Raw genomic sequence first — 518,314 nt, 5'->3', positions numbered from 1 at the left:
CAAATAAATTGGCTTGACTTTCAGAAGACAAAGGTCATTGCACTTTCATTTGTTTATGTCTTTACAATAAAAGCATTAAGATTTCATCAAACAAAACATGTTTTACTCTGCAAATCATTGGACTGAAGGTTATAATCTCAGTGCGCTAAAAGGGAAAGTGGAAAAAAGACCTTCAGTCTATAAAAAGGAACTTTACTTAAACATTTAATTGTTTAAGGCATTGATGCTTTTGTTGTATCGCTTTAAACAATGATAAAGTTTTGTTCATTTATTATTCCAGGAATCATTTATATAAAGATGAGATGAACAGATTTTGAGGTCATCGATTTGAATGTGAAGGTAATATTCATGAACTGTGATGAAATGTGTAGCACTTTTTATATTCAAAGTGTGTGGGCATGATACTTGGGACGTTTGTGGAGCACAAGTAGACAGAAACACTTAATATGATTGCTATTTAAAGGTTGACAATGGATGTTCCTTTGCTTATTTTCATTTCAGAAAGTAGGCATGTGAATGAATACAACATGGAAAGAAGCTGACTTTTTGTCAATGCGTTTGACCAATGAATCTTTTATAAATTACCTTGAAAAAAGGACACCGAACCAAATTCGTTCTCAAACGTAGCTGAAAAGAAGTGTGCAGTTTTTACCAGAAAAGGACAAGTGGTGTATTCACTGAAAACCTTTGAACGTGCTATTTAAGTTTATTTAATTAACAACTGCAATTCAGGTTTAAAATGCATTAAAATGCATTGCTCTCAATATTGGTTGAGCCTTATTCACTAACGCTTTTAAAAGCGATGGGTTGTTTTTAACAAGCAGTTTTAGTTTGGCATTGATCTAAATTAATGATGCTGTATATTCGATTCAGTGATGATGATCTATGCTTCAGTAGATCACATTTGTATGTCACGTTGTCAACAGCACAATTCATTCCTTGCAATTTCCCCCAAAGTGTCTTTTAGGTGTAAATAGTCACATTTCTTTATTCGACACTGATCAGTTTAATAAAGATTAATCTGTTCATTAAGACATCATTAGTGTAGACCTGGTCACTAATGTATTTGTGATGGTGGTATGCACCGCCTCTTGGAGTTTGGGCCAATCATTGGCGATTATGCCGAATAAGTGTTGGGGTAAATGTGGCTTTGTTAAAGGTATTTGTTTCTGGATTGCATTAGGTTAATTTCTTACCCCTCCTGTGGTGAGGTTGGGACATGATTCATGATGTCGGCCCGGACCAGACTATAGATGACACCGTTGAGTCCAGATTGTTCATTAATAACTTCTTAAAAGTATTCATTAATAAAGATCCCAATGAGCTGTTGGCAGCATGCCGGTTAAGCCGTGTGAGCCAAGTAGCTCAGTGGGTGTGGGTTACTGAATTTTATAATATAGTCTTACAGTATTTTTCAAGTCTCTTTTTTTTTGTTTAAAAAAGAAATAATGTGCAATTGTGTTGTGCAATGAAGCGATTTGTTACTAGATGTATGTTGACAATATCTAAAGAGCTGTGCTAGAGGCCTTAGGCACATGGGATTCTTCCCCTAAAACAATAAATGTTTTTAAGATGCTTGTTTATATATTTTGCTTGCAAATACAGCTTTCTAAACATTATTTGCCATTAGCTGTAATAAGTGAGATTTTTGCATAAAAATGAATCCTTGACCCATACTGAAATCTGTCTGAAGAAGCATGTACCAAAATACTTTTGCACAGATTGTAAGTATTGGTTGTCTGTGGGACATCTGTAGTCTGTAAGCTATCACTGGGATGGTGCCCTTTAAATATGTACAATGTAGGTACAGATATGTATTCATTTCGTACCATTATGTATCATTAAGGCACTAATATGAACTCTTTAGGTCCAAAGGTGTATTTTATAAAAGCGAATCGCCTCTGAGAGCTTTTGTAACCATTTTTATGAGAGTGTAAGGTTTTATGGTGATGTCTATGGCATTTTTTGTGTGGGTGTTAGGGTGTTGGGTCTGCTTGCTAGGAAGGTGCTAAGAGTCAAAGAACACATCCTCACATTATTACAGGTGTCCCGCAAGGCTATGTCAGTGGACCAATACTTTTTTTACGCATTTAACAAATGACTGCTGAAGTTAGCATTCAAAAAACTATATTAAATTATATTTTTAAATATTCACAGCCAAAGATGACACACATGACAATATTGCCGCCATTTCCAGTCAGAAATAGTCAGGTTTGTGGATGACAGTAATTTAATAATAAATGCAAAAAGATCGTATTGCAATCGTATCTTATGAAAAGGTGAGCATTGTCAAGTAGATGTAGATGACCATCATTGTACTCAAACACAAAATTATAAGTATGTGGGCATTTACACAGATTGACACGGAAGACCCACACTGAGTGGATTTTGACTCGCTTACCCCAGAGATTGTATTTCTTATGTAGACTACATCTAAGTAAAAATCATCACATTTCTCCGCTACAAGCAGTATAATCTGGCACATTCACACCTGTAGCAGAAACTGCACTGTGAATATCTCAAGTCTGTTTTTTGATTGTATGTCCTTGTGTTTTCCTCTCTCACATGCTCTATCTTTCTATCTGTCATCTTTCTGTGTATTTATGAGATAATGGGGATTTTTCACGATCATTCGGACATTAAATCTCGGACAGCTCCTCTGAGGAAGCGACGGACTATCTATTCCTCCTATTTTCTCTAGGGTAATTACCTCCTGTCACTCCGCCTCACCCGCCTTGTCTGCTCCAATTTCCGTTCCATCATTCCAATCAAATACCGTCCTTTTTCGTTCCTCTATCAAGGAGGAGCACGAACCGGCCACCTTCAAACACATATGAATGAATCTGGCCCTGCACATTTTCAGGCTGTTTGCCGAAGCGTATTGGTTGTCATTGTGAGGGAATGAGGCAGGAGAAACATGAGAGATCCAGAGATGAGAATCCTCGGCTCAGCATCACTCACCATTAGTTTGCCTCTCACCATCTGCTCTGAGCTGGAGCATCGAGCCGAATGTCAGGTCAAAGAATGAGATCGCTCATGCATATCATTTATGGTAAATATACTTTTCGCTTTTCTTTCATTAAAGAGACGTTGAGTTGCACAGGGAAGTCGTTGCCCTCAGAAACGTTTGATGAGTTCGAAATGCTTTTTGACCTCTTTCCACCAACGTATGGCTCAAAACCAGACTTTATTATCTCCAAATGCCCTCACTGGGAAACTCAGCTTTGTTCTTTACATTCAGCACTGAGCTATCAATCCCCAAGATACCCATAAAATGACACCAGAGCCTCACCTTTATCATAAAAATAGGCATTAGCATGGCATACAACCAGCATTTTATGCTTATGTGAATGCTGCTTTCTTGGCTTTCGAGGCTTAGCTGGTCAGTTTTTTCTCATTTTGTAATCAAAGTAATTTTATCAAATAAAGTTCAGTGTTTAGCACTAGAAACTACTTCTTAAGTTTATTTAAAGCAGACATTTCACAAGACTTTGTCAAATAAACCTTTGGTGTCCCCACAGTACGCATGTGAAGTTTTAGCTCAAAATACCAAAAAGATAATTTATTATAGCCTGTTAAAATTGCCAATTTGTAGGTGTGAGCAAAAATTGCACGGCCATGGTTAGATAAAGGTGCAGAAAAAGGGGCGGTATTATCCCCTTCTGACATCACAAGGGGAACCAAATTTGAACATACTTGCAGAGATTGGTTTACTGAAACTAAGTTACTGGATTGTTCTTTTTCACATTTTCTAGGTTGATAGAAGCACTGGGGACCCAATTTAAAATGGAAAAATCCGATTTTCATGGCTTCTTTAAGTGCAGTAAGCTGAAGTAACACTACTGCTGAACATTTAGATGTAAAATATGAATTTACTTGCAGTTGCAACAAAAATAAGTTTTGTTACATTAGCTGGAATCGCATGGCTGGATTTTATCCCACCATGCTTTGCATACGTTAGGACTGAATTGGATATGTTGAAATTTTTTTGAGGAAAGGCAAAGCTGTTGAAATTTGTGCAAAAGAAAAATTAGGGGATGTTTGTTTATATTATCTCACATGGGGCATATACCTTTATGCTTATGGCATATTTTACATACAGTAGTGTATTTTGACAGACGCCCCTATTTTCTTGTATACGTTAGAGTTCCTTAGGGGTAAAATAACCCCAGAAATTAAAAGAGTGATTACAAACACTGCAAAAAATTATTTTCAAGAAAAAAATTCGTAGTATTTTAGTTTTGTTTGCAGTAAAAATATTTTAAAATTCTTAAATTAAGATGCTTTTTCTTGATGAGCAAAACGACCCAGCTGTCACCGGGGTAGTAACCTTTTTAGTGCACCTATGCATCTAAAGAGTTTATTTTAGTATCTCACAAATACATATTGGTCTGTATACATATCTGGTATATGAGGACCTTTTTAAAAGGCTGGAATTTATTTTGACTATTTCTGTATAACAGTTTTGGTCTGAGAATACACCTTTCTGAGGTTAAAAGTTTTTCCTTTCAACACCTTCACAGAAATATTAACATTCATTTATTCAAAGCTGCAGGCCAAACAGTTGTTTCTCCTTTCTCTACCATGCAGATAAACGTTTGGAGGGTTTGGCAGTTTAATGTGCTGTGCAGTTTAAAGAAAACACAATATGATGCCTGTTTCATATTCAAATGTTTGTACAAAACAGCAGTTGTGTTAATTGGTCATAGCTGGAGGAATGCCTGACAAAACATGTGAGAATCCAATATTTGAAATGACAAATGAGGACGACTGTTGGAAAACTTTTCCCAAGACTCAGCCTTTCCTAAACCATCCACATGCGTGACAACTACAGTACGTGTTTTACTAAAAATTCCGTAACTATAATAAAGCAATAGGCTTTATGCCCAGCTGCACTACTTCTTGAACTTCAGCCAGCTCCTTGTTTCCTGTCTGCCATTATTGGACAAACTGATTAATCCAGTTGTGTCTGATTATTGTTGTTGTGACTACTGAGGTCAGGCACACCTGGATTAATCAGTTTGTCCAATAATGGCAGACAGGAAACAAGGAGCTGGCTGAAGTTCAGGAAGTAGTGCAGCTGGGCATAAAGCCTATTTTAAGAAAGATTCGCTCACAATGCAATGCTGACAGGAGTTAACTTACAGGCTGTGAGTCCGAGCGTGAGGAATTATGATAATCTCGGTCTTGTCTACTTTACCAATCCCAGGAAGTAAACTGTTGCTTACAATCTGTGTGTTTGTTGTAGTCCAAGAAAAGAGATTTACTTGGAGACGATAACTCGCATCATCGTTTTCTTTGGGGTTTGTATCTTTTACATATCGCTAACACACACTTACACACCAAAGGAAATGTAAAATCGGATATCAGACAATAGGTTCTCTTTAACTAGTACAATGCATCGTTGGAGAAATTTAGAAATGCTTATTTTTCGTCAACTTCAGCTTGCCAGGCTCATAACAATGTAGATACTTTGGGGCATCTAAACTATTTGAAGTGAGTTTTGTTCCAACATCAGTTTTAACACTGAGAGGCTATTAAAAGAAAAAACATCCATCCACTTAAACCTGCTGTCTGACCTTTAATTAGGCATTTAAGAAGCACTTAGGAAATTCCTCAGGACTCAACTTTACACTGTGCAAATGTGAGAGAGAAAGAGAGAGAGAGCGACGCTAATTGTAAACATCCAGTGAACACAATGATGAATACTTTTTGCACCGCACAGATGATTATTTTTCCTCGAGGACAAAAGACTCTGAACGCAACTATTCATTTACTCCATCAGAAGATTGGATTGGATTTGTTTTGCATGCTGCGTCCAATTCGCCTTCTCCAATTTCCAATCTCCTCCTTTCAAAACCACTAACAATGACGGCAGAAATGCTTTATGACAGCATTTGAGAAAATCAATCAACACAAAGCACATTGCTGAAGACCGAACCGTTCTGCTAGAATGACAACGCTACCAGAAAGCAAAATCATAGGAGCAGGTTCAAGTGTCAAGGAACTTTCCAGATTAAATACAACTCGCTCTGTTGAAAGCATATGTGTATAAAATAATGTCACTGAGCTTTTCTGTAAATGACATCATGAACTTCGGTCAGTATGAAGACGTATGCAACCCATTTCATTTGATGGAGTCATGAATTGTGCATTATGGTAAGAAATCACAGTATGTAAGGTCAACTTCAAGTTGGCTTCAACTTGGACTATAAACTGAATAATAGAGCTTGCCTTCCAAAAATAAGCACTGGAAGCAGTCTATTATGACCAGATGACAGCTTTTAACATCTGGATAAAGGCCATGAAGCAGAGGTTCATAGGCCATAGATTCAAGGGTCAGTGATTGGTTTGCATTTTCACACATGCATGGGTGCAACATCCAATTCTTCATTTTGAAATCATTTTATTATTCTCGATCGTTTGTTTCACGTCAAAGTAAAAACGTGTGAAGAAAGCACGCGTTCCCTCGGCTATCCTCTGAGCAATGAAAACAATCATCTGCTGGACTCCTGCGTGCAGCAGATAGCAGCGCTGGCTGTGAGGAATGAGAGCAGAATACTTGTGTAACTCTCAAAGCGTGAGCTGCGCGGCACACTGGCCAACACCACAGCAGTAACATCACCTACACTCAGCTGGATTTGTCCTTGAAGAAATCTCGCTTTCATTCAAGAACTATTTAAATAAGTCCAGGTATATGGCTGGCGAGAGATTTTAAAAGCAGATGCATTTTAGAAATGTTAAAGAGACAGTGGAGTTGCATTTTTGTCATGTTGAAATCTCAAGAAGGAAGAACTGATAAGACACAAACGTTTTTTCATCCCGGATGTGTTCCTGTAGCTCAACTGGTAGTGCAGCATGTTAGCTCCGCAAAGGTTCACTGCAAAAAATGACTTAGTACTTTTGTCTTGTTTTCAGTAGAAATATATAGACATTCTTAAATCAAGATGTATTTTCAATATGACCAAAGAAAATAAGTCTAGTTTTTAGACAAAACATATGAAATGTAACCCTAATATAAGTCCCTTGGGGTCAATCTTACCCCAAGCCACTTTAAAAAAAAACATGGTTCCCTTCATCTCAGTGGAATAAGATTTTGTGACTTTTCCAGATTATCTGTCAAGATTCATATAAAATACTGGGCTTTATTCGGTCGTTCTAAAGAGGTGTTAAAAATTTACCAAAAAGAGGCCCTTTGGGGGTATAAATGACCCAATTGAAATGAATGGGAAATGCAAAAAATCATTTTTTTGTCTTTGTATTTGTCAAAAAAAAAATCAATGCATCTAGAATAAATCTGAAAATTTCAACACAGAAAAGTAGGCCTGGTACTAGAGCACAAATGCAAGATAGAAAAGACACACACACACACACACACACACACACACACACACACACACACACACACACACACACACACACACACACACACACACACACACACACACAAAAATATATCAAATGAAAGAACAGACATTCTGCTTTCAAACAAACAATAAACAAACAAACAAAGAAAACGGGGGAAAAAACTTTCATCTTATCTATATTTTTTTCTGCTTATAAACTCTTAAATATGGCTAAATATGTGCTGAAATAAGTGCATTTTTGTGAAGGAATTTTGTTAGAGATCAGATTCAGAATGATTATCAAAACATACACAGAGTTTAAAATTAGTAAAAAAATTGATTCAGTTTTTTTAAATGGGTAAGTGCACCATCTAGTGGATAATCACGGTATTACAGATTTACATAAAACCTCATCAGAAACACTTTTTTATGCAAATGTTTTCTCTTAATTGACAGATAACTCATCAGTGGCGGGGAAAGAGTTAAAGATCTGATTTAATAAAGTCTCAGTAAGCCGTTGGATGGATGCAATTCTCTATACGCTGAGCACATGACGCATCAATTATCTTTGTGTTTTAACGTTTATCAACTTTCCATTGTGATGCAAGGATTCCCATGAGAGGATGATTCAAGTGCATCAATTCTGCATCCAGGAAGCACATAATCGTAACGTACACTGTAAAAAAAAATGCAGCACGAAGTTAAAACAATTTGGCTTTGCAAGTCAATTCAAGTTTTGGATGAAAAAAGTTGACATAACTTATAAATTCAAGTTGAAATTTGTTTAACTCAATTTTTTAAGTTAAAGTAACATAAAAATATATGTAAATTTAACAAAAATGCAGCAATTTTTTTACATTGTACAGGACGATTTAGGTACATCAATTCTCCGCACGAGATGTTCATAAAATGTCCGGTCAAGTGCATAATTCCCAAAATAACATTCTGGATTCGGACAGCAATAAAATCACTGACTTCCCCTGTAAATGATGAAAATACCTTACGTCCCCACGAGAAACAATTACGGCTTAGGGCTTAGTTCATAAATTTGTCCCTGTAGCTCAATTGGCATCTGTTTTGTTTATCTTTACAACCTTTACACTTTAAGTTATAACTAAAAACTCCAGGCAATGACATCGTTCCCTAATAACCCAAACTCAAGGTCTTTGAGATGAATCTTTCTTTCTGATCATAGATGTCTACCCCACCACAATATCACCTATAGGCCTGCAGCCTACTGAAACTGATAAATTTACCAAATATTGTTTTCTTTCTAGAATTTATCCATTTTGATTAAGATGAACATGTTTACTGTCATTGCTTTGTATTGAGATGCAGCTGTGTAAAAGCTTTCAGGAGTTTCCATTGTGTGTTTGTGTGAATTGAAGGATTTTTAAGTATACCGGCTTCATTAAAAACTAAGTATGTGTGTTTGTTAATTTAGTTTGAGAAGATTTCTTACTTCATTAGCTTTGCTTAGACAGGGCCATATTTTTGTGTGCGCGCGTTTGCGCGAATAATTCAATGCTTATGTTTATGACCTTGTCTGGGACTTTATTTGGTCTTCAGGTTCACCTAAGCCAAACTGCACTTTAATCAAATCTGTAAGTAAACCTTAAGGACCAAAGACAACTGTTGTTAAATGAATATAATGGAAGCTCTGGTTATTTACTAAAGCAGCGTGAAATGCAATTCACAAGCTGTTTTAATTACTAAAATGTGGTGTATGTACAGTATATCTGAGAGAAACAGGATTTTGAAATCTCTATTATGATTTTTCTACTGGGAATTAGGAAGGAAAAGGAGGTATTACAAACCAATGTTGATAAAATGGTTGGAAGAGAAGGTTTGAAAAGTGTGAGGGATTCATGACACCATTATATGTGTAACAACCCTTTAAAAATAACTGGAAAATGTATTTTGGGGAAATAATTGTTTCTGCAGGCAACACAAAAAATGGCAAACTTCATTATATTATAGTAGCATGAGGCAGACAGGTAACTTGCGTTTAGATGAATGCTAATGTCGAGCTCTCGCCAGGTACGATATATTAGTTTGTGATGTCAGCTGAAACGGAAAGGCAGAAGCAGAGCAAGTTATTACATTTCGATAAAAGATTATGAAGACAAACATTATTTTGTATTTGGAATAACGTGTACCAATGAGTCGTGCGCAATGAAACGAGGAATGTTTCGTGATTTCATATTGACTTTAACTTTCTGAACGACGGTTATTATTCAGCAGAAGATCAGAGGTTTTAACCCCCCCCTCTCTCTCTCTATCTGCCTCTTACTCTCTATCTTTTTACTCCCTGCCTTTGTCTCTTTATTTTCATCTTGTCTGTTGCTCACTTTCAATGTTTCAATGGTTCAATAAAGCAATGACAAGAAATATATAACATCACAATAACACAAACCATAAGGTGCTATTGAAATAAGTAGCTAGGTAAAGGGTTTAAAGAAAAAAATAATATCCACCTGTTTCTTGACATAAATGTAGGTGCTGCCATCTTTGAGCTTTCTTGTTTATGACTTCCGGTGAGCCACTAAAGCTAATGGTAGTCTATTGCGAAGGACACAAGTGTGAGGTTTTGACTGGCTGTTTAATGTTTATTATGAAATCCAGGAAGACATCATTATTGCAGTTAGGGGTTGCAATAATAGCTAATAAAACGCAGTAAATCTCTACAAAACATTGGTTTTCAGCACAATCCATGCACAAGAACTGAATGTGTATGTGGCGCACATGCACTCATGATCTGTATTTACAAATCCATCCAGTAAAACCTTTTATGATAGAAACTACCAGTAAACAATAAAAACAATAATTGTATATTATGCTGATAAAAATATGCTGATTTAGCTGATTTATATATTCTGCTACTATTACAAAAATGTGATTACAGTACAGAATATATACAACATAATCTGCTAATAGTAATGTGTTTTATGTTAAATGAAAAAGCAAATACTTGAAAAAGTAAGCAAATAATTTCATAAGCTCATGTCTCCACCAAACGTTAATGCATAAGAAGCGATGTAATAATATTTTCATAAATCGAAAACAATACTCAATACATGTAGTAGTTTAATATGTTTCTTATAGTTTGTTCAAATAACAATGTGTTGAATGAGAAAGATACTGCTGACTGTGTCGGACCGCGTAAAGCTCGATGTCTCGCTATAAACAAGTCCATTAAAAATTGCCTTTAAAAAAACTCACACCAGAGGGACAGTTGTGATATTTTAAATCAGCCCCTGAAAAGTTAAAAACATGAAGTCTTGGTAAAAACCATGTACAAACACTTGAGCGACTTTCCCATTGTAAAGATACTGGTACATCTCTGTGCTTTTATGTTTGCCCATTGAAGACCCGTTACCTCCTATCAACAACACGAAATGATTGAATATATCTTTATATATCAAGCCACTTCTTTATTTCATCCTCACACATCTCGTTTAATGTGTTTTTTCAATAAAAATTATTATTTTTGATTTTAAGTATATTTAAAAAAGTTGTGGTCAAAAATTTTGTTTGGTCTGGCAAAAATTGCAATTTATGCCACTAAAAAAGAAAAAAATTGAGACAGTAACTTACTGTAGATGTTACATTTATGTTATTTACTGGCAACAGTTTGTTCAAAGTTAAATGAACATGAAACATTTTCAGTCTTTATCTTCTACAGTAAGTTACTGGGAACGAGCCGCATAATTACAGCTAATTTTTTACAGTGGAAATCCAGGATTTTGATCCAGGACTTCCATTATTATAAATGAATGCATGATCTGTTATTGTTTGAGTCAATAAGGATGATTTCTTTACCCTTTCTGAATTAGGTGATGTGTTGTAGTCTGTTCTATTTTATGTAATAAATGTTTTTTGAAAAATAAAAATCTCTCTCTTTCTCTCTCTCTCTCTCACGCACGCACGCACGCACGCACGCACGCACGCACACACACACACACACACACACACACACACACACACACACACACACACACACACACACACACACACACACACACACACACACACACACACACGTAGTGTCTGATAAGTATGGCTATAAAATTGGGTCAAGATTTCAGTGCTCTGTGTGTGAGGTAATAACACTTCTTCTGTATTCAGGCTTCTCGAATGATGAGGGTCAACCTCCACTTATTTTGTATTCACATGAAGTATTAACCAATAGCATAAGCTGCTTTCATCTCAGTATTGTCACTGTATTCAATTTGTTTTACACACATTGGCTTTCATTCATCAAACATTCGTATAAGAGTGATTTGTGCATAAACTGACCTTTACGAAAACTCTCCTTCTGATTCACAAATACTTGATAGTGAAATGTGCATGTTAATGAATTCCCATAATTCATAAACAGGGCGCGCATGCACGCTAATTCACAATAAGCATAATCCCCACTACAGCTAAACAAATTATGCATCTAGGAATGTTGTAATCCATTCTCTACATTATAAGAGACTAATGTGCTACATGCCAATAAATTAATAATTTAACTGTGTCCACCAAAGCGTTTTAAGCACACTGAAGTAATACCTGGTGCTCTTCTGAAAACGACCAGCATGGTGTTGCTTGAGAGCACTTTGGAAGCACTTCGCATTACTCCGGAAATGCATTTGTCTGCATGTTTCATGAATAAAACCCATTGTATGTAAAACAATAGTTATTTTTTAGTGGTATATTGCACAGAAATAAAAGCATCTGCCCAAATACATAAATATAAATGTATCATAAATAAATAAATGTAATTATGTATACAGTGCATGTTGAAAGCATCTTTTATTGATAAGGCATATTTTTCAGGTTATGGCTCTGCTGTCTGAGTGTCCATAAAGTGGCTGTATTGACATCTAAAGCAGTGTGTGCCAGATGAGCACCTGACATTGAGATGGTGCATGGATGAAAGCTCCTGGACTGCTCTTTCCAGGTATGTTACAATTCTACATATGGCATTCTGCTATGGCATTTGTGGCCATCATCTAAAAATAGTTTTGAAAGAATGAAAAATGTTGTTGTACTGTGTACACTGGAGAACACTGTCACATTTTTCTATCATGTTTAAAATTTTGATCTGTAGAGAAAAATCTGTGCAGCTAAATTTTACACGGTGCTTGGGAACGCTTATTGGTAGATTGCCACATTCCAAGGTCTGATATTCCCAGATAATTACCTTGAACTATACAGCCTCATCCGGGTACTCATAATCATTATTCTCCAAGTAAGGGATAATGTAGAGGCAGCCGGTAGTTATCGGGAAATAAGCCCCGACAGTGTGATCAGGACCCGACGTGAAGCTGAGGCTACTTACACGGCTACTTGCCACATAAGAAAAAAAACTGGACATGAATATGAATTTGAAACATTTTATTGGCATATTTGTTTTAAATTAACATTTTTATCCTTCAGCGAAACTTTGCACAGATGCATAAAATGATCGTAATACCTTATTAAGATCCTCTGCTTCATACTTGTCTGTCTTTGAGAAGTTTTAATGCCCATTCTGTATTTTTTTGTGTGTTGGCTTCGTAGCTGTCATGCTCTATTTTGTCAAGTTCAGTCTCAGTAAGCTCTCTGTGTCGTTGTTCGTTCTTCAATCCACTGTTTAAATGTTTTGTTTTTTCCGTACATGTTAAAATTAATTTCAAAATTTTCCATTCTTAATTGTGGTTGTCCAGTGTTTGTCACAAGATGGCGCCAAACAGTAATCTTTATTGGCACGGAGCAATTTTAATCGTACAAGTAGTACCGGCTATGCGTTATTACTTTGGAGCGGTTATTATTTGAAAAGAACAAACCTGCAAATGTCTCAACTGACCAATCAGAATCAAGCATTCCAGAGAACCGTGTAATAAAGAGTCTTAAGTTTTATCAGATATATAAAATTTTATAAATTTACTATTCTTTTCTGGAGGCATTCTACGGGCAAAGGGAGTCACAAGCAAGCAACACACACAAAACTTTATCCCACAATCTCTAGATAACTTATGATTTACTTTACATTTATATGCACTTTTTATATTGCATATATTGCTGATTGCCAACAAAACACAGAGATTTGATTCAGTTTTACTTACCGGCTGCAACTTATGACACTGTCATATCAACAAAATCAAGAGTTAAACAAAAGCACAACTCTGCTTCTACTTCAAATAAAATTGATTTCGTGTCGGCTCTTGGTTGGCGTGTGCGTACGCTATTCTGGTTAAAGTGCCCATGTAAGGACTTCCACTGTACTTCCTGCACTGCATACGCAACAGATTCAGTACCAGACGAAGTGATTTCGGCACAGAAATACTTTGTCATAAATCCAAATTGTTTTTTTAACCTTTGCCTGTGTTTATCTGAAAAATCCAACTCTTGTTCTGTGATGCAAATAAATTCAATATAAATATCACTAATAATAAAACATATGAAATTATTTTTACACATGATTACACCAAACTCGACTGGTTTGAACTTTGTGTTTTGGCTTAAAAGCAGTTTAATTTGTTTCAGATGAGCTCAAAACAACATTTCATATCAATAGCTTGTGTCCAATAATTTGTTTGTGTTTATATCTAGATGGTTACCACAAATGAACCCTTCAGGGGTTGGGTTTTTTTTGTGATAACAACCGGCTGGCTGAACATTATCCCCCTACATACTTCAAATAACAAAATTTCCCTGGAGTATTTCAGCACAGCATAAACTCATTTACCATGCTAATGAAGTGCTGAAGAAATGATGCTCATATAACAGTGATTAGATCTTCTGCGGTCTGACCTGAGGAGTCATAGCATGGACATTTCTCTGTGCCTAACTTCTCTTCTCTTAGTAATACAGTAGTAATAATCTTAACAACTTTTGGAGGGAATTAAAATTGTATTTTTCTCAGGACAATATGAATTAATTTTTTATGGAACCCCACTGTTATGTTGAATTAAAAGATTTACTAGCCTAGGCAAGCATGCTGATTGGCTTACTTTCATTAAATAATGTGGTGTGGCATTTGTTTTTCTAGAATGTAGTGGAGTCAAAAAATGGAAAGGAACAGAAAACCTGTGTCGTGTTAAGATTAAATACAGATTAATTATCGCTCGAGTAGGAGTGTGATATAGGCCTCTGGGTTAATCACAGCCGTGACTATATAAACCTATATCACAAGACACCGAGAGCGATATTACTTTTATACAACAGTTCGATGGCACTTTATTTATTATGACTCAACTTGTATACTTAAATGTTCTGATTTCTTTTAACGATTAATCGTTATGATTCCTTAGTTTTGGACCTGTGCCGTAGCCTCCATATCAGAGTTCCTCACATCCAACCCTGGAGAGCCGGTGCCCTGCAGAGTTTAGCTCCAACCTTGATCAAACACACCTGAGCAAGCTAATCAATGGCTTCACGATCACTAGAAAATCACAGGCAGGTGTGTTTGATCAGAGTTGATGCTAAACTCCGCAGGACACCGGCACACCAAGGTTGGATGTGAGGAACCCTGCTCTACAGTACGTGTCAGTTTCCATTTTATATTTTTCTGTTTGAAACTGTTCTGTCTAGTAGATATAAGCTGACTAAGGAACAATATCAACTGTGATTAGGGTTGCAAATTCCAGGAATTTTGAAATCTTTTCATGAAAATGACACAGGAATAAATGGGAATTGTGGCACACGGATGAAGAGGAATCCGATTTCGAAAAAGCTAATGTTTGTATAAATTACCCCAAATTTACAAATCATTTCCTTAAGTTTCCAACTTCCCAAGCTATTTGTGATCTAGTTTTTGCACACAACATGCTTCTCTGGTGTACAGGAGAGCATCTAAACCCCTGCCTGCTGAACCTCACACATTCTTGATTAACTTCACTATGAAACCTTGAGATTTATTACTGCTTGTAAACACTCACACACATTCATCACTGAATTTCAATATTTGAAACCCCCACCAGCATAACAAAAATAGTTCTGCACAAAGTCAGAGACTTGAACCAATCTGCAAATGTCTTTGATGTTTCATTATTTCTAATCAGTTGTAACTGCGTTTGCTGATTATGTACCTGGGCATTTCTGATGAGAGAAACTTTACCTGCTGGTTAGTTTGAAGGATTTTATGTGTGCACAGCGTGTCTGGACTAAAACTTTAATGCTGTTTTAGCATCTTATATCAAAGAAGGTCAAATTTAGTCAAATCAAAAACATAAGCTCATTACCCTTTGATGCTCTGACTACTCTTTGACGAAAACTTTTTTGTAATAAGTGGACGTGAGACGTTGTTTTAAACTGCTGAGTTGCTTTTGGCAACACTTTCAGAAAAAAGGTACCATCACTGGGGTGGTACCGTTTCGGAAGTATACCTTTATAAAGTATACCTTTGCTCCTGAAGTACCTTTGTACCTAAAGGACGCAAGGATACCTCAAAGGCACATATCAGTACCTAAATGGTACATATTAGGACTTTTTAAAAGCGACCATCTCAGACAGCTTTTGTACCTTTTTCTGTGCATGATTGAATAAAATATGGACAAACCCAACGTTTCTCTTTTATGTATTAGAACTGAGTTGAACTTATTATACTTATTCAACAGCCATTACAAAAAGCACCAAAAATTGCTAACTACTGTAGTTATAAGTAATTATTTTATTGTTTTTTTTCTGAGTAATATATCGTGCTCATTATTTTACTTTTTTACGGCAACCCAGATGCAGGAATTTTACTGTTTTTTATGGATTTTTTTTACAGCGTTAATGTAAAATGACAGGAAAAAGTTTTAGTTTTTTTTGTATTACGGAAAAGTTCTGTAATTTATTTTGCCCGTTATTTTACTGTATTTTTCTGGCAGCCCAGATGCAGGAATTTTACTGTTTTTGTTATGGATTTTTTTTAAGCGTTAATGTAAAATTACAGAAAAAAACTGTATTTTTGAGTTACAGAAAAGTTCTGTAATTTATTTGGCCCGTTATTTTACTGTATTTTTCCGGCAGCCCAGATGCAGGAATTGTACTGTTTTTAATGGATTTTTTTATGGTGTTAATGTAAAATTACAGGAAAAAGTTTATTTTTGTATTACGGAAAAGTTCTGAAATTTATTGTGTTATTTTACGGTATTTTTCCAGCAGGCCAGATGCAGGATTTTTTTTACAGTGTTAATGTAAAATTACAGGAAAAACTGTATTTTTGTATTATGGAAAAGTTGCCGGAATTTTTTTACAAAATTTTTTTCACAGTGTAGGTTAGAGAGGCGGGTCTCAAGAAAGGGAAAACCAATCATATTAGCGACGGGAGTTATGGAGGCGGGACTCATTGCAGAGAATGACATCTGTTAACTATTTGTGTACACACTAAAAATGGCTGGGTTATTTTTAAGCCATGTTGGGTAAATATTGGACAGAACACACACTGGGTTAACATTTACCCAATGCTGGGTTGTTTTAACCCATGATTGCATAACAACAACACAAGATTGGGTCATTTTAACCCAGCACGTGTTCTGTCCAATATTTAGCCATTTAACCCAGCCATTTTTAAAGGGAACCACAATAAAGGCTATTTTTACAGAACGCGATTGTAAAAGAGTTTTAATCTCATTTACATGTTTCCTTAATAAATTCATGGTAAATAAATAAAAAACAAGAAACAGACAGACATCAGTTGTTATATATAAATAAAGCTCCATTGCTTGGTTGAAATTATAGCTAGGCATAATTCAGTGTTCTCTGAATATTTGTATTATAATATTGGTATTGCTAAACTGTACTCATTGTCCCTACCTGTGAGGGAGAAGCAATGAACAATATCCAATGAAATTGTAAGAGATGTAAACATTAAAAATTAATTTGTCAAGGACAAAATTAATACAATTTCTGCTTCTGGAATCCCCATTGTTACACTCTATTACAGATTTGCTAGCCTAGGTGGTTAGTAATTGGCCTGCTCATTGTGGCTGTTTTCATTTAACGTCTTTCTTCACTGAATGTCAATGTCAGTGGAATTGCAAGAGAGCAAAGGAGAGCAAGGCATTAAAATATAACAAAACTTTCAAGTCTTTGTATACGCATGCTCTAAGAAAACTTAAGTTCACAAAGTTATAAAAACAGATGTCTGAATTCAACTGGCATGAAAGTCAGAAATGTGTGGTTCATATTGGCTTCTGTCTGGCCCGTTGTGAGACCTTAATATGGAAATCTATTAAGGCATCTCTGTTACGTGCAGATGAGCGTGAGGTAACGGTGATGAAATGTTTGTAACTTTATTTCTGTTATACCTTTCACTCAGGATCTAACGGGAAAATGTCATCTACTCCTGCAGCTCACTCGGTTTTCAATCTGTTGCAATTGAGCAAAAAAATGTTTATCGATAGGATTTAAATATGGATGATTCTGAGCAGCCCAAAGAAGATCCCAGACCTTTCTCACGAATTCTCCTTACCGTCAACAGATGATGAGCTCCTAAGCTGAGAGCAGACGCTCGCCCTTTATGGTATCATTTATTGATGAAACACGTCTTTTCTCCTCAACGTGATCTTTTTTCTTCTTTTTACTGCTGTTCTCTATGCCACATTGTAATGCCACGGTGCTTAATATCACAAAAGGAATGAATGGTGTCCGAAACCTCCAGGCTTTTGTTTTGCCTGACTGCTCTTTGCTGCCTGGCAGGGTTAATGATGTATGGACCCATTCATCTCCATTCAGACTGAGACGCGTGCTTTCGCGAGCCCCTTGTCTCTGCCTCGGTTCTCTGGAGATATTCCTGTTCATTAGTGCTCTTTTCTCTGATTACTTCTGCCCTTTTGTCACAAGCTCTTTACCTGCTAATAATAAGCAGCACAATTTGGATCGCATGCACGTTCCTCGCTGTTTTCCGGGGTTTCGCAAGGTCTTCCCTGTAAATTAGTATTTTAATCATAATGGCTGCGTGCGCACTGTGAAATTAGTGACAACTGAATTTCTTCATATGTTATTTATAAGATATCATTGTCTGTGTGACTCACTACTACTTGAGATGTTAATATAACCATAACTACATTTTAGGCATCTCACAGATACAAACAAGAAATAAGGAGGCCTATGCTTTAAACCATTTGGGGCTAGATTTACTTACAGCTTGTGCAAATGCCTATTTTGCTGTTAATAAACTACTGTAAGGATTAACTTACACTTTATAAAATTATGTGTTATTTTTGCTACCCAGTCTCACAAAATTATGTACCTATAATAGTCCCGTAATTTTTTATTCTTTTTCGTGATACTGTCACGAACTTCAGCGTTTTTTCGTGATCGTATCACAAATTTCTGTTTATGTGTCATTGTCACATACTGGTTACTCAACAGCTTTTTCCTATTTTCAAACCATTTTCACTTCGGTTTAGGGTTAGATTTGGTGTTTGGATGTTAGGATGTCACTTGACACATAAACAATGATACATAAACAGAAATTCATGATACAATCACGAAAAAAATGCGGAAACTCGAGCCGGTATCACGAAAAAGAATAAAAAAATTACGTGACTATAGGTACGTAATTTTGTGTGACTGGGCTGTATTTTTAACCCATAGTTGGGTCAAAAAGATATAAATGATGTCAAGCCTGTTTGGTTGTAATTTAACCTCAAAAAGGTATACAATTTGTCAATGGGACAGTACCTTAAAAAGGTCCTAATACTATTTTGGTACAGAAATGTAACTTTGAGGTAGCAGTATGTACCTTTTAACTTTTCAAAAATTTAAAAAAATGTGTACATTTTTTTCTGAAAATATATGCTGGGTGGTTTCAACCCAAAATGCTGGTTTGTTTTTTTAACCATTGTTGGGTCAAATATATATAAGAATTCTTACATATTTTACTTGTTGGCTAATTCGTATGAACTCGTACGAAGTTAATTGTGCATAAAAAAACAATAACGAAACCCCACCCCTAACCCCAACATCACAGGGCTGAAGGCAAATCATACAAAATGTGGTCGTACTGATTAAGACGAACAGGCAATTCTCATTAAATGCGTATAAATAGCACGCAATGTAAAAAGTTGTGCAATACATACGGCAAATTCCAATTTTGCGTGCATATGATACGGCAGTTCTTTCCGTTCACTTAATACGATGCATCTTTTTGTGTCGTTTTATTTATTGGTTTCTCTCTCTTTTTTTTCCATTTTCATTTTGGTACATAAAATGACATCCTAACCCGGCCATTCCCAAACTGTGGTCCGCGGACCACTAGTGGTCCGTGAGGGTACTGCAGGTGGTCCCTGTAAAGGCAAAATAAAATATAAAAAATATTTTTTTTTTCTTAATAAAATATATTCTAAGAATATGTTTTAAAAATATGTTGTACTGATGTGATGACGAGTTATAGTTTTAGTGCTAGTAAGCCTATTTAGAAGTGCAGATAAATTCAGGACTTTGTGTAAACATATTTTATTATGAGTATTATGAGGTGGTCCGCGAAAATTCCTGATTACAAATAGTGGTCCACACAAACAAAAAGTTTGAAACCCCTGAACTAACCCAAACCCCAATTCTAAAAATAGACTTAAAAATAGACAAAAACCTGAAGAAACCTATATATTAAATCACATTATAAAGCAAATCTCAAATCTAGCCCCAAACCCAAGCGACAATGGTTTAAAAAACAGAAAAAATTGAGAAACCAATACATAAAACGGCACAAAAAGATGCACCGTATTAAGTGAACGGGAAGGACTGGCGTATCACATGCACGCAAAACTGGAATTTATTGCACGACTTTTCACACTGCGTGGTATTTATAAGCATCTCCATGATAATGGGTTGATACGAATAAACCACCTCGTAAAATACATATGAATTGCCATGAGATAACATCAAATATAAGCATACTTGCACTCTGGGTTAATTTAACCCTAGGGCTGTGCTCGGCCCTTTTTAACTCTGGATTGAAAATAACCCAGCAATTTTTTGTGTAATACACAGTGAAAAATTAGCACTAAAAAGGCGTGGACATAGTTGTTTTTGTGACTGACCTCATTGAATATGGATTTGTAGGAGTTTCCCATTCAGATGCAGAATTTATGAGAGTATTTGAATAAATTATGCAGTGTGATTTACCATGTTTACGTTTGTCAGTTTACTGGTATTTAGCGGCCAAAAACGCATGTCTTAATTTGAGATGGTCATTATGGAAATTAAATGTTGCACCTGGGTTCCAAAGAAATTTTCACTCCCTTTTTTAAATGCACTCTTATGCTTATATACCCTGTTTAGTATTAGATTTAGAATTAGATTTGATTTTTTATGTTAATTTTAGTGAAGTTTCAACTAATATATAGGCTTAATTTTATTTGTTTTTAAGAGGCATGCTTTTAACCACAGTAGACATTGAAGGGGGGCATGTCTCCCCAATAATCAGAAACGTTGATATTTACAAATATATGGCCCTGAATGTTTTGTTCCCCTCCGTTGTTCAAGATGTGGTTATGGCCTGGTTTTTAATAGTTTTAGTTCATTTTAGTTAACGATAATAACCCTGTTTTTGTGCATAATGAAGGGAGAATTCAGGTAAATTGGGACACTTGTGACAGTCATCTCAATGTCAAAATATGGATTTTTGGCTGTATTTACATTGTTTTGCATAGCCAATGTGAGATTAACGCAAAACCAAATTATACCAAAAACAACACATTGCTCTGTATTTAAAGACATGTGTTTGGTGAATGTATAAATGTGTTGTTTCATGGGCCCACAATTCTTCAAAGTGACATTCTGAAGAGTTATCCCTGCCTTACTATTCCTCTATATTCCTCTACATATATATAATTTTTTTTTTTTTTTTTCATTTTTCATGCCCTGTTTCCCTCACAGCTAGCTAGGTCGAATTCCTGGTGTCTTCATTGTTTTGTTATTTTCTGGTATTTGCTTCATCAATAATGCTGTGAGGTGGAGTCGGCTCTCTGGAGACCCATGCTGGCACAGAGGGAAACTAAAGCCCTTTTTCTCACCATACTCATCCGTATCTCTCTCTCTCTCGTGCCCTCTTTTTACCTTGTGTTGTTATTTATCATGTGTGCTGCTTCACAACGCTTCAGAGCAGCTGATCGGCTGTTAGCTGCTTGAATTTCCCGCATCGTGAGCAAATCCCAGAGCCCGGACGAATTTATCACAGCCGTGCGGTCTGGTATGAGGAAAAATGATTCTGGAAAAAGTGAGAACTGTTAAATTAAAGAGTGAAATGCTTAGGATAGTTAAATCGTCTCAGATGAGCGACACAAAACGAGAGATGGAAACGATAGGATCAATAAGAATCATTTGCGACAGATGCTGGACAGATAGAGATGTAGACATACAGAGCAATCCCAGAATTATTGTCGGAGATTGAAAGCTTTTGGCTGGTGTCTCCTAAGCTTGAAATGTTCAGAGTTGACAAATAAACAGATTTATATTTAGATGAGAGAGTTTCAAGGCTGTGCTGTGTAATGCAACACCCTGTAGAAAACATCTGGTTTATTCATAACTTAAAACGTTTATATAATCCCTAAGAAAGATAATCAGATTTGACTTGATTTCAGCAATAGAGCCCAAGTCATTTTCATGCTTAAACCTAAAAATCTTACCTGGACTTCTAAAAGAAAAGTTACATTATAATATACTTGGCCTCCTGACATTTTAAACCAGTGTGCTAATTTTTTCCTGCATTAGTGGCACAAATGGTTGTGAGTTCGATTCCCAGGAGCAAACATACTGAATAAATGCATAGCCTGAGGCAAAAATGTAAATGAGATCTAAGATTTTCAATAGATAATGACCATATTCATTGAGATGAATAAATAAGCTTTCCATTGATGTATGGTTTGTTAGGATATGGCAAGATTTGGCCGAGATACAACTATTTAAAAATCTCCCTAGCAACTGTATTTATCATTAGTAATATATTTACAAAATATCTTTGTACATGATCATTACTTAATATCTTTAAGATTTCTGCCATTGAAAATGTATAGTTTGACCCATACAATCTATTGTTAAATATATTTCACAACAATTCTGAAGCTATATTTTGCAGTGTGCTTCACATCTTCTTGGATGAATCACATTTGTATTTTTTTTTACATCTATTGCTTTGGTTAAAACCGTCTGCTAAATGATTAAATGTAAATTACTCATCTAATTATAGTAAATTATTCCTCATTACCGAGCGCCGCACTTCTAATTAAACCATTTCAACTTTGGAGAAAATGATGATATTTATATCTATGGGAATAATTTGTGTGCATGCGTGTGATTGTGTAGACTTTTTTGGAACAAAAGCAGAAGTTTGTGGAGAGTAAGCTGTCTGAAATAATTAGGCCTAATTCATTTGAAAAGTTTGTATTGTTTAATTGTGGTTAAATTATACTGTATGACTTGTATAATGTTTTCAATTAACATAAATAGTTTTTTGAGTAAATATATTTAGAAAGTCAGACTGCTAACGTTAGCTTAACTTAGGACTTTCTTTAGCAGGGGTGAGCGGGGCACAAACTAACGCAGGGTTAATTGTAACACGGACTGTTTACATTGTTGCACAAGGTTAAGCATTTTGTTTTTCCGGTATTTTTTCACGCTGCCAGAAGACGATCTCCCGCAAATTATTGGAAATGTATAATGTTTTTCCAGAGAGTTATTGATGAACGAGTGTTATGGTGGCTTGTAAGTAAATTTTTTCATCATATGTTATTTTTTTCGGTTTCTAAGTTGGGTTTGTAAGATACCAAATCCAATGCTATGTCATATTAATCAGTGTCTAAAACATAGCATCGTTTTGAAATATGTCTGCAGCTCTTAGCAACATTTTTGGTGGGCGTAAAAATATTTTGACCCAGCGGGGTCATTTGTAACGCTGTGTTAACCTCTCAGCACTTACGATATGAAAACCGCTAACGTTAGCGTAATTCTTGCCGTTGTTTTAAATAGGCTACACACGAATGATTGCTGGCTGCCAACAAAAACCGTGTTAATATTATTTTTGTTCATCTTTTGTTTGAATAAGGTCACGTCAAAGATTGAAATCGTGATGAAATGAATGGCTAAAATCAGACTTTGATGCTCATAATCTCAGAATTTGATTTTGTAATAACCATATTATAGTATGGTTATTACTAACACAGTCTCACCCCATGTCGTCAATATTTGACAACACTTGACCATGCGTCAATATGTTGACGCGGAAGGGTATACCTTTCGCGTCATTTTTTGACGAACTGGGGACTTCAATACTATTACGTCCGTTGCATTCTCTTTCCTATTTTCTTATATTTTCGCGTCGGTTTAGGGTTAGATTACGCAAAATTAAACAGTCTACGCGAAATTAAACAGTTGTCACCTGGCGTTGGGGTTAGAGTTAGGTACGCGAAATTAAACAGTTGTCACCTGGCGTTGGGGTTAGGGTTAGGTTTGGGTAGGGATGTCATTATGTAAATCTAACCCTAAACCGACGCGGAAATGGTAAGAAAATAGGAAAGAGAATGCAACGGACTTAATAGTATTGAAGTCCCCAGTTCGTCAAAAAATGACGCGAAAGGTATACCCTCCGCGTCAACATATTGACGCATGGTCAAGTGTCGTCAAATATTGACGCCATGGGGTAAGACTGGGTTGTTATTACAGATTGGGTCACATATAAAACAAAATTTTGTCATAATTGTGCTGCTTTTTCTCACATATTTAGACATTTGTATCCATTTATAATTTAACTATTGTTAGAAAGGGCTGGATGAATGAATACAGTGTGGATACCTGTCTATTATAGACAGATATATAAACAATATCCACTTCAAGTATATAGACAAAATAGTATTGAAATATTTGCCTGCAAACTTAATTTTTATCAAGTGTTACAACTAACCCCCCGCCTGTTACAATTAACCTCACCTATGGGGTAAGTTGTAACGTTTGCACTTCTGTCACGTTTGGTGTAATTGTCCAAGAATGGTAAGTAATAGAAACAAACTTTAAATGTTCATTTGTAGCAGAGATGTGTGTGTTGCTTGTGAAAAAATATAATTAATCAAACGCAAATATTTTTTGAATGATTGAGCCAAAACCAAAAAGCATAAGGTTGTGCCCCACCCTCCCCTACTTCTTATTCAAATAAGGAAATACATTTGAGTAACTTCATGTAACCCAATCTGAAATATTGACAGCTTTTGTTGTTCTTAGCATTTCTGTTTTCTTTGTTTCTATTTTATATAAAGCTACTTTTGAACATTGACTAATTAAAATTGAATTGAAGCAAGCAGGGTATGCATAATTGTAATTTTATGTTTCAAACAGAGATGGCGGTAGAGAGGTAAACGTTCAGGTTATTGCAGCTTTAAACTAAATTTATTATTCACAGACATGGATCTGCTTTTCAAGGCCTCCCGCTGCGATTGATCTAAGGAATCACACTGCGATGCTAAATGCAAGCACACTTTACTGCTCTGTGGGGTGCTGAATCTGTTTTTCACTGGGTGACATCACTTCCTGTGCTTTTTCTGATATGAGGACATCTGTAGGATCTGAGGTCTCTGTTACTTCAGTATGAATTATTTTCAGGATTACAGCCGACTGTCCAGAGATGCAATCCTATGTCCTTCAACCGTCTCTGGTAAAATCTCTCTCATATCATCCCTTCTTTAGGCCATGATAAGGCGGGCTCATTTAATGTGTTTACATAAATGAGCCATTAGCCCGATATGCTGTCGACTTGCTCATTACACGGCTGGCATGTTTAGTGATTATTCTGATTTCTGATTGATATTTTGAATGCAGGTTGTTACTCTCTGTTGACATAATGCTGCACTGAGAGGCAATGCATTTACCATGTGATTTGCTGTCTTTTCTTATGCAAAATACATTTTTGTTGTCAGAATTTTGGAGAAAGTATAATTATGTCAATTGTGGTTGTTCAAACATCAAACCTGTGTTTGACAGCAGTCTGCACTTTGAAAATGTTATCAAGACGCTTTACGGGAAGTTTTTTTATAACTTAATATTCACAGCTGTAATGCTCATATTTGTTAAAGATTTCAAAATTTTGTACTTGACAGCAAATGCAATAAATTCCCGTGTGAAGTTTTCTAAAGGATTCACAGAATTCCCCAAACTCATTTAAGGTTTTATGACCCCACTTCACTCATACTGAATTCTGGAGAGAAATCTGTGTTCCAGTCCATAGATGAATATGGCTTATGTACAGTAAAAACCTCACATTTTATTATATTAAAAGAAACTATTTCAAGGTTTGTCCTTCATATGTTTAGAAATATTTAAAGGTGCTGTGTGTAGATTTTAATAGCATCTAGAAAGTGTGACGCCATGCCTTGTATCGAAAATCACCAGCGGTGGCTCTCCGCTGTAACTCTGGACACTGCTTTTATCCTTGCTGCGCCACAGATTACTTATCACATAGTTTACCATTAAATAACATCATATTTGTCCAGAATTAATGATTAGGCTGCTAATGCATAAATGCATCTGGAAATAGACTCTGTCTGACTAAGCTCACACTATTAAACGTGCACGTCCAGTGTGCGAGACCTGTGAGTTGTCCTACACGTGACGTATCGCTTCTCGTCTGGTGTGCAACCCTCTTCAGTCCACAGCTCACACCTCCCTTTCGAAACAGTGATGTCAAGTCTTATTAAATCCAACCCTTCTTCATTTATATTTAAGTAACATGAAATCAAAATTGCCTCTATTTACCTAATACATGTTCATGGTCTTATTGTACATGATTCAGTGATGCATATAATTCCAATTTCAGCAAACATTGTTCTTCATAATGTCTAATAAAATAATACTTGCCTTCTCCAGCTAACAGCACCAATCAGAGAGAAAAAGATACGCATCAGAATAGAGCTATGTGGTCGAATGGGATGGGTTAATATGTAAGCATTAACCTTCCAGGCACCTGACTTATGAAGATGAGGCTCATTTAAAATGAGATGCCATGTAGGTTGGACAATGTTGGTTCTTAAAACGTAAGTTAGTGCGTTAACAGATCACTTATATTTGCATTAATAATGCAAAAATGCATTTACATATATTTTTAATGCAGAGTAAAAATGCAAACGACTTCGCAGTTACATATGCATGAAATTAGAGATACAACAAGACTTGTCCTTATACAGCAATGTACATTACAGTACAGGTCTTCATGGTAAATGAGACCCAAAATGACCCGAATCACTTTTTACCACTTTTTTAACCGATGTGCATGAATCTTTTTTTTTTTTTAAGAAAGACCTGACAAAATTAAACCAGAATTCGAACCAGTGGCATTTTTTTTTTACTTGACTAAACCCGAATGTAAACGGCACTGACGTGTGAGCAGTCCGCAGTCCTACATGCACCAGAAAAAAAACCCCGGTGGCCCCACAACCAACCTGGCCCCGGTGCTCCATTTATTTCCCTTTGTTATTTGATGACGACACCAAGGTAACTGCTAAAATGTGCATTTAAAATTGATTGACAGGTCTGGCTCAACGAAAATTAACCTACCGCCAGCCACACGATCGCAAGCACTCTTTGCAAACAGAGGAGGGGTTGGAAAAGGACTCGATGCACTCACGCGAAATAGTTTGGCTATTCTCAGGTCCGTTTGGCAAAAACACATTCATTTAAAATTTCCTGAGACCTGATGACACTAATATTATACCCATCACAAGTGAAACTGGTCTCGGATCAGACGCACTTTTTGAGGTTTAAAGTCAGAAAATCTTCCCATTTTTTCTACCATTTATAAAGCTTGGAAGAGCAAGGACATTTACTAAAATAATTTCAAATGTGCTCGTCTGAAAGATAACGAACATATGTATCTCGAATAGCTTGAGGGTGAGTAAATCAAGGAGAAATATTTGGCTGGAGTAGCCTTTAAAAGCAGCAATTTATTGCAAAAAAACTTACAAAAGCACGCAATGGTACAAAATTATGTTTAGACATTTTTAAAGGTTGCAAGATTTTCAAACGTAAGTAGAAAATAAAGCAACCAGAATATGATAAAAGATTAATTTTGAGCTCCTGAGGATGACATAAATCTTTTCGGAAGATTAATCGCCTCCTTGCACTAACAATTTTTGAAAAGGCTATATATATATATACTGTATTATATAACAACTCATCACCAGACAAGATTTAAAATTTTAAGTTCAAATGATTTGTACAGGCAATTTGATTATAACTCAAATTTTACCACACATATATTGTGGCTGTCTGTGTTCGAGTGATTTCAGCTGGAATAAAATTTGTCTGACACTTTGGGTTGGTCCTGGTTCAAAGGCTTGAGGGAGCGCGTGCGTGCGTGTGTGTGTAAGAACACAAAGATGTGTTAACACACTGATTAGTCTCTTCTGTTCATGCTGTTGTCTTTACCTGCTGGCATCTGCCAAGTCTATTCACCCACACACTTGTTCATTGACCTTAATAAGTCAAACTCACACACAGTTGTCCATTTCTTCTGCCAGGCTGGAGATAATGAAGGTGCCCTCTTCTGGACCTAATATAACTTTTTACATGCAGAGCACCTCTGTATAAACAATTAGAGAAAGATTTGAGCTAGATTTTAGGAATGTGATTTAGTTTTTTATGCGTAAGTCACATATTTATTATTTGAAAATGACTCGATATACTGTATATTACCTCCCAGAAACAACTGAAAATGTTTCTGCACCCAAGTAAGAGGCTTTCCTTGCCAATAATGTTTGGCTAACCTCCTACATTTCTTTTGATTTAAAATAATGAGCTATTACCTCAAAGAAACATCTATTCGTTATCGCTCGAAAGTTAAAGGGGCTTTCCTTAGCCATTAATGTTTGGATAATACTCGTACGTCTCCTTACTATTTTTAAAAATAATGTCTCGAGCGGTGGATGTGATATTAGTTATGTTAAACTTTTAACATCAGTCAACGTGATATTTGGAATGACAATGTTTCAGTTGCATATCATCAGTTAATGGAAACGCCTTTTGTCGACATTTAAAAATAACGCTTAAGTTTTGCGCAAATCTGTAATGGAAACGCATCTAATGACATTCTGGAGTCCTGTAAATACAAACTTTTGAACATGGGTTTCAAAGTGCAAGATTTTGAAAACAACCCTATGCCGTCTTTGCGTAAACTATTCAAACGTGAATCTGTAATAACAGTGACATCATGTGCATGTATTAATTCTGTCTATAGGCATGTGCAAGTATATCCAAAACAACAATGGTGGTCTACAAGATGTACTGCTCAAGATGCATAGTTTATCAATGCTTTTACGACAAAGTGTACAAAATTGTGCTGCTTTATAGGCCATAATCATTTGTAGTTAAAAACCTACATCGTTTATCTAAGTGATGTGCAGGTGTGTAGTGTAACATCACCAACTACAGGCCTGGCATGCACAATCCAGCATTTGGTCATTTTCATGGATCTGTACTATATAAACATTTTTGACAACATTATTTTGTATTCATGAAATGTTTTAAAGCTCACGTAACACACGCTGTTTCTGCATTTCTGATGTTTATCTGGAGTACCTATTCATCCTTTATATCTCTGAAGAGTCTTTAGTTTAATCAGATTTATAAAAGAAATATTAGCTTTACCGAATCTTTCCGATAACGTATGAAAAAATGAAGAAGGATGAGTTACTACCGCAGGAGGAGCGAGTACGAGTCATGCAACTCTATATAACACTGTTTAACTTATGATTCACTACATGTTTGTGTCATTTATATAATATGCACGCGCCTATTTCCAACATAAGACAGAAGTCTTCCTTACTGAATGCAACTCGTCATAATAAGTCAGAATGCTTGAAATACCTTTGAACCCCCCCCCTTTAAAAGCACAAAGGAAAAACGTATGTTTTTTACTACATTGCTGTCGTGTAAATGTAGCTTTAAAAAATTTGTCTGACTGGCCATCTGTCTATGTCTTTGTCTGATGCTATATAAACTTTATAAGGCTTTAAAAACTTTTTAAAACTTGTCAACATTCTTGACAAACTTTAGTAGTTATTCTGGCGATTTCTTTTAGTGGCACGAAGAAATTCTTCACTTTTATGTTCCAATAAAGTCACTTCTTTACAAGGCCTTTCCAGTTTTGATGCTTTTTGCAATTTTTTGCTCAGCTAAAAATTCAAGTAACAAATAACATCTTGGTGACTTGCTTGTGTCAGTTTGGATAATATGGCTCTCTCAGGGTTGATATACTTATTACTACACATAACATGTATATTTACATATAATTACTGTTCACCCAGACCTTATGTGCAAAATATATCATAGCTCTTACTCTCTCTTCATATCATAAGTGTTGATTCTTGTAGAAGTTTCCAGGTGAGCAGTATTAAATCTGCTCACATCATTTGACAAAGATTACATTTAGAAGTTCACTCAGTGAGAGATTGTGTGCATCCTTAACTCTGATCGTATAAGATTAAATTTGGTGTCAAATACCTAACTGCTTATCATCCCTAAAGCTTGTCCATTATTTTGTGTGCACATTGATTTAAAGTTAACTTTTCTGGTTATTCATTTTGACATGACTCACCTTCCGCACTCAAAAGTAATGTATGGCGGCTGTTCAGCAGGGGTGCCAATTTCAAAGCTATTTTGTAACTTTCAATGTAAATGTCAGCCATAAATAGGCAATGTGAAGAATCTTCACCCACACAAAACACAAAACTCCACAGATTTTCAAGTGGATGCCTATCATTCATGAACATCTTATGCATGTTTGTTGATTAAGTACAACCCCAAATCAGAAAAAGTTGGGACACTGTAGAAATTGTGAGTAAAAAAGGAATGGAATAATTTACAAATTTCATAAACTTTGTTAAAGACCCCAACCACCCCCAACACGGACTGTTCACGCTCCTACCCTCAGGACGGAGGTACAGGAGTGTAAACTGTAGGACAACCAGACTGAAGAACTCTTTTTTTCCCCATAGCTATCAGACTCTTAAACAGCCACCCATTTCAGCGGACAGTCAGTCCTACTGTCCACATCATTTGAACACTGTAACTATGTTGCTGCTAATACCACCACCATTATATACTGCCAGTGTTACTCATGTAGCCCCCCCATCTAAATTTTTGCTCATAATTTAATATTATTGCTGCATTGTTACAGTTATTTGCACTACCATTAGGATCACATTATATTGCACTCCATGTCAGTCTTTGCACATCTATTAATGTTATTGCTGCTATAAATACCTAGGTTACTGTTGTATTGTTGTCATTGCCATATTATATTTGCACATATTAGATCCTACTCCATACTTATTACTGCACTACTGTTTCTCTTGCACATAAGTTACTACCTCAAACTGTTAAATTGTTAATACTGTACATCTGCACATCTTGTATATAGTCCATATTTCAAACTCTACATTTCCTATACTTACATAAGAACATAGTTTACGTTTATTTATATATATATATATATATATATATATATATATATATATATATATATATATATATATATATTTTCCTTCCTTCTCCTATATGTTTATACATTGTATATGTGTATGTATCCGTGTAAATTTGTGTATGTATGTACAGTCCTGGCATTCTCTGTGGACGGCAAAGTAAGAATTTCATTGCTCAGGGAAACCTGTTTCCTTACTGGGTACATGACAATGAACGCTTTGAATCTTTGAATCTTGAATCTAAACTTATATTTTATTCACAGTAGAATAGAGGTAACATATCAAATGTTGAAAGTGATATATTTTGAAATGTCATGCCAAATATTGGCTCATCTTGGATTTCATGAGAGCTACACATTCCAAAAAAGTTGGGACAGGTAGCAATAAATGTACATATAAGGAACAGCTTAAGGAACAATTTGCATCTTATTAGGTCAATTGGCAACATTGGTTGGGTATAAAAAAGCCTGTCAGAGTGGCAGTGTCTGTCAGAAGTCAAGATGGGCAGAGAATCATCAGTTTCCCCAATGCTGCGGTGAAAAATAGTTTTCTGAGTTTCTCAGAGAAAAATTGCAAAGAGTTTGAAGTTATCATCATCTACAGTGCATAATATCATCCAAAGATTCAGAGAATCTGCAACAATCTCTGTGCGTAAGGGTCAATGGAAATCACATCATGGGCTCTGGAATACTTCCAGAAAACATTGTCGGTGAACACAATCCACCGTGTCATTCGGCATTGCCAGCTAAAACTCTATAGGTTAAAAAAGAAGCCAAATCTAAACATGATCCAGAAGCTCAGGCGATTTCTCTGGGCCAAGGCTCATTTAAAATGGACTTTGGCAAAGTGGAAAACTGTTCTGTGGTCAGATAAATCAAAATTTGAAGGTCTTTTTGGAAAACTGGGACGCCATTTCATCCGGACTAAAGAGGACAATGACAACCCAGGTTGTTATTACTGTAGCGCTCATTACAGAAACCTGCATCTCTGATGGTTTGGGGTGGCATGAGTACGTGTGGCATGGGCAGCTTACACATCTGGAAAGGCACCATCAATGCTGAAAGATTTATCCAAGTTCTAGAACAACATATGATCCCATTCAGACGTCGTCTCTTTCAGGGAAGACCTTGCATTTTTCAAACATGACAATGCCAGACCACATACTGCATCAATTACAACGTCAAGACTGCATAGAAGAGGGATCTGAGTACTGAAATGGCCAGCCTGCAGTCCAAATCTGTCACCCACAGAAAACATTTGGAGCTTCATAAAGAGGAAGATGCGACAAAGAAGACCTAAGACAGTTGAGCAACTAGAAGCCTGTTTTAGACAAGAATGGAATAACATTCCCATTCCTAAACATTGGTCCTCCTCCAGCTGTTCCTTATATGTACATTAAATTTCCTGGCCTCTTATTGCTACCTGTCCCAACTTTTTTTGGAATGTGTAGCCCTCATGAAATCCAAAACGAGCCAATATTTGGCATGACATTTCAAAATATCTCACTTTCAACATTTGATATGTTATCTATATTCTATTATAAATACAATATAAGTTTATGAGATTAGTAAATTATTCCATTCCTTTTTTACTCACAATTTCTACACTGTCCCAACTTTTTCTGATTTGGGGTTGTAACTAGGCTATTTTGTAAAAATAAGAATAAAATGACCAACACTCTAATAAAATTAGAGTCCATACAGCTGAGTCAGTTTATAAGATAGCCAATTCATATTAAATCATCCAACCACATTCATACTTTTTTTTGTGCGATTTGCTTTTGCCCCTGACAGTGGGGTTAGGGGTGGGGTTTTGTTATTGTTTTTTTACTAATAACCGTATGTTTTTGTATGATTAACTTTGTACAAATTCATACAAATTAACCAACTCGTAATATATGTATGAATTCTCGTGAGATCAGGCTGGCTTATTCTGGCCAAAAACCGTCTGATGTGATATCCACTGTTCGTCTTAGTTTTGTGTGTCATTTAATGGTGGCTATAAGGTAAGATTGATTATATCACAATAGAAAGTGCTGAAAACACCTAACAATAGTGTGGCAATCTCCTACACAGAAAGTATTTAGCAGTAAATGTGTGTAGACTTTTTCAATTAGATTTTCTGTTCATTCAATACGGTAGAAAGGAAACAAAGCAAGAAATGAAGGCAAACTAATTAAACAAAGCTCTGATATCTTTCATTTAAGATTTAAAGCTTGGATCCTTGTAAACTTTGAAAAATAAATAAACTTTTTAGCAGGGCCGTAACCACATTGTCCCCACCAATAACCACGGGCAAATCGCACCCCCCCAATATTTGCAACCCGGACGTAACATCCAACGTGAAAGAGAAAGAACTCTGTGAATGTTTTAAAGATCGAAAAGTTATTGTCTGCTTTTTCATCAATTTCAAATATATTTTTTTGGTTGAAAAATAATGGTTCCTCTTAAAGGTGCTCAAAATATCAACCCTGTGTCTTTTAAACACAACTGTGTTTCCAGGCAAAACTGTGATTTCCCCCCTGCTGGGCTCCACACTGAAGCTGCTGACTGGGCTTGTCTTCCTGCAGCTAAAGCATTGCATTAGTAGTGCAAAAGATCACGGGAACACACATAAACCTCATTCACACAGCACTTTGGTCCCAGAAAATACCCATAAAATTGGCAGACAGGCTTCTGTGTGAATGCAAACATGTCCCATAATGTTCTGGGATCACACCCGTAAAGAGGACCTAGTAACATTCCCATAACATTTCTGGAAAGCCCAATGTGTGAACAAGATGCAGAAACAATGCCGTAAGGGGCGTGCCGTAGTGAGGACTTGTATGTCATCGCAACAGTGAAGTTACGGTTCAGCTCTTTGAAATTATGGGTTTACATGCAGATTAACATTTAAGAGAAATGTCTGCATACTGGACTGAAGTAGAGATCAGGGAGCTTGTCAAATATCAACTCTGAAGCTGAAATCATTCACCAGCATGACAGAACAGCGCATCACGCGCTCCTTCATAATCTTATCATAAACTAAAATGCACGTGAGTCACAATAAGCTAACTTTAGACGGTGTGGGTATAACAAACCTACCAAGTGCATGACTTTAAACACGTCACATGTCTACAGGATCTTAACGGTATCTGTGTGAACGCACACACAGATTCCGTAAATGGTTGGCAATGTGAATGAACCAAAAATCAAATGATCCCAGACAAATCCCGAATGCATTTTCCATGTTTTTTCCGTAATGTCTATGTAAAAAGGGCTGTACTGATACAAATGTATATACTAAATGGACTGTAAGTCACTTTGGATAAAAGCATTAATACATAGATGTAAATAAGTGTACTATGGACCATTCATAGGTCATCTTAGGTCCAGACTACGTAGTTACATAGTGTAGGTGCTCTTACATATTACAATGCTCGCTGGGAATGCAAATATTTATAGTTCTGTAGGGGGAAAAAATCCTGAAATATATATATTTGTCTAGAACAAGAGAAGCAATCTATCCACCTGTCTATCTTTGTCTTTCGATTTGTCATTCTATAAAGTTTCGTTTTTCAATTGCTTGTCTGAAAGTGACCCCTGCATGTGCATTAAAGCTTGTGAACCCGTGTCTGTGCCTCGTGTTTCTTTGGCTTGTGATTGACAGGAGCTGTTCTCGGTCTGTTTGGTCGCTCCCAGGAGTCCAGTTTTGCCCTGAGCTTACCTGCACTAAGAAACACCACTGACAGCTGAATCACTGACAGACTCGCTGACTTTAAAAGATGAGCAACAGGAGGCTAAACCCGTACCCCAGCAGAAGAGTCTCCCTATTCTAGGAACTATTTGAGTTTTTTTATACATGCCACTAAAGGTATGCTGTGCTGTGTCCTGTTATACTTAAACAGTGTATCTTTATTCAGCAAGTTCATTTGAGCTATTAGGCTTTCCACTTAAATATTCAAATTTAAGTAACAGAACCACTTTGTTGTCAAGCTGCACTATACATTTATTTATTTAGCAAACACTTGTTACTTGCAAATAACATATAAAAAAACTGATAAATCCTATTGCAGTAACTTATGACACAATGCTGACACAAGGCTCTATGCAATTGAGCTCCAGGACCAATAATAATTTATGAAGACAATAATTCAGTTTTACTGATCGAGCCTGAAGATTATTCCAGCAAGCCAAACTGACAGCATGGCTCTGATAGGCCCTCCATCTAATTAAAGCTGTAGGTGTCAGATAGATTCATCTGATTGGCTGTAGATATCAGTGAGTTGATCTGATTGGCTGTAGACGTCAGTGAGTTGATCTGATTGGCTGTAGACGTCAGAGAGTTGATCTGATTGGCTGAAGACGTCAGGGACTTGATCTGATTGGATGTAGACGTCAGAGATTTGATCTGATTGTCTGTAGATATCAGCAAGTTAAACTGATTGGATGTAGACATCAGAAAGTTGATCTGATTGTCTGAAGATGTCAGGGAGTTGATCTGATTGGCTGAAGATGTCAGGGAGTTGATCTGATAGACTGGCTGTAGACATGAGAGAGTTGATCTGATTGGCTGTAGGTGTCAGGGACTTGATCTGATTGGATGTAGACGTCAGAGATTTGATCTGATTGTCTGTAGATATCAGCAAGTTAAACTGATTGGATGTAGACATCAGAAAGTTGATCTGATTGTCTGAAGATGTCAGGGAGTTGATCTGATTGGCTGAAGATGTCAGGGAGTCGATCTGATAGACTGGCTGTAGACATGAGAGAGTTGATCTGATTGGCTGTAGGTGTCAGGGACTTGATCTGATTGGCTGTATTTGATCTGAGTTGATCTGATTTGTTGTAATTTTCCACGAGTTCAACTGATTGGCTGTACTGATATTAGGGAGCTGATTTGACTAGCTAAAGATGTCAAGTTTATCTGATTGGCTGTAGATATCAGCGAGTTGATCTGATCGGCTTTAGTTGTCAGGGAGTTCATCTGATTGGCTGTAGGTGTCTGTTAGTTAATCTGACCGACTTTAGTTGTCATGGTGTTTATCTGATTGGCTGCTGGTGTCTGTTAGTTGATCTGATCGGCTTTAGTTGTCAGGGAGTTTATCTGATTGGCTGCTGGTGTCTGTTAGTTGATCTGATCGACTTTATTTGTCAGGGAGTTTATCTGATTGGCTGCTGGTGTCAGGGACTGTATGGTAATAAAATAATAAACTCTACAGGGACATTTTTTATAAAACTAATAGATTTTTTATTTATTAGGAAATGTCAATTTGATTCTATGATTGCCAAAGTCTTTCAAAGGGTTTGCTCATGTAATCAGATTCGTTTTCGTCTGTTTTTTATAAGAAGCAAAAGAAAAATCCTGTTACCAGTCTTTAAAATATTGGATTCAGGCACTTGTATTCCCACAGTACCTCTTAACATAGTCTGTGTACCTCTGAGAAAACTAATCTGATAAAACACAACATTTCCACATGTGCTTTAAGCGTAGAGTCAAGGTTGCCGCTTCAATATCTGTATGAAATTTAATCCCATCAGCTCCACAATAAAATCTTTGGGGGCAACTGAAGAAATGATTGTCAAAATGTGCAATCCAATCTCCCTTGTCCTGACCTAAGTAACTGTGTTACACAACGCAACTAACAAACTTTCCTTTTCCCAGAATTGGATTCAGTTTTGCCTGGGCAGTTTTGCAGGTCAACAATTTTTTTGTTTTGTGAGCTCTTATTTCTGTATGAAACAGTACACAAGGGCAGATCATTCTGTAAACATGGACAGAAATAAAACTGAGATGAGAATTTCTGAGGTTAGCAACTCAAAAGAAAGTCTGGAAAGCTTGTAGATGTATGTAATTGATCAGATTCTCATTATGAGGTTCTTGTTTTAACATGAAGATGAAGAACAAGGCTCGAGACGATCGGCTCTACAGCGCCTGTATTGAGCTGATATAAACCGTTATTACAGGAGTCCATAAATATTCTGTTTTAGATACATCACGCCATAATATAAAGAGCTTTGGTTATAAGACACAAGCCTGACATTCAGTCTGTTCTCTGAGTCCTAATCTAATAATAGAGTAAAATCTGAATGTTGAAGGAGCACCCAAGGGATTCAGGCATCATTAATATTGAGTACTAAAAGACGCCAATTGATTAAATCTGATGCCGTGGGGAATTTTGGTAATTTGCTTTGTAATCAGACCTGGTTAAGGATATTTCTCTTCTCTGTTTTTTTTATTAGAGCATGACGGCTTCATAAAATCTTTAATTATTATGTTTACTATAAAGTCGATATCAGTATCATAACTTAGAGTAGAAGGGAAAACTATAACCAGGTTAATAAAAATAATAATCCCCCCTTACAGAAATAAAAAATAATTTTACTACCTTTAATATTTTTTTGCATGATTTAACAAAAAACTCACTATGCTGAAATATAAAAGAGAACTCAAAAACCATTTTATTTTTATTTTTCAGAAGACAATCATACAAATAAAAGGTACAAGATGGTACAAACATTGTCAAAGTACAAAGTACAATTTTGTACCTAAAAAGTGTATTGGTATCGCAAAGGTTTACATTGGTACAAAAATGGTATCCTATGTTAGGACAATTTTAAAAGGTACCCCCCCCAAGGTATAACCAAGGTATAGTTTATTATCCGGGGTAGCAGCAGAGTTTTGCGTGTGTGCTTGATGCGCTGGATTTTCCCAACCGGGTCATGAGTTGCATGCAGTAAGTAAGACTTCTGTCTCATGTTGGAAATAGGCACGTGCATGTTATATAAATGACACGAACATGTAGTGAATCATAAGTTAAACAGTGTTTTATAGAGTTGCATGACTCGTACTCTCTCCTCCCGTGGTAGTAACTTCTCTTTCTTCGTTTTTTTGTACATTATCGGAAAGATTCGATAAAGCAAATTTTTCTTTTATAAATCTGATTAAACTAAAGACTCTTCAGAGATATAAAAGATGTAATACTACTCTATAGGTACTCCACATTAAAGCGTAACTAAACCTTAAACCAACTTTTTTTAGTTAATGATCTGTAAGATTTGGGCTTTATTAGTGCTGTTCATTGAGTTTAGTAAGTTTTCTTTAGGTCAAGTTTCAATATCACAATATATGGTGTAAAAACGTCTGAGTGCTGCCCTATTCAGGTTGAACGGTGGCTACTGCAGTTGAATTTTCCTATTGGATGGTGGGTCCAAAAAATTACTCGTGACGTAAGCAAGTTCAAGATCACCACGCCCTTGTTACGATCTCACCACACATTTAGTTCGTCCCCTCTATCTCCTTGGGATCTGCCCACTTTTCTTGCATTTTTCAAATATTGCCAGTGGGTGGAGTCAGGCTCTGACCAGGGGTTTAGTTACGCTTTAACATCAGAAATTCAGAAACAGCGTGTGTTATGGGAGCTTTAAATTTAAATCCCTTATTGCAATCTTATTAATAATTAATTTTTAAAAAATCATACACTATATAATTACACGATGAATAGATTGGTAGGGTAGGGCTGCATGATATTGAAAAAAAATACATGGAGGATCACTTTACTTATTTAGGGTTGGTCATTCCTAAAAACTTTAAGAATATTTTTAGTTTAAATTTCACAGAAGCCATAAATAAGTTAAAAATTTCTATAGATAGGTGGAGGGTTCTTCCGTTATCTTTAATTGGTCGGGTTAATGCCATTAAAATGGTCTCTCTGCCCCGATTTATTTATCTCTTTCAAAATCTGCCTATATATTTGCCAAATTCTTTTTTCAAACAATTAGATTCTCTTATCCTGCCATTCATTTGGGGCTTTAAATCGCATAGAATTTCTAAGGCCCATTTGCAGAAGCCGAAAGAGTTAGGTGGTCTAGCGCTCCCTGTTTTCCGTCATTATTATTGGGCTGCTAATGCAAGAGCTATGATGTTCTGGCGGATTAGTGATCAAGCTGCCGATAATTTGATAGATACACATCCAAAATGGCTGTATATTGAGGCTAAGTCAGTTGTTGGATGCTCTCTTGCTGCTATTCTTTTTTCCAATCCTGTGTCTTTAAAGAAATTAAAATGTAAGAATTTAGTTGTGCTTAATTCCATTAGAATGCTAAAACAAATGAAGACCACGCTGAATATTATGTGTCCCTCTGTGCGCCTGCCTATTTGCAATAATCAAAATTTTTTGCCTGGCCTGTCAGATAAGGTATTTTCTCTGTGGAAAGGCAAAGGACTAACCACTATCAAGGACTTTTATATAGATGGAAAATTTGCCACCTTTGAACACTTGTATAAAACCTTTGATCTTTCCCATTCGCAATTTTTTCGATACTTACAAGTGCGCCATTACATAAAACATTCTTTTACTGAATTTCAGGATTTGCCTAAGGATCATTACATGTATGATCTTTTGGGCCAACCTCCTGAGGACAAACATTTGGTGACACGATTTGTTTCTTTGTTTGTTTCTCATTCTGCAGTGTCTTCAGATTACCTCAAAGTAGCATGGGAAAACGATACTGGAACTAGTATCTCAAATGAGATTTGGGAAGAGGGCCTGAAACGAATTCATACCTGTTCTATTAATGCTAGATTACAACTTATACAGTTTAAAGTATTGGTTACACTACACCAAAACTAAACTTAATAAAATTTACCCCTCAGTCTCCCCATTATGTGATAGGTGTAAGAGCTCAGATGGCACGCATGCTCACACTTTTTGGTTTTGCCCTGAGATTTCTGAGTTCTGGAAGAATATTTTTCGGTGGTATTCAAATGTTTTTGGAGAAAATATTAGTCCAGACTTTGAATTAGCTTTGCTTGGGTGTTCTGACTCTGCACTGTCAGGGATCTCTGGGATTTCAGGGGTGAACCCAAACGCAGACAACAAGGGGTTAAACTCAGAATATTTTATTAATGAATAAACAGAAAACAAAAACCCACGAGGGGGCAAAACAACAGAAACAAGATAACTAAAACAGGAGTGAACACTTAACAGGGCATGACACAAAACTACACTTAAACACTAGACTAGAGATACTTAACAATAAACACGACTGGACTAGATACAATAACAGCGTACTCACAGGTTTACCAAACAAACATCAATGCTGAAGCATGGGACAATGGATACAAGAGGATTAAATAGGGGAGCAAATCAAGAGGGGAACAGGTGATATAAATCAAACAATAATGAGGAGAGGAAGACAAGGGAGCGGGGTAAAAGAGACAAGACACAGGGAACACGTGGTCTAGTAAACCAATACTAAGACCACGTGAACCCACACAAAACATGGGTCTGTCATGATTCTGCCACAAGACTAGATAAAACAAAGGACAAGACGGCAGAACCATGACATGCACTAGCATTAACATATTCTCAGCAATTATCTCTTATGTTCGGTATGGTGGTAGCTAAAAGAGTGATTCTGATGGAGTGGAAGTCCACCCTAACGCCAAGTTTTCATAAATGGTTGGCTGAGATGGTTGCCGCACTAAAGCTTGAAAAGATACGCTTTTCCAGGGTCGATGCTTCTAAAAAATTTGAAAAAATCTGGGGTCCCTTCCTCGGGTATCTTTTTAAGAATTGAATTTGTTTGAGCATTTATGTAATTGGATGTATTTTTTCACTCTGTTTTGTTTGATTACGTATGTCTTTGTTTAAGGTGTTTATTATATCTGGTGCCTGTTTGTGGGGGGTGGGGGGTGGTTCTCCTTTTTTTTGTTTTTCTTTGTGTATAGTATGTCTTTGTATACATTCCATATTCTTTTATCTGTTTTATGTTTATATGAAAAACGGTTCTAAATAAAAAAAATAAATAAAAAAAAATAAAAAAAATACATGCAATATGTGAAAAGTTGCTGAAATATGCAATATACAATTTGATATGTTTTTTAAAGGAACACTCCACTTTTTTTGGAAATAGGCTAATTTTCAGCTCGCTAAGAGTTAAACATCTGAGTTTGATAATTTTTGGAAAAATACATTTAGCCGATCTCCGGGTCTGGCGTTAATACTTTTAGGGGCTGGACACACCAAAACTTTTAAACGCGGCTGAAAACGCCTTGAGGATGCCGAATGCCAGCTGTTTTTCAGCTGAGTGCCAGCTTTCTTCAGCTGAGCGCTTTGATAGCTGTGATACTTCAGCTGCGAGCCGGTTGGTTGCTGTGGTAATGTCCCGCCCCTCCTCCACTGTGATTGGGCGGCCATGTGAGAACTGACATTGACGAGCGGAGCTTTTATCCCAAAGTTGAGTCTCTTTCAACTCTCGACGCTCAGCGCCGAGCGCGGAATAACCGCCGAGCGCCGGTTTTCAGCGCAGAAAAAACCCGCTAGCTGCTGGCTTATTTGAAAAACGCCGAGCTTCCATTGGAAACAATTGAAAACATGCGCCGGCCGAGGGCGTAAAAGTTTTGGTGTACACAACCCCTTAGCATTGCTTAGCATACTTCATTGAATCTGATTAGCATCATGCTCAAAAATAACCAAAGAGTTTCGATATTGTTCCTACTTAAAACTTGACTCTTCTTTAATTACATTGTGCAATAAGGCCAATTGGAAAATATAGCATGGGGGCAGCAAGCGCAATGATGTTACGCAGCGCCTGAAAATAGCCCCCAGCTAGGTAAAAAAAATAAAAATAGTCCCCACCTAGTTAGCCTAGGGGAGACGAAAATAAGCCTGTTTTTAAAAATTGGAGTGTTCCTTTAAGTTTTCCTTTAAGAAAAATAAAATTAGATTATAATAATTCAAAAATTGCATGACAAAAAGAAAGCATTACCCTCTTTGTCTTTGTCAGTCTCTCTCATATGTGCAACAACCTAAACTTTCACTATATGTAACTTTTTTAAGTATTAAAATCTTTCAGTTATTGCCATATTTGCAATATAACAAAGATTTTCCTTTATCTTGCAGCCCAATACTTCTTCATGGATATGCATTCACTGCAAGCGACATGTACAAAACAATTAATTCATTAATCACGCTTGTTGGCATGACAATTAATCATCAGCTAAACTTTCGTTATTATGACAGCTCAAATGCCTAAGCATAAAGTTGCTGTACCAGATCTATCACTTATTGTCTTGCGATTCCATTGCATCAGACTCAAAGGACGTCCTGCTCTTCTAATTTGTTTAGTCCGTCCTTGTGCATTGAAGCATATTCATAACAAGAGATAATCACCAGGCTACCACTGAACTGAAACAAGATTCCTTTCAGCTTTTAAACTTCCCACGGCTATGCAGTTGTCGTTGCTTGTGTGTACACATTCCCCAATGGTTTATACCGTAGATTGTCAGATGAAGGATTGGACACAACGTATTGCATTGCTGATGTCAAAGTGATTCTGAGACTGCTGGCAGTATTGGAAATATGCCAAAACTGGTCTAGCTAATCATCTTCTTTGTAATCATGATTGATTAAACACCTCCGATGGCTTCGATATGACATGTGTTTAGGTTATTTGCATATATTGTATGTCGTGCTGTCTGACACGTTTAAACCTCTTTATTGCTGGCACACCTGTAAGTCCTGGATAATTTCCTTATCTCAAATTTTCTTCAAATAAAATCACATTTTGACCATGAAAGACAGATACATCAGAGCCAGCGGCAAATGCTAAGTGTCCAAGATCATGCTGGGGTCAGCGGGGTGAGCGAATATTGACGCCCGCTGGCCGCGTCTGAGTCTCACGTCTAAATCCTTCTAAGCAAATGTTCAAATAGGTGCTATCTTTATCGACTGCAGGTTTGAATAATAAACATATATATCCTCGCCTGAACTAATATTAAAACTACACTTTGTGACCAAAAAACAGCAGGGGCGTCGGACTGGGGGTAAAACCAGTACTGATATGGCCCCAAGGGGAGAGAGGGCCCTTGAAAACTCTGGAACTCTGGAATTATAATTCTGGCTGACGTCAGAGGTATTCCGACCAATCACAATGTACATATTAGCTGGCCAATCAGGGCTTTTTAGATCGATGAATTTTGTACAAAATCAAAGCGTTTGAGGAAGGCAGGATATCTGGTATGGAGGACCACAAGAGTCATGCAAAATGTAATAAAGAACTTCAATATTTAATAACTACCTGGACAATAAAAATAGCAATTAATAGATTTGTTTAAAAATTCATGAATTAATCTATAAATAAATAGACAAAGTTACAAAAAAAAAATCATTATGTAACATTTTATTAGGCAATAAAAAGTGAGATTATAAAAATAATGTAAAAATGAAATATTAATCCATTAATAAATAGTTTCAAAATAATATAACAATTTACAAAAACAACATAAAACACTCAATAAGTTCATCATTTTAAATTGCATTTATAAATTCTTAATTAAATAATGGAATTTCTAAATGTATTTCAAAAAGCCATTTAAAAAGGCATTTCCGTTTCATTTCTCCTTATTCTTTTCGCTATTCGATTTGCTTTTCGTTTTAGCCTCTCTATTTTGCTTTTCCGTGACTCTTTGGGTCCTTGTGAATGGTCAAATGAGAAATGCAAATTAGCTATGGCCAGGTGGATGTAACAAGCTCGCTGATTGGCTCTGATTGTAGGTCATGTGCAGATTTATAGATCTCGGATGAGGACCCAAAGAGTCACGGAAAAGCTAAATAGAGAGGCTAAAATGAAAAGCAAATCGAATAGCGAACAGAAGAAAGAGAACCATCGGGAAAAAAAAACAGAAATGTTAAACAGAAATGCCCTTTTAAATGCCTAATTTAAACCTGTATTTGTAGTTCAATTTATAAATCCAGTTATTTATTTCTCTTTTTAAATCGCTTTATGAAATACATTTAGAAATTCCATTATTTAATTAAGAATTTGTAAATGCAATTTAAAATTATGAACTTATTGAGTGTTTTTATGTTGTTTTTCAAAATTGTTATATTAATTTGAACTATTTATTAATGGATTAATATTTCATTTCTACATTATTTTTATAATCTCACTTTTTATTGCCTAATAAAATGTTACATAATGATTTTTTTTGTAACTTTTTCTATTTATTTATAGATTAATTAATGAATTTTTAAACAAATCTATTAATTGCTATTTTTATTGTCCAGGTAGTTATTTAATATTTTGATGTTCTTTATTAAATTTTGCATGACTCTTGTGGTCCTCCATAATCTGGAGCTACAAAAATTTACAGTATATGGAAAATAATGTATTATATGAACCATAAACCACACAAACACATTCTATTATATCAAATACACAAAATAACCTTGTTTTTTAGCAATAAAATCATCAAAAAATCATTTATTTTATATGCGATTTATCACGATTAATCTTTTGACAGCCCTAACTGTGATGCATAAAAATATGCAAATACTATGCCAATGTGGTTTGATTGTATTTAGCCAACTGCTATGATGATCTTAGAAATGTAGTGTTTAGGTTATAATTCAGAAAATTGTTTCCAATTAACAAAAGAGTCTACAACCAAAACCATTTGTAGAGGAAAACATGTGCAATTTAATATTAGACCTATAGTTTCTGTAAAAACGCTGCTGTAAGCATGAGCTCCTTATTCCCTCCTTGGAAGCCCATTTTTACTTTACTGTGCCTCAGAGGCTTTAAGTTCTAACATGTTATTATGAAGGGTTTAAGAATTCATTCATTCTATGAGTTACACCCCACAGAATGTGCAGTCTTGTGTATTATGTGCCAGGATTACGATAAGTCTATGTTTAGGGCCTCCTTTTCAGGACCATGTTTATACTTTTGCATGGCAATCAGTAAGAGAGACTTACTGTACCCTGAGGAGAACTTTCTCTCTCTCTCTCTCTCTCTCTCTCTCTCTCTCTCTTCCCCCATCTCTTTTTGCTTCATTTTACCCACTGCTTTCCTTTCATCTCCCATCTCAGTCTCAGTTATGAATGTTTTATGCGTAAGTGAGATGGAGAAACTCTGAGACACACTAAACAGCAGGTTATTGACAATGTGAGAAAAAATGATCCTGGTTCATATTTTTAGATACCTGCTATGTTCTCATATAAAACATTTAAAATGAAAAATATCATAGTTGGGGATATGAACATCATGAATTAGGATTGGGAGATACTGTATGACAGACTAGATGATATTGGGGACCAAGGTGCTGTTATTATTTACAATACCAGAATTAATCATTTAAATATTAAAATGTGGGGATGTTGAACTTCAATGTGTTTTACCTCTAATATACCTTCAAAGGATCCGACATAGTCAGAAAAAATGGTCAAAAATGATCCCAGTGACCTTTAACTCTTTCCCTGCCATTATCTTGTCAATTAAGAGAAAACATTTGCATAAAAAAGTTTTCCTGATGAATTTTTAATTTTATCTGCAATACCGTGAATATACTGAGCCCCTAAGGTGACATTGGAGTAAAAAAACCTAAAGTTTAGTTTCATGTGCTCACGCGAAAAACCTTCATGTGCAGAATTTCTTTTTAAGTTTAGTTTTGTGTGCTCACATGAAAATTTCACACGCTCACGTGAAACTATCGTGTGCGCACTTGAAATCGAAAGTTTACAAAAGTTACCAATATACACATCTAAGCTACTAATAACTTTAGGTCCGGAGATGTAGTTTTTTCGAAGGGTATCATATGGTATATTATAGTAAAACTAAATGTTAAGTTGTTGTATTGTGCACTTTACAGCATGCACACAAACTGCATACAAAACAACAGAGTTTATTTAAAACGCCTGCTTTGCATTATTTCCCACTGAACAAACTCCTGTGGCAGTCTGACACTTTTGTATTTCTCTGAACGACAGATGTGTCAGGAAAGTTTTATTTCAGTAATATGGCTATGAGGCAAACAGTCAAGTGATCTTGACATGCAAACCTGCGACTGTGAACATGAATGATCCATGTTCTCTCGAGTTACTGTTTTGTTCCTGCAACCTGTTGGCAGTGACGGGTGACAACAACCTTGAGGTGTTCAAACATATTGATATTGACAAATATTTTGACATTTGTAAGCTAAAAAGCTGTATAGGGTTTATACATTTTTAAATAAAGAATGAACTGAATGCCTGCTGTTGGAAAGCAGCAGTTAATATGAAATATAATAATAATTTTTTATTTAGAGGCACTTTTCAAGGGCACCTTACAATTATAATTTCATTGCTTAAAAACATAATTTTGTGTTTGGTATAATACAATGTGTTTGTAGGATTTATGGTTCAAAAACACATTATTATCTACATACCGTAAATTTTTGTAGCTTCTTATATCCTTTCTTCCTGAATACCTTCTTCTACCTTCCTTTTGTGTCCCTGATTTGACAACTAATCTGTACGTTGTGATTGGTCTGAATACCTCTGACGTCAGCCAGAAATGTGACGCTCCTTACCATGCACAAAGATGAACAATGCAATGCTAACAGGAGTTAACTTACAGGCTGTGAGTCCAAGCGTGAGGAATTATGATAACGTCGGTCTTGTCTACATCACCAATCCCGGAAAGTGAACTGTTGCCTACAATCCGTGTGTTTGTTGTAGTCCAACAAAAGAGATTTACGTTGGAGATGATAACTCGCGTGTTTATTTAAAAGTAAGGTATGTTAAATTAGGTTGAGATATGTTAAAGGTGCCAAAGAATGCATTGTAATAATCAGTTAAATGATTTTCTGATATCTACATAAAAGGTATGTGGCTTTATTAAGTGCAAAAATTATCCAGAGACGGTTTTTCATGTCCATTTACAACCCTGGGATTTGTCTTTAGAATGAAATGGTCTATTATTACCTTATTAGAAAGGGTCATGAATTAAAATGAGGAGCTTTGCTCTGATTGGCTGTATCTCAGAGCAGCTCTTTCAGTAGCTTTGTGTGTGTGTGTGTAAACAGATCTTATGTTTGAGCTTGTATCAGATGAAGATACAGAGAAATATTTAATTGTTTGGTGATTGTTAAAGGTCTTTTCAAAGTGGTGAATTTGTGTTTTTTTCAGTATGGACCTTCAAAACGTAACTGTAACATCAATAATATAACTTTAGCCTAAATGTTAGCATATAGCATTAACTAGCATATAGCGCTAGCCTAGCATTGACAACATTGTTTTTAGCATTGTAACAACACTGGTAATTAATTTTATGTGTAATATAAAAGTTTGGGGATGCACATCACGACTGTGACATCACAGGCAGTGTTATGCTGAGATTCGGTCTGTTTTCCAGCATTTTTTTTTTCGTGCAGGTTTACATAAGGAGAAAACAATCGTGTTTAAGGCTCAAGATGTCAGAACTCTTATTATTCAATTTACATTATACGACACTTTTAAAGTTTAAGACTTCAGTCTGTCACGCGGCGAGCCGAAGCGTTTCAGCACTAGAAGAGTCATCAAATACAATAAATCCGTAGGGTAGCATTTAAAAACATTTAAAAACAGATGCATTTGTTTAAAGCAAAGCATTTTTTAACTTACCAGGCTACAGGTGAAGCAGCTCTTTGTGCCTTCTAACGTCTCATAATTAGTCCTCATTTATGTCCAAGAGACTCAATAATAATCTTTTACATTCAATCCTTTAATCTTTCATATTTAACAGCGTTTTTGTGCTGCTGCGCATTCATGTATGTGATAAGCAAACCCGCGTTGTCGTCCCGTTTATAGGCACATATTACTAACACGCTCTTTAAATAACAAAAAACATATTGCACCATTGACTTTAGACTTTAGAGCAGGTTTTAGTTGGTCAATGGCAGTCTATTTTAGTTGCCTTAAAATAGCTACGTGCCAACAATGCGCCTGAACACACCTCGTTTTCAGACCAGAACGCCCATTGGCGCAAAATGGGGCGCAAATGCATTTGCTATTTAAACAACGCGGCCCTAAAGGTGAAAATGATAATTGCGCAGGGTGGAAACTAGCAAAAAAAACTTGCGTCACGCATTGCGCTGCATTGCGCCGGTTGTATAATAGAGCCCTTAATTTAGACTATAAATAAAATGAACATCCGAGATATTATCAGGACAGTCGAAAGAAACATCTAACCCGAATGTTTTGAGAAACATCAATACGGTTTCGCCTTGCAAGCACTGTGATAAATAAACAATCAAAACAAGAAGTTGACATGCTGTTGACATGCTTTATGCGTCTAAAGCTCTTCTCCTCCTTGATGAAATTTATGATTATGAGTGTGAAGGATCTGTTTGTGCTGTCATCCTGCAACAGTGTCACGGTGGGTAAATACACTGCTCTCTCTGTGTCTCGTGTATGGTGTTTACTCACCTGTGATGTCATGTGCTCGTTATCCCGATTCCCTTCACCTGTGTTGATTGTCTCACTCCAGCTGCTCATCATTACAGACTCTCCATATAAACTCACTCTGCTCTCTGTTCCTCGTCAGATCCTCACTCTTTGTTTGGCCTCCGTGTCTCTGGATTGTTTTGTAAAGCGTATGTGGATTGTATCGTGTCGTCTTCGTGTTGGATGTTCCGGTCTCTGTTCCTGGGTTTTACTCCACTTCAGACCTACACCACCAACGACCTTCACAACCACCATCACCCGCTTTACCACCGTAGTCCTTCGAGCACCATTACCATCATCTGGACATTGTGTTGACTTAATTCCCTGTGTGTGTCTTCTCCATATAAATAAACCTGTGTTATTTTCCTGCATCTGCTTCCAGCGTGTTTCTATCGTTACAAACAGTGCATAAAATTGTGATCTTCTTCTTGTCACACTGCTATAATCTTAAACCCATTTCTAAGTCAGAGGGCAATAATTATGAATGCTTTGCTCTCTGATGAGATGTCTTTACTACGCCCCGAGAGATTGCTCAGTTTGTAATAACAGTTTCACATGTGTGAATCTCTACGCACTTAACTGCGGGTCATAAAGTGTTTAGTCACCACGGCTCTTCTAACAGATATGATGTTTTCTCACAGGGCCAATTAATCCAGACAAGCCTGTTTGAAGACTTGACCTTTTCCTTGTGATGTCATCAGGCCCCGCCTACTCTTCTCTTCCTTGTGGAGAGCACAATTGCATTACTCTAATGAACAGAAGATGTGTAAGCTCATTCACGAATGGATACTATTGTCAGAAAATGGCCACACGCACAATTTGACAAAGGCAGTTGGTGCAGGACAGTGTATGTGCTGTGGTTTAGTAATTATCTCATTTTGTCTGACACGGGCTTGTGTTGTTTTGGTGATAAAGTGATGGAGAGCGGCTTTACAGAGCGTGGAAATGTCTTGTTTTCCAATGCGACGTGAACATAAACCCTGTTTTTATTTGCTTTTTCCTCATTAATACCCGCTGTGACCGGTGTCAGAATAGCAGACTGTTAGTGGCGCTTGTTAAGGCTTTCTTGCGATTTGAACAAACGGCTTTGACATGTAACTTTATGCGCTACAGGCATCAATTCAAAAGGGCTACTACATTTCAGGAGAAGATATTGATGGAGGTTTTAAAAATCTTATAGACCTCAAATAATCTCATAGTAAGCATCAATAACAGCAGCATGTTTAACCAGAGGGGAGACAGAAAATAGTCATTAAGTCTGGATTTCCATTTGATGCCTCTAGTGTTGTAAAAACACACAGTCTACTTTCAAATTAGTTTCGCTTAATACTGGGATTTGAAACTAATGCAGTCCGGACTAAAGACGGGTAGATGTGTGCATGCTGTGTAGATTAAGAGTTTCATCCGAAAGAGATATTTGAAAAGCTAATAGGGTTTTTCCTTTGAGTTTTATGTTGCGGCTTTTAAATAAGCTCGGGGATATCACGACACAGACTTCTGCCGCTCAGATCATTGTTAAGGAAGAAAGAAACAAAAAGCCGATTTTCACAGGGCTGGAGAAAAGAGATGTTATTTTCCTGGGACTCGCAGTAAAGTTTTCACGGTGGTGTTAAGGAGATGACTGCAGGTGCAGAAAAATAAATGGTTGCGCTTGTCTTGAGAATACAACGCTTTGTCTTTGGTGGGTTTTTTAAGATTAATTATTGTTGATTGACCTCATCTGATTACTGACTGATGTTGGGGTTTTATATTTTTAAGGTTTCATTTGGGAGTTGGGATGTGTTGGGGGTATGACAGACAGCAGGATCAGTTTCAGAATCAGTTCCTCAAGTTTCTGAAAGCCCTATCCAGAAATCATCATTCCCGATTGACTGGCTTTTGTTTTATATTCTAAATGTAAGTTTAAAAGATGATGGGTTGTTTCCTTTCAAGGATTGCCTAAAGTTTGTCAGGTTATTAATATTATTTTTACAAAAGGTAATTAGACTTTAGTTTAAGAAACTTAATAGTAAGTTAACTGCAAGTTATGTATTTGAAATAATCATTAGGAAGACCTCTAAGTGTGTCTGACATGTTTACATGAACGTATAAAACGTGCCAACAGCACGGAGGTGTTGTTTATCAGCTTTTATATTAGAGCTCCTCATATATAACTTGAATGTTAATCCAGATATGGTCTTTACTTAAACAATGATGTAAACATCACTTAATATTTAGTGTTTTGCAATTATACTTGGAAAATCTTAATTTAACTTTTAAGCAATCCAACTCTTTCCCCGCCATTGACAAGTTATCTCGTGTTATTCCTGACAAGTTTTAACAGTAATCTGTTATTCTGATATTATCCACTAGATGGTACTGTTACCCAATTTATATAAAAAAACTGATGCAAAAATGAATTTAATCAATTTTAAACTATGTTTTATGTTTTGATAATCGTTCTGAATCAGGGCTGCATTCTCCGAAACTACCTTAACGCTACGTTGTTCTTAAGTTGTACCTTAAGCTGTACCTTATCGCTAATACGTGTTTGCCGAAACGTTCTTAGTTACGTATTCCTTCTGTAAGTCATAGGTTCGAAAGGTTGGTCTGGAGCACTCTTAGCTATACCTTATCCCACATGACTCCACTAGGGGCCATCACTTTCATAAAAGCTTACATTGCAGTCTATGTAATATGACTAAATATGTGTAAAAAAAAAGTTGCAATACACTTCGTGTTTATTTAGGCAAATATTTTTATATTTAATGAATAAAACATTCACATAATTAGACATCATTACATTGATGGTTGTTAGATTTTTATTATGTTTTCCAAAGGGACATCAGCTGCGGAATATTAAATGCTACAGGATTAAGAAACTATTTAAAAAATATATTTTAGGTGATGGAGTTGGTGATACTGGCAGCTATACAGGGAATCCTACTATTTCATTTGTGCACCGGCTAGTATTTTAGCTGCATAAATAAATCGGGAAAAATTAAAAAAAAAAACGAATTATGATTATTAATTTTAATTCGAATTGCATCAAAGTTTTTTAATGTTTTATAACTTTGAGGCAACTGTATGCCATATTCTTTATAAACATTCAAAATAAACTGCTCCACTTCATTACTGCTTGTATAGTCTCCTAAGGTCAACAAAATGTCCACATTAAAACTAATCAAAGCTAAAATCTACAGCAATCATACTATATATTTATATAGGCTATTATATAATATTTTATATGTTATATTTAGACAGACAGGCTCCAGAAATGCGTCCATTAAGCTTTATCCGCATTGTAACCACGCTGCTTGAGCATCCAGTGTCCAAGCACAATAAACGCATGAACTAATGAACAACAGGAGTTTGTACTTTATATTTTAAGTGTAATGCACAGCCAAGTACTTGCACGACCCACCTTATTCCCCTGTGCAACCCACTTATTGGGAACCCCTAATATAGATGATCCTTTCAAGGCATAGCGGATGAATTGGAGCAGTTTAAACATGATACGTTTGGAAATAAAGTTGCGGGTTTTGCATGGGTTTGATATAAAATAAAGAAGGTTGAATTTAGTTGTTTGCAATTTGAAATATTTTTTTACCAGATATTCCTAATAAATTTAACTTGAACTATTTCTAAAAGAGCGATCGATATCAACCTATTCAGCACCTCCACCATGGACAGCACCCGCTAAGGTCGAACTTAAGAAGGTTTACCTTAAGCAACATCCTAAGGTATGGTTCGGAGAACACACGTACGAAAGGTATACCTGTAGTTAAGGTTTAACTTAAGAGTCTTCGTAGCGCGCTAAGAGACAACGTTATCGGAGAACGCAGCCCTGATCTTTAATAAAAATTCCATTACAAAAATGCAATTATTTCAGCTTTTTGCTCAATTTTTTTTTTTCAAGAAACCTACCATATTTAAGAGGTTATAAAAAGAGAACAAATGAAGATAGGATAAAATTTTTATCCTCAATTTGTTTGTTTGTTTGTTTGAGGGTCTGTTCTTTCTTTTGATATATTTGCATGTTTATATATTTATAGAAAAATAATTCCTGGAAGGCATTTAGTGAAACGTTTGTGAAAATCATAAAAAAATGCTGGCTCGCAAAAAAAAGGCTGGCAGGGAATGAGTTAAACTAAAACAATCAAGGTAAATGAACTTAAAATTATCAGTACATGTTTTAAGAAATACCCATAATTTTTTTGTGCCAGAATTTTTTATTATTTATACTTTTTCACAAAATAAGAACTGCTAAGAACTTTAACTAGTTAAAAATTAATAAGTTGTTTAAGATATTATATTTATAATGTTGTTTTGTTGTAAATTATAATTTTGTGATGTCATCGTTCAGGTGATCAGTGTTTAGTTACATGAACCCTGTTCAACACATATTATAGTTTTCTCTACCTTTCTGACCATGCATGTAAAAAATTCAGTTTTGTATCCGTTTCTGTGAAGAATCAAGTTTATTTAATTATTGACTTATAATCATGTTTTATAATACAATTTATAACACTTAAAGTAATATAATTATAAATGAATTAAAAATTATTTAAATCAACTTAAAATTAAGTTTAATGAACTTGCTGAATTATATTGAAATTACTAGACATTTTAAGTTAAATGTATTCTTGTTTTAGTTCACATTACTTAATTTTTTTTAAGGGCAACAACTTTCTTCAAATATTTAAAGTAAATTCAACTTGATTTACAGTATGAACAGATTCATTTTTATTTTAAAAGTCATTTTTCTGTTTTCTCAGTGTTTTACTGTACACATGTTCACAGTGGGATTTCTCAAGGATCTGTTCTCAACCCAATATAAATCATTGGATTGTTTTTTAATGTTAAATATTTTTGAGTTATTTTTCTAATAAGTACAGTGTCTGTATTAAGAACTATATGCACATACACCTGTACACACTTGAATTTGGTTATTTTTGACAAATTATTTACGTTTTATATAAAGATTAAGAGATTTATTCGACTTCTTTTTGTCGTAGCTTCAACTTATAGGCTTCAAAACATGCTTGGATGTAAAAATAAGATTTTTTATATTAGAGTTTTCTGTCCACTGATGCAGTTTTTGACATTCATAAAAATATCCTTTACATATTGGAGTACCACACAGCCCGACTTCACAGTTCATCTTACCATCTGCTTTATGTACTGTGAGTTATGAAGAAATTACAACTCTTTAATTAAAAATAAATTAAAACTGTTTACAGAACAGACTTCCCTGGCACGCCGAAAAAAGATATAAAGAAGCAAATGGCAGGAGATGAAAAGCAACAGGTGTCACAATTGCACCTGCATATTAAATCGTTTACCTTGTAGTCCATTTTTAATGTTAGTTAAGGTTTTTATTTAGGTTTTCATGGCTTTTTTCCATGCTTATACATGATGTTTTTCTTTAATTTAATTTGCTTTGCAAAAAGATTTCAAATGTAAATGTGTCTGTCTGATGTGATTGAAAACATTTGTGTCAGAAATTGAAAACAGAACCCAAGTGCAGACAGCTCTCCAACACAAACACTTTTATTTAATAACAAAACAGAAGGGAAACAAAGACCCACGAGGGGGTAAAACAACATGAACTTGGCAGACAAAACAAGCTTGACTAACTTCACAATAAACATGACTTTAGTATAACTAGACTAGAAACAACTTGACACGGGGATGTTACAAAACGAATCAGCCAAAAAAAGCAAACACAAAGGCACTAAAAAGGTGATGGGCATAAAACAATAACAAGATGATAAATGAGGAGACGATACAGGGAAAGCACATACCCTGACAAAACAATGCCATGCTTTTACAGTCATGATCCTGTCATAAATAGCTAAAAAAAACTGACATGATGACAGGATCATGACAATTTGGAATAAGCTAATTTGTATATTAGTTATATAAAAAGCTCTGAAGCTGTTTGTTTTTTTCTTATATTAAACTTTTCTTTTAAAATACATATTTTAAATTCAAAACTTTTTAGGTGTTTTTAAAAGGGTTAATTAAACAGATTTTCATATTCCAAAAGCCATATATATAAATTTTTCATAGTCATCTGTACTACCTGGCATCAACTAAATATGAAAATGTTGGCTGGCATAATCGTCAGGTCGCAATTTGTTGCCTCTCACCATTCGCATGTTGGGATTAGCAGCCACCTGTTAATAACCAGAGGATTTTCGTACATGTAAATCTAATCCTGAAATATGCCAACAGAGATGTATTTGCCAAACAAAATTGCAACAAAGAAAGCATGAAATTCTAAAGAAAGATGGAAAAACACAACGTTTGTGTCTGAGACCTTTCTTATTCAAGATAAGCTTTAAAAGTAATGGATTCTCTCACATGATAAATAACTTTGTGCTTTTTGAACTAACTCAGGTTTAGCCTTAGCACTACAACCCTTTTTTCATGATTAAGTTTTGATCTTTAAAAATCCTGCTATATAGCCGACAGCCTCACTTCAGATCAGAGCACATGTCCATCAATCAGATGTGTTTATGAGACCACTAAAGCCACAAACAGTTTCTACTTAGAACTGAAACACAAAAAACAAACTTAAAGTGTACTCAAACTTTTTTATTTCCTTTTGTGCAGAAAACATGAATCCTCCCTATACTCCAGTCTTCATCCCAAAGGGAATGTTTCTAAATCCAAAATCTGATGAAACACTCTCTGTCCCACCTGTCCTAATGTTATAACTCGCATCCTGCATCCATGCATTCATCCGGCCATCCATCACCTGTCGACTCTTTTCATTACCTGCCCTGCTCAGAGCGCACGTCAATCAATCAAATTGGTTAGAACAACTAGAGCAGTTGACCAGTTTTTGTACTCGTAACATTGATGGAGTGAGATTTTTGAGATCTTGCAACAACCGTCCTAATCATTGACCTTGGTAACTAAACTTTGTTAAAAGGTGCAGTGCCTAAATTTTAGCGGCATCTAGTGGTTAGGTTGCGAATTGCAACCCACAGCTCAGTCCACTGCTCACCCCTCGCTTTTGAAACGCATAGAGAAGCTGCATAAGCCGCCACCGGAAAAACATGTCATTGACGGAGACAACTTAACAAAAAAAAGTTTGTCCGTTAAGGGCTTCTGTAGAAACATGCTGGCACAAAATTGCGACTTCCACGTAAGGGGACCCTCGGTGTATGTAGATAAAAACTTCATTTTCTCAGGTAATAAAAACATAACGGGTTATTATAAAAAAGTCTTTATACACCACTGGTAATAAAGTTTTGTATATTATTTTGCATATTTGTCAAGAGATCCTTTTAAAAATTACACACTGCACCTTTAACCAATTTAAATGTACTGGTTCAGGAAAGGCAAAATATTTAATTTACCATTTCATGTATGCATCTAGTTTTGTATCACTCTTGAATCTAAAAATACATCTTAGTGATGATATGAGAAATAGTTTAAACAGATGAAAACAAAATGGTAGTAACAATTTATAATAAGGGTTATTTGTTAAAAGGGACATTTCACAAGACGTTTTTAAGATGTAAAATAAATAAAGTTCTAGCTCAAAATACCATATAATTTATTATAGCATGATTTAATTGGCACTTTGTAGGCGTTAGCAAAAAAGTGATTTTAACAATGTATTAGTAAAGGCTAAAATTAACATGAAGTAAGATGAATAAATGCTGTCGATGTATTGTTCGTTGTTGGTTCATGTTAGTTAATGCATTAACTCATGTTAACAAACACAACCTTATTGTAAAACGTTACCAAAATCACAATAAATAATCAACAAACATTGTGCACTTAACATCAGCTGTGACGATTGAAAAACAGTAACGACGACGTAAAACATTTCAGCGAACATTAAGCAGATTTTTATTTTCATTCAAACCATGCTGGGAGCTTGCAAATGAACAACATTCTTCAATCTTGAATTGTTTGTTCAGACACTGATAGGCGAGTTAAAACAGCATTTGGGGAAAATTGTTACCTTAACTTGCGTTTACAAAGCAATTCACATTTCTTGGTATCTGTGACTCAAAAAGGTCCAGATGTGCTGAAAAATGTAATTGCTTTCCTACAATGGATAGGAATGTGGAGCAAATCGTGATGAAAGCCTTAATCTGGTGGAATTGGATCTCTTATAGAGCTGCTTCCTGCAAAACCACTGCTATCCAAAACACCTCTCAGGTGAAATCCTAGAAGTCCCATTCCATGTTGAATTATCATTCATACATTTATTTCTGTACTCGAACCGAACTTCAGAAAAGCAGTACGAAACAGTTCACTCCGAGTTTGACATTGCTTCTTTATTTCTTTTTGTGTAGCAGTCATGAACACAACCTCACTCAGTCCTTATCCCACAGTGAAAGCTTCCGTATCGGAAAACGGATAAAACGTTCTATTTTCCGCCTGTCCTAATGTTATAACTTACATCCTGCGTCCATCCATTCATCCGTCCATCCATCACCTGTCGGGTCCTTTCAGTACCTGCCTGGGTTTGGTTGAATGAAGGGCCATTTGCTGTACGCTCTCCTGCAGATAAGGTAGAACGAGTCAGTTGACACAGAATCTGTTATCAGAAGTCTTGCTTTTATATCTCGACCACCGGGGAATCTCTGCCGTGGACTTTGCTTGGGTAACATAACCAACGATTTCATCCCTGCAGAAGTCTCTTTGTACCTGCTGTTTCAAGTTGTTCCTACACACGTATGCCGTCTAGCAAAACAACAAGCACGTTATTGGAATATCTGATTGAACAATTTTTTTTTGCTATGAGGTTGATCAGATCAGTTTAAAACTCATCACTGATATTAATGCAAGGGTAAGTGCTGAATGTGAATAGCAACATGCTTTTATAATCTCTCTGTGTGAAAATCCATTGTAGATTGTTGCCAAGGGTTACAGCACTTATTCAACTTGTCGAAAGGGGGAAAAAATTCAATGTGTTTGTGCTGTTGAAGCCGTGCGGTGAGAAAGCCAAGTATGGAGAGAAAGACCGTTTGTGTGAGAGAGAGAGAAAGGTCGGAAATCACACTTCAAGTGAAGATAATAGCAGTAAAATTTGTGAGATGTATCCATAGCTGAGCATTCAGTAGCAAATGAACAGAATTTGATTTAAGAGTTGTTTTGTCTGATGTTTTAATGTATTTTTATATTGCATTTTGAAATGTATTTTAATGTTTTAGATAAAATGTACATGCAATAAGTCCATACTTGAAACTCGACCACTTTTGATAAGCCTCGGCTAGGTCGAGAGGTCTTTCTGTGTGGAGTTTGTATGTTCCCCCTGTGTCCGCGTAGGATTACGCCGGGTACTCCGGTTTCCTCCCACAGTCCATAGAGATGTAGGTTTGGTGATTTGGAGATGCCAAATTATCCTTCCCCAACTTGTGTGTGGATTATCCGGTTTATACCATGAACATTGCTCTGGATGTTGGAATTGGGTGGGTTAAAAAATCCACTTTTAACTTTCACAAAAAGAATGTGTGATGTTTAAGTACATACACAACAAACAAAAGGTAAAAACAGTCCTTGCTGTCACTGTGGCGATGCCCTCTTAAAAAGTACACATTTGGAACTAAAGGGCAAGTAAATGGGGTCCACAAATGGCTTGGTAACAAACATTTCTTAAAATATCTTCCTTTGTGTTCATCAGAACAACGACATTAATACAGGTTTGTAACAACATGAGAGTGAGTAAATGATGACAGAATTTTCATCCCTCTAAGCAGAGGAAGAAGACCACCTGTTTAAGATTGATGTTAAAAATGTGTTGTGTTTTTTAATTGAAATGGTTATTTGTGTAATTAAAGCTTATAAGAATGATTTACAAATATGCAAAAAAGGTTTGGATAAGTAAAAATACTTTATATTTGTAACAAACATGAGATAAAGAATTTACAATTGTGTGAAGATCTGTTTCAGCACTGGGACAGCGCCGTGTTTTAAAAAAATATTCCAGGTTCCAGTTAAACAGAATTAAGTATTATGGTGCAACCAACAAAAAATGTGATGTCCACGTACTGTATGTGAACACACCAGGATGTAAAAAATGTCTGTGTGCTGTTGTGTGTGTATAAGCAAAGCGCATTCACATTGATATCCCGTTTATAGGTGTTATTACTAACACGCTCTTTAAATAACCAAAAAAATGTGTGTCATTGACTAGAGCAGTTGTTAGTTGCTCAATGGCATAGTCCAGGGGTAGGCAACGTCAGTCCTGGATTGCCGATGTCCTGCAGATTTTTTCATTTTTAGCAGATTTTAGTTGTTCAGGTGTGCTTGATTAGAGCTGGAGCTAAACTCTGCAGGACATTGGCACTCCAGGAACGACGTTGCCTACCCCTGGCATAGTCTATTTTAGTTGCCTCAAAATAGCAATGCATCAACAATGCACCTAAACACACCTTGTTTTCAGACCAGCACGCCCATGGGCGCACAAATGGAATTGCTATTTAAACAACGTGGCGCTGGACACTAGGCCTGGCTAACTCGATTCCTTTTAAGGATCCGGGTTATTGTAAGTCACTCGCTAAAGTGATCCGGGTTGTGTGAGTCACTTGAGTCAGTATTGCTAAATTGCCAAGGAAACTCAGTACAGACCCACTTGTAACCGGCTGATCCACGCGACTCGAGATTCTCAGAGCCGGAAACATTGCAGACTCGCAGACCATGGACATGAGACTCGCTCTACAGATCCACTAAGAATCTCGGGAATCTCGGGTCAGTTCGCGGCTCGCGCGGATCCACAGGTCTCTCGAGTTTGCAATGTTTCCGGCTCTGAGTGAGAATCTCGGGTCAGTTCTCGTGCAGGCCCTTGGGCGAACGTGAACTGAACGTACTGTATTACTGCCTGATGAACTTCTTATGAACTTGTTCATTCTGGTGCTCGTGAACGAACGTTCTCTCAGTTTAACGTCTTTCAATAGGGTGCCAGATTTCTATAGTCTTCCAGGTGAAAACCCGGCTAAAACACGCTGTAAACAGTCCTTAATGTGTAGCGGAAAAAAACCCAATTTGGCAACCAGTCAGTATTTCGCGGCTGCATGCGTCATCAAAACAACACTGACTCTGGACTCTGCTGAAATCCCTGCCGCACCATCATAGTGTTTAACATTAAATAACATCATATTTGTCCTTAACCGTTAACAATTAACATAGGCTGCTAACGCATATTCTGGATCTTGAAATAGACTCTAAGTTCACGCTATTTAACGTGCACGTGCTGTGTGCAATACCTGCGAGTTGTCCTACACGCGACGCCTCGCAGCGCAGCGCTTCTCGCCCCGATTGCGACCCCTTGAAGCACCTGGCTAGCCTTTCAAGGTATGTGCAAGAAAATACAAAAATAAAAGACAGTCAATGCTAATGTAAACCCTGGTTGGATAAGGATTTAAAGTTGGATATGAAGAGGAAATCTGACGCATTCAGCTACAGTGTTAAAATTGTTAAAATAATTGCTGTCTGTGGTTCTATATGGGCTATAATGGCAATAAGTTTTAAAAAATAATATGGGAAAAAAGAACTATAAATTAGTTCATTTTTGGAACTGTGAACTAGTTCAAAATTTTGAAATATGAACTATGAACTGAACTAGTTCATGTAGAAAGTGAACTTTCCCAACACTGCTAGAGACTCGCGACTCATGAGTTAATTTAAAGATCTGGGTTAAAGATCCGAGTGAGTCACGACTCAAACAGGTCTACTGGACACAAAAATAATAACTGCGTCGAGCTCAAACTAGCAAAAACATTTGCGTTGCACCTTGCGCAGCATTGCGCCGGGTGTATGATAGGGCCCAAAGAGTTAATATTAGTACCTCAGAGGTGCATAATGATACACTGTAAAAAATACTTTGGTGCCTTAAAATTTTTTGTTGAATCAACTCGGATTTACACTAGAGATGAGTTGTTATAACTACGGGTGAGTTGTTTTAACTTATAAAATTAAGTTGACTTTTCTTAACTATATTTTATAAGTTTTATCTCTTATATTTTATCTCTGTTGACATGACTTGTAAATCTTAGTTGATTTAACAAAAAATTTTAAGGCAGCAAAGTATTTTTTACAGTTTACCAAACAGTGCATATTTACGGAAGAGGATTAGGGCCACTGGTGAAAATTTTTTGAATTCTGACTTTATTCTCAGAATTCTGACTTTAAACTCAGAATTCTGACTTTAATCTCAGAATTCTGACTTTAATCTCAGAATTCTGACTTTAAACTCAGAATTCTGACTTCAATCTCAGAATTCTGACTTTAATCTCAGAATTCTGACTTTAATCTCAGAATTCTGACATTAATCTTAGAATTCTGACTTTAATCTCAGAATTCTGAGAATAAAGTCAGAATTCTGAGAATAAAGTCAGAATTCTGAGAATAAAGTCAGAATTCTGAGAATAAAGTCAGAATTCTGAGAATAAAGTCAGAATTCAAATTCTGAGATTAAAATCAGAATTCTGAGATTAAAGTCAGAATTCTGAGATTAAAGTCAGAATTCTGAGATTAAAGTCAGAATTCTGAGATTAAAGTCAGAATTCTGAGAATAAAGTCAGAATTCAAAAAAAAATTTCACCAGTGGCCCTAATCCTCTTCCGTACATATTAAAACCTCTAAGGTACATATTGGTACCAAATGTATACATGTTTGTACCTAAATGGTAAGACCTTTTTAATAAAGAGACAGATGTCCCAGTGACAACTTGGGACAATTTTTTTGACAATGTGTAAAACTTTTGCATAGAGTACCTTGAAAGGCTTGTTGTTGTGCTATTTCAGTATCACAGGCAAAACATAATAAGGAATTGCTGGTGACATTTGTGAAGGAGCAGTTTGGTAAGAATCCTGTATAATTTCATATTTCTGCCAAGGTGTCGCTGATAAAACAGTAGGAGGTCGGTTGGTTTTGCACACATAAACTCCTGCTTTTCTGCAGTTATTCAGTGACAACGATCCATCAGTTCACAGAGTTCTCTGCTAAACCGCAAGCATTGCTGATTTGTCTTTCATAAATGACATTAAATGTATGTGTGTGGTGTAATGCTGTTCTTGGGTGGGAGCAACTATAGTAGAGGGGGTGAGCTATTCAATTTGTGCATGGGTATTTGCCACATACCTCCGTCTCAGTCATTTTTAGCTTCACACCTGAGGTGAACCCAGTTAATGCTTAAATTGATTAAATATAAAATCCATTTGCTACTACCTGCATTTTCTGGAGTGATTTTTATGGTAAAATTCAGTGTCTTCTGTATAAATTATTTAGCAGGTAGTTCGTCCAAAAAAAAAAAAAAAAAATGTCATCGTTTACTCACCCTCACGTTATTCGAAGCCAGTATGAGTTTCTTTATTCTGTTGATTGAAGAACATATTTTGATAAATAATGGTAACCACACCCATTGACTTCCAAGTATTTGTTTTTCCTACTATGGAAGTCAATAGCACCCATTGACTTCCATAGTAGGAAAAACTAATACTATTGTCAAGTGTGTGCTTAGCATAATTTATCCAAATTATTTTTTTAGTCATCATAGAACAAAATAAGGGTAATTAAATTATGGCACAATTTTTATTTGTGGGTGAACTATCCCTTTAAAACAAACTTCACACAATCTTCAATGCTCAACAAAAGTGTAAATTCAAAACACTGCAACAGCAATAGTGTGAAATTTCTGTTTACATGCAGGTCAGAAGGGAAATATTACTTGTTTGTATAGCATCAGTCTCCATTACTGATTCGGTCAAATCAATCCCCTGCCGTCTTTATTGTGTGCCTTTGATTGTGGCTTTTCTAGCAGCAGAACATTTACCAACAATATCATCATTGCTCATGATTTATTCATGTTTACTCCAATTTCTTCAATTATTAATTTTGAACAAGTCCTCAAAACTTTATACCTATCATCAGATGGGATCTGCAGATTTATTGCCTTGATTTGGGGGATAGCGTGCCCCATAGTTGTGTTGGACCAGCAGGCAGAATGTGAAGCGAAAAAGTGTGTATGCATACATGATATGATGTCTTATTTAGAAGCATTGGTTATATTGTATGCTTAACATTAAATGTCTATTACATTTTTTTTTATTCAATTTGATTTATATAGCGCTTTTCACAATTGTTTAATTGTTTCAAAGCAGCTTTACATTTTTAGATGCATGAAAAAACTGAAAAATCTTAAAGACATAAACAGCAGAATAAGATTAACCATACTAGCGAGCGTAGTAAAAATTTAACCTATGTAAGAGGGTGCTAAGTGTTGACTGTTTATCATGTATATTGGGGTCCCTCAGGGATCAGTGTGTGGTCCACTCCTTTTTTCAATAGACACAACATCCTTAGGTCCTGTGATACAGGCACATAGCTTCTCCTACCACTGTGATGACACACAGATCTTCTTTTAATTTCACCCAGATGATCCCATCATAGCAGCACGTATTACACCCTGCTTAAGACAGATTGAGAACACCACCTTCAGCTGAACTTCGCTAAGACAGAGTTGCTTGTTTGTCTGGCACAACCCACGCTACAGCACAACCTATCCATTCAACTTGACAACACAACCATTTCTCCTTCCAAGAAGGCAAGAAACCTCTGTGTTGTCTTTGATGATGAACTGTACTTCTTATCATGCTGTTTTGAATTGGAAAAAAATCAGGAAGATACGGCGATATCTCACAGAGCATGCTTCACAACTTCTGATTCAGACCCTTGTAATCTCCAGGCTGGGATACTGCGATGCTCTTCTTGCTGGCCTTCCTGTACAGTCTATTAAACCACTCCAATTAGTTCAGAACGCAGCAGCTCGGATCATCTTCCAGGAGCACAAAAGGACTCATGTAATGCCACTCTTCATCTCTCTCCACTGGCTACCGTTTGAAGAGCGTTTCAGGCACAATTCGCTACTACTCACTTACATGATTTCACTGGGACTGCACCGGCATACTTTCATACATTCCTACATCCCATCCAAAATCTTATATTAAACCAGTGAGTGGCGTCTTGTGTTAACTTCACAAAGGGGAACTAAATCATGTTCCCACTCATTTTCCTTAACTTTTCCCTGCTGGTGGAATGACCTTTTCTATTGCAATCCGGTCAGCCACATTTCTTGCAACGTTCAAAAAACAATTAAAAACCCATCACTTCCAAAAATACTTGACTTCGATATTGACTGCACTTTTTTCTCTTCTCCCTTTTCAAAAGAAAAAAACTAACTTTTTTTTTCTCTCCACAAGTATTGTATACGGAATAGTGAAAACTTGTATCGTGTTATACGCACCTTTTTGCCTCACTATGACACATCGCTTTTATTGTTTCTGAATCTTTGTAAGTCGCTTTGGATGAAAGCGTCTGCTAAATGTATAAGGCACATAATAATGCAAGACTATATCCTTCATCGCTTAACCCTACCACATACCTACACTTTAACATTACAATAACTATCTTACTAGGTATTAATAAGCTAAATTTGTAGGGAATAATAAACATGTGTTCCCCATACTAAAGTATTAACCATTAATTCAAATTGTGTTTTGTGCCTCGTTTTAACTCATTCCTTGTCAGACTTTATTTTGAAAAGTTGCCCAATAGCAAAATTTTCACAAAATGCCTTCCAGGAAATATTTCTTCTAAAAATATACACACATACAAATATATCAAATAAAGGAACAGAACTTCTGCTTTCAAACAAACAATAAACAAACAAACATGCAAAACGGGGAAAAAACATTTCATCCTATCTTTATTTTTTTTCTGTTTATAAGCTCTTAAATATGGGTATTTTTCTTAAAAAATACAACATTTTTAAGCAATAAGCTGAAATAATTGCATTTTTGTGAAGGAATTAGAGATCAGATTCTAAATGAGTGTAAAATTGATAAATATCTTCTTGCTTCAGTTTTTTATAAATTGGGTAAGTGCACCATTTAGTGGATTATTGCGGTATTACAGATAATCATAAAAACTCATCAGGAGCACGTTTGTTTCATGCAAATGTTTCGGCGGGGAATGAGTTAACTCAAGTTGCCAGCCAGCGCCAGCATTTTTCATGATTTTCACAAAAGTTTAATGCCTTCCAGAAAATATTCTTTTTAAATATATAAACAAACAATATCAGACCCTCAGCTTTAAAAAAAAAGGAAAAAAGTTTAATCCTACCTTTATTAGTTCTCTTTTTATCATCTCTCAAATATGGGTAGGTTTCTTCAAAAAATTCTTCAACTAAATTTTGAGCAAAGAGCTGAGATAATTCAATTTTTTGTGAATGACTTTTCATAGAAATCAGATGCAGATCGATCATTATAACATACACAGAGTTCTTTCTCTTTCACGTGAGGCGCTACTACGTCCGGTTTGTATAAGTTGCACCACCTGGTGGAGAATAGCAGTATTGCGGAAAGCCGGAAATTCTCGTCATTGGCAGGGATGCATTTTCTCTAAATTGACGAGTTATCTTGTCAATGGCGGGGAAAGAGTTAAGAAAATGACACATAATTTATTTTCTTCTGTATATTTGTCTTTTAATCCGTTAAAGTCACAGGGGCAGATTTCTGAACAGTGCTTAATCCCAGATTAAAATGCAAGTTTAATGATGGATTGACACCAGGCGGCAAAAACATGCTATTCACACGTATTTGGATGCTTAAACATTTTGAGTTACATTCACGTCACTACTAGAGCAAGCTCCTGATTGGTTTTCCTCCAAAGTTCAGATTATTTGACGTGCGCGTTTCTCGTGGCAACGCTCAATTTGTGTCATTTGCGCGAACTAGACTCGTGCTCCATGTCAGTAATTATTATAGACAATGTCAGTAAAGATTAGGCCGACTTTTACCTTCTGAAAAAAGATTCGGCGAAATGACCTCAGGTAATACTAATCCCGTGTGAGTAGACCAGCTGTAAATTTACACGTAAATTTCATAATTTAGTGTAATTTTGAGTGCAAGAAGCATTCACTTGCTTTCTAGTGATGGAACAAGTCAGTGGCGAGTCGGTTACTGCATACAACGACAAAAAGGTCGAAATCACTTCTCAGAGGCACATAAACGTTTCTGAAACTGACGTTCTCCCCAAACCGAAGTTATAAACACAGTGTTTCCTCCCTGCTCCAATTTTGAGTTTTTCTCATAGGCGTCATGTGGTGTGTTTGCACATGTGATATCAGGAAGCAACATAATTTGCAGTGTAATCGAGTTACCTCTCCCACTTCTGAATGTTTTACTGAGATTTCTAATCTCATGCAAATTGATCATCAGTATTACAGACATCCTGTGGTAAAATTACATTATGCCATCTACCCCCGTAAAACGAATCCCGTCCGAACAGGCCTTAAACACAACTTTAGTGTACTAACTTTGACCAGATGTATCTAGTGAATTAAACAAAGCTTTAACTCCACAAACCTGAACACTTTAAATGAATGGCAGGTGGAGCGTAAAACTGAGTAAACAATAGCATCCCACGGTCAGATTCGGTTCTGCTGTATTAAGGGCCTAAGGCTGTCACAGAGACAGATGGGATTTCTCAGGACACCTTTTTCACCGATATCTGTCAGATAGTAGAGAAACTCTCTGAGTGCTTTTCTATAAAGGATCACTTACAGGAAACCCAGTCCTGTATCACACAGTGTTAGGAAAGTTTTCAGGTGGTCTTTAAAAGATCATATGATGTGATTGTGTATGACTCTAGGTGCAATTTTCCGTTTGCTTCTATAGAGATGATGTTTTACACATTTACACTGTTATTACAGCAGAAATGCATGTGAGATTTTTTTTTTTTTTCGCATTTGAGATTTTATGTGCACTATTTGTCTGTTACAGAGGCACATGCTTTATAATGCATCATGAACTTGAAATGAAGCTTCAAATGAGCGAATTTAAATAGAGTTTGATGCAAACATGACACTAACACCGTGTCCTAACTACACGTGATGCGATATGATTCCAGCGAGTGTCAATTTGTCTGTCCATACTGAACACGAAAAGAGGCATGGCATGATCCAATCAATCACAAATCACAGCCAATCAGAACAGTTTTGCTCTGTTCGAGTTTTGTTCTGCTCTCTTGCACTGCAGTTATAGGAGCGCACACACATACAGAGACACATCCCTCCACTTTTATAGCTTTCCTTGTGCAACTAATCCTCGCCTAATGATTACTATTCATAATGCACAGAACTTTCATTGAATGAGATCTGCATAGGCGGAGCTGTCAGCCTTGACGTCGCAGAAATAGAAACCCATTTCTCAAATTGCATCACGTTTGGTTAGGACAAAAATTTAGATAAACATGAAAAAGATACATTCGTCACGTCACATCTTGTGTAGTTAAGACACGGTGTACCATGACATAAAAGCATAGCATATATATTGCATAAATAAATTAGTGATGCACCGATGTATCGGCCACCAATATTTATCGGCCGATTTTTGATGAATTTGAAACAATCGGCATATCGGCAATAGCACGAGAAAGGCCGATATCGATTGTTTATTAATTAACTGCATAAAGAAATCCATTATATGTAAAAAATGAGTTAGTGTTGTTAATAAAATAAATGCTGAATAGCAAAAACCACCATTGAAGGTTGTCATGCTGTCTTATTATATTAGTTTTAGCTTAATTTGTGCCACTCTTATTATGTTGGTCAGTTAAATGTTAATTATATCCAATCAATGTTCAGTAAAAATAATTTGATGCAGAAATAAACTAGTTTATAGACCAACTGTATAGTATTGGATACAAGTGTTTAATATCGGTATCGGCATCGGTATCGGCCAGAAGTTGTCTGTTTAAATCGGTATCGGCCCAAAAAATCCTATCGGTGCATCCCTAAAATAAATATCTACGAAATAATTGCATGAATATTTCTCTGTTCCTCAATAATCTGTTACTGTGGCTCAGTGGGTAGTAGTGTGGGTTTGCAATGCAAAGGTCATAGGTTCGATCCCAAGGAACACATGCTGATAAAATATAATGCACTGTTAGATACTTTAGAAAAAAGCATCTGGAAAATGCACAAAAACAATGTAAAATCATAATTATAAATCCATAACACTTGGAAAAAACTTTGTGTCTGTAAATTGCCTATGTAGGCCGTTTTCTTGTTCTTGGAACCCAGCCATAATGTAGCATAATTGACTTGTAAATGCTGATTTAAGATGTTAAATAAATTCAAATAATCTGATGCTTCTGTAGTTGTGGGAGTGAATTGCAGCCGATCTGTAGTTAACATTGTATACATTATATAGTACACATTTTACACCGTAACATTAGCTAAGTATAGTTTTTGATACGCTTTAGCTGATTTGAACTAAGATATTTGTTATTTACTTAGCTTGTTATCAGCAATAAACTACTCTAAACAGGCCTTGTTGTTATTGATTCTTTGCGGAGTTTACTAGAAGTTACGCCTGTTCCCCGAAAGCTGTTTTTTATGTTGTTACTGCTGAAACCGTCTATAGCTGAGGCAAAAAGTAAGAAACCACTCCAGTTTTGACTTTAATCTTCATTTCTAGATGTATTGTGACCATTTCAGTCCAGTGTCTGTTAAATTTCAGCAAACATCGGGACCATGACAAGACCCATTAAAAGATGTGACTAAAACTCAGGGTTTTTTTTATCATTTTTGAATTTCCTTTAAAATACTCGTATAAACATTAGTATTTCGTTGTTGAGAAATGACAAAAATTTTAACTTGTTTTCGATATTGAAGATCGGAAAACACTGCATTTTTTATTTTGACCATGTTTTCCTCATTTCAATTTTCAGTAAATAAATTCAAATAAAAAATATTAAGAATTTGGCAGAATTGTTGTCAGTAGTTGACAGAATAAAACAAAAATTGCCATTTTACTTAAACCCATACCTATAAATAGTAAATCTAGAAAAACTGAAAGGGACCATTGTTATGGTTAGCATAATGCACACAAAACTGTAAGCACTTCAAGAGTTTCAAAGTCATCATCTGATTGGTTGAACTCTACATGATTTCTAAGCGACGTGTGTTGGTTCTTAAAACGTCCACTTTGAAACCAAGTAGAGTTGTCATTGGTTGCTTTACATGTCAGTCAGATGCCTCTTGGACAATTTAAAAACGTTCTGCTGTAAGTCTGAAGGTCTGGCTATGCAAAACTGTCTTTGTAGCTTTATTTTTGCAAGCATTAAAAATCAAATTCAGAGTCTGTATTGTGCTTTACTGCACATTTAGAATGCAGTATCTTAATCACTAACCCTGACCTTAGTGTTTGTTCCTGACCTTTGACCTGTGTCGAGGTAGAGTGGAAAAACAGAGGCCAAATTTGTTCATGGCTACAGCCAGGGGCGGACTGGCCATCTGGCAAACCGGGCAGTTTCCCGGTGGGCCGACGTACTTTTTGGGCCGATACATCTCATACTATATTTGTCTGAGCAGCTGAGCAGCCCAGTTAGCGTCTTTTTTTCTAGACAAACCGGCCCACTGACATTTAAGCAGCAGCCCATTGGTTCTTTTTTTTTTAAACGACATGAAGCTGGCCCAATGACTGACCAGCACAGTCTAGATAGACCGGCCCACTCACATTTAAGCAGCAGCCCATTGGTTATTTTTTTTTTAAACGACATGAAGCTGGCCCAATGACTGACCAGCACAGTCTAGATAGACCGGCCCACTCACATTTAAGCAGCAGCCCATTGGTTATTTTATTTGAATGACATTAAGCTGGCCCAATCACCGCTTTGGTCTCTGTGCAAGTGAGCGTGCATCGTCGGTCAGTTCACGTGTCAAAACAGAGAGAGAGAGAGAGAGAGAGAGAGAAAACGCAAGGGAGGGGCAGAGAAACTGCGCGACAAAAAGAAGCAAGCTCTTCAGGCAGACGCTGCAAAATGTGTTAAAAAACACGAATGTTTTCTGCGGCAGCAGGACCTTCAACTCGCGTCGCTGGTGATGATGATGGTGGCGGCGGTGGCACTGGCAGCACCAGCACGCAAAGTGGTAGTGAGGAGAGGGAGAGAGACGAGGGAGAAGTGAGTGTAGTTACTGCGGTAAGCAGAACTGCTTTCAAAACACAAGTTTAGATGGATACCCCTTGATAAAACTAAGTCAAAAACACAAAATATAGTGATAAAGCTGCAATAAAATAATTGCACTCTTTGCTCTGTCGCTACGAGTGTATCTGATTCGTAGATTTTTCGTTGATTGTCTGTTTCAAAACGTATCATTTCTCTTCAAGCAAAATCAAACAATCGAGGAGATCTGCTTACAGAAAAAGATATGTTTATTGTATAACAACACACTTGACAGATAATGTTAAAAATCTCTATTACTGTAATCACACTAGTTTAGTTCAGTGAATGTAGTGAATACTTTTCTGTAAGTACTGGAAGTAATAATCCGTTTTCAATATTACTGTAAGCAGGACTTTTATTTTGTAAAAAGTCAGCAATCCAATGGCAAATTTTGCCAATTGCATGAAGCTTGTTTTAGGATTCATAAGTGTGGATTATACAGTTTTATTGCATTAATAAATAACACGTTCTAGCATTGTTTGTTGTGTCAACTCTCACTCTTTTCTACCTCTATTAATTGGGTTTAGTGCTTTTGTGGAAGTGGAGTTACTATTGCTATACATATTTAAAGATGGGTGGTATTTGTAATTATACACTGCAAAAAATTATTTTCAAGAAAAAAAATCTTAGTATTTTTGTCTTGTTTTCAGTAAAAATATCTAAACATTCAAAAATTAAGATGGTTTTTCTTGATGAACAAAACGACCCAAGAAAATAAGTCTTTAGATAAGTTTTAGAAAATAAGTTTTAAGACCTAAAATTTAAGTGATTTTGTGCATAAAAAAAAGCAAAAAAAAAAAATCTGCCAATCGGGTATGCACATTTTTCTTGCATTTAGTGTGTAGTAATGTTCAAGAAATTTTTGCTTACTGTACCCCATTGGCAGATTTTTTTGCTTGTTTTATGCACAAAATCACTTAAATTTGATATTTTTGGTCTAAAAACTAGACTTATTTTCTTGGGTCGTTTTGTTCATCAAGACGAAGCATCTTAATTTTTGAATTTTTAGATATTTTTACTGAAAACAAGACAAAAATACTAAGAAAGTGTTTTCTTGAAAATCAATTTTTGCAGTGTATGTAGTGTGGGCCGGTTTGGGCCAAAATGCCAGGGCCGAATTTTTGTCCCAGTCCAGCCCTGGCTACAGCTGATGTAAGCATTGATTTGCATATGTATTTCCATGTGTCCTCTCTTTAATTCACTACGAGCATAATTTCAGGAACAGAGAGGTGATCTGTCAGGTGAATGGTCAATAAAGAGAAAGGTGAAAGACTTTTAATCCCAAAACATCTCTCCTTAACTCTCTACGTCTTTCTTTTCATCTAAGCTACAAAACTACATTGCGAAAAAATGAAGGTCCTCCCACCCCTCCCACATTCATTAGATTTCTCAAACATGTTGTTCACTGATTAAGTTTGCTTTGTTATGTAGATGAACAATAGGAGAACAGAGACAAAGACTCTTTCACTATTTTCCGACAGGCATTCCTGGTTTTGTTGAGATTGTGCTTTTACATTGGTTCATCATTAATATTTTTAGATGTGGCACATTCTTCAGCTCAGATTTTGATTTTCCAGCCCGAGAACAAAAGCGTTGGTTTCTCTGACTTACTTTTTTGTGAAAAGGTGTTGCAAGAGCTCTAATAAGCACCTTTGATGTCGGACCAAATCGGATACAATCCAAATTCTGTTGTTCAACTTTCCTGCTGTTTTACAGGTGCTCAAGGAGCGTTTATCAAACACTGCACCGAGTCAAAGAGTCGTGTTGAGTGAAAAACAGATTGAAGGCTTGAGATAAATGAAGAGAAGAATGTGAACCGATATAAAATTACAATGAGCTGAAGTTTGGAAAACTGATGACTGATATTATAATTATGTTGGCTTGAAAAAGCCAACATACTGTTCTTCATCTTAATCTTATTATTATTATTATTAGTGGTGCTTGCATTTATGCAAGGCATCACTATTATTATTGCTCATACTTATTATTAGTGGTGCTTGCATTTATGCAAAGCATCACTATTACTATCTTGCATACTTATTATTATTATTATTAGTGGTGCTTGCATTTATGCAAAGCATCACTATTACTATCTTGCATACTTATTATTATTAGTGGTGCTTGCATTTATGCAAGGCATCACTATTACTATTCCTCAGGGATATTATTATATTTTATTCTTACATCTGCACGTTTTTTCGGCACCTAACTCGTCCCGCACGGTTTGTCGTAGACCCATGAAAGAGGGCTCAAATCGACCGGCTTATTGAGGAGAGGTGTGCTATGACTTTTATAAGCGATCGGGTGCAGGATTTCCGAAAGGGGGGCGAAAAACCACCCGAAAAATCCCATTGACTTAACATTGCGCCCAACTTTGACGAGTCATAGCTCCGCTCAAGGATTTTGTAGAAACATGTGGGTTACAACATTTGAAGAGGGTGGTAGACTCTGTAAGAACATACATCACATTGGGGTGTAACTTGTACCCCTGGGGTGTAAGAGGCGCCCAAAAGTGCCCCAATGAAAAGTCAATGGGGGAAAATCCCATAGACTTAACATTGCAAAAACTTTGACGGGTCATAGGTACGAGCGAGGATTTTGTAAAAACATGTGGGTTACATTATTTGAAGAGGGTGGTAGACTCTGTAAGAACATGGATCACAATGGGGTGTAAGTTGTACCCCTGGGGTGTAAGAGGCACCCGAATGTTCCCATTGACTTATAATGGGGCAGGAAACATGCCCATATAAGGGAATATAAAAGTTCCAGATGGGATATCTTTGCTTTACAATGTCGTAAAGACAAGGGGGTGGGCTCATTTTACTCAGACATCCAATCAGTCTATCAGGATATTCCCAAAGCTTTTAAGCCACGCCCCTAGCAACCACTTTTGAGCACCCTAGCAACATAAAATTCAAACAGTTATATCTCTGCATCAGAACATCATAGAGACACGGGGGTTGGACCGTTTGACTCGTGACTCAGAGTGTAATCATTATGGGATGCCAATTTTTTCCCTAGCAACCAAATACAGTACCCTAGCAACAGAGTAAACAAAGCCTTATATCTCTGCATCAGAACATCGTAGAGACACGGGGGTTGAACCGTTTGACTAGTGACTCAGAGTGTAATCATTATGGGATGCCAATTTTTTCCCTAGCAACCAAATACAGTACCCTAGCAACAGAGTAAACAAAGCCTTATATCTCTGCACCAGAACATCGTAGAGACACTGGGCTTGGACCGTTTGACTAGTGACTCAGAGTGTAATCATTATGGGATGCCAATTTTTTCCCTAGCAACCAAATACAGTACCCTAGCAACAGAGTAAACAAAGCCTTATATCTCCGCATCAGAACATCGTAGAGACACGGGGGTTGGACCGTTTGACTCGTGACTCAGAGTGTAATCATTATGGGATGCCATTTTTTTCCCTAGCAACCAAACAGAGTACCCTAGCAACAGAGTAAACAAAGCCTTATATCTCCGCATCAGAACATCGTAGAGACACGGGGGTTGGACCGTTTGACTAGTGACTCAGAGTGTAATCATTATGGGATGCCAATTTTTTCCCTAGCAACCAAATACAGTACCCTAGCAACAGAGTAAACAAAGCCTTATATCTCCGCACCAGAACATCGTAGAGACACGGGGGTTGGACCGTTTGACTAGTGACTCAGAGTGTAATCATTATGGGATGCCAATTTTTTCCCTAGCAACCAAATACAGTACCCTAGCAACAGAGTAAACAAAGCCTTATATCTCTGCACCAGAACATCGTAGAGACACGGGGGTTGAACCGTTTGACTAGTGACTCAGAGTGTAATCATTATGGGATGCCAATTTTTTCCCTAGCAACCAAATACAGTACCCTAGCAACAGAGTAAACAAAGCCTTATATTTCCGCATCAGAACATCGTAGAGACACGGGGGTTGGACCGTTTGACTCGTGACTCAGAGTGTAATCATTATGGGATGCCAATTTTTTCCCTAGCAACCAAATACAGTACCCTAGCAACAGAGTAAACAAAGCCTTATATCTCTGCATCAGAACATCGTAGAGACACGGGGGTTGGACCGTTTGACTAGTGACTCAGAGTGTAATCATTATGGGATGCCAATTTTTTCCCTAGCAACCAAATACAGTACCCTAGCAACAGAGTAAACAAAGCCTTATATCTCCGCATCAGAACATCGTAGAGACACGGGGGTTGGACCGTTTGACTCGTGACTCAGAGTGTAATCATTATGGGATGCCATTTTTCCCCTAGCAACCAAATAGAGTACCCTAGCAACAGAGTAAACAAAGCCTTATATCTCCGCATCAGAACATCGTAGAGACACGGGGGTTGGACCGTTTGACTCGTGACTCGGAGTGTAATCACTATGGGATGCAAATTTTTCCCTAGCAACCAAATACAGTACCCTAGCAACAGAGTGTTATATCTCCGCACCAGAACATCGTAGAGACACGGGGGTTGGACCGTTTGACTAGTGACTCGGCGTGTAATCATTATGGGATGCCAATTTTTTCCCTAGCAACCAAATACAGTACCCTAGCAACAGAGTAAACAAAGCCTTATATCTCCGCATCAGAACATCGTAGAGACAAAGGGGTTGGACCGTTTGACTCGTGACTCGGAGTGTAATCATTATGGGATGCCAATTTTTTCCCTAGCAACCAAATAGAGTACCCTAGCAACAGAGTAAACAAAGCCTTATATCTCCGCATCAGAACATCGTAGGGACACGGGGGTTGGACCGTTTGACTAGTGACTCAGGGTGTAATCATTATGGGATGCCAATTTTTTCCCTAGCAACCAAATACAGTACCCTAGCAACAGAGTAAACAAAGCCTTATATCTCCGCATCAGAACATCGTAGAGACACGGGGGTTGGTCCGTTTGACTCGTGACTCGGAGTGTAATCATTATGGGATGCCATTTTTTTCCCTAGCAACCAAACACAGTACCCTAGCAACAGAGTAAACAAAGCCTTATATCTCCGCATCAGAACATCGTAGAGACACGGGGGTTGGACCGTTTGACTCGTGGCTCAGAGTGTAATCATTATGGGATGCCAATTTTTCCCTAGCAACCAAATACAGTACCCTAGCAACAGAGTAAACAAAGCCTTATATCTCCGCATCAGAACATCGTAGAGACACGGGGGTTGGACCGTTTGACTCGTGACTCAGAGTGTAATCATTATGGGATGCCAATTTTTTCCCTAGCAACCAAATACAGTACCCTAGCAACAGAGTAAACAAAGCCTTATATCTCCGCATCAGAACATCTTAGAGACACGGGGGTTGGACGGTTTGACTCGTGACTTGGAGTGTAATCAGCAGTGGATGCCAATTTTCTCCATAGCAACCAAATACAGTACCCTAGCAACAGTGTAAACAAAGCCTTATATCTCCGCATCAGAACATCGTAGAGACACAGGGGTTGGACCGTTTGACTCGTGACTCGGAGTGTAATCATTATGGGATGCCAATTTTTTCCCTAGCAACCAAATAGAGTACCCTAGCAACAGAGTAAACAAAGCCTTATATCTCCCCATCAGACTATCGTAGGGACACGGGGGTTGGACCGTTTGACTCGTGACTCAGGGTGTAATCATTATGGGATGCCATTTTTTTCCCTAGCAACCAAACACAGTACCCTAGCAACAGAGTAGACAAAGCCTTATATCTCCGCATCAGAACATCGTAGAGACACGGGGGTTGGACCGTTTGACTCGTGGCTCAGAGTGTAATCATTATGGGATGCCATTTTTTTCCCTAGCAACCAAATAGAGTACCCTAGCAACAGAGTAAACAAAGCCTTATATCTCCGCATCAGAACATCGTAGAGACACGGGGGTTGGACCGTTTGACTAGTGACTCAGAGTGTAATCACTAGTGGATGCCAATTTTTTCCCTAGCAACCAAATACAGTACCCTAGCAACAGTGTAAACAAAGCCTTATATCTCCGCATCAGAACATCATAGAGACACGGGGGTTGGACCGTTTTACTTTTGGGTTGGAGTATAATCATATATTGTCCCGAGATTTTTGCCACGGCAAGCACCACTCACATTTTCTTCAGGAAATGTACCTATCTAGTATCTTATTATTCTTATGTCTGCACACTTTTTCGGCGCGTAACTCGTCCCACACGGTTTGCCACAGTCCCATGAAAGAGGGCTCAAATCGACCGGATTATTAAGGAGAGGTGTGCTATGACTTTTATAAGCGATCGGGTGCAGGATTTTCGAAAGGGGGGCGAAAAACCACCCGAAAAATCCCATTGACTTAACATTGGGCCGAACTTTGACGGGTCATAGCTCCGCTTGAGGATTTTGTAGAAACATGTAGGTTACAACATTTGAAGAGGGTGATAGACTCTGTAAGAACATACATCACATTGGGGTGTAAGCTGTACCCCTGGGGTGTAAGAGGCACCCGAAAATTCCCATTGACTTATAATGGGGCAGGAAACATGCCCATATAAGGGAATAAAAAAGTTCCAGATGGGATATCTTCGCTTTACAATATCGTAGAGACATGGGGGTGGGCTCATTTTACTCAGACATCCAATCAATTTACCAGGATAGTCCCAGAGCTATTAAGCCACGCCCCTAGCAACCACTTTTAAGCACCCTAGCAACATAAAATTCACACAGTTATATCTTGACATCAGAACATCGTAGAATCATGGGGGTTGGACCGTTTTACTCATGACTCGGAGGGTAATCACTGGCCGCATCATTGGCCACGCCCAAGCTACGCCCCTAGCAACCAAATTGGAGCACCCTAGCAACCGAATAAACAAATCCTTATTTCTCCACATCAGAACATCGTAGAGACACGGGGGTTGGACCATTTTACTTGTGACTCAGAGCGTAATAACTTGCGACATCATTGGCCACTCCCAAGCCACGCCCCTAGCAACCAAATTGGAGCACCCTAGTAACCGAATAAACAAATCCTTATTTCTCCGCATCAGAACATCGTAGAGACACGGGGGTTGGACCATTTTACTTGTGACTCAGAGCGTAATAACTTGCGACATCATTGGCCACTCTCAAGCCACGCCCCTAGCAACCAAATATGAGCACCCTAGCAACCGAATAAACAAAGCCTTATATCTCTGCATCAGAACATCATAGAATCACGGGGGTTGGACCGTTTTACTCGTGACTCGGAGGGTAATCACTGGCCGCCTCATTGGCCACTCCCAAGCCACGCCCCTAGCAACCAAATTGGAGCAACCTAGCAACCGAATAAACAAATCCTTATTTCTCCGCATCAGAACATCGTAGAGACACGGGGGTTGGACCATTTTACTTGTGACTCAGAGCGTAATAACTTGCGACATCATTGGCCACTCCCAAGCCACGCCCCTAGCAGCGAAATATAGTACCCTAGCAACAGATTAAACAAAGCCTTATATCTCAGCATCAGAACATCGTAGAGACACGGGGTTTGGACCGTTTGACTCGTGACTCGGAGGGTAATCACTAGTGGATGCCATTTTTTCCCTAGCAACCAAATACAGTACCCTAGCAACAGAGTAAACAAAGCCTTATATCTCAGCATCAGAACATCGTAGAGACACGGGGGTTGGACCATTTTACTTGTGACTCAGAGCGTAATAATTTGCGACATCATTGGCCACTCCCAAGCCACGCCCCTAGCAACCAAATATAGTACCCTAGCAACAGAGTAAACAAAGCCTTATATCTCCGCATCAGAACATCATAGAAACACGGGGTTTGGACCGTTTGACTCGTGACTCGGAGGGTAATCACTAGTGGATGCCATTTTTTTTCCCTAGCAACCAAATACAGTACCCTAGCAACAGAGTAAACAAAGCCTTATATCTCTGCTTCAGAACATCGTAGAGACACGGGGGTTGGACCATTTTACTTGTGACTCGGCATGTAATCACTAGTGGGTGCAATTTTTTTCCCTAGCAACCAAATACAGTACCCTAGCAACAGAGTAAACAAAGCCTTATATCTCCACATCAGAACATCATAGAGACACAGGGTTTGGACCGTTTGACTCGTGACTCGGAGGGTAATCACTAGTGGATGCCATTTTTTCCCCTAGCAACCAAATACAGTACCCTAGCAACAGAGTAAACAAATCCTTATATCTCTGCTTCAGAACATCGTAGAGACACGGGGGTTGGACCATTTTACTTTTGGCTTGGAGTATAATCATAAATTGTCCCCTGAAATTTGCCACGGCAAGCACCACTCACATTTTCTTCAGGAAATGTACCTATCTAGTTATTATTATTATTATTCTTCTTAGCACCCCAAAATTTTGGACATTAACTCGTCCTAGAGCTTTCAAGCTACATGCACTAAATTTTCCACGGACCTTCAGACTGGTCTGACTTAGTGTACTATATCTTTTCTAACTGATGGGACCTTCCGAATTCCTAAACGGGGCGCTCAAACACCCCAAATTTCCCATTTACTTAACATGGAGACAAACTTTGACGGGCCATAGCTGCGAGTGAGAAACTTGTAGAAACTTGTGGCTTACCACATTTAAGGAGGCTGACAGGCTCTGTAAGAACATACATCACATTAAGGTGTAAGCTGTACCCCTGGGGTGTAAGAGGCCCCCAAAATTTCCCATTGACTTATAATGGGGCAGGAAACATGCCCATATCAGGGAGTAAAAGCGTCCCAGATGGAATATCTTCACTTTAGAGTGTCGTATAGACATGGGGGTGGGCTCATTTTACTCAGTCATCCAATCAGTCTCTTAGGATCGCCCCAGAGCTATTAAGCCACGCCCCTAGCAACAATTTTGGGTACCCTAGCAACATCTCCCATAGACTACCATTATAAAAAGCCCAGATGGATATCTTTACACCAGAGTGTCATAGAGACATAGGGGTGGGCTCATTGTACTCAGGCATCCAATCAGTCTCTTAGGATTCCTACTGAGGTATTAAACCACGCCCCTAGCAACCAATTTGAGCACCCTAGCAACATAATAAACAAAGCCTTATATCTCTGGATCTGAACATCATAGAGACATGGGGGTTGGGTCTTTGGGTCATGTTAGCTTCATGCTAGCTCCATGCTAAGTCATACTAGCTTCATGCTAGTTTCATGCTAGCTTTATGCTAATTTCATAATAAATCTTGCTAACTTCATGCTAAATCATGCTAACTTCATGTTAAATCTTGTTAGCTGCACGCTAAATAGTGCTAGCTTAATGCTAATCATGCTAGCATCATGCTAATCATGCTAGCTTCACGTTAAATCATGCTAGCTTCATGCTAATCATGCTATTCTCATGCTAGCTTCATGCTAGCTTCATGCTAATCTTGCTAGTTTCATGCTAGCTTCATGCTAATCATGCTAGCATCATGCTAGCTTCATGCTAATCATGCTAGCATCATGCTAGCTTCATGCTAATCATGCTAGAATCATGCTAGTTTCATGCTAATCATGCTAGCTTTATGCTAGCTTCATGCTAATCGTGCTAGCATCATGCTAGCTTCATGCTAATCGTGCTAGCTTCATGCTAGCTACATGCTAATCATGCTAACATCATGCTAATCATGCTAGCATCATGCTAGCTTCATGCTAATCATGCTAGCATCATGCTAGCTTCATGCTAGATTCATGCTAGCTACATGCTAATCATGCTAGCATCATGCTAGCTTCATGCTAATCATGCTAGCTTCATGCTAATCATGCTAGCATCATACTAGCTTCATGCTAATCATCCTAGCATCATGCTAGCTTCATGCTAGCTTCATGCTAATCATGCTAACATTATGCTAGCTACATGCTAATCATGCTAGCATCATGCTAGCTTCATGCTAATCATGCTAGCTTCATGCTAATCATGTTAGCATCATGCTAGCTTCATGCTAGCTTCATGCTAGCATCATGCTAGCTTCATGCTAATCATGCTAGCATCATGCTAGCTTCATGCTAATCATGCTAGCATCATGCTAGCTTCATGCTAATCATGCTAGCATCATGCTAGCTTCATGCTAGCTTCATGCTAATCATGCTACCATCATGCTAGCATCATGCTAGCTTCATGCTAGCTTCATGCTAATCATGCTAGCATCATGCTAGCTTCATGCTAATCATGCTAACATCATGCTAGCTTCATGCTAATCATGCTAGCATCATGCTAGCTTCATGCTAATCATGCTAGCATCATGCTAGCTTCATGCTAATCATGCTAACATCATGTTAGCTACATGCTAATCATGCTAGCATCATGTTAGCTTCATGCTAATCATGCTAGCTTCATGCTAATCATGCTAGCATCATGCTAATCATGCTAGCATCATGCTAGCTTCATGCTAATCATGCTAGCATCATGCTAACTTCATGCTAATCATGCTAGCATCATGCTAGCTTCATGCTAATCATGCTAGCGTCATGCTAGCTACATGCTAATCATGCTAGCATCATGCTAGCTTCATGCTAATCATGCTAGCTTCATGCTAATCATGCTAGCATCAAGCTAGCTTCATGCTAATCATGCTAACATCATGCTAGCTTCATGCTAGCTTCATGCTAATCATGCTAGCATCATGCTAGCTTCATGCTAATCATGCTAGCTTCATGCTAGCTACATGCTAATCATGCTAACATCTTGCTAGCTACATGCTAATCATGCTAGCTTCATGTTAGCTTCATGCTAATCATGCTACCATCATGCTAGCTTCATGCTAATCATGCTAGCATCATGCTAGCTTCATGCTATTCATGGTAACATCATGCTAGCTTCATGCTAATCATGCTAGCTTCATGCTAGCATCATGGTAGCTTCATGCTAATCATGCTAGCATCATGCTAGCTTCATGCTAATCATGCTAGCATCATGCTAGCTTCATGCTAATCATGGTAGCTTCATGCTAGCTTCATGCTAATCATGTTAGCTTTATACTTAAACATACTAACTGCCAGATAGCCTACTAAACTAAACTTCTGTCAATCCGTTTTAAACGTTCAGGCTACGCTTTTTCAAGCCAACATAAAGTTTGTCTTCAAACTTTAATATCTAGTTATTATGTTGGCTTGAGAAAGCCAACATACTGTTGTTGCACTTAAACTTATTATGTTGGCTTGAGAAAGCCAACATACTGTTGTTGCACTTAAACTTATTATTATTATTATTATTATTATGTTGGCTTGAGAAAGCCAACATACTGTTGTTGCACTTAAACTTATTATTATTATTATTATTATTATTCTTTTTCTTCTGAGACTAAAATTTCTAACTCTAACTCGTCCTAGAGCTTTCAAGCTACAGCCATCAAACTTTGGACAGACTTTCGGTCTGATCTGACGAGGTGTGCTATATCTTTTCTAACTGATGGGACCTTCCGAATTCCTAAACGGGGCGCTGAAACACCCCAAAATTTCCATTGACTTAACATTGAGACAAACTTTGACGGGTCAAAGCTGCGAGTGAGAAACTTGTAGAAACTTGTGGCTTACCACATTTAAGGAGGCTGACAGGCTGTGTAAGAACATACCTCACAATGGGGTGTAAGCTGTACCCCTGGGGTGTAAGAGGCCCCCAAATTTTCCCATTGACTTATAATGGGGCAGGAAATATGCCCATAAAAGGGAAAAAAAGCGTCCCAGATGGAATATCTTCACTTTAGAGTGTCTTAGAGACATGGGGGTGGGCTCATTTTACTCAAGCATCCAATCAGTCTCTTAGGATCACCCCAGAGATATTAAGCCACGCCCCTAGCAACAATTTTGGGTACCCTAGCAACATCTCCCATAGACTACCATTATAAAAAGCCCAGATGGATATCTTTGCACCAGAGTGTCATAGAGACATAGGGGTGGGCTCATTTTACTCAGGCATCCAATCAGTCTCTTAGGATTCTTATTGAGGTATTAAGCCACGCCCCTAGCAACAAAATATGAAGACCCTAGCAACATAATAAACAAAGCCTTATATCTCTGGATCTGAACATCGTAGAGACACATGGGTTGGACCGTTTTTCTTGTGGCTTGAAGTGTAATCATTATGGGATGCCAATTTTTTCCCTAGCAACCAAACTTAGTACCCTAGCAACGGAATAAATGTTAGCTTCATGCTAGCTTCTTGCTAATCATGCTAGCTTCATGCTAGCTTCATGCTAATCATGCTAACATCATGCTAGCTTCATGCTAATCATGCTAACTTCATGCTAGCTTCATGCTAATCATGCTAACTTCATGCTAGCTTCATGCTAATCATGCTAACATCATGCTAGCTTCATGCTAATCATGCTAGCATCATGCTAGCTTCATGCTAATCATACTAGCATCATGCTAGCTTCATGCTAACTTCATGCTAATCATGCTAGCTTCATGCTAACTTCATGCTAATCATGCTAGCATCATGCTAGCTTCATGCTAATCATGCTAGCATCATGCTAGCTTCATGCTAATCATGCTAGCATCATGCTAGCTTCATGCTAATCATGCTAGCATCATGCTAGCTTCATGCTAATCATGCTAGCATCATGCTAGCTTCATGCTAATCATGCTAGCATCATGCTAACTTCATGCTAATCATGCTAACATCAAGCTAGCTTCATGCTAATCATGCTAGCATCATGCTAGCTTCATGCTAATCATGCTAGCATCATGCTAGCTTCATGCAAATCATGCTAGCATCATGATAGCTTCATGCTAATCATGCTAGCATCATGCTAGCTTCATGCTAATCATGCTAGCATCATGCTAGCTTCATGCTAATCATGCTAACATCATGCTAGCATCATACTAGCTTCATGCTAATCATGCTAATCATGCTACCATCATGCTAGCTTCATGCTAATCATGCTAGCATCATGCTAGCTTCATGCTTATCATGCTAGCTTCATGCTAATCATGCTAGCATCAAGCTAGCTTCATTCTAATCATGCTAGCATCATGCTAGCTTCATGCTAATCATGCTAACATCATGCTAGCTTCATGGTAAATCATGCTACCTTCATACTTAAACATACTAACAGCCAGATAGCCTACTAAACTAAACTTATGTCAAACCGTTTTAAACGTTCAGGCTACGCTTTCTCAAGCCAACATAAAGTTTGTCTTCAAACTTTACTATCTAGTTATTATTATTATTATTATTATTATGTTGGCTTGAGAAAGCCAACATACTGTTGTTGCACTTAAACTTATTATTATTATTATTATTATTATTATTATTATTATTCTTTTTCTTCTGAGACTAAAATTTCTAACTCTAACTCGTCCTAGAGCTTTCAAGCTACAGCCATCAAACTTTGGACAGACTTTCGGTCTGATCTGACGAGGTGTGCTATATCTTTTCTAACTGATGGGACCTTCCGAATTCCTAAACGGGGCGCTGAAACACCCCAAAATTTCCATTGACTTAACATTGAGACAAACTTTGACGGGTCATAGCTGCGAGTGAGAAACTTGTAGAAACTTGTGGCTTACCACATTTAAGGAGGCTGACAGGCTGTGTAAGAACATACCTCACAATGGGGTGTAAGCTGTACCCCTGGGGTGTAAGAGGCCCCCAAAATTTCCCATTGACTTATAATGGGGCAGGAAACATGCCCATAAAAGGGAATAAAAGCGTCCCAGATGGAATATCTTCACTTTAGAGTGTCTTAGAGACATGGGGGTGGGCTCATTTTACTCAAGCATCCAATCAGTCTCTTAGGATCACCCCAGAGCTATTAAGCCACGCCCCTAGCAACAATTTTGGGTACCCTAGCAACATCTCCCATAGACTACCATTATAAATAGCCCAGATGGATATCTTTGCACCAGAGTGTCATAGAGACATAGGGGTGGGCTCATTTTACTCAGGGATCCAATCAGTCTCTTAGGATTCTTATTGAGGTATTAAGCCACGCCCCTAGCAACAAAATATGAAGACCCTAGCAACATAATAAACAAAGCCTTATATCTCTGGATCTGAACATCGTAGAGACACATGGGTTGGACCGTTTTACTTGTGGCTTGAAGTGTAATCATTATGGGATGCCAATTTTCTCCCTTGCAACCAAACTTAGTACCCTAGCAACGGAATAAACAAAGCCTCATATCTCTGCATCAGAACATTGTAGAGACACGGGGGTTGGACCGTTTTACTTGTGGCTTGAAGTGTAATCATTATGGGATGCCAATTTTCTCCCTAGCAACCAAACTTAGTACCCTAGCAACGCAATACATGTTAGCTTCATGCTAGCTTCCTGCTAATCATGCTAGCTTCATGCTAGCTTCATGCTTATCATGCTAACATCATGCTAGCTTCATGCTAATCATGCTAACTTCATGCTAGCTTCATGCTAATCATGCTAACTTCATGCTAGCTTCATGCTAATCATGCTAACATCATGCTAGCTTCATGCTAATCATGCTAGCATCATGCTAGCTTCATGCTAATCATGTTAGCATCATGCTAGCTTCATGCTAACTTCATGCTAATCATGCTAGCTTAATGCTAATCATGCTAGCATCATGCTAGCTTCATGCTAATCATGCTAGCATCATGCTAGCTTCATGCTTATCATGCTAGCATCATGCTAGCTTCATGCTAGCATCATGCTAGCTTCATGCTAATCATGCTAGCATTATGCTAGCTTCATGCTAATCATGCTAGCATCATGCTAGCTTCATGCTAATCATGCTAGCATCATGCTAGCTTCATGCTAATCATGCTAGCATCATGCTAGCTTCATGCTAATCATGCTAGCATCATGCTAGCTTCATGCTAATCATGCTAGCATCATGCTAGCTTCATGCTAATCATGCTAGCTTCATGCTAATCATGCTAGCATCATGCTAACTTCATGCTAATCATGCTAACATCAAGCTAGCTTCATGCTAATCATGTTAGCATCATGCTAGCTTCATGCTAATCATGCTAGCATCATGCTAGCTTCATGCTAATTATGTTAGCATCATGCTAGCTTCATGCTAATCATGCTAGCATCATGCTAGCTTCATGCTAATCATGCTAGCATCATGCTAGCTTCATGCTAGCATCATGCTAGCTTCATGCTAGCATCATGCTAGCTTCATGCTAATCATGCTAATTTCATGCTAATCATGCTAACATCATGCTAGCTTCATGCTAATCATGCTAGCATCATGCTAGCTTCATGCTAATCATGCTAGCTTCATGTTAATCATGCTAGCATCAAGCTAGCTTCATGCTAATCATGTTAGCATCATGCTAGCTTCATGCTAATCATGCTAGCATCATGCTAGCTTCATGCTAATCATGCTAACATCATGCTAGCTTCATGGTAAATCATGCTACCTTCATACTTAAACATACTAACAGCCAGATAGCCTACTAAACTAAACTTATGTCAAACCGTTTTAAACGTTCAGGCTACGCTTTCTCAAGCCAACATAAAGTTTGTCTTCAAACTTTACCATCTAGTTATTATTATTATTCTTTTTCTTCTGAGACTAAAATGTCTAACTCTAACTCGTCCTAGAGCTTTCAAGCTACAGCCATCAAACTTTGGACATACTTTCGGTCTGATCTGACGAGGTGTGCTATATCTTTTCTAACTGATGGGACCTTCCGAATTCCTAAACGGGGCGCTGAAACACCCCAAAATTTCCATTGACTTAACATTGAGACAAACTTTGACGGGTCATAGCTGCGAGTGAGAAACTTGTAGAAACTTGTGGCTTACCACATTTAAGGAGGCTGACAGGCTGTGTAAGAACATACTTCACAATGGGGTGTAAGCTGTACCCCTGGGGTGTAAGAGGCCCCCAAAATTTCCCATTGACTTATAATGGGGCAGGAAACATGCCCATAAAAGGGAATAAAAGCGTCCCAGATGGAATATCTTCACTTTAGAGTGTCTTAGAGACATGGGGGTGGGCTCATTTTACTCAAGCATCCAATCAGTCTCTTAGGATCACCCCAGAGATATTAAGCCACGCCCCTAGCAACAATTTTGGGTACCCTAGCAACATCTCCCATAGACTACCATTATAAAAAGCCCAGATGGATATCTTTGCACCAGAGTGTCATAGAGACATAGGGGTGGGCTCATTTTACTCAGGCATCCAATCAGTCTCTTAGGATTCTTATTGAGGTATTAAGCCACGCCCCTAGCAACAAAATATGAAGACCCTAGCAACATAATAAACAAAGCCTTATATCTCTGGATCTGAACATCGTAGAGACACAGGGGTTGGACCGTTTTACTTGTGGCTTGAAGTGTAATCATTATGGGATGCCAATGTTCTCCCTAGCAACCAAACTTAGTACCCTAGCAACGGAATAAACAAAGCCTTAAATAATCATGCTAACTTCATGCTAGCTTCATGCTAATCATGCTAACTTCATGCTAGCTTCATGCTAATCATGCTAACTTCATGCTAGCTTCATGCTAATCATGCTAACTTCATGCTAATCATGCTAGCATCATGCTAGCTTCATGCTAACTTCATGCTCATCATGCTAGCTTCATGCTAGCTTCATGCTAATCATGTTAGCATCATGCTAGCTTCATGCTAATCATGCTAGCATCATGCTAGCTTCATGCTAATCATGCTAGCATCATGCTAGCTTTATGCTAATCATGCTAAAATCATGCTAGCTTCATGCTAATCATGCTAGCATCATGCTAGCTTCATGTTAATCATGCTAGCATCATGCTAGCTTCATGCTAATCATGCTAGCATCATGCTAGCTTCATGCTAATCATGCTACCATCATGCTAGCTTCATGCTAATCATGCTAACATCATGCTAGCTTCATGCTAGCTTCATGATAATCATGCTAGCTTCATGCTAGCGTCATGCTAATCATGCTAGCATCATGCTAGCTTAATGCTAATCATGCTAGCATCATGCTAGCTTCATGCTAATCATGCTAACATCATGCTAGCTTCATGCTAATCATGCTAACATCATGCTAGCTTCATGCTAATCATGTTAGCATCATGCTAGCTTCATGCTAATCATGCTAACATCATGCTAGCTTCATGCTAATCATGCTAGCATCATGCTAGCTTCATGCTAATCATGTTAGCATCATGCTAGCTTCATGCTAATCATGTTACCATCATGCTAGCTTCATGTTAATCATGCTAACATCATGTTAGCTTCATGCTAATCATGTTAACATCATGCTAGCTTCATGCAAATCATGCTAGCATCATGCTAGCTTCATGCAAATCATGCTAGCATCATGCTAGCTTCATGCTAATCATGCTAGCATCATGCTAGCTTCATGCTAATCATGCTAACTTCATGCTAATCATGCTAACATCATGCTAGCTTCATGCTAATCATGCTAGCTTCATGCGAATCATGCTAGCTTCATGCTAATCATGCTAGCATCATGCTAATCATGCTAACATCATGCTAGCTTCATGGTAAATCATGCTACCCTAATACTTAAACATACTAACAGCCAGATAGCCTACTAAACTAAACTTATGTCAAACCGTTTTAAACGTTCAGGCTACGCTTTCTCAAGCCAACATAAAGTTTGTCTTCAAACTTTACTATCTTTATTATTATTATTCTTTTTCTTCTGAGACTAAAATTTCTAACTCTAACTCGTCCTAGAGCTTTCAAGCTACAGCCATCAAACTTTGGACATACCTTCGGTCTGATCTGACTCGAGTTGCTATATCTTTTCTAACTGATGGGACCTTCCGAATTCCTAAACGGGGCGCTGAAACACCCCAAAATTTCCATTGACTTAACATTGAGACAAACTTTGGCGGGTCATAGCTGCGAGTGAGAAACTTGTAGAAACTTGTGGCTTACCACATTTAAGGTGGCTGATAGGCTCTGTAAGAACATACCTCACAATGGGGTGTAAGCTGTACCCCTGGGGTGTAAGGGGCCCCCAAAATTTCCCATTGACTTATAATGGGGCAGGAAACATGCCCATAAAAGGGAATAAAAGCGTCCCAGATGGAATATCTTCACTTTAGAGTGTCTTAGAGACATGGGGGTGGGCTCATTTTACTCAAGCATCCAATCAGTCTCTTAGGATCACCCCAGAGCTATTAAGCCACGCCCCTAGCAACAATTTTGGGTACCCTAGCAACATCTCCCATAGACTACCATTATAAAAAGCCCAGATGGATATCTTTGCACCAGAGTGTCATAGAGACATAGGGGTGGGCTCATTTTACTCAGGCATCCAATCAGTCTCTTGGGATTCTTATTGAGGTATTAAGCCACGCCCCTAGCAACAAAATATGAAGACCCTAGCAACATAATAAACAAATCCTTATATCTCTGGATCTGAACATCGTAGAGACACAGGGGTTGGACCGTTTTACTTGTGGCTTGACGTGTAATCATTATGGGATACCAATTTTCTCCCTAGCAACCAAACTTAGTACCCTAGCAACGGAATAAACAAAGCCTTATATCTCCGCTTCAGAACATCATAGAGACACGGGGGTTGGACCGTTTTACTTGTGGCTTGAAGTGTGATCATTATGGGATGCCAATTTTCTCCCTAGCAACCAAACTTATTACCCTAGCAACGCAATAAATGTTAGCTTCATGCTAGCTTCCTGCTAATCATGCTAGCTTCATACTAGCTTCATGCTAATCATGCTAGCATCATGCTAGCTTCATGCTAATAATGCTAGCTTCATGCTAGCTTCATGCTAATCATGCTAGCTTCATGCTAGCTTCATGCTAATCATGGTAGCATCATTCTAACTTCATGCTAATCATGCTAACATCATGCTAGCTTCATGCTAATCATACTAGCTTCATGCTAATCATGCTAACATCATGCTAGCTTCATGCTAACATCATGCTAGCTTCATGCTAATCATGCTAGCTTCATGCTAGCTTCATGCTAATCATGCTAGCATCATGCTAACTTCATGCTAATCATGCTAACATCATGCTAGCTTCATGCTAATCATACTAGCTTCATGCTAATCATGCTAACATCATGCTAGCTTCATGCTAACATCATGATAGCTTCATGCTAATCATGCTAGCTTCATGCTAGCTTCATGCTAATCATGCTAACATCATGCTAGCTTCATGCTAATCATGCTAGCTTCATGCTAATCATACTAGCTTCATGCTAATCATGCTAGCTTAATGTTAATCATGCTAGCATCATGCTAGCTTCATGCTAATCATGCTAGCTTCATGCTAATCATGCTAGCTTCATGCTAATCATGCTAGCATCATGCTAGCTTTATGCTAATCATGCTATCATCATGCTAGCCTCATGTTAAATTATGCTAGCTTCTTTCTAGCTTCATGCTAAATCATGCTATCTTCATGCTAAATCATGTTCGCTTCATGTTAAATCATGCTAGCTTTATCTTAAATCATGATAGCTTCATGCTAAGTTGTCAAACTCTACTCTCAGACTAGGCTTTCTCAAGCCAACATAAAGTTTGTTCCGACGAACTTTTCTATCTAGTTATTATGTTGGCTTTGAAAAAGCCAACATACTGTTATTGCTTTTAAACTTATTAGTGGTGCTTGCATTTATGCAAGGCATCACTATTACTATTGCTCATACTTATTATTAGTGGTGCTTGCATTTATGCAAAGCATCACTATTACTATTGCTCAGGGATATTATTATTATTATTATATTTTATTCTTACATCCGGACACTTTTTTCGGCAATTAACTCGTCCCGCACGCTTTGTTGTAGACCCATGAAAGAGGGCTCAAATCGACCGGATTATTGAGGAGAGGTGTGCTATGACTTTTATAAGGGATCGGGTGCAGGATTTCCGAAAGGGGGGCGTAAAACCACCCCCAAAATCCCATTGACTTAACATTGGGCCCAACTTTGATGGGTCATAGCTCCGCTCGTGGATTTTGTAGAAACATGTGGGTTACAACATTTGAAGAGGGTGGTAGGCTCTGTAAAAACATAGATCACAATGGGGTGTAAGTTGTACCCCTGGGGTGTAAGAGGTGCCCAAAAGTGTCCCAATGAAAAGTCAATGGGGCAAAATCCCATAGACTTACCATTGCAAAAATTTTGACGGGTCATAGGTCCGAGCCAGGATTTCATAGAAACATGTGGGTTACTAAATTTGAAAAGGGTGCTAGACTCTGTCAGGACGTCCCCCACAATGGGGTGTAAGGTTACCATAGCAACCATTTTGGGCACCCTAGCAACCTATACCATTGACTGCCATTTTAAAATGCCTAGATGGATATCTTCGCACCACAGTGTCATAGAGACATGGGGGAGGGCTCATTTTACTCAGGCATCCAATCAGTCTCTCAGGATCCTTACAGACTTACTAAGCCACGCCCCTAGCAACCACTTTTGAGCACCCTAGCAACATAAAATACAAATAGTTATATCTCGGCATCAGAACATCTTAGAGACACGGGGGTTGGACCGTTTTACTTGTGACTAGGGGTGTAACAATTGGGCACATCATTGGCCACTCCCAAGCCACGCCCCTAGCAACCAAATTTGAGCACCCTAGCAACCGAATAAACAAAGCCTTATATCTCCGCATCAGAACATTCAATGGGGCAAAATCCCATAGACTTACCATTGCAAAAATTTTGACGGGTCATAGGTCCGAGCCAGGATTTCATGGAAACATGTGGGTTACTAAATTTGAAAAGGGTGCTAGACTCTGTCAGGACGTCCCCCACAATGGGGTGTAAGGTTACCATAGCAACCATTTTGGGCACCCTAGCAACCTATACCATTGACTGCCATTTTAAAATGCCTAGATGGATATCTTCGCACCACAGTGTCATAGAGACATGGGGGAGGGCTCATTTTACTCAGGCATCCAATCAGTCTCTCAGGATCCTTACAGACTTACTAAGCCACGCCCCTAGCAACCACTTTTGAGCACCCTAGCAACATAAAATACAAATAGTTATATCTCGGCATCAGAACATCTTAGAGACACGGGGGTTGGACCGTTTTACTTGTGACTAGGGGTGTAACAATTGGGCACATCATTGGCCACTCCCAAGCCACGCCCCTAGCAACCAAATTTGAGCACCCTAGCAACCGAATAAACAAAGCCTTATATCTCCGCATCAGAACATCGTAGAGACACGGGGGTTGGACCGTTTGACTCGTGACTCAGAGTGTAATCACTATGGGATGCCAATTTTTTCCCTAGCAACCAAATACAGTACCCTAGCAACAGAGTAAACAAAGCCTAATATCTTCGCATCAGAACATCGTAGAGACACAGGAGTTGGATCGTTTTACTTTTGGCTTGGAGTATAATCATATATGTTCCTCAGAATTTTGCCACGGCAAGCACCACTCACATTTTCTTCAGGAAATGTACCTATCTAGTTATTATTATGTTGGCTTGACAAAGCCAACATACTGTTCTTCGATCTAAGCTTATTATTATGTTGGCTTTGAAAAAGCCAATATATTGTTATTGCTATTAAACTTATATCTTATTATTCTACCCCAAAATTTCTGACACTAACTCGTCCTAGGGCTTTCAAGCTACATGCACCAAATTTTCCACAGACCTTCAGACTGGTCTGACTTAGTGTGCTATATCTTTTCTAACTGATGGGACCTTCCGAATTCCTAAACGGGGGTCTCGAACACCCCAAAATTTCCATTGACTTAACATTGAGACAAACTTTGACGGGTCATAGCTGTGAGTGAGAAACTTGTAGAAACTTGTGGCTTACCACATTTAAGGTGGCTGACAGGCTCTGTAAGAACATACATCACAATGGGGTGTAAGCTATACCCCTGGGGTGTAAGAGGCCCCCAAAATTTCCCATTGACTTATAATGGGGCAGGAAACATGCCCATATAAGGGAATAAAAGCGTCCCAGATGGAATATCTTTACTTTAGAGTGTCGTAGAGACATGGGGGTGGGCTCATTTTACTCAGTCATCCAATCAGTCTCTTAGGATCGCCCCAAAGCTATTTAGCCACGCCCCTAGCAACAATTTTGGGTACCCTAGCAACATCTCCCATAGACTACCATTATAAAAAGCCCAGATGGATATCTTTACACCAGAGTGTCATAGAGACATAGGGGTGGGCTCATTTTACTCAGGCATCCAATCAGTCTCTTAGGATTCCTACTGAGGTATTAAACCACGCCCCTAGCAACCAATTTGAGCACCCTAGCAACATAATAAACAAAGCCTTATATCTCTGGATCTGAACATCTTAGAGACATGGGGGTTGGGTCTTTGGGTCATGTTAGCTTCATGCTAGCTCCATGCTAAGTCATACTAGCTTCATGCTAGTTTCATGCTAGCTTTATGCTAATTTCATAATAAATCTTGCTAACTTCATGCTAAATCATGCTAACTTCATGTTAAATCTTGTTAGCTGCACGCTAAATAGTGCTAGCTTAATGCTAATCATGCTAGCATCATGCTAATCATGCTAGCTTCACGTTAAATCATGCTAGCTTCATGCTAATCATGCTATTCTCATGCTAACTTCATGTTAATCATGCAAGCCTCGTGCTAGCTTCATGCTAGCTTCATGCTAATCTTGCTAGTTTCATGCTAGCTTCATGCTAATCATGCTAGCATCATGCTAGCTTCATGCTAATCATGCTAGAATCATGCTAGTTTCATGCTAATCATGCTAGCATCATGCTAGCTTCATGCTAATCATGCTAGCATCATGCTAGCTTCATGCTAATCATGCTAGCTTCATGCTAATCATGCTAGCTTCATGCTAGCTTCATGCTAGCTACATGCTAATCATGCTAACATCATGCTAGCTTCATGCTAATCATGCTAGCATCATGCTAGCTTCATGCTAGCTTCATGCTAATCATGCTAGCTTCATGCTAATCATGCTAGCATCATGCTAGCTTCATGCTAATCATGCTAGCATCATGCTAGCTTCATGCTAGCTACATGCTAATCATGCTAGCATCATGCTAGCTTCATGCTAATCATGCTAGCATCATGCTAGCTTCATGCTAATCATGCTAGCATCATGCTAGCTTCATGCTAACATCATGCTAGCTTCATGCTAATCATGCTAGCTTCATGCTAGCTACATGCTAATCATGCTAGCATCATGCTAGCTACATGCTAATCATGCTAGCTTCATGCTAATCATGCTAGCATCATGCTAGCTTCATGCTAATCATGCTAACATCATGCTAGCTTCATGCTAGCTACATACTAATCATGCTAGCATCATGCTAGCTTCATGCTAATCATGCTAGCATCATGCCAATCATGCTAGCATCATGCTAGCTTCATGCTAATCATGCTAGCTTCATGCTAGCATCATGGTAGCTTCATGCTAATCATGCTAGCATCATGGTAGCTTCATGCTAATCATGCTAGCATCATGCTAACTTCATGCTAATCATGCTAGCATCATGCTAGCTTCATGCTAATCATGCTAGCATCATGCTAGCTTCATGCTAATCATGTTAGCTTCATGCTAGCTTCATGCTAATCATGTTAGCTTCATACTTAAACATACTAACTGCCAGATAGCCTACTAAACTAAACTTCTGTCAATCCGTTTTAAACGTTCAGGCTACGCTTTTTCAAGCCAACATAAAGTTTGTCTTCAAACTTTAATATCTAGTTATTATTATTCTTCTGTTCATACTTTTTACCAATTGTAACTCCTCCTAGAGCTTTCAAGCTACACCCACAAAACTTTACAAAACTTTTAAGACTGGTCCGTAGATGGGTGCTATGACTTTTCTAACTGATGGGACCTACCGAATTCCTATACGGGGCGCTCAAACACCCCAAATTTTCCATTGACTTAACATTGCGACAAACTTTGACGGGTCATAGCTGCAAGCGAGAAATTTGTAGAAACTTGTGGGTTACCACATTTGAAGAGGCTGGCAGACTGTGTAAGAACATACATCACATTGGGGTGTAAGTTTCACCCCTGGGGTGTAAGGACCACCCAAATTTCCCCATTGACTTATAATGGGGGAGGGAACATGCCCATATAAGGGAATAAAAGCGTCCCAGATGGAATATCTTCACTTAAGAGTGTCTTAGAGACATGGGGGTGGGCTCAATTTAGTCAGGCATCCAATCAGTCTCTCAGGATCGCCCCATAGCTATTAAGCCACGCCCCTAGCAACCATTTTTGGGCACCCTAGCAACATATCCCATAGACTGCCATTATAAAATGCCCAGATGGATATCTTTGCAGCACAGTGTCACAGAGACATGGGGGTGGGCTCATTTTACTCAGGCATCCAATCAGTCTCGGAGGATTCTTATTGAGGTATTAAGCCACGCCCCTAGCAACCAAATATGAGCACCCTAGCAACATAATAAACAAAGCCTTATATCTCTGGATCCGAACATCATAGAGACATGGGGGTTGGGTCTTTTGGTCATGTTAGCCTTATGCTAGCTCCATGCTAAGTCATACTAGCTTCATGCTAGTTTCGTGCTAGCTTTATGCTAATTTCATAATAAATCTTGCTAACTTCATGTTAATTCATGTTAGCATCATGCTAGCTTCATGTTAATTCATGTTAGCTTCATGCTAGCTTCATGCTAATTCATGTTAGCTTCATGCTAGCTTCATGCTAATTCGTGTTAACATCGTGCTAGCTTCATGCTAATTCATGTTAGCACCGTGCTAGCTTCATGCTAATTCATGTTAGCACCGTGTTAGCTTCATGCTAATTCATGTTAGCACCGTGCTAGCTTCATGCTAATTCATGTTAGCACCGTGCTAGCTTCATGCTAATTCATGTTAGCATCGTGCTAGCTTCATGCTAATTCATGTTAGCATCGTGCTAGCTTCATGCTAATTCATGTTAGCATCGTGCTAGCTTCATGCTAATTCATGTTAGCGTCGTGCTAGCTTCATGCTAATTCATGTTAGCGTCGTGCTAGCTTCATGCTAATTCATGTTAGCGTCGTGCTAGCTTCATGCTAATTCATGTTAGCATCCTGCTAGCTTCATGCTAATTCATGTTAGCGTCGTGCTAGCTTCATGCTAATTCATGTTAGCGTCGTGCTAGCTTCATGCTAATTCATGTTAGCGTCGTGCTAGCTTCATGCTAATTCATGTTAGCGTCGTGCTAGCTTCATGCTAATTTAAGTTAACGTCGTGTTAGCTTCATGCTAATTCATGTTAGCGTCGTGCTAGCTTCATGCTAATTCATGTTAATGTCGTGCTAGCTTCATGCTAATTCATGTTAGCGTCGTGCTAGCTTCATGCTAATTCATGTTAGAGTCGTGCTAGCTTCATGCTAATTCAAGTTAGCGTCGTGTTAGCTTCATGCTAATTCATGTTAGCGTCGTGCTAGCTTCATGCTAATTCTTGTAGCGTTGTGCTAGCTTCATGCTAATGCATGTTAGCTTCATGCTAATCATGTTAACATCATGCTAGCTTCCTGCTAATCATGCTAGCATCATGTTAGCTTCATGCTAATCATGCTAGCATCATGCTAGCTTCATGCTAATTCATGTTAGCATCATGCTAGCTTCATGCTAATTCATGTTAGCACAATGCTTATTCATGCTAGCTTCATGCTAATTCATGTTAGCATCATGCTAGCTTCATGCTAATTCATGTTAGCATCATGCTAGCTTCATGCTAATTCATGTTAGCACAATGCTAATTCATGTTAACATCATGCTAGCTTCATGCTAATTCATGTTAGCATCATGCTAGCTTCATGCTAATTCATGTTAGCATCATGCTAGCTTCATGCTAATTCATGTTAGCACAATGCTAATTCATGTTAACATCATGCTAGCTTCATGCTAATTCATGTTAGCATCATGCTAGCTTCATGCTAATTCATGTTAGCATCATGCTAGCTTCATGTTAATTCATGTTAGCATCATGCTAACTTCATGCTAATTCATGTTAGCATCATGCTAGCTTCATGCTAATTCATGTTAGCATCATGCTAGCTTCATGCTAATTCATGTTAGCATCATGCTAGCTTCATGCTAATTCATGTTAGCATCATGTTAGCTTCATGCTAATTCATGTTAGCTTCATGCTAATTCATGTTAGCATCATGCTAGCTTCATGCTAATTCATTTTAGCATCATGCTAACTTCATGCTAATTCATGTTAGCATCATGCTAACTTAGTGCTAAACATGCTAACATGGTAACTTTTGGTATCATGTTTACGGAAAGTTATAATACTAAACTAAACTTGTTTTAAATTTCTCTTAATCTGTTTTAAACGTTTAGGCTAGGCTTTGTCAAGCCAACATAAAGTTTGTCTTCAAACTTTTCTATCTAGTTATTATTCTTCTTTTTCTGGACACTTTTTCGGCGCGTAACTCGTCCCGCACGCTTTGTCGTAGACCCATAAATTAGGGCTCAAATCGACCGGCTTATTGAGGAGAGGTGTGCTATGACTTTTATAAGCGATCGGGTGCAGGATTTCCGAAAGGGGGGCGAAAAACCACCCAAAAAATCCCATTGACTTAACATTGCGCCAAACTTTGACGAGTCATAGCTCCGCTCGAGGATTTTGTAGAAACATGTGGGTTACAACATTTGAAGAGGGTGGTAGGCTCTGTAAAAACATGGATCACAATGGGGTGTAAGTTGTACCCCTGGGGTGTAAGAGGTGCCCAAAAGTGCCCCAATGAAAAGTCAATGGGGCAAAATCCCATAGACTTACCATTGCAAAAATTTTGACGGGTCATAGGTCCGAGCCAGGATTTCATAGAAACATGTGGGTTACTAAATTTGAAGAGGGTGCTAGACTCTGTCAGGACGTCCCCCACAATGGGGTGTAAGGTTACCATAGCAACCATTTTGGGCACCCTAGCAACCTATACCATAGACTGCCATTATAAAATGCCCGGATGGATATCTTTGCACCACAGTGTCATAGAGACATGGGGGTGGGCTCATTTTACTCAGGCATCCAATCAGTCTCTCAGGATCCTTACAGACTTACTAAGCCACGCCCCTAGCAACCACTTTTGAGCACCCTAGCAACATAAAATACAAACAGTTATATCTCGGCATCAGAACATCGTAGAGACACGGGGTTTGGACCGTTTTACTTGTGACTAGGGGTGTAACAATTGGGCACATCATTGGCCACTCCCAAGCCACGCCCCTAGCAACCAAATTTGAGCACCCTAGCAACCGAATAAACAAAGCCTTATATCTCCGCATCAGAACATCGTAGAGACACGGGGTTTGGACCGTTTTACTTGTGACTCGGAGTGTAATCACTGGGCACATCATTGGCCACTCCCAAGCCACGCCCCTAGCAACCAAATACAGTACCCTAGCAACAGAGTAAACAAAGCCTTATATCTCCGCATCAAAACATCGTAGAGACACTGGGTTTGGACCGTTTTACTTGTGACTCGGAGTGTAATCACTGGGCACATAATTGGCCACTCCCAAGCCACGCCCCTAGCAACCAAATACAGTACCCTAGCAACAGAGTAAACAAAGCCTTATATCTCCGCATCAGAACATCGTAGAGACACGGGGGTTGGACCGTTTTACTTGTGACTCGGAGTGTAATCACTGGGCACATCATTGGCCACTCCCAAGCCACGCCCCTAGCAACCAAATACAGTACCCTAGCAACAGAGTAAACAAAGCCTTATATCTCCACATCAGAACATCGTAGAGACATGGGGGTTGGACCGTTTGACTCATGACTCGGAGGGTAATCACTAGTGGATGCCATTTTTTTCCCTAGCAACCAAATACAGTACCCTAGCAACAGAGTAAACAAAGCCTTATATCTCCGCATCAGAACATCGTAGAGACATGGGGTTTGGACCGTTTGACTCGTGACTCGGAGGGTAATCACTAGTGGATGCCATTTTTTTCCCTAGCAACCAAATACAGTACCCTAGCAACAGAGTAAACAAAGCCTTATATCTCCGCATCAGAACATCGTAGAGACACGGGGGTTGGACCGTTTGACTCGTGACTCGGAGGGTAATCACTAGTGGATGCCATTTTTTCCCCTAGCAACCAAATACAGTACCCTAGCAACAGAGTAAACAAAGCCTTATATCTCCGCATCAGAACATCGTAGAGACACGAGGTTTGGACCGTTTGACTCGTGACTCGGAGTGTAATCACTAGTGGATGCCAATTTTCTCCCTAGCAACCAAATACATTACCCTAGCAACAGAGTAAACAAAGCCTTTTATCTCCACATCAGAACATCGCAGAGACACGGGGGTTGGACCGTTTGACTCGTATCTCGGAGTGTAATCACTAGTGGATGCCAATTTTTTCCCTAGCAACCAAATACAGTACCCTAGCAACAGAGTAAACAAAGCCTTATATCTCTGCATAAGAACATCGTAGAGACACGGGGGTTGGACCGTTTTACTTTTGGCTTGGAGTATAATCATAAATTGTCCCCTGAAATTTGCCACGGCAAGCACCACTCACATTTTCTTCAGGAAATGTACCTATCTAGTTATTATTATTATTCTTCTTTTTCTGGACACTTTTTCGGCGCGTAACTCGTCCCGCACGGTTTAACGTAGTCCCATGAAAGAGGGCTCAAATCGACCGGATTATTGAGGAGAGGTGTGCTATGACTTTTATAAGCGATCGGGTGCAGGATTTCTGAAAGGGGGGCGAAAAACCACCCGAAAAATCCCATTGACTTAACATTGCGCCCAACTTTGACGAGTCATAGCTCCTCTCAAGGATTTTGTTGAAACATGTGGGTTACAACTTTTGAAGAGGGTGGTAGGCTCTGTAAAAACATGGATCACAGTGGGGTGTAAGTTGTACCCCTGGGGTGTAAGAGGTGCCCAAAAATGCCCAATGAAAAGTCAATGGGGCAAAATCCCATAGACTTACCATTGCAAAAATTTTGACGGGTTATAGGTACGAGTGAGGATTCCTTAGAAACATGTGGGTTACTAAATTTGAAGAGGGTGGTAGACTCTGTAAGAACATGGATCACAATGGGGTGTAAGTTGTACCCCTGGGGTGTAAGAGGCCCCCAAAATTTCCCATTGACTTATAATGGGGCAGGGAACACGCCCATATAAGGGAATAAAACCGTTCCAGATGGGATATCTTTGCTTTACAGTGTCGTAGAGATAAGTGGGTGGGCTCATTTTACTCGGGCATCCAATCAGTCTCTCAGGATCATCCCAGAGCTATTAAGCCACGCCCCTAGCAACAATTTTGGGCACCCTAGCAACATCTCCCATAGAGTGCCATTATAAAATGCCCAGATGGATATCTTTGCACCACAGTGTCATAGAGACATGGGGGTGGGCTCATTTTACTCAAGTATCCAATCAGTCTCTCAGGATCCTTAAAGACTTACTAAGCCACGCCCCTAGCAACCACTTTTGAGCACCCTAGCAACATAAAATTCAAACAGTTATATCTCGGCATCAGAACATCGTAGAGACACGGGGGTTGGACCGTTTTACTTGTGACTAGGCGTGTAACAATTGGGCACATCATTGGCCACTCCCAAGCCACGCCCCTAGCAACCAAATTTGAGCACCTTAGCAACTGAATAAAAAAAGCCTTATATCTCCGCATCAGAACATCGTAGAGACACGGGGGTTGGACCGTTTTATTCGTGACTCGAAGGGTAATCACTAGTTAATGCCAAGAGGTGTTAAGCCACGCCCCTAGCAACCAAATATGAACACCCTAGCAACGGAATAAACAAAGCCTTATATCTCTGGATCCGAACATCATAGAGACATGGGGGTTGGGTGTTTGGGTCTTGTTAGCTTCATGCTAGCTTCATGCTAGGTCATACTAGCTTCATGCTAGTTTCATGCTAGCTTTATGCTAATTTCATAATATATCTTGCTAACTTCATGCTAAATAATGTTAGCATCATGCTAGCTTGATGCTTATTTATGTTAGCATCATGCTAGCTTCATGCTAATTTATGTTAGCATCATGCCAGCTTCATGCTAATTCATGTTAACATAATGCTAGCTTCATGCTTCTTCATTTTAGCATTGTGCTAGCTTCATGCTAATTCATGTTAACATCGTGCTAGCTTCATGCTAATTCATGTTAGCATCGTGCTAGCTTCATGCTAATTCATGTTAGCATCGTGCTAGCTTCATGCTAATTCATGTTAACATCATGCTAGCTTTATGCTAATTCATGTTAGCTTCATGCTAGCTTTATGTTAATTCATGTTAGCATCATGCTAACTTCATGCTAATTCATGTTAGCTTCATGCTAATTCATGTTAGCATAATGGTAGCTTTATGCTAATTCATGCTAGCTTCATGCTAATTCATGTTAACATCATGCTAGCTTCATGCTAATTCATGTTAGCATCATGCTAGCTTCATGCTAATCATGTTAGCTTCATGTTAATCATGCTAGCTTCATGTTAGCATCATGCTAATCATGCTAGCTTCATGTTAATCATGCTAACATCATGCTAGCTTCATGCTAATCATGTTAGCTTCATGCTAATCATTCTAGCTTCATGCTAGCTTCATGCTAATCATGCTAGCATCATGCTAGCTTCATGCTAATCATGCTAGCATCATGCTAGCTTCATGCAAATCATGCTAGCTTCATGCTAGCTTCATGCTAATCATGCTACCATCATGCTAGCTTCATGCTAATCATGCTAGCATCATGCTAGCTTCATGCTAATCATGTTAGCTTCATGCTAATCATGCTAGCATCATGCTAGCTTCATGCTAATCATGCTAGCATCATGCTAGCTTCATGCTAATCATGCTAGCATCATGCTAGCTTCATGCTAATCATGTTAGCTTCATGCTAATCATGCTAGCATCATGCTAGCTTCATGCTAATCATGCTAGCATCATGCTAGCTTCATGCTAATCATGCTAGCATCATGCTAGCTTCATGCTAATCATGCTAGCATCATGCTAGCTTCATGCTAATCATGCTAGCATCATGCTAGCTTCATGCAAATCATGCTAGCTTCATGCTAGCTTCATGCTAATCATGCTACCATCATGCTAGCTTCATGCTAATCATGCTAGCATCATGCTAGCTTCATGCTAATCATGTTAGCTTGATGCTAATCATGCTAGCCTCATGTTAGCATCATGCTAATCATGCTAGCTTCATGCTAATCATGCTAACATCATGCTAGCTTCATGCTAATCATACTAGCATCATGCTAGCTTCATGCTAATCATGTTAGCTTCATGCTAATAATGCTAACTTCATGTTAGCATCATGCTAGCATCATGCTAACTTCATGCTAATCATGCTAGCTTCATGCTAGCTTCATGCTAATCATGCTAGCTTCATGCTAGCTTCATGCTAATCATGTTAGCATCATGCTAGCTTCATGCTAATCATGCTAGCTTCATGCTAGCTTCATGCTAATCATGGTAGCTTCATGCTAGCTTCATGCTAATCGTGGTAACATCATGCAAATCATGCTAGCATCATGCTAGCTTCATGCTAACTTCATGCTAATCATGTTAGCATCATGCTAGCTTCATGCTAGCTTCATGCTAATCATGCTAGCTTCATGTTAACTTCATGGTAATCATGCTAGCTTCATGCTAACTTCATGGTAATCATGCTAATGTTAATCATGCTTAATGTTAATCATGCTAGCTTCATGTTAGCTTCATGGTAATCATGCTAACTTCATACTAACTTCATGCTAATCATGCTAGCTTCATGCTAATTATGCTCGCTTCATGCTAATCATGCTAGCTTCATTATCTCCGCATCAGAACATCGTAGAGACACGGGGGTTGGACCGTTTGACTCGTGACTCGGAGTGTAATCATTATGGGATGCCTATTTTTTCCCTAGCAACCAAATACAGTACCCTAGCAACAGAGTAAACAAAGCCTTATATCTCCGCATCAGAACATCGTAGAGACACGGGGGTTGGATAGTTTGACTCGTGACTCGGAGGGTAATCACTAGTGGATGCCATTTTTTTCCTTAGCAACCAAATACAGTACCCTAGCAACAGAGTAAACAAAGCCTTATATCTCCGCATCAGAACATCGTAGAGACACGGGGGTTGGACCGTTTGACTCATGACTCGGAGGGTAATCACTAGTGGATGCCATTTTTTCCCTAGCAACCAAATACAGTACCCTAGCAACAGAGTAAACAAACCCTTATATCTCCGCATCAGAACATCGTAGAGACACGGGGTTTGGACCGTTTGACTTGTGACTCGGAGTGTAATCACTAGTGGATGCCAATTTTCTCCCTAGCAACCAAATACAGTACCCTAGCAACCGAATAAACAAAGCCTTATATCTTCGCATTAGAATATCGTAGAGACATGTGGGTTGAATTGTTTTACTTTTGGCTTGGAGTATAATCATATATTGTCCCCCGAAATTTGCCACGGCAAGCACCACTTCACATTTTCTTCAGGAAATGTACCTATCTAGTTATTATTATATCTTATTATTCTTATGTCTGCACACTTTTTCGGCGCGTAACTCGTCCCACACGGTTTGTCGTAGACACACGAAAGAGGGCTCAACTTGACCGGATTATTGAGGAGAGGTGTGCTATGACTTTTATAAGAGATCGGTTGCAGGATTTCCGAAAGGGGGGCGAAAAACCACCCGAAAAATCCCATTGACTTAACATTGGGCCGAACTTTGACGGGTCATAGCTCCGCTCGAGGATTTGGTAGAAACATGTGGGTTATAACATTTGAAGAGGGTGGTAGGCTCTGTAAGTCCATACATCACAATGGGGTGTAAGTTGTACCCCTGGGGTGTAAGAGGCACCCGAAATTTCCCATTGACTTATAATGGGGCAGGGAACACGCCCATATAAGGGAATAAAATAGTTCCAGATGGGATTTCTTTGCTTTACAGTGTCGTAGAGATAAGTGGGTGGGCTCATTTTACTCGGGCATCCAATCAGTCTCTCAGGTCATCTCAGAGCTATTAAGCCACGCCCCTAGCAACCACTTTTGAGCACCCTAGCAACATCTCCCATAGACTGCCATTATAAAATGCCCAGATGGATATCTTTGCAGCACAGTGTCATAGAGACATGGGGGTGGACTCATTTTACTCAGGCATCCAATCAGTCTCTCAGGATCCTTACATAGGTATTAAGCCACGCCCCTAGCAACCACTTTTGAGCACCCTAGCAACATAAAATTCAAACAGTTATATCTCGGCATCAGAACATCTTAGAGAAACGGGGGTTGGACCGTTTTACTTGTGACTCGGAGTGTAATAACTAGCCACATCATTGGCCACTCCCAAGCCACGCCCCTAGCAACTAAATTTGAGCACCCTAGCAACAGAGTAAACAAAGCCTTATATCTCTGCATCAGAACATCGTAGAGACACGGGGGTTGGACCGTTTGACTCATGACTTGGAGGGTAATTACCAGTGGATGCTAATTTTCCCCCTAGCGACCAAATACATTACCCTAGCAACAGAGTAAACAAAGCCTTATATCTCCGCATCAGAACATCGTAAAGACACGGGGGTTGGACCGTTTGACTTGTGACTTGGAGTGTAATCACAAGTGGATGCTAATTTTCCCCCTAGCAACCAAATACAGTACCTTAGCAACAGAGTAAACAAAGCCTTATAACTCCGCATCAGAAAATCGTAGAGACACGGGGGTTGGACCATTTTACTTGTGACTTCGGCATGTAATCACTAATGGGTGCCATTTTTTTTCCCTAGCAACCAAATACAGTACCCTAGCAACAGAGTAAACAAAGCCTTATATTTCCAGATCAGAACATCGTAGAGACACGGGGGTTGGACCATTTTACTTGTGACTCGGCATGTAATCACTAGTGGATGCCATTTTTTCCCCTAGCAACCAAATACAGTACCCTAGCAACAGAGTAAACAAAGCCTTATAACTCCGCATCAGAACATCGTAGAGACATGGGGGTTGGACCGTTTGACTCGTGACTCGGAGGGTAATCACTAGTGGATGCCATTTTTTCCCCTAGCAACCAAATACATTACCCTAGCAACAGAGTAAACAAAGCCTTTTATCTCCACATCAGAACATCGCAGAGACACGGGGGTTGGACCGTTTGACTCGTATCTCAGAGTGTAATCACTAGTGGATGCCAATTTTTTCTCTAGCAACCAAATACAGTACCCTAGCAACAGAGTAAACAAAGCCTTATATCTCCGCATCAGAACATCGTAGAGACACGGGGGTTTGACCGTTTGACTCGTGACTCGGAGTGTAATCACTAGTGGATGCCAATTTTCTCCCTAGCAACCAAATACAGTACCCTAGCAACCGAATAAACAAAGCCTTATATCTTCGCATCAGAACATCGTAGAGACACGGGGGTTTGACCGTTTGACTCGTGACTCGGAGTGTAATCACTAGTGGATGCCAATTTTCTCCCTAGCAACCAAATACAGTACCCTAGCAACCGAATAAACAAAGCCTTATATCTTCGCATCACAATATCGTAGAGACATGTGGGTTGAATTGTTTTACTTTTGGCATGGAGTATAATCATATATTGTCCCCCGAAATTTGCCACGGCAAGCACCACTTCACATTTTCTTCAGGAAATGTACCTATCTAGTTATTATTATTATTATTATATCTTATTATTCTTATGTCTGCCCACTTTTTCGGCGCGTAACTCGTCCCACACGGTTTGTCGTAGACCCATAAATTAGGGCTCAAATCGACCGGCTTATTGAGGAGAGGTGTGCTATGACTTTTATAAGCGATCGGGTGCAGGATTTCCGAAAGGGGGGCGAAAAACCACCCAAAAAATCCCATTGACTTAACATTGCGCCCAACTTTGACGAGTCATAGCTCCGCTCGAGGATTTTGTAGAAACATGTGGGTTACAACATTTGAAGAAGGTGGTAGGCTCTGTAAGAACATGGATCACAATGGGGTGTAAGTTGTACCCCTGGGGTGTAAGAGGTGCCCAAAAGTGCCCCAATGAAAAGTCAATGGGGCAAAATCCCATAGACTTACCATTGCAAAAATTTTGACGGGTCATAGGTCCGAGCCAGGATTTCATAGAAACATGTGGGTTACTAAATTTGAAGAGGGTGCTAGACTCTGTCAGGACGTCCCCCACAATGGGGTGTAAGGTTACCATAGCAACCATTTTGGGCACCCTAGCAACCTATACCATAGACTGCCATTATAAAATGCCCGGATGGATATCTTTGCACCACAGTGTCATAGAGACATGGGGGTGGGCTCATTTTACTCAGGCATCCAATCAGTCTCTCAGGATCCTTACAGACTTACTAAGCCACGCCCCTAGCAACCAAATTTGAGCACCCTAGCAACCGAATAAACAAAGCCTTATATCTCCGCATCAGAACATCGTAGAGACACGGGGGTTGGACCATTTTACTTGTGACTCGGAGTGTAATCACTGGGCACATCATTGGCCACTCCCAAGCCACGCCCCTAGCAACCAAATACAGTACCCTAGCAACAGAGTAAACAAAGCCTTATATCTCCGCATCAGAACATCGTAGAGACACGGGGGTTGGACCGTTTTACTTGTGACTCGGAGTGTAATCACTGGGCACATAATTGGCCACTCCCAAGCCACGCCCCTAGCAACCAAATACAGTACCCTAGCAACAGAGTAAACAAAGCCTTATATCTCCACATCAGAACATCGTAGAGACATGGGGGTTGGACCGTTTGACTCATGACTCGGACGGTAATCACTAGTGGATGCCATTTTTTTCCCTAGCAACCAAATACAGTACCCTAGCAACAGAGTAAACAAAGCCTTATATCTCCGCATCAGAACATCGTAGAGACATGGGGTTTGGACCGTTTGACTCGTGACTCGGAGGGTAATCACTAGTGGATGCCATTTTTTTCCCTAGCAACCAAATACAGTACCCTAGCAACAGAGTAAACAAAGCCTTATATCTCCGCATCAGAACATCGTAGAGACACGGGGGTTGGATCGTTTGACTCGTGACTCGGAGGGTAATCAATAGTGGATGCCATTTTTTTCCTTAGCAACCAAATACAGTACCCTAGCAACAGAGTAAACAAAGCCTTATATCTCCGCATCAGAACATCGAAGAGACACGGGGGTTGGACCGTTTGACTCATGACTCGGAGGGTAATCACTAGTGGATGCCATTTTTTCCCTAGCAACCAAATACAGTACCCTAGCAACAGAGTAAACAAACCCTTATATCTCCGCATCAGAACATCGTAGAGACACGGGGTTTGGACCGTTTGACTCGTGACTCGGAGTGTGATCACTAGTGGATGCCAATTTTCTCCCTAGCAACCAAATACATTACCCTAGCAACAGAGTAAACAAAGCCTTTTATCTCCACATCAGAACATCGCAGAGACACGGGGGTTGGACCGTTTGACTCGTATCTCGGAGTGTAATCACTAGTGGATGCCAATTTTTTCCCTAGCAACCAAATACAGTACCCTAGCAACAGAGTAAACAAAGCCTTATATCTCCGCATCAGAACATCGTAGAGACACGGGGGTTGGACCGTTTTACTTGTGACTCGGAGTGTAATCACTGGGCACATAATTGGCCACTCCCAAGCCACGCCCCTAGCAACCAAATACAGTACCCTAGCAACAGAGTAAACAAAGCCTTATATCTCCACATCAGAACATCGTAGAGACATGGGGGTTGGACCGTTTGACTCATGACTCGGAGGGTAATCACTAGTGGATGCCATTTTTTTCCCTAGCAACCAAATACAGTACCCTAGCAACAGAGTAAACAAAGCCTTATATCTCCGCATCAGAACATCGTAGAGACATGGGGTTTGGACCGTTTGACTCGTGACTCGGAGGGTAATTACTAGTGGATGCCATTTTTTTCCCTAGCAACCAAATACAGTACCCTAGCAACAGAGTAAACAAAGCCTTATATCTCCGCATCAGAACATCGTAGAGACACGGGGGTTGGACCGTTTGACTCGTGACTCGGAGGGTAATCACTAGTGGATGCCATTTTTTTCCCTAGCAACCAAATACAGTACCCTAGCAACAGAGTAAACAAACACTTATATCTCCGCATCAGAACATCGTAGAGACACGGGGTTTGGACCGTTTGACTCGTGACTCGGAGTGTAATCACTAGTGGATGCCATTTTTTTCCCTAGCAACCAAATACAGTACCCTAGCAACAGAGTAAACAAAGCCTTTTATCTCCACATCAGAACATCGCAGAGACACGGGGGTTGGACCGTTTGACTCGTATCTCGGAGTGTAATCACTAGTGGATGCCAATTTTTTCCCTAGCAACCAAATACAGTACCCTAGCAACAGAGTAAACAAAGCCTTATATCTCCGCATCAGAACATCGTAGAGACACGGGGGTTTGACCGTTTGACTCGTGACTCGGAGTGTAATCACTAGTGGATGCCAATTTTCTCCCTAGCAACCAAATACAGTACCCTAGCAACCGAATAAACAAAGCCTTATATCTTCGCATCAGAATATCGTAGAGACATGTGGGTTGAATTGTTTTACTTTTGGCTTGGAGTATAATCATATATTGTCCCCTGAAATTTGCCACGGCAAGCACCACTTCACATTTTCTTCAGGAAATGTACCTATCTAGTTATTATTCTTCTTCTGATCCCTACTTTTTCTGACTGTAACTCCTCCTAGAGCTTTCAAGCTACACCCACAAAACTTTACAAAACTTTTAAGACTGGTCCGTAGATTTATGCTATGACTTTTCTAACTGATGGGACCTTCCGAATTCCTAAACGGGGGGCTCAAACACCCCAAAATTTCCATTGACTTAACATTGAGACAAACTTTGACGAGTCATAGCTGCGAGTGAGAAACTTGTAGAAACTTGTGGGTTACCACATTTAAGGAGGCTGACAGGCTCTGTAAGAACATACATCACAATGGGGTGTAAGCTGTACCCCTGGGGTGTAAGAGGCCCCCAAAATTTCCCATTGACTTATAATGGGGCAGGAAACATGCCCATATAAAGGAATAAAAGCGTCCCAGATGGAATATCTTCACTTTAGAGTGTCGTAGAGACATGGGGGTTGGACCGTTTTACTTGTGGCTTGAAGGTTGATCATTATGGGATGCCAATTTTCTCCCTAGCAACCAAACTTAGTACCCTAGCAACGGAATAAACAAAGCCTTATTTCTCCGCTTCAGAACATCTTAGAGACACGGGGGTTGGACCGTTTTACTTGTGGCTTGAAGGTTGATCATTATGGGATGCCATTTTTCTCCCTAGCAACCAAACTTAGTACCCTAGCAACGGAATAAACAAAGCCTTATTTCTCCGCTTCAGAACATCTTAGAGACACGGGGGTTGGACCGTTTTACTTGTGGCTTGAAGGTTGATCATTATGGGATGCCGTTTTTCTCCCTAGCAACCAAACTTAGTACCCTAGCAACGGAATAAACAAAGCCTTATATCTCAGCATCAGAACATTGTAGAGACATGGGGGTTGGACCGTTTTACTTGTGGCTTGAAGGTTGATCATTATGGGATGCCAATTTTCTCCCTAGCAACCAAACTTAGTACCCTAGCAACGGAATAAACAAAGCCTTATATCTCCGCTTCAGAACATCATAGAGACACGGGGGTTGGACCGTTTTACTTGTGGCTTGAAGGTTGATCATTATGGGATGCCAATTTTCTCCCTAGCAACCAAACTTAGTACCCTAGCAACGGAATAAACAAAGCCTTATATCTCCGCTTCAGAACATCATAGAGACACGGGGGTTGGACCGTTTTACTTGTGGCTTGAAGGTTGATCATTATGGGATGCCAATTTTCTCCCTAGCAACCAAACTTAGTACCCTAGCAACGGAATAAACAAAGCCTTATATCTCCGCTTCAGAACATCATAGAGACACGGGGTTGGACCGTTTTACTTGTGGCTTGAAGGTTGATCATTATGGGATGCCAATTTTCTCCCTAGCAACCAAACTTAGTACCCTAGCAACGGAATAAACAAAGCCTTATATCTCCGCTTCAGAACATCATAGAGACACGGGGGTTGGACCGTTTTACTTGTGGCTTGAAGGTTGATCATTATGGGATGCCAATTTTCTCCCTAGCAACCAAACTTAGTACCCTAGCAACGGAATAAACAAAGCCTTATTTCTCCGCTTCAGAACATCTTAGAGACACGGGGGTTGGACCGTTTTACTTGTGGCTTGAAGGTTGATCATTATGGGATGCCAATTTTCTCCCTAGCAACCAAACTTAGTACCCTAGCAACGGAATAAACAAAGCCTTATATCTCCGCTTCAGAACATCATAGAGACACGGGGGTTGGACCGTTTTACTTGTGGCTTGAAGGTTGATCATTATGGGATGCCAATTTTCTCCCTAGCAACCAAACTTAGTACCCTAGCAACGGAATAAACAAAGCCTTATTTCTCCGCTTCAGAACATCTTAGAGACACGGGGGTTGGACCGTTTTACTTGTGGCTTGAAGGTTGATCATTATGGGATGCCATTTTTCTCCCTAGCAACCAAACTTAGTACCCTAGCAACGGAATAAACAAAGCCTTATTTCTCCGCTTCAGAACATCTTAGAGACACGGGGGTTGGACCGTTTTACTTGTGGCTTGAAGGTTGATTATTATGGGATGCCAATTTCCTCCCTAGCAACCAAACTTAGTACCCTAGCAACGGAATAAACAAAGCCTTATATCTCAGCATCAGAACATTGTAGAGACATGGGGGTTGGACCGTTTTACTTGTGGCTTGAAGGTTGATCATTATGGGATGCCAATTTTCTCCCTAGCAACCAAACTTAGTACCCTAGCAATGGAATAAACAAAGCCTTATATCTCCGCTTCAGAACATCATAGAGACACGGGGGTTGGACCGTTTTACTTGTGGCTTGAAGGTTGATCATTATGGGATGCCAATTTTCTCCCTAGCAACCAAACTTAGTACCCTAGCAACGGAATAAACAAAGCCTTATTTCTCCGCTTCAGAACATCTTAGAGACACGGGGGTTGGACCGTTTTACTTGTGGCTTGAAGGTTGATCATTATGGGATGCCAATTTTCTCCCTAGCAACCAAACTTAGTACCCTAGCAACGGAATAAACAAAGCCTTATATCTCCGCTTCAGAACATCATAGAGACACGGGGGTTGGACCGTTTTACTTGTGGCTTGAAGGTTGATCATTATGGGATGCCAATTTTCTCCCTAGCAACCAAACTTAGTACCCTAGCAACGGAATAAACAAAGCCTTATTTCTCCGCTTCAGAACATCTTAGAGACACGGGGGTTGGACCGTTTTACTTGTGGCTTGAAGATTGATCATTATGGGATGCCAATTTTCTCCCTAGCAACCAAACTTAGTACCCTAGCAACGGAATAAACAAAGCCTTATATCTCCGCTTCAGAACATCATAGAGACACGGGGGTTGGACCGTTTTACTTGTGGCTTGAAGGTTGATCATTATGGGATGCCAATTTTCTCCCTAGCAACCAAACTTAGTACCCTAGCAACGGAATAAACAAAGCCTTATTTCTCCGCTTCAGAACATCTTAGAGACACGGGGGTTGGACCGTTTTACTTGTGGCTTGAAGGTTGATCATTATGGGATGCCATTTTTCTCCCTAGCAACCAAACTTAGTACCCTAGCAACGGAATAAACAAAGCCTTATATCTCAGCTTCAGAACATCATAGAGACACGGGGTTGGACCGTTTTACTAGTGGCTTGAAGGTTGATCATTATGGGATGCCAATTTTCTCCCTAGCAACCAAACTTACGTAGTACCCTAGCAACGGAATGAACAAAGCCTTATATCTCAGCATCAGAACATTGTAGAGACATGGGGGTTGGACCGTTTTACTTGTGGCTTGAAGGTTGATCATTATGGGATGCCAATTTTCTCCCTAGCAACCAAACTTAGTACCCTAGCAACGGAATAAACAAAGCCTTATATCTCAGCTTCAGAACATCATAGAGACACGGGGTTGGACCGTTTTACTAGTGGCTTGAAGGTTGATCATTATGGGATGCCAATTTTCTCCCTAGCAACCAAACTTAGTACCCTAGCAACGGAATGAACAAAGCCTTATATCTCAGCATCAGAACATTGTAGAGACATGGGGGTTGGACCGTTTTACTTGTGGCTTGAAGGTTGATCATTATGGGATGCCAATTTTCTCCCTAGCAACCAAACTTAGTACCCTAGCAACGGAATAAACAAAGCCTTATATCTCCGCTTCAGAACATCATAGAGACACGGGGTTGGACCGTTTTACTTGTGGCTTGAAGGTTGATCATTATGGGATGCCAATTTTCTCCCTAGCAACCAAACTTAGTACCCTAGCAACGGAATAAACAAAGCCTTATATCTCCGCTTCAGAACATCATAGAGACACGGGGTTGGACCGTTTTACTTGTGGCTTGAAGGTTGATCATTATGGGATGCCAATTTTCTCCCTAGCAACCAAACTTAGTACCCTAGCAATGGAATAAATGTTAGCTTCATTCTAGCTTCATGCTAATCATGTTAGCTTCATGCTAGCTTCATGCTAATCATGCTAGCATCATGCTAGCTTCATGCTAATCATGTTAGCTTCATGTTAGCTTCATGCTAATCATGTTAGCTTCATGCTAGCTTCATACTTATCATGCTAACATCATGCTAGCTTCATGCTAATCATGCTAGCTTCATGCTAATCATGCTAACTTCATGCTAATCATGCTAACAGCCAGATAGCCTACTAAAATAAACTTCTGTCAAACCATTTTAAATGTTCAGGCTACGCTTTTTCAAGCCAACATAAAGTTTGTCCTCAAACTTTAATATCTAGTTTAAAGTTACTGTTTATTTTCATCCAGAAGAACGATAAAACAACGAAAACCTCGCTATTTGAAAGGCTCATAAATCATCGGCCGATTTATGATTTGCTTTAAATCTAATAATCTAAACAGGTTTGTGTGAATTTCAGGGTAGAGTAAATATCATTATCTTGACGTATAAGAAACATTGTGTCTATGAGACGTGTCATCGCAAATGCAGCATCAAAACCAAAATCCAACGCAAATGTGTGTGTGTGTGTAATTTAGGGGGGACATGGGAAGATAACAGCCCCAGTATTCAAAAATAAAAGATTACAACTCTCCAATATCTATAAAATGATTAATGAAAACATATACACTCACCTAAAGGATTATTAGGAACACCATACTAATACTGGGTTTGACCCCCTTTTGCCTTCAGAACTGCCTTAATTCTACATGGCATTGATTCAACAAGGTGCTGAAAGCATTCTTTAGAAATGTTGGCCCATATTGATAGGATAGCATCTTGCAGTTGATGAAGATTTGTGGGATGCACATCCAGGGCACGAAGCTCCCATTCCACCACATCCCAAAGATGCTCTATTGGGTTGAGATCTGGTGACTGTGGGGGTCATTTTAGTACAGTGAACTCATTGTCATGTTCAAGAAACCAATTTGAAATTATTTGAGCTTTGTGACATGGTGCATTTCCTGCTGGAAGTAGCCATCAGAGGATGGGTACATGGTGGTCATAAAGGGATGGACATGGTCAGAAACAATGCTCAGGTAGGCCGTGGCATTTAAACGATGCCCAATTGACACTAAGGGGCCTAAAGTGTGCCAAGAAAACACCCCCACACCATTACACCACAACATGATGGATGTTTGATGGCATGATGGATCAATGTTCTCATTCTGTTAACACCTAATTCTGACTCTACCATCTGAATGTCTTAACAGAAATCGAGACTCATCAAACCAGGAAACATTTTTCCAGTCTTCAACTGTCCAATTTTGGTGAGTTGTGCAAATTGTAGCCTCTTTTTCCTATTTGTAGTGGAGATGAGTGCTACCCGGTGGGGTCTTCTGCTGTTGTAGCCCATCCGCCTTAAGGTTGTGCGTGTTGTGGCTTCACAAATGCTTTGCTGCATACCTCGGTTGTTATTTCAGTCAAAGTTGCTCTTCTATCAGCTTGAATCAGCCGGCCCATTCTCCTCTGACCTGTAGCATCAACAAGGCATTTTCACCCACAGGACTGCCGCATACTGGATGTTTTTCCCTTTCACACCATTCTTTGTAAACCCTAGAAATGGTTGTGCGTGAAAATCCCAGTAACTGAGCAGATTGTGAAATACTCAGACCGGCCCGTCTGGCACCAACAACCATGCCACTCTCCAAATTGCTTAAATCACCTTTCTTTCCCATTCTGAAATTCAGTTTGGAGTTCAGGAGATTGTCTTGACCAGGACCACACCCTTAAATGCATTGAAGCAACTGCCATGTGATTGGTTGATTAGATAATTGCATTAATGAGAAATTGAACAGGTGTTCCTAATAATCCTTTAGGTGATTGTATAAATACAGTTGACACTTCAACCTCCCAAATCTATGCCATTCAGTGTTGATGCTGAAGAGCTAATGTTGTTCACAGATCAGCACCAGGATTTTACAATAAAATATTATTGCCACTTTCCCTGCAATTTGCTAAAGATAAAAGATTTGTATGCTGCAAACAAAGACAAACCTTTTTACAGTACATGAGCGATGAATTGAACCCAAGTGGTACATCTCTTGTCTCTGACTCCAAATCCTTTTTAATCAAGCAAAGGTTAATGTTTTCAATAGAAACCTCATTTGAATCACAATCTATTACAGCGGCGGGGATTAAACTGTGGGTTTTCATTTATTTATTTTGTGTTGAGTTTAGTCATTATTTGAAAGTGTCTGCATTTGCTTATGGTTGGAGATGAATAAGATCCTCACTTGTTACAGCTGAGCTTCTCCGTGGCCAGGACGTAATAGTTTGTTACGCCGAAGACATGTTTATGAGCCCTCTAATGAAAGACGCCTGCACGAAAATCCATAATCTGCTGCCTTCAAAGGTCAAACATCTTATCACTGTAGAGATCATCTAAATTTTTCTCGCTCCTCTTTATTTTCAAGCCTCCCCCAGCTTTAGCCCTAAACATGACTGACTTATTTTCAGGCTCATATAGATCTCTGTCTGTAAAAATCTCTTATTAGACATGATTTAGATTTATGGAGTTTTCAGCTATAGCTGGATAAAAGCCTGTTTGCAGTTGGCAGTCCATCAAAACCTTATTTATACAGAGCTTAGATGTTTTATACAAACTCTTGCACTTTTAACAATCCTGATTAGCTTTTTTAAAGTATAGATTCTCTCTCCACCTGGCTGAATCAATCTTTTAAGTAAAATATATATATTGGGATGCGAAAAAAACAAACAAGAATTTGTGGATTCATATTAACCCTTATGTGTTTTTGGGGATGTTTTTAGCCACTATTTGGCCATAACTTTCTCTGTGTTTCAGCAAATGAAATCTTATATTACACATATTTTAAGAAAATGTTTGAGAATTTTCAAAAACTCAAAAATATACCGTGGGAAAATTTACTACCCTTTTGTGTTGTTCGGGACATTAATCTGCTGTAAAAATGTAGCAGATAATTTTTTTCACATTTTTTTCATAAACCTAAGTACTGATCAAAACTATCTTTATAAAAACTTCATGGTGCCACATGGTGATCAAGAGTAAAAATGACAAATTTAACCTCTTTGCAAAAGGAAAAACCACCAACAATCAAGAATGCATGATTATAAGGTGTCATGGTATTATGTAATGTAATATAAGAAAATAATTTCATATTTAAAATGTTTTAAAAAGTCATTTTAATTTGATGTTGAATATTTGTTTTGATATTAATGATAATTTCCATGACAGGGTTTATTCTAGTCCCAGACTAAAATGCATGTTTGAGCCACTTTAATTTAAAGACATCTTGCCCTGACATATCTTAACATATATCTATGCCATTGTTTTGTCTCAAGATGCACACCAGTATTTTTTGGAAGATATGTTTGTTATAAATTACCTAATACAACTAAGTCCTGGATGAACCTAAACCCTGTCCAGGAAACTGCCACAAAGTGTCCATGAGATTTGAAAAGTTGCATTTCTGCTAAACGTTATTTTTATTTTTTATTTTTTTGGAGAGTTTTTAATTAATTTGTGATCTTTTGGGACTGTATGCTCTTATCGAAATTAGGTTCATTATTTTAAAGCTTTTTATCCTCTTCGGGTCCAAAATTTCTTATTTTGACATAATATAAAATATTCTTTTAAAGCAACACCAAAGAGTTTTTTTACCTTAAAATAAAAAAAAAGTTTCAGTGGTTCATCCACTCAAAACAGGGTGAATGGCACTTTCACATTCGCTTTGCAGCCCTCTATCGGCCAAAACCGCACTAAAGAAGTTTCCAACCGTCGGGTAGTGGTCCTGTAGTTCAAGTGAAAACTACAAAAACTTGCTTTACGGCAGACCTACAATCCAATCAGAGCCAGCTTTGCTGCAGTATTTACGACAGTGCTAATGAACAATTACGCATATAACCTGTAGGGGGAGCAAAGAGCAATAACTCTTTAGTGTTGCTTTAATTTTTAATGGTCTGTCATGGACCCCAGTAACACATATGAGATACTGTTTGAAAGCTTAGAGTCTCTACTTTCTGCAGATATGCATCACTTTGAGATATCTTTGACTGTAAGAAAGTTATTTACACTTAATTTACACCCCCCCCCACACAATTTTTTATATGATTTAATATTCACATATTTCATATTTTTCAAGTATGACAAACATGGGCAAGTCTTATATCAAATGAAAGCTCTCATTCTCAGGAATAAGACTACAGCGTTATTTTTGTTATTATCATCACATATCCAATAATCGTCGAATGAATAATAAGGTAAAAAATGGTCTTTTGTAAACATATGTGAAACTTGAGTGTGAACTGCCTCAGATAGCACATATAGCCACAAATGATACACCATCTTTTATCTTAGGTCCTACTCTAAACAATGAGTCCATTCACAGCATTTTCTTTGGTTGTGTGCATAATTAATCCATTGCTATTTATTATATGTGCAAAACAAAAAAATAATATTTATATGAAAAATATATTTTTACACCCTTCAGTAAAATAAGAATATCTTTTGAATGCGACATGCTAAAGAGTTCATTCTTTTTTTGGGTGTTTACTGTTTGCTGCTGGTAACAACCAGAACTGTCTGCAGTCTGCTAGATCACACAGAACCAGAGTTATACACTATCAAAGACAGTGTTTACAACATAAAAAAAGAAAATTTGATGTTGCTTCATATGAAAAACAACTTAAATAACAAAATTTGTCACAAACAGCAGCTTTTTATGTAACTTCAAAGGGTTTTCTGCAAAATGATATAAAGATATTGCATTTATTCCACTGAATGTGGTTATGGGGACACTTCAAATGTTTTAAGGCAGAAATTGTATACAAAAAGGGTAGCTGGAGCACCCAGGTCCAGAGTTATACACTTTCAAATAAAAAAGTTAGAAAAAAACATCAAAAAGCACCTATTTATTTTTGTGTTTATTAGAGGACTAACAACACATACAACCATGTTTAGCACTTTCAACAGTGTTTTATGTAATTTCAAAGGGTTTCCTGTAAAATGATACCAAACTTTTGTATGTAAACCTCTGCATGTGGGTATGGGAAGCTTTTGAAATTGGGTAGGCCAAATCCAGGCGAAAATCCCCAAAATAGATTTGGGGTGTAAGAAGTTATCAAGACAGGCAAACAATTGCTAAGACAATTATATACAGATTAGAATTAGGATATTACCTAAAGACAATCCTGAGAAAGCATCTTACAGAGAAACATGATATAAGCTTATTTTAGATTCACTTGTTTCTATAGCAGGAGTCATCGATCAGGACTTTGACAGTATCATCTGTAAGCACTTTCTAATAACCCAGCTTCTTTCATTTCTCAACCAGTCAGCATCTTCAGCATCTGTTCCTGAAACCTCCCTCCAAAAACAGCCTCGATCACGCCAGACTTGTTTCTCAGAAGCCTCCGGACTTTAATGCTGGCCGAGCACAGGGTTATAAATCAGTATTATTTCGGCAGCCATTAGTAGCCACACACGCTGTTTGATGCTCGTTCAGTTTCACGTTGCAAAGCCTTCTGGGATATGTAGTTGAAGAAGAGTTAGCACAAAAGATTTTGCAGTATGTGTTGACTGACACTTTTGTGTGCTCATGGGGCTTTTGGTCTATTTTTGTCTGCCTTTCTCAAATATGACTTCTACAATAAATGTGGCAAGGTTTTAATACTTTATTATTAATACTTGGTTTCTTATTATTTGAGCAATTAAGTCCAAGTCGTGTTTGTGTGCTGTCCTGCTCATTTGTTTAAGTGTACTTTATGCATTACATAAGAAATGTCATTGTAACTGCATCTAGTCATTAAAAATGCACACATCCGCATTATTTTAGCCAGGCGCCGGATCAAAATGATCCTTATATTAATAAAAGTTAAAACTGGAAACGTTTTGATCTTTATCAGGCACACATACAAATCACACCTGTTGACAATCAAGTTCAATCATGTGAACAACGACAGTGTATCATAGTCCCTTTCACACATACAGTCTTTACTGGTAATTTACTGGTAAATTGCAGTTAACAGGTCATGTGTGAACAGAACCTTTCCGGTAAATCAGTGCTGCCAATTTACCAGTAAGAAAGGTTGTAAGATTACCAGTAATTTACCGGTAACCGCTATGTGTGAACGAAAAATATAGATACGTAAGACAGCTTCGGCCAATCATAACATTTTGATACAGATGACTCGTTTACCCCCGCACTGTTTACAGACCTTTCCACACACAAGCTGCTTAAAAGTCAAGCACACCTGAAGTTAACATTCACTTTTCATCACCAAAGTTGTTTAAAACCATCTATTTGCCGAATTGCCCAAGTCCTTAGCACACTCTCAGAAATAAAGGTACAAAAGTTGTCACTGGGACAGTACCCTTCCAAATAGCTACACCTTCGTACCCAAAGAGTGCATATATTAGTACTTCAAAGGTACATATTGGTTGTTCAAAGATACATAGGCCTATATGTACCTAAATTGTAAGAGTCCAAAAAGAGTCGGTCGTCACATAATTCGTGTATGCTTCAGTTTCTGTAAACTCATTGTGAGCCATTAAAATACATTGAGTTGAAAGCAAAAGGTGATTTTTTTATTAATAGTCAATAAAAGCATTGATTTACAATATGTATATATATATCAATGTTTTGTGACAAATAAGTAAGGTCAAATAGATAAGTATGGTCAGCTGCTGGTATGTGCCTTTGTTAACAACAGTTTTACACTGCCTTCAACAACTTTACATGGTATGTAAGCTTATAATGTTTATGCATGTTTATAATGTGTGCTGTGTATGTATCTCATACCGGTTTGATTTATAAATATACAAAGAACAAGAATTAAAAAATAGACTCATAAGGCACTTCTTCATTTAATTTATTATAAATCATAATAATACCCTTGGCTCAGTGTCGTTTTCTTTTTGTTGTTAATATGAACATCTGATTGGAGATGCTATCTTTATCACTTTCAATTATTATTAATCCCTGAACGTATTAATATATGCATTTTATAAGTTATTAGTTAAGTAATTCATTGCATTGAATTTAATTTCATTAACCAGCAAAATTACAGTGCCAAAAACACTCCACGCATATGTTTTATGCATAAATATGCACTATTTACCACCATCACATTTAATAGCCTCTCTAATTACACAATAATGGGTGAATCTGCATTAAGAAAACAAAACTTACCATTAAAAGGCTATTTGTGGTTTGATATGTGTTGCTAACGTTATCCTAAGCCTGTTCTAGCCTGACCCGTTTTCTACTAATATCCCCTAAATATACTAATTTAATGAGAAATAATACACTACAAACGCATTAATGTACAAAATCATTTGATTCACACGTATTGCTAATATACAAAAATATTTAATAATAAGTGCATAACATATGAGTTTGTGCTGTGTGTAATTATTATGTATATACAAATACACACACATTCATGTATGCATTTAAAAAACATTATTTATATTTTTATATATTCTATATTATATATAAATACAAATTTTATATATAAATAATACATTTCTTAAATATATATATATATATGTGTGTGTGTGTGTTTTTAAAGGGACAGTTCACTCAAAAATGAAAATTCTGTCATCATTTACTCACTCTCATGTAGTTACAAGCCCTTATAAATTTCTTTGTTCTGATGAACAGAAAGGAAGATATTTTGAGAAATGTTGGTAATCAAACCATTCGTGGACCCCATTTACTTCCATAGTATTCGTTTTTCCTACTATGGAAGTGAATGGGGTCCACAAATGGTTTGATTACAAACATTTCTAAAAATATCTTCCTTTGTGTTCATCAGAACAATGACATTTTTGTGGGTTTGTAACAACATGAGAGTGAGTAAATGATACATAACAGCACAAACTCATATATTGTGCAAAAAATACTTTTATTTTGTATGAGATTATATTTCTTATGAGATCTATGCCCAGCCCTACATTTTTAAACGTCTTAAGTTTTAAAACTTCATCAAGTTTATCTAACAGTAACTCCCGGGAACTCTTGAGAGGATCCATGATCCGCCATTACTGTAAAAATAACCTCTTTCATTGAAGTGAATGGAGTTGACGCGACTCTGCTACTAAAGGGCTCTGCATTTTTCCTTCGAGTAGAAGTCAAAAGCATCACTGTACGCGACAACTTTGTTTTATATCAAGAATTGACAATGGCATGACGAAAGAAATTTGTTTTTGGAAGTAATGAGAAGAAAACTTTATTCAGCTTCCCAGGTAACCCTATCTTAACATAATAATAGATGTTGTTTGTTTTTTCCTGGACAGAAAGGTAATTGGGAATGGGTTTATGTTTGTTACCTGCATTTCTGAGACGACTGCTGTACAAACAAGGCCCAGTTCGACACCGGATTTGCCAATCGTTTACAACTGAGTGATGGCGTGATCCCAACGTTAAGAGACACCGTTCAGGAGTCGGAACCACAGGCTGTAAGTAAATAAAATCTAATCTCAAGTGTTTTGTTTTAATCAGCGCATATAATGTAAACAAGATTAACGTAGCTGTGCTGTACTCGTAATTCTTTATCACTGTACGCTTCCAAGAGTTCTGCCTTTTTTGAAAAAAAAATACGGAAAAGCTGTTCTGTCTTTTATAAATCTGACAACACAAAAGACTCTATGGACATATTAAGGATGAAATACTACTCTATGCATACCTAAGATTAACATCAGAAACTGTGTGTGTTATGTGATCTCTAAAGACAAAACAATCCAGTTGAGACAGAGATCAAATGCAAATACAACTTAGAAAATCTTCCACAAATTCCCAAATATAACACCAATAAAATTAACCCTCTTAGAATTCACCTTCACATGTCGCCGAAGCAATCAGAATAAACAGACATTAATTATATCCCAGCTAACAGAAAAAAGTTCAAATTTCCTGAAAGTTCCAAACGTTCCCAAAAACGTTCTGCCAACATAGAAAGTGTCCAGTTTTCTTAACGTTCTAAGAACGTTTTTGTGTTGTCTGAACGTTAGAGGAATGTTACATTTTACAATTTTTAAACGTTATGACAATGTCATGTTTTAATGTTCACACAATGTTTAAAACAACAGCTGTTTATTATATTGACTTGTTTGATTGTTATGTAAATGTTAGAGAAACATTGCATTTTATTATTTATAAAACATTATTTCTGAATGTTCAGTATATATGTTGCTGTAGAAAACACAATACACTTATTAGGTTTAGATGTTGATGTTTTGTTTAATTTTAAGTCACCATTATTGTGATTAGTGTTTGTTTTAGTTGGACTCTTGACCCTTGACTTTTTACTTGCTAGTTTTTTCCCTGGTTGTGTTAACTTTGTGTTAACGCACCACATTTCTTATGAACATGTAAAGTTAATAGTGTAATTCTGTGGTGGTTGGTACATAATGGTAAAGATCATCACCTAATTAATTTACTAATCATAAGTTTATTTTCTGTCAATAATGTATTTGAGATCCAGCACTTTCACAGCAGTTTGTCATTAAGGAGTTTTAGAAACTTTGGACAAAAAATATCCGCTGTATAATTGGGACACACAAACATCAAGAATGAGAGTATGAATCTCAACCATGGTGACAATTAAATGAAAAACTTCATGCTGCAATGCATGCTGGGTATCAACAAATTACAAATCTCATTCAGGACTCCCAGCATGCACTGCAGCATGGATAAATAATGATTTTTTTTTACAATTTTATTTGTCACCATGATTGAGATTCATACTCTGATTCTTGATGTTTATGCATCTCAATTATACAGCGGAGATTTTTTTGTCCAAAGTTTTTAAAACTCCTTAATAACAAACTGCTGTGAAAGTGCTGGATCTCAAATACATTATTGACAGAAAATAAACTTTTGATCAGAAAATTAATTAATTGATGATCTTTACCATTATGTACCAACCACCACAGAATTACACTATTAACTTTACAAGTTCATAACAATTGTGGTGTATCAACACAAAGTTAACACAACCAGGAAAAAAATAGCAAGTAAAAAGTCAAGGGTCAAGAGTCCAACTAAAACAAACACTAATCACAATAATGGTGAATTAAAATGAAACAAAACACCAACATCAAAACCTAATAAGTGAATTGTGTTTTCTACAGCAATATATTTACTGAACATTCAGAAATAATGTTTTATAAAATAATAAAATGCAATGTTTCTCTAACATTTACATAACAATCAAACAAGCCAATATAATAAACAGCTGTTGTTTTAAACATACCTCTAACGTTCAGACAACACAAAAACGTTCTTAGAACGTCAAGAAAACTGGACACTTTCTATGTTGGCAGAACGTTTCAGGGAACGTTCTTAGAACTTTTTTTCTGTTAGCTGGGATATAACTTCACGTACAATTAGGGCTAGAATGACATCATTCACATTTCATTTCGAAAGACACAAATTCGAAAAATTTATTGTAAATGCATCTTCCAAAGCATTCATGCATGTAAACAGTCACTAGATTTGCATTCTGAATCTATGTACCTTTCAGAAATGTGCAGTCGGTGACTGATGGGCAAAGATGCAACAAATAAATTTTCCGAACTGTCAGTGTACCTCAATGGTGGAGTGACCTTCTAACGTCTACCCATGCACTCCCTCTCCATCTTTAGGAGACACTGCACAGTGACTAACTGCTTTTTACACGTACACTTCCAATATTTCATTGTGTCTTATTTGTCACCCTTGTCCTGGACAGCATTCCCGGTTGCCTTCCTCTAATAATGGCCAATGCATCTGTGTTTTAGTTTGGTGTCAAAACTTTATATCGTGCCACTTCCTATGTTACATTTTTCATATGAATTAGAACAAAAAACCTCGGCTATATGAAATGTTTAATGTAAATGTGTTGTGCCGCTGTCCATGGTGCTGATTCGCCTCTGCTCCTTGTAAATGATCATTGACGCTGTCCGTGGTTCTGATGTGCTCATGACAAAAATTCACAGAGAAAAGTTACATGCTAGCACACATTATGATTTCATGCTGTGGATTTCAGAGACGTCAAAGAAACTGTAGTCTAATTCAGTGTGAAAGTGCATTTATATTATAGGGTTACAGATGGAAATACGCTATAAGAGAAAGATAATCGTGAAAAATGACATAATGAATAGAGCATTCACGACAGCAGGGCTTTTATTGTTAACTGTGACAGCATCAATGGCTTTCATCGGTTTTTCTTACTGATGGGTATCTGAATACCTTTAGTTTCCCTAATGATGCAGTCAGATTCTCCAAAAAGAGACGGTTTTGTACCGTTATGATAGAAGATGAATATACATAACTCACTCTCATATTTCATATATTAACATTTTTAAATATACTCTTGACTTTTTGCCTTAGAATTAAATGGTGGGTTACAAGCTGCAAGAGGATCTAATTTTGCCCGTGAACAATCAGCCATTTGCTGGTGTAGTGTATAATCGTCTCCTTAAGTCTTGTTTGGAGGAAATACAGCTTTTAGAAGTTTTCTGAAAAGAACGGTTACTGATCTGAATGTTTGGCTTATTAAAGAGGAAAATGCATGTGATTCTCACTGAGAACATAAATGCACAGATTAGAGTTTTGAGTTAATGGGTTATAATTTCAATCATTTCTGAGCTTGTTTTAGGCACATTTCCAATCTTCTTGTTAGCTCTCAAATATGGTGACATTAGACATGCTGTGCCAGATTTGCTTTAAATGACGTTTGGTCATGTGCAACATGAGAACCAATGGTGCCTGATATCAAATGGTATCATTTACATTTAAGCATCTAGAAGACACTTATGCGGAGTGACTTACAACATTAGAAAAACAGTTTGGTAGTTCATGCAAAGTCTATTTCTGACCTTTAGGGGAAATTTTATTTTATAGTGCACTTTTATGTAATCAAAAGGCTTATTTACACATATTTTTTTATATTAAAATGATATTATTTACTTTATGTATTTTAATATTAAAGAAAGGAGTGATGCATTATAAAGATCCACTGTCAGGTTTTTCTATGTCCTGCGTTGATTGGACAGCAGATTTAATGTTTGAAAATATCTTTCCCCTATCTAGAGTTTTGACAGTACTCTTAGGCCACAACTTCATGGACAGGCCATGATGGTTGTTTCATCTCATGGTGATGAATATTTATTGAATTTTTGATTAAAGTACAGTTGATAACCGTTGCACTTTAATGTAAAAGTGTGTAGTAGTCAACTCTCTGCATTAATGACGTGATGGTTTTATGCTAAGCTCTTGAGGCTGGGTATTATATCACAGTGTTACTGACTCGGTTATAAAATAATAATGGCAGCTTGTCAGTCTATTATTTATTATTCTGTCCAAGTGATATATTGTGATGTTCTGTTCCTGTCTTGTGCTTTTATTTTAAAGTTTAGTCTGTTTAAATTGTTTCAGTTTTTTCCCTGTTGTTCCTGTTTTGCTCTGCCCTCCTCATTTGTTTTCATGGTGTTTAATTGTTTCCCATGTGCGTTTAGTTTACCCTCGTGTAGGGGTGAGCGGGGCACAAACTAATCCAAGGTTCATTGTAACATGGATACTTTATAGTGCAGAACAAGTTTCCAAAAGGATAAATAAATAAATCTAAAATATGAATTTGTGAAAGTTTTGATGTGTTTTGGTAAAGATATTGAACGAAGAATGTTTTGGAGGCATGGAAGTAAATTTCTTTATCGTATGTTTCTTCGGTTCCTGAGTTGGGTGTGTAAGTCACCAAATCCAATCTCTTATTTTTTTTAATCACTGTCTTGTTAACTAAAACATAACAGCATTTTGAAACATGTCAGCAACTCCTAGTAACCGATAGCCGGGATTGAAAACATTTTTACACAGCGGGGTTAGTTGTCACACAGTGTTACAATGAAGCCTCAGGTATACAATGATAATGAAATAAAAACAATGTAAATACTATTCATCAAAATGATAACTGTTAATACAATATATGGGGTAATAACTCACAATTATGATTTTTTTTGTCTTAATTGTGCAGCCCTTTTAATAAAATCTAATAAAAGCATTGATGCATAATACAAGGATTGTTCAATGAAGGCATGGATGGATGAATGTGTGGATATCTATCTATTATAGGCAGATATATAAACAATATCCCCCTTTAGTATATAGACAGAATTTGATTGAATTATTTGTGTTTAAACAAAAATTTCTAGCAGGTGTTACAACAAACCCTCTGTTTGTTACAATGAATCCCACCTATGGGGTAACGTTTGCACTCCTGTCACTTTCGGTGTAATTGTACGATAACGGTAGATCCCACAAACCAACTTTAAGTGTTCATTTGTAGCAGAGATATGTGTGTTGATTGTGTAAAAAATGATTCATCTAACTTTAATATTTTTTGAATGATAGAGACAAAGCCAAAAAGCGTTACTTTGTGCCCCGCTCACCCCTTTATATTGCCCTACTCTTTTGGTCAGTTGTTCTGCTATGATGAGAGTAGGATCCAAATGCAAATGTATTAAATCAAAATAATCCACAGACCTATCTGGGAAACTATTAAACTATATAAAAAGACATTTTTGTGTAGATCATGTTTTCTGCAACTTTCAGGGAGATAGTTCAATAGTTCATGCAAAATGGAAATTTACTTTTACGTCATTCCTTTGAAAATAAATGATTTTTGTTACAATATTGTGGCTATTTTTAATGGTCTTTTCAAAACCATAGTGGTAAATTTGTGAAGTGTTCTTAAAATTGGGTTGTTGAGTTGAAGCTTGCAATTTTTCACATCTCGGCATCTGTGGCAGACAGACACAAGTGACGTCTACGTTTGATGGTAAATCCAAAGGGACAAAAACTTCAAAACATGGTGAAACCTGCATCCTCTCTTCTTTGAGTCATTACCTAACTACAATTGTTAAAAGTTTCAGCTCAAAGCATTGCTTGCACAGATGATGCAATCTGACAGTTTGTTCCCAAAAGTTAAAAAGTCCTGCTGCTAGAGGGAAAAATCAGATCTTGATTCAGCCCGAGCGACCAAACCAAACAGATGAATGAGGAAACAAAAAATGTTTGCGTGATATTTTCATGTAAACAAAGACACAGTTGGCATGTAATACATTATGATAACAGTCATGATTAGTGTTTGAACATGTATCCCAACTCTCTAATGTGCACGCATGCATGCTTTTCCTGACCCGACAAGGGAATCTTTATCTCGATCCATTCTCAGAGATATGAAAATTATTGATCTCCAGGGGCAGATTGTCTCCTCGGGTGAGCTGCTAGAGATAAATTATTTCTATTTTGGTTGCCTCTTCTCTGAGTCCCAGATTCTGTCAAGATTTGATTTGCGCCAACGGCCGGTCTCAAAGCCAATAGCTTCGGTTCAATTAAATGTGTGCCAGTGGACATAAACTATGAAGTAATTATTTACATTTTCAGATCGGTTTGCACTAAAACCCACGAGTTGTTGTCCTGAAAAAGCAAAGTTATTTGCACAAGATGTTTATTTTATGATGCATCTGCTGTGTTTCTTGGAAAGGGTTCTTCGATCCAGTGACATTTGTCTGGAATTTCAAATCATTTCTCCTCTCGCTTTTAAAGGATTTTTGACTGTTGATCTTTATTAAGCTATATAGAAAAGAGAACTTGCAAACTAAGACACAATTTGGCTCGTGCTAACCGATAGCTGAAGCAAGTTCAAGTCACACGTTTGATCTTGCGAAGCATCATATGCATGTCAAGAGTGAGCTTTATTTGCCAGACCAATTCATTCCAAGATTCATTTCATGTGATTCTACAGTGATTTATGTCAGTTTATATCTCTCATTTGCATTGGAAAACCGAAGAAGTCTGTATTCAGAGATGAGTAGGAACCCGGAAGCGTGTCACTTGGGCAAAGATGTAAAGGGTAGAGCCTCTGGTGACTGTCAACCGCACGCCTGCCTGACTTTTTCACCAGTGACTAAATCATCAATTTATCTGCCTGCTGCAGCCCAATTACATCCTCAAAAGCTCTGCGTATGTTAATGTGTATGTGTTTGTGTTTGAGATCTCAGCGCGCTCGGTTGATATGTCCTCCAAAATTAAAGTGACAGCCGGAAGAGCGTGTTTATGTGCTCCGCATCTGTACGCACTCGGGTTTGTGTTACTGTCTTGAAGTCATGTAGGAATTATTATATTTACAAAGTCACAATCACGAGTGAGAAACTTTTTTGTTTAAACTTTGAGTTTGGAGGATTGGGATTCATCGTAATATGTTTAAAATTGTGAATGTTGTGTTTCCATTATTCCTTTAGTTTTCTTTGTGCTTGTTTGAGTGAAAGAGTTATCCGTCGTCTCTTTGGTTCATTACCTCCTGCAGGCTCTGTTTCCCTTCATCTCTCCTTTTGCACTTTAGGTTTCGTGAGCTCTTTCCAGGTCGTATCCCATCATGCAGTGCAGCGGCAGCACAGGGTCTGATCTGACATGCTCTTTTCTGTTGGTGTAGAATAGCTAACCTTGGGGAACAACATGTATACATGCATAAACACAACACGCACACACATACAGCACATGAAAGTTTGTTTGCCCTTTTTTATTTAGGAAAAGTGGGAATGCGAGATTGTCGTATTGCACTGAAAGGTTGTATTAGTAAATGCATGAACTAACATAAACAAACAATGAAGAATATAGTTTTTCAACATGGTATTAATGTCAATACAGTTATTTATACAGTATTCATGGTGCATTCATTCATGTTAACAGATACAACACTTGATTTTATAAATGTATCTAAGATCAATTAATGCTGTAGATGTATTGTTAGTTCATGTTAGCTAATGCATTAGCTAATTATTAACAAATACAACCTTATTGTAAAGTGTTACCAGTGATTTATTCATTTATTATGTTTAAAGTTAAAATTAAAATTCTGTCTTAATTTTCTCACCGTCGATCTGTTCCAGATCCGTACAAATGTCTTTAATTCTCCTGAACACAAAAGACTATATTTGTCATCAAGCAGGAAACATAAGCACCATTGACTTCCATAGTAAAAAGGTAACACTTTATAATAACGGCACACTATGAAACATTAGTAAAGCATTAGTTAAGCAGTACTAAATAGTCAATTCATCATTTATTAAACATTAATAGACATTAGTAAGTAGTTTATAAATGCTTTATTCTTGATTTATAAGCTCATATATAATTTGTTTGATTATTGTCTTTTCATACATTTATTAATTATCAATTCATCATTTCTAAAATAAGTATTTCATTATTTACAGACCAGTTATTAAGGAGTTGTCAGTTCATAAGATCATTTAGGAAGTGTAAGTAAATGATTAATAAACAATTTAAACATTAATTTATACATCTTATTATTTAGACGTTTAGTAATAAGGTAGTCAGTGTGTTAATAAATGGTTCATTAACACATATTCCTATTGTATAAAGTAAATTCAAGCAAAAAAATCTTATTCCATTGGCTGATTTTTTTAAGAAAAATTTGATATGTTTTGTCTAAAAACTAGAGTTATTTTCTTAGGTCATTTGCTCATCAAGAAAATATATTTCTACTGAAAACAAGACATAAACACTAAGTAAGAAAGTCATTTTTTTAGTCAATAGTTAATTTATCATTTACTTGCACTTCCTTAATGATCTTATAAACCACTGGTTTGTAAATAATGTAATATTTATTTTAGAAATGATGAATTAATCATTAATAAATATGAAAAGACAATTATTAAACACATTATATATGTGCTTATTAATCAAGAATAAAGCATTTATAAACTACTTACTAATGTCTATTAATGTTTAATAAATGATGAATTGACACTTTAGTAATGCTAAATTAATGCTTTACTAATGCTTCATAGTGTGCATTTATTATAAAGTGTTACCGAAAATAATACCATGTATGTCAATGGTGCTCAAAAAACATTGCTCAAAATATCTTTGTTGTGTTTGGTAAAACAAATAAATGTATACAGGTTTGTAACAACTTGAAGAAGAGTAAATGATGACAGAATTTTCATTTTTGGATAAACTATCCCTTTAAGTCATACATTCATATGCTGGGCAAAGATTAATCATGATTAATCACATACAAAATAAAATAAAAAATCACATACAAACTATATATATTTTTTGTATATTTTATATGTGTGTGTGTACTGTGTGTAATTATATATATATATATATATATATATATATATATATATATATATATATATATATAACCAAACACATACATATATCCATTTCATAAATGTTATAGAATATAACATAATGTTTTTTGTATAATTTATATAATTAATTTATATAGAATATATAAAAATATAAATACCTCTACATGTAAATGTTTCTTAAGTACAGTATTGTTCAAAATAATAGCAGTACAATGTGACTAGCCAGAATAATCAAGGTTTTTAGTATATTTTTTTATTGCTACGTGGCAAACAAGTTACCAGTAGGTTCAGTAGATTCTCAGAAAACAAATGAGACCCAGCATTCATGATATGCACGCTCTTAAGGCTGTGCAATTGGGCAATTAGTTGAATTAGTTGAAAGGGGTGTGTTCAAAAAAATAGCAGTGTGGCATTCAATCACTGAGGTCATCAATTTTGTGAAGAAACAGGTGTGAATCAGGTGGCCCCTATTTAAGGATGAAGCCAACACTTGTTGAACATGCATTTGAAAGCTGAGGAAAATGGGTCGTTCAAGACATTGTTCAGAAGAACAGCATACTTTGATTAAAAAGTTGATTGGAGAGGGGAAAACCTATAAAGAGGTGCAAAAAATGATAGGCTGTTCAGCTAAAATGATCTCCAATGCCTTAAAATGGAGAGCAAAACCAGAGAGACGTGGAAGAAAACGGAAGACAACCATCAAAATGGATAGAAGAATAACCAGAATGGCAAAGGCTCAGCCAATGATCACCTCCAGGATGATCAAAGACAGTCTGTAGTTACCTGTAAGTACTGTGACAGTTAGAAGACGTCTGTGTGAAGCTAATCTATTTTCAAGAATCCCCCGCAAAGTCCCTCTGTTAAAAAAAAGGCATGTGCAGAAGAGGTTACAATTTGCCAAAAAACACATCAACTGGCCTAAAGAGAAATGGAGGAACATTTTGTGGACTGATGAGAGTAAAATTGTTCTTTTTGGGTCCAAGGGCCACAGGCAGTTTGTGAGACGACCCCCAAACTCTGAATTCAAGCCACAGTACACAGTGAAGACAGTGAAGCATGGAGGTGCAAGCATCATGATATGGGCATGTTTCTCCTACTATGGTGTTGGGCCTATTTATCGCATACCAGGGATCATGGATCAGTTTGCATATGTTAAAATACTTGAAGAGGTCATGTTGCCCTATGCTGAAGAGGACATGCCCTTGAAATGGTTGTTTCAACAAGACAATGACCCAAAACCAGCCCAGTCTCACGAAATTTCGTTATATAGTCACGTATTTTTTTTATTCTTTTTTCGTGCTATTATCACGAAATTTCGTGTTTTTTCGTGATCGTATAACGAATTCCTGTTTTCTTGTGATTATCACGTATTGGTTACTCAACTGTTTTGTCCTATTTTCTTACCATTGTCGCTTCGGTTTAGGGTTAGATTTACATAAAATTACATCCCTAACCAAACCCAACTCTAACCCCAACGCCAGGCGACATATAAAAAAATAAATCAGAAAAAATAGTATAAACCAATATATAAAGTGACTTTCTAATGCAAGCACCAAATCTAACCCTAAACCGAAGCGACAATGGTTTAAAAATAGGAAAAAGCAGTTGAGTAACCAATACGTGATAATCACACGAAAACAGGAATTCGTTATACGATCACGAAAAAACACGAAATTTCGTGATAATAGCACGAAAAAAGAATCAAAAAAATACGTGACTATATCACGAAACTTTGTGAGACTGGGTAGGACCCAAAACACACTAGTAAACGGGCAAAGTCTTGGTTCCAAACCAACAAAATTAATGTTATGGAGTGGCCAGCCCAATCTCCAGACCTTAATCCAATTGAGAACTTGTGGGGTGATATCAAAAATGCTGTTTCTGAAGCAAAACCAAGAAATGTGAATAAATTGTGGAATGTTGTTAAAGAATCATGGAGTGGAATAACAGCTGAGAGGTGCCACAAGTTAGTTGACTCCATGCCACACAGATGTCAAGCAGTTTTAAAAAACTGTGGTCATACAACTAAATATTAGTTTAGTGATTCACAGGATTGCTAAATCCCAGAAAAAAAAAAATGTTTGTACAAAATAGTTTTGAGTTTGTACAGTCAAAGGTAGACACTGCTATTTTTTTGAACACACCCCTTTCAACTAATTGCCCAATTGCACAGCCTTTAGAGCGTGCATATCATGAATGCTGGGTCTTGTTTGTTTTCTGAGAATCTACTGAACCTACTGGTAACTTGTTTGCCACGTAGCAATAAAAAAATATACTAAAAACCTTGATTATTCTGGTTAGTCACATTGTACTGCTATTATTTTGAACAATACTGTACATACATGAATATGCGTGTATTTATATATACATAATAATTACACACAGTTACACTCAAACATGCAAAAAAACACCTTTATTTTGTATGCAATTAATCGCAATAAATCTTTGCCCAGCACTAATTTATATTTAAATTATATATTTATAACAATAATTTTAATATTAAAGTGCCTGTAAAGTCCGATATTAAATGTGTTCTGAGGTCATCACACCATAAAATGTGTTGTTAAAGATGCAGTGTGTAATTTTTAAAAGGATCTTTTGACAGACATGCAAAATAATATCCAAAACTATATTATCAGGGGTGTATAAAGACCTTTTTATAATGAACCGTTATGTTTTTATTACCTTAGAATGAGACCTTTTTATCTACATACACCGAGGGTCCCCTTACGTGGAAGTCGCCATTTTGTATTGCCATGTTTCTACAGAAGCCCTTAACGGACAAACTTTTTTTACTAAGTTGCTTCCGTCGATGACATTTTTTTTTTGGTGGTGGTTACCGTAGCTTCTCTATGCATTTCAAAAGCAAGGGAAGAGCAGTGGACTGAGCCATTGGTTCCAATTCACAACCTCACCACTAGATGCCCTTAAAATTTACACACTGCACCTTTAACCACCCAATCAAATTTAAATGCTGGAAAAACGCCAAATAAATAAAATAAGTTATCAATCTTGCCATCTCTCTTAACTTTCAAACAACGCTACAACATGAATGGATGCTCACGATTATGTAAGGGGCGGAGCCATGCACGGTGGATCAAATGCATCATTGAGCCACCGTTTTAGCCCTGCCCAAATAATCCTGAACACAGAAATGTGGAAAAACTGCTAAACGGTTTAACTCTACAATTCAGTACTACATAGTTCACAGTCTTTGTAACATGTTTCAGCAATGCATTTCTAACACTTATAATGTGTTTAGAAACAATTTTCAAGATTTATTTTACAGAGACTTTAATATCTTATCTTATTTTTAATGTTCATTTTGTTTAAGTGAAAAGAGGAACTCAAGACAGCGGTTTACTGGTTGTGTTTGAAATCTGTCAATGGCATGTTTACTATAGAGCACATAAGTAGCCATTTATCTTTTGTTTAAAAAACCCAACGCTTGACAGTCACACAAAACATATTGGATTTTTCTGCGAAGCTAATGGACCCTCATTCATTTAATCACATCTGTCAAAATCAAAACATGTCAGTGAGTTTAGAGGATCACATTCTGTCCGTAGGGAAGCAATGAATCCTGGGAATCCTACGAGTCTCTCTATTCTAATGGCAAAGGCTTTAATTGTGTTGGAGACATTAACTTCGAAGTATCTGTGAGGATCAGATTGTTGAAGCACGTCTACATGCTCTAAATCTTTTATTGTTAAGTATAGATGCACATGCCGGGTATTTTTCAGATTCTGGATCAATACAGAATAGAATAAACTTCAGGACCAGAAACGTCTTTAAAGGAACAGTTTGACGAAAACGTAGAAATGTCTCGAGCCATGTCTCGAACAAAAGATATCATCTTCTGACTTTCAAAAACAGAGTTGCAAAAGTATCTCTAAACTCAATGTTTATCCATTTCAGTTTGACAGTCTTTAAATGAAATCTCGACATTGTTTCTACACCTTTCTGCTACAGTACATGATCCACAAATATAGGAGAGTTTGAGGTCGATGGTAAACCTGTCAGACTTTTTCCACAATGCACTGTAAATGTTTACACTGTTTGCACAATAAAACATGAAAACATCGGGGTGCGTGGGGCAAAAACTAACATGGGGCTAGTTGTAACACGTATTGTTTAAATTGTTGCACAAGGTTGATCGTTTTGTATTTCCCATATTTTTTCACGCTGCCAAAAGACAGTCTCCCACAAATAATTGGAAATGTATAATGTTTTTCCAGAGAGTTATTGATGAACGAGTGTTTTGGTGGCATGTAAGTACATTTTTTTCATCATATGTTTTTTCAGTTTCTAAGTTGGGTGTGTAAGATACCAAATCCAATGCTATGTCATATTAATCAGAGTGTCTTGTTGACTGAAACATAGCATCGTTTTGAAATATGTCTGCAGCTCTTAGCAACTTTTTGGTGTTACAAATAACCCCTCAGCACTTACGATACAAAAACCGCTAATGTTAGAGTAATTTTTGCCATTGTTTTAAATAGGCTACACACGAATGATTACCGGCTGCCAACAAAATAAATGTGCCTGTCATATCAACAATCCTGTTTTATTTTTGTTCATATCTTTAATATTGATTGAATAAGGTCACATCAAAGATTGAAATCATAATGAAATGAATGGCTTGAATCAGAGTTTGATGCTCATTATCTCAGAATTTGATTTTAAAACTCTAGTATGATTATTACAGACTGGATCACATATAAACACATTTTGTCATAATTTTGCTGCTTTTTTCACATATTTAGACATTTGTATCCATTTATAATTTAACTATGTTAGAAAAGAGCTGGATGAATGAATACAGTGTGGATACCTGTCTATTATAGACAGATATATTAACAATATCCACTTCAAGTATATAGACAAAATAGTATTGAAATATTTGCCTTCCAATTTAATTTGTAGCAAGTGTTACAACTAACCCCCTGCGTGTTACAATTAACCCCACCTATGGGGTAAGTTGTAACATTTGCACTGCTGTCACGTTTGGTGTCATTGTCCAAGAATGGTAAGTACTAGAAACAAACTTTAAATGTTCATTTGTAGCAGAGATGTGTGTGTGTTTCATGTGTAAAATATAATTAATCAAACTCAAATATTTTTTGAATGATTGAGCCAAAACCAAAAAAAGTTAGGTTGTGCCCCACTCTCCCCTATTGTTTGTGTGTTATTTTTGTCAGGCTTTGTGTTTCTATTGTTGTGGCCGTGTTCAGAATCAGATCAAAGTACTGTGTGTGACTTATAGTTTCAACTATATTTTAACTTAAACTGTACAACACAATTTTAAAGTCATACCTTATAAAAAAATCTTTCTGCAGTGAAGTCAATATTTTTTTCCCGTTCTGAACATGTTGCTCCTTTCATTTGTTTTCAATATGTTCACTGTTTATAGCGTTCATTTTCAGCTTTCTTGCTGCCTAGCAACCTCATAAAATTGTTCTTTGTGATATCAGTGATGCTTTTCATCCAGAGGTCATAGCGATATATAACACTTTCATGCAGAAGTCAAAGAGGTGCAAGACTCGTGTTGTACAGTAACTTGGCCTGATCTCACCAGAATTCATGCACTGTAAAAAATTCTTTGTTGAACCAACTCAGAAGTCATGTCAACTTATTATGTTTTATCTTGACAAGAGATGAGTTGCTACAACTTATAAAATGAAGTTGGCTTTTACAGCTATATTTCTATAAGTTATCACAATCATCTGTAGTTATAACAACTCATCTCTAGTCAAGATAAATCATGGCCAAATATTGATGGGGTTTTAAAAAGTGCTTTAAAGTATTTGAGACACTAGTAAAGAAATCAAATGCGATTGTGGCAATAGAAAAATGCAAGATAAAAAATAAAGGGTTTAGAAGGCACATACAGTATTGTAAATGTGTTTTTTTTGTCAAATTGCATATGTATATTTTCCTCAGAAAAGGGTTTGTTGTCTAAACTTGATCACAAAGTTTAGATGCACAACTCTAGAAAATCTTGTCAGAAGATGATAAAGTAGTACAAAAACATAATTCAAAGTGATGAATATTTGCCATGACCTCTTTAGTCAGGATGTGTGCACATTCTCTCAGCAAAGAAAGTGTGAGAGAAAAGTATAAGATGAGGGGGAGGGCAACACACCTTGGTGGAGAAGTTGGCACGTGCCAGTAATCGGGGCGAGCTATGATGGATGCAGTCCAGGCTCATGACTCCTCCCAGAGCTCTTTCATCTGAATATAGGTTTATATTTATTAAATAATGATGACATATAACCATCAGTTTATAGCACAGTAACAGAGTTTTGAGATTTATACTCTTAAAGTATATTGAAAAACTTATTTACATTATTATAAAAAAATATTTTGTATGCTATTATGGTATAATACAATATGGTATTTTATTTTGTTAACAATAAGTTAATGCTTTACCTACAGTAACATTAACTAGCTGAACAATACTTCTACAGCATTAACTACTGTTAATTTCGGCATTTACTAATACAAAACCAAACATTGTAACTGTTAACATTAACATTAGTTTATGCACCATGAACTAACATTAATCATTTGTTTGACATTACTAACATTAACAAAAATGTATAAATACTGAAAAACTATTGTTCATTATTTATTCATGTTAGTTAAAGCATTTACTATTGTTTACTAATGCAACCTTATTGTAAAGTGTAACCATTATTATTAATTAGTTATAATTAAAAGTTAAGCAGCATAAGCGGGCATCTCTATTCTGATTTTATATTGCGGTCTCTGAATTGGCTGACAGTCTTGGTAAGCGTCCTTATGTAGGAAAAAGTTGACAACCCCAGTATTATACAATTTTTCTGCTCTTCACCCAAAATAGAAAACAGTCATGCATGAATCTCTGCATTCAAATTACAACTCTTTCCTGTCTTTGTACAAGCCAATGTCAAATTCCCTTGCCTGTTTTAACCAGTCCGATTCATTCAGGTGGAAATAAATTCTACCTGGACTCTGTATGAAAGGACCCTGAAGCTAGACTGCAAGATTAAGGAGTTTCATATTAAAAACTGAAGTCAGAAATTGAGAAACTGGAGCATCAGAGGTGTTTTCAATGCAATGCTTTGTTCTTGGGGTAACACGTCACAGATAAATCATGTTACTTGTTTATCACTCCAGAGGCTTAGTCAAGTTCTCGGTTGTAATGATAAAGTATCATCTTGGTCTCAAGATACAAATGAGTCATTTTTCCTCTAGTGTGCATCTATGAACACATATTCTAAAAATATCCTTTTCAAATTGCATTTTTAATTTCACTAACATTTGGAACTAAGATGCATTCTCATTCTCAATTTTTTAAGGTCAATGTCAAGAAAGACTCCCCTCTGAATGTCTCTAAAATGCATATTTAATGATAACATTTAATACATTAACTTTTATTTTATGGCCCATGGTGGAAGAACATTTCATTTCCTAGAATTCCCTAAACGACCCAAAAGCCTTTACAAAAATTAATGAACTATGGAAATTCCTCTTCCTGTCATTCCAATTCAACATCATGTGGGGCGTAGCCGATTCAAATTTAACACCCGAAAGAGAGTCAGTTCTTAAATTATTAATTTTGCCGAAGCCTTTTGAGAGATTTAAATGTCATACGTGAAGTTAACAGTGGTGAGAGAAAACCGATCTCAACATAAACTGGATTCATTGCCAAAATCCCAATACTACAACATCAGTGAATGGACCAACAACTGCTAAATACACACAAAATCCCATGCACTACCAATAAACCATATAAAAAGTACATAAAAAGTACTTTGTAAACTACCATTATTCTTATCAACTCTAACAAAAGTGAGGGTGATGCATCAAAAACATGCATTTTGAAGTGTTAGACTTTACATTTTAATGTTTAATTCACTGTTATGTATATGAAGAGTTTGGTTCCAAAACGCAATAAATCCATTTTGACTAATTCGGGTAAAAAAAATTTTTTTACACCAAGAAAGTGACAAAATGAAAACCACAATTTTCTGTTACAAACTTAGCATCTTTATGTTATAATAATCCATAATTAGATGTTCAAAGATTTATTATAAAAACTGATTATTTTCCACAAAATGCAATAAATCCATGAAGTTTTTTTTTCAAATGCTATACTGTAAATCTATTGCATCAATATATAAATGTGCATTCATCTTTGCCATATTCATTTAGTTGACTAACGGTATATACACTGATTAAAAATCAAAATATTAATGGCATTAATCAAAACATTTACTTAACGTCATTGCTGCTGGCATCCTTGGGACGTCGTTGCTAAACTTTTTTGACAGCGATCAGCTGTAAAATGTTTTGGTCCTGCTCGATTTTCGTTGACTTATAGTAAAATCGATGTCAATGTGTTAGCATGACAGAAGCTTGATGCTGTCGTGTGAGATCAAGCAACAGCCGGCATTTTTCCTTTGCCTGAGTGCCTCTCTTGTAATTTATTATATTTTGATGGCTTACATTTCTTCCCCGCCAAAGAAAACCACCACAGGTTTAATAATGCCATCAAAGTATTATTTTGTTTTAGTTTCTTCGTTGATCACAAAGTAGATGAGGAAAACTAGGATTCTGTGTGTATTCAAAGTGCCACAATTGTTGTTTACAGTGCATGAAATGGTGCGCTGTGATTGGTTAAGCAGATTTATTGCATCCTGCAGAGAAGGAGGACATCACGTTTTGGGAAAAAAGGGAGAAAAGATGACAGAATAACATGGAGGATATCAGATTTAGCGTAAAATTAAGAATTTACTTTTTAATACTGACCTGAAACAATACTGATTTTGGTTGGTTAACTATTTTTATTTAAAAAAAAAAGGCATTTATTGCGTTTTGGAACCAAACTCTTCATATAATATATATTTGATCTAGTCAGAATTTTGTTCAATTACATCAGAAGTAACTGTAATTAAATTACTGGAGAAATGTTTTCCTTTACTTTTTTAAAGAAAAATTCATTAAATTACAGTAACTAATTAATTGGTAACTGATTACACCCAACACTGCATACAGTGGTGGCCAAAATTATTAAAACACCTGACGAATTTGAAAATATTGACCTCTCTTGCCTCCAAAACATGAATTCATTTCATACTGATGGTCATACAACAAGTATCAGATGAAGTGAGTTGTAGTTATTTTATTCACTTTAAACTTTAATATTTGGTATTTTTTGCAGCAGTAACAGCATCACATCTCTTTGGCATAATGTCAATATATTTCCTCAGAACTTCATTAGTTATGTTATGCCATGCCTTCTGCAACTCAAGCCAAGACTTTCCTTTTTAATGTACAAGTGCTGTTTATTTTCCAACTCGCCCCAAATTTGATCGATGGGGTTGAGGTTTGGAATTTGAGGGGGTCAGTAAGAAAAAAGACCTAAATCTCCTTATGATGGCTCTATATGGTTCATAGAGCATAACAGAGCCGGCGCTGATGAGGGGAATCTGAAATACAGAGGGGGGCGATCACATGAATGCATATAATTTCCCAGCTAGAAAATACATATAGTTGTGGTACGTTCCTTAAGTTTTAACATGTTATAAACAAACATCTCTGTAATAGAACCACAAAAAAAGGGTGGGGGAGCACGCTTAGTCAAGCGACCAATCAAAATTTGACCTTAACTCACAGACCGTCCTTAACTAAAATATTGCTATTTTAGCTTATTATTCACTCTAGGAAGACAATGCCGATGTGATTTTTAAATAGCACATTTTATCATTAAAATTTCATCAAAATTAATGGTGAGGGGGCGGGATAGCGCCGGCCCCCCGTGGCGCCGGCCCTGGAGCATAATGATGACTTTAGATACAGCAGTGGCCATACTCTCAGGTACAAAAGTCATTGGGGTGGTACCAGGGATCTGCCCCACTGACAACTTTTGTGACTTAATTTCAGAAACTATGGTTTGTCTTATGTAACACATTAGTTCTGAAGAAACATTGTTTTAGGAATTTACAAAAAGCTTCTTTGACTCGCGCACACACGCACACACACACACACATGCACACACACACGCACACACACGCACACACACACACACACACACACACACATGCATGTTTTCTCCATATATTCAGCCCTACAGTATATTAGATATATTCAGCATAATTGCTACATTAATAGAGTTTGAATTCACTCTCACCAATTTTCTGCTAATGAGAATACATCTGAGCTGCTCTGAATAAGTAATTATCAGACAAATGAATCTAGCTGGAATTACATCAGATATGTGTACATTATAACCCTCATATTGTGAAGAAAATATATTTTAATGGAGCACACGTGGCAGGAATAATAAGAATTTATCTCAGTTGGCTTTACCTTCCTTAGCTTGGAAGAATAACAAAAAGATCCACAAACTTTAATCTTTCTCTGGTTTAAGCAGTTGGTTGATATGTGCATATTGTTTGCAGACACATGGCATGCTCATGCTGGGATTGAACCTCATAAATCTAAACTAAATACTGTATGTTGATATTGAATCTATTCTTGTCCGTGTCTTGCACTCTGAGTACAATACGCCACATAAAATGTTTAAAGCACATGTTAAAAGTTTAATATGGTGTTTTTTTATGGTATGGTTAAGTATAATAAAATTATTGAAAATTTCCTATAATAAAATGTATATATTCTGCAAGGTATATGTATGTAAATGATTGAAAATGAGAGATCAGGGCTTGCTTTGACATGGGTACGTTGTCACAAGGGCAATATCTCAGTGCAAGATTAAACCAAAAATGGCATATGTATTTTATGAGGTGGCTAGTTTGTATTTATTCCTGTGACGACATTCATACATTTTTGAATGATTTGCTTTTCCTTATGATGTTGGGGTTAGGGTTGTGTTTCGTTATTGTTTTTTTATGATAATCATATGTTTTTAATTTATTCACTTTGTATAAATTCTTATGAATTAGCCAACTGTGTGAATTTTCGTGAGATCAGGGTGTAAATATTTCAATCATTATCTTGTTTTTAAAATTATTTTTACATTTTTTTTAGTAATGCTCTTCAAGATGTTAATAAGATTTAATTTTTTTTAAAATTAATATGATTTATCTTGACAAGAGATGAGTTGCTACAACTTATAAATTCAAGTTGACATATTTGACATATCTTATCTCTAGTCAAGAAAAATAATATTAATTTAAAATGACTAAAGTTAATTAAGTTAATTAAACAAAAAATTAAGGCAGCAAATTTATTTTATTTATTTTTTTGCTTCCCAAAAGACAAAACAAAATATTTTTTGACAGATCATCCTGTCCATAAGTTTCCTAAGTATCATGTTACCTTCCTGATAATCAGTAAATGTTTGTGTCTTTTTTAATATTTGTTCATGAATCTTTCAGTTGCATTCAGTGAAAAGATGAATATCAACATAATACAGTCAATGTTGCACTGTAAAAAAAATGATATCACATTAACATATTTTTATGTTACTTTACCTTAACAAATTAAGTTAAACAATTTCAACTTGTTTTTAAAAGTTATGTCAACTTATCACTATTAAGTCAAAACTGTAAATAGTAGGTTGATTTGACTTGCAAACCAAGTTGTTTTAACTTGCTGCATTTTTTACAGTATGCAGAAGATGCTGGAAAACCAAATAATGGAGGATTTTTCCATCGGGACTCATGAACAACAATCACAGATCATTAATTCAGTTGTCCAGGTAACAATGCACAGTATAAAAATGAAGGATGCATAAACTGGGTAGTCTTTGAAAATGTAGTTATTATTCTGTGTTGGAGACTATATGTAAACATTTTATTGCAGAGCGCTACTAAAAAAGTACAATATCCATATTTTTATGATTCCCTTTTAAAATTCTGCAGATTCTGCAAGGTGTACGTATTTTATAAGCTCAACTGCATACTGTATAAAAATATAAAATATATTCATGTATAAATATATACATACAGTATCAGCTCTGTATTGGATGGGAAATTGCTATTCAGTAAACTCTAGAAGCAAACATCATATATTGATATTTGAACCGCAGTATTTCTTATAGTTCTGCATAAATATTTAACTCACAAAGCATTTCTGAACACACACACAGCAAACGTACAGTCTATATCAATCCACAGTTACCTCCCTGTCCTGAGAATGCTGGGTTTGGGGCACAAAAACAGATTTTGCCTTAGGTTGCAATAGAGCCAAGGACACTTTTGAAATCTTTACAAAACCTGCTATTCATCATATGGATACGAGACCAGACAGCTTTTGCCTCCAACCCCGTTTCACTGGCTGTGAGTTCAACCCTGTTGTCAGTATCTTCTCTCAAGTGCACAGCATCCATTAGAGAGCGTGTGCCCAGCTAATAATGCACGTCAGAACTGATATATTCTAGTTAAAGCCATTGAGTCTCTCTCTATATGAACAAAACAGGCCATTGCAGTGACACTTCAGCCGTGGGAGATATGATGTATTAGAGACACTTGTGATGCTCAATAATAGCAATGCACATCGAGTACAGTAGTCACAAAACAGGAGTGTATAGATGAGAGCAAAACAAGCACACAAACATAAATCTGTGTGAAGCAGACTGGCAGATGGAGGCTTTTAAATGTGTTTTATTATGGATAAACCTCTCCGACACAGAAACACACACACACACATAAAGAGAATAAAGCGGTGGTTCTGCAGGGTGATGCGTGAAATTGTACAAATAATTCTTTCCATTAGTGGAATGTGTATCGACAAACAGTGCGAATCAGAATCAGCGTTTCCGCTAATGGCTCCGTCTCAAGTAGTGTAAGTCCATTACAATTCATCAGAATCTTAAAGGGGTGATTCAACCAAAAGTAAAAAATGTGAAAACCATATATTTTCATTCAACTGTGGAACACAAAAGAAAAAGTAACACATTGTAAGAAATTATGTCTTATCAGTAAGATTAAAGGGGACATATCATGAAAATCTGACTTTTTCCATGTTTAAATGCTATAATTTGGTCCCCAGTGCTTCTATCAACCTAGAAAATGTGAAAAATAGCAACCCAGTAACTTAGTTTTGGTAAACCATTCTCTGCAAGCATGTGAAAAAATAGCTCATTGAAATTTGGCTCCCCTTGTGATGTCAGAAGGGGATAACACCGCCCCTTAATCTGCAATGTCCAACCACGGCACTGCTATTTAGTGCAGAGATTTTAAAGGACACGCCACATTTTGGCTCACACCTACAAAGTGGCAAAGTGGATAATAAATTATCTAAATGATATTTTGAGCTAGAACTTTACGTACTCCGGGGACACAAAATATTTATTTTAAATCTTAAAAAAGTCTTGTGAAATGTCCCCTTTAAAATATGAGACCCTATTAGTCCTTTTCACACAGAGATGATGGAAAATGAGTCCAAGATTTGTCTGGGATTGTTTGATTTTTGGTTCATTCACACTACTCGCAAGCAGGCAGGGTCACATATGTTTTTTACTCGAGCAATTTCAAATTGTTTTTTAAGATTTAGCAACTCATCACTAGTCAAGATTTTGGACGTTAATGACTTACGCATCAAAATTTCGAGTAAATTTTTTTAAGTTACACAGTTCAATAGCTGGGTTATTTTTAATCAATAATTGGTAAATAAAAAACAGAACACACAGATGGGTTAAAATTGACCCAATGCTTTGTTGTTTTAACCCAACTGTTGGGTTATTATAATAATTTGGACAAACACTTAAATATCTAATCCAGTTAACAAAATAATATTTGTTAGCAGGATGATTATGCTCAATGGCCGCCGGTTCCGTTTTTGGCACTCATGTGAACTTATGTGCATCATGCGTCTTGTCAAAATATGTTTTCGCTGCAGACGCTTTGAAGGGGTTTATGATAAAAGAAATGCCCACGTTTGCCAGATAGTCACTTAATCTCATGTGCAATCAGAGTTTACTGTTAAGGGAGTGTCTTGCAAGTATTTTGTGAACGTGAGTGTCTGTTTTATCATAAATTATTTCAACACGTGTGCAGCAGGCATGTATTTTTACATGGTTCACTTAACACAATAAACACATATTTTGAAATGACGAGCAACACACATTACACTCCAAACACATTTTGAATTTGCACCCCTGGGAAGAGAAGTCACCGTCCGCCACTGATTATGCTTATTATATGCAGTAAACATAAAAAATATTAAACAAAACAATAAAAAATCTTAGTTCAAGTTACTTTATTATCTTTGTTGGAAGAACATTTCATTACTTACGAGGCATTTTTTACCAAACATTTGACATTTATATTTATGCTTCTGGCAGACGCTTTTATCCAAAGCGACTTACAGTGTATTCAATCTACACATTTCTTAGTATCCCACCAAGCAATAGCCTTGATTTAATGGTCTAGACCTGATACAGTGCGGCTATTAGTAACCTACTTCTAACCAAATAAACTTACATTTGGTTACATTTGTTTTAAAAGAAAACAAAGCACGCACATCGACCTCACATGGGTGCTCGACTAAAATTCATATCAGAAAAGTTTAAGTAAAGTTGGCCACCGAAGCTCCAAAAATATAAAAAGCACGCCGGCACTTTATTAGATCATAACATTTGGTTATAAAATAATTTACTAGATGTATGATATTGTACATTATTATGTTTTTGGATTATGGTTAGAGGTCTATTAAATTTTTACTTGACAGCCCAAAGTTTTGACCTAGACATCTCGGACTGATCCCTAACTTGTGATTCTTTTCAGGTGTGTGTCATTTAGTTTTCCCTATTTAAAGTCCTTGTGTTTGGTGTTCTGTCTGGGTTCGTTTTGTCCTATTCTGTTAGTATTTTGTTACACAGAAGATCTAGTCCAGTTTATGTTTGATTATCGTGACGTTTTGTGTAGTTGAGTGTATTTAGTGTATATCCTGTTTTGTTTAGCCCCCTCGTGGGTTTTGTTTTCCTGTTTTTACCCTGTTTTTGTGATTAAAGTCCTGTGTTGTATTTCACGTCTGCATTTGGGTTCTCCACACAAAATAAGAAAGTCACATAAGGAAAGTGTTGATGTGTAAATGATGAAATAATGTTCATTTTGGAGAAACATTTCCCCTTTAAGAAAAAAATATACGCATGTATATACTTGCCAAATTTTGTAATGTTATTAAAAAAAAAAAAAAAAAAAACATATTATATTAGTTTTTGGTACTTGGTAGATGCAAGGCAGCAAACCTAAAATGTGATTTGCAAACAAAGAGTCTCTCCTTGAAAAGAGGACTGAATTAACGCATCTGTTCATTTCTGCTGTCTCCACATTAACAGACTAACGCAGATTTTCCTGCGACAGAAGTGCTGACCGCTGCTGACGAACACTGAGCCCACTTTCATCACATGTGGCTTGGACGCTGTGTTATTAAACAGCCAAAGAAAGCAGCTTTAAATGCGCACACACACACATCAGAGCTTTAGTGCCCATGAGTTTCAAGTGTGAAGTGAAATTTTACAGCCAAACCATCCCTCTCCACACAACAGTTGAAAACCATTTGAAAGTGATAATTCAGCTAATTTGTCATTTATTTTCTTACTCTGATCTTGTTTGAACCCCAATGTCTTTCTTCGTTCTTCAAAACTAAATGCACAGTTTTTGCACGAGTTGCTTTCGTTGGATGGTGACAGACTCCCATAGTAACCAGAAAACCCTTTAACCAAAATGATTCAAAAATGTTATGTGATCTCATGAGAATATGTATATTTTTACTAACGTTTTCCTTCATACTAAAACATATTGGGCCCTATTTTGCACCCAGCGCAATTGACTTTGTAAGTGACGCATGTATCATTCGTATTTTGCACCGGCGCACAGCGGGTTTTTCCCTCCACAGACGCACGTCGGCAAACTAGGGAATGAACTTGCGCTCCCTGGGCGGTTCAGCGCAAAAAAGGAGGCGTGTTCCAGTGCAAACCATCCCTGATGCTATTTTGCAGTTTCAAAAAACAATTGCGCCACTGACCAAAAAAAAACTAGTCTAAAGTCAGTGGCGCGTTGTGCGTGGTTCATTATGCTATTTTAAGGGCGCATGCTTGACCATAATGTATAGCGTGCACAACGCGCACACACTTTGCTTATCTAATCTACACAGATGCAACAGTTATTTTTGCAAATCATAAATTATTACAATAAAAAATATTAACAATGAGATAAGGGGAATCATAGTGGTGAGCATTGTGGTGATAGTTTTTATTTATTGTGTGGCTGCGTTAAAAAATTCTCATGCAAATAACGATTAAAATATTTTCATAAGTTTGTTGTGTGGCTGTATTACGTTTATTTTATGTAAATAATAATTAAAATGTTTTCATAAGAAACCTTAATGTATATGAACTTGATTTGTAAGAGTACTTTGGGGTTGGACCTTGCTTGCGTTTCTTGGGTCCGATTTCAAAGCCCCCAAACCCTTTCAGCGGTGAGGGTGGACGCAGCGATGTCCTCTGCTGGCGTCAGGTCCTGAGGCAGATCCACCTCCCGTTACACGGCGTGCCCGATTTATGCTGGCAAGCTTGGGATTCCTCCGTCTCCTGACATCATTGTAGGGGATGCCAGCTGATGAGACAATTGTGGCTATTTCCTCTCACGCCTGTTTAACCGACGCTGATTTGGGCGGGTTTCTCCTATCCCCATACAAAATAACTTCTCTGTCTTTGACTGCTCTTACAAGAACGTGGGTCTCCTCGGCTGTGAACCGCTCCTGGCGTGCGCCTGGTAAATCCATCATAATAATAGCAACCTGCCATGGAACTTGCGCCCTTGCGTTTAAAGGGAATGTTGGATAGCGTTCTGATTGGTTTATTTGACGTTACGCCCAAACCACACCTATGAATAATGAACCTACTTCAGACCAACCCCTTATTGATTTGCGCCTGGCGCAAGAGTTATTTCTCCCGCCGGGAAAATAGCAACAGCGACCAAGATCCGCCCACAAAGTCACTTGCGCATTGCGCTTCGCACTTGCGTTTCAGATCTTTAAAATAGGGCCCACTGACTTGTTGACAGAACGCACGCGAAACTAAACTATTTAAACTATTTAAACTATTTTTGCTCCATGTCCCCTTAGGGGCTCCGTATAACTAAGACCAGGCTGAAAAAAAGAGTGTTAAAAAAACTCCACTGGAATAGTGTCATATATTTTAAGTGTCTAGTAGATATCACAGTTGTTCCACATTATTTAAAAGTAAAAATCCTAAAACATTTAGACACAGTGAATGTGCACTTAAAGAGAGGGACAGGTTTCATCAAATAATGAATTATATTTTAGTTTGTTTGTCGCCAAATCCTTTTGTATGCCTTAAGGACACTTACTGTATATTATAAAACGGGCAGTTCTGGTTCTTCATTCTGATTGGTTGAAACGCGTTCTAAGCCGTGATAAAATACACAGGTAACCTCACGGTTCAGACCACATTACATAAGTATCACTGCGCCACTGTTGCTGCGTACTGATTTATGAAAATAAACACCACTGTCTATAATCATATTTTTAATTTGTGTACAATTGCACAATTAATGGCGATATCCAGATAAATGTCAATAAATATTGTTGAGTCATCTCGTCGATACAGAGAAAACGTTGTCTGAGGAGTTTATAAGTCAAGTTCATACGTCCGCTTTTATCCACTGGGTGGCGATCTTACCCAACTTAAACACTGACGCATTCACTCAACACTGAAAAAGTTTTGATGGCTTTGAATCTGATCTCTTACTAAAGTTCTTCACAAATATGGAATTATCTCCGCTTTTAGCTAAAAAATTTGAGAGGTGATAAGAGAACAATGAAGGTAGGATGAAACGTTTTTTTGTTTGTTTTTGTTTGAAAGCGGATGGTCTGTTCTTTCATTTGATATTTTATGTTTATTTAAAGAAGATAATTTTTCTGCAAGGCATTAAACTAAAACTGGGTGGCAACTTAAAAAAAAAAACGCTGACAGGGAAAGAGTTCAGCATGCTTCCAAGCATATTTGATCATCACTTCAACAGTTGCACAATATAAATGTTAATGTATAAATTAGATGAATGTTGATTTATAAAATAAACACCACAGTCTTAAAACATATTTTCATTGTGTCTGTGCTGCATCTCTGTTGGTTGGGAACAGCGCTCTGTTTCAGTCACACTTGATTCTGAGGAACTACTTTGTTTGGCGGAAGAGTAATATTTGTACTAATATAATTACAACTTATTTGTGTTTTATTTTATAAAATCCCGCTAACGTTATGCATATGAAGTAACCGTTTTATAAACGCAATAAACCCCTTGAAGCGTTGGGTTACCAGTGCATTTTATAACAGCTAAGGGGGTTTTAGACGCACATCGGCAAACTAGGGAATGAACTTGCGCTCCCTGGGCGGTTCAGCTTCGCGTCGTGCCTAACAACGCCCCTTAGCTGTTATAAAATGCACTGGTAACCCACTGCTTCTCGGGGTTTATTGCTTTAATATACCGCATGCACAAATCGAGTAGAGTTATTTGCTTTTATCTCTTCTGGATGCTTTTGAAGCTTGAAGGTTTTTCTGGTTAATACAGGAGTCGGTCACCATCCACTACCATAGCAACCAGAAAACCCAAAATAACACTTCATTAAAAATCTGCATTTGGGTTCTGAAGAACAAAGAAAGACAATGGGGGTTCAAACAACATGGGGGGAAGAAAATAATTAAAAGGTTTTCATTTTCATGTAAAATATTCCTTTAAGGTCTTTTACGTTAACAAACCTGGCCAATCTGTTATAGAAGAACGATCTTAAACTTAACATTTTATCAAACACACACACACTACTGTGTGCCATTCTCACATGCCTAATTAACACGAGTCTTATATGACCTTACATAGGTTGAACAAAAACTTTCATAATTATTCTTTCATGCTCTCACCCTCGACCAGACTCTTGACAGTCTGCAGACATAGTATCATTAATGAAGGTCCTAACCTACACGTCCAAGTGTGTTTCTGTTGTTTAATAAGGCTACTGCCGTAACTGCTGAGCTGTTACCGTACAGGAAGATCACGTTAATGATTGAAGAGCCCTGAGTTCCTCTGCCCCTGTGCTCCCCAAAATGCCAGCGTGTCAGATTTTTGCTTTAATAAAGGCTACACTGCATCCTGTTTTGCGCGTCTGGCTTTTTCCTACTGATAAATGTCATTTCTGACACACAAACAAGACCATTTTTTAATATCTCAAGAGAGCAATGAGAACGTGTTTCCGGAGCGACTCCGCTGATTGGACGCTCGCGAGTTTGTCGCACGGCACCGCTGAGAATTTTAAGCGTCTGTCCTTTTGTTCAAACCCACAGAAGCTAATGAGGCTGTTTCAGGATTACCACTCCACGCGAGCCAATTTCAACACAACTTGGCGCTGAAAAGCTTGAGATGTCAAACCGCAGCAAAGTGCCTGTTGTGTTTGACTGATTGCGGCATCTGTGCTGCGGGTCTGACTGTGCTTGATTTTATGATTATTTTGTGATACCTGCACTACAACTATTATGAGAGGGAGAAAAACAGCATATTTGTTAAACCGGGAAAAAGTCGGAGACTACCAGGGACCTTGCTGAGAAACTCTTCACTTTTCTTTCCTTTGTCACTTTTTAAAAGGATATGCAAAGCACCAGATGCTAAACACAACTAGAAATATCAACTGTTGCAGCTGAGTTTCAACAAATGCCCTTGGCCTGGTATGAAAAATTTCCATTATAGCGACTCTTTTTCGAGGCTGCACGATGCAAAGCACGTCAAAACATGTCATTGGCCCGTCATGTGTGTGGCTGGTCATGTCAAAATATGTGTTCGGCGCATCATGTGAACCTATCTGCATAACGTGCCTGCTGCAGAAGGGATTTATGATAAAAGAGAAGTTCACGTTTGCCATCAGTTTGTAATCAGAGTTTAGTGTTAAGTTAGTGTCTTGTGAGTATTATCCCTAACGAAAATTATGTTTTTTGGTGTATTAATTACTATCAGTAAAACCATGGTTTTACTACACTAACAATTGTTTAAAGGCAGAATAGGCAGGAATTATCTAAAAAACTTTTTTACAATACTCTCTTTTTCAGAGTACTTGCATTTTTATTATGTATTGGTATATAAAGACAGTTTAAACAAATTTGTAAAAAAAGTTTTTTAGATTAATTCCTGCCTATCCTGCCTTTAAAAGATTAGTCAATTTTCTTAAAAAAAACCTCCAGATAATTTACTCACCACCATGTCATCCAAAATGTTGTCTTTCTTTGTTCAGTCGAGAAGAGATTATGTTTTTTGAGGAAAACATTCCAGGATTTTTCTCATTTTAATGGACTTTAATGGACCCCAACACTTGACCGTTTTAATGCAGTTTCAAATTGCAGTTTCAAAGGACTCTAAACGATCCCAAACGAGGCATAAGGGACTTATCTAGCGAAACGATTGTCATTTTTGGCAAGAAAAATGAAAAAATGTGCACTTTTAAAACACAACTTCTCTTCTTCCTCCGGTCCTGTGACGTGCCAGCGCGACCTCACGAAAAAATCAAGAGGTCACGGATGACGTATGCGAAACTACGCTCCATTGTTTACAAGTGTGGAGAAAGAGGACCGTTCTGACGTTGTTGCATGTGGAATGATTCGAATTAATGTCTTTGTGTCAGTTTATTGTTTAAAATGGTCCGCAAAAGTGCATTTCATATATGTAACACGTGAACTTTCCATGTCATTATGCAATTACGTGAGGTCGCCCTGGTGCGTCACACAGCCTGGGAAGACCAGAAATTGTGGATTAAAAGTGTATATTTTTATTTTTATTGCCAAAAATGACAATCGTTTCGCTAGATAAGACCCTTATGCCTCATTTGAGATCATTTAGAGTCTTTTGAAACTGCAATTTTAAACTGCATTAAAACTGTTAAGTGTTGGGGTCCATTAAAGTCCATGAGAAATGTGCAAAAATCCAGAAATGTTTTCCTCAAAAAACATAATTTCTTCTCGACTGAACAAAGAAAGACATCAACATTTTGGTGATTTTTTTTTAAAGAAAATGGACTAATCCTTTAACTATATGGTTTTTGAAAACCATGGTTGTCAAAACCATGGTTATTTTATGTTTATCATGGTTTTACTACAGTATCCATGTTTTTTTTTATTTAACTGTAGTAAAGCCATGGTTAATTTTTGTAAGGGTTGTGAGGGGGTCTCTCTAACCTCCTAAGACCCGAGCTTTGGTTTGTCTTTTTTCAGATTTCTTTCAGCTATTTTGGGGTTAGGAAGAACCAATAAATAAAATAACCAAATATTTTTTGAAGTGTAATTGTCCACATTTGTGTACAACAGGTTCCAGTTACACAGAATTAAGTATTATGGTGCAAACAACAAAAAATGTGATGTCCACGTATGTGGATACACCAGGTCTTAGGAGGTTAATCAGAAACCCTTTCAACGCATTTGCCGCGGGCACGTATTTTGACATGACGCATAAGGCACATAGGCTCACATGATGCACCAAACACATATTTTGAATTCACGCCTCTCAGTAGAAAAGTCAATGGATGCCACTGGAGCTGTTTTTTGGCTAAATGGTTCCACAAAGAACTTGGTAACACTTTACAATAAGGTTCATTAGTTAACATTAGTTAACTACATTAGTTAAAATGAACTAATAATGAACTGCACTTATACAGCATTTGTTAATCTTAATGTCAACAATTACTAATACTTTATTAAAATCTTGTTAAAGGTGCAGTGTTTAAATTTTAGTGGCATCTAGTGGTGAGGTTGCGAATTGCAACCAACTGCTTAGTCCACTGCTCAGCCCTCGCTTTTGAGAAGCTTTTGAGAAGCTACGGTAGCCGCCACAAGACAAACATATCATCGTCGGAGACAACTTAGTAAATACATTTGTCCGTTAAGGGCTACTGTAGAAAATGGAGGCACAAAATGGCGACTTCCATGTAAGGGGCCCCACGTTGTATGTAGATAAAAAGGTCTCGTTCTAAGGTAATAAACACATAACGGTTCATTATGAAAGGTCTTTATACACCCCTGATAATATAGTTTTGAATATTATTTTGCATTTTTGTCAACAGATCCTTTTAAAAATTACACACTGCACCTTTAACGTTAGTTAATGCACTGTGAACTAACATGAACAAACAATGAAGAGCTTTATTTCTATTAAGTAACATAAACAAAGATTAATAAAGACTGTAACAGATGTATTGCTCATGGTTTGTTCATGTTAGTTAATACATTAACCAATGTTAACTAATGAACCTTATTGTAAAGTGTTACCAAGAACTTTTAACATTTGAAGAACCTTTCTGTTTCTTTGTGGTAAAAGGTTCTTCAGATTATAAAATGGTGAGAAAAGAAATGATTCTTAGACTGAATGGTTCTTTAGGGAACCAAAAATGACATCACTGTGAAGAACCTTAAGCACTTTTGTTATTAGTGTCACAGTATGCTTTCATAATACAACAAACTCTCTGAACTCAAAAGTTGAATCATTTAAAAACTGAATCCTCAGTTGCAATGAAAGCACCTACCTGTAAAGCTGTAAATAAACAGCGTCAGTCAGAAGAAGAGAAGAGAAGAGTGCACATCTCACACGATGCCCGTGAATCCACCAACTCCATCTGAGCGAGAACAAGCAGCTCTTGAATTTGAATGTGGAGATTAGTGCCGCTACACATATTTACAATAATGAGCAATTTATAATCTGTTTGTATGAGGTTAATATTTCTAAAATGTGCATAATAGGGTAAATTATTAAACAACATTAACAATCACACAACAAATTATCGACCATATTAGCATTTATCAGTTATTCTGCAGGTTTGTTTCATTTTCATGAATATTAATACTTCATTAGAATCATATCAGTCCATGTCAGCAGGCAGTCAGAATTAGGCACAGAAAACTGCTCATAAATCACAAAGATGGTGAAAGCATGACTTTTTCAATACACCGTTGATTTAAAATGCTTTGATTTTTCTTACTTTCAAAACAGTGCAACTATTAAGTTGGCAGATTAAAAACCATCGTATACCATCTGAAAGCAGATAAGTTTGTTATATTTCACATTGTGATCTGATCTGTGTCTCAAATCCAAAAATATCATTTATATCTCATCTCCACATTACACAATATATTCAAAACCAGCAGATCTTTGAAGTTGAATTCTCCAAACACTGAGACTTATATTTAGAGACGTTCTTTTGAAATGAAAAGTCTGAAAACAAACATCATGATATTAACATGATATTAACTAAAACAATATTACACAAATACTAGACCTATATTTTTATATAGTACATACAGCATTTGTAAGCAATAAGATCAGTGGTCGAGGGCTAATGCAGATTTCTTTTTCAATTTTAAACTTAAAAACTGGGTCATAGACCAAAGTTGTCAGTACTCAGTTGTTACATAAGGAGACAAACTTGGAGATCTTGGACATTTTGGCCTTAGTTCAGCAACTTTGAACTTGGAAATCTACTGTATCATGAGCAATATACTGAATGAGCTGATTTGGGAAACATACAGTACGGCAAGTCGTGTTAAAGTCACTAAATATTTTATTTATTCATGTTCATGGCACGATATTCTGCTTATTTTGTGCCGTTGAGCACGAATGCCTTTTTGTGTAGTTTTTCATGTCCGTGGCACAAAATTTCCTTTTCGTGTCATTTTATGAATTGTTTTCTCATTGTTTTTCCTTTTTTTTACCATTGTCGCTTGGGGTTGGGGTTAGAATTATTTTTTTGTTACTTTTCAGACATCCTTACCCAAACCCCAACCCAAACCCCAAGCGACAATGATTTAAAAATAGGAAAAAACAAAATATAAAATGACACGATAAAGAAAGTCATGCCACGAACACGAAAAACTATTTATAGAAATTCATGCTGAGTGACACAAAAAAGACATTCGTGCTCAATGGCACGATAAAAAACAGAATATCGTGCCATGAACATGAATAAATTAAATATTTTGTGATTATAACACGACTTGCTGTGAGATATAGGTAGCATAACTAAATCTGCTCCTCTTTTAAGCCTAAAAAATCATGCTTTCTAAATCTCTGGACTTTATCCCATATATGTTATATTTTGTTTACATACTGAATATGCTCCATCCGGACAGCGTTCGATGCTCAAAGCTTCATTTCTTGATCATAAATCTGACTGAATCATGACGGGTAATTAAATGCAGATGATGTTAGCACTGAGCTCATATTTCTTCATTATCTCCTCAAAGCAGATATTTACCTTACAGAAACATTTCCCTTCACTTGCAATACTCATGACAACTATATACTGAGTGACAGTTCACTGATCATATAGGTCATAACTATGACATGCATTGATAGTAAATAGAGAATAACATGAACAGGTGTTATCGGTATGTGGAAAAGAGAAATATAGATGATGAAACTAACTACAGTGTTGCTCAGCATTGATAAATGCCTTGGGTATTAATAATAGGATAAGGTCTCCGGTATTGATTAGATCAAAATGAAATTATTTTATATGACAAATGTTCCATTATTTTGTCATTTTCATAGCCATTACTTTTAACCTACTGATGCAAAGTCATTTATAGTGGGTTAATAAAGCCAGTTCCCTTTCAAGTTCACACCGATGTCCTTGCAGCATAACCACAAATATAGTTCATCACATTAACTACAGTATGGACATGTTTGACAAAAAGTGCAGTCAAACTCGCTAAGCACCTAGCACTTTGGGTCAGATATTGGCAGTACCACCGCTCCCTATACGCAGAGTACGCAGTTTGCGTAGGCCACTAACTCACAGGGGGCACCATCCCTGCAGCTCATAAAAGAAAAAACATTCATTCTTTATACATATTAATCAAAAAAAAATTTAATATAAAAAATATACAGCAGTATACAGCATTTTGCAGCAAATGCAGTAAGCACATGCAATGCGAGTCATGTGTCATCTGCCGCGCACCTCATGTTTACACCAGACTGCAGATGATCATAGTTGTGTTCGACTGCACAGAACGAACCGCATATTACATCAAAGTAATGTGATTAGAAAGCATTCAAAGCTGTTTGATCATGCGATATTGTTGTCATGCAAAGATCGGTCTGTGCAGTGCATCAGAACACAAGTCACAATGAATTGTTCAAAGAACCAAACTGACATCTGCTGTCAAAACAAAAGCTGCCTTAAACCGCGGTCACACTAGACTTTTCTGCAGGAGCAGCTCACCAATATGATCTTTGGCTTTGTCTATTTGTGCTTTTCAGTAGAGAGAAAGGTCACAGAGTGACATACTGGTTTTGTACTGCTCACAATGCTTAACATGATACCAATTTGCAGGTCAGAGTTCACCAAACTTGAACGCACCAGCATGCGTTTCCGATCTGACACATTTGCATTAAGTCAATGGAACGAAAAGTCTTGTGTGTCTTTATTGTGTTACTGTGATTGGTAGTTCTCACTATGATGATGACTTCAGGTCATGCTTCAGACACACTCTCCGTCAAGCGTTAACATCGACACTCCATGTGAATGAAATGTCACCAGGGGCAGTCTCTTTTATCATAAACGGTTTTGACTCGTGTGCAACAGGCACTTATTTTGACAAAACATGTGATGCACATGGTTCACATGATGCAACAAACACATATTTTGAAAGCATGAGCAACACACATGACACTCCAAACATTTATTTTGAATTTGCGCCCCTCGGATGAGCAGCCACGAGCTGCCACTGTCTAGGTGGACCCAAAATTTCCAACACTACAATACTAATAAATCTGTGGCTACTCTACTATGTGTATCAGAAGAGAGGTGCATGTGTGCCTTCCACTGTATGCCATCATTCACTGTGATGATGATGATGATGATGTTGGTTGTTGTGAGAGAATGTAATAAGGATGAGAAAGGTAGTGTCGTACAGCAGGTGGATTTGTTTTTGTGTTATGTGTGTCAGGATGCATTGTTCATCTGTTTGAGTTAGCCTCCTCTAGAGAATCCATGTTTCTGAGTTTGATGTCAGTCTCTAAGGTGAATCTCACAATACCTAAATGGGTTACAAGCCTGAAAACCTTGTTTTTCAAGTGTGTGGAGGAAAGAGACTGGAAAGGAAAATAGCACACCATATGGTCCCATAATCCAACCAAACATGCTCGATCATCACTCTCTGGCTTGGAACGTGCTGGAATTGTGATACAATAAGACAGAAATATCCTGGTCTGATATCTATACCATACGATCTGTATATTGATCAACAAAGCTATCTGGATAGGCAACATCTAGGTTTAGCACATACCAATATTGGGTAAATCCCATACTGATACTTTTTGGTGTTGAATGAATTGTAGTATTGTATATTTGCCATTTCTCTCACTACTATCTATTATTTTTCCGATGTGATTATTAAAATGCATTTTGAAGATGCATGTTATGCAATGCTGAATTAAAAGTCAGACAAAAGGTTTTGTAGCAAAGCAATGAACTCATGAACTAACAATGAGACATTTTCGCAGCATTGATCAAAGTTCATTTTCATTTACATTTAAAGTGTCCTAGCTCAGTGCAGAGCATTGCATTAGCAGCGTGAAAGTTGTATACCTTGTAATGCACTGTTAGTAACTTTGGATAATAATGTCTGTCAGATGCATAAATGATTTACCAATCATTATTAAAACACATAAGTGTTACATAAGTTGTGTTTTTTGTTTATGTTATTTTATCACATTAGTTAATTGAAGCTTATTGCTAAGTGTTACTCCAAGCTTATATCAGGTACTCTTTCTCCTGAAAGTCTTGCAAGAGACCCTGTCGAAAGTCACTGTTATTTGCAGGGAGTTTAATGATACTTGTGCATCAGTAGGCTGTCTTTACTGGGGGTTTAAACCGCATGAGCGCATTGGAGACAATTGTTTCTCAGCGCTCCATAAATAACTAGGACTTTGGCTCAGATCTCTGAAGGGCTTTGCGGTTGGGGACTCTGGAGTCAATGCCGCATAAGCAAAAACGTGCATTCGAAAAGCAACTCTCATTTTCTTTTTTGTCTTTTTCTCCGCCCTCTTTCCATCCCTCATCTCTCTGTCTTTGATGTGCTAAACAATTAATGATTTTGTTCCCTACTCGCTTCTGTTGCTCATTCCAGGGAATCTGGAGGGACACACAGACGTTTCCCAGTTTTGTGGCTCTAAACACACTCGAAGGGGAAAACTTGCACAAAGTTTGAGAAGTTATTTCAAGTCAGGTCTTGACATGTTTTTTTGATAAAAGTAGATGTCCACGTTCTTCTGTTCTTTCTTCAAAGCCTTAACCTCACAAATGGTCCGGTGTTGACCCTACAAGCCATGCTCAACTGCAGACAGATGCATAAAAACACAGCTTTTCGATTGCTGCTTTTTCAGATGAAAAGATGAAGTAAACGAATAGTTATTTATATTATGAATATGAAGCCAGTTATTCTCGTTTTAAATATGCAGGATCTTTGAAATAGAGAAATCCATCTTAATAATGAATCATTTATACCAGGGGTCGGTGTGACCAGTACACACTGATATATCCAAACAGTGACATAGTGTATAAAACTGAAGCAGTAATTAAGATGAATGTCTATAAATCTTTATTATATAGTTTATGGTCTCATATATTTAACTTAATGGAGTGGAACAGAGGTGGATTTTGGATTATTATCTTCACTACACTGTAGTTCAAAGCAAAGCAATTTTACAATAAAGGTAAAGTTATACTGTTTAATCGGGCCAGATAAATTAAATTGCCTTTGTGTTATAAATTGCTAATATAACCACTGAAAATGGGCCAATATACACCTTACTTGGGAAATACATTATAAATATATATTTAGGGCTGTCAAAAGCTTAATTATGATTAATTGCATACATAATAAAAGTTTGTGCACTGAATGTAATTATTTTGTATATATAAATACACTCACATGGATGCATGTATCATAGGGGCTGTTTACACTTGGTATTAAGATGTGTTTTCATCGATCGGATCACAAGTGGACGAGAGAGACACATTACGTTTACACCTGGTATTTAAATCCGTCTCTTTTGTCCACTTTCGACCGCTTCTGTCCTGAATACTGTGAGGGTTGGTCTGTGAGACGGTGGCCGAGTCTCTCAGCTGTCATTTAAACGCGAGCGGGAGTAATTATGAGTTTATATGGATGCAAACTAATATTATGTCGGAGTCCACTGCTTGTTTAGCAAGTAAACATGCTGCACAGAGTTTTGTACGTGTGTATGTAAGAGCTTTCTCTGAATTTTGATGAAATAGGATCGAGCAACTTTGACATGCTTTCAAAACAAAACTACGGAGATCAGCCGCTTTAGTTTTATCAATGAAAGGCTAAAAATAGCGCTGTTCACCGTATGTTCACGCCAGAAGTCAAAAAAAGACGTAAAACTTGTGTTTAATACCTCAGATTAGATAAATGGGCAGAGAGAAGGCGGTTGCCTGTGGCTGTTCGAACACATTCAACCATATGCGCGTTCCGCAACTCCAAAGCGATCCGATTGAAAGTGGTTTCGACTACCTCTGAATGTGGTTGAAAGTGGTCGAAAGTGGACAAACTCCAAAAGTTTTGAACACCGTTTACACCTGGCATTAACGTCGTCCACTTGTGATCTGATCGACGAAAACGCATGTTAATGCCAAGTGTAAACAGCCTCTTAGAAGCACTTATGTATATAGCCATATATTTTAAAAACACAAAAAATATGCTTTAAACAAATGTTTTTAGTTAGTTTTAATTAATGTTTAAGTTTGGACATGTTTTCTACAATGGATTTTGTACAATTAATTAATTACAATTAGGGCTGACAAACGATTAATCACGATTAATCTCATACAAAATAAATAAATAAATAAATATATATATATATATATATATATATATATATATATATATATAGATATAGATATAGATATAGATATAGATATAGATATAGATATAGATATAGATAGATATATATGTTTCTCAAATTCCATTTTTATAAAATTATTATAGAACTTTTTTTTTATTATTTGAATGCAATTAATCACAATTAGTCGTTTGACTGCCCTAATTACAATATATGTAAATATATAGCCTACTATATATGTATGATTTCTGATACTGTATGTCATGTATGTATTGCTTTGTTTCATAATTATTTCCCTTATTGTTAAAATTTTCAGAGAAATTTAAGGTAAAGTAAAAAATGACAACTTCTGTGAGTATAAATTTGATCCAACAGGAGAGGGGGGAAAATAACATAAAATTTCTTAAGAGTAATTGTTTAAGGGGACACAAATAATTCAGCTAAAATTGTGCTTGTAAGGATATGTGTACAGAGAAAAGCCTTTTTCAAAACCATTTATTTATTGCAGTATGTTTTAAGTTGTTTGCAATCAAGCCACCAATGAAATTGTAAATTAATTTTAAATATAATGACTGTTAGCTAGGTGACATTATAATCAGTAACATAGCGGACTCTTGGAAAATGCATCAATTATCATCAAGTGCAGTGTAAAAATCCAACTCCAAAATTGTTCTTTCAACAAAGATAATTAAGTAAATTGAACAAAGATTTTTTTGTTGAAGGGTTCAATTTAGTATTATGTATTTACTGAATGAAATGAGCATAATCATCCAGCTAACAAATATTATTTTGTTGACTGGACTTAGATATGTAAGTTTTTGTCCAACTCGTTTACCCAACTTGCCAAACTGAGTAATCTGAAAAAAAAAACAAAAAAAAACAATGGTCTGAAAGGTTCCCAGCATGCTTTGCGACATGTTCACTTCTTTGGTTAATATTTACTAAAAAAGATGACTGTTTTATGTTGGCTGGTTTTTTTTATGTTGTTAATGTTAGCTATATGTTGTATTTAGAGTTATTTTGAAAGAATGATGTTTGTTCATTGTTATCATGATTGAGAAGTGTGTGTTTAGTGTAGAGGATGGCATAGTGGGTTAGCACGCATCATTGTTGCCTCACAGCAAAAAGGTCTTTGGTTCAAGCAAGGGCTAAGTCAGACAAAGACTTTGTCCAGGAGACCTTTTTGTGTGGTTAGCTGAACTATACTAAATTGCCCTTTACCCAACTTGTGTGTGGATAACTTTATGGATAGATGCTGGAATGGTGTCGTACAGTTGTAATCTTAGTTGAGAGGACTTAAGTCACTACTTTCACTTAAGGCATTTTACTCAGTAAATTTAGTTAGCTGAACTACATCATCTTCTTATTAGTTTGATAAACATAAATATTTATGTTGTGACAACTTGTGATGTTAACGCAATTTTTTAAGTTGGGTGGACTTTGGTCCTTGTTAGCTGAGTCTACTCAAAAATTTGTGTGCGATAGGTTGACTTGAAATTTTACGTTTACTCAACTTTTTTACAGTGGATAGTATTTATCTTTGTTATTATATTATTTATAATACAAATGTTTTTTAATGATAATTTGGGGGGGATCCCCCTATACATATGTCTCTTCTATGTAGTCAGTGCAAATACACTTTCTCTATTTGTAGTGGCCCATATTCTGGAGACATCCACTTCATTATATTGCCTTTAACATATGTCTCTTTTATTTTATATCATATTGCTTTAAACAGATGTCTCTTTTATTATTAACACATGGAGCACATTTCTAATGCCCCACAGTCATTTCACAAGCCATTTCTTCCTCAAGATGTAAATTTTTTGACACTTTAATACTTTTGGGCAGATTAGTGCTGGCCTGTAGTTCCAGGTCAAATTCAATTCTTAATCGTAGACAATTAGACACATTTTCCATTTAGAGACATGCAAGCCTAATGGTTGTATAATTTGGCTAATATCTGATTGTAGTTTTCTGGTCCGTTTCCAATTGTGTCTGTTTTGTCCTGCCTCATTGCACTGTATATTAGATGGTGTATTGGTAATAGTTGTGCACAATCCTGAGAGAGAAACTGGCAATGTTACCTACAAACTATGGTCGATAATCAGCCTCTTTGTGTACCGACTGGTTAAATTGATTTTCGGAGAGGAAAACAGCTTGTGCGTGAAATACTTTTGTGCTTACGAACACACACACCACGCGGATTCAGATGCTTTTGAAATTCATATTGAACTTTTCTTTGGTTTTAATGGCGGGTTGTTTATATGTCTTTCACACACTTTATTTAGCTTAGAGCCTTTTGTGTGATAATCAGTAAGGGATGTTTTTTGATCGGTGCTCACAATTTTTTTCTGTGCTTTATGTAAACACAGAAGTCACTTTTCTTGAAACTTGCATGTATTAGGATTGGTTTCATATGTAATTGACCTGGAAATCTGACCTGGATTTTCCCTGAAAGGTTGATGGTGTTCTTTTATGCTTGAAAGGATCATTGCTTTTTTATTATTTTTTTTGCACACATAATTCTGTTATTAATGTTTGCACCAAGTCATTCAGAATTTCCGACCCTTAGAATTAAATCAGTCCTTTTTTAAACATGTCAACCCTCTTAATGCATGTAAAAAGCAAAGCAGCACCTTGGGGCAGCGCCGCCGGTCTCATAGCCTGCATCACGCACTGTGCGTATGGCACCAAATGCTGAGGGGCACCAAATAGCCTAATGAAAAAAATATATATAATTGCTCTAGTCTAGAAAGTATGCCCCCTTGCCTTGGATGGTCTGCGCCGGTTGATCGTGCGGGCGCCTGACAAAGTTTGACAGACAGTAGGCAACTTTTATGTTAATGGCTCCGAAAAGACAGCACGAGTCAGGATTTGAGAAAAGAAAGAACAAGAAACTGCGAGATGACCTCACGTGCATCACTTGCAGGTAAGTCCATGTTTAATGATGGGAAATGTGCATGTCTTCTGCTATTGTAATGCACAATAATGTTATCAAACTATGTTAAAGGATAATTCCGGTATTTAACACTTTGAGTCTCATTTCTGGTTTGTTTTGGATGAACTACAGTGATGGACACTGAAATTTTGACAATGGTTCGTGTCTTGACTTTTTGACTCGTTTAGAAGCATCTCTTGACTGCTTTAGAATGGAAGTCAATGACCATGCACAAACATGTCATTAAAACAACACTTAACGTTCATTTTCGAAACTGTGCTACTCATCGTTCGTGGTGTTCGTTTCTTTTATTATCAACACCTGGGGCCCTATTTTAACGATCTGAAACGCAAGTACGAAGCGCAAAGCGCAAGTGAGTTTGTGGGCGGATCTTGGGCGCTGTTGCCATTTTCCCGGCGTGAAAAATAACTCTTGCACCGGGCGCAAATCAATAAGGGGTTGGTCTGAAGTAGGTTCATTATTCATAGGTGTGGTTTGGGCGTAACGTCAAATAAACCAATCAGAACGTCATCCAACATTCCCTTTAAACACAAGGGCGCAAGTTCCATGGCGGGTTGATATTATTATGACGGATTTACCAGGCGCACGCCAGGAGCGGTTCACAGCCGAGGAGACCGACGTTCTTGTAAGAGCAGTCAAAGACAGAGTTGTTTAGCGCAGGTTAAACAGGCGTGAGAGGAAATAGCCACAGTCTCATCAGCTGACATCCCCATCGTTGCGCCAAGCGCTATAATGATGTCAGGAGACGGGGGAATCCCAAGCTTGCCAGCATAAATCGGGCACGCCGTGTAACGGGAGGTGGATCTGCCTCTACACAGCACCTGACGCCAGCAGAGGACATCGCTGCGTCCACCCTCACCGCTGAAAGCCAAGAAACGCAAGCAGTCCAACCCCAAAGCACTCTTACAAATCAAGTTCATATACATTAAGGTTCTTATGAAAACATTTTAATTATTATTTACATAAAATAAACGTAATACAGCCACACAACAAACTTATGAAAATATTTTAATCGTTATTTGCATGAGAATTTTTTTAACCCAGCCACACAATAAATAAAAACTATCACCACAATGCTCACCACTATGATTCCCCTTATCTCGTGTATTAATATTTTTTAGTGTAACAATTTATGATTTGCAAAAATAACTGTTGCATCTGTGTAGATTAGATAAGCAAAGTGTGTGCGCGTTGTGCACGCTATACATTATGGTCAAGCATGCGCCCTTCAAATAGCATAATGAACAACAAGCAACGCGCCACTGACTTTAAACTTTTTTTTTCTGGTTAGTGGCGCAATTGTTTTTTGCAACTGCAAAATAGCACCAGGGATGGTATGCGCCGGAACACGCCTCCTTTTTTGCGCTGAACCGCCCAGGGAGCGCAAGTTCATTCCCTAGTTTGCCGACGTGCGTCTGTGGAGGGAAAAACCCGCTGTGCGCCGGTGCAAAATACGAATGATACATGCGTCACTGACAAAGTCAATTGCGCTGGGTCCAAGATAGGGCCCACGGAGTTGAAAGTTACGTTTCCATGGCTTACCTGTAGTACTGCATGGTGCTAGCAAAACCAAGGTCATGGGTTTGATTCCCAGGGTATACACTTGAAATATGCATCTCTTTCTGTCTCTGTCTCTCTCTCTCTCTCTGTGTGTGTGTGTGTTTGGATGAAGCTGTGGTCACATCTGTCCATTCTGTGAGCAGCAGACGATCAAATTCCAGCAGAGAGGCCTAAGTATCCAACAGCTGGGTCAGACAAAACTCACCACCCATCAAATTATCTTAAATGTGGTGGACTTTGTATCTGATAGAGCACATAGGATTTTCAGTTTGTTTTTATTGTTTTCTACTGCAAATATCAGTTTCCTGAATTTATTAATGTGAAGTGTTTAGCTTTGTTTGAAATGTTAGGCAAATCATCGCTGTATTATTTTATGTTGTGGAATTCACCGCAATGCATTTAAACAGGATGTAATGAGAGTACTGTAGCTGAACGCATAATAAAATATTAAATGCTACGTAAACAAACACGAAAGGATGGGGATATGTAGAACTTCATAAACGGCTTTATAAATTTGTATTGGATTTATCTGTAAATCTGCAGAGCTTTTTGTGGATTTTACTCAGATACATAAATATATACAATTTCAGATAGATTCATAAATAATTATGTTATTCCGAGAGCACACAGATATGCAATCTCTGATACACAAACATGTACAGTTTTGATCACAAGCACATGCAGACACACACATCAAAATCAATGCAATGATAAATGAGTTTGGCTTAGGAATGATGAGAGACTCTTGGAAGTGGGTGAGTTTAAATTGAGGGCAAAGATGATAGCAGAAAACTATTGAAGTGAAAAGAGTGCCAGTAAGATGAATAGAAGACATGACAGAAAGACTTTGCATTACGGTCAGGAGTAATACATCTGTTGTCATGCTTATAGAAAGAGCGAAGTTAAAGGTGCGCGTGTGTGTGTGCTTACACAAAGCAGAATTGCCAGGTTGTTGATGTGATTTTCAACCTATTAGCAGTTAACCCGGCTGGATTTATTCCTGAAAGATTTGTATATTTAAGCCTAGTTATATGTTTGCTTCAGGTCAGTGATGCGCGGGTTGATCCAAAATGACCAGGTGCCTGCGGTCATCTGCGGTTACCCGCGGTTACGAGTCATCCAAAAATAGCTTTAGATGATATTCGGGTCGTGGTCGGTTGAGTCGTTTGATGCCAATTAACTATTTTAAACAATTACTACTTTTAAAAAATGTGGGCTATGGAGCGGATCGGGTACAATATTTATTTTTAATTTTTTTGCGGTCCGAGTTGCGGGCGGGTTAGTTGAAAACGTCGGTCAGGTGCAGGTTTTTTATACATTGACCCGCACATCCATGCTTTCTACAGTTTATAAAACGTCTCTGTTACAGGGTTCTTTGAAATGCTTAATTCTGAATGGTCATTCACACCATTCAGTAATGTGATATTCTTCAGTAACCTACCCAAAGGTTTCACATTATAAAAAAATAATGGATTAGACTGGCATCCAAAAAAGCAAACTCATAGGTCATTTGTGCAAGCAGCTTAGTAGGACCTACAGTTATGTTTTAAGGATGAGCGCCCTCTAGCTGCCAGCAGCTTATTGCAACATGTGGTTACGTTTCATGGTTGTTTGCCTTATGCAGCTTTTACACAGGACGAGCAAAAAGCAAAATGGACAAAAAGCTTGTCGGAATTCCCGGAGATGTATATTACAAGTTTACGCTCCTATAGAGATGTCAGAAGAAAAGTTGTGTCATTGAAAAACATATCAGTTTAAATTGGCATGTCAGGTGTGTTTTAGGTCAGGTAGTTTAACTTATATGGAATAGAGACGGGCAACCGCAGCGTCTGTATTCCTCCTCCACTACTTAACCCAAATAAAAATAATAATGTATAGTAATCCCACTGGCCAGCATAGCGCAAATCACTTGGCTGCGCTGAACCCAGCGGCAAGTGCAGCGCACATCACGTCTTGTGTAAAAGCAGCATTATGTGTCCAATCAAGACACATTTAATACTGCATTTGTAACATTAAAAATGGTTAAATGGAAAAATTGAGTGTATTAACATGCACAAAATAAACGGATAACTATTAAAAATCAGCTTATTATAGAAACCTGTTTTCATGCGTTTACATAGAAATCAATAAACCGGCTATGCAGAAAACTGCATTTACATGGGATTTGGAAATCTGCCAGCGGGAAATCTGTCTTAAGCTATAATGTTGTATCACTTCTCATGAATGCAGAACCTGTAAATGTAACATAAGCTGCATGAGTGAGCGCATACTTTTAAGCATTACTTTGCGCTTACGTGTGTGACGTTTATCTTTCACATGCAGAGACATGCGCACAAACTGCGAGAAAGCCGGTTAGGGTGTTTATATGCAACGCAAACTTGGAGTAAGGAGGCAAAAAACGACCTGTACCGTGCTTATGCTGTTTATGTGTTTTCCCCGATAAAAATAAATAGTTTTACGTGCACTGTAAAAAAAATCCGTAAAAATTGCAATGTTATTGCAGCTGGGTTGCCGGTAATTTACCGTAGATTTAAATTTATGTTATTTACTGGCAAGAGTTTGTTCAAAGTTAAATAAATTTTAAATATTAACAAGTCTTTATCTTTACAGAATAAAACTATACAATAACAGCCTCATGCAAAGCATTCTGGGAACCAGAAATCATCATCAACCTTTTTCTGTTTTTTTGATCCAGATTTTGTTTCCCAGAATGTTTTGCTTGATGCTGTTTTTTAGTTTTACTCTGTAAAGATAAAGACTTGTAAATGTTTAATGTTCATTTAACTTTGGACAAAATGTTGCCAGTAAAAAACATAAATGTAAATCTACGGTAAGTTACCGGCAACCCAGCTGCAATTTCTACGGACTTTTTTTACAGTGTGTTTACATGAGCTTACACGTTATCAGTTTATTAAGCATAATCGGCGTAAGATTTATAGTTTACCAAAAATATATTTTTGAGCATCTAATCCCACTCCTACCCTAAACCCAACTACCAACCAACCACATTAAACACAACACGCGAGTAAAAGTATAGTCACGTCTATTCATTGCATAAGTTGACCAATAAACAACAGTATAAAAGTATTACAAACAACTTGCGCTGCAACATTGCGGACTGAATCAATACGATCCCTTTATATGAAGCGCATGAAGTCAAATCTCATTTGAACATAATTTGGACAAAATTGGTCATGAGAGCCAATACCATTTTACATTCACGAGACACACAAAAAGCCACTGCTGTTCACAATCAAATATTGCTGCTTCTTGCAGCAGTTGTTGAATGTAATTCGTATAAAATGATTCCTGGTGGTTTAAATTGAAAATTATATCCCAATATAATTCATGATTACCATAGGCAAATGTTTCACCTGCTTCTAGTAGAAGCGTTAATTTAGTAAATGCTTCAGTGGGTTGTATTTAGGGTAATGGACAAGCAACCTTAACGGTTGTGTGGGTTGAATGTTAAATTGGAGCTTAATATCACAATAAACGGAAGAAGCGATCATATTATTTACCCATTGCTGACGTATACATCCAAGTGAAACCGCTTCTGAAATTAAAAAGGTAGGGCCGGACTTGAATTCGTCCAATGAGAATTAATGGTTGGAAAATTGGGTCATGTTGCTATTTGCTAATCCCTGCGATCTTTTCCTGGGCCAGATAAGTCATTTGTAAAAAAAAAAAATTAATTTCAATTTCATTATGACTTTAATGTGCAGACTCTTCATAAAGCAGAACTTTCATAGATCATGTCAGTGTTGGATGTGCATCATTTTGAATAAAGTTACAATTAAGTTTAGAAAATTAGCCATTGATTTATATCGTTCAGCACTGACAGATGTCATCACAATATTTGCAAACTCTCTTAGATTTGTTTGCATTTTAAAATGCTTGAGTTAGGACCCATCCTAGGATCTTTTCAGCCTTTATAGAGCTTGTTTTTATCTGTCCTGCCCGCCAAAGGATTTAGTTCATTAAAGCAATTTGACTCTCACAGAGTGTGAATGAACCAAGCAGGCGGCATTCAATAAAATCATTTGTGCAGAGCCCGAGTCATTTTGGTTTGGATGACTAGTTAAATTTGTCGTGGTCAGCTGAGATTTGAAGTTTTACAAAGGTCAGAGCAATTTCTCCATCTGTAATTTAATAAGAAAAAATCTAAATTGCATAAAAGTCAGCATATGCATCTGTTGAAATACTTCTGTTATGTTAAGAGCCATAAAAGTGTGGATTTTGAGGTGTAGATATGGGATGCATTCAGTGCATAGATATCAGTACAGTTACTGTATGTGTGTGCGCGCGTGCACGTGTGTGTGAGAAATAGAGCAGCTGTACATAAGATTGTAAGATCAGTCGAGCTCAGACTGTGCCTCAGATGTCGGTCTCACTGTCGTATTGAAAACAGTATGTTGGCAGACACACACACTCCAGATACACACAGCTGTTTTGACCGCAAAATCGGGTCGAACAGGGAGGACGAGATAAAAACTAGTGAAACAGCAAAACGGACTCCAGTGGTGATAGGGGAACTCAGCATCTTCCCGGGTCATCAATCACCCCTTCAGGGATGTAAACTAGCAACCTGTGGGTTACCACACCAGATGCTAAACTGCTGCCTCTGCCTCCCGTCACACCGGTCACACACAGCAGAATGTTGGCACAAATAGGCAGAGACCCAGTAACATCCAAATAACAGTTCATGTAAATGTGATACGCTGTATTCGGTGAGTAATGAGTGTCTTACATACTGCCGGTTTATTGTGTGTTTTCCCGGCTCCCTTTGGCTTATTGCTTTGCTTTTATCTGCCTGTATCTCATGGATTTTAGCTTGCAGACTCGGATAAGAACAGAGGAGAGTTAATCCACAGTAAGATATCGGAGCGAGCGGGTGGAGAGGAAGATAACCTCAGGCCTCCGGCTCTAATTCCTCAGTAATTGGAGGACTACTGCGCTCTTAGCCGCTGTGATGCTAGTCAAAGCAAAGCACCCCTAAGATCTCTACATACAGCTAAAAGACATAAAAGCTGGATTTTTAACATTGCTGAAAGATGTGTTGAGTCCCCAACAGGTGGTACCTGTATCCTGGGAAATTCTCTGAAAGATTCAATGGGCTACTTGGAAAGATTTTGCTTTGTTGAATGCTATCAAAATAAGAAGCATACAGTTACAAACATCTCTTCATGTACTATTTTGCACATGATTCCAAATGACATCATACAAACCAATTTTGTTGTTTTTTCCACATTTAAGGGGAAAATTTTCATTACCGCAACGTGATCATGACTGGATTTGGGTTCTTTGACAAGGAAATATTTATAATTAAAAAATCTAAACAATAAAAAGCTTCAGTGCATGTTATACTATAAACATTTACAGTAGAAAAATGTGGTATTTGGTGATCATTGGTAAATGTAGAGACATTAATAAGGAATTTAAATGTGTCCAAGACCAATTTTCTCATCCTCCGAAACAATTTTCAATCATTGTTTAAGCCCTCAAGGAACTAACATTTAAAAAAAAAAACATGAACATAATTAACTGTGAGACTCAAGATGGCTACCAGGTAAGCAGTTCTTATTTTTTCTCTACAGATAAAAGTTGAAATTTTGTTTTTTATAGTACCTAGACAACTTTTTAGTTCTCATTAACCGAAACATGACTTTGTAAATGCATATATTTAATGTAATATCAAGTTGCGGTAATGATCATTTTTGATAATGGTAATCTAAAAAATGTAAATAATTTTATAGGAAATATTTTTAAATCCTCTAAAAATAATGGTTATAGTAAGATCAGACCTTAATCTAATCTGTGAAAAAAAAATGGCTTCAAGGGCTTTTTAAAAATTTTGATGCTGGACACTTTCTAAATCTGGATTTCGTGAGAATCACCCACATGACGAGTTCAGATGCGAACAACACCACCTCCATCAAAAATGAGATAATGGTATTAACCGAATGCTCTTGGCACATATTGTTGGTTCATCAAATACTTTCACTTCAAATCCGGTTAATCCCGGCCTCAGGCCATTTAGGGGGCGGGTACACCTAAGCATTTACGTTTATTTTGTCAATTGTTTCCAATGGAAGCACTGCGCTTTTCAAAAACGCTGGTAGCATGTGGGTTTTGTTTGTGCTGAGCGTTCTGCGTTTTTCAGCGCTGAGTGCCCAGAGCGTCCAATCACAGTGGAGGAGGGGCGGGATAAAAACCACAACAACCAACCGTCCATCATACAATGACTGATAAACAAAGAAGTAGTATTATAGCAACCAAAGTGCACCCAGCTGAAAAAACGCTGGCATGCACCCACTGTTGGCATTTGCCTGGCATTTCAGGTGCGTTTAAATGCTTTGGTGTACACGCACCCTTATAAATTTGCATTGCTGGCAGAGTCCATTAAGAGTCTGATAGCAAAAAATGCTTATTTACAAGAAAACATGTAAGACGCACGGTTTTGCATCTCTGTTGGCACTGTCAATCTTTTCTGACTGCGATTTGCATTTACTGTGGTTTTATTACAATGCTATAGTTAAATGATAGTACTCTACAGGTGTAACTTTTATGTACAGTATATGATTTATTAGGAACAATAATCTTATATATTTGAACTGTAATCACATAACTAACTATAATATAATTAATCATAATAAAGTTACATGTACCGTCTATTGTATAATAACTCTAGATTATGTTCATCTGATTTCCAAAAGCATTGTAAGGCAAAAGCAGTGACCGGTGATTGGAAGGCTTTCTACTTACAGTACACTTATGATGCTCTGGGGAAATGCGGTGCTGTTTGAATAAGCGATTGCTTTCTGTGATTGATTGTTTCTGTCTTTCAGCCTTCGTATGTGCTCAGATAAGCGAAAGACAGTTCTGTCCTACACAATTATTCACCATCATAGTTCACCTTCCCATTTATGTTAGGCATTTAATTTTGTGCTAAATAAATAAAATCACCTGGGAATAGAATCGCACTTTAAGATCGATATTTCATGTGAGATTGATTAATTTTTCATACAACACCAAAATCTAATGTATCAATACTTCACTATAGGCCTGCCCATTCCTAGTTCCTAGTCGTAAATGGCAGTAATATCTTTACAACACACTTTTCCAAAGCACTCTGCAAACAGAAGTCCATTTTCAAAGAGGCTTTGTTGAAATGTCATACTCCCCTTTTTCATACAATAACAATTTATTGTAATCTCCTTTGTCAATCTCCCAAATCCATGCCAATTATTTTATATTTCTTTATACTTTAAGCTTTTTGAAGCCAAAATGTCAGAAAAATTGTCTCACTGGGGATGCCCTTTTAAAAGCGTACCATTTAACAGCAAAATATAAATTTTTTTAAATATAATTTTAAATATATTTCAAAATATACAAAAAATGGCCACTGTATATGTACTGAAATATATTTTGAAATATGTTTAAATTTTATATATAAATAAAATAAAAAATTTCTTTTTTTGGTGGGGGGTTGAAATATATTTTAAAGGATTTATATTCGTGTCCCATTGGAAAACCAGTTAAAAAAAGGTTCAAATTAAATATATTTTCAACAGCAAAAAATAAAATTTACATTTTATTAATTTTATACTTATATTTTATACATTTTCTATTTTTATTGGCATTTTTATATTTTGGCCAGGAAAATAGATTTTATTGCCTTATGGGTTGTAAAATTTGAAATTTAATAGTTGCCTCTGAAATACATTTTGAAATATATTCATGTATTTGAAGGTTAAAACTAAATATATTTCAAAATCAAAAATATATTTAATTAAGCTTTACTTTCTACAAAATTTATTTAGCATATATTTGCCATATCTTTAAGGTACTAATACAAACTCTTAAGGTGCAGAGGTTTTTTGAAAGAGTATCGCCCCGTCACAGCTAGGGACCATTATTTTGTCCATTTTTTTCTGACCGCATATGATGTGAAAACATCCAAATTTAAGTTGTATTTGCTGATAATCTTGAACCTCTAGTGAGCTGTTAACTTTTCAACCGGATCTTTGAGTCAGCGAGTTCTCAAAATGATTCTGAAGGGAATGGCTCACTCCAGGGCAAAATTATAATTGAAAAACAAATAACAGCATACAGGTTTAGATATATAAAATATTTTTATGCATGTATTACTGCAGTAACGCACCTAAGCACCTGAAACTGCTTTTTCTTATACTCTATATAAAAATGGCACAGTGAATCACCTTCATGTTTAAGAGTGTAGTACTTTTAAAAATAAAAGTGCTAAAAGGTTTTTCACAAAAATGTCATAGAATAATTTTTGGCTCTTTTCCATCAAATCTTCTTGAATTAATCATTTCTTTCCTTTCTTTTTTATAGTCTGAAGAACATTTAACAAAGATCCTTTTGTGAAAGTGAAGGTAGTGGATATTAATGAATCTTTATTGAACCATCCAATCTTTAGAAATCTTTATTCTTAAGATCGTTGGGCTCAAACAGTCCCATCCACCACACGCAGTTTAAAAAAATGATGTAAAATCAACAATATTACTTTAACTTAACAAATTAGGTTAACCAATTCAACTTGTTTTTATAAGTCAAAATTACTCAACTAATTACGTATGCTAGATTCAGTCAAAACATTCCAAGGTTCATTCTTTTCAGATAACTACCACCCAAAACTAGTAACACATGGAAACTGGGATGCTGCAGAACATTTTGATGCACTCTTAGAAAGGATTTACACATTGTGTAATTTTAACACATTATGTGTCATTTTGTATTGATTTTGTGTTAATATAAAATAGTTGTTTTAACACATTCATTCTAAAAGAGTGGGTACAGTTTAATATTACACGTTTTCCTCATGAAAGGTCTGTATTCATTAAAAATGAGTTAATAAAGTATTTCACATCAATATTTAATGCTGCTTTCCTTGCTTATGCAGTAAATAGCTGTGCAATAAGCGCGATATTGTATAGGCAGCAGGTTGTTATTGCGAAGTAAGCCCCTTCAGTGTGATACTGTACAAGATCAAGGCTTATTTCTGCCATAACAACCTGCTGCCTATACGTTATTGTAACCAAGGTTACTAGAGAGGCAGCTAAATATATGAAAATCATATATTTTATCAATATGGTTATTTCCCTTTAAAACCTCTTAAAATTGATTTGTAAAGATTTATTATGAAAAAGAAAATGTGAGTTTTAAAAAATATGCACTTTTAGTTGGTTCGTAATGTAGCCAATAGGGTTGAGTCTTGAATGTGAGTAGAACCAATCAGAATGTAGAGTGTTACACGGTGGAGGAGCTCACTTCCGGGTTCGTGTAAAATGTGCGTTCAGTTTGAGAAGCAGCTCTCTCCCGTGTGCACGCTGCATGTGAATGCTGTGTGGGAAAATACTAGAGAAAAGAGAAGAAATATGGAAAAATACTGTGCTTAAAACCGTTTTGAGTGTGGATTGAAGTGAGTAGAGTGATATTTACTTGTTATTTGTCGTGATTTGTTAAAAATTGTTGAGATGAAGCTTATGGCTATGTAACTAGTTTTAAACTAATGTAAAGAGATATGTAACACTTTTAAAAGAGATGTAAAGAGATACACACGATTTTATTATTAATAAGAGTGTTGATAAAGTGTTCATAGAGCATATTTCTAATTTACAAAAGGATAAAAGAAACTGAGTTAAAGGAGTCGAGTTACATCCGGGTCTTTCTGGAGTGTTCTGTGATTTGTCGATCTCCTTGGTGAGTTGTTTTACAATGTTAATGTTTATAAATCATATTGGTTTATTTTATGAGAAAAGAGTGTTAAAGAAATATAACTCTTAAGACTGAAGTAAGAGTAAAAATGTGCAAATAATGAGTTTAATGTGATAAATTGTTACCTGTGCAGATTGTTAAAATATGAGATGGTCACATGTAATGATTGCAATACTCAAACTAAGAGAAATGTTGTCAAATATTGCACATTTAAGCATATGTACTTTATTTTGAAGCACAATATTGAAATTGAGTTCTTAAGTGTTGTGTAAATAGTATGCAAATGTGATTTTTGTATTCAATATAATTAAGTGAAAAGCTGAACTGAATGTATGCAATATGTGAATGTATGTGATGAAGGTATTAATGATTTTTCTTGGGCCTTGTCTGTTCAAGGCCAGGTTTTTTTTTTGTTTTTTGTTTTTGTTTGTTCTTATATCTTTCCATGCGCTGATGCTGGAGCTGTTGATGTTTTCTGGATTTGTCCCAGCCTTCTGTGAGTTTTGAGGGTTTGGACTGGCGAGCCGTCCCCGAGTCTTACTTCGATTTTCTGTGATACATAGGAAAACTGTTTGCACATCTGAACACTACATATATGGTAGGACACTGAAACACTTTTTCTTGTTTCACTTGGATGGATTCTGTCTTCCCGTAGACAGATAACACACACAATTCATCTTTATGGACTATCTTAAGGACTGAGAAACTGAAAAAAAGGGTTTACACTGAACTAATTACATTTCATTGAACTATTGTACATTGTGTTAAATTACAGTGTTTTTGTTTTATACAGTGTTGAACTTGTGGTTGAAATAACTCAGGTTGAATTTTGCATTTGTTATTTTCTGAATCTGAAAAGGAAGTGAATTGAGGTACCAAGAATTTTATTGTTGTTTTATTTAGAGTAAATCACTTGGTTTACAAAGAAACAAAACGATATACTTACCTGTTAACTACTTACCTCTTGAAAGGGAAAAAGGGGTGTGATTTCATGCACAACAAAAAGTGTTGAGTGATACAACTTTGTTTTTTTTTTATATCTGAAATCATTATTTTACTTTTATTTTTACAATTCTCAATACATACCTCAGTTTAACAGTACTACGGTCTCTGAGTCACTGTTTTAAGTTGTTGCAGCATCTTTCTCCGCAGCGAACCTAGTCTTCTGAAACACTGGTCCATAGAGTCATTTACATATTGTTATAGATCCTAAAAATTCCTGTGGGGTGTACGGGCTAGCTGTCACGCACACGCTACAAGGAAATCTTGGCGAGCCAGCCAGGAGATTGAATGCTCAACAACAACAGTGAATTCTAGTAAAAGAGACCATTTTTTTCAGTTTTTCATTAGTAATACAAGATATACCAATATGGATATGGTAGAACGTGAGAATGTGAATGTAGCAAATGCAGTCATAGTCAGTGGCATTACCTTGAGTGAATCTGACCAACACTTAGAAGCATGGCTAGTGCGATATGGCAGTATTAGTCGTACCTTACTTGTTGATGACCCCACCTCTGAGTTTCATAGGCATGCCATTATTGAGTTTGCACAAAGCTCTGCAATGAAATACCTGCAGCCCTTGTTGCCTTTAAGCATTGTTAGCACTTCTGATCCAGATGTTACATTCATGGTACGTGCCTTGAGTAGTGTATATTCACCCTTAGCTAAAGATGATGTCACTACAGGGTATTTGGCAGAACTAAAGGCCATAGCTAGTGCTTCTGGAAAACCCTTTCAAGAAGTGCTCCAGGAGGAGCTAGAAAAAATGAGGTCACTTAGCACCACCCCTGAGCTTCCTAGGGTGAGCGAGAGACAAGAGTGCCCTGTAGCAGACTCTCAAACTCGAGGGCTGAGTGTTGCCAGTTTGTCTAATGACCGAGGGTCACCTGCTATGTCACAAAGAATTAGAGACCACAGAGATATGACACCCTTACCAAGTGTTTCCCAAATGTTGAATGCTGAACATATGCAAACTCAAAACCTGTCCAAGGAGAATATTGTACCTAGTGTGGGTGGAGTCAGTAGCCCCTCAGCCACAGGAATGCCACGCCAATCTCTGACCATGGATATAATAGATCCTCCTGCGGTGCAAAGAGTTGTGGTCGAACATGTGGTAAGGACGAGTGATATGACAGCCCAACATTCTTCCCTACGGCTTAGATCTTTCTCTGGAAAAATCCCACGTCCACCAAATGAACCTGACTTTGAAACATGGAGAGCAAATGTAGAATTCTTGCTCGATGATCCCTCTGTCTCAGACTTGTCCCGTACAAGAAGAATTCTAGACAGCTTACTTCCACCTGCGGCAGACGTAATCAAACATATTAGTCCACAATCATCACCCTTAGTGTATTTAGAGCTGTTACAGTCAGTCTACGGTTCTGTTGAAGATGGAGAGGAATTATTAGCAAAGTTCATGACAATGCTGCAGAATCAGGGAGAAAGGCCCTCCAGCTATTTACATAGATTACAAGTGATTTTGAGTGCCACAGTGAGAAGAGGTGGCATTGCTGAAAGTGAGCGCAATCGCTACTTGCTAAAGCAGTTCTGTCGAGGATGTTGGGATAGCAGCTTGATTGCCAACCTCCAGCTGGAAAGAAGAAAGAACAACCCACCATCCTTTGCAGAATTAGTAGTATCTGTAAGAACCGAGGAAGACAGGCAGGCTTCAAAGGAAGATCGAATGAGGAGTCATTTTGGGATGACTAAACAAGGCCCAGCCCCTTCCAAGTTACGTACTGCTGCTCATCAGTTGTCTGCTCACTCACATGAGGTAGTTGGCGGAGCATCTCCTGTAACAGACTCTATGAGAAAACAAATATCAGAAATTCATGCTCAACTTGCCTGCACAAAACCATTGACTCACCATCGTGAATGCTCATCTGAATGTTCTGTAGATGTGGATGTGACATCGTTGCAAAAAGAACTTACTGCTTTACGAGCACAAGTTCAAGCTATGGAAGCTACAGTTTCTCGGAAAGTTCAAAACAAAAGTTCAGAGCATGGAGAAATCTCAGAATTGGCAAGGCAGATTGCAGAATTAAAGGCCCACTTAACTGTCCATGAGCCTTGTGAATCTCAACCGGGAAAGCCATCTGTGTTTAGAAACCCTACCACAATGTCACGATCCAAGCAAATTAGATCGGAGGAGAGTAAATCAGTCAATGAAAGCGGATTACCTTTAGCTCGACCTCGCCCAGGCTACTGCTTTCGTTGTGGAGAAGATGCCCATATTGCCGTGAACTGTGAAAATGAGCCAAATCCTGCTAAAGTACAGATCAAACGAAACCAACTGAGAGAGAAACAAGCCCAGTGGGACCTCAAACACATAGTCAAGTGCCCACAGTTAAACTCCAAGCCGTCTCTGTAGCGGGGCACACAGAGACAAAAGTTAGAATTCCCTGCCCCAACAAACCTATGAAAGTGTCCAGCAAATGTTGTCATACAGCCACACCAAAGAAACTGCCAAGAGGATTGGTAGGCATGAAATGTACTGCTCAGTTGTTCATTGAAGAAACCCCAGTGAATTGTCTCCTTGATACAGGATCTCAAGTAACTACTATCCCTTTGTCCTTTTACAAAGACTTCTTATCAAACCATCCCTTGAAGTCACTTGAGTCTCTATTAGAAGTAGAAGGAGCAAATGGACAGTCAGTTCCTTACCTGGGTTACGTAGAACTCACCCTGACATTCCCTAAAGAGTTTTTAGGAGAAAAAGCAGAAGTCATGACATTAGCGCTTGTGGTCCCTGATTTGATGCACGTTCCTCAAGTTCTAGTGGGTACAAATTCCCTTGATGCTCTCTATGCAAAACATGCTCAAGAGAATTCCGTGAGTTTCAATCCTGCTTTTAGTGGATATCGAGCAGTGCTCAAAATTTTGGATGTCAGACACAAGTTGATGAACACTGAAATTCTGGGATGTGTGACATTGGAAGGGACTACATCTAAAGTTGTGTCAGCAGGAAGTGTAGCTGTTCTAGATGGAGTTGCTCATGCGAAACAGTGCTCTGTGGGAACCTTAACAACTTTGGGACAGCCTGAAGCATCATCCATGCCTGGTGGATTATTGGTAGCCAGTGGACTCTACACCTTGCCTGCTAAGCGCTCCTTTAGCTTACCTGTGTTGGTGAGAAATGAGACCCAGAATGACATAATTGTTCACCCTAAAGCTGTCATTGCTGAGATGCACGCCGTCCAGCGCGTGATTGAAACCCAACCGAGACATCATACCTCCGAGGCCAAAATAAATTCTGGCAGTTCAGAAATGAAGTTTGACTTTGGAAATTCCCCCTTACCACCGGAGTGGAAGAGCCGAATATCTAGTTTGTTGAACAAGATGCCAGAGGTATTTGCCTTGCATGATATGGACTATGGGCATACAGATAAGGTGAGACATCGTATCAAACTTACTGATGAAACTCCCTTTAAACATCGACCAAGACCCATCCATCCACAGGATGTAGACGCTGTGCGAAAGCACTTAGAGGATTTGTTGGCTGCTGGAATTATCCGTGAATCGGAGTCACCTTTCGCTTCACCGATAGTTGTGGTGAAGAAGAAAGATAATTCAGTACGCCTATGCATTGATTTTCGGAAACTTAATTCCCAGACTATAAAAGACGCCTACGCCCTTCCCAATCTAGAAGAGGTGTTTTCTTTACTAACAGGCTCAAAATGGTTCTCCGTTTTGGATCTAAAGTCCGGGTATTATCAGATCGAGATGGAGGAGGCGGATAAACACAAAACAGCCTTTGTGTGCCCCCAAGGATTCTGGGAGTTCAATAGGATGCCGCAAGGGATCACGAACGCTCCCAGTACCTTTCAGCGGCTCATGGAGCGCTGTATGGGTGATCTGAACCGTAAGGAAGTGTTAGTCTTTATAGACGACCTCATAGTTTTCTCGGAAACGCTCGAGGAACATGAACATCGACTATTGCAAGTCCTAAGCCGTTTGAAGGAATATGGTCTGAAGCTCTCACCTGAAAAATGTAAATTTTTCCAGACCTCCGTGAGATATTTGGGACATATTGTTTCTGAACGTGGTGTCGAGACTGACCCAGAGAAAATAGAGGCCATAAAAACCTGGCCAAGGCCACAAACTCTCAAAGAGCTGAAATCGTTTCTCGGATTCGCTGGGTATTATAGAAGGTTCGTTCAGGACTTCTCTAAAATAGCCAAGCCGCTTAACAACCTTACGGCTGGATACCCCCCAATTCGGAAGGGAAGGAAGATCAAGGATGTCAATCATCTCTACTATGATCCCAAGGAAGAGCTAGGACAAAGATGGGATACTTCCTGTCAGCATGCAGATCCTGAATTAAGAGAAGTTTTGGAATATTTGGAGTCTGGTGAGAAACCCATGGCTAAGAAAACGCAGTCGCCTACTATAGGTCCATGGATGAGAGAGTGGAACAAGTTGGAAATAAAGAATGGGGTGCTATTTCGGAGAAGAACAGATCAAGGTAGAGTGCTGAATCAACTGGTGTTACCCAAAGACCTTCGAGAGATAGTACTTACCAGTCTACACGATGACATGGGTCATCCAGGGTTAGAGCGAACCCTTGATCTCCTTCGTTCTCGGTTCTTTTGGCCCAAGATGGCTGATGCCCTAGAGAGAAAGATCAAAACCTGTGAACGTTGCATTAGGAGAAAAGCACCACCACAGAAAGCAGCTCCCTTGGTTAACATAAAAACCAGTAGGCCCTTGGAGCTTGTATGTATGGACTTCTTGACAGTAGAGCCAGACAATAGCAACACTAAAGATATACTGGTCGTAACAGACCATTTTACAAAGTATGCTATCGCAGTGCCCACCAAAGACCAAAAAGCCCGAACTGTGGCCAAATGCCTCTGGGATAATTTCCTGTTGCACTATGGATTCCCAGAGAAATTGCATAGTGATCAAGGCCCAGATTTCGAGTCGCAGACTATTCAAGAATTGTGTCGAGTTGCTGGTATTCGCAAGGTGCGGACAACTCCCTATCATCCCAGAGGGAACCCAGTAGAAAGGTTCAACCGAACTTTGCTACAAATGCTAGGAACCCTCGAGAATGAAAAGAAAGCCCACTGGAAGGAGTTTGTCAAACCGCTTGTGCATGCCTACAACTGCACAAAAAACGATGTTACTGGGTACTCACCCTATGAAATGATGTTTGGACGACAACCACGACTGCCTGTGGATCTTGCTTTTGGACTTCCAGTTGATAACTCTTCACAATCACACTCGCAATACGTGAAGTCTTTGAAAGACCGATTAGAGGAGAGCTACCAACTAGCTACTCGGAATGCTTTGAAGGTGGCAGGAAGGAACAAAAGAAGATTTGATAGGAATGTTGTTGCTTCAACTTTGGACATAGGTGATCGAGTCTTAGTAAGGAACGTTAGGCTCAGAGGAAAGCACAAAATAGCAGACAAATGGGAATCTAACGTCTATGTTGTGGTAAAGAAAAACAGTGATGTTCCCGTGTATACTGTTCGTCCAGAAGGAAAGGAGAGCCCACTGCGTACATTGCATCGGGATTTACTTCTGCCTTGTGGGTTTTTGCCCAACACTGAAGTTGAAGAACCTGTCCAGCGACAAGAGCGTCGACCGCCTAGAACTAGAGCCCAATCAAAAATTGAGAATGCTGCTGAAATGCAACCAGTGCATAATCATTCTGATTCGGAAAGTGAATCTGTTCATATGGATGTACCTGTAGAGTCTTTGGAGTTCACTACCCGACTTATTTCTGAAGGAAAACCACGTCGCTACTTACCGTTGATACCAAAAGACTTACCAGAAGTTCAGTCAGAAAATCCACCTTCTGTTGTTCGGACTCAGTGGATGAATAACTCACCTGATGAACAAGACATAACCAGAATTGAAATAAATGAAAACTTACCTGTAACCCCTCACATGGATCCAAACGACTCCGACGTTGAACCTGAAAGAGAAAAAGAAAGTGAATTAGTAGAAGTAATCTCAAGAGAAGAATGTAATGAGCCCACTGAGCCATTAAATGAGTCATTCAGAATGGTAAATGAAACTGATGTAGATACTCAAGAAGGAAAAGCTACTTACCATCCTGAAATTGCCCCTGTCAAACAATTTCCAGATGCTCCAATTGAGTTAGGTCCAAGACGTTCGAAAAGACAAGTCAGACTGCCAGATAAGTTGCATTATGCACGGCTTGGAAATCCCTTAGTCTCAGTCATTCAGTCTTTATTGCAAGGGTTGAGTTCTGCACTTTCTGAGTCAGTAGAAGAGTCTGAGTATATTAAGCATAGCTGTGAACTTGAACCTAGCAGAGTTTTACCTGTGTAAAACTATTAACTTCCCAAGCACAGGGACGTGCTTAGATTCAGGAGGGGGAAGTGTAACCAAGGTTACTAGAGAGGCAGCTAAATATATGAAAATCATATATTTTATCAATATGGTTATTTCCCTTTAAAACCTCTTAAAATTGATTTGTAAAGATTTATTATGAAAAAGAAAATGTGAGTTTTAAAAAATATGCACTTTTAGTTGGTTCGTAATGTAGCCAATAGGGTTGAGTCTTGAATGTGAGTAGAACCAATCAGAATGTAGAGTGTTACACGGTGGAGGAGCTCACTTCCGGGTTCGTGTAAAATGTGCGTTCAGTTTGAGAAGCAGCTCTCTCCCGTGTGCACGCTGCATGTGAATGCTGTGTGGGAAAATACTAGAGAAAAGAGAAGAAATATGGAAAAATACTGTGCTTAAAACCGTTTTGAGTGTGGATTGAAGTGAGTAGAGTGATATTTACTTGTTATTTGTCGTGATTTGTTAAAAATTGTTGAGATGAAGCTTATGGCTATGTAACTAGTTTTAAACTAATGTAAAGAGATATGTAACACTTTTAAAAGAGATGTAAAGAGATACACACGATTTTATTATTAATAAGAGTGTTGATAAAGTGTTCATAGAGCATATTTCTAATTTACAAAAGGATAAAAGAAACTGAGTTAAAGGAGTCGAGTTACATCCGGGTCTTTCTGGAGTGTTCTGTGATTTGTCGATCTCCTTGGTGAGTTGTTTTACAATGTTAATGTTTATAAATCATATTGGTTTATTTTATGAGAAAAGAGTGTTAAAGAAATATAACTCTTAAGACTGAAGTAAGAGTAAAAATGTGCAAATAATGAGTTTAATGTGATAAATTGTTACCTGTGCAGATTGTTAAAATATGAGATGGTCACATGTAATGATTGCAATACTCAAACTAAGAGAAATGTTGTCAAATATTGCACATTTAAGCATATGTACTTTATTTTGAAGCACAATATTGAAATTGAGTTCTTAAGTGTTGTGTAAATAGTATGCAAATGTGATTTTTGTATTCAATATAATTAAGTGAAAAGCTGAACTGAATGTATGCAATATGTGAATGTATGTGATGAAGGTATTAATGATTTTTCTTGGGCCTTGTCTGTTCAAGGCCAGGTTTTTTTTTTGTTTTTTGTTTTTGTTTGTTCTTATATCTTTCCATGCGCTGATGCTGGAGCTGTTGATGTTTTCTGGATTTGTCCCAGCCTTCTGTGAGTTTTGAGGGTTTGGACTGGCGAGCCGTCCCCGAGTCTTACTTCGATTTTCTGTGATACATAGGAAAACTGTTTGCACATCTGAACACTACATATATGGTAGGACACTGAAACACTTTTTCTTGTTTCACTTGGATGGATTCTGTCTTCCCGTAGACAGATAACACACACAATTCATCTTTATGGACTATCTTAAGGACTGAGAAACTGAAAAAAAGGGTTTACACTGAACTAATTACATTTCATTGAACTATTGTACATTGTGTTAAATTACAGTGTTTTTGTTTTATACAGTGTTGAACTTGTGGTTGAAATAACTCAGGTTGAATTTTGCATTTGTTATTTTCTGAATCTGAAAAGGAAGTGAATTGAGGTACCAAGAATTTTATTGTTGTTTTATTTAGAGTAAATCACTTGGTTTACAAAGAAACAAAACGATATACTTACCTGTTAACTACTTACCTCTTGAAAGGGAAAAAGGGGTGTGATTTCATGCACAACAAAAAGTGTTGAGTGATACAACTTTGTTTTTTTTTTATATCTGAAATCATTATTTTACTTTTATTTTTACAATTCTCAATACATACCTCAGTTTAACAGTACTACGGTCTCTGAGTCACTGTTTTAAGTTGTTGCAGCATCTTTCTCCGCAGCGAACCTAGTCTTCTGAAACACTGGTCCATAGAGTCATTTACATATTGTTATAGATCCTAAAAATTCCTGTGGGGTGTACGGGCTAGCTGTCACGCACACGCTACATTATCCCTAACTTATCACAAGTCAAAACTTAAAATAGTAGGTTAAATTGACTTGCAAAACCAAGTTGTTTTAAAGGGGTCATATTATGAGATTTTGTAAAGTGTAAAATAAGTCTTTGGTTTCCCCAAGAGTATGTATGTGAAGTCTTAGCTCAAAATACCATATAGATATTTTATCATAACATGTTAAAATTGCAACTTTGCAGGTGGAGCAAACCTTTTGTAGGTGTGTTCTTTAAAATGCAAATGAGCTGATGAAATGCAAACACTGATCACCATAATGGTGGTTTGTTGAAATTGAAACTCAATTGTGCTGTTAATTATTTTTTCTCCCTCTTTTTTCTGCACTATGAGGCAGTACCGTGGTTAGAAAGTACAGATTAAGAGGCGGTATTATTGTAATTGGACTTTCTACCTATGTCACAAAACAGGGGAAATCTGAATGATCTATTTTTACACATGCTTGCAGAGAATGGTTTACCAAAACTAAGGTACTGGGTTTTTCTTTTTCACAATTTCTAGGAATGATGAAAGCACTGGGGACCCAATTAAAGTCAGATTTTCACACTAAGACCCCTTTAACTTTATCCTGCCTCATTTTCTGGAATGTAATGTCCAATTCTCACAAATGAGATTCCAGATGAATTAAACGAATCCTTCACTACATTTATTCTCTTTGTCTGCTTCACTGAGAAATATGTCAGATTATCAAATTATTTCTTCACATTTATGTTTTAATACTTTTTATTTGAACTATCCTTCATGAATGACACCTCTTTTTGTTTTCCGAGTTTGGATATAAGACTGTGGCCTGCAGGAGGTGTCTGCAGTTTTAGGGGTCAAAAGTGGAGCTTCCTGGAACGGACCCAGCTACCCTACGTTCCTGTCAGCCTCACACTCAGACTCCTAATGGACTTTCTCAAGCTTTTGTGCCTCTGGTTGTAAAAGTAATCTGCGGCAAGCTTGTGGACAGATGGTTCTGTGAAGGCAGGTCTGAATGTAGGTGCGAGGTTAGACTGAAGTCTGAGTATGTGCGTATGAGAGAGAAAGAAAATAAGTCTGATCATGAAGCTATTGTGTGTGTCTATGGGTTGTGAATGTGTTCGCTCATGGGCTTTAGCTTGAGACCAGATGTTCAGTGCGAAACAGGCACTCTGTTCCCCCTCTGTTCCAATCATAGGGTTCTCAGTAAGAATGAAACTCCAGCCCGCGGGCACGTGGTCTTACTCACAGCACCTTCGGCTCAATGGGTTACGGAGCGATGCCAAGTGTAATATATCTAAAGCCTAGCACTTAGCCTAAAACACAGCAATTTAGCATATCTGTAACAGGGTCTGTGCAAATGCTGCATTCCATTCAATTTGCAAAGTCGAAATTTACAACTTCCTACTTGGAACAGGGTTACAGAATGCCTTATGGAAACTTATGGAAAAAGCTTGGAGATGCAGGTGCATGACATCATGTAAACATTGCAGCAAACAGAGAGATACTAATGATAAAAATCATGTTTTTCTGTAGTTTCTGTATAAGCAATTTTCCACCCGTTAGAAGATGGAATGTGTTTATGAAAGTATATTCGTAATATGAAACTGAATGGAGCTTGTCAAATGGTGTGCAAATAATATCAGGCATGAAATGAAGACATAGTATATCTTACTTTTTGGATACAAATACACTCCTAAAATCATGGAAGAATATTTTTTGCTGAATGGCTCAATAAAGAACCTTTAACATTTACCAATAGGCATTGTTTTTAACTGAAGAAGACGTGAGAGTGAGAGTATTCAAAAATTAATGCCAGCGTATACAGCAGCGTATAGGTGTTTCTTGAAGGTAATAGAGTGTTATCCAAACATTTTTGGCCAGGAAAGTCTGTTATACTTGGGATCAGACACGTATTGAGGTGTTTTTGGGAGATTTTAATACATACAGCGTCATTTTCAAATAATAATTATTAGTGATGCACCGATGTATCGGCCGCCGATATTTATCGGCCGATTTTTGATGAATTTGAAACCATAGACATATCGGCAATAGCACGAGAAAGGCCGATACCGATTGTTTATTAATTAACTGCATAAAGAAAACCATTTTATGTAAAAAATGAGTTAATGTTGTTAATAAAATAAATGCTGAATATCAAAAACCACCTTTTAAGGTTGTCATGCTGTCTTATTATATTAGTTTTAGCTTAATTTGTGCCTCTCTTATTAGGTTGGTCAGTTAAATGTTAATTAGATCCAATCCATGTTCAGTAAAAATAATTTGATGCAGAAATAAACTAGCTTATAGACCAGCTGTATAGGAATGTATACAAGTGTTTAATATCGGTATCGGCATCGGTATCGGCCAGAAGTTGTCTGTTTAAATCGGTATCGGTATCGGCCCAAAAAAATCCTAACGGTGCATCCCTAATAATTATTTGACTTACTTACATCAGGTGACCTGAAAATACGAATAAACCATTGCAGTTTTGCCAATTACACCTTTTCCAAATTGCCTGAAAGACCACCTCATGCCAGTGTAAAAGTTGGAAGTTTTTTTTTTAATTGACGTGTTTCCACTGGCCAAATTTTCAATTCACAATGCCAATTTGCACAATTTGAAGGGTAACTGAAACGCAGCTAGAGGTTTAATACAGCTATGGGTTTCACATTGTTATTTTTCTTTGCTTGATGTTTAAATTCACTTTCAAATTGTAACAAAAGCTGTCCAAAGATGAGATGGAAAATGGCTATGGGTTATTTTTGACCCAAAATAGGTAAATATTGGACAGAACACATGCTGGGTTAAAAATAACCCAATGTTGGGTTGTTGTTATGCAATCATGGGGTATTATAACCAAGCGATGTGTTCTGTCCAATATTTTCCCATTATGGGTAAAAAAAACTAGATATTTTGAGCTTGCAGGATCTAAAAAGGATTTTAATGAAACATAACATGAAAGTAACTCATGGCATAACATCAAACAGCCGACCGATCCACATGGGTGGGCCCAAGAACCAACAAAAGACATTAGGCTTGTTCGACTTCATGCAGTGCCGCAAGATCCGAATGATGTAAAGGTACCGCGAGAGTGTTTTGAGAAATCATACAGAGGAGTCTGATTTCATATTGCTCCTGTGGTATGATGTCAGTTCTTACGGTGCCGCATGAAGTCAAACAAGCCTAATGGAAAATGAGATATGATATTTGGACAATGGACCAATGAGAGCATGAAACATAAAACAAGAAAGCCAATCAAAAAATGACATATCAGGGTACTGGGAAACGAGACAAACAGAACAAGAAGTGACTTCAAAATAAAAGATCGGACAGAACAAACCTGACAAAACCCTAACACAAATGCTTAACATCTACAAAATAAATATTGAAATAAACTGGTTTTGTCATGAGCAGTTTTATCTTTCAAGAACATGAGAGAATAGACACTTCAATATGAGGTTTTGATTAAATATATTATTAATGACAGACTATAATACCTTACAGAAGAATTTAATGGAAAAAAGGACATTAAACACGTGAATGCTATCAATAATCCACTTTAAAATGTATAGTTATCTTTTCCAATTAATTTCCAATGCACACATTTTAATTCTTTGAGTTAATAATTAAAGAGAGAGTTAATGGTGTAGTGGGCAGTGTTTCCAACATATGGTGCAGATGTACTTTCACCGACCCGAGTTCAGCTTAAGGTCCTTTGCCGATCTTGCAGCCCTCTCTCCACTGCATACTTTTCTGTCTTCTCCTATAATACTGTCTAAAATGGCTCAAAAACATAACTTTAATACAAAAAATTATAATTTAAGAGAGAGAAATATTTTTTATGCATGTATTAATAAGTGTAGAGTTTTCAGTAGCAAGCATTTTCCTTTCATAGTCAGCAAAGTATTAACTTTACTAACTCTTTTCTGATTCATTTTAGCATGGTGCACATACACACACACGCATGAAAATGAAGAGTAAAATTATAGTAAGTAAAATTATTTTTTTCAATTATATTTCATAGAAATATTCCCCCCACGTACTTCTAGTAATGAATGAGATATACACATACTGTAGACCTGTTTAGAATTGATATTGGCTAAACTCAATCTGCTTTTTTAATAGAGTAGCTTAATTTTGCAGCATGTTGGGAGCAGCTTTTATATTTGGAGGCTATCTATGATCCCAAAATACTCACTAGGTTTTGCAGATTTACACTGGGTATTGTTCATTACAAACTGATTAAGTTGTGCTGTGTGTCTGAAATTGTTTTTTTCTCTTAGGTTTGCTTTTACCTGTTAATCCATTTCAGTTGTTTCCTATCTAACAAAAGGCCTTGGGTTCATTTTGAACTGCTTTAGTTTTTCTGTAAATATGTGAAATATTTACTTGTTTTATTTAATACGTGTATGTGTGTGCGTGTGTGGGGTGTATTGTTATATTTGTATATTTAGGTATGTCTTGAATCAATGGTTCCGATCTTAGATTAGTAGTATGATTTGTAGTATTTGAGACATTTTAATACTCCTTTAATATAAAAAATTAATGTTACAGAAATAAGAGAGATGTTTTAATGCCTGAATATATTTGCTCTGAAATAGGAAAATGTCATTTAAGAATTTTTGTTTAATTTTTACCACTTAACTAATAGAGCTATATTTACTTAATTATAATTACTGTGATGAGCAGAGTCAACCTCTTAAATTCAAGAAAACGTCTATATTTGCTGAGGAAGAGTGAACATGTGGTTTTAATAAGTATGTGTTAATGAACACTGTACTGCGGGATTACCTAATAAGCTGCAATTTAGTTATAGGCCCTTAGCAAGTCACTTTGGATAAAAGCATAGGATGTACATGGGACATAGGTCTTAATTGACCATCAGTGTTCCTATAGCTCAGCTGCAAAAGCATTGCACAAACAAGATACAAGGTCATTCCTATATAGACAACATACAGTATGGCAACATATTTAAAATGTATACTGTTGCTTGAATGTACTGTCTGTACTGTAGGTTGATTTTAATAATAAGCGCTGACGTGCTTTGGTTGCTAATATAAACATCCACAGAAGTAATTGTTTTACAAAGTATTTTACAAAGTACAACACTTTTAAAACCTAGTACAGTAATGTGCAATTAACCTCTGCTGTGAACAAAATGCATGGTAAAAAATGTGACTTAACGTTATATTTGTAGATTTCTAGATTCATCTTGGTGCAACGCCATAATTTACCAGAGTTCACCGGGGCACAGAACCACGTATACTTACATATGAGGTCACATATTGCTAAAATGCGTTAATTTACTGTAAAAAAAAATTTGTTTTTAAAAATTGCAAATAAAATTAAATAAACAAAAATTGTAGATTACAGCATTTTTTTTCATTATTTATATATACTTTATAGTTTATGCATTTAAAATGACATTAAATTTATAACATAATGCAGTTGTTGTGCAAATGCATTAATGGCACAATTTGAGAAGCATGAAACAGAACCTAAATAAACACTGTAAAAAAAATTCCGTAGAAATTACCATGTTATTGCAGCTGGGTTGCCGGAAATTTACCGTAGATTTACGTTTATGTTATTTACAAGCAAAGGTTTGTTCAAAGTTAAATAAATTTTAAATATTAACAAGTCTTTATCTTTACAGAATAAAACTATACAATAACAGCCTCATGCAAAGCATTCTGGGAACCAGAAATCATCATCAACCTTTTTCTGTTTTTGCTTCAGATTTTGTTTTCCAGAATGTTTTGCTTGATGCTGTTTTTTTAGTTTTACTCTGTAAAGACAAAGACTTGTAAATGTTTAGTGTTCATTTAATTTTGAACAAACTCTTGCCAGTAAATAACATAAATGTAAATCTACGGTAAATTACCGGCAACCCAGCTGCAATTTCTACGGAATTTTTTTACAGTGAACCTAAATGCCATTTCAGATGTAACTTCTGCCAATGTGTCATATGATTGGTTGAATTAATTGATATAATATTTGAAATAAAACAGTATCAACACATATTATGTTTTTTTTTTTAAGACAGGTGGGCTCAGATTGTTAGAAATGTGGGAGTGCCAAGGAAAATACTGCTCTAATATTTCTTTTAATGTCTGTTTGTGCACACATTTCTCTAAGCTGTGCACACTGTGCCCACTTAAAAAAAAAAATGGTGCATCACGCCCCTGGTTTCTTTCAAATACATCATTCTGAACATTGCGCTATTGTTTCACCTCTAAAATCTGTTTAAAGATGCCAGTTTGTTTCTATCTGAGCCCACATAATAGCATTGTCAACATAACTCACATTCTGTAATTTACGGAGCTTTTACTAAGCCAGATACAAATGTAGCATATGAAACCAGTAAACACTTCACTAGACGTTTTAGTTGGAGAGACCTCATTTATTGCAGCAGTGTTTACCAACCTTGGGGCCGGGGCCCACAGGGGGGCCTCAGCAGATTTCCAAGGGGGCCTCAAGATAACTTAAAGGTATGGCGAAAGATTTTCCCTGAATTTAACTCTTTCACCGCCAGCGTTTTTTTAAAAAGTTGCCAGCCAGCGCCAGCGCTTTTCATAATTTTCAAGTTTAATGCCTTTCAGAAAATGTTCTTCTTTAAATATATAAACATACAATATACCAAATGAAAGAACAGACCCTCTGCTTTCAAACAAAAAAAAATGTTTCATCCTACCTTCAGTAGTTCTTTTGCAATCAGCTTTTGAATATGGGTAGGTTTCTGCAAAAATACCACATTTTGAGCAAAAAGCAGAGATAATTCCATTTTTGTGACGGACTTTTTACAGAGATCCCATTCAGAGCGATCTTTAAAACAGACACGGACATGCAGCCGCTTGCCATAGGGCAATACTTCCGGGTTTAAAAAGTTGCGGAAGGTATAATAGCGGTAATAGCGGTATTGCGGAAAGACGGAAAATCTCGTCATTGGCGGGGAAGCGTTTTCTCTTAATTGATGAGATATCTCGTCAATGGCAGGGAAAGAGTTAAAAAAAACTGCCCTCTCCACTTTGTAAAAAAATGCAATTGTGCAACACTCTACCTGCTCCCGAGAGGGGACGCCTATTAAACGTGTGCACGAGAGCATGCACGAGCCTAGTTCTTCTCGTGCATGACAGCAACTTGTAAACAGAGCATGCACGAGAAGATCTAGGCTCGTGCATGCTCTCTCGTGCACACGTTGCATGTGCACGAGAGGGCATGCCCCCTTGGGACCAGGTAGAGTGCTGCGCAAATGCATTTTAAAAAAAAAGTGTCATCTCTTTTTGAGATGTTTACCGTGTCTGTTTCGTGACTTGTGCCAGGGCTAGCATCGCTAATCATAGCTTGCATCAACTTTTACTAGCAGTGGTTTTAAATGGATTTCTCCAAATAGCAAATAGCCAAAGTTTACCTGTCAAGTAGATACTTCACGACTGAGGCATCAGTGGGAAGCCCAACCTGTGCTTTTAGCGCACACCAGCGTGTGAAATATTCTCCCAAAAACAATCTGGTATTGTTTCTTTTTTCAGAGGCCTTTGCTTTCTCTTCTTGTCATACAATTCGTGAACACTTTTTCTCTTGCGACCCTCAGACATTAAAAAAAGCACGGTTGGTATGACGGCCTTACGTAAACATATCACCAGAATGATTGCCAACTAGAATGACCAATAGTCTTGAAGATCCACCCGGAAAAAAAATCCTCCGCTATACCTTTAAAATGATTAAAAATGGGAAAAAACAAACATTAAAACAAGCAAAAATCACACACACACACTTTTATTCTGTTGCGAGCCCTACACTCAAGCGTTTCACTTTCTGCATTGTCGTTGTCACATTCACGCAGCTGTGTCTGTGTGAGTCATTCACAAACATGTTTTCTGAGCATGTGTATCGTGCTCTCGCCCATGCCGCTTCTGCTCGAACACACAAAGTGAGGTGCATTTGGGGTTATTTAGCTCCATTTACAATGTTAAAGCATACATCCTCTCGGTGCCGCACTACTTGGTCTCCGAGCATTGCAGTCGTGCTTGGAATCTCCGTTTTGTGTAGCGGCCTAATATGACAGCTTGACTGCGCTGAGATTCAGGGAAGACCACAGCATGCTTCCAGTATCTCGCGCATTAAAAATGCATAACTTCCTGCGATTTCACGTTTCACTCATAACAAAAGTATGGCCTTTTTTATTACTAAATAAAAGCAGCAGGACTAATGCATTGTTTTTTAGCTGTACCAAAGCCAAGGCTACATGAATTTTGCAACAGATGCTGTACGAGCCATTTCTCAGCGACCAGAAAAACGACCAGTGGCTCACATAAAAAAAACTTGCTGGGCTGTATTTTTATTTCTTGTGTTAAAGCAGGCGGCATTTTCTTTTGGATCTAATTAATTTCGAGGCTCATTTGACCTGAGAATGTGCACGCACATCAGAAACGCAAATGACAAGCTTGAGTGATAAAGGCTTTAGTCTTGGCAGCACTGCTATTGCTAAGGGCCCGGTGCAGCATTTTTATACAGTAGGTGGGTCTTCTGGTCCCCGGGCCACATAAATCCTACCCTATGTTTTCTATAGAGAACTTTAGTAGCCCCCAACGACAAGCATTTATTATGGTTTTACTGCTACCTCGGCTATGTGCGGTTATGTACCGTGATCGAAACTTGAGAACATAATTCTTTTGTTTAAGCAGGCAGATCCCTCATGCAAATTATTGTGTATTTCAGCACTTTGGAAATCCACGGTGGGTCGACAGCGTGTGAAATTAGCATTTCATGGATCCAATGCTGCCACACATTTGGGCAACGCGGATATCTCCCGTGTGTTTGTGACTACAGAACGGCCTCTTATTCACTTTAATTGTGATATTACATGCAGCTCAGTTCTGTTTCAAGTTTCCGTCTTCAGTCATCCGTGGGGTCTTAGAGAGCAGCTTCCTGGCACGAGTCTCTAAAACGGGAGTGTGATCCGCTTACTGAGTTGATTAAAATAGCAGGATGGTTCTCCGGGGAGCAGCAAAGACAGGTGCCTTGTTTCGCCCCGTACTGACCCCTCCCCTTGAATTTTCTCCCTGATATGCGCAGATTTACAAACTCTTTTATCGCCTCATTCAGACAGCTGTAAAGTTCCAGTGCTGTGGGATCCCCATGCAGCTGTGCGCTAAATGACCCACAAGGCTCTGCTCTTGTTCCTTTCTGAAATAACCAATTCATTACTAGTGACACAACACTTTACCCGGGCGTCTGAGAAGAACAAAATACCCGGTGTGCCATGAAAAGCACTAAAATCCAAATGGAGGCTTGTGCATTTATTCTGCATTCACATTTAGATCCTTATGTTGGCTGATAAGGCTGTTTTTGTCATAATGGAGACCTACTTTTGTTTAAAAGCTCTTTCGAAAAAGTTTTATCAGGAGAATTCATTAAACTAGCTTTACTCTGACAAAAAAATCCAATTACAACCAAAAAAGGTTTTAAAGCCTGCCAGGAGAACCATTGTAAGTTAAGTTAAAAAAAACCATTATACTTTATAAGTTCTTAGAGGAAAAATCTATGTTCTGAGTTTTTTGAACTACGCTAAATAATTCAGAAGTACTATGCTGTTTTGAAAAAGTAACACCATCAAACATGAAGCTTGTTTTTCGGGAATTTTAAAAGTGATATGTTGATGCGTTCAAAAGCACCATTTACTAAACAAATGGGAGGAGGCTTCTGTAACTAAAACACATTTATCTTTCATGTACACTCTATAAAATGCTGGGTTATTTTCAACCCAGCGTTGAGTCAAAAAGGGACCAACCCAACATGTTGTGATTTAAATTGCAATTCATCGACTGGCCGCTAGAGGATGGCTCCAAAAGGGAGTCAATTCCCATAGACCTCCGTGTTAAAATGGCCTACTTTACATTAGAAAATAATATGTTTACAGTCTGGTACAAAAGTGTTTTTGGTCTGTATAGCTAATTTTGCCCTTCATGACAACTGTGAGGGGGTAAAAATTTTTTGTAACTCATCTGTTTAAATTATATTAAGCCTTAGGGGGCGTGCACACCAAAGCTTTTACGCCCACGGCTGGCGCATGTTTCCAAAGGAAGCTCAGCGTTTTTCAAATAAAGCAGCAGCTAGCGGTTTTCTTTCGCGCTGAAATGCATCGCCCGGATGAAAAGCTCCGCTCGTCAATGTCAGTTCACACGCGACCTTCCAATCACAGTGGTGGAGGGGCGGGACAAGTATCACAGCAACCAACCGTCTCACAGCTGACGTATCAGGGCTACCAAAGCGTTTAGCTGAAGAAAGCTGGAACTCAACTGAAAAACAGCTAGCATTCGGCGTTGTCCAGGCGTTTTCAGCCACGTTTAAAAGTTTTGGTGTGCACAACCCCTTAAAGTTCTGCATAAATAAGGGGGTGGCCACTTGAGTGACGGTTGAACAGCCACTGCTGTCACTGAAATCGACCTAGGTGGGCGTGGTTTCAGCAACCAGTCACCTCAGCTTCACCCATGTCCCGCCTCTTTACCCATGTTCGGATATCCGCGAGTGATGCGCGGTGACATGCGGCCAAGATGGCGCCGGAAGACACCGCCTATTTTAAGCTTCAAAAACGATCTTCAGAAACCTATGGGTGACGTCATGGACACTACGTCCACCTTTTTTTACAGTCTATGTAATTAACCCATGCTTTGTGTTATATGCTTTGGGTTATATTAATATAAACATTTTGTTTTAATGCAACCCAACAGCATTTTTTTTTTTTTTTTTTTTTTTTGAGTGTAGGAAACAAAAGTGCTCCTGAAGCATTGTGTTAGCAGAGCAAAAGGTCATTGGTTCAAACCATAAACTGTAAAAATAGATGGACATAGTGTCCAAGATGTCACCCATAGATTTCTGAATATCGTTTTTGAAGCCAATAGTAGGCGGTGCCATACATCGCCATCTTGGCCGTGAGTCACCGCGCATCACTCGCAGATATCAGTAAATGGATAAAGAGGCGGGACGTGGTTGAAGCTGAGGTGGCATGTCGCTGAAACCACGCCCGCCTAGCTCGACTTTAGTGACAGCAGTGTCAGTTTACCTATCACTCAAGTGGCCACGCCCCTTAATTATGCAGGACTTTGAGGCTTAATATAATTTAAACGGATGAGTAACAAAAAAGTCACCCCCCTCACAGTTGTCATGAAGGGCAAAATTAGCTATGCAGTCCAAAAACTATTTTTATAAACATATTATTTTCTAAAGTTGGGCATTTTAACATGGGGGTCTATGGGAATTGACTCCCTTTTGGAGCCAGCCTCTAGCGGCCAGTTGATGAATTACAGTTGTGTATTGGCTTCATCAGAGAGATCGGAAGGTTGCCCCTTGGTTCGAACACCAAGGAACACACGTTGATAAAATGTATACTTTAAAATGCACTGTTAGCCGCTTTGGATTAAAGCGTCTGCCAAATGCATAAATGTTAAAGATCAACTCCAGAAGGTCGTGCAAACATTTTTTATGATCTATAGCACCATCGTGTCCCCAATAGATGCACTGGATGAATTGATGGCCTTTTCTCCTCTGTAAACGTGCCCTCCCGTTCTGTGCAAACATAATCAATGAGAGCTATAGACCAGCTGAGGCCTCTCATCGAGTCCCATCTTCACCCAGAGCTATTTCATTACTTCTCAGGAGACCACCTTGTTTTAAGACCAGGATGTGCACACTTTCTCTGCTGACCTAGGGGCTAATTTGATAAGCTGGCAAGTCGCGACACAACGTGCGCACGTGTTTCCACGCTCCACAGATGTGTCGTTTACGAACAGTAATGGGATGCTCATTGACAGTCTTGGCAGGATGAAGCATCTGCTCGGCTCACAAGCTCCACGGGGCTTGAAGGAGATGTCTGTCACGCTCACTATTAATGAGACTTTGTTTGTAAATGCCTGATTCCTGCTAATTATTAGTACACACTCGGAGCTGCTTCTCTCTGGAGCTCTACTGAACTAAGTAATGACTGGGTTTTGCTTCGTAATCTCCCTAAGCAACTTGTTGGTGTAATAAGTATGCTTATTCAAAAGGAACCTCGGAGAGATCCATCAGAGGTCACGGGCAACAGGAGGAAGATTTTTAAGTTAATGCTGATAATATTCAGTCGCTGACTGCAGAATTAAATTAAATAGTGTTTAACAAATAACATCTGAACATGTTCATTAGAGAATTACTACAGTGAGCGTGAAGGTTGGGCGGGATGTGCTGATGCAACACAGTGATCTATTAATAGTCAGAATAAATCCTCCCAATATGTCACTGGGGCTGTACCCTTTAAAAAAAGTACCATTTAGGTACAGATATGTATACATTTCGTACCAATGTGTACCTCTGAGGTACTAATATGAACTCTCTAGGTGCAAATGTGTACTTTATGGGAACCACCCCAGTGACTGCTAGAGACCATTTTTGACCATTTTTTCTTATAGTGTGTGTTTTGCTACTGTATGTGCATGGTAGGTTACTTTCTAAATGGGGAGTTCAAACTGACAGCAATTTAGAGCGACAAAATAAACCAGCGGTCATTCATTTTCAATTAAAGTTGGCAGTTTGCAATGAAATGAGTAACAGTGACCGTTGGCATAGAAAGTTTGGCTTCATGCAAATGTGCAGAAATTCAAATGGCATAGTTCACATCATCTGCTGGGTGATGCAACTGGATAGCAGTCTGGCAGAAATACCTACTATTAACCAATTTATTTTAATCACTGTCAGTCTAAACGTTCCTTAAGGCAGCAAAGTGGTACGATATAATGGAGTGATTTACAACGCTCTCTGTGGGCAGCATCTTTATAAAAGGGATAGTTCTGAACCTGTATGAGTTTTTTATTCAACAAAAAACAAGATATTTTGATAAATGATGGTTACCACACAGTTGACGGTACCCATTGACTTCCATAGTAGGAAAACACGAATCAATGGGTACCTTCAACTTTGTGCATACCATCATTTATCAGGATATTATCTTTTGTGTTCAAGGTGTAGAACAACATGAGGGTGAATAAATTTTAAGCATTTCAATCACATTCGATGCACAAGAGAGATTGGGTGATTGAAATAATACATTTTTAATAAGATTAGATTACTTTTCTAATAGAATATATTTTTCATCAACATTTCAACAAGTCATCCACTATGATTGCTTTTTATTAAAGTCATTATTCAATGCATTCTGGGATTGCTATTAAAGGGGACATATCATTAAAATCGGACTTTTTCCATGTTTAAGTGCTATAACTGGGTCCCTTCTATCAACCTAGAAAATGTGAAAGAAGATCAACCCTCTGCAACATTTGAAAAAATAGGTCATTGAAATTTGACTCCCCTTGTGATGTCAGAAGGGGAGAAAATCTACTTATCCAACCACTGCACTGCCATTTAGTACAGAGAGAAAGAAAGAGAGTGAGAAAAAATAATTGACAGCACAATTGAGTTTCAATTTCAACAAACCTCCATCATGGCGATCACTGTTTGCATTTCATCAGCTCATTTGCATTTAAAAAGACACACCCCAAAATGGCTCACACCTACAAAGTGCAATTTTAACGTGCTATAATAAATTATCTGTGGGTTATTTTGAGCTAAAACCTCAAATACACATGCTGGGGACACCAAAGATTTATTTTATATCTTAAAAAAGTCTTGTGAAATTTTCCCTTTAAAGGTGCAGTGTGTAATTTTTAGAAGGATCTCTTGACAGAAATGCAAAATAATATACAAACTTCATTATCAGTGGTGTATAAATACCTTTTATAATGAACCGTTATGTGTTTATTACCTTAGAATGAGACGTTTTTATATACATACACGAGGGTCCCCTTACATGGAAGTCGGCATTTTGTGCCACCATGTTTCTACAGAAGCCCTTAACGGACAAACTTTTTTTTACTAAGTTGTGGCGCAACTATGCTCGAACCAAGCTGGTCGAACCAATCAAATTGTCAGGAAGGGCTTTATACGATGATGGACAGATGATCAACAGTAACGTAATCAACCACGTCACCAAAGAGCGCTTGTGTTAAATCCGTTTACAACAAAGACGGCTGCCGCTAGCTGGAGACTGAGATGTGAAGATTCTGCCATCGAGTCTGTTCTAGAAGATATCGACAGCGGATTGATTTTAAAAGAAGAACAGAGAAATGCGATCTAGGCATATGTTGATCGGAAAGATGTTTTTGCCGTCCCTCCTACGAGATTCAACAAAAGCTGAATCAAACAAAAGTTGAATTTATCAGCTGGCTCAGATGGTTGCTAAAAAGATAGGTCAAAGTGAAAATGGGCAACTCGGCATGCACGCCAACGTGGAAATAACTAGCGGTTTTCGGAAACCCGTGGATGAAGTTCATCTAATTTGCAAATGGTAAGAGAGAGTCTGACTGTATGACTTAGTAAATAAAACACAATGTTGTGATATGAATGAAATGTTGTATACATAGTAGGTGTCGATGTTCTTTCTCTAACTCAGACATAATGTTAGTCTCATCACTGTAGTAAAATAAATAGCAGTTTAGGTCAGGCTGCAATCACGTCATTTCAACATACGTCACACACTCGGTCGCTCTGATTGGTTTTAGGTCTATCCAACTGAGTGAGGAGGCATTTTTTGTTGAATCACATAATAACAGCCCAATAGGGTGGTGTGAGACTCAAATTCTGACTAAATTGAGTATTACAACTTCAGGCTACCTTTAAGGAGCATACTGCCTTAAATTTTGGTCAAATGAGTCTTATAAACTTAATTTTGCTGCCTACCATTCATACAGCCAGGTAGTAAGGCAGAAGCCTTGAAATACTCTCTATGGGCACCACACTAGGGGGGGTAACTTAGTTAGTGTGATTATGGGTGAATTGTATGATGGTAAATAGGTTGTGTTTGAAACAACAATGAACTGCTAGACCTGAAACTTTAATTTACACAAAACCACACACACACAAACACATTATCTGATTCTTCTACCTTACTTATTGGTGCCTATGCACTCTTTTCTGACCTCTTATGCCTTACGGCATGAGAAAGAATTACTCTGCCCTCTCTCTCTTTCTCCATCCCTCTATTCTAACCCAGTTGTTATCTAAATCTGCCCCCTAGGGGGATGTAGTAGCATGATTAAACTTTTCTTAGTAAAAGCCAAGCACAGAGCAAGACCTCTCCCTAACACTCTCATTAGTAAAGTTGATATGTAGGCAGTGCAAAAATGTGTGTTTTAAAATGATAAGACTAGTATTCAGTAAAGTGCTGGTCACCAAGAAATTTAGGCTACATTTACGAAATGTTTTAATTATGTATGACCTGAGGGAAAAGTTAATTATTTTTATTAGTTTAGTCAAGTTTTAAGTGTGCCATTTTTAAGACTGCTGCTGACCCATCTCAGTAAACATTGAGTTATACTGCACACAATACTGAGCTGTGTGTGCTGGGTGAGGTGCTTTGATAAAAATTAGGTGTAGCGTTTTGGTTTCATGCCTGCTTATTCTGACAGAAAGTGACGCTAATCTGCACTCTAAATAATGCTGGGTTATTTTCAATCCAGTGTGGGGTCAAAAAGGGAAGAGCCCAGCCATTGGGTTAAATTGAAGGGCTGGGCTCGTTCCTTTTGACCCAACGTTGGGTTGAAAATAATCCAGCATCGTTTAGAGCAGGGGTGTCAAACATGCGGCCCGCGGGCCGGATACGGCCCGCAAAGGTGTCCAATCCGGCCCGCGTGATGATTTATACAGTATTATTAAATATTAAATACATATTTTAAAAACCCTTTTAGGCGGGTGTCTAGTTCGTTTTTAATATGAGAGACTTGCGGAAAGCAGCAAAACGCGGAACATAGAGTAAACACGGTGCCCAAAAAACTTGCAGTTTTATTGTTACCGCTCCGCTAAAGATCCACTGATTCCGGTGATCCACTTCGTGTTTTCTCGCCCGCTCCGCAGCATCTCTGTGTCCACTCTCTGCCTGGAGAGCGAAGACGACAGTTTCCGAAGTTCGTTGCATTAACAGGTAGATTCATTACATTATATCAGTTGTTAAACCGCAGAATTAGTAATTTGTAAGTATGTTTATGTATTTCTTCCGGTAATGATTTGCTGTCAGTGTTCTAAAAGTTAACAAAACCAAAATATCCACATTCTTATTTACGTTACAATGCTTGTCTAATCGATTTAATGTTCCCGATCAGATCTAAGTTAATATAAACACTAAATTTGCTGTTGTTGGCACACTTTGTAGACAAAAAATACAAAAAACACCAATGCCTTCACAAAATAACGACAGAGAACGGAAAGAGAGGCTTTTAGCAGCAGTTCAACATTGCAAACATGGATTCAAAGCTCCATCAAGCCAGCAGGTAAATCATATTGAATATTTAGCAGATTGTCACACTTTAATTCTTATTATATTTCCCATTATAATCACTTGTCTAAGTTGATGCTAGTAATTTAATACATAATATTTATAATACTTTATTAAAACCATAATAATAGTACCACCCCCCATAGTCCCATTTTTGTTTTGGGCCACTGCCCCATCTAGCATTTTCTAAATGACTGTTCTCATTACAAATATATTCCAAAGAAAAGTGAATGGTTTATAAATAATTTTGGCATCAAGGCAAAATAAGTTAAATTAAAGCTTTTCAACCTATAAGGCCAGTGGATTTTGTACAGATGTAAATTTGTGTGTATAGTATGTACAGTATGAGTGTGACCTTATGAAATGTAGTTTTCACAGAGCTGTGTGTTTCTCTGGTTTTCTTGCTAAACAAACTAATTAATTGGTTTGTTAAGTTAATTTTAACACAATTATCAGCACACTAAGGTTTAAAAAAATTATCCGGCCCGCACTTCATGGCGTTATTTACCATCCGGCCCACAGCCTAAAATGAGTTTGACACCCCTGGTTTAGAGTCTATATGAAAATGTAAAAATGCTTTTCTGTTAGGGTTAAGTTTAGGGTTTGGGTTATACTGTACATATATAGGTAATACGGTACAGTCATTACAGTACGTCTACCTATGGAAAGTCCAAGAAAACACATTGGTTAACAATCTGAAACGCAAGTGCGAAGCGCAAAGCGCATGTGACTTTGTGGGCGGATCTTGGGCGCTGTTGCTATATTCCCGGCGGGTGAAATAACTATTGCGCCAGGCGCAAATCAATAAGGGGTTGGTCTGAAGTAGGAACGCTATCAGAACGCTATCCAACATTCCCTTTAAACGCAAGGGCGCAAGTTCCATGGCGGGTTGATATTATTATGACGGACTTACCAGGCGCACGCCAGGAGCGGTTCACAGCCGAGGAGACCGACGTTCTTGTAAGAGCAGTCAAAGACAGAGAAGTTGTTTTGTATGGGGATAGGAGAAACCCGCCCAAATCAGCGTAGGTTAAACAGGCGTGAGAGGAAATAGCCACAATTGTCTCATCAGCTGGCATCCCCATCGTTGCGCCAAGCGCTACAATGATGTCAGGAGACGGGGGAATCCCAAGCTTGCCAGCATAAATCGGGCACGCCGTGTAACGGGAGGTGGATCTGCCTCTACACAGACGCCATGCAGAGGACATCGCTGCGTCCACCCTCACTGCTGAAAGGGTTTGGGGGCTATGAGATCGGACCCAAGAAACGCAAGCAAGGTCCAACCCCAAAGTACTCTTACAAATCAAGTTCATATACATTAAGGTTTCTTATGAAAACAAATTATTATTTACATAAAATAAACGTAATACAGCCACACAACAAACTTATGAAAATATTTTAATCGTTATTTGCATGAGAATTTTTTAACGCAGCCACACAATAAATAAAAACTATCACCACAATGCTCACCACTATGATTCCCCTTATCTCATGTGTTAATATTTTTTCTTGTAACAATTTATGATTTGCAAAAATAACTGTTGCATCTGTGTAGATTAGAAAAGCAAAGTGTGTGCGCGTTGTGCACGCTATACATTATGGTCAAGCATGCGCCCTTAAAATAGCATAATGAACAACGCGCAACGCGCCACTGACTTAAGACTAGTTTTTTTTTGGTTAGTGGCGCAATTGTTTTTTCAAACTGCAAAATAGCATCAGGGATGGTTTGCGCCGCAACACGCCTCCTTTTTTGCGCTGAACCGCCCAGGGAGCGCAAGTTCATTCCCTAGTTTGCCAACGTGCGTCTCTGGAGGGAAAAACCCGCTGTGCGCCGGTGCAAAATACGAATGATACATGCGTCACTGACAAAGTCAATTGCGCTGGGTGCAAGATACAGTAGGGCCCATCGTGTCTGTGTGTGTGTGTACCGTAAACAGTATATGCACATGTTTGTTAATTTCAGGAAATTGCATCATAATGCACACCAAAGGTAAGCAGCAGTCATTGGAAAAACTGAAGTTACAGTATTTGAATATTAATGCAATGCCTGATGATGGACCTCCTGATTTCTACACCCACGCTTTTGAAATATACCAGTCGTATGAGTTGTGTGATCTTTGACTGCACTGTATGCGGCAAATATGAGGGATTGATATGAAATGCGCTAGATGTCCCTGCTAGCATCAAGATATGTATGATGTGTAGATATGGTAGCATAGATTTTGTTCTGCTTCTATATTGAGAATATAAGATCCCGGGCTTGCTGAGGCATGAGTGAGCAGCTGCAGTTTTTTTTTTTTTTTTTGCGTGTGCGGGGAGTTATTTTTGAGAACAGGGCATAACTCCACTTTCCACAATAATTTCAGATTGGTGCAATGCCCGAGCCGAGGTTTAATTTTTGCATCTTATGTATATGTTGTGATCTATATGTTGTTTTGGGGGATGCTGATGATGGGATTTCATTAAAGCGGTACAGAATCCAGTTTAAGCCGTGTACTGTATAGTTGCTGTATGTCTTTGGCTAATGAAGTGGCTTATGTTCATTCAGTTACATATATAAAACCGCTCTATTTGCAGGTGAGCGCATGTCTGAAACCCAAGGAGACTTCTAAAATCCACATATAGCTTCTATTCATCTAATTGGCCTGCCATGACTACAAATTACAATGTTGACCTTGAAGTGGTGTCTCTCTCTCTCTCTCTTTCTCTCTTCCACTCAGTCACACAAACAGTCATCTCACATACTTCCTATTTTCAGGCTTTTTTCAGTTCTGGTGATTGCTACTTGGATGTCTCGAGGCTGTGTGCTGATCTGTAAAATATATGAGGTGTGGCTGTGCATGTATTTGTCCATGTTTGGTGGATATCCCCATGTTGGCGGTGACAACCTACAATGTTTTATGGTTACAACTGCTACTGTAAATCGAAATACAGTATACTTTGTATACCATGTGGATATCAGAGATGCAATTCGAGTCCTCTGTGTAAGTACATTTGTGCATTGGTGGGCTACATTCAGATGGTGTGATGTTACAGTGATTATATGTGAGCACTAGACTAGACCACGGCCTCTTAGGTTACAGTGAGCTGCATTTAAAATGTTAACCGGTTAAGTTACTAGAGAAGAGCACAGCCATGTCTCCCTGTCACCACCCACATTAATTTCTAAAGAGGTGGAATAAAAGTCTCTTTCATACTGTTTGTTTGCTGTGTCACAACGTGAGGGTCCATCATGTTTATGAGAAGCGTTCAACTCGCAGTCACATCATGCTTGGTTCTCTTCTTTTGGATAATGGCAAATGCGAGTGACTTTGGGGTTGTGTGTTGCCTAATATATAATTAGGTGAAGAGATACACCCTATGTCCGGGTTGTATTTTCAGCGATGTTGTTATGTAACATGGGTCTAGAACAAAGTTTTGAAATGGGTTTCCTCAAGATCTCACTGAATAGATAGCAAATATGCAGAGCGCCCCCTTATGAAACTCAATTGAAAAGAGATAAGCCAGTGAGTATTACTCAGTTATGCTTAATAAACTGATAACGTGTGAGGTCATAGATCCGTAAAAAGGTCCATGAACGGTGTAAGCAAAAACCGGCACTCTAGTTTTTGCTTTTTACTCTGATTTCGCGTTGCATGCAACACCTTAACTGGCTTTTTCGCCGCTTTCTTCATGTGCCAATTTCACCGTTGTGAAAGATAAGTAAGCTCAAGTAACGCATAAACGTCTGCGCTCGAATCAAGCACTTGGCAGAGAAACTGCGAAAATTAAAGCTCATGTTACATTTACATGTTACAGATACTGTACAACAGTATAAGCCGCATCGGCTTTTTAAACGACTAACCCTTAGTTTCACAGACTAAAACACATATTTTTAGTCTATACATATTTATATATGCACACCAGTAACATCTTTTCCAAGTACATGTTTATAAAAGATGCTTAAAACATCTTTTTAACTAATTTAACTAAGGCCTAGTTCTGGCTTTAGCTAAGCCTTGTCTGTAAAACCAGGGGTATTTCCTATAGGCGGTGACGTCACTGCCTGCGAGAAACCTGAAGAATCTCCAAATCCCACTTAAACGCAGTCTTCTGCACAGCTGGTTTATTGATTTGCATGTAAACGCATGAAAGCAGGTTTCTATCATACAGTAAACGCACTCAGTTTTGCATAATAAAGTCTTTTTTTGGGATTACTACACATTTGTGGATAGTAACATTATTTGTATGACACTTAGTGCGCACCACTGTGCCATGAAGTGATGTATCGGCATGTTTTACTTTTAATTTGTAATCATTCCCAATGATTATTTTTTGATCTTTATTATCAGATAATAAGAAGAGTTAAAATATTTCTTTATTTGCAAAATGTACTTTTATGTAACAATACATTTATATACATCAGGAGGATGAATTCAGGTAAATGGGGACATATTTCACAATGATGACTGTCAAAAGCACCCAATTAACCTGAATTCACCCATAGAATTACGGTAATGAGCTCAGAATGAGAAATCATAATACATTTTTGTGTTCCTTTATTTCCCTAATGCAAAATACAATTTATTTTCGTATTAATTTAATATTGTGGTGAAGTACATGTTCTTGACCGGCTTTGTGAGATGAACCAGATCCTGCTGGATGGTGAGGAGTTGACTCACCACGATTCAAGAGTTACCTGCCCTCACCTTACCTTTAGTCCTGACCAGACAAATGAGATTATTACCTCGAGAGAGAGAGAGAGAGAGAGAGAGAGAGAGAGAGAGAGAGAGAGAGAGAGAGAGAGAGAGAGAGAGAGAGAGAGAGAGATGCAGGGAGGGCTGAATGAGGCTTGTGTGAGGTGCGTTTTACTTTCATTCGGCCAGTCAGCCGCGGTACTTTTTACCGTCATTTGTGGACTGACGTCTTGAATTCGACAAGCTAAATTCGGACACACGCGACAACGACGGATGCGGGATTCTTCGCGTGAGTCTGTATGGAGAGAGACTGCGTGGATTTTAAACCGACATGCTGGGTTAACGTTTGAGTGACCGTCCGGTAAATTCCTGACAGGAGGGAAATGAATCGTTTCAGCGGCGCGCGGGATTGAGCGCGTAACTGTTGCTGCAAACGTGTAACTGAGGGAAAATGAAGGGATAACTCAACTAATTCGCGTGAGTAAGCAGTTTTATGATTCAAAATAACCTATCGTCATTCAAAAAAGTGTCTTTAGTTGCTCTCCGCGATTCTCTTGATCCTTTCGAAATGGATGTTGTTGATGGGATTAACGTTAGATGACAGAGGTCTTGAAGTAAATCTTGATTCACTCGCGGCGAACTAGTGCTGAATTTAGGATTACAATGAGATCACACAAACATTTCTTTCTTCATCTCATCTCTCAAGATCTGCATCTTTAGTCCTCTCAGTCCACCTGAGGGGGAAATTCGATTCATTTCTTGTGTGAAGTTTTTTGATTCATTCAAGTCATGCCTGGTTAAATGAAGTCAATGCTATATTCATTTCGGAATCATTTACAGTGGGTTGATGATGGATTATGGATTAAACTTTTCTGTTTCATTCATTTCCATTAACCACGTAATTTAACTCATCCATCAGTTGGAAACATGAAGTCTGAATTAATTGTCCAATTTATCAAGCCCATTTACAAGAGTGCATTATCATTCTGCATTTCTGATCAATCATACTTTCTTGTGCAGTGATACAATAATTTATTTATGATGCACGAGGCCTTTTGATGTGCCATGGGTATTGATATTTTCCACACTGCTGACTTTATTATTCAATTCATATGTTTCTCGGAATTTACGAGTTAAGCTTGAATAATGAGCTGGTGACGTGCCACTGGCGTAATGAACAGTTCAGTGAGACAGGAGCCCGTTTGACATCTGCGTTCAGCTGACATCATGTGCGCGCATGTGTATCCGAGTGTGTACGAGTTTGTGCGCGTGTCTGTTTACAGGTTTTAGGTATATGAGGTACAGGGTCCATTACAGCCAACTTTTGAGGACTCGTCCTCATCGAAAGACTCATAGAGTAAATCGTCATATTGGGTGTTACTTTAAAGGTGCCAAAGAATGCATTGAAGTAATGTTAAATTTTTCTCTGATATCTACATAGAAGGTATGTGTTTTTATTAAAATGATCGTTTACTCAAAAATGAAAATTCGGTAATCATTTACTCACTCTCATGTTGTTACAATTAAATTACGCATAAATGTATTTGTTCTGATAAACACAAAGGAAGATATTTTGAGAAATGTTTGTAACCAAACCGTTTGTAGACCCCATTCACTTCTATAGTAGGAAAAGGAATACAATAGTTTGTAACAAAATTTTTCAGAATTTTCATTTTTGGGTAAACAATCCCTTTAAGTACAAAATTAATACAGAGACAGTTTTAGAATGCCCTTAGAATGAAATGGTCTATTATTACCTTATTTGAAAAGGTCATGAATAATAATGTTGAGCTCTGCTCTGATTGGCTGTTTTTCAGAGCAGCTCCTTCAGTAGCTCTCTGTGTGTGTAAACAGACCTTATGTTTGAGTCTGTATCAGATGAAGATACAGATTTTGAGGAATAATCAATTAATGGACGTTTCTGAGTAATAAGTTTGTGTTTTTTTCAGTGTGGACCTGCAAAAGTAACTGTAACTTCAATAGTAAAACTAGAGAGAGATAGAGAGTGATGTCATAAATAAATGTTCATGTTTCAGTGTGAGGTTTTGGTAAATAAAGGTTGTTTGTGAATGATTTAGCTAAATTCATATTATTATCAACATAACTCACAGTATATAGAGCAGGAATCAAACTGGGGGGTTGGATTGTGCTAGCCCCCCCCCCACAGTTTTATGATAATTATAAAATACATACATTTTTCATAAATTCTGTGTAATTAAACTTCTGTTTTATGTAATAAATCTTTTTTTTTTTTTGGGGGGGGGGGGGGGGGGCGCAAAGGGATCCACCATACACAAGGGGGGCTGCATGCCGAAAAGTTTGAGAACCACTGATAAAGAGCTTTGCCATCAGTCCGTAGTTGAATTCACTGTGAACATTTTTGTCATAATAGTGACGAAACTCTGTGACATTGATATTCCCCTCTGGCTTGCTATCTCTTTTATTTCTCATTTACAGAGCATTGGAACAAATAATGTACAATTTAATCCTGTTAGTAGTGATTTTGAAACTCTTTTTGCATTGTTGAAGCCTGTGACCTTAAAAATACAAAGGCAAGCAATGAGGTTATTCACTATTGAGGTTACACAAACTATACACTGAGAAATTACATCATTGAGGTTATTCAACAAGATTGTGAAGTTACACTAGTAAAGTTAAACACCATGGACTGTATGCAGTGGTGCTGTTATAGCCTACTCAGTCTCACAAGGTTTCGTGATATAATCGCGTAAAACAATTACAAAAACAAGATAATCGAGGTAAAACAATTATTGTGCAATTAAAATATAAATTGCGTTCTGCTGGATCGATGTGTTTGTAAGGCACTTCTAAAGGCACCACTGCTTTGACACATGTAACCCATTGCAACACTTATGTAAGAAAAAGGTTAAACCTTTTTTTTTCAAAGTCACAGAGTAATCTTGTTAAATAATTGTGATTATGATTTTTACCAAAATAAAAGTGATAATGATTTAGCCCATAATTGAGCAGTCCTATTGGGAATAAGGTTATACCAACACAATCTTATGACAGTATTTACAATGTGGCTAATTCGCATGAATTCGTATGATCTTATTTGTTTATTTTAGTACTATCTGTTTTTGACCTAGTGATGTTGGGTTTAGGGTGGGGCTTCATTATTGCTTTTCTTAGGTGGTTTTTGTTTGACTCACATTGTACGATTTTGATGCAAAGTGACTACCTTGTGATAAACGTGTAAAGTGTTTTTTATTATGAGGTTTCATGTGAGGTTTTATGCAAATGAAGTTATCTTATCATGATGGTTTGCGAAGAACTTTATTTAGGTAATTTCTACATAGGTGTTATCTTAATGCTTTCTACTTAGCAGAGAAAAACTTCTTAATTGTTAAAGTTTAAAAGGAACTCTGTTTTATGTTAACATCTTTCATAAAGTTTCTAGGGATGTAAAACTGTCTCTGGACAGTTTAATAGCGGGTGGTGGTCACACAACGGTGAAAGTATTATGAGCATCATGCTGTTATAAGCACTTCTGACCAGTCAAGTGTTACAAATGGGAGCCGTACTATGACATAGTTTAAGGAGCCCTGAAGCAATTACAGTCAGGTCTTGACCTTTATCCAGCTTGTGTTGGACTTGACCTCTGACATTAACGCATATACATACATCTTTAGCACTCACCAGAGTTCCTATAACTTGCTAAAGAGATATGAAGGGGCTGCTACTGATAATGATGACGTATGTGTGTGCATGCATGGAATAGTGAGAAATGTATTATATGCCACTGGGTTGTTTGAACGTTTGCTGTATCAGGCTGCGTGGTATCTGGGCTTAGACATGACTGTGTTCACATGCACTGTGGACACCTTAGGGAACACATTTCAGCATTAGCCGTGGGTAGCGATGCCTGAAATGATTTCCATTCTCACAGCCCAGCAGTCGAAGATGGAAGGAGAGAAATGCTGCTAGGTAGAGAGTAGCAAGGATATAGAGAGAACAACTCAGGTAAACAGCTTGAGAGAGACCAAGATGGAAAGATACATGGGAAGTAAAGCAGCATCTTGAGACTGATGCAAAGTCTTAGAAGTGAAAGAAAAACATGAAGTTTCCACAATGTAGAGTAAATTATTATTATTATTATTATATTTGCAAATTTACTGTTTACAATATTTTACAGGAATGTTCATCTGAAAAATTGATTTTTCAAAGTGCCTTAACCTTATATAGTTTGTGAAAGGGTAAAGGATGTTTACCACCATACAAAGGCTGCGAGAAAGCAAAATGTAGTAGGGCTGGACCAGTATATTGGACTCAAATAATTCAAATAAATTCAAATAATTGTTTGCTGGGTTGACATTGGATTTTCAATTTTGAGATTTGAATATTCTTTTTAGATTCAAATAAGAATATGATTCTTTTATTTTTACAACATCATTAGCGTTACTGCAGAGCCTATGCCAAACAGGAAGAGCACTTTATGCTCCTGCTCTATAGGGGGCGCTGAGAGACTGGTTTGCCAACAGCAAACACCACAAGAATATAGGATATGCACATGAGGTCACCTTCGGCGAAAGCAAAAGACATAGCCGAAAAATTTGTGTGCAGTGTGAAATCAGCGAAATCACGGGGGAAACGTGTCTAAATGGGAAAAAGCTGTTGTACGATAGATTGTAGGCTACTTACAGATTAAAGAATTGAAAGCTATCGTTTTACAGACTGCCAAAAAAACACAGACAGGAGAAGTAAATGGATCGTCCATGCCAACGTACACTGACCAGCGTTGGGTTGAAAAGTTGTTAGAGTCACTATCAACTACAACTAAATTAGATTTTTGCTGATAATTGTCAGTTATACTGACATTTTCATGTCCGCCATTTTGCTAAATGTTTTGCCACTCAACAGTGCGAGCTCCGGCATGGTCACGTGGAAAAGTGATGTCAGTGCACACTCTCTATAGATCACTCTCATGTTTGGGCAGAGGCTGTGGGCAGATGCTCTGCATTAACCCTAATAATGTTGTAAATAACATTCAATTTCTCACAAAATCCGATTGGATATTCTGTGTTAATAACTACTTAAGCTTTAAAGCTCAAAAAATGGTATTCAGACCAGCTCTAGAATTAGTAGGCAACAAAGTTAGTCAATGGTTCAATACATACCTCGGTTTTCTAATCACATCTTTTGTTATGCTTAGGTGACAGGAACAGTGAGATGTTAAGAAGGAAATGTATTTTTTATTGCAATTTTTTATTTTAAGTAAATGCAAAATCAACTTAATGCAACACTATGTAGTTTCCATCTAAAAATTACCTACAGCTCCCCAATGTGGTTGAAATGCGCATCAGTGCCTGGTATCAGACACTCTTCTGCAGGCAGGGGGAGGGGCTTGGCTGTGTGCTCTACCCTCCACCGCCACTTTCAGAGTGTGCTTGTAGCAGCTAGGAGGCTGCTCAGGTTGCAGCAACAGTACAATTTGTCCAGTTAAAAGTTGTTCTATCACTGAAATCATTTTAGACACATTATTTAAAGGTAAAAAAACTACATAGTGTTGCTTTAAAATCATTGCATAGTTTTTGAGTTGCAACTTCAGACCTGTTTTGCTTCTACTCTCTGAACATTCTGTGTTTTTCAATACAGCCTATTGCCTGTTCTTATTTACATACTTTCTGTTGTCAGTTTAGATATATAACCGCAACATCGTCTGACAAAATCACCACACACACCTTAAAAGTTGTTGCTATATTTTTTCACACGAAGCACAGCCTCTGTTTGAGTAACCTTGTGCTTATTTAAAGACAAACTGTGTTCATGTTTATACAGTATATCCAAACAGTCAATAACAGTGACAGGTTTTGGAAACACTGTTTTGTACTCTTTCCTTCAAGAATCGGCCACTGGACAGTGAATGGATTGTGCGTTGAGAGAGTAGATGCTGAGAGAGAGAAGGTCCCTTCGCTGGAAAAGCTAGACTAGTACTGGAAACATTTTCACACAAGTTTTTTTCAAAAAAGAAACTACCTGTAGGTTTGTCATTATGTGCCTCTTCTGAACAAAAGTCGCTAAATCTAGTTAAAGACTTGCTAACACTTGTGGCACAATTAGAAGTGAATGGGAAACACTGCATCACTTAGAAGCTGTGGCTTCTCACCTTAGTTAAAGCGTTTGTGTATGTAAAATATGACACCAGCAGCGCAAGCATAGTTAAGCGCCCCTAGTGATTTGAGTAATTGGAGGTGATACAAACACACACAAAGGAAGAGAATAATAAAACGCACATACACTTTTTGAACGTAGAAAGCATAATTCACATGTGAGTAGTAAAAACAAGGGGCAACTTTGGGGTCTCTCTATCCAACACGGAAGTTACTTGCAATTCCCCTACTGGAAAATCCAGTTAAGACCAGCATAAGATGGTAGCTGGTTGTAGCTGGTTTAAGGTGGCATGTAGCTGGTTTAAGCTGGTCCTCCCAGCCTGGCAAAGCTGGTCAAGCTGGTAGATCAGCTGGTCTTTCAGCCTGACCAACTAAGTCCAGCTAGACCAGCTAAAAAAGTTACCAAAACACAGCTACACCGGCTTGCTACACCAGCAATACCAACTAAAACCAAGCTGGGAGACCAGCTAAAACCAGCTCACCAGCTTATGTTGGTCTTAGCTGGATTTTTCATTAACTGGCCACTATAGACAAAAGGGAGTCAATCTCATAGACCCCCAATGTTAAAATGTCGAATTTTACAGCTTGGTACAAAACATGTTTTTGGTCTATATAAGTTTGCCCTTTATGAAAACTGTTATTTTTGCAACTTATCCATTTGAATTATATTAAGCCTTAAAGTTCTGCATAATTAAGGGTGTGGCCCACCGTGCTTGGCAGGTGTGGTTTCAGCAACCAGGCACATCAGTTCCACCCATGCTCCTCCTCTTTGCCTATTTTGGGTTATCCGGGAGTGAGACACTGCCAAGATGGCGACGCCGGCTCTGCCCACTTTGGGACTCACGGACGTTACGGACACCACGTCTATGTTTTATACAATCAATGGCACTGAACCGTGGAGGTCCTACTGAACGATTGAATATTATATTGAAAATTGTGGGTCAAAGTTACAGTTCAGTGCACACTTCTGTTTTTATGTTGAACTGAATCCGTAACGCACAACAAAGTAAATGTTTAATACAAGTGAGCTAAAACTATATGCAGCCCCTGTGCTTAAAATACCACATGAACTGTAGGATACAAAGATGTCCAGTAAACAAAAACGTGCTTAATCTGTTACAAGCAAACCCAAACAGTTATTTGCCACCTGTGAGCATCTGAAGTAAACACAATTCATTCTGTTAGTGGATGAATCATGAGGGTTGCTAAAAAGGGCTCAAACCAGTTTTTGAGAACCCTTGTTATGCAGTGTAGATGTTAGACTTTTAGGGTTGTCTCTGTGCCAGCTGAATATATGAATATAACCTAAATGATCTTTCTGCCAAGTACATGTGCTCTGATGTGTGAAGAAAAGAGCTAGGCCAAACCAGATGTCTCCAGCATGTACCTTTAACTCAGTCAGACCCCAAAAGTCTACTGATTCATCTCTAATCAGCTTCCGTCCACTGGGACTCCCCGGGAAGACAGCAGCAGGGGAGGCCAGCGGAGGCCGAGGTTTAGAGCTCAAACAGAAAGAGAACATTCAAGGGGGTCGGGAATCTGGGCTCCAGAGCGTCATGGAGTGCTAATGTATTTGGAGCTAGTTTACAGGCCCAGACAGGGGTTAAGAGAGATGTTTAGAACAGAACTACTGGGTTTGGAGGAACACAATAAGTGTGTAATGATGTAGACTCTGGATCTGCTGTAGAAAAGGGTTGATTTAGGGGAGAGACATGAGCTCTGACAGGGCTGTGAGTGAGTGTGAGATATACTCAGGGTTTTGGCAGGTGGGATAAACTTAGGAGATTGAATGGGAATAGTATGCTGGATATTAGCAGTAGTGATGCACAGAAATTAAAATTCTGAGCTGAAATCAATATAGAATATTCTGGATGCACTTGGCCGAAAACCAAAAAATGACTTAAAAATATATTAAAATTTGTAATAATATTACACTTTTTAGGAATGAATCTTAGTTGGACTATGAACCAATACAAACCAATAAAATAAAAGTAAAATAACCTTTTTGAAAGTAACACACCAAATATGGATGAAAATCAAACAAAACTTAATATTCCTTATTTATTGGATAAAAATAAAGGAAAAATAAATATTCCTCATTTAGTTATATGGAACAAAAATGAAAAAGTTTTCAGCTTTTTCCAGAAAATTATTACAGTCAACATTTGAAGTTAATCAAAGTTGGTAAAAGACAAGAATGGGTGTTGGGAATTAAAAGGTTATGAAAGGTTTTAATCCACTTCAAATGTTGACTACTATATCCCTACTAAAAAAAATCCAGTTAAGACCAGCATAATCTGGTGAGCTGGTATTAGCTGGTCTCCCAGCTTGGTTTTAGTTGGTATTGCCTGTCTTTTTGTTGAAAGTGGCACAAGCAGTAACACAGGCCAACACAGCACCAGACCCATTATCCAAGAGCATCGTTGATTTAATTCCATATCTGGAAATGTGATTTGTTCGCAGTTTACCTTTGCCCTGTGACGCTGGGGCTAGGGGTTGGGTTTCGTTATTGTTTTTTAATGATAATGGTAGGTTTTTGCACAATTAAGTTTGCCTGAATTCATACAAATTAGCCAACTTGTAAAATATGTAAGAATTCTTGTTAGATCAGGCTGATATTTGTGCTAATATTTAATATCCCCCCCCCAAAAAATGCAGTGCTATTTTGCACTAGATTTGTGTTTTTTGTGGTTATGGAAATGGAAATGAGTTGAGCCCTGTTTAGTAAATCTGGCCCCAAGTCTTCTATAATCATGTAATCAATTTATGCAAGCATGAAAAAATCTTCGTTCAGTTCCCCCAACCCATATTTAGGTGACCATGTTTTTCATCACTTCTGCTTTTCAGAATCGTGACTTTCTATAGACTTTTATCTACACCCCACACAAGTATTTTTCCTTCTCTGGCAAACTGAATGATTTATAGAGAGTTTGCAAAAGCAAGTGCACTTGGGCAGAAGTGTGTTTTTATATCTTACTGTCTTACTGACAGTCTTAACTTTCCCCCATTCTAATGTATAGTATTGATCATTGTGTGTACTAGAAGCCATCAAATGACATCTTTGACACTGCCAGGGGTTGAAATATTCATTCTTGCACACAGCTCAACATTGATGTAACAATGGTGGGGTTGCTCAGTATTCAGTGTGTGTCTGTGTGAGAGTGAAAAACCGCTTATCTCTCCACTTTGGGGACAAGGTTTTAGGAGCATTTCTGAAGAGAAGTTCCTACACAAGCCATTAGTTCTCCTAAAAGGTCAAACATTCACTATTTCAGATGATTCAGCTGTTACGACTGTGTTTTTCAATAACACAGGAAACAACATTGTGATAGATTGTTGTTTTGTACTCTCTTGAGTGCGGAGTCCAAAATTATACCTTCCTGATGTCAAAATAAGGGTGATGTTATATTATTTTCTAAGATGGCGAAATACATTATTATTGTGTACGGTGTTAAATCTGTGATTAAAAGCATTTCTTCTTTTTTTTGCATTGGACACTATTCTAAAATGCTATCATTACAAGTTAGGTATAGCTAGGTTTGCATAAGTTTTTGTTTTCAAGAGTGAATGATTCTCCTTGCATGTGTTTGACACATAGTTAGATAATTATAACAAATTGTCTTCCTGTGGCTTAACTGGTAGGGCATTGCATAAACAGTGCAAAAGGTCATGGGTTTGATTCCTACGGATCACATGTTCTTACAAAATGCCTACCTTGAATGCACTATAAGTCGGTTTGGATAAAAGCGTCTGCAAAATTCATTTAAAAGTAAAATATTCATTTTTTTTAATAATGCAAAATACAGCCTCATGGCTGGTTGGAAATATTTATGGTCTCTAAATTTCCCCAATTCACTTGGCAGGTGCGGCAAAAAGTCAATTTTTGACGCTGCTTGTGCGTGAGAGGCTTTCTCTGCCGAGCTGGAGAGATAGTTTCCTACTAGAGCATGAGATCAGTTTGGTGGTGAAGCGTCATGGTGTAGATAAGCAGATTTCTAGCTTTCTGTCAGCTGTCTTTATACTGCCAACATTTAGCTGCCAGTGGTAAAACAAAGTCTTTTGGCACAGCTGTAACGCCTACATTATTACTATAGGAACCAATGTAGATCTGCCAGCAAATGAATCCAGTTCACCATCTGATTTGATCACTTTCAATGACAGTCAGGTTTGAGAGTTTGGATGTGAAAACTTGTGTGAGCAGTACCATAGCTGTAATCACTAATTTAGATTAGAGGTCATATAGTGTCCAAAGAAATGTACCCAAAATGGAATCACTTTTTATTTGAACCAGACGTGCATAAATCATTTTTTTTAAGACACGAACCAATGGCAATTATTTTTAACCCAACTGTACCTGAATGTAAGTCTGCATCCCCGGCTTGCACGCACCAGTCAGACAAAAATTAAACCCTTGGCCTCCCATCCAATTTGACCCCCTACCTCATATATTTCCCTTTGTTATCTGATGACAACACCAAGGTAACCACTAAAATGTACATTTAAAACTAATTGACAAATCTGTCTCAACAAAAATGAACCACTGAAAAAAGTGTTTCATTGGATCAAAGTAAAAATTTTGCGTCAACTTGTTACAACTAATTACTTTACTTTTTATCAACCTAAAATTTTTACTTTGAACAAAATGAACTATCCATTACTTAGCCAAAGCAAAAAGTATCTTTGAATCAAATACATTTTTTAAGTTTAATGAAATGTCAAATATACTTTGTCTTAATGCATTAACCTAATTATTTTACTTTACATCAAACCAAATATCCAACCAAATACAAAGTAAAATAATTACGTAAATGCATTAAGACAAAGTATATTTGACATTTCATTAAACTTAAATGTATTTGATTCAACAAGTTGACGCAAAATTTTTACTTTACATCTAACCAAATACAATTTAAAATATTAATTTAATATAAAGAAATTTATTTACTTTCAGAATGTGTAATTTTACCATCTGTCTAAGATGAATGACTTCAAGCATCAAACTTTTGACAATTTATTTTGTCATAATATACATTTTTTGTACAAATACACACTGTCTAACAGTGTCAACACATTATAATCTTGACAATTTGTCATAAAACATTTCAACAATATGTATAGTATTGTTATAAAAACACATACTGTATAACAGTTTTTAGTATTTGTAGACACACTGGATAAAATGTAAATTCTAAATAAGAATCAGTTATGGTTGATAGATAAACCATAAAACTTAATCAAGATAAAACAAATCAGGTTTAGTAAACAGTATTACAGTTAATGTTGTATAAAAGGCTCAAAAATGTACCTTCAGTAGCTGGGTCAAAGGAAACAAATTTACTCCTGCAGTTTTGAAGAGGGGTTCTGCACCCTTCGGCTCATCTGCTTACTGTCTACGTCCATGACATTTTTTTTTGAAAGGTTTTAAAGGTATATTTGAGTCCATTAGGATATTTTAAGTTCAGTTCAAATGAGTCCAAACATGCACATGCAACAGAGGGCAACTCATTTATTACTCCACATCATCAATGAAAATGTCCAGTGCAGGATTAGGAGCATCACTTTCACGGATCACAAAAAATTCCATGGTGGTCTTTTTGAATTCCCTCTCCGCTTCTTCCCTCTTGTCAGCCTAAAAACATACAAGAACAGAGACCAATTTAGGGACTGTGCATATATATGTACACTAGATGTCGCCTTGGCTACGGCAGTTCATTGGACCGAATGCGTCAAACAGAGCCGCCATCTTGAAACAGGGGAATCCCGCATCGGCGTCATTGTACGCAATGGTGTAACAGAAATAAAATCACCATAAATCACCATAAATCGCCATGAACGCGATTTTCTTGGTTTTCTTTTGGTTCGTTTCAACAGTCAGACATGTTTTTAGTACAGGAAAAAATAAGTTTTGATTTTATGAAAATGTACTTTTTCTAACTGTAATGCATAGTGCTAGTAGCCCTTTCATCCATGCGCAGCACAAAAGTCTGGCATCGTTCATGAATTCGAAGTACAGGCGGAGATAGCTGCTTTACCTACTTCCTATGACAAGGCCCCTGATATAAGATGGCGGCGGTTTTGACGCATGCTCAGAACCCCAAGGCGACAAAAATTAGTTTCAGTGCAGCTTAAAGGGCTTTAAACTATACCAGACGAGGAATAAGTGTCTTATCAAAGAAATGATCGGCCCTTTAAAAAAAATACAACTGTATTTGGTTTATAGACACAAATGATCGCCTTGCTTCAGCTTTCTGTATTCTTCAAAGAGCTTACGCTGTATGTCCTACGCCAGGGCTATTCAAATCTTACCCTGGAGGGCCGGAGCACTACAGAGTTTAGGTCCAACCCTAATCAAACTTACCCACCTGTGATTGTCTAGTGATCATGAGGACCTTGATTAGCTTGCTCGGGTGTGTTTGATCAGGGTTGGAGCTAAACTCTGCAGTGCTCTGGCCCTCCAGGGTAAGATTTGAATAGCCCTGTCCTATGCCTTCCCTATTCTACTTACAGAAAAAACAGAACTGGTGCTGCGAGCGTTTGTTCCGTAAGTAGAATAGGGAAGGCGTAGGACATACAGCGTAAATTCTCTGAAGAATACTTCAGCCATTTGTGTGTAATTGAAGTCCACCATATGGAGAATAATCCTGGAATGTTTTCATCAAAAACCTTAATTTCTTTTATTTAGTTAAGAAAGAAAGTCATGAACATCTTAGATGACATGGACGTGAGTAAATTATGAGGAATGTTTAATTCAGAAGTGGGCTAATACTTTAATTGCTGTAGCGTGCATATGTTAAGCATTTAGCTTAGCACCATTCATTCCTTAGGATCCAAACAGCATGCAGTTACACCATCATACCTGACTAGTCCCCCTTTTTTTAGAATTTGAGGGAGAGTTCTGATGATGTTACTGCGACCGAGGTCAGAGTGCTGCAAACTAAGTGCTCTTCCGCCATTCAATATAGTTCTCACTTTTTATCCGCTTAAAAAATCACGTTTTATTTTGTGCCACCATACTTACTCATGTTACTACTCATGTAACAGTCTTTAAATAGGGAAAACATGGAAGTGTTTGGTGGCTTCAAAATGTATCCCTGTTTGGAACCTAAGGTATGAATAGGGCTTGGCTAAATGCTAACACATTTACGACACACTGTACAAAGATTAAGTGTACTTATTGAAAAAAGATAGGGATGGATTAATTTGTCTAAGTTGAGGTAAGAACATAAAATATTGGAAAACTGTGGTGTTTTCCTTTAAAGGGATAGTTCACCTTAAAATGAAAATTCTGTCATCATTTACTCATCCTCATGTTGTTCTGAACCTGTATAAATGTATTTTTTCTGAAGAACACAAAAGAAGATATTTTGAGAAATGATGGTAAACACACAGCATAGTGTTCATTGACTTCTATAGTAGGAAAAATATTTTGGAAGTATTGTGATAAATGAAGAAAATATTTTGATAAATGACTGTAAGCACACAGTTGACGGTACCCATTAAATCCCATCATATTTTTTTATTCCTACTATGGAAGTTAATGGTCACTATCTGCTGTGTGTTTACCATCATTTCTCAAAATATTTTTTTTGTGTTCATCAAAAAAAAGACATTCATACAGGTTTAGAACAACATGAGGATGAGTAAATGATGACAGATTTTTTATCTTAAGGTGAACTATCCCTTTAAGGCAAACATGGTTGGAGAAAATTTCAGTAGTTTGCATTGTCAACATTACCTGGTATTCTTTGATCAGACAGCTTGCATCTTCACATGAATCGTACATGAATCAGGCACTTCAGCAGGCTTTCTCTTCTGATTTCTACGTCCAGACTCTACAAAATGTTCAAGATGTATTGTTTATTTTAGACCAAAATACTACTAAATTAATTGCCACAAGCAATTTTGTTCGCATGCAACCAATACCTGATCCATAACTTTAATAGTGTCCTTAGTTTTTCATGGAGGACTCCACCGTTGCTCCTAATAACATGAGAGCTCTGTCTGTCTAAAGAGGCCATAAATCTTGATTTTCAAGGTAAGATCGTGATGCGCAATTCTGCATTAATCTGAAAGTAAGAGAAACAGAAAATACACTTCTGAAAAAATTATTTCTAGAACTAGTTGTAAAATAGATATACACACAAAACATTGAATGAATATATAATTAGAGCATCTAAGACATTTTCAAAAGCACTACATCCTATGGTAAAAACTATGGTTAATTCAGTACAAGTCACATTTTAACATTTTATAATAAAATAAATGCTTTTACCTCCTCTGGCAATCTTTCTTGCAGTTCTTGAACAGTAGGTTGGTTTTCCACAATCTCTTGTCTGCGTAAGGCAAACGTCTTTGTCATAATGTTTGCTGATGTCTCTCCAGGGATGGGATATGATTGGCCTGAACAAATAATAGATAATTGCTAGACATTTACATGTTCACTACATCTTGTGACATAAACAAAAGTTTTTATTTAAAAAAAAGAATACTTTGGAGATCATTTTGTTTGTATGGACCCTGTCAAGAACCGAAAGATTTTATGTTTGCTCGTCTCTCCACGTGTGCAGTTTTGAGTGCATAATATTACACAGAAACGGAGCGCGAATTTCAAACAGCGCTTCCGGAAGGAGATGCAGCATAAACAGTCGCATTGCTCTATTGGCCAAATGCATTTTAATCGACTACAGTATGAGGCAAAGTAGAAAAACTGTCGCTAAAGTTTACACATCAAGAGTTCTGATCTTTGAAGGGCATATAGACACTTTCATCCGCATGCGTATATAAACTGCCCACTTTAGCGCCTTTTTGCTGTGAAATTGTTTAAAATCACTTTGGTATTAACATCTGCAAGCCTTTAAAACACGTGCAAATGATTCAACGTTTCCTATTTTAATTTGCGCATTAATCCGCGAATCGCATGTGAGCCGAACCGTCATGCTCAATCAACTGCGATCCGACCGGTACACCACTAAGTAATACTAACCGTATGTAAAACAACAGTACAATCACACATGTATAATGTTAATAATACGCCAAAACGTATGTTTAAAATTACTTACCAATTTTCTTGAATCCCATTGTACGACGCGGAGTTCATCCATCGGTGCAGTGTATAACAAGATGGCGGAAAGCTGAACTTCAGCTGAACGTCCTCACGCACGACCAGGATGACGTTACGTAAGTCACGTGACAATGGAAACTAATATTTTTACTTTAATTTACAGAAATTTATTTACTTTACACCAACAGGACTTACTTTTAATTTAAATCAAACACATTTTTTACATAAAACTGATGGCTGGACAGAAAATGTATTTTTTTGAGTTAGATCAAATATAAAAACTTCTTTAGAGTAATGACATGCGTTGTGCACTTTTTTCAGTGTACCACCAGCCACACAATGTTGCATGAGCTCTTGGTCAACAGAAGGGGGGTTGGAAAAGTACTCGATACACACACGCAACATAGTTTGGGTCGTCTTGGGTTCGTTCGGCAAAATCACATTTATTTTAAATTACCCCAGACCTGATGCCGCTAATGTCATACCCAACCCGTTTCAGAGGCATATGTTAAACTTTTATACCCGAACCCGCTTTGGTCTCGGGTTGGACCTTGGGTTATTTGGATCTAAGTGGACCCTTGAAAACTTCAAATTCAGATATCAAGTGTGTGTGTGTGTCATTACAGTTATAATCGGGATCTTAAATAGGGCTAGATGGTATGACCATATTCATATACCATAGAAGATACATGGAGTAATATAACAACAAAGATCAGGATGTGTCCTAAATTGCTTCTGATGTGACTTCTCCCATCTGAATTTACAAATGGAGCTTTAGTAAAGTAATCAGAGTCTTTAGTTTTTAAATCCAGTGTTACAAAGATGTTTTTTGACAGCAAACATTTAATCTATTATATAAATAGTCTCATTTTTGGTTTTTGTCTGTCAAGTTTCAAAATAAAAAGTAATTAAATGAAAAAGGTATCCTTCATTATGAAGCACTTTATTGAATTTCCATCCAAAGTAATTACTGTTATTTGTGATACATACTGACACTGTGATATAAAATTACTCATATCATGAATTAAGATTCTGGTCATTCCACCCGCCCCTTATTTTAGGATCTATGGAGCCTGACAGTCTTAAAATAATATCACATACTAATATTTGTCATGGATGTTGCAGGATTATTTCAACTAGTGTGAATGTGATATGATTAAAAGTTGTATTTTTTAAAATTAATGTTAATGGCTCTATTCTGTATATTGCTCTAGATATGATGTGATTTTTCAGCCATTCCCTTACAGAAAAACATGAATCTCATGTGCAAAAACACATTTCTGTGAATCGACTATATATTAAATGTGATCATGTTTAACATGTGAAATGCTAGTGGCTTCTGTAAGGGTTCCCACTGCCATTGGTTTGTTCAAAAAATGTATTTTCATCTTAACACATACAGTTTGTGTTGCATTGAGTTTGCTGTAACTATTTTCTCTCGCTCAGAAAATCTTTAGAAACTCAGCTCTATGGCAAATAAATGTCATACGACCCCTAATATGCATCCATAACACCTTTCATTGATTTACAGCTTGATTCATTGTCCGTCTTGATAGAGTCTTGAATGAGATGTCGGTCTGGTTTGACCTCAGGTCTGTTCACATTTACTCTGCTGTGAGTGTTTTCAGACCATTACACCATCCCCAGGTCTCGAAGTACAATCACCCTGTCGTTCATACTTATATTGTTGTTTTGTGCTATGACCTTACAGCTTACATTTTTTCTAGTATGTTTTTTTCTCAGTGTTCGATGTTGTGGCCCAGTGTTCAGATCAGTTCAAAGTAATCTGACACTTTTCCTTGAATTCACAGAAATAATAAATTGACTCATTCATGTCGGTAGCCTACACAGTAGTCATAGATTAAGTTTAGATATCGTGTGCTATTCTGCTGTACCACATCACCTGTGTGTGTAATTTTTGTTGTCGATTTCCTTGAACGTTTCTTTTGCTTTTCTAACTCTTTTTGTGTCTCAAATAAACTCACTTGAACCATACATACTGTATGTTAAGTATAAAACGAATAATGTTCGTCAACCTTGAACTAAAAATAGCTCGAAATGAAATATTTCACTAGTTTGTATAGAGGTGTAGGGTTAAATTTCATTTTTGTCAGAAAGGTGTGGTTATTATGTTCGCATATCGCATAATTCACTAAATAAAAATGTCCTCTTCAGCCTGTAAATTTTTGCCCAGCTCTTTCAAAAACCGACTGTTTTGGTACTACAGTATGTAGGGCTGTGATGGTTATCACAAACTATAAAAAATATAAAGTACAATCTTGCCCAGCGAGATGTCTTCATGTTCGTATGACCGCAAACGGCCAGCAGACTATGAGTTAGTGCACTATTTGCATGGGAAGGCAACTGATATCAGTCTAAAACCATGGAGGAAACATAACTGCATATATCTGATCCTGGCTTATACTGTATTTTCATTTTTCAAAATATATGTATGCCTCATATATAAGCCTATATGCATCAATATAGATTACCCCCATTGCAGTGAATTGGTCCATTACCATCGCTGTGGTAAAATACTGCCAGTGTCACAGCCCTTGTACTATGATTGTTTGATATGATAGTAACACGTTTTTTTTTACCATGCTATTAAAATCCATGTATCAATATGGTACTCCAAGGTACTTCAGTAGTACTGTGATGGTACAAAAACATGCCAGGTAAAGCCAGTACCTGTCTTAACCAAATAATATATTATCTACAGAAAAAGAACATTATCACAATTTCAGTCGTATGTACTGTATGGTTTTATATGACTAATACATTAAGGAAACTGTTCAGCCTTGCCCCTGACTATTTGGCCCCTTGCAAAGCGAAGCATTGCAGTAGTTTTATATACCCACACAGACTTCACAATGGTGACAATCAACATCATTAAATATAAAGATGAGCTCTTGACATCCCCACACAACCAATAACTAACAGTGATGATAAAACAACAGCATAAATAAATTCAGCCAACAGCAAAACAATAAACCTATAACAACCACATCATTTATTTATGCTGCAGTATGCTGAGAGGTTGCAAATCAGAAACTTTGTTTGGTATGAAGTTATTTGTACGTATGTCTGTTTGGGACATCTGGGGGAATGTTGTTCGTCTAACTTGTGCTTTTTTCGGGCTGTTGGTTAATTAAAAAATGTAATCAAATTAACTGCATATTATGTGTCGAATTGAATTTAATTATCTGCTGGTAATCTTATCTTTTTTTATGAGAAAATCCCCCCAAGGTACATTATTGCATTCTTGGGGCACATAAAAACATCAGTCTCCTTTCCAATTTATATGGACCAATTCAGACAAGGCACGAAAGCGAACTGAAGTGGCGTCATTTCGAACAAACCGAATATAACTTTCCTAGTTCTGATATAGCTGAACAGAACAAACTTTCATAATGTTAGGATCCGGATTCACCCTTTCATTTTAGTCCTGAAGACATGGTTTGCGCATTCATGCTATTAGGCCAATCAGGGGAACCCCCACGTCAGCTACGCCCAAATTGATTTGTGAGGTGTCAGTTGCGACGCTGTGCCTGTTAGCAAAAACGATGGCGGAGGAAGGAGAGAAGAGTGAGGAAAATGTGTTGTCAGATGAAGACCTTGTGGTGAAAAGGAACAGCACTTCAGCTATATCATGGAATTATTTTGGATTTAGGAGAGATGACGCCGCAAACACAGGTACTGTGGAAGCGGTGATTCGCATATTGCGTCTATTGCGCGCTCAAGTTCATTATTTCAAATGAATGCGCGCAGTTTGTGAGCTCTGGAAGCGCCGCGGTCGCGACTCGCACGTGGTGCGACGCGCTCGTTTTTTCCAGGCTGTTCAAAAACATTTTAACTTTTCAGAATGACACAAGTGCAGCGTGCAGGTCATGTGACAATAACCTATGTATCTAGCGTTTTCCACGCGTTTTTAGGCGCGACATGTGAATGGCCCCTAAAACATGAAAAAATATAAAATATTTATCGCAACTCATATCGTCATCATAACATTAAACAATGTCACAGCACATCGCAACTTTTCCTCCCATCGTGCAGCCCTAGTCCATGGCCATTGCTTAAGCAGGATTGCCCGCAGCACATTTCAGTTCGGGCGGCCCGCCTAAGCTTGGAAACCCTATCGCCTTAACTAGGTCGTCCAAAAAAAATTATTTGCTGCACAAAAGGCCATCAGGTGCATCTCGGAGAATAGTGCGTGTATGCTTCACACCGCGAGCGGGGACGCGCGCCACACGGCCGGAATGAGAAAGACGTGATCTGGACCGTCACAGTCAGGAGGATAACTACCCAGTTGATAAAATATCTCGGAGAATAGCGCTGATGTGCTTCATGCAAAATGAAAATGAAAAGTTTGGGAACCCCTGCCTTGGAGTGTAGCGATATGAAGCTGATACAGTTATAGATGGTTTCACTACTCTAAAAGGACATTGTTGTTATTGATTTTTTTGCTGAGTGTACTCGAAGTTATGTTTGTTTCCCCGAAAGCCGTTTGTTTATGTTGTTACTGCTGAAACTGTCTATAGCCATATCTGTATGATCACTTGCGACTCAAAAGAGGTCGCACACTGGAAGAGAAGCATCACGCCACGTTTTCAAAATGTTTGCGCTTTTTTGTGTACAGTGTCTGTCTGCTGTACCTGATACAGAAACTGTACTCTTTGTTATGCAAAAAGTATTTTATTATAAAGAGTATGCAAGAACTGGGATATATTAACATGTAACAGTCAGAAGGGACCATTGTTGGACATTGTTATCTTTCGCAAACTCCTTACATTTCAGCTTTTTATTTCATAATTTCGTATTTTGTCTACTGTAATATTACATTTTAAAGGGCGTTGAAAAGAATGACGCATAACCCATATGTGATGTGTGTGATTGTCATCACAGGTGCTTCAGAAAACGTCTAAATGCTTGCTATGAGTTAATCACTAGAGTCATTAGTGTGTGGAGCCCTGATGCCCTCTGATTACACCTCATGCTGGGTAATGAATTACACTGCTGTCATTGACACGATTCACTCTTTGTGGTTCACCTCAGGTCGGGTGAAACTGAGATAGAAGATGAGACAGAGATTGTAGGAGGGAGAGATCAAATAATAATCTCCCCCAAATATGAAGATTCTGTCATTATTTACTCACTCTTTTGAAGTACACATGCTGCTTTGTAGAACAAAATAAGACAACTTATTAGGAAACTTTATGCATTTCTTTTACAGTACATTTAGAAGAGGTTTTTATTTAAAGCATACTAGCTTAAAATTGAGGTAGCAGTTAACATTTTGCCCTACAGTATAAGCCAACAATAAGTGCAAAGTTATGTTTGTACGTTGCTTTTATACTTTACAGTACTGTAAATAGCAACAAGTGCTGGGCGGTTTGACAAAACTCGGCAGTACGTTTTACGGTTTATCATGGTTTCTCCAAAAAGATTTTCACCTTATATTTTAAAACAAATCCTTAATTTGTCATTCATTATTATTTCTAATGACAAAGCAAAAACAATATCAAAGTACAATGACAAATGTGCATATTTTAAACTTTAATTTTAAAGTTTTTAAAAGAATTTAAACTTTTATTAACAAACGTTTCTTGAGCTTTTTGATTGATCTGTCATTCATTACGATGGTTTCTTAGATGTGCTTGACTTTATAACTACGTAGCTCGCTGTGCACATAGCAGACGTGCTTGACTTTATAGCTAGGCAGCTTGCTTTACACGTGGCTGATGCGCTTGACTTTATAACTGCGCAGCTCGCTCTGCATGTAGACGCGCTTGACTTTGTAACTGTGCAGCTTGCGCTTGACTTTATAACTGTGCAGCTTGCTCTGCACATAGCAGACGTGCTTGACTTTATAGCTAGGCAGCTTGCTTTACATGTAGCTGATGCGCTAGACTTTATAACTGCGCAGCTCGCTCTGCATGTAGCAGACGCGCTTGACTTTGTAACTGTGCAGCTTGCGCTTGACTTTATAACTGCGCAGCTTGCTTTACACGTAGCTAATGCACTTGACTTTATAACTGCGCAGTGCGCTCTGCATGTAGGAGACTCACTTGACTTTATAACTGCGCAGCTCGCTCTGCATGTAGCAGAATTGCTTGACTTTATAACTGCGCAGCTTACTTTACACGTAGCTAATGCACTTGACTTTATACCTGCGAGCTCGCTCTCCATGTAGCAGAATTGCTTGACTTTATAGCTCCGCAGCTCGTGCTTGACTTTATAACTGCGCAACTTGCTTTACACGTAGCTAATGCACTTGACTTTATAACTGCGCAGCTCTCTCTGCATGAAGCAGACGCGCTTGACTTTATAACTGTGCAGCTTGCGCTTTATAACTGCACAGCTCACTCTACATGTAGCAGACTCGCTTGACTTTATAAATGCGCAGCTTGTGCTTGACTTTACAGACGGTTTCATCGGACGCACGTGATACACGTCTGGATCCGAACCTTACTTCCGGTTTCGTTTTTTTAATGGTCTGACTAGTTACTAAACTGATCTCTTGAACGAATGCCTCGTCGAAAATAACAAATGTTTTGGTTTCCTAGGTAATCTATGTGTTGTTTTTTTTGCTTGTTATATAAATAAACTATGTTTAAAGAACTTTGTTGTTATTTATTCTTAACGGAGTTTACCGGAAGTTACGTGCGGACCGCGACAGCCGCTTGTTTCTGTTGTTTCTGCTGAAACGGTCTATAACTAGGCAGCTTGCTTTACACGTAGCTAATGCACCTGAATTTATAACTGCGCAGCTCGCTCTGCATGTAGCAGACTCGCTTGACTTTATAACTGCGCAGCTCGTTCTCTAGGGAGCAGACACACTTGACTTCTACATTTTTAGCCAATGCTACCGGTATGTTGGTTAATTTTAACCATATTAGATAACAAAATAACAATTATGTTATTAAATAACAAAATGTGTGCAAAATGGTTAATTGTTTAAACCGGTTTATTGCCAAGCACTCGTTGGAACATAAAAAAAATATTTGTATGAATTTATAAGAACTGTTCCTTAAATGCAGGAGGGTGCACATGAATTTATTTTACATTTTTATGAGGTATCACTAACATCTCATAGAGCTTGGTGTCTAGGACAGAAGACTTACTGGAAGTGCCACCCGTCACTGATCAGTGACCCGTACGACAATCATCCTTTGGGTGGCTAGTGAAAGCATGCTGGGTGATTGAATGGCTTGTCAGGGAAACTTAGTAATTTAAAAAAATGTAAAAATGCAAAACCGTGTCCTAGCATGGCATTGCATCAAAGTGGCTTTGATGAGAGCTTTAGCTTGACAGAACGTTTCTGAACAAAAGGATGTTGGACATTGACTGTAATGGGTTTTAGCTCGAGATGTCAGCAATTTTTATTTGCCTGTGAAAAGAAAGGAGCAGGGTGCTATTAAGCAGGTGTGTTTAGCTGATATTATAGTCCGCAAGAATGTCAATTGCCTTCTTATCCCTTTGCTGAAACGTTGTGATGTTGGTTGCTTTGCTCCATTACCCTTCACCACACAAAAATGTGAGACGGCCCTTGCGAAAAGAAAGAAAGAAATAAAGAAGAAGCAGCAGGTCACTAGACTGCAACGAAATGGTCGCTTTTTGTGAGTAAAGTTAGTTAAAAGATGTAAAACAAGAAAAAGATTTAGGGAAAATAAGCGTAGAGTAAATGTTACTGTTTACAAAATATCAACATGTACTAGGAGTACCGTAAAGATGCTAAAAGATATGTATTTATTTGAAATAAATAATTGTATGCATTAAACACGTCTGGATGTAGTTTCAGTGTTTCTCGCGACTCTGGTGCTACCACATTAAATATCGCCTCTCGCAAATTTTAGTCTAGAGCCCTAAACAGACTTTCATAGTTCAAATACATTTTATTAAATTAATAGCCGATGAAAGTGATGAATTGGACTATGGGTAACAGACAGTCCTGAGTGGCTAATGAGCCACGTAATGCCCCGCAGGAAACACAAATCACAAATAAGATCTCTATAAAGTCCTAATTGTTTCACATAGTCAGCAATGAGATTAAATGAAGAGAAAATTGAGACTTCTGTTTTGCCTGATTGGTCATTAGCAGCTATTTGTATCATAAATACCAATTATAAGTAGTATGAAGTATTATAGCAACAAGTAATAAATAAGTTGCATGCTTTTTAATAACCAAAAATCGCTCTTTCTCTTTGGGGTCAGTGAATGCTAATTAAATCCCATATGTTACAGTCATTTTAATATCGGTTGTGTTTTCAAAGCAAGACAGATCAGAGGAAATGGGCTATATAAGCGCATGTATTTGAGAGATAACAGTCTGGATATAAAACCCAGTGTTTCCGCTATATACATTCAACCGTGGCGGCCCGCCACTCCTAAAACATCCCCGCCACGCCTGCGGTTGTGGATAGAAGGGATACAGCAAACGAAATCTCGTTGGATGAGCACTGTTTTATCCTAATCCTTTAACCAAACCCAACTCTAAACACAAAATTTCACACGATTGTAGGATGTATTTGTATCTAATTTAGCCAGAACCGCTGTTTTCATCCTAATAATCCTACCTCCAAATCTAATCCTTAATTTTTCGGCATTTGCTGTATCCCTTCTAGACAAAACCCACAGCGGCAGCTCGCAAAAAAGCTACCGAAATGTCCGCTCTGCGAGACTGGCTGTCTAGAAATAAATGTCTTTCTGGATTTGCGTTGTTCACTCATTTATAAATAAATCTCCTAAAATATCATAATTTCCTCCATTTCATACACAAATAGATTTAAATCAACAGAGGATTATTAAGCTACGTTTCTGTTTTGAGAAATAATAATAAAATAAATAAGCCTATACGAAATATGTTGCACTTAAATAATTATTAAATTGACTAAACGAATAAAAAAGCATTTGAGTTTCTGTTCTTTTTTTGTGACGCGCTCTAAAACCAAACCAGCAGAAAGCACGTCATGTTTTTAATGATTATAAATAAGCACAAGGTTTTCTCCTTGTTGTTAGTTTACACAAATAAAAATATATCATTTGAAGTTTCGAATGTTGTTTTACTTTTATCTTTATGACTATAAATTTAGGGTAATTTAAGCTGCAAGGTCATCACGCATATGATGTTCACCGGCGCATATCTACACCAACACAGCGCAGGGCTGCGAGAAAAGACATAATTAAACTTTTGATTTAACATATTACGAGTTTTTGGACATTCATTTGGAATCACTGTACTCATATTATCAACTTATCTGGCCATTAGTTATTCAGTATAGGCTATAAGCGCAGCGCACTGCTGAGCGCTCAGCTGTCAGTCAATCGTCTGTGCTTTAGATCGACACTCACAAAGTTTCACATTAAATGATAAGATATTTGTCCAAAAACAAAAGGCTAAATACTGAATACTACTTATATGCGACTGCAAGACATTAATAGTCGAATCTGTTTGTAAGGAAACTTGCATTATTCCCGTGGAAGAGAAGAACGTTGGTAATAGAAACTTGAGGCAGACGGTGAGACTGTTTTATCTGTTATCAGACGAAACAGCAGGGTCGGGGTACCCGCGGGTGAACTGCATAATATTTGATCTAACGGGTGTAATAGGCTATTCGCGTGTCATTTGTGTTGTAGATGCAGGTCGGGACTCAATAGACAAGATTAAATGCGGGTCTAACATCCAAGACCAAAATTCGAATCGTTTTTAAATGACTCGTGCTTATTTGTGTTTAAGATCTGTCTGAAGACCGGTAAAGGTTTATATTTAACTGCGCGATTTGCTGTGTGACCGGCTCGGGGTCACAGTCTTTATGTCAAATGGTACGGGTGTGAAATAAAATTGCTGCTGATGTCGGATAACTAGTCGGTTGTTCTGTCAATCACAGCGGTGCGGATTATCAAACAGGACTGCATGACTTTGTAACAGCTCTGTACGCTAAACACGAGGACGAACTTGCAATGCACACTACATTAAAACTACAATGAAATATCCGAACTACGTACGTAGCTGTGTAACGTTTTTTTAAGAAAATACAGTTTAGATCAAACATAGAAAAGCAATATGCTATAAATATAAGATGTAAATGACCGCGTGAAAATTATAAAAAAAATACATGTTAGTTTACTGTAGCCTATATTCTACATTAAATTTTTTTTTACATTTATAATCATCATGGGCGCCCCCTGCCGCCACAGCTGAAAAAAATCCTAGAGGAAACACTGAAAACCCTTGCTGGTGGGTTTTGTGTTCAGGAGCCTGATGTCTGCTGGGTAATGTTGACAGCAGGAGGCAGCTTGTTCTGAGGTCTTTGGATCATTCAGGAAATCCAACAGCTTTGTACTTTGATATCAAATGTTACCGTAAAAGATGCATAGACCCCCGATAATAAAGCCATGCCCAACCGTCTGTGCTCATCTTAAGAAACACAAGCTGACTATTTGAAGAGTGTTGGTGGAATTGTAAAATATTACAGGCAACACAATAATGATAACGCCTGATAAAACCTACATTATGGGCTGTTTGACAGCAGGAGGGATTGCAGATGTCAATCTGTTCTTAAGATGGCATTTGATTATTTAGTTCCTGAGAAGCTGTTTTAAAATATGGAGCTAATCGCAGTGAATGCATTCATAAATAAGCGTTGTTCAGATGTGCGTTTAATAGAATACACACACATACACTTCAGTGAATGAAATGCAAACTATCCACTTTTGTTCAAATGTAAGAGGGCTTCACTGGTTGTGTTAAGAATAACAGAGTACTGCTTACTTAATATGCTTCGCAGTGTACTGAATGTTGCACGCTGTTTTATTGTAACCGTATATGTTACAAAATGATACAGATTTTAAGATACTACATAATGCAATAGGATTTTCTGTTTACAGTAGAGACGTTTATATTGACCAATTAATGTTATCAGTTAAAAGAAAAAAAAAATAGTTAACGCACGGTGTGTGTCGACCCATGCCTAAAGACATTTCACCACTTTTCTATCCTTAACTCATTCCCTGCTAGCGTTTATTTAAAAAAGTTGCCTGCCAGCATATATTGGTGATTTTCACAAAAGTTTTACAAAATGCCTTCCAGAAAGATCTCTTCTATAAATATATAAACATACAATATATCAGATGAAAGAACAGACCCTCTGCTTTCAACCAAATAAACAAAAATAACAAAAAAGTTTCATCCTATCTTCATTTTTTTCTCTTTTTATCACTTATCAAAAATGGGTACGTTTTTAAAAAAAAACAAATGTTGAGCAAAATGTAAATAACTTTTTTTAGAGATCAGATTCAGAGTTTTAACTGTTTTTGAACTAGTTGGTGCTTCAGTTTTTATAAGTAAGAGCGCCACCTAGTAGATAATAGTGGACAGTGTTTCCCATAGATCTGAAATTTACTTGTGGTGGTAGCTGGTGAAAAGGGCGATCATTATCCACCGACAAAAAATGATTTACTATACATGTGACAAAGAACTAATAATGTGTGACACAACACAATACTTTGATTTATTAAACATTAATATTAATTTCACATTATAGTTCATTAATCTAACCACCCCAAACTTTCTTTGCCATAAACAAAGCTGACACTGTTTGCCAAAGCACCACGAAAACACTTGATGTTTTTGCACTGATATATGAAGTAATTTGATGACCCCTTTTATCAAACTCAATATACAATACTATGTATAGTATATTAATAAACAGTGCAGGTCTATAGATTATAAATGTGACTGATGTTATAATGGTAATAATTTCTAGAGATAGGCACTTTTACTGCTTCTGCTTTCTATTTCTCTTTTGCCGATTAAAAAAAGCTTAATCCACTCATTATTTCAGATTTAAAAGTCTACTTGCAGCCCCGATGACAGACTTTACATTACAGCTTTGCGTTTTTTATATCCTTAGTCAGCTAGAGCTTTGCTCGTTCAGTATTAGCACTGCTTTTTGCTACAATCTCTGTGCAAACTGTTTAGATTTTAGTAAAGATATGGTCTATTAATAATAAGATTATAAAAAAATGGGATAAAGAAAATGAAGCGGCGCGTGGTCTGAAACAGCACTCGAGCTTTAGCGCGGTAGCGCTTGCGGCCGTTCTCCGATGGACTCGGGTTTTACACACAATATCAATCAGACTTGGGACCCGAAGTAATGAACTAGGACCGACCCGGACCCGACTGACCATTTAAAATATAAACCTGGAACCGTACGGGTCCCGCGTCCTCAGTGAAAAAAGACCTCTAATGGTAAAACTCTGCTCAAGTTCAGAAACATGAAAGGATACAATGTGACACTGAGGTTGCTTCGCGTCGCACCCAAATTTATTGAGAAACAAAGAGCACGTGAACGGACACTCAACGGGAGAGACACAATGTGCTTGCACGCAAAATGAAGCCAACTTGGATGCTATAAGCATATGCGACCATTTTGGTCGCAGTGTAGTACCCTGGCTGCTCCGTATGCGCAGCAGTTGATCCAGTTTGCCGCGCTGGATGATGAGTTTATGACGCGTACATCATCTTCACGGTCACCCGACCCCCACCTCTCTCTCTCTCTCTCTCTCTCTCTCTCTCTCTCTCTCTCTCTCTCTCTCTCAACACCTCTCTCTCTCTCTCTCAACACCTCTCTCTCTCTCTCTCTCTCTCTCTCTCTCTCTCAACACCTCTCTCTCTCTCTCTCTCTCTCTCTCTCTTAACACCTCTCTCTCTCTCTCTCTCAACACCTCTCTCTCTCTCTCAACACCTCTCTCTCTCTCTCAACACCTCTCTCTCTCTCTCTCTCTCTCTCTCTCTCTCTCTCAACACCTCTCTCTCTCTCTCTCTCAACACCTCTCTCTCTCTCTCAACACCTCTCTCTCTCTCTCAACACCTCTCTCTCTCTCTCTCTCTCTCTCTCTCTCTCTCTCTCTCTCTCTCTCTCTCTCAATTCAATTCAATTCAATTCGCTTTATTGGCATGACTGTAAATTATACAATATTGCCAAAGCATGTATATAGGTATATAAAAAAAAAGAAAAAAAATATCTGTATAATAAGAAAAAAATATGATCAAATCAACATTTTAAATTAACATCATAACACATTAGAACATGTCTGAACATTTGACATTACAATGTTTTAATATATACACACACATACTGAGGGTTATGGTGGTGGACAGTAGGGAAACACACTGAGGTGTCTCTCTCTCTCAACACCTCTCTCTCTCTCTCTCTCTCAACACCTCTCTCTCTCTCTCTCTCTCTCTCTCTCTCTCTCTCTCTCTCTCTCTCTCTCTCTCTCTCTCTCTCTCTCTCTCTCTCTCTCTCTCTCTCTCAACAAAACACTGGTCATCCAGTCGAGTTCAGAAAATACGGAAATTCGTAAAGTGATTTTTTTCCTGGGTGGGTCGCAATTTACCTGGGCGCAGCGCCCAAGTAGAGCCTATGTATGGGAAACACTGGTGGAAATATAGATTACCGTAAAAACTCGACAGGGAAGCGTCATTGACCCACACATCACTGCTGCCAATGTATAAACAACCCGCACCCGACCGCCGTTTTCAACTAACCCGCCCGCAAAAAAATAAACATATATGTATGTATATATATATATATATATATATATATATATATATATATATATATATATATATATATATATATATATATATATATATATATATATATATATATATATATTGGCATCTTTATTTCAAACAACCTGACCTACTGCGGCCCGAATATCATTACAAATATTTTTTGGAAGACTCGTAACTGCGGGTGACCGCAGGCACCTGCTCATTTTGGATCCACCTGCGCATCACTGATTGGCAGGGAAACGTTTTCTCTTAATTGACGAGATAACTCGTCAATGGCAGGAAAGAGTTAATTTGTGAATGGCTTGTAAATGCCACGGATAACTGCTGCCCTGATGGTCTGATAAAGTAATCATTTGTATGAGAAATCATTTATACTGCATATGTGTCACTGATCTATATAAATGACTGGATTGTACATGACGTCACAATTGTGAAGCCACCGCGCGGCCATGTTGGTATACCCAAACATTACATTAAATCAATGGACGTTATCAGATTTGAATGATAAAATATAACTTTACTAGTATTCATTTTTATATCTGAAGTTACCCTGTACATTATTACAATGCAAACGTCCTATGCATGTACTAGACTAGTTATTTACTGAAAGTTGTACATTTAGCTTTTTAATCAGTTATTATACATTCATCTTTATTACAGTATCAAATCAGCGGCAGACCGCAGCATATTTAGTATTAATGACAAACGTGCTCATTCTGAAATCTAAATAAATAAGCATGCTTTGTACCGTATGTGCATGCAATAATTAGCTGGTTTTGTAATTATGTTATCTAAACTTACAAGTTACCTAAACTTATTTAGAGAAATAACGCTGACCGTGTAGCTGAATGTAAAAAAAAAAACTTTATTTATACCCGTGTCATTAACAGAATACAGCAGACACACTCACCTTAAAACATAAACGTTGCAATTAACACCAGAATGAACAATTAATTAATGTACACACCTAAAAATTAATCTTGTGTTATTGATACGCTGTAAAACGGGTAAATTTATATCATGATTTTGATTGGAAGTCAATGACGCCCTCTGCTGGTTGGGTATACTAAGATGGCCGCTCGAACTCTGCGCTGGCTTCACCTCACGCTTTTACGTTAAGCGTTCTATGTGCAATCCAGTCATTTATATAGATATGTGTCCATGCTTGAGTATGGTTTGGAAGCTGCACATGTGTGCGCATGATGACTCGGTTAGTCTTCGCCCCCCACGTGTCCGGACAGACCTTCGCTGATCGCCTCTGTTCTAGACCCTGAGAAAGAAGACATAAAAGCAAAACTTTTTGAAATGTGTCCTGCTTTAGAAATAGCCACTGTGTTAGATGAAAAAGAGACAATCCATTGTCTTTGGATATTAGGGGCCAGATCTACTAAACGGGGAAAATTAGCGTTATTTACTTAAAAGGCACAAATTAAATAACACAAGTGCAACAGCTGATTTTCATAATGACCAACGCAATCTACTAAGAGCAGCACAAATTAGTTCAGGGTCGCAAATGAGCAGAGCTGATAAAGTACGCTTGAATTCAGCACCCAGGCACATCGCAGCGGAAAATTCAGGGTGTATAATCCCAGCTAACGAAGCCATAGTACACTGAAAAGAACATGTAAAAAAATCCTTGTATCACACGCTCTCTGTGATGCCTTTTCTTTTAGCAACAACTGCAGCCTTTTTAAGCGCAAAATAATTTGAGACCTGTTTTTATTTGGCGTTAAATAATGGCGCAAATACCAGTCATATCATACGCGCAAACCTTAGTAAATCGCGTTACGTGAATCATTTAAATAATCTCCTCCCACAACTTTTGCTTCTGAAAGGGAAACTCCTAGAAATGCATGCAATAAGGTCAGTCGCAAAATAACTAGACACCACACCTTTTCAGTGCTAATTATTCACTGCGCGTCTTTAGAAAATTCCAACAGTCGTTATTTAACGCCAAAATGATGGTTTGCGCTGGCGCAAGCTGTTAGTAAATCTGTCCCTAATCCTTTGGACTGATCACATGCTCTTTAAAAATGTAATGTTGAATAAAAATTTGATAATGTATGAATCATGGTTCTGTTGTTGATCTGTTGCTGCTGTTTGCATGCCAGGTTACAGACAACCGTTGACTATAGGGATGTGACGGTGGGGTTATAATGTTTCCAGCCGCGCTGAAAACGCGTTCTGATGGTGTACTGGTAGCGCAGATTTTTAGCGTCACTTTTTCGTGACCAGAGAGAACAGATGTTTCTCAATCTGAAGTCTGCAGCCTCCGGAGGTTGCGGCTGTATATGTCATCAAGCCTGGCTTATTATTTTCAGACATTTGCAAGTCATAAGCATATTACAACAATATATGATTAAAGAATAATAGTCAACTTTATAATTGTTAATGTTATAAGTCTTGATGACGTATGCAGCTTGCAAATTCGACCTCCGGAGGCTACAGTCTTCGAATTGAGAATTGGCCAATATATTGCCTCATTGTTCCGCCCCCAAGCCAGCGGGTCATCACTGATATCAGTTGCCTTCCCTTGCAAATTAGCGCATTAACTCCGCGTCTGCTGGCTGTTTGCGTTAGCACGAACCTGAAGACATCTCACTGGGCGAGATGGTACTGTATATTTTTCATAATTTGTGAGGTGCACACCACCGCGGGGTGCACTTCCCGACCGCCGGTTGACTCCACCATAGAGATGTATAAAGGCTAGATGTCTTACGGCGGAGTCCCTAACGGCATCACCAGGCGGCCATCTTACCACAGGGCGCTCGCTCACTCGTAGCATTGAGTTTAATGGTGCAGGTACTTTTAAATGACAATAACTTGCTAAATTTTCTACCGATTTTCAAACGATTTGGTTTTTTACAAACATTATTAACGTGGCTATAATTCTGGATGATTTAACATGTTTCATGAATTTTTATTTAGTTTTAGTATAGGTATGCAGTGTCATAGGTACATCTTTGACGTTTATAACAAACCAAACCGTTTGAAAATCTGTAAAAAATTAAGCAAGTTATGGTCATTTAAAAGTACCTGCATCATTAAAACTCAATGCTACGAGTGAGCAAGCACCCTGTGGTAAGATGGCCGGCAAAATGCGGACGTTCCACTCAATTGGCCAGCAGCGTGGACGAGACATCTTGCCTTTATACATATCTATGGACTCCACCACCGAGGTGGTGCGGTGGTAATTACAACCGTCCCAGCCCTAGTTGACTGTATTTTTACTCAATGATAATTTAATAATAAAATCTTATCAGTTAATGCTTAATGTTCGTTTAACAAGCTGCAGTTGTTAAACAGTTTATACTGTAGTCTTTTCATTTCCTTCTCTGATTTGAGTATTACCCAGAGGATAATCAATGATAGGAAATGTAGGCCGATTTTGACTAACCTGAATTAATTCGAAAGTGAACAGTCGTCTCTACATGACAGGTGGTGGGAAGATATATGGCATTATCTGAATATAATTTCAGTCATTTCAGATTATATTTTTGATAAGATTATGAAAACAAATCTTCTTGATTTGATTTAGTAGGGACATATTAATCATGCAGAATAATTTTTTTTAAATCTGTACCTGTACTTTTTGGTTGGTTGGGCATCAGCTTTTGCCAAAAACAAACAGTTGTGAGTCCCTTCTTGCTGCAGAAAACACGTTTAGTTTCTCATCAGAATGCAACTCATGAAACAAGATAAGTATGCATTGCATTTTCTGTGTAAGGACTGTTAATAGCAGGCATTAGCATGAACTGACTAATCGGTTTCAGGTCAGCTATTCTAGTGGAACAGCAAGTGATGAGAATCTTAGTGAGCTGCTACTTATTCAAATGGTTAACATGTTTATAGCTACCTGAATAATACTACATCCATTTAATGATGACAATGACATTTGAAAGTCACACCTATTGTTCCCTTGTGTACGTACAGCCCCAGAAACGATAGATGGTAAAATTGGCCGTGGGTCTGCAATGCCCATGCTGAGCATTTGAATATATTTCTGCATACTTCGGTGGTAAAACAAATTTTAGTGCTTCATAATTCTGTTTTTATCTTTCTGTCTAACTGCTTTTTGTCCTTCTGATTTGTTTCCTTCTCCATATGTGGTGTATCTTTAAAACAATCATCACTGTCTCATTTTTATCCTGCTGTACGTACGTCACTGTCACTAGAAGTAAGTGAAAGAAATGAATGTACTGTAGAGGATAAAAAGACAAAGATGTCTCTCATAGAAGCCTTGATATGTTTTCAAACTTTTAATACCAGCTAGAAGTAGTGGCTTCGGTTGCCATGACTGTTAAAAAGGCTTAGAAAGGACTCGTTTTGAGATTGTGTGTATTATGGTTTGAATAAAGGACACGGCTAATGAATAAAATGCATTGAAAGCAAAGGATGAATCCTTTTTCAAAGAGAAGTTAGAGAGATGTCCATGATTGAACCACCTGCTTCTGTGTGTTTGTTATTGTGGGCCTACAGTATAAACATGCAATATTAGCAATTCTAGTCCTAAATCTTATTTTGAACAAATCACATTTCACACATTTTTCATCTTGATGCTTATTCATGACTATAAACAGGTTGCAGTATTGCAGTATTCAGATTGCACGTGTAAGCAGTGTGCCGCCCATTAGCAAAAGCATTGCTATATGTTGAGTCTCAGCACGAGTCTGTTTGTGCTCCATGTCGCTTGCTGAACTCAGCAGAAAATACAGTAAAAATGCACTGTCAACCTATTTATCAACACAATCTTTTGCAATATAGGCTTTTATAAAGCAAGATTAAATAATGGAGTGAAGTACTACTTATTGTTTGACAAAAATATGTTGCACACTCAGCAAACTCCTTCCTTGTGTACATTAGGTTTTTATAATACAAGATTATACTTTTGCATTTGCAGTGCTGTGGAGACAAATATTTAAAGTCACCCTGTAGTGAAAATCAAGTTTGTATTGTTGTTTATGTATGTCTATGTGGTGTTTTTAATATGGTTCAAGACAAACCATGCGCAAATTCATAATTGAAAACCATTGAGTATTTTCTCCATAAAATAGATTTTTTTATTGAGAGAAGAGTTTTCCAAAGACAGACTCATTCCCATGGTTTAAAATCACATCGGTTTCCTATGCCATAAACATGAAACCAATCACGTTATCATAGAACAAGTGTATCAGTACTTAGATCCATAGATATGCATGGATGCTGCATAAACTCGGCGCTAAAATGATTGCAGCACTGCTGTACTTCTATGATGCTCACATGTGCAGTGTGAATGCTCTAACTTGTAAAGTCGCAAAGAAATGGAAACGAAAAACTGAAATTTGCGCCGTTCAAATCATTGTGTAAAACCGGATGTTATGTGTCTGAAACTGTCAAATGTAGCATCTGTTTCCATTTATATCTATGTTCCTAGCTGGTGTGGTAGAGTAGAGGCGGGGACTAATTTGCATATTCATATATTTACATTTACATTTAGTCATTTAGCAGACGCTTTTGTCCAAAGCGACTTACAAGTGAGGTAAACAATAGAAGCAATTATGGCAACAAAAGAACAGCAATACATAATAAGTGCACTGGAAATAGTCTCATCAAGTCCAACACAACATACATAGTCAAGGGTTTGTTAGGTTTTTTTTCATATATCTGTGTATAATGGCAAGGGTGTAGAGTTACATTTAGGCCCAATTCCAATTTTATTTTATACCCCTACGCCTACACCTTAACACTTCCCCTTGCCCCTTGAAACAGAGTAAAAAGGGGAAGGGTTAAAAATATTCCTCTAAGAAATAGGACCCAACAACTACACCGTCATATGACACCAGACGTCCTACGTCAAAGTAGATGCAATGTTTAGCACATTGCTGCCTTCACCTGCAATCATATAAGTTTAGTTACAGCCCAAAATGTGGTTCTGGAAGCCAAAAACAGTACATCACACACCCCTCTGTTAGCGATTCAGATGCTTTCTCTTCCGTTTATTTACGTTCTCGTTTTCCGCGGCTTGTTCGCAATCTGAAGCACCGGAAGTACGGAAGTATTCACTTCTGAGCCGGATCAGACCGGGGGAACCAGGACGCAATCAGACGGGGGAACAGGGACGTGTCTCCACTAAGGACTTTAAAAATGTGGCAATGAGTTATGAGCCAAAAAATGCCACTCTTATTTTTTTGGTGTGCCACCAGTGACACAAAAATGTCACACATTTCTTGCAAAAAATATTAATTTTCTCAATGCAACCGTTTTCAGTTAATTTTGGACCTTGCTTGCGCTCTTTAAACTTAACTTCAAAGCAGAGAAAGAGGAAGGGAGAGTTAGCAGGTTGCCAGTGTTTTTCCGTACCTTCTTGTTGCGTGTTGTCACAGATGTTGAGCTCTCTGTGGAAATTTTAAAGTGGGAACCATCATTTTCAGGCATCAGACTCCAGAGACTTGCTTACGATCTTTTGGGAATAGAGAATCTGACAGTGGGTGTGACGCAGTCTGATGTTGTATTTAGAGGACTGTGTTGACGCGCTTCAGCGTACTGTTATAAAGCCGTCTCGGTGGCTTACGGCTGCCGCAGGGGCACATCGTAGAGACTGAGTATGAATGCGGGTGACAGATCAAATGGTGACACTTGTTTTTTAAGCATAACTCTACATCAACCTCAGCATGTAGGCAGCAACCGCTAAGACAGGCAGTCACACGGCGGGACACGCACAAATGATTTTAATCCCATGTGTGTCTTTATATATACAAAGTGAAGTATTATCTGTTCTCATCTATCAGACAGACAGGGAAGAGAAGATTAAACCCTCATTTCAGAGAATGGTTAGAATGAGGATTTTCCATTACTCATACCTACGGTCCACTTTCTGTAAGTAGTGGGTGAATTAAGGACATGTACCAGCCATTACTAGTTCTTATCAGCCACAGTGGGGGATGTTTTTTTGGCACACTTTAGGCCCCTTAGTGCCAATTGGGCATTGTTTAAATGCCACGGCCTACCTGAGCATTGTTTCTGACCATGTCCATCCCTTTAAGACCACCATGTACCCATCCTCTGATGGCTACTTCCAGCAGGATAATGCACCATATCACAAAGCTTGAACATTTCAAATTGGTTTCTTGAACATGACAATGAGTTCACTGTACTAAAATGCCCCCACAGTCACCAGATCTCAACCCAATAGAGCATCTTTGAGATGTGGTGGAACGGGAGCTTCGTGCCCTGGATGTGCATCCCACAAATCTCCATCAACTGCAAGATGCTCTCCTATCAATATGGGCCAACATTTCTAAAAAATGCTTTCAGCACCTTGTTGAATCAATGCCACGTAGAATTAAGGCAGTTCTGAAGGTGAAAGAGGGTCAAACACAGTATTAATATTGTGTTTCCTAATAATCCTTTAGGTGAGTGTATATAGGACATAGCTGTGTTGTGACAAACCATTGTGACGTTGGTGACGTTTACATTCGAGGCCAGTCGGATTTAAAAATTTGCCACTAGGTTGTCTCGGACTCAGGTCTTATTTTGTTGGGTTTTCTTTGGTCAGGTCTTTCTTTTAAAAAATTATGCACGTGGGGTTTTGGTAAAAAGTGATTCGGGTCATTTCTGGTACATTTCTTTGGACCCGAGAAGACCTCTACTGTACATCTCACATGACGATTTGACTTACATGTAAAAAATGTATATAGAAATTCCCAAAATATGCTATATCGCCATTCACCCTCCAAAAAAATGACAGAGATATGAATTTCGGTCAGTATTGCTCAGTTATATTCTATATTCTATATTTTATCCACCAAAACACATCTTTGGTCATCAAAATGAATGTTTTAATGTTATTCATTATATAAATGATTTTTTATCCCCTAAACCAACTTGAAAGTAACTCTGCCTCTATGAATATGAAAACTCTACACCCCAATGAATATGCAAATTAGTCCCACCTTCACTAATTTACACCAGTTTGGACTGATCCACCTGGACAACAAATTGATGTGATTGGTTACAACAAGATTGTGACATGGGCGGTTTTCATTGGGAAACTACAATTTTTAGGAGAAAATACTCAGCAATGATGATGAATTTGCCTGTGGTTTATTAAAAGTGCCACATAGACATATAAACAACTTTAATAACTTGATTTTCATTGCAGGGGGACTATATACAAAAAATACTGTAACGTTAAAATAAGAGGGTAAAAGTCTCTATTGGGGAAGGTAGTTTCTAAATTTGTTTCAGAAGAGGCGTTCATTTCGTCATGCTTATTTAACCCAGGATTATCTACTTTTTACTGAAGTTTGAGATTTATGTGATGTATATAAACTTTATTGGCAGAAGATCATTGGTGTCGGATGAAGAATAAGTAGTAACCTGTTATTATGGATGAAGCTTCATGCAAAAGCAAACATTTTTATTTACCAATACATTCGTAGACATACTTTGTCTGTATTTGTGAGATGTGATGGATGTTTTATAACTGAAAGTGTTCAATTAAAGGTATTTTTTGTCTTATATGGTTGCCTTTGTAAGGCAGGACCACCCTCATGCAGAATAAAGCAGCTTTTTCTAGGCCATCATATGACTAGAGTCTTCATGTCATGTGGGTTTAAATCTTTTTAAAGGATTAGTTCACCAAAAAATGAAAATTCTGTTATAATTTCTTAACCTCGTGTTATACAAAACCTGCATGACTTTGTGTCTTGGGACACACACGAAAGTTTTGAAGATGTTCATGGTTTACTTTTCTTACAGTAAGAATTACAGAGTGACCAGGGGCTATCAAGCTCCGAAACTCACCATAGAAATACCATCAAAGTTGTCCAAACCTTTCTTTTGAAGTCTTTTGAAGCCATGCAAGCTTTTTGTAGAAAGTTTGACTGCTGCTCTCAGGTCAAATGCTAAGATTTGTATTTGCACTTTGTGTGAGGAGCCATGGTACAAATGCACTACAAATTGTGGTTGGAAAGCCATTTGTTTTTTTACTCCGGAAACCATTTCACCATTTCATACAAATATGTGGGTTTAAAGGGGACATATCATGAAAATCTGACTTTTTCCATGTTTAAGTGCTATAATTGCGTCCCCAGTGCTTCTATCAGCACAGAAAATGTGAAAAAGATCAACCCAGTAACTTAGTTTTGGTAAAAAAAGGTCATTGAAATTTGTCTCCCCTTGTGATGTCAGAAGGGGATAAAACCGCCCCTGAATCTGCACTATCCAACCACAGCACTGCCATTTAGTGCAGAGATCAGCTCATTTGCATTTTAAAGGACAATTTTAACATGTTATAATAAATTATCTATATGTTATTTTGAGCTACAACCTTAAATACATACTCTGGGGAAACCAAATACTTATTTGACATCTTAACTCATTCACCGCCATTGACGAGTTATCTCGTCAATTATGAGTTAATTTTAACTAATAAATATGGATTTCTGGACGAATTTCAAAGTGAAAGTGTAATACCGCCAAACCGAATTTATCAAAAACGGAAGTTAAAAAGATTTAATAATTTATTTTAACTGCCTTTATGTTTGATAGTCATTCTGAGTCTGATCTCTAACATAAATTCCTTTACAAAAACGCAATTTTTTAAGCTTTTTGCTCAAAATGTTGTATTTTTGAAGAGAAATATCCATATTTCAGTGGTTAAATTAAGTGGAAAAAGTAAATATATAATGAAACGTTTTTTTCCCCATTTTGTTTGTTTGTTTGTTTGTTTATTGTTTGTTTGAAAGCAGAAGGTGTGTTCTTTATTTGGATATAATTTGTATGTTTATATATTTATAGAAGATAATTTTTCCTGTAAGGAATTTTGTGAAACTTTTGTTAAAATCACAAAAATGCAGGTGGGCAACTTTTCTCAAAAAGGCAGGTGGTGAATGAGTTAAAAATATCTTGTAAAAATTTCCCCTTTAAATATTTAGGAAAGTACATTTTAATAAATGCAAGTTTGTGTTTAGCAGGTTAATCTGTCAAGAACGACGTGTTTAACGGTTGATGTCTGTAGTTTTAGTCTATCACTAAGTCTAACTGACCTTTGAAATTAAATTCTTCTTTTCTACAGGGGGGTTGGACGTAGGCAGTAAACGAAGATGAAGAGGCGCTGGTGGCGATCTGGCTGTCTGGGCTCTGTGATTGGAATCTTTGTTTTCTTCTCTCAAGTCTCGGCCCAAAACACTGAAGGTGAGACGCGCGTTTCCCTCCACACCTCAAATAATTTACACTGCTAACATTCAATTTAGCACTTTTGCAAAATAAGACGTGCACCTTTATACCAGGATCATGACTTTTATTTTATTCCTGGATCGGTGAAATGGGATGTTACAGCCTGGCGTTTATGCTCCGAGCAAAGTCAGAGAGATAATTGTATCTCTATCTCTATGTGGCAGTGTTTCATAGATCAGTCCCTGCTTGTTCTCCGCACCTTCATTACCAGACGAGGCTGATATCGCCTCTCCAAACTGAGTTTCTGATGATGTATGAATTTATAAAACCATGTCTTCCAAAGACAAATTGACAACCGTAATAAAAAATGTGAAAACGGGCCTGGAAACGCCGTGAGGCTGAATTGAAATGGAGGAAAATAAATTGTGGCCATTGTCTGACTGTTCAGATTAGCTATTGAGGACAAGACGTTTGTGGGCGTCCATTGTTGACATTTACAGATATGCTCGTCTGTTCGTGTGGTTTTTATTGTTATGGGTATTTTGTGTGATTTTGAGATGCACAGTGTGAATGCTACTTGTGGTGTCTCAGATGTTTGTGATGGTGAAATTGTCATGGATCTCAAATGGACACTCCAATTTTTTTTTAAATTTTCCAGCTCCCCTAGAGTTAAAAATTTCATTTTTACCGTTTTGGAATCCCTTTAGCCGATCTCTGGGTCTGGCGGTACCACTTTTAGCATATCTTAGCATAATCCATTGAATCTGATTAGAACATTAGCATCACGCAAAAAAATTATCAAAGAGTTTTGAAATGCTTCCTATTTAAAACTTGACTCTTCTGTAGTTACATCGTGTACTAAGACCAACCGAAAATTAAAAGTTGTGATTTTCTAGGCCGATATGGCCAGGAACTATACTCTCATTCTGGTGTAATAATCAAGGATTTGCTGCCGTAACATTTCTCTGAAATGATATTACGCAGCGCCTGAAAATAGTCCCCTTGTAGCTGGAAAATGAACATATTTTCAAAAAAAAAGTGAAGTGTCCCTTTAAAGCTTCAGGGGCCGGATTTACGAAACATTCGTAACCCTGGAGAACCCACAGGTCAAATCTGGCCAGTGTTAATAAAAGGGTTCTTGGGTTCTCCAGGGTTAAGAAGAAAATTCTTCTTAACTGCCTTTTTTTTCTTAAAGGAGCATTTCACCCAAAAAACATTAATCTTTATTGAAAGTGTGTCATATTTGTAGTCAAAATGTAACATTCTTTTAGAATTCGGTGCCTATTTGACCGAGAAAAGGGGTGTTTGTAGTCTCACCCCCTCAACAAAGATATTGGACTTCCTTCTTTCAATGATACAAAATTATGATTTTTACATCATTGAAAGAGGGAAGTGCAACACTGAAATCTGTATTACTCCTGTCTCAGCGGAAACTGAGGAAATGATGCACGACCATTCAAAAACCAGACTATACAAAGATTAATGGAAATGGGTGAAGTGTCCCTTTAATTCAAAAAAATTTAAAAATATTTTGTATTAAATCAAGCCTGATGCAGGTGGATGCTATGAATGAGTGCTGCAACCCTTTGAATTCTTTCTCTGCTTCGCCTTTGTATTTAGCCATACATTTACGCAAGTTAGAGTGGATATGTGGGAATGCTGTAAATGTACCATTTAATATTGTGGGACTCCATCTCAACTTCTCCTATTTTATCCTGTCACTGTAATTAAACTCTGTTGGATATCTGCTGCTATGTGAGCCATTAAAGTCAGCATGCAGGTGCAGTTTGGGACTGGAGTCAGTCTTCTCTGTCTAATTGAGAAGTAGAAAATGTGTCTGGAGTCTCATGTCATCTGAATAAAGCGGCGGGCTGTTATTTAAGAAAACTTCCAGCACACAATTACATCTGATCCTGCAGTGAATCTGCTCTAAAAGCCAGCGAGCTGTATCACAGTCTGTAGTCTACAGTACATAAGCAGCTGGCATTTAATGCTGGATGTGTATGTCACGTTGTGATACCGACAAAACTACATCAATCCTGTCTACAGTAAACGTGCCTGATGTTCTTTTGCGTAATGGACAAAGTGTTTTGATCATTTTTATTTGCTGCTTAGCTAATCTGGGTTCTTTTTCTTCTCCAAATCATCTTGAATAGTTAATTTTTTTCTTCTTTTTTTTTCAGTAAAAGAGTATTAAAGGGGTGGGCAATTATTCAGTAGGTATGACAAATTTTTGTCAACCGGTAGTGATTTTGGTCTATCGTCTCTATCGATGTTATGCTCTCACGTCACGGTGCTGTGCGCATGGTCATGAAAACTTAACTTTGCACACATTTTTAAGCACTGCAAGTGATTTTAAGCTGTTGAAACACAAACAACTGGGCTATATTTGTGTGCTGTTTCTGTGTGAGAGGAGCATGCAAGACGTGCATCTACTGCTTATTGAACTCGTGAGCAGTTTTGCTGCTTTATTGGCCCTAAATATGTCAAATTTGTGTCAAAATGCCCATCTTAGCAAGTATCCCCATAAACACGGCCATTTAGGTTTTAAGAGAAAGTAAACAGCCAAAAAAGAAAACGCATGCCTAAAAGAATGGATCTAGACTTTGGTCTGGAAGTTACCTAATATTGCTCCTGTCTGTCACTCATTTTATCAAATAGCATGCAGTCCATTTACTATCAGGGCTTGACATTAACTTTTTTGCTTATCAGCCAAAGTGGCTAGTTGTTTTCCAAAGTTACTAGCCACTCAGCATTTTCACTTGCCACAATTTTGTTGCTGGTAAAATACATTTTATATGATTAAACTTGACTTATCAAGTATCGCGATATCACAAGCTGATGAAAGGACGATCTCAAAATGGAGCACATCGCCCAACACTAGTACTCATATTATGATATGATTTATTATTTTAGTCATATCGCCCACCCCTAGAGTATAGTGTTATTTTTTATTGTTTTATACTCAGGGAATGTCATGGTACATTAAAGCGAGTTCATGATTTCTCCGGTCTACAGAGTTTACATCAGGTTTAGTTTCTAACCAATTCATAATTGTGCCCTTGTGTATTAAATTATTTTTATTGAGGAATAGGCCATGCAAAGTCTTTTAATTCATAAAAAAATGTTGGACAAAATCTGAACTCACAGCTTTTAGTGTGGGCAGTGCATTCTGGGATTAAAGGATATATGCAATAGTTGCCCTGAATTTAGCCAAAATTACTTCATCTCAATTCGTAGTTGTGCCCTTGTGTATTAAATTATTTTTATTGAGGAATAGGCCATGCAAAGTCTTTTATTTCATTTAAAAATGTAAGGGAAAAAAATGAACTCGCAGCTTGCAGTGTGGGCAGTGCATTCTGGGATTGAAGGATATATGCAATGGTTCCTCTGAATTTAGCCAAAATTACTTCATCTCTGAAGGGAGCATAATGGAGGCAGAAAGCAAGGCGGTAATAACATGGTGTCAGTTTATGTGACAGATGGGTTTTCTGTAAATATTTCAGTTCAACAGAAATAAACCCGTGTTGTGCTGTCAGCTGTGTCTGTTTGACCTCTTCCATAGCTATAGGAAAGTTTTCTTATAATGTCACATGCCACTAGACAAACAGATGGGTATCTGTAAATGTACATGCAACACGGATGTTGTTAGGCAGAATATTCAAGTCAATCATTTATGCAAGTTTTTCCCTACATTTTGTGTCCACCCCTTCATTAAAACGATTAAAATCGTGTTTGTTTTACCTTATATTACATACAACCTGCTTAGGTTTATCTGGGGTTTACATAATTCTGATTAGAGATGGGCATGGGTGAACGTGTGGGTGTAAAGATTTTGTGATTTGTTCAGGGTTCCCACAGGTCCTTGAAATCCTTGAAAGTTTGTGAATCTGGGAAAAAAATTCAAGGCCCTGGGAAGTTTTTGAAAATAAGCACGCATAGATACAGGTCATTGAAAGTGCTTGGATCTATTTTATGCAAGAAGTTTTCTGGAAAAAAAATCCATATTATTCCCTTTGTAGTGTAGGATAACAAAATAAAAATTCTACACTTTTTAAGCACACTTGTTAAACTGTTCGCTTTAAATGCTTAAATCTTCTGTATGCAAATGTTGATTCATACCAAAATGCTTTTTTGCATAGTTGTGTTTGACAAATGAAAACGTTTCAGGTTACGTATGTAACTGTTGTTCCCTGAGAAGGGAACGATACGCTGCGTCTCCCTTGCAAAACTTCCTGCGTCCCTGTAACGCTGTCTTTGGCAATATTTCATATAGTGATATACTTCCTGATTCCCGCATCACCCTGTCTTTGTCGTTAAGCCTCACCATTGGTTGAATTTGATATACACATTCAGACACACTTACTCCTAGTGGCGTCCCCAAAGTGTCACCGCAGTGACGCAGCAAGAGTTCCCTCAAAAGGGAACTGTAACAATGTATCTTAAAAGGTAACACGATGTAACCTTGCTCTCACTTGAAATGTGTCCCAAAATTTAGTCCTTGAATTTGAGGGTATTGGACATGGAAAGTCCTTGAAAGGTCCTTGAATTTAAAGTTAACTAAGGTGTGGGAACCCTGTTTGTTATATTTGAGATTTGAATGGTAGTGGTACAAGCGCATGCGGTCCATAAAGACTTGCAATGTTGAATCGATCTGCAAGAGCAATTCAAAGGCACAACAAAAAGTCCTGAAATGCTCACTGTGTTACCTCGATCACATGCTGGCTGGTCCGTGAAGCCAAACACACCTCAGAGCACTTAGGGAAATATGGTTTCAAAAGCATGCGGTGGTGTTTGTCTTGACTTCAATAAAGTAGACGAAAATGCAGTCAGATGCAAGATTGGTTGGATATGTTTTAAAGCACGCTGTCATGGTTAGGGAGCGCTTAGTTTCAGCCTCAGACATGGACCATTGGTTGAACGTATGATGAATAGGAATGTTGTTAATATTTAACGTATTAGTCCTGTCAACACATCAATTTTATAAATTTCAGTGTGTATAAAAACGTCAGGCGTGGTAAATGCCACCACACCTTACATAAAAATACACACGTATTCTCATGAGATCACGTTGGTTAATCTTAAAGTTAAACTCTCGGGCCAGCACATGACTAAGGGGGCATCCCCACCAAAGCTTTTATGCCCGCGGCCGGTGCATGTTTTTAACTTTTTTTCCAATGGAAGCTCTGTGTTTTTCAAATAAGCCAGCAGCTAGCTTTTTTTTTTCGCGCTGAAAACTGGAACTCTGCGTTTTTTCCGTGTTTGGTGCTGACAACGAGAGTTGAAAGAGATTGAACTTTGGGTGAAAAGCTCCGCTCGTCAATATGAGTTCTCACACGGCCGTCCAATCACAGTGGAGAAGGGGCGGTACAAGTATCACAACAACCAACCAGCTCACAGCTCAAGTATCACAGCCACCAAATCGCTCAGCTGAAGAAATCTGGCACTAAGCTGAAAAAAAAACAGCTGGCAATCGGTGTCCTCCAGGCGTTTTGGTGTGCACAACCCCTTAGTTTAAGTTCACTTGCATTTTGGGCAAATTCAAATACATTTTGGGTATCTAGGCTACCTGCATTTCCTGTTTAAATGTTTCTTTAAAAAAATAAAGTATTTGTATTTCATTAATTATCTAGCAGTGTTGATTTTTCTGTTTGTCAACATTATTTTTGTAACGATATTTTAATTAAAATATTTTCATTATCGGAATGATGCGTCCACCCTACCCCTGCGCATGCTTTGCTCGAGTACTCGAGTACTCTTTTCAGACCTATGGAGTACTCGAAATGAAAAACGAACAGAAATGTACATTCCTTGTCCAGATGCAGCCTGCTACTTTTGATAGTGAAGAAATAGACAGTAAAACCCCTCAGAAGATGGATAACAAACGTAATTGTGATGCGGTTGTGAAGTGAGCAACTTCAGCTTGTTGTCAGTAATGGTTTTCTTGTAGTGTTGGGATTGGAATTACTTTGGTCACGTTCAATCGCTCAGTGTCTGTGTGCGACATGTCCCAGGAACAAAACCCCACATGTGCTCTCATCACCACGGCGACCAGAAAGCGCTTTTCCAAGTCCAATCTTTCATCATCCGTGTGGAAAGTGTATCGAATCAATTTTTCTCTCTGTTTGTCTGTTCCTCTCTTTTATGCCTTATGTTATATTGTTGCGGTTTAATATAGTAACTCTTGTCTGTTTATCACATCAGTCTCCTTTATTTATGTCAATCTTTTGTAGCTGTCGGTGTTTGATCTTTTTCCCAGTGCATGATGCTGGGAGCTGGCGTGGTGTGGTTTTGTGATCTTCAACTCTTCTTTTTTTGTTGATCTGTTTATTTTTATTTGGCGGCAACCAAAGGTTTCTGAAGGTTTATTTCATTTATTTTGTCTAGAGAGACACTTGGTTATTGCATTTGTGTGGCTTTGAATTGAAAGTAGAGAGAAAGAGCTATTTAAATGTTTTTACCAGCAAATCTCAGGTGATATTTCTCTCAAAGGTTGATGGTCTGGAGGTCGTGATATTATTGCAGTGGACCTTTCTAAAAGTAAAAGGTGGAGAACTGTTTCAGTAAAATGCTTCAATATCCTTAAAATGTTTCAGCTATAAAGATCACAGAAACGGATCTGAGCAGAGGTAGAAAGGCATTTCACAGGCTGCCAAGAGAGCAGGAAACCTTAATGGCAAAAATTTGCATTGCTTTAACTTAAAGAAAATTATATAATGTGAAAAATAATATCCTTTAAAACACTTTTAACACTCTTAATCTTTAGTTTAAATTGTTTAATTACATGCAATTAACTCCATGCAAGTGTCAACCTCACCATGAAAAAAATACAAGTTTTCTGTAACAAACTTTCACATAGCATCTTTAGGTTATAATAACATTAAAATAATTTTTTCAAAATGCTATAAATCTATTGAATCAATATATAAATGTGCATTCATCTTTATCATGTTATATTCATTTAATTGACTACTGGTATACACTGATTAAAAAATAAACATTAATGACATTAATCAAAACACTTACTTTGTCATATTAGGAACACTGTCATCGCTGATGTCGTCGCTGAACTTTTTTGACAGCGATCAGCTGTAAAATATTTTGGTCCTGCTCGATTTTCGTTGACTTCGAGTAAAATAATGTAAAGTTTTTCTTAAGATCCTCTGGGGTCACTGTGTTAGCATGACAAAAGCTTGATGCAGTCGTGTGAGAACAAACAACAGCCAGCATTTTTTCTTCGTCCGAGTGCCTCTCGCATAAATAATTTGATTTTAATGGCTTACGTTTCTTTCCCACCACGGAAAACCACCACAGGTTTATCAATGCAATCAAAAGTATTATTTTGTTTTTGTTTGTTTGCTGATCACGAAGTACAAAATAGTTGAGGAAAACGTCTCGGTTACGGATGTAACCCTCGTTCCCTGAAGGAGGGAACGGAGACGTCACGTCGTGACCGACGAATTGGGAACTCGCTTAGAGAGACCAATCTGCTTCGTATACTACTAAAACGCCAATGAACTTGGCATTGAGATATTTGCATAATGCTGGCGCCGCCCCGCCAGGTGCCTTTATAAGCAGCAGGTGCAAATAGGAAAATTAGCTTCTTTTCGCTGAGAAAGCCGGGAAAATGAGACCGGCCGATAAACAGCAGGTGGCAGCACCTGTGGCGACGGGACGTGACGTCTCCGTTCCCTCCTTCAGGGAACGAGGGTTACATCCGTAACCGAGACGTTCCCTTTCAGTCGGTCACTACGACGTCACGTCGTGACCGACGAATTGGGAATCCCTACCAAAACGCCACTAGGGGCTGACCTCTTCCAGTGTCTGCGTAAAGCCCTCCGGTTCCACTTAAGGATAAGGAGAATTAGGTTTTAAGGCAGAAGGCCGGGCACTAGATGTTCCTTTAACCCCACAGAAGTGCCAGCGACTGGGAAGCGCCCTACCTGAGCGGGATAGGAACGCTGCGGAAGCCACCACCCGTCTTAAGGGTTAATGGTGGGCGAAAGTCAACCGTAGTTGAGGTAAAAATGACAGCCGTGGCTGTGTAAGCAAAGCAGTGCTCTGCTAAGGGAAACGTGGGCTAGTAGGATTAACCCCACGGAAAAATACTCACAAAGGAACCCGGTGGGACACAATGTGGAGCCCGAGCCAACACGTAGGTTCGCGAGGATGCAGCTAGTGAAGGCTGACAGCCAATGCTCCGCAACAAAGGCTGCCAAGGCAGCGGAGGAAGAACAATTCAAACCATTACGCATTTTTGTTCTGAAGGCCTTCCATACTGACACAGTTATGAAGCATCAGATGGAGGCTGCAAGCCGACCTGTGAGACTGTTCTCCGTGCTCCCCCTGGTGAGGAAAGAACACGAGAGGATACAGGCTCAATACGAACACTGTAAAATCTAATGAACGTATTAGGTGTCGCCCAACCAGCAGCTCTACAGATGTCTGTTAGCGAGGAACCACGAGCTAGAGCCCAAGATGAGGCAACGCTCCGTGTGGAGTGCGCTCTCAAATTAAAGGGGCAAGGAATACCCTGAAGATTATAAGCCAGGGCGATAGTATCAATTATCCAATGAGACATCCTCTGCTTAGTGACAGCTTTCCCTTTCTGCTGGCCACCATAACAAACAAAGAGCTGGTCTGAGGTCCTGAGGCTTTGCGTGCGAACCACGTAGAGTCGCAGTGCGCGTACGGGGCACAACAAAGCCATGGTTGGGTCTGCGTCCTCCGGGGGGCAGCGCTTGCAAGCTCACCACCTTATCTCTGAAGGGAGTGGTGGGAACTTTGGGCACGTAGCCTGGTCTGGGTCTCAGTGAGACAGCAGGACCAAGCTAAAAGCACGAATCGTCAACAGAGAATGCATGTAAATCCCCTACTCTTCTTCATGGAGGCCAATGCTATCAGGGTCAGAGTTTTCATTGATAAAAACCTCAGACTCGTAGACTGCAAAGGCTCAAAAGGGAGACCTGAAGGCTTCAGCACCATGGACAGGTCTCAGGAGGAAAGAGGGAGGGCGCGAGGGGTTTAGCCTGCGAGCGCCTCTTAAATGTAATAATTAAATCATGCTGGCCAACTGATCTGCCGTTGATAAGAGAGTGATGAGCAGAAATAGCGGCGATATCAACTTTAATGGCGGAGGGACAGCCTACCATCTAACCTATGTTAAAGATATAAAAGCACAATGTTAATGGGCATTCTCTGGGGTCCTCGCGTTGCGAAGAGCACCGGGTGACGAGAAAGGTTTCTTTAAGCGCGTAAGCCCGTCTTGTGGACGGTGCTCGAACCGCGTCGATGGTGTTAGATACCGTTTGCGATAAATCACCTAAACCTTGCGCGCGCTCAACGACCATACATGGAAATCCCACAGGTCGGGGCGCGGGTGCCATAATGTGCCCCTTCCTTGAGAAAGAAAGTCTTTCCTCAGGGGAAATCGTCAGGGAGGGGCTGTCGCGAGGAGCATTAACTCTGAAACCCAATCCAGTACGGGGCGACTAATAAAAGGCTCTCCTCGTCCTGCCTGACTTTGCACAGTGTCTGCGCAATAAAGCTCACTGGAAGGAATGCGTATTTACGCACCCCCCGCGGCCAGCTGTGTGCCAACGCATCCACGCCGAGGCTGCCCTCGGTTAGTGAATAAAATAGGCGACAGTGGGTATCGTCCGGCGACGCAAACAGATCTATCTACGCACAACCGAACTTCTTCCAAATTAGCTGGACCGTCTGGAGGTGGAGTCGCCATTCGCCGGGGGCGCAGCTCGGGAAGCGCGTCCGCTGTATTGAGCGAACCCGGGATGTAAATGGCACGAAGGGACCTCAGATGCTTCTGACTCCAAAGGAGGAGATGACGAGCGAGATGCGACAGGTGACGAGAGCGCAAAACCGCCTTAACGGTAAATAACGCAACAGTCGCAATGTTATTGGTGTCGGCTAATACATCCTTCCCTCGCATCTCCATAGCGGAGCGTACAAGTCCCAGATATACAGCGCACCGCTCGCGGCAGTTGGGGTGCTATGCACACCCCTGAGACTGCAAGCCCGTCATACGTGGCTGATCATCCCGTGCTGAGGGCATTGCAATATACAGAATGCCAGGAGACCCCTCAGGGGCATATCTTCTATCGGAAATGCCGGGTCTACCACAGGGAAAAATTTAAATGACACGCAGGTGCAATGTTTACACGGTGTATGTCGGTGTGCCACGCTCTCCTCGAGACTCGATCGTAAGCCAATGCTGAAGCGGTCTCATATGAAGCAGCTCGGGCGGCGTCACAGCCGCAGCATGCTGTCATATGTCCAGGAGCTTCTGAAATTGTTTCAGAGGGACCGCGTACTTCCCTCGAATTAAACCGAGGCAAGTCAGAACTGACTGGTTGCGCGCTCTTGTTAAACACGCCAATTAGTCGATCGAGTCTTATTTCCATACTGAGAAAAAGGATCCTCTGCACGGGGCAAAGTTGCTCTTTCCCAGACGACCTGAAGACTTAAACGAGCGAGATGCCGAAGCATTAACTCTCTGTGTTCGCGCACGTCTGCCAAGAACGGGCTATTATAAGTCGACGTAGAAAAAAGCAGAATGCGAACAACGCTCTCTCTCTGACATCTTAATGCCGTGACTACACATGGAGACACGGAGAGAGAGAGAGACAGCTCGAATGGTGTACTTAGTATTAATATGCCCACCCCACGACGCAGAGCGAAAAAACGGTCTAAAGCGAGGGGAGATGGACACATAAGTACATGTCTTACAGGTCTAAGGCTGCAAACCGATCTGAATATTGAAATACGAGCCTCGGCGTTATCATCCAAAAAGAACACCTTCGTAGAGCCGGTGCGTAAATCAAATCGATCGTAACCCGCCGCGTATTTTGGGTACTATGAGATAAAGGCTGGAAAAACCCTATCATCATCATCATCTCGGTAAGAGGGACCGGCTCGAACATCCTTCGCCAACAGGATCTCGATTTTTGCACGCAGTACATGTGCATCGGACGCTTTCACTACAGTGAAACGAAAGCCCGAATTTTGGGGTGTGCCGGATTCGTAACCGAGGCGGATCGTGCGTAAAACCCAACGAAACGGGCTGGGAACTGAAGCCAAGCACCCAGGCACCGTACGAGGAGAAATAACGACACTACCGAAGTACCCGCGGTGGGGCAGCGAAGCGAGACAGGTGGGACTGCCGGTGCGTCTGCTGTGACAGCATAAACATCTACAGTATGTGTGTGTGACACTGACCTGAGCCCGCTGAGGGTAACGGTCATCTGGTCTCCTCTACGGAGAGCGCAGACTCCGATGAGGGTGCTGGTGGTCCGGTCTCCTCAGCGGAGAGCTCGGACTCCTCAGGTCACCCGCTGGCGATAGAGGAGAGGTAGGGGAGCTGGTGTGTACCCGCTCACGGCTCTCTCGATCCTCCGGAGACCTAGAGAGGGAAGAGGAATGCACTCTTATGTGTGGTTAAGTGGGTACCGGCGAAACAGCCGGTGGAACATATGCAAACCAAGGATTTTCCACCCGACCCTCTATCGGGGGAAGGAGCTCCATCTCCTGAAGAGTGATCCTCTGCCAATCCGGGTCGCCCTTCACTGGCCACTTAAACTCCCGAATTTCACGGGAAGCGGCTAAGCGGGCGGGGCGAGCTGCTGACGACCGGTTCCCCTGCGCTGCCGAGATGGGGTCCGAGGAGGGGAACGGAGGTGGTCGCCGCAGGACGCCGACGGCGAGAGGCAGACTGAGGAGCCGGCGTGGTGGACCAAGGGCAGCTCTTCCGCCGGGGCATGACCTAGGAGATCGCCTCAGTCTGCGCAGCGGAGCTGTACGACTCCCCTGGCTCGCCGAAGAGGCCGGTCTGTGAGACAGGAGCATTCAAGTTGTTCTCGTCTGCGTCCGTCATGTCAGCCAGACACAGCCAAAGGTGGCGATCTTGAACCACTGGACATCGCACGACTGAAGGTCGCGGGCTCCCTCGTAAATCCTTGTGAGCCTGCAGCAACGTTATTGCGTGCAGGGCCGAAGCCGCCTCTCCGGCATGCCTGATGGGCAGCGTCCGTGACCGGACGACTGTCTACAAACACGGGAGGGAAGGGTTGGGTGGTCCCTCCAGGAACGCATCCCGCTCCACTGAAGGGGTCCCCGCCCTTAGCGGCTCCGTTGGTGAGGGAGGTGAGGGGTGAAGCTGAACGGCCGGACGGCCGCAAATCACGTCAGCTCTTCGTGCCGTCGGGAAAGAAAGGCACAGGAGGAGAGGACCGAGAGGCCCGAGCAGCTCCGAAGTACCAATCATGTGGGCGGGACGGTTCGGGCGGAGAGGGGTTAACCTTTCCAACTCTACCGTCTCCGCCGCTCGCGGGCACGGCCGCCATCTCCGGAACGACTCTGCCTCGGAGGAGAAATGGACACCCCTCTGATGCTGCAGAAGTGACGGGACCAGAAGGAGGTCCAATGGATTCGGCAGACATCGTAGAACACGACTCTGCAGTCTCCACCGGAGCCTCAACCGGCTGAGGATGAGAAGGCCGGTAGGTGGAGGACGCATCCTCCGTCCTACTCAGCGTAGTGACGCGAAGGGCGCCCTGCGAGCGCTTGACAGCCGCACCATGGCGGCGTCAGCACTGCAAAGGCGCGGACAGCGTTCCCGTAGAAACGACAGTCGTCTCCGCAATCCAAGAGGGTTATGCTCTCACAGAGAGAACAGAAACTCTCCACGAACGCAGCCCCGGAGTGCTCGATGCCTGAGCACGAAGACAGCGCTCGTGACCGTCACTGGAACCCTTATACTTCTCGCATCCAAGATCGCACGGCGAAAAGCTATCCTGAAAAGGACGCTGATCTCCGCATATACGAGAGAGTGGCTGCCTTTAACAAGGCACAAAGCTCTCTCGTATCACTCTTTTAGGGAAATTCACTCAGATGCTTAGTTGATGAGCGCACAGGAAGGCAACGCACACACTAAACTCAAAACAATAAACAGATGTAGAGCCGTGGAATAAGCGAAGCGTCCGCTGTGATACTGCTAGTTCAACCAACTTCAGCAATCAAATCCCAACAGAGTAAAGTAGCTTCTCAGTAGCAGATAAAGCCGGCTTTCGAAGCGAAAAAGCTAATTTTCCTATTTGCACCTGCTGCTTATAAAGGCACCTGGCGGGGCGGCGCCAGCATTATGCAAATATCTCAATGCCAAGTTCATTGGCGTTTTAGTAGTATACGAAGCAGATTGGTCTCTCTAAGCGAGTTCCCAATTCGTCGGTCACGACGTGACGTCGTAGTGACCGACTGAAAGGGAACTAGGATTTAGTGTGTATTCATAGCACCACCATTATTGTTTGCAGTGCGTGGAATGGTGCACTGTGATTGGTTGAGTGGATTTATTGCATTCTGCAGAAAAGGAGGACTGCCGTTTATCGCATTTTGGATAAAAAGGGAGTAAAGATGTCAGAATAACATGGAGGATAAAGAATTTACTTTTTAATACTGACCTGATACAATACTGATTTTGGTTGCAACACATTTTTTTTATCTTGCTTTGGAACCAAACTATAAACATACAATATATTTATAATAAAAAAATAAACAGACCATCTGCTTTTAAACAAACAAAGTTTAATTCTTTTCCATTTGTTCTTTTTTATAACCTCTTAAATATGGATAGGTTTATTAAAAAAATAATAATAATATGAGAAAAAAGCTGATATAATACCACTGTGAGGTCCCTGTTTATTTTTTTCCATGGTTGGGTAATTGCAGCTTTCAGAATTGTCAGGGAAATGTCTAATCCATAACGTTTTTTTTTTTATCACTAAATGTATGAAAAGTAAAATAAATATAATTTATTCTTTGAAAATAACTTATATCTTCTGGTTTGTGCATTTTAATTCACAAAATTCCTACAAAGTATGTTGTCTCCCAAAAACTTTTTTGTCACATCCACACTCTAAAAACAAACGGTGCTATATAGCACCAAAAGTGGTTCTTTGCTTGTAATCATAGAAGAACCGTTTTTAGTGCCATATAGCACCAGTGAAGCAGTGAAGCACCTGTGTAGAACCATATAGTGCTTTGTAGAACCATATGTGGTGCTATAGTGGTGCTATATGGCCCCTATATGGTTCTACACAGGTGCTATATGGCACTAAAAATGGTTCTTCTATGGTTACGATCCAAAGCAACAGTTTTGGTGCTATATAGCACCGTTTGTTTTGCATATCACTTTTCCATCATGGGTTTAGGAAATATAAACAGATGGTTCAATAAATTGGTAATGAATACATATTGTGATTCTTGGCCGAAAATGTCACATCCGCGAATTTCTCATTCCCAACAGTGGATATATTTTTATGAGAAAAATGTAAAACAGTAACACTTATCACAAAAATCTTTAAAAAAGTAGCAAATGATGAAGAACAAGAAAGTTTCCAAGACAAGATTCCCAAGACATTTAATGCATTTCATGGCTTGTCTAAGACCTTTATATAACAAATTAAAATTGCTGAAATCTGTTTTATTAAAAAACAACCCCTGAGATGTGCCTTGTACTGTAGTGGATGAAATGCCTAAATTAGCATTAACAGACACGGTTATTTTCTAGCACTTAAACAGTGCTGCTTGAGAGATTACACTTGAAAACATACTGTAGCTTGCTTTTGGTTTCTTATACATTTCCTGTAGATATTTAGTGTGCAAGAAAAATGCTGTGGAGTGTAAGGTGTCTTTAATGATGTCTGTCTTTATCTCTGCGCTGTATTAACTCTGAATGGTTGTCTTTGTGGAGTGATTTTTGAGAGCAGACGGTAAATAATATCTTGTTAGTTATCTATGTGCTCTGAATGTGTCATATGTCTTCAGGATGTCCCTGAAATATCATGAATTTTAATGAGCAGGACTGTGTATCAGGACAGCTTATCCTGATGTGTGATCTATGCATTGTTAATTTGCCAGTTGTTGTGTTGGAAACACATTGGTCCTCTTTTCACGTTGACACCGTGTTGTCCATATGCGTTATTAGATGTCTAATTTTGCACAGCAAACAGTTTTGCAGTCTGTTTGTTTGTTCAAACTGGGTCAGACACGCTCAACCAATGCCACTGCTATTATACACTTGACAGTAAAATTATAGTTATACGTTGACATTAACAAGCATTAAAAAAATCATTATTTACGTATTAACATTTAAAAAAGTTGATAATTAATACGAAAATGATTGATAATTTATGATACTTAAAGCATTAAAGTGCACCGATCAGCAATAACATTATGACCATCTGCCTAATATTGTGTACTGTGTTTTGCCACCAAAACAGCCCTGACCAGTCGAGGGATGGACTCCACTAGATCTTTCTATCAGAACCAGCATTCTCTTTTTCAGTAATTTCAGCTTGTCTGTTGGATCGGACCACACAGGCCAGCCTTCGCTCCCCAAGTGCATCAATGAGCCTTGGCCGCCTATGACCCAGTCGCCGGTTCACTGCTTTCCCTTCCTTGGACCACTTTTGAAACTGACCACTGCAGATTGGGAACAACCCAATACTTGCCCATTTTCCCTCTTCTAACACATCAACACTTGTCCTCAAAGTTGATGTGTTAGAATCTGGAAAAACGGCAAGTGAGCGGCCAAATTATGATAGCTAGACGACTGGGTCAGAGCATCTCCAAAACTGCAGCTCTTGTAGGGTGTTTCCAATCTGCAGTGGTCAGTACCTATCAAAAGTGGTCCAAGAAAGGAAAAGCGGTGAACCGGTGACAGGGTCATGGGCGGCCAAGGCTCATTGGTGCTCATTGATGGTCCGATCCAACAGACAAACTACTAGGGTTGTGCCGATAGACGACAGTATCGTGTATCGACGATCGTCAGACATATCGCCAATAGCAGGATTTCATGACGATAGTTGGCGATAGTTATTATTATTATTATTATCATAATCATGGTTTCACATTAACATGCGCATTGCGTGGTTTTTCTTGCATGAGAGGGTTTGTGGGCTTCACTTTGTGCGAGAGCTTGAAACACGCGCAGATTCCTTCTCGCACGCACCTGGATTTAATGCGCGCATCTTGGACTCTTGCTTGGATCTGAATGCGCGCGGCATGGACTCCTTCTAGCACCTGAACTTGTAATGCGCATGATTCTTACTCTTCCTCGCACATAAGCTTATAATTCGCGTGACTTTGACATTTCCTTGCACTAAAGAGGTTGTTAGCGCACAGAGGATTAAAGAAGCAGTGTGTAACTTTTATTTACAGAAATGCAAAATAATATACACATACTATATTATCAGGGATGTTTAAAAACCTTTCATAATGAACCGTTATGTTTTTATTACTTTAGAATGAGACGTTTTTATCTACATACACAGAGGGTCCCCTTACATGGAAGTCGCAATTTTGTGCCGCCATGTTTCTACAGAAGCCTTTATTGAACAAACTTTTTTTACTAAGTTGTCTCAGACGATGACATGTTTGTCCGGTGGCGGCTACCGTAACTCGTAGCTTCTCTATGCGTTTCATCACTAAATGCGGCTAAAATTTACACACTGCACCTTTAAGCATGGATTAAAGGTGTTGCCCTTGCTTTTTTATCCACCAATCAAGTGTCTTGTCTTAGATGAGTCAAAAATGAACAAATAAATAAATGAATAAACTACTGCCCCGCTCCCCGATTCTATTGTTTATCGGCAATCTTGCAGGCTGACGATAGGACAATCTCAAAACGGGGAATATTGGCCAACACTACGAACTAGTTGAAATTGCTGAAAAAGTGAATGCTGGTTTTGATAGAAAGGTCTAGTGGAGTCCATGCCTTGACAAGTCAGGCCTGTTTTGGTGGCAAAAGGGGGACATACACAATATTAGGCAGGTGGTCATCATGTTATGGCTGATCCGTGTGTTGTGTATGTTAACGTACACTCTTAAAAATCGGATAAAAAGGGATAAACCTAGCCTTTGGGTTAAATTAACCCAGAAAATGTTTAAACAACAATCCCAGCATTTTGTCTTGAAACAATCCAGCTTAGATTAAATTACAAACCAACAGTGTTGGGTTCATCCCTTTTTAATCTAACGCCGGGTTTAAAATAACCCAGATTTATTTATAGTGTGTTGGGTGTCTCTGTAACTTGCTGGAAAACCTTTTTTGCCATTGTGGTCTTGGATAAAAGGTACAAAAGCGGTCGCTGGGGCTGTTTCCTTTCAAAAACTACACCTTTGTTCCTAAATGGTAGATATTATGACCTATTTAAAGGGTCCCAGTGACACCGTCTGTACTGTTTTTTTGACAGTGTGCAGTTGAACAGAAATTACACATTTTATAACAATAAAAAAATATATAAATTGAAGGACGTCTGAAATACACAGAAAGACGTCAGACAATCAGTAGCAGCCCAAATAATTAATTTCTTTTGTACAATTTTTTTGTAGTTGTTAGGAAATATTAAACCATCTGCATGATTTGAAAGGGTCTAATCAAGGTCTCCGCTTAAACGGTTTAAAGAGACAGATAACTAATCAGTCTTTGTGAAAAGAGAAAACCTCTCCCTGCGTGTGGATCCTGGCATCTGTTGACGTTTGTGATTTTGGTTGTTTAATGAACGTCGCTTTGCTTCAGGGCAGACACTCTTTGATTAGTTTGGTAAATTGTATACTCAAAGGTTGCTTGCAGAAATATTGAAATCAGTTTTTGAATGAAATTTTTGATAAAGGAATAATTCACCCCAAAATCATCTGCCTTGCATTTAATCTCCATGTAAACATGTTTCGCAGAACATCTAAGCCGCACAACGGCTTAAATTGCAGTTTGTTTCCTCAAACAGATTTATCAATAAACATCTCATGTCAAATATGTTCTTTTATATTTATCGTTTGGGTTTAAAGTGAAATGAGGATAGGTATATAATGAAAGATTTTTTTGGGGTGAATTGTGCCTTGAAGACCAAGGAAGTAGTGTTCTCTCCTTTAGCCTTTATATGTTTATTTATTCATGTGTGTGAGACAGGGACAACCCATCTAAAGCCATCTGCCACATGTATTGCTTACATTCACCTGGTGGTCCTTTGGGAACATGAGTTGAACAGTTTACATTTCATTGAATCTTTTCTGTTAAATGTCTGCATGCTGCTCAGATACCAGGAGATGCTCGAGATAAGATCCAGGTTTTGAATCCTACATGAGAGCTTTAGATTGACAGATAGCTCTAGGGAGATGCCACAGATGACCGAACCAGATGGAGATGTTTTCTCAGACCGAGGGAAAGGAAAAGCTCAGCCACCAGGAAACTACACAGATGGAAAGTGCAAGAACCCTTTGGTCTTGTGTTGACATCATTTACCTAAAAGGACAGTAGTTTTATTCAAGAATTTTTAGGTGTGGACATTGAAACTCCGCTTAGGATCTTAAGAGATGTAGGGCCAGATTTACTAACGGCTTACGCCAGCACAAACCATCATTTTGGAGTTAAACAACAACTGTCACGATTTACAAAAGACACCCATAATAAACGCTGAAAAGGTGTGGTCTAGTTATTTTTGCGACTGATCTTATTGCACATTCATTTCTAGAACTGTCCCTTTTAGACACAAAACTTGGGAGGAGATTATATAAATAACTCACGCAACACGATTTACTAATGTTTGCGCCTGTGATATTACTAGTATTTGCACCATTATTAACTCTTTCCCGCCATTAACGAGTTAACTCATCAATTAAGAGAAAACAATTCCTTTCCAATGACGCTTTCCTGACGAGTTTTTACAGTAATCTGTAATTCCGCTATTATCCACTAGATGCCGATTTATACCCAATTTATAAAAAATTATGCAAAAATAAAATAAAATTAATTTTAAACATTTGATATATTTGTATGTTTATATATTTATAGAAGAACATTTTTCTGGAAGGCATTTTTTGTGAAAATCATAAAAAATGCTGCCGGACAACTTTTAAAAAAAGGCTGGTGGGGAATGAGTTAACGCCGAAAAAGGATGTCTCAAGTCATTTTGCTCTTGAAATGGCTGCAATTGTTGCTGGTAGAGGAGGCATCACAGAGATCAGAGAGTGCGTGGTACAAGGCAGAGGATTGTTTTAACATATAACAGTTTATTTGGGATGCCAGAGGAACATATTATTCAAAAATATTGTTTGCTAAGCCATGTTATTTTTTATTTGCTGGAGGAAACTAAAGAAAAGTCACCAATTTTCAAAGGGTTTGGTTTCTTACAAACGTTATTAAAGTGGCTATAATTCTGGATGCTTTTTTAGCTTTGACATTTATAACAAACCAAACCGGTTTGAAAATTGGTAGAAAATTAAGCAAGTTATGGTCATTTAAAAGTACATGCACCATTAAAACTCAATACTACAAGTGAGCAAGCTGCCTGTGGTAAGATGGCCGCCAAATGCGGACATTCCACCTAATTGGCCAGCAGCGCGGTGAGACATCTAGCCTTTATACATATTTATGCTTTGCCATGTTCTATGGGTTCGTTGGCTGGGATTACATACCCTGAATTTTAAGCTGTGATGTCCATGGTGCTGAACTCAAGCGCATCAGGCGTTAGTAGATCACATGCACCTCATCAGCATTGCTTATTTGCGAACGTGAACTAAATTGCTGCTCTTGGCCCTGTCCCAAATGGCACACTCTGGACTTGTGGACCTCCTCAAAGTCCACACTTTGATGACATCATGTAGTGCAGACCTTAGGGACCCTTGATGTGAGTCCAAGAGGGCGCACCAGGGTCCTATTTTGGGACAGATTCGAGCGTCACCGCGGAAATAGGAAGAGAAGTTGTACATCAGTGTGAACTCTTCCCTTTCATCGTCTGATTGGTCTGACTGCTCTTTCGCAAGGACTTCTGGGTTGGTAAAGTGTGCAAAGCCTGCTGCAGTTCGGGGTTCGCCGAAGACCGCATCAAGGGTGCAAAGGGGGTGCTGATGAGCACACTTTGGAGCGTAAAAATGACAGATGGGACACCCTACAGACTCGTAGACTAAGCGAGCATGCGCAATTTAAGGCCACGAGACCGAAAGTCCACATGAGGTGCGCCATTTGGGAAAGGGCCTTAGTAGATTGCATTGGTCATTATGTAAATCAGCTGTTGCACCATCTTTATACTAAATAACCCGCAGATATTACCACTCCCATCTGCTTTTTTAGAAGCAGGACTTCAAAATCTAAGTTATTTTTCAATATAATCTCATTGCTGCTCCAACATAAACTATTAAATGTGCAGTATTTTATCATTTGTTAAATTCTTCTATACTGTATGAAGAATTTAAGATTCTGTCATGCATGCACACACAAATAAGAGAGGGAGAAAGAGAGAGAGAGAGAGAAAAGAAAGAGAGAAACGTACTATTTTAAATTTGCACTATATATTTTGTTTTATTTTTACTTTTATTTGCAACATTTGTATGCTGCAAATGCTTTGGCAATACAAAGTACAGTTTTTGTCATGCAAATATTGCACATTTAACGAGAAAGAGAGCGTTACCAAAAAAGACAGAAAGACCAAAAGACAGCCAGGAAGAAAAGACATTGTCACTCTTACATACAGACAGATAAAGCCAGACAACTAAAAGAGAAAGCGTTGAAAAGCATTTCAACAAGAGTGATGCTATTTTTGGCGGATTTTGCTCTGAAACACTAGACTAGAAACATCTTTTTGACTCTGAGGTAAAAATACAGTGAGTTTCATTAGTGTCAAATACTCTTCCACTATAGCTTTTCGTCTGTTTGACGTCAGACTTCAGTTTGGTTGGTGTAACAGCAGTGTTTTAGACACAGGTGTGCAGATTCAGCTTCATGAAATAGTAGCCAGAGTGAAAATTTCAGTTGTTTATTTGTAGGAAAAATTGTGCACACTTTCAAATCCTTAAATCTTTAAAGCAGACAGGAGTTTATCAGACTGAAAGTTAAGAGTTTCTTGGTTAAGACAGTCACACAGTCTAAATCAAACTGAGCTGCTTTGCACACTGCACCAAAGCCCCTATAAAAACAGCCATGCAGGGCATAAGCAGTAAGAAAAGCCAGTGTATAATGATTTAATTTTTTTATGCATTTGGCAGAGGCTTTTATCCAAAGTGACTTACAATGCATTACAAGGTACACATTTTTTTATTAGTATTTGTGTTCCCTAGGTTCAAACCCATGACCTTTTTGTGCTACTAATGCAATGTTCTACCACTGAGCTATGCAGGGACATCAATAATATGCAGTGATGCAATGAATATGCAAAGAATTAGCTGAAATATTACACTACTAACAGCTTGTGCATGAGCAAAAATGAGCATTTGCAAAATACTGTCGGGATATTTATGCAATTTTATGCAATGAAATTGCGGGAACTTGCAAAAACTGTTTGCAGCTTTTCAATGATTTTCACGTCACATAATCACGTCACTTCATAACATTCCCATGGCAACAGGGGACATGGCTGCGCTTGTGTGAAGTAAATGAATTTTTTTTTAACTTTCTGCTAAGATACATGTGATTTTTGCTACGAAAATGCGGGGAGTATGAAATCATGCAAACCCCGCATATGTTTTTCACGGAAATCTGCAATTTATGCTGTGAAAGTGCGGCTTATTTATATGCAGACTTTGGCTGATTATGCGTTGAATCATGTGATCACATAATCAGGTTTTTCTGGAGGGACTGATTAGTCAGGGTTTCTCACAGAAAATTGGTTAGTTAAGGTGGTAGGTCTGGGCGAGTGGGCGGGGCCTGGGGGGATTGTAATCAAAGGGGAGGGGCGTACGCGTCATGATGAAAATCATGAATTTTGAAGAAACTATTACAGCAAAATGAACACATACTAGATTATTAATGAATTAAATGTTTTTACCTCTAATGGGAATAGCTGCGTAATGAAGTGAAACTAAAGGGTTAATAAACGCAAACTAAAGCATATGTTGTAGAACGTCTGGCGTAAGATGATAGATAGCGCAAAGATTGTAAAAACTGATTATTTCCCACTATTAATTACATTATCTTAAAGGAGTGTAACTACTGTAGCACGTGAATAATGTACATGAATAACGTAAGCAAGAGCGCTCAACAATTATATATAATCAACAGGCATGGCAACCTAACTAGCAGGTTGCTCAAACAACAAAATCACCAGCTAACTTACTTTAAATTTGCAAGAACTATAGGCTAATACAATAACAGGCTTAAATTGATAATAACAATAATTATTATTATTATTCTCCAAGATGCACTTGACGGATTTTTGTGCAGTAATTATTTAATTTTTTTGGATGACCTAGTTAAGGCGGTAGGGTTTCCCAGCTTAGGTGGGCCGCCTGAACTGCAAAGTGCTGCTGGAAACCCTGTTAGTATTTGCAACCTAATTTAACAGCTAAATAAAATCATGTCTTAAATTGCGTTGGTCATTAGGCAAATGAGATTTTTGCTCTGTGTTTTTGTAACTAAATAATTTGCAAAAAATTTAACTCCTATTTGCGCTTTTTTGAGATTGCACTCTCACGCTACTTTGCCCTGTTTAGTAAATCTGTTTCTATATATATGCTGATATAATTTAGTATTTATAATGTATTTCAAATTATAATTTAGCTAAGACATGTTACATATCCTGGGTAAAAAAACATGTTCTGATTTGTGCATTATCTCTTGTTTTAAACATAATCCCAAAGCCATTTTATTAACCATTTTTGCTGTGTATACTAATTTTTATTCTTGAAGCAATTATTGTGTTTTATGCTCATCTTGCCCAGGAAACCAATAACCGTGGTACACTAAAGAGCATCTCTTAATTTTTATTATTGGTGTACCGCTGTTATTTTTTTATTGTTATTATGTTGTTTTTATTTGGTCAGTTTATTCGTCCTGTCCACAGTTCTTTGCTATCTCATTTTCCTGCTTTAATGCGCCACTTTGCTAATCACCCAGAGAAACACTTGAGGTTGTACTGAGAATCGTCAGGATCCTCTGATCAGTGATCGGATGAGAGGCTAAAATCTTCAGCATTGCTCTTTTTGTGTAAATGAAGATTGAGGGATGTTACTGCAGTGGAGGTCTGTGGTTTCTCGCTGTCTGTGTTAACTCTCTGTTATCAAGTGAATGAGACTGTACTCACCGGCTCATGTGCCTCCAGCTCTTATCATTGACAAGATATCAGTCTGGACCGCTACCCAGAGGATACGTATAGAAATATCTTTATAAGGGGACCCTGGCTATTTGTCATATAGTGAAGTTGTCACAAGATTCATATCTTGGTCTTTATAGGGTTTTGAGTCACGTAAACACGATTTTTGTTGAAGTGAAATTCTCTTTTGATCTGAAACTACTCAAACATCTTGGTCAAATTAAAAAGAATGACTAACCAATTTGTGTTGTGTTGGTAACATGCCCAAATTAGCTTTGTCCACATGAACATACTGTTGTTTTCACAGATGTGGTGTGATTGCCATCATAAAATGACATATTTAAAAGTTTTTCCTCTGAAAATCTTCAATGTAAATTTATTTAGTATACGCAGACGTACGAATATGCAAATTTGTCTCCGCCTTCACTCAGTAACAGCAGCTACAATGCATGCACTGTAATGCACTGTAAGTCGCTTTGGATAAAAGCGTCTGCCAGATGCATACGGGTAATGTAAATGATACAGGGTTTGTTTACAAGTCGATGTAGTCGAATGCTAATGCATTTAATATATTGCTCTTTACAATCTCAGAGAGGTAACTGTAACTGATATGATAGCCTTTGGCTTGACTACGTTGTCAAACGGCTAATAATGTCTTGCTAATAGTAAACAAACCGTGTTCCCTTCTTCTGCTTAGAGTCAGACATTCATATACATAATTCAATAGTTGTTGCGAGTTGTCTTGTCTATGGTTTGTGTAGCATTAGCAACACATTATTGGCTGTTTGATAAAGTAGTATTAAAGCAAAATTAAAACACCACTTGGTCATATTATATACAGCATTAAAAACTTTGAACCACAGGAGGTCTTTGAAGACTTCACCATTTCACTTTTTATTTCAGTATGCGATACTAAAGTACATTTTATGATTCTACTGCACCCTATGCATTTTTCATTTCTGTTAATGGTATTATTGCAAATGCAACACTTCTGTTTTTATATACATTTTCTCTTCTTTGTAAGGGCTATTTTCATATAAGTATAATGCACACCCGAAGTCTATTACCACCTTGGGTGTGCATTATTTTCAAATAATTAAATATATATAGTACTGTGCAAAAGTCTTAGGCCACCACCACCAGACTTGTTGTTTTAGAAGTTTTAATGTCTATTTCTTTTTATTTTTCAATCTATTTTATTAAGATACAAAGAGAAAATACAGGAAATATGTGCATATTTTTTCCTTGAAACTAAATGTCTTCTTCAGGCGTCTCTTGGCACCAAACACATCTTGAGCTTTTTTGAGGGGACTGAAGTCATGAAGTCATTTGATTAGAAAGTGAAATTAGGATTTAATTTCATTTAGGTTTAAGAGATCCTGCAGTTGCCTTCTAGTGCTCAAGTAGAAGAGAAGTTTACCCAAAATACTTGACACTACAGTTTATACTTTTATACTTTTTTTAATACTATGTAAATGCCCATCTTTAGCATAAAAATATGTCTACAGTCGGTACAAAAGGTGATTTTGGTCTTTATAGCTTCATGACAACTGTGAGGGGATGAATTTTTATGTAACTAATTTGTTTAAATTATATTTAGTCTTAAAGTTCTGCATAATTAAGGGCGTGGCTACTTAAGTGACAGTTGAACAGCCACAGCTGTCACTAGTTTTGAGCTAGGGGGGTGTGGTTTCAGCCACCTCAGTTTCACCCACGTCCTGCCTCTACCCATTTTCAGATATCCGTGAGTGATGTGCGTCCAAGATGGCGACGGCAGGTACTGCCTACTATTAGCTTCAAAAACGATATTTAGAAACCTATGGGTGACGTCACGTGACTTTTTTACAGACTATGGCTGGGACGGGTAAAGAAATTGTCACTTTATTTGTGGGGGTTGTTGGGGTGGGTTGTTAAAAAAATGTGTGTGTTGCGTGCAATTCCCTTAAGGGAACATGCCCAGATTTTGGGAATTTAGCTGATTCACCGTATCCCCCAGAGTTAGATAAGTCCAAACATACCTTTCTCATCTCCATGCGTGCTGTAACTCTGTCTGACGCATCCCCCGCTAGCTTAGCTTAGCACAAAGACTGGAAGTGAATGGCTCCAGCTAGCAAACTGCTCCCAATAAGTGACAAAATAACGCGAACATTTTCCTGTGCAACATTGTAAAAAAGCACTACATAATACATTTGGAAAATTGGATTGAATCAAATGTATTCATTCTAGTAAGTGTAGAAAATCTACTTTCTGAAAGATATATACAGTAGTCACAAAGCCAGTAATGGTTTTTTACAGCACGATTTCCTTTTTATTTACAATATAAAAAATATCAATGATTGTGTTTCCACTGGTGCTTTGTAAGATGATTGAGTGTTTCCTACGCATTACCACAAAAGCCGAGTGGCCGCCCCTGTCCAGGTGGATGTGAGATTGACAGCAGCATGGTGAAATAGTGTCATACAGGACACAAGCCACCGCATTGTGAGCCGACTTGGGCGAATTTCTTCCAGTCAAGTGGGAATAACTGTGGGTTTATCAGTGAAACGTTTACTAAGGAGGGGGACTCCAATGATATTCCTATCCCCTCAGATTTCAACTATTCACAGGGATTGAAACATCAAGTCGTAGTACCTCTTCTAGGACTCTGTCACTCCAGAGACCAGGTGTGACAGAGATTGTATGGTGAATTGAGTTATTTGTAAATGCTGAACATACGATGCACACTCATACTTGAGTTCAAAAGAGATGTCAACAGGCCAGGGTCTCTCTCATTTGATAGATGATGGTGAAATGGTTGTGTCTGCTATTTCCAATCAATTTTTGCAGTTTTTTTTCACCTGCGCAGCATTGAGCATATTGGCCACCTGTGTCATGTGATCTGGGACTCCTGCCAACAATTTTTCCATCCAAACGTGAAGCAAATCTTTTCAAAATTCGCAAAAAATAAATGTGTATTAGGTGCTTTTCCATCAAGTTGTTGGAGCGAATAACTGTGGTATTGTTAACCTAGTAACCAACAGTAAATTAAACAAGGCATGCTTAAAAATGGAGAAAGGACTGCATTTAGTTAGAATTGGGAAAATTATAAATTTACTGGCAGTGCAGCTTGTAATTGCCAAACTGAATTCTGTGCACCAAAGAAGGAATGCAGAGTTTTTGATGCAGGCACTAACAGCAAGGGCATTGCGACTACGCTGAGCCACATATATGGTAAAGACTACAATGGCGAAAACAGCTAGACGATCAGTCACGTGAGTTTAATGTTCCCTATGTCAGAATTTATCCAGCAAATACATTTCCATCTCCCATTATTCGCATTTACCTTATTTTCCCGACTATAAGTCACACTTTTTTCTTTGTTTGGCTAGTCCTGTGACTTATAGTCAGGTGCGACTTGTAAGTCAGTATGAATTTATTTTGACATATGAACCAAGAGACAACATTATCATCTACAGTCGCGAGAGTCCGCTATATGGTACTTCTATATTTATGTAATTCAATTAATTCAGTGATGTGGAATGACGAGCCTGCAAACTTCAAGCTTGTTGGCTTGTTTGGTTAATTTAGCCAATTCAGCCTTTCAGGTATGTTCAGAATGCTATTGTGTATTGTGTAAATAACAGTTTGTATTATGTTAATGTATGGACATCTATTCAGCCTGCTGTTCTGTGTGCTATTGTTTAGTTGAATAACTTGCCTTTCCAGATTAGATGTCTGTTTTTTGGCTTGGATTTTGTGAAACAATTTTCTTAATAAATGCGACGTATAGTAAACTGCGACTTATATATGTTATTTCGTTTTAATGAGGCATTTTTGCTTGATGCGACTTATACTCCGGTGCGGCTTATAGTCCGGTACTCTTTTTCGCATGAGTCAAAAACCACCTCATTTGTGAAAAAACTTATATGCGAATTAAGGTATTTTTATTAGAAATTTGGCGTTTCCTTCACTTGTTTCTTATGCAATACTTTAAAATGCGCATAAAATCATGATGATGAAAACCCAGCTAGTTATTGATTTTTTTAGTGTCCACTGAAACTGTGTGTGTGTTTATATTGATACTGTATATATATATATTGTGCCAACCTTTTTACATTTAGGATGGTGGAGTGTTAACTCTTCCCTACTTACTCTCTCTTTCTCCTCTCACATGCTGTTCATTCCTTTTTTACTTTTTTAAATAGAGTTTTCACTTTGCTTCATTGCCTCTGATAGCTGCAGATTAGTTTGAAGCAGTCGAGTATGATTCAGGGCTGTGAATGTGAGAGCTGTTGTTTCTGGCTTTATGATTGATCATTCTGTGTTAACTCCAGACCTCAATCTATAGCTTTAGCTTTTAGCGTTTCAGGATTTGCTCTGGCCTCTTAGATAAGTGGATCAAGCCATAATCTTCTTTGCAATGTGTGTGTGTGTGTGTTTGTGTGTATTTACACACTCAGCAGTTTCTCCAAATTCTGCAGTCCAAATCAAAAGACATCAGTTATTAGAATGAAATGTGTGTACAGCTGAAACTGAGCATTGCAAGAGGGTTTTTGTGAGTGTGGGAAAAAAAATCAATGTAACTGAATCATTTAGTTTATTGGGGGAATCTCAAATATTTCTCCAAATACGTTCAATACAATAACGTTTCATTTGTGAGTAACATTTAACTGCATGTCAACATTAACTAACAATGAATTATAAATAAATAAATAAATAAAAGAGGAGTCACTAGGAGAAGTCACACAATACCAGGTGTTTCAAAACATTTTGAAAGCCTTCAGTTTTCAGTGTCTTATGGATTTGTTAGCTGTGATGTCCGTAGTGCTGAACTCAAGTGCATCACACATTTGCCACCGTTTGCCACTGAACCTGCATTAACGACGACAGTGGGGCTTATGGCCTCAGTCAGACGGGTTGGCATGTTTCATTTTCTTTTAAAGATTTAATGGGGGACCCATAAATACCATAGATACATTCCTCTTGGGCCCCAATTTGCTAAATCCTCAACTGTCGGTAACATACTTATGCCGCAATAGTTTGCCTGTCTGGAACCAAGCTGATTTAAACCATATCTCTGTGTGACACTTGCCTTACATGTGAACGGCATGTGAATGTTGATTCATAGCAGCAGCAAATTTTGCTGCTTATGCTATCTGTATTATGTTATGCTATCTGTTGACTTTATGTGCTTTTCCCTGCTTCTATTAATGTAAAGCTGCTTTGAAACAATTACCAATTGTGAAAAGTGCTATATAAATAAAATTTTATTGAATTGAATTGAATTAGATCACGTGCAACTCATTATCTCTTTTTTGCGACCCTGAACTAATTTGCGCTGCTCTTAGTTGATTTTGTTGGTCATTATGGAAACCAGCTGTAGTGCCTGTGTTATTTAATTTGCACTATTTAGGTAAAAAACCCTCAGATATTACCTCTCTCATACGTTCTCATTATGAACTTAGTGTTTATCAAGATATTTTAATCATTTTAACTTTAAATTTAACAAAAGCATTCATTATAAAACTCGACTTCAATTGCTGTCTGTCTTGTCACATAGTCGACAGAAAAAAACTTGTTATCTTTAACTCCTCTGCGGATTTATTTCATCTTAAATTTATCAAACAGTTTGTGCTCTGTCTTATTTTAAACCATCAGGCTTCTGCTGCCCACAAACACACGCATGTATGCTTTTCAATAACGGGCGGTAAAATCTGTGGGAATCTGTGAAGTTTTCTGTGCAGGGCTCGAAATAAACTTTTTTAGTACAGTAGGTAGCACTGGTTGTCAGTGGGTATTTGATGATCGCATTTCTCAATGAAACAATGAAATCCACATGAACAGCAGCTCTGAATATGAACTAAAAACAGCAAGAAACTGAAGTCTTTGATGACGAACTGTCCTCCATAGACGGTGCAATCACACCATTTTGTATTATACAATATCAGGAAGATACGGCCATACCTTACAGAGCATGCTGCACAACTTGTAACTTCTAGGTTGGACTACTGCAATGCTCTTCTTGCTGGCCTTCCTATTAAACCACTCCAATTGGTCCAGAACGCAGTAGGTCGGCTCATCTTCCAAGAGCCGAATAGGGCTCATGTTACGCCACTCTTCATCTCTCTCCACTGGCTACCGATTGAAGCGTGTGTTAGGTATAAGGCACTACTACTCACTTTCACTGTGACTGCACCGGCATACTTTCACACCTTCATACATTCATACACCCCATCCAGAGCGTTATGTTCAGCAAATGAGCAGCGCCTTGTGTTACCTTCACAAAGGATCACCAAATCACATTCCTGCTCTTTTTCCTTCACTTCTCCATGCTGGTGGAATGATCTTTCTATTGCAATCCGATCAGCTACTACTGTTACAACATTTAAAAAAAACAATTAAAACCCCATCTCTTCCAAAATACTTGACATACAGTAGATATTAACTGCATTTCTATCTCTTCTTTTAATAAAAAACGCTAACTTTCTCTTTCTTTGTCTCTTAACAGATATTGTTTCGGAATAGTGATAATTTGTATCTTGGTGTAAGGCATCTTTTGCCCTCCTATGACAAATCACTCTATTGTTTCCTAATCTTTGTAAGTCACTTTGGATAAAAGCATCTGCTAAATGCCAAAATGTAAATGTGATTGGTCTATGAGACGTTCACTAATATTCTACAGTATATGCAGAAGTTTCATAAAGAAATTAAAACAGGTTGCACCAAAACAATCATTTGCACTTGCACAAACACTCCCACATATATTTTGAGGTCGCAGCGATTAAAGTTTAGGAGCATATGCAATCAAAACGATCACAATTTTGAGCCCTGCTGTGGATATCTGCAGCTGTGGATTTTCTTTAATGGCCTGAAAATGAACTACAGTCACCAAAAAATTACGTTAACCAACAGTAATAAATGTGGTAAAAATATATTGCTCACTTTTAATGAATGCTAATGCATTTAATCATTTCTAGGTTATGTATGTAACCTCTGTTCCCTGAGAAGGGAACGAGACGCTGCGTCTCATTTGCCATACAGTACTTTCGGCACACCTGTACACCCGCTTGGGCATATGCTAGGTGGTACGCGAGCTTCCACCAGGGGGTGCGCGAGAGGAAAAATTTAATGGCGGTCTGGTTCTTTAAGTGGGATTTTTCCATACAATAAATGAATAAAAAAACATGTAAACATTTCCTTTGTAATCGCTTTTATTTTAAATAAAAAACTATAATTTATTAGTTTTTGATAGAAACATAGAACGTTATACCTTTTGTGCGAACAGTAAAGGCTTTCGTGAATGTGTTTTATGGGTCTGCACGTGACGCACGCATCTTGAGGGGAGCGCTATGGTAAACTATCTATTTGCTGCCGGCAGTAAGTGTACGTTTTTTACCATAGTAAACTCGAATGGCTTCTAAATAATAATACAGCGGTTAAACGCATACACTGGGGCGCGCATCATCTACTCTGAGCGTAGCTGCGTCTGGTCGTAGTTTCAGATGGTGCAACAGGCGTAAATATTTTTCACAATGTCGGACGTAGCTAAGCACGACGTAGGACTTACACCCAACTTCTTTACGTCTGGCTGGTGCAACCGGCCCCTGGTTATTTGCACATGATTAAACATGAGTCTTTATGGCGAGAAAACAAAGCTTTGTTGCGTTTTTTCTTTTTAAGTGGGGTTTGGGGGTGTGCCAACCCGGTTGGGACATAGAAAGGGGTGCGCAGGAAAAAAAGTTTGGGAACCGCTGTGCAAGCTAATGTGGCCGTTCCTGTTCGTTCTTTTATGCTCTCACCTGTGATGTCACACCCAACCATTGGTCGAATTTAATATACATGCTCAGACACGCTGTAGGCATCCCCAAAGCGTCAGCTCCCTGACGCATTGTGGATTTCCCTCAAAAGGGAACTTATGTTACAGAGTTACACCAAAAATGGTGAAAAAATATTATTTAAAAAAAATTATAGATATTTTTCCTTAATACTTTTGCTTTTGAGGTGAAATACTCAGAACAGTTTTTGTAAGATTCCCCTGCTTTCGCACATTTGTTATATTTATGTGTTTTGTATGTATATGCATACATACTGTTTATACCTGGAAGTGTACGCATCCATATGTGTGTGTGGCAGACTTATCTGCTTTTATCATCAGTTCTTTTCAGTCCTGATTGTGTGTCTACAGTATGTGTGTGAAAACAGATAGAGAAAAGAGTTTGTGAAAGCTGTCTTGGTGCTCAGTGTGTCAATCTTGGCTCACACTGTGGTCTGTTGTCTCAGTGCCACGTGATGTTTCCTGTCTTCCTTTTAATTAAAGTCTCTCTTTGTGTTTGACATCACAAAACTCCTCTTCAATAAACCTCTGCTCTGTCCCGAGACTCTTAAAGGCGGTGTAACAGAGGAAATATTCTTCTTTAACAGAGTGTATAGGAGCATTTGTGTATATAAAGCTAATAGAGTAAACAGAGTTTACAGAAGATTAGATGCTGTTTGATGCCACGGGGGGTAAGTCAGTGTCCTAGTTGTTCAGTTGAGTTTGTGTCTATCAAAGAAACCACAACCTCTTTTCTCCTCAATACACAGAGACACATGTTGTAATTGCAGCAGATGTGGGCAGCATCTTTTTGAGAAAAAAAACATCTTGAGCTCTTCCATTTCAATTTTAGAGAAGAGTAAAAGAAAAGTCTTTTAGATTTATGCAGATACTTTTATTCAATGCAGCACAGTGTGCATTTAACCTATACATTTTATTAGTATGTACTGGGCCATCAAACCCATTTAAAGCTGGAGTTATCAAGATTTTATTTTTTTCACAATAACACGTATGTATTACATTTCTTCACATAAGTTATTATGTGTATAACGTGTTAATTCAGTCATGATGTATTTTTGTCTCACATGACAATTGTTTTGTATCATGTTTTTAATCTGTGACTCTTGCGAGCACAATTTCATCACCTCTTTAACTCTTTCACCGCCAGCGTTTTTAAAAAAAGTTGCCAGCCATCGCCAGCGTTTTTCATGATTTTCACAAAAGTTTAATGTCTTCCAGAAAATGTTCTTCTTCAAATATATAAACATACAATATACCAAATGAAAGAACAGACCCTCTGCTTTCAAAAAAAAAAAAAAAACGTTTCATCCTACCTTCAGTAGTTCTTTTGTAATCAGCTTTTGAATATGGGTAGGTTTCTGCAAAAACACCACAGTGGAGGGGCGGGACAAATATAACAACAACCAACCAGTTCAACGACTGATAAAGAAACCAGAAGTATCATAGCAACCAAAGCGCTCAGCTAAAAAACGCTGGCAAGCACCTACAGTCGTCATCCGCATTAAGGCGCTTTGGTGTACACGTCCCCTAAAGGGATAGTTTACCCAAATATGAAAATTCTCTCTTAATATACTCACCCTCATGCCATCCCCATTGCTAAATAGTCTCAAAATATTAATAATGTTCTCTTGCAAAAATATCATTTTGATTTAAAAGACATTTATTGACCAACTGTCATTTGGATTACTTCAATGGATGGATGTGCTTTTTGGTGCTTCACCACGCACCATTTAAGAAGATAATGTGATGGCATTTTAATATAAGAAAACCTTTGTTTGTGTTTATCTTAAGAAAGGAAGTCATTTACATGTGGAATGAAATTGATCATTTTTTAATGAAATTTCATATTTGGGTGAAATATTCCTTTCATTTTCCCTGCAGTGCATCACATCCCATTTTAGTGGGAACCATACATTATCACTTTCAGCGGGCAGATGGCTTATCCAAAATGTCTTAATTCTATTGAAGGTATACTATATTATATTTAGGACTGCAACAACAGGTCAACATCTTTGATTAAGTCACATTGTCACATGCTGAACGGTCAAATTTTTGTTTAGACAGTAGGCTTCCTGTACAGATGATGTATGCTATAAAGAAATTAACAGATTTGTACACAGCATGCTTTTTAATACCTTGCTAAAATTGTTAGCTGCAGCCCTACCATTACGAAAGTTAACCATGGTTTTACTATAGTTAAAACCAAAAAGACATGGTTACTGTAGTAAAACTGTGGTAACCACAAAATAACCATAAAAACTATAGTTAAACCATGGTTAGTGTAGTAAAACCATGGTTTTGCTCATAGTAATCAATAAACCAAAAAAACATGGTTACTACACTTTAACCACAAAAAAAAAACATAGTAAATTTTTGTAAGGGTATTTAAATTAGTATGCATTAGGGCTGGGACAACGCGTCGACGTAATCGACGACGTCGACGCAAAATATGCGCGTCGATTCGTCAGACCCAAAAAGACGGCGCCGTTGAGTAGTAGCAACGCGAGTGGCTCCAGTCCACGCCGGCTTCACAGCAAGCGTGAGCAGTGCGTAAGCGGCGCATGTTTTTTCAGCGCCCATGTTAACAAGCATGCACCCTGCCGCATGAGGAGCGTGAGCTCACGGCTCTGTAGCAACAGTGCTGCAATCGTTTCTGCGTGGGTTCTGCTGTGCTGCTCAAGCTCATTTAAAGTGAAAGTGCTTTGTTTATGGTTTAAATGCTCGTGGATTTACGCGAAAGAGTGTCATTTTACCATAAAATCATGAATGTGTTGCCAAGTGTGTTTTAAACAGAGCAATTTAACAAAAAGCAATGAAATGTAAAAACACACCGTTGCCAGAAGACTGCGTTCTCATTCACTCTCTGTACAGCAGTAAATGAGTCCTCATATATCTTAATAAACTTAAGAGAAAGAGATTTAATAATGTATGTGCTTCTTAAGTTTAATTGTGTTTATATCTGTCATTACATGGACTAGAACAGCATGAAAACAATGTGGATTAAACAAATCAAGTTATAAAAATTACACTGTGTGACCATCAAAAGGCACATTGAAGAGGTTTTGCTCATAAATGAATGCAAAATAAAGTATAAAGTAAGATTTTTATACTGTTACTAAACAGCACAGAATGAGCTGCAAACGCTTTATGAAATGCTACCTCTGACTAAGAATGCATTATTTTGCACTTGTATAATCTTTTTTTATTTTGAAATTTTAAGAGCAATCAACATATATTGAAATGTTTACATTCAGATATGTAAATCAACATGTATAAATTCCTATTAGTTCATTAATGGGGAGATAATCGATAAACGAATCGAATCGAAGTCGAATCGGACTGATAAAATGAATCGTTAGATGAATCGATGCATCGAAAAAAGAATCGCTAGATTAATCGTTAAAAAAAATAATTGTTTATCCCAGCCCTAGTATGCATGTTCCTGAGGAGCAGTTAATGTAGGAAAACCCCTTGAACCATGAAACAGACCAACAGGATACAAAAGGTCACTTTGTCTGTCCATACCCACACTGCCTATAATGCTTATGTTCTGTATTTAACAACTGCAAGTTTCTGAATCAAATCGAGTACCAAATTGAATGTTCAGTATGGACTTATTACTTTTGAATTAAATCGAATTGCTGTCAACCCAAAGGTTTCCTTCGTAGTTGATCAGGATAAAAGCTGGAGATTATCAATATTTAATGGGAAGAAAATCTCCTACTTCTCACCTGCCAACTGGTGCTCAGTTGCATTATGATAGTTATACAGCGCGACATACGGTAAAGGGGGGAACCTTATCTGTTGTGTATCAGGCATCTCTGCTCTCATGACTCACCAGTGTGTAAGCTGATTCACTTCAGACATTTAATGCTAATTGATGTGTGGATGAGATCAGTTGGTGTTTGTGACTTCTGTACTGGCTTCCAGTTAACCATGAATGCTTTTGTACTGACTGGTGTCAGGCAAAATTTTGAAAGGAAAATATCTGAATATGAGTTTTCAGTTCATAAGGTGTAGCTGTTGAATGGGATTTTCAAAAATGAATTTACAAAATTTTAATTAAAATTAAGTCCCACAATAGCAGAATTTCATAAGGAATGAACAGATAAAGTATAACTAATGGATGACCAAAATATTTTACTGAGGCCGATATTTGAACAATTTTTATTATCAGCCGATAAGTATTTTCCTTTGGCCGATAGATTCACTGGTTTGGTGACGTTAGTGCATTAGCATCTTGTTTCTTGAAGATGAATGCACTCGATCCCAGTTTACCTCACAAACAGTGACAAATACTGCGACTGGCTCTTCCTCAGATATGCGTGTTGCTGTCGATAACTTATAAATAAGACGCTGTTTCCCACTGCACTCAATAACCAGCATCACTCGAAGCCCAGCATGAAAGTTGTATTGTGTGAGGAGGACAAGACATGTGTTCAAGTTTGTTCTGTTTTGATGATAACCTACATGCCACTAACCAAGCAAATATATAACTTAGGCTGTGCATTTTGTCGTGTTTTTACAAAGACAACACAGATAAATCTTTTTTGATTTAGTAATATATTTTTAACTTTAAGGGGGTGTGCACACCAAAGCTATTAAATGCGTCTGAAAATGCGGCGCAGTATTGATACCAGATCGCATGGGATTGCCTTTCACAAGTAAGATTGAACAATAACTTTGGTTATTATACATGTATAATCTTATGTCATTGTAACTAACAGTGCTTACATATAACCAAACCGTGTGAAAATCCGGTAAAAAATTCGGGGAGTTATGATCATTGTAATTGGGGATACACCTTCTTCAGTACAAATATTCTTGGGGTGCATTGAGGACCCATCCAAGATGGCGGCCATGCCGATACGTCAGCTCCAATAGGCAGCGTCAGTCTATGAGGCATCTATGTATATAATGTCTATGGCTTTGTTTATCAGCCATTGGTTGGTTGTTGTGATGTTTATCCCGCCTATCCTCCACTGTGATTGGACAGCCAGGTGAGACGTGACATTGACGAGCGGCGGCGCGGACAAAACCTGCTAGCTACTTCCATTAAAACATACGCTGGCCGCGGGCGTAAACCCCTTGGTGTGCACGGCCGCTAAGAAAGTAACTTCATCTGTTCATCCTGTTTATTTGTTAATATTAAGGAATTAAATACTGCTTTGTCGTTAATTACACATTACATATAATCTTTTGTTGGATTAAAGAAACAGTAATTATTTACCTTATTTACCTTAGTAATTATTACTTTTTTATTATGAGAATATTGCATAAATATTATGCAAAATAAATGTTTATTTAGTCTTACTAATTGTTTGTATGTTTCTCACTTACTATGAATTATATATTTTAAACATCAACCTTATACTGGCCACATTGTTTTCTTTTTATTGGCATGGTCAATTAAAAACCTATATCGGTCAATTATAACAGAGGAAATGAAGTTTTCCCACAATCCTAAATAATTATGTTTATTTCTTTATTTATGTCTATTTCTTGATCTGTTTATTATATGCTTTCACTATAACTTCTCTTTTCTCATTTCACTGAACTAATTTCAGTTTTAGTTTCTCTGTGATTCTCCCTACGGCTCTTTTTCGTCTCATGTATATCTTTCCTTCTCTTTTCTCTTTTCACCGCTGCTGGCACTAATGCCCCTCAGACTGGCACTATGAGGGTAAGATGCTTTCTTTTTCTGAATCACAACATTAATCCGATTAGTCTGTCATCTCTTTTCTCCTCTATTTAGTCATTCGTTTATTCATTCACTCATTCACCCTATAAAAAACAAAATCCAAATCTCAACCAGAAATCATCTCATGTGAGCGAATAATGACATAAGTCTTTTGTTGAACACGTATACATACAATCATACATTTTACCTCTTTTTCTGTTTCTGGCAGAATGCAAGTTGTCTCGGTCAGGTCCGCCTGCTACTATCGTCACCATTGATGAGGAGAGTCCAAATGGTAAGTGTCTTAAAACATGATTCATTGATCTAACACACTTATTTGGTTTTCCATGGTCTAATTCAGAAATTGACAAAAAACATTGTCATTAATGGTTAAACTGCAGTAGGCAATCACCAAGAAACCACTTAGCAATGCCCTAGCAAACACTCAGAGCACCTAAGCAACTGCATGGCAATGCCCTGGCAACCATCTGCATAGCAATGCCCTGGAAACCATCTGCATATCAGTGCCCTGGCAGCCATCTGCATAGCAATGCCCTGGCAACTATCTGCCTAGCAATGCCCTGGCAACCATCTGGCTAGCAATGCCCTGGCAACCATCCACAGCACTTAGCAACTGTGCTGGCAAGTTTTGCATGGGCTTAAATGTATTAGCAGGGAGTTATCCATGCACACCAGCCAAAACTAGCCCAGTAAAAGTGATAATGGTGTGATTGGCAAGTTTGGTTATCCATACTCGAAATGTGACCTCGGCATGTAACTCATCCCAGTGAGTAGTGAACACAAACATGAGCACTGGGCAGCTATCCCCAGCAAGCACTTTAAAAGACGTCTAGTAGTCGTCCAAACACAGCCTAGATGTCTAGGCTAAAACGAGGCAAAATTTGGGCTGTTGGTGAAAAATTAATAGACGTCTAGACGTGTTGTAGTACTCAAGGTCAGTCTTGGTCTCGAGACCACTTTTTAAAGATCTTGGTCTCGTCTCAGAATCGACTTGTCTCGGTCTCGGATGAAGAGGACTCTGATTTTTATTTCAAGACCGGTCAAGACAACAACTGATGGCATGTCACAAAATAATTTTTTATCATTAATTATTAAATAATTGTTATAATGTATTGATTTTAACGGTGCCAATTCATTATTATTTTTTTATTATTTTATCAACTTCTCTCATGGCATACACACACACACACACACACACACACACACACACACACACACACACACACACACACACACACACACACACACACACGAGAAGTGCCTAATCATATGCATATTCCACATTTTATCATAAGTGTTTTAACTCTTTCCCCGCCATTGACGAGATATCTCGTCAATTAAGAGAAAACGCTTCCCCGCCAATGACGAGATTTTCCGTCTTTCCGCAATACCGCTATTATCCACCAGGTGGCGCCCTTCCGCAACTTTTTAAAACCGGAAGTATTGCCCTATGGCAAGCTGCTGCATGTCCGTGTCTGTTTTAAAGATCGCTCTGAATATGATCTCTATGAAAAGTCTGTCATAAAAATGGAATTATCTCTCCTTTTTGCTCAAAATATGGTGTTTTGGCAAAAACCTACCCATATTCAAAAGCTGATTACAAAAGAACCACTAAAGGTAGGATTTGGTATATTGTATGTTTATATATTTAAAGCTCCACTGTGTAAGATCTACTCCCATCTAGCGGTGAAAGTCTATATGACAAGCAACTGAATATTACTTTCTAGCCCTCCCCATTCGGAACGCGTTTTAACTCGTACGGTGGCCTGGCCGTGTCATGCCAAGGTTAACATGGCTTCCAGTAGTTACAAAGCAAAAGCAATGAGAAAAAATGAACAATTTGCAATGTCCTTTGCCTGTGATCCATCAATGCACACAGATTTATGTTTAACATGAAAAAAGTCTGATTGTCATGATATGTCCGCTTAAAATCACATACAAAAAGCAACCATGACGGGTTTAAATGGACGCGAACTAATATTATGTCAAAGTACAATGCTTATGTTTTAAGTAAACGTTACATGTCCGTGTATATGTAAGAGCTTTCTCTCAGATTGGTGAAAAAAGATCGCGCAACTTTCACACGCTTGTAAAATGAAACGAAAGACGCGCAGATCAGACGCTTTTATCAATGAAAGGCTAAAAATAGCGCTGTCACCATGTGTTTGTGCTAGAGGTCAGAAAAGATGAAAACATTTATCTCAGTACCTCAGATTACATAAATGGGCGGAGAGACGGCGTGTGTCTGTTCAAACACATTAAACCACATGCATGTTTACACTAACAAGTGTTATGCATAATCATGCTAAAGTTAGCCAAGGAACTATAAAACTTCAAGTTTACAACATGGACTGTATAGATGTAAACGAATATGCTGAATTACCTGTGGAGAAGATATAAAGTGCAACTTCAGTGTCCCTTGAGCCCCATCTTGGAAAACTAACTCCAATAGGGACTTTGGTCTTGATGTTTTTCCTGTCACGTTGTCGTTTAAAATCCCCGTTTCGCATCCTTGGCGATTTGTTTTAATGTCCTCGAGAATATGTCTTCAACAGGCTTTCAAATCAAAGCATTAGATCGCAGGTTCATCACGGTGTGCGGTTGTTGTAAAATCCGAAGGATTCAGCTACGCAGGTCACAGGCTGATACGTCCTCAAGCCTGGTTTATTTAAATTAACTGAGCATTACATTCGCAAGTCATACGCATATTACATCAATTTACAATTAACTAAGAATAATTGTCAGCTTTATAATTGTTAATATTCTGAAATAAGACTGTCTTGATGACGTATACCGCCTACACATGCAACCTCTGGAGGCTTCAGCTATCGGGCAGCGTGAGTGTAGAGTGAAAGCGCGAAAGGCGGAGCTTGAATTTCAGGAATGTCCCTCGTCGGCGAATGTATTTCAAAGATGGAGGCACAACATGGATTCAGCCAGAGAGCGCTTCGACGGTATGAATTTTAAATAGCAGATTCTACACTTACGAGAATACTTTGATTAGTGGGTGGGAAGTAATTACACATGAATGAGCACATACTTTTGAAAGAAAACATGGGTTTTTGTTAAGAAATAACTCAATAAAGTAAACAGTAGAGCTTTAAAGAAGAACATTTTCTGGAAGGCATTAAACTTTGGTGAAAATCATGAAAAACGCTGGCGCTGGCTGGCAACTTTTTTTAAAAATGCTGGCGGTGAAAGAGTTAATGCAGTGACTTGCACTGGTCTTTGTCTTAACTTGGTCTCAGCCTGTCTTGGTCTTGGTCTTGACTTGGTCTCGATCATTCAAAAACTCTTTGGTGTTGCTTTAAAAGTAAGCAAGAGGACTATTTTCGGCCACTGTGTAATTTCATTTCGCCTCCAGAGTCAAGTTTTAAATAGGAACAATATCGAAACTCTTTGGTTATTTTTAGAGCGATGCTAATGGTCTAATCAGATTCAATGCATTATGCTAAGCTATGCTAAAAGTGATAGCGCCAGACCCGGAGATCGGCTGAATGGATTCCAAAAGGGTAAAAATAAAATGTTTACCGATAACTCTAGGGAGCTGGAAAATAAGCATATTTTAAAAAAAAATTGTTATTTGATAAAATGTGAATAATTTAGAAATTCAGAATAGAAATGATAAGTTTGTAGTTGCAGACAATATTGCTTCAACAGTTGTCTCAGACAACCAGATGTCACACTGTTGTCAATAGCTGGAGAGACAGTTACCTGTTGCTTTCCTGGCTGAGAACCTGTGCGTCTGAGCTCTCTCTGGAACCACAGATGGTGTTTGTGTTGTGGCGGCACGCTGGGGCCGATTATCGCATAAAGTATCTCTGTGCAGACGTTGCTGCACTGCGTCACGCACTGATAAATAAAGCACTCGCCACTGTAGTGCGCAGCAGAGCGTTTGACAACACTGTCTGTTTGATTATGTGACAGCTGTTGGCAACCAAGACTGTCTTTTTTACCACCCCTTTGCCCTTTTTTACGTGTCACCTATCGATTATTCTCCTTTTTACTCTGCGGGTCATTTTTTTGGCATCCGTTTTTGGCACAGGAAAGTGTGGTGAGACAGAGGCTTGTTGGGAAATGTAGTTGTGGCAATAGTAAACGGTTTCATAGATATTTTATGCTGGCTTATATCTGTGTGCTTAAATAATTTGTTTATTTCAGTTTTTCGCTTTAGCACCCTGTGGTTAGATAAAACAGCCGAGGGCGTCATCAGCCTCACTTAGATAAAACAGGAACTCTTTTATATTTCTGTTCTTGTGGCAGCCAAAGCGGTTATAATTTTTATTCAGGACAGTTTAACCTGGCGTAAAGTTGAATATAAAATATCATAATTATAGTGCCTTATTGTGACTGTCTGCTTGCTTTGTCTGAATTCAGGCTGGGTGATATTGGCAAAAATTCATATCATATAAATGTCTCTATGTTTTGTGCAATGAATGTTCACATGCCACAGCCTGTAAACAAAGTCAAAGCCTCATGTAAGATGTCACAAGCACCCTTATTAAAAAATACAATTGAAAATATACAGTTGCATAACTTGCAAGCTGATTGTTACGTTTATTTCTGACCTCATTGCACCTTGCAAAGGAAATTAATATCAGACCATACCTATTTATTGTCTAAATAAATACAGATATATTGCTAAAACTCAACATATTGCCCAGTTGCTATACTTCAATATTGAAATTGCATGTAATGTGTAAGATGAAGCGTGACGGTCAATCATTTACTGGTATACTAGCTCTGGAAAAAGAGGCATTAGATGGTAAAGAGAAAGCAAGAAACGCAGATGAATCGCTTGTGGGAAGGAGTCAGTAAGAGATTATATAAGCACTTGACATTTCAGACCAATTCAAATGCACTGGGATTTCAGAAGTCAGAAGTGAAAGGTACTTAAATAAATCCTATATCAGAGAAGATTCCCTTCATTAAAGGACTCTGTATGTTTGGACTGATATCAGAGCACAAATGCTGTGGTAATACGTTCGGTGAGAGCTTCTGGGTATACTTTGATGCCAACATCATAGATGTTATATCTGGTCATCAAAAGTGACCCACTTTTAATACTTTTCTAGGGATCTGAAATATTAGTGGCCTCATATCTGACCTCAGGGTCCTTCAGAGCAGAGATTTGAGTTCAGGCCTATTTCTTTAAAAATATCAGACTTTGTGTTGAAGTTTACATCAGGGTTTCTCAATGCAGATAGACACAAATACTTTACATTTGCTGCATAAATTACAAAAGCAAGCACTATATAGTATATACAGAATGAAGAGGTCATTGAAGTGCTTTTTCTTTTGAACATTTGTATTTTTGTAAACAAAAATGGGATTATTTATGTGTGAATAAGTGCATGAGCTATAGTATATTTCTAGTCACTGCATTATAGAGATCATTACCATGATTTTGTGATTTCTAGAAATTGTAAAACCAAATGTAAAATTGATTTTACATGTAAGTGCACTTTTGTTTGCATAAACATCAAATAAATAACAAACAGAAATCATAAATCATTGAGGTCATGAGATGAATTTTCATCTACAGTAGTTTAGATAAAACACAAGTGAGTAAATCAATGATGAGTAAATGATTTACGCACAAGTGAGTAAATCATATTTTCATATAAACCTGTCTGCGTATGTTGTGAGGAATCAGGTGAACTTTATGACCCAGGAGTAAAGCTGCACCACACCTGCGCTCACAGCAATCACTGAAGAAACAAACAGAGTTTTAAATTCATCAGATCACATCATTTAATGAAAAAAGTATAGAAAAGGATCTGTCTAAAGAAATATTAAGTAAATGTGATTTTTTATTTTATTTAAATTCAGTCTGTGAATAAATGTGTTTGTCTCACATTATTGCTTAAACTAGTTGATGCTAAAGATGGGTTTTTGAGCCATGACACTGGCAATTTATTTAAAATCCTTATTAATCATGTGGTGGATGACATCATACCAGTGAGACACTTGTCTTTTGTGGTCGTTCATCATGGGCATGAGTAAAGTTCAGTCAGGAGGCCATGATTAGGGTGGGTTGAGTTTCGGGCAGTTATTTCAGTCATGCAAGACTAAAGTCATATCTATTTGAATGGGGAAAGACAGGTATCGCTAAAATTACAATTAAATAACATTCACAACTTTTCAACAATTAAACCTGACATCAACTGTATCATAACGTTTGTTTTTTTATCAGTCCTTCCAGAAAAATGCTGAGTTTCTTTGTGATTGTTGCAGGCAAAAAATCTTGATCTTGCGGCACATTTTCTTAAAAAATGCGATGTAATATGTGGGATATTCGTGCAATTTTATGCAATGGAATTGCGGGAAGTTGCAAAAATTGCGGGAACTTACAAAAACTGTTTTCAGCTTTTGCAGCTTTTCAATAATGTTTCTGGTCTGAGATAGTGGATAAGTGGAGGTGTTCTAAGCCTTCCTTTGTATGGTTTATAAATGAATTTAAATTGTTTTTTTCTTCACTGAAAAAGATCCAATCAACTAAATAGCAAGGAAAATGTGTAGTGACATATCTAGGAGATTACTATTTTGATTAATCTCTCCTTATGTACTGCTCTAAATATTATTTGTACCTTCTCTAGCCTTTTGTCTTTGACTTGTACTTAAGCATCTCCCTTTTTTGTTTTTGTTTTTATTTTTTATTCCTGGCTGTTCCTTTATCAGGAAATTCTTTCTGTACATTGACAACGTTTATATTGTATGTACATATGTATATTGTGTTCCCCAACGAGAATTTTATATGTTGGTGCTTTGTTTAAAAAAAAAGCTTTTCAATAATGTCACCTCACAAAATAACATCACTTCATATCGTTCCCATGGCAACAGGGGACATGACTGCGCTTGTGTGAGGTAAATGCAACAATTAAGAAATTTGATTTTTTGATATGAAAATGCGGGGATTATGGAATCATGCAACCCCTGCATAATTTGCGCACAGAAATCTGCAATTTATGCTGCGAAAGTGAGGCGTATTTGAAAAAATGCTTCCCCCGCATGAATATGCAGACTTTGGCTGATTATGCATTAAATCATGCGATCGCATAATCTGGTTTTTCTGGAGGGACTGGATTCACACCAAATGCAGTATAGACAGCAAAAACACGCTATTCGCATGTAGTTGGATGCTTGAACAATTTGAGTTTTCTTCATTTGCGCGTGAAATTCTAGTCATTCGAGACATTAATGTGGAAATCACATCATGGAAGGGGCTTCTGCGTCTCCACTTGCTTCTTGTCATCACGTCACTAGTAGAGCAAGCTCCTGATTGGTTAACGGGGCGCGATTTTCCACCAAAGTTCAGATTTTTCAACTCGCGCATTTCCCACGGCAACGCTCAATTCGTGTCATTTGCACGTCAATTTGTGTCATTTGTGCCGCGAGATCTCCATACGCGCGTAAACGCGTCTTTACATTGACTTAACGTTGTAATCACTCTCGCTTGACACCTCTACCACGGCTGGTTTGAGATCCCTAAGATCTTGGTGCCCCTGGGCACTTGCCCAATTGCTAATATGGTAAATCCGCCTATGGTTTTTTTTAACTGGAAGGCGGGACTTCTGTCACCAAAGTGGCCATATTGAGCATTGCATTGTCCCCTATTCATAGTATTAGGAGTGCTCAATCTTGTTATATAAAATATCTTCGGATTGGAGCAGGTTTACCAACTAAGCTTAATGAGACATGAAGATGTATTGACCTTTTCACCTGTACAAAATACTCAACGAAGGTGAGAGGAAACTGACTGTGATGTCAAAAGGGCATTTTCTTTTTATACAGTTGCTTTATATCTGGAGTTGGGTAAGTTTGGAAATGTTCAGCTCTTTGAGGTATCTCAAGAAGAACATACTGTGCTGGACTTTTTATAAGTGCTTTGATACTCTTAAGTTTTTCTCACAAGGTCCCTGCAGTAATCAGACAAGCCTGTATAATGTTGCAGCTTTGTTCAAACATATCATCAATACTGGACTTTAAAGGTGAAGTGCGAAGTTTGTGCATGAACAGAATTGCAAAAGTTCACTACTTCACAATGTGCCATCGGTTATTAGTACAAACGGCTCGTTCCAGCTCAAGTGCACATAATTCTTTGAGCCAATGTTATGTTCGGCCCAGATGGCAAACAAACATAATTCATTTTGTTGCCACCGGTGGTGCAAAAATCACACACATCACTGCCTGGCCACAAACTGCTGGGGATGCTTTTCAAAACATCTTGTTCACACGTTACCACCAAGCTAAGAAATGCTTTTAAAGTTACAACAAAGCTATATGTGTGAAGTCTATCACCTGTGTGATATATAATGGTTTCTATAAGATATAGCTGAGATTTTTTGGCCCTCAGGGAACTCATACTGGGTGGTTATTTCAATATATGAAAGAGTAGATTTTTGGAGATGTATTTAAACTCAGTCGTCTAAAACACATTATTCTGTTTTTAGCAATTATTATTCCTACTTTATTACTTTGAACAGCCTTAACTTTTCATTACTATAGAAAAAACTTCAAACTTTAAGGGCCAGATTTACTAACACCGGTGCAAACGCCTCTTTTGCCATAAAAAAGTACTGTCAGGGTTTAATAAAGAAAAATAAGTGCTTAAAAAGGTGTGGACCTTACTGCATATGCATTTGTAGGAGTTTCCCTTTCAGATGCAAAATTTATGGGAGGAGAGGATTTAAATTAATCACGCAACGTGATTTACTAAGGTTTGTGCTCATCAATTCACTGGCATTTATGCCATTATTTAACGCCTAATAAAGCATGTCTTAAATGTAATGCGTTGGTCATTATGGAAATAAGATTTTTTTTTTATGTTCTTTAACATGTGCCTTGTCAGTAAATGACATGCAGAAATTTCCACTCCCATCTGCGTTTTTCGAAATTGCGCTCTCATGCTAATTTCCCTGTTTAGTAAATTTGGCCTAAATGTGTTACTGGACTGTGGCTAGTTTTGGAATGGATGGGATGCACGGTTGCCAAGGAACCAGCAGTTAAATTTGCAATACTCAGAACGTCAGCAATCCTGTAAGAGTCCCTCTCCTTATTGGGAACAAATTATGAGTTTGGTTCCAAAACGCAATAAATCCATTTTAACTAATTTGGGTAAAAACGTGTTTTATGTACCAAGAAAGTGACAAGATGACAACCACTATTTACTGTTACAAACTTTCACATAGCATCTTTAGGTAATATTAACATCAATTTGATTTTCAAAGATTTATTATAAAAATGTATTTTTTTCCACAAAATACAATAAATCCATTTTTTTCCAAAATGCTATAAATCTATTGAATCAATATATAAATGTGCATTCATCTTTGCCATGTTATATTCATTTAGTTGACTAGTGGTATACACTGATAAAAAATAAACATTAATGGCATTAATCAAAACACTTTGTCATATTAATAACACTGCCATTGCTGCTGTCATCCTTGGGACGTTGATTGCTGAACTTTTTTGACAGCAATCAGCTGTAAAATGTTTTGGTTCTGCCACAGAAAACCACACCAGTTTGTCAATGCCATCAAAGTATTATTTTGTTTTTGTTTGTTAGCTGATCACGAAGTACAAAGTAGATGAGGAAAACTAAAATTTTGTGTGTATTCAAAGCTCTGCCATTATTGTTTACAATAAGTTGAATGGTGTGCTGTGATTGGTTCAGCGGATTTATTGCTTCTGCAGAGATGGAGGACTGGCGTTTGTCCTGGTTTGGAAAAAAAGGAGAAAAGATGACAGAAAAACACGACCTTACTGACCTGATACAATACTGATTTTGGTGGTAACTAATAAAAAAAAATGCCATTGATTGTGTTTTGGAACCAAACTCTTGATATGTACATTTAGGACCTGTAAAGTCGAACAGTTCTTCTATTAAGAAAGGTTTAGGTGTAATCTAATAGTGCTTAATATTTATAGAGACAAAAACATTTATGACTTGAAAAACGAATAAAATCCATTAGCAATTTCTTAATATGGCTTTGTCTTCCACAAGAACAAAAAGTTTTTCTCTTATCATTAAATTATGGAAGAAATGATGACATATGTTACATTAGGGCAACAATGAGCTTACTCAGTGCTATTTGGGACAGATTAACACCAAAAATGGAAAAAAATGGCTTGTACTGCTTGGACTGCTAAATTGTATATGTTTTTATTTACCCAGTCTCATGTAGATGCATATAAATAGCAAAAAGTGTGAAAGTCATGCAATACATGAGCATATGATACGCCAGTCCTTCCTCTTTAACCGGCGCATCTTTTTTTGTCATTTTATTTATTGGTTTCTTAATTTTTTTTCTGTTTTTTTTTTTTAAACCACTTTGCTTAAGGAGGTTATTTAATATACAGGTTTCTCTATGTTTTTGTCTATTTTTAAGCCATGGTTGCTTGGAGTTGGGGTTTGGCTGTCATTTTTATGTAACAAAAAGTTGTTCTAACCCTAGACCCAAGCGACAATGGTAAAAAATAGCAAAAAAATTGAGAAACGGATGAATAAAACGACAAAAAAAGATGTGCAGTTTAAGTGAATAGGGAGGACTGGCTTATCATATGCACGCCTAATTGGAATTTGGCATTTGTATTTCACGATTTTCATGCTTTATGCTATTTATTTGCAACTCTATGAGACTTGGGGCCAGATTTACTAAGCGCTTGCGCCAGCGTAAACCATCATTTTGGCGGTAAATAGCGATGTCGGAATTTACTAAAGACGCGCAGTGGATCATTAGCGCTGAAAAGGTGTGGTCTAGTTCTTTTTGCGACTGACCTGATTGCATATGCATTTCTAGGAGTTTCCCTTTCAGACGCAAACATTTTGGGAGGAGACTATTTAAATGATTCACGCAACGCGATTTACTAATGTTTGCGCATGTGTTATGTATGGCATTTGCGCGACTATTTAACGCCGAAAAAAAGCATGTCTTAAATCATTTTGCGCTCGAAATGGCTGCAATTGTTGTTGCTAGGAGGAGACATCGCAGAAATCAGAGACTGCATGGTAGAAGGGAGAGGATTTCCAGGATCATTTTACCAGATAAGTTCACGCGTCTCTCTGCCTTTATTTATTGGCCTGTATATCACATGCACCTGCAGGAGCATCATCTCTGCTTATTTGCAACCATGCGCTAATTTGCGCTGCTCTTAGTAGATTGGTTGGTCATTATGGAAATCAGCTGTTGCGCCTGTGTTATTTAAAAAGCGCTTTTTTAGTAAATAACCCGCAGATATCACCACTCCCATCAGCGCATTTTTGGAATTGCGCTCATGCGCTAATTTGCCCTGTTTAGTAAATCTGGCCCATAGTTGTTTTTTATAAATATTTGGATTAAAAATGTAAATTAACCATATTTATTTTCAGGATGAAGATAAATTTTAACACATGCCTGCAATGCAGTATGCATGTTATTCTGTTTAGACAGTTGTAGTACTAATGTACTGTACAACTAACCCTTACTGCATTTCCTTATGATGCGATTATGATGATCAATGCCATTGGTACAAATGATTTCTTATAAATACTTCTCGTCAAAGGAATTTTAAGTCTTCACCCAGATGTTAACAACTCAAAAGCAGAGTAAAGAGGATGAGTATGGTCTTTAAAAATCTCAAGTGCCTTTTCTCCATAAAACCATCAAATAAATCCTGTCTCAGCCCGATAATCTTACTTGCTTGTTTAATTATTATTTAAAATGCTGTTTTTAAAAGATAGTATGCTTCATTTAAAACACAGCCTTTGTGTGTTTTTTCTTGTGTTTAGATGGTAAATATTGCGATGTTGCTTTAGAATGCAGGATTCATTACTGTGAACCAGAGACCTGCATTAGTAACCAAACGTTGTTTCTAAGAATTAGGATACTGTGTGTGTGTGTGTGTGTGTGTGTGTGTATGTGTGTGTGCGTGTGTGTGTGTGTGTGTGTGTGTGTGTGTGTGTGTGTGTGTGTGTGTGTGTGTGTGTGTGTGTGTGTGTGTGTGTGTGTCAGCTGGTTGTAATTAAAGGCAGCATGAAACAAGTTGTGGTTGATTCACATGGTCAGTGGATTTCTGAGGTTTTTCTTCAAAAACTGAGTTATTGGAATGCCAAACACATGGACTACAGTCCACTACTTCCTGCTTTAATGACGTCAATAAAACCGTTTTTGACTAAACTCCGCCCACAGGAATACTTCAAAAACACAGAAAGAACGGGAGCTTTAATGTTGAGTAAACTGTCAAGTCACTTGCTGGTCTAAACTCTCCAGTGTGTGTTTGTGTGTATTGTGTGTATTTTGTTCAATGGCCCCTGACAGCCTCTGGATGAAGGTCTGATTGATAATTCTCTGTTGGCAGGAGAACAGCTCTCTCCACAAGTTCTGTTGTTTTCTCTGAGTTTATTTCAGGGGTTTTGGACTCCTGTATGCAAATCAGAACCCTAGATTTCTCCTCTGAGCAAATCACATCTGAATACAGTATAAATATATCTAAAGTATATGTTTACTGAAAGTATGGACACAGATTTCTTGAAACAAAGGAATTTTGAGTGCCACTTTTTACAATAATAACAACTAAATATGTACATTTTCCGAAAAAAAAAAAAAAAAAAAACATTGTGCTTGGCGTGGCAAAAGTGGGAAAGCAAAATACTACATTGATGCTAATGTAATTTAGCATGATGCTAACATGTTCTAACATGATACTAGTTTAATCAACTTTTTAATAGCAACTCTTCATTAGTCAAGAAAGTTTAAATTAATTAAAATTGAAAAAACTTACAAATGTAAGTGCACCAAGGAAGCATGGTTGTAATATAATTTATGTAATGGAATGTAATGTTGTTAGTATGTTTTAAGTAATTTTTTGATGTTTTAATAATTTGGTAATTTGGTAAAAGTCCTGTTTGCTGACATGAGTCAAAGATGTGATGTCCTGATGCAGAGATATAGGTCTTGGTATTACTACTACTACTACTACTACTACTACTGCTGCTGCTGCTGCTGCTGCTGCTGCTGCTGCTGCTGCTAGTAATAATAATTATAATCAAACAATAAATAATAATAATACAGTTTTGGAAAATTAAATTAATATTGTAGGTTTTAGCTAGCCTGGTCCAACAAGACTCTCGTACATTCATTTCATTTGTACAGAGAGTCTGGCCACGCTCCATTGCAAAGCGTTACTTCCGTTAAGGAGGGTCCTCTGTTGAAGTTTAAAACTATTGGATCTGCCCAGAGTCACTCAGGATCTGCAAAAGCCAATCGCTAACGTGTGGTCGTGACGTATATCATGCACCAAAACCGTCCGGAAACAACAAGTCAGAATAATCAGACAAACAAAACTTAGCAAACCTGGTTCTTGCTCCGGCTTTAACTTCTGTATATTCGGCAGTTTTGCAACAACGGACCGAATAGCTTTTCTCACATCTTTCACCGCTGCCATTACTGAACTACAACTCAAACTGACGCACGACTGCAACGTCATCGTTCTTAGCCACCCCCATCTGCTCGCTGATTGGTCCTGCAGATTTTTGCAGGAGAAAACGAAACTCTATAGAGCCATCCCAGACGTACTGCTGAAGCGAAATGAAAAGTAAGCGGAAGCACGTAGGAGGGCGGAGCCAGGCTAGGTTTTAGCTAAACATGCTGCAAAAGTGATTGCTGCTTCATTATGTCTAAACATAGTCAGTCCACTTAAAACTTACACAGTGGGCCCTATTTTAACGATCTAAGCGCATTGTCTAAAGTGCACATCGCGCACAGTCTAAATGGGCATGTCTGATGCCACTTTTGCTAATTTAACGACGGGAAAAATGGTTTGTGCGCCGAGCACAAGGTCGAAAAGGGTTGTACATAGTTTCCTAATGATTAATGGGTGTGTTTTGGGTGTAACGTGCCATAAACCAATGAGAGTCTTATCTCTCATCCCCTTTAAAAACCAGTTGTGCTGGCACCATGACAAAACCCTATTTAGATGATGGACTTTGTAAACTGAAAAACTAAGCGAAGGAAGAAGATCCCCAGTTTAAGATTAATGTTAAAAAATGTGTTGTGTTCATTTTTATTGATTTTTTTTTATTTTTTGGATTAAAACCTTTAAAAGTCTTTTTCTTTCAGTCATATAAGTACAAATAGCAGACTTTTAATTGCTGTCAATGTATTAATATCCTACATAATCATTGTAATCTCATAAAAGAATTAGCAAATATGCAAGAAAAGGTTTGTACTCTAAAAATACAAACAAGAGATAAAGGATTAACAAACGTGCAGAGAGCCGAAGCGTTTCAGCACTAGAACAGCACCATGGGATTTTTTACAAAGCATTACTTAAAATGTTTCTCATTTCACCATATTCACAGGTACAGAGTAATCATATACAATAAATTCGTAAGGTAGCATTTAAAAACATTTAAAAATAGATGCATTTGTTTAAAAACAAACGCCTTCTAATGTCTCATAATTAGTCCTCATTTATGTCCAAGAGACTCAATAATAATATTTTACATTCAAATTTTCCTTTTTAAAAGCGTTTTTGTGCTGCTGCGCATTCATGTATGTGATAAGCAAACCCTCGTTGTCGTCCCGTTTATAGGCGCATAATTTACTGCGCTCTTTAAATAACAAAAAAAAAACATATTGCGCCATTCACTTAAAGCAACACAGTGATAGAACAACTTTTAACTGGACAAATTGTACTGTTGCTGCAACCTGAGCAGTCTCCTAGCTGCTACAAGCACACTCTGAAAGTGGCGGTGGAGGGTAGGAAACACAGCCCCGCCCCTCCCCCTGCCTGCAGAAGAGTGTCTGATACCAGGCACTGTTGCGCTTTTCAACCACATGGGGGAGCTGTAAGTCATTTTTACATGGAAACTACATAGTGTTGCTTTAAGACTTTAGAGCAGGTTTTGGTTGGTCAATGGCGTAGTCTATTTTAGTTGCCTCAAAATAGTAATGCGTCAACAATGCACCTGAACACACCTCATTTTCAGACCAGAACGCCCATGGCCGCAAAAGTGGGCGCAAATGCATTTGCTATTTAAACAACGTGGCGCTAAACGTGAAAATGATCATTGTGCAGGGTGGAAACTAGCAAAAGACACTTGCGTCGCGTATTGAGCTGCATTGCGCCAGGTGTATGATAGAGCCCTATATGTCTTTAATTTTTTTGTAAATGCTTGTATTACATTTCATCTGTGAAACACTTAAGCACATTTTCTTAAAAGTCCAAGCCTTTAATGAAAGCTGCAACGCTCTTGGTTTAATTTTTTTTTTATCTCCGATTATGTTTGGTTTGCTCCTCTCACACTACTGTATAAATGAAAACTATACCACTTGGCAAACACAACATGGTAATTAATTATATGCTTAAACCTATAACCAATGTAATATTGTTCTAATTTTAAATGCATGGCATCCATGAATCATCTTTTCCTCTTCGGCCTCAGTGCGACAGTTGCTCGGTAACAACCAGTGTCTGTCTGCATTAACATATGTACAGTAGAGACAGATTCCAGACCATTGATATTTCAGGGTTACCAAACAAAACCACAATTAATTCACCAATATACTGTGCCTTACAAGTTTCTTTCTCTCTGTCTTCAATAGTTCATGATAGCTGAACTGATTGTTTCTCTCAGATCTCCTTTGAAGTGAGCTGTAGATATTGGCTTGTGTTGTAGATCTTTACTTTCATTATAGTCTCCCAGGTTTGACTGATTCGTTCTGTCCTCTCCAATCATCCTCTCTTAGACCTGCTTAGCATCACAAAATTAAAACCGTCTTCCCAAAACAAATGAGAAACAAGCTTCGCTCAATCAAACCGAGCTCAAACTCCATCCATCTGTTGATTGAGGAACTACATATTGTCTCATTCTTAAATCATTCTTGCCTTTGGCTCTGGTCTAAAACCTGGTGAGATGCCAGCGTAGGAAGCATTTTAAGGTATTGAAGTGCAACTACAGTATACACTAAACTGATTAATGTGGCTGTTTTACTCAATATTTGTGTGGGATGTGTTTTTATCCTATGACTGTAGTTTTGCAACATGCTAATGGCATCATGCCATCAATTGAGCATGCAAGACAAAGCCAGCGTTGACTTAATATCCTTTCTATTAATTGATCTTATCAAGAGTTTAGAAGGCGTTTCACTGTTTTCACTCTCGGCACGTATTATACTTTTGGCAAATACCTTCACTTCAAATACCCTTAATCCCGGTCTCAGGCCATTCCGAAATACCGGTTTGTTGGCAGAATCTGTTAAGAGTGTGATAAAAATGCTAATTTTCAAGAAAACATGTCAGACAGGGTTTTGCATTGAAGCGCTTTATATTATTCACTTAATGCTCGGTTGTGTATTCTTTTTATTTTCAGTAAAACTCACCCAGGATCTTAAGGCTGGGTATCGATTCAGATGTTCCGGATCGATTCGATTTTGATTCTCGGTTCGGTTCCGATTCACTGAACGATTTTTAAACTCGATTCTCGATTCAACTTAATGAATATAGATTTAGTACAAATACTTTATTTATAAAAAAAACCTGTGAACATAAGTTAACAAGTGGGTAATTATTAATACAAAAAAATTAAGAGCCACCAAACTGTATATTACACTTTTTTATTTTAGGTAAAGCAGAATCCATCTCTAATTTTCAAATGCATACAATTATGTTAAATACAATACAATTTTGATGCAAAAAAAAAAATGTTTGCTGAAAAAAGTCAGAACAGTTGCATTCCTTGATAAAACAGGATCAGGTTATTTCATTAAAAAAATAAAATAAATTAGAATCGATTTTTAATCGACCATGTTTAAAAAAATTATTCATCGAAAAATCTTTTTTTTTGCCCAGCCCTATTGTTCATTGTGGCTTTCCTCGCAGATGCTAGCATAAATCCTTATGCAAGTCAGCTGTGCATTTCTGCCATCTTATGTACGGACGGATGGTGTGACCGAATATAAGCTGATAATTAAATGCAGGAGGACTTTAAATCATGCCACACAGATTCTGGCACGTGAGTCCAGGCAGCAGTTTGTGGCAGCTTGATGCCATTTCACATTTATAAAAGAATCCATCAATATATGAGGAGTTCAGATGCAAAAGCCTCTAAACATTACCTCTCTCAAAAATGAGATTATGATATTAACTGAATGCCCTCGGCACATACTTTTGGCAAATACTTTCACTTCAAATCTGCTTAATCCTGGACTCAGGCCATTCAGAAATACCGGTTTGTTGTCAGAATCCGTTAAGAGTCTGATAAAAAAATGCAAATTTACAAGAAAACATGAGACAGGGTTTTGCTCGGTTGTGTATTTTTTATTTTCAGTAAAACTCATCGAGGATCTTAAGTCTGCTTATGCACACACACGCTGTATGTTATGGTAATGGCAGTATTCACCTGCTCTCATTAACAGGTCAGAGTGACAGTAAGGTCAGGTTTTCTAAAGTCACATGACAGATGAAACACAACAAAGCCCAAAGGCCTTTTCAGCAAAGCATTTGTCATTATCTCTTCTCTTTGCCTTGGTCTCTCTCCCTCTCTCTCTCTTTTTCCCCTGAAGTGACTTACCTCAGACTTACTCTCTAAATGTCTGTCTTTTTTCTCCATGAATATTCATTCACAATAGCGCTAATGTGTTTTATAGTTGTTTCTCATATTGACTTGTTTCATTAAAGAGCTTTTATCCTTTTGCTTTCAAGATTAAATGTTAATGGGTGAATCTCAGGAAAACATGTCCAGGTTACATTTCTCTCCAAAAATTAAAAAGCATAAGCAAATAAAGCCTATGTAAGGACCTTTAGGCAGTTTAGTATTGTAACATTATTTTTCATGACAGTATATTACAGACTTCATGAGATTCACCCAAAGCGACTTACGGTGCATTAATCAGTGTGTGATTATACAGTATGTGCATTCCCTGGGGATTAAACCCATCACCTTGTTGCTAACACAATGCTTGCTGAGCTAAGTTTTACTACTGTGATCTTACAGAGCCCAGAGGACTTCATTTACTTATTCATTATGTTTAATTTACAGTACATGTCAATTTTGTTTGTACATGTTTGTTGTTTTTTCTAAGATTTTTAAGAAACCCCAAAAACTTGATCATTGAAGATAATAAAAAATATTTTCATAGCCATTTCCGTTAAAATCTCATCTGTAAGAGATGCTTGTCAGAATCAGGCCTGGGTGGTATGATGATATATTCAATTCCCATGCAATAAAATGTTATTATGTAACAGGATTTTCTATTCCATGTATTCTGTGAAATGTAAATGAGTGGGCGTGGCTAACTCTGCACTCTGCATGTAGGGCTGGGCCAAAAAACTATTTTGCGATTTAACATTTTTTTTACGTGGGTGATTTTTTTCATATGTATTTCCACAAACATTGAACGTAAGATTAACGTTAATCTAATTACTAGTCTTCTTCACTAGATCACCCTCTTTTTTGCCTTGCGCAATGTTACCAAGGAGCGAGAGGCGAGCCTGTCATTCATTAATTCATTAAAATGGCGGTTTCAGGTGTTTCATCGACGTGGATGCCACCTTCACATAAAAAGTCAAAAGTATGGAAGCATTTACATTTCGCAAGCAAGACGTTGAAGATAGTGTTGTGGCTTTTAATTTCTTTTTATTTATTACCCACTGGTAAACTGCTGTTCACTGTTCTTTTTTTAATACAGTATTTGTATTAAATCTATATTCAATGAGTTGAATCGAGAACCTAAAAAAAAAAAAAATTTGAATCGAGAATCAAAATCGAATTGATAGCTTGTGAATCGAAATTTAATCGATCTGGAACATCTGCATCGATACCCAGTCCTACCTGCAGGGGCGTTGCACAAGATCTCGGGCCCTATGCATAGGCAGTCCTGATGGGCCCCCATGCCCCACCCCATAATATATTTCAGACTTTTCAAGGGCCCTCTCTTCCTTTGGGGCCCTGGTAATCAGTACTGGTTTTACCCCCAGTCCGACGCCCCTGCCTACCTGCACTGTAAAAAATACTTTGCTGCCTTAAAAAAATTTTTATTTACAAGTTATTTCAACGTACTATTATTTATCTTGACTAGATAGTTGTTATAACTACAGGTAAGTTGTTATAACTTATAAAATTTAGTTGACTTTTCTCAACTATATTTTATAAGTTGTGACAACTCATCTTTGTTGACATGACTTGTAAATCTGAGTTGATTTAACAAAAAATTTAAGGCAGCAAAGTATTTCTTACAGTGTGCATGTTAGACTGAGTGTGACAGAGAAACGCATTTTTGCAAATGTTTATATTCCAAAAACAATATAAACTTAAAAACATATATACAGTGAATTATACCAATACTGTAAAATGAAATGACTCATTCCTTTAAATGTATTTTTGGTCATACCGCCCAGCCATAGTCAGAATCTTGTGGCCTTTATCTTCCAGGGGACGTCAGCAGACATCTCTTATTGCTATCCATTTATTCTCATTGCTGTTTTGGAAAAAGCTATTAGGATATTGAAAATCTCATTTGTAATTTTTTTCTTTGCAAATGGTGCTTTTTTGTTTTTTTTTTCATCAGTCTAATAATTATTTCTCTTATTTCCAGTCCATTAATTTTATGTAGTGGATGGAGTGTTTTGCTTCTGAACTTCAGTAATGATTTTACACTTCCTCTAGCTTACTCACACACACACATAGTAAGGAGCCATCACTCTTAAATGAGCCCCAGGTCCTCCAGGGGCCCGAGGAGACTGTATTACATAACTCCCAAAAGAGCTTTACAGCTCAAAATAAGATTACCCTCTCCTGATGTATTTAACTCTGGAACTTTAAGGAGTAAGTCACAAATCATTGTGTGTATGGGTGCGCAGGAAAAGTTTAAAAACCCAATATCTCCTGTAGCTCAATTTATAGAGATATAGGTTTGATTCAGGGAACGCACATACTGATAAAATGTATAACTTTAATGCACGGTAAGTCACTTTGAATATAAACGTCTGGAAAATGCATAAATGTATATCTCTAGAGGTCTAATGGTTTGTGGAAGGTCTCTTGTGGAAATATGTATTTAGGAGTTGAACTGCTGTATATGTGTGTGTGTCTGTGTGTGTATTTGAAGCTCAATCAAGTTTCTACGAAATGTTAACCTTGAGCAGGAAAAAAGACACTATTGACAAGCAAGAGTTATAACAGAGTATAGATCAATTAAAGGAGTGTCTATGGTGTAGCTCAGATAAATTACTTTAAAAAAAATGCTAAAAATGTTTGCATAAATATTGAAATGTGCAGACTTTGGACTTTTGGGTTTTTTTAGACGTTGTTGAGATTTAAAAAAAACTAAGATGACCTTGGTTTCCGAGTTGATGTGTTTGAGATTAATAGGCATTTCCTCGGAAGAATAAACTGGGCGCATGAGTCTCACAGGAACCAAAACAAAAAAGTGTTATCATTTACTCCCTTTTTTGTCATTGCTAACCTGTTTGACTTTATTCAGACCAACATTGAAGTAGTGAACAACTTGGTGAACATTTCTGGCTTTATTTTACTACAGGGTTCCCACGGGTCCTTGAAATCCTTGAAAGTTTGTGAATCTGGGGGAAATAATTTAAGGCCCTGGGAAGTTTTTGAAAGTATACATACATGGATACAGGTCATTGAAAGAGCTTGAATCTATTTTATGCAAGAAGTTTTCTGGAAAAAAATCCATATTATTCCAAGTGTAGTGCAGGATAATATCATAAAAATTCTAGACTTTTTAAGCACACGTGCTAAACTGTTCACTTTAAATGCTTATATCTTCTTCATGCGAATGTTGATTCATACCAAAATACTTTTTTGCATGTAACTGTTGTTCCCTCGAAGGGAACGAGACGCTGGGTCTCCCTTGCCATACTTCCTGTGTCCCTGTAACGCCGTCTTTGGCAATATTTCAGATAGCGATATACTTCCTGGCTCCCGCGTCACCCTGTCTTTGTCGTTAAGCCTCACCATTAGTTGAATTTGATATACACATTCATACGCACTTACCCCTGGAGGCGTCCCCAAAGTGTCACCGCAGTGACGCAGCACGAGTTCCCTCGAAAGGGAACTGTAACAATGTATCTTAAAAGGTAACACGATGTAACCTTGCTCTCACTTGAAATGTGTCCCCACATTTAGTCCTTGAATTTGAGGTTATTGGATCTGGAAAGTCCTTGAAAGGTCCTTGAATTTGAAGTTAACTAAGGTGTGAGAACTAAGGTGTCTCTGTGAAACCTGTGTGGCGCACCTGCTGTCTCGTATAAATGCCAAAAACTGGGTAAAGCAATATCATAATGCATTACAATTTCTTTTTTTGTAGTCCTTATATTAAGTTGTTGAAAACTTGGCACACAAAAGAAAGTCATCTGTCCACTATCGTCTCATTTCAGCGTTAGCAATCATGTTGTCCCCACGCGCTTGTGTGCATTACTCTAGGTCAGTGATTTTCAAACATTTTAAAGAGCGACCCTGCATGACGCACCTCTCATGATAAAGATTGATTGATTGTGTATATTTGTCATATTTTGTTGTTTCTCTGTCATTTTTATATCACTGTTTACTTATTTAATTACATAAGAACTTCTTAATAATAATTTTATATTAGACAAGGATTTGTTAACCTAACTAGAGAGGGAAAAAATTGTGCAAATTTCTTGAACTTACCGTCGTCATTTTGATCACAAAAATAAATCACAAAATCCTTTTCATCTTTGATGTTGCCTTAAGCTACATTAACTTTATAAGCAACTTTGTATTTCAAAAGAAACGTTTCTTTATCTGGTTGTCATAAACAAATGAGTACCGTCCATTCCAGTAACTGACGAGAGACGGATGACGTGAACTCCCTTGCTTCCTTCTCATTGGTATTCACTTCTGAATGTCGCTCATAATTTGCATAAAGTTAAACATTTCTTAACCTTAACGCGTGTCGCCGGATGCTGCCGAGCTTCCATTGAAATCAATGAGATCGCGTCGCTCTGCTACTGCTAGTCTCTTATAATGTGAATGTACCTTTACTTAGTCAATATTAAAGATATCAAGGTTATATTCACAGAATGTTCTTCACATTACTGAGGATGATTTTATGCCGAAATCAGTCAATCACAAAAAATGGCTTTTCACAGACTGGATCCCATTTATGCTTTTGGCAGATACTTAAATGCAAGGTGCATTCAGTACTTTTATATCTTACTCACTGGTAATTAAACCTTTGACGTGGACGGTGCCCCCACCACCAGTTAAGCTTCCGGATAATATAAGAAATATGGGTTTGGTATTAACTTATTTTAGGTCAAGTTATCCTTAAAGCAGAAGTTTCGATTAGCCGTCAATTTAATGTCTGTTGCTGTCTAAAAGAAACATTCATATATTAAATTTGTTTTTTCCCTGTGAGACTTCTCTACTTCCATTTAAATTTGATGTCATTTTCTGTGATTGAGTTGTATCTGATTGCTTGCAGTTGTCCTGAACGATTGAATGGCAAACCGTGTTTCACGACCCCGTGCCGTAATGATTTTGTGACAGTGCAACTCTTCTGAAAAGGCAGATGGAGAACAAAGATTTTCATCAATAGGGTAACTTGACGTCTTGGGATTTTCGCATCAAATTCGTTTTCTCTTCCAATCGATTTTGCTGGATTTCATATCCTTCCTGTGGTCGTAACGCACACACATAGACACATACAGACCCTCGGGCTTCAGGGCTTCTTTAATAGAGCTCAGACTCATGAGACATCTAAACACATTGCAAGCACACACACAAACACACACTCAAAAAAATTGTTTGTTCAATCAACATAATTGAATTAAGGAAAACTTTTCCACGAAATTAGATTAGGCTTGTACAACAAGAATACAATAAGTTAATTTAAGCAAATAATCTTTTGTTGCACCAACTTAATAAATATATTTATATTGGTCATAAAAATATCTTGTTCAATAAACTAAATTCAGTTAAGGAAAACTTTTCCACGCAATTATTTCTGGTCTGTTCAACAAAAACAAAACAAGTTCATTCAAGCAAAAAAGTCTAGTTAAACCAATTGTCAGTTTCTATATAATACTAATTAGCATAAGCACACGTTAGCATGCTAATGACACATTGGATGAACATGTGAAAAGAGACTGATCTTCAAACAGTCATTAACACAGTTAGTGCTTTTTAAAATAAGTACGTATGTCACATCCACAACTTAACCACAAGCGCCACTCTTCTGTACAATGGTAACCAAACAATTCGTAAAAATATAACACAAAATCTTCTAAATCAATAAGATAAACCAACGTTAAACACTATAAAGTCTTTCTCTTTACCTAAAAATGCATAAAATAACACTTAATTAAAAAAATTACTCTCCAAAGGCAGTTGCATGCAAAGCATGCTGGGAAATACAGATTCACGGCCCAGTAAGTAATAGCAACAAAAATCATTAATGTGGTCCCAATATAAAATTATTGAGTTCATGTAATTTTTTTAAATTTAAGCAGATTGAACATTATAAAAATAGGTTGAGACAAAAAAAATAAAAAATTGTGTTGTATTAACTTGTTTCATTTAAGTAAATTAGACAAGGTGCAAAAATATTTTTTTTGAGTGCATTGAATAGTAGGATGACAGCTCATTTCTAAATTCAAATAAACATCTAGTTCTTTCAGTTTAAATTGGCTTTCTGTGTCAAACAACAACAATGTCCCATCAATGATTTTGGTTTTAAAACTGATTGGCAGAGCACCAAGCTTTATTGGCTTGTGGTTGACATATCAGTTGAGTTGGAGGAGAAGACTCAGAGCTATGTTTTACAATTTTTAAGCAAATTTGAGGAATGCTTGGCTGTGCAAAACTTTTGGCAAACAACGCAAGGGTGATCTGGGTCAATGGACTGTGTTGTTGTCACCTTGGTGTCCTGAGTGTGGATGGTTACTTATGACGCTTTTTCTCGGATAGTACAGCCTGGTACAGTTCAGTACAGCTCGCTTTTGGGGGGTTTTCAGTAACTGGTACTTGATACTATTTTAGTACCGCCCCGGTTGAGGTTCTGAGCGAGCCATACTGATACTAAAACTAGGGATGCACCGAAATGAAAATTCTTGTCCGAAAACCGAAAATGAGGAAACCAAGGCCGAAAAACCGAAACACCGAAATAAATTAGTATGCCAATTATTAGTACAAATGCATTTATGGCTATCACTGTGTACTAACTTTACTAGGGGTGTGTGACAGATCACAAAACGTCTCGGTTACGTATGTAACCCTCGTTCCCTGAAGGAAGGGAACGGAGACGTCACGTCGTGACCGACGAATTGGGAACCGCTTCGCGGGTGACCTATCTACTTCGAGAACTATAAGAAACGCCAATGAACTTGGCATGCAGGTATTTGCATAATGCCGGCGCCGCCCCGCCAGGTGCGTATATAAGGCGCAGGTGCACAATACCAAATTAGCTATATTATTGCTGAGAAGCCGAGCAGCAGTGCCCGGCCTGAAAACAGCAATGGAACAGCAAACTGTGGCGACGGGACGTGACGTCTCCGTTCCCTTCCTTCAGGGAACGAGGGTTACATACGTAACCGAGACGTTCCCTTTCAGTCGGTCACTACGACGTCACGTCGTGACCGACGAATTGGGAATCCCTACCAAAACGCCACTGCAGCTGAACCCTTCCAGTGTCTGTAAAAGCCCTCCGCCCTCCACGTAAGGGGCGGAACCTAAGGCGAAATGCAGAAGGCCGGTCACTACCTGTTCCTTAACCCACGATAGTGAAGCAGCGAACTGGGGAAGCGTCTAAACTGAGCGGAGCTAGAACACTGCGGAAGCCATCCCCTAAGAAGGTTGAATGGATGACATAAAATATGAAACAACCGATAGGTTGCTCATAAAAAAGTCTCTGAACAAAACATAGTATGCAGAGAGATGCAGAGCAGGCTCTGCTAAGGAAAACGTGGAGGATTAGTACCCCACGGAGTATACACACAAATGAACCCCACGTAGGGGACAAATGTGGACGCCTAGCCTACACAGGTTTACAGAGAATACATCAGTGATAGGTTGACAGCGGATGCTCCGCAACACCAGCTATCAGGGCGGTGGAGGAGAGGCACAAACAGTTTTTTAGACGTTTTTGCCCCGATGGCCTTCCATATTGGTGCAGATGTGCAGCACCAAAATAGAGGCTCCAAGCCGACACACGAGCCGACCCCCGGCATTCTTAACTAGTTAGTAGAAAGAACCCGAGTGGAAACCGGTTCGACACGAACACTATAGAATCTTGTGAACGTATTAGGTGTCGCCCAGCCTGCAGCTCTACAAATATCTGTTAGCGAGGAACCGCGAGCCAGTGCCCAAGATGATGCCACACTGCGTGTAGAGTGAGCACGTAAATTAAATGGACAAGGCACATTCTGCTTTTGATATGCAAGGGCTATAGTATCCACAATCCAATGGGACATCCTCTGCTTGGTGACAGCTTTTCCTTTCTGCTGACCACCGTAACAAACAAAGAGCTGATCTGAGGTCCTAAAGCTTTGCGTCCTGTCTATATACACACGTAGTGCACGAACAGGGCATAACAAAGCCGTGGCTGGGTCTGCCTCCTCCAAAGGCAGCGCTTGGAGGTTCACCACTTGATCTCTGAAAGGAGTGGTGGGAACTTTGGGCACAAAGCCGGGCCGGGGTCTCAGTGTTACGCTGGATGCAGCCGGCCCGAACTGAAGGCACGATTCATCGACCGAAAATGCGTGAATATCCCCTATCCTCTTAACAGAAGCCAAAGCAAGGAGAGTTAATGTTTTCATAGTAAGAAATTTAACACTCACACTATGCAGAGGCTCAAATGGGGCTTCCTGGAGTGATTTCAGCACCAAGGACAGGTCCCAAGGAGGAATAGAGGGAGGACGCGAAGGATTCAGTCTTCGAGCGCCTCTGAGAAATCTAATGACCAGGTCGAGCTGACCCACTGTTCTACCGTTTACGGGTGAATGGTGAGCTGATATCGCAGCGATATCGACCTTAATAGTGGATGGTGACAGCCTATTCTCCAAACGACGCTGGAGATATAAAAGCACAACACTAATCGGGCATTCTCGGGGGTTTTCACTTTGGGAAGAACACCAGTCGACAAACAGGTTCCATTTAAGCGCGTAAGCCTGTCTCGTAGACGGCGCTCGCGCAGCAGCAATAGTGTTAGATACCTCTTGCGGTAAATCACTCAAATCCTCCGTGCCCCGTCCAGAGACCACACATGGAGGTTCCATAGGTCGGGGCGCGGGTGCCATAATGTGCCCTCTTGTTGAGAAAGAAGGTCCTTCCTCAGGGGAATCTTCCAAGGAGGGGCTGTCGCGAGGAGAGAGAGTTCTGGAAACCAACTCCTGGTTGTCCAATACGGTGCCACCAACAGCACGCTCTCCTCGTCCTCCCGGATTTTGCATAGGGTTTGCGCAATGAGGCTCACCGGAGGGAACGCGTATTTGCGCATGTTTCGCGGCCAGCTGTGTGCCAATGCATCCACGCCGAGCGAGTCGTCGGCTAGTGAATAGAACAGGCGACAATGGGTCGTCTCTGGGGAAGCAAACAGATCTATCTGCGCTTTGCCGAAACGTCTCCAAATCTGCTGAACCGCAATGGGGTGGAGCCGCCATTCGCCGGGACGCGCAGCCCGAGAGAGCGCATCCGCCTCTACATTGAGCGTGCCCGGAATGTAAATGGCACGAAGAGACCTCAAATTCTTCTGACTCCAAGTGAGGAGGTGACGGGCGAGATGCGACAGGTGACGTGAGCGTAAACCGCCTTGACGATTGATGTACGCCACGGTCGCAGTGTTGTCTGTTCGAACTAATACATCTTTGCCCCGTAACTCGTTGCTGAAACGGACGAGCGCAAGATATACAGCCCACATTTCTCGGCAATTTATGTGCCAATGCAGCTGGGGTGCCGTCCAGACCCCCGAAGCCGCAAGCCCATCGTACGTGGCCCCCCACCCCGTGTCCGAAGCATCTGTGCATACTATTGCATGCCTGGAGACCTGTCTCAGAGGCACACCGGCTCGGAGAAACGCACGGTCTGACCACGGAGTGAAAGTGCGACGACACGCAGGTGTAATGATAACACGGTGAATGCCGCGCAGCCACGCTCTCCTCGGGACTCGATCGTGAAGCCAATGCTGAAGCGGTCGCATATGAAGCAGTCCGAGCGGAGTTACAGCTGCAGCTGCTGCCATATGCCCCAGGAGCTTCTGAAATTGTTTCAGCGGGACCGCGCTTTTGCTCTTGAATGTATTCAGGCAAGTCAGAATCGACTGTACACGCGCTTCTGTTAGACGAGCTGTCAAATCGATCGAGTCCAGTTCCATCCCGAGAAAAGAGATTCTCTGCACGGGGCAAAGCTTGCTCTTTTCCCAGTTGACCCGAAGACCCAAACGAGCGAGGTGTTTTAGAGTTAAATCTCTGTGATCGCACAGCGTCTGACGTGTTTGAGCTATTATGAGCCAATCGTCTAAATACGCGAGAATGCGCACACCTTTCTCTCTCAGGGGTTTTAAAGCCCCCTCCACTACTTTGGTGAATACACGGGGAGACAGAGAGAGCCCGAACGGGAGGACTTTGTACTGGTATGCTCGCCCCTCGAACGCAAAGCGGAGAAACGGCCTGTGCCGGGGGAGAATCGATACGTGGAAGTACGCGTCCTTCAGGTCGATGGATGCGAACCAATCGTTTGGACGAATGCATGGAAATATGCGTTTGGGCGTCAGCATCTTGAACGGCATTCTGTGAAGTGCACGGTTCAGCGAACGCAGGTCCAGGATCGGTCGCAAGCCGCCGCTTTTCTTGGGTACAATAAAGTAAGGGCTGTAAAACCCCGACCTCATCTCGGCTGGAGGGACCGGCTCGATCGCGTCCTTCGCCAGTAGGACAGCGATCTCCGCACGGAGGACGTGCGCATCGGCAGCTCTCACCGCAGTGAAACGAACGCCGGAGAATTTGGGGGGATGCCGGGCAAATTGGATCGCGTAGCCGAGACGAATCGTGCGTAAAAGCCAACGCGACGGGCTGGGAAGCTGTTCCCACGCCCCCAGACACCGTGCGAGAGGGACTAAAGGCACGATAGGTGTACCCGCGGCGGGCGCAACGGAGGTGATCGCCGGTGTGTGCGTATTGGCCGCACCGACAGCAGTGTTGTGCATGATAACACTCACCTGAGTCCGCTGCTGGGTGGGTGAGTAAGGGAGGCTCTGCTGGAGACACCTCACGCCACTCGATGCACCCTCTGGCGAAGGGGGAGGAAGACGATGGGTTATGAGCCCGTGATTGTCTTCTCTCCCCTGAGAAGACAGAGAGCGCGGAGGGGTTATGAGCCCGTGCGTTGCTCTCGTACTCCTCTGATGAGTCGGAGAACGAGGGGGGGTTATGAGCCCGCTCGTGTCTCCGGCGCTCATCTGAAGACCTAGAGATGGAAGTGGAATTCGCTCTTTTTGTGGAATTGTGGGTGCCGACTGAAAAGTCGGCGGAACAGAAAATTGAAACAAAGGATTCCCCAACCGGCCCTCCTCCGGTGGGGGGAGTGGTGCTTTCACCATCTCCCGAAGAGCGATCCCCTCCATCTCTAGGTCGCCCGTCTCAGGGCCGCTTCGATTTTCTTTTTCCACCCTTTGAAGCGGGCTGAGCGGGCGGGGCGGGCTGCTGACGACCGGTTCCTCGCTTCTTAGAAGAGCCCCGGGGAGGAACGGAGGCGGCCGCCGCAGGACGCCCTCGGCGAGGAGCAGGCTGAGGCGCCGACGTGGATGGGGCAGGCGCAGGACGCTTCCGACGTGGCATGATCTGAGCGATGGCCTCAGTCTGCTTCTTGGCCGCGGAGAATTGCTGCGCAAACTCCTCGACCGTCTCGCCGAACAGGCCGGTCTGGGAAACCGGAGCATTCAGGAGCCGGGTTTTATCGGCGTCCTTCATGTCCGCCAGACACAGCCAGAGATGGCGTTCCTGGACTACCAGGGTAGACATCGCACGCCCGACGGCGCGTGCGGTGACCTTGGTCGCACGAAGCGCCAGATCCGTAGCCGCACGCAGTTCAGAGAACTCCGCCGAGTCGTGACCTCCCGCGTGCAGGTCCCTCAGAGCCTTAGCCTGGTGGACCTGCAGCAATGCCATGGCATGCAGGGCAGAGGCTGCCTCCCCACAAGCCTTATAAGCAGCACCGGACAGCGCCGAAGACTGCTTACAGGCCCGTGAGGGGAGAGTAGGCTGGTCCCGCCAGGAGGAAGCGACACCGGCCGGACACAACTGCATCGCGACCGGCCGCTCCACTGACGGGATACCAGTGTACCCCTTGGCATCTCCACCCTCGAGAGAGGTGAGGGGTGAAGGCTGAAATGGTCGGTTCCGGGCGGAAAACGGGGTTTTCCACGACCGCGTCAGCTCTTCATGCACCTCGGGGAAGAAAGGCACCGGGGGCGAGGACTGAGAAGCCCTGGCACCCCCGAAGAACCAATCATCGAGGCGGGACGGTTCAGGTGGGGGAGGTTTAGTCCACTCCAAGCCGACCGCCTCCGCCGCCCGAGCGAGCATGGCTGCCATCTCGGGGTCGAACACAGAAGCCGCAACCTGGCCCGAAGGCGGGAGCGGATCCGGATCGACGTCCGAGGCTGACAACCCCCCTTCCGATGTTACGGTGGACATCGCGTCGGGTGGAGGCTCGACAGAGCGCGAGGACACCGTAGAACACGGGCCGCTCGTCTCCATCGGGACCTCCGCTGGCAACGGATCAGGGCGCTGGGAGCTGCTGGACGAACCAGCAGACCGACCCAGCACCGTTATACGGAGGTCATCCTTCGCAAGTCTGGTAGCTGCGCTCTTAGCAGCACCAGACTTGGAAGGCGGGCGCCGTTCCCGGAGAAACGACACCCGTCTCCGCAAATCCGCCATAGTCATGCCCTCACAGATGGAGCATGAACTATCACGCAACGCTGCCTCTGCATGCTGGAGCCCCAGACACGAAAGACAACGCTGGTGGCCATCCCGGGGGGCGATGAACACACCGCATCCAGAAACCGAACACGGACGGAAATCCATCTTTAAAAAGACGACCCCGACCGTGACACGAATGAGTGGCTGTCTTTAAAAAGACACAAAGCTCAAACGTGCTGCTCTTTTAGGGAAATCACTCTTTTGTGCAAGCTGGTGAAACACACAGGGAGAGGCAACGCACTCACTCGAACTCAAGTCCTGATTAAAGAGACAGAGAGAGAGAGAAAGGGTGGAGAAAAAACACTGCGAGCCTCCGCTGAGGTGTCTTCGCCCAACCAACTTTGGCAAGCTGAGATCTTTTTTCCCACAGAACAGGATCTACGAAGATCAGTTTTTTCAGAATAGCTTCTCGTGAGCAGATGTCTGCCGGCTTCGAAGCAATAAAGCTAATTTGGTATTGTGCACCTGCGCCTTATATACGCACCTGGCGGGGCGGCGCCGGCATTATGCAAATACCTGCATGCCAAGTTCATTGGCGTTTCTTATAGTTCTCGAAGTAGATAGGTCACCCGCGAAGCGGTTCCCAATTCGTCGGTCACGACGTGACGTCGTAGTGACCGACTGAAAGGGAACTCACGGTTCAGATCACATTACAGTTTTTGAGGCACGGATCGGATTATTTTTCAGATCAGCAATAAAGGGGTGGGGAAAATCTAATAACAAATAAAGAAATTACAAACATTTATAAAAAAGAACAAAGCTGCACATTAATAAGGGCTAACATTAGCATTAGGTACAGAAATCGAATTAAATGAGTCGTAACACTGTCTTTATTGTATAAATTAAATATATTATTATTTTTAGAGCTATTTGTCTCTTTGTTAGACTTAAGTAGGTTAATTGAGGTTACTGTCTCTTTAAATAAGCAGAGACTGGTTTATGACTGTAATCTATACATACACTTAAGACATAAACAAATGTTTTTATTAGAAAAATAATACTTTGGAGATAATATACTGAATATTAATTTTCCTAAGCTGTTAGTTGTAGTCATGAGAATTAAAACAAAAAGGGTCTTAAAATATTTCCAATTGTGTGAAAGGAATCTTCTATATACAAAGGTTTGGTTTTTTATTTAAACTACAAAAAACAAAATCCTTTTTCATGATATTCTAATGTTTTGAGATGCACCTGTATCAAACGATTCACTTCCTAAAATTTAGTATTTAAGGTTAGTTAAACTCCTTAAGCTCAAGTTTATGGTCTAGTAACTGTAATGCTTGACTTATCCAAAAAATTCCTGATGTCATCCGTCCGTCAGCTGGTTATTTATGAATAGAAGAGCTATAAAGCTCAAGCTCACACCTGGTTATGGGTGTGAAAATGTTTCTGAAAAGCTCAGGATTAGGTATATGTAGTGTGTCTGTGTGTATGTGTGTGTGTTCATGGAGAGCACATTTGTCCCTTGAGTCTTCTGCAGTGCTGGTTTCTCCTGGTGCAAAATCCCTCTTAATAGCATTTGATTTTATCCGGTGTACACTGAAGGTGTGATTCAGAGAAACCATTTTCCTCCTGTGCACTCATCTGATGCACATTTATGTGTAACCTTTAAACAAATGTAAAAGAAATAAAGTGATAGTTCATGGAAACATGATTCTGTTATCATTAAAAAGAGAAAAGAGCGGATTTATTATTATATAAAAAAACATGGTTACTATAGTTAAACCATGGTTATCGCATATTAACAATGGTTCTGCTACACTGTTGGGAAAAAAATGGTATCTTAATTTGTACCATTAGTACAGATATGGGTTTTTTTTTTTGCTGCAGATGCGGATACAGATATTTTAGTAAATAAATATGTAGAGTAAAAAAAGTGATATCGATATAGTGGCCGATGAATTTGTGTATATTATAGGACAGTACTCGTACATACTACAATATATTATACTACAGTACTATATTCTACAGTATATAAAGTACCAGTCAAAAGTTTGGACACAAAAGGTAAGTGTGTCCAAACTTTTCATTGGTACTGTACATAAAGTAGAATGTACAGAATATACTGTATATAAATAAATAAACTTTTTGCAATGATCACTCAAATGTGGTGATCAAACACGTATAATGATGTGACAAAGATATGTAATTGAGGCAAGGTATATACACATATATATATATATCAAGCCAAATATTGAATTCATAGAAAAATCAGAACATTTAAGTAAGTTGAGTCATAATAAATAAAGTGAAATGACACAGGGATTAAGTATTGAACACATGAAGAGAACAAGGTTCAAAATGGCATAAAAAGCCAGAAGGTCAGCTGAAATCTGTCAGTATTGAGAGAGAAATTTAAATGCATAATTTCTCCTGCTCGTGTTTTAGCATCTCGCTCATAGACCATACCCTCAAAGTATCGGTCAAAATAAGTGGACAAAAGAGACGGATTAAATGTGTCTCTCTCGTTCATTTATAATCCAATCAACCAAAACGTGTCTTAATACCAGGTGTAAATTTTGTGAAGACACCGCTTGACTTCCGCCTAAACACAAAAGACCCACTGACTGAAGTGAAAGAGTTGGATGGTGTCACCATAGCGAGTGATCTGGGTTGCCAATAGCAAACAATAGAGCGTGCTTTGCTGGACAAACAAGTACTTCATTTACAAGCATTTTATTATGTTCTGTAAAAAAAAAAAATCATAGTAGCGCAAAAAATTATTTTCAAGAAAAAAAATTCTTCATATTTTTGTCTTGTTTTCAGTAAAAATATATAAGAATTCTTAATTAAGATGCATTTTCTTGATGAGCAAAACGACCCAAGAAAACAAGTCTAATTTTTAGACCAAAAATATCAAATTTAAGTGATTTTGTGCATAAAACAAGCAAAAAAATCTTGAACATTTTTCTTAAACACTAAATTCAAGAAAAAATCTACAAAAATAGCTTGTTTTATGCACAAATTCACTTAAATTTGATATTTTTGGTCTAAAAACTAGACTTATTTTCTTGGGTCATTTCGCTCATCAAGAAAAAGCATCTTAATTTAAGAATTTTTAGATATTTTTATTAAACACAAGACAAAAATACTAGTTTTTCTTGAAAATAATTTTTTGCAGTGTATAGCCCCTGTGACAACTGGGTTACATATTTTTACAATTTTTTTTCTGATACAGTATCCATTGTAGTAAAATGGTTTTAGTAAAACGATGGTTTTAGAAATGGTAATCAATACGACAAACAAACGTAGTTACTACACTTTTACTATAATTAAACCATGGGTAGGGCGTATATTAATATGATTCTAGTCATCGCTGGTACAGATAATTTTAGCTGGTGCAGAATGGATGTCCTGTGACTTTGATGGACAGCGAGCATGTTGTGACCTCTGCTCGCTCTGGCTAAAGTAAGTGAGATGCTGTTTGCTCATGGATCCTGCTGGGATGTCCTCACGTATACCTGATCTTGAGATATGTTTCTGCACAGCTGCTAATGGTAGTTTTGATCACACCGTGTATTTTCTTTCAGGTAATATTGAGGTCAAACAGCAGGGCTCCAGAGGTTGTCTATGTCTAATGGTGTGGGTGGACTGTTATATACGACTTTCTCAGGGAACTGACCTGTACTGTACCAAACTCGTTTAAGAGTCTTATATTTTTAGGTGAAGTGTGTAATTTGTACTGCACTAAAGAGATTTGCAGGTTTATTGTTTTCAAACGGGTTACCCTCCAGAGGAAATGAACTTTTTTTTTAAAGGTTACTCTCTCATAGCACATGAGATTTAGAGGAGTTGTGATTCATTGAAGTATCAAATCAGTCAATAATGAGTTAAAAACATACAAGACAATTTTTTAAATAAATTGAGAGTTAATAGCACATGTAGAATGTAAAATAATTTGAATGTAGGTACATTTAATGAGAATGTAAATAATGTTAATAAATATCTGAGACTCGGGAGACCTAAAAAAAAGTTTCCATTCATTCTCCATTTAATCTTATTAATGTCTAGGAGATATAATTAATTGATATACGTAAGGAATAATTGACGACGCCCTTTTAATTATTCGAAAATAATGCACACCCAAGGTGGTAATGCCGTTATACTGTGAATGTGCATTATTTTTTATTATACCACAGGCCTGTTGAATGCTTTATTCGTTGTGCCACATTACCACCTTGGGTGGGCATTTTTTTTTTGAATAATTAAACGGCACGTTGTCAGTTATTCCTTACATAGTTCAATGGACCCTTACGGGATTATTCTGCTTATACCACGGTTACCACTGACATTGCTCTGGTGGTTATTTTAAGACATTTGACATGTTAGATGTGTGTTTATCAACAAATAATGCATACCCATAAACCACAATGTTACATGCTCCCTTATTTATTTGGTAAACGAATAAATGCAAATGTAAATCTTGTAGCCCGTCTCATTCATAGTCCTGCCAACGTCATTGGCAAAACCAAGTGAATGTTACGCAAACCACCATTTTAAAGTACACTGTCAGAAAAAAAAAGTCAAAATATGTTCCCCATTTCAAAATGTACACCTTTGCACCAAAAGAGTTCATATTAATACTTTAGAAGTATATATTGATATTAAAGAGTGCATATTAGTACCTCATAGATATAGTATTAGTATCTAAAAGGTCCATTGGTACCAAATGTATACATATATTTACAATGGTACATCTAAGGAACCATTTTAAGGGGTACTGGCATATTTTGACCCTTTTTCTAACAGTGTATGTGGAGAATAAGAAAAACAATAATGGGATGAGTAAAGTGCTGGATTTTTGAAGGGACAAATCTCTCCAAATCACATAGCACAGTGAATATTATTGTTTAGGCCAGAGGCGATTCTGGTTTAGGCCTTAGGGAACTACATTTTGTACCTGAATCTGATGTGTTATGGCTCTGAGAATTGTTCCTTGCTTTGAGTTTAAACTTTGCTTGACTGACATATTTTTAAAAGAAGCAATGAATTTCATCTGTCTTTCAGTAGATGTATGTCAGTAATAAAGGTAAGGCTGAGAATGAGCAATGGATCAAGTGGATACCCAACCCAAATTGTTTGTTATACAGAAGTGAACTAAGATTTCTTTCACATCAAACATTGAAATGTATTATTAATATTAACATGAACAACAGCTTCATAAATCCAACAATATCCCAGTTTATTTTATGACAGGAAATTTTTAAAGGAATATTCCACTTTCATAAAAATTGCGATATTTTACTCATGAGTGCACCCCATGTCATCCAAAATGTCTTTCATTGTTAATTTACTTATTTCTATAGCGCTGTTTTCACTGCCCTAAAATCAGTCTGATGTCTTCCTTGTTCTATGAAGTCCCTCCTTCAGAAATACGTAACGAGTTCTGATTGTGTAGTTTGTTTAATGTGTTGTGATTCGATAGCAGCTTAGCTTCCCGTTAGCTTAGCTGGCGACTGACGTATTCCTGTGGGCGGAGTTTAGTCAACAAACAGTTCTATTGACGTCATTAAAGCAGGAAGTAAAGGACTGTAGTCCAAACCGACTGTTCACTGTATGCTTTGAAAGGTGAATTCTGTTAAAGAAAATATATTGCCTGGCAGTGAACTTTGAGCTTTATCATTTTACAGGTATTATTTATGCTATTATAGCAACATTACACACTATAGGGTTTAAAAAACAGGATCAGAAAGAGTGTGACCTTTAAGATTGCTTATTTTTTATTTTTCTTGTCAGAAATTATGATGTTTGCTAGATAAGACCATTATGCTTTGGTTGGGATCGTTTAGAGCCCTTTGAAGCCGTGTTGAAATGGTAAACTAATGAGGTCCAATAAAGTCTATTAAATGAGAGAAATCCTGAATTTTTTTCCTTAAAAAATTTATTTTCTTTCTGGACTAAACAAATAAAGACATAAAAACTTGGATGAAATGGAGGTGAATAAATTATTGGGATTTTATTTTTATGAAAGTGGAATATTCCTTTAATAATGTGTTTTGTTTTTATGTACAGTACCTCATTACTGCTTACTGTAAAGTTTTGTGGAATTTGAGTCCAATTGAAATAAAATACTTCAAAGAATCATAATTTAACTTCTGACTTTATCTTTTTACTAGGGCTGTGAATCTTTGGGTAGACAGCGAATCGATTCGATTCACGATTCAAAGGTTTCCGATTCGATTCAAAAAACGATTTTTGCTAATCAGAACGATTCAATTCAATTCTATTAACAATAAAATTTGATTTGATTCGAATATTAACGATTCTGTTCTATAAATTTTAGTATACATCTGCATCTGAGCAAATAAGAAAAATATTTGGGAAATTCATGACCATTTAATAGATTTTCAATAACTAGATTCAGGACTTCAGTTTAATAGCTTAACTTCTTAGGACTCAAAATACATTAAAGCAAGTAAACCAAGAAAAATAATACTACTTCTACATATTCAATGCACCATAAGCTTTTATTGTAAACATTGCATACATTTCCTGAACATTTAGGAAATACAGCAAAGTGTGTAAATACAGCAAAGTGTGTAAAGGAGTAGCACTTCTCACGTCTGATGAAGATTAGTGACGTAATCCACTGCTCATTTTATGTCGCAAATGTAACTAATTTAAAATTTATTCATATATTTTTTATTATCCATCGTATTCGTTATATAATCATGATTCATTCGAATTTTAAATATAAAATCGAAACAAACGATTCACGATTCAAAAATCCAGGTTTCAAGATCGATGCATATGCATCGGTAGAATTTATAATCGATGCATCGAGAAAACGAATGAATCGTTACACCCCTACTTTTTACCATTAAAGTACACATATGGGGCAGGTTAAACAAAATCTCTAACAGTGGGTTCACACCAGCCGCATTTGAGGCATCAAATTCGCGTCTACCACGTCTAGTTTGCCGCTTGAACATCTTGAGTTTACTCGCTTCATTCACACGTGAAAGACGCACGTGAAATTCTAGTTATTGAGACATTTGCGCGAAAATTCGCGTCATGGGAGGGGCCTCTGCTCGCTTTCTGTAATCACGTCACTATTACAGCGCGTTTTTCTGGCAAAGTTTACATTTTTCAACTGCCGTGTTTCCCGTAACAAGGCTCAATTCGCGCCATTGAATTACGCCTCGTTCGCGTGAATTGAGCGTTGCCACGGGAAACGTGCGAGTTGAAAAGACCTCCAGATGCGCGTCAATGCGTCTTTACATTGACTTAACATTGAAATCACTCATGACGCCTCTACCACGGCTGGTCTGAACGCAGCATAATACAGTTTTTTAATACTTTATTTAAGTATGCCTGTATTATTATATTTTAGTGTTAATATCAAAGACTATCAAAGGTTACTTTATAAACCTCTGAATTTAGTCTATTTCAAAATATTGGAAAAATTTTCTTTTGCTTAATAATACCCAAATACAATTCAACATCATTTTATTCACTTGTATTCCCTAAAGTATGTTTTTGGCTCAACATTTGATGTCTTAATTGAAAATTGCTTTTATGCAGGATTGAAGTGAAACATCTTAATTCAGTATCGACTTGTTAGCACTGCTATTCCGCGTGTAAGCAGAATCATTGTTTTTGTCCAGACAATGCGACTTATTTCTGCTTTAGAGAAACAGATACTGCTGTCAAATGTACTTTGGTCTCCTTTTAAAGAAGGATAATGTTTATTGTAACAGAATGTAAAGGGTTTTAATGAATGGTAAGACTGAAATATCCTGTTTGGTTTTTATCAAATGTGTAGAGAAATTATACAATGGCAGATTTTTATGTGGGATGAGATCAAAGATGGCATCCGAAGACCTAAATAAGGTCTAGGGGTGTTTCTATAGTGGTTTAAGCTATTGCATTTCGGGGAGGATTTATGATTTTGTAATTTTATGTGAGGTTGAAATAATTTGTAACACACCGAAGCATAAAATAAAATGTAATTATCTTTGTGGAGAGGAGAGAACTCATCCAACCATACATTAACACATCCTGATATTATGACCTTTACATGCTTACATTATCAGCCTCTCATGCCGTACACAATATTTATGATTAAAGAAAAGGTGTTTATAACTAATTCACATGTATTTATTTACAAGGATGTAGTTATTATTGTACACATTTATTTCTGCTGGAGGCATACATCTGATACACCAAAGCTTTGTGTTACTGTATTTCTGATCTCCAAAAGTCAAATTTGAAAGAAAAATCTTACACTGCCTGTTGTTGTTTTTATTCATTCTTTGTTTATGGTGACCATTCTATCAAGGTCCAATAAGGACGTAAAAGCAGCATAAAATTGGTCTATATGAGTCATGCACTATATTTGAAGTCCTTTGAGGCCAAGCAATAACTTTGTGTGATAAACAGACCGAATTTGAAGTGATTATTCACCCTCAAATCAAATCTATGCAAATTCAGGCAAGTTATTTCTTTAATATTTTTTATAATAACCTTTTTATTAAAGCAATACGGCTCTCTGGGTCATGCTATATTGTGAATATAGTCATGGTGGAAGGGATTGCAGTGCCCTTTAACCATGGTTACACACAATAACCACATATTATTTATTCATGAGGAAAACATTCAGAACCGTGTGTGTGTTTCTCTCTGTCAGGCACCGTTCTCGTGGAAAACATGCAGATCAACGGTCGAGCACAGGATCCAGATCGAACCATCTCCTTGACACTGCTGAATAACTATGATTACTGGGTTATCCTTGACTCGGCATTGCAGAGACTGTATCTCAACAGCACCGGACGAGTACTCGACCGAGACGTAAGTAAACACATGCTGTCAAATATAACACATGCAATTATTCTCCTTCATCTGACCTGAAAATAAATGCTGTGTGTATCTACAGTTCCCTTTCAATACGGTTCACTTCGCATTGCGTCAGTTAGCTGACGCTATGGGGGAAACTCCTGTTTACTCCGTGACTGAAGCCTATTGGTTAACGTCTGTACAAAGTACAGACCAATGACGTTTGAACCCGCGCGCGGGAGGAACGCGTCCCTATATAAGCGCGGTTCAATCGTCAGGAGCTCATTATTTTCTCCTTCAGCGCGAACCTCTCGCTGCTCCGAAGAAAAAGAAGAAGCCTTACCTCGCCGTTGACAAAAGCCCTGCAGCGGAGTCCAGGCCTAGCGTCTTCCCCTGCCGTTTTCCGGCTGAGAACCGAAGATAGCAGAGTCCAGGTCTAGCGTCTTCCCCTGCCGCTTTCCGGCCGAGAACCGAAGATAGCCTTCGCTTGCCGTGGTACGAGCCCTGTGCAGCGGACACACGCCTGACGAGGTCTCCCCTGCGGCCGCCCGGTAAGATCAATATTTTTAATATAAAGCTATAAGCTAAAAGAGCAGGCGCTGTTGTAATAGCGTCCAGCACAGCGGCTCGGTGAGCCTCTCTGCTATGAATTTCCTCCGAGCGCGTTACCGGTCTGGCACCTCCCACGCCGGGACCGCGCTTATGCTTTGGTTGTCTTATCCATGCTTCGTGCTCCCCCTGCTGTTCCTCTCTCGCCGGGATGAACACACGGCGAGCCATGAGACTAGATGGATGCATAGACAAGCACACACGGACTAACCCCCCCTGTGTTCTGTCACACCGCAACCGTTCATGCTTACAGAGTCCCTTCGCTCCTCTTACATTCAGTGGCGAGATCTCTGGCACATATATCAATCCCCCGAGTGCATCGGGTGATACCGTCACGACGCATGGCTGTTCTGTCTGTGTTGCTGCTCCCCTCTGCCGTTCCTCTCTTGTTGAGATGAACAAGCGGGGAACCGTAGACCTGGATAGATGCATACGACAAGCAAACACGGGCGGTCTGCCCCTGTCTCTGTCATAGCACAGCCACTCGTGCTCCACGCTCGCGGAGTCCCTCGCTCCTTTCCCCACAGTGGAGAGGTCTCTTAACGGCTTAGCTAGCACGCGGTATTACGGCTCGCTGCCTCTAAATGCAGCTGTCCAGTGTTCAACGATTACAGAGCTTCATGCCCCTCCCCTCTGGAGCGGCGCGATCTCATTCGTCTGCTCGATAGGGCCGATTCGCCGCTATTGGAGCACCAAGAACACTCATTATAAGAGAGCTTCATGCCCCTCCCCTCCTGGAGCGGCACGATCTCATTCGTCTGCTCGATAAGGCGGACACGCCTCTATTGGAGCGCTAAAACACTTATTATAGAGCTTTACTGGCCTGAGCCGATCTCACTTCAGATAGCTCATTCTTTGTCTGCCTGGTAATTTCTCTCTGGTTTAGACGGAATCAGAGGCAGAACGAATTTGTTTATAATATACTGAGGCCCGAATACCTCCCTTTATTCAGTCCCGTCCTATATCAGTGCGCTGAATATTGGTACATTCTTATATATATACCCGGTTTTTCTGCCCTTTTAATAAACGGCAAAACCGCGGGCCTCACGGCAGACTTCCTCTCTGCGATGGGTTCAGTCTGACATTAAACCACCTAGACATACTACCCTGCTCCGTGAGCCGTTCGGTCACCGTCACTACTGAGGCTTGTGCACCTGAACGGCTGAGCTCTGGTCTCCGCAGCACAGCTGCATCAACAGAGAACGAAACTGTCTGGGAGAAAAGGGGTTAAGTCGCGCCTCGGCTGGACTGCCCTGAAATGTTTTCTGTGTGCTGTTTATCCAAACATACTGTGTAATACTGTCGGCTATGCGACCTCACTATAGTGGCGAACGGTATTTAATTCCTCTAAAAAGAGTAATTTCCGTGCTTACTATACTGTGTTTTGACACCCACGGTTGTACGGTGTCTCTAAACACTTTATCGCCTTACTGACAAGCAATCAGTAATACGCACACACGGCCCGCTGTCCATAATTATATCGACGCTAGCCGAAAAAACCCCGGTTTGGCCATATACTGTGTATTGACACCCCACGACTGTACGGTGTCTCTAACACCTTTCTGCCAAATTCGCTCGCAGCCCACCTCAGTTTCTCCGCTACGATGCTGATGGCGCAAACGAGCACGGTCTTACGGCTGTTATTCTCTCTTCCTAGAGGAAGGACAGCCTCAGACTTTTGCATGGCTCCAAGCGTTTGAATCGCGCCCTCTCCGGACGGCCACTCAAAGGCTTACAGCCAAGCGGTTTATGACGTTTTTCGGCCATATAGCTGATTTATATTAGCGGATCCGAAGACGCTCACACCTCCGCTCCAATACTCGGAGATATTAAGGGTAATATCAACCTCAAGTGAGCTTGCTACCCGCCACAATAAGTTTCAAAGCTTAAAGCGCGCGCACAGTCAGACGCGCGCGGCATCTCGTTTAAGACGGGCACACGTACCCCTCTAACGAGCCTCAGAAAGCTGAATATCGTGGCATTCTGTTCATAAGTCCACTTCAGTTTGACTAAGCAAAGGTCCCGCCCCGAGCTGACGGCCGGGAAGCTTGCTTAAGTTACACACGGCTGCATGAAGTGCTGTCATTACGAGCTAGCCCAGCATTTGCTGTGGGTTGAACACGCTTTACGACGGCAATCAGCCTTCGGCGCGTGGAACGCCGTTTGTCTCATATAAATCACCTTGTACTGTGAATACGGTACATTAAGAGGATGATTTAGCACTGCAGCACTCTTGACCGTGTTATTGTGATAATGCGGTCGGGCAATCTACGGTGGTTTCATTATTTACCGAACCAGACTGAGATCTCGCCCCCTGAACAAGCTGACGAGTCATCTCCTTTATAAACTCATTGCATCGCTTTATAAGCTATGTTCAATCAGAGTGATACGCATCTCATGCTTAACTACCAATATTAACCCATTACGATGGGCGTGCGGAGATGGCATCCGTGGGACACGACCTACATTACGTGCCTTATGACACATTGACACAAGCTGCTAGGACCCCTTTCACGAGGCGTCCTTATGCAAAGTCTGATCCATTCTGTCTAGTGACATTTGAAAGTCAAAACCCCCCGCGAATCGCCGGTGGAACACTTTTCTCCTCACTACAGAGGCACGGCGGCTCTCTCCCCTACCTATATCTATGTGGCCGTGATAACAGCGAACCACGCTTTTACGACCGACCATTCATTTAATTCACAAGCCTGTCATCTCTCAGATGCGGACGGCGGCGGTAACAGCGAACCATGCTTTTACGGCTGGCCATTCACTTTATTCATAAGCCTGTCATTTCTCAGATGCGGACGGTGCCCGAGGCACAGCGCTCTGGAACTGTCCAAGGTCCTGTATGACACATACGTCTGACGTACATCAGACGATCAGCTGTTCGTCTGCGTCACAGATCACTCACTAGAGCACCTGTCAATACAGGCTATTTATGGATCGTTGACGTTATCACCTCCCGTGACAATTATGCTCACTTGTCTTAGAGCATGGGCATGGTCTTAGAGGTTTCTCATTGACAATTGTGACACGGCCGGCTGGTCCCCGCCGTCCACGTTGTCAGTTTACAGCTTCGACATCCCTGCTTCGCGCACTACTGAGGTTTGTTGCATTAAAGGTGCGCCCATTAGCTCACCTGTATGCACGATATGGTTTTTAATTATATGCGTCCACCGTGCGCTTAGAGAAGCTCACATGTACACGCTATAACATTTGGTATACAATAAGATGCGCTTGGGAAAGCTCACCTGTATACACAGCTGTGTTATGCTTTGTGACACATACATTGTTGTTCATCTGTGTACGTTCACGGTGCGTTGGGTGCCCACCGTTACGTTCATCAATCATATCTGTACACATTCACGGCGCGTTCTGTGCACTGATTTATCTATACGCATTCACGGTGCACTGAAGAGTTCACCCGTGTGCGCACAATTTATTATCAGAACACATGACGGCGCGCTCGAGAATCTTGCCGGCCTGTGCATTATAACACTCTGATTCATCTATATGCATTCACGATGTATTCAAGTGTTCACCTGTGCCCGTGCAATTTATAGTCAATACACATTTACGGCGCGCTTGGAAAGCTCACCGATCTGTGCACTATAATACTACCTATATGCATCCCGATGCGCTCGAGGGTCCACCTGGGTTCACACTATTGTGGTATCTGTATAATCCCACGCTACGAACCGTTCTGCCGCATATTATAGTCAGATCGGCCGTTCGTGAGCTGCGCAGATCACTCACTACGTATGTCTGTTGCTAACAGTGGTTATTTAGATGGATCGTTGAAACCATCGCACTGGCTCACGCCCCTCTATGAGCTATGTCCTATATAGAGCCCACTCTGTTCGAGTTTGGCTTCTTCATGAACTTGGTCTACAGGGGTATCTATATCTATATTTGATATCTGCTACGCGGCCGGCTGGTCTTCGCCGTCTACGTTGTCAGATTGTACAGCTTAGACGTCCCTGCCCTACGAGCGCAGGTTCTCTCGGCTCAATCATGCACGCTCATGCGTTTTATGTGTACACCACGGTGCGCTCAGCGAGCTCACCAACGTGACTCTGAATTTACTTATCTCGCACAGCCGCGGCGCGCTCGGTACCTCGCCGTCTTGTGCTATGTTATGTGCCCCCGGTGCGTTTAAAACCCCACCGTGTGCGCGTCAACAATTTATATGGTGCTTACACATTTGCTTTTAAAGCTGTGAATATGCCGGGTATAGGGCCACACGCAGTGTCTCTCCGGTAAGGCACTTCAGTACGTTGTGTATGCACGGCGTGATGGGATTACGTTCCCCCATAGCGTCAGCTAACTGACGCAATGCGAAGTGAACCGTATTGAAAGGGAACGCTTAGGTTACTCACGTAACCCCTGTTCCCTGAAATAACGGGAACGAAGCATTGCGTCTCTTGCCGTGCTACAAACGTCTACGCAGCGAGTGTTATTCGGCTGCGCGCTTCAGTCGAATATAATGAGCTCCTGACGATTGAACCGCGCTTATATAGGGACGCGTTCCTCCCGCGCGCGGGTTCAAACGTCATTGGTCTGTACTTTGTACAGACGTTAACCAATAGGCTTCAGTCACGGAGTAAACAGGAGTTTCCCCCATAGCGTCAGCTAACTGACGCAATGCTTCGTTCCCGTTATTTCAGGGAACCGGGGTTACGTGAGTAACCTAAGCGTTTTGACAGTAATCGGATTCAAATAACATCAGTTAATGTGGAAGTTTGCACTTCGTAAAGATGTTTTCAGGCTTTCTGGGTATAACAGAGCTAACTAATGGTCACACTAGTAGTGCCCTCCTTTAATTTGAAAAAACAATTGAACGAATGATACATGGATCCATCATATTCCATGATTATAGGCCTATTGCGGGCTCAAACTGACAAAGAAACAGCAGAACAACCATGTTTTAAGCAATTTTTAATGCCGTCTTTTGTCTTTTAAATAGGAAATAAAAACAATGTTGCTTGACAAAAGATCAGATAGCCTATATTAGGCTAATTCAAAATAAGACACGTAAGTGTGGCAACAGCAGCTGGCCCGCCATCTACTGGCTAAAAAAATATTGGCCCGCGGCCAAAGTTACTTGCCGACCCCTGCTCTAAAGTATAAATCTCATTCACTAAGCATGCGTACACATAAAATTATGCTTGAAATATGCATGCCGATGATTCCACAAAAAAAATTCTTATAAATGTACGAAAAATGTAAGAACAACTAATACCACATGTACGCAATAATCACGTATGCTATAATCAAATACTAGGCCAATTAAAATGTATATAATAATATTCATATATAATTTTATAATATTTATTATTATACTGTAATAATTTCTATATTTTTCTATATTTTATTATTTTTATACACAATGTTATTCCTTATCATATAGGCTATTATTATTAAAAAAGATGCACGTACAGTAAAGACATATCGTTACACTTTGTTTCCTCATTTTTTAAATCTCTATGAAAGCCTGTGCTTAACTCATTCCCCGCCAGCCTTTTTTTGAAAAGTTGCCCACTAGTTTCACAAAATTCCTTTCAGGGAAAATTTTATTCTAAAAATTAAACATACAAATATATGAAATGAAAGAACGGACCCTCTGCTTTCAATCAAACAAACAAACAAACAAAACGGGATTATTTTTAAATTATTTTTTTTCTCTGTTTATAAACTCTTAACTCTTTCACCGCCAGCGTTTAAAAAAAAAGTTGCCAGCCAGCGCCAGCGTTTTTCATGATTTTCACAAAAGTTATTAATGTCTTCCAGAAAATGCAGATAATTCCATTTTTGTGACGGACTTTTCATAGAGATCCCATTCAGAGCGATCTTTAAAGCAGACACGGATATGCAGCAGCTTGCCATAGGGCAATACTTCCGGGTTTAAAAAGTTGCGGAAGGGCACCACCTAGTGGATAATAGCAGTATTGCGGAAAGACGGAAAAACTCGTCATTGGTGGGGAAGCGTTTTCTCTTGCTTGACGAGATATCTCGTCAATGTCGGGGAAAGAGTTAAATATGGGTATTTTTCTTCAAAAATAAAAATTTTTGGTAACACTTTAGTATGGGGAACCAACCTGATCTCACGAATTTCCGTGGCATAGTCACGGAATTTTGTGCTCATTTTTCCGTGGCATTCTCACGGATCTCCGCATTTTTCCGTGGCCCTGCTACCGACTGTCTTTTTCCGTGGCATTCTCACGGATTGGTTAATCAACTGTTTTGTCCTATTTTCTTACCATTTTCGCTTCGGTTTAGGGTTAGATTTACATGAAATGACATCCCTACCCAAACCCAACTCTAACCTCAACGCCAGGCGACAATTGTTTAAAGTTTAGAAAATATAAAAGAATAAATCAGAAAAAATTATATAAACCAATAGTTAAAGTGACATACTAATGCAAACACCAAATCTAACCCTAAACCGAAGCGAAAATGGTTTGAAAATAGGAAAAAGCAGTTGAGTAACCAATCCGTGAGAATGCCACGGAAAAAGACAGTCCGTAGCAGGGCCACGGAAAAATGCGGAGATCCGTGAGAATGCCACGGAAAAATGAGCACAAAATTCCGTGACTATCCCACGGAACTTTGTGAGATCATGTTGGGGGAACACTTATTGATTAATAATTATGAGTTTTGCCTCAGTAAACTCCCAATTTACTGCTAATTAATAGCTAATAAGGTAGTTGTTGTAGCCGTTAGGTTTAGGGATTGGATTGGGTTAAGGGATGAACAATATGGTCATGCAGAACAATGGCATTAATATGTCCTTTATAAGCACTAATAAACAGCCAATATGTAAGCTAATAAGACACTAATTTAAAGTGAGAATTGGTCCCTATACTAAAGTGTTACCATTTTTTAGCAAAAAGCTAAAATAATTGCATTGTTAAATAATTTTGTTAGAGATCAGATTCAGAGCGATTATCAAAACATACACGGAGTGTAAAATTAATAAATAATGTTTTGCTTTAGTTTTTTATAAATTGGGTAGAGGGCCATCAAGTGGATAATCGCGGTATTACAGATTACCATAAAAACTCATCAGGAACACGTTTTTTCATGCAAATGTTTTTTCTTAACTGACGAGATAACTCGTCAATGGTGGGAATGAGTTAATGCCTAATTTAAACGTAATGTAATGTAATGAGAAGTCCAAACATCAATCACTTGATCCAGGCCTCTTGTCTGAGTATAAGAAAAAAATCATGTGCGTACGTATGTGTTGTGAATTAGTTTTAATGAGAAGTATATATACAAAAAACGTATATGCAATTATTAGTGAATGAGACCCAGGGCCCTATTTTAACGATCTGAAACGCAAGTGCGAAGCGCAACGCGCAAGTGAGTTTGTGGGCGGATCTTGGGCGCTGTTGCTATTTTCCCGGCGTGAGAAATAACTCTTGCGCCGTGCGCAAATCAATAAGGGGTTGGTCTGAAGTAGGTTCATTATTCATAGGTGTGGTTTGGGCGTAACGTGAAATAAACCAATCAGAGCGCTATCCAACATTCCCTTTAAGCGCAAGGGCGCAAGTTCCACGGCGGGTTGCTATTATTATGACGGATTTACCAGGCGCACGCCAGGAGCGGTTCACAGCCGAGGAGACCGACGTTCTTGTAAAGCAGTCAAAGACAGAGAAGTTGTTTTGTATGGGGATGGGAGAAACCTGCCCAAATCAGCGTCGGTTAAACAGGCGTGAGAGGAAATAGCCACAGTCTCATCAGCTGGCATCCCCATCGTTGCGCAAAGCGCTACAATGATGTCAGGAGATGGGGGAATCCCATGCTTGCCAGCATAAATCGGGCACGCCGTGTAACGAGAGGTGGATCTGCCTCAGGACCTGACGCCAGCAGAGGACATCCCTGCGTCCACCCTCACCGCTGAAAGGGTTTGGGGGCTTTGAAATCGGACCCAAGAAACGCAAGCAAGGTCCAACCCCAAAGTACTCTTACAAATCAAGTTTAGGGCTGAACGATGTGAGGAAAAGTTGCGATGTGCGATGACATTGTTTAATGTTGCGATGACGATGTGAGTTGCGATAAATATATATAGTTTTTTTCATGTTTTAGGGGCCATTCACATGTTATTGTCACATGAACTGCACGCTGCGCTTGTGTCATTCTGAAAAGTTAAAATGTTTTTGAAATACCTGGAAAAACGAGCGTGTCGCGACCGCGGCGCTCCAAGAGCACACATACATTTGAAATAATGAACTTGAGCGAGCAATAAACGCAATATGAGAATCACCGCTTCCACAGTACCTGTGTTTGCGGCGTCATCTCTCCTAAATCCAAAATAATTCCATGATATAGCTGAAGTGCTGCTCATTTTCACCACAAGGTCTTCGTCTGACAACACATTTTCCTCACTCTTCTCTCCTTCCTCTGCCATAGTTTTTGCTAACAGGCACAGCGTCGCAACTGACACCTCACAAATCAATCTGAGCGTAGCTGACTTGGGGGTTCCCCTGATTGGCCTAATAGCATGAACGCGCAAACCATCGCTGCGTCCGAAACCGCCTACTTCCATACTATATAGTAGGCAAAGTAGTGCTTTTTGCATACTATATAGTATGGTAGTAGGCGATTTCGGACGCAGCACATGTCTTCAGGACTAAACGTGATAGGTCAAACGTTTATTACATGCGCTTACTGTTTTCCCTTCATTCATCGCGTCAAGGCTGTCTGTTGCGATGTGTTCATCGCGTGAGTTCAAATCGCGATGACGATGAAAATTCGATGTATCGTTCAGCCCTAATCAAGTTCATATACATTTAGGTTTCTTATGAAAACATTTTTATTATTATTTACATAAAATAAACGTAATACAGCCACACAACAAACTTATGAAAATATTTTAATCGTTATTTGCATAAGAATTTTTTAACGCAGCCACACAATAAATAAAAACTATCACCACAATGCTCACCACTATGATTCCCCTTATCTCGTGTATTAATATTTTTAAGTGTAACAATTTATGATTTGCAAAAATAACTGTTGCATCTGTGTAGATTAGATGCAAAGTGTATGCGCGTTGTGCACGCTATACATTATGGTCAAGCATGCGCCCTTAAAATAGCATAATGAACAACGCACAACGCGCCACTGAATTTAAACTTTTTTTTCTGGTCAGTGGCGCAATTGTTTTTTGAAACTGCAAACTAGCATCAGGGATGGTTTGCGCCGGAACACGCCTCCTTTTTTGCGCTGAACCGCCCAGGGAGCGCAAGTTCATTCCCTAGTTTGCCGACGTGCATCTGTGACGGGAAAAACCCGCTGTGCGCCGGTGCAAAATACGAAATGATGCATGCGTCACTGACAAAGTCAATTGCGCTGGGTGCAAGATAGAGCCCCCAATGTCTCTTTTGAAAACACATTGTAACTTCTATTTTTTTTTTTCGACAATCTGGCCCTCCTTATAATGTCTTTCAGACCCTTATACCTTCACAAGAAGTCTGCTCTGTGCAGTTTGTTTGTCTGAGAAGGTACGTGTGCTGGTGACAGGCTCAGAAAAGGTTTTTTAATGACACTATTGGATGGTGATTACCGGTGAATACCTCCTGCTCCTCCTCAAACAGCTCTGTGGGATTCAGACACTTTACTCAACAGCTCGACTGTTTGTTTTGTGCTGAGCACTTGAGTCCAAACACCATTATTTATCCAAACGCCCCGGCGCAGTCTTGACTCTAATCGCGTTTGTCTTGTTTCATTGTCACGTATCAAGCGGTGTTCTGACTGAGTGCTTTTATTGATGGTCATAGTGGGCGGTCCTGCTGCTCAATGCTTAAAGGTGCCAAGGAATGCATTGAACAATCTGTTAAATTGTTATTTGATATCTACGTAGAAGGATTGTGGCTTTATTAAGTGCAAAAACACCCAGAAATAGTTTTACATGTCCATTTACAACCCTAGGATTTGGCCTTAGAATGAAATGGTCTATTATTACCTTATTTGAAAGGGTCATGAATAATACTGTTGAGCTCTGCTCTGATTGGCTGTTTGTCAGAGCAGCTCCTTCAGTAGCTCTGTGTGTGTGTGTGTAAACAGACCTTATGTTTGAGTCTGTATCAGATGAAAGATTTTAAGAAATAATCAATTGTTTGGAGATTGTTAATGAGATATAATGAGAATGTTTTTTTCAGTATGGACCAAGGTCAATAGTAGAAATTCAGCCAAAACGTTAGCATATAGCATTAACTAGCATTTAGCGGTAACTCAGCAATCAGGGCTGTGTTTTTAGCATTGTAACAACATTGTACTTGATGTATTGTGTAATTTAATGATCATGACTGTAATTTCAAAGTCTGTGTTATGTTGAGATTAGTCTGTTTTCCAGTGGTCTTTTGCATGCACAAGGTTTCATATGAAGGAGGAAACAATCATGTTTGAGGCTCATGATATGTCATTACCATGTACAGAGCTCTTATTATTCATCTACGCCTATAGATAAACACAGTTTTACATTCTACGGCACCTTTAATGTAATTTGTGGACTTCACAAATCACTTTGCAAATCTTTAAATTCTGATTTAGCTGATGCTTTTATGCAAACCGACTTGAAATGAGAGAGCACATAACATTTTTGTATGAATCTGATAATAAATGAGTTGTATTATGAGTTGTGTTTGTTTGTTGTTTTGTTTTGCAGTTTGTTGTCTGTGTGGTATTTATGTTCTTCAGAACAGGAACCTGCTGAAAATCTGTTTTATACAGTCAGGCCCGATTGTTTTAATCCTTTCCTGTTTAACAATATATAAATAAATAATAAAAAATTACCTTTAAAAAAGTTTTGTCTTTTCAATATTCACTGCTTGTCAGTCCCTCCAGGATTTTGCAACTTTTTTGTGATTTTTGCGATGATAATTACAAATTTTGCGGTGGTAACTTCCGGAAATTTGCAGTAAAAAGGTGATTTTTGTTCTGAAATAAATGAACAAGTCAACAGTCAGTGATAAAATAAGAACAGAGAAACAAAATGAAAATATTACAAATAAATACAACTTAAAGATTCAAATACACTGTTTGTCTTTTGATGCATGATAATTTAAGGAAAATTAGGAAAACGTTTTTACACTAATTAGCCGTTTCAGCCACATCAGGGCCGGCATCAAGGGGGGGCATTCGCGGGCAGTGCCCCCCCAAACAGGTTGTTGTGCCCCCCTAAGAGTTATTAATTAATTTAATATATATCAAGAATAATTAAAATACATTAAACATTGAATGTTTCATGACTTGTAATGTAATCAAATGAGGAAAAAATAGTTGATATATGTTTTCTTTAATTAAAATAGAACAGTTTCTCTGATAGGATGTATTGCCGCGTCTTACGTCTTTAGCATATTTGTGACTTGATACTAGCAACGTGTTTTTTCGCGGCATTTTATGGATCGTGTAAAAAATGGATATTAGAAGGAACCAGCACCGCCTGCTTCATCTTCATGCAAACACAGACTGACAAACTCAGAGATTAGAGGTCGAGGTGGAATTTATAAATCTACAGGACACTGTTTTAAGGAAGTTTATGTTCATACACGCTGTCTTCAGCTATTTTAAAGGTAAGTTAGCGTTGTTATAAATTACGTAAGCTTAAATGTGAAGTGTGGCTATAGACCGTTAACAGCATTACGACGTGATTATGGTAAAGCGGCTTTTTAAAACTAGGACGCGATGTGCGCTGCTCTATGAAACCCATTCATTTCAATGGCTTGCGCCGCGCGAGGGCAGTTTGTTGTTGCGTCGAGCAAAGCGCGAGCACAGCAGGGCTCAGCTTGCGCGCACACCGCGGTCGAAGTTCAATAGTTTTGCGCATAGTTTGTGGTCTTTTGCACTTTATACGGGAAATGAGCTGACAGTCTGTACCATTTGTATGAGTGTGTGCTTGCACTGTATTTGTTGTTTTAATGTCTTGTTTTTGCAAGTTATTGTTGCTATTGCGTGCCCCCCCGTTGGAAGCCAAGTGCCCCCCTGTTAGTTATGGTCTGGCGCCGGCTCTGAGCCACAAAAACGTTTGATAAATGTTTGCTATTATAAAAACATATGAATCAATCCTTATCGCGAGAGGTGTGTCAAATAGTTTTTTTTTATGGTGGCTCTTTAAAAAGTTTGAAAATGACTGACCTACAGTAATGCACAATAGCCAAAACTACATTTTCCCTAAACTGTGTGTTTACTTGGCACTTATGTGAGACACACAGGTTTCACACAGACCACTGTTAATTGTGGGGCGCAGGGTTGCTGGTTGTGGGGTGCAACATGCTGGAGAGAACTATTGTTCATGTGTATTAATAAAATAAAGCCAGAAATGTTTACAAAGTACTCTGTATCATGACAGATATTTAGTTTATTTTACAAAATAATTATCAGCCTTTTTTAGTTTCTGCCATTATTTTGTGATGAAATAACTAATTATGCACGATCGTAAAATAATGCTACATTTTGATTTTGCGCTGTGTTCTGCGATCGCAGAGTGAGGATCTTAAAGATTTGTGGTTTGATAAGGTGTTTTTGAATTCTGTAGTTCAAGGTTTGAAGATTTCTATATGTTTTCTCTTTCAGCCACCAAGTTACATCACCACCATTGTCGTTCAGGTTCAGTGCACCAATGAACTTGTGGGGACAGTTATTCTGCATGAGGTACGGATAGTGGTGAGGGATAAAAATGACAACACGCCTCAATTCCAGCAGCCCGGTTACTACGTAGCGGTAAATGAGGTGAGACGTGTGCGGTGTCCTGATCTTTTATGCACCAATATCTTCTCTCTCTTTCTCTATTTTAAATCTGCTTCAATTATAATTTAGTTAACCATATAGTATCCGTATGCATACATTAAATATATTTACATTTCTTAAAAGCCAATGCTTGCTACTAAACTTTGACGTGTGGTACAGAACAGAAAGAGAGAGAGAGGTCGGCACTTATAAAGTCATTGTACAGTCTCCTGGCATACGCCATCAGTTATTCAGATGTGAAATCATCTCGTCTTGGCCTCAGCTCAAATTTACACTTACCGTTCTGCATGCACACACACATGATTGACCCTGCTCTCCTCAAGTACATCTGTGATGACTATTTTTAACCGTAATGGTTTCCATTTACTCTGAATATGTTTGAATATTTTCTGTGAAAATCTATGTGTTGGTGGTGTGTTAAAGCTCACTTTCTTTATGGCTGTCAGTCTGTCTTTTCTCCTTGAAGTCAAATATGCAGTCAGACTTTTTTCCTGTATGCAAAATAAGAAAATATATAGTGAAGTTAGGGGACAGAAGAAGGGGAGTATCAGGCGCTATTTGCATCTGGTGGTGGACTTGATCCATGTGACCCAGACTGTGGTATAGCATATACCACCATACATAACGAACATTAAACCCATGGATCTGACCATCTAGCTGTTTCCGCTGTCGTTGTCTTTATCTTATATGGGGCTTGACGTCATCTTGATGCCCTTGCTGTTAGTGCCTGCATCATAAACTCTGCATTTCTTCTTCTGTACACAGCAATCAGTTTTGTAATTACAAACTGCCCTGCTAGTAAATTTATAACTTGCCAAATCGTAACTAAATGCAGTCCTGTCATCATTTTCTAAACATGCCTTGTTTTATTAACTGTTGGTTACTAGGTTACCACTACCACCGTCATTCCCTTAAACAACTGGCACCTAATTCGCATTTGTTTGTTGTTATGTTTTTGCCAATTTTGAAAAGATTCGCTTCACGTTTGGATGGAAACCCCACTAGAGAGCTAAAGACAATGTGGCAAGGATAAAGATACTGACACAGATGAGAAAGAAATCCTAGAGGAAACCAAGACACAGCTGGGTTCTTTGTGTTTACCTGCAGGGTTTATCTCTAAATAGATTAGACCACAATAATAGACTGGCATGAAAAAAAAATATTCAATGGCACAGCAGTCACCATGAGCAGCTGCACAGAAATCATCCAAACATTTTAGAATTTTGAACATCAATTTGTGACCTCGCTGTTATAAACACACACACACACACACACACACACACACACACACATATATATATATATATAATAACCCCAGCTAAAATCATTGTTTGTGATTGATTGTTTTCTACATAAACTCATTGTACACAATGTAAAAAACATTCGTGAAAATATAACCTTGATATCTTTAATAATGCCTGAGTAAGATCATCTCAAAGATTGAAATCATTTCTTGAAATCAAACTTTGATGCTCCAAATCTCATCATTAGATTATGAGACTTCAGCCTGGATTTTACAGTTAGGGTCAAATTTTACAAGCATCAATTCACAGCAAGAAGATATCCGGTTCGAGCTGGGTCAGGTGGTCTTTCTTTGTGGAGCTTGCATGTTTTTGGGATTTAAAGGCCGTTAACATTTTAACTAGGGATGCACTGAAAGGAAAGTTCTTGGCTTAAGCCATATAAAACGAAACACAGCCGAAGACCGAATACAGAACAAGCAATTTTTTTTTTACTTTTAGCCAATTTTCTCACCTTTGCACAAGTTACATTTTCAGAATGTTTTTTTTTACTATCTTTATTTCACATTATTTAACAATTTTTTTGGGGGGGGGGGGATTCGTATATACAAATGAGATTGGTCATTGAAGGTCCGATACTGTGATTGGTCGGTGACTATTGTTTCATGTGATTGGTCAATGCACTTTTTAAAAACTTTGTGAAACTGTAATCATGTATATATGCCTGAGAAAGATCTTGTGATTGAAACGTCGCAATAAATAGTTTAATCTTTTGCAGGTTTTGCTGTAGTGTGTGGCAGTGCTTTAAGTGGGCTCTTGATCGTACCACCACCTCTCCGTGCGCCCAGAACGTGCTTTTTGCGTACCGGAACGCTCATTTGCACATCTGTTTTATTTTGTTTTTCTTGAACCCATAGATCATGGTCTTGGTGTCATTTTAAAGTTTTTTTTAAAGCTCTTTCTATCTGAACAACTAGTTTTAGCATTTAACCATGCTGAAAATTTTACTCACATATCTACCTTTTGCACATTTTATTTATGTTCAATAACAGCACTTTCTGCAGTAGCTCTTTCTACGGGTATTTTTTCAAAATCCTTTTGCACATTTTATTTATGTTCAGTAGCTCTTTCTAGCTCAAGCAAATCCACAAACTTATAAAAGGATTTATAATTTTTTACAATGTCGTCTGTTGACTGCTGAATATAAAACCCCTTCAATATAGGAGTCGAGTCAGCAAAAAAAAAAAAAAACTAACAAAAAATAGAGTACCGGCACCTCTTTTGGCCCACTTAAAGCACTGGTGTGAGGGATACCCTTTATTTTTATATATGTTTGGACTTTATTGTCTCTTTATTCTACGCACCTATCCGGAACTAACAGGTGTACGACATTGTTGTTCTGAACAATTATTTTTTCATTATAGGGCCTTTTACACCACTTCTCTGATCAGATTTCTGACTTGTTAAAACTGTTCCATTAACATTTGACCACATACTGTAAATATGTGTTTGCTAAACGGACATTAATCTGATCTTTTATTACTGCACAAAAATGCAAATAACCTTATCTTCACTCTGCCTTAAGAAACTTGCAACAACGCTTATATAGCACTGTACTACACTGTCAAGCACGAGCAAAGGGAGAAAGAAGAGACGGCGGCAAGATTGACAGATTGACAATAAACGCTTGGGTCTAACATAAAACTTTTGTTAATGTTAAAAAGGCTGTTACTTGTTATTATAAAAGTTCTCCAATAAGATATCTTTTTCTTGCAGCCAATCAGTGCCCGCAATCTATGTGCAGGCTTTTTCAAGTAGTTATTCTAAACACTTTAAGCCATTATGCACCCAAGACATTGCATTGAGACAGTGAACTATGTATGTTGTGGCTTCTTTTGTCTTTACGTAGCTGTGAAACCAATAAAGCCACTGACAGAAGGGAAGACCGGGCAATAGTAAATTACATTTACAGCTCTTTAGTGTGACCTTGAAAATAACGAGAAAGAGGAGACTTTCATTAATGTTGCACAGTAGGTTTAATGTTTTATTGATGAGTTTCATTTTTGAAAAAATTCGGTTCAGATGAAAATGTCACCCCAACTCTAGAATGACTCAAAACCTACTTAAATATCAGGGCTTTTCCCATTTGTGTGCTCATGCGCGAGCATATGCTTGGATCTTTGTTTTTCTTCGTAGTTTTTTGTCTTTCTCTCTGTCCAGTCTTCTAAGAGGAAAGGAAAGAAACACACACATCTATCTGGGTGTTTGTGGGTCAGATCTGGGGCCTGTCAGAGTTGATGTGTTGTAGCAGAAGCATGTATTGAGTGTGATGTATGTTTCATATGTTGTGTTTTTCTTCAGCTCACTCCAGTCGGTACCACCATCTTCACCGGCTTCTCAGGAAGCAACGGAGCCTCAGACATTGACGACGGACCGAATGGACAGATTGAATATGGCATTCAGTACAACCCAAATGACCCGGTACTTCATCTAAACTCACCTTGTAGTCATTATCTGTAATTAATGCTTTATTTAACTATTTCCCTGACAGCATTTTTAACTCTTTCCCCGCCATTGACCAATTATCTTGTCAATTAAGAGAAACATTTGCATGAAAAAAGCAATGATCACTGAACGTTTTAGAATGATATGTTTCATTTAAATTTCTCTCTCTCTCTCTCTCTCTCTCTCTCTCTCTCTCTCTCTCTCTCTCTCTCTCTCTCTCTCTCTCTCTCTCTCTCTCTCTCTCTCTCTCTCTCTCTCTCTCACAGATGTCGAACAGGACCGTGCGGATTGCTGGAACTCTGTCTGGTAACATTGTGTTGGCAGAGAGACTAAATTATGAGGAGAGAACTCGATATCTAATTATAGTCCAGGCCAATGTAAGATTATTAAAACATATCATTCACTGTATCATATGTTTTTAATGTTCCTGTATCCTTAATGACTTCACAAAAGACGTCCAATGCTTCAACAAAACTTTCAACTTATCCGTGGTAACCTCATGACATTTTTTGAAAAGTTGCCCGCCAGCATTTTTTAATTTTTTTTACAAAAGTTTCACAAAATGCCTTTCAGGAAAATATTCTTCTAAAAATATATAAACATACAAATATACCAAATAAAAGAAAAGACCCTCTGCTTTCAAACAAACAATAAACAAACAAACAAAACTGGGAAAAAAAAAGGTTTCATCCTATCTATATTTTTTCACACTTAAAAACTCTTAAGTGTGAAAAAAGCCTAAATAGTTGCATTTTTGTGAAGGAATTTTGTTAGAGATCAGATTCAGAACGATTATATCCGCGCTAACTTAACAACTCGCCTTTTTGCGGCAGTTTAGTTTAAGATATCCGCGCTAACTTCATGACTCGCCTTTTGCAGCAGTTTAGGTTAAGATATCCTCGTTAACTTTATGATTCGCCTTTTGCGGCAGTTTAGGTTAAGATATCCTCGTTAACTTTATGATTCGCCTTTTGCAGCAGTTTAGGTTAAGATATCCTCGCTAACTTCACGACTCGCCTTTTGTGGCAGTTTATGTTAAGATATCCTCGCTAACTTCACGACTCGCCTTTTACGGCAGTTTAGGTTAAGATAACCTTGCTAACTTCATAACTCGCCTTTTGCAGCAGTTTATGTTAAGATAATCTCGCTAACTTCACGACTCGCCTTTTGTGGCAGTTTATGTTAAGATATCCTCGCTAACTTCACGACTCGCCTTTTACGGCAGTTTAGGTTAAGATAACCTTGCTAACTTCATAACTCGCCTTTTGCAGCAGTTTATGTTAAGATAACCTCGCTAACTTCACGACTCACCTTTTGTGGCAGTTTATGTTAAGATAACCTCGCTAACTTCACGACTCGCCTTTTGTGGCAGTTTATGTTAAGATATCCTCGCTAACTTCACGACTCGCCTTTTACGGCAGTTTAGGTTAAGATAACCTTGCTAACTTCATAACTCGCCTTTTGCAGCAGTTTATGTTAAGATAACCTCGCTAACTTCATAACTCGCCTTTTGCTGCAGTTTACGTTAAGATATCCTCGCTAACTTCATGACTCGCCTTTTGCGGAAGTTTATGTTAAGATAACCTTGCTAACTTCATAACTCGCCTTTGGCGGCAGTTTATGTTAAGATATCCGCGCTAACTTCACGACTCACCACGACTCGCCTTTTGCGGCAGTTTATGTTAAGATAACCTCGCTAACTTCATAACTCGCCTTTGGCGGCAGTTTATGTTAAGATATCCGCGCTAACTTCACGACTCACCACGACTCGTCTTTTGCGGCAGTTTATGTTAAGATAACCGCACTAACTTCATGACTCACCTTTTGCGGCAGTTTATGTTAAGATATCCATGCTAACTTCATGACTCACCTTTTGCGGCAGTTTATGTTAAGATAACCGCACTAACTGCATGACTCGCCTTTTGCGGCAGTTTATGTTAAGATAACCGCACTAACTGCATGACTAGCCTTTTGCAGCAGTTTAGGTGAAGATATTGTCGCTAACTTCACGACTAGCCCTTTGCGGCAGTTTAGGTTAAGATATCCTCGCTAACTTCACAACTCGCCCTTTGCGGCAGTTTTGGGTAAGATATCCGCGCTAACTTCATGACTTGGAGAGAGTACGCATCGCGCTTATGCAGGGTGTGCAGATGCGTGTGTGCGACACAGAAAGTCAAGTATACCACGCTACCTTTTACTCGACGTACTCTGTGGGGTCATGTGTCCTTTCCATCGATAGACGCGTTGTCAGGAGTTCATGACAATGTATCGTTGTATCGATATTTTGAACACAGCACTAGTCTACATGACTACATTTAGTACTGTCTACCCTTTTGTATAGGTTAAAAAAATAACCTTGTCTTTTTGGTCAATCAATTTGTGCGGTTGCCCGTTTCCACAATGCAGTTTTTTAAAATTCCAGACACTTTCCTCTATCAGTCTCTGAATAACCGGCATCCTGATTCACTTCCAAACGCATCCCTACAGCCTGACGTGAGCCGCATACACAATTAGCTGCAGATCCATAGAGAAGAGCGTCTCTGTGAGGTGGACGGACCCCAGAGGCAGTGGACGACTCAAATAAATGCTTCAATTCAGGGCCCCTTCAAAACAATGCAGTCACTTCATAATGTCGGAAACAATGGGACATTTTTTACAGAGTTTATTGTGTTTATGTCTATTGGTTTTTCTGAAGCTTGATTGGAGGAGAGACGCAGGACTTGTCTATGCCAAATGCAGTTTATCTCAGAGCAGTAGATTTTCAAAGAGGCATGCACACGCTTTAAAGATGTCAGGTTTAAATTTAACTATAGGTGGCTCCAATATGGTTATTTTCTGGGTTCATTTAACTTAACCGTTGAGTTTGTCTATGTTTTGCTCAACCATGGATTAAAAAAGCAGTATTTTTAGTGTTTAATATTATTGGCTATTAATTGATATGACACTTACTTTCTTACTTAGTTTTGGAATATATCTATATATATATATATATACTTAACTTTATTTGAGAGGTTTAAGGGTAAAGATAAGTATTATTCTTATTATTAGTATCATCTTACTCTCATATTCTCATGTCTTTTTATTTTCTCTCTCCAAATGCAAATCTGTGAACTCTGTGAACATTGCATCTAAAGGTCTGTAACTATGGTAACATGGTAACATCCCAGCTTTTTTCCAGGACCGGGCTCCGTTTCCAGGAAGTCGTCGCACGGCAACCACCACACTAACCCTGGATGTTTTTGATGGAGACGATTTGGGTCCCGTATTTCTCCCGTGCATTCTGGTTAACAACACTCAGGACTGTCCCCCCGTCACGTACCGCGTGGCCATTCCTGAGCTCACAAACCCGGTAAGGAAGTCAAGCAGAACCTCTAAAACACAGTTAGGGCTGGATGGGATACAGCGAAATCTCACCGGATGTGCGCTGTTTTAATCATAATCCTACCCAAAAACCTAACCCTAAAGATTTCTCAAGATTTTGGCTGCAGATGTATCCCATCTAGCCCTAACCTAAAACATTTCTGTATGTGTTTAAAACTGGGTCAAAAAGGGGTCAAAGAGTGATTAAGTCCAATCCTGCTTTTTAGCTGGATGACTTTTATAATTGATCAACTATTCAGGCCCATGTGACTATCACATTGATGTTAGAAACCACCCCAGCTGGGTTTGCAACTTTAACTAGTATTTTAAGATATTTTAGGAAACAAAAAATTACATTCTGTGGACCTAATTCATGAAGTTTAAGTAAAACTTGTTTTTCTTTTTTTTGTGAAATCCACATAAATGTTGTTGCATTTAGCAATTTTATTATCAAAGATTTTAATACATTTCACAGAAATTCATTATGTTTCAGTTTAGGGCTGGAGCTATTGATTACTTTAGTATTCCAGTATTCTACTGATTATTCCATCAATTAATTGAATAAACAAACAATAAATAATTTTTCTTTAATAAAGAACAATCCTTAATATACAAGAGAAAATAATTCATGTCTCTTAAAATGACCTAACTTGTTTCATTCTTTAAAAAATATATTTTTATTGCCAAAATTGCATTCAGACTGCTAAACTCTTAAATGGGACATATCATGACTTTTTCCATGTTTAAGTGCTATATTTGGGTCTCCAGTGCTTCTAGGAACCTAGAAAATATGAATAAGATCAACACAGTAACTTAGTTTTGGTTAACCATTCTCTGCAAGCATGTGAGAAAATAGGTCATTGAAATTTGGTGCCCCTTGTGATGTCAGAAGGGGATCTTATTATAATAATACCGCCTGTTAATCTGCACTATTCAACCACGGCACTGCCATTTAGTGCAGATATCAGCTCATTTGCATTTTAAAGGACACACCCAAAAACGGTACATTTTTGCTCACACCTACAAAGTGGCAATTTTAACATGTTATAATAAATTATCTAGATGGTATTTTGAGCTAAAACTTCACATACATACTCTGGAGACACCAGAGTATTTCATATATAATATATATTACATAAACTCTTAGAGCAGCTCTGGAGATTAGGTTTATATGTTCACCTCTACTCATATAATAAATCCCCGAGTGTCACACGTGTAGCATGTTAAACCGCAAAACTTACTTAATGTAAAGACACGCAGAACAAGCAGATGACACATTTTAAAAAGCAGACTTTAATCCATATCATGACTTATGCCTAAATTTTGCTGCGGAAATATGATGAGGTTTTAAATATATGAGCTTAAAGCAACACCAAAGAGTTTTTTTTACCTTAAAATAACGCTTCCAAAACAGTTTCAGTCGTTCATCCACTCTAAACAGGGTGAACAGCACTTTCACATTCGCTTTGCAGCCCTCTATCGGCCAAAACCGCACTAAAGAAGTTTCCAAACGTCGGGTAGTGGTCCTGTAGTCCGAGTGAATACTACAAAAACTTGCTTTACGGCAGACCTACAATCCAATCAGAGCCAGCTATGCCTCAGTATTTATGACAGTGGTAATGAACAATTATGCTTCTAACCTGTAGGGGGAGCAAAGAGCCAGAGTTCTTTAGTGTTGCTTTAATGTAGTGAAGAAACAAGATTCAAGAGCAAAACATAGTGAAATAGTGCTGATCCATTGATTAACATAACCTCACACACAAGCGGCTCTTGTCTCACGCTCCTGCAGTGCGTGTTTGATAAAGGGTTGTGCGTCAGTAATGATGCTCTGTGGGGAAACATAGTACTCTGTGGACTAAACGTATCATTTATTTACTTAAAAAATTATTTGCCTTGACGATTTTTTTGTTTTTGAGTTATTTGATGAATCGCTACGTCAATTCTTTCAGGCTTGCATTTACCAACCTTGTGACGGATATCGCAAACTGAAGCTCAAATCTGATTGGATGGGGTGATTGGGTGTTGTTGTGTTTGCTTCTAGTCTGCTACAGCGAGTGCTTTTATGGAAGAACTAGACACTGGATTTACCGGGCTTGAAAGCTTTGAAAGATATCCAGAGTTTTGTATGAGCCAAATGAGGGACCTGTTTTCATATCCAGTTGCAGATTTACATCCCAGTAGCTCATCAAATGATAGAGAAGAGCGTTGTAACCGGGCGTATTTCCAAACACTCGGTGTAGTCGAGTACACTTTTGGCAGGGGAGCTGATACAGGTGCTATGCTTACAATGGTGGATTGTCATCTCATAATCGTATGTTTTGTATGATTCAAATCGTACGAATTCTGCAAAATTGCCATTTTGTAAAATAGTTAAATTTTTCGTGAGATCAAGTTGCAATACAATCTTATTGAATTCTCCCCTTAGTATTTATTCGTGCAATTATGATGTTGTTTTCAGATCCTCACTGAGTTAAATGTCATCTTCCATGTTTTCCATCACAGTCGATGCCCTGCTGACCTGTGCTTGGCTAAAGACGAGACAGGGAAGGCAGGGTGAGAAATGAGGGATTTAGTTCAGAATAACAGGTGGATGATAAAAGTTGGCCGGTGCAGATGGAAGAATGAGATCGGGGACGGAGAGGCGAGACGAAGCAGGACAGGACCTTCTGTGGAACCGCAGGGTTCATCACCCATCAAAGACAAGACTTTGATGAAATCAGCCCCCAGTTGGGGTGAGCTGAGGGTGGGCAGACCCCTGAGGATGCGGATCATTCTGGAACTGAACCGCACGTGCAGAGAGAGAGAGAGAGTCCGGCGCAACCGTGGCTGATCTGTGCTCAGGGGAGACTTACATGTAATTTATGCTAAAAATGTTTTCCGCCACACTCGCTGCGTTCCCAAAGGCTGCCACTTCGGTACCGAATAAATGTGCTGCAGTTTTTCTTTCTCTCGAGCGGTTGACTTGTTCTTTTGTGTTTTGTTTACTACAGCTTTTGCATTTTTAGAGAGACAAACTTGACATTTTCTTGCTGTTTTCTTTCTCTCAAACAAAGTTATGAAGAATTAGTGCATTTTCTGTTTTAAAGTTTCAGCTTCGATTCATTGTTTAATGGTGTTGGTGTGTCTATATTTTTACAAAGTACATACCTCATTCCCAGGTGTCAGGATCCTGACAAAGAGTCTTGTTTAATATTTATGTCTTGTCATGATGTCAGGGTTCTGGCAGTCCCATGTTCTATGTGGAGACTCATGGCCTTGCGTATTGGGTGATGTGCCTTCGGTGTCTCGTCAATGGGTCCCTGCCCCCTCGTTCTCCTGCTTATTAATTAGTTAATTCCCATCACCTGTTTTCCCCTTGTTACAAAAGCCGTTTCTCAACGTCAAGGAAGGATCCTCAGAAGCCAGAATTTCGAGGATGCTACGTCATCAACGTCCGTTGAAGGACTGTTCCAATGTCGAGGATCCTTGAAATTTCAGCCAAGGACTGAGTCCTTCGTTCGAGAAATATCCCATATACAGGAAAGGATGCGTATGTGTATCCTTCGCGTCTTCACGTGCTGAAATCACCCACAATCCTATGCACGCAGCAACGACAGCACGCCTTTCAATCACGCAATGACACAATGACGTGCACTTGCTAGTCTGTTTCATTTAACCTGTTCTCCGAATGCTTAAGAGGAGCCTCGCCTAGCCTCTGAAGGAAGTGACTTGTAAGGACTAGTATCCTTGACATTGAGAAACGGCTCTTGTTTAGAAACTAGGACGCTCTGCGTGTGTGCAATCTTCTTCTTCATTTCTTTTTAATGGCGGTTGGCAAACCCACTTAAAGGTGCATTTTCGCCACCTACTGGACTGGAGTGTATATGCAATGATGTAGAATTGGCGTAATGACGTATGACGCAACAACGCGAGCTTGTGTTAAGGCTTGTCGCTTATTTTTTCCCAATTTCCTTCCAGGCCTTTGTAAAGTGATACGAGACATCATTATGACCTGAAATAAATGCACAGCGATTTTAGGAGGATGATTTGTATGTGTATCTTGAAACAGCGCAAAACTATGTTTCGTTGTGCGATGTGCGCATGTCAAATGATCAAATCTGCTTTAAAATTTGCGCCATATAAACACGCACACTAGGGCTGGGACAACGCGTCGACGTAATCGACGACGTCGACGCAAAAAATACGTTGGCGCAAAATATGCGCGTCGATTCGTCAGACCCAAAAAGACGCGCCGTTGAGTAGTAGCAACGCGAGTGGCTCCAGTCCACGCCGGCTTCGCAGCAAGTGTGAGCAGTGCGTAAGCGGCGCATGTTTTTTCAGCGCCCATGTTAACAAGCATGCACCTTGCCGCATGAGGAGCGCGAGCTCGCGGCTCTGTAGCAACAGTGCTGCAATCGTTTCTGCGTGGGTTTTTGCTGCGCTGCTCAAGCTCATTTAAAGTGAAAGTGCTTTGTTTATGGTTTAAATGCTCGTGGATTGACGCGAAAGAGTGTCATTTTCCCATAAATTCATGAATGTGATGCCAAGTGTGTTTTAAACAGAGCAATTTAACAAAAAGTAATGAAATATGTAAAAACACACTGTTGCCAGAGGACTGCGTTTTCATTCACTTTCTGTACAGCAGTAAATGAGTCCTAATCTATCTTAATAAACTTAAGAGAAAGAGATTTAATAATGTATGTGCTTCTTAAGTTTAATTGTGTTTATATCTGTCATTATATGGACTAGAACAGCACGAAAACAATGTGGATTAAACAAATCAAGTTATAAAAATTACACTGTGTGACCATCAAAAGGCACATTTAAGAGGTTTTGCTCATAAATGCATGCAAAATAAAGTAATTTGAACTTGAGATTTTTATACTGTTACTAAACAGCACAGTATGAGCTGCAAACGCTTTATGAAATGCTACCTCTGACTAAGAATGCATTATTTTGCACTTGTATAGTCTTTTTTTATTTTGAATTTTCAAGAGCAATCAACATATATTGAAATGTTTACATTCAGGTATGTAAATCAACATGTATAAATTGCTATTAGTTAATTAATGGGGAGATAATCGAGAATCGAATCGAAGTCGAATCGGACTGATAAAATGAATTGTTCGATTAATCGATGCATCGAAAAAAGAATCGCTAGATTAATCGTTTAAAAAAATAATCGTTTATCCCAGCCCTAACGCACACCAAACCAATCACATAATTATGGGTTCATGTAAATGCTATAATAGATTTATCAATCAGAATGATTTCCTTCCAATTATGGCAAAAGGTGCCCATGTTAACGTAGCTACTGTGTCCTTAGTTCGTGTGTTTGTATTTGTATGTTGTGATTGGCCTGAATATCTCTGACGTCAGCTGGAAATGTGCCGCTCCTTACTATGTTTGAAAAATTCGGTCACGATGCAATGCTAACAGGAGTTAATTTACAGGCTGTGAGTCAAAGCGGGAGAAATTATGATAATGATCGTCGTGTTCACGTCAACTGGCCCAGGAAGTAAACTGTTGCCTACAATCCGTGTGTTTGTTGTAGTCCAAGAAAAGATATTTACGTTGGAGACTCGCATCATTGTTTACTTTGGGCTTTGTACCTTTTGTATATCGTTAACATGAACTAATACACAGTTACACACAAAATCAAATGTAAAATCGTGAATCGGACAATACAGTAGGTGCCCTTAAACGTTTAAACTAGGGATGCACCGATAGGATTTTTTTGGGCCGATACCGATTTAAACAGACAACTACTGGCCGATACCGATGCCGATATTAAACACTTGTATACAATACTTGTATACAGTTGGTCTATTAGCTAGTTTATTTCTGCATCAAATTATTTTTACTTAACATGGATTGGATCTAATTAACATTCAACTGACCAACATAATAAGAGAGGCAAAAATTAAGCTATAACAAATATAATAAGACAGCATGACAACCTTCAAAGGTGGTTTTTGCTATTCAGCATTTATTTTATTAACAACATTAACTCGTTTTTTTTTACATATAATGGATTTCTTTATGCATTTAATTAATAAACAATCGGTATCGGCCTTTCTCGTGCTATTGCCGATATGCCGATGGTTTCAAATTCATCAAAAATCGGCCGATAAATATCGGTGGCCGATACATCGGTGCATCACTAGTTTAAACATTTTATAGTTTTATGACACCAAATGCGCACTAAATGCCATGCGCTAGTGTGACAGATAAACCAAAAGTTGAAACAACCAATGTATGCATTTTTGTTTTCTGAATGTCAGGTGGAGCATGTGGGTTTGTGGGATGCTGTCCAGAACATTGCACTCTATTGTACAAACACTGCAAAAAATGGCTTTCTTACCTAGTATTTTTTTCTTGTTTTCAGTACAAATATCTAAAAACTGTTAAATCAAGATCTATTTTCTTGATGAGCAAAATGACCTGAGAAGTTTTTAGACAAAGAACGTACAATTTAAGTGAATTTGTGCAAAAAATCTGCCAATGCAGTTAATTACATTTTTCTTGAATTATGTGTTTGAGTTAAATTTTTGCTTGTTTTGGACACAAATTCTCTTATTTTCTTAGAAAATGCATCTTAATTTAAAAGACAAAAATACTAAGTAAGAAAGTCTTTTTTTTTGCAGTGCAACTTGGCACTAGTAACTATGATTTTTTTTGGTCTATGTAAAAATGGTTTTGTTTGTAGTAAAACCGCAGTTAATTTCTAAAAGGTTAGTAAGTAGTGTAACATAATATATTATTGTAAGTATTGCTAATAAGTTAGTAGCACTGTAGTAATAAATTACCGTTGACATATCCTTTATCAGTGCATATTGTATAACACTTTTTTACAAAAAGGTTGTATTTTTAAATGTTATATAATGTATTAGCTAACATGAACTAATAATGAACCATATTTCTACAGCATTCATAGATCTTATTCCATGTTATTTTAAGCGTTTTAAAATACATTTTAACTGTTGACATTAGTCAATTCACAATTAACTAACATGAAAAAGTGTATTGGCATTAACTCCTTAAAATCATTGTCCGATAATAAATGTGTTCTCAGTCACATCACAGAAAAATCTGAATGATACTGTATTAGACAAAAAACACCAATTAAATAAAGTAAGTTATCAAAATCTTGGAAAAACAGGCAGAATTCTCTGCTCTCAAACGCTGGGGGCGTGTCCGCTGTCATTGCTGAAACCACGCCCACTCATGGGAAAGCTGCTGTTTCTCTCCTTTTAAATATCGCTGCAGCCTGAATGAATGCTTGTGATAGGGGCGGGGCCATGCTCGGTGGCTCCAGTGCATCATTAAACCACAATTTTAGTTCCGCCCAAATAATGCTGAACACAGAAATATGGAAAAACTGTTAACCAGTGTAACGCCACAATTCAGTACTCAAAGTTTTTAGCTACTAGTCAGACCATTAAACAAACAGAGACCAAAAGTTAAGTTCCCCCCAGACATGTAACCGCGACAATGCCATGCGTCCAATAAAACCGTTTGTCATAGTGTAAAGTGAAGTATGCAGTAAGTACTGCAGTATACATACTTTCTCTCTCTCCCCCTCCATCTCTCTCTCTCTTATTTTCTTTGTCATGAGTAGGGTTTTACAGGAATAGTGTTAATTAATGATAGCATATATTTCACAATTAGAGCTGGTGTATGGTTCAAGAGTCTTTCTTTTTTCTTGTCTCCGGGCACAGATTAATCGTCCTAATGCCTGCTGGAAGGGGGATTATGGGTAGTTTTAGACCTCTCAGGTGGGCAAGAATTCTGATTTGCTTCCTTATTTAACGTTGAGCATCTGTATTTACACTTCCATTTTAATGAAGCGCTGCTCCCAGAAGAGATGTTTCTTATTATCATATCTGTTATGCCCTGTTTGTGTGAGAAATGCACACACATCTGTGGAGCATTTCATACAGTTTCAAGTGTCTCAAGAGTTTTGCTGTTAGCCCAAAGGAAACTTCACAGCTCAGCGCTTGCTCTTTCAAAGCTGAAGAGGCTTAATGGACTTCTCAGTTTTTTGTCTCAAATGTGTCTCCCAAAATGCTCTGGGAGGAATAGAAATAGACACACAAATGAGACAAATAGTGACATGCCCTTAGCAATCAAATTAATGCGCATAGCAAATCTCTGATAATTTGCCTCTGAAGAATTTGATAATTAAATATTCATATTCATACTTGAAATTGTACTTTTTAAGTAACACGTTTGATAAGAGACTTTTTTAATCTTGGTTGGAAAACTGTTGTTGTGTCTTTGAAACTGTAAATGAGGTTACCAGTGTGTTTTTTCCCCAGGGGAAAATGTAAGAAGCAAGAGACAAAAGTCTCTAGGTGCATCCCAGATTGCATACCTGCATACTGTTTTATGCCATTTTGTAGTATAAATGTACTGTACAGTATGTACAAATAGATGTTCATTGACTTACAGGTACATTAGGTACGTTTACATGCAACCAAATAATCCATTTGTAATCGTATTGATGGCTCAATCGGATTGAAAAGCCTTCATGTAAACACCTTAATCAATACGGTTGAGGTCAATTGGATGCAAATTTCAGTTTCAATTGTATTGAAAGTAGTGGTGTAGAAGAAAAGGAGAAAAGTACACATGTAAATGCGTGAATCGTAGTATTTTCTCAATTGGATGCAAAAATATTTTCCGCACATTTAATTCATTTTTACTGTAGGTTAAAGATGAAAAGACTTTGTTCATTAGCTATTAGCATTTGGGTGGTGAACAGTCGTTGGGAGGCTTTTGGACTAGTTTTAAATATCTATTGCGCTGGTTTTGCTATACAAATCTGGCAACCCTGGCTGTGCACTTGCGCAGACGTTTGGTTTGGATTAGTATGTACAAACATTTTAATCAGATTGCAATGTTTAGGGTGCATGTAAACATACATTTTACATTTTCTTTGGTGTGTATTAGTTCATGTTAACGATATGCAAAAGGTACAAACTCCAATGTAAACAATGTTATCGTTATCGTCTCCAACGTAAATCTCTTTCTTGGACTACAACAAACAGACGGATTGTAGGTAACAGTTTACTTCATGGGATTGGTGATGTAGACAAGACCGACATTATCATAATTCCTCACGCTCCCGCACAGCCTAACTCCTGTAAATCTTTCAAACATGGTAAGGAGCGTCACATTTCCAGATAACATCAGAGGTATTCAGGCCAATCACAATGTACAGATTAGCTGGCCAATCAGGGACACAGCTCTTTTCAAATCGATGCGTTTTGTACTAAAACCATGCATTTAAGGGAGAAAGGGAATTCAGGAGCTATAAAAATGTACGGAATGTGGAAAATGATGCGTTTACTATTCTTAATTGCACAGCCGATAATATTCACAGCTATTTCATGTACTACGACTTTTGATCAGTAAGTTTTATCAATCTGAAATCACTGTTAGTTTGAGTCATTTATAGCATGCATTTAAAAAAGCAACACTCGTCAAACATTATCATTATACATATTCTTTATTATTTTATAAATAAATCCTTAAGCCATTTCCTGATCGTCTACAGTGCATATTGAGTTTCTGCACGAGAGCGCCCCCTGGCTTATGGATGTAGCGGCATTTCACCGTAATTCATTGAGAAGCATAGCAAGCATCATCGGCCGATATATCCGTGCACCCCTAGTTTGCATTCCTGTGTCTTTGCTTGTCTGAAACCAGTTGACCAATGAAAATTTCATACAGGCTTGTTAATTTCCGAACACCCAATTCATTTGATTTTTAACAGGCCGACTTCTTTTATACGTAAGGAATAATTGATGACGGACTGTTGAATTATAAGAAAATAATGCACACCCAAGGTGGTAATGTGGCACGGAGTCAATTATTCCTCTTATACCACGGTTACCACAAACATTGCTCTGGTGCTTATTTTTAAGACATTTGACATTTCTCAGCCAATCAGAATAAAGCATTCAACAGGCCCGTTGTATAACCTCAAAATAAAAAAATTTTGCTGGCATTTTATCTTAATTTTCACTTGTTTAGGTGCCATTGGTTATCCATGTCTGTGTTTCTGTTTTAGAGCAAGCTGAACCCTTTAAATGTGACTCCTCCCATTCGTGCCATAGACCAGGATAGAAACATCCAGCCACCCTCGGACAGACCCGGAATTCTGTACTTCATCCTGGTTGGTATGTATTTCAAGGGGGATACATTAAGATTACACGGTTATACCCTTTAAGACGATTTCATGGCAATACCCTTTAAGAAGATCATAATACGTACTATTTAGGTACAGATATGTAAACATTTGGTACCAATATGTAGGCTACCTCTAAAAACGTTCAACTAACTGTTTAGGTACACCGCTGTACTTTTTGAAAGTGTACCGCCCCAGTGACAGCTAGGGACCTTTTCTTGACAAGTTTGGATATGAATTCATTAATAATTCAAAAACTACAGTAAAATAAAAAACAGTAAAATATTTGACTTTGTATAACATTTGAGAATATACAAAGAATAATCTAAGTAATATGAATGGGAAATTCTCTCTGTACTATGTTTCAGGTCAACCAACCGTTTACCCAGAATTCTTTTCCCTCAACAAGAGCACAGCCGAGCTACGTCTGCTGAAACCAGTGGACAGAGAGCTTTATCAACGCTTCAATCTCGTCATTAAGGTTATTTTATTACCTTCATCATCATTATCTTCAGGTTACACAGTTCATAAGTCTCTCAAGAGTAGTACAGTCATCAATATCAAACTTTTATCTAATGTCCCATTCAGTTAGAAGCATCAGCAGAGCACAACTGTGACCGGACACTTTTCCTGAGCACCTTTTTAATTTCACTCGTAGGCAGTAAAAACTTTTCATTTGAGGCTTCAAAGGAAGCATTTTTAAATATATATGACTACGAAGCATAGCTTTTTGAATTATAAAAAATTGTTAAACAATAGTTGTGGTCCTCATTATGGATGTTAATTAAATGATCAGCTATTATCTCAAAAAAATATATATATATATATATATATATATATATATATATATATATATATATATATATATATATATATATATATATATATATATATGTCCAGTTAAAGTTTAGCCAGTCAAACAAATAATGAATCAAAAAGGTCAGATTAATAATCTTCGATGTTAGTTGCAGGTCATTCATCACAACGGAAAAAGATTGAGCGTATTGAATCGTGTTTTCTCAGTGTGCCTTGTTTTTTAAATTAATGTTTGCATGTTATTCACATTATTATAGGGCTGCACTGATGTAGCTACTTAACAAACATTTGTTGTTCATTTACATGCGTTTTCCAAAGATGCACGTGAAAGGATCGTTCGCAGCTGGGTTTTAAGCGCTACTTACGAGTCGCTATCCGTTTGTCAAGTGCTGAAATTTCACCTATAGGTTGACTCGAATTTGTAGCAATGTAGGGCTTTCACAATGATTAAATAATCGTCTCATCGCAATTGTTTGACCTCATCGCCATGATTTCAGATCACCGCGATGATTGCACATCTCTCTAAAAAACACAAAGGGGAGCTGCAGCGCCTTTATAAACGAGACAGTATCAGATTACTTTTAAAAATGTGTTGTGTATAAATATTTACTGCTAGATAAACCTTGCAAAATATTGAATTAAAATAATCACAACAATCTCTGATAATTATTTTATAAACAAAAAAATGTATGAGAATGAACTCTTTCCCCGCAATTGACGAGTTATCTTGTAAATCTGCAATACCGCTATTATCCATCAGGTGGCTCTCTTACACATGAAGGTAGGATGAAACTGATTTTTTTGTTTAAAAACAGAGGGTCTGTTCTTTTATTTCATATATTGTATGTTTATATATTTGAAAAGGAGCATTTTCTGGAAGGCATTACACTTTTGTGAAAATCATGAAAAATGCTGGCGGGGAAAGAGTTAAATGTCAAAGCAAAAAACAGGCAATTAATCGTCATAATAGTCACAATTTATTATACAATTAAAGTAATTTAAACAAATAAACAAAGAAGAACCCAATAAATAAATATACATTTAAAACATTGCATTATTATTGCAATTTGCTGTTTGTCCTGCAGGTGACCTTGTAACTCTGTTGTCTTACGATGCACTTATGAATTAACGATTGCTCCAGAGCACTCGTAGATCTAAAATGATTTTCAAGTGCTACTTAAGTTAAGTAAACGGCTCGTAAGTCTAAGATGATTCGTACAATCGTTTTTAAGATCTAATTAGCCTTAAGATGCTTTTGGGAAACCCGGAGCAGGTCCGTGGACAAGAGATTGTGCGAATAAAGATATCAGGGAACCTGCTTAGCACCTGACCAAGCCTCAACACCTGTATAGAAACCATGTGTGCCGGGACCATTATATGTGGGTGGGACAAGACCCACTTTTTAAGACCAATGATAATGGATCCACCCACTTTTTCTCTAATTTAGCACATATTTCTGTTAAGCCTACTTGTCAGAGCGCCGTCAGACAAATCCATTTTACTTGAGGAAAGCCATAATAAATTAAACTACGTTCCTCATTTTAGGCAAAACCTTAACCTTCCTCGCTGCTGCGTTCTCAAATCCATCTCACTTGGCTCACTTTAGAGTCCATATAAATTAAACTCTATTTCGTGTTTTTACTTTTTTTGCCATGCTACACTAGAGGTTTTCGCGGGACTGTTTTTTCATCCCTCTACAGAAAGGGATGAAATTTCACAACCACTCGCTCACTTAAAATATCTCATCACTCTGTGTTCCCCACTATCCAATGATTTTTTCCCGAGCCGACGGATACCATTAAATAAAAGGATCTTGTTTCCAGAATCTCACATTTATATTTATCTTGGGTAGCCTATAACCACAAATATAAAATCTAGGGTATACAAAACTTGTATCAGTTTACCTATATTTGTTTTGTCAAAATAAAAAATAAATTAAAAATTGTACTTCAGCAGAGTAGAGAAAAAAGTCACAGAGAAAAATAAATGAAATATGACTTCCGTCACTCAAATTATTTGCAAAATATTAATGAAGAAAACCCGTTTGCTTATGCGAAATGAAATCACATTTAAATCGACAAATTTCTTGAAACACAAAAACATAGCCAGGGAGAAGGAACAAAACTCAATTGTCGTGACAATCCTTAATAAATACCAATAGTACGGTATACTACTTTGAGCGTATCAAGCGTTTTGTAAGTGAATGTTTCTGAACCACAGGGACAATATTTAATCTGTAGTAGTAAATATACTGATAGCGTCAATCGGCAGTGATGAGCAGATCCGTAATATTAAAGAAAGATAAGATTCAGTCCCTGCATAAAGCAATCAAAAAGTAATGAAGCAATCATTCAGAGTAAGTGTGTGTGTTTGTGTGGGTAGTAACTCACATCAGTTTTCCCATCATGCATCACCTTCATGCCTCTCAAGTGTGTCTAGAAGTAAAAATAAATAAATAAAAACATCAGCTCCGTTTAAGTTGGCAGGCCGTCTGTGTAGGCAGTAGAAACACTAGAAACACAGCTTTAGTATATTTAATTTTGTTAAACATATAATTGAATTGAGCTGGAGACAGAGAACGTAAAAGACAGATATTGAAATGAGAAAGAGGGAGTGTAAAATGATTCTGCTCTGTCACACATTTGGGTGTAACAGCAGGAGTAATTTAAATGTTTCCTCTGTGAAACCATGCGTGACTGTGTTTGCTGTTATGATTTTCTCATTTCATAATAACAACCATATTCTCAGTTTGCTTCAAGCTCGCTTAAATTCAACACAGAATAATAAGAAAAATATTGCAGATGTCAGGCTTGTGTTGTGTGTTTCTGTGGGTGTTCAATCTCAAATCAACCCTCTATTGTGGCTTTTTAATGAAATGAATGTCGGTCAGGGCTCATAAGTGAAATAAAATTAGTCAGATATACCTCTGACACTCCTCTTCAGTAAACAAGAGATAGAATCGTTTTAAACAGTGTGGGTTTATGATTTTTGGACAAATTGACCTCTGAAATTACCAATGGGGGAAGATGAATTTAAATTATGATTTAAGAAAATTCATTTGAGGTTAAAAGAAAAATTTGTATTATATCGATAACTGTAATGGTTACAATGGTTACATAAACATAATCTGTGAAATCCAGGTTAAGGTACATAATCCATCGATGGGATATAGTTGCTATGTTTCCATCACCATGATTTTATGCTCATTTTAAGTATCGCATAAGAAACGAGTAATAAAAATGCCAAATTTCAAATAAAATACACTTAATTTGCAAATGTTTTTACGCTCACTTGATGTGGTATTTAAGAGTAAATGTGAATAATAGAAGATAGAAACATTAAACCCATGTGACTGATCTTTTAGCTGTTTCCACTGACGTTGTCTTTATCTTATATGGTGTTTGACGTCGTCACAATGCCCTTGCTGTTAGTGCCTGCATCAAAAACTCTGCATTCCTTCTTCTGTGCACGACATTCAGTAGGGTGGTCCTTATTTTTCAACTTTTAAAAGTTCATGCTCTCACCCCACCAAAATGTTTGAATAAATATTTTTTTAGATATATATATTAATTAATATTTAGAGGTTGCAAGAGATCAAACATCAGCCAAAAAAAAGTAACGCAAAAGTAACTAAAAAGTTACATAAGCATTACTTTCCATGAAAAGTAACTAAGTAACGCAATTAGTTACTTTATTTGGGAGTAACTTAATATTGTAATGCATTACTTTTAAAAGTAACTCTCCCCAACACTGAGCACAATAGACAATATACACCGAGACAATGGCTGAAGCAATACGAAGCAAGTCCGCTATATGGTTACTCGGATCAGAAGAGACTGAAATAACTGGAACAAAGTTACCCTCCAAGAAGCAATTATTATGTGTGTTGTGCATTTTTAAATAGTACAGTTTTTGCAAAAATATGTGATTTTGGAAATATTCAAAAGCTTTGAGCAACCTCTAGATATTGTAGGAACAATTTTGCACAGTGTGTTTTTTATTGATATCCTAACACATTTAGGTGGTGAGAGTTTAACATTTCAAAGGCAAAAAAATTGACTCATTATAAGGACTAGCATTCAATTTACAATTACAAGCATTGCTAGTAAATGAATAACTCCATTGTCTCCATTTTCAAGCGTGCCTTGTCTTATTTACTGTTGGTTGTTAGGTTACCAATACCACGGTCATTTGCTTGAACAATTTGATGGAAACGCACCTAATTCGCATTTGTTTGTTTTTCTTTTTTATGTGAATTTTGAAATGATTTGCTTTACGTTTGGATGAAAACCCAGCTATAATGTAGCATCAAAGTTTGATTTAACATTGATTTCAATCTTTGGCATGACCTCACTTATTGAAATATTAAAGATTTTAAGATTATATTTTTACAGAATGTTATTTACATGTAGGACAATTTTATGTAGAAAACAGTACTTCACAAACAAATAGCTGGGTATATATACAGTATACACACACATACTGTTGGATCATTTGGCTGAAAAGTGTGTTTAAACATTTTTATGGAAAAATATTTTTTTTTAAATTACAATTTTATTTAAAAATGCAAGGCTGAATAAAAATAAATAAATAAAACAACCAATATGAGTCTATAATACGTATATGGTAACATTATCCATACTATTCAAAATGGATTGAAAGTGATTCAAAATGGTTATTAGCACCATAATACAATGATTATCAAACCATAACTGTACCAAAAGCTAAATAAAACACTGTATTGTTTTTTAACCAGGCTGAACAGGACAACGGTCACCCTCTCCCTTCATATGCCAACTTAAACATCGAAATCCTGGATGAGAACAACCAGGCACCATATTTCCAGCGACCCTCGTACCAGGGCTTCATCAGCGAGTCGGCCTCCGTTGGCACCACCATCTCTGCGGGCGCTAACCTCACAGCCCCGCTGGGCATCATAGCACTGGACAATGACATCGAGGAGGTGAGATTTACTTCTGAAGCACGTCAGGATGTGTTTATAATGAATGTTATCCCATCTTGGAGATTAAAGTCACAGATGGATTAAGTCTTTCCATATGTTTTATATTGTAGCTGCTACCAGGGGCCACACCAGTAGGTACCAGAGTGATGTGATGTGTAAACTTTCATTTTCCCAGCCTCTCTTTCTCTTCATCTCATAGTGTGATGAATCAGTCAGTAAAGACCTGTGAGATCAGATCAGGCTCGATCAATAGATAAACTAACGCCGGTGTTTAGCAAATAAAGTGCCTGTATTGACATAAATGATCAATAATAATGACCAGACTCCTACAGCAGCTCTGCTGGTTTCAATTCATTTCTACTTGATTGATGTGGTTTGTTTGACTCTCCTGTTTAAAACTTTTTACTTTTCTATAAACAAACTTGAGTTGTGTGAATCTTTCGTGTGTAGATGTTTTCATGACATGCAGTGATAGTTTTCTTTCTGTTGTGAAGACCAAGGATCCCCAACTGCAGATTTCGCTGAATGATTACACCTCCATCTTCACCATCACAACTACGGGCATCACACGATATCTCACCCTACTGAAACCAGTGGACAGAGAGAAACAAACCAACTACACCTTCACGGTATGAGATATTTCCTTAAGATTCACCCTAAAATGAATTAATTTCTTTATAAACTATCAATTCATTCCCAAAACGTATTTTCTGGAAATCTTTTTAGGGATTTTTTTTGGTTTAACATTAAGATTAATATTCTGTTTTAGTGAACAGTGCCTCATGCTGAGACTTGATGTCTGTGTTGAACAAAGCAAAGCCATTTCAACAATGCCGTAGTGTGTGTGTCAAGCGCCTCTTCACGACTGCCTCCATTGATCACATCTATTGATCTGAGATTTGGGCTCAAGTCCTTCTGATCTTTCTAGAATCCCTGATCTCTTAGGAGCATTTATATAGTCAGCCGGATCACAAGAGGAACATCTAAACGCCTCGTTTCGATCGTTGTCCCGACTGAGAGATTGTATTTGGTTTTCAGGACCAGAGTTTTTTGATTATGTTCATTCAGAGGTGGCATAAATCTTAACAGGCCTCCCCGAATAATGAGATGTCATGTGATGTAATTGAGATATCATTCAGGTGTACTTTTTGGGTTTGAGTTACGAGTTTCGCCTTGGATGGGACGGATCATGAACAGGGCTGGCTCTAAGCATGGGCAGGGGTGGGCTAAGCCCACCCAAACAGGATTTAGCCAAAGACATGATTTATCTACAATTTATACTTTGCTTAAAAGCAATCTGAGGCGGGCTATGTTAATGGTTTATGGAAGGGCTGTAGACGGTCCTAACCAATCAACACCAGAAAATGTCAGTGTTTTTATTGTCTGAAAACAACATCACTTGTGTGCAATATGCAGCTTTTAGCTTGATGTTTCCGATGATCCGGGAAAAAACTCAATTTTCCACAGCTATGTCTCCTAATCTGTCAGTCCGTCTTTCTCTTAATTTCCCCAAATTACATTACAGGACTTGACTTAATTGTAAATGCACTGTTCCAGTCATTTGAGTCCATTTAGCAGTCATTTAAAAATGGATGGTCCGGTTGGAAATTACTGAGGGCTTTGGGTAAAAATGCAATCAAGATGAATAAAAATGGCCAAAAAGGTGGACAACATTACTTTTTACAATTAAACCAAAAAAAATTATGACTGTCATAATCAAAATAAAATGGGAAAATGAATACAAGCGTTGATGACATCATTAAATTTAGATCTGTATCAGATTACTTTATATACATTATTTTTGCAGCGTTAAGAATTACAACCAATCACAGTCGCGTCTGCTGATATATATATATATATATATATATATATATATATATATATATATATATATATATATATATATATATATATATATATATATATATATATATATATATATATATATACATATATATATACACCTCGTTCAAAATTATTATGCACATGCCATTATTGTTTATTTTTCCAATACAGTCAGTATTTTTACAAATTTTATTTGACCCTCAACAGTTATATGACAGTGTGGATGTTATTATATATTAAATGAAATAAAAATGTCAAAAGATATTTTAATACTTTGAAAAAAACGCAAAATATGCTGTTCCAAATTGTTAAGCAAGTTGTAGTTCTCATACAATATGGGTATGAAAAAATATATTTCTAAAGAGAAAAACTGTGCATTATCTTAAAAAGGAAATTATTTCCTATAACAATTTATATTTGGTGGACCTAAAGAGAATTCTTTGAACTATTATAAGATTTATGAGTGTTTCACAGTACAGTAAGATTTGACTATATAAAAGCTTTTTAAAATATTTTTTAAGGAAAATATTAGGAAAAGGCAGCAATAAAAAGCCACACTTAAGAAGCATACATGTATTTAAACCTGCTGGCGTCTCTGGAATCCCAAGAACCCCTCAATACGGGATCCTCCAGTGCATAAAGCTGTATTTCTATCCATCCCACCAACCAATGAAACATTTGCTGTGAGCTCAGAATACAAGAATACTATTTTCACACAGTATTATTCATTGACATTAGGGAGAGCTACCAGAGAAATTATTTGGCCTGGAATATTGGAAGGTAAGATGGTGGGTCACTTTAGGGTCCTTGAGGGGGTCAAAGGGCATCTAGAAGATGTGCATAGTTCCTAAAAAGGTGTTTATCACAATGGGATATAAAGGGAATCATATCTTCTGAAATAAATGTACTTTCATGAAGGATAATACACCATCCCATGCTGCAAAAAGCATCATTGACTATTTTCATGAATATGGGCATAAAATAAGAAAGAAATCAAGGTATTACCATCATCATCCTTTGACCTTAGTCCTTTTAAGAGCATGTGGTGCATCATTATATGAAAGATCTGAGGTGGACAGCACTATTATTCAAATAATAATCTTAAACATATAAAATAAAATGACACCAAATTGTCCTTAATGAAAAAAACAATAAATTTCTATCAGAAAATTAATCTTTTGAGGATCCAGGGGTCGGCCATCTTGAAAATAGAAATTTCAAGTGGCTGAGAGTGTTTTCTTGTCAAGCAATCCTTAGAGACCAATTTGCATGCTTATGTCACTAACTAACAAATTTATTGCTTAACCGCTCCACTAAGGTGGTGGCCATCTTGAAAAATGGCCGCCATCTTGAAATTTCAAGTAGCTGTGGGTGGCTTATTTTCTAGTGACCATCAGAGACTGCTTATGCCAATTTTCATGCTTGTATCACCAAATAAAACACTATATCACTTAACTGCTCCACTAAGGTGTCGGCCATCTTAAAAAATTATAGCATTATAACTTTGGTTAAAGTGCATTCTGCATAATAATTTGGAACAGCAAATTTTGCGTATTTTTAATTAAAATATCTTTTGACATTTTTATTTCATTTAAATAGAATAACATCCAAACTGTCATATAAGTGTTGAGGGTAAAATAAAATGTGTAAACTCACTGACTGTATTGGAAAAATAAACATAAATGTCATGTGCATACTAATTTGTAAAGCGGTGTGTGTGTGTGTGTGTGTGTGTATATATATATATATATATATATATATATATATAATTGCCCACCCAGGATATCTGCCAGTGCCAGCCCACCCTTCTATAGCTGGCAAGAACCAGCTCTGATCATGAATATGATTGTATTCTGGGGTGGCAACAGCAGTGGCCAATTAAACTTTCGGACACATCCCTTTATACTACAAGATGCTTTGAATCAAACAGAATTAATTCATTTAAATAAATTAACAATGGTTTGCCTATCAGCGCCAAACAGAGACTCGACCAAATGTGTTTTCTTTTATAATAGCAGACGGCCTGCAACAAATACATAAAAAGAAATGAGCCAGTTATTAGTCTTGTACCACAATTTGTACTAAAGTAAAGTGACCAACAAAATAAACAATATTTTTTGGAGGAAATTTGAAGTTTTTTGGGGGTGGTGGAGGGCTCATATGATTTCCATGCGTTGTGTCTCAGAGGTATGCCTGGACAGGTGATCTTTTGACAGGGCAACGTTTGAATTCTCACCACGATTCTCCTGCCTCCTTTTACTGACATCTCTTTATCCTTTCCTCATCCTCTGATCCTTCATTTCTCGTTCAGTACAACTCGCTGAAAATAAAAGGCTATGTTCAGAATAGGATATTAAGTCCTACATTTCCTGCAGTATAATAATCTATTTTTATTTCTTTTATAGTCTATGTAAAGTCATTTCAGAGAATAGTATCTACTGTGAAATATGTAGTTCTGACTTGTGGAGTTGAGTTGAGTTACACCATTAAACAGTCTACATTAGGATTATTTGGGCGGGGCTAAAACAGTGGCTCAATGACACGCTGGAGCCACCGAGCATGGCCCCGCCCCTAACACAATCGCGAGCATTCATTCATTTTGTAGCGTTATTTTAAAGTTGAGAGAGATGGTAACTTTTTTGCAAATCGGCGTAGTTTCAGCACTGACAGCGGACACGCCCAGAGAGTTTGATAACAGCGTTATCTATATTATTGTCCTGCTTGTTTTTTTCAAGATTATTTTATTTATTTGGTGGTTTTTACTCAGTTAAATTTGGCTGGATGTTGAATATAATAATTTTCTGTGGGGTGACAAACTGGGAACACATTTTATATCAGACTTTACACAGACTTTAATGTATTTTAAGAGAAGCATTTGATATAAAAAATAGAAATATAATTGAGAGCTAATGAGGGGACAGTTTATCTGACCTGTTTTAAGCTTTGTTTTATTGTTTTTCTTCAATTTCTTTATTTAATTGGCTATTCAAAATCCACTTAGGCCTCTCGGAGAGGAGGGACGGGGGAAATCGCTGTTTAAATGACAGAAACGGGCTGTAATTTTCTTTCCGTCTATCTCTGTCTCCCTGAATGTTGGAAAGTCTTTTATGGTGAAAGTATTAAAAGGAAAATCAAAAGTTTTTGATCACTGAAAGATCTGATGACGCTGCGGTTTATGCTGTCACGGACTTTCACAATCATTTCATTTCTGTCTTTTCAATCTCTTTATTGCTGTACAATAATATCCCTGAAGCATTGATTGAAAATGTGCCGCTTTGAAGCTCTGCTCGTCTGAAATATTCCTACGTGGCCTTTCTGAATCAGACATGCACTGAGATCTAACTGTGAAGTAAACCTGCCGTACATGACATAAGGGTCGTTTCCCAAACTCTAGTGAGCTGTCTACGTTGTCAAAAAATATGCTTCTCTAGCTGTAACCCTTTTAAAATGTCTTAATATGTACCATTTAGGTAGAGATATGTATCTGGGGTACTAGTATGAACTCTTTAGGTGCAAAGATGTACTTTTTGAAAGGGTATTACTGTACCCCAGTGACAGCTAGGGACAATTTTTGTGTTTTTAGAAATCATTATTAGGCATCATAGGATAAGTACTGATACTGTAAGTCTTCTTTAAATAGCAGATAACAATGTATGCTAATTTATTCATATACACGTTACATGTCCTGTATAGACCCAACATTAGCTGAGCTTTTATGTGCACTTCACATGGAAAGCATTACTGGTGTGAGTGACATTTAAGAAATTTACTGTCTGTGGAAAGACTTTCAAATCAATGAGAGTCTTTTTAAGGAAACTCATAACACTCGGCAGCCATGTTTGCAATGCCTTCAGGTAGCTATTTCAGTAAGACCCCATCTATTTGAATGGGTGAAGACTGATATCTCTTCAATCGCTTGATAAGGTCACAATGAAACAACATATATCCGACCAACCGTTAAACCTGACATTAACTTTACCATACTTTTTGTTTCTTAAGCTTAAAGGTGCCAAAGAATGCATTGAAATAATCTGTTATATTATCCTCTGATATTTATATAGAAGGTATGTGGCTTTATTAAGTGCAAAAATGATCCATAGATAGTTTTACATGTTCATTTACAACCTTTGCTGCATTCAGACCAGCCGCGGTAGAGGCGTTGACACGCATCTGGAGGCATTTAGCGTGGCGCGGTAGACGCGATTCTGCCTCATTCGCGCATCTAGTTTGCGCGAATTGAGTGTTGCGTCGCGTTAACCAATCAGGAGCTTGCTCTAGTAGTGACGTGATTACAGAAAGTGAGCGGAGTTGTAGAAGCCCCTCCCATGATGCAAATTTCCACGTGAAAGTCGCGATAACTAGAATTTCACGTGTGAATGAAGCGAGTAAAATCTAAATGTTCAAGCGGCAAACTAGACGGGGTAGATGCGAATTTGACACCTCAAACACACATGGTTAGAATTAAATGGTCTTGTATTACCTTATTTGAAAGGGTCATGAATAATAATGTTGAGCTCTGCTCTGATTGGCTGTTTCTCAGAGCAGCTCCTTCAGTAGCTCTCTGTTTGTGTAAACAGACCTTATGTTTGAGTCTGTATCAGATGAAGATACAGATTTTGAGGAATAATCAATTATTTGGAGATTGTTAACTCTTTCCCCGCCAGCATTTTTCATGATTTTCACAAAAGTTTAATGCCTTCCAGAAAATGCTCCTTTTCAAATATATAAACATACAATATATGAACTAAAAGAACAGACCCTCTGCTTTTAGACAAAAACATCCGTTTCATCCTACCTTTATGTGTTCTGTTTTTATCACCTCTCAAATATGTGTAGGTTTCATCAAAAACACCAAATTTTGATATAATTGAGATAATTCCATTTTTGTGAAGGACTTTTGATGGAGATCAGATGCAGAGCGATCTTTAGGGCAATATTTCCGGGTTTTATAAGTTGCGGAAGAGCCACCTGGTGGATAATAGCGGTATTGCAGATTGACGAGATAACTCCTCAATGGCGGGTTTCGTAGTTTGGGTTTTTTTTTCAGTATGGACCAACCTAAACGATAGCATATAGCATTAACTAGCATATAGCGCTAACTCAACACTCACAACTTTGTTTTTAGCATTGTAACGTCATTTTACTTAATTTAATGTGTAATTTAATGTTGGGGTGTACATCACGACTGTAACGTCTTGATGTTCTGTTGAGATTGGTCTGTTTTCCAGCGGTCTTTTTCATGCACAAGGTTTAAATAATAAGAAGGAAACAATCGTGTTTGAGGCTTCCACTGTAATTACCATGTACAGAGCTCTTATTATTCATCTATGCCTACATAAATACAGTTTTATATTCTATGGAACCTTTCTTTATTTACTACACATGTGTAAACGTTGGGTACTGTACATCACTCAATACAAGCCCCGCCCCCAGATAGCCCACTTTAACAATTGTAAGGCGGGACTTCTTTCAGTTTTGCGGCCATATAAGTTGTTGCACCTTTCACCATTCATTATAGAGACAGAGCGCAACACGTCATAACTGGGGGGGGGGGGGCAATCCATCCGTCTCCATTGACTTTGTGTTGCGAGAGGCTGCCTCCTTGTCATTTATAACAAAAAGCAGAATGATGCCCAAAAGCTGCTGTATGACAGGATTTACATCTAACAAGCCAAAAAACCCAGAAATACATTTTTATAAGCTGTCGACCCCAAAAAACAAGCGTTTAAAGACACAAAAGTGGAAAACAGGCAACTTTTTATAGTACTGCTATTATTAGAACTACGCTCACTGGAGGGAAACATAGTCGGCGATCCACTTTTGTGTCTTTAAACGCTCGTTTTTTGGGGGATCGACAGCTTATAAAAACACATTTCTGTTTTTTTTTTGGCTTGTTAGCTGTAAACCTTGTCACACATCAGCTTTTAGGCAATATTCAGTTTTTTGTTATAAGCCAGAAATGACAAGGAAGCAGCCTCACATAATACAAAGTCAATGGAGATGATTGGATTGTTCCCCCCCGATGGGCGTGGTTTTCAAATTTGCATAACTGAGCTATGTTTCTAATAAAACGGCACCATCTTGTTAATATTTATATTCCTAATCACGCTTTCCTAGAAGGTTCCCGCCTATGTAGTAAACAATGAAGCACAAACCGAACAAAGCTTTTGAGGGTCCAATCAGTAACAACAGTACACTTTAGTGGCCTGGAAGCCAAGGTTCATGCAGGAGGTTACAGGCACCACTATTACATTTAAAATTTGGCAAAGCGACTTACTTCAAGCTGTACTTTTCGTGTGCTCCCTAAGAATCAAACTCACAACCTTTGTGCTACTAACACAAAGATCTACCAATTAAGCTTCAGGAAGAAAGCGATCATGCTGGCCCCAGCGCTCGGCACATTGGTCTGTTTACATATGCGGAGCTCTACCTATCTCCTGAACGGGCTGAGGAACCGCTGGGCTTTGATCCACATTTACAGCCATGGATCTCTGGGGAAAAGCTCAAGGAAATGCAAGCTGAAGAACAACGATGTAACCTGAGGCTGCTAGCTCAGCACTTTAAGTGCCTTTGAAATGAACATAGTGGGAATCTCTGGACAAATGTTTGTTGTGCCTGAACAATGGAGATATTTATCAGATACATTTGTATGCTGTCCTGTAATACCAGAGAGTCGCTTGCATGTCAGATCAAATGCATTCAGAAAAGCTTTACTTAAAAGCAATAAGACATCAATGGGCATACATTTGAGATTTTTCCATGGGTATATGAACCTATTAGATTTCCTGAAACCCCTGTGATAAAACCCTGTAACTCTTACTTTGCTTGTACGTATAAAATGATGAAACACTATGTTCAGTAAATGTAAGTTGTTCAGAAAATCTATTCTTCTTATAATCATTGGATGAATGTACTATAACCTGTTACCTATAACCCCTGTGGTTCTTTGTATGTACAGTATGTGGTCATTTAATATGCTTTAAGACAAACCATGTGCAAATTCGGCATTTAACAAGCATCAGGTAGGTGGCTACAGTAAATGGACAAGGTGTGGAGAAAAATGTATAAAGTGAGCAACAGAAAAGGGGGTAAACTTGAACCCAGTTACAGGGTTCCCACGGGTCCTTGAAATCCTTGAAAGTTTGTGAATCTGGGGAAAAAATTCAAGGCCCTGGGAAGTTTTTGAAAATTTACATACATAGATACAGGTCATTGAAAGTGCTTGAATCTATTTTATGCAAGAGGCTTTCTGGAAAAAAATCCATATTATTCCCGGTGTAGTGTAGGATAATATCATACAATTTCTAGACTTTTTAAGCCCACATGTTAAATGCTTATATCTTCTGTATTTAAATGTTGATTCATACCAAAATGTTTCTTGCATAGTTGTGTTTGACAAATGAAAACGTCGTGGGTTACGTATGTAACTGATGTTCCCTGATAAGGGAACGAGGCGCTGCGTCTCCCTTGCCATACTTCCTGCGTCCCTGTAACGCCGTCTTCGGCAATATTTCAGATAGCGATATACTTCATGGCTCCCGTGTCACCCTGTCTTTGTCATTAAGCCTCACCATTGGTTGAATTTGATATACACATTTAAACGCACTTAGCCTTGGAGGCGTCCCCAAAGTGTCACCGCAGTGACGCAGCGTGAGTTCCCTCAAAAGGGAACTGTAACAATGTATCTTAAAAGGGTACACAATGTAACCTTGCTCTCACATGAAATGTGTCCCCACATTTAGTCCTTGAATTTGAGGGTATTGGACCTGAAAAGTCCTTGAATTTGAAGTTAACTTAGGTGTGGGAACCCTGCAGTTACCAAAGGCCATTTGTCATTACTTGTTAGAAAGACATCTGTAGGGTCTAAGACATGCTTTTTAGTATTAAATAATGATGTACCACTAAATTGTCAAATGCAAGCCTTTAGTAAATTGATTCATTTAAATACTCTCTTCTTGTAAATTTAGCATCTGAAAGGAAAAACTCCTACAAATGCATTTGTGACCCATGCTGGAAAAATGAGTCGGAATGAGCAAATTTTCAAAAATTAATTATTTATATTTTGACATTCCCTGTTGAATAAACTTCAAAACAATGTATGATTTGTTGGAATCTGACAAAAAAAGGACAGCACTACACATGTTCGAAGTTGTCAGCAAAATCAATAAAAAAAAAAAAATTTAAAAACAAAGGTTAAAAGCAAAATCACTGCATCCATACCTTAAAATTGCCGGAAAAACTAATAGATTTAGCACACACAAAGTCAAAAACAATATCTATAGGAAAAATATATGTTCAACTTTTTTGTTTCTTTTATTGTTTCATTGACATTAAGACAAACAGCTGTAGGATCTACTGTAATGTAATCATCTAATATAATTTTACACATCAGATGTTTTCCCCAACAGTTAACCAAACATTCACTGAATGCGTGAATTCTTGTCAAAACAGCTATATTTTAATCAATTTAATTCTGTATCGATGTCTATATATCGGAGACACGGGTCCGTGTTTGTGTGCATGCTTCAGGTCTGTCAGTCAGCACAGGGAAGTCTCATGTCTTATCTCTCTTTATAATTATTTTAACATCAATCAAGTCCTGCACTTTCTTTTCTATTTCCTGCATGTCACGTGCATGCACGCATCAAATGTAGGTTAAGCATTTAGTACGGTACAGCTCTCAGAAAACATACAAATAAATATTATTTTAGATGTTTAATGACTATTTAGAGCATTACAATCACTAAACGAGGGCTTAATGTAATTATTTTTATGAAAACCTCAATTTCGACCAAAATTTATACTCAAGCTCAAAACTAGACAGTGTACATTCTGACTTGTTTTGCCAGCTCGGGTCACATATGCAAAAAGGTCGCAAAAAACATTTTTTAGTCCACGCCTTTTCAGCACAAATTTTTCACTGTGTCTTTAGTAAATCCTGACAGTAGTTTTTTAACGGCAGAGTAAATTAATAAATCATGTCAGTTAGTTGCTGTTAGTAAATCAGTTCCTTATGATACAAATTTTTCAGACGTTACTTGTAATTTGATGTTGAAACGTAAACTTTATATATATATATTTATATATTTTAAATCGTTTTGGTTTTGAACATCCCCCATTTCAGTAGATAGGAACAGAACATGCATGAAAATAGGTTTGGGACTTTGGCTGAGCTGTAATGTATAATGCTGTTGAAATGATTTTATTGCTTTTTCCAGCTGTTGGCATCTGACGGCGTTCAGCTGAGCAGACCCGTGACGGTGGACATCCTGGTGATCGATGCGAACGATAACTCACCCACTTTTACTCAGGTGTCCTACAGTGTGGAGGTCTTCACGAATATGTTGCCCGGAGAGACCGTCTTGCAGGTGAGGACGCGTTAGGTTCTGCTGATACACTTTTACAATGCAGCTAGGAAATCCTCTTATCCTCGCCCATGAGCCATTTATAAATCATTTATTCATAGTGAAATGTTTATTGAGATCTATAAATGAGATGCGTAGCCTGCTCGGAAATGTGTTTGTTTCATTAATAAATGAAGATCTATTGCGATTCAACAGCGCAGTGTCTCAGTGGAAGTGTCTCAGTCGAACCATTTTGCAGATGAAAGTGACTTATACCTTGCTTTGTCTCTTAAATGGGACATTTCACAAGACTTTTTTAAGATGTCAAATAAATCTTTGGTGTCCCCAGAGTACATATGTGAAGTTTCAGCTCAAAATACCCCACAGATAATTTATTATAACATGTTAAAATGGACACTTTGTAGGTGTGAGGAAAAATTTGCCATTATTGGGTGTGTCATTTAAAATGCAAATGAGCTGATGAAATGCAAATACGGATTGCCATAATGGTGGTTTGTTAAAATTGATATTTATTTAATAAATAAGTTTATTTACTTTATCTATCTCTCTCTCTCTGCACTTAATGGAAGTGTCTTGGTTGGATAGTGCAGATTAAGGGGCGGTTTTATTATAATAAGATCCCCTTTTGACCTCACAAGGGGAGCCAAATTTAAATGACCTATTTTTTCACATGCTTGAAGAGAATGGTTTAGCAAAACTAAGTTATTTTTTTTCACATTTTCTAGGTTGATAGAAGCACTGGGGACCCAATTATAGCACTTAAAGGCGGGGTGCATGTTTTTTGAAAAACATTTTGGAAAAGGGAGTCGGGCCAACAACCAAAACACAGTTGTAGCCAATCAGCAGTAAGGGGCGTGTCTACTAACCGGGTTGGATATGTGTGGGGCGGGTCTATCAAAAGAAGGTCCAGATTCTATTGGAGTAGGGGCGTGTTTGTTTAGGTGATTTCAAATATCAATATTGGCTTTCAGAGATCATGCACCCCGCCTTTAAACATGGAAACAAGTCAGATTTTTATGATATGTCCCCTTTAAGAAACAATTTCACCTGCTAGTACATCTGTTTAAAGGAATAGTTAACCCAAAACAGAATCAGAATTGGCATCAGTAATCACCTTGGACATTTTTCTTTAAAATCCCCATTGTTTTTGCTCTATACAGTAAAAATGTGGATGTTATTTGCCTACAGTGCATTATTTTCAAAGCAAACATAATTAGTTCAGGTGTTAATCAGATTAAATAAGAATAAAGTGCACTAGACTGCAACGCAACAGTGATGTGTAAATACTGTGGGCAAAAAAGTGGGGCAAAAATGCTATAAAGTGAACATAACGTGTGCGTGACTTTACCTCAGGCTCTTGTATTTTCTCTCAATAATACTCTGCCCGTTTGCTTTATCTTTGCACTCTGTTCATGTTCTGCTCAGTGTTTATATCGTACCCCTGCGTCCGGGTCAAAATTCAAAGCTGAATTGGTCACATAAAGGCCTTTAGTTTCTCTTTAAATAGCAAGCGGCACGGATCCTCCAGAAATGAGGTCGGGGGTGACTGCTGGTTCACTTGGGCCACTTGGCTATGTTTTATAATCCATTTCTGCGGCCCTGGATTGCGTGTGTGCGTGTGCATGTGTTTTTCCTACCTCAGCACTCAACTGCTTTATGCATCAGGATACGGATCAGTGATTCTGGAGAGCTTAGGTGGAGGTTTTTTTTTTAATGTGAGATATGGATGGGGTGGCACTTTCTTATTAGCAGGACTTGGAGTAGTTACCCTTAGGTTATATTTTTTGTCCCTGAGGGCAGGAATTAACATGCATGGTACAGTAAGTGCTTTGGAAGATGATCATGTTTTAAGTTAAGTGGATGCATCTGAATGCTTTTCTTTAAACTAAATTTTTTGGTCTTTGATCGATAGGTTTGTTTTTTAAGGAATTTATGCAGAATAATCATGTTAGGCTGCTTTTTTTGCTCATTAATAGCGAAGGTTTAATCTGCATAATAATGAAGATGAATGGATTTGCTGTTAGAAATGGTTTAAAATAATGAGTGTCGAGTTTGAAGAAAGTAAAGTTTGGAACTAACCACTCTGTATGTGTTATGAGAAGTGCCATAGTTTTCACCAAGGACCACCTAAACCAAGACTTTGGGGGGTCAAGACCCAGACCAGACCGGCACAACTCAAATTTATCTGAGAGATTCACATAGCCCTGCTCTAAAAAGTCATAATAAAATCATAAAAAGTTAACGTAGAGCCGAATCTGGGGGAATTTTCTTTGGTTTCTTTGAGCAAACAAATTAAAACTCTTAGGAGCTGATATGGATTTGTAATAAAATATTTTTAATGTCGAACTAAATAAAAAACCTAATTTTAATGTTATTGCATATTTGCAGTCGTGCTCATATTCATCACAAGTCACGAACCGTGCAGACACGGTAAACATCTCAATGTATGAGCCATGTCGATAGCAACTAAACAGAGCGTGCATGAGAAGAACTAGGCACGTGCATGCTCTCTCGTGCACACGTTTAATAGGCGTTCCCTCTCGGGAGCAGGAAGAGTGTTGCGTAATTGCATTTTTTTTTTTTTAAGTGGAGAGGGCGGTTCTTTTCTAAAATCCATGAAAATCTTCTACTATACCTTAAAATTTTTGCAATTTTTTTACTAAATCCCTAATTCTTTTCTGACCCGGTACAACACTAACAATGAGATATCACAAAAGAAACAAGTTATGATTGCCTTTGAAGCAGGATACACAATGTAAATCAGCCTCCGGACACTTTTGAATATATTTTGAATATGGACCCAGAACCGTACAGGTCCTGGGTCCTTCGTGAAGGCCGCCAATGCATACAACTCTGCTCAAGTTCAGAATCATGGAAGGTTACAATGTGACACAGAGCTCGCATCACAATGCACCCAATTTACAGAGAAACAGACAGCACGCACACTCACCCCGAACACACGCAAAATATAATTATCAAAAAGTGCCATTATCACAGAAGGAAGGACAAAATTTGGTGCCAAATATACTTGGGTGGTTGTTTAATCTGACATATCATTTGACTTTTCCCATGTTTACATGCCATAATTGGGTCCCCAGTGCTTTTATCAACCTAGAAAAGGTGAAAAAGATCAATCCAGTAACTTTTAAACCATTCTCTGCAAGCATGTGAAAACATAGGTCATTGAAATTTGGCCCCCTTTGTGATGTCAGAAGGGGATAATAACACCCCTTAACTGTATTATCCAACCACCGATACTGGCAATTAGCACAGAGATCAGATCATTTGCATTTTAAAGGACACACCCCAAAACAGCACATTTTTGCTCACACCTACAAAGTGGCAATTTTAACAGTTATAATAAATTATCTGTATTTTGAGCTAGAACTTTACATATGCACTCTAGGGACACCAAATATTTATCTTACATTAAAAAAAAGTGAAATGTCCCTTTTAATATACGTGGGCGGCCTGCCCAAGTAAAGTCAATGTGTCGGAAACCCTGTGTCCGGGTTTTGTGTTTGTTATTGCATTTGTTTCAGTTAATTGTTAATCATCTTGTTTAGTTATCCTTGTTATTATATTGTTGTTACAACACATTTATGAATGTGTTTGATTTCTGTGTATATCTCACAACATTTGTATTGATGCAGACTGTAAAGGACACTGTGTTATAAATAATTTAAAAAAAGTGATATTGACTGGATCATATTGTTCTTTCAGCTGTTTGCTCAGGACGCTGACGCTGGTTTAAACGGACTGATCACGTACTCGATCCTGGCTGGAGATCAGGGTGATTTCATCATCAATAACCGCACAGGTCGAATCACATTAGCACCGGGGGTCACGCTGGTCGTCGGCCGCTCGTACGCTTTGACCGTCAGAGCTTCAGACAATGCACCTGACCCAGAGAGAAGGTCAGATACGATGCCGTTTCTTCTTGATATTTAATGGGAGGGAAATCTGGTGCAATTTTCCCCTTTATGTTTATGTCTGTTTTTATGTATGTATAGTATACATCTCTTTACAAGCGTTCTTACTATATATGCATGTAGGAGCTCCATAACTACAGTCTACATTGAGGTTTTGCCACCCAACAATCAGAGTCCTCCACGATTCCCCCTGCAGACATACAACCTAGAGATCAGTGAAGCCATGAGGATCGGAGCCATACTGATGAACCTGCAGGTACACAGACAGACACAAGCCGATTGCTCATTGCATACTGCTTAATAAATACTTGATTTTTAATAGTTTCAATTGGTGTAATTTGTCTTTAATGGTTTTTATTTACAATGACATTTATGCATCTTATGGACACTTTTATCCAAACCGTCTTAGAATGCATTCATTCTATACGTTTTATCAGTTTGTGTTTATTCTGGATTCGAACCCATGACTTTTGTGCTACCGCAATGCTCTACTGAGCTGCAGAAAGGTGTTTTAATAATGCAATGTATTGCATTTTTATAAAGCAATTTATGATGGGCATTACGGTATGTGGTAGTCGGGAGTGTATAGTATGATTTTCAATAGGAGACGTTCAGAAAGCGGCAAAGGGGGGCGGTTAGACACCATGTGCACTCCAAATCTTGTCCCTTCCATGTACACAGCTCTTCATGGCAGAAAAAAATATATATTTGCACTAAATGCTTCCACCACACAAGAAAACCTGTAGCCGCACAGCGATTCCGCCACTTGCCATGTACCGTGTGTAACGCCCAAAAATAAATTGTTTCCCATAATCAACATGGATGAGATGTATAGCTTGTAATGCACTGTAAGTTGCTTTGGATAAAAGCGTCTGCCAAATGCATAAATAAATAAAAAATTAAGATGTCTTTATAAACGTTGGCTTGTTCGTTCAGTGTGTGGCTTATTTTCCATACGAGTGATTTTTGAGTTACTCAATTACCAGTACTCATCTGGTGTTATTTGTTGTGAATTGGTATCATTTTACAGGCTACAGACCGTGAGTTGGATCCAATCACCTACCAGATAGACAGCGGTGACCCGCAGCAGGTCTTTAATCTCTCACGAACGTAAGTTTTCAATAATAATAAAAAAAAACAGATATTATTGAAATAGTCTTTTAGATTTTCATATTTGTGACCCTGGACCACAAAACCAAAAATAGCCAACTATACATTGTATGGGGCAAAATAGCAATATTTTTGCCAAAAATCATTACGATATTAAGTAAAAATTTATTTGCCATGAATATATTTTGTGACTTTCCTACCAAAAATATATAAAAAATGTATTTAACATTAGTAGTCATATAGTAATAATGTTACTAAGAACTTCATTTGTGATCCATGCTGGCAAAATGAGTCGGAATGCGAACAGTGTCATTTTGAGCTACAGCTAAAAGAAAGTATCAAAATAAGTACATTAAGCCCTCGTCTAGCAATCCCAATGCTTTACATAGTCATTAAACATCTAAAATGATCTTCATTTGTATGTTTTCTAAATGCTTAATCTAATACAAAGATGCGTCTCCATCCACATGCGCGTCTGACATTTTGATTTCGGTTTTAAAACATGCAGGAAATTAGAAAATAAAGTGCAGGACTTGCTTGATGTTAAAATATTTATTAAGCGAGATAAAGCTCACGCCCCATTTGATGTTAAAGTAGTTATTAAGAGCTATAAGACATGAAAACGATCGTCCTCGCTCTGACTGACAGATCCGAAGCATGCAAACAGATGCGGGTGCACACCACCCCGATATATACACACATGCACAATATTTTTACAGTTTTAAAAATATCTGTTTTAACAAGAATTCATGCAGATATAATCTGTTATGTCTTAAGTGAAAGTTTGATTAACTTTGGGGGAAAATATCTGAGGTGTCACATTATATTATATCTGCATTTGAGTAGATCTTAAAGCTGTCTGTCTCAATGTCAATCAAACAATAATAATAAAGTTTTACAATTTTTTTTTATAAATACTGTGTGTGTGCTATTAGTTTTACCAGTGATTTTAAGGTATAAATGCGGTGATTTTGCTTTAGAACACTCAAAAATCTTGAACTGGATTTTTCTCTAAATTGACTTTGCTGACTCTATCAACTTTAAACAGATGTAGCTCTGTCATTTTTGTCAGAATTCAACAAATCATACATCATTTTGATTTTTTTTTTTTAAAGAGAATGTTGAAATATAAAAACGTATTTTTGAAAATTTGCTCTTTCGAATTCATTTTGCCAGCACAGGTGACATTTTAGTCCTTCCAGAAAAACGCAAAGTTTTTTTGTGATTGTTGCTAGAGTTCTCAACGGGCCTGAAAATTACAACCCGACCCGGCCCGTGGCTTTTAAAGCCCGGACCCGATGTAACCCGACACATCAACGTGAATTATCTGTCCGAACCCGACCCGCGGCCCGACCCCGCCGACCCCCCCTGCCTTTTTTTTCTTATACACGTAGGCTATTATCATGACCAGCAGACGGGAATTCAAATCAAGCTTTAATGTTCACGCCTTTTAACAATACAAACAACTGAAACAATAAACTTTAAATATAGGCTATATAAATATGCCTTACATAAAAATGACACAATAATAAATAAAAAGAACTCAAACATGTACCCAGCCAGCGGCTTTTCCTCCTGTAGTAGCAAGCAACGGTCAATTCACCTACGGCAAGTTTACTTTTCTCCATCTCTTCTTCTACAGACAACAGGCGTGCACGCAGTGATAGCAATAAGCTCTGGGGCGGATCTGCAACGGATCCGCTCTGAAGCTGGCAGCTCTGGTCTGGATCCGTTGCTGATCTGCGCCGGAGCTTATTGCTATCCCCCGCCCCTCTCTGTGATGCACGCAGCAGCCAGACCAGACTTTCTTTACGGTGAACAGCAGTGATGATTAATATTTTTTTTCACGAAGCGTAAAAGATTAAGCCCGAGGTCCGACCCGACTCATTTGCTTATATTTTTGACCCAAATTCGCGGGTCCCGTCGGGTTTGTCGGGCCGGCCCGACCCGTTGAGAACTCTAATTGTTGCGGGCAAAAATCCTTGATCTTGCGGCACGTTTTCTTAAAAAATGCGTTGGAATATGCAGGATATTTATGCAATTTTATGCAATGAAATTGCGGGAACTTGCCAAAACGGTGGGAACTTTTCATTGATGTTCACGTCGCGTAATTACATCACTTGCTAACATTCCCATGACAACAGGGGACATGTCTGCGCATATGTGAAATAAATGCAACATTTTTCAACTTTCTGCTAAGATATATATGACTTTTTGCTACGAAGATGTGGGGATTATGAAATCATGCAAGCCCCACATATTTTGCGAACAGAAATCTGCAATTTATGCAGTATTTCAAAAATGCGATTTTTTTCACCCTCAGATTCCAGATTTTCAAAAAGTCGTATATCGACCAAATAGTTTTATCCTAACAAACCCAGATTTTGTATAAATCTGATTTTCATAAAAAAATGGCCGCTTATGACTGGTTTTGCGGTCCTGGGTCACACTGAATAATTATTGTTAAGCAAGTATAACTTTCTTTGCAGAAAACTCCAAAAACAACACCATTGTGTTTTTTTTTGTAAGTTGCTTTTCTGTTTTGTAAGGGATTAACAACTTCCTTTGTTAGTGTTTAAGCTTCAGTAGCTTCATGGCTTGTGCTTTGTAAATTTACAGTCAAACTAGTTCCTCTGCTATTGGTTCATTTCCCATAATGAGAGCATTAAAGGCACCAGATCTTTAAAGGCACCAAGTTTTACTGCCCCACATATTTAAACAAATCGTCTCATAGCTTCAGACTTTAGCAGGGCATTACTGAGCTGTACCTGATCAAATGGACGATTGGGGATGTTAAGCGACCTGAAGAGGCTTTTCAGTCAGAGTAGATGTGACCACAGATTCTCAGGGGTATTCATGAGGAACTGCTGTGAGAGTCATTATGTCCTCTTTTATCTCTTCACGAGGATTCTTCACTGAAAGCACATGCACAAAGGTGTGCCAGATAAATAAAAAGAGGGAGACGGTAGCATTTGGGAGGCTTTATTTAATTAGAAGTCAGTTTTAATAACATCCCTTAAATAGACACGATAAGACAATTGTTATTAGTCCCTTCTCACCTCTTCGCTTCTCTACTTGCCCGAGCACATCTGATCTTGTCTCTTCTCATCGTTGCTCACCCCATCTCGTCTTTAATACACTTTCTTTGCCTGGTTTTGTCTTTTATTGTCAGTAAATGTTAATATCATAAATATTGTGAGTGAGAAGATTGGCAGCTAGGGGTCTGTACCACAAATGGCTCAATAAAAATCGACTCTTCTTGCTGGTTTTTGTTTCTGTTGAAGAAACAGCAGAAGAGTTGAAAAGTCATTAAAAGGGATGTAAAATTGAAAGGCTTTGCCTTGAATGCCGTGTGGCCTGCGGTGAGTTTGTGAGGCCGAGAGAAAAGAGCTCCAGCCGTGAAGTGTTTTATGCTTCTGTTCACAGTTTCCGGAGGACACGTTCAATATCGCTTCTGTAGGGGTCAGCTAAGGAGAAATATAGCTCCCCACGTACACATACACCGACATAAACAACCAGCCGTGCCGCCTGTTCTTTCTGCTGTGTGTGACTGCAATGTTAACAGGATGCCGACATCATCCTCCGCCTGTCTCCCAGCCCACACACACACTCGCTGTAACATATGCCTGCTGATTTGCAGATATCCCATTGGTCTAGAGCTGATAATGGTGTTCCTGTGGTCTGCGTTTTAGCTCAGATGATCACGGAAGCTGATTGTTTGTACGTCTGTTTCAGGCCACTCGTGGTTGTTTGCAATTTGTCCGATTGTTTCAGCTACTGAGATGCTATGATTTGTAAAGCACATGAGGGGATTTACTAAGAATGGATGCAGATAGCATAGTTCATTTGCCCGGACTGCCTGGGTTGTTTAAGCACCCAATTCACTTAAGCAGTTATGCAAATTAGGCAATGTTTGAAACAATGTAGTTTGCATGGTTCAGTAAACTCCCCGTCTTGTAGGTTTGGACCATTCAGCATCACTAATAACACTTGAATCAGCTTTTATAAGTGCAACAAAGTCGATGCATTGGGTTGTAATACTCTTCTGTATCATGCAGTTATCATTTGATGATTACCGCTGCCACAATCAATAAAACCACAAACAGCTATTATTGAAACACACTTACTGCTTGTTTTTCTGTGAGCGATTTAATCCTAAAAATAAAGCTTTTAAAATGGTCTTTGTCACACTGTATGGTTTCATGTCCTTCGACATTTTGTGTTGCACAAATGTCCTACTGCAACGCTTTTAGGACCTTTATTTTTAACACTCTGCACTAGCTTGATGTTACAGTTTTTATTGAAGGTGTGGTTCAATGGTATTTCAAGCATTCTGATTTATTAACACAGTTATAGAGTTGTTTCCTCATGATAAAAACGTAGGCAAAGTGTCAAAACAGCAGTTGGACGTGTTACAGAGTATTTCTGTGCCGAATGCACTTCGCCAGGGTTCGTACAAGTATTTGAAAGTTTTTTTCAATTACGGCCGCAGCTGACGTTTCTATTCGTATCATTTATTTTTATGGGCACTTCCCCCAGAAAACCCCGCCCACCTGTCAATCAGCGGGAGACGCTAGATCTTACAAAATCACTTCACGCTTTGGGTGTCACGGTTCTCCAAATCCTCGATTCGATTACATTTTCGATTCTAAGGCCACAATTCGATTTAATTCTCGATTTTTACTTTTTTTTGAAAGACAAGAAATGACAATTAAAATGCCATTAATATTTATTATTATTATTTTCGTTACACATTAGCATACACATTGCGTGCTTTTCCTCGCATGGGGGTTTTTGGGCTTCACTTACCTGAGAGAACTTGTAGAAAGGATTCCTTTTTGCACGCACATGGACTTAATGCGCACGTCTTGGACTGGCATCTGAAATAAAACCAGCGGGTCATAAGCAGCTGCGCTTCTCTCTGTCTCACTTGCACGCGCTCTCGCATCTGTCCGAAGTCTAAACATAAACTAAAGTAGTAATCCTTACGTATTTGTTAAGTTTTATGCGTTTCATGGGAACTGAGGCAAACTATTCTTTTTGTTTAAAATATAATCCGCTGCATCTTGGCGCCTCATTCTCACGCACGTGCAGAGAGCTGTGCTCTGTCTAAAGGCAGATCAGTAGGTAGTAATCCTGTTTATGATATGCATTTCAAGGAATTGTAGCAATACATCCCTCGTGTTTAAAATATAAATATCTGAGAGGTTTTTCCCCGCTTGGCAAGTCGACCGGACGTGACATGGGGGCGTGGCAGATCCGCGTTCCCATTTTTTAATTCAGGGCTGTGAATTCATTTCGATGGATTTCGATTTAAAATCGAAATCGTGACACCCTTACTTCACGCGATAGCTTTGTTTAATATCAAGACTCAACAATGGCACGAAAGAAGTGTGGAGAAGTAAGCCAGCATTATGGAAACAATGAAAATAGTTTGTTTATCCGGCCCTACCTTGTTATGTGAATAATCACATCAATATATTATTCCAGTGTTGACCAGTTGCCAGATCTTCTTTGATCTACTCACACAATAAACACATCATACAATTTTGAACCCATTTTTGACCTCAACCTACAACTTTGGCCTCAACCTACTATCTGCGCAGGTAGACGGAGTAAGTTGTATCAAGCATCACTTTTTAAAACGGCATTGGAAAGCTCAGCTGGTGATACAGCAAAAAATATTACTGCAAATTAAACAACAGCTGAACGGAGAAATTACAACATTGGCAATTCCCACGCTTTTTGCAAAGTATGTCGCACTCGTTGTATTATCGGACACGGGTTGGAAAACAATGTAACGCAGCAAATTAAACCACAACGGCCCAATCGCACTGTGGAGGCACAGAGCATAGACATTAAAGAAATAACTTTCCTTAAATAAATCCTCAAATAATCCTGATATTGTTAATTGCTGTTTTAAATATATGCTATAATATATGCATGATATAATTTTAGTGCTATAAAAACGAATGCAGACTGCAGACCGTCTCAAAAATGTTTCGGAGGGATAGCTATCCGATCAGAGAAAACACATAAAATGACCAAGTTTAAAAAGGCTTACAGTTATAATTGAGTAAACACAACAACTCAAAATTGTAATGCTTTTACTTACCAATTGTGTGGATTAGAGAATCTGAGAGGCAGAGGAAGAGTACGAGGAAGCACAGGACACCAGACATGATGCACTTGGCAACATTTTGTAATTGGATTGCAGATTTTTTTACAAATGCAAGTGCTGCATACACACATTTTGAAAACTTACTATTACTTGCGGTAATTACAGTAAAGTGTTCACTATATTTATGTTTACATTAAGTGTGTTGTTATATCAGTTTCTGCAGAAAAACGGATTATGCAATCGAATGATTCAACACATAATCAGCCAAAGTCCGCATATTTTTATTTTTTTATACGCCGCACTTTCGCAGCATAAATTGCAGATTTCCGTGTGCAAAATATGCGGGCTTGCATGATTTCATAATACCGGCATTATCTTAGTATAAAGTTGAAAAATGTTGCATTTACTTCACACAAGCGCTAACATGTCCCCTGTTGCCATGGGAACGTTAGAAAGTGACGTGATTATGTGACGTGAACATCAATAAAAAGCTGCAAAAGCTGCAAACAGTTCCCACAATTTCATTGCATAAAATTGCATAAATATCCTGCATATTCCATCAATTTTTTTAAGAAAACGTGCCGCAAGATCAATGATTTTTGCCCGCAACAATCACCCAAAAAATGTTTCACAAAAATATCACAAAAAATAATCATTTCTGGAAGGAATGTTATATACAAAAAAATAGTAACCAGTTGTGTTTATATTATTGACTCATGTGTGTATGATTTAAAAGCTAAGTTTGATTAAGAAGATTCAAGGGTTTGAATCTGTATATTTTATGTAAGGTTTTTTTTTTATGATTTCGATTAAAATTCTATTTTTTTCACGAAAACTTTCCATCTAATTACAGACATGAATTTGTTTTTAAAAGTGGCCCTCAGATGGATTTTCTAAAATGACCTTTATTGTAGTGTGTAATGTAGCTGTCCATCAATTTAAAAGTCATGCAAAGTCGTTCATAGTTATAGTATTTGATAATTGCGTACGTGTGGTATAGGTTGTTTTTTGTATTTCTCGTACATTTAGAAGAAATTTTTGTGCAAAAGTTTTTGTTGAATTGCGATGTTTTTGTGAAACGTCCAAATGCATCTCTTATTTTTACAGTTTATCCTTGTAGATCTCTTTTTTAATTGAAATCACTTTTTATGTAAAGTACTTTGAATTACTTATGTGTATGAAACGAACTATACAAATAAACTTGCATTGCCTTGTAGGGAATGAGAACCAATGACTTTAATTAAAATATTTGTAAGGCGATGCGCTGATTTTTTTGGATTGCGAGTGGTATGTGCATAATACACAGAGTTTTGCATTGAAATGGCAAAAGTGATGCACCTGTTGTTTAGTAAATTCCCCACATTTTTGTCTATTGTGTGTGTGTGTGTGTGTGTGTGTGTTATACTCTTAGTTCTAAAACATTTACACCATTAATAAAGTTTCTTTTCCTTCATTGCTTTCTTCAGTACAGATAAAACATATTTTATTTCCTCTCTGTATATCTCCTAATTCCCATTCAGTATGTGTCCTTGTATACTTGGCCTTTCAAATAAGATACACAAATAAATAAAAAATACAATCAAATTAACTTTTCACATAGTGGTTTTGATAATTTGATTTAATAATGGAGACAGAAAAGTTTCGGTAAGCACCTAGGTTTGTGTTAATAGGTGTGTTTTGTGTCTGTTCAGTATAGGTCTTCTGCTGCTGGCCAAACCTCTGGACAGAGAAACCACTGACCAGTATCGTCTTATCGTCACCGCTTCTGACGGGCATCCAGGAGGGGTGAGAGTCCACCCATCCTTTAATCTCATCACTCAAGCCTGTAGCACTTACTGATACAACATAATGACAGGACTTGCTGCATCTTCTCCTTTCTTCTTGCACTTCTTTCCTCTTTAGTCAAGACAGAAAAGAAGTTTCTGTGTAACTTCTTAGTTTTAACGTATTTTCTTTGCATATTCAATACTGTCAAGAGCTCCTCAAGCCTGTTATGAGACCAAATGCAAATTCAGATTCTGTTTTAATGCACTTACATTTTATAAAAGCATTCGCTTGCGCTTCATCCGCTCGGCTACTGTAATGAGAGACCTTTAAAAAATGCAGACATGCTGCTGTGCTTAATAACTGCTTGTCATACATAACTGATATCTGTTGAGGTGATGAACATTCACTCATTTGATGAAATTCAAATACATTTTATATCAAAAAGTCCCCGATAGAAAAATAATTTTGGACAAACTGTTATGGGAAATGTTTTAGTTGACTTGATCTCTATTTAAAAAAAAAAACATTTGAGCGACTAAAGGAAATATTTACTGCATCTCATGTTGTCGAGATAAACTCATTGCTGTGTGTTTGATGATTTTCTGCACATACTACAGTATATACTTTTATTGGCATGGTATAAAATAACATACATCACTTCTTTTTGAAGTCCACCTGAAAATGTTTCGCCTGACGGCAAATCCATCTCTGAATCTGCATGACAGCAGATTTTTCTTCTGCATTATTTTTTGTTAAATTCATTTTTCATGCACATCTCCAACCCACTGGGATTTAAATTTTTCATGCTGATCTTAAATGATCGGTGGGATTTATATTCATTACTGTATGCTACTAAACTAGCGAGCTGCATGAAGTCGATTGCTTATGATTTAATTACGACTCTGTAAATGTGCTGGAATGAAGTCAGTATCTAAACGGCGGCACTCTTTTTTTCCAGTGGTTTTTAATATTTGAAAAGGCAGCGAATAGGGCAGATAGACAGACAGCAGTGAAAATCTCTGTGAAGTGATTTTGAGACAGAAAATCTGAGTTTGACAGCCAGCACCTACTGAACTCCAGGGTTTTGTGAAACTATCTAAGAAGGTGTACTGAGTTTTTTGAACGTGTGCATGCACAACCAAAACTTACAATTCCTTTTTAAAGGTCTCCATGAAATAATAACTTTATTTTCACAGTTTCACCAATGTAACTTAGGCTAGGCATGTACTGTGGCTGCAACATCTCATAGGCCGCCCCTTTTTTAACTACATAGTGCCTTCACAATTTATTTTTTTCATAATGTGTTAGGCAGAATTGATGTGGCCTTAATGATTAATTAATAATTGATTTAATAAAATTTTGAAATACTAATGATAAAAGTTATACTTATTTATTGGTAAGGTAGCCAAACGATTATTCAGCTATTCCCTAAATATAATCACTTGACTTTACTGAAAAAAATCAATAGATATTAGGGCTGTTGAAATAATAATTTCTATGATGCTAATGTGAATGATTTCTGCATCAATGAATGATCTTTCTCTCTCTCTCTCTCTCTCTCTCTCTCTCTCTCTCTCTCTCTCTCTCTAGCACGCGCTCTTTGACTCTCTCGCATACGCGCTCTTACTTTCTCTCTCTCTCTGTTGCGCTCGCTCTCTCTCTTTCGCGCTCTTTCACATACTCTCTCTCTCGCGCACGCTCTTTCACGCTCTCTGTCTCATGTGCGCGCTCTATCGCTATCTCTCTCTTGCGCGCGCTCTATCGCTATCTCTCTCTTGCGCGCGCTCTATCGCTATCTCTCTCTTGCGCGCGCTCTATCGCTATCTCTCTCTTGCGCGCGCTCTTTCACGCTCTCGCTCTCATGTGCGCGCTCTATCGCTATCTCTCTCTTGCGAGCGCTCTTTCACGCTCTCGCTTTTTTGTGCGCGCTCTATCGCTATCTCTCTCTTGTGTGCACTCTTTCGCTATCTCTCTCTTCCGCGCACTCTTTCGCTATCTCTCGCTTTTGCGCGCTCTTTCACTATCCCTCGCTTTTGCGCGCTCTTTCGCTATCTCTCGCTTTTGCGCGCTCTTTCGCTATCTCTTGCTTTTGCGTGCGCTCTTTTGCTATCTCTTGCTTTTGCGCGCACGTTTTCGCTATCTCTTGCTTTTGCGCGCGCTCTTTCACTATCTCTCTGTTGTGCGCGCTCTTTTGCTATCTCTCTCTTACGCGCTCTTTTGTTATCTCTTTCTTGCGTGCACTCTTTCACTATCTCTCTCTTGCGCGCTCTTTCGCTATATCTCTCTTCCACACGCTCCTCGCTATCTCTCTCTTGCGTGCGCTCTTTCGCTATCTCTTGGTTTTGCACGCTCTTTCACGATCTCTTGCTTTTGTGCGCGCTCTTTCGCTATCTCTTGCTTTTGTGCGTGCTCTTTCGCTATCTCTCTCTTGCGCGCGCTCTTTTGCTATCTCTCTCTTGTGCGTGCTCTTTCGCTATCTCTCTCTTCCGAGCACTCTTTCGCTATCTCTCTCTTCCGCGCACTCTTTCGCTATCTCTCTCTTGCGCGCACTCTTTCGCTATCTCTCGGTTTTGCACGCTCTTTCACGATCTCTTGCTTTTGTGCGCGCTCTTTCGCTATCTCTCTCTTGCGCGCACTCTTTTGCTATCTCTCTCTTGTGTATGGCGTTTAATCAGACCCAAAAGTCGCGCACACAAAAACCACGCGCGAGCGCGAGATACGAGCGCGCAGAACACCATTCGCGCGGACAAGCGTCCTCACGAGTTCGCAGAACACTATCCGCGCGCGGAAAAGCGTCCCCGCGAGCGCGCAGAATACAGTTTGCTATCTCTCGGTTTCTTTCACGATCTCTTGCTTTTGTGCGCGCTCTTTCGCTATCTCTTGCTTTTGCGCCCGCTCTTTGCTATCTCTCTCTTGCGCGCGCTCTTTTGCTATCTCTCTCTTGTGTGTGCTCTTTTGCTATCTCTCTCTTCCGCGCACTCTTTCGCTATCTCTCTCTTGTGCGCACTCTTTCGCTATCTCTCTCTTGCGCGCACTCTTTCGATATCTCTCGGTTTTGCACGCTCTTTCACGATCTCTTGCTTTTGTGCGCGCTCTTTTGCTATCTCTCTCTTGCCCGCACTCTTTCGCTATCTCTCTCTTGCGCGCGCTCTTTCGCTATCTCTTGCTTTTGCGCATGCTCTTTCGCTATCTCTCTCTTGCGCGCGCTCTTTCGCTATCTCTCTCTTGTGTGTGCTCTTTTGCTATCTCTCTCTTGTGTGTGCTCTTTCGCTATCTCTCTCTTGTGCGCACTTTTTCGCTATCTCTCTCTTGCGCGCACTCTTTCGCTATCTCTCGGTTTTGCACGCTCTTTCATGATCTCTTGCTTTTGTGCGCACTCTTTCGCTATCTCTCTCTTGCCCGCACTCTTTCGCTATCTCTCTCTTGCGCGCGCTCTTTCGCTATCTCTTGCTTTTGCGCATGCTCTTTCGCTATCTCTCTCTTGCGCGCGCTCTTTCGCTATCTCTCTCTTGCGCGCTCTCTTTCGATATCTCTCTCTTGCGCGTGCTCTATCGCTATCTCTCTCTTGCATTTTAGGGGTTACCTTGGTGTTGTTGTCAGATAAACAAATAAAAATAAATGAAGCAGTGGGCCAAATAGGATGCGAGGCTAATGGGGTGCTTGGAGTCAAACTGAACACACATCTGTGCCATTTACATTCGGGTCCAGTTGGGTTAAAAAATGCCCCTGGTTCGGATCGGACTCCTGTCTAATTTTTATTTTATTTTTTTAAACAGTTTATGCATGTTGGGTTTGTTAAAAAGTTTTTATGGTTCATTTCGGGTCGGGTACATTGATAAGACCTCTAGCGCAGAGTTTTAATGTGGGGCTTTAACAAGACAGACAAAAAAGTAAACTTGTAAAGGTAAAAGTATATTTAAATATTAATATATAAAAAAATAGTAATATAAAAATTGAGAATGCAAAGCATCATGATATCGGATTGAATCGAATCAGTGACGTAAAAATTTGAATCAAATTGAAACATAAAATCAGTGATGATTTATACCCCTTATAGATATATTATAATGAACTTATTGTTATATATGTCACTATGTCACTAAAAGTCAATATTATTATTTGACAAAAAATATCAGATCGGCTGATAGAAATGTCGTTCCAGGACCAATAAGGATCTTGGGTGTTGGTCCACACATCCCACTTTGTTAAATCACAATAGACATCTTGAATTCCTTTGATATCTAATATATCTCTCTGTGTTTACAGATATCCACTGCCACCGTAAGCATTGTTGTGACGGACGTAAATGACAATGACCCAACCTTTGACCTTACCCTACCCAGAAATCTGACAGTGCAGGAGGAACAAGCCAATGTGTTTGTGGGTCAGGTCAGGGTAAGTACCACAACAAAACTTAAAGTTCATGTCACTTTATCCAACTACTATGATTGGTTGTGTTCATCCTGCCGGCTGTAGGGGCTTCTGGGGGTCTTGTGTGCCCTCACCTGTCATTCAGCATAGATCTCCAAACAGCACTATCTATTTTACCCCAATTATGTCTTGGTAAATTAGAGTCATTAGTCTCTTTACAGTCTGTCCCTGACGTCTGCTTCTGTTTTGTCCTGCCAAGCCCTGCAGAGTTTTAATTGGAGTGTTAGATTAATCTTGTTTTGGTTAGTTAGAAAGATAATCGATGGAAGATGCATCTGGCTTTCAATCACAATACTGCTTAACACACATCTTTTTACAGACATCCCTTTGTCGTTCTGTGATGTCTTGATCATAGGGTTTGGTGCTGATGTCATTGACATGTGTAAGATAATGTGCACAGATAAAACGGCTGTTGTCTTTTGTTGAGCAACGTTACATAGTTATCTTAATACGTAGGCTTGCAAAGTTTGGCAGGGCAGAACAATTTGAAGGCGACACAAAAAGTCTATTGTTTTGTTAAGTAGTTGGATTTATTTTTTATAGTCTTTATTTAAAATGTTAGCTCTAAGAAAGCTGTCGTATCACCACATCTCATCAGCATGACACATACTCAATATAACTAAGGGGAAAAATATGCAGCACAAAGTTAAAACAACTTGGTTTTTCAAGTCAATTCAACCTACAATTTTAAGTTTTGGCTTAAAAAAAGTTGACATAACTTCAAGTTACATTTTTTTACTTATTTTTTTAAGTTAAAGTAACCTAAAAATATGTGTTGATTTGACAAAAATGATGCATATTTTTTACAAGGAGGGGCAAAAGTACAATCTTTCAGAAATTTTTTTTAAAAGCTAATGTTTTAGACAGAGATATATTTTCGCAAGTCTGGTCTAACAATACCAGGTGGAATTTTGTAAAAATGTAAAACAACTTCTGTATATTTTCCGTTAAACATGAGTAGTGAATTGTTAATTTTGACCCTGGAATGCTGGGATGAAATTAACAAACAGGTGGTAAATACTAATGACTATGACCTTGTTAATATGTAACTGCAAACATATTTTGTCATTTATCTTTTTGGAAAAAAAAAATTACAATTTAAATGTAAGTGTTATTTCATATATTTTAAAAGCGACCCAACAGTACAAGCTTGAATTGTTGAGAATAAAAAAATGTTCAACAGTATGAACATTATGAAATTAAATTAAATCCAATTAGAATAATATAATTTTCATTATGCAACAGTATTAGCAGCGAGTAACAAGTGTTACTTTATCCTGACAGGAACACTTTTATTTTGAAAAACTCTGAGAAGTCAGTCTTCAGGATGTGTGTAATGCTACATACACACCAAACGTGGGGCATCGCGTAACTCGCTCTAGTTTACTCGCCTGATTAAACTTCATGTCATGCAAATTTTTCGCTCGAGTTGAATATTTTTCGCGGCAATCGCGCCACCCATATTGCGTCATTCACATCGCCACGCGAGGACGTGACTGATCGTGTCTTTACATTGACTTTGTATGTAATCTACTCGCGCAAATCGTTGAACTCGCGTCTGGTGTGAACCCACAGTTATGCTGCGTTTACACCAGCCACGGTAGAGGCGGAAAAACGTGCTATTCGCGCGTAGTTGGACGTTTGAACATTTGAGTTCACTCGCGGGTGAAATTCTAGTCATTCAAGACATTCACAAGGAAATTCACGTCATGGGAGGGGCTTCTGCGACTCCGCCACTTCGCTCGCTTCCTATAATCACGTCACTACTACAGCAAGGTCCTTATTGGTTAACGCGGCGCGGAAGTTTAGATTTTTCAACTCGCGCGTTTCACGTGGCAACGCTCAATTCGCGCGGAACGTGCCGTGTGTTCTTTGCCATTTGCGCCGTGCTTACCGCGTGTACCGCACCGCAGGATCACCCGCGCTTGCTGCCTCTACCGCGGCTGGTGTAAACGCAGCATTAGAGCAATAGATAACCTGTAGATTGATCAGTACTACAACACATGAAACCAAAAACACAACGCGTTATAAGAAAAAGGACCGCTTTAGGAATTCACTTATCATGGTTGAAACCATGGTTACCTACATGTGCAAAACTATGACGAAATAACGCAATATTTGTCAGCTCTGTCAAGGGATGTGTGCTAAAGATGCTGTCATAGTTTGGAATGCAAATGAAGTCGGGGCTTGGAGAAACTAACTTTGTTTCTTTCGTCCCGCTTTACTTTCGGCCCGGTTCTCCCTTCTTATACCCATCATGCTTACACAGTCACTTTCTCTCAACACGGTAGCAGAGAGATATCTCCACTTGTGTTTTTTTTGTGCAAATTAAATAAATAGAGACATAATTTGCATTACTGAACATGAAATGCTGTTTCTTTCTGTTTTCAATATCTTTCTTTTCATTTCATCATCCTCTTGTCACCGAGACACGGGCTGTGTCTCTTGCCACGTTCATACGCAGGTGCTCACCAAACTTTGAGGTCCCTTTCTCAAATTCACACACGGGTCCCGCTAGAGATCAAAACCTCCTGGATTCTTCTGCTGTGACAAACAACAAGCATACAGACAGAAACTTATTTCACACCCCAGGAATCCCACGCCGCACACATCCGCTCATTCAATGTGTTCCTGCACTACAAAGTGCAAAACAGAAAGCCAAACATGTTACGGTCGCAGTATTTGTGATGGTGACAAATAATTTTGTGAGCCTATTTGTGCATATGAAACTTTAAAATTTCATTTTAGAGTTTATACTGAAAATGAAATTAGAGCAACATCAAAGCAATAGTTTAGTTATAGCAGTGACACATGTCCCTAAGTAACCTTAAGCAATAGCACAGTTTAACGTTTTAAGAATAATTTATTAAAAAAATAAATTATCGGCACAAAAATTACTCGCTTTTTAAATATGCAAATTGCCTTGTAGTTTTGCAGTAAATAAATTGAAATCATTAATATGAATTTCGACTTTAATTTTGTTATTAGCATAGAGTGTAATTTCAGCACATAACAGTTGTTGAAAACCTTTCCCTGGCATTGTGATAGTAAACAACATTGACTACGAAGCAGCTTTAAATGTATGTATTGTTATTTGTTTATTTATTGTTTTGTTTACATATTCCTTCCATTAGTTAATTATTGAAGCGGGCAGATGCTGTGTAAGTGTGTTGTCAGGACGTTTGATGAGTGCTTCTGGTGAGACTTTCAATCCCCGCTGCTCAGATGTGGCCGTAATTTCTCCGGGCCCTACGTGCTCCTTTCATTTCTCTTATTTCCATTCATCCGCATTTGGATTTCATCCCCTCATCTTTTCCTCCCTTCTGGATGGAGTCTCTGATTCCTCCATCTTTCTCTCTGCCATCTGCATGTGTAATTACTATAGGAAGGAATTATGGCAGGCACCTCTGAAATCATTATACCCGAGCGCTGCACCCCTGCTCTAATACAAATGAGATGGTCTAATCACGCAGGAATTAGGAAAAGTTAAGCACATTTAGATTTCTTTGCCCTTAAGGACTGCCAGAGATGTGATGTTCTTAAGGCTGTGCTTCGGGTGTCTAAAGTTAGGTGCTATGACCAAAATGTGACATCATGGTAGCAATTTACTCTCTATTACAGTGTTCTTTTTTCCTTTAAAATCAACTAAAAATAGTCACAAATAGTACAAATATTTCGAATTTGCATGTGTCGGGCCAATAGCCCTGTGGTTAGTGCACCGACATATAGCGCCAGTGTGTTCGCGGCGACCCGAGTTTGATTCTCGGCTCTGTTGTCCTTTGCTGGTCCTGCTCCCTATCTCCACCCAACACTTTCCTATCAACTCTCTACTACCACACTATCAAAAATAAAGTATATATATATATATATATATATATATATATATATATATATAAATATTTGCATCATTGTAAAAAACTACTTTATACTATACTATACTATACTATACTGTTGTATACTAGACGGTTTCAGCACTAACAACATAAACAAGCGGCTCGTGCGTCCGATGATAACCCTCTATACTATACTGTATTGTACTGTACTGCACTATACTATAATGTACTATACTACACTACAATGTACTGTACTATACTATTTTATACTATACTATACTTTACCATGCTGTATTATACTATAATTTACTATACTATAATTTCCAGCACTATACATTGGATAATGTACTGTACTATACTATCCTACACTATACCAGGGGTTCCCAAACTTTTTTTCCTGCGCACCCCCTTCTATGTCCCAACTGGGTTGGCGCACCCCCAATCCCCATTTTAAAAAATCCAAAAAAGCTTTATTTTCTCACCATAAATACTCATGTTTAATCATGCGCAAATAACCAAGGGCCGGTTGCACTAGCCGGACGTTAAGAAGTTGGGTGTAATAGTCCTACGTCGGGCTTAGCTACGTCCAACATTGTGAAAAATATTTACGCCTATTGCACCATCTGAAACTACGCTCAGCGTAGATGATGCGCGCCCCCGTGTATGCGTTTAACCACTGTGATATTTAGACGCCATTCGAGTTTACTATGCTAAAAAACGTACACTTACTGCCGTCAGCTAATAGATGACATATGAGAGGTTTCCTCATGTTTACCAGTGCGTCACGTGCAGACCCATCACATTAACGAAAGCCTTTACTGTTCGCACAAAAGGTGTATAATAGTTTGCAGATTCATTATAACAGCTCAAGTTTCAAACAAAATTAAATGAAAGCTTTTAATAAGTTCTCTACAGTAAGTATTTATGTATTTTATTATATAATTAATTGGCGGTCTCTTTACCATGCATGAAAACACATTGCTCGCGTATCCTGTGCCCATGTCTCGTCACATTTCATTATTTCTATTTTTGCCATAAAAAGTCTCTCTCTCTTGGTCCCTCTCCTCCTTCGTGACTAACAACTTTATCATAAGACGTCCCACATGACAGTTTCCCAGATTTCAGTCAGTTAAGCATATTTATAATATATATGGAATGAATGAAACGAGTTGGCACGCATATAGCGGCTGCAGTGCATAACAGAAGAGCAGTGCGTAGAAAAAGACAGCAGCTGTCTTCTACATTTCTATCAAAAACTAATAAATTATAGTTTTTTATTTAAAATAAAAGCGATTACAAAGGAAATGTTTACTGTTCATTTATTTATTTATTTATTGTATGGAAAAATCCCACTTAAAGAAACAGACCGCCATTACATTTTTCCTCTCCCTGCACTATACTATACTATTTTTACTATACTATGCCATACTATAATGTGCTGTACTATACTTAAGTATAATGTACTGTACTGCACTATTCTATACTGTATACTACTTTTTTATACTGTACCGTGCTGTACTATACTTTTCTATAATGTACAGTACTGTACTATATGGTCCTTTTTATACTGTGCTGTGCTGTATACTATACTATACTATACTTTACTGTTCTAAACTATACTGTTCTATACTACTCTATTTTATACTGTACCATGCTGTACTATATATACTATACTATAATGCCCTATACTATGCTATAATGTACTATAACATAATGTACTACTATACTGTACTATACTTTATACTAGTGATGCACCGATAGGATTTTTTGGGCCGATACGATACCGATTTAAACACTTGTATACAATACTATACATGGATTGGATCTAATTAACATTTAAATGACCAACATAATAAGAGAGGCACAAATTAAGCTAAAACTAATATAATAAGACAGCATGACAACCTTAAAAGGTGGTTTTTGCTATTCAGCATTTATTTTATTAACAACATTAACTCATTTTTTTTTACATATAATGGATTTCTTTATGCAGTTAATTAATAAACAATCGGTTTCGGCCTTTCTCGTGTTATTGCCGATATGCCGATAGCTTCAAATTCATCAAAAATCGGCCGATAAATATCGGCGGCCGATACATCGGTGCATCACTACTTTATACTCTATATAATACTATTGTTTGAGGAGTTCAGATGCAAAGCCCTCTAAGTGCATCTGACAAGTTTTCTTGTAAATGAGTTTACACACAATTACACAATTTTTACAAACAGAATGTACACTTCCTTTTGTACATGCCAAGTAGCACATAAGAGTAGTCAAGGACATAGAGCAGGCATCATATTGAAAAAACAAAAACAAAACAAAAAACAAACAAAAAAAACAACTATATGCAATTGCCAAAGCCTTGAAACTAAATAAATGAGTAAATAAGATAAATACAAATGAAATAAGTATCTTTAAGACTTAGTTTAATTATGTGGTAAATTTAGGGAAAAACAGGTGGTTTCAAAAGCGCAACAATAACCTTGTCCAAACATCCAGAGTTGTACATCGTGCTTTGTGAATGACAGCCAGTGATCTCTCTATAATAACAATGTCTCTAAAATATTTGGTGGTCAAGGAGAAAGCCAGGAATGAATTATATATTTTTTTTTTTTGCATCAGTTAAACCAGCAAATATTACTTTCTTAGAAGCTAAATTCGTGCAGATATTAAAAGTAGAATCATCATTAAATAAAAATAAAGTTAAACATTTAGGGACTGGGAAGCCCAAAATATCCTGAAGAAATATTGCAACCTTAGACCAAAGATTAGAGACATCTGGGCAGTCCCAGAAAATGTGCAAGTACGTACAAATCGTATTCAGATTTGTACAATTTGGGGTATCTTTAAGCTTCATTTTAAAACGTCTATATGGGAAAAAGTAGAACTTCTGAATAAACTTGAAGTGAATCAACTGGTGTGCAGAATTCTTTGATGAATAACTCACATTATTCCATACATTCCCCCAGTCCAGTTCCATATCTCTCTCCTTAAGATCATGATTCCATGATTCAATCACTCACAGAGGTTTATCACAATTTGAGATTAGTTGTGTATATATTCTAGACACCAGTCAGTGCATGATGTTCCTGAATTAATCCACGGACTCAAAGGGTGCACAGACAATGGCGAATCCCAGGGAACTCGTAAATGAGCATTTTTATCAGGCTCTTATGTTTAGGTTCCGTAATTTCACTTAAATGTCAATGAAAAGGTTCTTAGTCAGTAATTGAAATGTCTTATTTTCACAAATGTCACTTTAGTCATTTTATTTGTACTTAAGTTTGACTTCCTTCGCTCAAAAACATTTAACATCCTACTTTTGCCCACACACACACTTTATTTAAGCAGTCTATAGTTGTATACCTCATGTCGGTACAGTGTTGCAGAATCTGACACATTTCTCACAGTAAAAGTGTGTGTGAAAAACTGAAACCAGATCTGAATGGCAAACCCTTATTCTAAACAAGCAGAAATTATGATGAATGTGCCTGATCACAAACGTGAATCTTTGTTTCCAGGCCACTGATCCTGACGCGGGACAGAACGGGCAGGTCCGCTACCGGCTGCTCTCCTTTGCCTCTCTCTTCACCATAAACGCCACAGGCACCATCGTCACGGCCGTACCGTTGGACAGGGAGACGCGGAGCCGGTATGACCTGATCGTGGAGGCATCCGATGGTGCGGTAGACCCGCGTAGGACCACCATCACACTACTGGTGGAGGTGACGGACATCAACGACAACAGCCCTGTATTTTCACAGGCCACGTACACAGTCAGCGTCCCCGAGAACACGCCTGCTGGAACCGTCATACTGAGACTCAGTGTAAGTGCAGTTGTTGAAATTTACAGTACCATTCATTTTCTTAAGATAAACTTAGCTTTAACATAACTTGTTAATTAATATCCCACATCAGCTGGTGTTTGTTTGACTCGTTCACATAACCAGAGCTGTTTGTGGGCGTGTGTTTACGTCTTATGTTCTGACACTAACTAACACACTGATTATGTGTTTTTTATCTCTATTGAGAGTCTAAGCAGGGTTTTGGAGGTAGCTCGTCTGCAGTTTTTTAGTTTATTCCCGACGGGTCTGCATACTTAACTAGATAAATATTGACACGCTTGACAGACACAGTGTGAAAGGCAGAAGATGATGTCTTGTGGTAAATGTGCCTCTGAGCGCCTGGGCTCTTGGGAATTTTAGTGGGACGCCAACAGAACACAATCACCAATGAATTCGATACAAACTAGGACAAATGTGTACAAAAAGTCTCAGAGGTGAATTCATTAAACAGTCCAAGTTTTTCTGTGGTATTTCAGCACAAAATCCTGCATTTTATTTGCATATCATCTGCAGTGTAAGTTAAGCAGGTGACTACATGTCGTTATGTTAGTATATTAAATGTCAACATAAAATCTAAATTGAATCTATTTACTAACTTAATGCACCCCTCTAGTCCTGTTTTGCACAAATATATGCTTATTAGGCCAATGCAAAAGGTGTTAGACAACCCACACAGCATGTTTTAATAAACAACCAGTGTCCAAACTTAACAAGCACCAATTGTTAAAGAAAACTGGCATTTCCAGTTACTTGCCAAGAACTACATCATAAAACATAATACAAATTAAAATCTAAGAATAATCTGGCCCTTGGAGACCTAGGTAATGTGTCAAATAATAATAATAATAATAATAATAATAAGTGGTTTTAACAGTTTTGCATTGTTTAACAACTTTACCGCAAATACCTGTACAGAGTAATATAGACAAATATATAAAAAATGAAAATGATATCAGTATTTGTGTTCCCTAGGATCAAACCTGTGACCTGATGTGCAGCTATAACCCAATTATCTGCCACAGAGCTACAGTACAGGAACACACTATATATATATAGGGATATATGATGAGTTGCAAAAGCCTCTAAATGCCATATCTTTCAAAAATGAGCTGATTATTGTAACAGAATGCTCTCCACACATACTACACTGTCTGTTTATCAAATACTTCTGCATCAATTCCGCCCTTAGGCCATTCAGAAATCACAGAACCCATTAAAAGTCTGATAATAAAATGCAAGATGCACTTAGCGGGTCTATCTTCGTATGGTTTCACAAAATAAATTCAAAGTACAGTAGCAGTATCATCGGCAAAACAACATAAAATGTAAATAACATTGCTGTGCTAACTGTAAAAAAGTAGAATTGCAATCGAAATATTAATTTTTTAGTGCTGTTAACTCTTTCCCCGCCATTGATGAGTTATCTCGTCAATTAAGAGAAAAGAGAAAACGCTTCCCTGCCAATGACGAGTATTTCCGGCCTTCCGCAATACCGCTATTATCCACCAGGCACAACTTATAAAACCTGGACAACAGCTGAATGTCCATGTACGTTTTGAGGATTGTTCTGAATCTGATCTCTATCAAAAGTCCTTCACAAAAATGCAATTATCTCAGATTTTTGCTCAAAATTTGGTATTTTTTGGTGTTAATGAAGGTAGGATGAAACTTTTTTTGTTTGTTTGTTTGAAAGCAGAAGGTCTGTTCTTTCATTTGACATATTGGGCCCTTTCTTGCACCCAGCGCAATTGACTTTGTCAGTGACGCATGTATCATTCGTATTTTGCGCCGGCGCACAGCGGGGTTTTTCCCTCCACAGATGCACGTCAGCAAACTAGGGAATGAACTTGCGCTCCCTGGGTGGTTCAGCGCAAAAAGGAGGCGTGTTGTGGCGCAAACCATCTCTTATGCTATTTTGCAGTTTCAAAAAACAATTGCGCTACTAACCAAAAAAAAACTAGTCTAAAGTCAGTGGCGCGTTGCGCGTTGTTCATTATGCTATTTTAAGGGCGCATGCTTGACCATAATGTATAGCGTGCACAACGCGCATACACTTTGCTTATCTAATCTACACAGATGCAACAGTTATTTTTGCAAATCATAAATTGTTACACTTAAAAATATTAATACACGAGATAAGGGGAATCATAGTGGTGAGCATTGTGGTGATAGTTTTTATTTATTCTCATGCAAATAACGATTAAAATATTTTCATAACTTTGTTGTGTGGCTGTATTACGTTTATTTTATGTAAATAATAATTAAAATGTTTTCATAAGAAACCTTAATGTATATGAACTTGATTTGTAAGAGTACTTTGGGGTTGGACCTTGCTTGCGTTTCTTGGGTCCGATTTCAAAGCCCCCAAACCCTTTCAGCGGTGAGGGTGGACGCAGCGATGTCCTCTGCTGGCGTCAAGTCCTGAGGCAGATCCACCTCCCGTTACACGGCGTGCCCGATTTATGCTGGCAAGCGTGGGATTCCCCCGTACAAGGACGTCGGTCTCCTCGGCTGTGAACCGCTCCTGGCGTGCGCCTGGTAAATCCGTCATAATAATAGCAACCCGCCATGGAACTTGCGCCCTTGCGTTTAAAGGGAATGTTGGCTAGCGTTCTGATTGGTTTATTTGACGTTACGCCCAAACCACACCTATGAATAATGAACCTACTTCAGACCAACCCCTTATTGATTTGCGCCCGGCGCAAGAGTTATTTCTCCCGCCGGGAAAATAGCAACAGCGCCCAAGATCCGCCCACAAACTCACTTGCGCGTTGCGCTTCGCACTTGCGTTTCAGATCGTTAAAATAGAGCCCATTGTATATATTTTAATATTGACATATGTTTATATATTTTAAGAAGAACATTTTCTGGAAGGCATTAAACTTTCGTGAAAATCATGAAAAATGCTGGCACTGGCTGGTAACTTTTTTAAACGCTGGGGGGGAAAGAGTTAAGCAAAATTTTATTTGATAAGCAAATTTATATAATAACATTTTATAATAATTTTTATAGAATTAAATAATTTAAAATTGTCGATTAGCGATACTAAAATCTTTTCAACAGAATTGTTACTGTAACAAATTAATAATGTTATTATGCAAATTAGCATATCAGATTTTCATGATAGGTGCATATTAGTTATATTACTAATAGTAAAAATAATTGTCTCTAGGACTGTAATAGGATTGCTTTTTTAGCAGTGTTGGGGAAAGTTACTTTTAAAAGTAATGCATTACAATATTAAGTTACTAATTGCGTTACTTATGTACTTTTCATGGAAAGTAATGCTAAGTTACTTTTAAGTTACTTTTAAGTTACTTTTTCATACTTGGCTGAGGCTTGATCTCTTTTAGGCCTTGCAGGTGTTTTTTATGATCGCAAAAAATGTCGAGCTCTGGCCTGCCATCTTCGTTTTTGACTCAAATTTTTCACACTCAGAGTGCATTATTCTACGTTAATATGTTCAGTTTAATTCAGTACATTATTTTATTTTTAAATTGAATTAATTAAACTGAAAAGTAACTCCCATTACTTTTTTTAAAAAGTAACTCAAATATTAATGTGTACATTTCTAAATAATGCATTACTTTACTCGTTACTTCAGAAAATTAATATTATTACGTAATGTGCATTACTTGTAATGCGTTACCCTCAACACTGTTTAAGTAGTAAATATGAATATAAAAAGCATACAAAAATGCGACTAAATTGAATTTTTCTGTGCCATTCGTAGCACCATAGTGAGTGAAATCTTCCCTCAGATGTGTGCATGTTGGGGTTGTAGGTTTGGTAATTGAGTGACACAGTTTGAAGAAGGTGATTTTGCTGGCATATTTTTATCTCGGTTTGTCTGACACCTTCAGGCCCCTGCAGTGCTGGTTGGTGTCAGAACGTCAGGGGTCTCGGTGACAGATCTGGTCTGGAGCAGATAAAGTCATCAGATTCTTTGTGATTCTTCTCGCCTGGGAATTTTGATGGTTTATTTATACAATACATTTCTATTATCTTTCAGATAGGTGTAGAATTTAATTTAACCTAAAATGACACCTGAAAGATTTCCACACACACAAAATCTCTCCTCTGAGTATTCAGTTGGCATTGACTTCTAATGAGCATCATTAGCATCATGTTGTGCATGCAATTATCATGTATTTGTATGTACACTCTTGGGTCATGAACACATGTTGGGTTACAAATAAACTTATGGTGGGTTGTTGCAATGCAATGCTGGGTTGTTTTAACTCATGGTTGGGTTAACAACAACCCAGCATAGGTTTATTTGTAACCCAACATGTTGTCTGTCCAATATTTACCCAGCATTGGGTTTAAAGTAACCCAGTATACTGTATGCACTGTAACCGTGGGTTCACACCAGCTGGATTTGATGCGCCAAAATCGCGCATAGTTTTCCCCTTGAACAGTTTGAGTTTACTTGCTTCATTCGCGCGTGGAATTCTAGTCATAGAGACATTCACGCGGAAATTCCATCATGGGAGGGGCTTCTGCGACTCCGCTCGCTTCCTGTAAGCACGTCACTACTAGAGCAAGCTCCTGATTGGTTAACGCTGTGCTTTTTTCCGCCAAAGTGCAATTCGCGTGAACTAGACGCGCGATGAGGCGAATGAGCCGTCTACCGCGCCACGCTAAACGCCTCGTTCACGCTGTGAGACCTCCAGACGTGCGTCAACGTGTCTTCACATTGACTTAACATTGAAATAACTTTTGCTTGACGCATCTTCTGCGGCTGGTGTGAACGCAGTATAAAAAATATGCACCATTTTTGTCAAATCAACATATTTTTTATGCTATTTTAACATAAAACTTAATTTTATAAGTTATGTCAAATTTTCCCATGCGGCAAAAAATATATTTTTAAATATATTTCAAAATATACAAAAATTGCCAAAAAATGTATGTGCTGAAATACATTTTGGAATTAGTTTACACAAATATTTTTAAAGATATATATTTTTGGCCATTTTAAAAAATGTTGAAATATATTTCAAAATAAATAAATGTTAAAGCATTAAAAAAATTTTTTTAACCCTCCATATATTTCAATCCAAGGAAATATATTCACGTAGCTTTGGAAAACAAACTTCAAAAGTACACTTTATAAATTAACTTGTATTTAGTTAATATAAACTTGTATTTATTTAAATTAACTTGTATTTAGTTAATAAAATATTTTGTATATATATATATATATATATATATATATATATATACACAAAATATTTTATGGGAAATAATCAACTTTTTGCCATATGGAATATAAAATTAGAAATGTATTTGTTGCCCCTGAAATACATTTTGAAGTATATGTTAAAGGAGCAGTATGTAGGATTGTGGTCAAAACTGGTATTGCAATAGCAAAACTTGTGGCTAAAACTGGTACTGCAATCACACAACTGGTGGCCAATACACAAAATGACAACATAAACATAAGTTGAGGGCTGCAACTCCACTTTTATAATAAAATATCCTGGCCAGACCACTGTTGTGAGTGATATACGTATTTGAAATGAAAATCATTTCTCAATGTCTAGTGACATATCAGGGACATTTTATGATTAATTGATATACATTTCTTACATACTGCTCCTTTAATATATGAAATATATAAAACAAATTTTTTTTCCAAATTCAAAAATATATTTAATTGACTGAATTAACTTTTTACAAGATGTATTTATCATATATTTAAAATATATTTTTGGAGGGAAATGGCGTTTGTGCACCCTGGTCATGCACTTTGGGATAGGGATTCAACATAAACACCCGCTCCAGTAAAAGAGAAATTCGCCATCCATTTGTGCCTTATTTCTGTGGGCTTTTATCTTCAAAGATCAATAGAAATGTGATTCCTGATGATATGACCCATTTGAGGAGCTTGTTAGATACGAATGTTGTACACGGTGAAGTCTGAGATCATTAATTCTTACTTTCATAACCTTCACTCTTTTGTCTCTATCTTTCAGGCGGTGGATGCAGATCTCGTCTCTAATGTGACCTACAGAATCAAAACAGAAGCGGCCCGGCAGCTCTTTGCTGTGAACCGGCTGACCGGCGCCGTCTCTGTGCTTCAGGCTTTGGACTTTGAGGACCTAACAGCAGGGAACAGCACGTACACCTTTGAAGTGGAGGCGCTGGATCACGGCGGAGTCTTGCCACCCGGCACAGCAACAGTCATCGTTAGGATCACGGTAAGTCAGTCGAAAGTGCCATCCTAATCAGCCACCATCGAAGTTACAAAGTTTTTCTTGAAAGTTCCTGCCGAAAAAAAAAGGTTTGGAACTAGAGAGGAATAGAAGTGAATTTTCATCAGGTTTAGTGGCATGGGAAGAAGCCGGTGATTGGATTAGATCTTTCAGAGCTCATCCAGCGTCAATGTGGCTGCATGCAGAAGCTGTTGACTGTGTTCCAGTAATGCCTGCAAAAGATTTGATCTCTGAATTCAATTAGTCCTGAAAGGGAAGCTGTTGTGTTGGCAGGATTGTGGGCGTTGTTTACTGGATCTTTGCCCGCGTTTGCCTGTGTTGCTGTCGTGTTATTTCTGGTTGACGGTGACAGGGTGACAGACAAAGCTCGGCGAAGGTTCGGATGTTGGCCTGGCAAAGCTATTCCAGGCTTGAATGACTCATTAGCTTTGTGACTGCAATTATGGGAGGATTTTAGCGGGAGCACTCTCCAGCGCCTCCGAAGATTAGCCGAGGGATCAGAACTGAAGGATTAGCCTCCTTCAGTTTATAGCTGCTGTAGCGTGTTTGATGAAAGTGCTTTAGAAAAAATGAACTTGTTGAAGTTCCAGTTAAACTTTCATTTTTAAGTATATAATGCTTCGATTAATGTGATTTGGTTATTGATGGTTACAGAAGTTTGGGACACATTTTGAAGCATTATTATTTAATAATTGATGGGTTTTGATTAGGTGTGCTCTGTAGGGATGTTAAGTTCAGTTCATTTTCCCGATCAACCCGCAGCTTGTTAACCGATCATTAACCGTTAACTGATAAGGTTGTATTATTAAATCATCATTGAGTAAAATACAGTTGACGGTTGTCTGTGCCCTGAAAAAAAAACCAATACATTTTATTTAATTTAAACGTTTAAATAGCAGCAACAGAACTAGAGCAACTGCGCCCGACTGCAGAATCCGACGAGCTCGGTACGCCATCGCGAGAGTTTTTTGGCACATGTTAATTGTGATCATCGGTAATCAGTTCTGCGTAGAATTTGCTCATCTCAAATGTGCCTTTTGCCTAGGGTCTGCGTAGTAAATGCCTCTCCTTATGAAAGCAGGTAATGCAGATTTACTACTAATCAAGGAATCAGCTTTAATGACGAGATTCTCATTACAATCCCATATGAGTTATTGTGTCTTATACAAAGTCAATGCAAAGATGCAAATATACACTGTAAAACCTTAAAAGTTAACTCAATTCAAACCATTTGAGGAAACCGAGTGCCTTAAACTTTTTAAGTTTTAAAACTTTCACTTCACTTTATGAGTACTTCGAACTGAATTATGATGAATCATTTGCACATATGCACTTATATTGAACTCATTCCCCGCCATTGACGAGTTATCTCTTCAATTAAGAGAAAAACATTTGCATGAAAAAAAACGTGTTCCTGATGAGTTTTTATGTTAATCTGTAATACCGCGATTATCCACTAGATGATGCACTTACCCAATTGATAAAAAAACTGAAGGAAAAATATTTACTAATTTTAAAGTCTGAGTATGTTTTGATAATCGTTATGAATCTGATCTTTAAGAAAATTCCTTTACAAAAATGCAATTATTTCAGCTTTTTACTAAAAAAAGCCCATATTTAAGAGTTTATAAGCAGAGAAAAAAATAGATAGGATTAATCGGTTTTCCTCATTTTGTTTGTTTGTTTGAAAGCAGAGGGTCTGTTCTTTCATTTGATATATTTGTATTTTTAGAAGAAAATTTTCCTGGAAGGTATTTCGTGAAACTTTTGTAAAAAATCACAAAAATGAGTTAATGTTAATGAGTTAATTTGTAAAGTTGTGCGGGGAGATGCGAAAGACATGAATTGCATACGCAATAATGTCGACTTCATTGTGTACAAAGTGTAAGACTGTCGTGATATAATTTTTTAATAAACCTGGTTAATCTAGCATGAAATACCACTAACATCTCCCACAGGAATTACATCAGTAACGCTTCACTGGATTATTGTACATCCCACAGGTATGGTCCATAAACAATGGGTTGAAAATTGCTTGGAATATTCCTTTAATATTGTTTCTTTTGTAAAAGCATGTGTTTATGCATCCTGTTGACTCGTTTCTTATGAGAAAAAAAGTAATTCCCTTAGATTCCTCCAGTCTTTACATCAAGTGTCTGTTTTTTGGGTGAAAAACACATCTGTGAAATTCTGGATGTGCTGCTGCTATCATCAGATGTGCCTTGAATCTCGAGTTTCCAATTTCAGTAACAGATTCCTGTTTTCAGTGATGTTTACCTTCAACTTAGCAAAGTTTGCAGCCGGTTAGATTAACTGTGACGGAGAGGAAGTGTAACGAATTGTAATGGTGCTTTAGCTGAGGTGAAGGAATATCATTAATGTCTGGGGAGAGGCTTGTAAGAAATATTTGCTACATTTTGTTCTTGAATGCTCTTTGCAAAGATGAGAAACATTAGGGATTTATTGATTATGCATTTTATTTTCCTTCTACTTCTTTTAATATAGGAACCTCCATCCACCCTCCAATTTGTTTGTTATTGTGTTTTGTTTATGAACCATATTGTGAATCAAAAGTTTGATATTGAAAATTGTTTTCAATGTAGGGTTGTGCCAAAAGACGATATGCAGACATATCAATGATAGCAATAGAATTCAGGACGATATGTAGCTTGTTTGCCCATTAATGTTTTAAATTATTAGTATGCTCATATAATTGTAATCATTATCTTCATAGTTTTATATTAACATTCCCGCTAAACCTGCACTTGCGACTCCAACACGTAATGCATGCTTTTTCTCGCGTGAGAGAGCTTGTAATCAGCATGGACTGAAAATCTGAAAAACTGATGCTTATGACATCACAGGCATCTAACTGCCCCTCCACTTTAAAATAATTGGCTACATTTTTTGAGTGGCAGCAAAGTCAGCCAATCAGTAATGATATTGCAAGTTAAGCCAGTAGGGGGAGCCAAATAGGTGCAAAACCACTTGTTTAAAATCACACACCCTAATAGAGCTATCTGAGAGAGGTTTTTAGGAAGCTTCTAAGGCATTACAGACCCAAAAAAAAAAAAATTGTCTACATGTCACATCACAGAACAAGGATAAACACCCCATTCAATCATTCTATGTCTCCTTTAAAGTGCATGCATGCTTGAAATGCATGCTAGAGAGGTTGTTATGCATGCATGGGCGAGTAGTTAAACCAATGAGTTTGTTGTACCCGTTTTCTGGCATGCAAGTATTTTATCGGACATCAGTGATGCGCTCGGATTAATGGCATCTTGTTGTTCACAACGGCCGCGGTAGAGGCTTCAAGCGCGAGTGATTTCAATGTTAAGTCAATGTGAAGACGCATTGACACGCGTCTGGAGGTCTTGCGGCACGTGCGTCTAGTTTGCGCGAATGGCCCGCATCGAGCATTGCCTCGGCAAACCCGCGAGTTGAAAAATGTGAACTTTGACGGAAAAACGCGCCGCGTCAATCAATAAGGAGCTTAGTAGTGACGTGATTACAGAAAGCGAGCGGAGTCACAGAAGCCCCTCCATGATGCGTATTTCCGCGTGAATGTCTCGATGACTAGAATTTCACGCGCGGCTTTCACGTGCAAATGAAGCGAGTAAACTCAAACTGTTCAAGCGGCAAACTAGGCGTGGTAGATGCGATTTTGACGCCTCAAACACGGCTGCTGTGAACCCACGGTAAGAAGGTTGTGAATGTGTTGCTGGGTGCTCTTAAGGTAAATCAGCTTCTGTTTTTGTCCACCAAATCCAGTGGCTCGTAAATATGTAAATATTAAGCACATAAATAAATAAGGAAAGTATTGCCCCGCCCCCTCTCACTACGGAGCGTGTTGCCCAACACTAGTTTAGTTAATGTTTTTTATTTTTTTGTAGTTCAATGAATGTCATTATCAATTAGTTTGGTTTGTGACATCACTTGCCCACCACCCCCTGGATATGGCGCAAGCTGGGCAGAGCAGATAGCAATGTTTGTTATAAAAAAAATTAATTTCAGTTTAATACAAGTGCCTTTGTCTATGTTTGGTCAGCAGATGGGCCTGACTTTATAACTGCAAAGCTTGTGCTGTCGCACCGGGGAGATGGCCAAGTGACATCACAGACCAATCTAAATGATAATGACAAACACAATATTTTTATTATTGAGTATTATCAACTATTATCAAATATTTGATTAGTTGTTACAGTCTTAATGGACCATATATTTTAATAACAAATTTTTGAATGTGTATCTTCCGAAAAATCCACATTAGACCGATTTAAGTACACGTTACATAAAGGTCTTTGCCAATTTACAAAAGTGAATTGGACTGTACAGGTGACATTAACCGGCTACTGTTGATGCGTGCAGCCAGAAAAAACAACGTGTCTCTCTATTGGTTTTGTATTATTTTCCAGCTCCCAGTTTATGAATCCATGAGTGTGGTCGATAACCTTGGAGCAGGTCTCAGTGAACATTCAGGTGGGGTCATCTGACCTCTCACAACAGTTTCAGGGTTGTTTCGATCCTTTTTACGTCTGCAGTCCTGCTTCCCGTGACCCCCTGAGAAGAGCAGCCCGCTCCGTATGGATCCATATGTCTTCTGCTGTAGTCTGAGTCACTTGTCGGTTGTAAAAGGTCAGGATGTATCGATGTGGTCCGAATCTAAAGAGATGTTGAAACTCACAGCTTCTCTCGATGGCGCAGTGCTAAACAGATCTTCAAGGCTCCGTTCTGCTGCATACAGTGCTTAACAAATTTATTAGACAACATATCTATTGGTCTGAAAGACCATCTTGTATTTTAAAGTGGTCTCTTTCATTTTTAGAGACTTCTTTAGGTTTTACCATTTTAGAACAGTAGTGATAAATGTCAAATTGAATTTGCATTGCTATACCCAAATTTGCACAAAAATAAGTCAATCGTAACATTCAACCATTAAATGGTATGTTTCTTTTAAACATTAGATTTTTACCGTTTTGAAATCCATTCAGCTGATCTCCGGGTCTGGTGGTACCACTTTTAGCATAGCTTAGCACAATCCATTGAATCTGATTAGACCACTAGCATCGCGCTAAAAAATAACCAAAGAGTTTCAATATTTTTCCTATAACTTGACACTTCTGTATTTTCTCACACAAATATTAATTTATATAGTTTGTTTTATTATATTCAATCCGTTCCTAAAACCTGCATTAGAGGTCGAAATGTACCTGACACGAAATGACCTGAATCACTTTATACTCAAACCAAAGTGCATACATACTTTTTTTAAAGAAAGACCCGACCCCAAGACAAACCCAAGAAAATTAGACTCGAGCCCGACCCAAACCTGTGGCAATTTTTTTAACCCGAATGTAAACATCACCAACCCTGCAAACTTTTATACCCGATTGGGTCTCGGGTCGGAACTCGGGTTTTCGGATCTAAGTGGACCCGTGAAGACCTCTAACTTGCATGTCACGGCATCTCAAGGCCATAAGCATGACGCACACTAGACAGATGGCCAGTCTATTGCAGGGTACAGATTATAATTTGTATTATTTATTTTTCCAGTAATAAATCATTTAGTTATAACAAGCAAACTTTGCCTATAATATTTTTTCACAAAACTCTTTGTAATGCATTCAGTGATTTTTTTTTTGTCCTCTCCATGTACCCATCCAATCCTCAAGTTGAAAGGATTCAAGCAATGCAGCGTCTGAGTTGGCCAGAAGAAGGTATTATAATCTCATAATCAAGCTGGCAAGCGTTTGGAACAGCTTTATAGCCTGTAACACGTCTACGGTGACTCTAAATGCTGCCTACACATGCAGCTCACTGGGTTTTCAGAACAGAGCCAAAGTGATAAAGCACGCGCACACACATTTCTTCACCCTTAAAGTGCTAACTGATGAGCCACATCAGATACGTATTTCAGCGGAGCATGTGCTAAACTGGAGACGGGTTTGCTGGGGGCTTCCTCACATTTCAAACACCGTCCTCCTCTCACTCAGCTCTAATCAAAGGATGCCATGAGATGAAGAATAGCCCGCTCTCCTCCCACAGGGCGACATCCTCATCTTCCCTCTCTCTATGCATGAGGAATGTTAAAGGAGCACTGTGTCACAACAGCATACTTACACATTTTACTCCCACACATTGGCCAGTTCTGTAGAAATAATTGTATCTGCAGCTATATTTGTAACACATCTTTTATTTATTTCACTAGCAAAATTGTGCAACTTTCTATATGGCTAGAAACAGTAGTTGTCATGATAAATGATATGCATTAGACTGATGCAGAGGTCACATTGGCTGAATAATTTTCATCATTGATTGCTTATTAGCAGTGATTAAAAAAAATCTGAAGGCCGTCCATTATTTTGACAGGTCAAGCTAGAAGTATATTTCAGTTTTTACGCTTCCGCAAGGGTCCGTGTACAGTCCGCATAATGCAACTTTGGTTATCAGAATAGTACCCACCCACTGTACATGCACCGCCAAATATTTCTAACCAGGTACAGGATAATGCAGTGTGTAGCCCAGAAGATGCTTAGCATTTTGTCGCAATGCGAATGCGTCAAACGTCTGTGTACATGTACGAGTAAATTAAACTTTGCTTTGCAAGGCTAAGCATTCGACTGTGTCGGTACATTCTCATACACTTAAAAACTAACTATACTTCAGGCTTTTAACTGGTGGTCAATAATTGTAACTTGTAACTGTATTTCTCACACCTGTCCAGTTGGTGGCAAGTTTGCATAATTATTAGCCAATAAGTATTAAGGGTCATTATAACAATTTACGTTACCCATTGTCGCTTGGGTTTGGGGATAGGGTTAGGTTAGGGTTGGGTTAGGATTATGAACAAATTTTTGTTACATAAATTGACATTCTAACTCAAACCCCAATTCTGACCCAAACTCCAAGCGACCACAGTTTAAAAATAGACAAAAATAGGAGAAACCGATATAACTCATTCCCCACCATTGATGAGTTATCTCGTCAATCAAAAGAAAACATTAGCATGAAAAAACTGGTCCCTAATGAATTTTTTGGTTATCTGTAATACTGTGATTTACCCAATTTATAAAAAAACTGTTTTGCAAAAAATATATTTATTAATTTTAAACTCTTGTATGTTCTGTTCTTACCGAGCCCCTAAGGTGACATTGGAGTAAAAAATCAAAAGTTTAGTTTCATGTGCTCACGCAAAACCTTCATGTGCAGCATTTTTTTTTACATTTAGTTTTGCATGCTCACATGAAACTTTTGCGCGCACACATGAAACAATTGCGCGCACGTGAAACTAAACGCTGTAGTTTCACGTGTTCACGCGAAAGTTTCACGTGTTCACGCGAAAGTTTCACGTGTTCACGCGAAAGTTTCACGTGAGCACGCGAAAGTTTCACGTGTGCATGCGAAAGTTTCACGTGTGCACGCGAAAGTCTCACGTGTGCACGCGAAAGTTTCACGTGTGCACGAAAAAAGTTTAACGTGTGCACGCAAAAGTTTCATGTGTGCACGCGAAAGTTTCACGTGTGCACGCGAAACTTTGTTTAATTTTTGCTCCATGTCCCCGTACGGGCTCCGTATGTTATGAATCTGATCTCTAACAAAATTCCTTCATAAAAATGCAATTATTTCAGCTTTTTATTTCAACTTTAAAAAAGAGCCTGGCGGGAAATAAGTTAAATTACATCCTAAAGCAAATCCCAAATCTACCCCCCCCCCTAAAAAGAAAATGGTTTAAAAAAACGGAAAACATGTGAGAAACCAATACATAAATTAACACGAAAAGAGGCACTGTATAAAGTGAACGTGAATGACTGCTGTATCATATGTGTGCAAAATTGGAATTTGTACTGTATTGCACAAATATTTTTTTACACTGCGTGCTATATATATGCATCTCCATGAGGCTGGGTTGGTAATAAAATAACTTTTTACAATCTCACTGTAGCATTTAATCAATGTAAGTGGTCATCAGTTTAAACGTTTGCCAAAAGAACATTATTTCAGGTAAAACCTTAAGACTTGGTACATCTTTAAAAATTCTGTAAAGATAAGGTAAAGTGCTTTTTGTAATGGTAGTGAATATAAGTTAAATACAGGAGCATCCATAAGCTGATTTATGCTGTATTTGTCATTGTGCAATCCCTCAGTACTGCCAACAAACACTGCCTGTCCCAATTCTGTGTTAATGAGAAGTGGGGCTTTATAGTGCCCGGAGAGAGCTGTCCTTCACTTGCACCATTTATCTTAATGCCACTGGCTTGGCCTGTCTAAGACCTCCAGAAAGAGGGGTGATATGGATATGTTAACTGTTAACTGGATCATGCTAACCAGCCAAACTGTGTGACACCTTGTTTCTCTACATTTGTGTTTTTACAGGATATGAATGATTTCACGCCAGTCTTCAGTCAGCTGCTTTACAAAGGGATGGTTGCTCCAAATGCAGAGAAGGGGACTGTTATCACCACTGTGTTTGCAGAAGATCAGGACCCTCCAGTAAGTACACAAAACTATGAACTATGACCTCTGCCATGTCCAGCTGCTGGTCAAATATCTTATTTATAGACCGTTTTATCGGACGCACGTGCACTGACGCGATACACGTCTGGATCCGAAGTTTACTTCCGTTTTTTTATTTTTTAATGGTCTGACTAGTTGCTGAACTGACCTCTTGAACAAATGCCTCGTCGAAAATAACAAATGCTTTGGTTTCCTAGGTAATCTATGTGTTGTTTTTTTGCTTGTTATATAAACAAACTACGCTTTAAGAACTTTGTTCTTATTTATTCTTAGCGGAGTTTACCGGAAGTTACGTGCGGACCACGACAGCCGCTTGTTTATGTTGTTACTGCTGAAACCATCTATATGGAGTTAGTTACACTTAATTTTGATTGCCTTTTTTGACAATAAGCAACACTGCACATACATTAAACAGCATGTTGAATCGACGATAAAGCTCATCTTGGATTTGGATCCGTTATTATTGGCTGTTCGGCTTAGCCAACCAGTGCCTGAGAAGAAAAATGAAAATGATGAAGCAAGTAAAAGGGAACGCAATGAACGCTTGTCAAATTTTTTGCATGTTTTTGTTTATATGTGAATATTTTTAAAAGAAGGCTTATAAGATGGATATACCACAAACCGTCTGTGGTGAGTGATATTTTTATAAAAGTAAGCGAGCACTGCTTTGTTATCTTTTGTATACCAGCAGTCACTAGCTCTTTTGGTTTCCCATTTCTAATAACGAATAGAGGGACAACCTTCCGATTTATCTGATGAAGCAAATACGGAAGTGACCTAAACTGCAATTCATCGACTGGCCACTAGAGGCCGGCTCCAAAAGGTAGTCAATTTCCATGGACTCCCATGTTTGTATTTCCAACTTTACACCAGAAATAATATGTTTACATCCTGGTACAAAAAGTGTTTTTGTTCTCTATAGCAAATTTCTCCCTTCATGACAACTGTGAGGGGGGTGAATTTTTTTGTAACTCATCCGTTTAAATTATATTAAGCCTTAAAGTTCTGCATAATTAGTTGAGTAACTGGTGAACTGCCACTGCTGTCACTACCGTCGAGTAAGGTGGGTGTGGTTTCAGCAACCAGCCACCTTAGCTTCACCTATGTCCCGCCTCTTTACCCATTTTTGGTTGTCCGCGAGTGATGCATGGTGACGCGATGCTAAGATGGCGACTGCAGGCATTGCCTATTATTGTTTTCTAAAAAGCTCTTCACAAACCTAACTCGACGGTAGTGACAGCAGTGGCCAATTGAGTGACGGATGAACTGGCACTGCTGTCATTACCGTCGTGGTTTCAGCAACCAGCCACCTTAGCTTCACCTATGTCCCGCCTCTTTACCCATTTTTGGTTGTCCGCGAGTGATGCATGGTGACGCGATGCTAAGATGGCGACTGCAGGCATTGCCTATTATTGTTTTCTAAAAAGCTCTTCACAAACCTAACTCGACGGTAGTGACAGCAGTGGCCAATTGAGTGACGGATGAACTGGCACTGCTGTCATTACCGTCGTGGTTTCAGCAACCAGCCACCTTAGCTTCACCTATGTCCCGCCTCTTTACCCATTTTTGGTTGTCCGCGAGTGATGCATGGTGACGCGATGCTAAGATGGCGACTGCAGGCATTGCCTATTATTGTTTTCTAAAAAGCTCTTCACAAACCTAACTCGACGGTAGTGACAGCAGTGGCCAATTGAGTGACGGATGAACTGGCACTGCTGTCATTACCGTCGTGGTTTCAGCAACCAGCCACCTTAGCTTCACCCACGTCCCGCCTCTTTACCCATTTTTGGTTGTCCGCGAGTGATGCATGGTGACGCGATGCTAAGATGGCGACTGCAGGCATTGCCTATTATTGTTTTCTAAAAAGCTCTTCACAAACCTAACTCGACGGTAGTGACAGCAGTGGCCAATTGAGTGACACACAAATTTGCTACTTGGCCACCATCCGCTTAGTGTGTCAGGGCTACTTTGCACCCAAATGCGCACAGCCACAGTCTACGTTACTTTGTTGACATTGCTTTTGTATGTCCTTACCATTATAGTTAACAGAATGTCAAAGTGGACCATCAAAAATAAAGTAATATCATTAAGTTTTGTAATACATTTAAAAACCGCATGTGGGATCATTTTGGGTCAGAGTTGGATTGGGCTAAGGATGTTTGTGGTGGAGTGGAAAACATAGACATGATTTCATCATTTGACTCTTTAAACACCCTGTTTTCCCAGTTGCAAACTTGTTCAACTTCATACCATTAGCATGTCAGACTAATGGTGTGGTTAAGCATGTTTGTTCTTTACCATCAATTTCTCTTCATGCCTTTATTTTATTTCCCTGACAGAACGGTTAAACGTCCGCTGAGACCAACCTCTTTTTGTCACTCACTAGACTCTGAAATGAAATTATGGGCAACAACATGGAAATTTTGACTTGGCTGTGAATCTAGGAATGATTTTTGTGCATTCATCTGAAAGTGGAGATATTTATTAGGTTTTAGAATGCAGCCCAGCATGCTCCTGTGAGTTTTAAAGCTGAAGGGAAACACAAGGCCATTACAATATAACAATCATGCACATCTATTCCTACCTTATAAATTACACAAACAAGGTTATACGCTGCCTGAGGTTTAGTTTATTCTGAGTGGCAGTGCATGCATGGGGTTAGATGTGCACCCACTGCCTGTAAATGTTTATTATCCACAGACAGTAAAATGGAAGGTGGGTTTGTGGGTCTCTCTATATGCGGTGTGTGAACGTGAGACAAGAAGTGGTCGTTAACGTATTTTATTCGCTGTCAATGACTCCCCCAATGGTTTCTAAGTTTCAAGGATTTTATGAAGATCTGAATGTAGCTGTTCTTAAAACAGTGGTGAAGTCTTCCAACTATACAAAACTATCTTGTTTTAGTCCAAATATATAATATCAGGATATAAGGATCAATTTACTTGAGTATTGCATAATGCAATATTGCATAAGATATAAAGACTTTTTTAGTAAATAACCCGCATATATTAGCGTGGTTTTTTTTTGGTATTGCCAAGGCCGCCTTAATGCACGGGCTTACCAGGGCTGAAGCCCAGGGGCCTCCCAAGTTCAAGGGCCTCCCAAGTTTGCGTTCATGATGAGCTGAAAAGGTCATATTGTTTTGTAACTTGTCAGGTTTTCTGTCAATCACTCTAATTGCACGTTACATGGCTGCTGATTGGTCCGTTGTAACTTAACGTGAAATAAAATGTTAGACGTAACATATTTTTTATTCCGCGTGATGTAATTAAGTGCGCGTTGTCAACTTGACATTCCTGCATGTTAGACTGAGTGTGACAGAGAAACGGGAAATAATCCACCAACAAATGAAAGAGTAATTTCAGAAATTTCATAATAAGCACTGAGGTGCAGGTCTCTCTCTCTTTCGCGCGCGCGCTCGCTCGTTTGCTCTCTCTGTGCTCGTGCAGCTGTCTGAGTCTCTGGCATGCAGAAGTCTCTCCAAACGTGCACAAGAAACTGTGCCGCTAAATTAAGAAAGGAGTTCCCGCACATAATGCTGTTAGTTGTTATAAAGTTTAAGTTTACTCGCGTTTATATCAGTGACGCGTGCGCAGCTGGAGCGATGTTTGACGCGACGTTAGCTCACAGTACACACATCTGTTGGTTTAGAAAGACGAGAAAGAGACGCAACGGTAAAGGTGCAAGTAAGAAAGTAAAGAGCGACTAGACCATCTCAAATGATCATCCCCTGATAGCACCATTATAATCTCATTATCTTAAGATCTTATATACAGGTATGTTCCATGTCTGTCTTGTGCATATTCATACTTGGTCGTTTTACATGCTTATGTATGCATAAATACTAAATACAATGCATACTATATCTTCAATAGCCTACAAAATAAATAACTGATTAAAAAACAAGATTCTGTCTAAAGACTTATCTTTTGTTATCATTAATGCATTTAACAAGATTCTGTCTATAAAGACTTATCTTTTGTTATCATTAATGCATTTTCACTTTAAAACTAACTTTAACTTATTATATTTTTAAAACTGTGGTGAGCATATAGTTGTGAGTGGCAATTTTCTGCAAATTTGTATTTTCCAAAAACTATATAAATATAAAGCTTATAAACATATATACTTTCACACATTTTGGTTTTATTATCACTAGGGATGTCCCGATCCGATCACGTGATCGGAAATCGGCCCCGATCACGTGGTTTCAGACTCGATCGGAATCGGACGTTATCTCCCGATCAGGACTCGGATACATATGCAGGGTTTAAAATCCGGCGTCAAGGTCTCCCTCTGCTCCGCGCCAATGTACGCGCTGCGCTGATGCGTGTGAACTGACGAGAAGAGAATAGGCTTGTTCGACTTCATGCGCCACCACAAGAACCGGCAGCCGGATGACGTCAAGAGTTTCGCGAGAGCGATTTAAAAGCAAACTCCTCCATATGATTTCGCGGGTCACTCTCGCGGTAGTTTGACGTCACCCGTCTGTCGATTGTTGCGGCGCCGCATGAAGTCGAACAAGCCTATTGATGTGTTTTCATTCATAGGCTTCACACTCGTGCGTGCAGGGAACCCACGACAAAACCGGGCGTTTACCGCTCATTTAAACGACGCGTTGATCGTTTTTGTCATCATGTGCTCAGACGCATCTCCGCGTCTCACTCTGAACCTCAAGAACGCGCATTCGTGCAGGATAGAGATGAGAGATAGAAAGAGAGGTAAGAATGTTGCCCATGTCGAAAAAACTAAATAGAAGTCTAGAAACAAAGTATTAAAGTATGTATAGCCATGTCACTCATCTCATTACACTAGTTAACTGGATACAACTTATTGTATAGTTTAATAAAATAATGTATTTTGATTATACAAGTTAATTACGACCTAACTATAGTGATTGTTTAACTAACTGCTGACCAGCTTAGGGAATCTCTATGGCTATTTTATAAGACATATTGCTGAATCAGTGTGTTATTTTTCTTGTTAATTGAGTCTTTTTGGGTAGTCTATCTTATGCATAGAATTAGTCAAGGAGGTTGAGTCTTATAACTTCCTTCAAAGTTTGATCAGTTGTGCATAATAATGACATGTGCATCTAAAGATATGCGCTGGCACAGAGTTGGACCCTTTTGACTCCACACAGAAACAGCAATGCGTGCGGCATGACATAAGGAACATCCTCAGTTTTTTTGCTCTTCTTTATTCTTTTTTATGTATTATAGAAGTATCGGATCGGGACTCGGTATCGGCAGATGCTCAAAATCAAATGACTCGGACTCGGACTCGAGGGCAAAAAAACCTGATCGGGACATCCCTAATTATCACCACATGTTGCTGTGTGTGGTTGTTAAATAAAGTGTCTTGTGTTTATGCTCAAGTGGGCTCAGTGATATGTTAATAACAATATTATGGTGTTTTCTGGCTCAAAGAGGGAAAACTCACTGTTGTATGTCTCGAAAGAAACTAATGCATTTTGTGATGTACCTAGATATTACACTTAAAAAAAAAATTAGACTATAAATCGAGGGGAAGGGGGGCCTACACAACCTCTTAGCCCCGGGGCCTCACATTAGGTTAAGGCGGCCCTGGGTATTGCGCTCTCACGTTAATTTGCCCCGTTTAGTAAATTTGGTCCTAAATACTGTATAAAATTTAGTTTTTATGCTCATATTTTTAAATAAACCTTATTTAATTATTATGTTTTAGGAATAAACCTTGCAGAATTTGTTAAAGTGTCCATTTTTCACATTTCTTCACATCTTTGTGGAAAGCGTCTCAGCTTGAATGTCACAGCATCTCCAATTTATGACCAGGGCTTTCCTTTCATTAGTGGGTGTTAAAGTGAGTAATGTGTGTATTTTTGTCTAAGTTGGCATTGGAGCCTGTCTTATTTAGTAGTTTGCTGCGTGGTTGTTGAGGTTAATGAGCAGATGAGTTGAGATTTTTTCTGATGAGGATAAACTCAGGGAAAATGACAGTATGAAAAATATGCACATCAAAGGGCAGGTGCCATATCCACTGATTGGCTCACATCTTACTTTTCATTCCGCTGACTTCCATACAGATGCAAATTCATCGGGCCAAAAACACAAGTGAAAAGTTTGCAATTTCGCACAAAGTTCAAGTTTGGTGAACACTGACTTGCAAATTCATATCTTTTGAAGGCATGTGACCAACAGATAATTCATATGTCAAAGCGCATGGGGGTGGGAAGTAGGGGTGCTGCGCCCCCCCCCCCCCCCCCTTATTTCACAGGATGGTTGAAATTTTGGTTCATTTATATTTATTTGTTTGGAGTGTTATACTGTATAAACAAAGCAGATACGATTTACGATTAACCTCGCTCATCTTCCGTTTTATGTAAGTTTTTTTCAGCCAATTTTAAATTTATTAATTAAATGCTAAAATAAAATAGCAAAATATGTCCTACATTTTTAAATTAAATGCGCAAATAAAATTAAAACATTCTTTTTTTTTCATTTTCAAGGTGATAATGCATCTTTCCTGCCAAATTAAAAAATAAAATGCAATTGATTATTCGACATTTCATTTTCAATACAATCCGGAGGCAAGACTGCCAATATTAAAATTAAAAGGCAAACTTGAAAAATAATCTATAAATAATTTAATGTTAATTTTTTTTTGTTTTAATTTAATTTATTTTAATTTAATTAAAAAATTTGGGAGATATTTTGCAATTTATTTTTTTATTTTATCATTTAATTAATTAATTTAAAATTGGCTGTTAAGCCTTCCATACTGTTTCCTATCACATATGAAATCAAAAAGGCTTTTTTCAATAAAAAAATAAAGAAAATGTTTGATAAAATGTTTCCTAGCTGTCCCTGAGGTGGTACCCTTTTAAAAAAGTACACCTTTCAAGAGTTCATATTAGTACCTCATTTTAGTATTAGTACCAAATGTATACAATTCTGTACCTTAATTAGGACCTTTTCAAAGGGCACTGTCCTTTCTGACAGTTTAGTCTCCACCTCTTGTTCCCAAAAACATGAATTCTCTCAATAATTGCCCATTTTTAAACCATTGTGTCTGATCCCTGTAATGACATGATGAGATGTTCAAAGGGATGACGGCTGAGAGCAGGTGAGAGTGGATACTGAGAGATGTTTGTGTTTCGAAAATCCTTTAGCTGAAAACCACGAGTGACTCTGTGTGCTTGTTTCACTTTAGGGGACAGGTGCATGCTGGGAGGTTAACCTGCAGGAGTCATCCACAATCACAACCACAGCACTGCCTGACTTCACGCTGCAGGGTTTCTCAAAGATTTTTACATGGCTTTCATTTTTTTTCGGAGTTAAAGGACGGTGGTTCTGTCTGTGGATGACACCTGTGTATCTGTAATATATTAATAGAGCTAATAGAATTGATTTACAGATGTGTGTGACAGAACCTAAAATAAAAAGCGATGCATAGGCTTTTTTATGCATACTAGATACTATGTACTAGCTATGGGTGGCACAGTGTTTCAGTGGGTGGTAATGTTGCTTCATAGCAAGAAGGTCACTGGTTTGAGCCTCGGTTGTTTCAGGAGGTCTTTCTGTGTGGAGTTTGCTTGTTTTCCCTGTGTCAGCGTGGGTTTACTCAGGTGCTTGAGTGTCCTCCCGCAGTCCAAAGACAAACAGGTTAACACTTGGGGTTTATTTAACCTAAAGTTTACTAAACTCTACTTAGTATAATGGCACTTTTCCATTGCATAGTACCCCACGGTTTGGGTCGGGTCAGCTTACTTTTGGGGGCTTTTCCATTGGGTGCAGTACATAGTACCTGATACTTTTTTAGTACCAGCTCGGTTGGGGTTCAAGCAACCCGAGCTGATACCAAAAAGTGACACGAAAACACTTTAGATCACTGATTGGTCTGAGAGCATCGTCACTACCAGTGTCATCGCTATAATGTAAAAGATTAGCTTTACCTTAGTGCTAGCTTGCGCTGTCTCGAGCCAACCTGTTATCATATGTGCTTTGCTGTTAGGTCCCCAAACTCCCTTTTAGCGATGAAAAACATCCACAGGTTGAGAATCAGGGAGACCATAACAGTTTTTTTCCAGACTTGCAGTTTGTGGTGGCACGCCACGTGTGTTTTGACAAAAACTGCCATGTGAGACAGAGGTAGTGATAAACGTGATGCACAAACATTTATTTGTGGTGGTCAATTTTAATTTTGTGTCAGACTGAGAAATAAATGAATTTATGGGGATGTACAACAACGCTCTCACTTGTATGATGTCACAGCAGTAGGCAGCGCAAATATAACGTCACGCATAATCCCTCCCACTCTGAAGTGATACTAAACTCGATGGAAAAGCTAACCGAGCCAAAGTGAGGTGACCTGACCCGACCTAAACCATGGGGTATTATGCAATGTAAAAGCACCACTAGACTGGCCACCTGAGTGTTTCCTTCAACCAGATATTTTGGGATCCAGCAATCCCTGACTGTGTCTGCAAGCTATTAAACGCTACCTTTGGAGGCTGCATTTCAGGGCAGAAAGCTATCAAGGCACGTCTGAATCCAATGTTTGCTTGGCTTCGATGTTTGTCTCCGTAGATACCTTCATCTGATCGATTTTTGAAGGCAGCATATAAGTGTCCTTCACTCTCTTCAAAGTCCTCCAATGTGTGTGTATGGAAGGGGATTGATCATGCAGAATCGAGCTTAAAAAAGGCCGTCTGAGAAACATGTTGGAGTTTTGTATAAGTTTGAGTTTAAAATTCACTTTCAACAACTTTTGATTGCAATAAATTACACTGTAAAAAGTGAAAAGTTGTAGCCTGGTGAAAACCAGACCATTCTCAGTAGTAACCAACGGACGTCTCTCAAATGCCTCTGTGTCCAATTGGATAGACCTAAAACCTATCACAGCGATGAAGGAGATGACGTATGCTGAGCTATATCAGACTTTTGCCGGATCCAGTCGGTAAGACAGCGATAACATCTTTTTTTTTAGATATAAAGGCTTCGAGTGTTGTTCCTTGCTCGGGTTTTAACGAAAAGGAAAAGTTTAAATCGCTTAAAACAGACGCAATAGCTGGTTCAAACGATTGATGTTACACTGCAAAAAAATATTTTCAAGAAAACATTTTCTTAGTATTTTTGTCTTGTTTTCAGTAAAAATATGTGAAAATTCTTAAATTAAGATGCTTTTTCTTGATGAGCAAAACGACCCAAGAAAATAAGTCTAGTTTTTACACTGCAAAAAATGATTTTCAAGAAAAAAATTCTTAGCATTTGTGTCTTGTTTTCAGTAAAAAATATCTAAAAATTCTTAAATTAAGATGCTTTTTCTTGATGATGAAAATGAACCAAGAAAATAAGTCTAGTTTTTAGACAAAAGAATATCAAATTTAAGTGATTTTTTGCATAAAACAAGCAAAAAAATCTGACAATGGGGTAAGCAAATTTTTCTAGAATTTTTCTTGAATTTAGTATTTAAGAAAAATGTTAAAAAATTTTTGCTCACCCCATTGGCATCCATCTTTGTAATGTACAAAATCTGCTTCACTGTGCCTGCGCTGTCGTCGTCATGTTTCTGATTGGTGCTACGATTTCTCGCTATTAGAAATGGGCTTGAATGGCTTCTTTGCCAGACTACTTGCAGAGCAAATCTAAATTTGCCGGAAGTTGTCTGGGTTTTCCCAGGCAAGAAAAGTTTTATCAACTTAAAAAAATTTTATTTAAAGATGCAGTGTGTAATTTTTAGAAGGATCTCTTGAAAGAAATGCAAAATAATATACAAAACTATATTCAGTGGTGTATAAAGACCTTTTAAAATGAACCGTTATGTTTTTATTACCTTAGAATGAAACGTTTTTCTCTACATACACAGAGGGTCCCCTTACATGGAAGTCACCATTTTGTGCCACCATGTTTCTACAGAAGCCCTTAAAGGACAAACCTTTTTACTAAGTTGTCTCCAACGATGAAATGTTTGTCCGGTGGTGGCTATCGTAGCTTCTTTATGCATTTCAAAAGCGAGAGTTGGGCAGTGGACTGAGCCGTTGGTTGAAATTCGCAACCTCACCACTAGCTGCCACTAAAATTTACACACTGCACCTTTAATTGGTCCTCTCACTTTAGTTTTATGTAAACAATTTAAGTTGAAAAAAAAAACTTTTTAGGTGTTACCAATTTAAGTAATTGTTTTCAGTTGATCCAACTTTTCACTTTTTACAGTGTTTTAAATATGTGAATGGTTATTGTAAAGAAAATTGTCTATGAAGCCTGTCAAATCCGTTTTTGAAGCTGCTTTCATGCACAAACGCTGCCTCCGAGGTCTTTGCTTGATTGGGCAGCAAAGCAACAAGCCTTAGCTTTCGCACATAGCCACTGTGTCCCTACAAAGAATAAGTGATATAAAGGAGGAATGAATGAATGTTAGGGGTATGGAACCATAACCAGAATATTTTGGGAAATGTTAAGTTAGTGCTGCCTTAAGCATGAACGTATGACACTGACACAGTTTGCTTGGATAATGTAACCAGGCAAAGATAACCAGGCCAATATTTTATTCTTACCTTCAGGGTTAGACATCTTTGCACAACACAGCCAAGGTTCGGTGGAAATTATAAGAGGACAAGACTCATTATTATGAGTGGCATGCGTTTCACATGTTTCTCGAGGCTGTTTCTTCATGTTTTTCTTTTGCGGGCGTGTGAAGCGTTGAGTTTTTGTTTTGATGTTTGCTGAAGAAAGTTTTTGACCCTGGATTCCCCACTGAAATACCAGATTCATCATTCCGTGTTGCGAATCACCATGGAGATGCGGTTCGGCTCAATCTGTCTCTCTTAGGCATGACCGGAATTAAAGTCGGATGATTCTCGCATTTAAAATCTGCGTCTGAGAAACGGCCTTGAAAGGAAAAGTGCGATACGGCTCGAGGACACGAAGCGACCGTCCTCATTAGGGTGCCGCTCAAACCCATTTGATTACGGTACGAGCTGTGCCGCGTCGGCACCGGTGAAGGAGATAATGGCAGTGTATTTCTAGGCGCGCTGCAAAGGTCACCGGGTAATGAAAGCTCCTCCTTTCCTTTGTGCTGGTTGAACTTCGTGTCTTGCGCTGCGACTCCCTGACTTTCTTTTGTTTGAAGAGATTTAAAGGGCTGAGTAATGAACCTCCATCCTTGAACTGTCAGTACAGAGAGGAACAACTAGAAGCCATTAATCACAGAGCCAGCACATGAATACAATCAGCCGGCGGAAACTTAATGTGTCTTAGTAATGCGACCGGCTCGCATTTGAGTGTTGACAGTGATACCCGCTGAAAATAACTTATAAATGTCATACGTTGAACTGATAGCCGCTTTAGTCTGTATTAGGAGGGCGGAGGATTTTCTCATTTTTTGACTGTTTAACTAGCGTTAAAGATTTATTTTCTAGTAAACAGCAAAAAAATCATTTGATGTCAGTCTTCCTGTCTTGTATCTTCTCATGTTTTCTTCTACATCTTTGAAAAATCTTAACCAAATTAGCTTTCGGTTTACGACAAATAAAAACAATTGAACATGACAGCACTTTACAAATAAATATTGTTAAAGTCATTTCAGGCCTAAACATAGTGGTGTGATCGTCTTGCTGCGGTCAGATGAGGTAAACCAAAGTTTTACTCTTCTTGTTGATCTCTTGCCAAGCGAACCCCAGTGCTGTTTATTTTCACCTCCTGCACAACAGACGCTGTTCAATTATTCATTTCTTTTTTCTAAATAGCGCTTTGAAAAAATGTCGAGAAGCACAGAAAATGACACAGAAATAAGCCATGGAGAAATTTAGACACGGATTTAAAAAAGGAACTAGAAACCAATTTCTTGGCTGTCAGAGATGTAAATGCGATGTTGTTTCTGTCTCCTTCTCCTGCAGTATAAATGACTTCTTTGTGTTTACGACATCTCAAATCATCAAACATTTATGACGCAGTCAGACAGAGGAACGGTAAAGTATCGGCAGAATGAGGTGCAGCAGACGATGTAGCTTTGATGTTTAAAGCTGATATTCCAAGAAGTCAAACCATTAAAAGAATAGTTGACGGGTAAAGTCATTGTTTGCTTCATCAGTCTTGTGTCGTTCCAAACTCGTGACTTTTCTTTTTTTTAATGGAACACAATGCAAGATGTTTCTGCAGAATAGCAAAGCAATCGTATCATGACCAAAACGTTTCAAAAAGCACATTAAAATAAAGTTTTCCTTCTAATTAATTGGTAGAGCTTTGTATAAGCAGGGCAAAAGCTCACTGGTTTAATCCTAAAGAGCATGCATACTGATAAAATGTAGAGCTTGTACACTGCAAAAAATTACTTTCTTACTTAGTATTTTTGTCTTGTTTTCAGTACAAATATAAAAAAAAATGTTAAATGAAGATGCAACTTTTAATGAGCAAAATTAAAATAAGTTTATTTTTAGACAAAAACATAAATTTAATTGAATTTGCTTAAAACAAGGAAAAAATATCTGCCAATGGGGTAAGAAAAAATCTTGAACTTTTTAATTAAAAAAATAAAGAAAATGTTTTTTACCCTATTGGCAGTTTATTGCACTCCCAGCAAGCAATATTGCATTTAAAAGATGTCTAAAGCCTGGAGTATAGTCGTTTTTTTATGTGTAGACGCACAGCCTTGCAAAGCATAGTTTATGTGACTCGTATGTGTATGCATATGCAACGCATGCGCAATGCGACCTAGAGTACGGGTACAATGTATGTGGGGTTTCAAAAATCTGGCGGTGCACGTGCAGTATGCGTGCACTCTTCTGATGACGAAAATTTGCTTTTTGCACCCCAACTCTAGCCCAAACCATGAAAAGACCTACTTTCACTAAAATGGTTGTTTTAACTAAACCATTGAAGCATAACTATGATATCATTAGACAGAAGACACTTTGATTCATTTTCCAGATTTCAAAATTATTTTAAGTTAAAAATGTAATAAGTTAGAGAGGCTGAAGAACATTGGAATAAAATGTTTTGCATAACATCTTTTTTATTACTAAAAAACTTAATGATAAATATATAGTAAAACCTAGAAATGCAATGATCCCAAAGCCACAAGTCTAAAGAAGTTGTTTCACGTTGAGGTCAATAGGCCCAAAAATGTGGTTCTTGCAAGGGTTTTTGTAAGACTAGTGCCTTTTCTAAGTGCCAGTCAGCCCCAAAATAAATGTCTTTTTTGTTTCGTTCTTATTATTATTTATCCTCATGTTAGCATATAAAATGCAGTTTCCACACCAGGAAATAAAATGTCACACAAAGATCGTTCGATTCGTTATCTAATTGGCTACACGTTCTGTTTATCAATATTTTCCATGAAGTTGGAGGAACGAGCGAGTCAGATGACGTCATGATTTTTGACAGCGCTGTTTGGATATTAGGTATTATACTCCCGCCTACTTTTAGAAACAAAGTTTGAACGCGCGTTTATGTGTGTTTACCAGACCCTAAAGTGTAATCTTATATACAGTGTTACGACGTAAATAGTCCTCAGATTGTATATTATATTCTATTACAAGATGTTCATGCGAAATCTGATGTAAATAATGGACAATATATCTATATTTCACGGATTATACGCATTTGTGGACAAAAATGGTCATTGGATGTATTCTATTAGACGGTTTTCATGAGTTATTCACACATCTGAAACAGACTGGATTCGACTCACGATCGTTATATCAACACCAAGGTAAGAAGTCCTGTTTATATTTTGCATGTTGTCATCTGGACTTCTGTCACAATATACTACATTTATGATTCTAGAGCATCTGTATCTCAAAACAGAGACCGTACACTGATGATAAACCCGTAGACATTTTAAACGATGTATAGTAATGTTTGTAGACAGTAGGCTATATAGATATTGTTAGCAGCGTTAAAAAACTGACGTCATCCCGCACCCGAGCTAGTGCGCGTCGAGAGGTTAAAATGCAAATTAGCTGATGAAATTCAAAAACTGATCACAATGATGGTGGTATGTTGCAATTGAAACTCAATTGTGCTTTGAATTGTTTTCTCTCTCTCTCTTTCTCTCTGCACTAATTGTCTGTGCCGTGGTTGGATAGTGCATATTAAGGGGCAGTATTATTATAATAAGATCTCCTTATGACATCATAAGGAGATCCAAATTTCAATTACCTATTTTTTCACATGCTTGTAGAAAATGGTTTACCAAAACTAAGTTACTGGGTTGATCTTTTTCACATTTTCTAGGTTGATAGAATCACTGGGGACCCAATTATAGCACAACATATAAAAAGTCAGATTTTCATGCCATGGCCTCTTTAATAGCCAACAAAAAACTCCCCATATGTTTTGGCTAAAACAAGGCAAAATTTGGGCTGATAAACGTCTAACCATTGCCCAAAAATAAATGAAATAAAATACATCAATAAATAAAACCAATCACCCTGTAATCACTTACATGATGGAGTATCATACATCTCGCTTATTTTTCAAAACTACTACTACTATATCCAAATTTGACGTTATTTTGGCTAGAAGTGGGATACTTACTGCCGGACTACATCGGGTCAATAGTTAACCAAGACTGTGAATCGATAGCTACTGCTTGCTGGGCTGAGAACGGCTTTAAAGAAAGCTTTGGCAGATCAACACAATCATACTTATTTTACAAGATGGTTAATTCGTATGGATTTACTGTACTGATGTCTAAATTCATGCAATTTTAGGTTTAGGGGTGGGGTATCATTATTGTTTTTTGTACATTTTTGTATGATTCACTTTGTAAGCAGTCATACATGTATAAAAAATGCTGGGTTTTTGCAACCCAGCATTGGGCAAATATTGGACAGAACACACCGCTGGGTTAAAAATGACTAAGTGCTGGGTTGTTTCAACCTTATGTTGTTTGTTATTACAAGCCATGGTTGGGTAAGAACAAACCAGCATTGGGTAATTTTTAGCCCAGAAGTGGGTTAAAAAATAAACCAGCATTTTATGAATTAGCAAGTTTACAATTTCCATGAGATCAGGCTATGCAGATGGATAAATGTAAATACTCACATGGACTTGCTGTAGATTTATTGATAGAAACAGAGGGAGCATTACTAGAAATAAATCTCTCTGATGTTTTTCTCCAATCTTATTTGCTTTTTATTCATGTGTGCATTTGGCAAACCATTTTATTCAAAGCAACCTACAGTGAATTTAATACACATTTCATCAGTATGTGCGTTTAGTTGACCTTGGTTGCTAATTCGGTGTTCTTCCAACAGAGCTGCAATAACTTTTTGTTATTCTGCCAAATATTTTAATAAAATGTCATGGAAATAATGTATGAAATATAATTGATGCCCTCTTGAAGCAAAGCGAACAATAGCCCATTGTGCTTATATAATAATGTGATGGATATCATTAGATACAATAACGTGTCAGCTTTGGTCTTTTAACTTGAGGTGGATGTGCTTTAGGGATGTGCTGATACTCAGTGTGTTCATCCCTCAGGGTTCACCCGCCAGTAAAGTGCACTACAGAGTGGATCAAGATCTGTCTCCCTACAGCGGCAGTATCTTTGATGTTCAGCAGGACACAGGCAGAGTCGTCACCAAAGTCAATCTGAACGAGCAGCCCACAGCCGTCTTCAGAGTGAGTCTGGACCGCTTCTCATAGACCTGCTTAACATTTAGGGGCAGGGTTTAGTTAGATTCATCCAGGACTAGGCTTTGGTTATTTAGAACATTTAAGTAGTTTTTAAAAACGTGTCTTACAAAAAACATTCATTATTTGCAATTTGAGACAAAAAATGGAACAAATGTATGTTAAGATATTTGGGTGCGAGATGTTTTCAAATTTAGGCACCATGGGTAATTCTCACAAAATCCAGATTTAGAAGGTGTCAAGAATCAGAATTTTTAAAAAGGCCTTGAAGCCAATTTTTTTTTTGCACATATAAGATTAAGGTCTGAACTTATTATAACCATTATTTTTAGAGGATTTCAAAAATATTTCCTATAGAATTATTTACATTTTTTAGATTATCATTATAAAAAATTATCATTACCGCAACTTGATATTACATTAAATATATGCATTTACAAACTCATGTTTCGGTAATGAGAAGTAAAAAGTTGTCTAGGTACTATAACAAACATAATTTCAACTTTTATCTGGAGAGAAAAAAATAAGAACTGCTTACCTGGTAGCCATCTTAAGTGTCACAGTCAATTATGTTCCTTACAACAATTTTTTTTATGAAAACGTTCCTTGAGGGTTTAAACAATGATTGAAAATTGTTTCGGAGGATGAGAAAATTGGTCTTGGACACATTTATGTTCCTTATCATTTACCGATGATCACCAAATACCACATGTTTCTTTACTGTAAATGTTTATAGTATAACATGCACTGAAGCTTTTTATTTTTTAGATTTTTTAATTATAAATATTTCCATGTCAAAGAACCCAAATCCAGTCATGGACACGTTGTGGTAATGAAAAATTTCTCCTTAATGGGGAAAAAACAACAACATTGGTTTGTATGATGCCATTTGAAATCATGTGCAAAATAGTACATGAAGAGATGTTTGTAACTGCATGCTTCTTATTTTGATAGCATTTACTTTTTTATCAAAATGTTTTGTGACACCTCATAAGTCTATGAGGTGTATATAATTCTAGGATAAACCCTGTCAGGGAAACCACCCCATTAAAATAACATGACCTGGTTACTCTGTTATCTAAATTTTTTAATGTTGGGTTTCCTAAACACTGGGTTTAATGTTAACAGTTTTAGTTATAAGTTAAACTCTAAGGGCCCTATTTTAACGATCTGAAACGCAAGTGCGAAGCACAAAGCGAAAGTGACTTTGTGGGCGGATCTTGGACACTGTTGCTATTTTCCCGGCGGGAGAAATAACTCTTGCGCCAGGCACAAATCAATAAGGGGTTGGTCTGAACTAGCTTCATTATTGATAGGTGTGGTTTGGGTGTAACGTCAAATAAACCAATCAGAATGCTATCCAACATTCCCTTTAAACGCAAGGGCGCAAGTTCCATGGCGGGTTGCTATTATTATGACGGATTTACCGGGCGCACGCCAGGAGCGGTTCACAGCCGAGGAGACCGACGTTCTTGTAAGAGCAGTCAAAGACAGAGAAGTTGTTTTGTATGGGGATAGGAGAAACCCGCCCAAATCAGCGTAGGTTAAACAGGCGTGGGAGGAAATAGCCACAATTGTCTCATCAGCTGGCATCCCAAGGACGTTGCGCCGCAAGCGCTACAATGATGTCAGGAGACGGGGGAATCAAACGCTTGCCAGCATAAATCGGGCACTCCGTGTAATGGGAGGTGGATCTGCCTCTACACAGACGCCAGCACAGGACATCGCTGCGTCCCCCTCACCACTGGAAGCCAAGAAACGCAAGCAGTCCAACCCCAAAGTACTCTTACAAATCAAGTTCATATACTTTAAGGTTTCTTATAAAAACATTTTAATTATTATTTACATAAAATAAACGTAATACAGCCACACAACAAACTTATGAAAATATTTTAATCGTTATTTGCATGAGAATTTTTTAACGCAGCCAAACAAAATAAATTAAAACTATCACCACAATGCTCACCACTATGATTTCCCTTATCTCATGCGTTAAATATTTTTTATTGTAAAAATTTATGATTTGCAAAAATAACTGTTGCATCTGTGTAGATTAGAAAAGCAAAGTGAGTGCGTGTTGTGCACGCTATACATTATGGTCAAGCATGCGCCCTTAAAATAGCATAATGAACAACGCGCAACGCGCCACTGACTTTAGACTAGTTTTTTTCTGGTCAGTGGCTCAATTGTTTTTTGAAACTGAAAAATAGCATCAGGGATGGTTTGCACCGGAACACGCCTCCTTTTTTGCGCTGAACCGCCCAGGGAGCGCAAGTTCATTCCCTAGTTTGCCGACGTGCGTCTGTGGAGGGAAAAACCCGCTGGGCGCCGGTGCAAAATACTAATGATACATGCGTCACTGACAAAGTCAATTGCGCTGGGTGCAAGATAGGGCCCTAAGAGGCGGTTCCCTGGACAGGGTTTAGATTATTCCAGGACAAAGCCTTGGTTATATTAGGATATTTTTGCTTTTTACAAATAAACCTTACAAAAAACAAATCGTGGTGTACATCTTGAGACAAAACAATGGCACTGATATATGTTAGGATAATATGTCAATGCAAGGTGTTTTTAAATAAGGCTGCTCAAACATGCATTTTAGTCTGGGGCTAGGATAAGCCCTGTCTGGGAAACCTAATTCGGTGTTCTTCCAACAGAGTTGCAATAACTTTTTGTTATTCTGCCAAATATTTTATAAAATGTCAAGCCCTGTCTGGGAAACCTCCCATAAAACTAAATCTACAAGATTGCTTAACCATTTTATACACCAGTAATACTCTGCTGCAGTCTTTTGATATTTAGTGTATATCATTAAGCCCCACAAAGTATCAAAATTAATTAAATTAATAATTTTCAAGTTATTGTCTATATAAATTGCATTTCTCATAATTTTTAATAACTTAATAGATCCATACAAAATCATGAATGCCACAGTCACATCTCTATCTCACAAATTCTTGTAGCTGGTGGTGATTGCCTATGATGATGGAGAACCGGTGAAGATGAACAGAACTACGGTGGAAATCACGGTTCTCCAGCCCTCCAGGATCCCCATCTTCACCGAAGAGGAATACAGGTGCGTCCGGCTATCTGTGCAGAATATAGCAACACGATCCCTTTAGGTTTCTGAGTGTTTTCTGCAGGCTTATTCACAATCTCTGCATGACTAATGAGTGTTATCTCTGAATATATAAGCAGAAGTGCTGGTGTAAAGCTCTCCAGTGCATGCTGTTGCTTTCCAAAGGTCACGTCTGCAGCTTATCAGCGTGTTTTAATGCAGATATTGAAAGTTCTGAGGTAGCATGTGAAGCGTTTTAAAGGTTCCTGGTACACGTTGGTTTCATTTGCAGTTTGATTGTAGTGAAGCAACATCATATGATGTTAATATTTTGGATTGACTTCACCATCAACAGCACCCATTTAAATCACTTCAGGGTTAGGATTGAAAGCCTACAGTGTAATAGATTGTGTTTCTGTACAGAGATATTCATGATGTGATATTATTATTTTTTTATTTTAGTTTATTCTTTTATCCATGTTTAGACACAATAAAGAAACACTGAAGTATCAGTGAAACACTTTACAACATTACAACAGCGATTGTGACTTGACTGGTGGTGTAGTTTGAGGTTTTAGCATTGGGCTTGTGGTTGTTTTATTTACATTTTATTTTTTAGTACTTTCTTATGTTTTTCAATCCAATAAAAAATTAATAAGAATATTATACAGATAAGCTTTTTATGAAAGGTGTATACACTTTTTCTTCTACTTTTCTTTTATACTTTTTTCCATGATAATACCCTCCAAGTCCAAAAAAACAAAACACTCATAACTCAATATTACCTTATTCAGGGTACCCGCGGAGTCTTAAAAGTCTTGAAAAAGCATTGAATTTCATTTTCCCATATTAAGGCCTTAAAAGGTATTGAATTTCACCTCAAAGTCTTGAATTTTTCACGGAGGTCTTAATTTTTCAAATGATCAATAGATTTATATGCTGTTAATTCAGACACAAAACTCACGTGCACGAAAACCACGCGCGAGTGATAGATACGAGCGCAGAACACTATCCATGTTTGGAACAGCATCTTAGCGAGCGCGCAGAACACTATTCACGCGCGGGAAAGCATTCTCGCGTGTTCACAGAACACTATTCGCGAGCTGAAAAAAGTCCTCCTGAGAGCGCACCTCTGTTCAAAGCGCACAAATGCAGTCACGCGAGCAAAGTAAAAAGTTAAGTAAAAAGGCTGGGATGATAAAGTAAAGGCTGGGATGAGCGCTCGCTCGACTCTCTCTATGCACTCGCAGCTGCACAACACGCACTTGCTCGATCAAGTTGACTTTGGGACTGTGGGGGCGGGACAATGACGGGTGTCCAAGCACCTGTGATCGGTTGTTTGATTTAATCAGTGACACACACAATCTTCTGTTTCACAATCCGTCTCTAGTAAATCTAGGTAGAGAAGACACGTTTTAATATGATCATTATGTCGGAGAAGGTCATTTATATGTTAAACAATAGTCTTGTGTGATCCATGCAATAATAAGCTGCAAACAATAATGCAAATTTGAAAGCTATTATATATTTTGTTTGCTGTTTAATTAGATAATATCATCTTGCAATATATACTATAGGCTACATATTTACATTGTCACACTAAGTTAGCATTAGAAAACTTTAGTATGGTCCTGTATAAAGATTAACAGAAAAGATTGACAGAAATATATCTATATATGAGCTTGTGTCCAGTTTTTTGTTTGGTGCAGTGAACAGATCTCTTGTCTTTTTAGGGTCAAAATAGCATTACATTTTAATTTGTTGTTGTGTTTGAGGGGTTTTTGTTTCATTTGCCATAATATGGTTAATTTTGTTTGTCAGTATTGTTCTGGTTCGGAGCATTACTGATGAGTGGTATTAGATGTTGTTATTATCTTAACTATATTAAACAGCAAAAAATTAATACCTTAAAATTGGTGTTATTGTTTGGTTTGCAGCTTATTTCATGGATCAAACAAGGCTATTGTTTTAACATAAATTACCTTATCCGACATAATGGTCATATTAAAACGTGGCGGGCTGCACAAGATAAAGAGGAGGGCCACATGTGGCCCCTGGCCCTCCAGTTGCCCATCCCTGATTTAGGGATTTTCAAATTGACAATAAATGTACATTTAAATCTATTAAATCTATTTGATTGTTGGTTTTGATTGTTGGGTAAAGATAAGGGTTAGGCCGTTTGGGCCTTGGACTCAGCCTTTCAGAGGCATGTTGTCATGAATGTTCAAACACTTGTAAATAGTAATTATTTGAGCTATATTACGTTATTTAAAATGATTTATTCTACTCGAATGGGCGCGATGTCGGTATTAAATTTCATTTGAAGTGGTATTAAAAAGGTCTTAAAAAGGCCTTGAATTTAGGTTTGACAATCCTGGGGGTACCCTGCTTATTTATATTCACCTTTTTTTTTGTATCAGCCCCTTACACCAGCCTCTAATACCTAAACCAAGTATTTCAAATACATATGATTAAACATTAAAATTAAGATACATTAGTAAAAATAAAAGCAATATAAATACATAAATAAATACATTGATGATTAAGATTAGTTGTATTATTTGTATTGATGTGATATTCATTACATATTGGTGTATTAAAGGTGCAGTGTGTAATTTTAGGAAAGATCTCTTGACAGAAATGCTAAATAATATACAAAACTATATTATCAGGGGTGTATAAAGACCTTTTTACAATGAACCATTATGTTTTTATTACCTTAGAATGAGACGTTTTTATCTACATACAAGAGGGTCCCCTTACGTGGCGGCCATTTTGTGCCGCCATGTTTCTACAGTAGCCCTTAACGGACAAACGTTTTTACTTAGTTGTCTCCGACGATGACATGTTTTTTCTACTACAGTAGCTTGTCTATGCGTTTCAAAAGTGAGGGGTGAGCAGTGGACTGAGCCGTTGGTTGCAATTCGCAACCTCACCACTAGATGCTAAAATTTACACACTGCACCTTTAAAATAAAACTTTGTAATTGTTATCGATCCCACACCCTGAGTACATCTGATTACATGGTTTGGTAAAATGGCATCCCCTAAATATTTCCATATTTAACCCAACCATTGGTCGAAAACATCCCAGCATCCCAGGTAAATCCCAGTGGCTTCAGCATGGGCTTAATAAACAGCATTTATCATAGTGAAGTTTGAGGAAAGCACCACATACTGGTGACAATTTGTGTGTGTGTTAATTCCGTTTATAACCTTTGAACTGATAATTATTCAGTATTTTAAATCAGTGGTTTTCGAACTTTTTGGCATGCGCCCCACCCTTATGTAGGGTGCATCCCTTTGCGCCCCCCCCCCCCCCAAAGACAATTCATAACATAAAACAATCTCAAACTTAAAATTTTAATATTCAATTGTCTAATATAGTGTTGTTGGTTAGTATTTCTTCTTTTCTGTGGTTGAATTGCACAAAATTTATGATGAATCCATGTATTAAAAAATGGGGTGTCACTTGCACCATCTCATGCCCCTCAAGAGGGGCCCGCCTCCCAGTTTCAAAAGCACTGCTTTAAATGATGCTCATTGTAATGTTTATAATGTAACGGCCTACTTGACACTATAATCACCGTTGTTTCAGATCTGGTGTTTCATACCTCTTGAGTTTAACTGTGAGTTAAATGTTATTCGTTCTGTATGGTATTATTAGAGACCTTACAAAGAAGTTAATCCACGTGGCTAATACTTTTGGGTGAGGTGTTGTCAGCTATAAGCTTTAATAGTCCATTGACCTTATGTTTCACATTCAAAGTCTGACGTTTAATTAAAAACAAACCTGTATGATGTTTTACTTCCCTTAATTGTTATGGTCGAAAGGAAAATTGATTTAGAAAAATGCTATATAAAAACAACATCCAAGCTGATATTACGGGATGCACAATTTGTTTCTCTGTCCGCACATTTTCACCATGTGGTAGAAACAGCATATGAAGACAGACTTCTGTTTCCTTTTCTTTTCAATCTCTCTCTCTCGCTCGCTCTTTCTTTCTGCAAAAAAAACTCTGGAGAGAGAGTTTTGTTCTTTTGGTCAGAGAGAATATATAAATTTTTCTTTCTCATTTTACCTCATGCATAAAACGGAGACTTCTAAAAATATAATGGAGCATAGCAGAAACAGGCTAAGAGCTTCAGCCAGTATGTGCTGGTAGAAATGAGTCTCCTGCAGTGAGATGAGGAAGGAGCTGTGAATTATTCTTTACACTGAGCAGGTTTCTGTCATTTCCAGGATGGTGAAAGTAACATTTATAGCCCTTTACTTTCACCACACTGCTGTTGTACTTCATTTTAATGAGCATGCACTGTTATAGATGGGCTGGGGGCTATGACAGCACATTATAAAGTGCAATAGTAGAAATGTGTCCACAGGTAGATTTTTACTGTATGGCAGATGTATATATAAGCATAAATGAGAAGGACAGCAAGAAGTACTCATCTATTGTTAAAACAGTAAGTACTATATACAGTAGTATTAATATATAGTATGATTGAATGTGTACGCACTACATCCATCATGTTGATACACAGCCCAGTCTCACGAAATTTCGTTATATAGTCACGTATTTTTTTGATTCTTTTTTCGTGCTATTATCACGAAATTTCGTGTTTTTTCGTGATCGTATAACGAATTCCTGTTTTCGTGTGATTATCACGTATTGGTTACTCAACTGTTTTGTCCTATTTTCTTACCATTGTCGCTTCGGTTTAGGGTTAGATTTACATAAAATGACATCCCTAACCAAACCCAACTCTAACCCTAACGCCAGGCGACATATAAAAAAGTAAATCAGAAAAAATAGTATAAACCAATATATAAAGTGACATTCTAATGCAAGCACCAAATCTAACCCTAAACCGAAGCGACAATGGTTTAAAAATAGGAAAAAGCAGTTGAGTAACCAATACGTGATAATCACACGAAAACAGGAATTCATTATACGATCACGAAAAAACACAAAATTTCGTGATAATAGCACTGTAATGACACGAACTGAGCGGAAGCAATTGCAGGTGAAAACACAATGTTTATTTATAAACATAGAGAGAGAAATGACACAAGCAGGAAATGTCCGGTGTTGATGGCAATGGTGACGAGGACTACGGTGGTAGGTGGTTATTGAGTGCGGCGTTGGTGGAGTGGTGAGCAGTGGTGAATCCAGACTGTACACGGAACATCCACACGGAGACGACGACGACAATAAACAATCCACAATGCAACTCGTAATCCAAGACTGAGACGTAGAACCACACAACACGAGGACCAAACAGAAAGTGATCATCTGGCAGGGAACAGAGAGTCATGTGAGTATTTATGGAGGAGATGTAATGATGAGCAGCTGGAGCGAGGCAATCAACACACAGGTGAGCGGCATCAGCCTAACGAGCACATGGCAGAGCTGTGAGTGACAAACACACACACACCAACATGACACGGAGGAAACAGTGGATTTCCTACCGTGACAAGCACGAAAAAAGAATCAAAAGAATACGTGACTATATCACGAAACTTTGTGAGACTGGGTAGCGATACATTACGTGACTTACGACGTCATAACAAGAAGTTAGTTGTTAACTGGAATGATGTTTAACAAGTGCAATTTAACCACAAGAAACAGCTGTTTAAAATATGTATTTGCATTCGAATAGATCAGTGTTACCGCATTCAGACATTTTTTTTATAAAACTTAATCTTGAATCTTCTTCTTCTTTGTTGGATAACATGAAGGATAGTAAAGTGTCCACTGAATGAACACTTCAGGATCTTGCCGGAAGTAGTAGGTCATCCGGGTACTTTTCGCCCACTGTTTTAAAATTATTTGACGTAGTATTAACACTTAATGACATTTAAATGACAGTTTAATATAATGTTAACCCATAAAGCAAAGTAGTTTCTTAAGTTTGATCATTATTCTGCTATGTCATGTTAATGACAGATTTATGACAGTTGATGTATTGGTTAATATCAAGTTGTCATAACAAAAACAATTCTAACAATGTCATCTTTGCATTAAAAATGTCATAATTGAACAAATGACACTTAACGAAAGTTGTCATGAATGTGCATATTCATAACACGTGTCATGTCATGATTATGAAGGTGTTATGTCTTATGAGCACCCCTTCAAGTAAAGTGTTACCGACAATTTTAAGTTGTTTTTGCTGTGATCACAGATCTCTCACTCAGTTATGAATGATCTTACTTTTGTTTGTGTCTGTCATGTCCATCACGGGATGCAACACATTTTCTCTTTGTTACACCATCAAAAATTGCATTATGAGCATATGAAACCCTGTCTGTGAAGTAGGGCTGCAATTAACGATTATTTTCATAATCGATTAATTTGCCCATTATTTTTCGATTAATTGACTAATCGGATGAAAGCATAAATATTACTCAATTAGATTTTTTACTTATTATAGCTAAATAAGGCACTAAATAAGGGAATTAACTTGTAGAAATGCACATTGAAAAGTGCAAAAGCCACACACTACTACAAAGTTCTACTAATTTAATTGATTTTTATATTTTTAAGCCTTAAATAAAAAAAAGCTTGTGCAGTTGTAAATAGTAAACATTTTTAAATGTCAAAATATAAATAAACTAAATTAATTTGGTTAATTTGGTGAGGACATTTTGACACAGATTAATAAACTCATTTTATTCTTCAATTTATTCTTTAAATTATTTATTATTAACAAAATAAATTAGCTATTATGATATGAAAGTGATATACATGCGTTGTTATAGTAATAAACACGTGGATTTCTCCCCTAAATGCTTAGTTTGTGATTCAATATTATTTTCATGAAAACAATTAGACAAACTTGCTTATATTAAAGGACGAAATTAAGGGCTCTATCTTCACACGGCGCAATGCAGCGCAATGCGCGACGCAAGTGTCATTTGCTAGTTTCCACCCTGCGCAATTGTAATTTTCACGTTTAGCGCCGCGTTGTTTAAATAGCAAATGCATTTGCGCCCCCTTTTGCGTCCATGGGCGTTCTGGTCTGAAAACGAGGTGTGTTCAGGCGCATTGTTGGCACATTGCTGTTTTGAGGCAAATAAAATAGACTACGCCATTGACCAACAAAAACCTGGTCTAAAGTCTAAAGTCAATGGCGCAATGTGTTTTATGTTATTTAAAGAGCGCATTAGTATGCGCCTATAAACGGGACGACAACGCGGGTTTGCTTATCACAAAGTACATGAATGCGCAGCAGCACAAAAATGCTTTTAAATATGAAAGATTAAAGGATTGAATGTAAAAGATTATTATTGAGTCTCTTGGACATAAATGAGGAGTAATTATGAGACGTTAGAAGGCACAAAGAGCTGCTTCACCTGCAGCCTGGTAAGTAAATAAATGCTTTGTTTTAAACAAATGCGTCTGTTTTTAAATGGTTTTTTAATGCTACCTCACGGATTTATTGTATATGATGACTCTGTACCTGCGGATATGGTGAGATGAGAAACATTTTTAAGTAATGCTTAAAAAAACTCTTTGCTAAAAAAAACACTGTCCAAAGTGCTGAAACGTGAGGAGAGCCATTTGTAAATTCTTTATCTCCTGTTTGTTACAAATAAAGTATTTTTACAGTACAAACCTTATCTTACATAGCCTACTTGTAAATTATTTTTTGATGATATTGGATAGTCATACATTTAGAGCAATTACAAGCCTGCTTTTTTACTTCCATGACTAAAAGAAAACGGGTTTTAAAGGTTTTAATAAAAAAATTTAAATTTCAATACAAGTGAAAAACAACACAATTATTTAACATTCATCTTAAACTGGGGATCTTCTTCCTCCGCTTAGTTTTTCAGTTTACAAAGTCCGTCATCTAAATAGGGATTAGACATAGCGCCAGCGCAACTTGCTTTTAAAGGGGATGAGAGCTGAGTCTCTCATTGGTTTACTGCACGTTACACCCAAAATACTACCACTACAATAGGACCTACCCTTTTCGACCATGCGCTCGGTGCACAAACCATTTTTCCCGTCGTTAAATTAGCAAAAGTGCATTTGGACACGCCCATTTAGACGCTGCGCTGTGCGCTTTAGACAATGCGCTTAGATCGTTAAAATAGGGCCCTAAACCTTTATTAATCAGTGTTTGTTTGCGCTTTTGCTTTTTTGCTTTTCGTCATTGTCTTGTCAGCCCACTAGCCATTCAAAATTAGTCCAAAGCATCCTATTCATAGCCCAATTACCAACAACTAATGCAGTGGCGTGCACAGGGGAGGGGCCGCAGGGGCTCAAGCCCCTGCCCCTTTTGTCTTAAAATGTAATGTGCCCCTCTCCACTAATAGTAAATAATAATGGGTTTTTTTTTAATAAATATTATTATGAATAATAACGTGTCTATATACAACTGCCACTAACATTAATAATACAAAAAAAATAAAATAATGTTTTATCCTTTGGCGGAGGTGGGGCGGTAGGCGGAGTTTCCTTTGCAGCACGCACTACGTAGCGGTAGCCGCGAGTCTTCAAAAATAGCTACACGAGTGTCACGAGCAGCAGGGCAGCAGGTAAGCTAATAGGGAAAATATACATTTATCCTACATGCTGCTACTGTAAGGTTTGCGACAGCATGTGAGTTATGCTTAACCAATTCGTAAAACTAGATTTCAGCTGCTTTCTGAAAATGTTCTCATACTTTCTGTATGTTTTCATCGAAGGCCAATGTTACGTTACATCCTCGTGTTATTAGTTTGGAGAAATTCATCTAGTGCAATGAAATCTGAGACCATGTCCATCTCTAAATTGTAAGGATGGAACTTATCATTGATTTCATGGTAATGCTTTACATGAATGCTGTATAAGTGCAGTTATTAGGTTCATGTTAACATGTAGTTAAAAGCTCTTACTGATCAAATATCATCGCGAGCGCAGCCTGATTCTTGCTGTTTACCTATTTAATGTAAAAGATTGTACTTAACACAACAAACAATACATCATTAGAAAGGTCTAAGGCTCAAGCGTTTGTATTTGACCTTTATATTATTTTAAAAAAAAATGAGACAGTAATGTCTTAATTTGTGTCACAAGTTATGAAAATGAAAATCGGACTCCATACCTGTAAAATGAAATATGACCCGCGGTCGTCATGAAAGCACTTCACAAAACAACATTTCTCTGGGCTTCTGGTTCAAAGGCATGCATGTTTGGAAACATATTGATTGATTTTATATGTTTACTTCTAATTTCTAAAGAAAAGAGTAATATTTATTCAATTTTTATTCCAAACGCGGTGATATGAGCCACTGTTGAACTGACCTTTACACGAGTCTGTTTATTCATACGTGACGCCTGAGGGCGCCCTCGTGCACCATTGCGCAGAGACACTTTAGAATTGACACACGAAGAACGCTGCGGTCCGATTCAGAATTTACACTTTTAAGGGCATTTATCTACCCTGCTGCCAATAACATGCAAATAAAGATGTTCTGATGGATAAAACAAGAAGACAATAAACTTAATTAGGATTATATATGGTATATCTGTGTTGTTCCGGTCATGTTGGGTATTTTCATAATGCAGTATATTTATTTATTATAATGCAACACTTTAGCACTGTGCAGAATACTAAAAAGAAAGCGTGTATTATCTGTTTCATTTTGCGATCTGAAGCCACATCAGCTCAAAACACTTGATCTGCTATAAAGTTAGTTTGGAGCAAAAATTTTAATCCCACTATTTGTCGTGTTTTGATGGTGTGCTAAACTAACAAAGTGGTGTGTTTTAGCTATGAAAAATAGGTTTTCAAATGGTTAAGCTTATTGTTGGCTATTGCTACAAATATACCCGTGCTACCCATACATACTGTACCATAATGAAGAATTTTTCATATTGTGTACCCTTTATTGTTAGTGTGTTTTTTAACAGAAAACACGAGTATTCAGTAGGTCCTTTTTCACTTTGTAAGATCGCCTTTGGCAGCGATTACAGCATTGCGTTTTCTTGTTTCTTCTCCAACCAGACAGCCCACTGGGATTTAGTCTGTTTCTCTGTCAGATTGAATGGGGAGCCTCTGTCATTATTTATGGTTTCCAACTTCAAGCATTGGCCGGGACATTGAAGTCAATTCCGAGACTTGTCCTGCGGCCACCCCAGCATTTTGCTTGCTGTTTGCTCCCGGTCAGTGCGATATAAAACGTCTTTAACTTAGTCGAAGGATGGAGGACTATTTTTTGGTTGGTAAGGACTGGTAAAGTCTTTGGTTCAAGGCTTGTAATGACAGTAATGATTGTGCCTTGAGCGAAGCATACTAGTTGGATGTCCCAACTTGCTTACAGAGACCCGTACGTATTTTATTTTTGGACATTTATAACTAGTATCCGCCATGGGCATACGTCTGTCCATGGAGACCTGTTTAACTGTACGTCCCCATCACTTGTATGTTCCCTCCCTTGACATCAGCTCTGCTATTAAAAATATATTTGGGTTAAGGCTTGGCGTTGGGATAAAAGTAGGACTATGTTTGTTTGAAATATATCTTGCATAGTAAAAGTAATTTTACAGTATCACTACAATGTGTAGCATTTTTCTGCTGCAAGGTTCCCAAGATGTCTCTTTCGTGCTATGTACTTTTGTATCTGGGGAGATGAGGTTGTGTTGAGTCCCTCATATGAAGCAGCGGTTTCCATAGCGATTATAAATGAAAAGTCAGTCTATTTTAGGTTTGAGAGACTGGCCATTCATCGGTAAGATTGATGCAGCACAGCTGGCTTCTGAAATGAGCTAAACTGCTGTGCTTGCTCAGGCCAGTGTGCAGTTCATTATTATAGTGAGATATACAGTACATCCCACAGATTTTCATCAGACCATTTATCTGAGTATATTAGGAATAAATGAACTGACAGCACAGACATTATTTGGAACGGTTTTTGACAGCTATTGATGTTTAAAGTAAACTTATCCGAGACAAATAAAAGCCAACCGCACTGTTTACTTTTTTTAAGAAGTGACATTGCATCATCTGCTGAATTTCACTTACCCCTTACTGTTTTTGTGTGATGTTGTTTACCTATAAAACAAAATGCTGACCTGATATCTGTGTTTAAAGCACAAACAATGGTTTATTATTTATGATTTTCCGCTGAGGGCCCCTTATGATGTCATGTGCTGCCAAAAACTGTTTTACCTGATATTTCCACACTGTATGGATTTGTTCCCTCATAATGAAAATCCTTTCATTTTATGGAAATGTTAAGCAGTGTGTTTTATCCCATTTACTTTCATTGCATCTATTCATCCATACAATGAAAGTAAATATTGACCAAGTCCTGTTATGTTTCACAAAAAAAATCATACAGGTTGAGAACAAAATGAAAGTGAGTAAATGATAGCAGAATATTCGTATTTGGGCGATCTCTACCTGGCAATCACATCCTTGCATTTGAACTCACACGTGCTGAACTCATGTGCAGTGTGTGATTGTCAACGCTAAAACAGTTAATGCTGAAAACATGCAGTTATGCATCTGAAACTACACAAATTAGCATATATCTATGCATACGAAATAATGTAGGTGTGGTCTAATTTGCATATTCATATCTATTGATATCTGTGGGTAGAGGCGGAGATTGATTTGCATATTCATAGATCAGTGCATACTAATTACTGTCACAGGACAAAATTTTACATGTGCTATGATGCTCAAAGATGAGTTTTAAAGGCGTGGTGCATGATCTCTGAAAGCCAACGTTGACATTTGATAACAAACACGCCCCTACCCCAATAGAATCTGGACCTTCTTTTGATAGACCCGCCCCACACATACGTAACCCAGGCAAAGATGTCGGTTAGTAGACACGCCCCTTAACTGCTGATTGGCTACAAGTGTGTTTTGGTACTCAGCCCGACTCCCTTTTCCAAAGTGTTTTTCAAAATTCATGCACCCTGCCTTTAAGTGATAAAATTATAAGCTACAGGGAGACTTTAATAATTTCATATGCCCATTTATGAGGAATATGGACCGTTATAGATTGTGACAATTTTAAAAGCAGCACTTACCTGACTATGATAAAGCATGCTTAAAAAAAAGAAAGAAAACCCCTTAAAAACTTAAAGGAACACGCCACATTTTGGGGATTTAGCTATGGGGTTTTAATATTTGTTGAATTATTACTATCTGTGTTTTAATTATCTAGCAAGTGTTACATTTAACCCAACTATTGGTTAAGTAGTAACATATGAATTTCTGTCGTTTTTGGTGTAATTGTACGAGCATGGTAAGTACTAGAAACAAACTTCAAATGTTCATTTGTAGCAGATATGTGCGTGTTGCTTGTATAAAATATGAATCGTACTCAAATATTTTTTTGAATGATTTAGCCAAACGGTATGCGTTAGGTTGTGCCCCGCTCTCCCCTATTGAATTATGCTATAAATAGCCATGCAAACGATAATATCTTATTTTACCCTTTGATTATGGAGTAAAAATATGACACTGACATGTTCTTGACGGGTCTGGTGAGACTCATCCAGCATTTAAAGTGTAGAGGTGTCAACGTGACAGAAGCCCCAGGCAAAGCACAGGATGATGAGGACAAACCCTGACAACACAAAACAACTTCCCTGCACTACCTGTTTGTGTGTGCAGGATTGTGTGTGACTTGTGGGTAAACAAGAATTATTAATGCCTGACAATACATGACTTTCTCTGCAGACATGTTAGTTAGGAAGAACCATAGCATACGATTTCAATCTTTAATGAAGTCGGGGGATTAAGCCCCACAATATTGATACAGCAAAGCACTTTATATTAGGATCTCTGTAACTCTGGTTGATTTTGAGCTGACCGTGAAGTTTTTTTGTCAATGTTTTCTAAATAAAGTTGGAATCGGTCTACATTTATAAGGCCATTCAACAGGAATCCAAAAACCAAAACTGCACCAATATACAGCAGAATAATTTCTCCACTGCTAAAACGTTTGAATAAGAGTTTGTGAAAGTCTTCATTTTTAACCGATTTTAATCCAGTGTGCTTTAATAAGATCTCCAGAGTCTTTCAACTGAAGTCCAGAGTCTAATGAGGTCTACAGAGAAACGTTGTGCGCTCTCTATACAGTAGCTCACGCCATTAGAGCTTCTGTGAAGTCTTCTCACTGCTTTAGTCAACACACAGGCCTTTAAACATCAACCCCTCTCTCAGAATGGACTTCAGACTGCATAACATTAGACTTGAATAACCGTTGAATCCCACATGGGAGACAGAATACAACTTTACCACCTTCTCAACGGTCAAAAAGTAGAAAACAGCCAGTTTCATCTTAAAGGTGCAAGCTCCTGATTGGTTAACCTGGTGCGAATATCCGCCAAATTTCAGATTTTTCAATGCTCAATTTGCGTGAAACGCGTCATTCGCTCCCCGCCTTCGGTGTGTTCCACATCATTTGCGCGTACCGTGCTGCAGGATGCTTATTCATGTCTTTGCATTGACTTAACATGTAAATAACTCGCGCTTGCCGCCTCTTCCGCGTCAGGTGTGAACGCACAGTTATACTCGCATGAGCAGCCATGCTGGAAAATTTCTTACCCCTTTGTTTGAAGTGAGGTTCTGAAAAATCTTTGTTTGAAGGGTTATTTGGCCCTTCCCCTACCCCTCCAATTAAAGCAGAATTGGGACATCCTTAGCTATTCACGTGAACGCCCTTACAGAGGCGTAAGGAAAATTGTAGGAGTAAGGGGTAGAAATGGAATTAGCCTTATATAGAGCATGTTATACAGTATGTTTCTATGGTATATGTGCGAGGGGAACATCATGCTGGTGATTACTAATTATTAATCGATCATATAATCAGAAAAAAATTGTGATTGACTATTTTCTACATTACATTTACATTAAAGGTGCAGGGTGTAAATTTTAGTGGCATCTAGTGGTGAGGTTGCAACTAACAGCTCAGTTCACAGCTCACCCCTCGCTTTTGAAACACATAGAGAAGCTACGGTAGCCGACACAGGACAAACATGTTATCGTTGGAGACAACTTAATAAAACGTTTGTCCGTTAAGAGATTCTGTAGAAACATGGCGGCACAAAATGGCGTCTTCCATGCAAGGGAACCTTGGTGCATGTAGATAAAAACGTCTCATTCTAAGGTAATAAAAACATAACGGTTCATTATGAAAGGTCTTTATACATCCCTGATAATATAGTTTTGTATAATATTTTGCATTTCTGTCAAGAGAGCCTTCTAAAAATTACACACTGCACCTTTAAGTCACTTAGCAGACGTTCTTGTCCAAAGCGACTTACAAATGAGGTAAACAATAGAAGCAATTATAGCAACACAAGAACAGCAATATATATAAGTGCACTAGAAATAGTCTCATCAAGTCTAATACAGTATGCATAGCCAAGGTTTAGTTCATTTTTTACATAATGTAAATCTTATTCTGTGAAAATATAAACTTGATTTGTTTAATATTGAGTAAGATTGAAATCACATTTAGATCATGAGACTTTAACCTGGATTTCACAACACTGTCATAAATAACCATTTATTGAAAAGTGATTTGTTATATCTTATCAAGAGTGTTAAATAAGAGGCGATGGTTGCATAAATCAGTTTCATTCAAATAAGTACTTTTGTGTTGCTCTTGAAATAGTCTTGCAGTTTCACACTGAAGAATGAAGCTTTGGTCTTTATGTTTAAATAGCATCATTGATTACTGAAGCAGATTTAATGCGCTTTTATACAGTGTAATGAAGTCTGATGGGGCATTGATTCTATCGCTAGAGGTCACTGGATGAATGTTGTTGGTCACAGGTGGATTCTGTAACTTTAATGGTTGACTGCACAAGAGATCATAGTAAAACAAGTCAAAAAAGTAATATATTGATATATCAGCTGATTTTCTTTATTATAGTACAGTGCATACATAAACAGAATTTACTTTAGATACAGATTTTTGCATTATTATCATTCAAATGTGATCAAACACTTATAATGACGTGACAAGAATATGTAATGGAGGCAGGGTGTTAAAAATGTATGGTGTGGGGGATGTTTTTTGGCACACTTTAGGTCCCTTAGTGCCATTGGGCATCGTTTAAATGCCACAGCCTACCTGAGCATTGTTTCTGACCATGTTCATCCCTTTGTGACCACCATGTACCCATCCTCTGATGGCTACTTCCAGCAGGATAATGGAGCATGTCACAAAGCTCGAATCATTTCAAATTGGTTTCTTGAACATGACAATGAGTTCCCTGTACTAAAATGGCCCCCACGGTCACCAAATCTCAACCCAATAGAGCATCTTTGGGATGTGGCCCTGGAAGATGCTATCCTATCAATATGGGCCAACATTTCTAAAGAATGCTTTCAGCACCTTGTTGAATCAATGCCACTTAGAATTAAGGCAGTTCTGAAGGTGAAAGAGGGTCCAACACAGTATTAGTATGGTGTTCCTAATAATCCTTTAGGTGATTGTATGTGATAATATAGATCTCAGTCTTGGCAAAATTACTTGTCCAATTACATCTATATAAATTGGTATAATAGCCATATATGAATTTGTTGATTAAAATGATTATTGGTTGTTATTTTTGTAGTTCCTCAACCACACACCGGCTATTTCTGGCCTCTGTAATTCCCATGGTAACTGATGTGAAGCTGAGCATCACAGAGATTTTTGTGTGACTTTGGGCTTTTGCTGACAGTGTAGCAGTTGACTGCAGCAGCACCCTATTGTCTCACAGACAGAGCAAAGCACTTCACCTCATTTATAATCCTGAGAAGCCCATGCAATGAACGACTCTTTGTCTTTCTCTGACTGCGATGGCTGTATTTTGACTGCTCTACAAAAGAGACAGGAGTGCGACGTCCACCCACTTCTGACAGCTGGCGTGTGGTCCGACAAAAGACTGAGACTTTCTGAGAAAAGTTTTTTTTTCTTTCTTTCTTTTTATTTTAGTAATCTGCATTATCAGCAGAGATGTAATTTGCAGTCTTTATGTGCATTAAGGGTTTTATATAAAAATATGATTAAACTCCAATGGTTGCATTGAAAGCCGAAAATTCACTGCACAGAATTGGTTGATTGCTAAACTTTATTGCCAACATGTTTGCAAAGTATTTAACCCCTTACCTGAGTCGGGGGGGGGGGGGGTCGTGTACACCTTCAAATTAATTTAACTCATGACCTTTTTTTGTCTAGAAGCCTAATTTTGATATTGTTTTAAAGAAGACACTATGAAGTTTTTCACTAAAGTGTCTGGAAATGAAATAGTTAAATTAAAAATTGTTATAGCACTACACATTTGCTTAAATAAATAAAAATAATGCAATATAGTATATATTGTATACATAAAATTATAAAAATGAAAATGTTTCATGTGAGAATATAAATTTTGAGGCAAACTCTTTTCGTAAATAAATCGATTGAAACACTTTTGAAATATGTATTTTAGACTCTGACCGTGAGTTCACACCAGCCGCGTTTGAGGCGTCAAAATCGCTTGAACGTTTTGAGTTTACTCGCTTCATTCGCACATGAATTTCTAGTTATTGAGACATTTACGTGGAAATTCGCGTCATGGGAGGGGCTTCTGCGACTCTGCTCACTTTCTGTAATCATGTCACTACAAGAGCAAGCTCCTGATTGGTTAATGCGGCGCGTTTTTCTGCCAAAGTTTTAAATTTTTCAATGCTCAATTCGATGAGCTGTCTACCCTGCCGCACTAAATGCCTCATTCGCGCCGAGAGACCTCCAGATGCACGTCAACGCGTCTTCACATTGACTTAACATTAAAATCACTCGAGCTTGACACTGGTCTGAACGCAGCAAGAGACCTTTCCAATGATATATAGTTTGTCAGGATTAGATGGAAAATTACATTATAAATATGAAAGTAAACTCAGGTGTCCCGCTCATGGGTTAGGGTTATAGGGTTAGGGTTATAGGTTAATGGGTTAAAGTGTATAATCTTTTTTTATATTATTACACGACACTCTAAAATGCTTGATTATGATTGGCCATATGCGACATTCCAAGGTTTGTTATTCCTGGATAACTATGGTAATGGCAATTTTATTTATATAGCACAAAAAAAAACACAAGTTGACCAATGTCAAAATAAAATAATTAAAAACAAAGAAAAAAATAATAATACTAAAAAATATAAACACATTAAAAAACATATCATACTAAAAGAACTTACAGCACACAGACATATCTGCAAAAATTACTAACTAAAAATAAAAAAATAAAAAGGTACAGTTTTTATATTGTACAAAAATTAAATTTACATTTGTATTTTATTAACATATATAAAAATTATATTTACAAATGATTCAACCAAATAGTGTGTTCGTGACATTTAAACGTTACTGGAAAATGAAAGTAAATGTGTTTTCCTTGTGGAAGGTCTGTATTCATTAAAAATTAGCAAATAAAATATTTCAAAATTAATATTTAATGTTCCTTACCTTACTTATGAGGTAAACAGTGGTGTAAAAAGCAGTATAATGTATCGTCAACAGGTTGTTATCACAAAATAAGCCCCTTTAGTGTAATAGAAGATCCTCTGCACCGCATTAGGTCCTGATCACACTGTTGGGGCTTTATGTCTACTGCATATCCCTTACTTAGCTTTACTATAAACAGATAAATAAAAATATATAGTGAAAACCCAGCGAAAGTCATTTTTGTGATTACTGTTTTCTACATAAACTCATCCTACATAATGTAAAGAACATTCTGTGAAAATATAACCTTGATATTTTTAATACTGACTGATTAAGGTCTAGTCAAAGATTGAAATTAATGTAAAATCAAACTTTGATGCTCCTGATCTCATCATCAGATTATGAGACTTTAGCCTGGATTTCACAGACATGACACATATCAGCAGGTGGCAATTCACCAGTTAAGTATACCTGACCTTAAAATCACCTCAGGCTGCAATCCAAAGCTTTAGAAATCTAGTTTTCAATGCACTAATTAAACTCACTTCACATTTTAAACAAATGTCCCTTTTTAAGATGGTCTGTTATGGTGATGGCAATCCAATTAAACGTCTCTGATTTCTATGTAATATTCAGCGATGTGTGACACATTGACCACACTGGACATGACAGTCCTCCAGCTTTCACTCCTTCAAGTTTAAATACTGAAGTTTCTGCTGTGCTGTGCAGGTTCAGCCCGGTGAGCGAGAGCGCACCTGTCGGAACGCCGGTGGGACTTATTTTGGCGGCAGCTGTCAACACCACAGTCTTTTACTCTATAGTGGATGGAAATCAGGGAGGTGAGTTTTCAGAAGCCCTGGGGGAATTTACCAAGAATAAACTGCACCTGCATGAAGTGTCATTTATTTGTAAGAAGGCCAGTGCATTCAGAAGTGCTAAGTGCTGTTTGCACACTGAGTGTTGGGTTGTGGAGAAGACAGCAGTCTTGCGTGGATTACTCCGGCACTGTAATCCAAATGCCTGCACTATAAATAAAGCTGATCTCAGCGTTGGGTCAAAAAGGGATGAACCGAACCCAGTTGGTTGTAATTTGGGTTGTTTTAGTTCAGAATGCTGGGTTGTTTTAAGTCATTGTTGGGTCAAATTTAATCGCATAATTGGCTGTGTTTGTTCCTTTTTAACTTTACGCTGGGTTGAAAGAAGCCAAGCATTTTTACAGTGTGCATCAACTTTTTTTTTTTTTTTTTTTGGCCCGCCACCACCCCCCCTCTTCGGAGGACAACTTTTTTTTTTTTTTATTAAGTAAATTATTTTATAGTACAGAAAATAGAAATACTTATTTACAGTGCACATAAGGGGAGGGGGATTAAGCACCACGTAAAAGTGTAACACATAACATACATAAAACAAAATAACAGACAGATTACAAAAGGACAATACAGTTGCAGTGAGAACTTATTATTGCTGGTTGAATAGAATGATCTTGAGGTTCACGTTCATTAGTTACAGTTAGAGTATTTAAGCGGAAATGGGTTTAGAAAGGGTTGGAAAAAACATGTTATGCATGAGTTTAAATAGTATGTGCCTATAGAGATAAAATAAATGAAATTACATAATAGAAGAGGGAAATGTGTGACTGGTAATGTACACGGCTTGTAGCTATATTTTTGTGTTAAGAAATGATAGAAATGGGGCCCAGATGTCTTCAAAGGCTGATGTCTGCTTCCATCTGTGTGCATTGTGTTTCTCTATTGAAATGTGTTCAGAAATTAAATTTATCCAATGATTGATGTTGCAAGATTTCTTTGATTTCCAGTTTTGGAGAACTACTTTCTTAGCGACAGCTAGAGAGACGAGCAACGGATTCCTGTATTTTTGGGGGATGTGGATTTTTGAAATGTCGCCAATGAGACAGGAGGTTGGAGATAATGGGATTCTGTGACTCAGGATGGTGGATAATGTCTCAGTGACTGTAACCCAAAATGATTGAACTGGTTGGCATTGCCACATGGCGTGTAAATAATCATCTATCCTACCTAAAGTGCATTGTGAACAAATATTGGTGTTGTGTAGGCCCATTTTAAACATTTTACTTTGGGTGATGTGAGTTCTGTGAATGACTTTATATTGTATAAGCTGCAGGTTTGTGTTATTGGTCATGAAAAATGTGTTCCTACAGATTTGTTCCCAGTACTCAGGGTTGGAAGAGAAGGCCAAGTCAGCTTCCCATTTGGTTGTTGGGAGTGTTATTGTTGTGTTTTGGTGGGAAATCATAGTGTATAGTTGGGAGGTTAATTTTTTGAAGGTATTAATTTTCATAAGTTCTTCTATAAGTTGAGATGGTTGTAATGTATTATTTATAAGTCTGGTTTTGTGTTTAATTCTAAGTCTAAGTTGTTGATATTGAAGAAATTGTTCTTTCCCAACCCCATATTTCTGTGTGAGTGTGTCAAATGACATGAAGTGGTGGTTCTCAAATACATGGTGAAGATGTGTGATTCCTTTTTGTGCCCATGTGGGGAAAATCAGAGGTTTATTTTGAATCTTGAATTCTGGGTTATGCCAAAGTGGGGTAAACTTATTTAATTCTAGTGATGATTTTGTGATTTGATTTGTTTTCCACCAGGCTGTCAGAGTTGATTGTATAGTAATGCTTTGGAAGAGGTTGGATTTCTTAATTGATTGTGGGAGGAAGGGGAGATCTGAAATTGGGATATTTATGCATTGATTTTGTTCCAATTCTAGCCATGGGTAATTGTACTTGTGTATATTGATCCATTTAACTAAATACTGTAATTGATTTGCCAGGAAGTAATGATGGAAGTTTGGAGCCTCAAGCCCCCCATGTGATTTTTTATTTTGTAGTGTTGAGAGTGAAATTCTGGGTTTTTTATTTTTCCAATAAAATTGTGTTGTTAAAGAATTAAGAGTTTTGAACCATTTATCTGTGGGAGTGACGGGAATCATAGAAAAAAGGTAGTTAATTTGAGGTAGGGTTTTCATTTTTACAGCGGCTATTCTTCCGATTAATGTAAGTGGATGTTTAGACCAGCGTTTATATTCGTCTTCAATTTTCTTAAGGAGAGGAGTGTAGTTGAGAGTGAAAAGCTCTGACAGCCTGGGGGAAATCTGAATCCCTAGGTACTTGATGTTGCCAGTGTGAAGGTGGAGGGAGGGGTCCTGAGCTCCAGAATCCCATGCATCATCTGATAGTGGTAGTAAAATTGACTTGTTCCAGTTGATAGTGTAATGTGAGACAAGTGAGAAATTACTGATAATATTGAACGTTTCTTGAAGTGACACTCGTGGGTTCTGTAGATATAGTAAAAGATCATCTGCATATAAACTGATTTTGTGTTGTACATTGTCTACCTGAATTCCTTTGATTATGGTGTTTTGTCGTATTGCTGCTGCGAGAGGTTCAATAAAAATGGCAAAGAGGGAGGGCGAGAGAGGACATCCCTGTCTGGTGCCCTGATGTAGTGTGAAACTCTGTGAAGTAATTCCGTTGGTGGTGATGGTGGCCCTGGGTGATGAATACAGTATTTTAATCCAGTGGATGAACGACTCTCCAAAACCAAACTTGTGAAGTGTACTGAATAAAAATTCCCAGTTTACCTTATCGAAGGCTTTTTCTGCGTCAAGTGAAATGATAATTGTTTTCTGTTGTCTTTCTTGTGATATATTAAATAAATTAAAAAGTCTACGGACATTATCTGTAGCGTGTCTATTTTTTATGAAACCTGTCTGATCTGGATGAATGATTGTGGGGGTGACTGTTTCTATTCTAGTTGCTAATGCTTTGGTGATAATTTTCAAATCAGTATTTAATAATGAGAGAGGTCGGTAGCTTGAGGGATGAGATGGATCTTTGTTGGGTTTTAGTAGTAATGTTATGGCTGCTGTATTCATGTGTGTGGGTATGGTGGATGACTTTTTTATTTCTATAATTACTCTGTTAAATAGTGGTGATAATATGTCCCAAAAGTGTCTGTAAAATTCAGCTGGTAGTCCATCTGGCCCGGGAGATTTATTGCTAGGAATTTTATTGAGTGCTTTAGTAAGTTCATTAATGCTTAGGGGTGCGTCTAGAATGTTGGTTTGTTCTAAAGTTAATTTTGGCAATGTCAGACTATTCAAAAAAGTGTTGATTTCTGATTGAGTAGGTTGGTGAGTGGGGGAATAGAGATTGCTATAGAAATTTCTAAATATATTATTTATATCCTGTGGGTTTTGGTTAATATTTCCTGTGGTGTCTAAGATGGCTGGGATGATTGATTTCTCTTTCTTGTATTGGAGTAGATTTGCTAGGTATTTACTGTTTGCTTTGTTATTGTATTGAAAACCATTATATTTCAGTTGCTGAATTTGAAATTGTGTTCTTTTCTGTATGATATCATCAATTTGTATTTTGAGTTCTTTTAATTCCTTCTGTTTTGGTTCACTGGGATGGTGAGATATTTCATTTGTTAGGAGTTTGATTTTTTGTTCTAATGTATTTTCTAATTGTTGTTGCTGTTTTTTCCTATATGAAGAGTATGATATAATTTTCCCTCGGATTACGGCTTTACCAGTTTCCCATAACAGTGAAGGTGAGGTGTCTGAAGAGTCGTTCATTCCCAGAAAGAATGCCCACTCTCGCCTTATAAGGGTTGTAAAGTTGGGGTCTTCTAGTAGTGAGGTATTGCAGCGCCATCGAATTGAAGTTTTAGCCTGTGTTTGGGTATTTATGGACAGAGAGATAGGGGCATGATCACTAATTACAATAGGGTAGATTTTGTTATCTGATATCTTGGTTATTAGTGAATTGCTGATGATGAATAAGTCGAGTCTAGATGAACATTGGTGAACTGTAGAAAAGTATGAATATTCCCTTAAAGAGGGGTTCCTCATTCTCCAACTGTCGCTAAGGCCGTAGTCCTCCATATATTGCTTTATTATGTCGGTGGAGTGCCAATTTCTTAAGTTGCCAGAGGTGCTTGAGCGGTCAATTGTGGGATTGATGACTGTATTAAAATCTCCTGCTATGATGAGATTGTTTGAATTTGATAGTATTGAGAAGAAATTGTGGAAGAAAGATGGATCATCATTGTTAGGACCATAAATGTTTGCCAATGTAAATGTTGTGTGGTTTATAATTGCATTAATAATGATGAATCTACCATCTGGGTCTATAATAGATTGGTTAAGTGAAAACTGAATATCTTTATTTATTAAAATAGAGACGCCTCTTTGTTTGCTGTTAAATGTTGAAGAGTATATTTTGTCAAATTGTTTAAAGTTGAGATATTGCAATTCTGTGTCTGTTAAATGTGTTTCTTGAAGGAAGCAAACATCAGCCCTCAGTTTTATTAGGTGATTGATTACTTTAAGTCTTTTGGTTTGGTTACGAAAGCCGCGTACATTCCATGTTATCAAGTTAAGTGGTTGCATGTGTGCATGTCAGATTTGTCAGAGTTGTGAGCTAGCTCGTATATATGAGTTAAGAGATATATAAAATAATAAAGTGAAAGAAAGAGTTGAGAAAGGGAGAGAGGGATAGATGGGTTTGTATGAGGTAATAAGGCATGGGTGTTTTTGCTTATTAATATTGTGAGGATGTATTTTATATTGCACATTACATGTTTTCCAGCGTTTTTGCTTGGGGTTAAGGTGAGAGGTAGTAATGGTATGGAGCGTGGATATAAGAGTAACCAATAGTTATTGAGCAACTGGACTTTACATATATAGACAAGGAAACACAAAAAGACAAGACGTAAAAACAAATAAAGGCACATGTCTTATCAGAGTCAAAGGAAAAGAGAGAGAGAGAGAGGGAGAGAGAGAGGGGAAGAGGGAGAGAGAGAGAGAACAGACAGAGAGATTCTGATAAATGAAACCAACAATAAAAAAATAATAATAATAATAATAAAAAAAAAAACGGAAAAAAAGAAAGAAAAAAAAAAGCCTTAGAAAGATAAGCAAATGAGGAGATAAGGAGAGAGAGAGTGTGTGTGTGTGTAAGCACAGAACTTAACCACTGGGCTTAAAAAGTCTGTAGGTTAAGAGAGGTGTGGGAGAAAAATAATAATAATAATAATAATAGAAAAAAAAGGAAAATCTACAAATATAATACACACATACACACATATATATTACACATATACACACATATATATACATATATATATACATATACACATACATACACACATACATACACATATATATACATATATATATATATATATATATACATACACATACATACATACATACACATACACATATAAACATAAGCATCTATATATATAGGACAATAGAAAAGAAGGTAATAATAATAATAATATAATAATAATAATAATAATGCTTATAGTATATTTGTATATTTAATCATTCAGAAAAGCCATGGTGTTTTTTCATGGCTTCGGAATAGTTGTCCATTTATATAGAGTTTATCAACTGTCAATACTGCACGTATGTTGTTTCTTCTGTTTTCTTTTAATATGGGATAGAGAACTTTTCTTCGTTCGTTTATTTCTCGTGGGTATTGATCGTTCATTCCAAAATGAGTGTCCTTTAGTAGTTTTCCTTTGCTTTTAACCAATTCCTTTTGTTGATAGTGTTCAAATTTTGCAATGATGGGACGAGTTTTGTCCTGCTGTTGTTTACCGAGACGATGAACTCGGTGAAAGGTGATATTTTGAGTGACGTCAGCGTGTAGTTTGAGTTGAGAGTGCATGAAGTTTTTTAGATGCAACTCTGGATTATCGGGTGATGTTTCTGGAATGCCTGAGAAAATTAAGTTGTCGCGCATCGAGCGTGTTTGGATGTCTAGAATGGTTTCTTTCATCTGTTTGTTTTCTGCGGTGACATTTTCCATTTGCTGGGTGAGTGTTGTTATTGAAGTTTGAAGCTCTTGATTTGATTGTTGTAGTGTTTCGATTTGATTGTGAGCAAATTCAAGGCTTTTCCGCATGTCGCTTAACTCGTCGTGAATTGTAACCAGTATATCCAGTTTTTTATTGATGCTAGCCAGCACACTAACCTCAACTTCGGTGGTGTGTAGGTCATCAGTGTCCGTTGCGGAGTCTCTCTTTCTTCTTTTGGAATCTGGTTTGGGTACGTCGGCATTATCCATGGTCGGATGAGTGTGGTGAAAGTAGTCGTCAATAAAGATCTCCAAGTCCGTTAAGTCCTCCAGTGTACAGTTGAATTGTGGATCGTATCGAGTATATGGTAGTCGATGCGATGTTAATTTGGTTTATTCCGGATGAAATGAGTTTTTGAGCTCAAAAGTTTAAACTCGTCCTGTTGTGTTTGTCAACAAGTGTGCGCCGCCATGTTCGATCTCACCTCTGCTCGAGTCTCGCGATACTCACACAGCCATCACCCCCATGTGCATCAACTTTTTTGAGCAGATTGCTTCTTCATCATTTGATGACAAAAATGCACGCATGTAGAAATGGATAATTAGCCAAATTCTGACGCCAAAGTGCATCAAATGTCTTTACAGGATCTTTATAATATGTGTGTGAATGTACACACAGATTATAGAAAAATCACTGGCATTGTAAATGAACCAAAAACCAAAGATCCTGGACAAATCCCGGACGCATTTTTCATGTTTTTCCGTAATCTCTGTGTGAAAAGGGCTTTACTGTATTGTTGCCGTGAGCTTTAGAAAATGTACAGCAAAACTTTATCATGAAATTGTTTAATGTGCTAGGCAAGTTCAGAGCTCTATAATACCGTATTTTCCGGACTATAAGTCGCTCCGTGAGTATAAGTCACATCAGTCAAAAAATGCGTCATGAAGAGGAATAAAAATATATAAGTCGCACTGGACTATAAGTCGCATTTATTTAGAAAATTATTATTCTTTTTGGGTGCATTTTGTTTGTTAAGTCTTTCTCCATTGTCTTTAAGTTAATGTTTCAGTTAAAAGTTTTTATTCAGGGGTAGGTTACAGGAGCAACATATAGCACCCTCTCGTGGCTGTAGACGGTAGTGTTTTTTTTTTTTTGTTCATGTTAGTTAGTATGAATTCATTTTGACATATACTGTAAGTTGCACCTGACTATAAGTCGCAGGACCAGCCAAACTATGAAAAAGTGTGACTTATAGTCCGGAAAATTTGGTAAATGTAAAATAAACCTGATTTACAGGTTAGATGTTGTGTCGGGGTAAAATGAATGAGTGACACAATTTGAATAGTCATTATGCTGTTATGCATTTAGTATTTGGTTGTACTGATTTGTGGATGGCCATTGAATAAGATGCTTGTTGTCAATATTCAGTATTAACACACATAAGGTAAAAATGTGCATGTACTGGTTATTATATGTCAGGTACAAGAGCTTTATGAGCACTGCATGTGATTTGTTTGTTGATAAGATGCTGTTTTGTGAATCCACCCTTATGAATGTCTGCTGACCTGAACTCTTGCCAGCGGCAGCAGTGTAATTGTGTTAAAGGAATAGTTACCTAAAAATGAACATTTGTCATCATTTACTTAAAAACCTGTATGAGTTTCTTAATTCTGTTGAACACGTAAGGGATAATGTAGAGGCAGCCGGTAGTTATCGGGAAATAAGCCCCGACAGTGTGATCAGGACCCGACGCGAAGCGGAGGGTCTTGTATCACACTGAAGGGGCTTATTTCCCGATAACTACCGGCTGACTCTACATTATCCCGCTTATTACACGGCTACTTGTCACATAAGAAAAAAAACTGGACATGAATATGAATTTGAAACATTTTATTGGCATATTTGTTTTAAATTAACATTTTTTATCCTTCCGCGAAACTTTGCACAGATGCATAAAATGATCGTAATACCTTATTAAGATCCTCTGCTTCATACTTGTCTATCTTCATTTTTTTCTCTTTTAGCCGTAGTCTTTGAGAAGTTTTAATGCCCATTCTGTATTTTTTTGTGTGTTGGCTTCGTAGCTGTCATGCTCTATTTTGTCAAGTTCAGTCTCAGTAAGCTCTCTGTGTCTTGTCGTGGTTGTCCAGTGTTTGTCACAAGATGGCGCCAAACAAACAGTAATCTTTATTGGCGCGGAGCGATCTTACTCGTAAAAGTAGTACCGGCTATGCGTTATTATTTTGGAGCGGTTATTATTCGAAAAGAACGAACCTGCAAATGTCTCAACTGACCAATCAGAATCAAGCATTCCAGAGAGCCGTGTAATAAAAAATAAGATATTTTGGTAAGAAGATATTTAGATGAAATGATGGTAAGCACACAGTTGACAGTACCCATTGACTTACATAGTAGGAAAAACAAATACTATGGAAGTCAATGGGTAACGTCAACTGTGCGTATCATCATTTATCATAATATCTTCTTTCTTTTTTATCAAAATATATATTTTTTTGTGTTCAACAGATTAAAGAAACTCATGCAAGTTTACAACAACTTAAGGATGAGTAAATTAAGACAAATGTTTCTTTTTGGCTGAACTATCCCTACATAACTACTGTGAACTGTTGTCTGATTTGATTTGTGTTTGTAGGAGAGTTCATGGTTAATAACCGCACCGGGATCATCTACACAAATAAATCACTGGACTATGAAACGGTGACCAGTTACGTGCTGCGGGTGCAGGCCGACTCCCTCGCCCTCATCCTGGCTAACCTTCGCGTTCCCTCCAAAAGTAAGAACGCAAAAGCATTCGTCTCTTCATGGGTTTAATTTAAGAAGATCCTAATCTGAAATAACTGGCAGATGTGAACATTTATTTAAATGTATTCATTTATTTACAGTATAAAGCACATAGTTTTGAGATACCAGACATAAACCATTGTATGTAGAGCATCAGGGCTGCTTGAAATTATAGCAGTGTTATTCTGCATTGTCTCTGTTAAATAAATAAAAAATACATAAATCCTTTATTGTACAAAGCTGTCACAGTACTTACAAAAGTACACGATTTGCAGAGAGCTTTGATTATGTGTAATAACAGAAACATTGCTCACATCAGGCAGTTTTGTCTTGAAATGTATTGTTGCACAAATGATGACTATGGTGGTAATGCTTTAAAAAAGATTAGGGAAGTTCATTCAGTTGATTTCCCGACCGACAACCGCAGCTGGTTAACCAAACATTAACTGTTAACTGATAAGATTTTAATATTAAATTGTCATTGAGTAAGAATACAGTTGACAATCTGTGACTCGGTAAAAACATTACAAGCATTTTATTTATTTGGACGTGGAAACGGCAGCAACAGATCAACAACAGAACCAGGATTCATATATTATCAGATTTTTACACAAGATTACATTACAAGACCACGCAATCAGTCCTGAGGATTAATATCCAAAGTGGGCAGATTGTATCTATCACAGTGGCCATTTCTAAAGCAGGACACATTTCAAAAAGTTTTGCTTTTGTGTCTTCCGTCTCTGTTTGTGCAAAAAGAGAGATGTTTATGGTCAGGGTCTAGGACAGAGACGATCAGTGAAGGTCTGTCCGGACGCATGCGAGACGGATGAACTCAAGCAACATGATCTCACAAAGTTCCGTCGGATAGTCACGGAATTTTGTGCTCATTTTTCCGTGGCATTCTCACGGATCTCCGCATTTTTCCGTGGCCCTGCTACGGACTGTCTTTTTCCGTGGCATTCTCACGGATTGGTTACTCAACTGCTTTTTCCTATTTTCAAACCATTTTCGCTTCGGTTTAGGGTTAGATTTGGTGTTTGCGTTAGTATGTCACTTTAACTATTGGTTTATACTATTTTTTCTGATTTATTCTTTATATTTTCTAAACTTTAAGCAATTGTCGCCTGGCGTTGGGGTTAGAGTTGGGTTTGGTTAGGGATGTCATGTCATGTAAATCTAACCCTAAACCGAAGCGAAAATGGTAAGAAAATAGGACAAAACAGTTGAGTAACCAATCCGTGAGAATGCCACGGAAAAAGACAGTCCGTAGCAGGGCCACGGAAAAATGCGGAGATCCGTGAGAATGCCACGGAAAAATTTGCACAAAATTCCGTGACTATGCCACGGAAATTCGTGAGATCAGGTTGACTCAAGGATGAACACATATGCAGTATAAATGATTTGTCATACAAATAATTACTTTACCAGACCGTCAGGGCAGCAATAATTCACCTCATTTACAGGCCATTTGCAAATGAATAATAAAAAGTGGCGAAATGCCTGTAGGTATGCGTTGACATGCACCGTGCGTTAACAAATATTTATTTTCTTTTAATTGATAGTATTAATTGGTCATAAATTATTTCCTTTCTTTTAGTGGTTAATCGGTCAATGTAAACATCTCTAAAAGAAATAAAGTTGCAGTACAACTTCTCAGAAAGGCTCTTATATTGCTAAGTGGACTACATGCATGCTGAAACACTCTCGGAAAAAATAATCTCTAAACTTACTTTTTTTAATGCAGCACTGTTGAAATAAAATGTAAAGGCTAAAAGAAAATCTTTTGTCAAGATGAACTTCTTCACCTCAATAACCAACCATCCTGTTTATTCCTAGGCAACTGCAAACGTCTTACATTTAGGCTAATAAACTTTATTACATGGCAGAATAATACTTTACTGTGATTCTTTTTACCTGAACATTTATTTAATGTACATGTCAATTATTTTACCTTTACATCATGTCATGATTTGCCTGTAGTGTCCAATTTAGTGCAGTGGTTCTCAAACTGGGGGCTGCAAGATTGTGCCGGGGGGCCCCAGTGTTCATGACATTTTATAAAATACATTCATTTATCATGAATTATGTGTAATTAAACCTAAAAAAATAAGGCTACTAACCAACAGCACTAATTTGTATAACTTAATATGTTTTGTTTAATTATAATGTTACATTTTTAGAACAGTTTTTTGTCATACATTTTCTTTGGGGGGGCCGCGAAGGAATGCACTGTACACAAGGGGGGCCGCACGCAGAACAAGTTTGAGAACCACTGATTTAGTATATTCGATTTAATTCAATTTTATTTATATAGTGCTTTTCACAATTGTTTAATTGTTTCAAAGCAGCTTTAGTTCCTCCTAGGCTAGTGGTCAACAGGTGGTTATTTAACTCTTTCCCTGTCAGCTTTTTATTAAAAAGTTGCCAGCCAGTGCCAGCATTTTTTATGATTTTCACAAAAGTTTAAAGCCTTCCAGAAATTTTTTTTCTTTAAATATATAAACATACAATAAAAAAAGAAGAGACTGAAAGTTCACCTCGGTTTAACCTGCGTGTGTCCAATGAAAGATTAGAGATTGGCAGTTGAAATGTACATCTATTGATTTGTTTTCATGCTCATGATTATCTTCTTTGTGTGTCAATCAGCACAGCTTTCAATCGGATGTATTTCAGTAGGAAGTATCTTTCGTGCCCACACCATCTTCCAGACAGGAGGCTGGATGCTGTATTGTTTTTTTTCATTTGTTATTCATTTTTAAACCATTGTCGCTTCTAGGCTTTAATTTAGGGTTAGGGTGTCTCAAATCTATTAGTAAACACTAACAATAAAGCCTTAATGACCATTACTGGTCAACACGCCAGCTCAAGCTTTTGTGTTGAGTGACATGAAAATAAACAGGAAATTCGAATCTATAAACATAAATAAAGCAATTTAAATTGGTGACTTTAGCACTATTTTGGACGAATTCGTTTTCCAAGCAAAAAATCCGCCAATGGGGTAAGCAAAAAAATCTTGAACATTTTTCTTAAACACTAAATTCAAGAAAATTTGCTTACCCCATTGGCAGATTTTGGTGCTTGTTTTATGCACAAAATCACTTGCATTTGATATTTTTGGTCTATAAACTAGACTTATTTTCCTAGGTCATTTTGCTCATCAGGAAAATACATCTTTATTTAAGATTTTTTTTATATTTTTACTGAATTATTATTATTATTTTTTCATTTTTTGCAGCGTTCCATCTCAGATGATTCTTCTGAGAAAAAGATCCCAGAATCTCACAATGTCACAAATTGAGCTCAGATTTGCCAAGTATCCATTCAAAGTCAATGTTATTGAAGATTTTAACATTTTTCAAATCAAATTTGCCCAAATCCAGATTCTTTTTCCTATCCAATCTACATTAATTTGACAGCTCCACAATTGTCTCATTTGTTTCTATTGCTCCCAAGCAGTTTTATGAGAAAAATCTGAGTTGATACACGAGTAAAACACAACTGAGATCTCCATCAAATCTCCTGAGCTATAAATTAGCAACCTATCATCAATGCAGTTTTATTTGGGGTTTATCAAAAAGTTGTAATTTGTTCCTCCTCTGCTTTGTGTTTGTCCTGCCAGACATCTTGTTTTAAACATTCTGATATCTATTTAGATGTTTATAAAACGACAGGCATGCTTTTTCTCTCTCTCTCTCAGCGTTCATATGGCCTTGAGTTCACCTACCTCCATGTTTTGTTTTCTTTTATTGAGTTATGATATACAGCTCTTCATCTGTGCTTTCCCCAGTGTGTGCTCAGATCCAGACTGGATGACTTTATATAGTGTCGCGTAGCGCTGCTGAAGACAAATGCTTTCTGACAGAGAGTATTTCTCACATTTGCCACAGCATGAATAGAAGCAGCTGCGTTTACATTAAATCGGTTTTTACTTTTAACTGTGACAAATAGGGCCAATGTTTCCATAAACTGAGATCTTTTTCTCTCTTCTGTCTGTGGGACTTTAACCAGCAAACACAGCGAAGGTTTACATCGAGGTTCAGGATGAGAATGATCATCCGCCGGTCTTCTCAAGGTCCCTGTACATCGGTGGCGTGACAGAAGACACAAAGACTTTCACTACAGTCCTTAAAATTGTGGTACGTATTAATTACTGAACAAAGTCAAAATATTTGTATTATTATAAGGCAGGTTTCTTATAAGCTATAAGATAATACAATAATGACATTTTATTTCTTTTTAGTTTGTGCATTGACATGTATTCATTAAAACAAGATATCAGAAGTGACACAGTGGTTATTAATTCACGAGTATGAGATGTTAGCAGGTCTTGGTGTGTGTGCTGCATTATATTTCATTTATTCAGTGAGAAACATACTGTTCACGTCCAGACACACCTGTCGACGGTAAAGCACAAATCTCTCACTCTGTTTAAAGGTACTCTCGCTTCATCATATCTCTCTGACATTGTTCAGACAGCTGCTATCTCTATTTCTAATGATTTGGAGGGCAAGTTCCTGATGCCCATATATTACAGCAGTGTTTCTCAATTCCAGTCCTCACGCCGCCCTCCCAGAATGTTTAAGATGTCTTCCTTTATAAAACACACCTGATTCAGCTTATCAACCCTCTCCCACAGACTATTCGGTGTGTGACATCCCAGTACTGCAAGAGCAAGTCCTTTAAACTCAAATGTTCTTGCGGTACTGTGATGTCACAGTGATGTCACCACTGATATTAAATAAGTTGTTCTTACCGACAAATGTGTGGTACTTACTTTTAGGTATCTACATGGTAATTAATTGGTTTCATTACTGTACTTACCAGTGGTAGTTATTATGTAATTCTAGATAAGTACTGGGTAATAACAGATACATACTCATAGTGTAGATATACTGTAACTAACGATAAACATTACTGTACTTACAAATAAATGTACAATATAAGTATTTAGTATTTACAGGCAAGGTAGGATTAATGACAGGTATTTATAGTGTACGTATATGATAACTAATATCAAACACTACTGTACTTACACAATAATACAGTATACCTACACTATAAGTATGTATCTGTTATTACCTAGTACTTATCTAGAGTTACATAATAACTACCAAATTTGTACCACTGGTAAGTACAATAATGATACCAATTAATTAACATGTAGATACCTAAAAGTAAGTACCACACATTTGTCTGTAAGTACAACTTATTTACCATATATGTACGAGGTAAGTACACGTACTTTAAAATAAAGTGCTACCTACATCTTCATAATTAACACACTAACAAGCTGATGAGTTCAATCTGGTATTTTAATATAAAAAGCAATGTTGGGGAAGCTACCTTGAAACTGTAGTTAGATAAACTACAAAGCTGCTCATTAAAGTATAGCCATACCCATCTGAAAAAGTAGTTAGCTACACGACAGGTTACTATTAAAAAGTAGCTAGCTATATTAATTACTTTCATTTGTCACAACAGCATTATATTACAGATAACTGAATATAATTTTTTATAAAGAATATTTTAACAAAAGGATTTGGGGTTTAAAACAATGTAATGTAATACAATTATAATTTCAGTATCGTTTTAGTTTGTGAACTACAAATATTTATCTCAAACTGATAAATATTTAAAATTGATATAAAAAGAAATCATATTTTCTATTTATTATAATTATAATTATTTTTTAAATGACTTAGAAACACTTTTATTTTAGCTCTTTATAATAATAATAATAATAGTGATGACACGGTCAATCACCGCATCCTCCTGTCGACTCTCATGTCTATGGGTGTCACTGACACAGCGCTTCTATGGTTCAAGTCGTACCTCTCTGATAGGTCATTTCGGGTATCCTGGAGAGGTGACGTCTCCGAACCCCAACGTCTTGATACCGGGGTCCCTCAAGGCTCTGTGCTTGGACCGCTGCTCTTTTCGATATACATGACATCCCTGGGCTCTGTCATTCGGAAACATGGCTTTTCCTACCACTGCTATGCAGACGACACTCAACTCCACTTGTCGTTCCACCCTGATGATCCTACGGTTTCTGCCCGCATCTCGGCATGCCTGAGGGACATCTCACTCTGGATGAAGGATCACCATCTCCAGCTTAACCTTGCGAAGACAGAACTGCTTGTCATATCATCTGAACCAAAGATTCAGCACAACTTTTCCATTCAGCTAGGTTCCTCGACCATCACGCCTTCCAAGACGGCCAAAAACCTGGGAGTGGTCATTGATGATCGGCTTAGCTTCACGGAGCATGTTGCCAGCACCGCTCGCTCTTGTAGATTCATCCTCTACAATATTAGGAAAATTAGACCTTTCCTAGATGTGCATGCTACGCAGGTCCTGGTCCAAGCTCTTGTCCTGTCCAGGCTGGACTACTGCAATGCACTACTGGCAGGACTTCCAGCCTGCACGACCAAAACCCCTACAGATGATTCAGAACGCAGCGGCAAGAGTGGTCTTCAATGAGCCAAAGAGGGCGCACGTCACTCCTCTCTTTGTCAAGTTACACTGGCTTCCTATAGCAGCCCACATCAAATTTAAGGCTCTGCTCCTGGCCTTTAAAACCATCACTGGGTCAGCACCCCCTTACCTTCGCTTGCTTATAGAGCCTTATGTACCCTCTCGATCACTGCGCTCTGCCACCGAGCGAAGACTTGTGGTACCATCTCAAAAAGGGAAGAAAACACTAACGCGTACCTTCTCAGGAACTGTCCCACAACTGTGGAATGATCTGCCGGTCGTGACACGATCAGCTGACACTGTAGCTGTCTTTAAGACTCGGCTAAAAACCCATTTCTTCCATCATTACCTAACTTCCTAATTACAGATTTACTATCTTTATTTAGTTACCTTCTCTTTATCTCTTTCTCTATTTACCTTCCTCTTTATCTAAAAAAAAAAAATAAAAAAAAAATACTAACCCTTGGCTATGTATATTGTGTTGGACTTGGTGAGACTATTTCCAGTGCACTTATGTATTGCTGTTCTTATGTTGCCATAATTGCTTCTATTGTTTACCTCACTTGTAAGTCGCTTTGGACAAAAGCGTCTGCTAAATGACTAAATGTAAATGTAAATGTAAATGTACTCGAGTCCGGTCTCGAGACCCGATTTCTGCTTTCTCGGACTCGTCTCGGACTTGTTCCTTCAAAGAATTGGTCTTGACTCAGTCTCGGACCACAGTGGGAGGAGAAGAACTCGTAATTTCAGGTCAAGTCCTTGAGACAAACACATTTTTTTATGTTCATATAAAAAAACACACAACACAACACATAACAATAATAATAAAATACAATGTTGATGGGCATTATTTGAAAATTACATCCCATGGTGCAATGCAAAAATACTGCCATCAGAGCCGTTTATTTATCTCTAGAAAAATAGGCAGAAGATGATGCACGTGATAGGGATTTTTTTTTAATGATAGTAAAAGCATAGTCCATATTAAGACGTTAACACTGCTCCTCTAAACAATTCCCAATCTAGCTTAGTCTGTAGGCCTAACTGTTGATTATTAACTGGGGTTAAATTACATCATGAATATGAAAACTGACACGTTTTTATGATCTTGGTCTCGACTCCTAAAGGACTAGGTCTCGACTCGGGCTTGCTTCCTCAAAGCCTCGGTCTTGACTCGGACTCAACTCTATTTGAAAACCAATGGACTCGGTCTTGACCCTTCAAAGACTCGGTCTTGACTTGGACTCAGCATAGGCGTCTCGTCCCCATCACTAAATAATATTTATAAACTGTTATTAATAATTATAATAAACAAACTAAGATATATAATTAAATCATGTGGTTTGATAAATGCAAAATCTGAAACAGTGGGACAAACACAATGTTAGTATTCTTTTATGGGTTTGTTACTAAACTGGGGCAGGACAAATTTGATTTTGGAATAATGGGAAACATGGATTCTTCACTGCACTTAAAATACAAATAGACATTTGCTATAGAAGCAGGGCCAGCCTTCTATTGGGTTATGGGGCCCTAGGCGAAACCTTGAAAATGGGCCCCCACTGGTGTAAAAAATTTCACAGCAATGCAAGTGAAATTAAAACAGACAAAAATGAAAATTTATATATTTAAGTGTAGAAGTTTTTTTTATTGCAACATATTAAGCAATGTTGTTAGAGCAACAACTGTAGTGCAACAGAACTACAGTACTGTATGTATCAATATAAATATCATGAATATTAATACAAAATAAATACTATAGGGTGATACAGTATTCTGTATACTGTTTTTGAACCCTACTGTAGTATTTTTTTGTATCTAAGAATTTTACTACACAGTTTACTGCAGTAAATTATAGTCTTTTTTCATGTGGGTTAATTTAGAAACTTTGATGGACATTTTTCTTATGTTTTTAAATTAGGCATTAAACAATGTAAAGCAGAAAATACCTTTACCTTGTGATTGCTTTTCTTTCTCTGCTTTTTTCTTTTTTCTCTTCAACTCCTAAAAGGTATCGCTTTAATGCAATAGTTTGCCAAAGCCTACCACTACAACCTCATCAGTCTTGTTTTTATCTTTATTGAAAGATGTAACGTAAACATTGCGTTGTTATACGATACTACTTTACCCATAATCCAAAACGTTTCATTTCCAAGCATGCGCAATGAGACACACCTCCGCAAGCGCCATCGCGTCATTAACATTATGCAAATTAGCCCACTCTGTTCTTATTTTGTAATGTTTATGTCTTTACATATATGGTTTTGTATTTATTATCATTTTACTGTAGATTGTTGTGTGGGGAATTGATCTTGTTGTTCAACCCCTGATTGAACTTGGGGCTCGAGCCGAGCCTGGGGTTTGAGCTCCCTTTAAAAACATCAAGCCAAGATTGTTTACCATTATACTTTACAGGTGAACTAGTCAATCGGCTATCAGTATCTCTATTTTGAAGGTTAAGGTTTCAATTTCTTTAATGTGTATCAGGCTACAGATGTTGACACCGGAAACTACAGTAAAATGGCTTATAGACTGATCATCCCACCTGCGGCTGAGGGCCAGGACAGTTTCATCATTGAGACCTACACGGGCATCATAAAGAGCGCCATCATGTTCAGAAACATGCGCCGGTCTTACTTCAAGTTTGAGGTCATTGCCACAGACAACTACGGGCTTGGTCTGAGCAGCAGAGCGGATGTGGTGGTGAGTGCGTGTGATTTTGTTTCGGATCCTGCATGCATCATAGCTCAACATAATAACAGTTCAAACTCATTTACTGAAAATAGCTCAGTGAAATGAAGTTTTGTCATCCCTTTGGCGAAGCAAAATGAGTGTTTGGGTTTAGCTAAAGTCAAATCATTGAATAATTTAAATCGCAGAACAGTATTTCTACAGAGTGCTGTTTGCTTTGATAAAAATATCCCATCAGTCTATATGCTCGTGCATTTCAAGATGTTAAGTTTGGGTAAATGTGTGTTTACGTAAGCACGTGTGCACTAGTTATGAATATATAAATGAATTATTTTTTACTGTCAGCTGAATAATTTATGCTGCTATATTTCTTGGACTACTTCTTGCCAGCGTCTGTATAATATGCAGAAGCCTCTGAGGCTAATGAATGCCAAATAAAATAAGAGGGATTTGAAAGATCAATATTGCTGCATCAGTTTTTTTTTTTTTTTAGAAATGATGTCATTAGTTTTTGCATTGCTCTAATTTGATTAGGTAATATAATATTCTTTTACAGTTGATCGCATATCTGTATGCATTCATATTGCTGTCCCACTGTTATTGACCTGCTGAATTTAAGCCTAAAAAAAGTTTACAAAAATGCGTCATCCCTGGCACCCTATGTCTGAAAGTAATGAAAATGCTTATAGTTGGCGTTTTCACATTTAATGCAATTTTTTTTTTTTAAGAACTTTGCATTCTGCATAATATTTTGAGTGAGAAATAGTGCAAAATGTCGATACCAATTGCCAAGATGTCTGCGTGTCAGCGTATGGCACAACAGCGTTTCGGACCTGAGTTCGAGTCTTGGGTCGTGATCCTGTCCTAACTTATGTTTCAGATGTTAAAAATAACATTATATTTAACTTATATATAACTTATATTTAATTTATGTTGCAGCATTTTGTTGTTTTAATATTTTTCCAAATAATAAAGCAATAAACCCCGAGAAGCAGTGGGTTACCAGTGCATTTTATAACAGCTAAGGGGCGTTGTTAGGCACGACGATGTTAGTGATGATCAAATATGCTTGGAAGCATGCTGAACTCTTTCCCCGTCAGCGTTTTTTTTTTTTTAAGTTGCCACCCAGTTTTAGTTTAATGCCTTCCAGAAAATTATCTTCTTTGTATAAACATAAAATATCAAATGAAAGAACAGACCATCCGCTTTGAAACAAAAACAAACAAAAAAACATTTCATCCTACCTTCATTTGATCTCTTATCACCTCTCAAATTGTTTTATTAAAAGCGGAGATAATTCCATTTTTGTGAAGAACTTTAGTAAGAGATCAGATTCAGACGGAGCCATGAACATTACTACACGGTGTTTTCAGTGAATGCGTCAGTGTTTAAGTTGGGTAAGATCGCCACCCAGTGGATAATAGCGGACGTGTGAACTTGAGTTATAAAATCCTCAGACAACGTTTTCTCTTTATCGACGAGATGACTCAACAATATTTATTGATAATTATCTGGATATCGCCATTAATTGTTCAATTGTAGACAAATTAAAAATATGATTTAAGACTGTGGTGTTTATTTTCATAAATCAATACGCAGTAACAGTGGCGCAGTGATACTTATGTAATGTGGTCTGAACCGTGAGGTTACCGGTGTATTTTATCACGGCTTAGAACGCGTTTCAACCAATCAGAATGAAGAACCAGAACTGCCCGTTTTATAATAAGAATTTTATCACAGATATCAAAGTTTTAGACTCCAGTGTATGTTTAATATCTCACAGTCGTGTAGAACTGGACTACAGATTGAATCTAATTTTCTGACTCTCTTGTATTTCCTGTGTGTGTGTTTAAGGTGTCGGTCGTGAACGCGTTGGACATGCAGGTTGTGGTCTCAAATGTGCCGCCCACCGTTGTGGAGGAGAATAAAGATCAGCTGATTGCGTGAGATATCAGTTTTGTTTTCTGCACCATCACCCACCTTGCTTTCTCAGTTACTTTGACTTTATCTAAATTGTACAACCACAAAATTAAGAACTTAAAATAATGTTTAATAAGCAAAAAAACAAAGCGTGTAGATCCCAATTGCTTTGCTAACATTAGTGAAAACTATTGCTAATATATATATATATATATGATGCATTCTGGGAAACCATCACATGGTGAGATTTTACCAATTATAGATTACCATATGAAAGCTGGTTAGTTTCAGGCCATTTTCAAATCAGTTATTGTTCATCTGTGATTTTCAGGAATGGAATTTTGAGAAAAATGGGTTTAAAGTGATGCAAAGAAAATAAAAGAGTCAAGTATTACAAGTTAAAGTCACTTTATTGTGGTAAAAATTGTCACTTTGACCCCAGGTACACTTGCAAACATTTGAACATTTGCCAAGATATTTTCCTAAAGTTTGAGAACATGAATTCTCATTACTGTAATATAAAAAAGCTTTATTTGTGTAATGATCAGTGAGATAGAGGCAGACATTTATTAAAAGAAACAAAACACAGCAGGCAAACAGAAAACAAGATAATCCAGGGAACCAAACCATTATATCAAACATACATTCAACAACTGACGCAAGACAACTGAAACATTGGGGCTGTGTCCAAAACCGCATACTGTGACAGTACGTACTGAATGAGATGAAGTACCTACTTACTGACTGTTAAAACAGTAGATACTGTATAGTATGAATCATGGTAGGATGAATGAGATCCGGACGTACTACATCCACCATGTTGATACATCACGACATTGTTGTCATTTCGGCGCAAATACAACAGCATCGCCGCTTTCCACCATTTCCTAATATGACGACGCCTTCGTTGGATAACTCCTCTCCTGGGGTATCATGGGATAGTGAAGTGTCTGTCGTATGCACACTGCAAAATCTAACCGGACATAGTAGGTCATCCGGGTACTTTTCGCTATTTCGCGAATTCGGACTTACTACTCGTCTCGCCTATACGGCTTTTCTCCTACTATATAGTATGGAAGTAGGCTGGGGCTATATACACATGGGTTAACAAGATAAAAGACACATCTGGGAAACAATCAACTCCAAGGATCAATGAATAAAAGACTACAAATCATGGCAGAACAGAACTTCAAAATGAGAGACAAGACTAAGGAATGAGTTCATTACAATTTGCTATATTTAATATAATATGCTATATTTTTATTGGTAAAGAGCATCAAAATAGATTCTGTTGTATTGCCTGCTGTTAGTTTTCATTTTAAAAATAAATAAATAATTGGGTCTGTAAAGGGTTATTCTCATTATTGTATTAATATAATGACTGTAATCTAATGAGAAGTCTAATTACAGTTTCACATTACAGTAATGAGAGCTAATGTGCTTAACTCCCATAAAAAAAAAATTTGTAAATGTGAAATGTATTTTTATCATTTTGATTTTGGTTATAATATGACCCAGACATTCACAAAAACACAAGATTTCATTTTTTAAAAAGAAATATACCCTGTGTACACTACAGAATGCACTAACCCAGTGGTTCTCAACCTGGTGGCCGGGGTCCCTGGGGGGCCGCAAGATGGTGCCAGGGGGGCCCCAGTTTAATGACATTTTATAAAATACATTTATTTATCATGAATTCTGTGTAATTAAATCTAAAAAAAAATTAAGGCTACTAACCAACAGCACTACTTTGCATAATTTAAAATGTTTTGTTTAATTAAAAGTTTTAGGTTTAGAACTGGTTTTGTCATCAATTTTCTTTGGGGGGGCATGAAGGAATGTGCTGTACATAAGGGGGGGCTGCATGCTGAAAAAGTTTGAGAACCACTGCTCTAACCTATCTAATGTATACTGTTTTAAAGGTTAGTGTTATCTTAAATGAAGCATTGATGTTGTTTTATCACAAACAGTGTTCCCACGGGGGCTTGAAATTTTTGAAAGTTTGTGAATCTGGGGGAAAAAATCAAGGCCCTGGGACTTTTTAAGCGCATGTTTTAAACTGTTCGCTTTAAATGCTTATATCTTCTGTATGTGAATGTTGATTCATACCAAAATACTTTTTTGCATAGTTGTGTTTGACACATGAAAATGTCTCGGGTTACGTATGTTACTGTTGTTCCCTGAGAAAGGAACGAGACGCTGTGCCATACTTCCTGCGTCCCTGTAAAGCCGTCTTTGGCAATATTTCAGACAACGATATACTTCCTGGCTCCGGCATCACCCTGTCTTTTTTGTTGAGCCTCACCATTGGTTAAATTTGATATACACATTCACGCACTTACCCCAAAGTGTCACTGCAGTGACGCAGCGCTAGTTCCCTCAAAAGGGAACTGTAACAATGTATCTTAAAAGGTAATATGATGTTGCCTTGCTCTCACTTGAATTGTGTCCCCACATTTAGTCCTTGAATTTGAGGGTATTGGACCTGGAAAGTCCTTGAATTTGAAGTTAACTTAGGTGTGGGAACCCTCTATTACACAAAGAAAAAATGCTGCAAACTCTATCACATTTAACTCCTATAGAAAAATCTGCCATGTAAGAGCATTTAATGTAATAAATTGTATAACTACAAAAGACATGATCTAGTCATTACATTGTCTGTGTTTCACAGTATTTTGGAACGCTATGTGCAAGATCAGATCCCCGGTGCTAAAGTGATAGTGGAGTCGATTGGCCCCCGTCGACATGGAGAGGGATATGAACTGGAGGACTACACTAAATCAGATCTGCAGGTGTACGCCATCGACCCTCTAACCAACAGAGCCATCTCCAGACAAGAGCTCTTCAAGTAAGCCAAACTCAGACCCACTCCTGATGTCTCTAACAAATAGCCTGATGCTCCTAGCGTGTTCTGCATTGCTATCTGAGAGCGGCGCTGTACCCCTGCTGCATCTACTGCGATAAATATATATATTTCAGCCGAGTTGTGAGCTTGAGAATGATATGTGATGGAAAAGAAAGACCGGTGTGCTGTGCGGTTTACGAACGAATCGCTCATTTGGTGCGGTTTATAAATCAGTTTAATGAACCGACTGGTGAATCGGTGACTCATACGAATCAAACTCGAATCTTTGGACTGCACCGTCAGGCAAATCACTTCCTTGCTGAATTGGCTACGAATGCTCGCTCGTGGACCCTCGGGATATTATCTCAAAATGAGCCGAGAACTATTATGGTGCTTGTCGAAAGCAAAAGTTAAAATGCTCATTTTTATGGTTAGTAAAAATTAAACAGTCTAATTACTTCATTATCAATTTACATAATGTCACAGTTTTTACTTAAAGCAAACATCGGTGGTTCAAGTTCGAATCTTATTTTTCCAGATCTTGTTCTCTCTCCTCACGCACCCGTAATTATAAAATAACAATGCAACAAGTAAATGAGAAAAAGACAATTCATTGCATTTGAAAAGCGTACAGCACCTGTCCAATTTAGCCAAAAAGAGAAATCCCTTAATGTTGACAAACAGAGCGGTAAGCTCATTTCTACTCTGCTTTGCCCCATGGCATGGTGGGCGGACGCGGGTGCCTCTGGTATACAACGTGAGCCATCAGGATTCTGCTCAAATATGTGTTTACTGTGCCAACACACATCTCATTCATATTCACAAACACAAGAGAGATCATCATCCACCTGCTCTATTCTACCTTGTTTTGCACACTTGTTATTTTTGCTCTTATTTGTTCTCTGGTTTTTGTGTCAGAGGACTCAGAATTTATGATAAATTAATGTATATAATAAAATATAATTACTGTGTAATTAAACCTCATTAAAAATAAGGCTACAGCACTACTTTGTAAAACTTCATGTTTTATGCCAATTTTTACAAGATGTAATATAAGTCTCAGGTGTGCCTAGAATGTGTCTGTGAAGTTTCAGCTCAAAATACCCCACAAATCATTTATTATAGCATGTACAAAATGTCACTGTTTGGGTGGGAGCAAAAAAATGCAAATGAGCTACAGGTCCTCACAACAGACAGTGAGCGCTTTCGCTTAAAAATAGATCTGATTCCTGTGAATACAGTCTGAGACATTAGTATCTTTAGCCACATTAGTGCTGTAGCATGCTAATAGGGTGGCCATTCGCCGGACCCGGTGCGGATGCAAAAATACATTGTGCACATGCACATAATAATTGTGCTTAAATTCACGTCTTATATTTACCTCTTATCACATGATTCACATCAAAAAACATGCAATAGCAAGGCAATTGCAACACACATTGTAATGGGAATGGGGCGTTGTTAATTCTACAGCATTCATGTCTTTCATAACATTACATAAATCAATAAAATAGTGCTGTGCCTTTCGAAAAGTATGTTTTCTTTGCCTATATCTGAAAAGTTTTTAAGAACAACTTTCTCCAATTGAACTTTGACTTTGTACATTTATCCAGAGATAAAGCATGAACTCGACGAGAGATGCTGTGCGCAGCGTTGCCAAGTCCTCTGCTTTTTTAAGTTCAGATTAAGGTTACTGTTTAAACTGTTTTACAAGTTTAATTTTTTCTGCCGGTTAAAAATCATAAGTTATTGGCATTTGGGCATTTTATTCTTTTGGGCTAGTTTTGAATGTCCATTGGGATGGTTTTGATATGTGAATCTGGCAACCCTGACTGTGAGCTTGCACAGACGTTGGGTTTGGATGATATAAAATGTTCATGTAAACAAACAAATTTTAATCAGATTGCTATGTTTAGGGTGCATGTAAATGGTACTTACATAACCTACAATCAGATTAAATTCAGCCGGATTGACAGAATTTTGTGCATATAAACATAGCTATTGTTTTTTTGTCTTGGAATAAGATTTACATTTGGATGTGCTGTTATTAAGACTGGTTTTCTGCTCCGCTTAAATGTTCTGCTTGAGACAAGTTTGTTTTCTCGTGTCTCAGGTCATGAACATTGAAATCATCTCAGCAGCAGAGTTTGCAGTCTGACACCAAAACTAGTTTTGTGCCCATTTGATCACTCGCAGCGGTGCGCTGTATTGATGAATTCAGTCATCCTGCTGGGTAGAAGCGCATTGACTCTGTGAAACAGGATAAAAACAGCCATTCATTCTTCAGCGCATTCGCACTACGCATCTACAACAGCATGAGTCTGCACATGCTGTTTCTTTTCTCCCACAAAAGCGTATCTAATGTGAGAAGAGATGAAACACTGGTGAATGTAGAGTGAATGTTTATTAATATGTCATATTTAAAGATCACAGGATTCATTATAAAATTCATGCATGAACAGATTTGATCGTAAAAGTTAAAAATGAGTAGCAATAGAGTGGAAACTACTGTAACTTATGGGCAGATATTTAAATAAGTGTGTGCATGACTAATCTGTTATGAAGGCAAATTTGGTCATAATAATTATAGTACATACTTTTAAATAAACTGATATGACACAAATTGTATCTGTTTGAGATAACATATCTGTGCATCAGCAGAGAGAGAAAGTAATTTATATCCCTTAAGACATTAACATCGTCAATATACAGACTGGTCGAAGCGCCATAACAGTATCGTATTTAAAAGGGTTACTGACCTACATTTCTCAAACATCAACAATCTCTCATCTGTGATTATTGAAAACATAAATAAAATGAATGATCTGATTAAATTAGACTACTAAAATCCATCATAATAAATGGAAATGGAATTAAATGGAAAATGATGGATGAGTCTATAGAGACGATGCATGTACAGGTATTTGTTGCCTGTATTATATGAAGTAATGTTTATGCTGTTGGCATGATAAACAAACTGACGTCTATTCAGTTCAGTGAAAATGTAGGCTGGAGATGAGGCAGGAAAATATGCTCAGCTTACGAATGACGGATGTTTGTGCAGCCGGCCAATAATCGCTCAACTTGCTTGGATTGAATAATGTTTGTATAGTAAATATTATAGCCATGTAATATTTACCATAGCCATATAGCAAAAAAAAATAATGTATAGGCCTCACGTTGTTCCAAACCTGTATGAGCTGTTTTTATTCTGTTATTATTACACGGCTCTCTGGAATGCTTGATTCTGATTGGTCAGTTGAGACATTTGCAGGTTCGTTCTTTTCAAATAATAACCGCTCCAAAATAATAACGCATAGCCGGACTACTTGCACGAGTAAAATCGCTCCGCGCCAATAAAGATCAATAAAGATGACTGTCTGTTTGGCGCCATCTTGTGACAAACACTCGACAACCACGACAAGACACATGCTGCCTTCACGTGCTATCGTAATTATGGTAAATACCAAAATCCCATTTGGAAAATGCACATGAACACCCCTCATGTGGTATTTTCCACTGGGCAACTCGTAAAATATTTTGATGCCCGAGTTGCCGAGATGAGATTACCTGTGACCTTTTCAAAATGGCAGAGAGCAGCAGCAACGTCGTGAATGGTTGAATGACAACAAAAGCAATGGTAAATACCAGTTCACAAATGGAAAATGCACTTGAACACAACACGCTGGTAACGACCAGTTCACAAATGGAAAATATCATCTTTCCGATAGCACGTGACATTCCGACAGCTTACTGAGACTGAACTTGACAACTACGAAGCCAACACACAAAAAAATACAGAATGGGCATTAAAACTTCTCAAAGACTGGCTAAAAGAGAAAAAATGGAGACAAGTATGAAGCAGAGGATCTTAATAAGGTATTACGATAATTTTATGCATCTGTGCAAGTTTCGCGGAAGGATACAAATGTTAATTTAAAACAAATATGCCAATAAAATGTTTCAAATTCATATTCATGTCCAGTTTTTTTTTCTTATGTGGCAAGTAGCCGTGTAATAAGCGGGATAATGTAGAGGCAGCCGGTAGTTATTGGGAAATAAGCCCCTTCAGTGTGATACAAGACCCTCCGCTTCGCGTCGGGTCCTGATCACACTGTCGGGGCTTATTTCCCAATAACTACCGGCTGCCTCTACATTATCCCTTACTTATAGTCCTGTCTTGAAACAAAACATCAAATTTTGGCTATATTTCTGAGATGGTAGTAAGCAGATTTGCTTATCGCTTCCACATTACTACTGAAATTAAGGTCCGACTCTAAGGGTGTTTTCTAGTGCTGTGTTCAAAATATCGATACGACGATACATCGTCATCGACGCCTGACGATGCGCACATCGATACAGCACCTTCCGTATCGATTCGGATGTACTTTTGAAAGTAACGTGACGAATTGCTGTTGATACGTGATCCATATGGAAAGGACGCATGTGTCCCGCGGAGTACATAGAGTTAAAGGTGGCGGGGTATACTTTCACTTTGCGTGTCTGTCTCGCTGGCGCATTAAAGTCAATGAGTTCAGTATGAAAGCGCAGATATCTTAGCCTATACTACTGCAAAGGGCTTTATTAGCCATGCTCTTATAAAACAGTACTAACGCATTTGAGAAGAAACACGACAAAGATTTGCATGTGAAAAGTGTATGTCTAGAGAAGAGATACAGAGCTACTTCAAACTATAATAATCTGATTTCTATTAAATAGTATTAAGTCTGACTGCATGTTTATAGATATATTCATAGATGTAGAATAATGAGAGACAAGAGTAAGGCACCATCTTTGTAAAACTGCTTTTAAAAAAACATAAGTTAAGTACAAACTCTGGGATTTTAAATATTTCTAATAGCTAATAAATGAATGGCAAAACACAACTGTTACAACACTGCTTATTCAATGTACAATAAACAAATAATGATAATAATAATAATAATAATAATGTTACTAAATTCTGAACAAAAATGTAGTTCAAAATAGTCTTGTATATCGTGATGCGCATCGTATCGGGACCCTTGTATCGGGATACATATTGTATCGGGGAATTGTTGGCGATACACAGCCCTAGTGTTTTCACACCTAGTTTGTTTGAGCCCTCCAAACGCTCTCGGACCAGTTCAGGGTGTATATGTGAACAAACCAAGTGAACTCAGACCCCCTAAATGGACCCAAAAGTGAACCGAACTCAGACCACGTCAGGAAAAGAACTGGGTACTCTTTTGAGTCCACTATATTGTGAACACCAAAATGACTGAGGTCACATTCGGCTAGTTCGTTTTCTGGTTCACTTTAAGTGAACTGGGTTTGGTTCCTTTAAAATGGACTATATGTGAAAACACCCTAAAATTACACCAAGATTTCTGACTTTATTTTGTGTCTTTAGACCCCTAGAGTCAAGGAATGTGTTAACCTTGAGGGTTTCATTTTATTTCAAAATACAATGACTTCAGTTTTGTCTTTGTTTAACTGGAGGAAGTTTTGACGCATCCAACTGTTATTTTTTATTTATTGATGCACTTACATAGAGAGTCAATGGGGCTGTAGTCATTGGGTGACAGGGCTTAGTATATCTAGGTGTCATCTGCATAGCTGTGGTAAGCAATTTGTTTGTTTTTAACAAATATACAAATTAAACAAAAGCGGGGCAAGAATAGAGCCCTGTGGGACTCCACATGTCATGGGTATCCACTCAAATTTATGGTTACCTATGTTCACATAGTAAACTCCCCATTTTAGGTATAACTTAAATCATTTGAGGACCATCCCAGAGAGCCCTACCCAGTTTTCCAGTCTATGTAAGAGTATGGTGTGATTTACCGTGTCAAAGGCAGCACAAGGATCTAGTAGCACCAACACTGACATTTTACCTGAATCAGAGATTAAGCGAATATCATTTATTATCTTTATGAGCACAGCCTTTGTGACGGAAACAAGATTGAAATTGTCCAGATAGCCATTCGAATCTAAGAATTTGTTTAGCTGATTGAAAAAAAACCTTTTCAATGATCTTGCATATAAAAGGAAGATTTGAGATCTGTAGTCGGTATGATTTTGTGTAGGTTACTCTTTTTTAAGAGAGCCATAACATCTGCCGTTTTTAAGGACTTTGGAAAAGTGACTGTGAGCAGAGAGGTATTTTTATTCATAAGAGATCAGTTTCTAAACAGTTAAGTATCTTTTTAAGAAAGTATGTAGGGAGCGTGTCAAGGATGCAAGTTGATGCTTTAAAGGAGTAGTCTACTTTATAGATGGGGCCCATTGACTTACCATAGTATTTTTTTACCTACTATAAAAAGTCAATGGACCCCATCTTTAAAGTGGACTACTCCTTTAAGATGTTGTACTGTTTCTTCAAAGGTTTTAAATTAATTATGTCAAATTCTGAGAGAAGGACTAATTTCTGAGGTTGTTGTAATGAGATCTGACTGACCACAGTACAATATGAGGCCGTATTGATCGCCATTCTGAGTACTTACCGGTTAAGCCATCATTTATCATTCTTTTTTTAATCATTACACGTGCTTTTTATCACATAGATTATGAGACTTTTACATGGATTTTACAGACAGGGTCACAGATGTGTTCATGTACAATATGTACACACAATATTCAGTTGATTTGCAGTATACTACATGTACAATGCAATACTAAAACTGATACATGGCCACTTTGGATGGCCAAGAGGCCACATGATTGACACGGATAGCAACCAATTACGTTACGTTTTGTGCCGCATCACGTTTAGGGCCGTGGAGAAGTCTCCACAGTAACAGACTGGTTGTGAAAACATCATTCACGGACGTCTCAAAACTTTACAACAACAATAGCAAACACGTTTAAATATCTCTTTTAGATTCCACCTATTGCTTCAAGCTAAAACGTCTTTTCAAAACTTTATGCTGTGTATGCTCGTATACTTTAAAAAAATCCTGTATCTGGAAAAATCCAATCAGAGGAAGACTTTGAAGCGTTTCTAGTTAAGTGTGCCGCATGCATCAGACCGATAGCGTAACGTCTGAGTCTGAGACTAATGACACTGTAGATCAAAAACAGTCTTTCATCAGTCTTTATATGAGGCGCATTGATCGTGTTTAAACATTCATGTTTGAGCAGTGCTTCTATTGAAGTGTTTCCGTTGCAGCAGGGCTAATTGGTTTGACGTAGATACTTATGAAGTGCTTAACATGCAGGTCTCTGTAAACAATATCGATCCAGCTCTGCTTTCGAGTGGGACAGGTTATCAGCTTTGTACTAATTCAAGACATTAAGTAATAACACATAGGTAGATGCGAGCATAGTAAAGCCTTATTACTCACGCAGGGGCGAATAAGTATTTCCATCATATCATGTTGCCTAGTAACCCATAAGATGAACTGAAAAGGCTAAATGTAGCTGGGGTTATGCTGTCATCTCATTAGCAGAATTCCTGTCTCCTTCCGTCCTGCTCAGATGCTTAACACTAGCTACGTTTACATGCAACTTAATAATACCGCAAATGTATTGATGGCTCAATCGGATTGAAAATACTTCATGTAAACACCTTAATCAATACGACAGATGCCAATTTCGATCGTATTGGAAGGCGTGGTGTAGTCCGATCTGTGATCTGATCATCAGGGGAAAAGTATGCATGTAAAAATGTAAATCATAGTATTTTCTTTATTGGATGTAAAAAATATGAATTGTGCTTAAGTTCACATCTTATGTTTACCTCTTATTCATGTATCACACGATTCTCGTCACAGCACATGGCAACACACATTATTAAGGTTATGGGTCACACGCTGAACATTCTGCCGCATTCATGTCTTTCATAACATTAGGCTACATAAAGCAATAAAATAGTGTCGTGCCTTTTGATCATTGTGTTTTCTTTGCCTATATCTGAAAACTTCTTAAAAACAACTTTCTCCAACTGAACTTTGACTTTGTACATTTATACAGACACAAAGTGTAACTCGACAAGAGATGCTGTGTGCTGCGTTGCCAAGTCCTTTTTGGCAGAGTTATGGTTTGGGCTACTTTTAAACTGTTTTCACAAGTTGATTTCATTTGTTAGTTGTTGGTATTTGGGCTGTGAATAGTCATTTGGATGCTTTAGGGCTAGTTTTGAATGGCCATTTGAATGATTTTAATATGTGTATCTGGCAACCCTGGTTGTGCGCTTGGGCAGACGTTTGGTTGGGATAAGAATGTACATGTAAATTAACATTTTAATCAGATTGTAATGTTTAAGGTACATGTACACTGTATTGTCGTAACCTTAAATCGGATTAAATTCAGTCGGATTGACAACATTTTGTGTATGTTAACATAGCTATTGACACTCAGATGCTTTACATTGACACAAAGAATCATGTTATAGTCTTTGAACTTTTAATCAACAGTTAACTCGTCAATTAAGAGAAAACGCTTCCCTGCCAATGATGAGTATTTCCGTCAATCCGTAATACTGCTATTATCCACCAGGTTCTGCAACTTGTAAAACCCAGAAGTATCGCCTTAGGGCAAACAGCTGTATGTCTGTGTATGTTTTGATCATCGCTCTGAATCTGATCTCTAACAAAACTCCTTCACAAAAATGAAATGATCTCAGCTTTTTGTTTAAAATTTGGTTTTGAAGAAACCTACCCATATTTGAGAGGTGATAAAAAGAAAACTAATGAACCCAACAAACATGGTTACTCATACTGTATTTGAAGAATAATTAATTTAATAGCATTTAATTAATCTTTAAAAATGGTCAAGACAGCATCCTTTATAGCAACTATTTTGCAAGTTTACCTGGGACACAATGTAGCGCAGCGTTTTGTACTTAAAGGGATAGTTCGGCCAAAAACGATATTAAACCCATGATTTACTCACCCCCAAGCTGTCCGAGTTGCATATGTCCATCGTTTTTCAGACAAACACATTTTCGGATATTTTAGAAAATATTTTAGATCTTTCTGTTCATTAAATGTAATGCTACGGGGTCCAGCAATAGTCCACGACCTTCAAGTCCAAAAAAGTGCGTCCATCCTTCACAAATTAAATCCAAATGGCTCCAGGATGATAAACAAAGGTCTTCTGTGGGTAATCCGTGCGGTGTTGTTGTAGAAATATCCATATTTAAAATGTTATTAACGTTATAAACTACCTTCCGGTAGCGCCGCCATCTTAGACTCAGGAGAGAGTATTAGCGTAGTGTACGCACTTTTCTTAGTGACGTATGACAAATTCGGAGGGCGGGGGCACAGAGCAGCAGCAGAGAAACTCTGTACGCTGCGTAAGCTCTCATCCTGAATGCGCATCACTCCAAAATGGCGGCGCTACCGGAAGGTAGTTTATAACGTTAATAACATTTTAAATATGGATATTTCTACAACAACACCGCACGGATTACCCACAGAAGACCTTTGTTTATCATCCTGGAGCCGTTTGGATTTAATTTGTGAAGGATGGACGCACTTTTTTGGACTTGAAGGTCGTGGACTATTGCTGGACCCCGTAGCATTACATTTAATGAACAGAAAGATCTAAAATATTTTCTAAAATATCCGAAAATGTGTTTGTCTGAAAAACGATGGACATATGCAACTCGGACAGCTTGGGGGTGAGTAAATCATGGGTTTAATATCGTTTTTGGCCGAACTATCCCTTTAATGCTAAATTTAGCTATGAAAGTATGTGACAACAATGTATTTCTGTTTTAAAAGGTGTAAGTATAATGTAAGAAGGGGTTGTTCACCCAAAAATTATCAGCAGAACAAAAAAATGAATACAGGTTTGTAATAACTTGAGGATGAGTAAATGATGACAGATTTTTTATTTTTGTTAAATGTGTCCCTTTAATAAAGTGTGGTAAGTAATTTTTATCATATGCATATCTGTATGTGTCTGATAGGTTTCTGGATGGCAAGATTCTGGACATCAATAAAGAGTTTCAGCCATACCTGGGCGAGGGCGGACGGATTTTGGAAATCCGTTCTCCTGACATTGTTGCGACTGTGAAGAAAGCTGCGCAGGCGGTGGGCTACACAGAGGGGGCGCTGTTGGCGCTGGCTATCATCATCATCTTGTGCTGCATTCCTGCCATTCTAATAGTCATGGTGACGTATAAACAGTGAGTATTCGCACAGCATCATAGTACACATGACATGAGTAATTAATGACAAAAAGAGTGAACTGCTATTGAGTTATCTCGAGAAAACATTTTCCTTCCAATTATCACGAGTTTTTACGGCAATCTATCCGCTATTACCGTATATTTCGGTCTATAAGCCGTGTTTTTTATTCATAACTTGGCTGGTGCTGCGTCTTATATTCAGGTGCGCCTTGTAAGTCAGTATGAATTAATTTTGACATTTATGAGGCAAGAGACAACATTACCGTCTACAGCCGCAGGAGTCTGCATATGCTGCTTCTGTATTTATGTAATTCAATAGATTCAGTGATGTGGAATGACGAGTATGCGAACTTCACTCTAGTTGGCTTGTTCGGATAATTTAGCCTATTCAACCTTCCAGGTAAGTTCTGTATGCTATGGTTTATCGTTTAAATAACTGATAATATTACTTTAACGTACAGACATCTATTCAGCCTGCTGTTCTGTCTGCTATTGTTTAGTTGAATAACTTGCTTTTCCAGATTAAATGTCTGTTCTTCGGCTTGGATTTTGTGAAATAATTTTCTAAATAAACGCGACGTGTAGTCCACTGTGACTTGTATGTTATTTCATCTTAATGACGCATTTTTGAATGATGGACTTATTCTCGGTGCGGCTTATAGTCCGGAAAGTACGATGTCCCCTAGGTGGCGCTCTTACCCAACTCATAAAACACTGAAGCATCCCCTGATCCAAAAACAGTAAAAACTCTGTGTATGTTTTGGCCATTGCCCTTTACAAAATATTTTTGAATAAACCTACCCATCTTTGGGTAGCTTAAAGCAACACTATGTAGTTTTGTTACCTTCAAATAATCTTTCTAAAATTATTTCAGTGATAGAACAACTTTTAAATGGACAAATTGTACTGTTGCTGCAACCTGAGCAGCCTCCTAGCTGCTACAAGCACACTCTGAAAGTGGCGGTGGAGGGTAGAGCACATAGCCCCCCCCCCTTCCCCCTGCCTGCAGAAGAGTGTCTGATACCAAGCACTGTTGCGCTTTTCAACCACATGGGGGAGCTGTAAGTCATTTTTACATGGAAACTACACAGTGTTGCTTTAAGATAGGAGCAGACTTTTTTTTTAAAGCAGAGTGTCTGTTCTTACGTTTGATATATTGTTTGTTTATATATTTAAAGAAGAACGTTTTCTGGAACAGATTAAACTTCTGTGAAAATCATAAAAATGCTGGCGCTGCCTGGCAACTTGTTTAAAAACGCTGGCGGGAAAGAGTTAATAATTAAAATACTCGCCGTTGTCCATTCCTGGGGGGAACGAATTCCACTTACTATGTTTCAAAGGGATTTTTGTTTACTTATTTTATTTTTAAATATGATGAATAATGTTGATAAAATGGCACTTACAAACGTTGCATAACACAATAGATGGCAAAGCTAAAAATGCAGCATTTACTTATATTTCAGTGGAAGTTCATTTTTTAATTTATGCAAGGTAAACTATGCAGACAGTCTTTTATCATTTAGTTAAAAATCTGGATGTTTTCCTTCATGCAAACTAATGCATTGCTAACTGTATCCATGGCATTTATATACATACGCAGAGAAAAACACAATGTTTATTTACTTTAGACGTCAGTCAGACAGCTGTTTTTAAGTGACTGATCTCTACTAGTATAAGTCTTTATACCGACAATAAAATGTCTGACTGTGTGAGACAAGCAAACCTCTAGCTAGCAGTTAAAAATTAATATATACTGTATATATAAGTTATATAAGTTATATATATAAATATAAATAAAGCACTACACTTCATGTACTTAACATCTCATGGGTGCTTTCGTACAAGTGTTAGCAAATCCCGGAGACTACAAAAAGTATGAAAGTTATTTTACTCAATATTTGTAACCTCTGAGGTTTGAAGGAGAGTCTGTGAAAAACAAACAGTGGAAAACCGAGAGAAATGGATAGAGAAAAGGGAGGTGTGAGGGCTTGGATGGGCTGCCAGGTATTAAAATGGCCCTTTTTGCTGTAATTATCCACGCTAACAGGCTAAACTCCCAGCCAGCTCTGTGTGAAAGTAGATTAATTATAAGCATTTGTAGCTGATCCCAGGCATTCACTCCATCTGTCATACCTCATGAAACCCCACAATAATGTGTCATATAGAAAGAGAGAGAGAGAGAAAGTGTGGTCTTGACCTTCTGTAAAAGCCAATGAGTCAAGCCAATACATAACGGACTGGTAATAACTGCAATGACAGAAAACAGCTTTACATACCCTACATGTGCAAAGGTCTCTCACCCACATACTAAAGAGTTTCCTTACATCCAAAAACACAGTTCTTCGTCTTCATCTTTTGTGCCATTATTGAGTCTTGATATAAAACAAAGCTGACACGTGCAGTGATGTCTGTGACTTCTACTCAAAGCAACAATGCTTATGAGTGTCCTCACTTTTCTCGCTCTCACTCTGATTGACGTGTGGGCGTGATTTTCCAGGGGGAAGTGCCCATAAAAGGAAATGGGGTCACTGATATGTAACGGGTACCCGTGTTTTTGAAAAAAAACCTGAAACTTGTAGGAAGGCGTGAGTTTGGGTGCTTTTTTGACACTTTGTATTTGTTTAGTATGAGGATTACAGCTCTTTATGTGTTCATAACAGAGATGGGCACTCGGGTTGGTAATTCAGACTCAAGTCGCATTTTTATGGACTTCAGACTCAAACTGAAATGACTTCAGACTTGACCAGACATAAAAAACTCGTGAATATTTTAAAATCAACTTGATTCTTTTATCATTAACTACTGATTTCATTAAGAAGGATTATGTGTGTTTTTTGTTTTTGATGTTACTCAGTAAATAAGATTGGATCGGACTGGACCTTTATTATAGAATTCAATGACGTATATTGGCTGTGTGCCGCGCGTCAAATCTGAAATGTAATAAGAAAGACGGCAGGACCAGCAGTGCCGTATATTTTATTATTTGCGTTTTCGAATGTATCAGATGGTATTTCTGGGAAAACAGCCACATGCAAAGAATGTGGAAGAACAATAAAGGATACTGGGACAACAACTTCAAACTTTATTAGTTCTGAGAACACACCCACAAAGTCACGTTAACTCATCCGCTGCTCGCTCTATCAGACTGCCACTGTCTCCCTGTTAAAAACATGAGCAGAAAAAAGCCTTTAAATCTACGTTTGTGTTTTTTTAGTATAGAAAATGTGTGGCCTTTTCTCTTTATGAAAAAGGAAAGAGAGAGAGAGAGAGAGAGAGAGAGATGCGGCTACAGCTTTTCTCATGTAGTGAAGGTTTTTTGTGCAGCATTTACTGCAAAGATGTTTATCTTCGACGGCGCCGTAAAGACTCGTGTCTGCAGAAGGGACAGGATTTTGGGTGCACGAGCGAGGTGTGTGGACCAATTCCACTTCACCCCCCCCATTTTGCCGCTTTCCCCATGTCTCCTATTGAAAAAGAACTTAACACTCGCTGTTGCTGTGTATCGCGTGAAACGCCCATTAATGTGTACAGCTGTTTTCTAAAAATGACTGTCATCAGTAGCAATACTATATATAATAACGAGACTGTCGCCATTTTTGCCTCACTTAATGCATTAACATGACTGCAACTGAAAAATAAAAGAAAAATTAGCTTTAATCTCAAAATAAACTTTGACTAGTTTGAACTGAATAATGGTGTACTTTTCCATGTATTTTGTATGTACATTATGTACTGATAACAGTTTTTTCTAAATAAATAATGGGTATTTACATAATTTTTAAATAAATGCATTTAACGCCTCGACTCAGACTTCAGTGATAAAGCCTCCAGACTTGACTCGGACTCCACCTGAAAGACTTCAGACTTTACTTAGACTTCAGATGAGAGACTCGTGAACATCTCTGGTTCATATGTGAGAATGCATGATACAGCATTAAACCCCTCCTTTAAATATTTCAATGGAGTTTCATTCGGTAGTCCAGAAATGACCCACACTGGGCCTTATTTATTCAAATGGAGCATAATGAATATCTGTATTAATCTATTCTTATATAAAGAATGAATAATTGTAAATAATAAATGAAAAAAAAAAATGATTCCCAGCGGCGAACGTAAGTATTTACTGCATCTGTGTAGCAGAGCATGTGAGCGGTGTGGAGCGGTGTGACGCTCCGCTAAATATTCCGCTCTACTGTTCAAGCGCTCCACTCAGTCGCTCACGGCCCAAGCAAGCGCTCCGTTAACTTTCCGCTCACGCTCACAAATAAACCAATTCCCGCTCAGATCCCGCTCCGACATAAAAAAAATATTTAGTAAGCCTAATTGTTCCCTTTCAATACGGTTCACTTCGCATTGCGTCAGTTAGCTGACGCTATGGGGGGAAACTCCTGTTTACTCCGTGACTGAAGCCTATTGGTTAACGTCTGTACAAAGTACAGACCAATGACGTTTGAACCCGCGCGCGGGAGGAACGCGTCCTTATATAAGCGCGGTTCAATCGTCAGGAGCTCATTATTTTCTCCTTCAGCGCGAACCTCTCGCTGCTCCGAAGAAAAAGAAGAAGCCTTACCTCGCCGTTGACAAAAGCCCTGCAGCGGAGTCCAGGCCTAGCGTCTTCCCCTGCCGTTTTCCGGCTGAGAACCGAAGATAGCAGAGTCCAGGTCTAGCGTCTTCCCCTGCCGCTTTCCGGCCGAGAACCGAAGATAGCCTTCGCTTGCCGTGGTTCGAGCCCTGTGCAGCGGACACACACCTGAGAGGTCTCCCCTGCGGCCGCCCGGTAAGATCAATATTTTTAATATAAAGCTATAAGCTAAAAGAGCAGGCGCTGTTGTAATAGCGTCCAGCACAGCGGCTCGGTGAGCCTCTCTGCTATGAATTTCCTCCGAGCGCGTTACCGGTCTGGCACCTCCCACGCCGGGACCGCGCTTATGCTTTGGTTGTCTTATCCATGTTTCGTGCTCCCCCTGCTGTTCCTCTCTCGCCGGGATGAACACACGGCGAGCCATGAGACTAGATGGATGCATAGACAAGCACACACGGACTAACCCCCCCTGTGTTCTGTCACACCGCAACCGTTCATGCTTACAGAGTCCCTTCGCTCCTTTCACATTCAGTGGCGAGATCTCTGGCACATATATTAATCCCCCGAGTGCATCGGGTGATACCGTCACGACGCATGGCTGTTCTGTCTGTGTTGCTGCTCCCCTCTGCCGTTCCTCTCTTGTTGAAATGAACAAGCGGGGAACCGTAGACCTGGATAGATGCATACGACAAGCAAACACGGGCGGTCTGCCCCTGTCTCTGTCATAGCACAGCCACTCGTGCTCCACGCTCGCGGAGTCCCTCGCTCCTTTCCCCACAGTGGTGAGGTCTCTTAACGGCTTAGCTAGCACGCGGTATTACGGCTCGCTGCCTCTAAATGCAGCTGTCCAGTGTTCAACGATTACAGAGCTTCATGCCCCTCCCCTCCTGGAGCGGCGCGATCTCATTCGTCTGCTCGATAGGGCCGATTCGCCGCTATTGGAGCACCAAGAACACTCATTATAAGAGAGCTTCATGCCCCTCCCCTCCTGGAGCGGCGCGATCTCATTCGTCTGCTCGATAGGGCCGATTCGCCGCTATTGGAGCACCAAGAACACTCATTATAAGAGAGCTTCATGCCCCTCCCCTCCTGGAGCGGCACGATCTCATTCGTCTGCTCGATAAGGCGGACACGCCTCTATTGGAGCGCTAAAACACTTATTATAGAGCTTTACTGGCCTGAGCCGATCTCACTTCAGATAGCTCATTTTTCGTCTGCCTGGTCATTTCTCTCTGGTTTAGACGGAATCAGAGGCAGAACGAATTTGTTTATAATATACTGAGGCCCGAATACCTCCCTTTATTCAGTCCCGTCCTATATCAGTGCGCTGAATATTGGTACATTCTTATATATATATACCCGGTTTTTCTGCCCTTTTAATAAACGGCAAAACCGCGGGCCTCGCGGCAGACTTCCTCTCTGCGATGGGTTCAGTCTGACATTAAACTACCTAGACATACTACCCTGCTCCGTGAGCCGTTCGGTCACCGTCACTACTGAGGCTTGTGCACCTGAACGGCTGAGCTCTGGTCTCCGCAGCATAGCTGCATCAACAGAGAACGCAACTGTCTGGGAAAAAGGGGTTATGTCGCGCCTCGGCTGGACTGCCCTGAAATGTTTTCTGTGTGCTGTTTATCCAAACATACTGTGTAATACTGTCGGCTATGCGACCTCACTATAGTGGCGAACGGTATTTAATTCCTCTAAAAAGAGTAATTTCCGTGCTTACTATACTGTGTATTGACACCCACGGTTGGACGGTGTCTCTAAACACTTTATCGCCTTACTGACAAGCAATCAGTAATACGCACACACGGCCCGCTGTCCATAATTCTATCGACGCTAGCCGAAAAAACCCCGGTTTGGCCATATACTGTGTATTGACACCCCACGACTGTACGGTGTCTCTAACACCTTTCTGCCAAATTCGCTCGCAGCCCACCTCAGTTTCTCCGCTACGATGCTGATGGCGCAAACGAGCACGGTCTTACGGCTGTTATTCTCTCTTCCTAGAGGAAGGACAGCCTCAGACTTTTGCATGGCTCCAAGCGTTTGAATCGCGCCCTCTCCGGACGGCCACTCAAAGGCTTACAGCCAAGCGGTTTATGACGTTTTTCGGCCATATAGCTGATTTATATTAGCGGTCCGAAGACGCTCACACCTCCGCTCCAATACTCGGAGATATTAAGGGTAATATCAACCTCAAGTGAGCTTGCTACCCGCCACAATAAGTTTCAAAGCTTAAAGCGCGCGCACAGTCAGACGCGCGCGGCATCTCGTTTAAGACGGGCGCACGTACCCCTCTAACGAGCTTCAGAAAGCTGAACATCGTGGCATTGTTCATAAGTCCACTTCAGTTTGACTAAGCAAAGGTCCCGCCCCGAGCTGACGGCCGGGAAGCTTGCTTAAGTTACACACTGCTGCATGAAGTGCTGTCATCACGAGCTAGCCCAGCATTTGCTGTGGGTTGAACACGCTTTACGACGGCAATCAGCCTTCGGCGCGTGGAACGCCGTTTGTCTCATATAAATCACCTTGTACTGTGAATACGGTACATTAAGAGGATGATTTAGCACTGCAGCACTGTCGACCGTGTTATTGTGATAATGCGGTCGGGCAATCTACGGTGGTTTCATTATTTACCGAACCAGACTGAGATCTCGCCCCCTGAACAAGCTGACGAGTCATCTCCTTTATAAACTCATTGCATCGCTTTATAAGCTATGTTCAATCAGAGTGATACGCATCTCATGCTTAAACTACCAATATTAACCCATTACGATGGGCGTGCGGAGATGGCATCCGTAGGACACGACCTACATTACGTGCCTTATGACACATTGACACAAGCTGCTAGGACCCCTTTCACGAGGCGTCCTTATGCAAAGTCTGATCCATTCTGTCTAGTGACATTTGAAAGTCAATACCCCCCGCGAATCGTGGGTGGAACACTTTTCTCCTCACTACAGAGGCACGGCGGCTCTCTCCCCTACCTATATCTATGTGGCCGTGATAACAGCGAACCACACTTTTACGACCGACCATTCATTTAATTCACAAGCCTGTCATCTCTCAGATGCGGACGGCGGCGGTAACAGCGAACCATGCTTTTACGGCTGGCCATTCACTTTATTCATAAGCCTGTCATTTCTCAGATGCGGACGGTGCCCGAGGCACAGCGCTCTGGAACTGTCCAAGGTCCTGGATGACACATACGTCTGACGTACATCAGACGATCAGCTGTTCATCTGCGTCACAGATCACTCACTAGAGCACCTGTCAATACAGGCTATTTATGGATCGTTGACGTTATCACCTCCCGTGACAATTATGCTCACTTGTCTTAGAGCATGGGCATGGTCTTAGAGGTTTCTCATTTGACAATTGTGACACGGCCGGCTGGTCCCCGCCGTCCACGTTGTCAGTTTACAGCTTCGACATCCCTGCTTCGCACTACTGTGGTTTGTTGCATTAAAGGTGCGCCCATTAGCTCACCTGTATGCACGATATGGTTTTTAATTATATGCGTCCACCGTGCGCTTAGAGAAGCTCACATGTACACGCTATAACATTTTGGTATACAATAAGATGCGCTTGGGAAAGCTCACCTGTATACACAGCTGTGTTATGATTTGTGACACATACATTGTTGTTCATCTGTGTACGTTCACGGTGCGTTGGGTGCCCACCGTTACGTTCATCAATCATATTTGTACACATTCACGGCGCGTTCTGTGCACTGATTTATCTATATGCATTCACGGTGCACTGAAGAGTTCACCCGTGTGCGCACAATTTATTATCAGAACACATGACGGCGCGCTCGAGAATCTTGCCGGCCTGTGCATTATAACACTCTGATTCATCTATATGCATTCACGATGTATTCAAGTGTTCACCTGTGCCCGTGCAATTTATAGTCAATACACATTTACGGCGCGCTTGGAAAGCTCACCGATCTGTGCACTATAATACTACCTATATGCATCCCGATGCGCTCGAGGGTGCACCTGGGTTCACACTATTGTGGTATCTGTATAATCCCACGCTACGAACCGTTCTGCCGCATATTATAGTCAGATCGGCCGTTCGTGAGCTTCGCAGATCACTCACTACGTATGTCTGTTGCTAACAGTGGTTATTTAGATGGATCGTTGAAACCATCGCACTGGCTCACGCCCCTCTATGAGCTATGTCCTATATAGAGCCCACTCTCTGCGAGTTTGGCTTCTTCATGAACTTGGTCTACAGGGGTATCTATATCTATATTTGATATCTGCTACGCGGCCGGCTGGTCTTCGCCGTCTACGTTGTCAGATTGTACAGCTTAGACGTCCCTGCCCTACGAGCGCAGGTTCTCTCGGCTCAATCATGCACGCTCATGCGTTTTATGTGTACACCACGGTGCGCTCAGCGAGCTCACCAACGTGACTCTGAATTTACTTATCTCGCACAGCCGCGGCGCGCTCGGTACCTCGCCGTCTTGTGCTATGTTATGTGCCCCCGGTGCGTTTAAAACCCCACCGTGTGCGCGTCAACAATTTATATGGTGCTTACACATTTGCTTTTTAAGCTGTGAATATGCCGGGTATAGGGCCACACGCAGTGTCTCTCCGGTAAGGCACTTCAGTACGTTGTGTATGCACGGCGTGATGGGATTACGTTCCCCCATAGCGTCAGCTAACTGACGCAATGCGAAGTGAACCGTATTGAAAGGGAACGCTTAGGTTACTCACGTAACCCCGGTTCCCTGAAATAACGGGAACAAAGCATTGCGTCTCTTGCCGTGCTACAAACGTCTACGCAGCGAGTGTTATTCGGCTGCGCGCTTCAGTCGAATATAATGAGCTCCTGACGATTGAACCGCGCTTATATAAGGACGCGTTCCTCCCGCGCGCGGGTTCAAACGTCATTGGTCTGTACTTTGTACAGACGTTAACCAATAGGCTTCAGTCACGGAGTAAACAGGAGTTTCCCCCCATAGCGTCAGCTAACTGACGCAATGCTTCGTTCCCGTTATTTCAGGGAACCGGGGTTACGTGAGTAACCTAAGCGTTTTCTGTACTGACGTTCTTGGATAATTGCATTTAATTAAAGTATTAGCTGATAAATAGCAGTTATGTACAGTTGTGTGTTGGCTATTAGACCTAGTTTAACTGATACGGATATAATTCAAATTAACAATTTGTTTCCACGACATCCACATGTTTTACTAATTCACAATTTTAAGTTATAATAAATGTAATAAGTAATTACGAAATATTATAACAATTCGTTCCCCTTACGAGAAAAAGATTAACAAACTATAATATTATATAAATATATTATTTGAAAAAAACTAAAATAAATTGAAGAACAATTTCTTAACAAGAAGGTTTTTAAGTGCGAATTTACATTGCATCGGTAAAAACAGAACACAGTGTCTTAAAGAAATTAAAATTAGACAGTATTTATGAACCTGTAAATGTACAAAACGAATGCAATACAGAATATTTATTTATGGCATTTTCAATAGTATATTAGTAGATAAATTAACATGTATCTATGAAAACGAATAAATCATTATTTTGGCTAAATTAATCTGGATAGATCATTTTAGTCAGACTAAACATTTCATCATTTCAGTACAAGAACAAGCTTAAATGCTATCTAACAACTTACATTTTATCCCAAATGTTACATGGTCGAAAATATGTAGAAATATAGCCTATACGAGAACAAATTACAGAAGAAAAATGTTTAGGTCACGCGGACCGAACGAAAAGCCGTTAATTAAGCGGACTCTCTGTAAAATAGAGGACGTGCTGAATCAGTCGAGTCGGCAGATTATCATCAATGTTTATAATGTTCCACGCAGATACTGTTGATGAAAAAATGTAATATCTAAATGTCCAGGTAAGTCAAGTGTTCAGTCAGTTAATACTAAATGCACCGGCGTTTTTGGCTACAGCTTCCTCATCCACGGAGTGGCCGCTGTACATACACAAAGAACTATTAAATGTTTTTATTTTAAGTGGTTTTAAGCAATCAGTTATAAATATATTTGTATTTGTGTTGATCAGTTAGATTAAAGTTATTTTAATCTTTAAAACTGCATCTAGATGCAGACGACGCTACAGTTATTCTGTCATCTTAGTTTCATTTCTTTCATTTATATATAAGGCTGACAACTTCATTAAAACAATATTTGAAGTCCATAACTTATTGCTAGCCATTTTTACAGATTCTCGAACTAGCAAATTACCAAAGGGCATTCTGGGATGAGCGAGCGGTGCTGAGCGTATTGAGCGAGCGGAGCGGAATTTTCGGAAATGCGCTCTGCGCTCTGATGGAAATATTACCGCACCGCTCAACGCTCCGCTCCCGCTCCGCACCGCTCACATGCTCTGCTGTGTAGTTTATGGCGGCACAAGATCTCAAAGCGCTCTTAAAGTAATTGCGTTCTGGGTAAATAAATAATGTTGAGGGATCCACATCTTCAATAGCCTGCAGGAAGCCCAGGGTCAGGATGAGACAGAATATGTGAAAGACATATAGAGAAGAAAAGGACTGTCGTTTCACACCATGATATGTGCGATAAACTGAGGTTATCCTATGTTATTATTTTATTTAAAGTGGAGCATGAATCATTAATACACACACACACACACCTGCAGTCAACACACCTTTAACAGCTCCAAACACTTATGTTTTCCTATTCAAGGAAAATCACATTAAAGCAGTCTTTATAAATATCACCTTGTGTCATAAATATACTAAAGAGTTACATCACATTTGCGTGTGCTGTTTTACTGTAGATACCAGGTGCTATATTCACTGAAATCGCATTGTTAAATTACATCATTTCAGCACAAACATCCCATCTATGCATGGGCGTAGAATATGTGAGGGACACTTTTAGATTAAGATGATTCATCAGGAATCATCTTTCGTGCACACGCATCTGTTTGGTCTGTTTGTTTGAGCTTCAAAGTTCAAAAGACAGAAACGGGAACAGCATGCTAATGCAGTGGCAGCTAAAAACTAAGTGCATGATGCTGATATAACATCAGAATATGTGTTAGAAACAATATAGGATAGTTTTGATAATCTGTGTCAGCAGTAAGGGCACTTTTTTATGGTTCAATGTGGCAGCTCTGACAAGGAAGTCCCGCCTTTCAGTTAAAAGAACCAATCATCAATCGATAAAGGCTCAATTTCAACTTGTACGCATAAATAGTAGATGAAATGACCTGTATTAAGGTTTCCGTTCACTTTAAAAAAATATAGTTTTAAAAAACGTTCATATCAAAGGAATAGTTCACTCAAAAATGAAAATGTCATTAATGACTCACCCTCATGTTGTTTCAAACTCATAAGACCTCCGTTCCTCTTTGGAACACAGTTTAAGATGTTTTAGATTTAGTGCGAGAGCTTGTTGACCCTTCATTGAAAATCTGCGTACGGTATACTGTCCATGTCCAGAAAGGTAATAAAAACATCATCAAAGTAGTCCATGTGACATCAGTGGGTCAGTTAGAATGTGTTGAAGCATCGAAAATACATTTTGGTCCAAAAATAACAAAAAATACAACTTTATTCAGTGTTTTCTTCTCTTTCACGTCTGTTGTTAAGCTCGAGACTCGAGACTAAAGTCACGTGACTGCAGTGACGCGGGTGACCCTCGGGTGTTATCCTCAGACATGTTTACACAAAAAAACAACAGATGGGGCGCACCAGATAACACGTCAGCTGCGTCGTATGTCATCCGCGTCACTGCAGTCACGTGACTTTAGTCTCACGCATGTGCGTGTGTATTTTGGATGCACAGAAATACTTGTCAACTGGTTTGTCTATGTTATGCCTGAGAATCCAACTCTTTAACTGTGTAAATAAGTAATTAGAAAAGGAAATCTAGGCATCAGAAAAATATCAGTCTATTTATAAAATTTTTATTTTAGATGGGGGAAACATGCATGCATTATTGATGTGACAAAAAAAGGACCGTTTTGGGAAGACAACAGACTTTGTAGGAATTTTGTGGCACAAACCAGAAACAATAATACCCAATAAATGGAGAAGGAGTAGCTTCTCAAAGAACATTTTTTATATATATATATATATATATCAGGGATGGGCAACTTCGGTCCTGGAGCGCCGGTGTCCTGCACAGTTTAGCTCCAACCATAATTAAACACACCTGAAGTTGCCCATCCCTGATATATATATAGATATAGATATAGATATAGATAGATAGATAGATAGATAGATAGATAGATAGATAGATAGATAGATAGAGATAGATATAGATATAGATATAGATATAGATATACATAGATAGATAGATAGAGATAGATAGATATAGATAGATAGATATAGATAGATAGATATAGATAGATAGATATAGATAGATAGAAAGATATAGATATAGATATAGATATAGATATAGATATAGATAGATAGATAAACAGACAGACAGATAGATAGACAGATTAATTGCGATTAATTACATACAAAATAAAAGTTTTATATATATATATATATATATATAGATATAGATAGATAGATAGATAGATAGAGATAGAGATAGAGATAGAGATAGAGATAGATAGACAGACAGACAGACAGACAGACAGACAGACAGACAGAGATAGATAGATAGATTAATTGCGAATATGTGTGTGAATATATATATATATATATATATATATATATATATATATATATATATATATATATATATATATATATATATATATATATATATTCACACACATATTCATATATGTATTTAAGAAACATTTACATGTGTATAAATTTATTTATATTTTTATATATTCTATATTCTTTATTAATAAAAAAAATCTGAAATGAATACATGTATGTGTGTGTGTGTTTAAATATACCTAATAATTACACAGTACACACAAAAAATCACTTTTATTTTGTATGTGATTAATCGCGATTAATCTTTGCCCAGCGCTAATTATATATTTTTTATTTGCGCATTTATGAGGAAGAAACAGCATTATAGATGTGACATTTCTCTGTTATGGACATGACAATTCTGAAATTTGCACTCCCTTAACTATAGAAAAAAATTCAAAATAAATGTTGCATGGGAATTTAAACCACCAAATGTTGATGTCAGAGATATAGAAACCTTTGGGTAAAATCTTTACTTTTTATAACAAGGTTGACATTTGCATGGAATTGCCCTTAAAGTAACTGTATACAGTATAGGCCTTAGGGTCAAGTCAGCTGACCCGTTGTGTCTTTTAAAATACCAGCTACACCCCTGCATTTGTGTACTGACTCATAGTTTGCACCTCGTTCAGAAAATGCTATTTGCTCACTATTACCACCTGATGAAAGAAGGCAGTAAATGGAAATGCAATGCAAAGATATTTTGTGAACATTTTCTATTAAATGTGGTAGCTGTTTTTTCATCAAATGACAATAAAGACGTTATAGCTGAGCACATGTCCAGACACACAGAATAGTCTTTCTTTACACTTCCTAAAACTTTCCATTATTAAAAAATGACATCAGGCTGATGCTGTACGAGGAATGCCGACTGTTTAGGGAATTGGGCTTTGCAAATTGCATTCGGCAGTCAATTTTTGGCATGTTTGTGTCGTGACCTGATTTGCATATTTTCTTGTGAATCAGGCGCTAAAGCTCCACACATGATGTGGTTTATTATTACGCAGTTCATTCTTAGTGAATGCCCCCATTGTGTGTGTTTGAGAAATTACAGCTGTCCTAATTATGTAATAATTTTCTATTTCTCTTCTTTTCCTGCACTTCCCGTCGTCGCGTGTGGACCCTGCGCACAGATTCAAAGAGTAAGTGTGATTTCTCTTTTTGATGTATTATTCGACAGACTCTGTGTGCTTTTAAGCCGTCGTTATTCGGTGCGGCCCTTTAAAACAGGAACGTATGAATCAAACAGATGAATTGAGATGAGGAAGGAAGGATGTAGTCGGTCCAGGCCTCTCTGATACCGGCACAATAGAGGTGCCTTTGAAAATGAATAAGAATGACTGGTTTCATCTCCTCATAGAGTAAAAAGTGAGCTGGGTTCAGTACTGTCCTAATAAAACACCTCATACCGGTGTGAAAGGTGCTGAATAACCCATCATATTTTACGCTGCACGAATAAAAAAGTGCAGGAACAGATCAAACCAGAATGGCCGGACCTTATATCCTTCAATAATAAAAGGGAAATGAGTCTTTTTAAAGCCAGAAAACTTTTTTGGTCTGATTTACAGGAGACAGACAGAGTGTGCCAAAACCGCCCGTATCCAAATGGCGCTTCCAACCGGGAAGCCGACTGCAAGCGCACCAACCAATCTGTACGAGGAACTGGGAGACAGCAGCATGTAAGTCACTTCTTCTGAATTCAACCTTTGACATTCATGAAAGAAACAGCAAAATGAATGTATGTGTTGCCGCGAATGAGAAAATTGTGCACATCTTCAGTGTCAGTGAAGTGTGAGTGAATCTGTAGGAAATGTCAAAATTGTTGAAACGTCTCCTGTTATTTATTTGCCCTCAAGTCCCACTAAACCATTGTGACTTACTTTCCTCCCAAAAAAGCATGAAAAATCAATGTTTTCCTGAATGTATTTTCCGCAAAGAATCAATATCAACAAAGTCTTTTAGGAGTAGTTTATTTCTGATAACAAGCAAAATAAACAAGTAGATTACCTTAGTTCAAATCATATAGCTAAAACGTATCAAACACTACACTTAGCTAATGTTATTGTGTAAAATATACTATATACACTCACCTAAAGGATTATTAGGAACAACTGTTCAATTTCTTATTAATGCAATGACCTAATCAACCAAATCACATGGCAGTTGCTTCAATGCATTTAGGGGTGTGGTCCTGGTCAAGACAATCTCCTGAACTCCAAACTGAATGTCAGAATGGGAAAGAAAGGTGATTTAAGCAATTTTGAGCGTGGCATGGTTATTGGTGCCAGACGGGCCGTGTCGAGAATTTCACAATCTGCTCAGTTACTGGGATTTTCACGCACAACCATTTCTAGGGTTTACAAAGAATGGAGTGAAAAGGGAAAACATCCAGTATGCGGCAGTCCTGTGGGTGAAAATGCCTTGTTGAAGCTAGAGGTCAGAGGAGAATGGGCCGACTGATTCAAGCTGATAGAAGAGCAACTTTTACTGAAATAACCACACGTTACATCTGAGGTATGCAGCAAAGCATTTGTGAAGCCACAACACGCACAACCTTGAGGTGGATGGACTAAAACAGCAGAAGACCCCACCGGGTACCACTCATCTCCACTACAAGTAGGAAAAAGAGGCTACAATTTGCACGAGCTCACCAAAATTGGACAGTTGAAGACTGGAAAAATGTTGCCTGGTCTGATGAGTCTCGATTTCTGTTGAGACATTCAGATGTTAGAGTCAGAATTTGGCGTAAACAGAATAAGAACATGGATCCATCATGCATTGTTACCACTGTGCAGGCTGCTGGTGGTGGTGTAATGGTGTGGGGGATGTTTTCTTGGCACACTTTAGGCCCCTTAGTGCCATTTGGGCATCATTTAAATGCCACGACCTACCTGAGCATTGTTTCTGACCATGTCCATCCCTTTATGACCACCATGTACTCATCCTCTGGCTACTTCCAGCAGGATAATGCACCATGCAACAAAGCTTGAATCATTTCAAATTGGTTTCTTGAACATGACAATGAGTTCACTGTACTAAAATGGCCCTGGATGTGCATCCCACAAATCTCCATCAACTGCAAGATGATATCCTATCAATATGGGCCAACATTTCTAAAGAATGCTTTCAGCACCTTGTTGAATCAATGCCATTTAGAATTAAGGCAGTTCTGAAGGCGAAATGGGGTCAAACACAGTATTAGTATGATGGTCCTAATAATCCTTTAGGTGAGTGTAATGTATACAATCTTAACTACAGATTGGCTGCCAAACCTCCCATCAAATAGCGGTAATCAATGATTGCCTTCTTCGACAAGGTTTTTGTTCAAGAGTTTAGTTGAGCAACTAGTCGGACCATTAAACAAACAAAGACTGGAAGTAAAGTTTGCTCAGACACGTAATCGCATCACCGCACGTGTGTCCGATGAAACCAAGTATTCTTAAAGTTGAAGTTTTTTCTGAATCCATTTTTTTGCGTAACGTTGCTGCTTGACCATAAATAAGTTCTGCAAAGTTACAACGCTCGAGGTTGAATGCAACATGAGATATTTGCTTTAACAGAAATCACTCAAGTAAATGGCTGGAAAAAAAGCATGTTGAGTATTTCTGAGGGAGGGGCTTCATAGACCCAGGAACTAAACAGCATGTTTTAATGAAGATGGAAACAACAGTGCAGAATAAATGTAAAATATATGAACAATAATGTTTTTTTTTAAATACCCTATGAACACAATCAAACCTTAGAAAATTCCTGATTTACCCCCCTCCTTAAATTTTGCGAAAACTACTTGGATAAGATATTCAGCATCCACATTTTGATGTAAACCTTCTGCAAAACATCAAATCCATCAAAGATCCATCAAAAAAATAATAATCAAGTGAACAAATAAAGTGAAAATTCTGCCATTTTAGGCTTAACTGCCCATTTAATGCACTGACTTGATTTGCTATTTGAGAAAGAAAGAGTTTTACTCTTTATTAAGCCATAACATTTACCAAAAAGATAAAGCGTACCTTTCTGACATCCCAAAGGTAATTGTTTTATTGGTAAATTAGCTGTGCTTTTGGCTTTAATATGAAGTCTTTCCAAGGAGACGCGCTCGCTGGACGTATCCATTAAGTGCAGCAGAAGTCCATCCCCAGTCAATGCTGTCCTAAAACTGAAGTGAAATGCTAATAGATTAAGAGATTATAGCAGTAGCACAACATCTGTGTCCCTCAGGTAAGCACTTTTAAAGTGCCTTTGATTTAATGCAGTCAAAACGAATTCGGCGGCTAACACAAATCGAAACAATTTTGTATGCAATCTATTTGAATAAACGCTGAGATTGCTGAGCTGTGTTTTTCTGAAAAGCAGTTTGGAAGCATTAACGGGAAAGGACAACAGGTTTGCTTTTGTGCACTGCGTGCGTGTTTGGGCAGAAAGGTTTATTGCTTTTTCCGATATAAATAAAACAGCAGGCTGTCAGTTCTCTTACAAAAAACATACAACTGTGATGAGTGCACTCACTGTCCGAAATTTTGGAAGGCAAATGTGTTTTATTGTAATGCAGATAACCTTCAAGGTCCTAAAACAGGCTTTTTCTTCTTTTGAGGTGAAATGTGATGCATTCTGCAAACGCTTTTATCCTTTTCACTGGGTGTCGAACCCACCTTTGCGAACAGTGTTATGTATAAATGATAGGGTTGGCGTTATATTTTGTCTATTACGTATGAATTTCATGGCTGTTCATCTCACTTTTGTAATTTCTGAGTGCCTGTATTGCCATGTACATGTACGTTTCACACGTTGAGTCTCGGGTATGTGTATTTCATTTCAAATCCCTTGTTACTTTTGTTTTATTGTTTCATTCTTCAATCTGTTTTTTCCAGGCTTGGACTGCAGTGAGTAATATGAAATATTTGCCATTACCCTGCAGTGTTCTTCCTTACATGATATTGTCGGTGTATTTTACCTCGCAGTGGTTTGTAGCGTTTAGTCCTCTACTCCGCCTCAGTATCTGCTCTGTTAGTTTTCTGTAGCATTTCATCAGTTTTTGTACCTTTTGTCATATTGTGTATTGCAAGACAATATTAGCATATTATTTAAGGGATAATGTATAGGCTGCCGGTTGTTATCGCAGAAATAAACCCCGACAATGGGTCTCAATGGGAATGACGCGATATGGGCGCCGCATTTGCCGCGAAAACATGCGACGCGTCTTCGCTCAATTATTATCTGTGTTATTATTTTGTGTTATTATCTGTGTAAAATATTTTTCCTTGTTCATGATTATTGCGCATGTGTGGTCTAACTGTGGGCTCACACCAGACGCGAGTTCAACGATTTGTGCGAGTAGATTTCATACAAAGGCAATGCAAAGACGTGATCAGACAAATCCTTGCGTAGTGCGATGGGAATGACACGATATGGGTGGTGCGTTTGCCGCGAAAACATGCGCTATTCGCCTCAAACGCATTACACAAAGTTAAATCCCGCAAGTAATCTAGAGCGAGTAACGCGATGCCCTGCGTTTGGTGTGTACGTAGCATTAGTTGTTCTTACGTTTTTGCAAACATCTAGAATAAATTTTAGTATGAAAGTTTTTGTTGAATCATGATTCGTAAGTTAAAACGTCCGAACACATATTTTACGAACAAATTTGTGCGTACGCATGCTTAGTGAATGAGACCCATTGTGATCAGTGTGATCTTGTATTACACTGAAGGGACTTATTTCGACTGGCTGTACATTATCTTGCTTATTACACAGCTATTTACCTCATAAGTAATGTTAGGAACATTAAATATCGATTTGAAATATTTTATGAGCTCATTTTTAACTCTTTCCCTGCCATTGACGAGTTATCTTGTCAATTAAGAGAAAAAGTTTCCCAGCCAATGACGCTTTCCTGACGAGTTTTTACGGTAATCTGTAATTCCACTATTGTCCACTAGGTGGCCAATTACCCATTTTATAAAAAACTGAAGCATCAGCTAATTCTAATAATATTGTAAACTCCTTATATGTTTTGATCATCTGATCTCTAACAAAATTCCAATTATTTCAGCTTTTTGCTCAAATTTTAGTATTTTTGAAGAAACCAAATGAACAAATGAAGACATTTGATATATTTGTATGTTTATTAGAGCTGCATGATTAATCGATAAAAGATCGTGATCTTGATTCGATCCCCCAAACGATCTTAATCCAGCATTTCGAGGATTCAGGTAATTATATTTTCAAGGTGGAAAGATGCAGTCTCGTCAGTTCTCTCGACAACACGGAATCACAGTGGCCGCGATGACGTATTGATGTCACATTTATTATAGCGCAAGCCAGATGTGCTACAGATGTGGTACAGTGGATGCTTTCACCGAGAAGTTAGACAGACAGAAACAGAAACTAAAGAGAATGAGTGAGGCAGAGCAATGTGCAGGTACGTCTGACATGAACCCTGACTTTGTTTTAGTACCAAAAAGAGGATTTTATTCCAGATCTTATCTTTTCTCAAGGGATTTTTTGCACATTGGTTGCGTCCAAATAACCACACTTGCTGTCTTTGCACTTGACTACTTACATTACGTTTTCCTTTATTTGCCCCAAGTGTTCTAGTTGGCGTGAAGATTAAGCGTGCATATAGATTTATTCACCCGATAGACGTTCACGCCGCCAACGAGAGCGTCAAAAAACGCTCTGACACGCGAATGCATTCTCGGGAATCCTCTCAAGCAGAGTTTCCGCCTTCCAATTGGTTGCTGGCGAACGTTTCCGCCTTGCGATTGGTTGCCGCTGAACCGCGTCATAGCTCATTACCATAAAGTAATGTCAATCCATGTGACAGCAATTTGCAAACGTATTCGTTTTTTTAATTTAGGCTAATTAAATTGTATATTTTACATTTATTCTTTAAATTAATACATAATCACTCTACAATTAACATGAACTGAATTTAAAGATTATCTACACTTATCTGAAACTTTCAGGAGCATAATTCTGTAAAAACTAATGTTGACTAATGTTGTACATCTTTAAAATTAAGAAAGTTCTTGAGAATCGTGATCTTTATTTTAAGCAAAAGAATCGTGATTCTCATTTTATACATAATCGTGCAGCTCTTATGTTTATATATGTATAGAAGAAATCTTTTGTGGAAGGCGGTTTGTGAAACTTTTTGTAGAAATCATAAAAAATACTGGCGGGCAACTTTATTTTTAAAAAAGGCTGGCGGGGAATGAGTTAATCAATGCGGATTATCTGTGAGGAAAACCTTTTTACTTAAAAATTATCTTACTAAAATAAGATAAGATGTTCAAATATCACTAATGCGCTATTTGGTTAAATCATTTGTAAATATATTGTCACATATGTTATTTAAAGAGATATTTATATTTAATTGTTGTGTCAAATTAAACTCGTTTTGAGCGGTTGTTATCTCGGAATAACAAACCTGCAAATGTCACGTCTGGCCAATCAGAATCAAGCATTCCATCGAGCTGTGTAATAATACATATTAATAACATTAAAGTGCAAAACTGTTGTTTCATTATGTTTAAAACAGTAAGTAAAGCAGACTGTGTGTAAAGATATCAGCTAGTTGTAGTTTAGCTAGATAAATAGTAATTCCCGAAAACTCTTTAAGACTCAGCTTGTCCTTCACTTTAAGACTTGGCATTGCGACAGATAATCTGGATTTGCTGTTTAAACATAGATTATCTAAAAAAGATTGGAGATGTGTTTGTTTACCAGTCACTGCAGAAAGTATTTACCTCATCTTATTTAAAGCTGAATATGATATGTTGAACAAATTGTTTGTTTGGTTGAGCTTCAGTGAAGTCTATTAAAGTGAAGGATTAAGGGATATAGGATTGAATAGTCGGTCAATAGTGCTTCATCCTCCTATTGCTCTCCCTCTCTTGGTCTCTTTTTCTCTTAACCACTCTTTCTCTTTCACTCCCTATATCTCTATTTTCCCGTCTCTCTGTCCTTTTCTCTTTTATTATTTGCTCTCGTGGGTTGCGGTGGACGCAGGAGGTCTGTAATCGAGGAGGCGGATCGACAGAAACTCATAAGCACCTTTGCCTCTCGTGCTATTGCTGCACACAAACAGTCTGCTGAAAACGGCAGGTTGTGCAACAAGCTGCCCAAATCCGAGAGTACCATCACTTTACTCTCAGATGAGTGGCCTCTCACCACCCAAAACCCTCTTTACCAGGATGAAGCATCCAGCAGTCCTGAACCCAGCTCAGAGGTGCACAGGACAAGGAGCATTTTGGACAGTGATACCCCTTCTCCAGCAATCCACAACAGCCAGAGGGTTTTCTGGTCCTTGCCGTCCCGTATTCGAGGATGTCTTCCTTTCAATGTTCTGCATCGACAAGCTCTCTGGGACCCCTCTGAGTGGGAAGAGCACGCCCTGAAGGCGGGGCTTAATGACAGCAGGGAGGAGCTTGATGCTGATCAGGATATGAGTGGGCGTAGCACCGAAACCAAGCTGTCGGTCAGAGAGCAGGCTAGGCAGTTCGAACAGCAAGCTTTAGCCGATCGTACACCCAGGCAGAGTCGCGATTCCTATGCGTCTCTGGATCCGGACGACCCCCTCCTCAGTGCCATCATGATCTCGTACAGACCTGTTTCTGTCGGTCAGGACATCCCACCCAGCATCATCATCACCGGGAGCGACGGCCAAACTCCACCCACAGTGCGGCGTCCGACTCCACCTGTTCTAAGGAAGTTCAGCTCCAGCATATCCAGCTATGTGACGGTGGAGCCGTGTGAGATCACACTGGAAATCATACCTGACACACCACCATCCCCTCCTTCTCCATCTCCATCCACTTTGTCCCCACCACCCTTACGGCGGGACCCTACACCGCCTCCAACCGCCTTTCAGCCTCCCATCCGCTCTCCGACTCTAGACACCCTGGGAAGACTTCGCCCCGTCACTGCTCGTACTACACCAGAACTGAGGGGGATCCTTAAAAACTTTTCGAGTGGAAAAGACACCGACCGATCCAACATTAAGGTTGATGAGAAAGATGATGATGTCAGACTTGAAAACTCCAAAACTGTTGTGTTGACAGAACCAGAGTTTGGACAAGATGAAAGTGACTCCTGTCAATCAGATTTGGACTCTCCTACTTAGACACCCAACCAACCAATCACAGCGGAGTGAGAAATCCCAGCCACAGAAATATGGATCTCTTCTGTTTTTTTTATCTTATTTCCTAATTTTCTTCTTTCTTAAGTGGTGTATCATTTATTCTGTCATGTTTTATTTCAAGGGATAATTTAAATCAAGACATTTATGTAATGAAATGACATAAGAGCAGGGGTGTCAAACATACAGCCCACAAAGGTGTCAAATCCGGCCCGCAGCATGATTTATTATTAAACATTAAATTCATAATTTAAAAATCCTTCCAGGCAGAACGTGGAAGTTGCTTTGTCTAGTTTAAAATAGGAGACAGCAAAACGTGGACAGTTTCACAAGCAAAGCCCAAACATTTTGCCGGCAGACGGCGATAAAAGTGACAGCCACACGCCAGTTGCGTCGCAAACTGTGTATGAAATGGCCATGAATCAGTTTTTGCCTTAAACGACCAGTGGGTTTTTACAGATGTGAATTTGTGTTATTGTACTTGAGTATGTTAATGTTTCTGAGGAGTTTTCTTGCTAATTATTTTGTAGTTTGTTAAGTTAATATTAACACAATTATTAACACACTTATGCAGTGTTTACACCAGACCAGACGCAGTAGACGCGGCAAGCGCGAGTGATTTACATGTTAAGTCAATGCAAAGACACGATTAGGCATCCTGCGGTGTGGAACGTGCGAAAGGCGCGGTGCGGATGGCGCGTTCCGCGCGAATTGAGTGTTGCCGCAGGAAACGCGCGAGTTGAATAATCTGAACTTCGGCGGATTTCCGTGCTGCGTTAACCAATCAGGACCTTGCTTTAGTAGTGACGTGATTACAGGAAGCGAGTGGAGTGGCGGAGTCTCAGCAGAGTCGCAGAAGCCCTCCTATGACGCGAATTTCCGTGTGAATGTCTCAAATGACTAGAAAGTAGCGAATGAAGCGAGTGAACTCAAATGTTCAAGCGTCCAACTACGCGCGAATAGCACGTTTTTGCCGCCTCTACCGCGGCTAGTGGGAATGCACCGGAAGGTTTGAAAAAGTTATCTGGCCCTTACATGGTGACGTTATTTACCATACGGCTCTTGCCTAAAATGAGTTTGACACCCCTGTCTTACATTGATAGAAAAAGGATTTATTTGTTCAGAAAGATGATGTGTTTCTCTATCATTTCAAGTTAACAGTTTGTATTGTTTAAAATTTAGCTTTCAAGCTGTAGACAAATAGTTGTTTTCGTGTTTTCCTTTTTTTTGATAATGTTCGATAATTATTGTAAAACTTATTTGCATTTTTGCACACAGTATGCAGCAAACATTCATAGCAGTACATTTATTTTTACGGACTTCAATCTGCACATTTTTAAGGAGATCACAGGGCAGGATGTAGAATAGCACTATTTCGATAAAAATACAGAAATGTGACTGTTAGACGGGAAGCTGTTATCATGATCTTTATTCTCTCTCTTCTCTTCTTTCCACACCTCCTCATGTTCCTCTGTTCAGTTGTGTCGATGTTTTAGCCCTTTCATAAATTCAAGCAGTCCACTATCACGTAGAGATGAGATGAGACAGTACAGCTAATCGTTAATGCGGCGTATGGCAGAAATTCAGCCCATCAGGTGCGCAGTCAATGTCTCTGCATTTAGACAAACAACTCCAACAATATCTCCGCAGGTATCTGCAGATGACGTGTCCTCTATTCATATTTTCCAGTCTGTCAACCTCCCACAAGCAATATACACACAAGTTCACATTTAGTTCTCATGTGTGGCCCCATGTGTGCGTACGTCAACCTTATTTGGACAAAACAGTCTTAAAAATAAAGGTACCTACGATGGTCTTTGTTAGGCTGTAAGGTGTCCATAAAGAACCTTTAATGTCTACAGAACCTTTGTGGTGTACCAAAGGTTCTTTGTAGTGGAAAATGACTATGAAATAAATAAAACTTTTTTAAAAAGTTTATTTTTAAGGGTGTAGGATGAAATGGCTTTGGATCAAGCTGCATCCGCTCGGACCCATTTAATTGTGGGAAATGGTTCCTATTTTTTTTCTTTGATGCATTGGAGCATTCTGTTTGAAGCATGTTTTTGTGAATGATCAAAGGTAACATAAGTTTGCATTATTTATTTGTACTGAGGCAGAAGGTTTATATGGGAGCTGAATGGATGTTGTGTCGACGTGTCAGAGCAGGTTTTGAACGTTCAGAGAAGTCTGTTCACGTGATCCGCTCAGCGGGACGAAAACTCAAACTGTCTGGAGCAGCTGAGAAATTTAATTACTCAATCGATGAGTCTGGTGTGGACATCGCTAACTCTGATTCGCTTCTCTCTGCTCTCCCTCATGTCTTTTTTCTATATCACTGCCTCCATCAAATATAACACAAATCTCTTTATATCTGAGAAATTTTATTTTACATATCATTCTGTGTCAATCAGTACTTTATCTGTTAGCATTTTACTTTATTTTTGGATAGTTTACTGTCAGGGTAAACCACCCATTGGCCCAATGCTCGGTCGACTTGCATGCAGAATTTCACGTACACACACAATAATAGCAGACTACATTACTGGGTTTGTGTTGCTAAAAAGTTGAAGTAACAAACCAGCTTCATCATCCATCCATACAAACCTGGCAGATACTTTTGCCATGTTTTTTTAAAATGCATTTTTCCCTAAACTACTCCTTCGTCACTTTTCTTTGGTAGTTTAAGTGACATTGCCACCCACTGGCCTGGCATGCATTATGCAGCATTTTTAGTCTTTTTTGCGTTTCCACGTAAATGTGGATCGTTTTGACAACGTCATTGTGGACATGTGAAAATTTTCACAAACGCAAAGGAAAAACTTTTACTTTTTAATAGGTCAAATGGTAAATCAACAGTAAATATGAGTGTTATTTTGTAGGTAAATTAGTAGGGTTGCGACGGATCACAAAACTCACGTTTCAGATCACAATATGGGTTTTGATGCATGGATTGGATAATTTTTTGGGATCAGCAAAAAGTATGTTAATTGAGGTTACTGTCTGTGTAAGACCAAATAGATATGGTTTATGAGTCTAATCTATACATACACTTAAGACATAAAAAAATGGTTTATTAGAAAAAGAATACAGTGGAGATCATTTTTGTTTGTATGTGCCCTGTCAAGAACAGAAAGATTTTATGTACCCTTGCTTTTTGAAACGCATCTCTCCGTGTATGCACTACTGAGTGCCCTTAAACGCGTGCACACACACAGATGGAGGGACGGAGTCGTCCCACATAAAAATTTACGTTGTTTTTCATTGCTCTTTGAAACACGTGGAAATAATAAACGCTCCCTGTTTAACTCTTTCCCCGCCATTGACGAGATATCTCGTCAATTAAAGGGACACTTCACCCATTTGCATAAAGCTTTGTATAGTTAGAACCCCAGTCATGTTTTTGAATGATCATGCATCATTTTCTCAGTTGCCACTGAGACAGGAGAAATACAGATTTCTGTGTTGCACTTCCTTCTTTCAATGATGTAAAAATCATCATTTTGCATTATTGAAAGAAGGAAGTCCAATATCTTTGTTGAGGGAGTGAGACTACAAACACCCCTTTTATCATTCAAATAGGCACCAAATTCTAAATGTATGTTACATTTCGACTACAAATATGACACACTTTTAATAAAGATTAATGTTTCTACAGGTGAAATGCTCCTTTAAGAGAAAACGCTTCCCCGCCAATGACGAGATTTTCCGTCTTTCCGCAATACCGCTATTATTTACCAGGTGGCGCCCCTTCCGCAACTTTTTAAAACCGGAAGTATTGCCCTATGGCAAGCTGCTGCATGTCCGTGTCTGTTTTAAAGATTGCTCTGAATGGGATCTCTATGAAAAGTCCGTCATAAAAATGGAATTATATCTGCTTTTTGCTGAAAATATGGTGTTTTTGCAAAAACCTACCCATATGCAAAAGCTGATTGCAAAAGAACCACTAAAGGTAGGATGAAACGTTTTTTTTTTTTTTTTGAAAGCAGAGGGTCTGTTCTTTCATTTGGTATATTGTATGTTTATATATTTAAAGAAGAACATTTTCTGGAAGGCATTAAACTTTGGTGAAAATCATGAAAAACGCTGGCGCTGGCTGGCAACTTTTTTTAAAAACGCTGGCGGTGAAAGAGTTAAATGTACGTATTAATACGCAAATCACATGCAAGCCGAACTGTGGGTTGTGATCCATGTGGTCGCTTGAAGCAGTATTAGGTATAATAGTGTGTCAACACACAGATGGAGAAACAGAGGCATACTGTATGGTTTACTATATAATCTTCTATACTGTCAGCCCGCTTCCACTGTCACTCACCTGTCATTCACAATTACTGTGCTTGTGTGTCTGTGTCTGTCTTATTGTGTGGGCCTGACAGCCATGTATCATTATTTATTCATGTAAAACATATTGTACAGCCTTTGACATCCCTCAGTACTTACTCTCAAACACACATGTACATGTAGCCTACATGCGATTTGTATTGTTTGAAAGCTGCAATCCGTAACTCTTGCCCCTCCATCGCCATCTCTGTTTAAAGCATGAATTGCAATTATTTGCAGAGTAATTTTGATATGTTTGCCCCGCTATTCTGTGTGCATGAATCTGATGTCTGTGCTCACTGCATCACGGCGGATCTGTTATTATACATTCACATGACCATTAGAAATACATACGAAACCATCATTTGATCTGAACTGACGTAATATAATAAATCTGCTGCGTTTATTTGGACTAAATGAGAAGGGAAATGTTCAAGCATCTTTGCTTGAGTACTTAAACCCTTCAGATGATGAAAAGCTTTGCCAATATTAACTCTTGTTCATGTGCGTGCCTGCATGCGCGCGCGCACGTGTGTGTGTAAGCTATGTACAGTATGTTAGGGATAGTAAGTGGGAAAATTTACAGACAGCAGGTTGTTTTGTAAAATAAACCCCTTTAGTGTGATACAAGACTGTCAGGCTTATTTTTGCAATAAAAACCTGCTCCCTGTACATTATCCCGCTTATTACGCGGCTATTTACCTCATAAGTAAGGTAAGGGTCATTAAATATTGATGTGAAATATTTTATTTGCTCATTTTTAACAAATACAGACATTCTGTGAGGAAAACATGTTTACTTTCGGTTTTAAGATAAGACGTTCAAATGTCACGAACAGACTATTTGGTTTAATCATTTGTAAATATAAGGCCAGATATGTAATTTAACTCATTCACCGCCAGCCATTTTTTTAAGTTGCCCGCCAGCATTTTTTGTGATTTTCACAAAAGTTTTACAAAATGCTTTCCAGGAAAATTTTCTTCTAAAAAATTATAAACATAAAAATATATCAAATGAAAGAAAAGACCCTCGCTTTCAAACAAACAAACAAAACAGAAAAAAAAACGTTTTCATCATATCTATATTTTTTCTTTGCTTATAAACTCTTTTAAAAAAAATTTTTTTGCAAAAAGCTGAAATAATTGCATTTTTGTGAATTAATTTTGTTAGAGATCCGATTCAGAACGATTATCAAAACATACACGGACTTTAAAATGAGTAAATAACGTTTCTGCTTCAGTTTTTTATAAATTGGGTAAGTGCGACATCTAGTGGATAATTGCAGATTAACATAAAAAATCTTCAGGAATGCAAATGTTTTCTCTTAATTGACGAGATAACTCGTCAGCGGCGGGGAAAGAGTTAAAAATAATTTTGTATAATTTTAAACTGTATCTGTCAAAATGATTTGCAACATCCGGGTTATCGTTTGTTATTACTCACTAAAAACAGTTGGGTTAAAAATAACCCAATAAATAACCCAATGGTGGGTTACTATAGCACCAACCCATTGTTGGGTTATTTTAACCCAATGCATTGGGTAGAAAGTTTTACCCAATTAGTTGGGTTATGAAATAACCAATTTGTTGGGTTATTTTTGCAATGCTGTTTTAACCCCATTATTATTATTATTATTATTATTTATTACTATTATTTGCTTTATAAATAAATAAGTCAAAACTTACAAATACATTTATAATGCTTTAATTTCATTTAGTCATTTGCACCTGCATTTAAATGTATAAATACATACATGTATAGAAGCATAAATACATACACACATACATACATATATACATACATAAATAAACAAAAACATAAGAACAAAACAAATCTACTCAATCTTATCCAACTAAAAACTGCTTAAAAGCATAGTTCACACATTTTGTCATCATTTTCTCCCTCTCATGTTGTTATAAACCTGTATATAAGTCTTTACTTTGATAACCACAAAGGTATATTTCAAAGAATGTTTAAAAAATAAAACCGATCATGAGCCCCATTCATTTTCATAGTATTCTTTTTTCCTACTATGACAGTCAATGGGGCTCATGATCTGTTTGGTTTCAAACATTACTCAAAATATCTTCCTTTGTGGTCATCAGAACAAAAAAAATGTGTACAGGTTTGTAACGACAGGAGAGGAAGAAAATAATGACAATTTTCATTTTTGGGGGAACTGTCCCTTTAAGCAGGTGACAGTGTGTTCAGGAAACATCACATGGTACAAAATGTATTGTGTGTTACAGAAACTACTTAACAGTAGTGAAAGGCTTGGGATACTCTGTATAAAATGTAAAAAAAATATTAAAGCACATGTCAACTGCTGGTCTTGCTCCAGGGCCATGCATGCCTCCCCACGATAACAAAGGCTTGTGATTAGTCAAATTCATCCCATAGCAGAACATGGGGTCTTCGTCATACCTCCTCCTCCAAATACTGAATTATGTTTGTTTTCTGACCTGAAGACAGAATTTTCACAATGTAAATATGCACACATAAACAGGTTAAAAAAAAACAAGTGTCATAAATGATACTTACAGGTTGCAAATTAATAAATGTTTGCTTTGCCTCTTGGTACTGTAGGAAGGCTGAACCATCTTGCTGGCCATTTTGTAAGGTTTTTAATGCAACATCTCCAAGAATGTCTACATTTAAAGAAAAGAATAATTAATTAAATCTCAAAGCAAACACATCTGGCACGCTGAATAAATACTCTACTTTGACAGTAGATGGCGCTGAATTGCAAATTCAACCGTTACCGGGGTTACAGTATACAGAAGTAGACGTGCAGCGCTTTATCAGGGATTATACTGAAGTAAGACGACAATAAAATGCCATCGAGTCATTTCTTAAGACATTTACATTCAGAATCACATTTATATTACAGCTCTGTGTCTATAACACAGACCGGCTAAAAAAATATTTGGAGCAAAAAACAGCCGGTTGCATCCCTTACAAAAGTTAAAAAACGGTTTTTACTACACTTTAAACAAAACAACATTGTCTGTTACAGAAAGCATGGTTAAAGCAATATGACAATCAATACGCCATGAAACTAACGTTATACTACTAAAAAAAGAAATGATTCATTTTTGTAAGGGCTCATGCTGTTGGTGCTGTTTAGTATTAAAATAAATTGCAATGTCTCTCTACGTTTATGATTGCTTAAAAACGCGTTTGGCATCGATAACAGTTAATGAATGGAACAGGTGTAACGGACAAAAACTAGACAACAGCGTTTTTGTACACGTATTTAAACGTGACTGATAGTTTACTGTGTGTTAGAGCTTAAAGACACTTTGTAGCAAAATAAAACATTACACAGAGATATATATTTTAAAACGTACCTCTCGTGTCTGTCCGCTCTCAGCAGTGGCACCGGTCAACCGTTGAAATTCAAAATGCGTGACGTGAGCCCGATTTTAACCCAACTCTCTGGGTTGTTATGGAAATAACCCAATACAAGCTAGGAATAACCCAACAGAACGACCCAATACGTTTAACCCACCTATTGGGTAAAACAAATAACCCAACGGTTTTTAGAGTGTAGTTGTGAGTGGAAGTTATTTAAAAGAACAAACATTGTAATGTCGCAACTGGCCAATCAGAATCAAGCATTTTAGAGAGCTGTGTAATAAGTGTATATATTTTATTTATATTCAACAGATGCTAGTTCAGCTGGCAGAGCGGTAACACACTTTGAAAGCATATGCCAAAAGCATTAATAGAGACAAGGAATTAATGATATTTTTCTTTAAGAAAACTAAGCCTATTTTAGGACTAGGACCGTTTTTATTTTTGTAGGTTTGTTTTGCATTATAACATGATTTTCCTAATAATTAAGTATTTTAACCCCTTCAAGTCTCATTACTGTAATCTTCTCCTTTATGATGAGTTTTCCTAGTTCCTGACCATTGTGTCTCAAAAGTCTAGCTTAGTAAACACACACACACATTGCTTAGCTATTCATCAGAAAATGAAAAGCAAAAGATGTCTGCTTTTCTCAGCATGATGGTGAATATGAAGTCCCACTGCAGCTGTAGGTAAAATTGCTTGTGTCAGGACTATTGGCGTCTGTTCCCTGAGTGCATTTTTATCATAAGTCTTACAAGCACTTTGCCACTTAAACATGGTCTTTTCATTGTGGTCCTGCGATACGAGAGGACAGAAAATGTTGAAATTTTCAAACACTGAGATAAAAGTTATACATTATACCCATGAACGTTGAACAGCCTCATGCCATAAAATCACTTGGCTAGGCTGCAGGTTTGACTTTTCCATTTTAATGTCTTTCTAACTTCCTCTCTTTTCTTCCGCAGGCGTGGCTTTGGCAGACAGGTAAGTCATTTTGTCAGCATTTCATTTGGTTGTTGTTTTCATGTATTTATTTTTAGTGTTGCATGTTAAAGCAAACATCACTGTCACTTTGGCTCATGCTAACGTGAGAGGTTTGGTCAACTTTGCTGTTTAGCTTAGCCAAAATGATTTGACCACACTGTTGTCAATATATGATCCCAGGCCGTCATTGGGGCAGTACCCTTTAAAAAGGTTTTAATATGTACAGTTTAGGTACAGATGTCTACAGCCCTGGAAAAATTAAGAGACCATTTCAATGCATTGACAGCACAAAATATAAATTGGGGGTCCCCTGGTTTTTTATAAAAAAATGAAATACTACATGAATTTAAAATTCTCGTTCTGTGCTGCCACCAAGTGATACTGTCCATTATTTGTCCCAATTTCACCAAATACAAAAAGATTTCTGTCTGCAATAAATGTAAACTCTCAAAAGCGCATCACACTGTTTTCTGGAGGAATGACAGATGAGTCAATGCAGAGCTCGCATATGCAGGCTGCATACATCATTAACCTTGGTTTATTTAAGTTAACTGAGTATTACATTCGCAAGTCATAAGCATATTACAACAATTTATGATTAACTTAGAATGATGGTCAACTTTATAATTGTTAATATTCTGAAATAAGATATGCAACCTACACATGCGACCTCCAGAGTCTGCAGGCCAATGTCTCTGCGGCTAGATAATTTTCTCCTCGTAAGAATTTTTAGTTATTATCTTTAGTAATCTTGAGGGTTAGGGGCTTTTAAAAAAATATATTTTTTTAATAAATAATTAAAAGACTGTACTAATTTCTCACTGTACTAATTTGAGGGGTAAAATGGTTAGGGTTTGAGTTAAGGGATAATTTGGGGTTTCTTTAATGTTGATCCAGGATCACATCTTACTTTGTGAAATCATGGTGACCCTATATTGACGGGGGCTTGGGTGGGTGGTGCTTAGCTAGGGGACCCCCATAATCTTTCACATAATTCGAACACTATGTGAAACGCGCACACTTGCGGACCATTTTATATAGCACCTTTTGTCCGATTCATGTTTTTAAATTTCCTTTGGTGTGTAGGTGTGTATTAGTTCATGTTAATGATTTGCAAATGGTACAAACCCCAAAGTAAACGATGATGTGAGTTATCATCTCCAACGTAAATCTTTTTTCTTGGACTACAACAAAAACACGGATTGTAGGCAACAGTTTGGTGATGTAGACAAGGCCGACATTATCATAATTCCTCCTGCTTCGGACTCACAGTAAGTTTACTCCTGTTAGCAACTGAATCTTTCAAACATGGTAGGGAGCATAATGTTTCTGGCTGACATCACACTGCAAAAAATGATTTTCAAGAAAAAATGTTCTTAGTATTTTTGTCTTGTTTTCAGTAAAATTATCTAAAAATTCTTAAATTAAGATGCTTTTTCTTGATGAACAAAACGTCTCAAGAAAATAAGTCTAGTTTTTAGACCAAAATATCACATTTAAGTGATTTTGTGCATAAAACAAGCAAAAAAATCTGCCAATGGGGTAAGTAAATTTTTCTTGAATTTTTCTTGAATTTTGTGTTTAAGAAAAATGTTCAAGATTTATTGGCTTTCCGCATTGGCAGATTTTTTTGCTTGTTTTATGCACAAAATTACTTAAATTAGTTTTTTTTTGTCTAAAAACTACACTTATTTTCTTGGGTCGTTTTGCTCATCAAGAAAAAGCATCTTAATTTAAGAATTTTTCGATATTTTTACTGAAAACAAGACAAAAATACTAAGAACACTTTTTCTTGAAAATCATTTTTTGCAGTGCAGAGGTATTCAGACCAATCACAAAGTACAGCTTAGTTGGCCAATCAGGGACACAGAGCTTTTCGTGAATTACGTGAATTTCAGGAAGAGAGTGAAATCTGGAGCTACAAAAATGTATGGTAAAATAATGTATTTTTAACCATAAACCACGCAAACACTTTGTATTATACCAAAATACACAAAATAACGTTGTTTTTAGCAATGAAATATGTGCTCTTTAAACAATAAACTGACTCAAAGACATGAATTAGTGTTATTCCACATACAACAATGTCGAACAAGATCAAATTAATTTCTCAACAACAAAATACTAATGTTTTTACATGTTTTGTTTTTTTTTAAACTGAGTTTTAATCACATCTGTTATTGGTCTTGTCATGTTCTCAGTCTTTTACATTTGCTGTTGGGTGAATTTATGTCACTTCCAAGGCTTGCTTTTGTTAAAATTTAACAGACATTGGACTGAAATATTCACAATAAATCTAGAAATGCAGAGTTTCATTACAAAAAGAGATAACTCTTTTATTTCTCTTCTAGAGTTTTTTATTTCTCAGAAATCTTGTTTTTTGGTTGTTCAATGCAATTAATATCAATTCAACTGCAGTTGGTTTGTTTTGATTTAAACCTTCATAACTTAAAAAATACAGCTAAGTAGCACCATAAAACAAAATAAAAACATGATAACATAATAATAAACATGTTTTGACAAAAATGTTAAAAACTGAGTTATCTCGTTTTGCAACGAAACTCTTCAATGATGATTGAAGTCAAAACTGGAGTGGACTCTTAATTTTTTCCAAGGCTTTATACATTTGGTACCAATAGGTGCAAAATTTTTTCTTTTTGAAGAACTCTTTTGGTGCCAAGGTGTACTTTTTAAAAGGGAACTGTCCCAGTGACTGGGACCATTTTTGACCATATTTGGTCAATAATAAATCAGTGTTGAGGAATTATCCGGCTGTTACTTTTCATAGCCATGAATCAGAACGACATTTTCACCTGAAAAATTATAAAATTGATAAATAAATCTAAGATTTACATCGAATGAGCAACCCAGGCCAAATCTAAGGAGCAGACTATCAAGGTGATTGTTTTGGGCAATAACCTGTATGAACAGTTTAGCATAACAGCATCCAAACATCATGTCAGTGACTCACATTTCCTCTAGGAATGTAAAACTCGAGTTTTATTTATAGTTGGTATGATTCATGGGTCTTTTATATTGGTAGGTAAGAAACAGCCTTGTTCCTTGTCACTTCAGACTGCCAATAGCACCCCGAGAGAGAGCTCCAGTAGAATCTCAATGAGATGTAAAAACCGACAGAGACTCTTTCATTAAACTTACATTTATGCCCCACTAAGGAGGTTTCTTAAATTGAACAGTCTTGTCTTAACGTCAGCCTGCATGCATAATTTTGCCCTAAGAAAATATAGCATCACTTCCCAAATGTATGCATGTAGGCGTGTACTGTAGCGTACGAGCTCTCAAACGTGACCTTTCAAGCACTTTAGCTCTTAAAGTTTTCTTTTAGTTGTTTCAATGAATAATTTTTCCGTCCTCTCCATCTCTGTCATTATCTTTCCCACCAGGACCTCGCTTCATCCACCCCCTCTTTTCTGTCTTTAACTCGCATCTTTTTGTTGTCATGTTCTGCCTGATTATAAATGTATGCAGTGACATCTTCTCATTGTCTTTATAGCTTTTATTCTGCTTTCACGCACTTTCTCTCAGCGTCAAATCTTTGTCTCTCTTCTCTTTCCATGACTTTGTGAGCAGCAGCAGCAGCTGTTAAGACCGTCTCTGCTTCGGCCCGGGGTAGCGTCTCTGTTCTTCTGCATGTCTTTCACCGATTTCCTTTCTGTGTCCTTTCAAATTTACTTACCTCAGATTTTGGATATGACTCATTATTAATGACCTTATGAAAGGGCTTGAGATGCAGGTGATGTATTTTTTTGGATATATAACGAAGTGTAGTCAGTAGCTAATAGTTTACATCACATATGAACCCTGAAATGCTGTTTGCTGTTGATGGTCAGATGCAGGTTGCATTAGGAGTAGATTTACACACCTATATTTGCTAAAAATGAAATTTACAATTTAGGAGTCCATTACCATATACATAGATGAGTTTAAGACACACACTGCAAAAAATGACTTTCTTACTTAGTATTTTTGTCTTGTTTTCAGTACAAATATCTAAAAATACTTAAATCAATATGCATTTACTTGATGAGCAAGATTACCCAAGAAAAGTTCATTTGTGCTTAAAACAAGCAAAAAAATCTGCCAATGGGCTAAGAAAAATATTCTTACATTTTTCTTGAGTTAAATGATTAAGAAAAAAGTTTTAAGATTTTTTTTCTTACCCCATGGCAGATTTTTTTTAACCCATTACCATACCAAACTTCATGACTTTCAAAACAAAAAGCTAAACATGTCACATATTTTTGGAAAACTGAGATTTTTGTGGTTCAAATTATGTAAACTTGTTTAAGATACAATCAACACAGCAGGTACAATTAGTGTCCTATTAGGTTTTTTAGCCTTTTTCAGGAAGCACAAATTAACTTAAATGTTGTTTTTTGGCTAAAAACTAGACTTATTTTCTTGGGTCATTTTGCTCATCAAAAAAATGCATCTTAGTTTAACAATTTTTAGATATTTGTACTGAAAACAAGACAAAAATGCTAAGTATTTTATTTTTTTTACCATGTATAATAAGACCCAATTTGTTTATTCGTTGCACTGCAAAATTTACTTTCTTACATAGTAGTTTTGTCTTGTTTTCTACAATTTTTATACAAAATAAATATCTACAATTTTTTAAAATCAAGATGCAAGTCTAGTTTTATACCAAAATATCAAATTTAAGTGATTCTGTGCATAAAACAAGCAGAAAAATCTGCTAATATAGGGTAAGCAAATTTTTCTTGAATTTAGTGTCTATGAAAAATGTTCAAGATTTTTTTTGCTTACCCCATTGGCAGATTTGTTTGCTTGTTTTATGCACAAATCAAATAAATTTGATATTTCTGGTCTAAAAACAAGACTTATTTTCTTGGGTCGTTTTGCTCATAAAGAAAAATCATCTTAATTTATAAATTAATGTATATTTTTACTGAAAACAAGACAAAAATACTAAGAAAACGTTTTCTTGAAAATCATTTTTTGCAGTGTACAATGAAAGTAAACAAAAGTATTTTTTGTTTTTTGTTTTAATGAAAACAGAGTGGCATATGGATGAGTAAACAATGACATCATTTTCACAGTCTTTTTAAAATACCACATCTCCCATTAAGTAATACATATAAATAACATGCATGCATATTTGACTTATTAAATACGTTATGTTATTAAGTATATAGTATATCAGTGAATAAGCACACCAAAAATATTATTGACTTTATTGTACATTGTGCACCAAATGCTGTGGTTGATGAGGTTTGATGTCTTCATCTGTATTTTTAGGCCCTTTCCATGGAATCAGGCATCGATCCTGGGCAAGATTACTATACCCAAGACTACTATAGCTACGATCAAGGGTGAGTCTTATAGGACTTAATAATCAAGATGCAAAACCCACTAAGTGCATCTGACATGTTTTCTTGTAAATGAGCATTTATTATTAGAATAGCCCAATAGACCCGTATTTCTGAATGGCCTGAGGCCGGTATTTAGCAGATTTGAAGTGAAAGTATTTGATAAACGCATCATACATGCAGAGAGCGTTCGGTTCATATCATTATCTCATTTGTTGAAAGAGATGGCAGTTGCAGATGCTTTTGCATCTGAGCTCCTCATATGTATCTGTGCATTTGATGTTATATGTACTGTATTTGCTGTCATGTTACTTATATACACTAGCAGTTGAGTCAGACTTATACTGACACCTAGCGGCATGGCTGCACTTTTCTCTCTTACATTTCACAAAATGTTTCAAGCTCAAGAGAAATCGTATGCTTAATATATATCCAAGCTACGGTTACAAAAAATAAGCTATAGTTCAGATATAGTTCATAAAATGTGACCTTATCTACATAGGCGTGTGACTTAAGGTTAAGAAGCTCAGCACAGGTGACCACTGTACATTAAGTGAGCATTGAGCTTTACAGTTTGAACAGATGCTGTAGTGCCTGCTTTAATGTCGGCCGCTCTGCTGGAAGCTTTGACGAGATTAATTTGTGCTCAGCTCCACACAGTCGTCTTAGCTCAGCGGATTCATTACAATGTGAGGTGCATGTTTGCTCGAAGGACTTTCAGGCCTAAGTTCAGACTCTAGCACGTATCTAAGGTCCATTAGAGTCATTATTTTTGCCTGTGGAAAGAAAGAGCAGATGGTCCTGAGGCTCTGAGCATAAGCCCTGATCACTAAACACATGATATACTTTGACGATATCATTTCTGTTCACAGAGTTAAAAAATACAGTGGTATTTCCTATAGTAAACTGCAGTAAAATTCACACATACTAAAGTGTTTTTTAACCTTACCATAGTAAATTTTAAAGTATACTACAGTTTTACTACAGTCTATTATTTCACAATACAATAGTTAATACTACACAATACTGTAGTATACATTCATTATAATATACTACACTATACTATAGTAAATACTAAAGTATAATACATTCAGTGTTCGAATTGAGGGGGGCTGGGGTGGTCCTGGACCTGCTATAAGCATTGAGGGACCCCCTAAACTGCAAAAAATTATTTTCAAGAAAATATAATTTCTTGTTTTCAGTAAAAAATATTTAAAAATTATTAAATTAAGATGATTTTTCTTTATGAGCAAAACGACCCAAGAAAGTAAGTCTAGTTTTTAGACCAAAAATAATCAAATTTAAGTGATTTTGTGCATAAAACAAGCAAAAAAATCTGCCAATGAATTCTTTATTTCATCTCATTTCATTCATAACATACATGAACGAAAAAGAAAAGAAACAGGAAGAAGAAGAAAATCTTATTATACCTGTCACTTATGTATGCACATTCAAAATAATAAAATAAAAATAATTAACAAAAACAAAACCAACAATAATAATAAAAAAATAAATAAAAAAAATAAAAAATAAACTACATAAATGAGTCAACCCCACTCCACCACAACCACCAAAAAATTTTCAATACCACCTATCTTTACATTTAATTATTATCCTCTTAACCATATTAGTCATCATTTTTTTTTATAACCTTCCAAAATATTTTTCTTAAATTTACAAACACTTTTGCAGCATTTCAGTTCATAGTCCAAGGTATTCCACAATTTAACTCCATAAATGGACAAACACCTCTGCTTTTGTGTGGTACGTGCAAAATGAATTTTTAAATAATACTGCCTTCTGTGGTCATAATCTGTTAATTTTCCATAGGCAAAACTCTGCTTAGCTTTCCACATAAAAGTCAAAATCTTCAAATCAACCAGATCTTTACATTTTAGAAGTCCAGATTTTATATATATATATATATATATATATATATACCCAATGGGGTAAGCAAAAAATCTTGAAAATTTTTTTAAACACTAAATTCAAGAAAAATTCAAGAGAAATTTGCTTACCCCATTGGCAGATTTTTTTGTTTGCTTTATGCCCAAAATCACTTAAATTTTATATTTTTGGTCTAAAAACTAGATTTATTTTCTTAGGTCGTTTTGCTCATCAAGAAAAAGCATCTTAATTTAAGATTTAATTAATTTAATTTTTTAGATATTTTATTTTTGTTCTTGAAAATAATTTTTTCGCAGTGTATAAAGCACAAATATAAAAATTAAGGGGGGTACTGGTTGTAAAAAAAAATACTACATTAAATACCACAAAGCGATACTGTCCATTATTTGTCCCAGTTTCGCAATAAACTAATCCAAAAGATGTTGATCCAGGATCATTTCTTACTTTGTGAAATCATGGCGACCCTATAATGATGGGGGTCTAAGCTAGGGGACCCCCATAATCTTTGACATAATCAATCAAGACTACATTCTAGCTTATTTGATTTGTATAATGTATGTTCACTCTGGGGTTGCTTAACATCATCATTGCTTTCTAAGCACAGCTAGAGATCTAAGAAATAATCTTGAAGCACCACAAAGTATTGACTGATTCCCTCAACCATTTTATCCAAATGCAACCTCTTAAGATTTTCTTGCCCATAAAAAAGACTTTGAGGAGAAAAGATGGCTTTGATTGCAGACATCAAGGGAGATATTATGAAAGATAAACGCTGCTCTTCAGTCGGGCTATAGATGTGTTGAGTCTGAAGTGCACCTGCTATTACACTGACCTGGCATGCTGAGAATCCAAGGCTTTTTAGAGAGCTGAGAGATCGTTAAGCTTTTTATCCCTAGATCATCGGGTCTCTATGTCTAGTATAGGTGTGTCCAAACGACTGATGAAGCTGATTTCAGGCGTAATGAGGTATTTGCTTTGGTCCCCCCTCAAAAAGTGGTGAAAATCTGAACTTAGGTGAGAAACAACAGGAAGATGTGAGGTGCGAGGCAATCCGAGGTGTAAATAAGCTAAGGGTGTGACTAATATGTTGTATCATATGTCCAAATCCAGGTATGATCCGTATCCACCTTATGGAAGTCGCAGAAGGCTGATCACACCCATGTATGATGAGTATGGAGAGGCCATCACGGAGGATGACGGGTATTATTTTAGTGGACCAGAGGTAGTTTTACACATTCATTATTTGAAATCTTACCAGCTGCTTATAATGTTTTCTCTTCATTATCATTCTGTGTGTTATTTAATATCCTCTTGCTGTTTAATTTTGTAATCTGTGCTTCAAATAATAAGGTTGTTTTAAAGCAAAAGATGTCACAACAGGGTCGGGGAAGAGGGAGAGGTGGGCGAGGTAGAGGTCGTGGGCGTGGCAAACAAGTGGGATTCCAAGATTTCCCACCAGAGGATGAGATTGAAGAGGCAGAGCCTCCCACAGAGATTCCCACAGAAGAGCTGGCAGAAGCTGAACCTGAAGAATCCAAAGCTGCAAAGAGGCTGAAATCTGTCATGAAGCTCAGCAAGCTGCTCGTTGCTGGAAAGAAAGTCGAACCAACGATCTCCCCTTGGAAGAAGGCCAAGATCTTCCCAATGATGTTTGGAAAAGGGAAGAAAGACAAAGATTATGCTAAGCTGACATCCGCACGTCGTATCGATAGTCAGGAAAGCCTGTCTGGTAGTCCGAGCGAGTCTGTCGACGGCACGACCTCGGCCAGGAGCAGACTCGCAAAAGTGATGAAACGTATCAATGTGGCGAAAAAACTGCAAGCTAAAAGGAAGTCACTCAGCAGCATCAGTCGAAGTTCTGCCAGCGAGAAAGATGAATCTGCAGAGTCGGAGAGAGAAGAGAAGAAATCCAAAGTGTCCATCAGCGTTAGCGAGCCGGAGGCCAGCGGGAGTGGGTCAGATGCAGAGAGTCGGAAGAAGAGCTCGGATGAGGAGGAATTGTCTGAGAGGAGCAGTGTAGCTGAAGATAAGGATTATCTGAAATTAGATCTGGACCATGATGACAGAGAGAGCACGGTTGATTCTGAATCAGAGCCAGAGGAACCAGACGAGTCTGATGCTGAGAGTAAATCTAAAACTGAGACCGAGAAGTCAGGAACTGAAAAAGAAGAATCCGAAACAGAGAAAGGGTCTGACTCGGAGGAGGAATCCAGCTCGGAGGAAGAGTCTGGGTCTGGAAAGACCTCAGGAACGGAAAAAGAATCCAAATCTGGGACTGAAAAGTCAGGGACTGAGGAAGAGTCCAGTGCTGAGAAGAGCTCTGCTACAGAAAAGGAGTCTGAAGAAGAAGAAGAGACTGAGGAAGAAGAAGGAACGGAAGCGTCTGGATCAGAGCCGTCTTCTGCTCGCTCCTCCATGAAGTCCTCCCGCACTGAGGTCAGTAAGAGCTCCTCCGAGCGTTCCAGTGCTGGAACACGGAGCAGCAAGGGCGTTTCTGGTAGCGCTAGCGGTACTCCGAGTGGCAGCGGATCAGGTGGCAGCACTGCCCGATCTTCAGTGAGGTCTTCCCGTGCATCAGTGTCTGGCGAGGAGAGTAGTGCTGAGATAAGATCGGGGAGTTCAAAGCCCAGTGAATCTGAAGAGGCTTCAGAGACCGAAATGAGTGAATCTGCAGCATCCGATGACGCCAAATCAGATGCCGTCTCCATGTCCGGCAGCGAGAGAAGCTCCACCAGCTCCAGATCCGCTGGAGGAAGTCAACGTTCTCGCAAGAGCGTGATGACCAGATCGTCCCAGGACACCATTGATGAGGAGAGCGAGGAAGAGGAAGAAGAAAAGGAAGATGACGAAGCTACAGAGAAAAGCAGAGAGTCAGCCAGTGAACTAAGTGATGGATCAATCTCAAGAAGGTCCAGCGTGATCTCAGCAACGGAAAGTGGAGGCACACCATACCCCATAGAGAGTAGCGTGACTGGGAGCTCAGATGAAGGGTTCGGAGGTCTCTCACCCATCACGGAGGTGGATGAGGACGCCATCACGTCTGACAGCGCCTCTGCTTCTGAAAGCGGTTCTGTTCGTCGCTCAAAGCGGTCAGGAACGGGAGAAACCACAGAAGAATCGGATAAAGATTCTGAATCAGGAGACTCCACTGCTTTTTAAAAAGAAAGGGAGAGGGGAAGGTCAAGTAAGACTTGCTTGTCATGGAGTGCAGTGATTTTCCCTTTTTTACAGTCTTTTGTCTTTTTCTTGTGTGTTTTGGATCAACTAAGACTGCATGGGGAAAGGCCACGCTGATAAAGCTCCGGTCTTTTCTGTCTGCTGTGCTTCCTCCTCTCGAGTGAATATAGGATTGTTGTTTTAATCTCTAATCCTAACGCTTTCATCCAATTTCTTACTGTATGTTTGTTTTTCCAAACACTATATTTCTGTGAATGGTTTAATGTTTTGATGCAACGAGGTCAGTTTGCTTCTCTGCTACTAAATTTGGCTTATGTCAGTTTGTTAGAAATCTTCACTAAAACATTCAGTGCATCATGAAAATTTGATTTTATATTTAAATAAATATTCCACATTCATGAATACAAATTCTGATAATTTATTCATCCCCATGTCATCCAAGATGTTTATGTTTTTTGTTCAGTTAAAAGTTTTTTGAGGTTTTGACTTTAGTGGATCTGAATAGTTTGCAGTTTCAATGCAGCTTCAAAGGACTCTAAACAATCCCAACCAAGGCATAAGGGTCTTATCTAGGGAAACAATCATAATTTTCGCCAATAAATACATAGAAATATGTACTTTTAAAACCACAAATTCTTTTCTTACTAGCTGTGTGACCATAGACTGTAAAAAAAGATGGACGATGTGACTTCGCCTCCCTCCATTGTAATGAATTGAAGTCAAAAATGTCCAACCATGGTCGCCGCCATGTTACGTAAAAACGTCAGTTTGGAGCCAAGGCATGCGCAAAAGGAATCGTCCATGGAGCCAGAGGCAGAGCCGCGGTATCAAACTTCCGCCCAAGCACTTGCGCGACCAATTCAACCACGCCAATAAAACGACACGCCCCGTTTCTATAGCATCAAATTACTAGCTAAAATATCACAAAAATGAACACTTGAACATATATCAGCGTGATGATAATTACTTAAAAGGACCAAAACCATCTTTCGGAAACTTTTATTGGAAGTGTAAATATTTTTCTATTTAGAGAAGAGTCCCATCCGTTTGAATGCTTTATGACTTGTACTGCAGCCAGCCACCAGGGGGCAATCAAAGAGCCAGGGGCTTCACTTTTCAAGACTTATGAGGCACCAGCGTGACCTTATGTATTCCGTAATCACGTCGAAAGGTCATGCATGATGTATGCGAAATTACCGCTCCAGTGTTTACAAGTGTGGAGAAAGAGGACCATTCAGACGTTGTATGTGAAATTATACAAATTAATGTCTTTGTTTCAGTTTTTTTTTTCAAATGGTCTGCAAGTGTGCGTTTCACATGTAACGCGTGACCTTTGGGAGTGATTACGTAAAACATAAGGTCGCGCTGACGCATCACACGGCTAGTGCAAGACAAGTAGTTGTGGTTTAAAAGTGCTTTTTTTTGCGAAACTATAAACTGTTGATTTCTTTTCGACTGAACAAAGAAAGACATAAACATCTTATATGACATGGAGGTGAGTGAATTATTAGATTTTTTTTATGAAAGCAAAAACTCCTTTAAAGGTGGGGTGCGTGATTTTTAAGAAACGCTTTGGAAAAGGAAGTCGGGCCGAGTACCAAAACACGCTTGTAGCCAATCAGCAGTAAGGGGCGTGTCAACTAACCAACATCGTTGTTTGGGTTGTGTATGTGTGGGGCGGGTCTATCAAAAGAAGGTCCAGATTTTATTGGGTTAGGGACGTGTTTGTTTAGGTGATTTTAAATGTCAACATTGGCTTTCAGAGATCATGCACCCCACCTTTAATGTTAAAATGCTAAAAATAGAAAGATTTTTTCATTTTAATTTAAGAGATGAATACTTGTGTATAAATCTCCGCATGAAATTTTAATTGGCATACACTGCAAAAAAAACGATTTTCAAGAAGAAAATTCTTAGTATTTTTGTCTTGTTTTCAGTAAAGTATCTAAAAATCCTTAAATTAAGATGCTTTTTCTTGATGAACAAAACAACCCAAGAAAATAAGTCTAGTTTTTAGACCAAAAATATCAAATTTAAGTGACTTTGTGCATAAAACAAGCAAAATAGTCTGCCAATGGGGTAAGCAAAAAAATCTTGAAATGTTTTCTTAAACACTAAATTCAAGAAAAATGACAGAAAAATGTGCTTACCTTTGTCTAGAATTTTTAGATTTTTTTACTGAAAACAAGACCAAAATACTAAGAATGTTTTTTCTTGAAATTTTTTTTTGCAGTGTATCATCCAAATGTATTCTATTCCTTTCACCTTCAAAGGAAGGTAACATTACACCTTGTGTTCATAACTCTTCTCTCTGATCTCCAGGCTGGCAAAAAGAAGAGGATCAAACTGGTTTTGGACCGAGATCAAGACACGACTTCCACGGCAGAGGACAGCGGCTCGGACGTCACCAGTCACAGTAACATCAACGGATCGGTGTACCTGGCCCAAAACGGTACCATCATCAGAACGCGAAGGCCCCCTTACCCCAACAACTTAAAAATGGGCTCGCCGGTGCGATTAGGCAAGCAATTCAAAAAACTGGATAAACTGGGTGTCACGCATGAAGAGCAGTTACCTTTAAATGGAACAGGAGATAATGGGCCCAGTCCCGGCATCACCACAGCTCTTTCTTCTGTTACTGATCACAATCTCAACTCCAAAGACTGTCGCGTAACGGGCTCTAACAGCATAGGACCCAAATCCAACATCGACAAAGCCCGTTTGCGGCAGCACAGCGGGAACAGTGAGCAGGAGTCCTCGGTGGACAACGGAGGGATTACAGCGCCCGTTGAGTCTCTCATGGGTCCATGTGAGCAAACACTGACATCTGATGAAGAAGAGCTGTGGATGGGACCTTGGAACAACTTACACATACCAATGACAAAACTCTAAATTTGGGGTTACCCTTTCTTTTATAGCCTTTTTGATGTTTTATTTGGGTCAATAACAGGCGATTATAATTCTGTTGTACTTACATCAAACACCGAATGTGGTTCTCTTACGTACATCATTTTTCAGGGAGATGGTTATCATATTCCAGTTCTTATCATCGGTGATGGAAAATTGGTGTGGGAGACAAGGCTATTCGGTATGATTACTTCACCTCGAAATGTATAAACCACAGGATTAAAATGATAAGTTGATATTTCACAAACCGATTAAAGCGTGTCTGTTGCAGTTGGTGTATCTTTTAAAATTGAGACAAAATTGAGAAATGGCTGCTGCGCTGAGGGATTTCTCACATTTTTTTAATGGATGTATTTTTACATTGAAATACTATATATATGGTTGTAATGGCCCTAATATTTTGAGAAGATTATTTGCATAGATCTATAAATGTAACCCAAGTATAAAATATGTATTTTGATAACTTGAACTGTGTTATATACCAAACGTTTTTCATTCTTTTTGTCAAAAAATCTAATTAATTTATCTAGAACAGTGGTTCTCAAACTGGGTCCCCTGGGGGGCCCTGAGATGGTGCCAGGGGTCCCAGTTTAAGGACATTTTATAAAACACATGAATTTATCATAAATTATGTTTAAACCTCAGAAAAGTAAGGCTACTAACCAACAGCACTAAATTTTGTAATTTACTAAGTTTTTCTTAATTTTAATTTAAGTTTTATGTCATAATTTTTTGGGGGGGAATGAAGGGATGCACAGTACACAAGTGGGGAGGGGGGTGCGCACATCGAAAAGTTTGAGAACCACTGATCTAGAACACGTCTTTCTTTTTCATTTGGTCAGATATTTTAGCTTTGATTTATAATCATGAATAAATATGTGAACATGTGCAGGTCATGCAAACATGTTTATTAATAAATTGACATTGAACAAATATTATTTGATTTTTTTGTTAGGGTGTACAATACTTGCACTGCAAAAAATTACTTTCTTACTTAGTATTTTTGTCTTGTTTTCAGTACAATATCTAAAAATTCTTAAATCAACATGCATTTTCTTTGTGAGCCAAATTATCTAGTTTTAAAAGTAAGTCTAGTTTTTATATAAAAAAATTAAGTGAATTTGTGCACAAGCAACAAAATCTGCCAATGGGGTTAAAAAAAATCTTAAATTAAAGAATTTTTTTTTTTTTTTTTTGCTTTTTTAAGCACAAATTTACTTAATTTTTATTTTCTAAGGTCATTTTGCTCATCAAGAAAATGCATCTTGACTTAAGAATTTTTAGATATATTTGTACTTAAAACATTTATTTTTTAAGATTCATAGATTTTTTGCAGTCGGCACTGACGTGCTTTGCTTTATTTCAGAGACTCAGATTAGTCATTGGGCACAAG

At 38.1% G+C, this 518,314-nt stretch overlaps 2 protein-coding genes and 1 long non-coding RNA gene across 6 annotated transcripts; 2 read left to right on the top strand and 1 right to left on the bottom strand.

Annotated features, from left to right (window-relative positions):
* The first annotated feature begins 170,029 nt into the window (after nt 1-170,029).
* On the top strand, nt 170,030-174,076 carry LOC135786590 (uncharacterized). 3 transcript variants are annotated; one of them, XM_065296066.2, is made up of 3 exons: nt 170,030-170,406; nt 170,610-170,687; nt 171,099-174,076. In XM_065296066.2, the coding sequence occupies exon 3, from the start codon at nt 172,072-172,074 to the stop codon at nt 174,073-174,075; it is 2,004 nt and encodes a 667-aa protein (XP_065152138.1). In that variant the 5' UTR covers nt 170,030-170,406; nt 170,610-170,687; nt 171,099-172,071; the 3' UTR covers nt 174,076. The 3 variants fall into 3 exon arrangements, with proteins under 3 accessions (XP_065152138.1, XP_065152136.1, XP_065152137.1); XM_065296064.2 differs by having other exon boundaries at nt 170,610-174,076; XM_065296065.2 differs by having other exon boundaries at nt 170,030-170,687.
* A 27,134-nt stretch (nt 174,077-201,210) lies between these two features.
* pcdh15a (protocadherin-related 15a) lies at nt 201,211-517,852 on the top strand. 2 transcript variants are annotated; one of them, XM_073812872.1, is made up of 38 exons: nt 201,213-201,498; nt 239,853-239,971; nt 276,528-276,542; nt 276,769-276,834; nt 315,136-315,296; nt 328,473-328,628; nt 332,249-332,368; nt 332,659-332,769; nt 335,571-335,741; nt 345,810-345,918; nt 346,295-346,407; nt 351,499-351,705; nt 352,200-352,334; nt 362,769-362,918; nt 366,639-366,832; nt 366,971-367,103; nt 367,878-367,957; nt 375,770-375,863; nt 380,112-380,240; nt 387,631-387,936; nt 393,936-394,160; nt 402,552-402,668; nt 418,160-418,300; nt 421,276-421,388; nt 439,535-439,644; nt 448,310-448,450; nt 452,470-452,597; nt 457,426-457,641; nt 459,484-459,572; nt 462,221-462,397; nt 472,290-472,508; nt 486,912-486,920; nt 487,347-487,457; nt 503,557-503,575; nt 507,164-507,205; nt 508,859-508,932; nt 511,948-512,059; nt 516,337-517,852. In XM_073812872.1, the coding sequence occupies exons 2-38, from the start codon at nt 239,881-239,883 to the stop codon at nt 516,904-516,906; spliced, it is 5,154 nt and encodes a 1,717-aa protein (XP_073668973.1). In that variant the 5' UTR covers nt 201,213-201,498; nt 239,853-239,880; the 3' UTR covers nt 516,907-517,852. The 2 variants fall into 2 exon arrangements, with proteins under 2 accessions (XP_065152134.1, XP_073668973.1); XM_065296062.2 differs by lacking the exons at nt 276,528-276,542; nt 487,347-487,457; nt 503,557-503,575; ... (2 more) ...; nt 511,948-512,059; nt 516,337-517,852 and having other exon boundaries at nt 201,211-201,498; nt 486,912-487,046.
* Nucleotides 212,151-216,530, bottom strand: LOC135786587 (uncharacterized). The gene is made up of 5 exons (XR_010546952.2): nt 216,212-216,530; nt 215,425-215,552; nt 215,076-215,218; nt 214,888-214,984; nt 212,151-212,781 (listed from the first exon to the last, which is right to left on the bottom strand). It is a non-coding gene; the product is annotated as an uncharacterized lncRNA (long non-coding RNA).
* Nucleotides 517,853-518,314: the final 462 nt, after the last annotated feature.

This window comes from Paramisgurnus dabryanus, chromosome 20 (genome assembly GCF_030506205.2).
Source record: "Paramisgurnus dabryanus chromosome 20, PD_genome_1.1, whole genome shotgun sequence".
In the NCBI taxonomy this organism is placed as follows: Eukaryota; Metazoa; Chordata; class Actinopteri; order Cypriniformes; family Cobitidae; genus Paramisgurnus; species Paramisgurnus dabryanus.
Note: the sequence above shows the minus strand (reverse complement) of the source record. Positions and strands in the feature narration are given on the sequence as shown.

What these genes read in the sequence shown, in the direction of transcription:
- pcdh15a (XM_073812872.1), top strand. Translation starts at nt 239,881, where the DNA reads ATGAAGAGGCGCTGGTGGCGATCTGGCTGTCTGGGCTCTGTGATTGGA. An exon ending in CCTTCGCGTTCCCTCCAAAA is followed by an intron (nt 448,451 to 452,469) that starts GTAAGAACGCAA and finishes GACTTTAACCAG; the next exon opens with CAAACACAGCGAAGGTTTAC. An exon ending in AATAAAGATCAGCTGATTGC is followed by an intron (nt 459,573 to 462,220) that starts GTGAGATATCAG and finishes TGTGTTTCACAG; the next exon opens with TATTTTGGAACGCTATGTGC.
- LOC135786590 (XM_065296066.2), top strand. Translation starts at nt 172,072, where the DNA reads ATGGATATGGTAGAACGTGAGAATGTGAATGTAGCAAATGCAGTCATA.